We start from the raw sequence: 574,827 nt of genomic DNA, 5'->3' as shown, positions 1-574,827 counted from the left end.
TCCCTTATTTTCAAATCTGAAAGTTGACAGTTATGATCCTGTCCGATGCCCTGCTGGTGGCAAGGGCCATGGCACGACCCCCAGTGACATCATGGGGGAGCTTCCAGTTGTATTTGCATCAGCAAGCTCCTCCCACTGATTGTTAACCCTGATATGACTCCCGGCTGTGTGGGGTGGAGTCTTGTATTGCTGGGAGCTGGAATCTTGCCTAAGCCAATGCCTAAGCCAATACTACTCACATGCTGTAACCAATAAAAGTTGTGGCCTAATTTTGCCCATTAACCTAAAATAATGTGTCCTTGTGTCTTATTATACAGTGGTGCCTCGCAAGACGAAATTAATTCGTTCCGTGAATTTTTTCGTCTAGCGAATTTTTGTCTTGCGAAGCACGGTTTCCCATAGGAATGCATTGAAAATCAATTAATGCGTTCCTATGGTCAAAAAAAGTCCTAACAAAGCCAAATTTGGTACAACAAGAGTTGTACCCAACACCAAGTCCTTGAATTCCAAACACCCCAACCCAAAATCCAACCCCCCCCAAAAAAAAGTTTTAAAAGCTTAACTTACCAAATGGCTGCAAAAGAAGTTTTGGAAAAGCTTCAAAAATCACCAAAGTCTTTAAAAACCTCAAAAAAGGCTACCATGTACACTGCGTTCTATGAGTTGCTCCTCGAAGTCAAGTCGCAACTGTATTAACGGTGTTAAGAAAAAGGAAACAAACTAGCAAGACATTTTCGTCTTGCGAAGCAAGCCCATAGGGAAATTCGTCTTGCGAAGCAGCTCAAAAACGGAAAACCCTTTCGTCTTGCGAGTTTTCCGTCTTGCGAGGCATTCGTCTTGCGGGGCACCACTGTACTCCTATGCGGTTGGTGGGTCCTTGACTCACAAATTTACTCTGGCTTTCCTGAATGGCATGAGTCAAGGTCTCTGAGGCTTCCTCTCTGTGCATCAACTTCTTTCCTTCACCACTCATAGAATCATTGAACTGTCGTGCTCAAAGGAGAGTCCAAGACTCATCTGGTCCAACCTCCTTCAAGGCAAGAATCACAGCTAAAGAATCTGAGACATGACCACCCAACCTCTGCTTAAAAACCTCCCATGAAGGAGAGTCCACCATCTTCTGAGGAAGACCGTTCCACCACCGGACAGCTCTTACTGTCAAAAAGTTTCATTGGAATCTCTTTCCTTGACATTCGAAGCCATTAATTCGTGTTTACTTCCCTCTGGAGCAGCAAAAAAAAACCCCCAACCTAGCTCCCTCTTCCATGTGGCAGCCCTTCAGATATTTGAAGATCTGAAATTTGTTGGAGATGTAAAAAGGGGAGAGGTTCATATATGCATATGTGGTGGGAATGCGGGGGAAAAAAATCAAAGAGTTTTGGGACACTGTGTACAACGAATCAAAAAAGATATTCAAATTCACTTTCACAAAAAGACCAGAGGCCTTCTTTTCATTAGGGATAATGTCAACTGAAATCAAGAAAGAAGTAAGATCACTTTTTATGTATGCAACATCTGCTGCCAGGATTCTGGTAGTGATGAATTGGAAGAGTGAAATTACACCTACAAAGTCGGAATGGCAGGTAAAAATGACACAATACATCCCAATTGGCAATAATGACAGTGAGAGTTAGAGGGTACTCAGAAGGTGAATAAAGAATGGATAGTATTTAAAGAATATTTGAAAACCTATTGTTGATAGCAAAAACATCCTAGCAGACCTTAAATGATCCTTGGAATGTATAGACAAACTAAAGAATATTTCTCTGAAGGAAATTAAGGAAACAAAGTATGATGCTGTGCAAAAAATAACAAAAAAGACTTATTTTTCTGAGAACAATCGGAAGTTTATTTTATCTTTCTTACTTTCATTTTTTATTTCCTTTTTATTTATTTACTGTTGTATTTTTCTTTTTCTTGTGTAGTGTCCGTGCATAAACTGTAATGTGGCAAATTGTTGGGTAAATATGTGTTGAATGTTTATATATATATATATATATATATATATGGCTAGGAAATCACCAGGCTATTGCAAACCCAACTCCCTCATCTGAAAGATGCTCTGGCAAATGCATGGCAAGCTTTCAGAGGCAGTGACCCATGTAAGGAACGTAAGCCGAGTCAATTGGGGGTGTGTTGGAAAAAAATATGTTTGCAATCCTGCTTTGTTTGCTGGCAACCCGCGTTTGAGGCAGCTGCGCCAGTGTAGTACGTAAGGCAGAGGGGGAAACAGAACAACTATATTATCTTTTAATAAAATAGTCCTGTTGGATTTATGGCTGTGCTTGCGTTGGGCTGTCGTGCGTCATCAGCAGCGGAAGAAAGGCAATGTTCCATTCTGTCCATTTAATTGCTTCCACTTGACCTGATGGCTGGGGCCGATGCACTGGCAACCTCAAGGCTTGACTACTGTAGAGCGCTTTATGTGGGGCTGCCCTCGTATCCAATGCAGAAACTACGGCTAGTGCAGACTGGCAACACTGCTGTTTAGGCCCTAAACCCAAACTTAGGCCCAAAGTTTAATCATCATCATCATCATGGATAGCAGCTAACAGATTGAGGTTGAATCCTGACAAGACAGAAGTACTGTTTCTGGGGGACGGGGTGGGCAGGTGTGGAGGACTCCCTGGTCCTGAATGGGGTAACTGTGCCCCTGAAAGACCAGGTGCGCAGCCTGGGAGTCATTCTGGACTCACAGCTGTCTATGGAGACACAGGTCAATTCTGTGTCCAGGGCGGCTGTCTACCAGCTCCATCTGGTACGCAGGCTGAGACCCTACCTGCCCACAGACTGTATTGCCAGAGTGGTGCATGCTCTAGGTATCTCTCACTTGGACTACTGCAATGAGCTCTACGTGGGGCTACCTTTGAAAGTGACCTGGAAATTGCAACTAATTCAGAATGCGGCAGCTAGACTGGTGACTGGGAGCGGCCACCCAGACCACATAACACTGGTCTTGAAAGACCTACGTTGGCTCCCCGTATGTTTCTGTTAAGTTGTGGGTGAACATATCAGACGACACAGTGATTCTTTAGACAGCTCTTGTTTATTCACAGGCCAGAACAGAACTGAACTAAAGGGTTCAGCCAACCTGCTTATATAGAGCTCAACTACAAAGCAACAGTAACAACTTTCTGTAACTATCCAATCACTGAACGTCACTTTCAATTCCTTATTTGCATATGCGGACCTGAGTGAAAACTATCTACAGTATCCCTCTGCTGGCCCAGGGTGAGAACTTCAGTACATAACAGTTTCCGAGCACAATTCAAAGTGTTGGTGCTGACCTTTAAAGCACTAAATGGTCTCGGTCCAGTATACCTGAAGGAGCGTCTTCATCCCCTTCGTTCTGCCCAGACACTGAGGTCCAGTTCCAAGGGCCTTCTGGCGGTTCCCTCACTGTGAGTAGCCAAGTTACAGGGAACCAGGCAGAGGTCCTTCTCGGTAGTGGCACCTTGACATCTTGATCTCCTTGACATCTGAAGGGAGGGAGTTCCACGGGGAGGGTGCCACCACCGAGAATGCCCTCTGCCTGGTTCCCTGTAACTTGGCTACTCACAGTGAGGGAACCGCCAGAAGGCCCTTGGAACTGGACCTCAGTGTCTCGGCTGAACGATGGGGGTGGAGACGCTCCTTCGAGTAATTCCCTAAGAATTAAGAATAACCCCTGAAGAATTATTATCACACATCGCTTAGTGAGGATTTGAACCCTGGTCTCCCACATCCTAGTTCAGCGCTCTAACCACTACTCCACACTGGCTCTCAGACTTTTTAAGTGTGCATTCGCAGTTCACATGGGGCAATGATGAGACCAGCCCTCTGCATGGGCTGCCTGTGCCCTCTGGAGTCGGACCCATGCTCAGTGTAAAAGTAAGGTAAAAAGACACAGGTGGCGCTGTGGGCTAAACCACGAGCTTCCTGAGCTTGCCGATTGGAAGGTCGGCAGTTCGAATCCGTGCGATGTGGTGAGCTCCTGTTGCTCTGTCCCAGCTCCTGCCAACCTAGCAGTTCAAAATCACACCAGCGCAAGTAGATAAATAGGTACCACTGCGGTGGGAAGGTAAACGGCGTTTCCATGCGCTCTGGCATTCGTCATGGTGTCCCGTTGTGCCAGAAGCGGTTTAGCCATGCTGGCCACATGACCTGGAAAAAGCTGTCTGCGGACAAACGCAGGCTTTCTCAGTCTGAAAATGAGATGAGCGCTTAACCCCCCCCCCGTCGAATTCGACTGGACTTAGCTGTCACCACTGTGAGCCAGTGTGGTGTAGTGTTTAAGAGTGGTAGACTCGTAATCTGGTGAACCAGGTTCGCTTCCCTGCTCCTCCACATGCAGCTGCTGGGTGACCTTGGACCAGTCACACTTCTCTGAAGTCTTTCAACCTCACTCACCTCACAGAGTGTTTGTTGTGGGGGAGGAAGGGAAAGGAGAATGTTAGCCAATTTGAGACTCCTTCGGGTAGTGATAAAGCGGGATATCAAATCCAAACTCTTCTTCTTATGTCCTTTATCTTTTCCTTTTACCTTACTCAGTGTGCAAGTAGCTGAGCAGCCAATGTGTTCGCTGGAGCCAGGAGTTTTGAATGCTGCTGAACTCACAGTTTTCCTCCAGGCCAAGGAGCAAGCAGAGGAAGCCATGCAAACCTCTCCCATAAGCCTGTGAGTCGAGGGCTGTGGCTTCTTTACGATGGAAGCCAAAGGCCACATGAAACTGCCCAGCTCCTCTCACATCGCTGTGGTCTGGGGAACGTTGTGGGAGGTACTGAATGACAAAAACCGCAGTGGGCGACTTGAACGGAGCCATTAATTAGCTGGTGAGAGCTGCAAAGGGTGTTTATGGCAGCGTGAGACAGCTCCTTGCATGGAGTCCCCGTTGCACAGATAGCGGGACAGACCAACCATCTAAAGCTGATTGACAGGTCGGTCAGAGGGAGAGCAAGAAGGAGGAAAAGGAATTCTGCGAGGGCATTGCTGGATGCTTAAAAGGTGCTGGGTGTTGTAAATAAAAATCTGCCCCTTTTACCCCCTTATGGGGTATCCAAGAGCCCATAAAGAGTCCTTATGTAGGTTCCCTATTGGCAGGAGAAAATAACAGAGGCCAACCAGAGAATACTGAGAAGCAAAGCAGCTAGTAAGCCTGATCTTTATTAATCTGTTGCAACAGGGTGCTCCCCTCACCACACGCAGGAGGAGGAACCCAGAACAATGGTGTGCAAGTCCCTATATAGACTTTTGAAATTGCCACCCCGTAGCTCAAGGCCACCCCAGAAACATCATACATACATCACAGAAAGGGCGGTCTACAGCAGAAATCTGAGTGCTTTGTTTACCTCCTGTCTGCCAGGTTACCTGATTAATGGTCACTTGATTGGATTGCCTGGGGAGCCTGGCCAGTCTCTTGTAATGATAAATACTTAGTTCCTGAGCCAGGTCACGGGCTCACACCCTATTCATATCTTAAATGTGCCCTTAAGACAGGATTTGTGAGGAAAGAGACAATGGTGAGGTTTCCCACTTTGACCTTGCAGAGAAATAATTGAGGCCAGTTTGGGAATCAAAAATGGTTTCAGGTCGGTCTTCCTGTGCTGATCTATGTACGTGCTTGGTTGGTAGATTTATGAACATTTAATATATATCTAAGACCTCAAAATTCTGATCACAAGGGCATGGGCCCATGAGGATCCACATTTGCACATGTTAAATCATATGTATAAAAGTAAAGGGACCCCTGACCATTAGGTCCCTCTGAAAATGTAACTGGATTTCTGTCTTATCAGCCGCAGCCTGTGTGACCAATGGTCAAGGATGATGGTAGTGGTAGTCAATGTCAGGAGGATGCCATGTTGGTTATTCAAAATTTTAATCACTGGCAATATACGAAACGCCATCACCTCTGAAGGTGGGGGACTCTGCTCCATTTTGTGGGATGTAATCCACTGGGAGCAGTCAAGTACAACATTCCTTGTTTTCCTAGAGTGGACATGTGGGGGAATGTTTGGTCCAGCCAGTCGAAAACTTCCTGTTTCCTCCTGGCTAGGACATACTTCCTTTGAATGCGACTAGAGGTGGGCATGACCTTACCTGTTCAGGTAACAAAAGGACAAGGCACGCAGCACACTCTCTCTTCCATCTTTATTTTGTCATGTGAGCTGGAGTGACTGCTGCCTTGCAGTCACTGGGATCATTCCCCCATATGGGGTAGATCCACATGTATATTTCTGTAACTAAGTCTGCCTTCAGGGATCCATCTCTGAACTGATGTGAGTAAACTTCTTTTGTATGCTTGAAATCAGATTGTTGTGTGTTTATTCTTTTTAAGAGAGGGAAAAAGGGAACTTACCAGGAACATACAACTGAATACAGTGGACGCTCAGGTTGCGAATGTGATCCGTGCAGGATGCACGTTCACAACCTGCAGCGTCCTCAACCCACAGCAGCGCGTCTGCACATGCGCGTGTTGCGATTCGGTGCGCATGTGCAAAGCACGATTTAGCGCTTCTGCGCATGCACGACTGCTGAAACCCGGAAGTAGCCTGTTCTGGTACTTCCGTGTTTTGGCAGTCCACAACCCGAAAAAACGCAACCTGAAGGATCTGTAACCCAAGGTATGACTGTACTGAATTGTATGAAAGTGAGAGGCTTACACAAGCCTGCAACCAGCTATCCGCTGTGCATGTTTAAAAGGGGAATGTAAAACTCTGCTAAGTAAAAGAACTTGCTAGCGCATGTTAGGAAGAATATTAATAAACAATATATCCTCTCCTGCCTCCCTGAACATTCCCACACATTTGAGGTTTCTAAGCAGAGGTTAGATGGCCATCTGCCAGGGAAGCTTTAGCTGAGATTCCTGCATTGCAGGGGGCTGGAATAGACTGACCTTGGGGTTCCCTTCCAACTCTACAATTCTATGATGCCTATTTTTTGTGCCCCTGACCAGGTGGTGGCCCATCCTAGTTATGCTCGGATGATTAGGATTGGGCAAACGAGACCCATCCTTGCGCTCAGTTGATGATGGGAGGATGTTGAGCGCAGCTGCACGCAGCCAGCAGAACGATGTGTCAGTGGCCACAGAAGCTAGCACGCTGCCCCACCACCGTCACGCAAACCACATTCCTCCTTGGCCTCCGTAGTTTTCCCTTGGCTCGCAGCTCCTCGCAGAAGGGCACTGGAGCAATATCTGACTTTAACAAGCAGGACAGAAAACAGATTTCTCAATCCACCGGTCAGCCCGAAATGATTGTGCATTGGCAATGGAAAAACAACAGCTGCTGCTGCCTGATTGTTCAGAAGTGGCTTCCTATAAAGCTGGGCATTTTTGGGAAGGGTGGAAAAGGGCGAAGCAGGAAGGGATTTCTTACCTTCCTGTGACGCCGTCGTGATCCTTTAACGGCACAGCCAACATTCCATACCACCAAGTAATTCTGACCAAGAACCACAGTGAGGAACGTTTGGGAACGGTGCTCAGATGAGGCTCTGATTCTGCAAAAGTCACAGCAACTGGAACTTCTTATGAGGTCCTCCTGGAGAGGAGATGTTGAGCCTGGAAAGCAAAACGTCTTCAGCCAGTAATCAGCTCTGGCACTTGGTCTGAATTGCATCCCATTTCCTGAAGAGTCATGGTCTTTCCGTGATGAATATGTGAAGGCATCACCATTTACCACACAACCCAGCTTTTTCAGCCTGGCAACAACAGCTCTCTGGAATCGTTGTGAGGTGGCCGAAGGCAACACAATTGTGTTTTCCTTTCTGCTAAACGTTTCTCACGCCTCCCCACCTACCCCAGAAGACAGGCAAGCCTGGACAGTTTGTATGGAGGTCCTAGGCTTACTGGATGATGAAGAAGAAGAGTTTGGATTTGATATCCCTCTTTATCACTCCCCTTCAGGAGTCTCAAAGCGGCTCACATTCTCCTTCCCCTTCCTCCCCCACAACAAACACTCTGTGAGGTGAGTGGGGCTGAGAGACTTCAGAGAAGTGTGACTAGCCCAAGGTCACCCAGCAGCTGCATGTGGAGGAGCGGAGACGCGAACCTGGTTCACCAGATTACCAGTCTTCCGCTCTTAACCACTACACCACACTGGCTCTCAAGATCCCCCTCTCAACCTCTCTGATGTGGTCCAAAGGAAAGCAGAGCAATACATTTGGCAACAGCTTGGCTGTGGGAGTTGCCGGAAGGAGGTGGACAAGGCGCCATCCAACTCTCTTAGGGACTCCTAAGGGCTTACTCCTTAGCCTTTATTTCTCCTGAAAATGTCCTGCAAGGCAGAGGGGAATGGGTTGTTCTTCAGGCTTTAGTCCTGAAGCCTCTCTCGCAAATGAGTGTATCTGCAAGGCAAGAGAGGTTTACGACCAGAGTTTTCCTTCTCCTAGATGGGCTCCCTTCCTAGGTTGACAAACCCCATCTGCCCCTCACTTCCCTCTACAACACATGCAGAAACAGCCTTCTTGGCCATGTTGTTGTTGTTTAGTCGTTTAGTTGTGTCCGACTCTTTGTGACGCCATGGATCAGAGCACGCCAGGCACTCCTGTCTTCCACTGCCTCCCGCAGTTTGTTCAAACTCATGCTGGTAGCTTTGAGAACACTGTCCCACCATCTCTTCCTCTGTCATCCCCTTCTCCTTGTGCCCTCCATCTTTCCCAGCATCAGGGTCTTTTCCAGGGAGTCTTCTCTTCTCCTGAGGTGGCCAAAGTCTTGGAGCCTCAGCTTCAGGATCTGTCCTTCCAGTGAGCACTCAGGGCTGATTTCCTTCAGAATGGAGAGGTTTGATCTTCTTGCAGTCCATGGGACTCTCCAGAGTCTCCTCCAGCACCAGAATTCAAAAGCATCCATTCTTCGGCGATCAGCCTTATTTATGGTCCAGCTCTCACTTCCATACATCACTACTGGGAAAACCATAGCTTTAACTATACGGACCTTTGTTGGCAAGGTGAACCCTCTATTGATCTTGTCCACTCAATCCACTGGAGCCTGTCTTTGGATGCAGGGAAAATACCTAACTTACCAAGGGTTTGAGACCCATTGGCTACCGTCACCTGCCTAATTCCCTTTTATAATTGTCTTAAATTGGGCAGGGCTAAAATATGTGGTAGTAGATTCCCTAGTTTAATTATTATTGGATTTGATTGTCAGGCTACATTTACTAGAGCCCAGAGGTGTTGTGTTCTGTATCACGGAGGAACACCATCCTGAAATCTGAGTATGTAGATTCACACGACTGCACTTTACTGTAAAAGATGGAGATGGAGTAGCCTTTTTTAAAATAGATTTTTAAAAATAATCCCGTCTGCTGGAAATGTCAATTTTAGTAAGAAAATGAAAAACCATGAAAATTTGGCTCAGCTGGCCCCCTCCTCTGAGTTCTGAGGAGGGACACGACGGGAGGCCTCTCTGAGAAACGCTGCAAGTCTTAAGGAACCTCTTCTGGGCATGCCTGAAAATCCTGCAAGTTCCTTGCATGGAGAGATTCTCCGACATTTGCTTCAATTTCACCCGAGGCGAAGGAGTCATCACTTAGGACGTCAGAGGCAGAAGCGAGCAAGCCTTCCTAGTGGGAGATCACAGACCCCTTCCATCCTGCTTTGAAATTCAGCCTCCCGAGAGTACCATAAAGTTTGTTTTAAAGAGTTACGCTTTCAAGAACGCTTCCCGAACAACAGTCCTTTTCACTATTGGTGGTGCAAATGAATGGCGCTTCCTTGTGGCCTTTAAATGTCCACTGAGAATTCTTTTCTTCTGACAGGATTATGGTTCAACAGGCTCTTAGCGTCTTGCTCCCAAAGTACACGTAATGTTGCTCCCAGGCTTTGCTTTTGAGTATGCAATTTTTCTTTCGGGAATAGCTAGCAGGGGCAGGCTTGAGAAAGCAGATAGTGAGAAGTTTTCCTCCCTTTCTTCCCTCTCTTGCTCGATGTTCATTACAACTGCAGGGAATGGTTTGGTGGGTTTTTTTACATCTGTTTATATGCAATGTTTTTGAATTCTGGTGCTGGAGGAGACTCTTGAGAGTCCCATGGACTGCAAGAAGATCAAACCTCTCCATTCTGAAGGAAATCAGCCCTGAGTGCTCACTGGAAGGACAGATCCTGAAGCTGAGGCTCCAAGACTTTGGCCACCTCATGAGAAGAGAAGACTCCCTGGAAAAGACCCTGATGTTGAGAAAGATGGAGGGCACAAGGAGAAGGGGACGACAGAGGACAAGATGGTGGGACAGTGTTCTCGAAGCTACCAGCATGAGTTTGACCAAACTGCGGGAGGCAGTGGAAGACAGGCGTGCCTGGCGTGCTCTGGTCCAGGGGGTCACGAAGAGGCGGACACAACTATACAACTAAACAAGAACAACAATATGCAATGTACTTGATTCAGCTGCTAACCACTCTTCAAAGCACGGCTGCAGACCCTGGGACCTCCAAATGTGGCTGGACTCCAATACCCATCAGCCTCTGCAGCCAACGCAACCAGTGGGATAGGGATGATGGGATTTGTGGTCCAGCAACATTTGGAGGGCCAAAGGTCCCCTAGCCCTGAATCATACAATCATAGAAATGGAGAGCTGAAGGGGACCACAAGGGACATCTAGTCCAACCCCTGCAATGCAGGAATCTTTTGCCCAGTGTGGGGCTCGAACCCACAACCCTGAATTTAAGAGTCTCATTCTCTACCGACTGAGCTATCCCAGAAGCACCTGAATTGGAATCGAAGGAAAGATTTTAAAAATTGCAGATGAAAATGAACTGAGCCTGAAATGGTAATCATTTTGACCCAGTTTTTGGTCTGATCCGATAGGGATCTTATATCTTTCTTGTGTTTCGAATTCCTCCTTTGTTGCAAAGTCTTCACCAATTTTTTAAACAAAAAATAAGAACGTAAGACTGGCCTGCTGGATCAGGCCCATGGGTCATCCAGTCCAGCATCCTGGCCAGTCCGATGCCTCAATGGGAAACTTGCAATCAGGATTCGAACACAAGACCTTTCTCCCTTCCTGTGGTTTCCAGCACCTGGTCTTCAGAAACATCGCTTCCTCTGGCTGTGGAAGCAGAGCAGAGCCATTGTGGCCAGGAGCCATCGATAGCCCTCCACAATTTTCTCTAATAAATCTGTCCCGTGAAGCTCCAACATGTGCTTTTCATTGAAAAGGTGCGGTGTTGGGTCAAGAAGACAGTGGTGAGCACATCTGGATGGAAACCAACCCCTCTCTCTCCCCCGGTTTTGTCCCCCGTTCAATATCGCTTGTACCGTAAATCCCCCTGGTTATTAACCTCAGTTGGAATCCAGGATATGTGGAACAAGCTAATGATGCCTCCAGTGTTTTACCCTTCTCAAAAATCAAATCATTCTTGGATGTAGCCATCTGATGAGTCATGGTGGGCTCAGGGCAAGCAAGACCAGACCACAGCTTTAAGACATGGTTCTGGGAAGAAAGAGAGAGAGAGGAACAGAACGGAGATTTCGCTGCCTTCATTGTTTTCCAAAGCCTATTGGCAACCCAACCCAACCAGCGTTTATGTCTGCTTCAAATCTTTAATTCAAGCATGCTGGGAGTTTGGAAGTGCTAATTGCCTTCGCTTTTAACATTTCTGATGAAAGCTATGCGGCTTGCTCCGAATGTTCCTCTTGCCTTCCGTTTCCTTCCCCCCCTGCTACTGTGTCTCCAAATATGGTTTGAATTTTGGGTCTGTAGGAAAATCCCCACCTCCCCTTTTCGGCACATGTGCGTCTCGTTGACACACAACCCCCACCCCAATTTCTGAGGACTCCAGGAAGAGAGAGGATTTGATGTATTGGGGACAACGTTTGCTGGGGAAGGCTGGGAGCCAGAGGCCAAGAGGATAATTCATTCTCGCTTGCCCCCCCCCGGGAAATCTGAAGTTCAGCTACCAGCCGAAACAGCTATGCGCTGCCTCCACAGCTGGGGGCAATATTGAAGGAGAGGTGCAGTAGCCATGACACCTAAGCATGTCCATAGGCAGCCTGCCTCAGAATATCTGGTTTTTGGGGGATCATTTGCGGGGGGAGTGCCGCAATGCTTGTGTCCTGTTTATGGATCTTCTATCAGGGCATCTGGTTGGTCCCTGTGAAAGCTGGATACTGGACAAAATGGACCTCTCTCCATCCCTCTCTCACAGAGTTGCAGAGTTGGAAGGGACAAAAAACACATTTAGAACCAGCATTAAAATTTCCAGTTGCCTGAAAAATGACTCAGTGGTCAACATTGCCTGTTCGTCATTTCCAAAGGCCTATCTAGGTCTTTGCTTGGCTGTGGAAAGATAACAAGGAGGGAGCCAGGGTAACCCCTCTCTGAGCAAGGACTTCTGCAATATGGGAGCAGCCACAGAAAAGTCTCTCTCTCTCTCTCTCTCTCTCTCTCTCTCTCTCTCCCCTCTCTCTTTCTCCCTCTCTACCACTAACTATGCCTCTGATTTTGATGGTATCAAGAGAAGATGCTCACCTGAGGATCTTAGCACCTGGGCAGGTTTGTCAAGGAAGACACCAAAACCTGCATATATATATATATATATATGCTTTCGTAGATTTTCACGGGTACAGGAATGCAGGTTTTGGTGTCTTCGGGTGTCTTCCCGTGTAAGAGTCGGGGTGTCTGGGCGACGTTTCGACGAGGTCTCACTCGTCATCTTCAGGCTGGTGCTTTCGGCTTCTTGTTACTGGAACAGAGCAGAATCTGGTGTTTGAGTTCCTATAAATACTGTTGAGGGGTGTGGTGTATAGCCTCCAACGTTCTGGGCAGAGAGGAAGTTCCTAGATTAGTGTGCCTTTTCTTCTTTTGTTCCTTAATTACTGGGGGATATCTTGAGTGATTTCATGAGTGATATTCTGAATACCACTGGGTGGGTCATTAAGTGTAGATTAGTTGCTATCACTCATGAAATCACTCAAGATATCCCCCAGTAATTAAGGAACAAAAGAAGAAAAGGCACACTAATCTAGGAACTTCCTCTCTGCCCAGAACGTTGGAGGCTATACACCACACCCCTCAACAGTATTTATAGGAACTCAAACACCAGATTCTGCTCTGTTCCAGTAACAAGAAGCCGAAAGCACCAGCCTGAAGATGACGAGTGAGACCTCGTCGAAACGTCGCCCAGACACCCCGACTCTTACACGGGAAGACACCCGAAGACACCAAAACCTGCATATATATATATATATATATATATATATATATATATATATATATATATATATGCTTTCGTAGATTTTCACGGGTACAGGAATGCAGGTTTTGGTGTCTTCGGGTGTCTTCCCGTGTAAGAGTCGGGGTGTCTGGGCGACGTTTCGACGAGGTCTCACTCGTCATCTTCAGGCTGGTGCTTTCGGCTTCTTGTTACTGGAACAGAGCAGAATCTGGTGTTTGAGTTCCTATAAATACTGTTGAGGGGTGTGGTGTATAGCCTCCAACGTTCTGGGCAGAGAGGAAGTTCCTAGATTAGTGTGCCTTTTCTTCTTTTGTTCCTTAATTACTTGAGGGATATCTTGAGTGATTTCATGAGTGATATTCTGAATACCACTGGGTGGGTCATTAAGTGTAGATTAGTTGCTAAAGCTTTCGTGTCTTGACCTCTTGAGCTTGTGAAGAGTTTTTCTGAGAAGATGGCTGTGCTGCATTTAGTTGTGCTCTGGCTTGGCTTCGTGTATAGGGGCGAGCTGTGGTTTTGTGCCTTGTGCCAGCCAGATCTGTGTAGGGATTGCAGGGGGGTGCAGCATCCGGAGGTGCCACTATAGTTTGGCTACTGGATGGAGTCTGTAATATGTCTGTGGAGAGGGTCTGGGTTTGGGTCTGGTGTGGTTGATTGGTGACGGCGTTCTGTGTGCCTCTGGTTCTGGTGTCGGTTTTTGTGGGGAGGGCTAATTTCCAGATGTCTGGCAGGCGGGACGTGTCGTCACGCTTGTTCATGTTGTGAGGGTGTTTCTCTATCTCGATGGCTTCCATGATTATTCTCTTGTGGTGATGTTCCATGTTAAAGAGCAATTTGGAATCTGCAAAATTAATTTCGTGTCCTGTTTCTTTCATGTGTTGGAAAAGAGAGGAAGTTTTTTCTTCTTTTTTGACGGCATTCTTGTGTTCTGCGATACGTGCATTTATTCGTCTGTTTGTTTGTCCAATGTACGTGGCTGGGCAGACTTTGCAGGGTATTTCATAGACCCCTTGGTTTTCCAGCTGGATTTTGTCTTTTGGGTTTCTGAGGATATTGGTTATTTTTTGGTTGGTGCAGAAGGCTGTTTTGATATTGTGTTTATGGAGGATTTTGCTAATTTTGTCTGTAGTGCCCTTGATATAAGGAAGGAGGGCCATGCCATTGTTTTCTTCTGTGTCTTGGTTTTTGGGGGGTTTTTCTTTTTGGATTAGCTTCGTAACCCTGTTTTTCTGGTATCCATTGGCGATTAACACATTTGAGAGATTCTGTAACTCAGTTGTCAAGTGGTCTTTGTCAGCCAGGCGTTTGGTTCTGGAGATGAGAGTCTTGGCTACGGAGTTTATTTGTGCAGGGTGGTGGTGTGATTGTGCATGTAAGTAGCGGTTGGTGTGTGTTTTTTTCCGGTAGATAGTGTGTCCTAGGGAGCCATCAGGTTTTTTGTAGATTAGGACGTCAAGAAAGGGGAGTTGGTTGTTGTCTTCTATTTCCATAGTGAATTGTATTTTGGGGTGTAGGCTGTTGAGATGTGTGAGGAAGCTATCTAGTTTTTCTTTCCCGTGTGGCCAAATTACAAAGGTGTCGTCAACATATCTGAGCCAAAGTTTGGGTTTGTGTTCTGACTTGTCTAAAGCATTGGTTTCAAAGTGTTCCATGTACAAATTTGCGATGACCGGTGAGAGGGGTGATCCCATAGGTGCTCCTTCTATCTGTTTGTATCTTTGTCCATTGTGGATGAAGTACGTGTTGGTTAGGCAGTGGTTGGTCAGGTCCAGGATGTATTTGGGGGGGTTGTATTTGTTTTGAATGGCTGTCAAGGCTTCATTAATGGGCACTTGAGTGAAGAGAGATACAACATCGAAGCTCACAAGTAGGTCATCGGGATGTAGGTATTGCTTCTTTATTGTTTCTATGAACTGGAAGGAGTTAGTAACGTGTGAAGCGATGGATTCTGCATAGGGCTGAAGTTGCTTAGCGAGAAATTTAGCGAGATTTTGTAGAGGTGAGCCTATGGAGCTGACTATTGGTCTGAGTGGTGTTCCTTCTTTGTGTATCTTGGGGAGACCGTAGAGTTTGGGGCATCTGGATGATTTTTCTCTGGGGATGATTCTCTGGGGATGCTGCACCCCCCTGCAATCCCTACACAGATCTGGCTGGCACAAGGCACAAAACCACAGCTCGCCCCTATACACGAAGCCAAGCCAGAGCACAACTAAATGCAGCACAGCCATCTTCTCAGAAAAACTCTTCACAAGCTCAAGAGGTCAAGACACGAAAGCTTTAGCAACTAATCTACACTTAATGACCCACCCAGTGGTATTCAGAATATCACTCATGAAATCACTCAAGATATCCCTCAAGTAATTAAGGAACAAAAGAAGAAAAGGCACACTAATCTAGGAACTTCCTCTCTGCCCAGAACGTTGGAGGCTATACACCACACCCCTCAACAGTATTTATAGGAACTCAAACACCAGATTCTGCTCTGTTCCAGTAACAAGAAGCCGAAAGCACCAGCCTGAACAGGCTCTGTTCCAGTAACAAGAAGCCGAAAGCACCAGCCTGAAGATGACGAGTGAGACCTCGTCGAAACGTCGCACAGACACCCCGACTCTTACACGGGAAGACACCCGAAGACACCAAAACCTGCATTCCTGTACCCGTGAAAATCTACGAAAGCAAATATATATATATATATATATATATATATATATATATATATATGGAGAGAGAGAGAGAGTGTGTGTGTTTTCCATTAAACAACATTTCCAACCATATAATAACCAACACAAAAAAACTTTTTTGCTCTGCCGAGCTTACGGCTTCCCTCCCTCCCTTCAACAGGTAAAGGTAAAGGGACCATTAGGTCCAGTCGTGGCCGACTCTGGGGTTGCAGTGCTCATCTTGCTTTATTGGCCGAGGGAGCCGGCGTACAGCTTCCGGGTCATGTGGCCAGCATGACTAAGCCGCTTCTGGCGAACCAGAGCAGTGCACGGAAACGCCGTTTACCTTCCCACAGCAGTACCTATTTATCTACTTGCACTTGGACGTGCTTTTGAACTGCTAGGTTGGCAGGAGCAGGGACTGAGCAATGGGAGCTCACCCCATCTCGGGGATTCGAACTGCCGACCGTCTGATCGGCAAGTCCTAGGCTCTGTGGTTTAACCCACAGCACCACCTTCGTCCCTGCCCCTTCAACAGGTATCCCATATCAAATCCCATTGCACAATTTTTCTCTTTACTCTATGTCTACTTTGTAGGATTTATTTCAATCCTGCTAGTGTCTTCAAATTCTTACAATTGTCATTCAAATATGCAATAAATTTACTCCAGTCTCTTTGGAATTTCTGACCGTCCTGGTCCCGGATCCTGCAAGTCAGTTTGGCCAACTCTGCAAAGCCCATCATCTTCGCCTGCTACTCCGCAATGGTAGGTACTTCTTGCAATTTTCATTTATGGGCCAACAACATCCTTGCTGCAACTGTGGCATATATAAATAGTCTTTGATCCACCTTCGAGATCTCATTTCCCATCAAACCTAGCAAAAATGCTTCTGTTTTTTTGGGGGGGGAAAGGTATATCTGAACAACATCTTTAATTCATTACAGTATACATCAATTCCCAAAGGGAGATATGAATTTCAGGTAGCCTGGGCCCAAGCCATATAGGGCTTTGTAGTTCATAACCAGCATGTTGAATTGTTCCCAGAAATGGACCGGTAGATGGTGGAGTCGAATTAACAGGGGAGTGGCATGGTTTTTGCAACTGGCCACAGTAAGCAATCTGGCTGCAGCAGTCTTCACCAGCTGCAGCTTCCAAGCATTTTTTAAGGGCAGCTACTTCTCTTCTTTGGCCTCATCCAGTAGCCAGGCTCTTCGCCTGTGCTCATGTTTTTTGGAACTTCTGACGCAACCATGCACGGTTTGCCTCCCGCAGCCAGAATGTGTCTTTCTGAGTAAATTCCTGCCTTTAACCAGCTTCCACTCCACTCTTTGGAAGGCTCCTTGGTGCATCATGTTCCAAGTCAGGCATGTCCAAAGTCCGTTTTGGGGGCCTAAACTGGCCTGCTGGTCGGTTTAATCTGGCCCTTGTGGCAGTTTATTTCCTGGGGTAAAATGCTTAAAAAGCTCAACAACTTTGGTCGGCCCCCACGCCCCTTCACTTCATCAAATCTGGCCCTCTTTGAAAAAAGTTTTGACATCGCTGTATCTAAGTGCATCCAGGATTCTCCTGGAGTTCTGCCGATCAATTTTGGAGAAATTGAACAAAACAAATGAAATATTGTGAATTGTTTCACTGAATTATTCAGTTTCCTCAGAAGGAAATAGAAAAATCATAAACTTTAAATGATCAAAATTCAAAAAAAAGGGTAGAACCCTCCAAAATTCTGAAGTATTATAATCCTAGCTCAACTAAGGTAAAGCAAAGGAAACTGAATAGTTCAGTGAAACGAGGTTTGTAGCCAGCATCTCATTAAGGCTTTGTTCAATTTTAGGTTTTTCTATTTTTTCCCCTTAAAGTTTTTGATTTTTATTATTTAGTTTATTTCCACAAGATAATATTTCTAGTTGATTACTTCTCGTCTCAGGGATTTTAACGGTATTTCATTTGTTTTGTTTTGGGATAGTGCGGAGACTGTGGAGCACTTTGTAGAGGAGAACTTTGTGAAGAGTTGCAGGACTTTGCAGGCAACTAAACTCAGGACTTATGGACAAAGTCCACAGCAAGGACTTTCTAAGCAAGGAACCCTCTCTGGGCTCAGAGAGTGAAGACTACTTGTAACATCTGTGAATAGTGTGTTTACATATAAAAAGTGTGTGTTGGTGTTGGCTTAGTAAAGTGAACTCTGTTAAGCAGCTGTTTCCTTTGGTGATCTTAGCCACTTGGCTGAGCGTCTGCAGTGCACAACTCCCACCTGTCCCCAGCTGTTAGAAAAAGAAGAAGAGTTTGGATTTGATATCCTGCCCTTCACTCCCTTTAAGGAGTCTCAAAGCAGCTAACATTCTCCTTTCCCTTCCTCCCCCACAACAAACACTCTGTGAGGTGAGTAGGGCTGAGAGACTTCAAAGAAGTGTGAGTGGCCCAAGGTCACCCAGCAGCTGCATGTGGAGGAGCGGAGACACGAACCCGGTTCCCCAGATTACGAGACTACCACTCTTAACCACTACACCACACTGGCTCACACTAGATCCTGAGAGGCAAAACCTGAAGGAGGGATTCCATTTCTAAAATATATTACTCTGTATAATCTCAGTAACCCAACAACAATAAGCATTATAAACAAATAATTAGAGGTTACAATCATTCTCTGAAATACAAAAGCTTTAATTAATAGTTCCAGATGGAAGCACACGGTGTTGGTGGCCATGCAAACTGCAGAACGTGTCGACATGCTACATTCTTATTTATATAGGAAGAAATTTTCAACCAACATTCTGTGCAGTGCAACTGTGTTAGGCATACAATGAGGGGGCGAGGTGGAATTCTTCTAGGTACGGTGTCTATTGCACTTTGCTGGGGAAGAGCCACATGAGCCAAATTCTGTCCTTAATTAATTTCTTAAACTTTAAGGTTTAGAGGGACAAGAGCTGACAACAATGCTTACATCCCAGCTTTTCCATTTTGGTTTCCAAAACATCCTAGGAAAGCCCAGAACTCTCTTGAGAAACTTTTCTAGTCTTTCTGAAACACTCATCTTCTTTTGAAATTTCTCAGACGCTTCATCTGGGGAATAATTTTCTTCAAATTCCTTTTTAAGTGGAATTTCAACGACAACTTTAGTTTCACGTAGAGCTCTGCTGAATGTTCACACATGTTGCAATGGCTTTTGGGCGGGGAGTTGATCCCTGTTCATTTTTGCTGATTGCCGTTATTTCTTTTCTCTGTTGCTGTTTGGGAGCCATTTTGCAAGGAGGTCTTCTCCATGAGGACAGTCACATGGGTGCTCCCATCTGCATAGCTTATCAGATCTGATGGCGTCGCTGATGACATCACTGAGGGCAAATGAAGCCAACTGAGAGGGAGGTCAATGCTTTTTGGGTCAGCATTGCCCTCACTCTGAGTGAATGAACAATCCTTCCCCCTTTCAGAGGAATTCCTGGAAAATTGATCATGTGGCTGGATTTTAATATTTCTGCTTTTATGAGGCGTAAAGCACCTACCATGCCTTAATTTAAACATGGGGGGTAGAGGGGCAATTTTGTCTTCAGCTTTATACATCTAAGAAGTTGACAGGCACACATTTGAGACAAAAGGCTGTTTCCTCTCAAGCCAGGCGCCATTAATGTTGCAATTGCGGGAAAATTCTGACAAGCAATTTCCCTTCAGAACATAAGGGTGGGTTCCCCAAAGCTATGAAATGGTTTGGGGAGTTGCTTCAGTTTAAAGCTTTGCTCTCTCACATCAGCCAGAAAACTGCTACATAGCAAAAGGCTCTCCAAATTCGCAGGCTTTGAGAAATACCACTCTCTGTGGTCAGATTGGAAAAACAATTTCACATCCGCGGAGCCTGCAGACCACTTGAAGGAGGAACATCAAGGCGATGCAATCACAGCAAAGCGGTGATTTTCTTTTTTAAAAAATAATTTCACTTAAAAAAGGACTGAGGGGTCTGTGTGAAAATATCACTGGCCTTTATTAAAGGGGCATTTACCTACTGAACAATCCTATACCACAAAGGGTATTTGAAGGTCCCGTTCATTGCCATTTGGGGAAGGGAGCAATCCATATATTTTCCACTTTGCTAGTTAAGGAATGCTCAGAGGAGCTTTGCAAATGTTGAGCTAGGTGTTTGAAAGAGGACTGAAGGGAACCAGGTCTGAGAAGGGATTTTGGAGAAAGCAAGGGTTATGGGAGAGAACATCGCCAGGCACCTGCTTTGTGGGCTGGGTCCTGAGTCTGAATTTTGCTCTCTCCCAGAAAGGGACCAGCAGTGGTCTCCCTCTAACCAAAGATGGTGAGATGGGGTGAGGGATGCTCCATGAGATCATCCCAGGAGAGCAAGGTGTTGCCAGATGCCTTTAAAAAAAATCACTTTCTGATTTTGTGGCGCAGTTGAAAGGCAGGCAGGTGGGTCCCCGCAGCAATACTGCTGTGTTGTCATCACATCCTTGTTCCCAGTTTTTTGGGCGGCACCAGAACTTGGCACCATTAGGTAAATCACCCGATTCACAATTATTTTTGCATTTTGGTCTGAGTAAACAGCCTGCATTCCCCTGTTGAAATTTACTCCAAATCCCATCTCCTCCATCACCCTCTTCATGAAGCTCCAAGGAAACATTATCAAATGCTTTTTCAGCATCTATAAACATTAATGCTGCTTTTTTCTCATTTCTCACTTCCAGGTATTCTATAATATTCAGTACATTTCTGATATTATCTTTAATTTGTCTGCTTGGAAGGAATGCAGCCTGGTTATTATGAATAGATTCTTTTAGAATTTTTTTCATTCTATTTTCCAAAAAAATGCAAACAATTTATAATCCCCAGGGTCCTCCAATTGATCCAGGTGTTTGTGGAGAAATCCTGGCTGATTTTCTTCCTTTTGGCCCAGGTGCCAGCAAAGGGGGGCGGGGCTCCTTTATTTGTGTGTGTGTGTGTGTGTGTGTTTGTGTGTGTTGGTATAGATTATTTTACTCGGTATAAGGCAGCTTCCTATGGCCTGCTTTTGGGCTTCAGGGGTGCCAACTTAAATAAAAGATTGGAAGGGCCCGGTAAGCCCCAGTCCACATAACTGATCACATGACATGGCACACACACACACCTTTTGAATGGCAATGCCCATCAACTTTGCCCCCCTTCAAATATTTTAGGGGGGGGCAAACGGACCTCAGCCCCTAGGAATTGGCTCCTATGGTGGGCTTACCAGGTGGGTCTGCTGCAAACAGGATGTTGAAATAGGCAAGTAAATTATGACCTGATAGGGGTTTATAAAATGATATTTGGCATGGAGAAAATGGAGTGAGAACAGTTTTTCTCCCTCTCTCATAACACTAGACTATGAGGACATCAAGAACTGAGCTATACACCTGTAAATATAACGTTTTAAGTGCATTATGCAAATGCGACACTAGATGGCAATGGTGAGCTTATGGCAAATTCAATATATTTTTCAAAACGTTTTCTTAAAAGCATTTTTTATATGCAAATTCCACCCCAATGAAGCCGGATGATAGAAGATTCAGGATAGAAGAGAGAAAGTCCTTCTCCACACAGCTAACTTCTTCCATAGTTAAACTATGGAACTCACTCCCACAGTGATGGTCGCCAACCTGGGTGCCTTTAAAAGAGACAATAGCTTCTGAATACCAGTTGCTAGCTCTTCCTTCTATCTGGCTGGTGCCAAGCAGAGTGACCCATTCAGTGCATCGCCCCCCTCAAAAAAGTAAACATTTATTTTTTTTAGGCTCCGCGTAAAATTTGCACATGACAATTGATATGCGTAGGTGCACATCTGGAAATGATGAGTATAATTTATACAGATGTGTCCTATCTCACCCTGGCAGGGAGGCTGTGATCAGGTGGGTCTGCTCAGTGCACCATCTAGGTCCTGTGAATTGGGGGGTGGGCAGCTTTGAGGATCTCCTTGCCCGCCGTTTAATAGTTTCGCATCTTTAAACTGGACTTGGACCAGGCATCCTTTGTGAAGTAGGGCATCCAAGCAAGGGATATGGAGGAGGAGGAGAAGGATGAATTTGGCACATTCAAAAACCATCAAAGCACCTTGGCTATGTGTCTCTTGTGAGCGAAATGAACTTCACCCACTTCATGTGCAAAACAAAACAGAATCGCTCTTTCTCCCTTAATACAACTGTGAGCTTGCTTGTGGGCAGCAAGGAGATAGGTGAAGACTCAGGAACAACAGTTCCAGCTCTCTGTGTTTGAACTTGGACTCACCCATGTCCTTCATGGAGGAGGCGGGTGGCGCTGTGGGTTAAACCACAGAGCCTAGGGCTTGCCAATCAGAAGGTTGGCGGTTCGAATCCGTGCGACGGTGTGCGCTCCCGTTGCTCGGTCCCAGCTCCTGCCAACCTAGCAGTTCGAAAGCACGTCAAAGTGCAAGTAGATAAATAGGTACCACTCCGGCAGGAAGGGAAACAGCATTTCCGTGTGTTGCTCTGGTTCGCCAGAAGCGGCTTAGTCATGCTGGCCACATGACCCAGAAGCGAAATGAGCACCGCAACCCCAGAGTCGGCCACGAATGGACTTAACGGTCAGGGGTCCCTTTACCTTTACCTTTATGTCCTTCATGTTCCTTAAAGAAAGAAAATATTATCCCTCCCTCAATCATTTTTTTGTCCTACGTGGATATTCCCCTGCCCCAGCTCTCCCCCTCTCTCTTTCTCCCGTTTTCTTTGTGGTCATCTTTTAAAAGTTGTAAAACTTTAATACAAAGGAAATTAAAAAACCCCAAGGAGCTATTTTCAAAATAATTTCCCAATCAAAACATATTCCCTCAGTAAATCTAATTTGTAGGAAATAAAGAACAAAGCATCACAATAAAGGCCTTTTCAGCAGATCTTAATGGCTTACATCTGGGAAGGGGTTGGCGGGATTCTAACCACCCAGTTTAGCATGCCAGCTACTACTGGAGGAGGAGAATGGACAGGGTTCCCCTTCCCTGACCTGCTTTTCCCCCTTCATCAGGCCCCAATCCATGGAACCGGGAGCACGGAAGGAGGCTGTGTGCCAGCTCCTGTTCTCATGGAGTCCTCAGTCCCCACCCAGTGCCATGGCTGGCTCCCAAGAGTGCTTGGTGGGGCAACAGTCAGAGCTCTCCTGGACAAAAACGCTCCAGCAAAATCACATGGTTCATGCAGCTCAATGGTTCTCTGTCTGCTTTCCATGGAGAAAGTGTGGGAATGTTCTGGGGTGCAGGAGAGGATATATTGTGAGATTATATCCTAATCCAACTTGTGCTAACAAGTTCCCAAAATATCAGCAGAGTTTATATACATTCCCCTTTAAGTACGCAACAGTAACGTGTGCACAGGTTCGCTAGAACCTCTATAATAATTACTCTGGTAATTTCCCCTTTGTTCCCTCTTAAAATACAAGACACAACACAGTCTTTATAAAAGTATAAAAGAGTTTACTCACGATCTGTTCACAATATGATCCCAGATGGCAGACAGGCTTAAAAAGGTAAAATACACTTAGAATCTATCTTATAGGAAGATAGCCCTCTCCTCTCTTGGCTGAGAGCCAAGAGGGCATCCTGCTTCTTCGAAAGCTGATGGCAGAGAGAGAGAGATGGCTGCCTGCCCTGTGCTTTTGTCATCACCTGCACAGGTGAGGCCACACCCACCTCTGGTCACATGTGGAGGAAGTCCGTCCCCAGGAAGTTTACCTGCTTGTTGGACAGACATCCCTTCCCATGTTCTAACATGTACACTCTAGGAATGTTGTCATTGACTGCTCCTGTGTTTACATCCCACATACCCCTTCTCAGGCAATACAACATATACAAAACATAAACAACTTTATTCAACCACCCAGAGTCCCAGCTTGACACGTAGATTCTGGAAACTCTCTCTTGGTAGGGGTTTCGTCAGGATGTCAGCAGTCATCTCTTGGGTGCTGCAGTAGGATAGCTCCACAAGTCCATCCTGGATCATCTGGCGTATGTAGTGGTATTTAACCCCAATGTGTTTTGTTCTGGCCAGGAACTTCTCACTCTGCGTCAGCTTCAGGCAACTTTGATTGTCCTCTAGCAAGCTGACAGGCCCTTTTCTCACCAACCCAAAGTCCTTTATGAGTTGATCAAGCCAGGCGATCTCTCTGCAGGCTTCTGTTGCTGCAACGTATTCTGATTCTGTGGAAGATAATGCTACACAGCTCTGTTTATAACTGCCCCATGAAACAGGTCCATCCCCAAACATGAAAACATGACCACTTGTTGATTTATAATCAGCATTATCCCCAGCCCAATCAGCATCTGTATACCCAACCAACTTAGGGTCTTTGACGGCTGGTAACCTTAATTTACAATTCATGGTACCTTTCAAATATCGCACCACCCTCTTTACACCTGCCCAATCATGCTCAGTGGGAGAATTCACTTTTCTGCTAAGAATCCCCACAGCATTAGCTAAGTCAGGTCTACATGTGGTAACTAAATACAAAAGTTTACCAATCGCCGACCTGTAGTCATTGTTGTCTGGCAACTGCTTCGAATCCTGCTGATTCTTCAGGAAGTCAGTAGCCATCGGTGTAGCAACTGGATGTGCGTCTTGCATCTGCATGTGCTCAATTAGCTCGTGGATCTTCTGTCTTTGGCTGAGAAGAAATGAGCCATCCTCTTCTCTTTCCACCTGGATCCCGAGGTAGTACTGGACATCTCCTAGCTCCTTGACCTCCACCTCCTTGCTAAGGTGTTTTACTATCTGTGTATAGTCTCTCTCACTTGCTGTGGCAATAATCAGGTCATCAACAAATGCTAGGATATATGAGAATTGTCCATTATTTGACTTACTGTACAAGCACTTGTCAGCGTCGCCTTGCTTGTACCCAAGTTGCGTCAGCATTTTATGCAACTTCTGGTTCCAGGCTCTGGCAGCCTGTTTAAGTCCATAAAGTCCTTTCTCCAGTTTGCACACTAGATGTGCCTCATGTGGTTTTACAAAACCCTTGGGCTGCTTCATGTAAATTTCCTCTGAAATCTGCCCATGTAGAAAAGCGGTAGCAATGTCTATGTGTTTCACCCTCATTTTCTTGGAGGCTGCAATGCTTAAAACCATTCTTACGCTGCTGTACCTCACAGTTGGTGCAAAAACTTCATCATAGTCTTCACCAAAACGCTGTGAAAATCCCTGTGCCACAAGTCTAGCTTTGTAGCGCTGCACTTCTCCTTCTGACCCCTTCTTAACCTTGAAAACCCATTTACTGCCAATGGCCTTCTTACCGGGAGGCAGCTCAGTGAGTGTCCAGGTCTTGTTCTGATGCAGTGCATCCATCTCCTCCTGCGCGGCCTTCCTCCAGAGACTGGCTTCTGCAGCTGGCATCTCCTGTATCTCTTCCCAAGTGGAAGGTTCCTGTGGAAACACCGACCCTGCAAAGTAGGACAACCGTACTGGTGGGACACCTTTGTTGGTTCTGGATGAGATCCTGACCTCTGGTTCTGCGACCGCATCAGCTTCCTCATCCTCCTCCAATGCAGGCATGTCCCCATCTGAGTCCTCATCTTCGTCTCTGGTGCCGCCAGGGTTCTGGTCCTCTGCGTCTTCTGGTGCGTCGCCTGTAGGGGACGCTGCAACACTCGAAGGCAGATTAGTACTTTGTGGGGTCTCAAAAGGGAACTATACAAACTCTTGAGTCCTTTCCAACTCATCTGAAGAATCCACAACAGTGTTCTTAGTGTCTACTTTTCCATATTCATCAAAATAAACCACATGGTATGCATTCGTCTTACCAGTTTGTAAGTCCATAATTCTGTATCCTTTGCCTCCAGAAGCATATCCCACAAGGATACCTGCTTTTGCCCTGGAGTCAAACTTGTGTCTGTGTTCCTTGGGCACGTGGAAGTAACACGGACTTCCAAACACACGTATGTGCGACAGATTGGGAGCTTTCCCATGCCAAAGTTCAAATGGTGTGCGCTCTGCACCTTTAGTTGGCAGTCTATTCTGCAAATAGACCGACGTGTACACTCCTTCGGCCCACAGCTTTTGTGGCAAACGTGCATCCTTTAGCATGCACCTTGTCATGTCCATAATGGACCTAAACTTTCTCTCAGCTATGGCATTCTGCTGTGGTGTGTAAGGAATTGTGGTTACGTGTGCAATTCCTTCCTTGGCCAGGAGAGCCTGCATTTCATTTGAGCAGTACTCACCTCCATTGTCGCTCATTAACACAGTTGGAGCTCTCTGGAATTTATTCTTGACCATGGCAATGTATTCCTGGAGCTTCTCCACTGTCTCACTCTTCTCTTTGAGGAAATATACAACACAAAATCTTGAAAAGTCATCCAGAAATATTAAAATATATCTATTCTTTCCCAGTGAGGGAACATTCATGGGTCCACATATGTCAGTGTGCACTATGTCAAGCACTTTGTTGCTTCTTTGCTCTGCACAACGTGGAAATGAAGGTTTTATAGCCTTCTCAGTAATACAGCTTATGCATTTTGCTGGAGCTTTGTTGCTCTGCTTTACCTGCAAACCTCTTACAAGATTTCTTTTCTGTAGATCCAGAATGACGTTGGTGTCCCTGTGTCCAAGCCTTCTGTGCCACAGGTCCAGATCTGCTTCATCCTTCTGGCTGGAATGTGCCACTTTTGCAGACTGGTTCTCTGAAAGATCAAGCTCATATACACCATTTATTAGCTTTGCTTGAGCAAACACTTTGCCATTTCTAGTCACTTTACATTCTCCATTTCCAAATGTGACCTGGAAACCTTTCTTGTCCAAAGTGGACACGCTGATTAAATTGCAGCTCAGCTCTGGAACGTACAAAACTCTAGAGATTGTGTTCTCAATGCATTCATTGTTTATATTGCATTTCAGGCTCATGGAACCTGCACCTTTTGCTTTAACAATGTTGCCATCTGCAATCTCAATTTCAGGTCCTTCTTCATCATTTATTTCATTAATCTCATTAAAATAGTCCTTTTTATATGAAAAATGCGAACTGGCACCTGAATCTAAAATCCATTTATTACGTTTATTTTCACGATTCTGGACAGCTAAGTTCCTTTCTTGCAGTAACCATGTGCATTCACATTTCCCCTTCTTTTCCCCTTTTGGCTGAAAGGGGTGGGGTTTCTTCGCTTTAGGAGCTCTGCAGTTCTTTGCAATGTGTCCTTCTTTGTTACAATTGAAGCAAATCACTTTCTTAGGCATCTCTTTGGACTTTGTACATTGCCTAGATGCATAACTGCTGTCCTTGCTTCTAGCATTTCTCACTGGAGATTCAGCTCTATCTCTGCATTCTTCTTTTAAATAACCAATCAAGTCTTTAAAAATCAGACCTTGTCTATGAGCCATCAAACTTACAAATGCGCTAAAGCGTGGTCCAAGTGATGATAACAAAAATGCTATCTTTGTATCCTCATCAAAAGCTTTGGGAGTCAGATCAATTCTTTGAATAATCTCAGTAAACTTGTTGATGTGCTCTGTGAATTCCTCTTTTGAATTCATCCTCAATCTGGTTAATTTACACACCAAGTTTCTGAAGCTGTTTATGCTAGATTCTCCATACACACGCTCAATATCTCTTAAGATTTGAGATGCATCATCTGTACTATTTATTAATGATAGCTGCTCATCACAAAGTCCACTCAAAATTATGTGTCTAGCTTCACTGTTCATGCGTTTCCAAGCACTTATCTTGGCTATATCTTCCTCAGACGATCCTGTAGGCTGAGGCTTTAAAGCTTCCAAAATATGCTTATAATCTAAACACGCTATCAAGCGCTGCTTCCAGTGCATGAAATTGTACTCATTCAGCACAGGCATTCCTAGCTTTGCATCACTATCAAAAGCTGCTCTAGCCATCTTAAAATCCAAAATTTGAAAATTCTTCAAAATTTCAAAATTTCTCAAAATTTTAAAATCAAAATCTCAAAATACAAAACAATTCTTCACTGCCTTGGGTCACTGTGAACTCTGAGGGAAGGGGGGGGGTTGCTTAATCCCCACTGCACAATGGAACAAAGGACCATGTGCTTACCAGGAAGTTAACTCAGAAAAATACTACTCAACTCAAAATCACAATCCAATGCAATCCTTCCAAAATACGCAGAAATATGCAATACTGGGCCCATAACCCTTTGTGGGAATGTTCTGGGGTGCAGGAGAGGATATATTGTGAGATTATATCCTAATCCAACTTGTGCTAACAAGTTCCCAAAATATCAGCAGAGTTTATATACATTCCCCTTTAAGTACGCAACAGTAACGTGTGCACAGGTTCGCTAGAACCTCTATAATAATTACTCTGGTAATTTCCCCTTTGTTCCCTCTTAAAATACAAGACACAACACAGTCTTTATAAAAGTATAAAAGAGTTTACTCACGATCTGTTCACAATATGATCCCAGATGGCAGACAGGCTTAAAAAGGTAAAATACACTTAGAATCTATCTTATAGGAAGATAGCCCTCTCCTCTCTTGGCTGAGAGCCAAGAGGGCATCCTGCTTCTTCGAAAGCTGATGGCAGAGAGAGAGAGATGGCTGCCTGCCCTGTGCTTTTGTCATCACCTGCACAGGTGAGGCCACACCCACCTCTGGTCACATGTGGAGGAAGTCCGTCCCCAGGAAGTTTACCTGCTTGTTGGACAGACATCCCTTCCCATGTTCTAACATGTACACTCTAGGAATGTTGTCATTGACTGCTCCTGTGTTTACATCCCACAGAAAGGTCTCAGGTCTGAGCACTGCTGTCTCCAGACAGGTCTGGGAAATGGACCAATCATGAGAACGTAAGACTTCGGATCAAGTGAGTGGCCTATATTGTCCAGCATTGCAGTGGCCAGTCAGATGCTTCTTGGGAAACCCGCAAGCAGGATTCAAACACAAGAGCCCTCTCCCCAGCTTTAGTTTATGTTGTTGTTTACTCGTTTAGTCTACATATAATAATAATAAAACCACTATTCAAAGATCCAGCCACCATAGGTCACTCCCACATGTGCTCATGTTGTTGTTGTTGTTTAGTCGTTTAGTTATGTCCGACTCTTTGTGACCCCCTGGACCAGAGCACGCCAGGCACTCCTGTCTTCCACTGCCTCCCGCAGTTTTGGTCAAACTCATGTTGGTAGCTTTGAGAACACTGTCCAACCATCTCGTCCTCCGTCGTCCCCTTCTCCTTGTGCCCTCCATCTTCCCCAACATCAGGGTCTTTTCCAGGGAGTCTTCTCTTCTCCTGAGGTGGCCAAAGTCTTGGAGCCTCAGCTTCAGGACCTGTCCTTCCAGTGAGCACTCAGGGCTGATCTCCTTCAGAATGGATACGTTTGATCTTCTTGCAGTCCATGGGACTCTCAAGAGTCTCCTCCACCATCATAATTCAAAGGCATCAATTCTTCAGCGATCAGCCTTCTTTGTGGTCCAGCTCTCACTTCCATACATCACTACTGGGAAAACCATAGCTTTAACTATACGGACCTTTGTCGGCAAGGTGATGTCTCTGCTTTTTAAGATGCTGTCTAGGTTTGTCATTGCTTTTCTCCCAAGAAGCAGGCATCTTTTAATTTCATGGCTGCTGTCACCATCTGCAGTGATCATGGAGCCCAAGAAAGTAAAATCTCTCACTGCCTCCATTTCTTCCCCTTCTATTTGCCAGGAGGCGATGGGCCCAGTGGCCATGATCTTCGTTTTTTTTTTATGTTGAGCTTCAGACCATATTTTGCACTCTCCTCTTTCACCCTCAATAAAAGGTTCTTTAATTCCTCCTCACTTTCTGCCATCAAGGTTGTGTCATCTGCATTAGTTTATATTAGTTTATATGGTACTGGCATTCAGAATTGTTGCTGACTCTAGCTGTGGAGTAAAAGCAGAGCCAAAAAGTCTAGTAGTCATGGATTGCCCTCTCCTCCCCGAATTACCGTAGTTTCCCATGTATATAACACAACCCCAAAATTAAGAAACAAAGAAATCAGTATTTTAAAGTTATTCAACTTTTTGGGCACAGCCTCGCATCGCTTCTCCAGCCTGTGTCTGACTTCGACTAAAAAGCTGGGTGGGAGGGAATCGTATTGTACAAAGAAAAAATATGGTAGTTTAATCATCTTTAAAAGCCATCTATGTTAGACCTCTGGTCGGTGCCATCGGCTAATGGCGGATTTCCCTCCGAGCTCCGGAGGGAGTCTGCTTCACGAGTTCGGGTCCTGCCGCTACGGCAAAGCGGGGACCCCCAAAAATTACAGGCGCGGAAGCCTGTAAACAAGGAGACTCGGTGGACACCATTGCGCCCCCCGAAACCGCGAAGGAGCCTTTTTAAAGGCTCCGAAACGGCAGCGGGTGTGCGGTGCTGAGAGTCGATACCCAGCCCGTGAAGCGAAGCCGCGTCGCCGTAGTCGGAGAGCGCCGATTCCTTCCTGAAATTTGGACTGGAAATCAACAACTCGTGAGTAGGACTTAAAAGACCAATTGGGATTTACAAATAATTTAAAGAAAATTTGGCCGGAAACGGGATTGGCATAAAATAAGGAAGTCTGCCTTCCCGGACTGCAGAAGGTATAAGCAAAGAAAGTACAAAGCAGTAATTGGAGAAAAGATCTACAGGGAATCAAGTAAACTGGACATTGGACTAGAAACCCCCCTCTTGCTGGCAGGAGCAGAAGGGGAGGAAAGTGGACTGTGATTAACCTGCAGGAAAAGGGGTTTTTAAAAGTTTTTGCCGCTGTGTCAAACCCCCTGAAACGGACTGCCTAAACAAAGATGCCAGAGAGAGAACTGTCATCTTGTTAAACTGTTACTTTGAAAGTTACTTTTTTACTGGACTATTGAGTTCTTGAAAGATATTAAATTACTAGACTGTTAAGCTTTGGATATATATTTGGGAACTGTTGCATTTGAATTCTTTGAAAGCTTAGGGGAACTGGATTAAAAGACATTTTGTTATAAAAGCCTAAGGTAAAGGTAAAGGTACCCCTGCCCGAACGGGCCAGTCTTGACAGACTCTGGGGTTTGTGCGCCCATCTCACATCTATTGGCCGGGGGCCAGCGCTGTCCGGAGACACTTCCGGGTCACGTGGCCAGCGTGACAATGCTGCTCTGGCGAGCCAGAGCCGCACACGGAACGCCGTTTACCTTCCCGCTGGTAAGCGGTACCTATTTATCTACTTGCCCCCGGGGGTGCTTTCGAACTGCTAGGTTGGCAGGCGCTGGGACCGAGCAGCGGGAGCGCACCCCGCCGCGGGGATTCGAACCGCCGACCTTTCGATCGGCAAGCCCTAGGCGCTGAGGCTTTAGCCCACAGCGCCACCAAATATGGGTTACTAGTGGGATGGCTCCAAAAATAAAGAAAATAGAAATCTGCCCAAAGACTTGCTCCGACCATAACGCCATAAAGATGGAGATGAAGTTAACAACAGCTGGTTCTTTCAGATGGAGGATGAATGACACCTTATTTAGAGATGAAGAGGTCTATAAAAAGGCCCAAAAAACCTTGAAGGACTATTTCGAAATAAATTTGAATACACATGTGGAAAAAAGAGTAATCTGGGACGCAAGCAAAGCTGTTATGCGAGAATTTCTAATACAACAAAATTCAATAAAAAAGAGAAATCAAAATGAAAGGAAGAATAAGATCCTGGAAAAGATAAAAGAAGGAGAAAAGAAATTGAGATCTAAACCAAAGTCCCAGGAGATTCTGAGAGAAATTAAGTTATACCAGACACAATACATGGAATTGATGAACCAAGAAATAAAATGGAAGATTAAACAAATGAGACAAAAGACATTTGAATCTGCAGACAAATGTGGTAAACTTCTGGCTTGGCAATTGAAGAAAAGACAAAAATTAAATACGGTAACAAGCCTAGAGGTAGAAGGAAAGAGCATCTATAAACCAAATGAGATTAGAAATTGTTTTCAGAGTTACTTCAAAAAACTATATTCACAAGGGCCGCAGAATGAAAGAGATATAGATGAGTTTCTCAAGAAATTAGGACTACAAAAAATTTCTCTTCAAAGTAAAATAGACCTGAATCAGAAAATAACTGAACAAGAGATAGAAGGTGACATTCAAAATATGCAACTGGGCAAATCTCCAGGACCAGATGGGTTGACTTCCAGATACTACAAAGCTTTGAAGGAGTGGTTGTTACAACCTCTGAAGGAAGTCTGCAATGAAATTTTAGAGGGGAAAAGGGCACCAGAATCGTGGAAAGAAGCATATATTACACTCATACCGAAAACAGAGACTGAAAAGACTCAGCTGAAGAACTACCGCCCTATATCATTACTTAATGTGGATTAACGGATGCAAAGGAAAGAGGGGGATTTGCCCTGCCGGACTTTAAACTTTACCATGAATCAGCAGCTTTCTGCTGGATGAAAGACTGGCTGCTCCTCGAGAATACAGATATTTTGGATTTGGAAGGTTTCAACAATGTATTTGGATGGCATGCATATCTATGGTATGACAAGGTATGAAAAGCTCACAAAGCTTTTAAAAATCATATTGTTAGGAAAGCATTATATAATGTTTGGATTAAATACAAAGATTTGCTGGAAAACAAAACCCCAAGGTGGTTGTCCCCAATGGAAGCAAAAGCTGTGAAAAAGCTCAATATGGAGGCCAAATGGCCAAAATATTGGGAAATTCTGGAACAGGAGGGAGATAAACTGAAATTACAGAGCTTGGAGAAATTGAAAGATAAAGTACGAGACTGGCTCCATTATTATCAAATAATGGAAGTCTACAAACAGGACAGGAAAATTGGCTTCCAGGTGGAAAAATCAAAATTAGAAACAGAACTGTTAGAACCTAATGCTAAAAATTTGTCAAGAATGTATAACTTGCTGTTGAAATGGAACACAGAAGATGAAACAGTAAAATCAGCTATGATTAAGTGGGCACAGGACATAGGTCATAACATTATGTTTGCTGACTGGGAACAGTTGTGGACCACCGGTATAAAATTTACGGCATGTAATGCCTTAAAGGAAAATATTATGAAAATGATCTATAGGTGGTACATGACTCCAGTCAAGCTAGCAAAAATCGACCATTTGCCTGATAATAAGTGTTGGAAATGTAAAGAAACTGAAGGTACTTTTTATCACCTTTGGTGGACATGCCCGAAGATTAAGGCTTTCTGGGAAATGATATATAATGAAATGAAAAAGGTACTTAAATGTACTTTCCCTAAGAAACCAGAGGCCTTTCTCTTGGGCATTGTCGGCCAATTGGTGTTAAAGAAAGACAGAATTTTTTTTATGTATGCCACAACAGCAGCAAGAATACTCATCGCAAATGTCAGGGGTTCAGGAGCAGAGACGCAGAGAAGGGAGGAGACAGAGAGCGAGGGGGAGGAATACGAAGGAAGGATGAGTGGGGATGACGACCCGAGATCACCGAGCCTGTCCAGTGAGTCCGAGGATTCCCAGAAGGGAGCGCCAGCGGTCAGAGCAAGGGGGGGAAGCAGGGGGACACCCCAGGAAGAAGGGTCCAGAGAGGGATCAGAGAGCAGCAGTTGGAGATCGGGACCCACGTGCCCAGCCGGGAGCAGCGGGGAGAAAGGGGACCAGACATCGGGTTCCGGAGGCTTTCAGCAGGAGGGAGGGCATGAGTCAGGAGTAGTCACGCCCACCTCCGGGAGCAACGAAACGATCAAGAGGAAGGTAGAGAGTTGGGCGCGCGCGCCAAGTTCAAATGCAGCGGAAGCTGGCGCAGTAAGCAGCCCGGAGAGTGAGCCAGGTCCCAAAGCCCGCCGCAAGGAGGCGGAAGGGTCAGGGGGGTCCGCGTCAGAAGAGAGTAGGAAAGAAGAGACCGCGGGGGGCAGAAGGACCCAGAGACGGAGGGAAAGGTGCAGGAGGTGGAGCAAGGCTAGGGTATTAAGCTGGTGTGCTAGAGGCGGAGACTCAGACGGGTCTTCGCCGGTCTGACATAGAAGACGTGGGGCTGCACATTGCAGTTTGGAAATGGAACCTGTAACCCAATAAAGACTCTTTTAACGTGAACGCTGGCTAACGTGGTCCTATGTGAGCTGGGACTGGGTAGCAGCCCTGACAGTAAGACCCGTCTCTGCATAGCTTCGGACACCTGAAACCTCGCAGCGGGGGCAGAAGCAGCGAGAGGAGGAAATTGGTGTTTGGGAGCAAGCTCACAAAGGTTGGCAGAGATGACGGAAGCAGAAAAAATTTCAGCGCTGCAACAGGCAGTGACCCAATTGAACGCAGAGGTACTGGCATCCAAGAAAAGGGAGCAGGATGCTGCGGCCGCCTACAGAGATCTCCACGCCAGGTTTGAAGCGTTGGTTAAGCAAGGGCAACCGGGACCCAGACCGGAGGGGGTTGGGTTGGCACGGAGAGCAGGAGGGCTTGTGGCTCACTTCGATGGGAATTTGCAACAGTACCCCAATTTTCGAGCAGACGTAATGTGCGCACTGCAACTGCTGGCAAAAGACTTTAGAGATGAGGAAGAGAAAGTGGGGTTTATACTGTCCCATTTGCATGGGGATGCTAAAGCGTGGCTGCGCAATTTGTGGAGGGATAAAGATCCGGCGCTTCAGAGTGCAGATGCCTTTATCAAAGCGATGGATGCGTGTTTTTTATCTACCATTGACGTGGATCTTGCTCGACGGGAGATACATGGACTGAGACAAGGGAGGGCGAGCGTACGGCAGTATCACGCCCGCTTTTTTGCGCTGGTCAGTGCCTTGGAATGGGACCGGGATTCACTTCCAGTCAGAGACCTGTTCTGGGAGGGTCTGAGCAGTGCTGTTAAGGACGAAATTGCGAGGGGGGAGAGGCCCCGGAGCACGCAGGAGGTGGTCCAAAGGGCGCTGACTGTGGGGGTGAGGCTGGAAGAACGTCCATGGTGCAGAGACGAAGGACGTGGAGGGCGCGAAGCAGCGAGAAGTTTCTCTTTCGTTCCCAGGGAAGCAGCGCGTGCGCAATCCACACCTCCGCCAGGAGGGGGAGTGGAACCTATGGAGGTGGGAGGCGCCAGGGCTCAGTCAGCTACCAGAGCCCCAGCACCGGGAGCAGTCAAGACTAAGCCTCCTAGAGGGAACCGGAAGTGTTACATCTGCGACAGCCCTCAACACTTGGCGAGAGAGTGTCCCCAGAGGAACTCCAAGCACACTGCAGCCTCCGCAACGGTGATAGCAGCCACGCAGCACAGCGAACCCCAGCAGGGAAACGACGATGTCTGGCTGGAGGCAGAGGCACTGGGGCCCAGCCAGACGAATCAGTGAAGCAGTCCCCAGCGATCTTGCAACCCACAGACCCCCTCCCACCCAAACCAGTAGTGCAGCTCACCGCATCTCTCCAGCTACCCAATGGCATCACTATAGACGTGCCACTTTCTGTGGACTCTGGAAGCAATGCAGACTTCATAGCGCAGGATTTTGTGGAGCAGCACGCTATACAGCTACTGCCTGCCACTCTGCCCCTGCAAGTCGTCACAGTGGATGGCAGAGAGTTGCTGGGAGGGCAGGTGGTGAAGCAGACGCCGCCAATGGTGATGCGACTTGGTAACCACAGGGAAGTCATCAGTTTTAATGTCACCCGACTGTCGGACACGCCCATTGTGTTGGGCATGAGTTGGCTGGACAGGCACAGTCCGACACTGGCTTGGTACCAGCGACAGCTGATCTTCGGCTCTTCTTATTGTGCCGAGCACTGCATCCTGCCCAGACAGGAGGGAGAGGAGGAGGAATCACAGCTGCAGTTGGGAACGTTGCAAGCGGTCCCCCACAAATACGCAGACTTTCTGGAGGTCTTCTGCGAGAAGGAGGCAGACAAGCTACCCCCTCACAGGCAGTATGACTGCAAGATTGACCTCCTACCAGGGGCGACGCTGCCGAAAGGGAAGCTGTATTCCATGTCTGAGGACGAACTACAGGAACTCAAACAGTTCATAGATCACAATTTGGAGCGCGGTTTCATCCGGGAGTCCAAGGCAGTGGGGGGCAGTCCTGTTTTCTTCGTGAAGAAGAAAGACACGCCCCAAAAAAGACTTGTAGTTGATTTTCGCCTCTTGAACAAGATGACCAAGCCCTCTGATTTCCCCATGCCCAGGATTGACGACCTCCTAGCGACGGTGCGCAAGGGACGCGTGTTCACCAAGTTGGACCTGCGAGGGGCGTACAATCTCATCTGCATGAGGGAAGGCGATGAGTGGAAGACAGCCATGTTCACGCCTCTGGGCACCTACGAATACAGAGTGATGCCGTTTGGATTGCAAAACGGTTCTCACTGTTTTCAAGCTTTCATGCATCATGTGTTGGCGGGACCCCTCTACAAGAAGTGCGTCTGCTTCCTGGATGACATCCTGATATTCTCCGAATCGCAGCAAGCACATGACCAGGACGTTCGGGAGGTGCTGAAGAGGCTGCAGCAGCATAGACTGTACGCCAAACTGGAGAAGTGCCAGTTCGACACGACGGAGGTGGATTTCTTGGGCTACAAGTTGTCGGACAAGGGGCTAGCCATGGACAGCGCCAAGGTTCACGCGGTGTTGGATTGGAAGAGCCTGCGCAACCGGAAGGAGGTCCAGCGGTTTGTGGGCTTCGCCAACTTCTATCGCAAGTTTATCAAGGGGTTCGCGATGCAGACGGCGGCTATTACGGACACGCTAAGCTCCAAGAAAAAGAAATTCATCTGGACGGAGCAGGCGGAGCAGTCCTTTCAAGCACTCAAGCGTCTCTTCGCGTCGGAAGAGCAACTGCTGCATATCGACCCCAGCAGACCGATGCGGGTAGAGACAGACGCGTCCGATAGAGCCGTGGGAGCTGTCCTGCTGCAGAGAGACCCGCAGGGGGTCTGGAGGCCGGGAGCGTTCTACTCCAGAAAGCTCAGCAAGTCGGAGCAGAACTACACCATCTGGGACAGGGAGTTGCTGGCCATTCATGCAGCGTTCAAAGCGTGGAGGCATTTCCTGATCGGAGCCAAGCACACAGTGCAAGTCTGCACGGACCACAAGAATCTGGAGCACTGCCGCACGGCGCAGTTCCTGAACCAGAGGCAGATACGTTGGGCAGAGTTCTTTGCTGACTTCGATTTCCGAATAGAGTACGTCCCAGGCGACACCAACATCATGGCGGATGCACTGTCCCGAAAACCGCAATACCTCGAAGAGGCGACGCCAGCGGCAGCCATGCACATCTTCGTGCCAACAGCGTGGGCGTGCGCTTCCGCCACAGTAGACCTGGAGGCGGTGCGGCGGGCGTTGCAGGATGACTCATTCGCGCAGGCGAAGATGGCCGAGGTGCACAAGGGCACGGCGAAGAGCGACGAGTTCCAGATACGGGACGGCTTGCTCTTACGTAAAGGGGCCATCTACGTGCCGGGAGACGAACTTCGCGCCAAGGTACTGCAACAGTTGCACGACGCACCCACGGCCGGACACTTTGGCACAGAAAAAACGGTGGAATTAGTCGCAAGGGACTTTTGGTGGCCCAGACTGAGAGGGGAGGTCGCGGACTACGTCGCGAGGTGCGACACCTGCCAGAGGGCCAAGCCGGTGCACAAACCACCGGCGGGACTGCTGGAACCGCTGCAAACGCCGTTTGAACCGTGGGAGAGGGTGGCCCTGGACTTTGTCACGGATCTACCCAGCTCGAGAGGCAAGACAGCTGTACTAGTGGTGGTGGACTTGTTCACCAAGATGGCACATTTCATACCGTGTGCGAAGGTGGCGACGGCGGAACAAACAGCCAAACTGTTCATAGATCACGTGTTCAAAGTGCACGGTCTGCCGCGGTCTATACTGTCCGACCGCGGACGCCAGTTCATCTCGAATTTCTGGCAGAAGCTGATGGGCTTCCTGAACGTCAAGATCAACCTGACATCAGCGAGACACCCGCAGACCAACGGGCAAGCGGAGAGGGTCAATGCCATCATGCAGCAGTACCTGAGATGCTATGCCAATCAACAGCCTGCGACGTGGGTGGATTACCTGCCGCTCGCCGAGTTCGCCTACAACAACACGAAACACGTGTCCACAGGGGTGACGCCGTTCTTCGCCAACAATGGGAGGAATCCCAGAACCTTCCCGGGACTGGAGAGAGTGGGGGAAGGGGAACCGCAGACGGCGGACGCTTTCGCGTCTGAGTTGCAGGAGGTCCACGATCAACTCCGACGGCAGCTGGAGCTAGCGAAGCACGCATACAAGGTGCAAGCTGACAAGCACAGGCGGGTTGGCGAAGAGATCCGAGTGGGAGACTGGGTCTGGTTGGCAGCCCACGCAGTGCCGACCAGATCGTTAGCCAAGAAGAAGTTGGGGCACAAGCAACTCGGTCCATACCAAGTCGAAGCACAGATCAACCCAGTAGCTTTCCGGCTGGTGCTGCCGGAGGGTTCCAGGATGCATCCGGTGTTCCACAGGTCGGTGCTTACTCCCTACAAGGCACCTCACAGATTCCAGGAACCAGGAACAGCACCGAGTCCGTCTCAGGAGCGGAAGGAGGCGAGGAGATTGCCACAGCTGGACCCCATCAACGAAGTCACGGAGATTTTGGACTCCAGATGGGGGGAAGAGGGAGTAGAATACCTCCTAGCCAGAGAGGGCACCCGGGCCAGTGCTAATAGCTGGGTGCCAGACTACGCTTTGGAGGAACCCCTGCTCAAGGACGAGTTTCATGCCCTTTTCCCACACAGACCCATGCCAGCAGGCTTCTTCGACGACTGGTTGTTCACGCCCACACTTTCCTCCAGCACGTTCCATGGATTCGACTCGGACGGGGAGCCCGCACCGGGCACCCATTCCCCAGAGGGGTCACCGGAGGGTTCGGCGTCAGACACCTCGTATTGGTGGGACGATCGACCAGAGGAGCAGTGGCGCCGGAGGTGGTTGGAGATGCCAGGTCGAGCGACCGACGCAGAGACTGACATGGACGTGTTCGGGGAGGATCTTGGGTTCGAGCACGGCGGCACGGAAATGGAGGCGGAGCAGATCAACGTTGATGAACGCGAGGAGAAAGACTCGGAGGTCTTCAGTTGGCGGCCAGCGACGGGGAGCGAACTGTATCCGGCATTCACTCCCGTGATGAGGGAGCACCCAGCACCCACACCTGAAAGCGGGGAGGGGGGAAGGGGGGGCTTCGGGGGGATGGATGTCAGGGGTTCAGGAGCAGAGACGCAGAGAAGGGAGGAGACAGAGAGCGAGGGGGAGGAATACGAAGGAAGGATGAGTGGGGATGACGACCCGAGATCACCGAGCCTGTCCAGTGAGTCCGAGGATTCCCAGAAGGGAGCGCCAGCGGTCAGAGCAAGGGGGGGAAGCAGGGGGACACCCCAGGAAGAAGGGTCCAGAGAGGGATCAGAGAGCAGCAGTTGGAGATCGGGACCCACGTGCCCAGCCGGGAGCAGCGGGGAGAAAGGGGACCAGACATCGGGTTCCGGAGGCTTTCAGCAGGAGGGAGGGCATGAGTCAGGAGTAGTCACGCCCACCTCCGGGAGCGACGAAACGATCAAGAGGAAGGTAGAGAGTTGGGCGCGCGCCAAGTTCAAATGCAGCGGAAGCTGGCGCAGTAAGCAGCCCGGAGAGTGAGCCAGGTCCCAAAGCCCGCCGCAAGGAGGCGGAAGGGTCAGGGGGGTCCGCGTCAGAAGAGAGTAGGAAAGAAGAGACCGCGGGGGGCAGAAGGACCCAGAGACGGAGGGAAAGGCGCAGGAGGTGGAGCAAGGCTAGGGTATTAAGCTGGTGTGCTAGAGGCGGAGACTCAGACGGGTCTTCGCCGGTCTGACATAGAAGACGTGGGGCTGCACATTGCAGTTTGGAAATGGAACCTGTAACCCAATAAAGACTCTTTTAACGTGAACGCTGGCTAACGTGGTCCTATGTGAGCTGGGACTGGGTAGCAGCCCTGACAGCAAAGTATTGGAAGACACAAGATCTACCCACTCTGGAAGAATGGCAGATGAAGGTGATTGACTATATGGGACTGGCTGAAATGACCGGCAGAATCCGTGACCAGGGGAAAGAGACGGCGGATGAAGACTGGAAGAAATTTAAAATATATCTTAAGAAACATTGTAAAATTAATGAATGTTAAAATGTTGAAGTTTTTGAAAAAAAGGGGATTACAGCTGCAAAAGATTAAGTAAAGGGAAAGAATAAGGGAAAATTAGATAAAATTAAGGGAGAGGATTTGCTGAAACGAATTTAGAAATTGGGATGCAGAAAGGGGAGGTATGGGGAAGTCGGTGAAGTAAGGTTTAAGAAATAAGGATTTGAAATTATACATGTTTGTTTATGTGTTTGTTTGTTTTTATTGTGTTATGTTTGTGTTATAAAAATTGTGAAAAACTAATAAAAAAATTATTTAAAAATAAATAAATAAAAGCCATCTATGTTGGTGGCTGTTATGTACTAAGCTTGGATCCTAGAAAAATGGGCAGGTAGGATTCTAGAATGCAGCAACTAGAATGCAGCAGGAGGATTCTAGAATGCAGCAGGAACAGCCCAATCAGACCCCAGGAGGAAGTTAATCAGCCTATTAGGCCGGTAGGATCTAGAATGCAACAACTGATTGGCCCACAGGAACAGCCCAATGAGACTCCAGGAGGGAAGCAGAATCAGCCAATCAGATGGGACTCATTGTGTGAATAATGTATATAAAGCCTGATTTTATTTGGGGGGGAATTCATTCACTGTTTTACAAGCTGCAATAAAGGGCATGAAATCACTATGCAACTCCAAGTATATTTCAGTGGCCATCACTGCCTCTTGTGGCAGGGAGTTCCACAGTCTGACAAAGTGCTGCATGAAGAAGTCCTTTCATTTATCCTCCAACCTTCAACTTCATGGGATCCCCACAAATTCTAGCGTTACCAAAGGGGGAGCAAAACCTTCCTCTGTACACTTTCTCCATGCCTGGCATAATTTCGTAAATGCCTATCATATGAGAAACATTTCCCAGAGTGGTTACACAGTCAATCCTTCCTCACAGGGAACTCTGGGAATTTCAGCCCTTGAAGGGGAATGGTGGGGAATCTCCTAAGAACTAACAAACAACAGTTCCCAGAATCCTTTGGGGGAAGCCAGGACTGTTTAATGTGGTACAATGCTGGTTTGAGTTCCTTACAGATTTGTTAACTTCTGTCTACCTCTTTGCGGTTTCGACTCAACTATTGCAATTCAATACTCTGTGTTTGTTTGTTTGTTTGTCCAAACAGGAAGAAAGATTTCCCTTTTCGGTGAAATTAACCAGTATGGAGGACTTTGTGTATTGGTTTGAATTTCCTAATTCATGTTTGCTTTTGATAAGTATTTTTATTTTTTGTATTTTTTAGTTTCGGTTTTTTCTTTTCAAGGTTATTCTGTTTATCACAGATCTTTAAATATTCCCACTATGCATTTTGTAGTATCTATTTTTATCTTAGAATATGCAGTTTAAAATTAATTTATCCTTTTTCTATGTCAATTTTGAAAATGAAATAAAGTGTCATGTGTGTGTGTAATAAAAAAATAAAGTGGTACGATGCTGATTTAAATGCGTGGTGTGAAAGTCAACTTTCCTGCCTGCCAAGCCCCAAAAACTCGCATGACCTCAGAGTCCTCTGCTGCTTCCGAAGGCCTTATTTTCCTGTAAAGAACCAAGTTCTTACTGCTGGCAACATGCAGGGCTTTGTTTAACAACAATTCTGAAGAACTGGGCTTGCTCCGTCAGGCCAGCTTAGTCTAGCCAGATGGCTGAAATTTAGCCTGGGGAGCACAGGGACCCCATCCCTCTTGGTCTCAATTTTAGACTATAACATAAGAAGGTAAGACGAGGTTGCTGGATCCGGCCATGGCCCATCTGGTCAGCAGTCCTGTTCTCACAGTGGCCAGCCAAATCCCAGTATGGGAAACCCACAAGCACAAGAATAAAAGAATCATAAAATTGTGGAGTTGGAAGGGACCACATGGGTCATACAGGGCCACGGCTGGTGCTGTGGTCTATACCACTGAGCCTCTTGGGCCTGCCGATCAGAAGGTCGGCGGTTCGAATCCCCGCGATGAGGTGAGCTCCCATTGCTCGGTCCCTGCTCCTGCCAACCTAGCAGTTCAAAAGCACACTAGTGCTAGTAAATAAATAGGTACCACTCCGGCGGGAAGGTAAATGGCGTTTCCGTGCGCTCTGGTTTCCATCATGGTGTTCTGTTGCACCAGAAGCGGTGTAGTCCTGCTGGCCACATGCCCTGGAAAAAGCTGTCTGCGGACAAACGCCGGCTCCCTCAGCCTGAAAGCGAGATGAGCGCTGCAACCCCATAGTCGCCTTTGACTGGACTTAACCGTCCAGGGGTCTTTTACCTTTCACCTTACATCCCTCCCTGTGGAATGCCCTCCCACCAGATGTCGAAGAGAACAACTACCAGACTTTTAGAAGACACCTGGAGGCAGCCCTGTTTAGGGAAGCTTTTAATGTTTGATGTATTATGGTATTTTAATATTTTGTTGGAAGCCGCCCAGAATGGCTGGGGTAGCCCAGCCAGATGGACGGGGTATAAATAATAAATTATTATTATTACAAGCGTCATCTAGTCCAAGCCCATGCAGCCAATCGGAAGCCACGATTTGGTTTTTGAACGGTTCCGGGAGTCGAACGGACTCCCGGAACAGATTAAGTTTGACAACCAAGGTACCACTGTATACCGCTTGATGTAAACAACAGCAACAACATAGAATAATAGAATCAGAGAGTTTGAAGTGACCACAAGGACCATGTAGTCCAACCCTCTGGAATGCAGGGATCCTTTGCCCAACATAGGGCTTGAACCCACGAACCTGAGGTTAAGAGCCTCATGATCTACCAGCTGAGCTATCCAAAGAGCCCCATTCATGATGAACTTCCCGCTCGCCATCTCCTCAAAGCTGCACACATTAACACATAGCAATTTCCACTTTGCTGACATGAAAAACCCGTTCGGTAAACAAAAGCCTTTAGCCTGCATATCTGCAACCGCCCACCCTGTAAACAATTTCCTGGTGGTAATCTTTCAAATTGCTCTCCTGGGCAGAGCAAAACCACCGTGCCAATTTCAACTCTGCCCCTGGACAAAATGCACACATATTGGACCCATTAAAGACTCTTCTGTTGGGGCGCATGAGACAGGGACCCCAGTTTCCCCTCCTGCCTTGTTGATAGAGCTTTCCCCCAAGCTGTTCAAATCCCAGAGCTTTTCCTTTGCTATCTGAAGTCGCTGTTCCATGCATCTGATATTGCTGATGTCTGAAATCCGTGGACAGGCTGCGTCAAGGCTGCATTCAGTGAAGGAATCCGATGGTACCATCTAAAAGGGACTTAGAATCATAGAGTTGGAAGAGACCACAAGGGCCATTGAGTCCAACCCCCTGCCAAGCAGGAAACACCATCAGAGCACTCCTGACATATGGTTGTCAAGCCTCTGCTTAAAGACCTCCAAAGTAGGAGACTCCACCACACTCCTTGGCAGCAAATTCCACTGTCGAACAGCTCTTACTGTCAGGAAGTTCTTCCTAATGTTTAGGTGGAATCTTCTTTCTTGTAGTTTGGATCCATTGCTCCGTGTCCGCTTCTCTGGAGCAGCAGAAAACAACCTTTCTCCCTCCTCTATGTGAAAAGATGACTTCCAAAGTCCGGGCTTCCCATTCAGGGCCGAGATTCTATGATTCTATGATTCTATGATCTAATCTCCCTTGCTGTATTATACTGTATTGTTTAATTAGTGTTTTTATGGAGCAGTCAAGTAATTTCGTTGTCCCCGAAGGGGGCAATGACAATAAAGATATTATTATTATTATTATCATTATTATTATTAAGCAAGGACGAATACTGCACGGGGCTTCCTGCAGAGGCTCCCGGGTTTCCTTCTGCAGAACGTTTCCTTTCCCACTCTGGGCTTGTAGGACACAGATGGGGCCAGGGAGGGTCTTAATAACTCCCGTGCAAGGGGCAGCCCCATTTGCAATGCATTAGAAGGGCCAATTGTGAAGCAATTCCAGAAGTCGTAACTTCTTACCGTCTGCAGTTAATGAAACCTGGGGAGACAATCTAGCAGGCAGCCTCTTGCCACCAGTGGACGTTTGTGATCTAAATCCCCTCACCGGCTTGCACGTCACTTTCAATCAGGCTCCGCTTTCTGGGGAAATTGCCTAGGAAATGGCCTGATTTGGCACATGAAAGAGGGCTTTGCAGCAGAGTAATTTCTGTGTCAGCCCCTCTCACGCCGGCGCTGCGTAAAAGAAAACAGAGGGAGAAGGGCCAAGGAAGCCAAACAGGTAAAGCATTGTTTTCGACATTTCAGGCATTCCTGCTTCTCCCCTGTTTGCAGCCTGAATCCTTGGATTAAGTTCAAGCTTTCTTGCCCCGGCTTTTAACAACCTGAGACTGAGGGGGGTGTCAGGATACCACCAGTGGAAACACAACCTTCCTACCTCCTTGGGATTTTCCCAGTCAAATATGTTCCAAATAAACAGAGGGGCTCTTTCATCTGGCAATTTCAGAGGCTTTTTCTAATGAATCTAATTTGGCCATTGCAAAACCAGATGGAAAAGATATTATCCCTCCATGGTATGGGGACGGAATTCCATCGTTCTATAGTCTCAAAAGAGCTTGTGAAAAATGCTGCTGCTGAAGCATCAGCCTGGATAGTCAACCCAGCACCCTCCAGATGCTGAAGACTACAAACACCATCAGCCCCAGTGGTTGGGGATGATGGGGGTTGTAGTTCGGCAACATCTGGAGGGAACTATGTACAGTGGTACCTCGGGTTAAGAACTTAATCCGTTCTGGAGCTCCGTTCTTGACCTGAAACTGTTCTTAATCTGAAGCACCACTTTAGCTAATGGGGCCTCCTGCTGCCGCCGCTGCACATTTTTTGTTCTCATCCTGAAGCAAAGTTCTTAGCCCGAGGTACTATTTCTGGGTTAGCGGAGTCTGCAACCTGAAGCGTCTGTAACCTGAAGCATCTGTAACCCAAGGTACCACTGTATACACTGCCTTCATCAAACTTTTTTTTCTCTCTCTCCCCTCCTCCACCCTCCATTCTCTCTCTCATGGACATCAAATGAAGTCGATCAGAGGTATATTCAAGGACTGACAGAAGATGTGCTTTTTCATGGAACTTCCATCAGCCTCAGTCAGCAAGGCATGGCTGGCTGGGGCTCATGGATGTTGTAGTCCAAAACATGTAGAGGGCACCGGGCTGGCTGTGTTAGAGTAAGCCTTATTTGGCCTGCAAAACTGGAGCTCTGATTCAAGCCAGGAAACATCCTTCCACAAAGTAGGCTCCATTGCCAACTGATGTCAGCATTGCTGAGCATTGAGTCCGGAACTGATGGGTGTTGTGGTCAGCACCATGATAATTATTATTATTATTATTTGGTTATAGCCTTTCCAACTTGTGTTAACAAGTTCACAATTTAGCAGAGTAACATTCCTCTTTTAGACTCACAGCGGATGCATTAGCTCAGGCTAGCTAAAGCCTCTATAATAACTGTTCTGGTATTTCCCCCTTATTCCCTCATAAAAGATAAGACACAACACAGTCATTGAAAGTATAAAAAGAGTTTACTCACATTCTGTTCACAATCAGATCCCAGAAGGCAGACTTAGCTTAGAAAAGTAACATACACCTGGAAACTATCTCATAAGGAGACAGTCCCTTTGTCCTCTCTTGCCTGGAGGCCAAGAGAGCATCTTAAATAAATTGTTTCTGCATAATGGAAACATAATGTTTTGACAAGCACGGCCGTATTCTGAACACAGCTCTGAACATGCCAGGCTAGTAATTGGGTTCATGCATGGTGCGATGGTTGGCATCCCATAATGCCAGGGACTCTGGGTCCAGAGCCAGGAACATCACGATTTTAGCCTGCTGGGTTTCTCAGAAAGCTGAGAGCTCATGCTGCAAAACCATCTCCGGGCACATCAAGGAATATGAGTTTCCAACGCCAGGCAGTACAAAGACTCTGGGATATCCAGCCCTGCAATAAATGCTAATGTCCTCTGTCTTTGCCTGGTCGGTCAACAGGAACTCATCCTAACTCCAGCCATCAAGACCCAGGTCTGGACCTGGCACCTGTGGGAATGTTCAGGGATGCAGGAGAGGATATGTGGTTTGGTTATAGCCTTTCCAACTTGTGTTAACAAGTTCACAATTTAGCAGAGTAACATTCCCCCTTTTAAACTCACAGCGGATGTGTTAGCTCAGACTCGCTAAAGCCTCTATAATAACTGTTCTGGTATTTCCCCCTTATTCCCTCATACAAGATAAGACATGGCACAGTCTTCTGTAAAAGTATAAAAAGAGTTTACTCACATTCTCTTCACAGTAGGATCCCAGAAGGCAGACTTAACTTAGAAAAGTAACATATTCCTAGAAACTATCTCATAAGGAGACAATCCCTTTGTCCTCTCTTGGCTGGAAGAGAGCATCTTTGGCTAAGCAGATGTTGCTTCTTTGATGCATGTAGTCAAAGAGAGAGAGATGGCTGCCCTGCCCTGTGCTTTTGTCGTTACCTGCACAGGTGAGGCCACGCCCACCTCTAGTCACATGCAGAGGAAGTCTGTCCTAGCCCAGAAGGAAACAGGAAATTCACCTGCTGGCTGGACAAACATTCCTCCCCATGTGTAAACATGTTCATTCACTCTAGAATGTTGTACTTGACTGCTCTTGTGTTTCACATCCCACACTGAAGCTTTCAAGCTGCGCACATAGATTTTCAAAATAATAATAATAAAAACATTAAAAACACTCTCATCCACTTGGAAATTCAAGCCCTCTCTCTGACGAAGAACAGCTTGTCGTGGAGGCAAGCTTCCATCAGGATGCTCTGCACGTCTAATTCTGATGTAACCTCTAGGAAAAGGCTATTGGCAGCACGATGGGCCAAGTCCAATTGGCTTAGCCCAGAAGCAGCACAGCCTTCGCCAGTTTTCTCTGCAACCTTTCAGGGGGGAAACACATTTGTGCCTTTGTAGCAGGAACCCCCCCACCCCAATCATTCTGTTTGTACAAACTTCACACACACTCACACTCACACACTACATACGCCACATTTCTGTTATAAATTCATAGAAAATCAACCATACATCGGATTTGCACTGTTCCATCTTTATTTTACTCCATATGACAAGGACTATCAGAGGGGGGTGGCTTGGTTCTGGTCAGCCATAATCCCTTCACCTTCCCAGCACATCCACAGGAGCCCTGCCCAGTTGCTATGTCAACCCTGATGATCCCAGACAGAAGACAATCAGGATCACAAAGAACTTGCATATGGGAGTGGATTCAGCATGGACTGAAACAAAGGACAATGATCAGCTCTTCCCTCTGGGGGCAGGAAACTGCAAACTCTCCTTTGTCTCCTGGAAGTGACTCATGGGCAAGGGGAAAGGAAGAACCAGCCAGGTGACAGGACACTCAGGTTACCACCACAACTCTTCCCTCAACCCCTCCTTTCTGTAATGTATGCATGATGTCAACCCCTCCTTTCTGTAATGTATGCATGATGTTTCTGGGGGTGGGCTTGACCTAGAGGATGGGAATTTCAAAAGTTTTTATAAGGTCTTGCACACCATCTTTCTGGGTCTTTCCTCTCTCCTGCAAGTGAGGGGAACACCCTGTTGCAACAGTTCAATAAAGGCCAAGCCTACAGGCTGCTGTTTTGCTCCAAGTTATCCTGGTTGGTGTTTTTGTTTTTGTCCAAGGGAGCCCTCGGATTTTTTCGGTAACACCTTTAACAGCTTTTCATGTTAGCCCCTGTTGGGCACCCTCAGGGGAGGAGAGCTTGGACTACTGCAATGTGCTCTATGTGGGGCTACCTTTGAAGGTGACCCGGAAACTACAACTAATCCAGAATGCGGCAGCTAGACTGGTGACTGGGGGCGGCTGCCGAGACCACATAACACCGGTCCTGAAAGACCTACATTGGCTCCCAGTACGTTTCTGAGCACAATTCAAAGCGTTGGTATTGACCTTTAAAGCCCTAAACGGCCTCAAAGGCCCAGTATACCTGAAGGAGCGTCTCCACCCCATCGTTCTGCCTGGACACTGAGGTCCAGCTCTGAGGGCCTTCTGGCGGATCCCTCATTGCAAGAAGCAAAGCTACAGGGAACCAGGCAGAGGGCCTTCTCGGTAGTGGCACCTGCCCTGTGGAACGCCCTCCCATCAGATGTCAAAGAGATAAACAACTACCTGACATTCAGAAGACATCTTAAGGCAGCCCTGTTCAGGGAAGTTTTTAATGTATGACATCTTAGTGTATTTTTGGTCCTTGTGGAAGCCGCCCAGAGTGGCTGGGGAAACCCAGCCAGATGGGCGGGGTACAAAAAATAAATTATTATTATTATTATTATTATTATTATTATTATTAAGCATATATTCAACACAAAAAACAGCGACAAAGGACAGCTGGACAAATAAAGGACTGAAGAATTCATTGCTATGTTTTAAATAATCTATAAAAACTATAAATTTATTGGAACCAGGCAGAGGGCCTTCTCGGTGGTGGCGCCTGCCCTGTGCAATGCCCTCCCATCAGAGGTCAAGGAGATTAAGAGCTACACAACTTTTACAAGACATTTGAAGGCAGCCCTATTGATAGAGCACAGGGAGGTTTTTAACGTTTGATGTTTTATTGTGTTTCCATATTTTGCTGGAAGTTGCACAGAATGGCTGGGGCATCCCAGCCAGATGGGCTGCATATAAATAATAAAAATTATTATTATTATTATTATTATTATTATTATTATTATTATTATTATTATTCCAACCATCAGCTGCTATTTTTATTTCTTCTCTGGACAACTGCTAAGCTTTGTATTCCTTGCATGGGTTTGTTTCGTTACTTGAAATTAAAAATCAGTTGAAAAGGGGGGGAGAGAAACTATAAATATTTGGAGCAGGGAAGAGCCTTTTCCTCATTCCCAGCTGAAGACAATTTTATACTGAAATGTTTGGGGCGAGTTTTGTCCCACCTTTTCGATTTCCGAAATTACAGCAAATTTGCTGCTCCTCAGCGGAATTCCTTTGAGGCAGGCCCTATTGATAGAGCACTGTCTGTGCCGAAAGCCAAACCTCATGAAACCTGCCGCACTCAACGTGATGGACAAGTTCTCCCTGCCACTCGGTATACGCGGGTTTGGCGAAGGCCAGCTCAGCACTCCTTGTTTGGTTTCAATTTCTGCGATTCATTTTGTAGCACCTGGAGACCCGTATCTCCCCAGCAGGAACAGATGCTGGCGCTGTTGCCGTCTTGTAAATCAGGCGCAGAAGATTCGGCAGCAGGTGGTGGGGTCGTCAGCGACTGAGTAATTGCGGTTCCTTGCTTAATTGCAGGAAGATGTTGTCCTGACATCAACTAAGAGATGCCACATCAGTTTGCACCCAGGAGCCTTTTGTGAAAAAAATGCCTCCTGTCTTGAATCGGAGCTCCAGCTTGCAGGCTAAATGATGTTCACAGCCAGGCTGGTACTCTGGAATACAAATCCCATCAGGCTCAGCTAGCACAACCTTTGCTGACTGAGGCTGATGGGATTTGTAGTCCCCAAGGTCTGGAAAGCCTCAGGCTCAGAAAAGCTGCTATTTCATGTGGTGGGAGTGCCCCAAAATCCAACTATTCTGGACAGCAACCATATGAGAAATAAGTAAAATAACCAAGCAAGTATTAGAAATCACCCCAGAATTGGCATTACTAAACATCTTCCAAGACAATAATGCCCATTTACACCACAAAGAACTCATAACCCACCTACTTTCAGCAGCCAGAAACATCATAGCCAGACACTGGAGAGATCTGTCAGGAGTAAGCATGGACCAATGGTACCAAATAGTATGGGAAACAGCCCTACTAGAAAAATTAACCAATGAACTGAAACTGACATGGGGACAAATAGAAGAAGATGCCTTCACCCCAGTATGGCTCCCCTTTATCACATACACAGCCCAACAAGACAATAACAAAAACCCACCAACAGCATACAAATCAATCTTGCTAACCCGACCCAAAACACCCACCCACCCCACTCACACATGAAAACAAAGACCACCACTGTTAAGTTGTGGGCGAACATATCAGACGACACAGCGATTCTTCCAAAGCAGCTCTTTATTTGTAAGCTGGAACAGAACTGATCTGAGGAGCTCAGTCAGCCTGCTTATATAGAGCTCCACTAGAATGCAACAGTAACCATTTTCTGTAACTAGCCAATCACTGAACGTAACTTTTGATCCTTCATTTGCATACAAACTATCCAATCACTGAACGTCACTTTCGATCCTTCATTTGCATAACTATCTACAGTATCCCCCTGCTGGCCCAGGGTGAGAACTTCAGTACATAACAACCACAGCCAACCACAAATGAACAACCACACCCCTAGGCCAACCCCAACCTCTCTCACCAACAAAGGAACACAAGTGAACAGCAAAGAACCTGGAAGAATCCGCGACCAGAAAGAAGAGGAGTTTCAAGAGGACTGGAGGAAATTCAAGGACTATTTGAGTAAATATTGTAATATAAAAAATTAGAAATTACTTGAAAGAAACAAATAGGCCTAGGATAAATTAAGTTATAATTAAATAAATGGGATTCAGAATGTTAAGAAAAGTGAATAAGATGACTATAATTGGAAATTGTTTTAGTTTAATAATGATATTGGAAAGCTGTTACTTTTAATTACAAGGAAACTCAGAAGGGAGGGATTTGAGGAAGTCAACCAAGATGTTTAAAAGGTTGGATTTGTGAAGAATTAAGTTTGTTATTATTGTCTATTTGTTTATTGTTCCGCCCTTCCCCCCTCTTCTTCTTTCTTCTTTTTCCTTTCCTGTTTTTGTGTATCATTTTGCTTTGTGGTTTGTGTTAATACGGTGGAAAATTTAATAAAAAATTATTATTATTTTTTAAAAGAACCTGCATAAGCAATGCTGACACAAAACCCTACATATAGTAAATAAAATAGAAACATCGCCACCCAACCCCAACCCCACCCATCTTTCCCCCCTCCACCTCTTTCCCCCTTTTCTTCCTAATGTCTCAACAAATGAAACCGATTTGTAAAAATGTTACATGGGGGGGAATACGAGAGAGAGACATTGCACACACTTTTGTAAATCAACAAAATCTTTAATAAATAATAAATAAATGGGGGGGGGAGAAAGGCTGTGTCAGGGGTTCAGGAGCAGAGGCGCAGGAAAGGGAGGAAACAGAGAGCGAGGGGGAGGAGTCCAAAGGAAGGATGAGTGATGACAACGACCCGAGATCTCCGAGTCTTTCCAGTGAATCGGAAGATTCACAGAAAGGAGTGCCAGTGTTCAGAGCAAGGGGGGGGGCCTAGAGGGACACCCCAGGGAGAAGGGACCAGAGGGGACTCAGAGAGTAGCAGTTGGAAATCGGGGCCAACGTTCCCAGCAGAGCGCAGCGGGGAGGAAGGGTGCCAGGTATCGGGATCCGGAGGCTCTCCGCAGGCGGGAGGGCATGAGTCAGGATTGGCCACGCCTCCATCAGGGAGCGAGGAAACGGTCAAGAGGAAGGTAGAAGGTTGGGCGCGCGCGCCAAGTTCAAATGCAGCGGAAGGCGGCACAGTAAGCAGCCCGGAAAGGGAGCCAGGTCCTAAAGCCCGCCGCAAGGAGACAGAAGGGTCCGGGGGGTCTGCGTCAGAAGAGTCCCGGAAGGAAGAGACCGCGGGGGGGGGGGGCAGAGGGACCCAGAGAAGGAAGGAAAGACGTAAGAGGTGGAGCAAGGCGAGGGTATTAAGTTGGTGTACAGGAGGCGGGGACTCAGACGGAGCTTCGCTGGTCTAGCTTCTAAGACGTAGAGCTGCACGCTGCAGCTTGAAAATGGAAACTGTAACTCAATAAAGACTTTTATAAAGTGAACGCTGGCTAGCGTGGTCCTCTGTGAGCTGGGACCTGAGGGCAGCTCTGACAGGCTGCTATTTTATTTATTATTTGGTTTGTTTCAATTTATTTCATATCATTTATACAGCGGTACCTCGGTTGTGGAACAGCTTGGCTCCCAAACAAATTGGCCACAAACGCAGAAGTGAGTGGACCGGTTTACAAACGTTTTTCGGAAGCTGAACGTCTGACGCGGCTTCCGCAGCTTCCGGTTGAGTGCAAGAAGCTCCAGCTCCCTGCAATGAAGGAATCTTTCACCCAACGTGGCACTTGAACCCACAACCCTGGGATTAAAAGTCTCATGGTTTACCAACTGAGCTACTTCTAAGTGGTTTTATTTGTTATGTACTGAAGTTCTCACCCTTGGCCAGCAGGGGATACTGTAGATAGTTATGCAAATAAGGGATTGAAAGTGATGTTCAGTGATTGGATAGTTTTAGAAAGTTGTTACAGTTACGTTGTACTGGAGCTCTATATAAGCAGGCTGACTGAACCCTTCAGTTCAGTTCTGTTCTGGCCTCTGAATAAACAAGAGCTGTTTGAAGAATCGCTGTGTCGTCTGATATGTTCACCCACAACGTAACATTATTCATTCATATTATATGCCACCCTGCTTCCCAAAGGAGATGTAATATTAGTCCATTAAAGTTACAGTGGTGCCCCGCAAGACGAATGCCTCGCAAGACGGAAAACTCGCTAGACGAAAGAGTTTTCCGTTTTGGAGGTGCTTCGCAAAACAAATCTCCTATGGGCTTGCTTCGCAAGACGACAATGTCTTGCGAGTTCCTGCTGGTTTTTCCCCCTCCCCCTCCTTTTTCTAAGCCGCTAAGCCACTTATCAGCTGATCCGATAAGCTGATAAGCCGCTAAAAGCCGCTAAAAGCCGCTAATAGCGCTAATCCTCTAATCCGTCAATGGGCTTGCTTCGCAAGACAAAAAAACCGCTAGATGAAGAGAATCACAGAACGGATTCTTTTCGTCTTGCGAGGCACCACTGTATTTAGAAACGCCATGGTGCATCAGCACAACTAGATGCCTTCATCTGCCCCCGCTGCAACCAAACATGTCTCTCTCATGTCGGCCTCTAATGTCACAACCTTCCAACAGTTTGACTTCACCCTCCAAAAGTGCATTCTTCCATTGTCTCCTGAGACAGACAGGTGCCAGCAACAACAATTTATTTGGGAATAAGTCCCATGGAATCTATGGTCAGGTGACCACAACACTCAAAAGTAGGCTTTGCATCCAATTTTCAATTTCCCTCAAGGAAATATTCTTTATATTTGAACCAGACTCAGACTGGTCAGTCCTTCAGAGAGAGGACTCTGTATTCTCCAACTGACCCTCCATTAGAGGACTGTTGTCTGTGGAGCAGGACACATGGAGACCCCAGGAAGGACTCTAGCCCAGGGGTCAGCAAACTTTTTCAGCAGGGGGCCGGTCCACTGTCCCTCAGACCTTGTGGGGGCCGGACTATATTTTGCGAAAAAATATACAGTGGTGCCTCGCAAGACGAAAATAATCCATTCCGCGAGTCTGTTCGTTGAGCGGTTTTTTCGTCTTGCGAAGCAACCCTATTAGCGGCTTAGCGGATTAGCGCTATTAGTGGTTTAGCGGATTAGCAGCTATTAAAGGCTTAGCAGCTTAGTGGCTAAAAGGCTATTAGCGGCTTAGCGGCTTAGAAAAAGGGGGGAAGCGAAAAAAAATCGGAACACTCGCAAGACGTTTTCGTCTTGCAAAGCAAGCCCATAGGGAAATTTGTCTTGCGAAGCCGCTCAAAAATGGAAAACCCTTTCGTCTAGCGGGTTTTCCGTCTTGAGAGGCATTCGTCTTGTGGGGCACCACTGTATGAATGAATTCCTATGCCCCACCCAGAGATGAATTTTAAATAAAAGCACACATTCTACTCATGTAAAAACACCAGGCAGGCCCCACAAATAACCCAGAGGTGCATTTTTAGGAGGTAATTTAATTATTGTTTGATTTTATACCAGTGTTATATATTTGATGTTAGCTGCCCTGAGCCCGACTTCGGCCAGGGAGGGCGGGATATAAATAAAAGTTGTTGTTGTTGTTGTTGTTGTTGTTGTTGTTGTTGTTGTTGTTGTTGTTGTTGTTTAGTATAATAATAATAATAATAATAATAATAATAATAATAATAATAATAATAAAGGACACATTCTACCCATGAAAAAACGCCAGGCAGGCCCCACAAATAGCCCAGAGATGCATTTTAAATAAAAGGACACATTCTACTCATGTAAAAACACACTGATTCCCGGACCATCTGCTGGCCGGATTGAGAGGGCGATTGGGCCAGATCCAGCCCCCGGGCCTTAGTTTGCCTACCCCGGCTCTGGTCCATAATGGCAATTGCAAATGCAGAGCTGGTGGGAGGTAATAACCCTGGATCAGCTGTGGAAGAGGATAAAGATGGCATCTTGCACACATGGAATTGCAATGCGTTCTCAGGGAACTACACTTCCCAGAGTTCCTTGGGGGAAAGCAAAGATGTTAAAGCCGCTTAAATGTTAACACACTCAAGGAGCCCAGCTGCAACTCTTGGAAAACGTCCAGGTATCCTGTTCTAAATGAGTACTTAGTGTCCTAATTAAGGCTGTGTTGAAATTGCTTCTATTGTTCTGTTTTCCCTTATGCCTTTCTTCAAAATAAAATAAAAAAATCTGGCATGAAATAATGTTGTGATCCAGAACCCTAAACATTTCGAAGTAAAACTAGGTAAACCTGAGATGGCCACTCTCATCCTTGGTGTGTGTGTGGGGGGGGGGGGAGTTGATTTGGTCAGACTCTGCCTCCCCCCGGAAAATAATAATAATAATAATAATAATAATAATAATAATAATAATAATAATAATAATAATATATTTATACCCCACCCATCTGGCTGGGTTTCCCCAGCCTCCGTGGGTGGCTTCCAACAGAACATTAAAATACAATAACCTATTAAACATTAAAAGCTTCCCTGAACAAGACTGCCTTCAGGTGTCTTCTAAAAGTCTGGTAGTTGTTGTTCTCTTTGACATCTGGTGGGAGGGCATTCCACAGGGCGGGTGCCACCACCGAGAAGGCCCTCTGCCTGGTTCCCCTGTAACTTGGGTTCTCGCAGTGAGGGAACCACCAGAAGGCTCTCGGAGCTGGACCCTGGTGTCCGGGGTGGAGACACTCCTTCAGGTCTAATGGACCGAGGCCGTTTAGGGCTTTCAAGGTCAGCACCAACACTTTGAATTGTGCTCGGAAATGTACTTGGAGCCAGTGTAGATCTCTCAGGACCGGTGTTATATGGTCTTGGTGGCCACTCCTAGTCACCAGTCTAGCTGCTGCATTCTGGATTAGTTGTAGTTTCCGGGTCACCTTCAAAGGTAGCCCCACGTAGAGCGCATTGCAATAGTCCAAGCGGGAGATAACCAGAGCATGCACCACACTGGTGAGACAGTCCGCGGGCAGGTAGGGTCTCAACCTGCGTACCGGATGGAGCTGGTAGACAGCTGCCCTGGACACAGAATTGACCTGTGCCTCCATGGACAGCTGTGAGTCCAAAATGACTCCCAGGCTGAACACCTGGTCCTTCAGGGGCACAGTTACCTCATTCAGGACCAGGGAGTCCCCCACACCTGCCTGCCCCCTGTCTCCCAAGAACAGTACTTCTGTCTTGTCAGGATTCAACCTCAATCCATTAGCCGCCATCCATCCTCCAACCGCTTCCAGGCACTCACACAGGACCTTCACCGCCTTCACTGGTTCTGATTTGAAAGAGAGGTAGAGACTTGTGGTCTTACCCAGGGGCAGGGCATGGTCAGCTGGCCAATCAGGAAGAAGAGATGTCCAGACCTTATAAATTGGCGCTGCCCGAAACCTGCTACTCTGTTTTGTTATGCCTCACTACATCCCTGTCTGCCTTTTTTTTTGGGGGGGGGAGGCTTGCTAACTGCCTGTTGGGGGGCTGAGTAGAATTTGGGGGGGGGGCAGCCCCATATTGGCCTTGAGGGGCTCCTCTTTTTCTCCCACTTCACATGTTTGGGAGTTCTTTTGGAATTTGATTTAATGGGCTTTTGGTCCAGGCAAGAAAAAGAGAAGCTAAGAAAGGGTTGGGTAAATCTTGGGTTAATTAATTAATTTCATAAAGTTTATGCACCACTTGATTTGTGGGGGGGGGGGGACCAAACACGTCAACCAGTGCTTTTTTACTGGGGGTACGCAAAGCCCTAAGCATTTTGTGAATTTTTGTACTTTTGTCCATTTACTGTATTTCCCCCCCCCCCGCCCATTTGAACTATAAAATGGTGGTTTTCTTGAGTCAAAATGAGAGTACCCCTAAACATTTCTTTTAAAGAAAAAAAGCACTGATGTCAATACCGTTTACAAAAAAAAGGTGAACCATACAAGATTCAATAAGAGGAATTAGCAGCAAAATTTTAAGACTTTTGCTAAGTTAACATAGCAACAGGCTGAAAACAGATTAAAACGCACATCAACTTTATAAACATCTGGATAGGCTTGTCTAAACAAAATTCTTTTATCAGGCGCTGAAATGAGTAGGGTGAAAGGGCCTGATCTCAATCTTCGGGGAGTTTCCAGGGTTAAAGACACTCCTTGGTCATATCCCAAGGAATTTCCTCGCAATACTTTGCAGGGGGTGCCTGTAAACATTCCTAGGAGACATGAGGAAGTAGATCCCGCCGCCATTAAAGAAATTCCTGACTATTCTTTTATTTTGCTAATTCTGATTAATTTGGGGTTTGTTTGCACATCCCATAAAGGTAAAGGGACCCCTGACCATCAGGTCCAGTCGTGGCTGACTCTGGGGTTGCGGCGCTCATCTCGCTTTACTGGCTGAGGGAGCCGGCGTACAGCTTCCGGGTCATGTGGCCAGCATGACTAAGCCGCTTCTGACGAACCAGAGCAGCGCACGGAAATGCCGTTTACCTTCCCGCCAGAGTGATACCTATTTATCTACTTGCACTTTGACGTGCTTTTGAACTGCTAGGTTGGCAGGAGCAGGGACCGAGCAACGGGAGCTCACCCCATCATCGCGGGGATTCGAACCGCTGACCTTCTGATCGGCAAGCCCTAGGCTCAGTGGTTTAACCCACAGCGCCACCCGTGACACCAATGTTACACACCCCCTAATTTTCAGTTACAGATGGGTAGCCGTGTTGGTCTGCCATAGTCAAAATAAAAAAATTCCTTCCTGTAGCACCTTAAAGACCAACTAAGTTAGTTCTTGGTATAAGCTTTCGTGTGCATGCACACTTCTTCAGATACATATCATGCACACGAAAGCTTATACCAAGAACTAACTTAGTTGGTCTTTAAGGTGCTACAGGAAGGAATTTTTTTATTTCCCCTAATTTTCAGAGTGTTGTAAAAGCCCCAGGGGCACAGCATGAGCCCAGGTGTTGTTTCCTATGGAATGAAGTCACTGGAGACTTACCAGCATGCTGTGATACTTTATTTACACATACGTACTTTATTTACACATACGTACAGGTTGAGCCTAGGCGGAGTTTCACAGCACAGGCACCCTAAAATCCCCCAGAGCTCCATTCAGCTCTCTGCTCTGCTGCCTGCAGTCTTGTATCAGTCTGACCCCCAGCTGCAACTCTTCAAGCCGCTTCTTTCTTTGTTCACAGCTTAGAGAGACCATTGTACATTATTAGCACATTAAAGTAATTAAAACTAGCACATTGCACAGCTGGTGAGGAGGAAAGACAAAGGTTAGCCCTCTTCTGAGAAGGCTTCCTTCTTACAGATGATTCCAGATAGAAAATCATCCCCAGAACCAGGGAAGGGACTCGACCATTCAGCCAGAGCTACTGAGATAATCTCTGCCAGCACTACTGGTTTGACCTCACTGTTGCGATCAGCACCAGGGCAGGAAGGGACCCTTGAGGTCATCCAGCTCAACGCACAATCCTCAACGCAATATTTTGAAAGACTAGGAACAGTTAACGGCAAGACCCATCTGCTAAGTAAAGAAGCAAGGCTCTTTGACCTTATAAGCACAGTGAACAGGCAATTTCTGAATGAAAAGGTCACTCACATTATTGAGTTTCACTGCTTCACATTTCACTTCCGAGACACCATAGTGCTCAAATTGCTTTGATGTTTCTCGTGCGTTCATCCAGGAAGCCGTTGTGTTGTGGCTGCTCGCTTCGATACCGTCCTCCGCAAAACCTGCAGAGCCTGTGGCCGCAAATTGCCATTCATATCCATAAAGAAGGCTCTTGACACATAATTTTGGCAGAAAATGTTCTATTTCTTAAACTATAACTTATGGGATGTGCAAAAAAACCCCCCAAATTAATCAGAATTAGCAAAATAAAAGAATAGTCAGGAATTTCTTTAATGACGGCGTGATCTATTTCGGGGTGAGCTCCTGTTGCTCGGTCCCTGCTCCTGCCAACCTAGCAGTTCGAAAGCACATCAAGTGCAAGCAGATAAATAGGTACCACTCTGGCGGGAAGGTAAACGGCGTTTCCGTGCGCTGCTCTGGTTCGCCAGAAGCGGCTTAGTCATGCTGGCCACATGACCTGGAAGCTGTCCTGACAAGACAGAAGTACTGTTTTGGGGGGACAGGAGGCGAGCAGTTGTGGAGGACTCCCTGGTCCTGAATGGGGTAACTGTGCCCCTGAAGGACCAGGTGCGCAGCCTGGGAGTCATTTTGAACTCACAGCTGTCCATGGAGGTGCAGGTCAATTCTGTGTCTAGGGCAGCTAATTACCAGCTCCATCTGGTACGCAGGATGAGACCCTACCTGCCCGTGGACTGTCTTGCCAGAGTAGTGCATGCTCTGGTTATCTCCCGCTTGGACTACTGCAATGCCCTCTATGTGGGGCTACCTTTGAAGGTGACCCGGAAACTGCAACTAATCCAGAATGTGGCAGCTAGACTGGTGACTGGGAGCGGCCGCCAAGACCACATAACACCGGCCTTGAAAGACCTACATTGGCTCCCAGTATGTTCCCGAGCACAATTCAAAGTGTTGGTGCTGACCTTGAAAGCCCTAAACGGCCTCAGTCCTGTATACCTGTAGGAGCGTCTCCACCCCCATCGTTCTGCCCGGACACTGAGGTCCAGTGCCGAGGGCCTTCTGGCGGTTCCCTCATTGCGAGAAGTGAGGTTACAGGGAACCAGGCAGAGGGCCTTCTCGGCGGTGGCCCCCGCCCTGTGGAACGCCCTCCCACCAGATGTCAAAGAGAAGAACATCTACCAGACTTTTAGAAGACATCTGAAGGCAGCCCTGTTTAGGGAAGCTTTTAATGTTTGATGTATTACGGTATTTTAATATTCTGTTGGAAGCCGCCCAGAGTGGCTGGGGAAGCCCAGCCAGATGGGCGGGGTATAAATAATAAATTGTTGTTGTTGTTGTTGTTGTTGTTATCATCAGTCGTCTTCCACCCTTCCTTGTGAACAAACACTGGCTGCCATCCTCTCGGGCTCCACTTATAAACCCAGTTTATTATTTGCCCAAAGGGGCTTGTCATTTTTCAGACCTCGTGCCCCAGAGGCCCTCCCAAACCATCCCTTTGCTCCCCTTTTGCTCCCTCCAATGTGCTGTCTGTCTGTTCTGCCAGTTTGATTCTGGACAGTCTTTTCCCCCTCCCCTACTGGAACCTATTAACTGCGAGCGGAATGTGATGTTCACAAAGATGAAACTACCCAGGGTCCCCTTTAATGAGAAACAGTGACATTGCGATGGGATGGAAGGAGCGTGGGGCGGGGGGAGGAGGAGGGAAGAAAAATGTAAAATTGGCAAAGTGGGCTGTGCTCTGCAAGCGAAGAGGGATGCTACAGGCGAAATGTGCCATCTTTATTCCATTAATAGGAATCGGAACGGAAGAGCTATGGGAGCCTTAACTGGACAAAAAGGGGTGATGCTGAAGCTGAGATGGCATATGTTGTTGTTTTTTTTAAAAAAATATTTTATTAATTATTGCATTTATATTCTGCCTTTTCCTCCCAGGAGCTCAAGGTGGCAAGTGAGATTCTCTGGCTCAGGGGCAAGAAACACAATTTCTTTGTGGAAAGGTCATTGTGGAAACAAGATGGCAGAATGAATGGCTCTTTGGTCTGGCCCAGTAGGGCTCTGAGGTCCTATGCATATGATGGGTGGCTGGAACAATTAAGAATCTATCTTTTGGGCGATCCGAGAGACTGCAAGTAAGAGATCAAGAAGGGGACCATCTGCAAAGTCCACAATGCTTATAACATGATGCTATTCCAGTACAGAGGGACGCGGGTGGCGCTGTGGTTAAACCACAGAGCCTTGCTGATAAGAAGGTCGGCGGTTTGAATCCCCGCGATGGGGTGAGTTCCCGTTGCTCACTCCCTGCTCCTGCCAACCTAGCAGTTTGAAATAACGTCAAAGTGCAAGTAGATAAATAGGTACCACTCCGGCAGGAAGGTAAATGGCGTTTCCGTGTGCTGCTCTGGTTCGCCAGAAGCGGCTTAGTCATGCTGGCCACATGACCCGGAAGATGTACACCAGCTCCCTTGGCCAATAAAGCGAGATGAGTGCCGCAACCCCAGAGTCAGCCATGACTGGACCTAATGGTCAGGGGTCCCTTTACCTTTTTATTTCTGTAGATCTACTCAACCTGATACCGGCTGCTCATTTCCCCTGCTGCTCCAGATGGTGTTTGATTCCGAGGTTGGCAACTCTGCAAATTAGTTCTAGGTTTGATGGATTATTGACCCGACCCAACCTGGCAGCAAATATGTTCTTATGACTTTGGGTTTTTCAGAAAGGAAGGGGAGGGAGAGAGAGAAAGAGAGTTGCAGTCTAGTTCGGGACAGCAGGTTTGGATTTTCAAACAACTGGGAGTACTTTGGGGTTTCTATTCCACCCCCCTCCTTTCTCCTGGTGGAGAATGGAGTCAAATCCTATCCAGATGGGATTGCAGACCAACTGCTAATGTGGAAAATAATTACACCACTGGATTTCCTATTAATACTGAGAGAGGTCGGCTGTAAAACAAGGACTGAAGTCAAAGGTGGTGAAGCAGGACAAGGGTGGAATGTCTAGCAGGCAAAGGGGGCTTGGAAAAGCAGCCTTCAGCCAGGATCTCAGAAATTTTAGGGATTCCATGGGAGAAAGGAAGGTCAGTGCTGACTGAGAAACACCGAAACATGCCCAGCTTGGTCTTTCTTTAAAGGGAGGGAGCTAAGGGACAGGGGAGAGGTCAGATTTAGTTTGCATTTGAAGGAGTGCTTACTTAATTCACATTTTCTGAAACAAGACGCGGACAAAAGCTCTTCAAAGTTTGCAGCTCTTTGAATTTTGCAAGGCAGCTCTCCAGCCAAGGAAGTTACCTGTATCAAAAAATAAATGTGCAAACCATAACGTGGATATACATTCAGACACGGGGGGGGGGGAATCACACCCCTAAATGCATTACGTTGGTGAAAATTGCTTTGCAAATGATGTGTGTGCAAATTACATACATAATGCATCTATTAGGAGGAATTTGCACTGAAAGATTAATGAGTTTTGGTGAGGGTTTAAAAATAAAAATTCAGTGACGTGGAAATGTGGAGTTCACGACTGGAAAAATGAGCATCTGAGTGAAACTAGAATTGACATATTGATCCATTCATTGAGGAAGTACAGCTCAGTGGAAGAGCTCATCTCTTGCCTGTCTCTATTTCTAGTTAAAAGAACCGGGCAGGAGGTGATGGCAAAGACTTTTCCACATCTGGGACCCTGGAAAGACCCTGACAATTGGGAAAGAAAACAGTAATGCCAGGGTAGATGGGTGAAACACTTTGGCCTGGTATAAGGCATGCTCTAAAATCATCTTTAAACATGGCTCCTCATACCCATTAGCCAATCACCCATTCCCTCCCCTCTTTCTCATTACATATAAGGGTCTGATTGTATCTGAAGAAGCGTGCATGCACACGAAAGCTTATGCCTAAAACTACTCAGTTGGTCTCTAAGGTGCTACTTTATAATTTTTAAATTCTTTTGGAAGGATTCTTTTAAAGACTTTCTTAGATCATAATAACTTTTTGGAAGACTTGATACTTTTAAGGTTTTTTAAGAAGAGTCTTTTTAAAGAATTGTTTTAATTTGTTTTGACATGGGTCACCCATGTTGTTGGACTACAACTCCCATCATCCCTGACCTCTGGTCATGCTAGCTAGGGATGATGGGAGTTGTGGTCCAGCAGTATCAGGAGGGACCCAGACTGGCAAAAGCTTACCTCCAAAAACAAATACCTATTTCTCACGGCAGTAGACAATCTGTGCCTGGAACCCCTCACTTCCAACCTCAACTAGCAGTTCGCGTGGTTGAATGATCCTCCATTGAATGATCAAATGAATTAAAAATTCCGCGCAGGGGGGGAAATTAAGCGAGGAGAAGGGGTCTATCCTATCCTTGCCATAAGGTCTTTGGAGATGTGAACCTGATAAGTGCACTGCTGTGTCAGCATTCACCATGGTGCACAGGCCAAGTTTTAAGGGCACCTGGTGGGGTTCCATCGCGGCTGCCCCCCTGCCCACACTGGGCACCCCGCCCCCGAGACGCATGCCAGCCCGGCCCCCGCCTGCTCACCGCCCCTCGTGCCGGAGGATGAAGCTGCGCCACTGGCTCAAGGGAGTATCGCGAATTCTTCGCAGGGCTTTAGCAGAAATGCTCAGAGTTCCAGGTTCTTCAGTGCTGTATATTTATTGTGAGCTATATATATAAATATCTACAGGCTATAATGGGACGCGGGTGGCGCTGTGGTCTAAACCACAGAGCCTAGGACTTGCCAATCAGAAGGTCGGCGGTTCGAATCCCCGTGATGGGGTGAGCTCCCATTGCTCGGTCCCTGCTCCTGCCAACCTAGCAGTTCAAAAGCTTGTCAAAGTGCAAGTAGATAAATAGGTACCACTCCGGAGGGAAGGGAAACGGCGTTTCTGTGCGCTGCTCTGGTTCGCCAGAAGCGGTTTAGTCATGCTGGCCACATGACCCGGAAGCTGCACACTGGCTCCCTCGGCCAGTAAAGCGAGATGAGCGCCGCAACCCCAGAGTCAGCCATGACTGGACCTACCGTATTTTTCGCCCCATAAGACGCACTTTTCCCCCTCCAAAAATGAAGGGAAAATCGGGGTGCGTCTTATGGGGCGAATGCCTGCAAGCCTCGCACGCCCGGCAGGAGGTCCCACCGGGTGCGCGAGGCTTGGGGCGGCAGCCTGTCGCCCGAAGCACGGGGAGCCCTCCGGAGGGCTCCCCCTGCTTCGGGCGAGTGTCTGCAAGCCTCGCGCACCCGGCAGGAGGTCCCACCGGGTGCGCGAGGCTTGGGGCGGCAGCGGACTGCTTGCGCGCACCTAGAAGCTTGGGGCGCGCTGAGCTCAGCACGCCCCAAGCTCCTGGTGTAGCGCAGCGATCCGCTAGCCCTCGGAGAGCCCCGCGGTTCTCCCAGGGCTAGCGAACTGCTTGCCGGCACGCAGAAGCTTGGGGCGCGCTGACCTCAGCTCGCCCCAAGCTTCTGGATTAGCGCAGGGGTCCGCTAGCCCTGGGAGAGGCGCCCGGCTCTCCCACGCTAGCGGAGACCTTGCCGGCACGCAGAAGCTTCGGGTGCGCTGAGCTCCGCGCGGCCCAAGCTCCTGGTGTAGTGCAGCGCACCTGGGGGGGAAATAAAATTTTTTTCCTTTATTTCCCCCCCCAAAAATCTAGGTGCGTCTTATGGGCCGGTGCGTCTTATGGGGCGAAAAATACGGTAACGGTCAGGGGTCCCTTTACCTTTACCTTTACAGGATATAATAATACACGAGCAGTTAATACAGTCAGAGTACCTGGCTGCACCTTAAAGCAAACAGGAAGACCTTTCTATCTCTCTCTCTCTGACCACACTCTTCTGCACCACCACACTTACTGCTGGACAGGTTTCCCTTTTAAACCGATGACAGCCAATCAACTGACAGCACATTACTGCTGAGCCTTTCTGACTCAGCACTTCCATAGAAAATATTGCAGGCTGATTGCACCAGCCAGTTGCATCAGCTAGCCAACTCGAGCCTGCCAACGTGCTATCTCACACAGCATTCTGTGAATCCTGGCAGGGAGGCTCCACCCTCCCATATCCAAGAATCTGCTGTCGAGAGCAGAAACCGCCCCCTCCTCTCTGGAGAATCAGCAGAGAACATCAGCAGATTCTTGGATATGGGAGGGCTGAAGTGGATGAGTCCAGTTCGTGGCACTGGCTCAAGGGCGATGCTGAGACACCCCACCCCGGGAAGCTGCCCCGGGAGGGGGGGGCAACAGCGCGCTGCTTGCCTGTGATTCCCAAGCCTCCCCCGAGCTGTCAAAATGAAGGGGGAAGGGGGGAAGGCTGGTGGCAAGGTGGCAGAGCTCTGTCCCTTCCCCCGACGGCTCAGGGTAGTCTTGGGAGTCGTGGGCGTGCGGCGTGCCAAACGTCACCCCCCCCCAGTGATGACACCCGGGGCGGACCACCCCCACTGCACCCAGACTGTTGTATTCTGGCAGGCTTTTTGGGACTGGCTCTTATATATTTTTATGGGAAGGGCTTTTAAATACAGCGATACCTCAGGTTACATACGCTTCAGGTTAAATATGCTTCAGGTTACAGACTCTGCTAACCCAGAAATAGTACCTCGGGTTAAGAACTTTGCTTCACGATGAGAACAGAAATCGCATGGCGGCAGCAGGAGGCCCCATTAGCTAAAGTGGTGCTTCAGGTTAAGAACAGTTTCAGGTTAAGAACGGACCTCCAGAACGAATTAAGTTCTTAACCTGAGGTACCACTGTACTGCTGTGCTGCTTTAACAATCTGTTGTTTTAGCAGATCTTGTTTTTATATTGTTTAAATTACATTTCAGCGATTATCCCTGACATGCTTTAAAGCCTTCCTGTATTTTATCTGTGTCATTTTAATTTGTGTTAGCCATCTTTTTTAGCTGCCGCGTCACACTGTTGGCTCATGTCAAGTTTGTGGTCAACCAAGACTCCTAGATCCTTTTCACATGTACACCTGGCTTGAGAGCAGTACATGTGAAAAGGATCTAGGAGTCTTGGTTGACCACAAACTTGACATGAGCCAACAGTGTGACGCGGCAGCTAAAAAAGCCAATGCAATTCTGGGCTGCATCAATAGGAGTATAGCATCTAGATCAAGGGAAGTAATAGTGCCACTGTATTCTGCTCTGGTCAGACCACACCTGGAGTACTGTGTCCAGTTCTGGGCACCACAATTCAAGAAGGACACTGACAAACTGGAACGTGTCCAGAGGAGGGCAACCAAAATGGTCAAAGGCCTGGAAACGATGCCTTATGAGGAACGGCTAAGGGAGCTGGGCATGTTTAGCCTGGAGAAGAGGAGGTTAAGGGGTGATATGATAGCCATGTTCAAATATATAAAAGGATGTCACATAGAGGAGGGAGAAAGGTTGTTTTCTGCTGCTCCGGAGAAGCGGACACGGAGCAATGGATCCAAACTACAAGAAAGAAGATTCCACCTAAACATTCGGAAGAACTTCCTGACAGTAAGAGCTGTTCGACAGTGGAATTTGCTGCCAAGGAGTGTGGTGGAGTCTCCTACTTTGGAGGTCTTTAAGCAGAGGCTTGACAACCATATGTCAGGAGTGCTCTGATGGTGTTTCCTGCTTGGCAGGGGGTTGGACTCGATGGCCCTTGTTGTCTCTTTCAACTCTATGATTCTATGATTCTATGATTCTATGATCTTGGATCCCTTGGATCATATATATATGATGTAATTTTATAAGACACGCTAACCATTTGAACTCCACAAATACATCTGAACTGCAGATTTTTTCTTCTTCACACTTTGGAACTCCACAAGCATATCTTCCAATATTTCTCAGATGAAAATAGGGATGGCCTTAATAATAAATACTGATACTAATACTAGTACTAATAATATATCACCCATCTGACTGAGTTGCTCAAGCCACTCTGGGTAGCTTCCAACATATATAGAAACATAACAACACATTAAGCATTAAAAAACCCCAAAACCTTCCCTATACAGGGCTGCCTTCAGATTTCTTCTAAAGGTTGTATAGTCGCTTATCTCCTTGGCTCAGGGTTCACATAACTCCATATCCCTAACATTTCTCCAATGAAAGTAGGGATTTCCTAATGTCGACCCCATCCATCTGGTAAATAGGGACGTCCTAAGAAAAAGCAGAGGATGCGGGTGGCGCTGTGGGTTAAACCACAGAGCCTAGGACTTGCTGATAAGAAGGTTGGTGGTTCGAATCCCCGTGACAGGGTGAGCTGCCATTGCTCGGTCCCTGCTCCTGCCAACCTAGCAGTTCGAAAGCAGTTCGAAAGCTTGAGCTCTTGGTACAGCAAACTAAATATGACATAATAGGCATCACTGAAACCTGGTGGGATAAGTCCCACGACTGGAACGTAATAATGGAGGGATACAATCTATTTCAGAGAAACAGACCAGACAAGAAAGGAGGAGGACAGGCGTTATATGTCAGGGATGTGTATACCTGTGAAGAGATCCAAGATTTAGAACCTCAAAGCCAAAGTGAGAGCATTTGGGTCAAAATTAAGGGAGAGAAGAATAACAGTGACCTCACCCCTCTCACCCCTTGCCTTTTCCTGTAAGACCCATTACAGTCATTAAGAGTCGTCAACAGGCTCATCTCAGCTATCTGCCAATCTCCCATTCAAACCACCCTCCCCACCTTCTCACTATATAGAAGGGTCTGGCAACTTCTGTTTCAGTGTATCTGAAGAAGTGTGCATGCACACGAAAGCTCATACCAAGAACTAACTTAGTTGGTCTTTAAGGTGCTACTGGAAGCAATTTCTCATTGTGGGAGTTTACTATAGATCCCCAAGCCAAACGGAGGACATAGATGATGCCTTCCTGGAACAGATGGCCAAGCATGCAAAAGGAAGGGAGATAGTAGTAATGGGGGACTTCAATTACCCGGATATTTGTTGGATGTCAAACTCAACCAAGAGCATAAGGTCAAACAGATTCCTCACTGGCCTTGCAGACAACTTCATTGTGCAGAAAGTGGGAGAAGCAACAAGAGGAACAGCCATTTTAGATCTGGTCCTAACCAATGTTGATGACCTGGTTAGTGGGGTAGAAGTGGAAGGATCATTAGGCGTGAGTGATCATGCTCTTCTGAAGTTTACTATACAGTGGAAAGGAGCAGCCAAGCATACTAGGACTCAATTTCTTGACTTTAAGAAAGCCGACTTCATAAAACTTAGGGAAGTGCTGGGTGAGATCCCATGGACAGTAATACTAAAAGGAAAGGGAGTTCATGATGGCTGGGAGTTTGTTAAGAGGGAGATAGTAAAAGCACAACTTCAGGCAATACCAATGAGACAGAAAGCACGTCAAAGTGCAAGTAGATAAATAGGCACCGCTTCGGCAGGAAGGTAAATGGTGTTTCCGAGCGCTGCTCTTGTTTGCCAGAAGCGGCTTTGTCATGCTGGCCACATGACCCAGAAGCTGTACACCGGTTTCCTCGGCCAATAAAGCGAGATGAGCGCCGCAACCCCAGAGTCGTCCGCGACTGGACCTAATGGTCAGGGGTCACTTTACCTTTACCTTTTAAGAAAAAGCAGGGCATTCCAGGATCAAATGAGAAACCAGGACACCTTCTGTAAATCTGGGACTGTCCCAGGAAAGTAGGGACACTTGGAGGGTCTGCACAAAGACATGTTAACATGCTAGGTGGGTCACCTTGAGCCAGAAGGAAGGAAAGATGGTAAGGAAACCGATCGGATTGATTGAACAGAGTGAGACCGTCTGCCAGCCACAGACAGGAGTGTCTGCAATGAACATGTCCTCCCTCTGGGGCTTCCAGAGTGGGTGTTCTGAATGCAAAAACAGAGTTCCTTTCTGCTGTGTGGTCTTCTTTGGGTGCCTTGACTTAGAAAAGTACATTATTAAAAGGGACGGAGCACTACTAACCTCTAATCATCTCTGTTGCCCACTTAGAAGAGACCTCTGCCTAGAACCATTTCGCTCCAGTCTTTCATTACGCTATTAAGACATTTTGGCCTCAAAGGCCAGCAAGTGGTAATGGAAACATTGCCTGTAGCCACAGGACCGATCTGCCTGGCTTCTCGTACTGCCTGGACCCGCAGCGGGTCCTGGGTGGGAGCTGCTCCTTTGTTTATTTTAAACGCCGTCGGTAATTTTCGGTAGCCCTGCTCACATCCTGATTGCCAAATCGGGGGCCCTTGGGATGTCATGGAGACTGCTCTTCAGGAAAGATGTTCTGGCCTGAAACCATCTCAGCGAAGCTGAAATGAGAGTCTGCGTCCTGCAGGGTGTTGCCAGATGTTCCCCAAAAGAAGAAACAAACCCATGTAGCATTTTGAAAAGCTTGGGGGTAGTTGTTTTGGAGGAAGGGGAAAGGAAGGAATCCATTTGGAAATTTGCACGTTGACAATTTGGAGTGTTGACGCATTCGAAGAGCTAATGAGGCAGATGAGCAGTCTGGCCACCATGCATATGGGGAGATCTCCACAATAGTATTTGAACAAGTCACCATTTTTCACCCACTCACCTCCCCCCCCCAACCCTCTTCATTTCCTCATAGAAAATGAATGTGTGAGCAAGCAAAGGAATTCACATATGGGCACCATCCGGGTAGCCAACAACTTCCCAGCCCTGGAAAAGCCGTTTACCAACATTCCATCGTCACACACTGGCGTGACCAAGGAATAGGTCCCAGAGTGGGGCAATTTGTCACACCAGAATGCGGCAGTTTAACGTTAGGGGTTGGCTTCTCATCCACCACCCATCCATCAAAGAAGCCTTAGCTGATTAATTCACTTTGATCAAGCAATCAATTAAATCTGTACAGAATTGCACATGATAAGATTCTTATTTAGAAGGGTCTGGGGTATCTGCTCCTGCTCTCTGGACTACTGTTGCTATGAGTTTGGTTGATCTCCCTACAGTTTCATCATAAAATCATAGAATTGTAGAGTTTGAAGGGATCTCAAGGGTCATCTAGTACAATGCCACCACCATGCAGGAATCTCAGCTAAGGCATCCATGACAGATGGCTACCCAACTTCTGCTTAGAAACCTCCAAGGAAAGAGATTCCACAACCTCCCAGGGGAGACCATTCCACTGTTCAGCAGTTCTTACTGTCTGTCAGAAAGTACCGTATTTTTCGCTCTATAAGACGCCCCAGACCACAAGACGCACCTAGTTTTTGGAGGAGGAAAACAAGAAAAAAAATATTCTGAATCTCAGAAGCCAGAACAGCTGCTGCACAGTGAAAGCAGTAATCCCTCTTGCTGTTCTGGCTTCTGGGATAGCTGCGCAGCCTGCATTCACTCCATAAGACGCACACACATTTCCCCTTACCTTTTAGGAGGGAAAAAGTGAGTCTTATAGAGCAAAAAATACGGTACTTCCTGGTGTTTAGTTGGAATCTCTTGTAACTTGGAGTCATTGGTTTGAGTCCTACCCTTCAGGGCAGGATTAAACAAGCTTGCTCCCTCTTCCCTGTGACAGCCCTTGAGATATTTGAAGATGACTATGTCCTCTCAGTTTCCTCTTTCCCAGGCTAAACATACCCAGCTCCTTCAACTGCTCCTCATAAGGCTTGGTTTCCATACCCTTGATTATCTTGGTTGCCTTCCCCTGCACACATTCCAACTTGTCAACATCCTTCTTAAATTGTGGTTCCCAGAATTGGACACAGTATTCCAGGTGTGGTCTAACCAAGGCAGAATAGAGTGGTTCTATTATTTCCCTTGACCTGGACACTATACTTCTGCTGATGTAGCCTAGAATAACTTCCACTCTTTTTTGCTTCTGCATCACCCTGTTGACTCACATTAAGCTTGTGGTCTTCTAAGACCTCTAGATCCTTTTCACATGTACTACTGGTGAGACAGATATCCCCCATCTTATATCTGTACATCTGGTTCTTCCTGCCTAAGTGCAGAACCCGACATTTGTCCCTATTGAAGTTCATTCTGTTAGTTTGGGCCCAGTTCTCCAATTTGTTAAGGCCATTTGGAATCCCTGGGAAACTTGTGGCTCTCAAAGTGTTCATGGACTACAAATCCCATCACCCTTGATCATTGGACATGCTGGTTTGGGCTGATGGAAGTTGCAGTCCATGAACATTTAACTTGGCCGGAAACAGTGTCTGGGCAGAAATCGATTAAATGTAGATTTTTGGCAAATTTCATTAAAAATGGCTCAACAACTTCGAGATTATGAAAAGAAAAAAAAAAAGGCTCAACAACTTTGGGCAAGAAAGCTCAACGACGTTTGTGTCCAGATTTTCAACTTTTTGAAATATGGCACACCCTACCTTATCTGAAGGGACGCGGGTGGCGCTGTGGGTTAAACCACAGAGTCTAGGACTTGCCAATCAGAAAGTTGGCAGTTTGAATCCCCGCAACGGGATGAGCTCCCATTGCTAGGTCCCTGCTCCTGCCAACCTAGCAGTTCAAAAGCACGTCAAAGTGCAAGTAGATAAATAGGTACCCCTCCGGCGGGAAGGTAAACGGCGTTTCCGTGCGCTGCTCTGGTTCGCCAGAAGCGGCTTAGTCATGCTGGCCACATGACCCGGAAGCTGTACGCTGGCTCCCTCGGCCAATTAAGTGAGATGAGCGGCGCAACCCCAGAGTCGGCCACGACTGGACCTAATGGTCAGGGGTACCTTTACCTTTATATATACAAATATTTACAGTTTACCGTTTACCTTATCTGAAGATAAAGGGTGGTTTAGAATATAAAAACACAAAAGTATGTTGGGAAATAGCATTGCAAAGTTCCTGGTCATCATTACATGTTGCAGGAATGGGCTCTGTAGTTTAACTGCCCTTCTCCTCAAATCTCCTACTATTCTGCTTCTTAGAATTGTGAGAGAGGGATAAAAATGTCCCTTTATATCTACTCTCCTGCACCACACATGATTTTACACACCTCTGTCATCTTTCCCTCCTTATTTACCCTTTTCTCTAAGCTAAAAATCTCTAAATGTAGCCTTTGCTCATAGGATCCCCTTGATCATTTAGGTTCAGGACCGCCCAATCTCCTCTTTGATCCAACTGGGCCCAGTCTGACCTGCACATTGGAGACATGTTGTTGGAGCTCAAACTGAGGTTTGCTTCCTTGAATGAGACTTTTGATTTTCTCCCCTCCCAAAAACCCCTGTGTGTAGGGGAAGTGGGTGGGTGGGAGCATAGATCTGTTTGTGATTAGTTGCTGGGTTTTTAATATCGTATAGGAATGCATTGGGCTGCAATTTGCCCAGGTTGCTGCCTCCTCGCCTTTCAGGGAAAGCAATATCATCCTCTCTGAGCTCCTTTTTTTTTTTTTTTGAAAAAAAATGCATTGCATATCCTGTTTATACCACAACAAATTGAATTTTCAGGAGTTGGAATAAGAAACACAGTTTGCTTTAACATGTCGGGGGCGGGAGGAGGCCTGTTAAATTTTATTTTAACGTTATTTCTTTTGTGGTCAATGGGAGCACAGAGCTGGAAGTTCACGGAATTTCGGGGAAAGGGAGACTGTATAGTGAGTTGGGGGAGGAAAGGAAAAGCGAAGGATCAGAGGGCTATTGCCAGAGGTGAGGCAGGATCCGGGAGCCAGGAGCTGAGCCAATGACTCAAAGGGCTTTCATACTCCTTCCCTTTCCAGGAGAACTCAGTGGCCGGAACTGGGTGGGCAGTTCCAAAATGTGTTGCAATCTGCATCACTAATGGGTCGCCAAAAATGGATTGGGCAGAAGCAGAGGCAAAAGGTGGGAGATTTTTTAAACCGGTCTTGGTGCAAAAACTAGAGCTCATCCTTCAACTACAATCCTGTCCTTGGGAACAACTTCAGGAGTGAAGCCTACCTGCTGAGACCACATAACACCGGTTCTGAGAGATCTGCATTGGCTCCTAGTACATTTCTGAGCACAATTCAAAGTGTTGGTGCTGACCTTGAAAGCCCTAAATGGCCTCGGCCCAGTATAGCTGAAGGAACGTCTCCACCCCCATCAAAATAAAAAAATTCCTTCCAGTAGCACCTTAAAGACCAACTAAGTTAGTTCTTGGTATGAGCTTTCGTGTGCATGCACACTTCTTCAGATACCTTCAGATACCACCCCCATCGTTCTGCCCAGACACTGAGGTCCAGCTCCGAGGGCCTTCTGGCAGTTCCCTCCTTGCAAGAAGTGAGGTAACAGGGAACCAGGCAAAGGGCCTTCTCAGTAGTGGCGCCCACCTTGTGGAACGCCTTCCCATCAGATGTCAAGGAAATAAACAACTATGTTTGATCTTTTATCGTGTTTTTAATATTCTGTTGAGAGCCACCCAGAGTGGCTGGGGAAACCCAGCCAGATGGGCGGTGTATAAATATTATTATTATTATTATTATTATTATTATTATTATTATTATTATTACCCAGATCTGGAGTGGAGTCTCTAAGTCTCAAGGGGGCTTCACAGCCAAAGGAATGCACATGGTAGATAGATAACTATTTATTGTTGCTTCTACAACTCTGGATATCTACGCAGACCAATCCAGCCAGTAGGCAGCTATTCTCAGGTCTGTGCAGCAACAGGAGACCACACCCCTCCATCACTTTATGTGCCTTTCCCCAATGGACTGCATACACACAGCCAGAGACTATGCCTGCATGGAAATGTCCTCTGCTCATCCCTCTTCAGTCCCCTTCTGGGAGACAGTGGTGCAGGAAAGGGTGGGAAAGAACCCAGCTCTTCACTCTGCCTCTTCCTACTCTTCTTCCCTGCCTTGGATTCTTGCCTCCTATCTGGTACGGGTCCCTGCAAACCACTGCCCCCCTCCGTTTTGGGCCACAACTCCCACCAGTCCCAGATCTGAGGTCCAAAACATCTGGGGAGGGCATCAGCTTGGGAATGCCTCGCCTGGAGTATCAGAAATGCTAGAGCAGGCATCCCCAAACTCGGCCCTCCAGATGTTTTGGGACTACAATTCCCATCATCCCTGACCACTGGTCCTGTTAGCTAGGGATGATGGAAGTTGTAGTCCCAAAACATCTGGAGGGCCGAGTTTGGGGGTGCCTGTGCTAGAGGGATGTCGCCACCTGCAACCATCACCTAAAGGTGAGGTCAGTCCCGAGAGGATGGGGGAACAAAGGCCAGAGACTCTGTGGCACATAGTGACTGCATCATGTGTGAGTCAACATGACTCAACATTGCTTGCTCAAAAGCGGCAGGAGCCCAGGGCATTGCTCTGCAGCATCCAAGGAGGCAGATGGAGAGGGATTTGGCGGGCCATCTTGGATGTGGCCAAGACTGCAGGTTTTTCGATCCGAGACACAAACTTCAGAGAGCGTCGGTGCATCCCTCCCGGAGTGATGCTGAAAGAGCAACTGACAACTGTGCGTTTGTACCCTCCCTTTCACCAGTGCCACTGTCAGAACGACAATGTAAGCGCAAGGGAACTGCAGCCATCCCTATCGTTAAAAGAAGAATCTTTGGCACCGCAATTTCATTAAAGGCCAAATTGCTAGAAGAGCCGAGGAAAGGGGCGTCACCATCGCTCCCCTTTATTAAACTTGGTGGTTACAGAAGCTGACAGTTTTAAAACGGAAAGTTCTGTGCCAAATAAACAGGAAAAGCAATGGCAAAAAATAAAAATAAATCTCGCAGCTTTTCAAAAGGATTATTATTAAAACAAACAAGTTCCCCCATTGTAACTCAATGTATTTGGTCATGGAAATGTATTCCTTTCCCTTGAAGAAAATCAAGACCAATCTATCCTCCAAAATTCACGCAGGTTTTTTATGGTGCCCCTTGACGTCAGCAAAAGGACGAGACAGTTTCCTATTTGTTGGGGCTTTGGGGTTGGATGGGATCTCCACAAATAATAATTATCACTTTGTTTTTTTGCTGGTGATATTGAACGTCTCTCTCGTTTCATTAATTCCGAGGCAAATTTTTTGGCAAGAGGCTTTATTAAAGTTGTCTGCATGCAATATCTCCGCTCGAGCCCGAGCCTGTTACCAAACAAGAAACTTGTGGCGGCAATTTCTTTTTCTGGGTCTGCAAAGAAGGCATTGTCCAGGGGTGGCTGTGCATGGGGGCCCAAGCCAGTCTTTTCTGCCTTGTTTCTTATTTATTTAGGAATAACTGTCTGATGGTAAGGGCTCTTTGACAGTAGAATGGACTGCACTGAAAGGTGGTGGAGGTTTTAAAACAAAGGTTGGAAAGCCATCGGCCAGGAATTCTTGAGCTGTGATTCCTCCATTGCAGGGCGTTGGACTAGAGGATCCATCGGTTGCTGTTTGACGCTACAATCCTATGATTCTATTATTCTACATCCCTGAGGTCCACCAACCAGAGCCAGGGGCAAAAGAATCACTGGTCCTTAGAATAAGGACCAGGGTGCCGATGAATGTGTGTTCCCAACACAAGAATTAGTTTTCAGCAGCAAAACGTAGCTCACAGCCTTGCACTCCCTCACCACCTCAGAAGTCTAATTTAGAAAGGTAGAGAGCCTTTTCATTCTGCAAATCACTCTGAGATCGTTGTTTCGGTCCAGCCTTCTGAAGAGGAGGATTTGGCGAGGCTCCCATAGACCTATGGCCATCGACAAATCCAGGAAACTTGTAAATCGTGTGGTGGCGCGCAAATTGCGCTTTATGAATGGCCATGTGATTGTGCATCCTGACATCCGGTTCAGCGAGTTGACTCTGTTCCAGGAGGATGGTGTTTACCTTTCGGATCTCGGAAATGATATTTGGCTGGCCGACATCATCAGAAGCCTTAGGGATTGATTGCGGCTGTGAGGGTATTGGGAGCGAGCCTCTTTTGGCTCGGGTGGTGGTTAGGCATTGGAATATGTTTGTGTATTGGAGGGCAGGGTGTAGCCATTGCCTACCCCTCCACATTTGGGTATTCCGTTAAAGGGATCCGGCAGTCGTGGATCCTGTCCAACGCCCTTGCTGGTGGCTAGGGCCATGGCACGACCCCCGGAGACATCAGGGGGAGCTTCCAGTTGTATTTGCATCAACAAGCTCCTCCTACTGGTGGTTAAACCTTGACAGACTCAACCCTCCCTGAGAGGGTGGAGTCACGCTTGGTTCTTTTATCCAATGCCTAAGCCAATAGCACTCACATGCTGTAATCAATCGTGGCCTTTTTTATCCCATTAACCTAATATACTGCATCCTTGTGTTTTTCTTATCCTTGAGCGGGTGGCAGGTCCTTGACTCACAAGTCTAATTTAGAAAGGTAGAGAGCCTTTTCATTCTGCAAATGACTCTGAGATCTGTCAAAAGATCCTCATCTCCTTTCTGCCTGCCTCATGTAGTAAAGCTGCAGAATTAGCTCCTGCAAGATGGAGCAATGGTGGCCAGCTTTAAAACAGGATTAGACAAATACGTGGAGGATAGGGCTGTCACAGAACCATAGGATTGTAGAGTTGGAAGGGAGAGCCAAAAGCCATTTTGTTAAGTTGTGGGCGAACATATCAGACGACACAGCGATTCTTCCAAAGCAGCTCTTTATTTGTAAGCTGGAACAGAACTAACTGAGGAGCTCAGTCAGTCTGCTTATATAGAGCTCCAGAACAATGTAACTGTTGCCATTTTCTAAAACTATCCAATCACTGAATGTCACTTTCCATCCTGCATTTGCATACAAACTATCCAATCACTGAACGTCACTTTCGATCCTTCATTTGCATAACTATCTACAGTATCCCCCTGCCGGCCCAGGGTGAGAACTTTAGTACATAACACATTTAGTCCAACATCCTGCAATGCAAGAATCTCAGCTAAAGCATCCATGACAGATGACCATCCAACCTCTGCTTAAAAACCTTCAACAAAGGAGAGTCCACCACCTCCCGAGGGAGACAGTTCCACTGTCAAACAGCTCTTACTGTCAGAAAGTTCTTCCAGATGTTCAGTCAGAATCTCCTTCCTTGTAACTTGAAGCCCTTGCCTTGGAATTGGACCCGGGTGCTGTGGGTTGTGAAACACAAGAGCAGCCAAGTACAACATTCCTAGAGTGAACATGTTTACACATGGGGAGGAATGTTTGTCCAGCCAGCAGGTAAACTTCCTGTTTCCTTCTGGGCTGGGACAGACTTCCTCTGCTTGTGACTAGAGGTGGGTGTGGCCTCACCTGTGCAGGTAACGACAAAAGCACAGGGCAGGGCAGCATCTCTCTCTCTTTGACTACATGCATCGAAGAAGCAACATCTGCTTAGCCAAAGATGCTCTCTTCCAGCCAAGAGAAGACAAAGGGATTGTCTCCTTATGAGATAGTTTCTAGGAATATGTTACTTTTCTAAGCTAAGTCTGCCTTCTGGGATCCGATTGTGAACAGAATGTGAGTAAACTCTTTTTATACTTTCAAAGACTGTGTTGTGTCTTATCTTGTATGAGGGAATAAGGGGGAAATACCAGAACAGTTATTATAGAGGCTTTAGCGAGTCTGAGCTAACACATCCGCTGCGAGTTTAAAAGGGGGAATGTTACTCTGCTATTTTGTGAACTTGTTAACACAAGTTGGAAAGGCTATAATCAAACCACATATCCTCTCCTGCATCCCTGAACATTCCCACAGGTGCCAGGCCCAGACCTGGGTCTTGATGGCTGGAGTTAGGATGAGTTCCTGTTGACCGACCAGGCAAAGACAGAGGACATTAGCATTTATTGCAGGGCTGGATATCCCAGAGTCTTTGTACTGCCTGGCGTTGGAAACTCATATTCCTTGATGTGCCCGGAGATGGTTTTGCAGCGTGAGCTCTCAGCTTTCTGAGAAACCCAGCAGGCTAAAATCGTGATGTTCCTGGCTCTGGACCCAGAGTCCCTGGCACTATGGGATGCCAACCATCGCACCATGCATGAACCCAATTACTAGCCTGGCATGTTCGGAGCTGTGTTCAGAATACGGCCGTGCTTGTCAAAGCATTATGTTTCCATTATGCAGAAACAATTTATGGACTCTTACCGGGTGCATGAAACGGGTTACGGTCTGGCCTGGATGCTTCCCATATCTTTTTGCAGCCGGGACATATGTTTCAGATCTCCAGATTCATGAAACACATTGGATCAAAGATCTGACCACGTTGGTGCCCCATAAATACCAAAAAATAACATAAAAATAACCCCCCCAGCCCCTCCCCAGGATAGCTGGACAACTGAAATGCAATTGATGTAGCTTTGGGCCAAACTGGGGTTGGGGTTTCAGAGGAGGAAATCAATGTATTCCCCACCCAAGTGAGCCAGCAGGGCGAGGAAAATGCTCTTTTTACCGCAAGGAATGGGAAAAAGACTATGTTTATCGTTAGTGGAACCATTTCATCATCTTATTTCCCTGATAAGTATATGTTGGGGAAATCAGACAAGCAAGCGGGGGGGGGGGAGATAGATTCTTTTTCGTTGCTGTTTCTGAAAGCGCCCGCAGCAAGGAAGGGGCAGAGAAATGGAGAAGTTTTTTCTAGCTTGCAAAAAAGAATGGCGATAATCACTGTTATTGACATCTGCCAGGCGCCTATATCGGTTCAGATGCCTGCTGAACAATTTTTGTTTCTGTTTCGCAAACCCTACCCAGGCATATAATTTAGTTGCCTATATTGGTTTTTGAAAGTTTCATTGATTTGTTTTAAACGATGATTCCATCTCAGTTTGCTTTTAATTGCTCTGCGGTGGATTTTAGCTGTGTTTTACGTACGGTTTTAATAGTCAGTGCTCTGAGAGCTGTTTGACTGAGCGGGTTACGCATCTTCTAAATAATTCTTGTAAAAAAAGAATTCCCTGCCATTTTGTTATAACTTCACATATTATATACTGGTCAGCTGTGAATCTATGTGAATCTATGGTCCGTATGTATTAAGAACATAAGACTGGCCTGGAAAGAAGAAAGTTAAAGCTAAAGAAGGTTGGCGAGTTAAATTAATGGAATATGCTGAAATGGCAAAACTGACAATGAAATTAAGAGGAAGAGATGACAATGAATTTAAGGAAGAATGGAAGCGGGGGCATATGAAGTGGGGGGGCCACCCCGGGTTCCACTTTTGGGGTGACAAGACGGACCCTGCCTCCCAGCAGCTGTAGAGCGGCTGGGGACGGGCACATTCAGTATGGGCGCCACTTGCGCGGCGTCCGTACAGGCTGCCTCTCGCATGGCAACCATACGGGCTGCTGCGCATTCGCATTCCATAGAGAATGCCACACATGTGCATGCCAGGCTTTGGCTGGGGTGGGCAAGACATTAATTTTTTTTAATATTATTATCATTATTATTATTATTATTATTATTCCTCCGTCAATGAATGGAAGTACTTTACTGCGTATAGAGTGGTATCTCGGGTTAAGAACTTAATTCGTTCCGGAGGTCTGTTCTTAACCTGAAACTGTTTTTAACCTGAAGCACCACTTTAGCTAATGGGGCCTCCCGCTGCTGCTGCTGCTGCACAATTTCTGTTCTCATCCTGAAGCAAATTTCTTAACCTGAAGCACTATTTCTGGGTTAGCGGAGTCTGTAACCTGAAGCGTATGTAACCTGAGGTACCACTGTATACAGAAGCAATCTGCACAGGTTAACACACTGGCAGGGTTTTAAGATTACTTGTAGTTTTATTATGAATGGACAATAAGTAATTCAAATGGCTAAAACTTTATAATGGACATGTGATACATTGATATACAATGGGACCAGGAAGGGGAGGAATTTGAAATTTTCCCCTGCAGGCATTCATACAGAATGTGTGGACATCAGGGCCAGGATAAATGTCATGATTTTTTCTCCTTCTCTTTCTCCTTCACCTTCTGCTCTGCAGCATTTCAGGTCCATCTTTGGATAAACACCTGTTTAAGTTCTCTCCCATCACCTCCTGGCAAACAGAAGGGGAAGAAATGGAGGCAGTGAGAGATTTTACTTTCTTGGGCTCCACGATCACTGCAGGTGGTGACAGCAGTCACGAAATTAGAAGACGCCTGCTTCTTGGGAGAAAAGCAATGACAAACCTAGACAGCATCTTAAAAAGCAGAGACATCACCTTGCCGACAAAGGTCCGTATAGTTAAAGCTATGGTTTTCCCAGTAGTGATGTATGGAAGTGAGAGCTGGACCATCAAGAAGGCTGATCGCCGAAGAATTGATGCCGAAGAATTGACTGCAAGAAGATCCAACCTCTCCATTCTGAAGGAAATCAGCCCTGAGTGCTCACTGGAAGGACAGATCCTGAAGCTGAGGCTCCAAGACTTTGGCCACCTCATGAGAAGAGAAGACTCCCTGGAAAAGACCCTGATGTTGGGAAAGATGGAGGGCACAAGGAGAAGGGGACGATGGAGGACGAGATGGTTGGACAGTTTTCTCGAAGCTACCAGCATGAGTTTGACCAAGCTGCGGGAGGCAGTGGAAGACAGAAGTGCCTGGCGTGCTCTGGTCCATGGGGTCACATAGAGTCGGACCTGACTAAACGACTAAACAACAACAACAACAACAACAACAATCTATTCCCTTCTGATTCCATGTATCCACCACATCTTACTATTGCCTTTGGAACACAAAATTTGCAGGTTTTTGTATCATTTTCTGGAAGCATTATTTTTTTCTTCTCCAGTTCAGTATGAAACATGTCTTCCTATTGCAAAAATCTGTGTATGTTCTGCACATGTCCAACGAGTCATCACCGCTGCAATAAACTCAAGCGTATGAATGTAGTGTTTTCTATGTTTTTTAAAAAAGCATCTTCATTCAGCCCCCGCAGTAAAGAAACTGTGGGCTAATTTTAGGACTGAAAAAAATAATAAAATAATGGTAAGAATACAGCTTTTATTAAATAAATAAAGAATGGCCTCACTGGAAATATTTCCATAAGATGTTTTCTTTTTAAAGCTTCCTTTGGAAACCATTTTTAATTAAACTTTCCTTTGCTAAATTGGCAGCCCAAACAATACTACGAAGGAGGGGGGGGGAACCTTGGCTATTCAGACCATTAAAAAGAGAAATAAATGAAATAGACTTTTTTTTGTTTTGCTTTGTTTTGTTTTCCGCTGTTTGAAGAAATGCGCAGCTAATTAAGGAGCAGGAATAACAACCGGACTTTGGAAGATATGGAACACCCTTGGTTGAGCACAGCTTCCCGTTGAAAAATATATATTCCCGTTTATGACGAGGCTCCAATCTGGCAGAAGACTGAAGAAGGCACTCTTACAACCCATGTGCAAAGCATCAGAGACAGTCTTTGCTCTTTGCCAAGGCGGGATTAGCCACTATCCTAAACAGGCTATAGTGCAGGGCCTGAGCCAAACCGAGGCCTCCGTTGTGATGTAATTTATTGAAGCAACTTTTCATGTGCGCTGCAAGATACCTTTGCCAGCTGAAAGGTAACTGCAGGCCCTTGTTCCTTGCAGCTGAAACTTCAAATGGAAATTCAATCCAGACGCTTCCCAAACAAACTGGGTTGTGAAAGGCGTATTATGTCGGGCACAGGAAAGACATACCCTCCAACATTTCTCTGATGAGAATAGGGATGTCCTATTTCATTATCATTATTATTTATACCCCGCCCATGGCACTGGGTTGCCCCAGCCACTCTGGGCGGCTTCCAACATACAGTATGTGAAACCATAGTAAAACATTAATCATTCAAAAACTTCCTTATACAGTGGTAGCTCGGGTTACATACGTTTCAGGTTACATACGCTTCAGGTTACAGACTCCGCTAACCCAGAAATATTACTATGGGTTAAGAACTCTGCTGCAGGATGAGAACAGAAATGGTGCTCCAGTGGTGCGGCAGCAGTGGGAGGCCCCATTAGCTAAAGTGGGGCTTCAGGTTAAAAACAGTTTCAGGTTAAGAACGGACCTCCGGAATGAATTAAGTATGTAACCAGAGGTACCACTGTGCAGATGTCTTCTGAAGGTTGTACCAAACTTACTATATGCTTGTGAAACATGGACCACTTATAAACGCCATCTCCAACTCCTCAAAATACTCCCTCAATGGTGTCTCTGAAAAATTTTACACATCACTTGGGAAGACAGACGAACTAATGCCAGCATACTGGAAGAAGCAAAGATCACCCGTGTCGAAGCAATGATTCTTCAACGTCAACTTCGTTGGATTGGTCATGTTGTTCGGATGCCTGATTATCATCTTCCAAAGCAACTACTCTATTCCAACTTAAAAATGGAAAGCGTAATACCGGTGGTCAACAAAAGAGGTTTAAAGACTCCAAGGAAAATCTTTTTAAAAATGTATAAACACTGACAACTGGAAAACACTGGCCTGCGAGCGCTCCAATTGGAGAATAGCCTTTACCAAAGGTGTAATGGACTTTGAAGACGCTTGAACTCAGGACGCAAGGGAGAAACGTGCTAAGAGGAAGGCATGCTTGGCAAAATCTCACCATTATCAACTTCCGCCAGAAACTTATGTCCCCACTGTGGATGGACGTGTGGATCCAGAATTGGCTTCCACAGTGACCTTCGGACTCACTGTTAAAACTGTGTTTATGGAAGACAATCTTACTCAGCTATGAGGGATCACCAAGAAGAAGAAGAAGAATCGTTACTTATCAACTTGACTCAGGGGTTGCATAGCTCCATACCTTCCAATATTTCTCCAATGAAAGTAAGGATGTTGTTATGTACTGAGTTGAATAGGACCCAAAATGCAGCAGTCTGATTGGTCCTAAAACAATAGGATTCAGAATGCAGCAGTCTGATTGGTCCTAGAACAATAGGACTCAGAATGCAGCAGTCTGATTGGTCCACAGGAGCCACCCAATCCAACTCCGGGTGAAAGTGAATCCGCAAGCTGATTGGCCTACAGGTGAATCCCGGAATTAGCCAGTCACGTGGGGCCCATTGTGTAAATAATGTATATAAAGCAGACATTTGGGGGAACTTTGATTCCTCACTACTCTGAGCTGAATAAAGAGCATGAAATCCACACTCGACTCCGAGTATATTTCGGATGTCCTAAGGAAAAGTGGGACATTCCAGGATCAACTCATAAGCTGGAGCACCTTCTGTAAATCTGGGACTGTCCCTGGAAAATAGGGATGCTTGGAGGGTCTGGAAAGTCCCTGCCAACTAACCTACTTAGAACAAAGAGATGCACTTTATATTAAAGCTGATCTTTCTCCTGCCTATAGTGATTCCTTAGTTGACTTTTTTTCCGGTTGAGTTTCATCCAGTGATCTTTTTCTAGAAAAAGAGGTGCTGGAACTCACCGAGAACGCCTCCCTTATTCTCTTATAATAGCAATGGCGCCCACCTGAGAGGTGCCGAAACTCAGTTCCAGTGAGATCCAGCAGAAAAAAAGCCCTGGGAATATCCCATAAAGTTAGTTAAACATGAGCACATGAGCATGGATCTTGTTGCTTGAAAGGGACATTTTCTCTCTCTTAAGGTACAGACGAATTGCTTTTCCCAGCAGCTATCAGATTTCAACATTATATTTTCTGCAGCCTGTTGGAAGTGGAAGGGCTGAGGCATATTTCCCTCTGTAATGACATCCATTAGGTCGGCTCAAGTCAAACCCACCTTTGAACAAGGCAGTAATTCACATATCAGACTCTCTGCTGACGAGAGAAGATAACATTTGACCTCATTGTTCTTCTTCTTTTAAATCGCTCTCTCTTTCTCATGAAATATTTGGCCACAGCTGCAAACAATTAGAGGAGGAAAGGTGCAGAATCACTTTCTTCTGCTTCCCACCAAAAATTGGTTGACTATCAAGGAGGGAGGAGAGACTTTTCTATCTCAGGTTGTTGTAGCGTTTAGGACAGCAATCTCCGAAGTAGGCAGTACGTACCTAAGGGGGGCTGATCGCCGAAGAATAGATGCTTTTGAATTATGGTGCTGGAGGAGACTCTGGAGAGTCCCATGGACTGCAAGAAGATCAAACCTCTCCATTCTGTTTTTTTAAAAATAATATTTATTAAAAGTTTAAGAATTAAAGAGAGAAGTAAAAAAGAAAGAGAAAAAATTAACAATACAAATCAATACATTACAGTACATATAAAAAAGCAAAAGACACAATACATCAAAACAAAAACAAAAGCAAAAACAATTAAAAACACATCCAATATTTCCATATTTTTATCTTTCATTAACTTGTTTCATCGAGCTCCTCACACCTCCCTTTTTGTGTTCTAGTTATTAATTATTTCAGCAAATCCTTTCCATCTTTCACTGTTTTTTGTCATTTAGTTATCTTAATTTATTTTAACCTTATCTTACCATTAAAACCCTAAAACTTATTTATACTTAACTCCTTATAACATTTCTACTAAAGCCATATAATTTCATTCCAACATTTTTCTAACACTCATTAATTTTGCAACATTTCTCTAAATAATTTTTTTAAAAAACTTTTTTCCAATCTTCTTCCACCGTCTCTTCTCCCTGGTCTCGGATTCTGTCAGTCCTTTCTATCAATACCATATAGTCCAACAACCTGGCGACCTTCTGTCCGAGGCTCTTAACTCTTTTCCATGTCCCTTCTGCAGATCTTCTTCATATTTATACATGCACTTTATCTTCTGCTGATCTTGTTCTTAATTCCCTTCCTTTGACACTAAGGAGTAGATCTCGGGGAAACTCCAACCTAACAATGTCTTTATTCCTTCTTGACAGGTCAGCCCATTCTCCATAGTCAGAACTAAAGTCCAAAAGATATTTCAGAGCACCGATCTCCCCCTGACCCAAATCCAAATCCCAAAGGCCGGAACATCCCTGCATAAGAGGATCTATCTAACTTTCCTTCTCCAATCCAAGCGGGGCTCCATCCCACCAAATCTGGCTTTCTCTAGTTTTGATCGTAAAAGGCAACAGCTTATGTTCATCAAATTGCTCTCTCCACTTGAATTACTTGAGGTTCAACAACAACTTTCTCCTTCGTCTTCTCCACAGCTCGCCATGTCAAAACAGATTCCTGAATCAAATCCTGAGTAGTTTCTGCATAGGTATTCACTTTTTGTCCCAAATCAGTGATTTTTTGTCCCAAATTGTCAATTTTCATAATCATCACGTCCGTCTTCTCATGAAGCTGTTCCAATAAAGCACTTGTCTTGCAAAATGCAATCACCAAGGCTTCTTCTGTCAACATTCTTGTCCAAGGTCAATCTCTGATTCTCACGGTCCTTAATCTCTGCAGCTGGAAAATTCCCCAGCTCCACTCCTGCAACAGTTTCAAAAGCTCCCTCTAGAGGAAACAATTTCTATTTGTATCCATCCTTTTAATCGCAGATCCAGCAACAAAGTTAGTTTCAATTTTCAGTTATTTTTTTACTCCTTTTTAAGTGCAAAAGGAAACAATGGAAACAGTATATTTCTCTTATTTAACAATCTGTCAACATACGTTTTATTCACAGTCAATGAACTTTCCCAAAACGTCAGTCTTACTGGCAGCCCGTTCTCAGGTTCGAAACGGTGGTAATTTATCTTTCTTCACTCTCTCTCCTGCAGGCTTGAATGATCTAAAATTTCCCCCCTCTTCTCCTGCTTCCAAGGGGGGTTTAGTAATTTTAACCGATGGAGATTTAATCCTTTACAAAAGACTTTCCAGGCTTTAGCTTGCAACGTCTTTGCTTCAATCTATTTACAAAAGAGGAAGGCGGACTTCCTGTTTGGAACCTTCCCGTTTCGATGCCAAATTAAGATATTTAGAGATCCAATTTTCCGTTCTACTCACGGGTAGTTGTTTAGAGTCCAATTGTCCACAGGAAAAAGTCAGTGCTCTCCGGCAACAGCACTCCGTGAAAGAAGCAGTCGATTTGAAGCACCACGCCGCTCACCCCACGTCGCTCCGGATCCCCAAAACTGGGTTTCCCCGCGAGTAGGGGAGGCGCAAAAGGTGCCAGCCGAATCCCACATCCACAGGCTTCTCCTGCCTGTGGTTTTTAATGGGTCTCTGCCTCACCGTGGCGGTCCAGACCCTAATTTCAACGGAGCAGATTCCTCCCGATCAGAGGAAATCCGCCATTGCCGGTGGCGCTAACCCGGAAGTCTCCAAACCTGTCCATTCTGAAGGAAATCAGTCCTGAGTACTCACTGGAAGGACAGATCGTGATGCTGAGGCTCCAATACTTTGGCCACCTCATGAGAAGAGAATACGCCCTGGAAAAGACCCTGATGTTGGGAAAGATGGAGGGCACAAGGAGAAGGGGACGACAGAGGAAGAGACGGTGGGACAGTGTTCTCAAAGCTACCAGCATGAGTTTGACTAAACTGCGGGAGGCAGTGGAAGACAGGAGTGCCTGGCGTGCTCTGGTCCAGGGGGTCACGAAGAGTCGGACACGACTAAATGACTAAACAACAACCACCTAAGGGGGGCGCTAAGAAGCAAGGGGTGGCAAGGATATGCTGGAGTTGTAAATGACAACCAGATGTTGAGAAGCTGGTCTCATGGATCAAGCTCATCACTTTTTCTGAATGAATTAAACTAAATGGTTTTAAATAGATTTTGAATACATGTGATTGCTGTTGCCTAAGGCTTTATTTTATTATGGAATCGGTCATGATCAAATGGGCACAAAATATAGGAAATGACATACAATTTGAAGATTGGGGAAAACTGTGGAAAACAGACTTAAAATTTACAGATTGTTCCCTTCTGAAAGAAAATTACATGGAAATGATGTATAAATGGTATATTACTCCAGGACAGATAGCAAAAATGTATAAAACTGAGTCAAACATATGTTGGAAATGTAAAGAAAAGGAAGGGACCTTTTACCATATGTGGTGGGAATGCAGAGAAATTAAAATGTTTTGGGAAATGATATACAATGAGTTGAAGAAAATGTTTAAAATGGCATTTATAAAAAAAAAACACCTGAGAGGCATTTTTGTTAGGGATTGTAGGACAAGACCTGCCAAGGAAAATAAAGAATTTATTTCTGTATGCTACAGCAGCGTCAAGAGTCTTGATAGCACAAGGATGGAAGAATGAGGAAACCCCGACAAAAGAACAGTGGCTAGAGAAATTGGTGAACTATGCAGAACTGGCGAAATTGACATGCAAATTGCGAGACAAGGATAACTGTGACTTTGAAGAAGAATGGGAGCCTTTTACAAATTATTTAAAAAGACAACAAAATGAACTGGACTCCTAGACAGGTTTTGAATAAACATACACAATTTTTTTGAGGGTTAACACAGTAGACAGATAATATAAGGATGTATACAATTTTACAATATGCAGAAGTTAACATGGGTTGAGAAATCAGAGAGAGGAGTTGAGGGAAGTCTTAGGGGGGAGGGGGGAGGGTTTGTTGGGGAGGTGGGAGGTGAAAAAATGGGGGGAAATAATGAAGATGATTTGTTTTGATAATTTGTTATGTTGAAATTGTTAATATAAATTTATTTTAAAAAAGGACTTTATTTTGTTATTATATTCCTTAGCAGGCCAAGCAAAACCACTATTCTGAGTAATGCTTTTTATAGAGAAAGGGGCAATGGAGATAAGTTGATGGAACCAAGGGGGCAGTATCCTGAAAAAGTCTGAGAACCAGTGAGTTAGGATGATCCACACCATCATTTTGGCATATTGGTGACATTTCAGCTCTCTTTTCCCAAGTTGTGTAAATGATCTCTGCAAATAGCCAACAGAAATGACCATGCTGTAAGATCTGGCCTGCCTCCATGAAGACTGAAGGTGTAAATAGGTGAATCAACCATATTTCTTAAAGCAACACCAGTCTCCACTGTGTCTCAGGTCTCCAAAGAACGCAGACCCCGGGTGAATGCCAGGAACCCACTGGAATCTGGCACAGAGTGGAGCTGGCCCCTGTTGGGAATCAAGCCTTTATCAGGAGAAACTGGCCACTCTCCAGGCCCCCGGCTTGATCTCCGGTTGACCCCCCTGTCTGCATTCCCCGGCAGGATACAGGCTAGGTTGTGATAGGCGATCCTTCTCAGCGTGAGAACACCCCCCCTCTTTTCTGTCCCCCCGGCCAGGGGAAAGAGATAGACAGAAACGTATTTACATGCCTTTATTTCTGTCTTTGCAGCGTTACAGAAAACATGTCTGCTCTCTTCAAACTCCAACAGCAGAGAGACAAACTCCTCCTGTACTTCCTGTACAGCTCATATTACACTCTGAGCTAATTCCGGTGCTTCGCACTGTGAATAGACTGTCCCTCTGTTTCCCACGGAACAGTCCCAACATTCCCATTATGTTTTGCTTTCAAGCTACCAGCTCGCTGCCGCATTGCTTCTATATCGTAACAGCCCCCAACTTTTGCGACAGTATATTCCAGCCAGCTGTTGTTGAGTTCTCAAGTCACATCTGCTCCAGCCAGTATGGCCACTGGTCAAGGATGATGGCAGCTGGAGCCCAAGAGCAGCTGGAAGACCACATCTGGGCCTCTTAGAGTGTCCCTGTGACGGCCTGGGATTCGGACTTGGATGTTGAACCTGAGGGATCCCAGCCTGTACAGGATTCCTCACCTCCAGAACCAGCTGAGCCGGGGCTGGGGCATGAGCCTGAAGGGTCCTCACCTGTGCTGGATCCTCAGGTGAAGGCACCAGCTGAGTCTGCTCTGGCTCCTGAGGTGATGGAGGACCCATTGCCTGCAGGTGCTCCACTCTCAGCCCCGTCAAGGGAAGCTGAGGTTGCCTCTGGGTCCGGAAACCCTCCAGCCTCTCCTGAGCTGCAGAGGCTCAGGGCAGAGAGGAGGAGGGAACTAAGTTCCCGCAGGAGGAGGGCTTGCCTCCAGGCCAGGAGAGGCAAGTCACCTGAGGATCGGGGCCACCCTATGCCTTGGGACAGATATAAGCCAGCCAGCCTCAGTCCCAGGTTGCGGGAGCAACATTGTTGGTAGCCTGTTCCTGCCTGCACCCTGTCCTGCTCTTCTGCCAGAGCTCCTGACCACACCCGACTCCCCGCCTTGGACCCAGCTATAGCCTTGACGGACAGCCTCCATACCGCACCCTCGACCTTGGACTGGACTCGGACCTCGCCTCTCAGTTACCCACTGGACCAGCACAGTCCCAGTTCCTGAATCTTGTCCCTCCTTCGCTGCCCGTGCTTTGCGGACTGGATCAGCCCCCTTAATCCCCCTCCAGCTCTTCGGAGGCTTGCAGGCCTCCACCCAAGTCTGCCTGGTTGATCCCGCTTGGAAAATTTGACACTTACACCCCTGGAAACCAGCAGCTCAGCCTCTGCCAGGGAATCCGCTTTTGTTCTCTTCGCTCAAGCGCTTTTGGAGGGCGCGCTGTAATCAGCGAGCTATTTATTTCAAATTCCCTCTTTTATGTTTATCTGATTTTTCACTTTAAAGGAGAAGTCTTGTTTTAATTAGGCCTTCCTGAGCTATTTTGACTATACCCTGGCCCAGAAGCTCGCAAGAATCTCGCTGTTTAGCCATATGCTACTGTGCTATAGTAAACAAGAGGGTTTTTGAAGGAGGAGCCCTGAGCGACAAGCCTGGAACAGACCCTCGTGTTAAGCTGGAGAAGGGAGGCTTAGCGTCACATCAGTTTCCAGTTTATTCCTAGTTAGGGCTTCCAAGCAGACTTACCACCTGATTTCAAAGTATGTGGTTGACGGGTGTGAGACGTTGAAGAACGAGTGAGAACGCTACTGAGCCTAGATTGGTTTCGGTCCCTTTTGAGCTGCCATCCACACTGTTGTGTGGAACCAGAAGGAGTGAAGCTGCTTCGCTTCCAGAGAGCTGGTTAGCTACATGATATGCACCATGACGACTGGAGACCTGATTGCTTTCATGATATGCAAGGAGTAAAGGCTTTGAATGGTCAAAAACATTGTTTAGGTTGGCAGCTCCATTTCATAGAGTTGGAAGAGACCACAAGAGTCATCTAGTCCAACCCCTGCAATGAAGGAATATTTTTTGCCCAACGTGGGGTTCAAACCCACCACCCTGAGATCTCATCCTCTGTTGATGGAGCTACCCCTAGGAGCCATTACACTTATTTGCGTAATGAATTTGACTTTCTTGGCTCCCTTTGCATCATGGGCATGCCTGTAGGAGTGTGAGAATCTAAGAAGAACCTTGCTGGATGTGACCAAATTTCCCTTTAGAGGGTTGAGCTAGATGGCCTTTGGAGTCCCTCCCAATGCTACAATTCGGCAGCCAGACTGGTGACTAGGAGCAGCCGCCAAGACTGCATAACACCAGTCCTGAAAGACCTACATTGGCTCCCAGTACATTTCTGAGTACAATCCAAAGTGTTGGTGCTGACCTTTAAAGCCCTAAACAGCCTCAGTCCAGTAGACCTGAAGGAGCGTCTCCACCCCCATCTTTCTACCTGGTCACTGACGTCCAGCTCCGAGGGCCTTCTGGCGGTTCCCTCATTGCGAGAAGCCAAGTTACAGGGAACCAGGCAGAGGGCCTTCTCGGTGGTGGCACCCGCCCTGTGGAACACCCTCCCATCAGATGTCAAGGCAATAAACAACTATTTTACTTTTAAAAGACAACTGAAGGCGGCCCTGTTTAGGGAAGTTTTTAATGTCTGATGCTGTATTGTTTTTAATATTCTGTTGGAAGTTGCCCAGAATGGCTGGGGAAACCCAGCCAGATGGGCGAGGTAAAAATAAATTTATTATTATTATTATTATTATTATTATTATTATTATTATTATTATTATTATTATTATTATATTCTACGGTAGGAAACAAACCCTGGTGAGTCTCTGCCAAGCAGAGTCGGTAATTCTGGGCTAGACAGTCTAGTTCATTTTAAGGCAGCTTCACAATACAGTGGTACCTTGGGTTAAAAACTTAATTCGTTCCGGAGGTCCGTTCTTAACCTGAAACTATTCTTAACCTGAAGCACCACTTTAGCTAATGGGGCCTCCTGCTGCCGCCGCGCTGCCAGAGCACGATTCCTGTTCTCATCCTGAAGCAAAGTTCTTAAGCCGAGGTACTATTTCTGGGTTAGCGGAGTCTGTAACCTGAAGAGTCTGTAACCTGAAGCATCTGTAACCCGAGGTACCACTGTATGCCCACGTCCCGTTTCCCCCACTTCCAAACAGAGATATTTAGGCAAAATTCCTGATGCCAGCAGGAGGTCGATCTTCACGGCAATTCCGACTCTGTTACTTGAGAACGCCATGGAGGCCTTTGCAAAACCATATGTTTTCCAAGCGCCTCACCTGATTCCAATTTGATAATACGTCTTCAACGCAGTTTCCCATTTCATGGCTTTTGCAGGTTAGCATTGCAGCCCCTTCAGCCAGCAGTTGTCACGCTCGGTCTGTAACCCGACAAAGGCGTCTTGGGCCTTTCCTTTGGCACTTAAAACCAGACACATCCATGCAGGCCGGTTAGTGGAGCTGCAGGATTCGCACGAGGACCCGGCGGCTGGCGGAGGCCACCCAAGCCTGAAGACCTGCTCTCCGTGAGCGGCTGCCGTGCTTCCTATTTTGACAGCTGCATGGAAAATTGGAAGGCGATGCTTACATGTGTCAGCGATCCACTAAATAGGAGAGCTGGGGGCCATCTTTCTCCCGGCCGCCTCTGGGACTCCCACAGCTGCTCACCAAAACGCAGAAGGTCAAGGTGTTTAATGCATCTACTCTCAGTTAGCAACGGGGAGGCAATCCCGTTCCGTTTGCATTTAAAGGACCTGGTCTGCACACTTTGCGAAAACAACACCGAAACTGAAACACAGACACTGGTGGAAAATTGCACTTCTCCAAATTTCACGGAGCTGTTCTCCAGCCAAGGGATAAAAAGTATGCAAGAGCGACGTGTAGATGAAAATGCATCCTATCATGGGAAATATTAATATATAGGGAAACGTGCCTTTGAAGTTTGTAAGGAGACTTGCAGACAACGGTGGGTTTATTAGGAGGATTTTGCACTAAAATGCTGGTGGGTTTTCCTGAGGGTTGCTGCGGAAGTATGGAGAAAGGAAATTAAGACTGGAAGAATGAGTGAAAGCAAAATTCTCCCAATAGAGAATTGTCTTTTTTTAAAAAAAGAAAAAGAAAAAGAAAAAGAAGAAGAATATTATTTTATTAATTTTCCAAAAACAACAAAAAATAAAATTAACAATACATATTCAACCATAGAAAAAAAATAAAATTGACTTCCCCCTATTCCCTTCCCTGGTTCCATTGTTTATCATCATACCGCATGTCCATTTTAAATTAGAAAACCATTCAAATTACTTATTGTCCAGTCATAATATCTTCTCAAGTATTTTAAAATCCTGCTAATGTATTAACCTAATGTATTAATGTATTGTACATATGCAATAAAGTCCTTCCATTCTTTTTTAAATCCATTGTCATCTCTTCCTCTTAATTTCAAAGTCAGTTTTGCCATTTCAGCATATTCCATTAATTTCACTCGCCAGTCTTCTTTAAATGGGACACCTTCTTCTTTCCAATATTGTGCTAATAGTATTCGTGCACCTCTCATTGCATACTTAAATAAATCCTTTTACATTCTTGGTATATCCACTCCTGTAACACCTAGTAGGAAAGCTTCTGATTTTTTTAACAAACGTTATTTTAAACATCTTCATTATAAATCATTTTCCAGTGCTTCTTAACAATTTTGCAATCCCACCACATATGAAAAAATGTACAGGGGGTACAAAAATAATAGGCCCTCCTGTTTTCCACTGCCTCCCGCAGTTTGGTCAGGCTCATGTTTGTAGCTTCAAGAACACTGTCCAACCATCTCGTCCTCTGTCGTCCCCTTCTCCTTGTGCCCTCCATCTTTCCCAACATCAGGGTCTTTTCCAGGGAGTCTTCTCTTCTCATGAGGTGGCCAAAGTCTTGGAGCCTCAGCTTCAGGACCTGTCCTTCCAGTGAGCACTCAGGGCTGATTTCCTTCAGAATGGATAGTAGCACCTTAGAGACCAACTAAGTTTGCTATTGGTATGAGCTTTCATATGCATGCACACTTCTTCAGATACCACAAATGTAGGAAACTGGTTAAACCATGGTGGCAATAATGACAAGGTTGCAGGTTCGATACCTGTATAGGACAATTGCATATTCCTGCATTGCTGGGGGTTGGACTAGATGACCATTAGGGTCCCTTGCAACTCTACGCTTCTACGCTTCTATAGGTCCATCTAGATCAGAATCGTCAACACCGACTGGTAGCAGCTCTCCAGGGCTTTCAGACAGCGGTTCCACTCAGACCAACCTGGAGACATCAGAAATCGAACCTTCACCCTTCTGTATGTGCAGCAGATGCTTTGCGACTCAGCCACAGCCCTTTCTCCGGCTCACGCTCTTCCATAACACATCAAAACGAACAGTTAGCACACCATTTCTGAAAGGAGCTGATGCACAGCGATGCCGGCGACTTCAGGTTGCCAAGATACATTAGACCTGGACAGTTCTGTAGTCTTTCCCCCTCTCCCCCTGGTTGCCAGGTGCTGCTCTGCTTCTGATTATCTCTCGGTTTTTTGGTCTGCGGCCACGGGAGAGCGTCGGGGTCTCTCTGCGCTGATCTCCAGGTGTTAGCCATCCTCGGCTCCCTTCAAATAGCTGCCAAGTTGGGCTCATCTCATTTGGGGAAAGCTGGAGGGGGGGGGGATTTAATTCGCTTGTTGCATGGCGTAGCCGGCTGACCTCCGAAGGCCACCTAGCCGAAATAAATATTGGTGGGAAACAAAGAGGAGGGAGGCAGTGTCATAAAGACAGGAAGAAGCTGGTCAGCAAATCAATGCAGGCTTTGACTTACATCGCCAGGTGCCGATTTGTGGGAATGTCAAGGAAGGTAGGAGAGGATATATTGATTAAATATTATCCCTCCTCACTCATGCTAGTGAGCAAGCAGCAGAGCACATTCCTCGAAGCAAGTTGATGATTCGTTAGAATCCTTTAAATTAAGCAATCCAGTCTGGCTTGTTCAGTCTGGATAGTTCCTGGTACGTTTCCCCTTTAAAAGTAAAGGGACCCCTGAACATTAGGTCCAGTCATGGCCGACTCTGGGGTTGCGGCGCTCATCTTGCTTTATTGACCGAGGGAGCCGGCGTGCAGCTTCTGGGTCATGTGGCCAGCATGACTAAGCCACTTCTGGCGAACCAGAGCAGTGCACGGAAACGCTGTTTACCTTCCTGCCGGAGTGGTACCTATTTATCTACTTGCACTTTGATGTGCTTTCGAACTGTTAGGTTGGCAAGAGCAGGGACAGAGCAATGGGAACTCACCCCGTCGCGGGGATTAGAACTGCCGACCTTCTGATTGGCAAGTCCTAGGCTCTGTCGTTAAACCCACAGCGCCACATGTGTCCCGTGTCCGCTCTAGGCAACAGGAAAATGTGGTACTTGACTGCTACATCCCACACAATTCACATATGCCGGGACATCATTTGATGGTCACCTGATAACACCACTCAATGCAGAACGGCCATAGCTCAGTGGTAGAGCAGATGATGATGATGATGATGATGATGATGATGATGATGATGATTTTATACCCCGCCAATCTGTCTGGGTTGCCCCACTACATGTGGCTGATCCTGGGTTCAGTTCCTAGCATTTCTAGCTGAAGTTGGGAGAAAACCCACTTCTGAAACCTTAGAGAGCCTGTAGATAATGCCCTACCCTCCAACATTTCTCTGATGAAAATAGGAAACTCCTATTATTATTATTATTATTATTATTATTATTATTATTATTATTACTACAACTACTAAATGGCCTCGGTCCAGTATACCTGAAGGAGCGTCTCCACCCCCATCGTTCTACCCGGACACTGAGGTCCAGCTCTGAGGGCCTTCTGGCGGTTCCCTCACTGCGAGAAGCCAAGTTACAGGGAACCAGGCAGAGGGCCTTCTCGGTAGTGGCACCTGCCCTGTGGAACACCCTCCCACCAGATGTCAAAGAGAACAACAACTAACAGACTTTTAGAAGACATCTGAAGGCAGCCCTCTTTAGGGAAGCTTTTAATGTTTGATCTTTCACAGTATTTTAATATTCTTTTGGAAGCTGCCCAGAGTGGCTGGGGAAACCCAGCCAGATGGGCGGGGTATAAATAATAAATTATTATTATTATTATTATTATTATTATTATTACTACTACTACTACCTGCCTGGGTTGCACCAGCCACTCTAGGTGCCTTCCAACCTATATAAAAACATAATAAAACATTAAACATTAAAAAACTCCGCTATACAGGACTGCCTTCAGGTGTCTTCTTAAGGTTGGCTCAGTGGTACCATAACTCCATACCCTCCAGTGATGAAAATACGGACACAGTGGCGCAGCTTCAAGCTGTGGCGGGGGGTGGGAGGCAGAGAGCAGGCAGGGGTGTGGCAGGGGTGCATCCCGGGGGCGCGGCATGCTGCCCGCAGGGGCGTGACATGTGTCCTGAGGGTGTGGCTCCCAGCACGGGGGGGGGGGCGCGACGGCAGCTGCAATGGCACCCCATCAGGATCGTGGCGCTGGGGGCGGTGCGCTCCCCCCGCACTCCTGTTCCTCTGCCAGTGTCCCGATGAAAATAGGGACATCCTAAGGGAAAGGGGGACATTCCAGGGTCATACCAGAAGGTGGGTCAGCTTCTGTAAATCTGGGACTTTCCCTGGAACCTAGGGACACTTGGAGGGTCTGTTAAATGAGGAAAGAGATGAATGAGTAGTTGGATGGCCAAAGAACTGTTCTATAATAAAAATAAAAATAAAAATAAAAATAAAAATATATATATATAAAAAAATTTATTTATACCCCGCCCTTCCCAGTTCCAAAACTGGGCTCAGGGCGGCTAGCAACAAATTTAAAACACTTTAAAACACTTAATTATAAAAGCAGCATAAAATACAGTATAAAAACATGAATAACAATAAATTCAAAAATCAATTAGATAATCCCCAGGGCTAGCTGGCTGAATTGGTCCTACTTGGGCCAGTGAGGAGACCAGGGGAGAATTAGCTGTGGAGTCTTTATAAAAGGGGAGGGGCAGGGAAGAGAAGGGAAATAAAAGATCCGGCTGAATTCAAATGAAAGGCCAGGCGGAATAGCTCTGCCATACAGGCCCGACGGAAGGAGGTTAAATCCTGAAAGGCCCTAGTCTCATGAGACATTCTAAAGATGTCTCATCCAAATGTTGACTGGCACTTCTCTCCTTTGGTCTTCCAGATGTTGTGGGGATCCAGTTGCCACCATCCCCAGCCAGCCTGGCCAATGGTCAAGGATGATGGGAGTTGTAGTCCAGCAACATCTGACGAGCCAAAGATGCCCCACCCCTGGCCAGGCTGTGGCAGAAACTGCGGTTATTGAGAGCAGGAAAGTGGCTTCAAGAAACGAGTGTCGAACCCTGAGAATCTCATAATCCTCCAGATCAATTCTGCATTGGAAATCGTAACCTGAGTGCAGCAACCATGGGCTTTGCAACTCTCCGGTTTGCTTTCTCAAGAGCGAACGGTTGGAACGAGAAGCGAGTTTTGGAAACCTTACATTTCCATATGAAAAGCGTAGCATGTCTACAAACACTCTTGAGCCTCTGTTAGCTAAAACTGGAAAGGCAACAGCTGTGAATTTCCATTCTTGTGGGGAACAGGGCTGCTGCCACCACCCAAGGCATCTGGGGTTGTAATGATGGAAGAATGCTGACTATTTTTCATTCTGATCCTCCACCATCCACCCCAAATCCTCCCGTGATCAAACCCACATTTGTTGTTTCGGATGCAACTGCCTTCCTGCCCCTGAATCTTTTAATGTGGCCAAGCCAGTAGTTTACTGTGTTGTACAGACAACTTCCTGCTTCCTTGGGGGGACTTTAGAAGCTAGAAGGTAGCCTGCCAGGTATATTTTCCTCGTGTGTTTCTTAATAATAATAATAATATTAATAATAATAATTTATTATTAATACCCCGCCCATCTGGCTGGGCTTCCCCAGCCACTCTGGGTGGCTTCCAAAAAATATTAAAACACTGTAAAACATCAAACATCAAAAGCTTCCCTAAACAGGGCTGCCTTTGGATGTCTTCTAAAAGTCTGGTAGTTGTTGTTCTCTTTGAGATCTGGTGGGAGGGCGTTCCACAGGGCGGGTGCCACTACCGAGAAGGCCCTCTGCCTGGTTCCCTGTAACTTGGCTTCTCGCAGCGAGGGAACCACCAGAAGGTCCTCGGTGCTGGACCTCAGTGTCCGGGCAGAATGATGGGGGTGGAGACGCTCCTTCAGGTATACTTTCTTTTGCTCTGTTGGCTTCACAGTCCAACCTGACTCCCAGGTGGTGAGGGAGACCCAGAAAGTTCAGTGGTAGGACATCTGCCTTACATGCAGGAGGTCCCAGATTCAGTCTCCGAGAGCATCTCCAGGTAGGACTGGCAGAGTTCCCTGACCGAAAACCTGGAGAGATGTTACCAGTCAGTGCAGGCAATACAGAGCTAGATGGACCAATGGTTTGATTCAGCATAAGGCACTTCCTCTGTTCCAATGTTTGCATCATGAGTTTATTCTGCTCTCCGGATAGCAGAAGGCACTTGCGTGGTCAGTCCACAGCAAGTCCAAAGAAATGAGAAGTTTCATGCAGTATATATATCCTCCAGGCACCCTCTCCCTCATTCCCCAGGAATCCAACCATGTCAGCCTACGTATGCAGGTTGACATCACATATGTTCCTGCTCTGGTATTCTTAACCATAAAAGGGTATTCCTTCCTGTACTTCTGACCATAAAAGAATCTTCCTGTTCCTACTCTTATCTTAGAGCAAGAGGTCACCATCTCCAAGAACACACTCTGGCGCGGTTCCCAGACTGGGTCTGTGCATCTCTGTGGTCAGGACATAAGATAAGGCACAGACGTGTCTTCTCTGTTCTACTGGTACAGTCAAGGCCATCCTTGCCATCACAAACTGATAAAGGAGAGGGCTCTGAGCACTTGTTTATACAGCTGGGTTTTGGCTCAAGAGCTCAAGTTTATGCATTAGAAATGCTAAGAAGAAAAAGGGGGGGGGGTTCGAGTCAGTTTTAAACTGACTGCACAGAAACCCATTCCTTCACAACGATCCCATGTAGTGTTGAAAAAGAGGCGTATGAAATCAAATAATAATTGTAAAACCATCAAATTCTTAAGAACATAGCCATTATTCTGTTACTGTATTTTTCGCTCTATAAGATGCACTTTTCCCATTCTAAAAAGTATGGGGAAATGTGTGTGCGTCTTATGGAGCGAATGCAGGCTGCACTGCTTTCGCTGAAGCCAGGAGAGCAAGAGGGATCGGTGCGCACCAATCCCTCTTGCTCTCCTGGCTTCATTTTGCTGGAGTGGCGCTGCGAGAGGGAAAGCTGCACAGCGCCCCTTCAGCGAAGTGGGAGAAGAAATGGAGCCCCTTCTGTTTCTCCTTCCACTTTGCTGGAGAGGCGCTGAGCAGAGAGGGAGAGAATAATTTTTTTCTTGTTCTCCTCTAAAACTAGGTGTGTCTTATGGTCGGGTGCGTCTTATAGAGCGAAAAATACGGTATATTAGCTGTGAGTCCTGTCCTGCAGGGGGCTGGACTAAATAACTCTGTTCTTCATCTTGGGCAGAGTATTGGAAAGTGAGGGCAGGTGTGTGTGTGTGGAGATGATAGATGATAGACAGATAGACAGATGATAGATAGATAGATAGATAGATAGATAGATATAGATAGATAGATAGATGATGATGGATTAGATAGATAGATAGATAGATGATAGATAGATATGTAACTGAGCTATTAGGAAGAATACTGGATGTATGCTTTTCCTTATTATTTTACCTGTAAAAATAAAATAAAATAAAATAGTAACACATAAGGAAAAATCATTTAAAAACGAAAGCAATAACCAGGTCAGATTAAGATTGGCAGAAGCCTTGGAGCTATACTGGTGTGTGTGTGGTTTTCTTGGGGGGCGGGGTGGCAAGAATGGATCCCTCTTTCTTGTAAACTGCTTTGAGGTGTGTGTCCCCCACATACAGTTAAATGGTGCATAAATTTTATGAAACAAACAAACAATAATGTCATGAGGCACTTGTTCGTTCATGGAAGAATTCTGTGCATGCCTTAGAGCAAAGGGGACAGAAACTGTTGTAGTGAATGCTGTAGTGAATGCTAAATTCACAGTAAATTGCCTGCCTCCAAAGGGCATTGCAGAGCTGACTCGGGCTCGGAAGGGGCTCAAAACGACTTTTGAAAAAATATCAAAGCCAAATTAGATTTGTGAAACTTCATCCCGGGCTCTTCTCCCTCTTTGCGCAAACAGGCTTCTTCTTTCTCTTTCTCAGATCCAGCGTTCCTCTTGGTTCTCAGGCAGCTGTTGTCAGTTTGAATTAGAGTTACAAAAGACACAGATCTGGGGGGGGAGAGGAAGATAAAGGCTGGCTTTCTGGAGGCGGCTTTCTCTGGGCTTAAGATTGTCAGAGGCATGTTATTTACTGGGTAGCTTTATGGGCCTTCGGGGAGGGAGCGAGCCAGGATTTTTAAGCAAAGGTTTCCACTCCTGAGTCCAGCCAAGCCGAGAGAGATGTGATAAACTCCTCAAATCTCGCTTTCACCCATCCGTGTCAAAGCTGGGGTGATCTGACACAAACTCCAGCCTCTGTTTCATGCGGCTGAGTGACACAGCCTAGGAAGATATAGTAATAATAATAATAATAATAATAATAATAATAATAATAATAATAATAATAATAATTTTTTATTATTTATACCCCGCCCATCTGGCTGAGTTTCCCCAGCCACTCTGGGCGGCTCCCAATGAGTGTTAAAAACAGTACAGTGTTACATATTAAAAACTTCCCTGAACAGGGCTGCCTTAAGATGTCTTCTGAATGTCAGGTAGTTGTTTATCGCTTTGACATCTGCTGGAAGGGCGTTCCACAGGGTGGGCGCCACTACCGAGAAGGCCCTCTGCCTGGTTCCCTGTAGCCTCACTTCTTGCAATGAGGGAACCGCCAGAAGGCCCTCGGCGCTGGATCTCAGTGTCCGGGCTGAACGATGGGGGTGGAGACGCTCCTTCAGGTATACAGGACCGAGGCCGTTTCTTTGCCTTACTCAAAAGTAAGCCAAAGCCCTCTCTTTACTCGATGCCAAAGATCGCAAGCGAGTGTTTCTAAGACCACGAAAAGTGTGAAACAGCTGGGGAGCGAACGGTTGCCCATCGATTAAGATCAGTATCATGTCTCTGGTAGTTCTCAAATCCAGACCTTTCAGGAAGCTTAAAACAGGGCGGGGGTAAACTTCAGGGCCCCCCAAGCCTGTCTATCTGGCCTTTCCAAACTCTTCCTGGGCCATAGCCCCCTACAGGTCTTGCTTTGCATTCTCCTTGAAAATATTTTTGCCTGGCTGGAATGGGCCCTTGAACTCTGATGACACTCTTGTTTCTCAGTTCAGGTAGGTAGCCGTGTTGTTCTGACGCAGTCGAAATAAAAATAAGAAAAATAAAAAATTGTCCAGTAGCACCTTATAAGGGACGCGGGTGGCGCTGTGGGTTAAACCACAGAGCCTAGGGCTTGCCGGTCAGAAGGTTGGCGGTTCGAATCCCTGCGATGGGGTGAGCTCCCGTTGCTCGGTCCCTGCTCCTGCCAACCTAGCAGTTCGAAAGCACGTCAAAGTGCAAGTAGATAAATAGGTACCGCTCCGGCGGGAAGGTAAACGGCATTTCTGTGCGCTGCTCTGGTTTGCCAGAAGCGGCTTAGTCATGCTGGCCACATGATTTTGAACTGATTTTCTAATGAAATGATTTTAGAATGTTGTATCATTTTACTGTTGTTAGCTGCTCTGAGTCCGGCTTCAGCTGGCAAGGGCGGGATATAAATAAAATTTTATTATTTTTATTATGACCCGGAAGCTGTACACTGGTTCCCTTGGCCAATAAAGCGAGATGAGCGCCGCAACCCCAGAGTCGGCCACGACTGGATCTAATGGTTGGGGGTCTCTTTACTTTACTAGCACCTTATAGACCAATTAAGTTTGTTCTGGTACAGTGGTGCCCCGCAAGACGAATGCCTCGCAAGACGGAAAACTCGCTAGATGAAAGAGTTTTCTGTTTCCTGCGGGTTTTTTCCCCTCCCCCCCTTTTTCTAAGCCGCTAAGCCGCTTATCAGCTGATCCGATAAGCTGATAAGCCGCTAAAAGCCGCTAATAGCGCTAATCCGCTAATCCGTCAATGGGCTTGCTTCGCAAGACGAAAAAACCACTAGACGAAGAGAATCACAGAACGGATTCTTTTCATCTTGCGAGGCACCACTGTATAAGCTTCCGTGTGCATGCACACTTCTTCAGATAACTCTTGTTTCTCGTGATGGAGGGCAGAGAAGGAGTGTGTTTGTGTACGTGTAGAAACCCGCCTGCTGCGCAGAGGTAAAATTTCCATCCGTCACTCAGAATTGAGCCAGTGGCTCATGTACTTCTGGCTTGCACTCTTTATAAAGTTTTGAGGAGTGAGGTTATTACCTCTCTATTATTGTCCATGCTGTGTCGCTCAACGATTGCTACGGTGTCCTTTATTTTGGCAGTTCAAGATGATCAGGTGGCAAAAAACCCAACAAAACCCTGCAAGGTTTTTAGCGGGGGCAATCAGAATAAGATCTATTATTTGATGATTGATGTAAACCCCAGGATGTATTTTCTATAGCAGGGATGTTCAACAGGTCAATTGCGATCTACTGGTAGATCCCCGGGAGATTTTGGTACATCTGCAGAATGAAAGACGGAGTTTACTCAGTGAGGCTGCTTGTGTCCCCAGCGATCTGTGGGTGAGTGGGTGTTCCTCTTTCTCCCCCAAAACCCATAGAAACAGGGCTTTTCTCCTCCTAAAAAATGCTCACCCCCCAAAAAACAGGGCTTTTCTTCGCAGAAAAGGTCAACAACTTTGACCTGAACCCCCCAAAAATGGAGAATAGATAACCCCCAGTTTTCAATTCTGTAAGTAGATCACAGTCTCTTGGGAGCTGGCCACCCCTGTTCTATAGTTACATTTTTACCTCTATCTTCAGAAAATTTGTTTTATTTTATTGCTATGGCTAGTGGCCTGTGCAAAGAAAGATTCTTCTGACTCATCAGTCTGCGCACGCTTGCCTCTGGCCTCTGGCTCCCCCCCCCACTGCCAGGTGGTCTCTGGACGTTTCCTCAGGGGGTAAATTGAACCTCAAGCTGAAAAATGTCTCTTCCTGCTTTAAAAGAGCAAAAGACCTACCCTTTGCCCATTGTCAGCCTTCGAGAGATGTTCAACAGCAGAACTGATTCCCTCAGAAGGTGGGAGGGTTTTAAGCAGAGGTCGGGTGGCCATCTGCCATGGATTCTTTCGTTGTGATTCCTGCAATGCAAGGGGTTGGACTACATGACCTTTGGGAGTACCTGTGATTGGGGGACACAGGTGGCACTGTGGGCTAAACCGCTGAGCCTCTTGGGCTTGCCGATTGGAAGGTCGGTGGTTCGAATCCCCACGACGGTGTGAGCTCCCATTGCTCAGTGAGTCAGTTTTATTGCACATAGCCAAAGGCTGCCGCAATGTACACAGAATCATTCAACAATTCACAGAAAAATGCTGGATTAATACAAAAAAACTTAAAACATTTATATTATCAAGACCTTACCTACTCTAAACAGAGCTACAAAAGTACCTTCATATACAGGTTAAGACATTAAACAATAAAATTTATAGGCTAAAATCACCACATGGCCACTAACATATTAAAAAATAATGTTAATTAATACAATGTGCAATTATATTCAGAGTATGGTGATAAAGATAGAATATAGCTTGATGTAGAAGATTGAATCCCCGTGACACGGTGAGCTCCTGTTGCTCTGTCCCAGCTCCTGCCAACCTAGCAGTTCGAAAGCACACCAGGGCAAGTAGATAAATAGGTACCGCTGTGACGGGAAGGTAAATGGCATTTCCGTGCGCTCTGGTTTCCGTCACAGTGTTCTGTTGAGCCAGAAGCAGTTTAGTCATGCTGGCCACATGACCCGGAAAGCTGTCTGTGGACAAACACCGGCTCCCTCGGCACGAAAGTGAGATGAGCGCTGCACTCCCATAGTCAAATTCAACTAGATTTAACCATCCAGGGGTCTTTGTTTTCTTCTTCTTTTTTTACCTTTTACCCTGTGATTCTATGAACAGGAATGGAGCTCAGCAGCATTCAAGTCCATGGACTTGTCAGAAACATCCATTTGACCTCCTGGCTCCTATGACTGCGTTGGCTACACATGTGACCACACAGATCACGATTCCTCGATGATGTTGATGATATCTGAAGATCTGGCGCTCTTAAACTTTTTTTGTTTTTAAACAGACTGGCCGTTCCATTGCCTTGCTTCTGTTTTATAGTTTCTCTTGAAAACAAAGAGACCGAGAAGAACGATAACTTTCGGCTGACCCTGGTGTTCCAGGATGGAAGCCAAAGAGGAAAGCTGATTCATTTGCATTTATAGAAACGTTGCCTAACATCGTTAAAAGGTTACGAGTGTTCATCATAGATTTTGCCATTTGGTTCATGATAATGAAGTAAATTGCTTTCGTCACCAATGTAAGTAGCAAAGTTTAGGGTCTCATTACAGGGTTATTTGCTGTTGTTTTAGCAAAGTTTGTGGGGGGAGCTTCTGTTGCCCCAGATTTAGAAATGTTCAGGCAGTTCTCCTGCACAGGACACTGAGCTAAGGGGGCACAAAACAATAATAATATTGCAAAGATCCAATAAAAAAACAGCTGTACCAAAAATAATTATGGTAAAAAATAATAAATATTTAGAGGAAGTGCCAAATTTTGTCAGATGACAATTTACAACCTTAAGACTTCTTTCGATCTTAAATTCACTTCTTGATATTTCTGCATCAATTTGCAATTTTAAAAAATCCTCATGAAAATTTGTCAAGAATTTTAGTGTGAATTTCTCCTAATAAACTCATGTTTGCAAGCAATTTCCCCATATAGACTGGATTTTTGTATGTTATTTTCACAAATATATTTGTCTTTATACACCTTTTCTCCTAATAAAAACATTTGTGTAACCACTGCTTAGCTGGAGAAGGGTGTTGCAAAATTCGGATAAATTTCAAAGGCTGGCTGTATTTTGGTTCTCATGCTGTTTTGGAAACTCTAAATTAAGTAGCTGTGCCTATAATTTTTTTAAAAAAGGATTTTCTCCTCCATCTCTGCCTGCCTGATGCATTTGAATCTGAGTAACTCTGTCTCCAAAGGATTCCTTTGGAGATACATTGTGGTGGCCCTTTCTCAAGTTCTTCCTAGCCCTGTCCACCTCAACTTGGGTCCTCATCTTGCTGAAATTCACACTTTTACTCCTCAGTGTCCAATTGATTAACTGGGATCAGACCATCTGCCAATCTCAGTTTCTTATTTTTCCATTCTTTAGTTTGGTCCTCCACATTTCCACAGCAGTTTGTGATTTATTTTTATTTCTTTAAAGTCACCATGCAACTTTATCAGCATTTTAGTGTAAATTTCTCCTAGGCAATTGTTTAGTCGTTTAGTCGTGTCCGACTCTTCGTGACCCCCTGGACCAGAGCACGCCAGGCACTCCTGTCTTCCACTGCCTCCCGCAGTTTGGTCAAACTCATCCTGGTAGCTTCAAGAACACTGTCCCACCATCTCGCCTCTGTCGTCCCCTTCTCCTTGTGCCCTCCATCTTTCCCAACATCAGGGTCTTTTCCAGGGAGTCTTCTCTTCTCATGAGGTGGCCAGAGTATTGGAGCCTCAGCTTCAGGATCTGTCCTTCCAGTGAGCACTCAGGGCTGATTTCCTTCAGAATGGATCGGTTTGATCTTCTTGCAGTCCATGGGACTCTCAAGAGTCTCCTCCAGCACAAGAATTCAAAAGCATCAATTCTTCTGTGATTAGCCTTCTTTATGGTCCAGTTCTCACTTCCATACATCACTACTGGGAAAACCACAGCTTTAACTATACGGACCTTTATTGGCAAGGTGATGTCCTCTGCTTTTTAAGATGCTGTCTAGGTTTGTCATCGCTTTTCTCCCAAGAAGCAGGCGTCTTTTAATTTTGTGACTGCTGTCACCATCTGCAGTGATAATGGAACCCAAGAAAGTAAAATCTCTCACTGCTTCCATTTCCATGCCTCCTGAGGCGGTGAGTTCCAGAGATTAACTCTGTGCCATGTGAAGAAATACTTTTGTTTATTCTGAGTAAAACAAAATGCCTGTACAAAACATTAATTTCTGAAGTCAGCCCAGTAGCAGCATTTCAGGAACATTTGTGCTCTGTCCCCCAGAAAGCAATAATAATGGCTGGGATTACTTTTGTTTTAATGCCAAAGTCCAATAAACGTTTTTCAAAAATGATCCACGAAGTGCTTTTCTTTCTTTCACCATCTGGCTCTCCTTGGTTGTTTCATAAACAAAGTGGAATAAGTGCCCTGGACTCTTTTAATCTTTTAATTCTAATTCAGGGCTTCCCAAATTGCTTGGTCAATCCCTCTCTCAAAGGACCAGACCCTCTTGAGTTCCCACTCCCTGGCCTGGCCCACCCACTCAGACGGGGCTCAGCTCCCTTTGGCCCATCAGGATGCAAAGCTGCTGGGTGAGCAAGTTCCCTGAAACACCTCAGGGTGGAACTGGGACTCTGGTCTTCAAAGAAGGGGGAAGCGTCGCTCAGTGGTCAAAGACTCGCTCTGCTTTCCAGAGGTCCTCTCAGGTTCAGCCCCTGGTACTTCCAGTTATAGTGAATTTTGCCAACAGGAGATAATAATAATAATTGAGTTTGAATTGATTTTAGAATGAAAGAGAAAGCCAAGAGTCTGATGGTCAGAGAGCCGGGAGGCACGAAGTCAGGGGTTCGAGGATCCAGAAGCTTTTTCAATCAATACCAGTCATCCTGAAAGATGAATGCTTTAAAAAATGGCAGAAAGAGATTTCAAGATTTATCTGGTGGGGGCAAAAGGCCAAGGATAAAACATAAAATACAGATGTAAAAGATAGATGCGGGTTTGCCCTCCCAGACCTTAAATTGTATTATGAATCTGCTTGTTTGGTATGGATCAGGGACTGGATGAGATTGGATAAGCAAGAGGCATGACAACTAGAAGGACATGACAACAGATTTGGCTGGCATGCATACTTATGGTACGGGAAGCAAGGAGGCACGAAGTCAGGGGTCCGAGGATCAAGAAGGAAGGCCCCAGTCCTGCAAAGTTCTACTGGTCACAGGGCTTGGCTCCTGCACGCACACCTGACAATTCATTCCGGAGGTCCGTTCTTAACCTGAAACTGTTCTTTTTTTTAAATTACTTTTTTATTCAAAATTAAAACAAAACATATTATCCAAAAAACATATCATCCTTATTTTCCCCCATTTTTCCTGCCTCCCCTCCCTCCCCCCACAGAACCCACCCACCCCCACCCCCGACTTCCCTCAGTTCCAGTTTTTGATTTGTCTAAAAATGCTGTTTTCTGCATGTTACACAGTTGTATAGATCCTCAAACTATTTAGCTGATAATTATCAATAAAAAGTTTGTGAATGTTTATGCAAAGCCAGCCAAGGAGTCCAGTTTGCTTTGTTGCGTCTGCAAATACTTTGTAAAGGGTTCCCATTCATCTTTAAAGTCACAGTTATCCTTGTCCCGTAGCTTATATGTCAGTTTTGCCAGTTCTGCATAGTCCATCCATTTTTCTTGCCATGATTCTTTAGTTGGGGTTTCTTCAGTCTTCCATCCTTGTGCTATTAAAACTCTTGCGGCCAACCTGAAACTGTTCTTAACCTGAGGTAACACTTTAGCTAATGGGGCCTCCCGCTGCCACTGCACGGTTTCTGTTCTCATCCTGAAGCAAAGTTCTTAACCCGAGGTACTATTTCTGGGTTAGCAGAATCTGTAACCTGAAGCGTCTGTAACCCGAGGTATCACTGTACTTATTCTTTTTACTACTCTTAATAAGCACTCTGTCCAGTTTCCATCTCTCTCTCTCTCTTTCGGCTACGAGTGATCGCCAAAGAAGAAGATATATATTCTTCATTTATTTATGCTTTTATTTGTTTATATATGATTTTTCAATAAAACATGAGACAGTGGACAAAAAACCAAATGAATCTATAGAAGGTTGTATTAGAGCAGAGCACCAGCAACTGTGCTAACCAGTTCTTTTCCAGACGTGGCAATTTATGGCTCCTGACTAATTAACAGCAGCTTTCCCCCAATTACTCTGCTTTGCTTAGGAACTATTTTAGGACATTGCAGAGACCGTTCTGTGCAGGTATACATTGCTGCATCCTGCTCCCTGCTTCCCCAAGTGATGAGAATGGGTTGCGCAATTACAGAGCAATTCCACAACTCACGTGAATCTAATTTGTGCGTGTTCAGCTTTATCCACTTGGCAAGAATAAAAAATAAAAATAAATTAATAAGAGGGCAGAAAGAGAGCAGGCGTCCGGGGGGGGGGGGGAGAGAGAGAGACTGGCAATTCCACCCATTGTGTTTTGACTATATGTGATTTTGGCTTTAGGCGCAATCTCTGGAACGTAACTTCGACATAAGTTGTGGATTTATTGTATTGCCAGTGCAGTGGCCTATCATGTACAGAGGTCTGTTCCCACAATGGCCAACTGGTCTGGCTTCCTTTGGAGGGAAGAACATAGGGACCTGCTGTATAATTAGGGAAAGGGGGAGGAATTCATTTCAATCTGCAAACTGAAATACATAGAATCATAGAATCATAGAGTTGGAAGAGACCACAAGGGCCATCGAGTCCAACCCCCTGCCAAGCAGGAAACACCATCAGAGCACTCCTGACATATGGTTGTCAAGCCTCTGCTTAAAGACCTCCAAAGTAGGAGACTCCACCACACTCCTTGGCAGCAAATTCCACTGTCAAACAGCTCTTACTGTCAGGAAGTTCTTCCTAATGTTTAGGTGGAATCTTCTTTCTTGTAGTTTGGATCCATTGCTCCGTGTCCGCTTCTCTGGAGCAGCAGAAAACAACCTTTCTCCCTCCTCTATGTGACATCCTTTTATATATTTGAACATGGCTATCATATCACCCCTTAACCTCCTCTTCTCCAGGCTAAACATGCCCAGCTCCCTTAGCCGTTCCTCATAAGGCATCGTTTCCAGACCTTTGACCATTTTGGTTGCCCTCCTCTGGACACGTTCCAGTGTCCTTCTTGAACTGTAGTGCCCAGAACTGGACACAGTACTCCAGGTGAGGTCTGACCAGAGCAGAATACAGTGGCACTATTACTTCCCTTGAATACAGCGGCATTTGAAATTTGCATCTCTGTGCTTTGCAGTTCTGCAACCCCAAACAAGTGTAAAAAGTGTACATGCTAACATAATAATAATAATAATAATAATAATAATAATAATAATAATAATAATAATTGCACACCACTCATCTGGGTGGGTTTCCCCAGCCACTCTGGGCGGCTCTCAGCAGAATGGTAAAAACGCGATAGAACATCACACATGAAAAACTGCCTTAAACCGGGCTTTTATTTGAAAATAAAATAAATTCCTTGGAAAAAATGTGTATATTAGGAAAAAACTGAATCCCAAAAAAATGTGTATATCAGGAGAAATGCTCCCTTGATGGTTGAAAGGAATTGAAAGTAAAACTTCCAGAATGCTATTGACATTCTACAAATCTGTGGTGCGAATGCATTTGGCGAACTGTGCGCAGTTTTGGTCGCCCAGCATGGCTCCTGACAATCTTGCTTCTGCGTGGCAAATTCCTCCAGTGTTTTGTCTCCTGCAGTGGGTGATTTTCCTCCTCGCTAGGGGCCCCCACATGTGCCGCTGTCCCAGGACAGTCTGCTCTATCGAGAAATTCCTTACCTTGCACAATAGCTCAAAGTATGGATAGGCAGACCTTAAGATCCTGTACCTTCCATTTCAGCAACACAGCCACATACTCTCCAACATTTCTCCGATGAAGATAGGGACGCCCCATTCCATAATGATAATTTTACTATTTAAACCCCACACATCTTATTGGGTTGTGCCAGGCACTCGGGACAGCTTCCAACATATACAAAAACATAATAAAACATTTAAAAACCTTCCCTAGACAGGATTGCCTTCAGACGGCTTAGGGTTTTGATAACTCCATACCCTCCAACATTTCTCCAATGAAATAATAATAATAATTAAAAAAAATGTGTATTTATAGCCTACCCTCCCCTGCCAGAGCTGGGCTGAGGGTGGCTAACACCAATAAAATTACAATAAAACATAATGGGGGGGGGACAAACAAACAAACAAAACAAAACAAAAATAGGGGTTAAAATACAATTTAAAATACAGCCTCATTTTAATAGTAGCCCATAAATCAAAACCATAAGGGGAGGGCAACATAAGGGTCAGACTGAGTCCAAACCAAAGGCCCTGCGGAAAGATGTCAAGTCCCACAGGGCCCTGGTCTCTTGTGACAGAGCGTTCCACCAAGTCGGGGCCAGTACTGAAAAGGCCCTGGCCCTAGTTGAGACCAATCTAAGCACCTTGCAGCTTGGAACCTCCAAAGTGTTGTTATTTGTGGACCTTGAGGTCCTCCGCAGGGCATACCAGGAGCAACTGGGGACACCCTAAGGAAAAGTGGGATCAAATTGGAAACGGGGATGGCTCCTGTAAATCAGGGATGTCCCTGGAAAATAGGGACATTTGGAGGGTCCACAACCAGCTTGCACTTGTTACAGGTGCAGTTTTGGTTCTCAGGCAGGAAAACAAACATGGCACAGCATCTCTCTCGCCATCCCTGTCTCTTGGTCCTATGCACATTGTGAGACAACGCTCCAGGCCACCCCCTCAAAAAAACCCTACAAATGCTCCTGTTTAAAAGTGCTGGTCATGAGCTTCCAGAGACTGCAACCAGCTAAAGAGAACTGAGTAACTAAGTATTGTTACAAATTCCCCTCCCAATTTTTCACTTTAAATAATCAGCACTTCTCTGAATTTTGCAATGCAGGGCTCCAGCCTGGCAACGTGTACAAAAATATATATATTTTGAAGTAAAGTATTTTAATGAAGGTGAAAGAGGAGAGCGCAAAATATGGTCTGAAGCTTAACATAAAAAAAAACTAAGATCATGGCCACTGGGCCCATCACCTCCTGGCAAATAGAAGGGGAAGAAATGGAGGCAGTGAGAGATTTTACTTTCTTGGGCTCCATGATCACTGCAGATGGTGACAGCAGTCACGAAATTAAAAGATGCCTGCTTCTTGGGAGAAAAGCAAAGACAAACCTAGACAGCATCTTAAAAAGCAGAGACATCACCTTGCCAACAAAGGTCCGTATAGTTAAAGCTATGGTTTTCCTAGTAGTGATGTATGGAAGTGAGAGCTGGACCATAAAGAAGGCTGATCACCGAAGAATTGATGCTTTTGAATTCTGGTGCTGGAGGAGACTCTTGAGAGTCCCATGGACTGCAAGAAGATCAAACCGATCCATTCTGAAGGAAATCAGCCCTGAGTGCTCACTGGAAGGACAGATCCTGAAGCTGAGGCTCCAATACTTTGGCCACTTCATGAGAAGAGAAGACTCCCTGGAAAAGACCCTGATGTTGGGAAAGATGGAGGGCACAAGGAGAAGGGGACAACAGAGGATGAGATGGTTGGACAGTGTTCTCGAAGCGACCAGCATGAGTTTGACCAAACTGCGGGAGGCAGTGGAAGACAGGAGTGCCTGGCGTGCTCTGGTCCAGGGGGTCACAAAGAGTCGGACACGACTCAACGACTAAACAGCAACAACAACTATGTACTATTGGAGCTGGATCAGGGAGCTGGTTTTTCGTAACCTATATATAAATTCTGTGATCTGCTGAAGTGCGGAAAGTATTTCCATCACCAGAGCAACAAATTGATACAATCTGAACTTGGACCGGTTTAAAGAAGCACCTGGTAATAATTGCTGCGTTTTGGTTTTGTGATGTCAATTGGAAACTTTAAAGAGAATGGCTCATATTTCTCAGCCTAACCAACCTCATAGGGTTGTTGTGAGGATCAAATGGGGAGAAGGAGAGCCCTTTATGCTACCTTGAGCTCCTTAGAGGAAAGCCGGGATATGAATGCAAGGGATAAAGAGATTTAAAAGAAGCTTTGCTGAAATTCTACCTCTGCATATACAATGCCCCACTTTCCCTAAGGGAATGATAGAAAACAACCACCAGAAATTGGCCTTGGAAAGTGACCCAGGAGGAGGGTGACAGCAATCCCTGGTAGCCAAACAGTGACTGGAGACACATGGTCAAAGTGTGTGCTCAAAACCATTTGCTGGAATGAATAGAAGAAAATGTTCCATCTAACATTTGTTAAAAAACCTGAAGCATTTTTGGTAGGGATTGTAGGAAAAGACCTGCCAAGCAAGCTGAAGAACATCTTCATGTATGCGACTTAATTAAGAGTCTTAATAGCACAAGGATGGAAGAACGAGGAAATCCCGACTAAAGAATTATCGCCAAAGAAACTGATGGACTATGCAGAACTGGCAAAACTACGGGACAAGGATAACTGTGACTTTAAAGAGGAATGGGAACCTTTTACAAAGTGCCTAAAGACACAACAAAGTGAATTGGACTCCTTGGCAGGCTTTGAATAAACACTCACAACTTTTTTATTGATAATAATTCGTTAGATTACCGTATTTTCCACTCTATAGGACACACCCGACCATAAGACGCACCTAGTTTTAGAAGCGGAGAACAAGAAAAAAAATTCTCTCCTTCTCTGCGCAGTGCCTCTCCAGCAAAACGAAGGCAGGAGAGTTTCGCATTGCTTTCACTGAAGCCATGGAGCCATGGAGCCTGCATTCGCTCCATAAGATGCACACACATTTCCCCTTAATTTTTGGAGGGGGAAAAGTGTGTTTTATAGAGTGAAAAATACGGTAATTAAGAACGGTTCTGTAACATGCAGAGAATAGCATTTATAGAGAAACCAGAGATTGGGAAGTGGGTGGGTGGGTGGGGAGGGCAGGTTGTTTATGGGAGGGAGGGGGGAGAGGGGAAAATGAGGGGGGGGGATTAAGGATGATATGTTTTAAGATAATATGTTTTGTTGCATCACCTAGTTTTTAATTTTTTTAAAAACCATTTGCTGGAAGGAACAGGGACCAGACAGCGACATCCTGTGAGTTCACTTTGACACCATGAACTACTGATGAGGTGTTCATTCCCCGGGAATGGAACTGGTGCAACATGTTTTCCAGCTGTCCTGTCTCTGACACAGTCCACATGCGAGCAAAAATCTTAATCAGTGCACATTTGCAAATGGCTGGTCTCAAAGAGGTGATGACTGCTGACCATTCACAGAGCATTAAAGGGCTGTCAAAAGACTGCCGTACAACTGTCAGCAACTGTGCGCTTCCGTGGGCTTGAGCTGGTGATTCACACGTCCCTATATTTATTCAGCACATACGTTTGAACGTGCGCAAATTGACCTGCGGCCTTCCTCCTTGCGACATCTCCCCATTGCGGTGTCTGTTTCTGAATAAGCTGTCCATCTCTCCTTCAAGACATTTGCCTCCTTGCGCAGCTGTCTGCCCCAGGAATGTGCCACACACCAAACGGGGTGGAAACGCGCCACTTCCCATCAGGCTTCTTCTGCTGCAGTTTTTCAAGTTGCACACGATGTCTTCATCTGTGTGGTGCTGCTGTAAAAACCTGGCTTTCTAGAAGGCTGGGAGTCTGCATTGATTGTGCAGCAGCAAATGAAAGAAATCCCCTTGCCGACGAGGGTCCGTATAGCTAAAGCTATGGTTTTCCCAGTAGTGATGTGTGGAAGTGAGAGCTGGACCATAAAGAAGGCTGATTGCTGAAGAATTGCTGAAGAATTGATGCTTTTGAATTCTGGTGCTGGAAGAGACTCTTGAGAGTCCCATGGACTGCAAGAAGATCAAACCTCTCCATTCTGAAGGAAATCAGCCCTGAGTGCTCACTGGAAGGACAGATCCTGAAGCTGAGGCTCCAATACTTTGGCCACCTCATGAGAAGAGAAGACTCCCTGAAAAAGACCCTGATGTTGGGGAAGATGGAGAGCACAAGGAGAAGGGGATGACAGATGGTTGGACAGTGTTCTCAAAGCTACCAGCATGAGTTTGACCAAACTGCGGGAGGCAGTAGAAGACAGGAGTGCCTCGCGTGCTCTGGTCCAAGGGGTCACGAAGAGTCAGATACAACTAGATAACTATACAACAACAACAAAGTTCTCTCCATCATTCTAAGAACATAAGAAAAGTCTGCTTGATCAGGCCAATGGCTCATATTGTCCTTAGGCTGAGATGGAAGTTGGGCTCATGACCTGGGGTTTAAAACTTAGTTTTAATCCTTTAAACATGATTTTTAGTAGATGAGAGCAGGAAGGAGGTGCGGGTGTGAGTCTCAGGGTGAGTTTGGGGTTGGGTGATTTGGTAGGGAAAGTTCTCTGCCCCAGACTTCAAGCTTCCCAAGCTAACACCATTTTATTAGATTCCCATTTCTTCTGGTTGCCTCAGTGTTAAAAGAGGAGGGAAAACATTTGTGCAAAAACACCCATAAATATGGATGGGGAACCTGGGACAAATTGACACATTCCGAACAAGCAATCCCATAAAAGGGGAGTTGGAGTCTGCTAAGGAGGACAGAATCTGCGTTAATTGGTGTCAAATTCGCACTTTGGTGGGTGTTAATAGATGCGGACTGATTTATAACAAGAACTTGACCCTCTTCCCAAAGACACCCCTTTTGGAAGGGGATGGATGAAGCAGATCTTTGAGAATCCCAGCCTTCTGACTTTGAAGATCTGGTGTTTTCTTCTTTCCCCACTTTTGGACAAGAGCACGCGTTGAAGTGAGAACCTCTGGCCAAATCTGTATGGCAGATCAGAGAAAACCCGCTTCCCTTTGACTGGGGCTGAATATGCGAGACATACTTATCCAATGAAGAGAGGGGCTTTCATTCATATTTTCTGAATTTCATTTATAAATGCCTGTGGTCGCATGTGGTGTATTTCCACTGTCTCTTTCCCAAGAACCGGGGGTATTGTTGCTATTAAATAGCTTGGCTCCAGCTGTTGCTCCACTGCCTTGCAATTCTTTTCGTGAGTCACCCGGGAAGCCACTGTCTACCTTCTCCCTTCTTTCCACCCCTTGCCAACAGACAGGAGAGCTGCGTCACCTGGAGCAGAGGATGAGCAACGTTACGAAGGGTTAGCCCTCGCTCCTGGCTCTCTTTCGGTTAGCACTTCCGGTCCGCCCCCGACGTCTCCATCCGCAAAGAGAACCACGTGGACGTCCTTATGAAAGCCTCAGTAATCAGAAATTCCTTCGAAAGGACATTGCTGGCGCAAACATCTGGAGAAACCCCAGTAAATGTCACGTTATTAATGGCAACCAGAAGAAAGAATTCTGGATTGCACAAAAAAGGAAGACAGGGTGGGGAGGGAAGAGAGATTTGACATTATTTTTAAGGCAAGCTTTAAAAGGTCCAATACCATGGCTCTTCCTGATTTGTGCAGCTGCTCCTTCTTCCTTCTGGGTTCTGCCAAAATGTCGCACCACAACAGTGGCGGCAGGATTAGCCCAAACCTGAGTGACACCCTTTAATGGAATCGTTCCATGTATGTTAAAAACTGGTGACTAAATAACATTAAGGGCTATTTTATACAAGTTCTGAGTTATAATCTGCCTTGGGTTCTTAGGTCTAAAGGCCTAAACTTTAAACCTCAGCTTCTTAGATCTATATGGTCTCGGCCCAGTATACCTGAAGGAGCGTCTTCACCCCCATTGTTCAACCTGGACACTGAAGTCCAGCGCCGAGGGCCTTCTGGTGGTTCCCTCACTGTGAGGTTGCAGGGAACCAGGCAGAGGGCCTTCTCAGTGGTGGCGCCCGCCCTGTGGAACGCCCTCCCATCATATGTCAATGTTTGATGCCCATCCAGAGTGGCTGGGGAAACCCAGCCAGATGAACGAGGTATAAATAATATATTGTTGTTGTTGTAGTAGTAGTTGTTGTTGTGGTCGTCATTATCTCATTCTGTTTTTATATTGCGTTTGAAAGCTGCACAGAGCGGGCAACCCAGTCAGATGGGTGGGCTATAAGTAATTGTTGTTGTTTAGTCATTCAGTTGTGTCCGACTCTTCGTGACCCCCTGGACCAGAGCACGCCAGGCACTCCTGTCTTCCACTGCCTCCTGCAGTTTGGTCAAACTCATGCTGGTAGCTTCAAGAACACTGTCCAACCATCTCGTCCTCTGTCATCCCCTTCTCCTTGTGCCCTCCATCTTTCCCAACATCAGGGTCTTTTCCAGGGAGTCTTCTCTTCTCATGAGGCGGCCAAAGTATTGGAGCCTCAGCTTCAGGATCTGTCCTTCCAGTGAGCACTCAGGGCTGATTTCCTTCAGAATGGATAGGTTGGATCTTCTTGCAGTCCATGGGACTCTCAAGAGTCTCCTCCAGCACCAGAATTCAAAAGCATCAATTCTTCGGCCATCAGCCTTCTTTATGGTCCAGCTCTCACTTCCACACATCACTACTGGGAAAACCATAGCTTTAACTATACAGCGAGGCCTAGTATCGCATAAAAGGTTCTGGGGCAAAAGGCAAGGAGCCCTGATTTCCTTCAGAATGGAGAGGTTTGATCTTCTTGCAGTCCATGGGACTCTCAAGAGTCTCCTCCAGCACCATACGCGTGTAGCTTATGCTCTAGGTGGCAAATGAGGTAGCTTGACTATGCCTTAAATGAGGCAAGATTGCTTTGCAGAAATGTGTTTATTAGGAACAACTGAATACAAAATTATGTATTAGGAGAAATTTGTACTAAAATAGTGGTGATCTTTCATGAGGAATGTGTGTGTGTGTGTGTGAGAGAGAGAGAGAGAGAGAGAGAGAGAGAATGGTTTGGAAATGCTAAACTGAGGAAAATCAAAATTGACAACTCCATCCAAGATGTAAATTTCATAAAACTCCATAGCTCTAATTTCTGAGGAGGCTTGTACAGGATTTCACTGCTACGTGGCAAAAAGATACAACTTGAGGGGGGGAGATGGGACATGGCAGTGAGGCAGCGATATCACTCAAAGTTATTAATGAGTTTAGAAGATTAGTGCAGAATATATAATTACATGAAGTTGACACGTACCCTAGGACACCAAATAAGGGTATCACCCATTAGGAAAACTGCTGGAAAATTGATACATAGTTGGAAAGTAACAGTTAAGGTATTACTGGACAGGTGGTGATTCGTTGAATGGTCTAATTTAATTGATACAAAAAGGTAAAGGGACCCCTGACCATTAGGTCCAGTCGTGGCCGATTCTGGGGTTGCGGCACTCATATCACATTATTGGCCAAGGGAGCCGGTGTACAGCTTCTGGGTCATGTGGCCAGCATGACTAAGCTGCTTCTGGCGAACCGGAACAGCGCACGGAAACGCCGTTTACCTTCCCGCCGAAGTGGTACCTATTTATCTACTAGCACTTTGACGTGCTTTCGAATTGCTAGGTTGCCAGGAGCAGGGACCGAGCAACGGGAGCTCACCCCGTCGCAGGGATTCGAACCGCTGACCTTCTGATCGGCAAGTCCTAGGCTCTGTGGTTTAACCCACAGCGCCACCCGCGTCCCCAATTGATACATAGTGAACTATAAAAGGTATTTTAGCCCTGTGTTCTGGGCTCAGACTTGGAAATAATTCCTTTGAGACATTCTGCTAGCTAGCACTAAATAAGCACCTTTCCTTTTCCATTGCTGCTTGGAGTCTTCCTTCAGCCCGAAGATTTTTGCAACAGCAGAGTTTTATGAAATACGAGAAATGCGGTGAAGGGGCATTTTCTCTCTCTTTCTCATAACAATAAAGCATAAAATTCAGGGCCAGTCCATCAAGTTGAGTTGCATCGGGTTTAGTACTGACAAGAGAAAGCGTTTCCTCACAGAACTGGCAGAACGCATTTGCTCACATGGCTTTGAAAATGGATTAGCTCCATTAATAAAAACGAAGTGTCTGTCAGGGGTTGTTGGCTGTCATAGCTAAATGGAACTTCCTCATACGAAGGCAGTCTATATTCTGAATTCCAGATGTGGAGGCCAGTGTCGCTTTGGATTTTCTGCTTTGCCTAAAAAAACCCAGAATCTCAGTCTTCCCCCCCCTTTTTCCTTTAGTTTTGAAGCAATAAGGACATACAGTCATACCTCGGGTTACAGCTGCTTCAGGTTGTGTTTTTTCGGGTTGCGGACAGCCGAAACCCAGAAGTACCGGAATGTGTAACTTCCGGGTTTCGGTGGTCGCGCATGCGCAGAAGCACTAAATCACGCTTTGTGCATGCCCAGAAGTGCCGATTCGCAACCTGTGCATGCCCAGAATACTGCCCCCAGCAGCAGTGCCTGGGTGGGAATCAGCAAAATGTCCAGGGAAATCTGCCCATGTTGGCAGTGCCGTTTTTGACGATTTTCCATAAAAATAGCTCAAAACCGGCAAAAGCTCAACAACTTTGGCAAAAGAAAGCTCACATTTTTCTATTTATCTACTTCTCTATCTGTCTCCTGTCTGTCTGTCTGTCTGTCTCTTGTTAATATACAACTTGGTTTGGACATAACTGTCCAGGGGTCCTTTACCTTTTTTACCTATTTACCTTTACCTTACAACTTGGGTCCGGGATCCCTTAAGGACCACCTGAGCCCTCATCTCCTCAGATCAGTCACAAAGGCTGCATGTGTTTAAAGCACATCCGTCCCGAAGAATCCTGGGAACTGCGGTTTACTCCTTGCAGAACTACAGTTCCCATAATTCTTTGGGGTGTACGTGTATTTGCTCTAACTGTGCTTCAAATGGTCTGTACGGCAACTAAGGTTCTCAGGAGAAGCTGTTAGTGGCCCTGCCATGTTGCTGAAGCCCAGCTGGCTTCAACTATAGGTCAGGCATGCTTTAATTTAGTCACTAGTTCCCTCGATGGAATATTTTCCCTGCAGAAATTCTGCAGGGCTCCTCACGGTTGACTTCCAGATTTCTCTTGAGCATCTTCTGCCTCTGACAGGCAGCTTCCTTGATTAGCTGATCATTTTAATAACTATTTGGATTGTTTTGTCGTCCCTGCCAGGCGTTTTGTGTTGTTTTTTTTTGTACCTGTATATATTTGTGTGCATCACCTAGAGGGTGTATATGTGAGTTGGTAGTATAGAAATAGTTTTTAAAATGGAAAAAGGAGTCTAATGGAGGAATTCAAGGTTGCTTTGTTTGTTTGCTTAGTATACCACTCTTCATCTGAAAATCGCAGGCTGCTGCACAATATAAAAACAGAAAGCGAGAACACAAAATAAATTAATAATAATAATAATAATAATTAATAATAATAAATACCCCCCTCCCACTAGCATGTTTGAAAGACAACAGAATGCTGATAACCCAAAAAGGCCTGGCTGAAGAGGAACATTTTTATCTGGTGCCTAAAAATATATATTGAAGGTGCCAGGCGAACCTCCCTGGGGAGAGTGTTCCACAGATGGGGAGCTACCACAGAGAAGGCCCCGTTCTCATGTGGCCACCCTCTGGACCTCTTGAGGAGGAGGCACACAAAGGAGGGCATCAGATGGTGATCTCAGGGTCCAGGTAGGTTCATATGGAGAGAGGCGGTCCTTGAGGGATTGCAGTTCTGAGCCATTTAAAGCTTTATAAGTCAAAACCAGCACTTCGAATTGGGACCAGAAACTGAATGGCAGCCAGTTCAGTTGGCTCAAGATTGTTGTAATACACTCAACCGTCTTGCCCCGGTGAGCAACCTGGCCCCTGAATTCGTCACCAGCTGAATTTTCGAAATCATTTTCATGAGTTAGTCCCATGAAAAATGCATTGCAGTAACCTAGCAGTTACCAGAGCACAGATGACAGAACTTAGGTAGGTTATTGAAATATACTCGGAGTCGAGAGCGGATTTCATGCTCTTTATTCAGCTCATAGTGGTGAGGAGGAATGGAAGTTCCCCCCAAATATTTGCTTTATATACATTATTTACATAATGGGCTGCATGTGATTGGCTAACTCTGGGATTCTCCTGTAGGCCAATCAGGTTGCGGATTCACTTCCACCTGGAGCTGGATTGGGTGGCTCCTGCAGACCAATCAGACTACTGCATTCTGGATCCTATTATTCTAGGATCAATCAGACTGCTGCCTTTTGGATCCTATTGTTCTAGGACCAATCAGACTGCTGCATTCTGAATCCTATTGTTCTAGGACCAATCAGACTACTGCATTCAGGATCCTATTATTCTAGGACCAACCAGACTGCTGCCTTTTGGATCCTATTGTTCTTGGACCAATCAGACTACTGCATTCTGGATCCTATTATTCTAGGACCAATCAGACTACTGCATTCTGAATCCTATTGTTCTAGGACCAATCAGACTGCTGCATTCTGAATCCTATTGTTCTAGGACCAATCAGACTGCTGCATTTTGGAGCCTATTCAACTCAGTACATAACAGTTATCCTTGTCCAGATAGGACACAGTTATTAAGTTCATGTGTTTAGCTGAAATGTTTCTGCTTGCTGCCTGAAATGATCTCCTCTCTCCTCCCCAATCGTGCTGTTCTGAGGGCTTTTCCAATGCCACCCCCAGGCCAGTTTGGGGGGCAGCAGGGAAGCGTGGGCTGGTGGGGGAGAAAGCCCTATTGCACTAGCAGCACCCATTGTTCTGGCTCTCCCTAGTCTGACGGGTTGAATCCAGCCCCAGGTAACATGCAGCTTGGCCCTTCGAAGTCTCCAGTACAAAGAGTCTTTTCTAGGCAACCGCGGCCCTGGCAAAGCACTGGAAAGTTGGAGAGGATTTCTCCAGAGTTATGGAGCTGATCAAAGATCTAGAAGAAAAATTGTAGGCGGAAGAGATGAAGGAACACCACTTCCTGACACTCGAGAACAGAAGATTAAAGGGGAGATGTTCGGGACTGGAACATATTTGCCGATCCCGAGGTGCCAAAATCATTTTGCACGCCAACATTAAATTTGTAGGTATCTGTGGCTTTCTTCCTGACCCTCACCCACCTCCAGCCGTGCACATGCTGTACTCAGATAGCAAGAAGGAGAATCTGTAAAAGGAAGGCAAGAAGCTGAAGACTGAAAGCTTGCCTTCGCTGAAGTCGAACGTTAGGGGAAAACCTTTCTTTAATATCACAGGAGGTGGAGAAACCTGGAAGGCTAAAGGACGAAATGTGAAATATTTCCACGGTTCTGGAGACCCAGAAAGCGTGTTCTCCAATAAATGAGAGCATGTGTTGCGGTGTGGGCCACCGGGCCAGACCTCTTGTTGCCAGGCAGGTTAATAGTTGTTGCCTGGCATTGTGATTGGATAACCGGGTTGCTGGGGCAAATTGTATGTTGTAAATTGGGTGGGTGGGACCATAGTCTTTAAATATTGATACACTCTGGTTTCTATTTCTCTTTGCAGAGTGCATCGGATCACCTGCCCGCCCACCATCTTTTCCGGTTGACCTTGCTTTGCCTGTCATGGGGTCGTCTGCCTTGGCGCAGGGGCCTAGTAGGAATTTTGCCATTTGGTGATTGGCTGTGCCATTTGGTTTTTGCCTACTACTCAGCAATTCGTCACAACTTGTAAGGTTGCGGTTAGGCATTGGTTATAATATGCTGGTGGTGGAGGGGTCAGGATAGGCTGTGCCTGCCCCTCCTATTGCGCTGAAGGGAATTCCGTTAAAGGAATCCTGGGGCTTGCCACGATTTCGTCCAATCCCAGGGCCGGCAAGCTTTCGGGAAGCTGCTGGGGTGAGCGGCGTGGGTCCGACACTTAGCTCAAATGACCCCCAAGTTTGACTTTCCCTTCTACTGGCTACCGATCGGACCTCGGGATGTCAGTTCTGTCCCAGGCGGGGGGACAGATAGTCATAACCAATGTCTAAACAACCACTCACTGATTTTGTATTTTAATAAAGTTGTGGCCAAAATAGTGTCCCAAAACCAAAACTAAAATTACGTGTTATGTGTGAAGTTATTTGAGGGGTGGCCTGGGGACCTACACACGCAACTAAGGTGGAAAGGACAGAAAGTCCCAAATGTCAATAAGGTATGATCCTGCTACAAATCACCTCCCCCAGCAATTTTTCTTCCCCCTAGGGATGGGGGAGAAATTTGATTCTGTTTGCATTGATAGGTGAACTTTGCGACGCCGTTCTCCAGCCAAGCAATGTTTACCGAAATTCATATACTGGGGTATGAAATGTGCATAAATAAGGCACATATCATTAAAAAACAGTGCACAAAAATGCACAAAAATACACTAAGGAAAATTTCTTTGCAAAAAGGTGCATAATTAGGCACAATTTCATGCAAACATGTGCATATTAGGATAAATTTGCATGAAAATGCTGGTGACTTTCCACAAGAAAATGACAATTCTCAGAAGTGTTTAACAGCCAGTCAGTCCTTCCAGGGATCTCTGGGAATTGTAGTTCTGTGAGAGAAATAGGGGGCGGGGGTGTCCTAACAATTCTCAGCACCCTTAACTGCACTTCCCATGATTCTCTGGGGGAAGCCATGAATGTTTAAAGTGGTGTGATACTACTTTTTAACTGCAGGATGCAGGTGGGGGGGGCAGAGAGAGAGAGAAGAAATAATAAATTAATACGCAGCCATCTTTTCATTTAATTGTGAAAGTTTTTAACCATCATTTTGCATGCCTATTTCATGCCCTTTTTAGAGATGCATAATGGACGCGGGTGGCGCTGTGGGTTAAACCACAGAGCCTAGGGCTTGCCAATCAGAACGTTGGCGGTTCGAATCCCCGCGACAGGGTGAGCTCCCGTTGCTTGGTCCCAGCTCCTGCCCACCTAGCAGTTCAAAAGCACGTCAAAGTGCAAGTAGATAAATAGGTACCACTCCGGCGGGAAGGTAAACGGCCTTTCCGTGCACTGCTCTGGTTCACCAGAAGAGGCTTAGTCATGCTGGCCACATGACCCGGAAGCTGTACGCTGGCTCCCTTGGCCAATAAAGCGAGATGAGCGCTGCAACCCCAGAGTCGGTCATGACTGGACCTAATGGTCAGGGGTCCCTTTATCCTTTACCTTTAATGGTTTCAGAGATATGTTTGATTAAGTGGCATATAAATATTGCTAAATGAATACATTAAAGTTGACACATTAACATTCTTCATTTCAAAGATTTCCAAATCTTAAAAAGCAAAGAAGATTGAAGTTTATGTTCAATACACTCCATCACCAGGAGAATTAAGCTGCTATTTTGGGGGGAAATTAAAACGGCAGTTTCACTATTTTAAAAAGTTTTCCAGGCTGCCCCCCTCCTTAATATTACTATGCAATGGTGTTCCATCCAAATGTAGATAATGTGAATGATTAGAAGCCCAGTTGTGACAGGGAAATCATTCCATTTTTTAAAAAAGCAGCTGCCTCTTGTTTTCTGACCTTTGTTGTTTTGCCCCTTAAAAATCAATCTGGATTTTCCTTTCCAGGAGAACGTTCATTTTTGGCTAAAAATGTGTGGAAAATTCAAAGAGCAGCACTGCAGCTAACGAACACGCAAGACATACAGAAGAAATCTGCTGCTCACAGGAGGGGAATGAACAAGCAAATCTCCCACGATGCAGAGATAACGTTGGGAAACAGACGTCCCAGGTCAGTAGCTATCAAATGAAAATTTATTAGTTGCTGTAATAAACAGTGGCTGTAAAAATGCAAAGAGGGAGTCCCTTTGATTCCCATTTCTCTCTCTCTCTCTCTCTCTCTCGTTTTTTGGCTGTTCATACCCCCTGCCAAAAGACACCGACTTTGTCATATGGAATGCGGCTGAGTAAATTGAAGTGATTAAATTTCCCCTTTCTGAAATAAAGTCTGGGGGAGAGACCAGCAGTTGTGTCTGACTAATCCAGAAAGTCTGTCGAAGTCTGTCTTTTTTTAACGGGGTGGGGTGGGGGCCCACGGCGACACGGGGCAAGGGTGAACGAGCGGCTCGCCGGCAGGGACACGGTTAATTCCCTGACTCCACCCCGATAATTTGGAAGGGCTTTACATTGAACCTGATTTCCGAGTCATGGCAGAAGTTCAGCTTGAGCGGCGCAAGGCAGACCAGCAGCTCTCCGCAGAGGTGAAGCCTGGAGCTCTGCAGAGGGGGAACTTTGCAGGTTTTTGTTCCCTTTGGCCTGGGAGTGCTGCCCGTGAGACAGGTGAGGAGAAGAACTGCCACTTCTAAGAGTGCCCTGGATCTGCCACCGAAGCTTCTTCTGCGCCATGGTTCTTGGGACCGGCCGCTGAACTCCTGCCATCTTCCCTGATGCCACCATAAAGAGACCACATTTGGTGACCAGCTGGTGCCACGACCCACCTCACGGGGGATGCTGTGAACCGTGCTTTTGTCCCCATCGTTTTCTCTTCCTCCCACTTTTTTCTTTTATCCCACTCTCCTCCAAAAAGAAAAAAGGGAGAGAGAGAGTTGTTTTCCCTCCTTTTGCTCAATCTGCGCTTGGCAGCAGGAGAACTGTCAGCCGCCTGAATGATCTGATTCTTCCCTTGCGCCAATTTATTCCTGGCCAGATGCAGTGGATTCTGTTCCTGTTGCTGTTATTCGTAAACTCCATGGAAATGCTCGCTCAAGCCAGGAGGAAGAAACGAGGTAGGGGTCGCGTCCGCTCGGTCGGTCGGTTTCGCCTCCAGAGCCGTGCTTATTCGCACCACGCGGTGCCAGCCCAGGTCGATTTCGGTGCCAAGCTGGTCTTGCGAATGCTGCGACAGGTGTTCGCAATTTGCCGTCCGTTGTGCTCGATTTCAAACTGCTCTGGCGAAATCTCTTTTTTTAATTTAATTTTTAATTTTATAAAGTAAATACACAGATACCCCACTATCCCCTCTCTCCGCTCTCCCCAAGAGCAGAGCGATTATCCACCTGGGTGGATGGAGCAGCCAAGTAATTTCGTTGTCCCCGAGAGGGGGCAATGACAATAAAGATATTATTATTATTATTATTATTATTATTATTATTATTATTATTATTGGAAAACATTTCTCCAGAGCTGTAACTGGGAGCCCAGAGGCCACCACTTCGTGGAACTCTCAGTCGAGATTTTTTTCTGTCGAGGTTTTCGCTTATTTGCTTATTTGTCGAGGTATTTGCTTATTTTTTAGACAAAGCTATTGTCCGTGCTTTCTTATTGCCACCAGGAGATCTGCATGTATTCAAAACTCTTCCAGGTTGCGGCTATAAGCTGCTACTAAAAAATTATCAGTTTCTTAGAAGGTCAATGCACTCACCTTGAGATATTGTCAATAATGCTAGTCTGGGAATATTTTTTCAAGGCAGGGCAAGAATTGTTCGGGATGCGTGTTCAAATTAAGTCAGGCACAAGGCTTTAGGTATGAACCAGCTGGTCCTGTGTTTGATTCAAAAGACCAGATAAGACAGAAATCCCCCTATCACACCCATCCCAGTTCTTGCCCCCTATCCAGATAGCTCTGGATAGGATAGAGTGGGAAGGAGAGAACGTGAGTGTCACACCGAGACCCAGTAAGTGAATCAGGGCAGGGAGTGAGGACAGGCATTAAGAGGTCATAGACATTTTCTTTCAAGGTGTTATAATAGAGGCCTCACTGATGGTTCATCATCACTTGTCCTCACCCATCTTTTGTGCCCTGCTTTCATCTGCAATCATATAGGTCGTGCAGGTTGGCAGGTACTCCAGAATCCTGAAGAACCTGTTAGCGGAACTGATTGTGGGATACCCAGGCCTAGCTGATGGGGATGAGGCAGGCCATATTCTCACCTTCCTCCGTCTCCCGAGGGCTCCCCAGAGAAGTAAAATCCCAGCTGCTGGACTCAGATCTGAATGTTGCCCATTCTGAGCTGAGCATTGCTCCATCTGAAGCATTTGCAGGGTAGATTCTGCTCTGGAAAAGGTGCTGTGAAAGAAAAGCAGCTTGCGTTCTCCCAGACCAGGTGCATCACCTGAAAAACCACACTTGTGTGACTGAGTATCTCTCGTGCCCAAACGATGAAGTTATCTAGGGTGTGGGTGTGTGCATGTGGGTGTGAACAGGTGGACAAAATCAGATATCGCACAGCATGGAAGTGAAAAGCAAATGGCAAATCTAAAAACAGAGGGTTGAAAAGGAATCAGAAAAGGGTAACCTCAGAATCATAGAGCTGGAAGGAACTCAAAGGGTCATCTAGTCCAACCCGCTGCAATCGCAGCTAAAAGAGTTGGGGACTTTGACCCAAGGAGAGTTAAAATCACACAGGGCTTTTTAATCGAGAGAGGATATGATCAGGGTGTTGAGAAAGCACACAACTGCCTTTCTTTCTTTGGTGGCCATTTGCTAAAAGAAATTCACCGGCAGGTGGCTCAGACAGAACAAAGAAAGGACTTCGTCATGCAAACGCACAGTTAGCTTATGGAACTCACTGCCACAAGAAGTGGTGATGCAAGCCACCTACTCAGGTGGTCCAAAAAAAGGATTGGCTCCGCTTGTGAAGGGTAGGGCTATCCTATAAGACCAGTTGCCCCGCTTGTGAGCATCTTAGAGGTTCCTGGCTGTCCCCTGTTGGAAACTGGATACTGGGTGAGATGGACGAGCCTTGGTCTGATTCAGCAGGGCTTGCTTTCATTGGTTTCCACAGAATCCTATGGAAATATCCTGAAGGAAATGATACCCGATGTTATACTCTGTAGCTGTCACAGGGGATAGCTTCCTCGATGAAGGGTTTATGTTCCTGCTGAGATGCTTTGGTGTTAAATAAGACACCTGAGGTGGTCCTGGAAAATACAGACAATGGGCAAATGTTAAAGGGATACTGTGAATAGTTTGGGATCAGCATTGCTGTCTCCCTGGGCAGAAATATTGGAATAGAGGACACCTGTATGGTGTGTGATCTCTTTCTGTGCACTGCAAAATGGTGCGATAGAAGTATCTTGAGCATAAAGTGAAGGGAAAAGTAATGCAATGCCTATTGATGATGGGAGACTGATAGGATGAAGTTAATGGACTATGCAGAACTAGATAAACTAACAGGAAGGATTCAAAACCGGCGGGACCAGAAATTCACGGAAGATTGGAGTAAATTTACGGACTACTTGAAAAGTATTTGTGAAGATCAGACAACGTTTGTAGGTTTGCAAGAATTTTTGTGAGGAGTATTATTGGAAGTATTGCAAAAATGGAGAAGGGGAAGGGTGATTTGTTAGGAGAGGTAAAGGCAATATAAAGTTAAGAAATGCATAAGAAGTGGTTAAAACGGTGGGTCATCAGAGGTGCTGATGGAAGTCTAAAAAGATTGTATAAGTGATAAGTTTATATGTTAAAATCAATAAAAATTAAGGGGGGAAAAAGATGATGGGAGACTGATGATATTAGGAGGAATCGTAGAAGGAAACAGATGCCAAACGCTAAAAGATATTAGTATACCAGAAGTAATTGCAAGAGGGGTGTGTTATTTCTTCATTTAAATGCATTACATTTATTCCCTTCCTTTCCTGCAAGGAACTCAAGGTGGCCTTGCATAGTTCTCCTCCTCCCCGTTTCACCCTCACAACAACGCTGTGAGGTAAGACAGGCTGAGAGGCCTGAGAGGCAGTCAACAGCCCAATGAACTTTGCTTGGCCAACTGGGAATTTGAACCCTGGTTCTTCTCTCCCGGGTCTGAGTTCGACACTCTGAGCAATACACCACCACAGGCTCTCTAAGTGCAGATGTTGTTGTTGTTGTTTAGTCGTTTAGTCGTGTCCGACTCTTCGTGACCTTCTGGACCAGAGCACGCCAGGCACTCCTGTCTTCCACTGCCTCCCGCAGTTTGGTCAAACTCATGCTGGTAGCTTCGAGAACACTGTCCAACCATCTCGTCCTCTGTCGTCCCCTTCTCCTTGTGCCCTCCATCTTCCCCAACATCAGGGTCTTTTCCAGGGAGTCTTCTCTTCTCATGAGGTGGCCAAAGTCTTGGAGCCTCAGCTTCAGGATCTGTCCTTCCAGGGAGCACTCAGGGCTGATTTCCTTCAGAATGGAGAGGTTTGATCTTCTTGCAGTCCATGGGACTCTCAAGGGTCTCCTCCAGCACCATACATTTATCGAATTAATGGAATCATAGATGCATTCAGGGAATCAGGTAGGGACTGGGAGAGATGCTCTCCTATGACTGCCAGGTGGTTTGAGATGCCCTTGTCACCTGCAAGGCTGGATTTCCGATGGGGAATCTGGTTAAGTCATACTCAGAGCTGGCCCATTGAAACCAATGGATTTAAGTCAAGCTGGTGGAACTCAATGCGTCTACTCCGATTTGGTCAGATACAGCCCAATGTGGATATTGTTTCCAGAGGCATAGCATGGTGTGACCAGGTGGCAGGGCACATTTTTGAAGGGGCACAATCATGATAGGCATGGAGACCTGGCAGCTGAGGAGCAGCAGCAGGCAGGTTGGTTTAGTGGGCAGGTGGATGGAGGCAGCAGGTGAGGAGCCTATTAGAGGCTGAATCCATTCACCCTCTGCATGGGCTCCACACGCCCCCCCCCCCCAGCATGTGCCCCAGCCCAGCTGCCCAGTCCAAAAGGAAGGTGCAACACTTGCCCCATCCCGGGCACCAGCAATCCACGCTATGCCACTGATGGTTTCAGATAGCAATCATCACGACCTTCTGTAATACAGTGGTACCTCGGGTTAAGTACTTAATTCGTTCCGGAGGTCCGTTCTTAACCTGAAACTGTTCTTAACCTGAAGCACCACTTTAGCTAATGGGGCCTCCTGCTGCTGCCGTGCCGCCAGAGCACGATTTCTGTTCTCATCCTGAAGCAAAGTTCTTAACCTGAAGCACTATTTCTGGGCTAGTGGAGTCTGTAACCTGAAGCGTATGTAACCTGAAGCGTATGTAACCCGAGGTACCACTGTATTATTCTGCCCCAGGGATTTTTTTTGCCTCTTCAAGCTGAGCGGAGCAGAAGAGATAATAATAATAATAATAATAATAATAATAATAATAATAATAATAATAATAATAGTTTTTTATTATTTATTTTATTTATTATTCATTTTATTTATACCACGCCAGAGCTGGGCTCAGGGCGGCTAACACCAATAAAATCACAGTAAAAACATAATAGGGGGAAGAAGAAAAAAAACCAATTTAAAATACAGGTTAAAATGCAATTTAAAATGCAGCCTCATTGTAAAAAGTAGCTGATAAATCAGGACCATAAGGGGAGGGCAACATAAGGGTCAGACCGAGTCCAAACCAAAGGCCAGGCGGAACAGCTCTGTCTTCCAGGCCCTGTGGAAAGATGTTAAGTCCTACAGGGCCCTGGTCTCTTGTGGCAGAGCGTTCCACCAAGTCGGGGCCAGTACTGAAAAGGCCCTGGCCCTAGTTGAGCCCAATCTAACCACCCTGCAACCTGGGACCTCCAAAATGTTGTCATTTGTGGACTTTAAGGTCCTCTGTGGGGCATACCAGGAGAGGCGGTCCCGTAGATAGGCTGAATGGACAGTGAAAGTTGCGTCGGGATTTCCCTCCAACTGCAGTTACAGTGGTGCCCCGCAAGACGAATGCCTCGCAAGATGGAAAACTCGCTAGACGAAAGAGTTTTGCGTTTTGGAGGTGCTTCACAAAACAAATTTCCTATGGGCATGCTTCGCAAGACGACAATGTCTTGCGAGTTCCTGCGGGTTTTTTTCCCTTCCCCCCCTTTTTCTAAGACACTAATCTGCTTATCAGCTGATCCGATCAACAGATAAGCCGCTAAAAGCCGCTAATAGCGCTAATCCGCTAATCTGTCAATGGGCTTGCTTCGCAAGATGAAAAAACTGCTAGACGAAGAGAATCACAGAACGGATTCTTTTCGTCTTGCGAGGCACCACTGTACTGCCTGTACTGCCAAAGTACATCAGTTTGCAACGAGCTGCATGTTCTGAAGGCAGAATTGCACCCACAGCAAGCACAGTCAACCAACACTCAAAACAAGAAGAACCCCATTCATGGGGGACAAAGAGACATTCAGAAAATATGCTGGAGACCCAGTGTGGTGTAGTGGTTAGAGTGTTGGGCTATGACTCAGGCGTCCAGGGTTTGAATCCCCCCTGGGCTATGGAAGCTCCCTTCCTCTCAGCCTAATCTACCTCACAGTGTTCTTGTGAGGATAAAAAGGGGAGAAGGAGGAGACATTTGTATGCCACTGTGAGCTCCTTTGGAGAAGAAAAGTCGGGCTATAAATGAATAATAATAATAATAATAATAATAATTTATTATTTGTACCCCGCCCATCTGGCTGGGTTTCCCCAGCCACTCTGTTCAGCTTCCAACAAAGATGAAAAATACACTAAAATGTCACATATTAAGAACTTCCCTAAACAGGGCTGCCTTCAGATGTCTTCTGAATGTCAGGTAGTTGTTGTTCTCCTTGACATCTGCTGGAAGGGCGTTCCACAGGGCGGGTGCCACCACCGAGAAGGCCCTCTGCCTGGTTCCCTGTAACTTGGCCTCTCGCAGTGAGGGAACCGCCAGAAGGCCCTCGGCGCTGGACCTCAGTGTCCAGGTAGAATGATGGGGTTGGAGAGACGCTCCTTCAGATATACTGGACCGAGGCCGTTTAGGGCTTTAAAGGTCAGCACCAACACTTTGAATTGTGCTCGGAAACATACTGGGAGCCAATGTAGGTCTCAGCGGCCGCTCCCAGTCACCAGTCCAGCTGCCACTAGACTAAATGAAATGAAATGAATATTGCAAATATATCTTAAAGACTCCATTGAGTTTTCATGGAAATCAGAGAGTGTGAAGCGATCAATCGGGGGTAGAGGACAGGTTGCATGCTTATTTATTTTATTTTATGCTGCTGCTGCTGCTGCTGCTGCTAATAATAATAATAATAATAATAATAATAATAATAATTTATTGTTTCTACCCCGCCCAACTGGCTGGGTTTCCCCAGCCACTCTGGATGGCTTCCAACAAAAGATTAAAAATACATTAAAACTTAAAAATACAAAAAAATACATTTCATTTGATTATGAAAAAAACCAATAAACCTTGAACACTTTACAAAAAGAATAACACAATAACTGTTTTTATCCGTAAAAATAGTTAAAATGGCTATTAAAGCATTCAAATAATAACTACAATCAGTGGTACGATTAAAACACATGCAAACGTTCTAAATATCTGGGTAGACTTTCCTAAACGAAAATGTTTCTCACAGGCACCAAAAAGAGTTCAGTGAAAGTGTCCATCCGCAGGGAGTTCATAGGTGTTGCGCCACAAAAATGTTGCTTTTTTCCCACCGTGGAAAGGGCATTAGGTGGTAGCTAATACCCTATCCGTGGGACGTGGGTGACGCTGTGGGTTAAACCACAGAGCCTAGGACTTGCCGATCAGAAGGTTGGCGGTTCGAATCCCTGCGACGGGGTGAGCTCCCGTTGCTCGGTCCCTGCTCCTGCCAACCTAGCAGTTCGAAAGCACATCAAAGTGCAAGTAGATAAATAGGTACCCCTCCGGCAGGAAGGTAAACGGTGTTTCTGTGCGCTGCTCTGGTTCGCCAGAAGCGGCTTAGTCATGCTGGCCACGTGACCCAGAAGCTGTACGCCGGCTCCCTCGGCCAGTAAAGCGAGATGAGCGCCGCAACCCCAGAGTCGGCCACGACTGGACCTAATGGTCAGGGGTCCCTTTACCTTTTTAATACCCTATCTACATTTGGAAAACAGCACAGGCAGAAGTGGTGGGGTGGGCACATAGAGAGTAAGGTTATCATCTCTACCAGCTGGGGCTTGGAAATGTGTGTTCAGCCTTTAAACTGCCTGCTGAGCCCAGCTGTGAGGAAGTGCAGAACCCCTCTCCTATTTGGCACACTGGCAAAAGGGTTTGGGCACCACCAGTGGCGTAGCATGGGTTGTCAGCACCCGGGGCAATGCAAGTAATTTGCGCCCCCTAACCCATGGATTTGCGCCCCCTAACCCGTGGATTTGCGCCCCCTAACCCTAACCCCCAGATGTTGTGCCCGGTGCGGCCGCCCCCCCCTGCACCCCCCACGCTACGCCACTGGGCACCACACAAGTATGCGGGTTTAATCACCTTTTCTTCCTTTCTTTTTCCTTTTGCAAACCTTCTAACCTCTCTCCTCTCCTTCCCGCAGCCGCAATCGCGTTCTTCTGATCTGTGAGTTGAGGCCCCTTAAATGACCTCTGAGAGAGGGGGGGCAAGCTCAGTTAGGCCCCCTCCATTCCACTGCAAGCCAGACTTCATGATGGTGGCAAACATGGCTTTTGGAGAGGAGCAGGTGGAGAGAGCTGGTTGTCCATGGAAAAGTAAAGAGACGGAAAACAAAAGGGATACAGCAGAGCATATGAGATACTGGAGAACTGGACGGATTTGGCGGGTTTTATAAGAACCGGGTGGGTTTTGTGCCGTCTGAAAGGTTTGAGCAATACTTGGCATTCAGCGTACGGAAAAAACCATCCTCTCATTAGAGCTGCTTAGGCACTGTCATGCTCACAGCACGGGGCATGCAAGGCTTTGGCTGGCCCACTGCTGGGCAAAAGCTGTCCAGGTCTGAATGGCATTGTCCGGTCCGGCAGCTACGCCCTTTTGCCCCATATTCCCCCTCCCCAGTAGCAAAAAGGAGAAGTTTCCCTGTAGGAAATCATCTCATTTGAAAGAGCGGCTGCAGAAATATTGCAAAGGCCTCAGTTTGCCAGTGATGGGGGGATTCCCAGACAATTCAGGATATTGTTATTGACAATGCAGCACTTTTGAGGCATGGCTTTACATGTGAGAATAATAATAATAATAATAATAATAATAATAATAATAATAATAATTTATACCCCACCCATCTGGCTGGGTTTCCTCAGCCACTCTGAATGTCTTCCAACAAAACACTAAACTACAATAACCTATTAAACATTAAAAGCTTCCCTAAACAGGGCTGCCTATAGATGTCTTCTGAAAGTTTGGTAAAGTTATGGCTTGTAATGTGAGGATGAAGTTGTTTGTGGGATCTTTGAAACATGGGGAACTAGCCAGATGCACTGGTTTTATAATTCCCCGTGGCTGTGTACACGCCGTAGGTTTAAAGGACATTTCACCCCCCAAGAATTTTGGGAACTGTAGTTTGTGCCCCACAGAAGTAGAACTCCCAGCACCCTTAAACAAACTACAGATCCTAGGATTCCTGAGGGGCGTGTGTGCTTTAAATATATTGTGTGCAGGAGCCAGGGGCATTGCTGGGTAGCTAAAGAGCTCAAGTTTCGGATCTGCAGCGCAAAGGTGCCTTAATGTATACCCCACCTCCAGGCATGGGCTGGAGGAAGAAATTCACTTCAGGTCACATTCTGATGCAAACCTACCTAATAGACAGTTTTCAAAACCGTATGTGGGCCAACACACGGCTGTCCTTTGAAATGTACGTTTCCAACCCCAAAAACTGGGTACAAAAATGGATACACTAGGGAAAAGCATTTCTAAAAATGCATATAATTAAGAACAACCACAATTACTATATTAATAAGACTGGGTATAAACATGCATTATATTGGAGAAACTGCATGGGAAAATGTGTACGTTAGGAAGAGCAGCGCACTAAAAGGCTGCTGAATTTTTGTGAGGACTTTCAGAATAAATACCCAGATGGCGAACTGTTGTGAAAACGTCAACTTAGGGGTGGAATAATGAGAAAGTGAGAGAAACTGAAGACAAGCAATTCCTCCAACCCATTCTGTAAGCAAACTTTATTATTATTATTATTATTAAAGTTTTTAAAGAGTAGGGAAGTAATAGGAGATCTGGGGCCCAGCAGGAAAGACTTGGAGCTCTGGACCTCAGTCCACCCCTGGCTGTGCCAAAGTGGACAGTTATGGGATGCTTTGGTGCCTAGTGCCGCCCACACACGCCATTCCGAAAGGGAAGGAGAGGCTTGTTCGTCGATCTACTAGAACGCAGGCACATTCATGGCAGTGAGGGCAAAGCAAATTGGTCAATTTTCGGTTTCTTTCAGTTTCTCCTTTCTCCAGTCCTCCATTCAGTCATCCTCTTTCCAACATCAGCCTGCATTTTTTTCCCTTTTTTAAAAAAAGTCTGCATGAAAATTTAGCAGCTTTTTAGTGCTGCTGATACGCACATTTTTCTATGCGCTGTTGCCTAAGGGACCCATGCTTGCAAACCAACGTTCCCTAATCTAAAGCAGTTTTGCATGGTGTCTTCCCTATTATATGCGTTTCTGTGCACGCTTTACCCCGGTTTGTGCATTTTTGAGCACGTCACTTGGCTGGGGAAACGCATTACACAATACGGAGAAGGGCGGATTTTGATGTGCAGCTATGTTTGGGTTTGCACATTGCTTTCAAAAGTGCAAATTAAACGCAAACTGGGTCAAATTTCTCCTGTCCCTCCCCATCCTGATGGTTAGCCCAGAGTTAAAGAATCCTGGCTGGGTGGCAGCCTGGAATTTTGGGGATGAAAGCACACTGGGAGCAGCTCATTCTACATTTCCGATCACATTCTGTCCATCCTCAAAGTAGCCATTGAAGGTTGGCCCTTAATCTACCCATTTCACAGATGGAGAACTGAGGCTGCCGGACTTGCCAAAACCACTCAAGCCTGCTGATGACTTAACTGACAGCTGAACCTGAGATTCCCCTGCAATCATCTGCATGGTCTTTCTTCTCAGTTTCTGTTCTGCACCTCCGGGTGGGTGCGGCCAAGCGCTAGATGCTTGAACCAGAGCAGGCTCCAGGCCAGGGACTTAAGCCGAAAAAATGCAGGCCTTGAATTCGAGTGGCGACAATTCCAGACGCAAAATACTTTCACTAAAACCCCGGCTTTCTCGGAATTCCTGCGTGTGAGGGATGAAAGAGGTGGCAGGCAGGCTGCTTTGGGGGTCGGAGCGGAGGCTGTGGGGCAGAAACCTCTGACTTGGCTCTGCTCAGCTCCGGTTGCAAAACAAAGACACCTGTTTGCGAAACAGACGCTTCCAGGAGCTGGAGGGGACTGGATGAAGGGAAGAGAAGGAATGCATCCAGGGACATAAGCAGAGAAAGAGGCTGTGCAGTCTAGTGGCTAGAGCGTTGCATTAAGACCTGGGAGACCAGGGTTCAGTGAAGCCACAGACATCGCAGTGGCGTAGCGTGGGGGGTGCAGGGGGGGCCGGCCGCACCGGGCGCAACATCTGGGGGTTAGGGTTAGGGGGCGCAAATCCACGGGTTAGGGGGCGCAAATCCATGGGTTAGGGGGTGCAAATTACTTGCCTTGCCCAGGGTGCTGATAACCCACGCTACGCCACTGAGACATCGGACTATCAGCGCTGAATGAATATTAGGTATTTTTGTTGTTGTTATTGTTTAGTCATGTCTGACTCTTCGTGACCCCCTGGACCAGAGCACTCCAGGCACTCCTGTCTTCCAATGCCTCCCACAGTTTGGTCAAGCTCATGCTGGTAGCTTCGAGAACACTGTCCAACCATCTTGTCCTCTGTCGTACCCTTCTCCTTGGGCCCTCCATCTTTCCCAACATCAGGGTCTTTTCCAGGGAGTCTTCTCTTCACATGAGGTGGCCAAAGTATTGGAGCCTCAGCTTCAGGATCTGTCCTTCCAGTGAGTTAAAGGTAAAGCGACCCCTGACCATTAGGCCCAGTCGTGGCCGACTCTGGGGTTGCGGCGCTCATCTCGCTTTATTGGCTGAGGGAGCCAGCGTACAGCTTCCGGGTCATGTGGCCAGCATGACTAAGCCGCTTCTGGCGAACCAAAGCAGCGCACAGAAACTGCGTTTACCTTCCCACTGGAGCGTTACCTATTTATCTACTTGCACTTTGACGTGCTTTCGAACTGCTAGGTTGGCAGGAGCAGGGACTGAGCAATGGGAGCTCATCCCGTCGTGGGGATTCAAACCGCCGACCTTCTGATTGGCAAGTCCTAGGCTTTGTGCTTTAACCCACAGCACCCCCCACATCCCAGTCCAGTGAGTTAGGTATTAGTAGTCTCAAATATTTTTCCGTGGTCTGTAGCAGTGGCATAGCAAGGTTACGTGGTACCCGGTGCAGAAAATTTCTTGTCACCTCCTCCACACACATTGAATTTTTATTTATTTATTTAGGGTTTGACTTTATTTCTGTGAAGCCAAAGCTGTTGAGCTATTTTTTAGTGCAGCCTTAGTTGTTTAGCGGAGATCGCGTGCCTTGCAACGAGGAGTCTGCCTGCCGCCCTACAGCTGAGGGGGAGCCGCCGGGCAGACAGTTTCAGAAGCAGGAAGCATCCACATGCCAAAGCCACAGCGTCTCTTGCAGGCGTTGAGTGCCAAACAGCATTTTGCCACCCCCCTCGGAGGTGACACCTGGGGGAGACATCACCCACAGCACCCACGTTGCTCCATCTCTGGTCTATAGCCTGCCTTTGTAGTGGAAAGAGAGGAAGAGAAAAAACCAAATATGTTGAAATTTTCCCATCATTCCCCAAATTAATTTTGAGCCCCATTAATCAGCTAGAATCATGTCTAGGACCCTCGTACCTACAGGACCGCCTCTTCTGGTATGTCCCACGGAGGACCTTACGGTCTTCAAACAGAAACATCTTGGAGATCCCGGGCCACAGGGAGGTTAGGCTGGCCTCAGCCAGAGCCAGGGCCTTTTTGGCCGTGGCCCCGATTTGGTGGAGCACTCTGTCACAAGAGACTAGGGCCCTGCGGGACTTGACATTTTTCCACAGGGCCTGCAAGACGGAGCTGTTCCATCAGGCCTTTGGCCAGGGCACAGTCTGACCCCTCCTTTGGTAATCCTCACAGAACTCTAGCCCAATGGTTGCCATTAATTTGACTCTGAATTGATTTTAGAATGAATTGATTTTAGAATGTCTTTCAATTAATTGATGGCGATTTTATATAAACTGTGTTATTTTTACTGTTGCTAGCTGCTCTGAGCCTGGCTTTGGCTGGCAAGGATATGAATAAAATTTTATTATTATGTTTAGTTGGAATCTCCTTTCTTGTAACTTGAAGCCATGGGTTCGAGTCCTACACTCCCAGAGCAGTGTAGGTCCATCTTCCATGTGACAGACCTTTAGATATTTGAAGGTGGCTCTCATATCTCCTCTCAGTCTCCTCTTTTTCAGGCTAAACACACCCAGCTCCCTCAACCATTCCTCATAAGGGCTTGACTTTCAGACCCTTGGCCATCTCAGTCGCCCTCCTCTGCACTCCTTCCAGCTTGTCAACATCCTTCTTAAATTGTGGCGCCCAGAACTGGACACAGTATTCTAGGTGGGGTCTGAATGAGGCAGAATAGAGTGGGACTATGACTTCCCTAAGGGACATGGGTGGTGCTGTGGGTTAAACCACTGCTTGGCAGGGGGTTGGACTCGATGGCCCTTGTGGTCTCTTCCAACTCTATGATTCTATGATTCTACTGAGCCTAGGACTTGCCAATCAGAAGGTCGGCGGTTCGAACCCCCACAACTGGGTGAGCTCCCGTTGCTCGGTCCCTGCTCCTGCCCACCTAGCAGTTCGAAAGCATGTCAAAGTGCAAGTAGATCAATAGGTACCGCTCTGACGGGAAGGTAACCGATGTTTCCGTGCGCTGCTCCGGTTCGCCAGAAGCGGCTTGGTCATGCTGGCCACATGACCCGGAAGCTGTGCGCCGGCTCCCTTGGCCAGTAAAGTGAGATGAGCGCCGCAACCCCAGAGTTGTCCACGACTGGACTTAATGGTCAGGTGTCCCTTTACGTTTTATGACTTCCCTTGACTTGAGACAGTGATGGATTCCAACTACTGGCTTTGAAAAGGATTGAGCAAATTCATGGAGGAGGAAGATGCTATCAATGGCTATTCTTTCTCCCTTCAGTCTTCTCTTTGCCAGGCTAAACATGCCCAGCTTCCTCAACCACTCCTCATAAGGCTTGGTTTCCAGACCCTTGATCATCTTGGTTGCCTTCCTCTGCACACATTCCAGCTTGTCAACATCCTTCTTAAATTATGGTGCCCACAGGATCTGGACACTAGATTTCTGTTGATGCAGCCTAGAATAGAATTAGCCTTTTTTGCCGCTGCATCACACTGTTGACTCATATTCAGCTTGTGGTCCACCAAGACCCCTAGATCCTTTCCACATGTACTGCTAGTAAGCTAGGTGTTCCCCATCTGGTTCTTCTTGCCTAAGTGCAGAACCTTACATTTGAAATTCATTTTGTTAAGGTCATTTTGAATCCTGATTCTGTCTTCTGTGACATTGGCTACCCCTGCCAATGTTTGGTGTCATCTGAATCCCCTCAATTCCTTCATCCAAGTCATTCACTCTCTTTTCTTCAAAGAAGTGGGGTCACTTTTAGAGGAATTGCTTAAGAGTTTAGACCTCATGCAAGTTCGTGGCTCCACGCAGTGTAATATTGTTGTTGTTGTTGTTGTTGTTGTTGTTGTTGTTGTTGTTGTTATTAATAAATTTTATTTATACCCTGCCATCCCCGGCCAGAGCCGGGCTCAGGGTGGCTAACACCAATAAAATCACAGTAAAAACATAATAGTAGAAAAAGAGAGGGCGGAACCCAATTTAAAATACAGGTTAAAATGCAGTTTAAAATGCAGCCTCATTTTAAAGTAGCCGATAAATTAAGACCATAAGGGGAGGGAAACATAAGGGTCAGACCGAGTCCAAACCAAAGGCCAGGCGGAACAGCTCTGTCTTGCAGGCCCTGCGGAAAGATGTCAAGTCCCGCAGGGCCCTGGTCTCTTGTGACAGAGTGTTCCACCAAGTTGGGGCCTGGCCCTAGTTGAGCCCAATCTAACCACCTTGCAACCCGGGACCTCCAAAATGTTGTCATTTGGGGACCTTAAGGTTCTCCGCGGGGCATACCAGGAGAGGCAGTCCCGTAGGTATGTGTGTGTAGGATATTTCCAACATCACCTAGTAACCCATTATTTGAAACCCAGTTAACTCACTCAAGCATCGACGCCATTGGGGCTATCATTAGACTTGCAGAAGAACACCCAGCTGAAAACATTGAGACCAAATGTAGAAAAGAAGGCCATAGTTGAGTGGGGGAACATCTGCATGCAGAACGTAGGAGCCAACTTCTAGGGGCTGTGTGGGTTTCAGCCACACAATAAAATATTTGAGGGGGCTGGACCCCCACAAAGTTTATGGGACCTGAAGGAGCATCTCCACCCCCATCGTTCTGCCCGGACGCTGAGGTCCAGAGCCAAGGGCCTTCTGGCGGTTCCCTCATTGCGAGAAGCAAAGCTACAGGGAACCAGGCAGAGGGCCTTCTCGGTAGTGGCGCCCGCCCTGTGGAACGCCCTCCCATCAGATGTCAAAATGATAAACAACTACCTGACATTCAGAAGACATCTTAAGGCCGCCCCGTTCAGGGAAGTTTTTAATGTATGATATTTTAGTGTTTTTTGGTTTCTATGGAAGCCGCCCAGAGTGGCTGGGGAAACCCAGCCAGATGGGCGGGGTACAAATAATAAATTATTATTATTATTATTATTATTATTATTATTATTATTATTATTATTATTAAAGTGGTGTGTGTGCACCGTGTCATGTGATCGATTATGCAAGGTGGGGCTTACCTGGGTCCCCCCCAAAATTATTCAAGTTTGCCCCCCAGGTTCAGAAGGCTCCAGGTTCAATTCCCTCCATCTACTGGTAGGCTGTAAATGTCCCCTTCCTGGAAAGCTGGAGAGCCCCTGTCCCTGCCAATAGCAAGCTAGGTGCTTGAGAATATGGAGAGGCAGTGTGGTATACTGGTTAGAGCACCCGACTAGGACACGGAAGAGACCAGGGTTCAAATCCCCACTCAGCCATGACATTCAGTGGGTCCCCTTGTGCCACTCAGTCTCTGCGTAGCCTACCTCAAAAGGCTGTTGTGAGGATTAAATGGGGATGAGGAAAACTGTGTAGACCACCTAGAGGTCCTTGAAGGAAACGGTGGGATATAAATGTAGTAAATGAATAAATTGAATGAGTGAATGAATTAATGGATAAAAATGAACTCAGTATACAGCAGCTCCCTATGATCTTCCAATCAACGCAGAAAGGTAAAGGTAAAATGCAGCTAATTTGGAAAACCATATCTGAAGATTTAATTTGGATTGCTCTACTCTAGGATGCGGGTGGCGCAGTGGGTTAAACCACAGAGCTTAGGGCTTGCTGATCAGAAGGTTGGCAGTTCAAATCCCCGTGACAGGGTGAGCTCCCGTTGCTCAGTCCCTCCTCCTGCCAACCTAGCAGTTCGAAAGCACGTCAAAGTGCAAGTAGATAAATAGGTACCACTCTGGTGGGAAGGTAAATGGCGTTTCCGTGCATTGCTCTGGTTTGCCAGAAGCGGCTTAGTCATGCTGGCCACATGACCCGGAAACTGTACGCCGGCTCCCTCGGCCAGTAAAGCAAGATGAGCGCCGCAACCCCAGAGTCGGCCACGGCTGGACCTAATGGTCAGGGGTCCCTTTACCTTTATTCTGGCTCCGCGTTGCTTGAAAAAAATAGCTTTTATTGATTACAAAAAGGAAACAAGGCTTTGAATGGAATAACTATCAACCAGGACAGACGTGTTCTGAAATTCTTACCGCTTGGTCAGAATCCTCCAGGGTGTTAGACAGGGGCAGCAGTTCATATACTGTGTCAAAAGAGACAACGGCAGTGGGAAAGCACATTCTGTCCCCCCCAGAATACAAGTTCACCAGCATCCTAAACCCCACTGACCTGGGGTTGACAGGCCTTGTTTCTGAGTAGACATGGTGGTTAAGATGTGCTGCCATCCGGCAGGTTCTGGTGTAATCTTGCAGCTATTTTGAAATCTACAAGTCGCTAGAGCAGTCGTTCCGCCACCCCCTTGATTCCATAAACTCACCCCCAACCCACCCCTATTTAAAAAATAGCAATTTGCACAACCCACTAAGGAAGATGATAACCCAATAAAATTCAAAACAGTAACCATCAATTGCACCTTTGTTCAGAATCCAATGAAAACAATTTAATGAGTTCAACAAAACCGATGAACTCGATGCCAGCTTTTCAAAGTCTGATAGTAATTTACGCTTCCAGAGTCCCTTCTGCTGCACCTTTGCCTCTTGGTGCCCCCCCCAGGTAATCCCACGACCCTCAGGGAGCGCTCCCACCCACTTTGGGAACCACAGAGCTAGATTATCGAAAGCCCAACCAGGGGGATTCTCAACCCATCATAGCCAAAAGCAGTTGGTGGGGGCCACAAGTGAGATGATGCCACTCACTTTCCTTTTGAACAGGGAGCATCTGTTCTGGTTTTGGAGAGAGGGAGGGGCGAGGCACGCAGAGGTAGATGCGGCAGCAGGATTGGTTCTGCTGCCGTGCTTGCACCATGCCTCACCCTACGCCCCATCTCAGAAACCAGCGTCACCCCTTGCCCCACTAATAATAATAATAATAAATTTTTATTTATACCCTGCACTTTCCAGTTCAAAAACCAGGCTCAGGGTGGCTAACAACAAATTTAAAACACTTTAAAACACTTAATTATAAAAGCAGCATAAAGTACAGTATAAAAACATAAATAACAATAAAAATCAAAAATCAATTAGATAATCCCCAGGGCTAGCTGGCTGAATTGATCCTACTTGGGCCAGCGAGGAGGCCAGGGGAGAATTAGCTGTGGGATCCCAGAGTGGGTAATCTTCAAAAAGGGGAGGGGGAGGGAAGAGAAGGGAAATAAAAGATCAGGCTGAATTCAAATTAAAGGCCAGGCGGAACAGCTCTGTCTTACAGGCCCTGCGGAAGGAGGTTAAATCCTGAAGGGCCCTGGTCTCATGGGACAGAGCATTCCACCAGGTCAGAGCCATCACCTCAGTGACCACTTCTGATCGTAGGCAGCACTAAGTGTCCGAGAAATCGTGGGCGGGGGAGTCATTGAACAACTTCCAGACGACTCCTCGTGATGCCAAGAAAGTGTCTGCCAGCTCTTAGTTTGCAGATGTCCTGTGCCAAGCGAGCTGGCACGTAGCACAGATCAGAGAGAGACAAGGCGACACTGACTAACTTGCGGTGATTCGTTTTATTAAGGAATCGAAACAGAGAAACATACGGAGACTCCTGAAATACTGTGCTTTTCTGTGTATACGACGAGGTTTCTTTGTTAAAAAATTACTGTATTTTTCGCTCTATAGGATGCACCGGACCATAGGACACACCTTGTTTTAGAGGGAGAGAACAAGAAGAAAAAAATCTCCCCCTCTCTGCTTAGCGCCCCTTCAGTGAAGCGGCAGGAGAAACGGAGCTCCTTCCATATCTCCTCCCGCTTGGCTGAAGGGGCGCTGCGCAGCTCTCCCTCTCTGCTGAAGCCAGGAGAGTCTTGCTCTGCTGGCTTCAGCGAAAGAAACCCGAAGCCTGCGGAGCGCAACGGGAACTCGCGCTGTGCTCCGCAGGCTTCAGGCAGCTATCCCTGAAGCCTGGAGAGTGAGAGGAGTCAGTGCGCACCGACCCCTCTCACTCTCCAGGCTTCAGCGAAAGCAATGCGTAGCCTCCGGAGCGCGGAGGGAGCGCTCCCTCTGCGCTTCGGAGGCTTCGCGTTGCTATCTCTAGAGCCAAGGAGCCTGCATTCGCTCTATAGGACGCACACACATTTCCCCTTAATTTTTGGAGGGGGAAAAGTGCGTCCTATAGAGTGAAAAATACGGTATGTTAAAAATTGGAGGTTATTTTATACACGGATAGTGTATAAGGGTGATATGGGATTGGTTGCTGCAGCGAGCCGGAGATTGTCAGCGGCTATTTGGCGTGTTATTGGTGGCTGTGGCAAGGGCTGGTGTTGATTTGCTGTCGCTGCGGCACTAGGGTGGGCGATTGGTGGCTCTCCTACTGGTGCTGGGACAGATGGTAGGTGGCCTTTGTGACACGTGCGAGTCGCAGTGTAGGTCCGGCGGGCGAGCAATTTTTGGCAACTCCCCCTAAAAAAAGCTCATCAACCCTGGGGTACCCCCCCAAAAAAGCTCATGGAGTCTGGGCTCCCCCCTAAAAGCCCAACAACTCAGTGCAACCCCCCCATTTTCTTAATTTTGCGTCTCCCAAAATAGGAGGTGTCTTATACACAGGGGTGTGTTATACATGGGAAAATATGGTATTTTCCACTATAGCAAGCCATGTGGACCAGAGCCTTGCATTCTTGTGGGCTCTGAGCTTCAGAGGTGGATATCTGCCTTCATTTGTCCAAATATGGGCCCCGGCTTTTTAATCTAACCGGAAAAGGGTTTGTGCATTCTCTGGTTACGTGATTCATCAGGCTGGCCAAAAGGGTGAGTCATTTTATTAGATCAAGCCCTCCATCAAAGGAGCGGTAGCAGGGAAGTGTGTGGACAGTCATGGTATAAGTTGCACCTCAAAGGCGAAGGCACAGACTGGTTAAGAAACAGCAGGAAATGGGCTCACACACTCCTCCTCTTCTATATGCCAATTTCATGCCACAAAGAGAAGCCAGTAGACTTTTGTTCTCGATCCTTAAAAAGCCACAGTTCCCTGCAACACCTGAACTCAGAGACCTGGGATTAATCTACAGTGAGGACAAAGCATGCGGAAACTACAGTTATATCAAGCCACAGTTCCCGGGGTTTGGACGTCATGGGGAACTGTGGTTTGTTTAAAACAGGAAGTGGGTGCTTGCAGTTCCCTCCTCCAGTGTACAAAAAAGGAAGAGAAAGGGTGCGGACAGAGTCCAAGCATGAGGTTCATTGATGTACAGGGAAAGTGCAGTTTCATGTTTGATCTGAATTAGGCCCAAACATTTTATTTCCACCAAAAACTCAGTTTCAGCTTCATGAAGGGAAATACATTGCAACTGGTGATACTGTTCCATTGGTAATTCCCGTAAAACTACTTTTTGCTTTTTCTTTTTTCTTTTCGCACTAAGGGCCCAGAAGAGAAGGAAATGGAGGTATATTTTTAAAAGAGAAGTTGAAAGAAAGCTAGATCAAATCAAACATGACATGATGTCACAGGGAGATCCTTTGAGATGGAGCCTGAAAAAGTGACGCAGCCAGCATTTGACAAATGCAAACCATAACGTCTTATGACTCCCAGGTGCATTAGTAATGGGAGGAAAGGATTCTGACCTCTCTCGGTAGCAGCAGCCATGTCAAATAATAAAAAGTAAAGGTAAAGGGACCCCTGACCATTAGGTCCAGTCGTGGCCGACTCTGGGGTTGTGGCGCTCATCTCGCTTTATTGGCCGAGGGAGCCGGCGTACAGCTTCCGGGTCATGTGGCCAGCATGACTAAGCCACTTCTGGCGAACCAGAGCAGCGCACGGAAACGCCGTTTACCTTCCCGCTGGAGCAGTACCTATTTATCTACTTGCACTTTGACGTGCTTTGGAACTGCTAGGTTGGCAGGAGCAGGGACCGAGCAACGGGAGCTCACCCCGTCGCGGGGACTCGAACCGCTGACCTTCTGATCGGCAAGTCCTAGGCTTTGTGGTTTAACCACAGTGCCACCCGCATCCCATGTCAAATAATACCCATGTCACAAAGGAGCTTCAGGGTTGGGGTGCAGCCATTGTTGAAGCTGGGCTGCTTTTGCAAAGGACAATGAAAAGTTGCTGTCTAGTCCAGCTTGCCTTGGGCCACAGCTTAGCAAGAGAGTGCCTGGCCCACATATGGATGATCCCAGGTTATTTCTGGCACCTCCAGTTAAAAGGGGTCTCCAGTTAAAAGACAGGGAATCTCCTCACCTTGAGAACCGGAAGATGCACCGACAAAGTAGACAGTTCTGGACTAGGTGCATTTGTGGTCTGAGTGGGTACAGAACAACTTCCTCTGTTCATGGGATAGGTTTCCTTCTGGATTCTCTAACCCCACTTCCTCCAACCCAGTGCCCACAAAACTAGGCAATCCATTATTGACACAGGGCAAACAGAGAGCCGGTGTGGTGTAGTGGTTAAGAGCGGTAGATTCGTAATCTGGTGAACTGGGTTCACGTCTCTGCTCCTCCACATGCAGCTGCTGGGTTACCTTGGGCCAGTCACACTTCTTTGAAGTCTCTCAGCCCCACTCACCTCACAGAGTGTTTGTTGTGGGGGAGAAAGGGAAAGGAGAATGTTAGCCGCTTTGAGACTCCTTCAGGTAGTGATAAAGCAAGATATCAAATCCAAACTACTACTACTCCTCCTCCTCCTCCTCCTCCTCCTCCTCCTCCTCCTCCTCCTTCCAGGAGCACAAGACTCTTAAACTCAGGGTTGTGGGTGTCAGGAGCTCAGCCTACACTCGAGTAGGACCCTGGCAGAGACACATGCCTGACTGGCATGTTCTCTCCCTCCTGGTTGATCGTTTGGGAGCTTCATAAGCTTTCTTCAGCCCGAACATCACAGCGACCGATGCCAACCGACACCGGCACACTTAGGGATTCGCAGAGTGTTCGCAGTTTGCGTAACAGACCTCAACAACTCAGCATTTTGGCTAATCTACTTTATTTACATATAAACACACACGAAGCACTGCAACATGGCTCCCTCTCTCTCCAGCATCAGACAGCAAAGAGAAAGAACAAAGGACAAGAGTCCCACTTCACGGAACACAGTAACACAAACACCCTGTCTCCATCACTTCCCACTCTGTGGAGTCAAAACATACACCATCATGTGATAGACAACAATCCCATTGACTGCAGTCACAAAGCAGGAATTCTAACAGTGGGTTCGAGTCCTGCGTTGGGTAAAATATTCCTGCCTTGCCGGGGGTTGGACTAAATGACCCTTGAGGTCCCTTCCAATTTTACAATTCTATGATTCTACGATGGTAGGAGATGCCCTGCTTATGAATCTCACGAATCATATAGGGAAAGGTGGAAGGAAGTGGGTATGTTTAGCCTAGAGGAGGGAAGAGTGAGAGGTGGCAATAATATCACTCTCTGTCTCTCTCCACATACCTGAAGGGCTGACACACAGACCGGGACAAAAGGCTGCTCTCTGCTGCCTCCCAGGGGGCAGGACTAGATGGAAGGTGCTGACATTGCAGGAGGATAGAGTTCGGTTGAGCATTAGTGGAAATGTCCCGACAATGGAACCAATTTCCTGGTGGGCTCTTCAAGCAGAATCCAGAGGAGCGTCTGTGGGAGATGCTGAAAGTCCAGATTTTCTTCACAGAGCAGTAGGGTAGCAAAATATGGCTTGCAAGGTCCCCTCCAACCTTCAGGTTCTATTGATTCATCTTCAGATTGCAGAGAGGTTGCCTTATTTTGCTCTCTGCCCTCAAGGTCCCTGCTCTCCAATTCTATGATTCCACAAGAGGTGTGAGCTTGCTTTTGCTGGGCCATCTCATTTAGATGAGGTCTGATTTGAGAAAGACAAATTCTCGTCTCCTCACTGGCACAAAGAAGCCTTTCTCTTTTCCTTTCATATTCGCCAGAGTTGAAAATCCCTGTTCCCAACTATATGTTTGTGGTGAACTGCAGAATAGCCAACGCTCTTGAAGATAGAGAGAGACGCAGATACTGTTTGTAGTTGTGTGTCCAAAAAAGATTTATTTTGATACCGTGCTACACTGAAAGGTTGAGATGTTTCTTTGAGGGTCCCTGAATCTTCCTGCCACACTCGCCATCCTCTCATCACACCCCTTGAGAACCACTGCTCAATTCTTATTGCGTCTACTTAAAGCTGGGCTTTTTGTTGACACACTGAAACTTGCTGGAGTGATCTGGCGGGGGGGGGGAGGGGGAAGACCACTGAAATGAGGGAGGCTGGTACGTGTGGAAGATGCTGGCATTAGAAAACACCAGGAAACATTAGGAGGAACATTTTGACAGTAAAAACTGTTCAGCAGGGGAACAGTCTCCCTCAGAAGACTCTCCTTCCTTGGAAGTTTTTATTTTATTTTATTTTAATTATTTTTATTCAATTTCCAATACAAGATTTAAACATACATTTTCAATATTGTCACAGATACATAATTTTGACTTCCTTCAGCTCATCCGCGAATCTTCTGTTTTCTAATCTTCTATCCGCAATTCTAAATTTAACATTGCCTTTTGATTTGATTTAAACCTATTCCCTTGTTCCCTTTTTTACAGTGTTCCTAATATTGTTTCTTCACAAAGCTTCCTGTAAACCCACCAACGTTATTTGTGCATCACATATGCTTTTCATATAGTCCACAAATTTACTCCAGTCCTCGGTAAACTTGTGATCTCGTCGGTTTCGGGCCCTTCCTGTTAATTTATCTAGTTCTGCGTAGTCCATTCCTTGGAAGTTTTTAAGCAGAAGTTGGATGGTCAGGGATTCTGTAATTGCGATTCCTGCCTTTCAGGGGGTTGGACTAGATGACCCTTAGGATCCCTTCTACAGTTCTATTATTCTAGAAGCGCAGTGGTGATAATGGTGGAGTTAGTAAGCCCAGCCCGACGAGGACAGGGTGTGAGACATCTCCATGCAGAAATGAAAGCTGCAGATTTGGGGGAAGCATCTAGATATTTTGTTTGTCGTAGTATTATTCTTTCAACCACATTGGCTGTGGGCATGGGGAGCACGATTTGCATGTTCTGTTCCAGGCGCCAAAATGTCTTGGAATTAGGGATGAGTGGAATGGAACGGTTCCATTCCATAATTGTTCTGGGATCCTGGCTCTCTGTCGGTTCTCCTCCGCTCAAATTCAAGTCAGAAACAATGGATGTCAGGATGGAACAATTGCCATCACTATTATTTTTTTTGTTAGTAAGCTTAAATACAAATTTCAATTTCACAATTGCACTATTTGGGGGACTGGTCAGGGTGACTGAAGAAACGCAGGTTTTGAAGATGAGCATACAACAATCTCTGAGCAGGATGAAAACCATTCTCGGTCTTTCTTAATCCCTCAGATGATGAGCATGATAGTCCCCAAATCACAAAAACTGCTGCCCCCTCCTTTATATCTTCCCCCCTTGGTAGCAGCACAGGCCCTCTGCATTCTGTGCCTCACTCTGAGAAAGGACCCCTTTGGCCCATGCAAAATCTAGATGCCTATTCCCCATCAACATCAGACAGCTGGGACTGTGCAGTGTGGGGACCACCAAGTCTCCCCATTGGTCCTGCGAGGGCATTTTGGCCAAGTCCCGCCCACCTTCGCCTACCCCTGGTGTAATATATGTGGACTGGGCTTTGCAAGTGCCAAGAATCAGCTGACAGTGGGCATTTGCAAAGCACTTTGCCTTCAGTGGCATAGTCTGATTTCAAACCACATTGGGCCGGGTGAATGACAGCTGGGAAGCCCCTCCCTCCTGTCAAACTGGATCCGTGGGGGTTCCCAAACCCTGCTCTGAAAGATGCTTGTCTTATCCAAATCTTGGAACTAGAAGTGGGTACAGGTGCATTGCATCACCTTAATTGCCTCTCTTGGCCAGACAGGGGAATGGGCACAATTCTAGCTTCCTTTAAAGGACTGCATACTGTTGGGTAGGGATAAAGGCCTAGGATAAAATATAAAATACTTACAGACGCGAAAGATAGAGGCGGGTTTGCCCTCCCAGACCTTAAATTGTATTATGAATCTGCCTGTTTGGTATGGATCAGGGACTGGATGAGGTTGGAAAAGCAAGAAGGATTAGAATTAGAAGGACACGATAACAGATTTGGCTGGCATGCCTATTTATGGTCTGGGAAAGGAAGGCTCACAGAAGTTTTTATAACCATATAATTAGGAAATCATTAATGAGAGTATGGGAGATATAGAAAGACCTGCTGGAACAAAAGACTCCTTGGTGGCTTTCACCACATGAAGCACTACTGCTCAAACCACGTGGAAATGCATTCCGTTTACATTCTAATGTGAAGCTGCCTGACTTGCTCTTCTGGAACTAGGAAGCAGATGGGGGAAAATGGCTCTCTTTGAAATTTGCAGTTTTCTGAATTTTGTGATGCATTTCGGAAGATTCAGAACAGACAAAATTTCTCAAACAGTGCATGTTGACCTATAGAACTCGCTCCCACAAGAGGTAGCGCTGACCATCAGCTTGAATGACTTTAAAAGAGGATTGGAAAGAATGCATGAAAGAGAGGGCTATCAGTGACTACTAGCTAGGATGAGTATCAGGAAAAATCAGTGCTATTTTTCTAGAAAAAGAGGTGCCAGAACTCACCATGAATGGCTCCCTCTTGCTCTTAGAATGGCAATGGCACCCACCTGAGAGGTGTCAGAACTGAGTTCCGGTGAGTTCCTGCTGGAAAAAAAGTCCTGGGGAAAGTGTTCACAAAAATGCATGTGTTAGTGAAAGTAACTCTTAAAAATGCATCATAATAGGAAAAAAATGCTAGCAAAAATGTGTTAGAATCTTCTTGAAGATGGGACAAACAATCTTCTGGAAGTGGGACAAACAGAAATCAAAGATGTGGAGATTGAGAAATTGAGAGAAGCCAGCATTGCCAAGACTCATCCATCCCTGGTGGACTCATCCATCTTGATAACTTGGTGGTGGCTTCTGTCAGAGAGTACAGGGATGAGACTCAGTGCCTGGAGGAAGCATGGTGACAGGTGTCATCAAAAACATCCGGAGGGCACCAGCTTGGAGGATGTGGAGCTTGCTTCGTGTGTGTAAAGCTGATTATCCCACTTCCTTCCCCCGTTCCCATATGGAGCCTTCTGCATGCAAGACAGATGTCCGGCCACTCAGCTGTGATCATCTCCCAGGTGGCTGTAGGTGATCCTGGCCACTGTGTCTTGCTTACTTACTCAATACCACAGCTGGTTTCCTATATCCCCGTGTCCATTACCAGAGAGCATTGGCGAGGTCTGTTGTGTGGGTCTCCCTGTTGCCTGGTAAATAAAAATGGACACTGTCTGGGTCTGTGCATTGCAGGGGAAGATCTGCAGTGCTGATATCCTGTTTTTCAGGGAAGCTAGTCTGCCATTAGGGACGTGGGTGGCGCTGTGGGTTAAACCACAGAGCCTAGGACTTGCTGATCAGAAGGTCGGTCGTTCGAATCCCCGCGATGGGGTGAGCTCCCATTGCTCGATCCCTGCTCCTGCCAACCTAGCAGTTCAAAAGCACATCCAAGTGCAAGTAGATAAATAGGTACCGCTCTGGCGGGAAGGTAAATGGTGTTTCCGTGCGCTGCTCTGGTTCGCCAGAAGTGGCTTAGTCATGCTGGTCACATGACCCAGAAGCTCCCTCGGCCAGTAAAGCAAGATGAGCGCCACAACCCCAGAGTTGGTCACAATTGAACCTAATGGTCAGGGGTCCCTTTACCTTTAGTCTGCCATTATTGACTTTCTCATGGAGACCTGCTTCCAAGCAACCTCAGGCTTTCCTGGAACACCATTTCAAAGCCACATCTTTGGCCCAAACTTTGTTCTTTATAGTATACCCTCCACGCACAGGATGCTTTGCAAAAACGAAGGGACAAGTCCCTGACCCCAAAGGGCTTACACTCCAAAATCCCTGAGCTTTACAATCTCTCAGCCTGTTCCATCTGCTGTGCAGTTTTTAATGAGATTGTTTTATTGCACATTTTCATTGTGGATGCTTATAATGTCAATGTTTTACTGGGCTTGTGCATTTTGACAGCTGAGGTTAATATTTTAACGTTTGTGGAATTTGCAGAGCCTTTCCTTTTTTAAAAACCATTTTTATTAAGTTTTCCATTTTAACAATCCAATCAAATCACATTAAATATTCCAAATTATACATATACATATCAAATAATCCAAATATTCTGCCAAATTATAATTTTTTTATTGGGACTTCCCATGTTTCAAGTTCGGGGGGTGGGCTCTGATCATCTCATATCTCTGATGCTTTCAATAGGCATTTCCAATAGTTCCTTTCAATCTGCCTGTTGTTAACCTTCCTTCTTCCACGGCCTCTGAGTTGGTCCCACAAGCGAGTTGAAATAAACAATGATTGCAGAGCCTTTCCTGCCGGAAGAAGGGTGAGTGTCTCCACCACTTCGCCAATGGGACACAGCCACACACGCCCTTTTGTAGATTTACAAAAGGAAAAACGCACGCCAATAAATAAATCTTAGAGAGGGGAAAGGTTAGATGCAGATGCGCAAAGCATTAAAACAACAACAACCAATACCCCTTTGTGCTCTGTTCTGCTCCCTCTTTCATAGAATCATAGAGTTGGAAGAGACCAACCCCCTGCCAAGCAGGAAACACCATCAGAGCACTCCTGACATATGGTTGTCAAGCCTCTGCTTAAAGACCTCCAAAGTAGGAGACTCCACCACACTCCTTGGCAGCAAATTCCACTGTCGAACAGCTCTTACTGTCAGGAAGTTCTTCCTAACGTTTAGGTGGAATCTTCTTTCTTGTAGTTTGGATCCATTGCTCCGTGTCCGCTTCTCTGGAGCAGCAGAAAACAACCTTTCTGCCTCCTCTATGTGACATCCTTTTATATATTTGAACATGGCTACACCCCTTAACCTCCTCTTCTCCAGGCTAAACATGCCCAGCTCCCTTAGCCGTTCCTCATAAGGCATCATTTCCAGGCCTTTGACCATTTTGGTTGCCCTCCTCTGGACACGTTCCAGTTTGTCAGTGTCCTTGTTGAACTGTGGTGCCCAGAACTGGACACAGTACTCCAGGTGAGGTCTGACCAGAGCAGAATACAGTGGCACTATTACTTCCCTTGATCTAGATGCTATACTCCTATTGATGCAGCCCAGAATTCCATTGGCTTTTTTAGCTGCCGCGTCACACTGTTGGCTCATGTCAAGTTTGTGGTCAACCAAGACTCCTAGATCCTTTTCACATGTACTGCTCTCAAGCCAGGTGTCCCCCATCTTCTATTTGTGCCTCTCATTTTTTTTGCCCAAGTGCAATACTTTACATTTCTCCCTGTTAAAATTCATCTTGTTTGTTTTTGCCCAGTTCTCTAATCTGTCAAGGTCGTTTTGAAGTGTGATCCTTTCTTCCTGCCCAGGGTGGCCCTGACCTCTACCTGCCCCTCAGAGTCAGGGGAGGTGGTCCTTGATGACGGCAGACTCCCATCCTCCTCACTAGCTCTCCAGCAGCTGCTATGAGCTACCCAGCCACGGAGAGGCCACAGAGAGGCCACAGGATCCTCTCTCATGTCCACTGCAGCCACAGCTGCCACTTAGGACAAGCTCAAAAGGGACATTCTGCATCCAGGATCAAAGCAGAAGCTGGGGTGGCTTTCGTAATTCCAGGACTGTCCCTGGGAAACAGGGACACTTTGAGGGTTTGCCTCATGCTCAGGACTGGACTTAGGTTTGATGCGGCCCTAAGCTACTGAAGTTAATGGGGCCCTTTATATGGCCAGCTGTCCTTTGTCAACAACAAATTGTCGCTGTTTTTCTTGTTGAATATATGCTATATGGTAATTTATGGACCTAATAGGTATCTGAAGCCATTTGCACATGTTGCCGCGCAACCAGTCCATGCAGAATGTAGGCACCCTATATATAGAAATGAGCAAACCAGGGATATTTTAGGGAGCAGGGAAGTAGGCGGGGCCCATGACTTACATCGTGGGAGCCTACACAACAGAAAACACGGTTGCTGTATGTAGGTTTTATTTTATGTGGTTTTTTTAATCTTATACAGTGGATGCTTGGGTTGCGAATGTGATCTGTGCGGGATGCACGTTCACAACCCACAGCATTCGCAACCCGTGTCTGCGCACACGCAGGTTGCAATTCGGCGCTTCTGCACATGTGCAAAACGTGATTTAGCGCTTCTGCGCATGCGCGGCCGCCAAAACCTGGAAGTAAGCCGTTCCGGTACTTCCAGATTTCAGCCGTCCGCAACCCGAAAAGATGCAACCTTAAGCAGCTGTAACCCAGGGTATGACTTTATTTTGGAAATGTACATCCAGTTTTTTTTCCTTAAAATATTTTGGGGGGCCCCAAGAGAGTGGGGCCCTAAGCTATAGCTTGTTTGGCTTATACAGAAATCTGGCGTTGTTCATGCTGCCAATAGTCCCTGTTCACTAACTCTATCCCATCTCTGATTCCTCTCTCTCCCTACCAGTAACCACCACATTGTTTGAGAACTGCACCGGGTGCGTCATGTGTTCGGAGGACAACGGCTGCATCTCCTGCCAGCAGAGGCTCTTCCTGCTCATCTGGAGGGACGGGATCCGGCAGTATGGGGCCTGCGTCCATGCCTGTCCACCAGGATACTTTGGGGTGCGAGGCCAAGAGGTCAACCGTTGCATTAGTAGGTGGCTGATTGCGCAAGCGGGTCTCTCCTATCCCAGTGGGGCTCCTTATCGCTGGCCCTTGGTTCGTTCAGAGGTCTGGCCTCTCTGTTCTCTGGAGGTTGCAGCTGGGGAGGGGAATTGCAAAGCCAAACTACCTCATTTTCATTTCCCAAAATGAAACCTTCGGAACCTGCACTCCTCTGAATTTTGCTCTGCAGTTCCCCGGACAAATAGTGTTGCAAAAACGTGTTTAATAGGGGAAAGTATACAGCAGGTGGCACTGTGGGTTAAACCACAGAGCCTAGAGCTTGCCGATCAGAAGGTTGGTGGTTCGAATCCCCATGACGGGGTGAGCTCCCGTTGTTCAGTCCCAGCTCCTGCCAACCTAGCAGTTTGAAAGCACACTAGTGCAAGTAGATAAATCGGTACCCCTCCGGCGGGAAGGTAAACGGTGTTTCTGTGCGCTGCTCTGGTTCGCCAGAAGCGGCTTAGTCATGCTGGCCACATGACCCAGAAGCTGTACGCCGGGTCCCTCGGCCAATAAAGCAAGATGAGTGCCGCAACCCCAGAATCATCCGCGACTGGACCTAATTGTCAGGGGTCCCGTTACCTTTACCTTATATAGAAAAATGCACATGTTGTTTAAACAACATACAAGCATGCATTATAATGGGCAGGATTGTTTGCAAAACTGTGTATAATTCATGAAAAATGCATGGGAAAGCATATGAATTTTTATAGAGAAATAATAATAATAATAATAATAATAATAATAATAATAATAATAATAATAATAATAATAGCAAATTGATAAATAAGCTGAACTGAACTCACAGGCTGAAAATGCAAACCTGGAAGAAAATGAAATTGGCAGATTCCTCCATCAGAATTATAGAATCATAGAACTGTAGAGTTGTGAGAGTCCTGTTGCTGTGGGAAGTGGGTTGGAGATATTCAGGAAGAAATAAATATATGGCAAGATTTTGCTGACCTCTCTCCCTCCCTCCCACTTTATTCTCTGTTGCCCCGTGCAGAGTGCAGGTCCCCCAGCTGCGACAGCTGCTTCAGCAAAGACTTTTGCATGAAATGCAAAGAGCAATTCTACCTGCACAAAGGCAAATGCTTCAGCTCGTGTCCCCAGGACACTGTGGCCCAACACAGCACCCGGGAATGCCAAGGTAAGCCAGGCAAGGAGTCACAAAGAACCCACCCTCTGTTAGGGATGCTTATCAGTGACTTGTCACTCAAAGGTCTTCAAGTGACTTACATTAAATAAAAATGTTTACACATACATTAGGGTTGCCGTATTTCAGAAAGCGAAAATCCGGACACAAAGTTGGAGGAAAGTTGTTGAGCCTTTTTGGCAAAATCTCCAAAAATGAAATTCAGTTTCCGAGGTATTTTAAAGGCGCCTAAAGGTGTATAATGAAGGCACCAGGCAAACTTCCCTGGGGAGAGCATTCCACAGAAGGGGAGCCACTGCAGAGAAGGCCCCGTTCTCGTGTTGCCACCGTCCGCACCTCTCAAGGAGGAGGCACACGAAGGAGAGCCTCGGAAGATGATCTCAGGGTCCGGGTAGGTTTACCGTATTTTTTGCTCTATAGGACGCACTTTTCCCCCTTCAAAAATTAAGGGGAAATGTGTGTGTGTGTTATGGGGCAAATGCAGGCTCCTTGGCTTCAGCGATAGCAACGCGAAGCCTGTGAAGCGCAGAGGGAGAGCTCCCCCCGCGGCTCCAGAGGCTTCACATTGCTTTCACTGAAGCCATCTGAAGCCTCTGGAGTGCAGCGGGAGTTCCCGCTGCGCTCCGGGGGCTTCAGGCAGCTATCCGCAAGCCTTCGGAGCACAGCAGGAGTTCCCACTGTGCTCCGAAAGCTTGCGGATAGCCGCCTGAAGCCTGGAGAGTGAGAGGGGTCGGTGCACACCGATCCCTCTAGCTCACCAGGCTTCGCTTTGCTGGAGAGGCGCTGCACAGTTTTCCCTCTCTGCGCAGCGCCCCTTCAGTGAAGCGGGAGGAGAAATGGAAGGGGCTCCGTTTCTCCTGCCGCTTCGCTGAAGGGGCGCTGAGCAGAGAGGTGGAGAATTCCCCCCCCCCTGGCTCTCCCACTCCTATGGTCTGGAGCGTCCTATAGAGCGAAAAATACGGTATGTGGAAAGAGGCAGTCCTTGAGGTATTGTGGTCCTGATTCACTTTAGGGTTTTATAGGTCAAAACCAGCACTTTGAATTGGGCCCGGAAACTCATAGAATCATAGAATCATAGAGTTGGAAGAGACCACAAGGGCCATCGAGTCCAACCCCCTGGCAAGCAGGAAACACCATCAGAGCACTCCTGACATATGGTTGTCAAGCCTCTGCTTAAAGACCTCCAAAGAAGGAGACTCCACCACACTCATTGCTAGCCAGTGCAGTGGGACCAGGATCAGTGTAATATGCTCAAAGCGTCTTGCTCCGGTGAGCAACCTGGCCCACCACCAATCCCCAGACTCTAAGCCTTCGTCCCATGGGGGTTCCCCAGCTGGTTCCTCCATGTCCAACCAGTCCCTGACAGGTGGTGAACTTCAGGTCCACATGCAACCCCAAGGATCTTCTTATCTGGCCTGTGGAGTGTCTCCAGACCATGGAAGAAAATCTGGCCCCTGGGTTCCCTGCCCCTGAAACAATCTTGGACTTAGACCGGCCTTTCTCAACCTGTGGGTCCCCGGATGTTGTTGAACTACAACTCCCATCACCCCTAGCTAGCAAGGCCAGAGCTCAGGGATGATGGGAGTTGTAGTCCAACAACATCTGAGAACCACTGGCTTAGATGGACAAAGCTCAAATCGAGCCGGCTTCCTGTTTTCTGACATGGTGGTTGTGGGTTTTTCTTCCTTATCTCACCCCCGCCAGAAAAATGTGAGGTGGGTCCCTGGGGCAGCTGGAGCCCCTGCAACAACCAAGGACGGACGTGCGGCTCCAAGTGGGGCTCGACAACCCGGGTCCGCGAGGTCCTCAGGCCCAGCAAAGATGAGGTGGCCGCGTGCCAAACGCTCTCCGAGTCCAGGAAGTGCCGATTGAAGAAGATTTGTCCAGGAGGTGAGGTGCAGAGGGATGGAGGGAGGGGTAGCCCTGCTGTGGGGAGGGGGCAAAGAGATGGGAACTTGCCAGCATGTCTGAATCCCAGATAGGGCTGGGAAACATCTGGTCCACAGGGAAAGTTTAGCTTGCCAAGAGATCCAGTTCAGCACATGAGGCAATTCCCCCCCAAACTACACCCACCTGCAGTGCCAGATGGGTGGTACCTCGGGTTACATACGCTTCAGGTTACAGACTCTGTTAACCCAGAAATATTAAGAACTTTGCTTCATAATGAGAACAGAAATTGTGCGGCGGTGGCGCAGCAGCAGCTGGTGGCCCCATTAGCTAAAGTGGTGCTTCAGGTTAAGAACAGTTTCAGGTTAAGAACAAACCTCTGGAACGAATTAAGTACTTAACCTGAGGTACCACTGTATAAATTATACAAGCTATAGCTTAGGGCCCCGCTCTCTTGGGGGCCCCCCAAAAAAATTAAAGGAAAAAAATGGATTTCCAAAATATAGGATAAAGAAACCACATAAAATAAAGCCTACCTACAGCAACAGTGTTTTGTGTTGTGTAGGCTCCTGTGATGTAAGTCATGGGCCCTGCCTGCTAGCCTGCTCCCTAAACTATTGCTGGTTTGCTCATTTCTATGTATAGGGTGCCTACATTCTGCATGGACTGGTTGCACAGCAACATGTGCAAATGGCTTTAGATACCTATCAGGTCCATAAATTACCATCTAGCATATTTCCAACACAAAGAACAGTGACAGTTTGTTGTTGACAAAGGGCAACTGGACATATAAAGGGCCCCATGACCTTGAGGAGCTTAGGGCCTCATCAAACTTAAATCTGGCCCTGCCCACCTGCCAATCAACTGGTGATGTCACTGGATCAGCAGGTGCATGGACTGCAGTTCTGCATTGGCTGCGCAGGGCAGTTCCCCGCAAGGTGCTGTGAAATTTGTCTCCGTTTGCACTGGAAGGTGAACCTCCCCACTACCCACTTTATTGAATGCTCTGGGGACCGAAAGTTCACACTGCTCCGAATTTTGCCAACATATTTTTCCAGTCGGGACACTTGTGTGAAAGGTAGAGTGTTTTAGAAGCTGAGTGGCATTGAGATTCCTACAATTCATTAAATAAATAGAGAATACACTACAAAGCAAGGCAAGGATGTTTTAAATAACACCAGCATCCCCCAAGACTCACCAAATGGCAATTGCGAAACAATAAAGGATGGCAGCAGACCATCACTAACAGGAAACAGAACAAGATGAGGGTTGGTGGCCGGGGGGTGAGCAAGGAGGCTAAGCAACCTATTTCCCATCCCATAATACTTCCACTCCTGCAAGCAGGATGCTGCTAAGGCTGGCATACTCGAGATCTCTGGATGGAATAACGTTGTTAACTGAAACTGCTTTTAGATGGCTTAAATGGTGTCTTCAGAATGCTGTAAGTGTTTTATTGTTTTAAGACCAGCACTCTCAGAGTGCTTCTAGGTTCCCGCTCTTTTCTGGTGAGATACAGTTACGTACTGGCATGTTCAGGTTGCAGAATCGCAGTTGATTGGGACTTCTTGCAATAAATAAAGTCCTTTGACGCAACTGTCGTCTAACATCCCTGCTAACCAACTGGAGCAAATACTTGCTAAATTGCCAGCATCACCTAATTTTGTTGCAAACACATCAGGGCAAATGCTCAGCAAATAGGGTGTCTGGAAGCACCCTAAGGACTTGTAGGGCTGTTCATGACCTGATCTCCTGTAAAATGCTAATTTAGATAGTATTGTGGGATACTAGAGTCATCAAACCATCTCATTCTCATGGGAAATTCACTACTTTCCACCCTGCCCCCCAGCAGTTATTTCCTACACACATTTTTGCAGCAGTGAGGAGGTTTGCTACTACCTCTAAATCATCATCTGAAACTAAATTATTTCTACGGAGCCTAGAAATGATATTTTCAGTGCTAAAAGTAATGCATATCCCAAAGGCTTCTGTTGCTGTTGTTTTTTGCATGTGGCATGAAACAGCCCCCTGAACTAAACGTGGTTCTGGTTTTGCCTTTCAGAGAACAAGGAAAAGAAAAAGAACGCAAAAAGGGAGAGGAAACAGAGGAGGAAGAAAAAGCTGGAATCTCTCATGGTTATTTAATCGCCGTCAGAGCAAGTGGAAATGTCCGGGAGGGGAGCAGTACATGAAGCAGTCCAGCAGGGGGCATCCTAGTGGACGAAAAAAAGACCTTCTTTCTCTGCCTCTGCGAGGTTCCTTCCTCAGCTATTTTTGCATTGTTGTTGTTTTTCCATCTTTTCCATCCAGATCACGTTGCACAATCCTTCTTTCCAGAAAGAGAGAAAAGGAAGCCTTTGCGGCCTGTCAGATGTTTCCCCTTTAGAGGTCCTAATTTGTTGCCACACACACATCTCCCTCCTCACCCCCAGATTGCCGGCACAGACAGAACAGTATGGAAAAGGACGCCGGGGGCTGTACGACGTTGTGTTGCTGACGCTCCCTGCACAGCCTTCGTTGGAAAGGCACCCCAGATGGACTCAGAGAAGAGCGAAGAAGGAGGACGTTTCCCAAAGGATGGAAAGAGGCTGTAATTCAAAGGTGGAGCACCTGTTTGGGGCTGGAAAAGGCCTCTCTGAACCCCTGGAGAGCTGTTGCCGGCCAGTGTAGGCAAGCTGAGCTAGATGGACCAATGACCTGACTTGGTACGAGGCAGATTCTTTTATGTTCCAGAGGCGGCAAGTCACCCTGACTTGGTGGCTTGTAGGCTTGTGTTTGTTGTTGTTGTCGTTTACTCGTGTCCAACTCTTCGTGACCCCATGGACCAGAGCATGCCAGGCACTTCTGTCTTCCACTGCCTCCCGCAGTTTGGTCAAACTCATGCTGGTAGCTTCGAGAACACTGTCCCACCATCTCATCCTCTGTCATCCCCTTCTCCTTGTGCCCTCCATCTTTCCCAACATCAGAGTCTTTTCCAGGGAGTCTTCTCATCTCATGAGGTGGCCAAAATATTGAAGCCTCAGCTTCAGGATTTGTCTTTCCAGTGAGCACTCAGGGCTGATTTCCTTCAGAATGGATCGGTTGATCTTCTTGCAGTCCATGGGACTCTCAAAAATCTCCTCCAGCATCAGAATTCAAAAGCATCAATTTTTTGGCGATCAGCCTTCTTTATGGTCCAGCTCTCACTTCCATACATCACTACCGGGAAAACCATAGCTTTAACTATACGGACCTTTGTTGGCAAGGGGATGTCTCTGCTTTTTAAGATGCTGTCTAGGTTTGCCATCACCTTTCTCCCAAGGTGTTTATCTCCTTCCAAAGCAATGCAAATATACCGCAGGTGTTCACAGGTGGGTGAATAACCAGCTCTCCTGGCTTTCCCAAATGGGCTGACCCAAACTGCCTTGCACCCTTTGCCTGTGAGCAGGCGAGCTCACCTAGCAGAACTGATGAACAGAAGAAGCTGGCTAGGATCTAGCAGCCCCCCAGCGTATCTTTCCTCCTAAGAGGAGGCTGGGAAGTCTTTCAATGCGTTTGCTAGGCCACCACGCAATGCTTGCCTACTCTCTCTCTCCTGCCTCCCTTCCCCACTTGGAACCCATAAAGGCAGAATCCTCTCTGCACAGATGCCAAAGTGGTTTGCCCGGAGTGTCTCTTGATCTCCGTCTTCTTCACGCAGGAGGAGTTGTCATGGCTGGGCAGTTGACAGGGGCTCACTGATGCATGTGGAGAGTCCAGCAAGCCAACCCCTAGACCTGTTGAGACCTCCAGGCCACCTTCTGCTCTGCTTCTCCAGCGCACTTTCGTTGGAGAGGCTCTTGCTGCAGCCCGGACACAAGATGGCTCCGTGTCAAAGAAGTCTTTGAAAGGCCTCCAGTGGTTTCTCTCCATTCGGGCGACCATGAGGGGTGCATGAATATCTCCTCCCCGCCCGTGTTGTTCTTCCATTTGTTTTTGGCATGAATAACGCCACTCCTTTCGTTTATTGCAATGGCAATTGTTTCATTATTCACATTACAGATAGGTAGCCGTGTTGGTCTGCCATAGTCAAAATAAAAAAATTCCTTCCAGTAGCACCTTAAAGACCAACTAAGTTAGTTCTTGGTATGAGCTTTCGTGTGCATGCACACTTCTTCAGATACACTGTGTGTAACTTAGTTGGTCTTTAAGGTGCTACTGGAAGGAATTTTTTTATTTTCATTATTCACTTGCAGAAAGCTCCTTTCTTCTGCAGGCTTTCCTTCCTTTCCTCGTTTATCTTGGCTCGGCCCCCAAATTTGGAGCATCGGCAGCAGCAGACCTTGATTTCGTTGGCTGCATCTTCCCAGCAACCCTTGCTTTATTTTCCCAGAATGCCCCTGGTTGTTGTGTCATTCTGGAGGTGAAGTTAGTTGCCCTTAGTTCCCACTGAAATTGATGAGATGTAAGTCATTCAGCGGCGGAGCAAGCCGATTGGGCGCCTGAGGCAGTGTGCGTGCCCTGTGCCCAGGGGTGGGGCCAGCTACCTGTGGGGGCGGGGCTAGTTGCCCGCAGGGCCTCCGAGTCGTCTGCCTGCCTCCTTTTGAGTCCCACAGAACTCTTCATCAGCCTAGAGGTTTGTGCAGAAAGTGAGGAGGAGGGGAAACGGGAAAGGGGGAGAAGTACAAAACAGCACCACATTCAGCCCCCGATCTGAATCTTGGAACTGAGTCTACATAGTGACCTCGTGGCTAAATATCAGCTTAATTTTTATATTTAATAAAAAAAATCTTCTCCCCTTCCCACTTTATGTTGTACAACTGAGGGTTTGTGGAGGGTGCAAAACCCCAACAATTTACTCCCTTTACTTTATTTTAGTTACTTGCCTTTGAGAAAACTTGCACTGTAAGCCTGCATAGGTACATTTCTTCAGCAAGATGCAGATTTTTGGATAGGTTCCTGTGATTCTGGATGAAAGCAAATTACATTTTATTGTTTCTATGAATAATAAATAAATATATATATATATATAATATAGAGAATTTATTTCTAGAATGTCAATGTATTTAAAATGCTCTTCCTCATATAGGTTTATTTCTTCAATTTTGTTTTAAATGTCTTTTTGGTTTTTTTTTAAAATGCGTTGTAAATAGCAACCTCTGTTTGAAACCTTGTCGAGACTTAGGCTGAAAAAAACAAATGAGATTGCATGGAAGATGGACACAACCACATCTTAAAAGAAAAGTTTTCCAAGGAAAGGGATCTTTTGTTTTTGTTTTTTTTACATACACGTTTTTTACAGCTACCACCTGGGGGCGCTACAGAGTAGAGGATGGCTGGTACTCCGTTCTTGCATTTAATACAATTTCGGCTGTTGCCTTCTAGTGAATGCAAGTGAAACGCAAAATCTGCAACTGCTACGGTTTTGTATATTGTCTGTATCACCTTCAAAAGCAGGGCAGCTGTCTGATTTGTTTGCTTTCCAATAAAAATGTTCTTTTTTTAAAAAAACCAAAACTTCTGAATGTGTGCATTATATGTTGTTGTTGTTGTTTAGTCATTTAGTCATGTCTGACTCTTCATGACCCCATGAACCAGAGCACGCCAGGCACTCCTGTCTTCCACTGCCTCCCGCAGTTTGGTCAGACTCATGTTTATGGCTTCGAGAACACTGTCACACCATCTCGTCCTCTGTCGTCCCCTTCTCCTTGTGCCATCCATCTTTCCCAACATCAGGGTCTTTTCCAGGGAGTCTTTGCTTCTCATGAGGTGGCCAAAGTATTGGAGCCTCAGCTTCAGGATCTGTCCTTCCAGTGAGCACTCAGGGCTGATTTCCCTAAGAATGGAGAGGTTTGATCTTCTTGCAGTCCATGATACTCTCAAGAGTCTCCTCCAGCACCATAACTCAAAAGCATCAATTCTTCGGCGATCAGCCTTCTTGATGGTCCAGCTCTCACTTCCATACATCACTACTGGGAAAACCATAGCTTTAACTATACGGACCTTTGTTGGCAAGGTGATGTCTCTGCTTTTTAGGATGCTGTCTAGGTTTGTCATTGCTTTTCTCCCAAGAAGCAGACATCTTAATTTAGTGACTGCTGTCACCATCTGCAGTGATCATGGAGCCCAAGAAATTAATATCACTCACTGCCTCCATTTCTTCCCCTTCTACTTGCCAGGAGGTGATGGGACCAGTGGCCATGATCTTTGTTTTTTTGATGCTGAGCTTCAGACCACATTTTGCGCTCTCCTCTTTCACCCTCGTTAAAAGGTTCTTTAATTCCACCTCACTTTCTGCCATCAAGGTTATGCCTTGCTTATTTAGAGGAGTATTAAGCCAGTGATAGGGAACATGTGGCCCTCTTCATGCAGTTGGACTACAACTCCCATCATCCCTGTCTATTGACCACATTTTGATGGAGGCTGGTTGGAGCTGTAGCCCGAAACATCTGACAAAGGAACCAACAGGAATGCAAAAGCCTTCTCCCATCCATAACCCCCAACACCGACATTCGTAGAATCATGGAATCGTAGAATTGTAGAGTTCGAAGGGACCCCAAGTCACATCTGGTTCAACCCCCTGCAAGGCAGGAATCTCAGCTAAGGCATCCACAAGAGATGGCCATTCAACCTCTGCTTAAAAACCTCCAAGGAAGGAGAGTTCACAACCTCCCGAAGGAGACCGCTCCGCTGCCAAACATCTCTTACTGTCTTAAGTTCATCCTAATATTTAGTTGGAATCTCCTTGAATCCATTGATTTGGGTCCTACCCTCCAGAGCAGGAGAAAACAAGTTTGCTCCACCTTCCATGTGACAGCCCTTTAAATATGGCTCTCAATAATAATAATAATAATAATAATAATAATAATAATAATAATAATAACAATAATAATAATTTATTTATACCTCACCCATCTGGCTGGGTTTCCCCAGCCACTCTGGGCAGCTTCCAACACAATATTAAAATACAGTAGTCCGTCAAACATTAAAAGCTTCCCTAAACAGGGCTGCTTTCAGATGTCTTCTAAAAGTCAGCGCTGGGCCTTGGCGCTGGACCTCAGTGTCCGGGCAGAATGATGGAGGTGGAGATGCTCCTTCAGGTATACTGGGCTGAAGCCGTTTAGGGCTTTAAAGGTCAGCACCAACACTTTGAATTGTACTTGGAAACGTACTGGGAGCCAATGCAGGTCTTTCAGGACCAGTGTTATATGGTCTCGGTGGCCTCTCCCAGTCACCAGTCTAGCTGCCGCATTTTGGATTAGTGTAGTTTCTGGGTCACCTTCAAAGGCAGCCCCACGTAGAGCGCATTGCAGTAGTCCAAGCGAGAGATAACCAGAGCATGCGCCAACTCATATCACCTCTTGGACTCCTCTTTTCCAGACTAAACATACCCAGCTCCCTCAACCATTTACTCATAAGGCTTGGTTTCAGCCCCCTTCATCATCTTGGTTGCCCTCCTCTGCACACATTCCAGCTTGTCAATATCCTTCTTAAATTGTGGTGCCGAGAACTGGACAGAGGAAACAAAATGATCGTGGCTTTAGCCTTTGGCAGGATTCTCCTCCTTTATAGCACTGCAGTACTCAGAACCAGATGTGATTCTCCAGGTGTGGCTCGATTAGGACAGAATACAAACTCTCAGAACCATCCTTTTCAATTGGTGGGCAAGTCAGTGGAGGGAAGGCAAAAAGATGCGCTGGTGTGTTGGGTTGCCAGACCTCCAGATTCACCTGGCTCTCTCCAGGTGGCAGGTTGGAAGGTATGGATCTCCAGGTGAACAATATGGCCTTTAGTAGTAATAATAGCAATAACAACAATAACAGCAATAACTATGATGATAATCAGGCCGTGCCTGCTCCTTGCAAGCTTCAGCTCAGCAGGAGATGCCTGCAAAGTATAGCATATAGACCAGCCTTTCTCAACCTGTGGGTCCCCAGATGTTGTTGAACTATAACTCCCATCATCCCTAGCTAGCAAGGCCAGAGCTCAGGGATGATGGGAGTTGTAGTCCAACAACATCTGGGGGTGCACAGGTTGAGAACCACTGATATAGACCATGGGTAGGCAAACTAAGGCCCAGGGGCTGGATCCGGCCCAATCACCTTCTAAATCCGGCCCGTGGACGGTCTGGAAATCAGCGTGTTTTTACATGAGTAGAAAGTGTCCTTTTATTTAAAATGCATCTCTGGGTTATTTGTGGGGCATAGGAATTCATTCATATATTTTTTCTTTTCAAAATATAGTCCGCCCCCACCCCACAAGGTCTGGAAAAGTTTGCTGACCCCTGGCATAGACACTCTGTCCTCTCCCCTCTCCCAATTAACCTCCGTCTCCAGGGCCCAGCCAATGACATCATCAGGGGATCGTCACAACAACATCACCAATGGCCTCCACTAGTGACGTTGCCATCCCCCCCCCCCCGGTCTCAGCTTTGTGTCCTGAAATTTCAGCATCTGGGGTGCTCCTGAACTGGCATCCCTACCTATGTGGTGGAAATGCCTCATTTTCTACGTCCTGGGTGTTTCCAGGGTTCCACCCCCTTGTTTTGCACCTGGTTCTGGTTATTTGACCTGCAGGTTCCAGTAGAAAACCAAGTAGTTCTTGCAGGCTTGAAGAAGAACAGCCAGATTATTTAGCTGTGTTTCCAGCATTGCAGGAGGTTAGACTGGATAACTCATTGGGACCCATTCCAACTCTACGATTCTGTGGGGCTGCACCAGTGGCCTCCCAGAAGTGGCAGCAGCATCACAGTTGCTTCCCAGGAGGGGCAAAGTGGGGCTTCACATGCCTGCCCCGTCGGCCTAACGTGGGCTGGGTTTGCATCAAGCTTTCCCGTTTCCATTAGGACGCAGGAAAAGCTGGGCTAGTTCCCATCCCAACTGCAGGCCAAAGGGCAGCATCTCAAAGGAGCGATCCCGCTCAACATGTAAACAGAGCCGGCTGGGATGTTTATTTGCCCAGCTGGCACGGGCCCAGGGTGCCTGGCAGGGCGGAAAGGGAGAATTCCTCCAAGTTTCTCTTGCAACATTTCTGACAAAGACTAGAAATGCGAAGAGTCTCTCTTGCGTTGTTTGGACCTAAGCAATGCATCACCTTGGGTTTGAATAATGAGAAGAAGGCAATAAACCATGTTGTAGAACCTTAGCTGTACTGCAAGACATTGCAGAATATTCTCTATCCATAAGAAGGTTTGGCCCAGGCTATCTGAAGGACCGAATTCTCCCCTATGAACCTGCCTGGGCTCTGCGATTTTCACCAACATTCCTGCAATGAAAATGGGGACATTTCATTCCTTCAGCAATATATTACTGAAATACTTTATTGTCACTTGTACAACTTGTATACAGTGAGATTACACAAGCACCCCCCACTCAGATAATAATAATAATAATAATAATAATAATAATAATAATAATAATAAATATTAGAAGAAGAAGAAGAAGAAGAAGAAGAAGAATTTATTATTTATACCCCGCCCATTTATACCCCACGCTCTGGGCGGCTTCCAACAGAATATTAAAATACAATAACCTATTAAACATTAAAAGTTTCCCTAAACAGGGCTGCCTTCAGATGTCTTCTAAAAGTCTGGTAGTCGTTGTTTTCTTTGACATCTGGTGGGAGGGCGTTCCACAGGGTGGGTGCCACTACCGAGAAGGCCCTCAGCCTGGTTTCCTGTAACTTGGCTTCTCGCAGTGAGGGAACCACCAGAAGGCCCTCGGAGCTGGACCTCAGTGTCCGGGCAGAACGTTGGGGGTGGAGAATCTCCTTCAGGCATACTGGGCCGAGGCCGTTTAGGGCTTTAAAGGTCAGCACCAACACTTTGAATTGTGCTCGGAAACGTACTGGGAGCCAGTGTAGGTCTTTCAAGACCAGTGTTATACGGTCTCAGCGGCCGCTTCCAGTCACCAGTCTAGCTGACGCATTCTGGATTAGTTGTAGTTTCCGGGTCACCTTCAAAGGTAGCCCCACACAGAGTGCATTGCAGTAGTCCAAGCGAGAGATAACCAGAGCATGCGCCAACTCATATCACCTCTTGGACTCCTCCTTTCCAGGCTAAACATACCCAGCTCCCTCAACCATTACTCATAAGGCTTGGTTTCAGCACCCTTGATTATCTTGGCCGCCCTCCTCTGCACATGTTCCAGCTTGTCAATATCCTTCTTAAATTGTGGCGCCCAGAACTGGACACAGGAATCAGAGTGACAGTGGCTGTAGCTTTTGCACTAGCAAGTGATGATGAATGCTCAATAAATAGGTAGTCTTGAAACAATGCAGAGGAAGACTTTGGGGTGCCCAGAACTGGGAGGCCACTGGTTCATATTCTCTCTCTCTCTCTCTCTCTCTCTCTCTCTCTCTCTCTCGTCATGGTTGGCAACACACTGTTGTGCAAAGAGGGCCTCTTCAACTTCCCTGGGGATGCGCTCGAAAACAAGCTTGCACTGGCACCGAGAACTGCGACTGCAGTTAATCATATCCCGGGCTTGGTGTCCAGGCCTGAAGTCTGTAGAAGAGGGATGGATGGAAAACGGGATACCAGTTCCTTCGAGAGTAATCAACTAAGTTTGAAAGCCAGCTATAGTAGAACCATTTTTCATTTGTTGACTGACAACAGAGCAAAATCTCTCCAAACGAAAGCCTTTCCATCTTTGGGATTACGGAATTATTTTAACTGGAAGGAGTGTGCATCACAAGATCACTTGCCCCAAAGATGGTCCAGAAAAAATGACCCTAATAAGAACTGTGGAGAGATTTCGGGGGGAGGGGGGCAGTAATCTGTTTTTAGTCTACAGTTATTTTAACAGAAGTCTTAAATTATTGCTGCTAATTCTTACTGATGATTTTATTGATTTATCTTTCTCGTAAACTACTTTGGGTCTTTTTTAAAATCAAGTAGGATCCACCCATTATCACCAAGATTCCACCCTTGAGATTCAGGATATAAGGCTCAGGAGGAAGGTTGTAATTCCTGAGATCATCTCGCTTCGTTCTTTGTTGTGTGTGAATTATTGAGCCCATGCTGCCTCACAGCTCTTTCTCGTCCTTAATTTTATTGATTCATACTGCCCCAGTCTCCAAGTGGTGAAAGACCCCAGGGGTTTGAGGTGTTTACCCAGGTTCTGTTTCCTTGGAATGAAAGTATGTGGAGACTGTGGTGTCTTTCAGACATATGGTTTTATTTACACACATATACAACCTGAGCGTAGGATGAAGGGGCTCGCAGCATTAACACCCCCAACAGATCTGTCTTCTCCATTAGGTTTGCAGAGATGCCCCTTAGTCATGGGTTTGCATCCAACAAAACGTGTCTCTTTTTCTCCCGCTTTGGGTGGAAGGACAGGATATAATTTGAAATGACAGATAAATTCATATAATAACAGGCTGGTGTTCAACGCACAAGAATAATCCACACCCAAAATGAAAATGGCACCAAAGCGAATGTTTCCCACCGGTACGTTCCTTAGTGCTGACAAACTTGGTTATGGGCAATTTGTCTTATACACAAATGTTTGCAAAGCAATTTGGCCCAATGCAATGCATTTTTCTGTGTTGTTTTCACTAATACATGCATATATATGCACACTTATCCTAGCATCTGTGGTTATGTTATGTACTGAGTTGAATAGGATTCAAAAGGCAGCGGTCTGATTGGTCCTAGAACAATAGGATTCAGAATGCAGCAGTCTGATTGGTCCTAGAACACTAGGATTCAGAATGCAGCAGTCTGATTGGTCCACAGGAGCCACCCAATCCAACTCCAGGTGGAAGTGAATCCGCAACCTGATTGGCCTACTGGTGAATCCCAGAATTAGCCAATCACGTGGGGCCCATTGTGTAAATAATGTATATAAAGCAGACATTCTGGGGGAATTTCCTTTCCTCCTCATCACTGTGAGCTGAATAAAGAGCATGAAATCCACTCTCAACTCCGAGCATATTTCAATGACCCGGAGAACTGCATTGCAAAATTCGGGAGGGTGCAAATTTCAACAGACAGCTGTGTTTTGGTCTGCGTCTCTTTTCAGATAGTGGGACTCAGGCAGGTTTGCCTTTAAATGCAAATCAAACGGACTCCCCCATCCTATTCAAGAAGTCTCAGAAGTAATCTCAAGGACTCCAAATCCTTTGTGGCTTGAGAGAGAATATCCCTTGATGTGAGAAAGGTTTGCAGGAGAGTCCTGACTCATTTCCCTGGGACGTTATAAATAGACCACAGAGAAGGAGGAAGCCCTGAATCTAATCTGAATGTGGCTCAGCTGAACCCAGCAAGGTCACAGCTGGTACTGATCAGAGAAGGATTTGCTGAGTTATGGCATGGAGAGCGGAGGGGTGCTAAGAAAGAAATGCTCTTCACTTCAGAGGCTCGCTGTCTGCTTTGCCTCCTAGGATGGGGCCAGGGTGCCACACTCTTGCAACCAAGCAGCCTCTGACTAGAGAACTGGTGCAAGGCTAAGAGGCAGAAAGAACGAGCAGGGTGTTCATCTGAAGCAGAATCTGGGGTGAAAAAACAGCGAAAGGGGGAGATGGGAGAGGTTCAAGGCAGTTTGCATTCAGAGATGATCCTATCTGATCTGAACTTTCCGGAACAACCAAACCAGGGCCATCTTTTGGAGTTAGCATGCTTCTGATGGAGCAAGGCATTTGTACAAGGCACCTGGGACAATTTGGGCCCCATATCAGCTGTCTAGAGAGAGGCTGTGGTCCGGGCATTCCTGCGGTGCCTTCACCCCATTCGCTCTGCCTCCTATCTCTTTCAAATGACAAAATGCTGTTTCTTCAAGCCAGCTGTGATGGCCTGGGTCTCGGGCTTGGGCTCGGAACCAGAGGAGTCTCAGTCATGCACCAGATCCTTTGCCTCAGGCATTATCTGAACCAGGTCTGGGGCCTGATTCTCAAGAGCCCCAGTCTGCACAGGTTCCCCTGCAACAAACCCCAGCTGGGCCGAGTCCGGGGCCTGAGCCTGCCCTGGCTCCAGATGCGGGGATTCCCTCGTTGCCTTCAGCTGGGCCATCACTTACAGCTGCTCCACTAACGGTTGGGTCAGGAGAGGCTGAGGCAGCTTCTGGGTCTAGTAACCCACCGACGTCTCCCGAGCTGCAGAGACTGAGGTCTGAGAGAAGGCGAGACCTGAGTACTCGCAGGAGGAGTGCTCGCCTTTGGGTGAGACAGGGAGGTGAGTTGCCGGGGGATCAGGACCGGCCGCTACCCCAACAAAGATAAAAGGCAGTCGTACCCTGGCCCAGGTTGCGGGAGCAACGTTGCTTCATGCTAGATCCTGCCTGAGACCCTGTCCCTGACCTAGCCTGGTTTCCTGCCTTTGTGTCCTGCCTTGGCCCTGTCGGACTGATTCCTCGCATAATCCTTGGATTCGGGATTGGACCTGGACCGCGTTGCTCGGGTTAACCCCCGGGCCCAGCACACCAACCCACAGCAACAGGAGTCTGGGTGTGCCTTGCCTTCTCCAATGCCCCTCTCTTTCCAAACACTTGGATTGGCAGGTATCAGGATCAGACAAAGAGCTCCCACCAAGAGTCAGGAAGCAAATATTTAAAAAACCTTTGCGGCAGGGCACCCTGACCGATCTCAAAGAAGTAGCTTACTCCTTTGGCTGGAACATAAGAAATGACTGCTGGATCAGGCCAATGGCCAATCTAGCATCCTGTTCTAACCTGGCCAACAAGATGCCTGTGGGGAACCTGCAAGCAGGATAATAATAATAATAAATTATTATTTATACCCTGCCCATCTGGCTGGGCTTCCCCAGCCATTCTGGGCGGTTTCCAACAGAATATTAAAATACAATAACCTATTAAACATTAAAAGCTTCCATAAACAGAGCTGCCTTCAGATGTCTTCTAAAAGTCTGGTAGTTGTTTTTCTCTTTGACATCTGGTGGGAGGGCGTTCCACAGGGTGGGTGCCACTACCGAGAAGGCCCTCTGCCTGGTTCCCTGTAACCTCACTTCTCGCAAAGTTTGGTAGTTATTTTTCTCTTTGACATCTGGTGGGAGGGCGTTCCACAGAGTGGGTGCCACTACCGAGAAGGCCCTCTGTCTGGTTCCCTATAACCTCACTTCTCGCAATGAGGGAACTGCCAGAAGGCCCTCGGTGCTGGACCTCAGTGTCTGGGCAGAATGATGGAGGTGGAGACGCTCCTTCAGGTATACTGGATTCGAACCCAAGAGCAACTCCTGTGGTTTGCAGCAACTGGCATTCCGAAGCCCTGCTGCCTCTGAGCACAGCCATCGCAGCTAGTGGCCAGGGATGACCCTTTCTTCCTCCATGCGTTTGCCCAGTCCTGTTTTAAAGTTGGTGGCCCTCACTGTCTCCTGTGGCAATGAGTTCCACAGTTAAACTTTGTGCTTCTCAAGGTCCTTGACTCCAACAGGGGAGGTAGAACAGAACAACATATCTGTGACAATCTTCAGATACAATGCCACACTTTCTTTGCCAGGTCCATGGCAGTGCAGCTTGTGGTGTGGCCCCTCACTTGCCCTTTGGCCTATCGATTATAAAATGATAGAGAGCAGACAGGATGCAAATCAAACCACGGAGCGTTGCTAAGATCTGTGCAAAGCCCTGGGGAGAGCCGTCGGCTTGGTTATGTGTATGCAAAAAACCTCTCGTTTCTGAAACTTGAGCTCCCGTAGTGGGATAGGAAGACGAAGGAGAGGGAAAACGCATCAAACTTCTCTTTTTTAAAAAAATAAAAAATGTCCGGCCGGCCAATATTGTTACTGGAGCCAGCATAATGATAAAAGAAAGAGTCTTGGAGGGGGGTGGAGAATGTTAAAATGAGAAGAGGAGGAGGAGGGGCAGGGTGAGAGGAAGTCGGGAGTTTGCAAGATTTCAGTGTGTGCTGAGGAACGCGTAGAGTCTTTCGGAGGCTTCACCCCAGCTGGGTCTCCGGAACCAGCACCCAAGGGAGTTCTGACCAGCAGCTTCTACACCCTGAGAATACCAACTGGGTGCTGGATCTGTGCAAGGGGTGGTGGGTGGCCTGGGACTCGGCGAGACCCACCCCCTCCCTGCTCAGCCATGTGGACGCTTGCAAATCTCCACGTCGGGGCCTTGGGTCTCTTGGTGGTCGCGGCTTCCTGGGCAGTGGGCAGCCAGCGGAGGGCGGCCGAGGGGTCAATCCGCAGGAGGTCTCACCGGGTTCAGAACGGGCGCTGCAGTTACACCTTCGTCTTGCCAGAGGCCGACCCCCAACCCTGCCAGCACCCCGGGGAGACCTTCAACGTCAACACATTGCAGCGGGATTCCCCGGCCGGCCCTTTGCTGTGGAGCGATGACCAGTCCACCCAACGGGTCCAGCAGTTGGAGAGGGTCTTGGAAAACAACACCCAGTGGCTGCTGAAGGTAAGGGGGAAGGGAGGGTCTTCGGGGGGGTGAGGGTAGAGGATGGAAGCCCCAAACGGGAAGAGATGCTGTGGATCAAGGCTGCCCTTGCCTAGACATCAGCCTTTGGCTCAATGGCCAAAGATGCTCTGCACGTGCTCAGGAGCTATTGCACACTCATCCTGCAGTTATAGGTCATAAGCTTGTTTGGGATCAGCTAGGCCTGTTGCTTTTGTTTAGTCGTTTAGTCGTGTCCGACTCTTCGTGACTCCCTGGACCAGAGCACGCCAGGCACTCCTGTCTTCCACTGCCTCCCGCAGTTTGGTCAAACTCATGCTGGTAGCTTCGAGAACACTGTCCAACCATCTGGTCCTCCTTCGTCCCCTTCTCCTTCTGCCCTCCATCTTTCCCAACATCAGGGTCTTTTCCAGGGAGTCTTCTCTTCTCATGAGGTGGCCAAAGTATTGGAGCCTCAGCTTCAGGATCTGTCCTTCCAGTGAGCACTCAGGGCTGATTTCCTTCAGAATGGATAGGTTGGATCTTCTTGCAGTCCATGGGACTCTCAAGAGTCTCCTCCAGCACCAGAATTCAAAAGCATCAATTCTTCGGCCATCAGCCTTCTTTATGGTCCAGCTCTCACTTCCACACATCACTACTGGGAAAACCATAGCTTTAACTATACAGCGAGGCCTAGTATCGCATAAAAGGTTCTGGGGCAAAAGGCAAGGAGCCCTGAGCCCTCTTGCCGTTGCCGAGGACCCCTCTCAGCCTCAGTTTCCCGCTTGTGAAATGAATGAAGAGGTTGTTCTAACTTTTGAGGAGGCGTGCAATGAGTCACTCGCCTCACTGCCTGGGAAGGCGGCAGGCTCTCCTTCTATGGAGGTTTCGAAGCAGAGGTTGGATGCCCGTCTGTCAGAGATTCATTAGGTGCGACTCCTATATTGCGGGGGTTGGTCTAGATGACCTTTGGGGGTCCCTTGCAACTCTACAATTCTATGGTCCTGAGTAAGAAGTACCTCCAGGCACCCAAGGAAGCGCCTTCCTTACTTCCAGGTCACGGAAATCCAGGTGGGCTTGTCAACCTCTGGAGAAAGACGCACCCACTTCATTTTAACTCGTTGGAATTTCAGCTCATGGGTGCAGTTTTTCCTGCTCAGAAGGAACACCCGCAAAACAACAACAAACCTCTGGTTACGTGAAACGTATTCAATAAACACACGAGAGGTAACCGGCTGTACGTTTGAAAAAATAATATATACTATTCATTGTATTGAATTGTAGATTTCAACAGAAGTAGCTCATAAAGTTCAACGAAAAAAGTAGAAGATTAGAGGATGAACTGATCTGCTGGGTGTTCTACCTTTTTCGTTGAACTTTATGAGCGACTTCTGTTGAAATCTACAATTCAATACAATGGATATTATTTTTTATAATGCAATTATTATATATCATATGATAATTATAATATTATATAATAATATAATACATTATTATATATTATTTTTTCAAACGTACAGCCGGTTACTTCTCGTGTGTTTACAGAAGGAACACCCAGCAGGCACAAACACCCAGGTGCGACAGGTGAGGGCTTGGTGGAGATATTACCCTGGTCAGTAGCAAAATGGCCGTCATTTTGATGGGTGGAGGGCCTTAGAAATATAGAAGCGGGGGGGGGGGGGCGTTGGCCAGAACTCACCAGTTCTGGAACCTCTCAGGTGGGCACCATTGCCGTTCTAAGAGAATGAGGGAGGCATTCTGGCCCCTTTTCCCTAGAAAAATAGGACTGCATAGAAGTATCATAGACTCCCAGAGTTGGAAAAGACCATGGGAATCATCTATTCCAACCCCCTGCGATGCAGGAACCTTTTCCCCAATATGGGGCTTGAACCCACAGCCCTGAGATTAAAAGTTTCATGCTCTACCGACTGAGCCAACTCAGTCTTGTATGTTACAAGGCAGCCCAGCACACCTCTGCAACCCATAGATAAAGGGGAAGGGTCATAGCTCAGAGTTAGACCATCTGCCCTACCTAAAGGTAAAGGGACCCCTGACCATTAGGTCCAGTCGTGGCCAACTCTGGGGTTGCGGCGCTCATCTCACTTTATTGGCCAAGGGAGCCAGCGTACAGCTTCTGGGTCATGTGGCCAGCATGACTAAGCCACTTCTGGCGAACCAGAGCAGTTCACGGAAACGCCGTTTACCTTCCCGCCTGAGCGGTATCTATTTATCTACTTGCACCTTGACGTGCTTTCGAACTGCTAGGTGGGCAGGAGCAGGGACTGAGCAACGGGAGCTCACCCCGTCGCGGGGATTCGAACCACCGACCTGATCAGCAAGCCCTAGGCTCTGTGGTTTAGACCACAGCACCACGTGTGTCCCATCTGCCTTACCTACAGAAGCTCCTAAATTTAATCCCCAAAGGGCTTGGAGAGATCCTTATCCAAAGCCTTCAAGAGCTGCTTCCAGTCCGTGTAGGTAATATTGAACTTGGTGGACCAAGAGACTGACTGTACAAGGCAGCTTCTAACACATACTGTACCCCCACATGCAATTTCCACAGGATCCAGGCCAGTCAGGGCCATGTCCGAACCAATGGATTCAAACTGCAAGAAAGGAGATTCCAACTAAACATGAGGATAAATTTTCCGACAGTGAGATCTGTCACTTGGAAAGTGACGGGCTCTCCTTCAGGTTTTTAAGCAGAGGTTGGGTGGCCATCTGTCATGGATGATTTAGTTGAGATTCCTGTGGGATGTGAAACACAAGAGCAGTCAAGTACAACATTCCTAGAGTGAACGTGTTTACACATGGGGAGGAATGCTTGTCCAGCCAGCAGGTAAACTTCCCGTTTCCTTCTGGGCTGGGACAGACTTCCTCTGCATGTGACTAGAGGTGGGCGTGGCCTCACCTGTGCAGGTAACGACAAAACCATAGGGCAGGGCAGCCATCTCTCTCTCTTTGACTACATGCATCGAAGAAGCAACATCTGCTTAGCCAAAGATGCTCTCTTGGCCTCCAGGCAAGAGAGGACAAAGGGACTGTCTCCTTATGAGATAGTTTCCAGGTGTATGTTCCTTTTCTAAGCTAAGTCTGCCTTCTGGGATCCGATTGTGAACAGAATGTGAGTAAACTCTTTTTATACTTTCAAAGAAGACTGTGTTGTGTCATATCTTGTATGAGGGAATAAGGGGGAAATACCAGAACAGTTATTATAGAGGCTTTAGCTAGCCTGAGCTAACGCATCCGCTGTGAGTTTAAAAAGGGGAATGTTACTCTGCTAAATTGCGAACTTGTTAACACAAGTTGGAAAGGCTATAACCAAACAATATATCCTCTCCTGCATCCCTGAACATTCCCACAATTCCTGCATTGCAAGGGGTTGGACCAGATGGCGGGGGGGGGGTCCCTTCCAACTCTACAATTCTCAGGTTCTCTTTTTCTCTGCGGTAATCCAGTGTCAGGGACGAGGGGCCTGTTTTTCTGTCTTTGCCGCAGCAGTGTCCCCAAATGCAAAAGTGCCTGGTGCGCCCATGAGAATGGAAATTTCATTCCTATAGGGGAGAAGTGCACCCAGGGACACTGGTTTTCTTCTGCTGCTTCTCACTCCAGGCGTTAAGAATTAAGCATGCTCCCTATTTGCATGGCCACACCTCCTCATAAGCATAGCCCCGCCTTCGGTTCTCTTTCTTGGTCACACTGAAATATGACAGAGTTTGGGAACTGCAGTGTGTGGGGATTGAGAGAGAGAGAGAGAGAACGCTGTTGCTGTCATTTTGGAGAGGACAGAAAAGATATAATTTGCTGGAGCCAAATAGTAAAGATCTGGAAATATTTGGAGTCTACGAGGAAGCAGGCTAGAGAACTAGTTTTTATCTGTAGTCTTGGATGGAATGAAGCCACTGAGCATGCGCAGAGTGCCTTCCTCTCCCACTGAGCACTCACTCATAGACTGCCTGAAGGAGACGATGTGTGTGAATATTGGACGTCGCATGATTCTTTCCCCCGCCCCCGATGACCAGTCCCTCTCCACCACACACACCCCCGGCCATCACTAATCCTACCTCTGGGAGTTGAGGATGTGGTTTCCCAGTGTCCTCTGGTTCATCTTGCTACCGGAACTTTGCTTCTGGGGCTCATCTAAACTCAGCTCCCAGGGGGGGATTTTCGGAGGCTTGGAGGCAACAATTTATATGTGCTGATGTGCAAGGGCGGCGGATGAGGGGGTGGACTCTGCACAGACAATGTCAGGCAATGCCAAAGAACTGAAAACTTAAATACCAGTGATCTCTTATAGAATCATAGAACCCTATCTATTAATTATTAATTAATTAATTAATTACATTTGCATACCACCTTTCATCTGTAGATCTCAGGCTGGTTCACAAGATAAAAGAATACAGTGGTACCTTGGGTTAAGAATTTAATTCATTCTGGAGGTCCGTTCTTAACCTGAAACTGTTCTTAACCTGAAGCACCACTTTAGCTAATGGGGCCTCCGGCTGCCACTGCACGATTTCTGTTCTCACCCTGAAGCAAAGTTCTTAACCTGAGGTACTATATCTGGGTTAGCAGAGTCTGTAACCTGAAGCGCCTGTAACCCGAGGTACCACTGTAATAGAAATGTAGTTGGTAGGGACCCCAAAAGTCATCTACAGTGGTACCTCTGGTTGCGAACGGGATTCGTTCCAGAGGCCCGTTCGCAACATGAAAAGAGCACAACCCGCAGCGGCTCATCTGCGCATGCACGGGTTGCGATTTGCCGCTTCTGCACATGCGCGTGATGTCATTTTGAGCTTCTGCGCATGCGCCAGTGGTGAAACCTGGAAGTTACCCTTTCCGGTACTTCCGGGTCGCCACGGGACGTATCCTGAAAGAACGTAACATGAAGCAAATGTAACGTGAGGTATGACTGTAGTCCAACCCACTGCAATGTAGGAATCACAGAGCAAATTTTTGTGTGTGTGTGTGTGTGTGTCTTAAGGCAGTGGTTCTCAAAGGGCGTGCGATGCGCCACACTGATGTGACAGAAGAGGCTGGCAAGTGTGGCAGAAAGATTCAAGAACCATCAAAGAAACATCTAAACATTTCAGTGCAGTATGGCATAGTATCAAAATATTTCTTTTATTTGCAAAAGTGAGCTCATTCCTCTGACTGTGTTTTTATGCACAGTTAAGGTACTTATGATTATATTTTGGGAGTGATACATTTTTTCTTACGTAGCTGCATCGTTTTATACTTTCTGCGTGTCCCATGATCGTATTATAAAGTAGTCATATTCTGTGTCATGAATGCTAGGAGCTGCTTATTTTTGTTTCCCAACACATTTCTTATCAATAAAAAATTTTGGTGTGGCGCGAGCAAATTTTTATCTTGAAAGTGTTGCCTAGAGAAAAAAGTGTGAGAACCATGGAGTGTGAAGGCAATTTTTGACAAAAGATGTGTTAGATGCCTGTCCGTCAGCCTGGCCCTTTGCAGTCATTGGCCAGAAGAGCATTGGGAGGTGGGGCTAAGTTGATTTCTCACCCAGCAATTGGCCTGCACATTTTTTTTTTCTCATAAGAGTGGAAGTAAAGAACTGGAGACACAACCTTGACATTAATAGATGATAGATAGATAGATAGATAGATAGATAGATAGATAGGATAGATATGAAGTTGTTACGGAAATTACGGGTGGGGGGGCACATCTTTAAAGTTGTTAAATGTTACAAATATTATGCCTGGATGTATCCTTTCAACTTGACAGCTCAGGGAAGTTTACCTAGCTTTAAAAACAATATAGAATCAACTCCTTTGCCAGTTTCCTCCATTCCAACACTATTTTGTGCTTGCAAAAGGGACTCCAGGAAGTGCCCAGAGGTGACAATTGCTGAGCTAATTGTTGGCCAAGGAAAGCCTAATCCCATCACCGGACTTGCCAAGGGGCCAGACATGCAAAGGAAGTTCTATTGTACTTTAGGTGGTGGGACTTCAGAGGTGTTTACCTATGCTAATCTTATACCTGGGTCTTGTCCTGACATGTCTGTTTATGCACCAAGGACTTGTCTGGACATGTTTGCCAAGGTTAAACTAGTGTAACCCCAGTCTACCCCTCCCCTTTTGTGACATGTCAGTGATGTAGCAATGATGTATCAATGATGCTGAAATATACTCGGAGTCGAGAGTGGATTTCATGCTCTTTATTCAGCTCATAGTAGTGAGGAATGGAAGTTCCCCCAGAATGTCTGCTTTATATACATTATTTACACAATGGGCCCCACGTGATTGGCTAATTCCGGGATTCACCTGTAGGCCAGTCAGTTTGTGGATTCACTTCCACCTGGAGCTGGATTGGGTGGCTCCTGTGGACCAATCAGACTGCTGCATTCTGAATCCTATTGTTCTAGGACCAATCAGACTGCTGCATTTTGGACCCTATTGTTCTAGGACCAATCAGACTGCTCCATTCTGAATCATATTGTTCTAGGACCAATCAGACTGCTGCCTTTTGGATCCTATTCAACTCAGTACATAACAGATGCTGTATGAACTGTATTCTGGGATATGGTGGGAAAGTTTTAAAAGTCCTTGTCACCCCATCCTCGGGGTTCAAAATTCCTCTTTGAACCTGTTGCGCAATAAATTTTGGACTACAGCTATTTGGTGGCTGGACTCCTTCCTTTATTCTGCAGGGACCCGCGGGCTCTGCCCGACGAGCTGGGTGACTGAGCAGCCTCGCACCTAGATTTCCCCCGTAACAAAGTAGAGGGAGGTAAGCTGATTGATTCAGAGAAGGAGCTAGGAATATCTATCGGGGGGCCCAGCTCTCCTCTCCCTCCTCCCTACTATTTTCTTGGCAGCCGACTCCCTCCAAAATAGGAGACAGCCATGGCGAGGAGAAAAGTCGTCTTCCCTCTAGAGGACCGGCTGGACCTCTCGTCTGTCATCTAAGCTACAGCTGCTTGCGTCAGACCTTCAAATAACTCCATCCCTGATTGGGTTGGGACCAGAGAGCGTCCCATAGCATCCGGTGGACAACTGGAAAGAACTGAGTTCCCCGGCAAAGGGGGAGGAATCTCTGGGCCTTCTTCTCGTGAGAAATGGAATGGGGGGGTTGCAGGGGGAGTGATGCTTGCGAGCCCCCGCTCTTTGGTCTGCTTTCCACCACGGTCACTTTGAAATAGAGATTCTGAGCAGGGTGTGTTGCGCTGCTTAAATGGCCAGGGGTACAGTCCAGGCACAGGGATTTGCATAAAATTTGCTGGTTTGCATGCAAAGATGCAAATATAGGCTGACTTTCAGAGGGGAGCCAACTCTGCCTCTTTATGCCAGGGGTTAATCAGAGCCCTGGGGAAATGATTATTGTTTTTTAAAAGTAAATTTTATGTAGTATTTTCCACACAACAACACGAGAAGTATCAAAAAATAACAATACACAAAACACAAAAGCCCGCATATGAAAAAACCAAATTCATATCTTACAAGTTAATAACACTGAAAAGAAAAACAAACATTGACTTCCACCAATCCCACAGCACCTCCTTTACCTCTCATTGTATCTTCCTGTTTTCTTCTTTTCCTTATCATCTCTATCCGAGCATCCCTGGGGAAATTAAATCAAATGGACGTTGATGAAATTATGTGTGGCATGGAGAAAATTGATAAAGTTTTCTGCAATTATTTATATTAATTTCCCAAATCATTAGAAATCCAACCAAATTACTTTAATGTAATACAATTTCTGAAAATCAGGTTTCCTGCTCCTGTTGCAACCTATGTTTGATACAGAAAAGTTTTCCTCCCTTCCTCTCTTCCCTCATAACACTAGTATTCCTCCATTAAGACAAATGTTGGAAGATTCTGAACATGTAAAAGGAAGCACTTACTTACGCTGCCCAGTGTGCTGGGCCCGGGGGTAACCTGAGTAACGCGGTCCAGGTCCGGTCCTGAATCCAAGGGTTCCACGATGAGTCAGTCCAACAGGGCCGAGGCAGGACACGAGGCAGGAAACCAGGCAAGGACAGGTACAGGCTCTCAGGCAGGGTCTAGCATGAAGCAATGTTGCTCCCACAACCTGGGGCGAGGTCTGACAGCCTTTTATCTTTGTTCTTGGTATATTTTATTCAGGATTTTCTAGTTTTACAGAAGTGTAGTGCCTCGTATTTTTTTTTTATGTAACATTTTTACAAATCCGTTTCATTTGTTGAGGCATTAGGGGAAGAAGAAAAGACAAAAAGAAAAAAGAAAGGGGGGGTGGAGAGAGGGAAGATGGATAGGGGTGGGGTCGGGTGGCGGTGTTTCTATTATGTTTAATGTATGTAGAGTTTGGTGTCAGTATTGCTTGTGTTGTTCACTTGTGTTCCTTTGGTGGTGAGAGAGGTTGGGGTTGGCCTAGGGTGTGATTGTTTGCTTGTGATTGGCTGTGGTGATCTTTGTTTTTGTGTGTGGGTGAGGTGAGGTGGGTGGGTGTTTTGGATCAGGTTAGCCATATTGATTTGTATGCTGTTGGTGGATTATTGTCACTGTCCTGTTGGGCTATGTAAAATGCTGGAGAGGGTGCACCTCCACAGGCACATACCTCCACATGTGGTGGGAGTGTCCCAAAATCCAACTATTCTGGACAACAGCCATACAAGAAATATGTAAAATAACTAAGCAAGTAATAGACATCACCCCAGAATTGGCCCTACTAAACATCTTCCAAGACAACAATGCCCATTTACACCACAAAGAACTCATAACCCACCTACTTTCAGCAGCCAGAAACATCATAGCCAGACACTGGAGAGACCTGTCAGGAGTAAGCATGGACCAGTGGTACCAAATAGTATGGGAAACAGCCCTACTAGAAAAATTAACTAATAAACTGAAACTGACACGGGGACAAACAGAAGAAGACGCCTTCACCCCGGTATAGCCTTTTATCTTTGTCAGGGTAGCAGCCGGTCTTGATCCCCCGGTGACTCACCTCCCTGTTTTGCCTGAAGGCGAGCACTCCTCCTGTGAGTACTCAGGTCTCTCCTTCTCTCCGACCTCAGTCTCTGCAGCTCGGGAGATGTCGGTGAGTTACTAGACCCAGAGGCCGCCTCAGCCTCTCCTGACCCAACTAGTAGTGGAGCAGCTGTAAGTGATGGCCCAGCTGAAGGCAACGAGGTCATCCCCGCATCTGGAGCCAGGGCAGGATCAGGCCCCTGACGTGGCCCCGCTGGTGCCTGCTGCAGGGGAACCTGTGCAGACTGGGACTCTTCAGGATCAGGCCCCAGACTTGGTTCAGGTGATGCCTGAGGCAAAGGATCCAGTGCAGACAGACTCCTCTGGCTCCGAGTCCGAGCCCCAGTCCCAGGCCATCACACCCAGAGTTAAACTATGGAACTCCCTCCCACAGGAGGCAGTGAGGGCCACCAACCTAGATGGCTTTAAAAGAGGATTAAACAGATTCCTGGAGGAGGAGGCTATTGATGGCTACTAGCTGGAGGCAGCAATGCTTCTGAATATCAGTTGCTGGAAACCACAGAAGGGCAGAGGCATCTTGTGTTCAAATCCTCCTTGCTGGTTTCTCATGAGGGCATCTCATTGGCCACTGTGGGAACAGGAGGCTGAGCCAGACGGGCCATGGGACCGATCCACTAGCTGGGCTCTTTTTACAATGTTCTGACATTGCATGTTTTGGCCATAAGACGGCACCTCTGAAACCAGCCAGTTTGGATCTCATCTTAAAAATAATTTAACTCATTTCACTTACACACACACACACACACACACACACACCTCTAAAAAAAGCTGCCAAATTAATTAGGCTCACCTTTGTGATTGATTTTTTCCTTTTTTAAAAAAAGCAGGTTATACATAGGGCTGCCTCTGAAGACGGTTCGGAAACTTCAGCTAGTGCAGAATTCAGCAGCCAGAAGAAGATGGTTTGAGCATATTAGACCGATCCTTGTCCCACTGCACTGGCCACCAATTAAGTTTCCGGGCCCAATTCAAAGTGCTGGGTTTGACCTATAAAGCCTTAAGCGACTCAGGACCGCAATCCCTCAAGGACCGCCTCTTTCCATATGAACCTACCCAGACCCTGAGATCATCTTCTGAGGCCCTCCTTTGTGTGCCTCCTCCTCGAGAGTTGCAGAGGGTGGCAACACAAGAACGGGGCCTTCTCTGCAGTGGCTCCCTGTCTGTGGAATGCTCTCCCCAGGGAGGTTCACCTGGCACCAGGCAAAAACGTTCCTTTTTAACCAGGCCTTTGGTTGATCTTATTTACATCCAACACCCTTTTAGAATGTGGTTCTTTGGGGGGGGGGTTAAATTGGGTTATTTCTTTTGGTTTGGTTTTATATGTTGTGGTCTTGTTTGTGAACCACCCTGAGACCTCTGGGTATAGGGCGGTGCATAAATTGAATTAATAATAATAATAATAATAATAATAATAATAAATCTCACTGATAAAATAAAGCTGTGTGAGCTTAAAAAGTACAGTCATACCTCAGGTTACAGACATTTCAGGTTGCGTTTTTTTTGGGTTACGGACCTGTTACTTCTGGGTTTCAGGGGTCATGCATGCTCAGAAGCGCTAAATTGCACTTTGCGCATGCGCAGAAGCACCAAATCGCAACCCGCATGTGCGCAGATGCGCCACTGCAGGTTGTGAACACTGCGGGTTGCGAACATGCATCCTGCGCGGATCACGTTCACAACCCGAGCATCCACTGTACACAAGACTGCACCTACCAATTTGGCTTGGAACTGCTTCATGTCGCTGTTAGTAAGTTGGGCAGAGATACAGAGAAATTAAATACATCCATGCCCTGAGCATCAGAATCATTTTAGCTCTGAGCTGGCTCTGAGCTGTCCCTCAATGGAAAATAGTAGCCCCTCTTAGAAGGTCTGTAGCCACTTTAATCTGAGGACTCTTTCCACGTTCCTCTGGAAGAGTATCTTCTTGATACTGGACGTCTGGCTGATCTCTTCTGTGTACACAGCTGCACCGGAGGCAGCTACTGGGAAAGTCTGGCTGACCCAGCAACGCTTTGCAGGGCGAAATGTACACAGAGCGCAGGGGTAGAATAGCAAGGAACTACTGCCTGAGGTTCCAGCAACAACCACGACTCCTTTCTTTCTCAAGAGCCGAATCCCACTGCTGAGACTCTTCGCTAGAGGACATGCAAAGATTTCAGCGCACTTTGCATGGTCAGATCCGAGTCAGGATTGCGTGCATTTCACAAATCCTTGCATTAGATTCGCGATCACAGAATCGTGTCTGGCACAGAGCCAGGCAGCGTGAGAATCATAGCTGTCAACTTTTCCCTTTTCTTGCAGGGAATCCTATTTGGAATAAGGGAATTTCCCTTAAAACAGGGAAAACGTTGACCGCTATGGCGAGAATGCCAGATTCACTGAAATGAAATTTGTAATATTTTCACAGCGCTGCAAATTTCAGCAAATGCAAAGGTGAGGGTGGCTGCTGTTATTTGTTATTTTATTTATTCCACAAAGTTCCTCCATGGCTTGAAAGGCTTTTAAAAGAAAACAACTTAAAGAGGTTTACAAAACAGACAAGACAATAAGAAAAATTATGAACGCAAAGTTAAAACTTTGGGAAACTTAAAATAGCAGTCGACTGGAAACAGATTAAAACTCGCATCAGCTTTCTAAATAGCTTGGTGGGCTTGTCTAAACACTGGAAGGAATTCAGGGAAGGTGCCTGCCTGGAATCAATAGACAGGGAGTTCCAGAGGACAACAGTAAAATATCAAGAAATTTATACATTTGTTATAGTGACTGTTCCTATTTTTATTATAGTAAGATCAGTGAACCGACTCCCTCGGAAGGTGGCAGAATCTCCTTCATTACAGGTTTTTAAATAGAAATTCAATGGACATTTGTCATAGATGCTTTAGTTGACGCGGGCGGCGCTGTGGTCTCAACCACTGAGCCTCTTGAGCTTGCTGATTGGAAGGTCGGCAGTTCGAATCCCCGCGACGGGGTGAGTTCCCATTGCTCTGTCCCAGCTCCTGCCAACCTAGCAGTTCAAAAGCACATCAAGGTGCAAGTAGATAAATAGGTACCGCTCAGGCGGGAAGGTAAATGGCATTTCCGTGAGCTGCTCTGGTTCGCCAGAAGTGGCTTAGTCATGCTGGCCACATGACCCGGAAGTTGTACGCCAGCTCCCTCGGCCAATAAAGCGAGATGAGCGCCGCAATCCCAGAGTCGTCCACAACTGGACCTAACGGTCAGGGGTCCCTTTACCTTTACCATCTATAAGTCCTGAAAACATGGGCATACCACACCCCCAGTGATTTGACCAGGTAGAGCCATTTTCACCCCTAAAGACTCCAGGATTTGGAGGTTAATTGGTGTGCAGATTTGGTGTTGGTGGGTTGCTTGGGACCTCTAACGGAGAATCCTGCAAACCACACTAAACTTCAACTCCCAGGGTTCTTTGTGGGAAGGCATGGCACTTAAAGAGGCGCATCAGAGCCAGCATGGTGTAGTGTTTAAGAGTGGTAGACTCGTAATCTGGTGAACCAGGTTTGCTTCCCCGCTCCTCCACATGCAGCTGCTGGGTGACCTTGGGCTAGTCACACTTTTTTGAAGTCTCTCAGCCTCACTCGCCTCACAGAGTCTTTGTTGTGGAGGAGGAAGGGAAAGGAGATCGTTAGCCGCTTTGAGACTCCTTTGGGTAGTGATAAAGTGGGATATCAAATCCAAACTCTTCTTCATCAAGCTGAGAACAAATCTGTAGTGTGCCGAAAGTCTCTGGCTATGGCTAGGTTTGCATTGCTGTCCATTTAAAATGAGAAGCGATGCATGCTGAACTCTGAGGCTCTGGGCTTCCTGATTGTGGCTTTGCAGGGAACCTGAAGGATTTCTCAGAGAAGGGGGGGCATCTGCTCTCCCCCCCCCCGGCCGCCTCTCCAAAAGACCCGTGTCCCCATGACCCCCATGCCACAAGGCTCCTCTTCCAAAGCAGGCCTGTTTTTCATAAATCCAGCTGGAAGCACTTAATGGGACCTGTTTTCTTTGGATTCAGGTCCTGAAAAAACAACTCTGTTGCAGGCATTGGGGGGGGGAGTGGAGGGGAGGAGGGGGTTGTGAAAGAATTGAAAAATGTAAGAAAAATATTGGCCAGGCAGTTAAAGGGAAAGTTCTGCCTGCCTTCAGGCCATGATGCCTGCCTGTGGAGGCCAGGGAAATTGACAGTGTTGTTGTTAATAATAAATAATAATAATAATAATAAATTTTATTTATCCCCCGCCCTCCTCGGCCAGAGCCGGGCTCAGGGCGGCTAACATGAATAAAATTTCAGTAAAAACGTAATAAAAAACAAAACAAAACAAAACAAAATTTAAAATTCAGGTTAAAATGCAATTTAAAATGTTGTTGTTGTTGTTAGTGCATATGCAGAGTTCTCCACCCCCAGGATGGAAGAATCTGTCATTTGTGATTTCTGCTGGTTTCTCATTTTTCCAATCTTAAATTCAGTTCAATTTCTTTTAATCCTCATGTCAATCCAGCAGCATTTTAGTGAGAATTTCTTCAAATAACTAATAGGCACATTTTGACTGATAGGCATGATTCCCCCGAGCGATTCCTCCAAATATAATGTGATCTTCAATCATATATATCCATTGGTATGCACGCTTCCCCCCAATATATGTGTTTTTGTACATGTTGGAGAACTGCATGGCCAAATTCCAATAGGAATTCCAATTTCGGAGGATAGTTGCACCTCCATTCATGTACAGTCATACCTCAGGTTAAATGTGCTTCAGGCTGAGCGCTTTCAGGTTGTGCTCCGGGTTACATCTGGGTTTCGCTGCTCGTGCATGCGCAGACGGTCAAAATGATGTCACGCGCATGCGCAGAAGCAGCTAATCGCGACCCGCACATGCGCAGACGCAGGTTGCGTTTGCTTCTGGATGTGAACGGGGCTCCGGAACGGATCCCGTTCGCATCCAGAGGTACCACTGTACTGGTTCGAGGGCGCGAATTAGGCAACTTTATAATTGAAATTCAAACAACACTGAATTTCCTCCCATCCCTAACACACACACACACACACACACACCGAGTGTGTACACCATGAATATTGATGCCATAAGAAGCAAGAGGCTTGGCTGAGGACACATTCTGGATCATGTCTGCTTGTTGGAGTCTGGCAGCCTTAAACTATCTGTTTGTCCCTGCCACTGCCACACTACTTAATTTGAAGATAAACAGGCAGCAAATTAAGACCCTATAGGACTCCCCCAGCCTTACCCACCAAAGATAGCCAACTTTGCAATGGTGTGGAGAATTCCTTCCTTCAGTGGAAGAGGGGAAGAGAAAGAACGGTATTTGGAGGAGAGAATCCTCCATCTCTCCTTTGTCTCCACCCTCCCTGAATTTCTCTCCCTCCTTCCCTTAAACTGCTGCTACGCTGCACATTTCGAGCAAATCCTTCCCTCTTTGGAAGCTTCCCAGGGACAACGAAAGCACAGATCGGTCCTGCTGTTCCCAAAATAACGAGGCATGTGCCCGCGACCCCGTCCCCGTTCCCTCGCTGGCACTTTTGATGGTTTTGAGTTTGTTATTCTGGCTTTGTCAGAAATCAGGGCGACGGGGCCTGGGCTTCGAGTTCCTTTCTGAACTCAATGTTTTGCATTGCGGGAGAGATTCAGTTTAGTTGAAAGGAAAACATGGGGCAGCGGGGAGAAAGCGAAAAAGGAGGAGGGGGAGCAGAGGGTCTTGTGCGCTTGTCAATAGGCAACCATGATTAATGAGAGGCTGCGGAGAAAGTGAATTAGCAAGCTGTCCTTACACTCCCCCCAAACTCACTGGAGTGGTTTTTAAGAGATAGCTACAGTTCCAGCGGAGCTACTGAAACGTACTCAGAGTCCTGTAGTGATTTCATGCTCTTTATTGCAGCTTGTAAAACAGTGATTGAATTGCCCCCCAAATCTCAGGCTTTTATATGCAGTCATACCTCTTGCTATGTTTGCTTCAGGTTGAGCATTCTCAGGTTGCGTCCCGCGGCGACCCAGAAGTAGAGGAAAGGGTTACTTCTGGGTTTTGCCGCTCGTGCATGCGCAGATGCGCAAAATGACGTCGCGCGCATGCGCAGAAGCGGCAAATCGCGACCTGTGCATGCGCAAGCGCAGGTTGCGTTCTGCTCATGTTGCGAATGGGCCTCTGGAATGGATCCCGTTCGCAACCAGAGGTACCACTGTACATTATTTACACAATGAGTCCCGTCTGATTGGCTGATTCTGCTTCCCTCCTGGAGCCTGATTGGTCTTTTCCTGCAGGCCAATCAGTTGTTGCATTCTAGGATCCTACTTGCCTATTGTTCTAGGATCCAAGCTTAGTACAGTGGTACTTTGGGTTAAGAACTTAATTCGTTCTGGAGGTCCGCTCTTAACCTGAAACTGTTCTTAACCTGAAGCACCACTTTAGCTAATGGGGCCTCCCGCTGCTGCCGCGCCGCCGGAGCACAATTTCTGTTCTCATCCTGAAGCAAAGTTCTTAACCCAAGGTACCACTATTTCTGGGTTAGCGGAGTCTGTAACCTGAAGTGTCTGTAACCCAAAACCCAGGAACCACTGTACATAACAGCTACTATCAGTAACAATGGAAGGAGGAACAGGCTGGGAGATGGGAAGCAATTTGGCTCAAATCCAGGGCAAATAACTATATTGTACCACTCAGAACTGCTTTTCTGCATGTTCCTAATGCTCGGGGTCAGGAACCTTTGAGACTTTATAGTTTGGAGAAAAGGCGCGTAAAGGGCGAGATGATAGAAGCTGATAAAATGATGTGCAGCATGGAGAAAGGGGAGAGAAAAAAAGCTCTTTCTCAATAGTAGAGCTCGTGGATGTGCAATTAAGCTGAATGTGGGGAGATTGAAGACAGATAAAATAAAGCAGCACATAATCATACTGTGGAACTCCCTGCCACTAGAGGCAGGAGCTCTGTCTCCGAAAAGGGAGGGATAGTTATGGGGTTGTGGTTCCGGGGTCATTCTGACTATATGCAATTTTTGCCTTTGCGTACAATTCCCCCCAGAATGTAACTCCCATGTAAAACACACCCATTTTTTAAATCTTCTGCTACAACAACAGAAAACAATCTGTTGCCTTCCCCTTTTTTAGCCCCCTGGGTCTTTTTATAATATACACTTGTTGTTGTTTAGTCGTTTAGTCGTGTCCGCCTCTTCGTGACCCCCTGGACCAGAGCACACCAGGCACTCCTGTCTTCCACTGCCTCCTGCAGTTTGGTCAAACTCATGCTGGTAGCTTCGAGAACACTGTCCAACCATCTCATCCTCTGTCATCCCCTTCTCCTTGTGCCCTCCATCTTTCCCAACATCAGGGTCTTTTCCAGGGAGTCTTTTCTCATGAGGTGGCCAAAGTCTTGGAACCTCAGCTTCAGGATCTGTCCTTCCAGTGAGCACTCAGGGCTGATTTCCTTCAGAATGGATAGGTTGGATCTTCTTGCAGTCCATGGGACTCTCAAGAGTCTCCTCCAGCACCAGAATTCAAAAGCATCAATTCTTCAGCGATCAGCCTTCTTTATGGTCCAGCTTTCACTTCTATACATCACTGCTATGAAGGCCCTAGCTTTAACTCCTTCATGGATCACTGCCTTGCCGTGGGGCTTGAATAACTCAGAGAAACTATGAGCTATGCCATTCAAGGCCACCCAAGATGGACAGGTCATAGTGGAGAGTTTTGACCAAACCTGATCCACCTGGAGCAGGAACCGGCAAGCCACTCCAGTATCCCTGCCAAGGAAACTCCATGGGCAAAGACAACAGGCATACACACACACACACACACACACACACAGAGAGAGAGAGAGAGAGAGAGAGAGATCAGATTTTCATTTATGTATGCTTCCTCTTTCCCCATTTCCTGTGTTAATCCTGGGGATCTTTGAAAAAGCCTTGGATTTCTCAATGAAACTTCCTCCTGCCTCCAGGGAAAACATCATATCCCACTGGGTTCAACAGGAACAAAGTTTCCGTGTGAGCTGGAGCAGGCCTCACTGTGCATGGCCAGAAATTTTGGCCGGTGGTTGTTTGCTCTCAGAAGACCTCTTTGGTCTTGAGATTTCAGATTCTGAAGACCGACTTACAAACATCGCCATTTGGTTTAGATTGGCTGAATTGGAAGACTCAGGACAGACGAAATACGTCTTCACAGAGAGCAATCTTCAACTATGGAACCCCTTGCCACAAGAGGCAGGGATGGCCACCAATGTGGATGAGACAAATTCATGGCGAAGATGACTAACCATCGATAGCTACTAGCCGCAATGGCTCTGCACTGCTGCCACAGTCAGAGGCAGCAATGAATGCCAGCTGCTGGAAACCACACAGGATGGGAGAGGGCTGATCTTGTGTTCAAATTCTGCTTGCATGTTTCCCACAGGCCTCTGGCTGGCCACTGTGAGAGCAGGCTCATCTTATGTTTTTATGAACGGATGACACGATGGACATCACAGTCTCCTTACATCCCTAGGTACAGGGATGTGAGGACAGCATCACAGCAACACCCAACTATCAAATTAATACAATTTCTGCAGGCTCCTACAGCTTAAGCCCCTTTATGGGCTGTTTCTTTGCATTCATAAGGACAGTCTGTTGAGTTGCACTGGAATGAAACTTGACTTGAGCAGACTAATCCAGTTAGCAAGTTTGTCAAGAAAAGGAACTCAGAGTTCCTTCTGGGGTATGTATTAAAAGGACAAAAAACAAACAGAACACTCACTTCTGACCCTCTATTTCTGTCTTTCCTCATGCTGGCCTCACTTATTTGGGTCACTTTCCTGTAAAGCAATCCAAGCTGTCATTACACATTTTATCCCTCTTATTATCTACAGTTGGCTTAATTGCACACCATGTTCCCCGTTCTAAAACACGGCGCAAGGCTCTCACTTCTGAATCATTGTGCTCTGCATGCGACAACGGCGTGTAGATCCAGACACGGCTTTCTTTTCGGTGTACATCTGATGGCAATCTGCTTGCAAGAGCAAATCAGCTGTTTGTTGGAAGTCAAGGATCATACAACTTCAGGGTTAATCATCTTGATGTGAAAGCCAACTAGCTGAGAGGGAGCTGTGTGGAGGTGTTGGTTAGCCACCAAACAAAGTGGCATGATCCTCTCTGAAGAAGCACATCTTCTGATTGGCTGTGTGGTTCCAAGGGAATTTTCCTCTGTATGTTTGGTTGAATATCTCCTTGCTATGTACAAGGCCTTAGCTAAGAAAGACAAAGCCTCTCTCTTCCTTTCTCTTCAGATCAGGCACTTGTTCATCATAAAGTGTTAGCAAGTTTCTTTATCTCTGGACTCTGTTTGTGGCATTTAAGTGACTTTGCTCACACTAATTTCACAATGGGAGTAGAAAAAACATGAATATCTGTGGCATTGCTGCTTGGAGGCGGGGAGGGTTTTCTCTGACTGGCAGTAGCCTTCTGTGGTCTCTCAACTAGAACACCAGTGAGGGATTGAACATGTGTCATCTGGTATGCATTCTGTCACCGAGAGCTCACCCACACTTTTGCACAATCCATATTTTGTTTGTATTGTGTTAATTTCATGGGGACCAAGAACTTTTTTCATTGTTCAGAGGATGTGCATTGCAAATATCCGATGTTATCAGCTGAATTGAAGCTCGCCTAAGCAGAATCTCTCATTGAATCTTCCACACATCTTGTTAGATCTGATTCAGTGGGTAAGAACAGGTTTTTGCAAGCCACAGCTGCGGGACACTAAGAAAAGCTCTTGGACCTGGGTGAATGATGTGGCACATGATGTGATCAAAGTGTATGAGTCAGGCAAAAGCATGGACGGCTCCTGAGCTTTATTCCCTCCCAGCGATGGAAAAATATGTCAGTTTTGGTGTTTGAAAATAAAACCACTCATAAAATAATGTCCTTACTCAAATCTATGGTGAGAACATGCATGGATTACGGTTTAAAGTTATGGCCACCTCACCAATATAAAAGGATAACATCGAGCTGGAGAAGTTCTGCAGAAGTTCTTTCATGTGATGGAGGTAACACACTTGTAGGTGTATAGTTTGGTGGGCGGGGAAGTAAGAGGGGATTTGAGAGAGATGTATAAGATATGGTTACCAGATTTTTCCCCCCAATGAATCCGGGGACACTTTTTTTAAAAAATACATGCTTTATTATCCCTATTTACATCTATACACCAGCTGTTTTGCTGTCTTGAGAAGTCCGGATGGGGAGAGAAACCTGGGGGGTGCAGTCGGAAGCAGAGTTTGAGAACACGACTGTGGGATGTTCACAGAATCACAGATTTGGAAAGGACCTCTGAGGGACATCTAGGCCAACCCTCTGCAGTGGAGGTACCTCAACTCAAGCAGCCTAAACTAAAAGAGCATAAGGAGTCCCTGCTCCAATTTGACTTCTGCAGTTCCCGGCCGTCGGGGACACGCTCTTGTTCACGCTCTGTCTCATTCTCAGCTGCCCAGCTCTGCGCCAGCTCCACCGCTGCTCCAGTTGGCCAAGGGGATCAAAGTCATCTCACCCCTCTGCGCCTTGACCAGCAGAGAAACCACAGCTCTTGCGCCCCTCCTGGACAACTGCCCGTCGCCTGTCCATGACTCCCGAGCCTCCTCCAATCTCCCTTCCAACGCTTCTATGGGGAGAGGGGCTGCTGTGCCCGGGTCCAGCTTGCAGGCTTCCCACCTGGTCAACTGGGTGGCCAGTGTGAGGACAGGATGCTGGGCAAGATGGGCTATGGGCCTCATCCTGCCAGGATCTTCGGGGCTATGCTAGATGGACCAACAGCCTCACTCGGTGTGATGGCTTGGGACTCTGAACCAGAGGAGTCTCAGTCCTCACCGGATCCTTTGCCTCAGGCGGCATCTGGACCAAGTCTGGGGCCTGATCCTGCCCTGGCTCCAGATGCAGGGATGACCTCGTTGCCTCCAGCTGGGCCATCACTTACAGTTGCTCCTCTACCAGTTGGGTCAGGAGAGGCTGAGGCAGCTTCTGGGTCTAGTAACCCACCGACGTCTCCCGAGCTGCAGAGACTGAGGTCTGAGAGAAGGAGAGACCTGAGTACTCGCAGGAGGAGTGCTCACCTTCGGGCGAGACAGGGAGGTGAGTCGCTGGGGGATCAGGACCGGCCGTTACCCCGACAGAGATAAAAGGCTGTCGGGCCCTGCCCCAGGTTACAGGAGCAACATTGCGGTATGCCAGACCATGACTGAGATCCTGTACCTGTCCTTGCCTAGTTTCCTGCCTCGTGTCCTGCCTTGGCCCTGTCGGACTGACTCCTTGCATAATCCTTGGATTCGGGACCAGACCTGGACCATGTTGCACGTGTTACCCCCAGGCCCAGCACACTTGGCATAAAGTTAACTTCCTGTAACAGACTTCCTTACCCAACCAGGAGAGAACCACACATCTGGTTTGCCAATGTGAGGACAGAAGGCTGAACTAGATGCACCACTGGCCTGGTCCTTCTTATGTTCTTACACCAAGCAAACGTTCTGGAAAATATTTGTGACAAACAAGAAGCAGTTCACACTCAGTCCTGATTAATTCAAGGCAGCTGCCTCTACTTGCTCCATTTTTTGCTCCATTTAACCAACATTAGACATGCCCCTTTCCACAAGAAAATGAGAAGCCAAGTTGCAGTTGGTGGGCATGTTGTTTTGGGTAATGTGTTCCTCCCAGCCTCGACCCGTGACCACCCCTCCCCCAGCCTCTGCTTGTGTTTCCTGTACTCAAATTTGTTCATTTTCATAAACAAAACTTTTGCCCGACAAAATTGGAGGGTTAACGATGTGACACTAAGGGAAAGTCTCCAGAAGCCGTGGGGCTTCCTGCGGAAATGTTCTCTCCAGATACTACCCTCTGCTCGACAAACGGCTCCTAATGTGCCACGCAGATGATGTAGGTGACACCACACATTTGAAGGATCGAAATATTTCTCTCCATCATTCCAAATACCTTTTGAGGAGTCCACCCCCAAGCTATTGCTAAGCCCTCAGATTTCAACAATCTGCAGCAGAACATCTGTGCGCATCATCGCTAAAGGGAAGTGGCTGCAAGGGAGTTTATTGTCGCGTTAAGAGGCAACATCTGAGGCTGAATCCAGATGTCTGTTTCCTGCAATCCAGCAACAGCCTATTAAATCAGCATGGTGAATGATAGAGAATGGAATTATATTGGCACTGCTGGAATCTTGGTGTGACTGCCCCTTGTGGTGGGAGGCTGAATTGCAGGAGTTCACATTTTTAGAGAAAATGAGCTCGCTCTGCCCATTCAGGTTGACCAATGGTGCTTTCTAGACAGGGAGGAGCTTCCTTCTCCAGCTGAACCTTGCTTTGGCACAAAGTTTTTCCTTTATTCTCCTTCACCCCTGGGTCTGCTTTACCTTTGATCCTGCCTTATCCATTCCATCCACTGATCTGCCCCCTGGTTCATCGGCTCCTGCAAGGGCTACCCATAACTCTGACTGACTGTCCTCTTCTCTCTTGGGATATTCCAGGTCATCCAGGGAAGGGCATATATTCAGGAAAGACAGCTATTATGGACCTATGGTACTCCCTGCCTCAGGCTCTTCTTATGGAGAATTAACCGTCAGAAGAATCGTGTCTAACAAAGTTGCTGTGTCCAGAAGTGTGTTGCAGAAGGAGGGGAAGAGGGTAAACTTGGTGCTGGGGTTTATTATGGGGCTTGGTTTGACCTGCCCTTCATGGATCGGACCTAGTCCTTTGAAAACCATCTGCATATGTCTTGGCATTGTCAGGAACATGGCTCATCTGAGTGTAGGAGAAGATTCAGACTCAGAAATTGAGCTAAGTGAGAGAAAGACCGACTCTGCAGATGAAAATTGGCTGACACAGCCAAGAAGGGGTAATTTGCCCCCCCCTTCCAGAAGATGACGCTGTTAGCTCTCAAGGAGCGGGAGAGTTAGGAGGCAGCCAGAGCATTGCTAGGCAACCAGCAGATAAGCAGAGGACTGAGAGTGTGTCAAGTGGAAGTAGGGACGGGGAAGGCCAGCTTCTCAGTCCCCATTTTAGGAGACTGGATAAGGTCAGAGGACAACAGAAGGGCAGGAGGGGAAGGGCGGGAATTTGGCATCCTTCCTGCTGTGAAAGGGGCAGAGACTGACCAACTCTCGCCAATGCGAGCAGGCGAGAAGCCGTTCTCTGGATGTGTTGTTTTAAATAAATGCACATAAAACTGCCGGAGAGTCATTACTTCTTATCGGGGCTTGCCTGCCTGCCTGAGATCATTACAGGCATCTTGTGATGCAGGAAAACTGGTCTTTCACACCCAGAGGCTCCTAGTTCAAGGCCTGGTCCCTCCACAGTAGGAATCTCTTTCTGCTACGTTCTTGCTTCAGGGGCCTCAACAGCATGTATTCTGAAGTCCCCATTTCCCTGTCTCCCACAAGTCCTTCCAAAAACAGGGGGCACCTGGGATGTATCAAATTAACCAAACATTTGATTCACAACAACCTCTCCTAAAAATAGGCCAGTTTTGGGAAACTCATCTCCCTGGTGGCTTGAGAAAGAGGAAGGGACATCTGACTTTCATCTGCGTCCTAAGCTTGAGGCGTGTTTCCGTTTTTCTCAGTGACAACTCGCGGATGCCCCTCTTTGCCGCTCCATCTTCTTTGCCTTCAGGCAGATCAGACCCAGATGCTTAGCGGGACTTCGCTGGTCAGCTTTTAGATGTCACGATTCAAGGCAAACCTCGCCTAATCCACACTTTCTGAAACAATATGGGAACTGAAACGCAGCCCTTCTTCAAAATTTGCCCTCTGGCATCGTGTTCTCTCAGTGGCCAGTGAGATGCCTTAAGGAAATGCCGCAAGCAGGATCCGGGCACAAGAGCTCTCTCGCTTCTTGTGGTTTCCAGCAACTGGTATTCAGAAGCGTTTAGTTATCGTGGGTGGGAGCTATCGGAAACCTTTTCCTCCCTGAATTTGTCTAATCCTCTTTTAAACCCATCACTGCCTCCTGTGGCAGGGAGTTCCATAGTTTACCTCAGTGGTTTTTTTTCTAAAAAACAAATGTTTGGGGTATTCTCATTTTGACTCAAGAAAATCACCATTTTATAGTTCAAATCGGGAAAAAGCAAATGGACAAAAGTACAAAGTTTCACAAAATGTTTAGGGGGTATGTGTACCCCTGCGTAACCCTAGCAAAAAGCACTGATGACAGGAATTGGACCTTGTGGCGTTTGCCCTCCTAGGTGTGCGACATCATACTGGGTTCATAAGGAAAGTGTTTTGTTGTCGTTGTTAAGTCGTTTGGTCGTGTCTGCCTCTTCGTGACCCCATGGACCAGAGCACACCAGGCCCTCCTGCCTCCTGCAGTTTGGTCAAACTCATGCTGGTAGCTTCGAGAACATTGTCCCACCATCTCGTCCTCTGTCGTCCCCTTCTCCTTGTGCCCTCCATCTTTCCCAACACCAGGGTATTTTCCAGGGAGTCTTATCTTCTCATGAGGTGGCCAAAGTATTGGAGCCTCAGTTTCAGGATCTGTCCTTCCAGTGAGCACTCAGGGCTGATTTCCTTCAGAATGGAGAGGTTTGTTCTTCTTGCAGTCCATGGGACTCTCAAGAGTCTCCTCCAGCACCAGAATTCAAAAGCATCAATTCTTTGGCGATCAGCCTTCTTTATGGTCCAGCTCTCACTTCCATACATCACTACTGGGAAAACCATAGCTTTAACTATACGGACCTTTGTTGGCAAGGTGATGACTAATTGTTAAATGACTAACCAATGGGAACCCAAGGGGCAGAGTTAACTGTGTATAAGGTTTAAGCACAGAGGTTTTTGGGGGGAGTTAGAGTTAGGGTGGTTGAGAAGACAGTCTGGAGTTCGAAGAGACAGAGAAGATAAGTCTGTGGGTTGGGCTAGTCTGGTGTGAGAGAGTGAGAGAATTTTCTAGGAGGAGTCAGTCAAACAGTTGAGATAATCAGTCAGAAGGTATTAGAAAGGTATAGGCTGGTAAAGAAACTAAAGTTAAGATACTGACAGGGATATTATCCGAGAAACCATAAACTTGTTAATGTTTGTAAAATAAACTTGTTTTTTGGTTCACTTTTAACAACTGTCTGGACTCAGTGTTTTACCTGAGAGTAACGGGTTGGTGGCAGTGGGGAAGCGAGCACAGTGGTGGCACAGGGATCAATAGACCATTAAACATCCGGGGACCCTGTGTGATCGCCACAGACCTGTATAGATATACAGTGCTTAGCCAACTGCCTGTTGTCTTTGTCCATGGAGTTTTCTTGGCAGGGATACTGGAGTGGCTTGCCAGTTCCTCCTCCGGGTGGATCACGTTTGGTCAAAACACTCCACTATGACCTGTTCATCTTGGGTGCCCTGCTCGGCATAGTTCATAGCTTCTCTGAGTTATTCAAGCCTCTTCGCCACAGCAAGGCAGTGATCCATGAAGTGAGAGCTGGACCATAAAGAAAGCTGATCGCCGAAGAATGGATGCTTTTGAATTGTGGTGCTGGAGGAGACTCTTGAGAGTCCCATGGACTGCAAGAAGATCAAACCTCTCCATTCTGAAGGAAATCAGCCCTGAGTGCTCACTGGAAGGACAGATCCTGAAGCTGAGGCTCCAATACTTTGGCCACCTCATGAGAAGAGAAGACTCCCTGGAAAAGGCCCTGATGTTGGGAAAGATGGAGGGCACAAGGAGAAGGGGACGGCAGAGGACGAGATGGTTGGATGGTGTTCTCGAAGCTACCAGCATGAATTTGACCAAACTGCGGGAGGCAGTGGAAGACAGGAGTGCCTGGTGTGCTCTGGTCCAGGGAGTCACGAAGAGTCGGACATGACTAAACGACTAAACAACAACAGCCAACTGCACCATCAGAGCTGTTATTTATGCTGCATACTTTATCCTGGAATTGATGTGGCTGGGATTCCATATTCCTCGACTCCAGGCCAGCAACTGCGAGCAGTCCATCACGCGGGTGATTTGCTCAGTTAGCAAGCCTTTTAAACAATGCAGTTGAAACTATAGCGGATTGATCACAGCAATTATCTGATTAAGCCTGGCTCTCCCCTGAAGCTCTATCAGCAAAAGGCTTGGAATAGGAAGTGCTTTAGAGGAAATGACATGTTTATTCTTACCCTGCCCCAAGCCATGTGGAATGGTGTTGATGGATCCCAAGGGAGAGATGCACACAGACCTTTCCCAGCTGCCGGCCAGTTGGAGAAGGGGGAAGAGGAGAAGCAGGAGAGGGAGCGTGGGCCGGGGGCCGGTGCTTTTTGCCTTTTTTTCATCCAATATATCAGGGCCTTTAGGGCAAAGATTGCGTGTGTCGCACAACAAATGCACAGTTGCTATAGGGAATCCCGTGTGGAGTGCTCCTGTTCAGAGTGCTGGCCAGCCATGCCCGTTTCCCAAATACTCCATTCCATTCCCTAAAGTAAAGGTAAAGGGACCCTTGACCATTAGATCCAGTCACGGACGACTCTGGGGTTGCGGCGCTTATCTCGCTTTATTGGCCGAAGGAGCCGGCGTACAGGTCATGTGGCCAGCATGACTAAGCCGCTTCTGGTGAACCAGAGCAGCGCACAGAAATGCCGTTTACCTTCCCGCCAGAGCGGTACCTATTTATCTACTTGCACTTTGACATGCTTTCGAACTGCTAGGTTGGCAGGAGCAGGGACCGAGCAACGGGAGCTCACCCCGTTGCGGGGATTCGAACTGTCGGCCTTCTGATCAGCAAGGCCTAGGCTCAGTGGTTTAACCCACAGCGCCACCCGCGTCCCTTCCCTGTCCCGCCCCAAATAGACACTCGATATTCCATGCTCACTGAGCATACTCAGTCTTCCTTGGGAAGTTTTTGTGAGTTCCTCCCCTTAAGATGTTTTGGCTTAAAGAGTTTTTTTGTGTTTTTGAAAACCCTGAGGATTCCCTGAGTCTACTTAAACCTCCCTCTTGTATGTCAAGTGATGCTGTTTGGGCAATAATAAAAATAATAATAATAATAATAATTTCTTTATACCCTACCTATCTGGCTGGATTTCCCCAGCCACTCTGGGCGGCTTCCAACAGGATATTAAAAACACAGTAAAAGATCAAACATTAAAAACTTCCCTAAACAGGGCTGCCTTCAAATGTCTTCTAAACGTCAGATGGCTGTTTATTTCCTTGACATTTGATGGGAGAGCATTCCTCAGGGCAGGCACCACCACCAAGAAGGCCCTCTGCCTGGTTCCATGTAACCTCACTTCTCACAAGGAGGGAACCACCAGAAGGCCCTCAGAGCTGGACCTCAGTGTCCGGGCTGAACGATGGGGGTGGAGACGCTCCTTCAGGTATACTGGGCTGAGGCTGTATATGATGACTCACACTCAGACGACAAGTTCACTGTTAGTATCTCAGATCTCCTTTTTAGAGAGGAGAATTCGGGGAGAGCAAATACCTTTCCTTCCTGCAGATTCTCCGCCAATTCATCTTTGAAAAGAGCCCCTATTTTCTCAGAGAAGCTATCCAGCTCCAGCATTGAAACATGTATGTTGGATGGAAGCAGGATTTTTGCAAGAGAAAATGGGAGTCTAGAAAACAAGAGGGATTTCAGGGACACCATAAACATCCAGCGTTTTTCTTAGCCAACATTTCTCGGAGAGATTAATTTTTCCAAAAGCAGATTCCACCCCCAGTCTCTCATGGAGGCAGCATTCCAGGTTTGCTGACAACATGTCGTGACCTCTAGATAGCGCAGGATTTTGCCTGACCACAAAAAGCATCCCTGAGCATCATCTTGGTCAAATTGCCCTGGGTTATATTTCTCAAGAACTGCTCCAGATTTGGCACCATTGTGGAGCCAAGAGAAGCCAAGGTGCCTCTCTAGAGACAAACGCCGCAATTATTTCATCCAAATGAGTTTCTCAATTATTTCTTCCGAAGGAGGAAATGTGGAGAGGGGGGAGAAAAGAGGACTTTTTGTCGAATGGGCTGGAGGAAGGCAAGACAGAGGTGGAGGAAAGGTCTTGCGGAGTTTCTTCCCTTAACATTTTGTTGTTGTTTTTTTTATAATAATGTTTATTAAGGTTTCACAAACAATGAAAAATTCCAAAATTTAAACATAAGAAAAACTACAAAAATATAAAAATACAAACACAAAACACATAAAAAATACACAATAGAAAACAGTTAACAAAAAAGGGAAGAAAAAAGAAAGAATAAGAACAAAAAAACCAAAAGACAAAACAGAAAATAGATTAGTATTTTCAAATCTTATGCTTCATTCACTAGTTTCTTGACCTCCTCACACCTCCCATTTTGTATTCCAGTTCAGATATTAAGTTCAGCAAATCCTTACCCTCTAACATTTATCCTCACTCAAGATATTAACCTATTATAAATATCAATTTTCCAATTATCAATCCCTATTTACATTTTCTTAGAAATCTTTTAACCAATACCACTTATTTTCCATCAGACATCGTTTTAACATTCCTTAATTTTACAGTGCTTCTGCAAATAGTCCTTAAATTTCTTCCAGTCTTCCTCCACCGACTCTTCTCCCTGGTCACGAATTCTGCCAGTCATTTCTGCCAATTCCATGTAGTCCATCACTTTCATCTGCCATTCTCTTCCCTTAACATTTTGACTGCTTCACCTTTAGCTGGAGAGCTACATCCAGATGAATATGAAGTCGGAAATGGTGCAGATCCAGCAGAACGTGGTGCAGAACCAGACGGCCACGATGCTGGAGATTGGGACGAACCTCTTGAACCAAACAGCGGAGCAGACCAGGAAACTGACCGACGTGGAGGCTCAGGTGGGTTGGTGGAGGTTTTCTAATGGGGAAAGAGGGTTGAAGAAGGGAAGAAATACGGGAAAATTGTTATGTCAGTCTAGATGATACCCTGGTGTCCCTTCCAAATCTGCAATCCTGTAGTAGTGAGGATAGAGTGCATTATTCGTTTATAAAATATATTTATGGGCGGGTGGCGCTGTGGGTTAAACCACAGAGCCTAGGACTTGCCGATCAGAAGGTCGGCGGTTCGAATCTCCGCGACGGGGTGAGCTCCCGTTGCTCGGTCCCTGCTCCTGCCAACCTAGCAGTTCGAAAGCACATCAAAGTGCAAGTAGATAAATAGGTACCACTTCAGCGGGAAGGTAAACGGCATTTCTGTGCACTGCCCTGGTTCGCCAGAAGCGGCTTAGTCATGCTGGCCACATGACCTAGAAGCTGTACGCCAGCTCCCTCGGCCAATAAAGCGAGATGAGCGCCGCAACCCCAGAGTTGGCCACGACTGGACCTAATGGTCAGGGGTCCCTTTACCTTTATACTTCATTCCAGCTGCAGGTTTTCTTCTCTGCCTTGTGCAGGTACTGAACCAGACCTCCCGCATTGAGATCCAGCTGCTGGAGAATTCTCTGTCCACCAATAAGCTGGAGAAGCAGCTGCTGATGCAGACGAATGAGATCCACAAGCTGCAGAACCGAAACAGGTAGGTTGTTGTTGCTGTGCAGGTGTAGGAACACCTGGATCCCTGCAGACAGGAGGCGGGCAGGTGTGGATGACTCTCTGGTCCTGAATGGGGTAACTGTGCCCCTGAAGGACCAGTTGCACAGCCTGGGAGTCATTCTGGACTCCCAGCTGTCCATGGAGGCGCAGGTCAATTCTGTGTCCAGGGCAGTTTATCAGCTCCATCTGATATGCAGGATGAGACCCTACCTGCCCGCAGACTGTCTCGCCAGAGTGGTGCATGCTCTGGTTATCTCCCGCTTGGACTACTGCAATGCGCTCTACCTGGGGCTACCTTTGAAGGTGATCCGGAAACTGCAACTAATCCAGAACGCGGCAGCTAGACTGGTTACTGGGAGTGGCTGCCAAGACCACATAACACCGGTCTTGAAAGACCTACATTGGCTCCCTGTATGTTTCTGAGCACAATTCAAAGTGTTGGTGCTGACCTTTAAAGCCTCGGCCCAGTATACCTGAAGGAGCATCTCCACCCTCATTGTTCAGCCCGGACACTGAGGTCCAGCGCCGAGGGCCTTCTGGCGGTTCCCTCATTGCGAGAAGCAAAGCTACAGGGAACCAGACAGAGGGCCTTCTCGGTAGCAGCGCCCGCCCTGTGGAACGCCCTACCACCAGATGTCAAAGAGAAAAATAACTACCAACCTTTTATAAAACATCTGTTTAGGGAAGCTTTTAATATTTAATAGGTTATTGTATTTTAGTGTTTTGTTGGAAGCCGCCCAGAGTGGCTGGGGACACCCAGCCAGATGGGCGGGGTATAAATTATTATTATTATTATTATTATTATTATTATTATTATTATTATTATTATTTCCAAGGCAGAGAATATATTCAGAGGCTCAGGGCTGCTGCTGAAGGTGGGTCTCTTTATGTCAGGGGTCAGCAAACCTTTTCAGCAGGGGGCCGGTCCACTGTCCCTCAGCCCTTGTGGGGGGCCAGACTATATTTTTTTGGGGGGTGAACAAATTCCTATGCCCCAGAAATAACCCAGAGATGCATTTTAAATAAAAGCACACATTCTGCTCATGTAAAAACACGATGATTCCCGGACCGTCCACGGGCCGGATTTAGAAGGCGATTGGGCTGGATGCGGCCCCCGGGCCTTAGTTTGCCTACCCATGCTTTATGTGCATCAATCACCTATTTACAGTTGACCAGGCTAGAGCCTAGAGCAAAACACCGCCCTCGCTTTCTGTTTAAAGTTCTCTTGCTCTCGTTGCTTTCAAAGCTATTTCCTTTGGCCACATTGTTATTTGGTCACATTGTCATTCCTACATTGGGAGGGGGGTTGGACTAGATGACCCCGGGGTCCCTTGAAATGCTATGATTCTATGATTATTTGTATTCCTGCTTCTGAGTTGTCATGAGTCACAAGATAGCTAAGTATTGGTAAGAGCTACTGGTTTTCTTATAAATTAGTTGCCATGCAAATTAGGTAGGTTGATGCTTTGTGCATGCTTGCTAAGTAGCTATATATTAATACTTCCAGCTATATATTTATTTCACCTTTACATTTTTGTTAGTATGCATTTGTTAGTAAGAATGCATAAAAATATTTTCATGCAATATTCTTTGCTGTGTGTTCCTTTAAACTATAATATTGTGTGTGCGCGCATCAATGTCACACGCCTGTGCCTATAAGGCCTGGAAACGATGCCTTATGAGGAACGGCTAAGGGAGCTGGGCATGTTTAGCCTGGAGAAGAGGAGGTTAAGGGGTGATATGATAGCCATGTTCAAATATATAAAAGGATGTCACATAGAGGAGGGAGAAAGGTTGTTTTCTGCTGCTCCAGAGAAGCGGACACGGAGCAATGGATCCAAACTACAAGAAAGAAGATTCCACCTAAACATTAGGAAGAACTTCCTGACAGTAAGAGCTGTTTGACAGTGGAATTTGCTGCCAAGGAGTGTGGTGGAGTCTCCTCCTTTGGAGGTCTTTAAGCAGAGGCTTGACAACCATATGTCAGGAGTGCTCTGATGGTGTTTCCTGCTTGGCAGGGGGTTGGACTCGATGGCCCTTGTGGTCTCTTCCAACTCTATGATTCTATGATAAGTGAGTTTATCTGGGAACCTATAGCTGTAAACTGGATTTTGAATAAATGTACAATTCTGAAGGAAATCAGCCCTGAGTGCTCACTGGAAGGACAAATTGTGAAGCTGAGGCTCCAATACTTTGGCCACCTCATGAGAAGAGAAGACTCCCTGGAAAAGACCCTGATGTTGGGAAAGATGGAGGGCACAAGGAGAAGGGGACGACAGAGAATGAGATGGTTGGATGGTGTTCTTGAAGCTACTAGCATGAGTTTGATCAAACTGCGGGAGGCAGTGGAGGACAGAAGTGCCTGGCGTGCTCTGGTCCATGGGGTCACGAAGAGTCAGACACGGCTAAACGACTAAACAACAACAACAACAATTTATTGTTACTGCTATTATCTTCCTTTGTGGGTAGGACAACTATTTTGTATAATACTTTTTATAGTCTAAGGTAGAGGAAGCACTGGGGCTGAGTTTGTGGAACCAAGCGAGCGATGCCCGAGAAAGTTTGGGAATCACTGTATTTATGGGACTGCCTCTCCTGGTCTGCCCCGCAGAGGACCTTAAGGTCCATGAATAACCATAGTTTAGAGGTCCCTGGCCCTAAGGAAATCAAATTATCCTCCACCAGGGCCAGGGCCTTCTCAGTGATGGCTCCAACCTGGTGGAATGCTCTGTCCCATGAGACCAGGGCCCTGCAGGATTTAACTTCCTTCTGCAGGGCCTGTAAGACAGAGCTATTCCACCTGGCCTTTAATTTGAATTCAGCTTGATCTTTTATTCCCCTTCCTTCCTTCCCTCCCTCCCTCTCCTCTTTTTATGAAGATTCCCCGCTCTGGGATCCCACAGCTAATTCTCCCCTGGTCTCCTCGCTGGCCCAAATAGGACTAACTTAGCCAGCTAGCCTTGGTGATCATCGAATGTTTATTGGATGGATTTCCCCCCTAAATTGATTTTTGAATTCTGAATTTATCGTTATTCACGTTTTATACTGTATTTTATGCTGTTTTTTGTTGCATCAATTAAGTGTTTTAAGTTTGTTGTTAGCTGCCCTGAGCCCGGTTTTCTGAACCGGGAAGGGCAGGGTATAGATAAAAATTTATTACTATTTATTAAAGCAAATCATTCTCTCTTTCATTAGTTGCTACAAACACATTCTCTTGAGTAAAAGGAATCTCCAGTTTGCTAATCCTATGAGCCAAGAACCCAGTAGGGCTTGGATGATTCCCTGTCCAGAAATGTACTCAGGAGGCTTTGAAATAAATCTATCCTCAACTGCAATTGGCTCTCTTCCTTATCTCAGTCTTGCTCTCCTGGACTGCAGATCTCAGCTTCCCAAGAACTGAGTTTCTCTTCCCAGCCATCCCTGTCCATGGCTCTGCTAATATGTGAGGACCTCTTAGTTTCTCTCTAATTCCAGCAGTGTTGTCCAAAGAAGCACCTCGTTCCATTAGGTCACTAATGGATTTGTTGGCTGAGGACCAATATACGTTCCTGTGGGTTTTGCTGCTTGGTTCCCAGAAGATAAGAAGCAAAGGATAAAGCGAGTTCCATTGACTGGGGATGGAGGGTGTGCAAGTTCTCAAAGTGGGGCAGGATCCAGCATTCGTCCTGTAGAAATAATGGGCATGACTAAGGTCAGTCCATTAATTTCAGTGGGTCTACCCTGACGCGGGTGGTGCTGTGGGTTAGACCACAGAGCCTAGGACCTGCTGATCAGAAGGTCAGTGGTTCAAATATTCCTTAAACTAGAAATCAAAATTAAAAGCTATATGGAGTCACTTTGGAGTGACTTTGGTTTCCACGCTGCAGTTCCCCTCCACTCTTGCGAAGGATCCAAACTGTGCTGAGATCAGAGTTCGTTGCATTCCGGCCAGCTGGCTTCCCAAAGTTTTGGGGGATGATTTCTCTTGCAACCGCAGCACTTTTGGGATTGTTCCCAAGAGGCGTTTGCCGTGCCAAACTGTTATGAAAAGCCAATTTATGGCCATCTCGCCTGGCCAAAGAAAGGTGATGGGGGCAGCGGGGAGAGAAGCCAATCGTGCAGCACCAATATGGCGCAGAAGCATCACGAGAGAAGTTGTCTTTTTTAAAAATGAAATCCCTGATGGCTGCAAAAATAAACTGATGAAGTGCCTGGTGATGACAGCAGCAGCAGCGGCAGCGACAGAGTCGTAGAAGTTGCTTGTTCCGGCCTTCATTGCTCCAGAACACATGCACGCACTCTCTCCTTGGGGGACAGTCTCTAAAAATGGCAAGCATGAGAACATACAAAGAGCCCTGCTAGATGCTGGATGAAGCCAAAGTCCAGCATTCTGTTCTCACAGGGGCTATTGAGATGCTCGTAGGAAATCTGCAAGCAGGGCCTGAGCCTACAAGAGCACTCTTTCCTCTTGCAGTTTCCACCAACTGAGATTTAGAAGCATTTATTCCTCCAACTGTGGAGGCAGAACAAAGTCAGCATGGCAAGTAGCAAACTGTTATGTACTGAGTTGAATAGGATCCAAACTGCAGCAGTCTGATTGGTCCTAGAAGAATAGGATCCAAACTGCAGCAGTCTGATTGGTCCTAGAACAATAGGATCCAAACTGCAGCAGTCTGATTGGTCTTAGAACAATAGGATCCAAATTGCAGCAGTTTGATTGGTCCTAGAACAATAGGATTCAGAATGCAGCAGTCTGATTGGTCCAAGAACAATGCAGCAGTATGATTGGTTGGCAGGAACCACCCAATCATGCTCCAGATATAAGTGAATCCACAACCTGATTGGCTTACAGTAGAATTCCAGAATTAACCAATCATGTGCAGCCCATTGTGTAAATAATGTATATAAAGCAGATACTTTGAGGGGACTTTCATTCATTCCTCCTCACCACTATGAGCTGAATAAAGAGCATGAAATCATTTTGCGACTGAGTATATTTCACCAACGATAGCCATCTCCTCCTCCATGGATTTGCGTGGCCCCCTCCAGTGGAAATAATGACACATGACACAATTATTAAGGTTAATGGGCTAGATAAGGCCACAACTTTATTGGTTACAGGTGATGAGCAGTATTGGCTTAGGCATTGGTCCTAACTGACTATATCCAACTTCAGCCCATCCGCTTGAAGTTTGGGAAGGGCTAACCACCAGTAGGGGGAGTCCTGCTGATGCCATCAACTAGGAACTCCCCCGGGGTCACCGCCAGAGGGCATGCCTTGGGCCCTCACCTCGCTAGGCTTTGGACAGGGCTATGCCCCCCGGAATCCTTTACTGGACTCCCCTTCAATATGCAGGGCAGGTGATGGCACTACCTCCCCTCTTCCATCCACAAAACAATACCAATACCAATAAAGTTGTGACGATTTGCAATAAGGTAGGCGGAAACCAAGTGGCTGGTGCCAATTTGCCAAGTGGAAAAATTCCTACCAGGCCCCTCAACGGCGACCAACCGAGGTCCATAGCAAGGTCAAGGAACGAAAACCTTATAGGGTGGGAGGGTGGGGAAAACAGGAACAGCTGGCAGGCGGCAAAGAGGGAGATCCCCGGCTGCATCCTGGTTTAAATAAGTTAGGCCACACACCCAGAGTCAGCCAATTGGCTGGCCCGGAGGTGACGTAGCCGGAAATCCCCCCAATTGCGCGGGGGCCAGGGCCGGGAAGCCTGCAAATTCACCTCCTCCGAATGGCAGAAGTGGCTTTGCCTAATCCTTTTTTAAAAAAGCCATCCAAGTTGATGACCATCATTGACCCCTGTGGGAGTGAGTTACAAGATAGGAGATTCCAACTAAACATCAATAATAACTTTCTGGCAGTAAGAGGCGTTCAACAGTGGAACGGACTCCTTCAGAAGGTGGTGGTCTCTCCTTCATTGGAAGTTTTTAAGCAGAGGTTGGGTGGTCTTCTGTCAGGATGGCCATCTGTTAGCCGTGATTCCTGCATTGCAGGGGATTGGACTAGATGACCCTTGGCGCCCTTCCAACTCCACGTGCCCAATCAGCATGTAACTGTCTGCATGTTGATTGTGTCTTCTTCTTTGGTGATCCCTCGTAGCCGAGTAAGATTGTCTTCCATGAACACGGTCTTAACAGTGTGTCTGTAAGTGACTGTGGAGGCCAATTCTGGATCCACATGTCCTTCCACAGTGGGGACATTGCTTTCTGGGCGGGAGTTGATCGTGGTGAAGGTTTGCCAAGCGTGCCTTCCTTAACACGTTTCTCCCTTTCGTCCCGAGTTCCAGCGTCTTCAAAATGCATGACAGCTTTGGTAAAGGCTGTTCTCCAACTGAAGCGCTCACAGGCCAGTGTTTCCCAGTTGCCGTTGTTTATACAGTGGTACCTCGGGTTAAGGGATGCGGGTGGCACTGTGGGTTAAACCACAGAGCCTAGGACTTGCCGATCAGAAGGTTGGTGATTCGAATCCCCGTGACGGGGTGAGCTCCCATTTTTCGGTCCCTGGTCCTGCCAACCTAGCAGTTCAAAAGCATGTCAAAGTGCAAGTAGATAAATAGGTACCACTCCAGCGGGTAGGTAAACGGCGTTTCCGTGCGCTGCTCTGGTTCGCCAGAAGCGGCTTAGTCCTGCTGGCCACATGACCCGGAAGCTGTACTCCGGCTCCCTCGGCCAAGAAAGTGAGATGAGCGTCGCAACCCCAGAGTCGGCCACGACTGGACTTAATGGTCAGGGGTCCCTTTACCTTTATATACTGTCCCAAAATGCCTTTGGTTTTTTTACACAGCCACCACATGTGGTAAAAATCGCCATCCTTATCTAAACATTTCCAGCATTTTTTTACTTCTAATCCTGTACATTTTTGCCAACTTGGTTGGGGTGAGGAAACCCATCTAAATTTCCAACTATCTTTACACCTAAAACAAGACCCACATCCTGGTGAATCCCACAGATGAACTCTGTGGATGTGACTGTGCAGCCCTCAAGGCAGGGGGCCGCATTTTAAGCCGACCGCCTTCTGAAAAAGTATCTCTTGCCAGCAGTGTGCAAATCTGCCAGCCATTTGCCCTGCAATTCTGTTGCCCTCATTCCCTCTCCTTCCTCCCTTGGCAGTATTTTGGAGACCCGAGTCCTGCAGATGGAGACAAAGCACCTGATGGAACTGGAAGGGATCCGGACGGAGAAGGAGGAGCTGCAGCAGCTGCTGATCCGCCAGAGCGACACCATCGAGGTCTTGGAGAAGTCTCTCCACGCCGCCAGCGGCAACACCAGCTTGCTCCAGCAACAGCAGCTGCAGCTTTTGGAGTCGGTTCAGAATTTGGTCCAGCTGGTCTCCCAAGGCAAAGGTGAGCTCAGAGCCACTGGAATAAATCACGCTTTATCTCAAATGAAGCAGATTCCAAGCATGCTAGCCAGAGGTCCACTGCAGACAGAGATAGCTCAACAGTTCGCAGTCTTCCTACGCCTTTTGCTGAACTCTCCTGGCTGCTTACACAGGTTCCACCTGCTGGCAGCCTCTCTCCCTGTCCCTCCTTCCTAGTCTCCCCTTCCAAAATGAACTTTCCTTTCCTTAGCAGAGTCGCGCCTTTTTGCCAATGTTCCATCATCAGGACTTTCCCCTCTGGACTGCTTGATTTGTGAACATTCCTTTACATCAGAGCAGCCGAGCCAATGGGAAGAGGGAGTGGGAGGAAGCCTCCAGCGATGCTCTGGGTCATTTGAAAGTTCAGATGCGCAGGAGAATAGCGCACGAGGCCAATTTGGCGCAACTTACAGCAAAGAGTGGACGCGTTCCATTGCGAGGGATGCTTTTGAAAAACTTAAAATTCTACGTTGCTTTCTAAATATTAAAGCAATATTTTGTTGGAAGCTGCCCAGAGTGGCTGGGGAAGCCCAGCCAGATGGGCAGGGTATAAATTTATTATTATTATTATTATTATTATTATTATTATTATTATTATTAGTGCAGCAACTTTTCAAACTCAGTGCTTTTACACCATGTCTTCCCATCCCCACCTGCAATAAACTCAGGTCAGATCCACAACGTACATTTGAAGCACATCCAATGCACATGGCTTTCCCCCAAAGGATCCTGGGAACTATAGTTCCCCTGCACAGTGCAACAATTCACTTAATTTTATTTTATAATATTTTATTAGGTTTTATCAATAGAAAAGTTTAGAAAAATACAAAAGCAAAAAAGGTACAAAATACAAAAATACAAAATACAAAAAATACAGACATTAAACACAAAAAAGAGAAAAAGAAAAAACACATATAAAAGAAGAACAAAATTTCCCTCTTTCTTAATTTCTCATCTTTAGTTAACTTATTTTCCTGACTTCCTCACGTCTCCCATTTTTGTATCCCTTTTTAAAAACTGGTTCAGCAAATTCATGTCCTATTAGTTTATCTATTATTAATCCCCTCTTACATTTTACCTTGTTGCTAGAACCCCTTCAATTCATTTCAATGTCATCAGCATTCAAAAATTTTACAGTGTTTCTGCAAATAAATTTTAAATTTCCTCCAATCTTCTTCCACCGACTCTTCTCCCTGGTCTCGGATTCTGCCAGTAATTTCCGCCATCTCCATATAGTCTATTAGTTGCATCTGCCATTCTTCCAAGGTGGGTAGATCTTGTGTCTTCCAATGCTTTGCGATGAGAATTCTTGCTGCTTGTTATTAAGCAACAATTCACTTAATAAACTACGGTTCACAGAACCCCTTGGGGTGTTTGTTAAATTCATGGTGTGGATCTGCCAAAAATATTACTGGAAGGATGAGGATCTTCCAGGTGCTGTTGAACTACAACTCCCATCATCCCTAACCATTGGTCATGCTGGCTGCATCGGGAGAGTCGCAGTTTCCCCACTCTGGTCTTTAGCTTGGATTGACGAAGAAAGAACAAGGCAGGAATTAGTAAATATAATCGCAGTTTTCCCCAAGCAAATTTTAAATAGGAATTTTATTCACATTTCAAATAGGGAAATTTGCTTGAGACTGGGAGCTCACTGTCGCTGTATCCATGCCCCAAAATGCTTATTTAATTTGGAGAGGCCAACTCTTTAGCATTTTACTTTCTCTTGCTAGTTCCTCCAAAGAAAGAAGACCGGCTGTTCCAGGACTGCGCAGAAATCCGCCAATCTGGAGTTAATCTCAGTGGGGTTTACACCCTCCATATCAACAATCTGACTGAACCCAAGAAGGTCAGTGAAACCCCAAGAGCCTATGAACTGAGGCAGGGAGGGAGAAGGATCATTGCTCAATTTGTACAGCTAAAAAAAGCATCTTGGTTCTCCTACCGTCGGTGCTTCTAAAGGAATCTGACCCTGTTAAGTTGTGGATGAACATATCAGACAACACATTGATTCTTCAAACAGCTCTTGTTTATTCACAGGCCAGAACTGAACTGAACTGAAGGGTTCAGCCACCCTTCTTATATAGAGCTCCACTACAACGCAACAGTAACCACTTTCTGTAACTAACCAATCACTGAACGTCATTTTCAATCCCTTATTTGCATATGTGGACCTGAGTGAAAACTATCCACAGTATCCCCCTGCTGGCCCAGGGTGAGAACTTCAGTACATAACAGACCCTCTCTAAGGCTGTCTGGAAAACGTCCTGGTCTAGAAACGGGTTCTGCAAAGGCCCAATGTTTCCCAAACTTGGGTTTCCAGCCGTTGTTGGACTACAAATCCCATCATCCTTGACCACTGGTCCAGCTAGCTAGGGATGATGGGAGTTGTAGTCATAAAGCAGCTGGAGACCCAAGTTTGAGAAACATTGGCAGCTAAGCAAAAGAGGGGCTGTGAAATTTTATCCAAATGGATTGCCTTTCTGCGCTTGGTTCTGGTGGCTAGATTTTGCTTTGGGCTGGGGAACATTCATGGGTTCAAGGAGAAATTGGCAGGACCTGGAAGGAGCTCTGGAACACAGGAAATTTCCTTACAACTTCTATATAGACCATTGGCCTATATAGTTCAGTATTGTCTACACTGACGGGCAACACCTCTCTGGCATTTATTTTATTATTTCATTTCATAAAATGTATACGCCACTTCAATATCACATGCTTTTTCTTGTTAAATAATGATTACTTGCCATCATGACACTGGAGTTAAACACAGAATCTAAACACTGCTTTTCTTGGTGGAAGTCTCTGTTGACTAAAGGTAAAGGTAAAGGGACCCCTGAACATTAGGTCCAGTCGTGACCGACTCTGGGGTTGCGGCGCTCATCTCGCTTTATTGGCCAAGGGAGCCAGCGTACAGCTTCTGGGTCATGTGGCCAGCATAACTAAGCCACTTCCGGCGAACCAGAGCAGTGCATGGAAACGCCGTTTACCTTCCCGCCGGAGTGGTACCTATTTATCTACTTGCACTTTGACATGCTTTCGAACAGCTAGGTTGGCAGGAGCAGGGACCGAGCATCGGGAGTGCACCCCGTCGCAGGGATTCGAACCGCCGACCTTCTGATCGGCAGGTCTTAGGCTCTGTGGTTTAACCCACAGCGCCACCCGCACTACGCACATGCAAATTGTTCATTCCAAGCCAGGTTCAGTGCTTGCACATTTCCGCATCAGTTTCCAGCGTTGTTTAAAAAAAAGAAGTCCTTATGGCATCTGCAAAGATCAGATTCTTCCAATATCCATAGGCTCAGCTGTGCTTCTGCCTCTTGTTCCTTCCATCTGAGCATCCTCTGCTTTCTTCCTTTACAGACCTATTGTGATATGGAGACGGACGGAGGCGGCTGGACAGTGATCCAGTACAGAGTCAATGGCAGCGTCAGCTTCCAAAAGAACTGGAAAGAGTACAAACAGGTCTGATTCTCCCTTGGACTTGTCATCCTCAATCCGTCAGATCTTTTCGATCAAAAGTAGAAAGAGCGGAGACCACATAGCAATCACCACGGGGCCAGTAGCAGCCCACGGCTTTGCTGACCCCTATTTTGCTGACCCACTGGCTTCCTGAGGCCATGCGCCAGTGTGCATAATTTTATGCAGAGGAAACTTGCTCGCCACAGTTTGATCAGTTGCACTTTCTCCTCTCCCAAATCAAGCAGGGGGAAACCGTATACCGGGGCTCTGCACAGCACTGATTGGCCAGGCAAGGTGAAGTCACCAACCCACTTTGCTCTCCCTCCCCAATCACTGTTTCAGCATCCAAAAAATTATTCAGTAGTGATGGATTCAAGAAAGGGGGCAAATGGGCATTCTTCTGGATAAATTACTTTAAACGTAAAAAAACGAGACAGCTGATCTGAAGCCGGGCAGTACATAACACAGCAGGAGCTTCTTCTTCTCCATGTTACACAAAGTAACAAGAGGGAATCGGAAGGTTGGAGTCAACTAAATTACTCTCAGAGTCGACCCAGTGAAATTAATGGACTTGGACTATTCATGTCTATTAATGAGTCTACTCTGAACTAACATTGGATACAACCAATAGTGTTGGAAATGACCACAGAGTTAATCTCACCTTTCCTGCCATGGAACACCCCCCCCCCCCGAAAAATATGTGCCATCTGATTTTTACAAGACATTGCGGTATGGAGAGCTCCTGTTCAGGGTTCCAGCCAGCCAACTGTGGTCCTCTTGCCAAATACTCCATTCCGTTCTGTTCCTCTTCCCAGTTTTCTGTCCCTTTCTCCAGAAGACTCAGCACGCTGTTGCTCTTCATCTGTCTGTTTTTTGGGGGGAAGGTTGCCTAAATATTTTTTCCCTAAATGATGATTGTACATCTGCAGACCTTGGAGTTCTCTGGACCATGCTGATCCCATTTCTTCTCTCTCTCCCCCACCCGTGGTCCCATTTCGACCGCAATCCTTTCAGCCCTCACCGGCTGAATTCAATATTCATGGGAGGAACAGCCTCTTAGCTGATACATGCCGAGAACTTAATTGAGCAACCCACTTAGTGCTTTGTGTTTTGCCTCTCCCAGGGCTTTGGGGATCCGGCAGGAGAATACTGGCTGGGGAACGAGGCAGTCCACCTCTTGACCAACCAGGGAGCCTATTCTTTGAGGGTCGAACTCCTGGACTGGGAAGGAAATCGCGCCTACGCCCACTACGAAAAGTTCCAGCTGGGAAGCGAGCGTCAGCGATACAGGTAACATGTGGTCTTTGCCAACTGTATGCAAACAGCATGGTAGGTGTTTATTGGCAGGGTTCAAATCCCCTCTCAGCCGTGGAGCTCACCTTGGGCCAGTTGCCATCTCTTAGCCTAACCTACCTCAAAGGGTTGCTGTGCGGATGAAATGGGGGGGGAGAGTGTCAGGATTCCAGCCGCGGTCCCAGGTAAACTGGCCTCACTCCAGGCGTTCGGCTGGGATCCTTGTTGACCTTCCGTCTGCGTCTCCCGGCAGGCAAGGTCGTAAATCGGTGATCCTCCTCAAACGTGAGGAGAACACACCCTCCTCCTTCTCTCCCTCCCTGCACTCCCCAGGGAGGGGAAGAAAGACAGACAGGAGTCCTTTTTACATGTCTTTTATTCCTGTCGTTCAGCAGTACAGAGAAACGTGTCTGTACCCACCAGACTCCGGCAGTAGAGTCACTGCTCCACCCCTGTACTTCCAGTACAGGTCAGATGACGCTCTGAGCTAACATCCGGTGCTCAGAGCAGAGAAAGGACTGCCCCCTTTCTCCACTAGTACAGTTCCAGACATCAACATCCTGTTTTGCATTCCAGCCACCTGCAGCTGGCTTTTGCATTGCTGCTTTTTCCTGACAGAGAGAACCATGGACACCACAGTTCAGACCCTCCGAGTGTCCCTGTTTTCCAGGGACAGTCCCCGATTTACAAAAGCCATTCCGGTTTTCTGATCTTACCCCGGAATGTCCCGCTTTTCCTTAGGACATTCCTATTTTCATTGGAGAAATGTTGGAGAGTTTGTTAAAGGTAAAGGGACCCCTGACCATTAGGTCCATTCGTGCCCGACTCTGGGGTTGCGGCGCTTATCTCGCTTTACTGGCCGAGGGAGCCAGCGTACAGCTTCTGGGTCATGTGGCCAGCGTGACTAAGCTGCTTCTGGTGAACCAGAGCAGCGCACGGAAACGCCATTTACCTTCCCGCCGGAGCGGTACCTATTTATAATAATAATAATAAATTTTATTTATATCCCGCCCTCCCCAGCTGAAGCCGGGCTCAGGGTGGCTAACAACAATAAAACAATACAAAAGTACAACACAACACTCTAAAATCACTCATTATAAAATTACGGTAATTCAAATCAAGCCACTGGCAACCGTTGGGCCAGAGCTCCGCGAAGATTGCCGAGGGAGGGAGTCAGGCTGTGCCCTGGCCAAAGGCCTGGTGGAACAGCTCTGTCTTGCAGGCCCTGCAGAAAGATGTCAAGTCCCGCAGGGCCCTAGTCTCTTGTGACAGAGTGTTCCACCAGATAGGAGCCACAGCCGAAAAAGCCCTGGCTCTAGTTGAGGCCAGCCTAACCTCTCTGTGGCCTGGGACCTTCAAGATGTTTTTATTTGAAGACCGTAAGTTTCTCTGTGGGACATACCAGGATGACACCAAACTGGGAGGGGTGGCTAACACCCCAGAGGATGGGATCACACTTCAAAATGACCTTGACAGATTAGAGAACTGGGCCAAAACAAACAAGATGAACTTTAACAGGGAGAAATGTAAAGTATTGCACTTGGGCAAAAAAAATGAGAGGCACAAATACAAGATGGGTGACACCTGGCTTGAGAGCAGTACATGTGAAAAGGATCTAGGAGTCTTGGTTGACCACAAACTTAACATGAGCCAACAGTGTGACGTGGCAGCTAAAAAAGCCAATGCAATTCTGGGCTGCATCAATAGGAGTATAGCATCTAGATCAAGGGAAGTAATAGTGCCACTGTATTCTGCTCTGGTCAGACCTCACCTGGAGTACTGTGTCCAGTTCTGGGCACCACAGTTCAAGAAGGACACTGACAAACTGGAACGTGTAAAGAGGAGGGCAACCAAAATGGTCAAAGGCCTGGAAACGATGCCTTATGAGGAACGCCTAAGGGAGCTGGGCATGTTTAGCCTGGAGAAGAGGAGGTTAAGGGGTGATATGATAGCCATGTTCAAATATATAAAAGGATGTCACATAGAGGAGGGAGAAAGGTTGTTTTCTGCTGCTCCAGAGAAGCGTACACGGAGCAATGGATCCAAACTACAAGAAAGAAGATTCCACCTAAACATTAGGAAGAACTTCCTGACAGTAAGAGCTGTTCGACAGTGGAATTTGCTGCCAAGGAGTGTGGTGGAGTCTCCTACTTTGGAGGTCTTTAAGCAGAGGCTTGACAACCATATGTCAGGAGTGCTCTGATGGTGTTTCCTGCTCGGCAGGGGGTTGGACTCGGTGGCCCTTGTGGTCTATTCCAACTCTATGATTCTATGAGAGGCGGTCCCGTAGGTACGAGGGTCCTAGGCCGTATAGGGCTTTAAAGGTTAGAACCAGCACCATAAACCTGATCCTGTACTCCACCGGGAGCCAGTGCAGCTGGTATAGCACCGGGTGAATGTGATCTCGCAGCGAAGACCCCGTAAGGAGTCTCGCCGCGGCATTCTGCACATGCTGGAGTTTCTGGGTCAGTCTCAAGGGCAGCCCCACGTAGAGCAAGTTACAATAATCCAGTCTGGAGGTGACCGTCACGTGGATCACAGTGGCTAGGTCAGGGCGGGAGAGGTAAGGAGCCAACTGCTTAGCTTGGAGGAGATGGAAAAATGCCGCCTTTGTTATAGCTGCAATCTGCGCCTCCATGGAAAGGGAGGTGTCAAATATTACACCCAAACTCTTAATGGACAGTGCTGGCACTAAATGCGCCCACGCAAGAGATGGGAGTTGCCCCCCCCATCCCATATTTATCTACTTGCACTTTGACGTGCTTTCGAACTGCTAGGTGGGCAGGAGCAGGGACCGAGCAACGGGAGCTCACCCCATCGCGGGGATTCGAACTGCTGACCTTTTGATCGGCAAGTCCTAGGCTCTGTAGTTTAACCCACAGCGCCACCCGCATCCCTGGAGAGTTTGGTAGGACATCCCTATTTTCATCAGAGATATGTTGGGGGGTATGGAGTTATCCAACCCCCAAACCATCTGAAGGCAGCCCTGTACAGTGGTACCTCTGGTTGTGAACGGGATCCATTCCAGAGGACCATTCGCAACATGAAAAGAATGCAACCTGCAGCGACGCATCTGCGCACGCACGGGTTGCGATTCACCACTTTTGCGCGTGATGTCATTTTGCGCTTCTCTGCATGTGCGAGCGGCAAAACCCAGAAGTAACCCGGAAGCATTACTGTATTTTAATATTGTGTTGGAAGCCGCCCAGAGTGGCTGGGGAAACTCAGCCAGATGGGCGGGGTATAAATAATAAATTGTTGTTGTTGTTGTTTGCGTTGGGAGCCGCTGTAGAAACTTTGAGAATGATCAGGAACATACCAGAGAGTGAATCCTATTCAACTTAGTGGGACTTAGTTCTGAGTGTTTAAGACTGACCATTTTTTACCCCATTACGTAGGAGTAAACTCCATTGAATACAATGGAACTTCCTTCTGAGTAAACAGTGTAAGGCTCCATTTACAATAAAGGAATAAGCACTCCCTGTGTTTTCTAAGAAATGGTTGGCTGCAGAAGCACGGCAGTGAAAGAGTTTAAAGTGGATTGGTGACATTGTCTTTCAAAATGATAGGATGGGCTTTTTATGCCAGCTTCACCATCTCCTTCGTTTAGTGCAGGACTTTTATTTCCAGGATAAACAGGAGTCTGTTTCTCCACCTCCAAGACGTGGAGGGGAGGAAAAAGGAAACACAGGACGTTTTGGGATCAAATCAGAAACGGGGACTGAAATATACTCGGAGTCGGGAGTGGATTTCATGCTCTTTATTCAGCTCACAGTGGTGAGGAGGAATGGATGTTCCCCCAGAATGTCTGCTTTATATACCGTAGATTATTTACACTATGGGCCCCACGTGATTGGCTAATTCTGGGATTCACCTGTAGGCCAATCAGGTTGCTGATTCACTTCCACCTGGAGCTGGATTGGGTGGCTTCTGTGGACTAATCAGATTGCTGCATTCTGGACCCTATTGTTCTAGGACCAATCAGACTGCTGCATTTTGGATCCTATTCAACTCAGTACATAACAGGGACAGCTTCTGTAATTCCTGGACTGTCCCTGGAAAATCAGGACGCTTGGAGGGTATGAGATCACCTTCATTTTAGAGCTAATCCCTGTCTGGAATCTGATAGAGAACTGGTCTCACCTCCTAAACCACTGAGCTCCATGCAGATTCCACCTGGGGGTTTCTCGTACGTGCTTCAAGCACCAAATCAGCCAAAGCCACCCGAATGAAAATGCTTGTTCTGGCCAGCTTAGAAGGAGATTTGAACCTACTCTGATAAAGCTGAAGGGGCTTGGACAAGTTGTTCCGAGAGTGCTTTGCCCTGGAGGTCAGCCACCTAGCAAATCATCAGCCCGGGTGCAGGGACCGTCTCCTGTGGGTTTAATGGGGAATCTGAACCCATCTCAGGTGGCCTCTTGTGAGAGAACTTTGCCACCTAGCAAATCTCCAGCTCTGTTTGTGTCTTCACCTCCACTTTCCTTGGGAGCTGCCCATCCAAGAGCTGAGTGTGCCAAGACTCCTTTAACTTGCTGGTATTTATGGATGTGACTAAGGGTTTCTGGCGAGCAACTGTTTCTCAGAGAACATGGTGCTATTTCAGGGTGTCCTCCTTGCCCTCTGCTCACCAGGCAAGGGTACTTCTCATTTCATCTGCTTTTGATCTGCAGAGGTATTTGTGGATTTCCAAAAACATCATCATCATCATCATCTCTCTCTCTCTCTCTCTCTCTCTCTCTCTCTCTCTCTCTCTCTCTCTCTCTCACATTTTTATTTATTTTCCATTTAATAACATACATTCACATCATTCACTTTACCTCCCTGGTTCTTTAGAGACTATCGACTTCCTTCCCTCCCGCCTCATGGCTTTCAAAATTAACCTTTATATCATTGCATTTTGTACGTTTTCCAATTCCAATTACACTCATTACAAAATAGCTCAAAATTTAAATAAATATAGAAAGGGAGAAGACTTATCATTACAAGTTAATTGCTAACTGCTTACAATAATCTTTCAGATATTGCATAAATTTACTCGTCCTTTTGGAATACTGTACTTAATTGTGCTGGTTTCGGATTTTTCCCGTCAGCTTCGCCAGTTCTGCAAAGTCCACCATCTTCATCTGCCCCTCTTCTTTTGTTGGTACTTCTTCTTGTTTCCATTTTGGGGCTAAAAAAATTCTTGCCTCAGTTGTTGCATACATAAACAGCCTTTTATCTTCCCTTGGTATCTCTTCGCCCACTACACCCAATAAAAAAGGCTTCTGGTTTTTTAACTAAAGTATTTTTAAATATTTTCTTTAACTTGTTATATACTATTTCCCAGAAAGCCTTTACCTCCTTACGAGTCCACCCCATGTGGAAGAAGATCCCTTTCTTTACATTTCCAACACTCATTGGTTCTTGTCTGGTACATTTTAGCAAGTTTAAATGGTAAAGGGACATCTGACCATTAGGTCCAGTCATGACTGACTCTGGGGTTGTTATTATTATTATTAATTATTATTTTTATTTATTTATTTATACCCCACCCATCTGACTGAGTTTCTCCAGCCACTCTGGGCAGCTCCCAACAGAATTAAAAGCACAATAAAATATCAAACATTAAAAACTTCCCTAAACACGGCTGCCTTCAGATGTCTTCTAAAAATCAGATAGTTGTTTATTTCCTTGACGTCTGATGGGAGGGTGTTCCACAGGGCGGGCGCCACCACCAAGAAGGCCCTCTGCTTGGTTCCCTGTAACCTCACTTCTCACAGTGAGGGAACTGCCCGAAGGCCCTCGGAACTGGACCTCAGTGTCCGGGCAGAACGATGGGGATGGAGACGCTCCTTCAGGTATACTGGGCCGAGGCCGGTTAGGGCTTTAATGGTCAGCACCAACACTTTGAATTGTGCTTGGAAACGTACTGGGAGCTAATTAAGGTCTTTCAGGACTGGTGTTTTATGGTCTCGGCAGCCACTCCCAGTCCCCAATCTAGCTGCCGCATTCTGGATTAATTGCAGTTTCCAGGTCACCTTCAAAAAATATCTATCACTAGTCCTCCACACAAGGAAATGCCGTCCTGGAGCCCCAGCCTTTGCCTTCCTGCTCTCTGCTGCAACTTGTAGGGGATTTCGTTCTTTCTCATCATGAGGTCTTCTGTTCCACAGGCTTTTCTTGAGAGGCTACAAAGGCAGTGCTGGGCAGCAGAGTGGCTTGCCTCTCCAAGGCACGGGCTTCAGCACGCGAGACGCTGACAATGACAACTGCCGGAACTGCAAGTGCGCGCAGATGCTTTCTGGTGGTGAGTCGGCCTTTGTGCTCCCTGACTGGGAAGGAAGGGAGGAGAGAAGAAGGGGTCAAGTGAGAACCCAAGAGCTTTGAATCTTGAGTTTCTCTTTTCCCAGGCTCCACATTTCCAAATCAGTTTGCATACACACATATATAAGGCATCAGCATTTCAGTGCAGAATTCTCATCCTATAAACATTTGCATGTAATTTCCCCTGCTATACATATTTTTGCAGAGCACCTTCCCCTAATAGAATGCCTTTTCAATTTTTTTTTCACCAATGTATACAATTTTATGCACACATTCCTCCATTTTTGTACACATTGCTTGGCCAGAGAGCTGTGTTGTAAAACTAGGGAAAGCGCAGATTTTTCTAAGGATGGCTGCGTTTCCATTGTCATATTGCTTCAAAAAGTGTAAATTTCTCTTCAAACCAAGACTCCACTAAAAGCCTTAGAGCTTTGCCATTTTAAAGCAGTTTGAGTTTTTAAGCACTCTGTACATGTTTGTCTTCTGCTTAAGCATTTGGACAGCAGTGGTTCACAAACTTTTTGGGGCCGCTGCTCCCTTGGTTCTATAAACTCATCCCAGGTGCCCCCCCACCCTATAAAACATGGTTTGCATGAATAGTGATTTGCATGAGCCACTGAGGAAGGCAATAACACAATAAAATTCAAAACAGTAGCCTACGGGACCGCCTCTCCTGGTATGTCCACAGAGGACCTTACGGTCTTCAAATAAAAACATCTTGGAGATCCCGGGCCACAGGGAGGTTAGGCTGGCCTCAACCAGAGCCAGGGCCTTTTCAGTACTGGCCCCAACTTGGTGGAAAGCTCTGTCCCAAGAGACTAGGACCCTGCGGGACTTGACATCTTTCCGTGGGGCCTGCAAGACAGAGCTGTTCCGCCTGGCCTTTGGCCAAGGCACAGTCTGACCCCCTCTCTCCTTCTGTAATCCTCATAGAACTCTAGCCCAATGGTTGCCATTAATTTGACTGTGAATTGATTTTAGAATGAATTGATTTTAGAATATATTTCAATCAATCGATGGTGATTTTATGTAAACTGTGTTACTTTTACTGTTGTTAGCTGCTCTGAGCCCAGCTTTGGCTGGGGAGGGTGGGATATAAATAAAATTTTATTATTAATTAACTAATTAATTAAATGCACATTTGTTCAGAATCCAATTAAAACTATTTAGTTCAATTATTCCAACAAAATTGATGGGCTTTATCCAGCGATACCAGCTTTTCAAAGCTGAATAGTCATCTCCACTTCCAGCGACACCCCCATGCCTCTTAGTGCCCCCCTAGCAGGGGTGCCAACTTGAAAAAAATATTGGGGGTGCCAGGTAAGCCCCGCCCTGCATAAATAATCACAAATGTGGCACCACACACATGGCAATGCCCATCAACTTTTTGGGGGTGTCCCACTCAAATATTTTATGGGGGGCGAAGGGACCTCAGCCCCTAGGAATTGAATCCCACCACGGTCAGGGGGTGGTAGGACCTACTTTGTGACCCACTGATCTGCGGTTTGCTTCTCCTGATGCACGTTCAGGTTGGTGGTTTGATGCCTGCGGACTCTCGAATCTGAACGGCATCTACTACCCGGCAAAGCACAATATCCGGAAACTGAACGGGATCCGATGGCACTACTTCCAGGGACCGGGCTACTCGCTAAAGGGCACGAGGATGATGATCCGGCCTTCGGGCAGCCTTGAAGGAGCATAGCGGAGAGACGCCAAGCAGGGCTGCAGTTTCTGTGAGCCAGGGAGAGCAAACCTTGGCACAGGTAACAGGAACTGCCTTCCGGTTTGGACAGGTGGCAGGTGCAGAGAGACTCCCTGAGAAAGAGTCCCTCGCGGCTAGGAATTCATGGCTGCGGTCGGACGCAAAGTGCACCAGCTTTCTCTTTCTCCTCCCAGATGGCGCAGGAAGCTGTCTTTTGTGGGCTTTTGGACTTCCGAGAAAATGTACGGCGAACTATTCTGTATGTTAAAGGCTGAATCTGCCCGTGAAAAGTGTGTCACGCTATCCGGCTCGTTTGGGGGCAAGGGGCAAGCTTGTTGGGTAAATGCAGAAAAATCTGGTCAGTTTTATATTGTGGTGTTGTTGTTGTTTAGTCGTGTCCGACTCTTCATGACCCCATGGACCAGAGCACGCCAGGCACTCCTGTATTCCACTGCCTCCCGCAGTTTGGTCAAACTCATGCTGGTAGCTTCGAGAACACTGTCCAACCATCTCGTCCTCTGTCGTCCCCTTCTCCTTGTGCCCTCCATCTTTCCCAACATCAGGGAGTCTTCTCTTCTCATGAGGTGGCCAAAGTCTTGGAGCCTCAGCTTCAGGATCTGTCCTTCCAGTGAGCACTCAGGGCTGATTTCCTTCAGAATGGAGAGGTTTGTTCTTCTTGCAGTCCATGGGACTCTCAAGAGTCTCCTCCAGCACCAGAATTCAAAAGCATCCATTCTTCGGCCATCAGCCTTTATATTATTTATATTATGCTTCAGGCTTTATTTGCGTAAAGACAGACATAACCCTGCCTGTGTTGGACACTGGTTCTGCAGAGATTGGTGGGAGATCAGAAACATCTGGATTGCCAAAGGTTTTCCCCATCCCTGATTTATATAGGACAGAGTCATGCTCTGAAGATGACGCTCTGAGCTCCCTTCTTTTGCTTCACATAAACACAAATAGGCTCAGAGACCCCACAATTTGGAGCCTCGGTGCCGTGAATGGACTAAGCTGCCCTCTGCTGGCACAGTCTGGGTTGCAACATCCTTGCAAGAGACCGTGAAGCGTTTCTGGTGCGGTCGAGGGGCGTATGTGTCAAACTGGCCATTTTCAACCCCTTGCTTCAGCGATGGCTGGATAAGCTGGTCTTTTCTCCCCGTTGAACTGGTCAGCAGGGCTAGCCCAAGATGGGAAAATCAAAAAGACCCCACTCCTTATTCGGCAGCAGGGGGAATCAAGTCTCCAGCGAACCCTCCTGCAAAAGGCTCAGTAAAATCTCACCTCGCCTTGGCAGTTCTGTTTCAAAACATTTTGAGGCAAGGCATGAATGTGACGGGGGCAGCTTTAACTGTGCTCTACCTGCAGGATATCTGTCTGCCATTTACTTGTGGGGCAGCTTCTTTGGAGAAAAGGTGGCACAACACCCCAAACCCTCCAGCCTCGAAAGCTGAGATTTCCCCCTTCTGCCTGCCCTGTATTTATCCCTACAAGCCCTGCTTGAGGGCCAAAGCAATTACAGCTTCCTGGAAAATAATGTTGGTGGACATTCCGTGACGTGCAGCAACTCTGCTGATAGCGAAGTGGCCATTTTTCGCTTGCAATATACCGTATTGGCCCGAATATAAGCTGCACCCAAATACAGTATAAGCTGCACTTCTAAAATTGGAGGGGGGGGGAAATACCCTAATATAAGCTTCTCCATTCCTTGCTGCTCCTGGCTGCATACTAGACAGGGGGAGGGGAGGGGACAGAGGACCATAGCTGTCAACTTTTTCCTTTTCTTGCGAGGAATCCTATTCAGAATAAGGGAATTTCCCTTTAAAAAAGGGAAACGTTTGCCCCATGCACCTGGCTGCATATATATGCCACACTTTAACTTTTCACGGTCAGAATTTTTGGGGGAAAGTGAGGCATCTATTCAGGCCAATACAGTATAAAACAAGAAGTATTTTTCTTTCTGTCGCACCTCCAACGTAGCAAAGCGCTTCACTTCCTACGGTGGCCTGGAGTCCAGGGATGGCAAATTGCCCAGGGCCCAAATCTCACCCAGGGAGCACATGATTCCAAATGTTCATAGATGCACACAACCACATGAATGGAAGTCTGATATACCAGTCTATATACCACAAATGATCCCCATTTGCTCTGCATGAAATCCATTTGTGGGAGGTCGGCGGGTTGGTGTGGATATAATTTCTGGTTGACTTTAGAGTCCGAGGCCATCAAATTGTGACACTCTGGTGTCTCTGCCTTGTACCTGGTCCAAGAGACATCAGAGCAGACACCTGGGATCCTTTGGGAGGAAGGACACAATATAATAATAATAATAATAATAATAATAATAATAATAATAATAATATAGTATCCTTGCCATGGATATTAGTGAAAAATAGGTCGATTGGGATCACAGAATCCTCTCCTTAATGCACAATTTCACTTAGTTTTAAATGAGCTTTGTAAATAGTCATCTTTGTTTTGTGATTGGGTTGTTGTCTATGATCCAGTAGAAGAAAGGAGTTGTATTCACTCTCATATTAAGCTGTATGTAGCTGACCACCAGTCTCATCTTTGTCTTTTTCACCCCGTCCACTTCAAAGTGTTTCCTAAATGGTTTGTTGTTGTTGTTGTTGTTGTTTTTGCTGCTGAAGTGATGTATTTGACAATTCTACAGTTTAAATGATACAGCAATTAACTTTGTATAATACAGTTGTGGTACAATAGTCAATGTTCAGCTTTTATTCTTCCACATTTGCCTCTGTAATGTTAATTTGTACTATGTATCTGAAAAATAAACCCCAAACAAAAAACTTCAGCCAAACTCCCCTTCCTCCTCCAGCTTTATTGATAGTTTAAAATTACATTTCTATATTTTAGGACTTCAGTTGCTTTTACCATCTGACGGTATTTGAGATCTTTGTTCATTCGAATGTTTCTTTCTTTTATTCTTATCTCTGGGAAAGCAAAGAAAGGCTTTGGAAAGTGGCTATCGAGGGAATGATGTTGGTCAAGTTAGTATTGTTAATGTTGTTGGTTAATATACCAAGATGAACGCGAAGAGGGAATATTTTTTAAAGCTTTGAAAGAGCTCCATGACAGGTAACCAGCAGGCAGCACAAACCTGGAATAAAAAGCGTTTTGTTTTGAGCTTAGTGGAAAGTCGTCGTTTAGGAAGGTTGGCATTTAGATGATGAAGTTGGGATTCAGACAGTTCATTATTTAGGAGCGATAATCCAATACATTTTGAATTACAGTAGATTTTAAAAATGAGAGATCATTGCTGATATACATGAGTTCAAGCATATAAATATTAGTCTTGGGGAGGGACAGACACTTTTGACACCTTAGCCTCTCAATTATCTTGACTTCTCCACCTCCTTCAGGACAAGAATGGAGAGATCATTTCCATAAGATTTTTGAAGAAAAGCCTAACTCCTTAAGAAGCTTTGGAAAGCTTTCGAAATGCATTTTCACTTACCGTATTTTTCGCTCTATAGGACGCACTTTTCCCCCCTGCAAAAATTAAGGGGAAATGTGTGTGCGTCCTATGGAGCGAATGCAGGCTCCTTGGCTTCAGCGATAGCAATGTGAAGCCTCCGAAGTGCAGAGGGAGAGCTCCCTCCACGCTCCGGAGGCATCACGTTGCTTTCACTGAAGCCTGGAGAGCAAGAGGCGTCGGTGCGCACTCACCCCTCTTGCTCTCCAGGCTTCAGGGATAGCCGCCTAAAGCCTTTGGAGCTCAGTGGCTATCCCTGAAGCCTTTGGAGCACAGCGGGACCTCGTGCTGCGCTCCAAAGGCTTTGGGTTCCTTTTGCTGAAGCCTGGAGAGCAAGACTCTCCTGGCTTCAGCAGAGAGGGAGAGCTGCGCAGCTCCCCTTCAGCGAAGCGGGAGGAGAAATGGAAGGGGCTCCATTTCTCCTGCCGCTTTGCTAAAGGGGTGCTGAGCAGAGAGGCGGAGAATTTTTTTTTCTTGTTCTCCCCCTCTAAAACAAGGTGCGTCCTGTGGCTATTTGTTTATATCCGTGACTCCCGCTAATTGATTTGCGAACCTCAATTAGCAATTTATGGCCGCCCGGCACACTTCTGCTGCGGCTTTCCGTCACGACTCAGCAGAGCTTCGCACAGCGGTGTAGAACTGTCACGTAGCTTGTCTCAGCTCTCAGACAAACACACAGAGTCCAGGTTTGTCTATTTACAGCTTTTATTCCAACATTTCTTAGGAATTTCCAGGACTATTTGCAGCCATGACAAAACCGCATCCTTTCCCCACAAAATACCGAGTGGGACTGACAAACTCCTCCCAAGCTCCTCCCAAGCTTCCAAAACTGACGTCAGAATGGTGTGGCATCCTGGGAAGAACTTAACCTGTTAAGTTCCAAACCCAACACCCCCCTTTGCCGCACATTCTGACAAGATCTTTTTGAGTTCAACACCTTACCCTTTGCCTTGTGCTCCTTCCCAGCATCTTTCCCAGGCACCTGTTGAACCCTTTCAACACTCCCAGAATCACACTGTGCGAATCTCGCCCACGCACATGTTGCCTGGTATCTTTCAGGTGGAATGCCCTTTGTTGTGCGACTAGACCTTCTGGGCATAAACTCAGATGTTACCTCTGACTCACTGCCACCAGGAAATGTGTCCTCAGCATCACGGGATTCCCCCTCTGACTTAAAACGTTTTCGAATCCTCTCCATTACACTCACAGGGGAACTGGGCTCGCTTTTGGCCTCCTTTTTTACAACTTGTGGAGAAACTACCGATACCTCCTCCTGTTCCTGACTTTGGTCAGTTACCTGATCGTCATCATCAGACTCAGCTTCTTCTTCCTCCCCCTCATAATCTTCCTGTTCTGAGAGACACTCTGAAAGAACATCATGCTTGACAGCAGCTTGTGTCTTTTTATCCTGCTCATAGAACTCAGCGTGTTTACTGATCAGCAACTTACTCTGATCACCTGATGGAAATGCAAATCTCCATGCACTTGCTGTTGGCTCATACCCACAGAAGATCATTTTTCGGAACTTGGATCCATCTGGCCCCTGCAAAGCAGCAGGTACCGGCACAGACGCACGTGACCCGAACATACGCAAAAAATGAATCTGGGGTTTCCTGCCATGCAACAACCCAAACGGTGTGTCCCCTACCATGGAATTGTAGGTGCGATTCCAGGTGAAGCTTACATACTTGATTGCCTCCAGCCAAAACCTTGGAGGTAACCCAGAGTCTTCCAGCAACACCTGTGCAGTTTTAATCAGAGCCTGACACTTGAGCTCTGACACTCCCCTCTCATTGGGTGAAGTCACTGTGTGATGTATCCCTTTCTTGTGAAAGTACTTCTGCAAAGCAGAACCTGTAAACTCAGCTCCTCTGTCACTTGTGACAGCTTGCACTTTGGTGGAAAACCTTTGTTCCACCCCCTCAATCCACCCTTTGATCAGCTGTGCTGCATCATCCTGGGATTTGAGACCATGTATCCAGGAATTCTGAGTAAAATCCTCCTGCATCGAGAGCAGAAACCTTGACCCTCCCAGACTTGGTTCCTTCACAGGACCCCACAAATCTATGTGAACCAGTTCAAAAGGCCTAGTGGTTATCCTCTCAACCTTTGGATAACTGCAACCTTTTACCTTTGCCAGTTTGCAAGTTTCACAACTTACAGCATGTCCACATTCTGAGATCTTACAACCATTGGAAACTTCTGGCAGCACCTGTAGTTCTTCAAGAGAACTATGAGCTGTACGTGTATGCCAAGCATGTACGCATGAATCATGATTGGGAATTGTAGCACGCAGTGCTTGTGCTTTCTCAACCTTCCCACCACCCTCCAGAGACGTTTTAAGAATGAAGAGATCATTCTGCCCCTTTTTAACCTTGGCAAGCATCCTCCCTCCTTTGGAGATTGTGCACACATCACCCTGAAAACAAACCGTAAATCCCTTTTTCAGTAAATAAGGCACAGATAAAAGACAGTGTTGCATCCCAGGAACAGTACAACACTCCAACGTTTCCTGTAAAACACAAAAATGCAAATTTACAGCATTAGTCATTTGTCTTTTCTGTCCATTTGCAAACAGTACAGTTTTCCCGGCAGGAATTGCCGTGCAGTTCCACCTCTCGACAGCAGGTGCCTCTGGAATCAAATTGCGATTAGCTGCAGAGTCAATAACAAAACTTAGCTCTGTCCCACAGCTGTCTTCAGCCAACGCCAGACTAGCCGTGATCTGATACGTCTCCTCCTGGCACCTGGCACGTCCACCAGCCTCAGTCTCACGCCTGGTTGTTTTTCCAGACCGGTTGCCATGGAAACTCGACTGGTTCCCATGAGAAGTGTCCTTGAAGCCTTCCTGTGCAGCTGCTCTCTGTGGGCAGTCTCGGCGTACGTGGTCAGCTGACTTGCAAATGTAGCAACGACGAACTTCAGTGGAAAAACACTGCCTGGGGCTCCTCCCAGCTGGCCTCCTTCTCCTTCTTCTGGAAAAGCACTCCTTGCCAGATCCGCCCCCCCTGAACTGCCGCTCCATTCCAGCAGATTCAGTGGAAAACTTTTCAAACTTGCCTTTGGAACTTTCCGCCCCCCCGACTTGCTCACTAGCACTCCTTGAGGCTAAATCATCAGGAACAGGGGCTCCAGCCATCTCTAGGCTTTCAGCTTCCATCTGCCCTAGGCCTCCTGCTGAGCCTTCACACAGACGTTTCAGCACACTCCAGGCCTCACACGCAGATTCAATGCTTTCCAGGTGATGTTGCAAATTAGCATGAACACCTGCTCTCAACATGCAGACCTCAGCTCTCATAGCCTTCTCCCTCTGCATTTTCTCCTCCAGAGAAACAGACTTCAGCCTTCCTGCATCTCTGTCCACCAGTTGCACTGGTTCCCTCTGGGAAATGTCCCAAACCTCCGTGGCTATAAACCACGCTCTCACCCATCTTGCCCAGGTATTCCACGCTTGGGCGGTGAGTTCCTCAAGCTGTTCAAACGGAGCTTGAATCACCTCCTGGCCATCTGCCATCTTCCCCCGGGGCCCAGCGTACTCACGTAAACTAACAGCCGCTCTCCAGCTCCCGGTCTAGCAGGTCAGCTCCCAGCTGAGATCGACTGCCTCACCACTTCAGGCAGGACTCAAAGCTGTCTCAGGCATCGACATCAGCTTGCCTTCAAACGCTAGGCACAGCTCTCAGCTCACAGCTTTCAGCATTCAGCAACAGCGTCTTTCAGCTTGCTTGCTTGCTTGCTTCCGTGCTCCTCTGCTAGACACCGCAGATTTCTCAGCTCCCGGCAGCTCTTCCGTGACAGTTTTACGATAGGTGATTTAGGTTACCCATAACCTGTGGCTATTTGTTTATATCCGTGACTCCCGCTAATTGATTTGCGAACCTCAATTAGCAATTTATGGCCGCCCGGCACACTTCTGCTGCGGCTTTCCGTCACGACTCAGCAGAGCTTCGCACAGCGGTGTAGAACTGTCACGTAGCTTGTCTCAGCTCTCAGACAAACACACAGAGTCCAGGTTTGTCTATTTACAGCTTTTATTCCAACATTTCTTAGGAATTTCCAGGACTATTTGCAGCCATGACAAAACCGCATCCTTTCCCCACAAAATACCGAGTGGGACTGACAAACTCCTCCCAAGCTCCTCCCAAGCTTCCAAAACTGACGTCAGAATGGTGTGGCATCCTGGGAAGAACTTAACCTGTTAAGTTCCAAACCCAACACGTCCTATGGTCGGGTGCGTCCTATAGAGTGAAAAATGTGGTATTACGATTACCACTATTGCGTTCTTTGTTTCCCTCTCTCATGCTATATCTCATTATCCTGTAAATACAGTTTTGAAAATTTGAAATAAACTAAGTTTTTATAAAGAACTTTTTCTCAGGTATTTTGAGTTGCGTTCAACATCTGTACAACACCTGTCAGAATCCACAGGAAATACAGGAGGATGTTCTTAATGGGTAATAGCACACATTCAGGTTGACACAAGCAACTCAAGAGTTTGGTACTGGAGTGTGAGAACTGATCTCTTTATCCTGGCTTTACCCTGAGGTATTTACTTTTAGGCCCCACCTTATTTCTTGGATTTCAAGTTGTTTTGAATTGGGGGGTTATCCCCCAAGGTGGCTCGCGGAACAGATGTTTAATTGAGGTGCATTCTGTAACATGTTCTTGGTTTCTTTCTGTTTATTTTATTTTTCAAAAATTTACAGACATGCAAATCACAAACACACAAATTGCACACAATTCCAATACACACATATATTTGACTTCCACCACCCCCACCTTTTGTGGTTTCTTTTTAATTTCAATGTTTTATGCTGCTTTTTCACATTAAACAATTTTTAAGTTACTTTTCAGTTTCTGAAAAAATTCCTTCCAGCAGCACCTTAGAGACCAACTAAGTTTGTTATTGGTATGAGCTTTCGTGTGCATGCACACTTCTTCAGATACCAAGTGTGCATGCACACGAAAACTCATATCAATAACAAACGTAGTTGGTCTCTACAGTGCTGCTGGAAGGAATTTTTTTATTTTGTTCCGACTACGGCAGACCAACACGGCTACCTACCCATATCTTGATAATATGTTTAACTGCTTGTTTTACCCTGTTTTACCATGCTAATGAACTTATTTGCATACAATAATTTTTCAAATATCCCCCAAATTTTGATAATGTTTTCTTCTTCTTGGTTTCTTATTACACCTGTTAATCTTGCCATTTCAGCATAATCCATTAATTTAATCAGCCCCTCATTCTTGGTTAGTACTGTATCTTCTTTCCATCTCTGGGCAAAAACCATTCTAGCTACAGTTGTAGCATACATAAACAATTATTATTGTTGTTGTTGTTGTTGTTGTTGTTGTTGTTTGTTGTTGTCTTTTGGTATTATCCCTAGAAGAAAAGCTTCTAGTTTTTTTGGTTTTTTACTAAAAGTTATCTTGAACATTTTCTTCAATTCATTATAGATCATTCCCCAGAAAATTGTTTTCAATGTGTTTTAATTGCTGAAACCCACCTTAGGGCGAATGCTATTAATAGGGAACAGAAAGAGGAAGGAGCCATTTTTTCAACGAAATTCACATTTTCACCATGTGAGCTTGGCATGCAAGCAAAAGAGGAGATCCACAGCCTGTGGTTCAGACAACATCTTTGCTTGGGCTGAGTGACTGTGTAGGGAGATCCAGTAGATCAGGCATAAGCAAACTCGGCCCTCCAAATGTTTTTGGGACTACAACTCCCATCATCCCTGACCACTAGTCCTGTTAGCTAGGAATGATGGGAGTTGTAGTCCCAAAACATCTGGAGGCCCGAGTTTGCCTATGCCTGCAGTAGATCCTTACGCCTCCTAATGCCTATAGCTCTCGCACTGGTGTTTACTGAATCCAACATGTAGGATTCTGACTCTCCCACCATGCTCATTTGCTCGCACTGAAATATATTTTCACAATGAACAGATCCAAGCAGGGCCGGATTTAGGTTTGATGAGGCCCTCAGCTACTGAAGGTACTGGGGCTCCTTATATGTCCAGATGTCCTTTGTCAACAACAAATTGCCACTGTTTTTTGTGTTGAATATATGCTAGATGGTAATTGATGGACCTAAAATGCGGTCTTGACTATGCTACCACTCAGTGGATTTGTAACTGGCTGACTGACAGAACCCAAAGGGTGCTCATCAATGGTTCCTCTTCATCCTGGAGAAGAGTGACTAGTGGGGTGCCACAGGGTTCTGTCTTGGGCCCGGTCTTATTCAACATCTTTATCAACGACTTGGATGATGGACTCAAGGGCATCCTGATCAAATTTGCAGATGACACCAAACTGGGAGGGGTGGCTAACACCCCAGAGGACAGGATCACACTTCAAAACGACCTTGACAGATTAGAGAACTGGGCAAAAACAAACAAGATGAATTTTAACAGGGAGAAATGTAAAGTATTGCACTTGGGCAAAAAAAATGAGAGGCACAAATACAAGATGGGTGACACCTGGCTTGAGAGCAGTACATGTGAAAAGGATCTAGGAGTCTTGGTTGACCACAAACTTGACATGAGCCAACAGTGTGATGCGGCAGCTAAAAAAGCCAATGCAATTCTGGGCTGCATCAATAGGAGTATAGCATCTAGATCAAGGGAAGTAATAGTGCCACTGTATTCTGCTCTGGTCAGACCACACCTGGAGTACTGTGTCCAGTTCTGGGCACCACAATTCAAGAAGGACACTGACAAACTGGAACGTGTCCAGAGGAGGGCAACCAAAATGGTCAAAGGCCTGGAAACAATGCCTTATGAGGAACGGCTAAGGGAGCTGGGCATGTTTAGCCTGGAGAAGAGGAGGTTAAGGGGTGATATGATAGCCATGTTCAAATATATAAAAGGATGTCACATAGAGGAGGGAGAAAGGTTGTTTTCTGCTGCTCCAGAGAAGCGGACACGGAGCAATGGATCCAAACTACAAGAAAGAAGATTCCACCTAAACATTAGGAAGAACTTCCTGACAGTAAGAGCTGTTTGACAGTGGAACTTGCTGCCAAGGAGTGTGGTGGAGTCTCCTACTTTGGAGGTCTTTAAGCAGAGGCTTGACAACCATATGTCAGGAGTGCTCTGATGGTGTTTCCTGCTTGGCAGGGGGTTGGACTCGATGGCCCTTGTGGTCTCTTCCAACTCTATGATTCTATGATTCTAATAGGTATCTGGGACGTGGGTGGCACTGTGGGTTAAACCACAGAGCCTAGGGCTTGCCGATCAGAAGGTCGGCGGTTCGAATCCCCGCGACGGGGTGAGCTCCCATTGCTCAGTCCCAGCTCCTGCTAACCTAGCAGTTCAAAAGCACATCAAAGTGCAAGTAGATAAATAGGTACCGCTCCGGTGGGAAGGTAAATGGTGTTTCCGTGCGCTGCTCTGGTTCGCCAGGAGTGGCTTAGTCATGCTGGCCACATGACCCAGAAGCTATATGCCGGCTCCCTCGGCCAGTAAAGCAAGATGAGCGCCGCAACCCTCGAGTCAGCCATGACTGGACCTAATGGTCAGGGGTCCCTTTACCTTTACCTTTAATAGGTATCTAAATCCATTTGCCCATGTTGCCATGCAACCAGTCCATGCAGAATGTAGGCACCCTATATATAGAAAGGAGCAAACCAGTGATATTATATGGAGCAGGCTAGCAGGCAGGGCCCATGACTTACATCCTTGGAGCCTATACAACACAAAACACGGTTGCTGTAGGTAGGTTTTATTTTATATGATTTTTATCTTATGTTTTGGAAATGTACATCCTGTTTTTTTTCTTTAATTTTTTTGGGGGGTCCCCAAGAGAGCTGGCCCTAAGCTATAGCTTGTTTAGCTTATACGTAAATCCAGCACTGGACTGGATCATCCAAGTTAAACTCAACTTGCGGGAAAGTCAACCCCAACTCGAGCGTGCAAATAAAGCTCCCACCACTAGAGGTCGCCGCAGGCCAGAAATATAATTTGGAGCTGAAATGAAATTCAAATCAGATGCAAGTGAGATGAAATAAAAAAAATTCCTTCCAGTAGCACCTTAAAGACCAACTAAGTTAGTTCTTGGTATGAGCTTTCGTGTGCATGCACACTTCTTCAGATGCACACGAAAGCTCATACCAAGAACTAACTTAGTTGGTCTTTAAGGTGCTACTGGAAGGAATTTTTTTATTTTGACTATGGCAGACCAACACGGCTACCTATCTGCAAGTGAGATGGTAGTGATTCCCAATCAGGCATTATCATTGAACTGTAGACACCACGAGAATCATCTAGCCCCAAAAATGCAGGAATCTTTTTGCCCAACGTGGGGCTTCAGCCCCAAACTCTGAAATTTCAACACTCCCAACTGAGTTATCCCAGCTGTAATATAGGAAACCCTTTAAAAAACAAGAACAAGAGGATTTTGGACAATCTTGCCACTCTTTCTTTTTTCCTTTATCCTCCTGTGATGGAACTCCTATTTGGGGACTTCCCTGGCTTTTTTCTGGCCCACGTAGGACCAGTTTGGATGGTTAGCCTTGGTGAAGACTTGACGTTTTTATCCCCCCAAAAGTTTTTGATTGAGTTTCCACTGAAATGAGGCTTCATTTTAATGTTTTAATGTTGTATTTTAATCTTGTTTTTTAAGCTGTTTTTCAATCAATTGTTTTTATATTTGGTGTTAGCCACCCTGAGCCTGGTCTTGGCTGGGGAGGGCGGGGTATAAATAAATTTTATTATTATTATTATTATTATTATTATTATTATTATTATTATTGAGATTTTAAAAATGGGCATTATTTGGTCTTGTTGTGGGGCTGCCATCACTAAAGCGCCCAGTTTATTATTATTATTGTTTGGTTATTTTAATCTCTGTCATCCCTCAAGGAGCTATGTGGATTTCTCATGTGTAGAGAAAACAAGGTGCAAGCAGGGACTAGCGTAGACCCAACTCATATCCTATCTGGCATCAACATTCAATGCACTCACACACATATCCGAAGGTGGGAAGCATCCTAACCCAGTGGCGTAGCGTGGGGGGTGCAGGGGGGCCGGGCGCACCGGGCGCAACATCTGGGGGTTAGGGTTAGGGGGCGCAAATCCACGGGTTAGGGGGCGCAAATCCACGGGTTAGGGGGCGCAAATCCACGGGTTAGGGTGCGCAAATCCACGGGTTAGGGGGCGCAAATTACTTGCCTTGCCCCGGGTGCTGACAACCCACGCTACGCCACTGTCCTAACCGGCAGGGGCGCTGGAGGAACAGATCTGAAACAACAGTGCCCCTTACTGGTCAGAGCACTTCACTTCCCTGTTTCTGGCACCCTCCTCCAACTTGCCACCCTCCAGTAGTTTGGGACTACCAGTCCCATCAACACCCCTCACATACACAACTCACCCAGACCACGGATGGTGGAAGTTGCAATCCAAAATACCTGGGGGGGGGCAGGTTGGGGAAAAAAATTGTAACAGGGGCCAATCACCCACACAAAATTGAGAAGTGGCTAGAAAGCATCCGAGCTGGTCAGAGCCGGCTCTGCCATTAGGCAAAGCGAGGCGAATGCCTCAGGTGGCCTATGTTGGTTGGGAGGCTGGGGCTGCCAGCAAGGTATTGGGGGACAGCGCAGTGCGCATGCGCTGCAACCTGCCTTGTGTCCCCAGAGGTAACCGGCTGCCCAATTGCCAGCGTTGGAGTAAGATTCAGCTGCCAGTCTTGGTCAGCTTTTGCCTATGGAAAGGAATCTGTTCCCTAAGCCACGTGCAGGAAAATGTCCTGGGCCAGTCCAGGGCTTGCACACCATTCCATGTCTCCCATAGATCACTGGCAGGTGGCTTGACGGACGGTGTCGCAAGCATCAGGTTCTGCCGCAATGTGGCCAGACTAGTTCAGCCGCTGGAACTGAGGGGGTCTTCACTGAGGGTCCAGTTGTAGCCTGCGGTGTTCATAGCTATAAATTCCATTGCTAGGAGAATAATCGTTTCAGCCTTTGGCACAAATGAGTCAAAGGCTGCCGAACATGCATGGTCACATTGAAAGCCCAATGGTAAGGTAAAGGTAAAGAACCCCTGGACGGTTAGGTCCAGTCAAAGGCATTGCAGGAATTTATGTATAGGTTGCGGGGAGTTGCCCCTCCAGCAGATATCATGCACATGCGGCCCACTACCAAAATCAGCACAATCGCTTTTGTGACTTTGGTGATTTGCCCCTACAAAGCACTTCATCACAGTTTCTTCCTATCTATTCAAAGGGCCTCTGCTGCACAATACCAAATGTAAGAATTCACTGATAAATGTATCTATGTACTGGCTCACTGGGAAAACTTCAGAAATTCATATAGACATGTGAGCTCAGCTACTCAGCAGCCCCTCTGCCTGAGTGATAATCCCTGGCATCCTGATACCTGAGTGCCAGACAGGTAGCCATTCCAGAAATAACAAACCCAGATGAAGACAAAAGGGTGTGATTAACTTGGCCGGGAAACAGATAAATGTAAATATCTTTTTTGATACACTTGATGGGTGTTTGGTGGAGGGCAAGGGGAACCAGGGGGCAGGGTCCAGGATGCTCGGATTACGGCCACCAGACCTCCCCTTTCATGATGTAACCATGATGTATTAGTGATGTAGTTTGGGGGGGTGTAACTGATTGGTTCCAAATTGGGAAAGGAGTACGGCAAGGCTGTATATTGTCTCCCTGCTTATTTAACTTATATGCAGAATTCATCATGCGAAAGGCTGGGCTGGATGAATCCCAAGCCGGAATTAAGATTGCCGGAAGAAATATCAACAACCTACGATATGCAGATGACACAACCTTGATGGCAGAAAGTGAAGAGGAATTAAAGAACCTTTTAATGAGGGTGAAAGAGGAGAGCGCAAAATATGGTTTGAAGCTCAACATCAAAAAAACGAAGATCATGGCCACTGGGCCCATCAACTCCTGGCAAATAGATGGGGAAGAAATGGAGGCAGTGAGAGATTTTACTTTCTTGGGTTCCATGATCAGTGCAGATGGTGACAGCAGTCACGAAATTAAAAGACGCCTGCTCCTTGGGAGAAAGGCGATGGCAAACCTAGACAACATCTTAAAAAGCAGAGACATCACCTTGCCAACAAAGGTCCGTATAGTAAAAGCCATGGTTTTCCCAGTAGTGATGTATGGAAGTGAGAGCTGGACCATAAAGAAGGCTGATCGCCGAAGAATTGATGCTTTTGAATTATGGTGCTGGAGGAGACTCTTGAGAGTCCCATGGACTGCAAGAAGATCAAACCTCTCCATTCTGAAGGAAATCAGCCCTGAGTGCTCACTGGAAGGACAGATCGTGAAGCTGAGGCTCCAATACTTTGGCCACCTCATGAGAAGAGAGGACTCCCTGGAAAAGACCCTGATGTTGGGAAAGATGGAGGGCACAAGGAGAAGGGGACGACAGAGAATGAGATGGTTGGATGGTGTTCTTGAAGCTACTAGCATGAGTTTGATCAAACTGCGGGAGGCAGTGGAGGACAGAAGTGCCTGGCGTGCTCTGGTCCAGGGGGTCACGAAGAGTCGGACACGACTAAACGACTAAACAACAACAAACATGGGGATTAGCAGCTAATAAAAGTTTGGGTTCTCTTTTGTTTGGGGCTTCCATCTTGTTCCACCTTGTGGCGGGTGGGAGTCCTGTCGCGACAGTCTTCAATAAAGACCAAGCCTACTGGCTGCTGTTTTGCTCTGGTATCCTTGTTTTTCGTCCAAGGGAGCCCTCAGATTTCTCCGTTAACAAAGGTGACTATGGTGTTGTGGTGCTAATCTCGCTTTCAGGCTGAGAGAGCCAGTGTTTGTCCACAGACAGTTTTCCGGGTCATGTGGCCAGCAGGATTAAACTGCTTCTGGCGCTATGGGACACCGTGATAGAAACAGAGTGCATGGAAACGCCGTTTACCTTCCCGCCGCAGCGGTACCTATTTATCTACTTGCACTGGTTCCCAGTCACCAGTCTAGCTGCCGCATTCTGGATTAGTGGTAGTTTCTGGATTACCTTCAAACGTAGCCCCACATAGAGCGCATTGCAGTAGTCCAAGCGAGAGATAACCAGAGCATGCACCACTCTGGCGAGACAGTCCGCGGACAGGTAGGGTCTCAGCCTGCGTACCAGGTGGAGCTGGTAAACAGCTGCCCTGGACACAGAATTGACCTGCGCCTCCATGGACAGCTGTGAGTCCAGAATGACTCCCAGGCTGCACACCTGTTCCTTCAGGGGCACAGTTGCCCATTCAGGACCAGGGAATCCCCCACACCCACCCACCCCCTGTCCCCCAAGAGCAGTACTTCTGTCTTGTCAGGATTCAACCTCAATCTGTTAGCCGCCATTCATCCTCCAACCGCCTCCCGACACTCAACAAAGGACCTTACCACCTTCACTGGTTCTGATTTGAAGGAAGGTATTGAGGTCCTGATCGTGCAACCCAAAGCCCTGCTTTAATAGGTGTTGGAATAGGCGACAGTGTTTAACACCCAATGCATGGAGAAGAAGAATAGAGTCATCTAACTGTAGAGGTGTAAGCGACCCAAGGGGTTGTCTGGTTCAGCTCCCCCAAATGCAGGAATCACAGCTAAAAGCTACTAAGGGCTTCTTGCGTCTGGGAGGGAGGGAGGCTTTCCTGAGTAGCAAGTTCAAGTTTCCATGTTCCCTTCCCTGTTTTGTAATGGCTGATCCTCTGAAGTCAAGGAACCTGTTTAAACCTCCCAGCTGAGGCTGTCTTCCTCCGAAGAGGACAAAGAACTTCCCTCGTCCCAGTAGGGAGGAAGCTTACTTCTGAGGAAACACAGAGAGGATTGTGCTGCACCCAGAAGTGACTTCCCTCCAAATCTTTTTGGCATTGTGGGTTGGCGGTTCGATTCCCCGCGACGGGGTGAGCTCCAGTTGCTCAGTCCCTGCTCCTGCCAATCTAGCAGTTCGAAAGCACGTCAAAGTGCAAGTAGATAAATAGGTACCACTTCAGCGGGAAGGTCAACGGCATTTCTGTGTGCTGCTCTGGTTCGACAGAAGCATCTTAGTCATGCTGGCCGCATGACCCGGAAGCTGTACGCCGGCTCCCTCAGCCAATAAAGTGAGATGAGCGCCGCAACCCCAGAGTCGCTCACGACAGGACCTAACAGTCAGGGCTCCCTTTACCTAACAAATGCTCAGTATTGCCAGCACGGACTGGCAGCTGTGCTCTTCAAGCTTTCGTGCATGGAATGTCCCCAGCCCTACCTAGAGATGCTGAGAATTTATCCTGGGTCCTTCTACATTCAAAGCAGGGGTTCTGCCAGGGATCAATGCATTTGCAGAGCACATGGGCCAGAATGTAACTCCCAAAGTCGAAATTCAAGTCAAAGGCCAACACGGGGAATCCACAGGGCAGGCAATGAGAAAGATTTATAAGATTATTATTATTATTATTAGGATCTCGAGTGCTCAAAGCATGGTGAGGCATGGGTTCAGATCCTGACTCACAAGTGCAACCTGCAGATCTGAGGGTTAAAAGGCCAGCCCCAGCCCCACCACCAATTAGCCTCAACTACACATAGAATCATAGAAATGTAGAGCTGCAGGGCACCCCAATGGTCATCTAGACCAACCCTCTGCAATGCAGGAATCGCAGCTGATACACAGCTATGTTAACTACCCATTACATGCAAGCACAATGTTTTGCTTTAAAAGAAGAGTTTTAGGGAAGGAGATTGAGCCAAGAGACAGCTAGTGAGGAGGGATGCTTAACCCTTTCCTGCCTGCCTTTTCCCTGCTCCCCGCATTTGGTGGGGATGAGGGACGGGGCCTTCTCAGTGGCTGCTCCCAGCTTTTGGAACTCCCTTCCCAGCCAGGCTAGACTGGCTCCCTCCTTGTTGTCCTTCCACCCACAGGTAAAGACTGCGCCCCCAAGTGCTGTGCTGTTTCTATTATCTGTATTTTAATAGATTTTTTTTATCCTCTATTGTTTCAATTCCATTAAAGTTCAATTACTTTATAGCGGTTATCCTTATAGGATTTTAGCTCCCTCTTTTTTTGCATTTTCTCCATGCTGTTTTAATTTGTGCAAGGCGCCTGGGGTTCTGATCTGAGGAAAAGGCAGGATATAAATAGTAATAATACTTTCCCTCCCCACGCATAAAGTCGCGTTCTGAACCCCACAAGGGGGGGCCTCCACGTGCAATAACAATGCGGGGGACTACGATTTGGAGACACTGTGATTAAGGGAAAGAGGGAACGTCTTTGACCCTTCAAGTCCCCACCTCCAACTACACACAGACCCACGCACCGCCAGAGAGTCCAAATAAATAAATAAATTAAAATTCGGGATCCGAGCGTCTGAATACAAGCACCCGTAGGTTTTCAGAGGCCAACAACGGGCCAAGTCATGCAAGAGGATTGAGAGGCCCGTGGCCTTTCGATTCCTAATGTCTCCGCCACACTTCAGCCGAGGCAATATTTTAAAAGATTTGCATCGACTCCATCCCCGGATTGGCGATTTGCGGAGATAACGCACAGCCTCGGGGGATCCGTATGGATTTGTGCGCGTCTTTGCGCCTGGCAGCATGGGCTGAGTGATCACCGCACATCCCACAGGGGCTGCTATAGCAACTGCCTAACCCCCCCCCAGACACCCCCCCAGGCTCCCCCATTTTTCCCTGTGTACATGAGCAGCCCCCTGCGTGGGGAGGGGAGCGAGACAAAGGAGGGGGCGGCTGCCAGCTGTCACGCGGAAATGATGCTCCTCCAAAACGTACAGATCATAATTGCACGCGCATTAGCGCAGAGCCCACACCTCCTGCTGCTTCTTGGGGGCGCACGGCACCCGCCCGCCCCCCCCCCCTGACTTTCCACCCGCTGCTCAGAACACGCAGCTGACTTGAGATTGCAAAGCGATGAAAAGGAAAAACTGACGGGCTCCGGATGCCGAGATAAAAGCGGTGGAGGGAGGCCAATGTTGGGTCTGTAGGTCTGCCTGCAACTCGTTTCTTTCCGCCGAGAACTTCGGAGAGGCAGTGGCGTGGCGCAGTGGTTAGAGTGCCGGACTAGCGCCTGGGCGATCAGGGTTCGTATCCTCCACTTGGGCATTTAGGGTGGCAACCTTGGCCAGTTGTAGAATTATAGGCTTGCAGAGTTGGAAGGGACCTTTGGTGGTCATCTAGTCCAGCCCGCCATGATGAAGGAATCGCTACTACAGGATAAAGTCGCTGGTTAAAGACCTTCGCTGAAATGGAGTCCACCAGAATGCTGCAGCTAGACTGGTGACTGGGAGCGGCCACCGAGACCATATAACACTGGTCCTGAAAGACCTATATTGGCTCCCAGTACGTTTCCAAGCACAATTCAAAGTGTTGGTGCTGACCTTGAAAGCCCTAAACGGCCTCGGTCCAGTATACCTGAAGGAGCGTCTCCATCATTCTGCCCGGGTGCTGAGGTCCAGCGCCGAGGGCCTTCTGGCGGTTCCCTTCTGGCGGTACATAAATCTGTCAATTTTGGTTTCTCTCTCTCTTAATTTCCAATCCTAACACCATTTTCTTCAATCTTAAATTCAGCTTTGAACTATTTTCTGCATGAGGTTTTTTTTTTTTTTTAGAAGTTTTCAGAAAAAGTAACTTGCATTTTATTCTCTTAACAAACAACCGGAACTGAACGGAGCTCAGTTCTGGCACCTCTCAGGTAGGGACCATTGCTATTCTAAGAAAACAAGGGAGGCATTCATAGTGAACTCCAGCATCTCTTTTTCTAGAAAAATAGCGCTGAGAATAGCTCTTCTGGATCAGGCCAGTGTCTCATCTCATCCAGAATTCTGTTCTCACAGTGGCCAACCAAAAGCCTGTGAGAAACCTACCTATTTGTGTGTGGTTTTGCCCAATACATTTTCTCCCGCTTGGACTACTGCAATGCACTCTATGTGGGGCTACCTTTGAAGTTGACCCAGAAACTACAACTAATCCAGAATGCGGCAGCTAGACTGGTGACTGGGAGCGGCTGCCGAGACCACATAACACTGGTCTTGAAAGACCTACACTGGCTCCCTGTATGTTTCTGAGCACAATTCAAAGTGTTGGTGCTGACCTTTAAAGCCCTAAACAGCCTCGGTCCAGTATACCGGAAGGAGCGTCTCCACCCCCATCGTTCTGCCCAGACACTGAGGTCCAGTGCCGAGGGCCTTCTGGCGGTTCCCTCACTGTGAGAAGCCAAGTTACAGGGAACCACACAGAGGGCCTTCTCGGTAGTGGCTCCCACCATATGCAACGCCCCCCCCCATTAGATGTCAAGGAGATAAACAACTACAGTGGTACCATGGGTTAAGAATTTAATTCGTTCCGGGGGTCTGTTCTTAACCTGAAACTGTCCTTAACCTGAAGCACCATGGGGGCTTTAGCTAATGGGGCCTCATGCTGCTGCCGCACCGCTGGAGCTCGATTTCTGTTCTCATCCTGAAGCAAAGTTCTTAACCTGAAGCACTATTTCTGGGTTAGCAGAGTCTGTAACCTGAAGTGTATGTAACCTGATGCGTCTGTAACCTGAGGTACCACTGAACACATCTGAAGGCAGCCCTGTTCAGGGACATTTTTAATATTTGATTAATTATTGCTGGAAGCTGCCTAGAGTAGCTGGGGAACTGAACCAGAAGGGTGGGGTATAAATAAATAAATAATAATAATAATAATAATAATAATAATAATAATAATAATATTACCACCTCCCAAGGGAAACTGTTCCACTGTCTTTATGGGCTAATAGCCGTAAATAAATAAATGAAATGAAATGAAATGTTCCACTGTCAAAGAAGCTCTTTCTGCCATAAAGTTCTTCCTGATGTTTCAGGCAAAATCTCCTTTCTTGTAACTTGAATCCATTGGTTCAAGTCCTAACCTCTGGAGCGGGGGGGGGGGGGAGTTGTCTCCATCTTCTATGTGACAGCCCTTGAGATATTTTGAAGATGACTCTCCTTATCATGAGCAGGAAACTCCAGCCTGCTGTTTCAACCCACAAACCAGGGTGGGGAGAGATTCATTCAGAAGTGGATCTCCTGGCAGATGATCTAACCACCTTGCAGGTTGAAACAGTGAGCTGGGGGGGGGAGGGGGAGGCTTACTCACATGTAGACAGAGACACATCCCCCCAGCCTGCTAGGTCAGGTGTGCAGAGGAGCTTTCACCTGAGAACATTTGTGCAGGCAAATTTTCCAGCTTGCCCTTTTGAATAGTGAGGTGGAGCACATCTCCAAGAGTGGTCCTATGTGATGGCCTGGGACTCGGGCTCGGACTCGGAACCAGAGGAGTCTCAGTCCGCACTAGATCCTTTGCCTCTGGCATCAACTGAACCAAGTCTGGGGCCTGATCCTGAAGGGTCTCAGTCTGCACAGGTTCCCCTGCAACAAGCACCAGCTGGGCCGAGTCAGGGACCTGAGCCTGCCCTGGCTCCAGATGCGGGGATGACCTCGTTGCCTCCAGCTGGGCCATCACTTACAGCTGCTCCACTACCGGTTGGGTCAGGGGAGGCTGAGGTGGCCTCTGGGTCTAGTAACCCACCGACGTCTCCCGAGCTGCAGAGACTGAGGTCAGAGAGAAGGAGAGACCTGAGTACTCGCAGGAGGAGTGCTCGCCTTCGGGAGAGACAGGGAGGTGAGTCGCTGGGGGATGAGGACCGGCTGTTACCCCGACAAAGATAAAAGGCTGTCAGACCCTACCCCAGGTTGCAGGAACAACTTTGCTGCTTGCTGGAACCTGTCTGAGACCCTGTGCCTGACCTAGCCTGGTTTCCTGCCTCGTGTCCTGCCTTGGCCCTGTCGGACTGACTCCTAGCGGAATCCTTGGATTCGGGACCGGACCTGGACCACGTTGCTTGGGTTAACCCCCGAGCCCAGCACATCCTACTTGAGAGATAGTGGTCTAGCCTGCTCTTTCAAGCAACAAATGCTTTCTTTTCCCCCTCCCCTCTCTTGTCTACTTCCTTCAAAAGCAGCTAGCAGGAGCAGGAGGAACTAGAACCAAGAGGAATTTGCGTCTCTCCCCTCCTCCTTTCCTTCCAAAGCTGTTCCTGTTGGAAGTGCAGCAACAGAGATCATTCCATTAGTAACCTAAGGGTTAATTCTAACCAACCAAGAGGGCGGTGAAGGTCACCCCTCGCAGCCAATCAGAATGGCATGATCCTTGCTGAGGTAACTCATGATTGGCTCTGACTGGCTGTGTAGTTCTGAGGGAATTTACCCCCTGTAAGTGTTGTTGAGTGTCTTCCTGCTTTCTACCAGACCTGAACCAAGAAAGACATAGCCCCTCTCTTTCCCCCCTTCACGTTACACACTCTTCTTGACCCGTTTACTCGTAAAGTTCCCTTAGGGCAGTGTTTCCCAACCACTGTTCCGCGGCACACTAGTGTGCCGCAAGATGTTGCCTGGTGTGCCGCGGGGAAAATTAAAAAATTCGAAAGATATTTTTTTAAAAAAAAGTCAAATTTTTGATTGGGGCGCCGTCACTAGATGACCCCTGGGGTTCCCTCCCTCCTGCTCTGCGCCTCCCTCCTCCTCCTCCTCCTCCTCCGGGGAGGCCCTTCCTGGCTCTCGGCCAAGGCTTGGCGGCTGCCACTCACTCACTCGCTCGCCCACCCGTCCCTCCATCCCTGCACCCGGCCTCTCCCCCTCCGTTCCCGGCACGGGGGCTGCCGGGATCCGTAGTCCCCTCGCCCTTGGGCTCCGCGCCCGCGCGGGGTGCGCAAACTACGTTTCCCAGCGTGGCCTGGCGGGCCGGGCGTTTGGTTTGAAGCGCTCTTCTCCCGGCCATGGAATGAGCGCGGCGGCCGGGCGGGCAGGGGCTCTTCCGCGCAGACCCCGCACAGTCTGCCTGCGCCCCCGCGGAGATCGGGCGGCAGGATGGAGCCCGGGGATCCCCGTGGAGGCGGAGCGGTGGAGGCGGAGGCTGCCCCCCAGGTAGGGCTGCGTCGGGGGGGTGTTATTTTTGCAATGCTGCATCCGCGCCGGAGGGGACGCATCGGACCGTGGGGAGACCCCTTGGCGGGCGTGCAAGGCAATGCATGCGTGCAGGCGTTGCATGGAGTGCAGTGCAATGCAATGGCAATGCGGCGCCCTGCATGCATGCATGCAACTTCCACCGGCGCTCCGGACTTGGCAGGTGAGGGGGGTCCCCAGTGGGCGGCAGAGAGAGCCGGGAGGGCGAAGGGGAGCCGGGGGGGGAGCAGCGCTGCTCCCCGAGCCGAGCCCAGGGGGAAACTTCGGCGTCGTTGCGCCGGGTGTTGGAAGCGGAGGCTGGCGGGGGCCCCTCACCTGCAAAACCTGGTCGCCTCTCATATATTTCGTGCATTGCATTCATCGCCCGCTTTCTCCTCCAAGGAGCTCCTGGGGGTGCGCGTGGTTCTCCCCGTGTTATCCTCGCAACAACAGCCCTGCGAGGTGGGTCAGGCGAGTGGCCCAAGGGAGCACCCAGGGATTGTCCTGGCCAGGTGGGGTGATTTGAACCCTGCTCTCTGCCCGGTCTTCGTCCTCATTTAGCCCCCACATGTGCATGACTGTGCATGACTGAGGTTTTCCCCCCTTGTCTTGGCTATGGTGTGAGTCTGTGCTGTTAATTAATGGGGTTCTGCCTTCGGAGAAGATGAGCCAGCCCTCAAGGAGGTGATTATGTAATTTGCTAGCAATTCATGTCCCTCCCGGCGTGACGCTGCGCGCTGACGTCACGGGGCTGTAATGGTGGTGTGCCTCGAGATTTTTTTCATGAAACAAGTGTGCCTTTGCCCAAAAAAGGTTGGGAAACACTGCCTTAGGGCTTTCTTTGCTCTCTGACAGGCATGGCCAAACTTGTCCCTCCAGCTGTTTTGGGACTACAACTCCTATCATACCTAGCTAACAGGACCAGTGGTCAGGGATAATGGGAGTTGTAGTCCCAAAACAGCTGGAGGACCAATTTTGGCCATGCCTGAAGGTCTGGATTTCATCTGCGTTATTTAAAGGACTCCACTAAAACCCATATTTCCTGGATTTACTCACGAGGCGTTAAAGGATGGGAGTGGGCGACTGAGGAGGGGGAAGGAAGGAGAAACAGGAGAGAAAATATCGTGTGTGTGTGTATGTGTGTGTGATTTAGTTTATTTCCAAATAAATAATAATCAATAACAATAATATTGTTAAAATAATGGCCGTGCTTTAAGCATAGATTGTGTGAACCTGATTAGCGTTGTTATTATGACTACAGCGGACGCTCGGGTTGCGAACGTGATCCGTGTGGGAGGCACGTTCGCAACTTGCAGCATTCACAACCCGCAGCCCCACGTCTGTGCACGTGCAGGTTGCGATTCGGCGCCTCTGTGCATGCGCAAAGCATGATTTAGCGCTTCTGCGCATGCACAACCGTCGAAACCGGGAAGTAACCCGTTTCTGTACTTCTGGGTTTCGACATGTCCATAACCCGAAAAAACGCAACCTGAAGCGTCTGTAACCCGAGGTACGACTATACTATTAAATGTACCTTTTGATTACATAATATGGAAGACGGAAAGTTGCCCCCCAAGAGATCCTATGGATATGTGGGGGGTTTGTGTAGGGTGGAATTCTGACTCAGGGTTGTCTTGTGGGTGGCACCTCTCTCTTCTCCTGCCTCTCCCAAAATAAGGCAGGGTGGCAGGATGATCCGTGACTCAGGCGCTCAAAGGATGGCTGCAAAGCTGAGTGACTCACAGCTTGGCTGCCAGAATCCTACCCTTCTCCCAGGGACCGCCTCCTCCTTCGACGCTCGTCCTTCTGTGTGGCACACTTCTGGTCTTCCTCCTCCCTTCCCACTCCTCAGTGACGTCAGGACAACTGCTGCATCAGATAGGCATTAGTCCAACCGTCTGCAATGCAGGAATCACGGCTGATTTCAGTCCTATGAGACTGAAGGGTGTCTGTCAGTGTCCTTTCTTTTGCTTTGTAATAATAATAATAATAATAATAATAATAATAATAATAATAATAATGATGATATATTTTTATATTCCCTGCCCATCTGGCTGGGTTTCTCCAGTCACTCTGGGCGGCTTCCAACCGAATATTATAAACAATACAGTGTCAATTTCCCTAAACAGGGCCGCCTTCAGTTGTATTTTAGAAGTAAAATAGCTGTTTATTGCTTTGACATCTGCTGGGAGGGCATTCCACAGGGCAGACGCCACTACCAAGAAGGCCCTCTGCCTGGTTCCCTGTAACCTCACTTCATGCAGCCAGAAGGCCCTCGGAGCTGGACCTCAGTGTCCGGGCAGAACGATGGGGGTGGAGATGCTTCTTCAGGTATACTGGACCGAGGCCGTTTAGGGCTTTCAAGGTCAGCACAAACACTTTGAATTGTGCTTGCAAATAATCTCCCTACTGGCCTGGGACATATCACGAGTTATCCACCCCCATCGTTCTGCCCAGACACTGAGGTCCAGCGATGAGGGCCTTCTGGCTGTTCCCTCCCTGTGAGAAGTGAAGCTACAGGGAACCAGGCAGAGGGCCTTCTTGGTGGTGGCACCCGCCCCATGGAACGCCCTCCCATCAGATGTCAAGGAAATAAACAACTATCGGACTTTTAGAAAACATCTGAAGGCAGATGTTCAGGGAAGTTTTTGATTTTTGATGTTTTATCATGTTTTTAATATTCTGTTGGGGTGGGGTATTATTATTATTATTATTATTATTATTATTATTATTTATTATTATTATTGCTCACATGAAGGCTTCTTCAGATCAGAAAGGACAAGAGGTTTGGTTTATGTGTAATAAATCGAACGAAGAAGCAAAAGGACACAGTGTAAAATATGAATAAGGCAAGACAGAGGTTGAGGTCGGCAGAAGGACAACACAGAGCAATGATAGTAGGTTAACACGCCCATTTTACAGATGAGGAAAACTTCCTGACTCAGGGTCCTCCAAAGAGTTGGTGGCTGAGTTATGAGCTTCCAGGTCAACCTGCAAAACTGGACTTTTAAACAATTATTACGCAAAACTGCATTCCTCTAGAGGGGTTTTCCCCAGGCCCGTAGCACACAAATAAACTCTGAAAAATTCCCTGCGAAAGAAATTGCCTGCAACCATCTAGGCCCCAGGAAATGAAGGATTCCTGATGGCAGGGGAGCGAAGGGCCTCTGTCCTCATTCCTTACTCCGAAACCCAATCTCTGAGATGCCAACAGGTGCGAGGGAAAGTGATCTAGGGTGCAAGCTGCCGTCCCACAGCCGGGGAGTTCTGTGCAGTCTGCCCGGCGGGGTGCGGTGAGGAATTTTGTTTTTGCTGTCCAGCATTCAGTCTCCTCCGGAGGCGATGAGATTGGCTATTGATCGCAAGATCTGGTCCAGCCTGTTCCTGAGCCTTACACAGAAGCTGGGTGCCCAACACCTCAGAGGTGTCATCGCATTGTGGTGGGTGCAATTAGTGCTGGCACCGTCCGTTAAGAGTTTGGGTGTAATCTTTGATACCTCCCTTTCCAAGGAGGCGCAGATTGCAGCTATAACAAAGGCGGCATTTTTTCATCTCCGCCAAGCTAAGCAGTTGGCCCCTTACCTCTCTCGCCCTGATCTCGCCACTGTGATCCACGCGATGGTCACCTCCAGACTGGATTATTGTAACTCGCTCTTCGTAGGGCTGCCCTTGAGACTGACCCAGAAACTCTAGCGGGTGCAGAATGCCGCGGCGAGACTCCTTACGTGGTCTTCGCCACAGGATCACATTCACCCGGTGCTATACCAGCTGCACTGGCTCTTGGTGGAGTACAGGATCAGGTTTAAGGTGCTGGTTTTAACCTTTAAAGCCTTATATGGCCTAGGACCCTCTTACCTACGGGCCTCTCCTGGTATGTCCCACGAAGGACCTTACGGTCTTCAAACAAAAACATCTTGGAGGTCCTGGACCACAGGGAGGTTAGGCTGGCCTCAACCAGAGCCAGGGCTTTTTTGGCCATGGCCCCAATCTGGTGGAATGCTCTGTCACATGAGACTAGGGCCCTGCAGGACTTGACATCTTTCCGCAGGTCCTGCAAGACAGAGCTGTTCCACCAGGCCTCTGGCCAAGGCACAGCCTGACCCCCTCCTTTGGCAATCCTCACAGAACTCTAGCCCAATGCTTGCCATTAATTTGATTTTGAATTGATTTTAAAATGAATTGATTTTAGAATGCTGTGTTACTTTTATTGTTGTTAGCCGCTCTGAGCCCGGCTTCAGCTGGGGAGGGCAGGATATAAATAAAATTATGTTATTATTAGTATTATTATTCATTGGCTATAGCAGGGTAGAATGCCAACTTCAAATCAAAACACAAACTTCAGTGAATTTGTTTAGTCCTTCAAAAAAAAAAAAAACCCTACATATTCCAAGTTAGTGGCTGTCCTCAACAAATCTTGTGGCAGTGAGTTCCATAAGTTAACTACTTCTTATTTGCTCCTGCCAGGGCCAAGCTTTCCAATTCTATAGTTTATCTATCAGTTGTGTGCAGAAGAACGTTCTGATTGTTCCCAATCAATGCAGACAAGCCCCTGCCGACTTAGTAAATTTTAAATCAGCACACCAAACGCCCAGATTTCTTTGTCCGTCTTGCAGACAAGGAGATGCACTGGATGTTTTGAGTCAATGGGCTTGGAGAGTGGGTGTGTTTTTAAATGAAGAAAGTAGATATTTGTATCCAGCAGAGATCGTGGCTTCTGGCTAAAATTAGACCCATTGATCCTTAGGCTCCAACCCAGCAGTAAGCTGATCTCAGAGGAAGTCTGGGAAGAATTTTCCATCCCTCAACAGCATCTGGGGAGTCACAGGGGGTCAAACAGGAATGTCTGCACTCTCTGGTCAGTGGGGTGGGAGTCAGGACAGGATTAAACAACATGAGGCAGGGTTTGTACCCAGAGCTCCTTACAGTGCCAACCGTGGAGTGGAGGGCAAGTTAACAAACTGTTGTGGTTTTGGTGGGGTCAGTCTAAATGATTCCCTGAGTCACTTCCAGTTCTTGGAAATTTCTACCCAAATGCAATTTTGGTTTTAAACGCATTGTAAGGAGTCTGTATGGGAGTATATTGAATTTAAAAATGGGGCATCAGAGTTTTTAGGGGGCTAACCAGGTTGGGATAGCTAGGATAGCAGGCTTCTTGGGTTTTGAATGTCTTATGTAGATTTTGTTGTTCTGTATGTTGCTCTCTATGAGAGTCCCATGGACTGCAAGAAGATCAAACTTCTCCATTCTGAAGGAAATCAGCCCTGAGTGCTTTGGTCACCTCATTTGAAGAGAAGACTCCATGGAAAGATGGGAAAGATGGAGGGCACAAGGAGAAGGGGGACGACAGAGGACGAGATGGTGGGACAGTGTTCTCGAAGCTACCAGCATGAGTTTGACCAAACTGCGGGAGGCGGTGGAAGGCAGGAGGGCCTGGCGTGCTCTGGTCCAGGGTGTCACGAAGAGTCGGACACGACTAAACAACAACAAATGGGACAATGACTATAAGGATTATCGTATTATCGTATTTTATTGTATTTGGGGTCCTATACCCAGAAAAGGTTAGAATCTAACAGGGGATTTCCATTGCTGAAATAGTCAGATAAATTTATTTGTAAGACACTGGCCTTAAGTGGCCACTTAAATGTCCTCTTCAGCATCCCAAAAGAATGTGTCACTTTGCAAGCATTATATAGCATTTCTTTCACCTAACTCACCTAGGTGCTAGGACTGGTGGAAGACAAGACCCAGTGTATGTGTGAGACCTGAGCTGGAAACAGGCAGGAAGCTGGAGGCACAAAGGCCTTTTTGCTCTGTGCTGGATCTAATGGAGAAGCGAGATTTGTCGGGGTGTTAATGCTGACAGCCCCTCCATCCAATAGTAGTAGTAGTAGTAGTAGTAGTAGTAGTAGTAGTAGTAATTCATTATTTATACCCCACCTATCTGGCTGGGTTTCATCAGCCACTCTTGGTGGGTCCCAACAGAATGATAATAATGTGACAAAATATCAAATATTTAAAAAGTCCCTAAAAAGGGCTGCCTTCAGATGTCTTCTAAAAGTCAGATAGATGTTTATTTCCTTGACATCTGATGGGAGGGCGTTCCACAGGGCAGGTGCCACTACTGAGAAGGCCCTCTGCCTGGTTTCCTGTAGCTTTGCTTCTCACAGCGAGGGAACTGCCAGAAGGCCCTTGGAGCTGGACCTTAGTGAATGATGGGGGTGGAGACGCTCCTTCAGGTATACTGGACCGAGGCTGTTTAGGGCTTTCAAGGTCAGCACCAACACTTTGAATTGTGCTCGGAAACGTACTGGGAGCCAGTGTAGGTCTTTCAAGACCAGTGTTATGTGGTCTCGGCAGCCACTCCCAGTCACCAGTCTAGCTGCCGCGTTCTGGATTAGTTGTAGTTTCTGGGTCAACTTCAAAGGTAGCCCCACGTAGAGCGCATTGCAGTAGTCCAAGCGGGAGAAAATTTATTGGGCAAAACCACACACAAATAGGTAGGTTTCTCACAGGCTTTTGGTTGGCCACTGTGAGAACAGAATTCTGGATGGGATGTGCCACTGGCCTGATCCAGAAGAGCTATTCTCAGCGCTATTTTTCTAGAAAAAGAGATGCTGGAGTTCACTATGAATGCCTCCCTTGTTTTCTTAGAATAGCAATGGCCCCTACCTGAGAGGTGCCAGAATTGAGCTACGTTCAGTTCCAGTTGTTTGTTTTCAGAAAATAAAATGCAAGTTACTTTTTCTGAGAACTTCTTTTAAAGAAAAAACCTCATGCAGAAAATAGTTCAAGGCTGAATTTAAGATTGAAGAAAACGGTGTTAGGATTGGAAATTAAAAGAGAGAGAAACCAAAATTAACAGATTTATATATATCTTTCTCTTACTCCTGTCCTCCCTGAATTTGGAGGATATAAAAAGTGCAAGACCCATGATTGCTTTGACCGGTGTTTTTTGTTTGTTTGTTTAAAAACTCAAAAACTCCTCTCTGTGTATTGTGGGGATTGTGACACTGTGTGTGTGACACTGTGTGTGTGTGTGTGTGTGTGTGTGTGTTTAACCCTTTCCTTCCATCCCATTTGCTCAACTAAATTCACGCAAAATAAAAAAATTCCTTCCAGTAGCACCTTAAAGACCAACTGAAGTATCTGAAGAAGTGTGCATGGACACGAAAGCTCATACCAAGAACTAACTTAGTTGGTCTTTAAGGTGCTACTGGAAGGAATTTTTTTATTTTGACTATGGCAGACCAACACGGCTACCTATCTGTAACTAAATTCACGCAGAGACACACATCAAACTGCTATCAGCTCTACGGGTGGGTGAGGGTTACGTGATACGATCCTGCAAACCCCTGCTGTAGAAGGACTTTGCTGGGTTTTGCAATGGGTATCTCTGATCTCAGCTTCGCAGAACTCACAGACTCCTCTTCCCGCCTCCTCAGGAGCTCTTAAGTGATCACAGGAAGGAAGGAGAACCTGTTTTTAAAGTCCCCAAGTTACGGTAAGAGGAGACTTCAAAGGGAAAGGGAGAGTGATGGGCATCCTTCAAACCCTTTCCTCCCCATGGCCAGAGGCAAGAGCTCATTCTTCCCAACGCAACATGTTTTGAACTGGTCGCATGACGTGGTTTCTGGACGTCTTCTTGCCGCGTGCCAGGAAGGCTAATTACGTTGTTTGGGTTTACGATGTTGCCTCGTGCAATCAGCGCTTTGAAAGAACAAAGTCATCTGCAAACATTGTCCTAGAAGGAGCTGGATGAAGGATAAACATTCTTAGGATATCTGACAGCCTTCTCACTTTGCCAGTGACACCATGTTTCCACCCTATAGCTATGTTACTGGGAAGATGACTCTGAACTCCTGGACAGTCTTGACGACAGAGAAGGGATCAAACAGGACAAAATTAATGGACTACGCAGAATTGGATAAAATGACAGGAAGGATTCGAAACCTGCGGAACCAGAGATTTACAGAAGATTGGAAGAAATACACGAATCAACAAATTACGCTAGTTTTGTAAGGAGAAATATATGAAAGATTGCAAAGAAGAGAAAGAAGAGAGATATTAGTTATGAGATTTAAATGTAATAGTGAAGATAAGAAATGTAAATTAAGTAATTAGATTGGAAAAATTTCAGATGTGATTGATGGATGTCAAAAAAAATGTATAAGGTGCAAAAATATGTTTAATTATTGTTGAAAATGTTATGTTGAAAAACTAATTAAAAATGTATACAAAAAAAAGAGAGAAGGGATCAAACAGAAACATCAAGCGACTAGTCCCCATTGTTGCATCCTTGAATTCTGAGAATGCCTCTGGCTTGCCTGGACAGAGGTGTGTGACGTCACAACACAAAACACATTTTTTGCTTTGCCTGCTCTTTCCTCTAGCCTTCCACTGGCATGCGGCCCCTGGAAATTCCCTTAAAAATTAATGTGGCCCTTGCGTCTGAGAGAGATTCTGCAAATACAAGATGGGTGACACCTGGCTTGAGAGCAGTACATGTGAAAAGGATCTAGGAGTCTTGGTTGACCACAAACTTGACATGAGCCAACAGTGTGACACGGCAGCTAAAAAAGCCAATGCAATTCTGGGCTGCATCAATAGGAGTATAGCATCTAGATCAAGGGAAGTAATAGTGCCACTGTATTCTGCTCTGGTCAGACCTCACCTGGAGTACTGTGTCCAGTTCTGGGCACCACAGTTCAAGAAGGACACTGACAAACTGGAACGTGTCCAGAGGAGGGCAACCAAAATGGTCAAAGGCCTGGAAACGATGCCTTATGAGGAACGGCTAAGGGAGCTGGGCATGTTTAGCCTGGAGAAGAGGAGGTTAAGGGGTGATATGATAGCCATGTTCAAATATATAAAAGGATGTCACATAGAGGAGGGAGAAAGGTTGTTTTCTGCTGCTCCAGAGAAGCGGACACGGAGCAATGGATCCAAACTACAAGAAAGAAGATTCCACCTAAACATTAGGAAGAACTTCCTGACAGTAAGAGCTGTTCGACAGTGGAATTTGCTGCCAAGGAGTGTGGTGGAGTTCTCCTACTTTGGAGGTCTTTAAGCAGAGGCTTGACAACCATATGTCAGGAGTGCTCTGATGGTGTTTCCTGCTTGGCAGGGGGTTGGACTCGATGGCCCTTGTGGTCTCTTCCAACTCTATGATTCTATGATTCTATGATTCTATGGCTAAGGAAGGTGCACAGATTAAGACTTGGTGTCAGGCAATTTTGTACATAAGAGATACTTCGGCCTGCCTTGGCCACATCAGTTCACTACCCCAGCTTGGTCACTCACTCTCAGTTTAACCTAACTCACAGGGTTGTTGTTGTGACAATAAAATGGGGAGGTGGAGAATGATGTGTGCCATTATTATTATTATGTGGTTCAGCTGAAAGGCAATGACTTCGTTGCAGCTTGCTTTGCTGTCTTGAAGCTCACGGCCCGGACTTGCCTCCTGTTCCTGTCCTGCCCCTTCTGGGTCGCTGCCAACAGGAGCAAAGAGCAGCGAGCCTCATTCAAACCTCCCCTCCCAGCCCAACGCATTCTCTGAGCCAACTTCGGCTGCAAATATTGGGGATCAATCCTAAGTACAATTCAAAGAGCACAATTCAAAGTGTTGGTGCTGACCTTGAAAGCCCGAAACGGCCTCGGTCCAGTATATCTGAAGGAGCATCTCCACCCCCATCGTTCTACCGGGACACTGAGGTCCAGCTCTGAGGGGCTTCTGGCGGTTCCCTCGCTGTGAGAAGCCAAGCTACAGGGAACCAGGCAGAGGGCCTTCTCGGTGGGGGCACCCGCCCTGTGGAACGCCCTTCCACCAGATGTCAAAGAGAAAAACAACAACCAGACTTTTAGAAGACATCTGAAGGCAGCCCTGTTTAGGGAAGCTTTTAATGTTTAATAGACTATTGTATTTTAATATTTTGTTGGAAGTCAGCCAGAGTGGCTGGGGAAGCCCAGCCAGATGGGCGGGGTATAAATTATTATTATTATTATCATTATTATCATTATCATTATTATTAGTGGAGTTGCCTCTTTGGGGTGCATAGATTTCCCTCTTTCATCCAACTTTTGATTCCTGAGTTTATGAAAGCAAAGAAAGGATTGGGAGAGCTCTGGGATTTGCCCTCCAGAAAGGATGGAGCAAAACCTTGCTTTATGTTCATTATAATTTCTAGCAAGTGAAGGCGGGTCCCGTCAGGGCAAGTGGAGCGCTGGCCTGTCAATCTCAGCCTGCTCTCAACCAGCCTCGCCTGCCTGTCAGTCCAGGGGCTGTCGGTGTCAACTGCCAGCTTCCCTCTGCAATGTTTTGGAGCAGAGGGGAAGTGTGGTGTAGTGGTCAGCGTGTTAGGCTAGGACCTGGGAGACTGGGGTTCGAATCTCCACTCGGCCATGATGCTCACCAACTGACCTGGGGCAAGTCACTGTCTCTCCACCTAGTCTACCTCGCAGGATTGTTGTTTTGATTAAATGAATGGAGAGAAACATGTACATCACACTGAGGTCCTTGGAGACAAGGGTGGGAGGGAAATCCAATCAATCAATCAATCAATCAAAATGTACAGGCACTGTTCCTCTGATTTTGGGGAGGAGGGGGAGAAATGGTTTCAAAAACGGGACAAGAAACAGGTGGGGATAGGTTAAAGAACAGGGACCAAAAAGCTGGAAAAGCTTGTTGAAACAAAAGTGTCCTCAGTTATTTCCAGAGTGCGGATAAATACAGTGGTGCCTCGCAAGACGAAAAGAATCCGTTCTGTGATTCTCTTCGTCTAGCGGTTTTTTTCGTCTTGCGAAGCAAGCCCATTGACGGATTAGCGGATTAGCGCTATTAGTGGCTTTTAGCGGCTTATCGGCTGATCGGATCAGCTGATAAGCGGCTTAGCAGCTTAGAAAAGGGGGGGGAGGGGAAAAAAACCAGCAGGAACTCGCAAGACATTGTCGTCTTGCGAAGCAAGCCCATAGGAAATTTGTTTTGCGAAGCACCTCCAAAACGGAAAACTCTTTAGTCTAGCGAGTTTTCCGTCTTGCGAGGCATTCGTCTTGCGGGGCACCACTGTAGGTGCCTGTCCTGTCATATCTCACCGGGATGGTATTCCACAGAACCAGGGCAACCTCCCTAAAAGCCCCGGCTCCAAGTTAACATGCAGTGGACTTCTGAAAAGTTTGAGACTTTAGGAGGCGATCTCCTGCAGAACGCAGTTAGTCCTGGGCTTTGAGATCTTCAGGGGAGACCCTTCTCTCGGTCCCACCACAAGCATGCTTGGTGGGGATGCAGAATAGGGCCTTCTTGGTGGCTGCTCCTAGACTCTGGGACTCCCTCCCTGAAGAAATCAGACTGGCTCCCTCCTTTTCCTTCCACCAGCAGGTAAAGCCTTTCTTATTCCAATGGGCCTTTGGGAACTCTTTTTTTCAGGAAAGGGCTTTCAAACAGTGCTGTTTTACTCTCTGTATTTTAACAGATTTGTTTTTTACATGGTTCTGATCCAATATTATTATTATTATTATTATTATTATTATTATTATTATTATTAATATTAATTTGTACCCCTCCCATTCTGACTGGGTTGCCCCAGCCACTCTGGGGTTTTTGCTTTTAAACCCTTCCCTTTTATACGTCGTTAGCCTTTTTGTATTTTTATCGGCGTTTATTTTTACTTTGTTCAAGCTGCCTTGAGCCCCCATCTGGGGGAAAAGGTGGGACGTAATTGATGGACTGATTAATTACATTTAAGGAACAAGGTGGTCTCTCAAGTAACCCAGCTGCCTGAGCTATTATGTTCGTACCAACACCTCAGATTTGGCTGGGTAAGAGATTGGCAGACAGTGGACTCAATGAAATCACATTTTTTGTGTGCGTGTGCATGTGTCTGTGTGTGTGTGTTTGTGTATCGCTTCCTGGCCAGCTGTTGCATAGATGGGACTTGTGCAGCACTTCTCTGAGGACGGAGGGGGGAGAGGGAAAGCGAGGCTGCAGGAAGCGCTAATGTGTTTCTAGCTCCAAATACGCCCTGAGTGCATTAATACAGGATTTCCCTCGGCTGCCTTTGCAACCACTTGCCAAGTCATACTTGGCAAGTGGTCAGCGAGCACAGCCAACCTTTGCGGAGGAGCTCAGGGGACACAGATTGCTGGCCCAGGCAGGGGCAGAGGAGAAGAGCAAAATTTCAGGGCTGGGTTACAATGCAGGGCGAGGTCTTGGGAGGCTGCTAAGTTGCGTTGCACAGCTCCCACGCGGCTCTGACTCACAAGCCAAGTCTCTGCAAGCTATCCTCCGAAAGCTAGTGCGGTGTAGTGCTTACAAGATTGGGCTGGGGGTTCAAATCCCGACTGAGCCATGGTGGAAAGATACCCACTATAGAGGAACGGCTGGTGAAAAGCTATTGGACTCGGTTGAGATGGCAAAGTTAACATGCTTAAATAGAGAAAAAAATCATTATTGACATATATTCAGGATTGGAAACTTCCCATGGGCTTTTTTCATGAACAAGAAAACCTGCAATTTTGGTATTTGAAGATTGAAAAAATACTGGTTTCACAAGAGATAGAGTGGTTTGGTTTTAATGAGTTGGATACTATATTTAGCTGCAGGACAGAGAACCGGAAGTCCTTTAATCTCTCTCTCTGCCTCTTCTTTTGTTTTCTCTGTCTTTCTCGGTCTCTCCTTTTTTCCATTTTTTCTTTGTTCTTAACTAGATTAAGTGGTGTAATATAAAAATATGTTTTGCAATGAGCATCAACTTTTGTACATTTTTGAATAAGTATCAATAATTTTGTTTTAATCCCAGTTTAGCTATGAAGCTCATTGGTCGGCCGTTGGCCAGCTGCTCACTCTAAGCCTCACCTCCCTCATTGTAAGTATAAAATGGGTAGGAGGAGAACCACGCCTGCCACCTTGAGCGCCTTGGAGATGTTTTGGACTACAACTCCCATCAGCTTCATGGCCGTGTGGGGAAGTGAACTCTAGTCTCCCAGGTCCTAATCAGACACTCTAATCCAGTGGTTTTTTCCCCAACCTGGGTCTCCAGCTGTTGCCAGACTACAACTCCCATCATCCCTAGCTAGCATGGCCTGTGGTTATGGATGATGGGAGTTGTAGTCCAACAGTCGCTGGAGGCCCAAGTTTGAGAAATGCTGCAAAAACACTCCACAACCCTGGCTGTGTTTTATTCTTTGTTTTTAAACGAAAGCTGGGAATTTGGGGAGTTCTGCCGCCACCCCTGTGGACACTGCAGCCCCTATCAGTTTTGGAGGTGCAGATCAATTTCTGCAGGCCCTCTGGCCACCACTCCTGATCTCAAATTGTCCAGTGGTGGAGTTTTTCCCCTCACCTCTCTCTTTCCCTCCCTCTCTGCGCTCCCTCCGGGTTCATTCTCAGAAATGAGATCATAAGGGCCGCTTCTCACAGCCTGACCTTTCCCGCTAATGCCTCTCGAGAAACAGTGAGCCAGGGAAAACCTTTCTCTTTCCCCAAAAGCGGGTTTCTGCCAGAGGCCCGCAGCTGAAATTTCAAACGGGGGCACGGCGGCAGGCTGGCACAGAAGGGATTAGGCAGAGGGCAAAACAGGCTTTGCTGTTTTTAATGCGCACTTAGCAGATTTCGTACGAGGCGTATTTTGGTCTCCCCTATAAGCTCAGCTCTTGGGACAGAAGCATTTCCCAACCGAACCACAGAACTGTAGTCAGAAGGGACCCTAATGGGCCATCTAGTCCAACCCCCTGTATGGAAGAATCACAACTAAAGGACTGTATGAACAAAGGAGGCATCCCTTTTTCCTTGCCTCACTATGTGTCCTGTCCTGGATTTGGGGGGAGTTTATCATTTCACAGGGACGTAGTCCACGGGGACGCGGGTGGCACTGTGGGTTAAACCACAAAGCCTAGGACTTGCCGATCAGAAGGTCGGCGGTTCGAATCCCCGCGACGGGGTGAGCTCCCGTTGCTCGGTTCCTGCTCCTGCCAACCTAGCAGTTCAAAAGCACGTCAAAAGTGCAAGTAGATAAATAGGTACCGCTCCGGTGGGAAGGTAAACGGCGTTTCCATGCGCTGCTCTGGTTCACCAGAAGCGGCTTAGTCATGCTGGCCACATGACCTGGAAGCTGTACGCCAGCTCCCTCAGCCAATAAAGCGAGATGAGCGCCGCAACCCCAGAGTTGGTCACGACTGGACCTAATGGTCAGGGGTCCCTTTACCCTTTACCTATCATTTCATTCTTTAACTTTCACTGGATCACGCAGAGAGATAGCAAGGAACAACAAGGCACTTAATTCGGCCAACCAACAAGTCATGAAATAGTATGCCAGCTTTGGAGTTCCACAGAAGTCTTCTTCAACAGGCTAGATGTTTTTAAAAAATGCAAGCGAGTAGCAGAAAGGTAAGGCAAATGTCTGCTGGCATTGGTCAAGCCATGTGGGGAATAGGTTTTCAAATTGTTTTGTGTTTTCTTAATAGCAACCCCCCCCAAAAAAAAAAAATATGGTTCTGGTTTTAACTTTTAAATCCCTGGATGATTTTTGAGACCTGGTTATCTGGAGGATCACCTTCCCCGTTTAGGGAGGCTTTTAATGTTGAATAGGTTATTGTATTTTAATATTCTGTTGGAAGCCGCCCAGAGTGGCTGGGGAAACCCAGCCAGATGGGCAGGGTATATATAATAAATTGTTATTATTATTATTATTGCCTATATAAGCCTGCCTGAACTTTAAGATCAGCATCAGAGGACCTGTTCTGTGTCTCGATGTGATAAATGGCACATACCGAATGGCAGTGGCTTTTCAGTTGTGGATCCACATCTTTGGAACTCCCTTCCTAGGGAAATATGCACAGCCCCTTCATAAACATCCTTTAACTTGTTTGATTTTTTTAATGCTTCTTCTAAACTAATGGATTTGATGGCTATTTTATGCATTTTATGCTATTTATTGCTTTGAATTAATTCGCCTTGGATGGGCAACAGGCCCTGAAAGGCAGGTTGTAATTCATATTTATTGAGAGCAGAGAAGAAAAGTGCAGAAACGAGGGGTGTCAAAATAATAATGAAATATCGAAATATCATGTCCTGTTCCATCACGTTTGTTAGTTAACAAATTTGTTAGCGGAGATTGCAGGGGGTTGGACTAGATGGCCTTTGGGAGACCCCTTCCAACTCTACAAGTCTATGATTCTAACACAGCAAGAGTCGCTATGCATTTTGATTCATAATGTGAATTAACACAGCAAAGTTGGGCCGATGGTGCTAGCACCAATTTCTTTGGGCCATTGTGCTTTTTGGGAAAACTTGCAGTGAAGGCCACCAATTTGGATAAGTTTGAAAGAGGGTTCGGCAAATTCATGGAAAATAATAATAGTAATAAATTTTTATTTATACCCCGCCCTTCCCGGTTCAGAAAACCCGGCCCAGGGCGGCTAACAACAAATTTAAAACATTTAATTGATGCAACAAAAAACAGCATAAAATAAAGTATAAAACGTGAATAACAATATATTCAGAATTCAAAAATCAATTTAGGGGGGAAATCCATCCAATAAACTTTAGATGATCACCAGGGCTAGCTGGCTAAATTAGTCCTATTTGGGCCAGCAAGGAGACCAAGGGAGAAATAGCTGTGGGATCCCAGAGCGGGTAATCTTCATAAAAAGGGGAAGGGGAGGGAAGGAAGGGGAATAAAAGATCAGGCTAAGTTCAAGTTGAAAGCCAGGCGGAATAGCTCTGTCTTACAGGCCCTGCGGAAGGAAGTTAAATCCTGCAGGGCCCTGGTCTCCTGGGACAGAGCATTCCACCAGGTCGGAGCCACCACTGAGAAGCCCCTGGCCCTGGTGGAGGATAGTCTGATTTCCTTAGGGCCTCTAAACTATGATTATTCATGGACCTTAAGGTCCTCTGCGGGGCATACCAGGAGAGGCAGTCCCGTAAATACAAGGGCCCTAAGCCACAAAGGGCTTTAAAGGTCAAAACCAGCACCTTAAATCTGACCCGATACTCCACCGGGAGCCAGTGCAATAGCTTTGCCTCTACAGTTGGAGGTAGCAATGTTTTTGAATATCAGTTGCTGGAAACTACAGGAGAGGAGAGGGTTGCGGGTGGCGCTGTGGGTTAAACCACAGAGCCTAGGACTTGCCGATCCGTAGGTCGGCGGTTCGAATCCCCACGACGGAGTGAGCTCCCATTGCTCAGTCCCTGCTCCTGCCCACCTAGCAGTTCGAAAGCACGTCAAAGTGCAAGTAGATAAATAGGTACCACTCTGGCGGGAAGGTAAGCGGCGTTTCCGTGCGCTGCTGTGGTTTGCCAGAAGCGGCTTAGTCCTGCTGGCCACATGACCCGGAAGCTGTACGCCAGCTCCCTCGGCCAATAAAGTGAGATGAGCAGCGCAACCCCAGAGTCGGCCACGACTGGACCTAATGGTCAGGGGTCCCTTTACCCCTTTACCTTTACAGGAGAGGAGAGGGGCTCTTGTGGGTTTCTGGCTGGCCACTGTGAGAACAGGATGCTGGACTAGATGGGGCATTGACCTGATCCTGCAATCTCTTCTTGCATTCTTAAGAAGCATAGTATATCAACAGCAGGAGGCCTAGAGGCTCGCCGTGATGGATGTGCAAAGGTGAACAGTCAGGCTTGCACCCCTCCATAACGTAGGGAAGGAGGCCAAAGGATTTTTGCTTTTTTCCTCAGTAGAGGTGGCATCAGAGAGTTGTCGTCTCTCCAAATACTATCCATTCACCCAATTTCTGTACAGATTTCAATCCCAGCTGTGCAGGCTGGCTCCAGAACCGCCCCCCTCCCTTCTGCAAAGAGGGCTTATTTTTAAACACAAAAGCGTCCTTCCTCGACAAGTCCGTTCCAATATACCCTTTTCCTGCTGAGGTTACATGCGTTCAACCGGGTGTGTCTATCCGACGGGAAGAGAGAAAGAGATAGAGAGGGAGGCAAGCAGGCCATTCTTTAAAGAACAAGACTTTAATACAAATAAGTTGACAGGAGTTTTTGTTTTTCTCCCCCGCCTTTCCCTTGCTAGCTAAACTTCACAACCGTGGGCACAAAATAATATACAAACTTGGAAAGAACAAATACAAAGAAACATTATATAAATAACAAGTTTCAATGCAAACAGGCTCAGAGTTTTGAAATACAAAGAGAAGGAGTTGCACTCATACACAAACACACACACACAAACAAACAAACAATAAAAAAGTCATCTAATCTTCCTTGCTGTTTTATACTGTATTGTTTTAATAAGTGTTTTTATAGTTGTTTTGATTTTGTGTGGAGTGCCCTACCTGGGTGGATGGAGCAGCCAAGTAATTTCGTTGTCCCCGAGAGTGGGCAATGACAATAAAGATATTATTATTATTAAAAACGTAGCCAAAGTTGGGGAAGGTGACTAGAGGTGGGTGGCTGCGTTGCTAAACATCCTGGCCAAATTCTGTTCCTGCCGGACTGTTACAGATCTGTATCCACCAGAGACGAGGGACCTGTGGCTATCAAGGTATTGCTGGACTACAAATCCCATCAGCTCCAGCCATCATGGCTACTGGGAAAGAATGATAGGGGTTGTAGTCCTGGGAACATCAGGCGAGCGGCAGGTTTGCCTGGTATAAATCCACTACTGGTGGCTATCTTCTGTGTCAGGTCCTGGACAGAAAGAATTGTTTGTTTTATTTTTCAGTCTGGATGTCTTCACCCATTTCCCTCCAGCCTTTTCCTGCTCCCTGTTTGCCACCTGTACGAGACGGGGCAGCTATTCTTTATTAGACAGGAGACCCACTCTAGCCAAAGTGATGAGTGCCAGAATTGACTCCCCTTCCGAACAGGAAATCCTATGGCTGAGCAAGACTGGAGACAATTGGGTGCCGGGGCAAATACCATCTGACCAGAAACTGTGGATCCCAACACTTTCCCAGTGCGTTCTTCGGCTCACCTCTCCAAAGAGGAGTTCACAGCCCCCCATTCATATTGGAGAAGAGGTGAGGTAATCACACATAAAACAACATCCAGTTATGGAAAGGTGGTGGAAGCAGAGGAGAGCTATTATCTGCTTTGAGCTCAAGCCTTCGGAGGAGAATAGGTGCACAAACACCAGACAGGTGGAAGCACACCTGCAAACGGTTCGCAGTATTGGAACACAGTCAAAAGAGCTGTGCGTTAGCCAGCTGCATCCTGCAAGGAACAGGCAGGACACAGTGTCCCCAAAACATGAGGAGATTCAGTCCATGCCCCTTCAATGTCCCTTTATTGCTCAGTTGGTGACTGGGAGAGAAAATTTTCTCCCAGGAGAGGCTGGACAGAAAAGGACCCTTTCTTTTCTGCAAACAATTCAGAGGGGTCCACGGTCTGGTTTAATCATCAAACACATTTCTCAATTCTCTTTCTTTAAAAGGGGTTTTAAGAAGACGTGTATGACCCAAGTCACCTCCCCAAAGGTTTAGGATGGGGAAAATTAGGCTCAGGGGTTTTGGGAAACCTGCTGGCTGATGACAGCCAGTTTATTCTACGTTCTCCACCCCAGCAGAGAGCTCTTGCTTGGCATCAGAAACAATAGGATATGGACATGGATGGTTGCATCACAGGCGGCGGTTGTTTGATGGAAGACTCAGCGCCACGTGCCCCCAAGCACAAGCTGTTGGAAACAAGGGGTTTTCCCTAAAGCTCGGGGAGAGAGGTCCACACACCTTCCTGGCTAACAACCCAGACCCCTGAACCCAGAAGACACCTCCACATTACCAAAAGGTTGCAAAAGCAGTTGCTACATCCTCAAGGATGCTATCAGCATCCCATCATTCACTTCCCTTTGTTTTGGACACCCTGGGACAAGACTCTACTGAATTGCCCATTTTGGGTCTGGGGGGAGGGGACTTCCAGGGCAGAATGCCACCACAGGTCAATGGGTGCTTGGCTATTTCCTGGGCTTGCAGGCCCAAGCAGGTATTTCCTGGGCGCCTGCAGAAACAACTTGCATTCTTCCGCCTCTCTCACAATAGGCCCGGTGGGTTGTTTTTTTACAGCCCTCTCAGCCGTTAAGATTTCCATTGTTAACAATCCCATTGTTGCTTCTGCAAAAGCTTATCCCTGTCTGCTCTGTGCTGCACAGATTCCCAAGGCTTAGCACACAAACGGGTGCGACCAAGACCTTGGGAATTAAAACAGCAATGTCTGGCTTAAGAGTTGTCTGCGAAGGCCCTTCAACTGGACCCACCAGTAATGGACCCCCACATTTCCAGAGCACCACCACTACCAAACATGGCCAATGGTCAGTGTGGATGGGAGTTGGAGTCCAGCAACACCTGGAAGTTTGCAGATCCCTCCTCCAATGGGTTGCTTCCTCCTGTTGTAACAATCCCCACATATTCAGGGGGCTCCATCCTTATGCATCCCTTACAGGACTTGGCAAGAATTTAGCAACCTGCCTGCTCTGGGCTTCTCACTCCTGGAAAAGACATTCTAATGAACTCTCTTCCTTTTGGACTTTTTGGAGATTCAGAAGGAGCCCAGATACTTCTCTTCCCCAGGTGGATTTTCTGCAGGGATTTAAGTTATGGGACGCCTCATCAGAACCACCCCGCTGCCCCAAGGCAGACCAGACATTTCTCAAAAGGAACACGCACAAAACCCATGCAACAGTTGCCAACCTTTTCCCTCCAACAGTAAATATCAAAAACACACACTGAAACAAACGGTGGGGTGGGGAAAGTTTGTTTGTTTGTTTTCCTCGCTTCCTGTTGGAGCCCGCCAAAGTACCACTATACGTTGGATACCTTTTGGGACTCTCTGGCTTGCCGTAGTCCGTACAGCCACTTGATGACCCGGGCGTTGCGCTCGATGATGGAGATGCCGTAAGGAATGCGCTCGGCCTGCCTCTCCTCCAAGGTGACGGCGCTGCGGCGAGAGCGGGTGCCCTCTGAGCTGGCCGTGCTGACGCTGTGGAACTTGACGGACACAATGTCCGAACTGGCCCGGGTGAAGCGCTCCACCTCCACGTCCCCCATGTCCTCCGGGTCCAGGCCACAGTAGTTGAAGAAGCGCTCAAGGTCCGCCGTCGCCCGGGAGTACCGGTCGCTCAGGTCCGATTTGGAGCGGTGCAGCAAGGTCTGGCGCCTGGCGCTGTCTGTCCGCAGCTCGCCGCGGGGGCTAGGGGAGCTCAGGGGCCCGGCGGACAGGATCTTGGCCTGCGCAGGGGAGGAGGGGACCGGCGTCAGGTGGATGCTGGGGGCGACCCTCGCCCTCAAGGCCCCGCACGGCCGGACGTCCACCCTGCGCACAGCGACCGTGCTGGGCGGCTTGGAGGAGGCTGAGCTTTGGGACAGCTTGCTCATGCCTTCCGCCGGGTGGCCCTTCTTCCTTGGGGTATCCGGGAGGCTCCCGGGGCTCCAACCCTGACCCCCTGGCCCCCACTTGTGCTCTGCGGGGCTCTTCTCCGGCTTGGGGAACGACAATGGGCTATCGCAGAAGTTGATCAAGTTGTTGAGGATCTCCAGGTTCAGGGAGGTCTTGGCGGCCCCACGCGCCTCCGCGCGGCGTCCTCCTTGCGGGGTCTTCCGGCTGGGGGTGAGCATCACCCGGCGCACCCCTGGGGTGAAGAGGGGCTGCTTGAGGAACAGAGCCCTCACCGGCTCCTGTCTCGTGCTGGCCACCTGCTGGCTTTTGACATACTTGGCCTTGTCCGCTTCCAGCCTCTCCACTGCGCTGGGCTTCTTGGCAGCAGCGCCGGCCGCCGGCCGCCGGAAGTACTCTGGGCCCTTGTTCAGGATTCGGAACGGCATGGCGGAGGTGAAGGGGGCAGCGGCCGGGACGCCTTTCATGGCGTGGCTGGCTTGGAGGGTCTCCACCGGCATGGCACTCACTGCAATGCTTCTAGACCTCTGCCGTGTCCCGTGGCAGGGAAGGGGTTGTCACATTCCACAGAGGGCAGCCCACCCTGGAAAAACGCCGCTCCGGCTTGCCTCCCCGCTTTCGATCAACAGGAGTCCGCTGCTGGCCTGACACTTTGCTGCGGAGAAGGAAAAGAGGGCAAAATCAGTGGCTGAGACCCGGCGGGCTTCCTTGACCCTGCAGGTCTTTTCCACCCCTCCTGGCGCAGCTCGAGTGCTGCTGTCGCTGCTCCAGAGCTGGGATTTCTGTGCTGTCGTCCCTCAGACAAACAGCACCCAGCAGACAAAGGCAGGAGCTGGCGCTGGGCAGAGAGAGCTGAGCGCTGAACAGCCTATTTCAAGGCAAGGGACCGCCCACCGCTTTCAGACCGGGCTGTCCCCGCTAGCCAATCGGAGAGGAGAGAGGCACTTCAAATGGGGGCCTCAGCCTATCAGGAGGAGCCTGGGGAAAGGGAGAGAGGAGGGAGGCGAACTCATTGAATGAAAATAGCCCCAGAGAAAGAAAATCAGTTCCCGTCTGGACCTCCTGCCAGCTCCAGCCCCCACTTAGCTATTATTATTATTCCCTACCCTCCTCCTCCCACTTCCTCCTGCCTCCCCCTTCCCAACATCACCTGTGCTCTTTCCACATACTAGGATCAGACAGCTTTAAGAGAGGGGAAGAACAAGCGGAGGAAGGCAGCGTCATCATTCAAAGATAAAGCCCTGCTCCCTTTCAAATGTTACTAGATTCGCGTAGGTCTTAGCTGCCAACCTCCCAGTACATCACGCAGAGCAATGTTCTCCCCAAAGACCAGATGAAGGAACAGATGATCAGCCACAGCTTTTCCACGGGGGAAAGGAGGGGGGATTGTTGCAGGAATTTATGTATAGGTTGGGGGGAATTGCCCCTCCAGCAGATATCATGCACATGATATCTACCACTACCAAAATCAGCACAATCACTTTTGTGACTTTTGTGATTTGTCTCCACAAAACACTTCATCACAGTTTCTTCCTATCTATTCAAAGGGCCTCTGCTGCACGATACCAAATGTAAGAATTCACTGATCAATGGATCTCTGTACTGGCTCACTGGGAAAACTTCAGAAATTCATATAGATGTGTGAGCTCAGCTCCTCAGCAGCCCCTCTGCCTGAGTAATAATTCCTGGCATCCTGATACCTGAGTGCCAGACAGGTAGCCATTCCAGAAATAACAAACCCAGATGAAGACAAAAGGGTGTGATTAACTTGGCTGGGAAACAGGGAAATGTAAATATCTCTTTTGTTACACTTGATGGGTGTTTGGTGGAGGGCAAGGAGAACCATGGGGCAGGGTCCAGGATGCTCAGATTACTGCCACCAGACCTCCCCTTTCATGATGTAACTGGCATGTATGAATGATGTAGTTTGAGGGGTGTATCATGGGGATTAGCAGCTAATAAAAGTTGGGGTCTTCTTTTGTTCTGGGCTTCCATTTTGTTTCACCTGGTGGCAGGTGGGAGTCCTGTGGCGACAGTCTTCAATCAAGACCAAGCCTACTACTGGCTGCTGTTTTGCTCTGCTATTCCTGGCTGGTGTCCTTGCTTTTTGTCCAAGGGAGCCCTCAGATTTCTCCGTTAACAGGATAAATAACCCCCCACGTGGGGAGTGGGGCAGCATCTCCCAGTCCCTCACGCAGAGATGGCACACTCCCTGCTAAGTACACAAGACAAGCAGGGCTGCAGGAACAGGCCGGAGGGCCACAGAGAGCCCAGGATCCTGTTCTTGCAGTGGCCAGAGAGATCCTCATGGTCCAAAATCCCAGGCATCTTCAGGGAGGTCTAGCAGAGACCCTGGTCCTGGAGGGCTGCTGCCAGCCAGTGTGGACAATACTGAGCTACAGGGATGAAAGGTCTTATTCATTATAAGGAAGCTCCCCAGCGTTCCTATGTTCAAAACAGCTGGCGGGCACCATTTTGGGGAAGCTTGCTTTAGAACAAAGAGGGGAACAGAGAAGAATTGAAAACCAGTGATGCTAGACCAGTGGTCAGCAAGCTTTTTCAGCAGGGGGCCGGTCAACTGCCCTCAGACCTTGTGGGGGGCCAGACTATATTTTTTGGGAGGAAATGAAGGAATTCCTATGCCCCACAAATAACCCAGAGATGCATTTTAAATAAAAGCACACATTCTACTCGTGTAAAAATACTAGGCAGGCCCCACAAATAACCCAGAGGTGCAATTTAATAAAAAGACACATTCTACTCATGTAAAAACACACTGATTCCTGGACCGTCCGCGGGCCGGATTGAGAAGGCGATTGGGCCAGATCCGGCCCCCGGGCCTTAGTTTGCCTACCCATGTGCTAGACAATCCTCTCTTGGCTACGCACCCCGCCTTCAGATTGGGATTTTGGTTTTGTTACGTGGCTATACAGGTACAGTACAGATCTGTGTCATTTTCTGTATTCATATTCATGAATATATTCATCCTGAATTGTGGCTGGGGTGGCATGATAGAAAAAAAAATATCAATTCACAACATCAATAGCAATTCTTGGGAGCTTGGCAATTCTTGGGAGCTACAGCTGCCCTCCCAATCCCCAAAAGACACTCTCTGTTTAATGCTAGAAGATTACAGCACAATTTTTGCATTATTATTTTTTTTTTTTAAAAAAAAGCCAGCGTTTGAGAGAAAAGGGGACAGCAGGGCTGGAGGCAGTCATGGACCAAGAAGAAGAAAGAGAAGATGATTTTCTACCCACAGGGTGGCAGGAAGTCCCAAAGGCTTGCCTCCCCCCCCCCCCACCTCCTTCTCTCATATGTGATAGTGAATCGCACACACAAAAGCATCGCCCAGACCTGGAGCCTTTTTTAACCCAAAGCGACTTCTGCCTTCTCCTCCCTCTCCCCGCCCCTAATCCTCGCAAGAGGCATTTTAAACAGTTTGCAACTGCTCTGGGTACCTCATTAGCCAGAAGGATTAGCAGCAGGGGTTGCTCAAATGTCTGGCAAGGGGGAAGAGAGACTCACCAAAAGCTCAGGAAATGGCTGGTAGGCAGTACTGGGCTCTCCCCATATGAGGGAGGGGGGTGTCTGCTGATCTGCCCCCCACCCCACCCCACCCCTGCACGAGCCAACAAAAACACAAAAACGAAAGGCAATTAAGAGGGAGCTTGGAGAAGAGGAGGTTAAGGAGTGATATGATAGCCATGTTCAAATATATAAAAGGATGTGTATCTGAAGAAGTGTGCATGCACACGAAAGCTTATACCAAGAACTAACTTAGTTGGTCTTTAAGGTGCTACAGGAAGAAATTTTTTTATATAAAAGGATGTCACACAGAGGAGGGAGAAAGGTTGTTTTCTGCTGCTCCAGAGAAGCGGACACGGAGCAATGGATCCAAACTACAAGACAGAAGATTCCACCTAAACATTAGGAAGAACTTCCTGACAGTAAGAGCTGTTCGACAGTGGAATTTGCTGCCAAGGAGTGTGGTGGAGTCTCCTACTTTGGAGGTCTTTAAGCAGAGGCTTGACAACCAGATGTCAGGAGTGCTCTGATGGTGTTTCCTGCTTGGCAGGGGGTTGGACTCGATGGCCCTTGTGGTCTCTTCCAACTCTATGATTCTATGATTCTATGATAAGGCCAAAAGATATCTGGCCATCGCTGCAAAAGAGGTTGTAGAACACAATGCAGATACCCTCTACATAACCCCAAAGAATTTGGCTTTTTATTTTTAAGAGAATGGTGCTAGTCCTCATGGTCACACCGTTTCCACTTTCCCCCAACAGTATTTTTTTAAATAAAAAAAATGCCATGTACCCAAGGACAAGTTGTAGTATTGTGTGACAATGAGATGCAATACGTCCTATGATTGCTGGGGTGCCCTCCCAGGGAAAAACAGGAGCTTGCCAACAAAGGTCCGTATAGTAAAAGCTATGGTTTTCCCAGTAGTGATGTATGGAAGTGTGAGCTGGACCATAAAGAAGGCTGATCGCCGAAGAATTGATGCTTTTGAATTATGGTGCTGGAGGAGACTCTTGAGAATCCCATGGACTGCAAGAAGATCAAACCTCTCCATTCTTAAGGAAAGCAGCCCTGAGTGCTCACTGGAAGGACAGATCGTGAAGCTGAGGCTCCAAGACTTTGGCCACCTCATGAGAAGAGAAGACTCCCTGGAAAAGACCCTGATGTTGGGAAAGATGGAGGGCACAAGGAGAAGGGGACGACAGAGGACAAGATGGTTGGATAGTGTTCTCGAAGCTACAAACATGAGTCTGACCAAACTGCGGGAGGCAGTGGAAGACAGGAGTGCCTGGCGTGCTCTGGTCCAGGGGGTCACGAAGAGGCGGACACGACTAAATGACTAAACAACAACAACCCTTACAGGAACAATCAAACCTATAAGAACTACACTTTCAGATCAGTCCAAGAATCCGTGCGACCCAATGTTTGGCTTCCCACAGTGGCCACGAGCAGATGCTACCAAGGAGAGCACAAGGAGCGCAGGGAGGGAACAACTTCCCCCCTGTTATTTGCTCCCTAGCTATTGATATCCAGATAGACTGCCTATGAGCCAGGAGGTTCCATTCCATTGTGATGTTTTCATTCACTTGTGTTTCTACCCTGCCCTTTCCCCAACGTGCTCAATGCATGCTTCTCTCCCGCTTTATCCTCACAACAGCCCTGTAAAGAAGGCCAGTCGAAGGAGAGAGTGACTGGCCAAAGACCACCCAGTGAGCTTCATATCTTAAGGAGGATTTGAACTCGGGCCTGGTCTGAAACCCGGCTATTTCCAAAGTGGATGGCGCTACCCCCTTCTGAGAGGCAGGGTTAAATAAGGGGTAGCAAGAAGTCAATGGGGTGCTGGAGGTGTAAATGATTTCAGACTTTGAGAAGCTAGTATCACCAGATCAGGTTCATCAGAGAACCATAGAATCATAGAAGGGACCCCAGGGATCATCCAGACCAACCCCCTGCAATGTAAGAATCTCAGCTAAAGCATCCATGACAGATGCCCACCCAACCATTCAAGCCCTAAATGGCCTCAGCCCAGCATCCCTGAAGGAATGTCGCCACCCCCATCGTTCAGCCCGGACACTGAGGTCCAGCTCTGAGGGCTTTCTGGTGGTTCCCTCACTGTGAGAAGCCAAGTTACAGGGAACCAGGCAGAGGGCCTTCTCAGTGATGGCACCTGCCCTGTGGAACGCCCTCCCATCAGATATCAACTATCAGACTTTTAGAAGGCATCTGAAGGCAGCCCTGTTTAGGGAAGTTTTTACTGTTATTCTGCTATTAGTGTTCTGTTGGAAGCTGCCCAGAGTGTCTGGGGAAACCCAGCCAGATGGGAAGGTGTACAATTATTATTATTATTATTATTATTATTATTATTATTATTATTACCTCTGCTTAAAAACCTCCAAGGAAGGAGAACCCATCACCTCCCGAGGGAGTCTATTCCACTGTCAAACAGCTCTTCCTGTTTGGTTAAATTGATTAAACTAAGTCGTTTTAGCTGGATTTTGAATAAATGCGCAATTGATGTGCAACTGTTCCGAATTTTATTGTGTTATTGTCTTTTTTAGCAGGTCTTGCCAACAGCTCTTTTGAATAACGCTTTTTAGGTAGGACAGGGGACAGTGGGGCGAGTTTATGGAACAAACCAAAGTAGCAGTGGCCTGAAAGAGTTAGTGAACCACCGGTCTAACCGCCACATCGCACTGGCTCCTGTAAGGGCGAGTGGCAGACAGTCCATCAAACTGCCTGCCGTGCATCTAGCTCAGGGGTCAGCAAACTTTTTCAGAAGGGGGGCGGTCCACTGTCCCTCAGACCTTGTGGGGGGCCGGACTATATTCTGAAGGGGGAAAAATGAACAAATTCCTATGCCCCACAAATAACCCAGAGATGCACTTTAAATAAAAGGACACATTCGACTCATGTAAAAACACGCTGATTCCCACACCGTCCGCGGGCAGGATTGAGAAGGCGATAGGGCCATATCCGGCCCCCCGGGCCTTAGCTTGCCTACCCATGATCTAGCTCATTTTGCTAACATCTCCACTCAAAGTTCCAGTTACAGGTAGGTAGCCGTGTTGGTCTGCCATAGTCAAAATAAAAAAATTCCTTCCAGTAGCACCTTAAAGACCAACTAAGTTAGTTCTTGGTATGAGCTTTCGTGTGCATGCACACGAAAGCTCATACCAAGAACTAACTTAGTTGGTCTTTAAGGTGCTACTGGAAGGAATTTTTTTATCTCCAACCAAAGGCATTTTGGAGAGGGAGCCCCAAAGCAAACTAGGTAGTCGCTGGGAGAGCCAGGATTTTGCGCTGCTGTTAAGCCTTATTTAAGTCTGATTTAGCAAGCCTCTTCGGAGAACATTTCAGGCCTTCAACAACGAGCTTTCTTCCCCCACTCCACCAGAAGCCGCATCTTATCTCATGTCCAGGAAAGGATCTGTGCAACTCTATCGGTGAGTAACACTTTGGGAAATTCTGACAGCGCCCGTCACGGTGGAGTGGGGGTGATGGCACACTGTGAATTTTCAGCTTTCCATAGAAGGAAGGATCATAGAATGGTAGAGTTGGAAGGGAACCAGAAAGTCATCCCTGCAACTAAAGAATCCAAAGAAAAGAGAAGGGATTCAAGACACACCCACCCCACTATCCTCTTTTGAGGCTCACCTGCCTATTCAACAAACAGGAAAAGTTAAGGACTTTGAACAGGGCACAGCCCACAGCAGCGGCAGGAATCCATGAACATGAAGAGATTAGAGAATGTGTGGCCTTGGGTTATCAATCCTTTGGCGGGACGTTTTCAGCTATCTGATGGAGCGTCTCCACCCCCATCGTTCAGCCCGGACACCGAGGTCCAGCTCTGAGGGCCTTCTGGCGGTTCCCTCACTGCGAGAAGCCAAGTTACAGGGAACCAGGCAGAGGGCCTTCTCGGTGGTGGCGCCCGCCCTGTGGAACGCCCTCCCAGCAGATGTCAAAGAGAAGAACAACTACCAGACATTTAGAAGACATCTGAAGGCAGCCCTGTTTAGGGAAGTTTTTAATGTTTACTGTATTTTAATATTTTGTTGGAAGCCGCCCAGAGTAGCTGGGGAAGCCCAACCAGATCGGCGGGGTATAAATAATTTGTTGTTGTTGTTGTTGTTGTTGTTGTTGTTGTTGTTGTTGTTGTTGTTGTTGTTAGACCCTCCAAGTGTCCCTGTTTTGCAGGGACAGTCCCAGATTTACAGAAGCCACCCCGGTTTTTTATTTCATCCCAGAATGTCCTGCTTTTCCTTAGGGCGTCCCTATTTTCATCAGAGAAATATTGGAGGGCATGGAGTTATCCGATCCCTGAGCCGTCTGAAGGCAGCCCGGTATAGAGAAGTTTTTAAATGTCTAATGTTTCATTATGTTTTTTTAAACGTGGGTGGGGTATAAATAATAAGATGTTGTTGTGGTTGGTGAGGATGGAATAGGACGTACCTATTTTCATTGGAGAAATGTTGGAGAGTAGGAGCTACTATTATTTTGTCTGATGCAAGGACATAGGAACAGCCTTCTGGATCAAGCCAGTGGCACATCTAGTTTGTTCACACAGTGGTCAGCTAGATGCCCATTATGGGAAACCCGCAAGCGACATTCGAACACAAGACCCCTCTCCCTGCTCTCCTGCAGTTTCCAGTGACTGGTTTTCAGAAGCATTACTGATTCCGACCGTGGAAGCAGAGTATAACCATTGAGGCTGGAGACCACTGATCTTTTTCAGCAAGCTGCCTTGCAAGGGTTTCTGGGCCCCCAAAGCCAGTCTAAAAGTGTGTAAGTAAAGAAAATAAAAAGGAGCCAATGTACAGCCTCGGCCCAGTATACCTGAAGGAGCGTCTCCACCCCCATCGTTCAGCCCAGACACTGAAGTCCAGCTCCGAGGGCCTTCTGGTGGTTCCCTCGCTGCGAGAAGTGAGGTTACGGGGAACCAGGCAGAGGGCCTTTTCGGTGGTGGCGCCCGCTGTGTGGAACCCCCTCCCAGCAGATGTCAAGGAAATAAACAACTATTTTACTTTTAAAAGACAACTGAAGGGACGTTTTTAATGTCTGATGCTGTATTGTTTTTAATATTCGGTTGGAAGCCGCCCAGAGTGGCTGGGGAAACCCAGCCAGATGGGCGGGGTATAAATAATAAATTATTATTATTATTAATAATTAAGCCAGACTTTTCCAGACAACAATTCCAGGTTCCCTCGTTTAATATGGCACTTGTGCCTGGCCTGTTTGTAGCAATACTCTCAGACTGAAGATTCGCCACTGCAACATCCGGTTTCCCACAGCCGTCAGTCACATGCCTCTGGGAACCCCACGTGAAGAATGTGAGAACATCAGAACAGCCCCTCTGGATCAGGCCAAAGGTCTGTTCTGAGTCAGCATCCTGTTCTCACACTGGCCCAACTAGAGGCCTGTGGGAAGACCGCAAGCAGGACATTGGGGGATTCTTATATATAAAAAAATGTTTTTTAAACCCCCAAAGTTGCTTACAAATAGCTAAAGTAATAAAATCAAGAAAAATCTGCAACCCTGCTTTAAAATACGCAAAAGTTAAAATACTAAAATGTATTAAAACCACTTCCCCTTTCTCAACATCTGGGTTGGCATGTCTAAACAAGAATGTTTTTAGCAGGCACTGAAAAGAGTAGATAGGTAGCCATGTTGGTCTGCCATAGTCAAAATAAAAAAATTCCTTCCAGTAGCACCTTAAAGACCAACTAAGTTAGTTCTTGGTATGAGCTTTTGTGTGCATGCACACTTCTTCAGATACACTGAAACAGAAGTTGCCAGATCCTTCTATATAGTGAGAAGGTGGGGAGGGGTATTACTCAGAAGGGTGGTGGGAATGGGAGATTGGCAGATAGCTGAGATGAGCCTGTTGACGACTCTTAACAACTGCAATAGGTCTTACAGGAAAAGGCAAGGGGTGAGAAGGTGAGAAATGGCTTAGTCATGTATAATGAGATAAGAATCCAATGTCTTTGTTCAGACCAGGTCTCCATGAGAAAAGAGTATTTTGAAAAGAGTAGAGTCGTACCTTGGATCTCAAACGCCTTGGCTCCCAAACAAATCGGCTCCTGAAAGATCGAAACCCGGAAGTGAGTGTTCCAGTTTTCGAATGATTTTCAGAAGCCGAACGTCCTGTTCCGGGAGTCGAACGGACTCCCAGAACGCATTCTGTTCAAGAACCAAGGTACAACTGTACAGTGAAGGCGGTCACTTGCTTCTCAATAGGCAGGGATTTTGTAGGTGCTGCCCTCTGAAGGAGAACTATTTGGAAATGATTTACAGATGGTATTTAACTCCAGGGAGGTCCCAACTAAAGTAGAATGTCAACTGATGGAATATGCACAGCTTGCAGATCTAACTTGTAGAAAAAGAGAACAAGAAGAACATTTGATTGGAAAAATGTTTACTGTATATATGGGGAGGAATTGTGTACACTTGAAAACATTGGCAGCATTAAGATAAATTCAACAGTGTGAATAAGTTTTGCTGGAAGTAATAATGGAATAGTTTAGTTTATATAAAATATGCAAGGATTTATGCTACGCAAAATGGAACCATGGAAAGAGAAGACGGGAAGTCGCTGATATTTTAAGGTTGCCTAAATGAATATTCTAAATTGTAAAACAGAAAATTTAATAAAAAACACACACACACAGTGTAGGCACTGCCACACCAAATGGTCGAGTCCTTACAAATGTAGAATGGACATTATGTGGCACCTACAGTAGTGCCAATTCCACCAACCAAAGCACTAGCAAGAAATCAGTCTTTTAGTGGGCAGCGTCTCCACTTTGGAACTCCCTGGACACAGGTGCCCTCCCTTTACTATTTTCAATACCTGCTTAAAACACTTTTGTTTAGGCGGGCCTATCCGGACATGCAAAAGGTGGCATGCGTTTTGAGTCTCTTTTTAACTTGCTTTTGCTTTTAATTATATTTGAGAAGTTTTTATTGCACCTGTTTTCAACTGCCTTTCATTGATAAATTTAATGGGTGTGTTTTTGCAAACTGCCCGGAGGCTTTATTGCAACATTTCCAAACATGAAATGAAATAAACAAATCTGCCGCCGAAGGCAGTTGCCTCACTCTGCCGAATGGTGCAGCCGGATGGCCCTGCTCAGGCGGATATTATTCCTGCACATGGGAGTATATTATAACTAATAGCCATGGATAGCTACTAATTTGTCAAATCCCCTGTGGAAAAGAGCAGTGGAGAACAGCCTGTAAGCAAAATGAAAAGGTGAAGAGAGGAAGAAGAGGGAAGAAATGAACTGAAGTTTGTAGCAGCTGCTTCTGGAAGCCAGAGCATTTCAGCTGAAGAGGATTTGGGGGTGCAATCCTAATCCTATTTGGCTGGGAGCAACTGCTACCAAATGCAAGAGGAGTTATTTCTGGGTAGACATTGTTAGGATGGTGCTGTTCAGGGCCGGATTTAGGTTGGATGTGGCCCTCAGCTACTGAAGGTAATGGGGCCTTTTATATGTTCAGCTGTCCTTTGTCAACAACAAATTGTCAGTGTTTTTTGTGTTGAATATATGCTACATGGTAATTTATGGACCTAATAGGTATCTAAAGCCATTTACACATAACAAAGAGGAGCCTACAAAACACAAAACACTGTTGCTGTATGTAGGTTTTATTTGTTTTTTATCTTATATTTTGGAAACGTACATCCATTTTTTCCCTTTAAATTTTCTGGGGGGCCCCCAAGAGAGTGGGACCCTAAGCTATACAGTGGTACCTCTGGTTGCAAACGTGATCCGTTCCGGAGGTCCATTCACAACCTGAACTGAAAGATCAGGCTTTGCTTTTTTCCAAAATCCTGGTGTGGTCTCGGTCTTTTCCTGACTGATACGGGACCTTCAATCGCACTCCTTCCGGGGTCCCAGTCCTCCTTCTGAGGCAAGGACCCCTTGGGGAGGCAATTAATTATTTATTTCAAACGCAACCCGTGTCTGCATCTGCGCAGGTCGCGATTCGCCGCTTCCGCGCATGCATGTGATGTCATTTTGTGTGTCTGCGCATGCGCGAGCGCCGAAACCCGGAAGCAACCTGCTCCGTTACTTCCGGGTCGCCGCGGGACGCAACCTGAAAATGCGTAACCTGAAGCAAACGTAACATGAGGTATGACTGTAGCTTATTTAGCTTATACGTAAATCCAGCACTGGTGCTGTTAGACCGGAAAACATAGCACGTTTTTTATACTGAGTCAGACAGTATTGTCTTCACTGACTGGCAGCAGCTTTAGATGCCCTTGGGGGTTTAACTTGGATGCTCTACCACCAAGGGGCCTTACTCAGGTCTAAAAAGGTTAGACTCAGGCTGTTTCCCCCACCCCACTGCCATAAAGATCACTTATCTTGCACCCATCATTCCCTTCCTCACAGGGTTGTTGTGAAGAAACCAGCCTTGAGTGCCTGCCAACCCCGGAGTGCCTTGGAGGAAAGCGGAGATAAACAGGTGATCGAATAATAGTAGTGCACGAAGTATAATAACTACATGGCTCAGGTGTGCAGGTCTGAGTAGCATGGGTTGGCTCGTCATTGTAATAACCTTGGAGGTGGTGACACCAATTCTTTGCGCTGTTCTCTGCATTGTTTATGAATCAGCACCTGGGCAATAGAATAGAACCACCCTGGAGGTGTGTCGCTAGGAGCGGTTCTAAGGAGCATGGGCCTCAAATCTTTTTCCAAGTCACCCGAGTTTTGGGGAGTAATTAATTCAGAGCCTAGGACTTGCCAATCAGAAGGTCGGCAGTTCAAATCGCCGCGATGGGGTGAGCTCCCGTTGCTCAGTCCCTGCTCCTGCCCACCTAGCAGTTCGAAACCCGAAGTGCAAGTAGATAAATAGGTACCACTCCAGCGGGAAGGTAAACGGCGTTTCCGTGCACTGCTCTGGTTCGCCAGAAGCGGCTTAGTCATGCTGGCCACATGACCCGGAAGCTGTACGCCGGCTCCCTCGGCCAATAAAGCGAGATGAGTGCCGCAACCCCAGAGTTGGCCACAACTGGACCTAATGGTCAGGGGTCCCTTTACCTAATTCAGGGGAAAATGAACTGGGGGGTGGTTAGTGGGTAAGACATTGATTTTTTGGGGAGGGGGGATAAATTAATTTTAGCTGGTTTTATCTATAGTTGATTAGGGGAAAATGAACGGGGAGAACTGAAGGAGAATTTACCGTATTTTTTGCACCATAACACTCACTTTTTTCCTCCTAAAAAGTAAGGGGAAATGTCTGTGCGTGTTATGGAGGGAATGCCTATGGATTTTCCTCCTCTAAAAACTACGTGCGTGCTATGGTCTGGTGCGTGTTATAGAGCGAAAAATACGGGTAATTTACTTCAAAGAGGAGCTCCTAGGGAAATTCATTGGGGTATATATGCTGAAGGGGAACGGATTTTGGGCAATCTGGAGTGGGGCACAAATTAACTGAGGAATTTTCCCTGGGAGAACTGGATGGGGAATTAGCAGGCTTTCCGTGATTCATTTAAAGATATGTGATCCTAACCTCAACAACCTGGGAGCAAGTCCCACTGAATTCAACAGGACTTACTTCTGCGTAGATATAACTGGGATTGGACTGAAAACCTGCAACTATACCCAGAGGTTTACACTTGCAAACTATATGCAAATCTGTGCCTATTGCCCAAATCTTTTAAGTATCTGGCAACACCCCTGCAGTATAGTCCCATCCCAACCTACTGCTTGCAAGTTGCTTAGAAAGGGTGGTGGAGCAAAAGTGTTCCTTGAGTCCAAAAGCAAGGATTTCCCCGGAACCCATCAATTAATTACAGCATTGCAAAAAAAACCAACAACACCCCAAACCTTGCAGTTTAGTAAGAGGTTAAATATACCTCTCCTGCCAGCCTGGGATATAGTCTTAAGATTGCAACAGGAGAAGAATGTCTACGTGTCATCCCAAGGGTGTTTGCAACGTGGGAGGCATGCCCTCGGGGTTTGGGAAGAAAAACGTCGGCAGACCAGGCTCCTCAAGACTCAACCATCAAACTGACAACAGAGGCATTTGCAAGGTCATGCCATGCCACCAGCAATTCGCACAACCATCTGTTTTATAATAATAATAATAATAATAATAATAATAATAATAATAATAATAATGATTTATTACAGTGGTACCTCAGGTTACATACGCTTCAGGCTACATACGCTTCAGGTTACATATGCTTCTCCGCTAACCCAGAAATAGTGCTTCAGGTTAAGAACTTTGCTTCAGGATGAGAACAGAAATCGTGCTCCGGCGGTGCGGCGGCAGCAGGAGGCCCCATTAGCTAAAGTGGTGATTCAGGTTAAGAACAGTTTCAGGTTAAGTACAGACCTCCGGAACGAATTAAGTACTTAACCCGAGGTACCACTGTATTTATACGCCAGCCACTCTGGGCGGCTTCCAACAAAGTATTAAAATACAGTAGTCTGTTAAACATTAAAAGCTTCAGATGTCTGCCTTCAGATGTCTTCTAAAAGTCTGGTAGTTGTTCTTCTCTTTGACATCTGGTGGGAGGGCATTCCACAAGACAGGTGCCACTACCGAGAAGGCCCTCTGCCTGGTTCCCTGTAACTTGGCTTCTCGCAGTGAGGGAACCGCCAGAAGGCCCTTGGAGCTGGACCTCAGTGTCCGGGCAGAACGATGGGGGTGGAGTTGCTCCTTCAAGTATACTGGACCGAGGCCGTTTAGGGCTTTCAAGGTCAGCACCAACACTTTGAATTGTGCTCGGAAACGTACTGGGAGCCAATGTAGGTCTTTCAAGACCGGTGTTATGTGGTCTCGGATGAATGAGCCTGACCTCTGGGAAGCTGCCATATACTGAGTCAGACCAACAGTCCAACAAGCTCAGTATTGTCTACACTGACCGGCAGAGTCTCTCTAGGGTTTCAGGCAGGGGACAAGGCCAGCCCTAATCTGGAGCAGCCATTGGAAGTTGAACCTGAGACCTTCTGTATGCAAAGCAGATGTATCTGACTTCTGCTGAGTCAGACCCATCTAGATCAATACTGTCTGCACTGACTGGTAGCAGACCTCCACGGTTTCCAGACAAGGGACTTTTCCAGTTTCAATCATTCTCACAATAATCCATGATAAACTGGTCACATCTGGCTGCTGGGGGAGGTCTTAATCAGCTGGCCTGTGGTTTCTGACAGCTCACTAGGCATGGTCTTTCTATTTCCATACGCAGGACTAGCAACTTGAAACAGAGGAGGAAAAACTGCTATTCCCAGGAAGGTGAATTCTAGGCCCAAAACCACATGGGGGATAGACGCAGTTGTGTGTCTTTGTTTCTCAATTTGAACCTTTTCCCATGGGCCTGTATGTAATAATAATAATAATAATAATAATAATAATAATAATAATAATAATAATATTTATACCCCACCCTCCCCAGCCAGAGCTGGGCTCAGGGCAGCTAACACCATTAAAATCACAGTAAAAACATAATGGGGGGGGGACCAATTTAAAATACAATTAAAATGCAATTTAAAATGCAGCCTCATTTTAAAAGTAGCCCATAGATCAAAACCATAAGGGGAGGGAAACATAAGGGTCAGACTGACTCCAAACCAAAGGCCAGGCGGAACAGCTCTGTCTTGCAGGCCCTGCGGAAAGATGTCAAGTCCCGCAGGGCCCTGGTCTCTTGTGACAGAGCGTTCTACCACGTCGGGGCCAGTGCTGAAAAGGCCCTGCCGTAGTTGAGACCAATCTAACCCCCTTGCGACTTGGGACCTCCAAAGTGCTGTCATTTGTGGACCTTAAGGTCCTCCGCGGGGCATATCAGAAGAGGCGGTCCCGTAGGTACGAGGGTCCTATGTATTGCAACATAGAAAGCTGCCTATTGTATGAAGCTACTGGCTGTGTGTTCTGATTCTTTGGGTGGTTCCTGATGGGGTGAAAGTGAATTAAATCGGGGTGGGGGTTAAATATGGCTTGGCATTTTGATGACAAGTGCCGTATTTTTTGCTCTATAAGACGCACCAGACCACAAGACGCACCTAGTTTTTGGAGGAGGAAAACAAGGAAAAAAATATTCTGACTCTCAGAAGCCAGAACAGCAAGAGGGATCGCCACACAGTGAAAGCAGCAATCCCTCTTGCATTTCTGGCTTCTGGGATAGCTGTGCAGCCTGCATTCGCTCCATAAGACGCACACACATTTCCCCTTACTTTTTAGGAGGGAAAATGTGAGTCTTATAGAGAAAAAAATATGGTATATTGCGTGGACAGACATTGCTAAAAGCAATGAAGGTTCGAGAAGTCCTGATCCCATAATAAACATCCACCTCAAAGCACCCTCTGTGTTCTACTAGCAAGGTGAGTTTGGATGCTGAGATCCAGGTTCAAATCTTCGCTTAGCCATGAAGGTCAGGCAGATTCACCACTTCTCAACCAACCCCTACCTCACAGGATCGGTGTTGGGGTGAAATGAGAAGCTGACGGAAGAGTTCTGCAGAACAGCAAATCCTTCATCACATCCCAATGACAGCTTGCCAGAGTTCCTGAGGAGGAGCCACGTCACCTCTGGGGTTTAGGCATGTCCTAGGATGACTCAAGAGCCTAACCTGAACGGCGCCTGGCGAACCAAATATGGAAGAGGAAGTCCCAAAAGTGGTGAGAAAAGGGAAACCACAGCAGCTGAGAGCCAAGCACAGGCTGTTCAGGAAAAGATTGAGCAACCGGCAAAGTACTGGAGAAGTCAGGACAAGAAATAATAATTAATAATAATAATAAATAATCATCATCATCATCATCATCTATACCCCGCCCATCTGGCTGGGTTTCCCCAGCCACTCTGGGCGGCTTCCAACAAAACACTAAAATAAAATAACCTATTAAACATTAAAAGCTTCCCTAGCTGCCGCATTCTGGATTAATTGCCGTTTCCGGGTCACCTTCAAAGGTAGCCCCATGTAGAGCGCATTGAAATAGTCCAAGCTTGAAAAGCACAGCTTCTGCTTCCTGTTCATTTCCTCAAGCACATGTCCCACCCTGTCCCAGAGGCTCGAGGTGAACAGCAAAACATCTATTATGAAAACAGAAATTAAACCCATCCTATACCCTAGGAGGCTGCTCTAGGCTCCTTTGGAAAGAAGGACAGGATATCATTAATATCATGGGACGAATGACGAAAGTGGGACCTGCAGTAAAGTTTGGTGGACTTGGGGCTCTCCAATTCCAGCAGGGCTCTGTGGGACACGAAAATATGGCACCTACTGCCTTTTGCACTCCATTCCACAGCATTGTTGGGGTGCCCCCGGCAGTGTGACCCTCCTTGAGGTCAAACCGGTCAAGCTACCCTGAAACCGCCTCTGCAAAGTGCTCCTGATCAGGGTTCCAGTCAGCCACATCAGGAAGTTCCATTCCATACTTCCACCCTCCTGGTTTTCCACCTCCCCTGCCTTCCCGACAATGAGACCCATTTGGCTAAGTCTGCTCGCTTATGTGTTTGCACAAAGCTTTGGGGAGGTTAGACATAGGTTTTGGGGGGGGAACATCTGTTCTTATTTGTTTGCAGGGAGGTTATATGACAGGGCATCAAGCAAGCCTTATCCCAAACTTTGTATTTCCTTTTCACTTTTCTTAACGGCAGAAATGGATTTGTTGAGCAAAGGCACGAAATCAACTCTTAATTATGCAACTTGAGTTTGTCAGTATGTGATTGTATCACACCTGAAAATGCACACACACCCCTTTTAGCGGGATCTATCTATCATCTATCTATCATCTTTCCTTTCTTCCTTTATTTCTTTGGCAAATCTTGGTGCTTTCCTGAGGCTGCTGATTCCTCTCTCTTGCTGCAGAAGCGGGGATGGCGAGGCTTACGAGTGACACACATTATTGCCTTTCTGCTTTTCTGAAACCAAAACAGTTCAAAAGCAAAACAGCAACTCCTAGTCTCCACCCAAAAAACCAGACAGGAGGAATTTCAAACCAAACAAACTTTTGTTATGCAGATTAAAAAATGCCGATGAAATTAATCACCTCTGTTTCAATCTGGGAACCGAAAAGCCTTCTGACCATAAGAGCTAATCACCAAATCATTTATTGGGTATGGAAATTCCACTGTTGGTGTTTTACAGCTCCTATTTTGGAAATGTGATGTTTGTTGGGTTTTTTGCCAATTTTTTTTTTAAATAAAAGCACAGAAGTCAGATGACCATCTGTCAGGAATTTTAAAGCTGTGTTTCCTAAATCACAGTGGGTTGGACTTCAATGTGTGGAGCAGAATGGGGGAGGGGGGTTCATTCACAAAGAGACCCCACTTGTAGGGCGTTATCGTGCTTCCCCTCCACAATATTGATATCCCCCATACTCTTCCATCATAAAAAAACCCAAGTACCTAGTCCTCATGGTTGAAATATTTCTGTTGAGAAACACTAGTGAAATAGCCTGGCTCCCTTCAGTCCCAGGCAGGACTTGTGCAAGTTAATTATCACTTTCTTGAGCACGTTTGTTCTTCCCACCCATGGCATGAGCTCTTCCTGGGCTCCCCTGATAACAAGTTTAACTGGTTGAGAGGCCTTGAGGTGGAGGCTATTCTGGGCAGCGGACACAAAGAGAATTGGTTGTGGGGTGTTCGTCGCTGCGGTACTGAACCTTCCCGGGGAAGGACAAAGGCGTGGTGAATCCCACCCCCCTCATTAATGGAATGTATTATTACTACGTCTACATGGCACGTTTTGGAGCAACGTAGGCAGGATTTTTTAAAAACGGAGGCGGAAAAAGCAGTAGGCGCTTCCAGACTGAGGGCTGGGATGACAGCTGAGGACAGAGAGAAAAGCAACGATAGCAACTATTCTGAGCAGATACGGTGGCGAGGTCTGAATATTCATTTCAGCTGGAGACAGAAGGGGCGGGTGCCCTTTGGGAGTGGAGTAGAGGATGGCAGGGAGTCCATACAGTGGGTGGAGCCAGAGGCAATGAGAGGCGGAGCCAAGGAAGTAGTTTTGACCCCGTCCTTGTCCCTGCCAAGTTCTACAAGCGTGGCCTGCCCGCTCGTGAGACAAAGCGAGGCAATTGCCTCAGGCGGCAGCAAGAGATGCTCAACGGAGGAACAGTCTTCCTTGGAAGGTGAAGGGCTCTCCTTCCTTGGAGATTTTTAAGCAGAGGTTGGATGGCCGTCTGTCATGGATGCTTTAGCTGAGATTCCTGCAATGCAGGGGTTGGATGAGACAACCCCTTCCGACTCAATAATTCTATCCATTTCTTGCTCGTCATCACGGGGTTTGGGTTGGGTGTTCATCAGTACACAGATGACACCCAGCTCCACCTCTCTCTTAAATCAGAACCAGTGAAGGCGGTGAAGGTCCTGTGTGAGTGCCTGGAGGCGGTTGGAGGGTGGATGGCGGCTAACAGATTGGGGTTGAATCCTGACAAGACAGAAGTACTGTTTTGGGGGGACAGGGGGTGGGCAGGGGTGGGGGACTCCCTGGTCCTGAATGGGGTAACTGTGTCACTGAAGGACCAGGTGCGCAGCCTGAGAGTCATTTTGGACTCACAGCTGTCCATGGAGACGCAGGTCAATTCTGTGTCCAGGGCAGTTTATCAGCTCCATCTGGCATGCAGGCTGAGACTCTACCTGCCCAAAGACTCTCTTGCCAGAGTGGTGCATGCTCTAGTTATCTCCCGCTTGGAATACTGCAATGCGCTCTACCTGGGGCTACATTTGAAGGTGACCTGGAAACTGCAATTAATCCAGAATGTGGCAGCTAGACTGGTGACTGGGAGAGGCCACTGGGACCACATAACATACTGGCTCCCTGTACGTTTCCGAGCACAATTCAAAGTGTTGGTGCTGACCTTTAAAGCCCTAGACGGCCTCGGTCCAGTATACCTGAAGGAGCGTCTCCACCTCCATCATCCAGCCCGGACACTGAGGTCCATCTCCGAGGGCCTTCTGGCGGTTCCCTCATTGCGAGAAGTGAGGTTACAGGGAACCAGGCAGAGGGCCTTCTCAGTAGTGGTGCCCGCCCTGTGGAACGCTCTCCCTTCAGATGTGAAGGAAATAAGCAGCTATCTTATCTTTAAAAGACATCTGAAGGCAGCCCTGTTTAGGGAAGTTTTTAATATTTAATTCTGTATTGTTTTAACACTCAATTGGAAGCCGCCCAGAGTGGCTGGGCTCAGCCAGATGGGCAAGGTATAAATAATTAATTATTATTATTAATTATTATTATTATTAGTATTATTATTATTATTCAAGTGACTGGCCCTCATGATCATCGGTAGAGGCTTCCCATCTTCTCCCCAACTCCCCCCTGCCTTCAAGGCGCGTCTCTTGCAATGTGTTTGCAGAGGCTCAGAGCAGAGCAACAGGAGCTGGGCGGGAAGATCTAATCTACAGAGGAGGCAGAGAAGAAGTTTCTGATGAGCCATTCCAGAGACACCTCTAAACTTTCCGCACCCTCAGCGCCTTTTGGGTGCAGCTTGCGTTTCCGTGCCTCCCACGTCTTTTCCTGATTTTGCAAACACCGTGTCTTCAAACAGGGTGAGCCAAGGTGCTAAATAAATCCTGAAATTATAAGATGATTAAAAACAGCACGCACCGTTTAAATATAGACGCAGGGTTTGCAAAATAAGACGTCTGTGCAAATGTGGTCCCCGTGCTGAATCAAGGATTAAACTCCTCGTTCTCGTTGGCGCAGGTGGGGATTCTGCCAAACGGTGTGTTCTAAAGACCGGTCCTTGCACCCAGGACGGACTCCTTTGCCAACCGGGTGCCCTCTAGATGTTTTGGACTACAACACCCAGTCCTGGCTTGGGCTCATGGGAGTTGTAGTCCAAACCATCTGGAAACCACCAGGTTGGCAAAGGTGCCCGCCCTAGGTGCCAGGCATGAAGATACTCCAAGGAAGACAATTTGCCCAGAAAACAGAGTCCCAAGCTACCACAAATCCGACTGCCGAATGGAGGTCCTTTGGCCTTCATTGTGTTTGACTGCTCTGTGCTGGCCTCATTATCTGACTGTCCGAGAGACGTCCTGATTCCTGTTCTTTTTCGTGCAAACAGAGAGGTATCATTCAAATTCGGTGCCAGGAAATCGCAAACTGCTGCCTTCCAAACAAAGGCTGTTAATCAGTAACACTGATTCTTTTTTTAAGTGTTTGTCTCAGCATCCATTTCCTCGGTTTGAAAGCTCTTTTCTGATCTTGACTTGCATTTGTTTGAATTTTTGAAGTTGGGATGTCGTGGGAAGAAGAACCAATGTTCTGGATGGAGAAGACTCCAGCAAATGGACCGACAGCTTCGGCTACTGAATGCATGGGGAACAAATTCAGAGGACAGGTCTACCAATACCTATTAGCTATGAAAGTTCAAGACTTATTACACTGACTGCTTAAAGGCATTTTTGAATTATTATTAAGTTGTTGAAAACTCTTGTTAATGTATTAAGGAAACTCCATGTGCAGAAGCAGTCTACCACTGGGAATAGAGTGCTGCAGGCAAACAAAGGGGGAAGGCTGTTGCCTTCATTTCCCTGCTTGTAAAGGTAAAGGGACCCCTGGCCATTAGGTCCAGTTGTGGCCGACTCTGGGGTTGCGGCGCTCATCTCGCTTTACTGGCCGAGGGAGCCGGCGTACAGCTTTTGGGTCATGTGGCCAGCATGACTAAGCCACTTCTGGCGAACCAGAGCAGCGCACAAAAACGCCATTTACCTTCCCGCCAGAGTGGTACCTATTTATCTACTTGCACTTTGTTGTGCTTTCGAACCACTAGGTGGGCAGGAGCAGGGACTGAGCCATGGGAGCTCACCCCATTGTGGGGATTCGAACCGCCGACCTTCTGATCAGCAAGTCCTAGGCTCTGTGGTTTAACCCACAGCGCCACCCGCGTCCCTTCCCTGCTTGTATCCTTCCCTAAATACTTGGGAGTAGGGGTTAAGTCAGATCTCCGGAGTCCTCACAATGCATTCATTGAGCATTCGCCCTGCTTTGCTTGTAGGAAGGTTAGATGACGCTGTGTCTAAGCCAGCGTTATCCTGCACTTTCCAATGTATCATTTTTCCTCTCTGCTAAAAAGCCTGATGCTCTAGGGGAATCGCGTTTGTTGTGCAAGCGCTCCAAACCAACCACAATTGCGCAAACCTGAATTTCCCAGCGTGCGGCGGAATCTCACCCGAAAATAGCAAGAAAGTCTGGAAGCTCCAGGGGGGCGCGGTGGGGGCTGTTTCAGGATGGAGGGAGAGAAGAGGCCTCCACACACCCAACTTTGCTATCAGATAGAAGAATGTTGGAACTAAAAAGAAAGAGAGGTCGTCACCTATTACATCAGGGAGGTTTTGGCTTCAAGGAGTATCTGGGAATGTTTGACCACAGTCAAATAATGGTGAGGAACGGGTCATATTTCGTCAGCCAACTGCCTGGAATTACTGCAAATAACAGGACGGGACGCAGGCAATTCAGTTTTTGTTAGATTCACTAATTACAATGGGCCTAAGTGAGTCATGCCTGTTAATTTCAATGAGCCTACTCTGAGTATGAGTAATGCTGGATGCAACCCATTAGCGCTAATTCTCCCTGCCTCGTGCTTAGGCTCCTTCTCATGGTTTTTAGGGGAAGGAACAAGATCTTAAAGGAAAGGATCACAGAATTGTAGAGTTGGAAGGGACCCAAGGGTCATCTAGCCCAACCCACTGCCACGCAGGAATAAATCAGAATCGGGTGGTAGCACAGTTCACCAGCCTATTTTCACAGCTCTTCAATAGGAGTATAGCATCTAGATCAAGGGAAGTAATAGTGCCACTGTATTCTGCTCTGGTCAGACCTCACCTGGAGTACTGTGTCCAGTTCTGGGCACCACAGTTCAAGAAGGACACTGACAAACTGGAACGTGTCCAGAGGAGGGCAACCAAAATGGTCAAAGGCCTGGAAACGATGCCTTATGAGGAACGGCTAAGGGAGCTGGGCATGTTTAGCCTGGAGAAGAGGAGGTTAAGGGGGGATATGATAGCCATGTTCAAATATATAAAAGGATGTCACACAGAGGAGGGAGAAAGGTTGTTTTCTGCTGCTCCAGAGTAGCAGACACGGAGCAATGGATCCAAACTACAAGAAAGAAGATTCCACCTAAACATTAGGAAGAACTTCCTGACAGTAAGAGCTGTTTGACAGTGGCATTTGCTGCCAAGGAGTGTGGTGGAGTCTCCTCCTTTGGAGGTCTTTAAGCAGAGGCTTGACAACCATATGTCAGGAGTGCTCTGATGGTGTTTCCTGCTTGGCAGAGGGTTGGACTCGATGGCCCTTGTGGTCTCTTCCAACTCTAGGATTCTATTTTCTCGGCTCCCCGGACGTCAGAACATAAGAAGCACTTGCAGGATCAGGCCAACTGCATCCTGTTCGCACAGGAGCCGCCAACCAGATGCCTGTACGAAACATGCAAGCGGGATTTGAACACAAGACCGCGGAATACCAGCAACCAGAAACATTTCTGCCTCCAATCATGCAGGCAGGGCCTAGCCATGACGGATAGCCCTCTCCTCCATGAATTTGTCCAGTCCAGCCAACTAGGCTGGTGGTTATCATTGCCTGCTGTGGGAGGGAGTTCCACAGGTTAACTACACACTGCGTGAAGAAGTCCTTTCTTTTATCTGCCCTGAATCTCCCAACTTTCAGCTTCTTTGCATGTCCAGGAATTCTAGTGTTGCGAGAGAAGGAGAAAAGCGTTTCTGTCCACTTTCTCCAAGACATCCTGCTTCACCCGGAAGCACAAGGCACAGACTGTCCCCTTACCCAGTGCCATAGCTACAGGGGAGGGCCAGCTGGGGGTTTTGCCCTGGGTGAAGAAAGGCGCCATTGAGGATCCCAGCCTATGTGTGTGCATAATAATAATAATAATAATAATAATAATAATAATAATAATTTATTATTTATACCCCGCCCATCTGGTTGGGTTTCCCCAGCCACTCTGGGCGGCTTCCAACAGAATATTAAAATACAATAAGCTATTAAACATTAAAAGCTTCCCTAAACAAGACTGCCTTCAGATGTCTTCTAAAAGTTTGGTAGTTGTTGTTCTCTTTGACATCTGGTGGGAGGGCGTTCCACAGGGAGGGCGCCACCACCGAGAAGGCCCTCTGCCTGGTTCCCTGTAACCTCACTTCTTGCAGGGAGGGAACCACCAGAAGGCCCTCAGCACTGGACCTCAGTGTCCAGGCAGAACTATGGGGGTGGAGACGCTCCTCCAGGTCTACTAGACCGAGGCCGTTTAGGGCTTTAAAGGTCAGCACCAAATGCACGTGGGGGTTGCCCCTGTCCTGACCCACCAGGTGCCATCCTATGCCATTGAGACACTACTAGGCTCCACCCGGGTCTCAGTTGGCCCCACCCCTAAGCTCTTAGGCTCCGCTCACTACATCTCAGGCGAACTGGCAACCCTACGTCTGCTCTGTGTGGGTTGTCTGCATTGTACTTCCTATTATATATGCACTGTATGATTCTCTCCTAGATGAAGACCACCCCAGCGGGGTGTCCTGCATGTTGCCCCCTTTGAGAAAATCCCTTTGCAGGCTCCCCACTGCTGCTGCTCTAACTTCACAAGCCACCCGCCAGCAGTGCCATTCCATGCATGCTTACTCGGAAGTCGTCCCCACTGTTCTCAATGGGCCTACACCCTGTAAGTTTACGCTTGCAGCTTTGGTGTAATCACACAGCATCCAGTTCAACTATGGAACTCCTTGCCACAGGAGGCTGTGACGGCCAGTGAGATTGGGATGCTAGACTAGATACGCCATTGGCCTGATCCGGCCGTCTTGTCTTACGCTCTTATATGGATTTGATAATAACAGTGTTGCTCAGCAATTATTCCTCTGTCCCACATCTGCCCTGCTTATCCTAATTATAGTGTGGCTCAAGAAAATCACCTCTGAGGTGCATCATGCCAGAACTGCTGGCTTGTGTCGAAACAACAACCACCACCTTTATAAAGCAATGTAGGTAACTTTAAACAGCGAGCCAAGTTACACGGCCAAAACAAGCAAAGGTGCAAATCAAATGTTCCCTTCCTCAGGAGGTTCCTCTTTTAGAAACCTACAAGATCTATGGTGTGAAAGAGGAAACAACACACTTCTGGAATCAGTAATGCTCAATTAATAAGCAAAACCTGCAGAGCCTCTCATATTCTTTGGACAAAGGAAGGAAACAAGCCCCCGTTTTGGGGATCCCTTGGCCAGCACCCCCCCCTAGCTAATGAACACTGCAAATTTGCGCCACTGCAGAATATATTTCCTTATTTACTGGGGAAAGTCCGTTTTTTAACTTTTTATAGGTTTTATTGCAGTAAACCACTGTGATTTAAAAAATAAATAAATCATACAGAGGTATACAAATATTTTTATACACAATAAATAAAACTCTGCTCACACATTCAAACACCACAGCATTTTATGCTTCAGAGTGTGTGCCTCTACACAACATGCACTAGTAATAATGTCTGCAGGGTTTCATTAATCAGTAAAGCTAAATTTTTAGATCCGGTACCAAAGGGAAGAGGGTGCTATTTCACCAGTTATATCGACTCAGAGGTGGTACAGAGAGGGGACTCCTTTGCAGGTCAAAAAGGACACACTCTGGGGCCACAACACACGACCTCGCCTCGCGGGAAATAACCCTGGGAAATGTCTATTCCTTTCTTCCAATACCCACCTTTGAGGCTTCCCCAGTCCACCATACATATCCGGCTGTTGTCCCTAAGTAAACCAAGCTGCGCGCCTTTGCTTTGGAAAATGAAAGCCATTAAAACAGAACAAAATAAGGCTAAAAGTCTACAGCTGCCCTAAACGAATCGAAGCCAGTTCCTTGCTTGGTCTCTCCTTCTGACCATGGTCTCTTGGCCAGAGAGATCTTTCCCAGCCTGTTCACTGGAGGCGATGAATAGCGACCCTGGGAACGACCTCCTACCGGCGGAGCGCACTCCACCACTAAAGAAAGCGCCTGCGCTATATCGGTTGAATTTCTGCCTGCCGCGCCGCAGCTGAAGCCCTGCGAGAGATGTTCCTTTTTGGGGGGTGGGGGCGTGGACTCAGGAAGCAGGAGCCTTGCGCTACTCAAAAGAACCATCTGGCTTCGAGCCTCTTGGGACAGCTGCCCTTCCGGTCTCCTTCCCCTCCCCAGATTATACCTCGTTCTCAAAAATGATCAACCAGAGAGAGAGAAAGAGAGTCCTCCAAGGGCTGGCATTTTACCTGTCCCAGGTGAGGCTCTTGGATTCCAGAGAACCGACCGACCGACCAGCCAGACAGGAGCTTCCCAGTAATAAACTGCTCGCTTCGGTGCAGGCGCGCGTTAAACTTAAGCCAGCTGACCTGAGGGCTCAGGTAACCTCATTGCACAACTTCCTGTTTACACTCACCTGGGGGAATTTCCCTTCCTGTTCTCTCTCTCTCTCTCTCTCTCTCTCTCTCTCTCTCTCTCTCTCTCCCCCTCCCTCCCGCCTGAGAGCAGCAAGAAATCTGCGCATGGGGGAACCAACTGGCCGCCCCGTTCCCACGAGAGAGTGCGCAAGGGGCGGCCCCACTTGGCGTAGCCAAGCTCTCCTGTGCTCAACTTCCCTGGAAAGCCCCCTGCGCCCTGCGGCCCCCTGGGGTCAAAGGGGCTGGACTTTGGAGGAGGTTTCCCGGGATGGGGAGTGGGGGGAGGTCCCCCGCCAGCTGATCTGCCGGGCGCGCCCGCCTCGTTCTCCAGCTGATGCGTTCAGACAAGCTGAACATTAAAAGACAGACGGCCTGACCCCCGCCTTTCCCCACCTCCGCCTCCTGCTCCCTCTTTGCCCTGGGCGGATTGCGAAGCGTGACCTAGAAAGAGAGAGGAGGAAGGCAGATCCCGGGCGCAGCAAGGAATGGCCCCTCCGACATCCATCCCCGGGGATCTGGGGAGAGACAGGCGTCCGGAAAGCCCGGCTGGCTAATGGGGAAGCGTGCGCGACCTATGCGCGCAGCGGAGCGAAAGACAAGCAGGTTGCAGCGCCCAGGAAAGGGGCGCCTAGTCAGCTCAGCTGATGAGTGCTATTTTTATTTTATTTTATTTTATTTTTTAAATTTGTCTTTTGCTTTTTCTTACCCAAGGCAACCCAAAGCGACTTCCAGCCAACCACAGAGACATTAAAATGAAGGAGGGTAAAAAAAATGAAATAAAAAAAACCACACACCAACTTCTAACAGGTTTGGGGTTGTTGTTGTTTAGTCGTTTAGTCATGTCCGATTCTTCGTGACCCCCTGGACCAGAGCACGCCAGGCACTTCTGTCTTCCACTGCCTCCCGCAGTTTGGTCAAACTCATGCTGGTAGCTTTGAGAACACTGTCCAACCATCTCGTCCTCTGTCGTCCCCTTCTCCTTGTGCCCTCCATCTTTCCCAACATCAGGGTCTTTTCCAGGGAGTCTTCTCTTCTCATGAGGTGGCAAAAGTCTTGGAGCCTCAGCTTCAGGATCTGTCCTTCCAGTGAGCACTCAGGGCTGATTTCCTTAAGAACGGAGACGTTTGATCTTCTTGCAGTCCATGGGACTCTCAAGAGTCTCCTCCAGCACTTTTCAAAATTATTATAGTATATTGCTAGTATATTGATCTGAGTTATTTGCTGCATTTATAGCTTGACTTTCCTCCAAGGAGTTCAAGGTGGCATATCAAGTGGTTATTATTTTGCTTATTTTGTTTATATCCTGCCTGTTCCCTGGACTGGGGCTCAAGGCGGCTTGGGCAGATTGAAAACTAGATGAATAATATGCAGTAAAAGATCATCATTAGGAAATAATTAAACAGGTACAGAATTAAGAAAGAAAAAACTGTTGAATTACAGATAATAAAAGCCCTATTTGAAAGTCCTTCTCTTGCAAGAGCAACAAAGCCTGCAGGAATAATTCTTCACCTGCTAGCAGAAGGACAACAAGGAAGAAGCCAATCCAGCTCCTCTAGGAAGGAAGTTCCAAGGGCTAAAGACCATGAATTGGACTCAAGAGAGTCACTGCAGGTCAGTGCAAACAATACAAGGCTTGATGAGCCGAGGGTTGGGCTAGATGACCTTTGGGGGTCCCTTCCAACTCTACAATTCTAGGATTCTAATAATATATTACAATTTTAATAACATCATGGTTTTATGTTGCCAACTGCCCTGTGATCACTTGGGAAGGCAGGAGAACTAATGCCAGAGTACTGGAAGAAGCAAAGATCACCAGTGTTGAAGCAACAATTCTTCAACATCAACTTTGTTGAACTGATCATGTTGTGTGGATGCTTGATGATTGTCTTCCAAAGCAACTACTCTATTCCGAACTTAAAAATGGAAAGTGTAATGCTGGTGGTCAACAAAAGAGGTTTAAAGACTCTCTCTGGTTGCGAACTGCAGGCCCGTTTGCAACATGAACAGAACGCAACCTGCGTCTGCGCATGCATGAGCGGCGAAACCCGGAAGTAACCCTTTCCGGTACTTCCGGGTCACCGCAGGATGCAACCTGAAAATGCTCAACCTGAAGCAAACGTAACAAGAGCTATGACTGTACAAACACTGACAACTGGGAAACACTGGCCCGCAAGTGCCCCAATTGGAGAACAGCCTTTACCAAAGGTGTCATGGGCTTTGAAGACACTCAAACCTCAGGACGCAAGGGAGAAACGTGCTAAGAGGAAGGCACGCTTGGCAAATCCACACTGTGATCAACTCCCTCTTGGCAACCAATGTCCCCACTGTGGAAGGACATGTGGGTCCAGAATTGGCCTTCACAGTCACTTACGGACTCACTGTTAAGACCGTATTCATGGAAGACAATCTTACTTGGCTACGAGGGATCGCCAGAGAAGAAGAAAAAGACCATCTTTGGATGAAAGGAGAAATATACAGTAAATTTAATAAATAACAACAACAACAACATTGGAAGCTGCCTTCATAGAATCATAGAATTGTACAGCTAGAAGGGACTCCAGAGGTCATCTAGTTCAACCCCCCTACAAGACAGGCTCGGATCCACAAGTCTGAGCCAGACCATTGGTCCATCTTGTGCAGTACTACCCACACAGGCTGGCAGCAGCACTCCAGAGTTTCTGGCTAGGAGTCTATCCTACCTGGAGATCCTGTGAGGGATCAAAGCTGAGAGTTTTTACGTGCAAAGCATGTGTGCTGCTGCTGAGCCACAGCCCTTCCTCAGCTTCTGGCAAGCAGTGAATGGTGCTTTTCAAGACAGTTCCCCACCTGGCCTTTCTAGGAACATTTGTGTCTGTGTGTGGGGATGGGGGGATGGTTTCAGCAAGGAGGGAAAAAAGACTCTCCATTTCTTGCAGAAGCTTCGCAGTCCATGTGGAAGACCCGCGGCACACACACAAAACACACACACACACTGTTCCACATTCTTGCTACCCTGGCAGGCGTCCAGCCCTGGCACCAACTGCCAAGCCCACAACCCAGTGCTCAGTCCGACAAAGAGTCCTACAAATAAGTCCTTTGTTCGGGGAATCAAATACAACACAGCCGTTATCGCGCCGAATGCTTGGAGGGGGCGTCTTTGCTGCCATGGGTGGGGGAAGTTAGGCCGAGGGAGAGGGAAACCTGTCTATATAACCCCTAAGATGGGAATACTCAGAGCAGCCCCAGCAAGAAGGAGGGAAATGAATCAGGCCACTCTGTTTTGCACTTTGAAATGTATCTCAGGAGGGGTTCTGCTCATCTGACTGTCTTGCCGGAGTGGTGCATGCTCTAGTTATCACCAGCTTGGACTACTGCAATGCGCTCTACATGGGGCTACCTTTGCAGGTGCGGCTCGCTGACCTCCCGGAAAAGCAAAAATTTGACCTTTTCCTGTTAGCCAAAGATCATAAGACGACCCGGATGGTCACCAGATTCTGTGTACAGATCTATAGGCGCAGACCATCCCCCATCATTAAGAAAATCTTTTTTTTTATAAGATATTTATTTAAAAAAATTGGATATAAGAAAAAAATGAAAAATAAACATACAAAATAATAAACAATTAAAAACACATTAATTTTCAATGACATAACTTCCATACCCTTATTTCCTCCAACCTCCTCATACTTCCCTTCTTTGTATTCCAGTTCAATTTGTTAGTTCAGCAAATCCTTACCATTAAACTTTTACCCATTTATAATCCTTTTTTCATGTCTCCTAAATTAAGAAAATCCTCAAACTTGGTTCCGTGGGTGACTGGGTCATCTCTCTGTGGTAGCTTATCTTAAAGTTTTAAGTGTCTATATGCTTATCGCATTTATAAATTTTAAATTGATTGTTGTACATTGTTTTAAATGTTTTTTTCCTTCTGGGATTGTACCTCCAAGTGTGTTTTATAAGCTGGTCTCTGACAATAATAAATTATCTTTCTATCTATCTACCTACCTGGGGCTACCTTTGAAGGTGACCCGGAAACTGCAACTAATCCAGAATGCGGCAGCTGGACTGGTGACTGGGAGCAGCCGCCGAGACCATATAACATCAGTCCTGAAAGACTTCCATTGGCTCCTAGTATGTTTCTGAGCACAATTCAAAGTGTTGGTGTTGACCTTTAAAGCCCTAAACGGCCTCAGCCTATTATACTCGAAGGAGCATCTCCACCCCCATCATTCAGCCTGGACACTGAGCTCCAGCTCTGAGGACCTTCCAGCGGTTCGCTCCCTGCAAGAAGTGAGGTTACAGGGAACCAGGGATAGGGCCTTCTTGGTAGTGGTGCCCGCCTTATGGAACGTCTTTCCATCAGATGTCAAGGAAATAGACACCTGACTTTTGGAAGACATCTGAAGGCAGCCCTGTTTAGGGAAGTTTTTAATGTTTGATGTTTTATTGTGTTTTTAATATTCTGTTGGGAGCTGCCCAGAGTGGGGGCTGGGGAAACGCAGTCAGGTGGGCAGGGCATAAAGAATTTATTGTTGTTGTCATTTAGTCATTTAGTCGTATCCGACTCTTCGTGACCCCCTGGACCAGAGCACGCCAGGCACTCCTGTCTTCCACTGCCTCCCGCAGTTTGGTCAAACTCATGCTGGTAGCTTCAGGAACACTGTCCCACCATCTCGTCCTCCATCGTCCCCTTCTCCTTGTGCCCTCCATCTTTCCCAACATCAGGGTCTTTTCCAGGGAGTCTTCTCTTCTCATGAGGTGGCCAAAGTCTTGGAGCCTCAGCTTCAGGATCTGTCCTTCCAGTGAGCACTCAGGGCTGATTTCCTTCAGAATGGAGAGGTTTGATCTTCTTGCAGTCCATGGGACTCTCAAGAGTCTCCTCCAGCACCAGAATTCAAAAGTAGTTGCTGGTAGCCACTGGAAATTGTGGATTTGGTTTGCAAATGGTTAACGGCAGCGCGTGCTGCTCTTGCCTCAAATTCTGTCTTTCCTGTGTTGCAGCTCTTCGCTTTCCACTACAAATTGGCCATGGAAGGCCCAGATCGCCTGCTCAAAATCTTTCCCAATCAAACAAACATTGGTGCCCGTCAGAAACGCTGCTTCGGTTTTGAGTGTTGAAACTTCAAAGCTGGAAAAGGTTCTTCGGTGAATGATAATCATTGAGCAACAGCAAGCAAATGGAAGAGCGGGGAAGCTCTGTGGGTTTTGCAGGGGTGGGTCTTATCTTTATAGCTAGCCCCACTCTTCTTACACACAGCTCGGTCATCCTCCCTTCGTCATACTCTCTTCAGATCATCTCCTTTGCTGACAAAACGATAAGCTATGCAAAGTTTGGCAGACAACTGCTTTCCTAGGGCGCAACATGTTTTCTGCGCCTCCACAGCACTCCTCTGCAAGCGCAGAATCCATTACCTGCAGCACCATCCTGCTTTTGTTACATTTCAATGGATTGTGCAAGTTCCTAGACCTCATGGCCGCCACACACAGGAATGTCAAGGATCTGGACACTGTGATTACGAGTTGTTGCCACGTCCGCTGCCCTTTTCTTGAGGAGTGGCCATTTGTTAGAACGTAGGAAGCCTTATGTCGAGCCAGACTGTTGTTCCATCTAGCTCATACCACCTACACTGACCGGCAGCAGCTCCCAAAGGTTTCAGACAAGCCTATCCAAACCTGTGGAATATTGACATTAACCAGGCTTTTAGCTAATTGTTGATTTTAAGTATTTTATACAGTGGTACCTTGGTTCTCAAACTTAATCTGTTCCAGAAGTCCGTTCCAAAACCAAAGTGTTCCAAAACCAAGGCGCGCTTTCCCATAGAAAGCAATGGAAAACGGATAAATCCGTTCCAGACTTTTAAAAACAACCCCTAAAACATCCATTCAACATGAATTTTACTATCTAACAAGACCATTGATTCATAAAATGAAAACAATAAACAATGTACTGCAGGCCACACAATCAAACGATCAGTAGCTGAACTGGGTTCCGCATAGTCACAAAAACAAAAGAGCTGCAAAAACAAAAATGCAAAATAAACAGCAAAAACAGACAGACCTCAGTGTAACACTCAAAACGGAGCACGTTCGGCTTGCGAAAAAAGTTCGCAAACTGTAACAGTTACTTCCGGATTTGCCGTGTTTGGGTTCCAAGTTGTTTGAGTACCAAGGTGTTTGAGAACCAAGGTATCACTGTACTCTGCACTGACTGGCAAGATTCCAGGCTAGGATCTCTCCAAGTCCCAGCCCACCCTGGAGATGCTGGGGACTAAGCTTGGGGACTTCCGCGCGCAGTGCAGATGTTGTGCCTTGTCAGTGGCCCATTCGCAATACGGTATGTGATACATGGCTCCTGCATTGCAGGGTGTTAGACTAGATGACCCTTGGGAGGTTACTCCCAACTGCACAATTCTATGATTCTGTGCTTGTAAAGTAAGACACACACCCCCCGCCCGCCAGGAAGCCCTCTGAACCTAATGGGCTTAAGGGGTTTTGTTCTAGTTAGCCTTCCTTCTAATTGCTGTTAAAGGTCCACAAATGACAACATTTTGGAGGTCCAAGGTCGCAAGGTAGCTCGATCGGTCTCAACTAGGGCCTTTTCAGTACTGGCCCCGACTTGGTGGAACGCTCTGTCACAAGAGACTAGGGCCCTGCGGGACTTGACATCTTTCTGCAGGGCCTGCAAGACAGAGCTGTTCCACCTGGCCTTTGGTTTGGACTCAGTCTATAATAATAATAATAATAATAATAATAATAATAATAATAATAATTTATTATTTATACCCCGCCCATCTGGCTGGGCCTCCCCAGCCACTCTGGGCGGCTTCCATAAAAACCAAAAATACAGTAAAATATCACACATTAAAAACTTCCCTGAACAGGGCTGCCTTAAGATGTCTCCTGAATGTCAGGTAGTTGTTTATCGCTTTGACATCTGCTGGAAGGGCGTTCCACAGGGCGGGCACCACTACCGAGAAGGCCCTCTGCCTGGTTCCCTGTAGCTTTGCTTCTCGCAATGAGGGAACCACCAGAAGGCCCTCGGCGCTGGACCTCAGCGTCCGGGCAGACTGATGGGGGTGGAGACGCTCCTTCAGGTATACTGGACCGAGGCCGTTTAGGGCTTTAAAGGTCAGCACCAACACTTTGAATTGTGCTCGGAAACGTACTGGGAGCCAATGCAGGTCTTTCAAGACCGGTGTTATATGGTCTCGGCGGCTGCTCCCAGTCACCAGTCTAGCTGCCGCATTCTGGATTAGTTGTAGTTTCCGAGTCACCTTCAAAGGTAGCCCCACGTAGAGCGCATTGCAGTAGTCCAAGCGGGAGATAACCAGAGCATGCACCACTCTGGCGAGACAGTCCGCAGGCAGATAGGGTCTCAGCCTACGTACCAGATGGAGCTGGTAAACAGCTGCCCTGGACACAGATTTGACCTGTGCCTCCATGGACAGCTGTGAGTCCAAAATGACTCCCAGGCTGCGCACCTGGTCCTTCAGGGGCACAGTTACCCCATTCAGGACCAGGGAATCCTCCACACCTGCCTGCCTCCTGTCCCCCAAAAACAGTACTTCTGTCTTGTCAGGATTCAACCTCAATCTGTTAGCCGCCATCTATCCTCCAACCGCCTCCAGACACTCACACAGGACCTTCACCGCCTTCACTGGTTCTGATTTAAAAGAGAGGTAGAGCTGGGTGTCATCCGCATACTGATGAACACCCAGCCCAAACCTCCTGATGATCTCTCCCAGCGGCCGCATGTAGATGTTGAAAAGCATGGGGGAGAGGACAGAACCCTGAGGCACCCCACAAGTGAGAGCCCAGGGGTCTGAACCCTCATCCCCCACCACCACTTTCTGAACACGGCCCAGGAGGAAGGAGCGGAACCACTGTATAACAGTGCCCCCAGCTCCCAGCCCCTCAAGACGGTCCAGAAGGATGCTATGGTCGATGGTATCAAACGCCGCTGAGAGATCCAGCAGAACTAGGAAACAGCTCTCACCTTTGTCCCTAGCCCGCCGGAGATCATCAACCAGTGCGACCAAGGCAGTTTCAGTCCCATGATGAGGCCTGAATCCCGACTGGAAGGGATCCAAATGGTCCGCTTCTTCCAGGCGTGCCTGGAGTTGTTCAGCAACCACTCGCTCAATCACCTTGCCCAGGAATGGAAGATTTGAGACTGGGCGATAGTTGGCCATCGTGGCCGCATCTAAAGATGGTTTTTTAAGAAGCGGTTTAATAACCGCCTCTTTCAGCGGGTCTGGGAAGGCTCCCTCATGGAGGGAAGCATTCACCACCCCACGAAGCCCATCACCCAGCCCTTCCCGGCTAGCTTTTATAAGCCAGGATGGGCAAGGATCCAGGAGACAGGTGGTTGGTTTCACTCGTCCAAGCAGCCTGTCCACATCCTCGGAGGTAACAGATTGAAATTGATCCCACTCAACTTGACTAGACAGGACTCTAGCACTCTCCCACCCTGGCCCTGCTCCCACGGTGGAGTCTACTTCTTCCCGAATCTGGGCGATTTTATCTGCAAAAAACTTTGCAAAATCATTGCAGGAGAACATGTGGTCCGTACTGGGCCCCGATGTTGCAGGTGGTTCCGCTAAATTGTGAACCACCTGAAAAGTCTCCTGCTGCTGTTTTCTGCAGATGCAATAGAGGCGGTGAAGAAATTCTTCTTCGCCGTCGCTATCGCCACTTGGTAGGCTCGACGTTGAGCTCTAACCTGTGTCCGGTCAGATTCGGAATGAGTTATCCGCCACCGGCGCTCTAGCCGTCTCAACGATTGTTTCATTGCCCTCAGATCCGTGGAAAACCACGGGGCTGTCCGGGCTCCATGCAATCGGAGAGGGCGCTTCGGAGCCAAACAGTCAATAGCCCTGGTTAACTCCACATTCCAGCGGGCCACCAGGGAATCAGCTGAAAGGCCATCAACATGGGATAAAGCATCCCCTACCACTCTCTGAAAACCATTTGGATCCATTAAGTGGCGGGGGCGGACCATCCGAATTGGTCCCACCTCCCTGCAGAGGGGATGGGTCGCAGAGAAGTCCAGTTGCACCAGGAAGTGATCTGACCATGGCACTTCTTTCGTTTCGCTTTTACTTAGTGTCAGATCACCAACATCCATAGAGGTAAACACCAGGTCCAAGGCATGTCCACGGCTATGGGTTGGGCCAGACTTATTCAGGGACAGCCCCATGGAGGCCATGCTTTCCACGAAGTCCCGAGCGGCCCCTTGTAAGGTCGTGTCGGCATGGATGTTAAAATCCCCCAGGACGACCAAGCTAGGTGTCTCCAGGAGCATATCCGCCACGACCTGAAGCAGCTCGGGCAGGGAATCCTTGGTGCAGCGGGGAGGTCGGTACACCAAAAGGAATCCTGTACTGCCCCTATTGCCCAACTTCCAGAACATGCACTCAGAAAACTGGGTCTTCCCAATAGGACGCCTGGTGCAAACTAATGACTTCCTAAAAATCACTGCAACCCCCCCTCCCCGCCCACATGACCTGGGTTGCTGTGCGTAAGAGAAACCTGGTGGACAAGCAGCGGCAAGGACAGGCCCATCTGCTTCATCCAGCCAAGTCTCTGTTACACATGCCAGGTCAAATCCTCCATCCATGATCAAGTCATGGATGGCAGTGGTCTTATGAATCATTGACCTGGCATTGCACAGCAACACCTTCAGGCTATGTGGGTATCCCTTGCTGATTCTAGTATCCATCCGGTCAGGACCAGACCCGGAGGCAGGGATAGTCCTCAGACAACGACTAAACCTGCCTCCTCTGTAATGACATGGTCTGGTCTTAGCGTAACTCCTCCTCCTACCCGTGATCACTGAGATCGGTTGTCCCAGTGCATCCCCCCCTGTGGAACATGCCCCAGCCATTTTGTGGGCTGGGGCCCATTCCCCGGCAGCCCTGACCCCCCCCCTTAAGAACAAAATAACACCTTAAACAAACAAACAAAACCAATAAAACAATACAAACAAAAAAATGTAAAAATTACAAAAACATCAAAAAAAAATAATAATTCCCCAAGCCCAACCAAACATCCATCCCACCCCCACCCCCCACATACAAAAAATCCAAAGAAAATTTTTAAAAACATTTTAAAAACACTCTGTGCCTCTCCGGCAGTAACAACTGTCCTAGTGAGGCCTGTCAGGCCCCGCCCTGGGCCAGGTGGTAAGTGGCAGGGAGGAGCAGGGCCCTCAGGCACTCACTCAGGGGAGTCCTCCTGGGCAGCAGGCAGCAAGCAGCACACAGTCCTTATGAGGCTTCAGGCCCCGCCCCAGGCCAGATGGTAAGTGGCAAGAGCAGGGCCCTCAAGCACTCACTCAGGGGAGTCCTCCTGGGCAGCAGGCAGCAAGCAGCACACAGTCCTTATGAGGCTTCAGGCCCCGCCCCAGGCCAGATGGTAAGTGGCAAGAGCAGGGCCCTCAAGCACTCACTCAGGGGAGTCCTCCTGGGCAGCAGGCAGCAAGCAGCACGCAGTCCTTATGAGGCTTCAGGCCCCGCCCCAAGCCAGATGGTAAGTGGCAAAAGCAGGGCCCTCAAGCACTCACTCAGGGGAGTCCTCCTGGGCAGCAGGCAGCAAGCAGCACACAGTCCTTATGAGGCCCCAGGCCCCGCCCCAAGCCAGATGGTGAGTGGCAAGAGCAGGGCCCTCAAGCACTCACTCAGGGGAGTCTTCCTGGGCAGCAGGCAGCAAGCAGCACACAGTCCTTATGAGGCTTCAGGCCCCGCCCCAAGCCAGATGGTAAGTGGCAAAAGCAGGGCCCTCAAGCACTCACTCAGGGGAGTCCTCCTGGGCAGCAGGCAGCAAGCAGCACACAGTCCTTATGAGGTTTCAGGCCCCGCCCCAGGCCAGATGGTAAGTGGCAAGAGCAGGGCCCTCAGGCACTCACTCAGGGGAGTCTTCCTGGGCAGCAGGCCGCAAGCAGCACGCAGTCCTTATGAGGCTTCAGGCCCCGCCCCAAGCCAGATGGTAAGTGGCAGGAAGGAGCAGGGCCCTCAGGCACTCACTCAGGGGAGTCCTCCTGGGCAGCAGGCAACAAGCAGCACACAGTCCTTATGAGGCTTCAGGCCCCGCCCCAAGCCAGATGGTAAGTGGCAAGAGCAGGGCCCTCAAGCACTCACTCAGGGGAGTCCTCCTGGGCAGCAGGCAACAAGCAGCACGCAGTCCTTATGAGGCTTCAGGCCCCGCCCCAAGCCAGATGGTAAGTGGCAAAAGCAGGGCCCTCAAGCACTCACTCAGGGGAGTCCTCCTGGGCAGCAGGCAGCAAGCAGCACACAGTCCTTATGAGGTTTCAGGCCCCGCCCCAGGCCAGATGGTAAGTGGCAAGAGCAGGGCCCTCAGGCACTCACTCAGGGGAGTCTTCCTGGGCAGCAGGCCGCAAGCAGCACGCAGTCCTTATGAGGCTTCAGGCCCCGCCCCAAGCCAGATGGTAAGTGGCAGGAAGGAGCAGGGCCCTCAGGCACTCACTCAGGGGAGTCCTCCTGGGCAGCAGGCAACAAGCAGCACACAGTCCTTATGAGGCTTCAGGCCCCGCCCCAAGCCAGATGGTAAGTGGCAAAAGCAGGGCCCTCAAGCACTCACTCAGGGGAGTCTTCCTGGGCAGCAGGCCGCAAGCAGCACGCAGTCCTTATGAGGCTTCAGGCCCCGCCCCAAGCCAGATGGTAAGTGGCAGGAAGGAGCAGGGCCCTCAGGCACTCACTCAGGGGAGTCCTCCTGGGCAGCAGGCAACAAGCAGCACACAGTCCTTATGAGGCTTCAGGCCCCGCCCCAAGCCAGATGGTAAGTGGCAGGAAGGAGCAGGGCCCTCAGGCACTCACTCAGGGGAGTCCTCCTGGGCAGCAGGCAGCAAGCAGCACACAGTCCTTATGAGGTTTCAGGCCCCGCCCCAGGCCAGATGGTAAGTGGCAAGAGCAGGGCCCTCAGGCACTCACTCAGGGGAGTCTTCCTGGGCAGCAGGCCGCAAGCAGCACGCAGTCCTTATGAGGCTTCAGGCCCCGCCCCAAGCCAGATGGTAAGTGGCAGGAAGGAGCAGGGCCCTCAAGCACTCACTCAGGGGAGTCCTCCTGGGCAGCAGGCTGACCCTTATGTTGCCCTCCCCTTATGGTCTTGATCTATCGGCTACTTTTAAAATGAGACTGCATTTTAAATTGCATTTTAACCTGTATTTTGGGATGCAGGTAGTGCTGTGGGTTAAACCACAGAGCCCAGGACTTGCCGATCAGAAGGTCGGCGGTTTGAATTCCCACAATGGGGTGAGCTCCCATTGCTCGGTCCCTGCTCCTGCCAAACTAGCAGTCTGAAAGCACGCCAAAGAGCAAGTAGATAAATAGGTACCACTCCGGCAGGAAGGTAAACGGCGTTTCCGTGCGCTGCTCTGGTTCACCAGAAGTGGCTTAGTCATGCTGGCCACATGTCCCAGAAGCTGTACGCCAGCTCTCTCGGCCAGTAAAGCGAGATGAGCGCTGCAACACCAGAGTCAGTCACGACTGGACCTAAGGTCAGGGGTCTCTTTACCTTTAAACTGTATTTTAAATTGCCCCCCCCATTATGTTTTTACTGTGATTTTATTGGTGTTAGCCGCCCTGAGCCCGGCTCTGGCTGGGCAGGGCGAGGTATAAGTAAAATTTATTATTATTAATAGTAATAAAGTCAGCCTGGTTTTCTTTCCGATGATTTCTCGAACGAGATCATGGCAAGGTGATATTTGCAGGTGTCGGACTCTTTGGAAGATTTAGGCTCCTCTGAAAGATCTTTGGTATTAAATATCAGCAAAGCAAGCATTGCAAAACCTGGGAAGAGAGCGAGGGAGAGGGCGGGATCCTTGTGCAAGAATGGTCTTGACTTGTAAGAAACGGTTGTGCATCAATCATTTTTTATTTGTTTGCAGGCTGCAAAATCCCAAAAGAAGCAACTTGGAACAAGCATAAGAGTCCCCAGCGGGGCTGGCCCAATACATTTTGGCACCTCCAAAATGGTGTACCAAAATGGTGTACCACTCCCACTTCTGGCCAGGGAAGAACGGGTGAGGGAAGAGCTACCGTATTTTTCGCTCAATAAGGCACACCGGACCATAAGGCGCACCTAGTTTTTAGAGGGGGAAATCAAGAGAGAGAAAATTATTTCCCCCCCCCCAGCTCCAAAGAGCAAAGAAGCCAATACAGCGAGTGCGATCCATCCCGCTCACTGTCTTGGCTTCTTTAGCCGCATGCAGCCCCTCCAGCTGGGAGAGTCTGCGCGTGGCTATAGCATTTCCCCCACCTCCTGCAAAAGCCCACGGGAGCCGCACACCCTTTAAGGAGCGCGGGCTTTTCTACGAGGAGGGAGAAGGGACTGACGGGCCACGTCAGTCCCTTCTCACTCCTGGGGAAAAGCCCGCAAGAGCCGCGCGGAGCTTGTGTGTGGCTCTTGGGGGCTTTTCCTGCCTGTCTCCCCCCCTGCATTCGCTCCATAAGACGCACACACATTTCCCCTTACTTTTTAGGAGGGGAAAAGCGTGTCTTATGGAGCGAAAAATATGGTACATCAGGAACAGTGGGGACAAGAAAGATTTGCATTGGAAACTGCTGCCCTGGTGGATTCTACCGCCTGAGGCAGTCCCCTCGACTCGCCTCTTGGGTAGGCCGGCCCTGGTCCCCATTGTAAGGGGGTTCATTAAAGCAGGGATCAGAAAACTTTTTCAGCAGGGGGCCAGTCCACTGTCCCTCAGACCTTGTGGGGGGCCGGACTATATTTTCAAAATAAAAATGAACAAATTCCTATGCCCCACAAATAACCTAGAGATGCATTTTAACTAAAAGGACACATGTAAAACACGCTGATTCCTGGACTGTCCGCGGGCCGGATTTAGAAGGCGATTGGGCCAGATCCGGCCCCCGGGCCTTAGTTTGCTGATCCATGGATATAAGCATTCAGAGCAAAACCTTGCTTCTCCGACATCTTTTCAGGCCTTGTACAGGAGTGAATTAGTATACGCCAGTGATTCCCAAAGTGGGAGGTTCCCCACCCCCAAAGGGATGGGGGGGTGAGATTTTGTGGGGTGGGGCGCTAAGAGGCAAGAGGGTGGCAGGAGGGCTCTGGCCATGCAAATGGCTATCTGTGATGGCCTGGGATTCAGACTCAGAGGCTGAACCTGAGGAATCCCAGCCTGCACAGGAGTCCCCGCCTCCAGGACCAGCTGAGCCGGGGCTGGGGCATGAGCCTGAAGGGTCCTCACCTGTGCTGGATCCTCAGATGCAGGCATCAGGTGAGTCTGCTCTGGCTCCTGATGTGATGGAGGACCCATCGCCTGCAGGTGCTCCACTCTCAGCCCCGTGAGGGGAACAGGAGGTTGCCTCTGGGTCCGGTAACCCTCCAGCCTCTCCTGAGCTGCAGAGGCTCAGGGCAGAGAGGCGGAGGGAACTAAGTTCCCGCAGGAGGAGTGCTCGCCTCCAGGCCAGGAGATGCAAGTCACCTGTGGACCGGGGCCACCCTATGCCTGGGGCAGATAAAAGCCAGTCAGCCCCAGTCCCAAGTTGTGGGAGCAACGTTGTTGGTAGCCTGTTCCTGCCTGCACCCTGTCCTGCTCTTCTGCCAGAGCTCCTGACCCCACCCGACTCCCCGCCTTGGACCCAGCTATAGCCTTGACGGACAGCCTCCATACCGCACCCTCGACCTCGGACTGGACTCAGACCTCGACTCTCGGTTAGCCCCCGCGACCAGCACACTATCAAACTTTGAGAAGCTTGTGTCACTAGATGAAGTTCATCAGTTTCGTTGTGTGACTTACCGTATTTTTTGCACCATAACACTCACTTTTTTCCTCCTAGAAAGTAAGGGGAAATGTCTGTGCGTGTTATGGAGCGAATGCCTGTGGATGACAGGGGAATCTGCTGCAGTCGTGAGCAGAGGATCCATGGCTACAGCCTGCACCAAAAAAATCACACACCCACTGTTGCCTGGGGCCACAATGGTGCAAAAACGTGGTTACAAAGCATGGATCCACATGGATCCTCAGGATTTTTGCATTGGGCTACCCCAAACTCACCGTCAGATCACATGTCTGTGGCCGCAGCATGAACCACAAAAATCATACATCCACCGTTTCATTTAGAATTTTTTTTTTCTTGTTTTCCTCCTCTCAAAACTACATGCGTGTTATGGTCGGGTGCGTGTTATAGAGCGAAAAATACGGGTAAATGGAGCAGTTTGAACTGGATTTTGCTCAATTCCTACTGGTTTGAATTTTACTGCGTTGTTGGGGAGACACCCCTAAACCCAAGAAGTTAAAGAGTGTCAGAATCTAGGTAATATTGGGGAGAGGAAAGGGAAATTCAAGCTACAGAACTGTGCCAGACAAGGAATTCCTTATGCAAACCACCCTGGCAAGCTATTATAAAACAATGACCACGCATTTACACATCAAAGGGGCTCAGGTCTGTGCAAAACAGGAGTTGCCAAGGTAACAGAGGGAAGTGTGAGGTGACAGGAAAAGTGTCCTTTTACTGCAGGTGTGCTGGGAACAAGAGGGAGGACAAAGGGCACATTTCCAAGCACAATTCAAAGTGTTGGTGCTGGCTTTTAAAGCCCTAAACAGTATCGGTCCAGTATATCTGAAGGAGAATCCCCATCGCTCTACCTGGACACTGAGGTCCAGCTCCGAGGGCCTTCTGGCGGTTCCCTCATTGTGAGAAGCCAAGTTACAGGGAACCAGGCAGAGGGCCTTCTCAGTGGTGGCACCCGCCCTGTGGAACGCCCTCCCACCAGATGTCAAAGAGAACAACAACTACCAGACTTTTAGACGACTTCTGAAGGCAGCCCTGTTTAGGGAAGCTTTTAATGTTTGAGGCATTACTGTATTTTGAGGCATTTTAATATTGTGTTGGAAGCCGCCCAGAGTAGCTGGGGAAACCCAGCCAGATGGGCGGGGTATAAATCATAAATTATTATTATTATTATTATTATTATTATTATTATTATTATTATTAATTCTCCATGAGCTGCTGGACAGACCAATCTTGGCTTGGAGGATGCAGTAAGAGACCAGGAGCCATGACTGGCTTCCGCTTTGGAGCCAGCTTGCTGAAGCTATGGGAGGAGCAGTAGAATTCACAGAATTCACGGACTCATAGAGTTGAAAGGGACCACGAGGGTCATCTAGTCCAACCCCCTGCAATAAGGGAAACTTTTGCTCAATGTGGGGCTCGAACGCACAACCCTGTTAAAATAATTTTAAGGTTTCAAATATAGAATAAATATTCACAAATGCACACGTATCTGAATATATGAACCATGATGGGCATGAAATGGTATGGGAGATCAATCCTGAAGCCATTTTGACTCTCCCAATGACCTCAAATATTCCTCTGCAGTAAGGGAGGCAAATGGGGAAAGCCATCCCATGGTCTTTTTGCTTGCAAATCCTGTCTTAAGGGCGTATTTGTGCATGAGTAGGGTGAGCCTGTGACCTGGATTCAGGAACTAAAATTTTAACCATCATGAAAAAATGGCCAGGCTGCCCAGGTAATGCAATCATTGACCATTATCAGATACCCTGGCAGACAGGATTTCTGCTGTAGACTGCCTCCTCTGCTGTAGACCGCCTCCTTCTGTGATGTATGTATGATGTTTGGGGAGGGGGGGTCTTGGGCTACAGGGTGGGCAATTTCAAAAGTCTGTATAAGGGCTTGTGCACCATTGTTCCGGGTTCTCCCTCCTGCGTGTGGTGTGTGGGGATCCTGTTGCAACAGTTCCATTAATAAAGATCAGGCTTACTAGCCACTTTGCTTCTCAGTATACTCCGGTTGCCTGTTGTCTTTGTCCATGGAGTTTTCTTGACAGTGATACTGGAGTGGCTTGCCGGTTTCTGCTCCAGGTGGATCATGTTTGGTCAAAACTCTCCACTATGACCTGTCCACCTTGGGTGGCCCTGCACAGCATAGCTCATAGCTTCTCTGAGTTATTCACGCCCCTTCGCCACGGCAAGGCAGTGATCCATGAAGGGTACAGTGATCCATGAAGGGGAGGAAAGCAATGACAAATCTAGACAGCATCTTAAAAAGCAGAGACATCACCTTGCCGACAAAGGTCCGTATAGTTAAAGCTATGGTTTTCCCAGTAGTGATGTATGGAAGTGAGAGATGGACCATAAAGAAGGCTGATCGCCAAAGAATTGATGCTTTTGAATTCTGGTGCTGGAGGCGACTCTTGAGAGTCCCATGGACTGCAAGAAGATCAAACCTCTCCATTCTTAAGGAAATCAGCCCTGAGTGCTCACTGGAAGGACAGATCCTGAAGCTGAGGCTCCAATACTTTGGCCACCTCATGAGAAGAGAAGACTCCCTGGAAAAGACCTTGATGTTGGGAAAGATGGAGGGCACAAGGAGAAGGGGACGACAGAGGACGAGATGGTTGGACAGTGTTCTCGAAGCTACCAGCAGGAGTTTGACCAAACTGCGGGAGGCAGTGGAAGACAGGAGTACCTGGCGTGCTCTGGTCCAGGGTGTCATGAAGAGTCGGACACGACTAAACAACAAGTCCTCTCCTCCACGAATTTGCCTAATCTTTCAAAGCCTCCTGTGGCAGAGAGTTCCCTATGCACTGCGTGAAGAAGTGTTGTCTTCTCTCTCTCCTGAGCTACCTCGAGCGAAATACGAAAGCTGTGCTCAGCCAGGCAGAAAAGCATGCCTGGATCTGTTTGCTCCAAAATAGCCTGAACTGGCTTTGCTCCTGGCTGCACATTTTCACCTGTTGGAGTGAGCTTGGTCCGGAAGAAGCCGGCTGGCGGAAGGTGCAGCTGTCCTCACTCTCCACAGGGCTCCGTCCTGTCTGCCACTCACTTCCTGAGGGATCTGCCCTGACATGCTTCTCCAGGATCCGAGCTGTCCTCTTTTGAGCTCAGGAGAGTCTGTCAGTCATGCGGTGGTGCTGCCCAAACAGCCTCACCCAGCCCGGGAATAACCCAGGGATGATTGAGAGGTGCCAAACCCTGCAGAGGAACTTTCAGATGCACACAATAGTAAACACACGCAACACACACACACACTGACAACATCCTTGAGAGCAGGACTGGAGCAGCTCTGAGATCTGGGACAAATGCGGCTCAGGCAGGCCTGAACGAGATGCGATGGTTGGGTTTTATTTACTTTTTAAAAAAATGAAGATTGCATCACCCGGGTGGACTGAATTAACAGGATCAGTGCAGGCAAGGGGGGGGGTATGGAGGACCCCACCTGCATTATACATTTGGGGCAAGATCTTAACACTTTACTCCCCATCTGCAGTCCAGATAAACTGGAGGAAGATAGAGCAAGAGGGCTCAAGGCTCCTTGCATTTTGCTCCAGAACCTTTTATGCGATACTAGGCCTCCCTGTATAGTTAAAGCTATGGTTTTCCCAGTAGTGATGTATGGAAGTGAGAGCTGGACCATAAAGAAGGCTGATCGCCAAAGAATGGATGCTTTTGAATTCTGGTGCTGGAGGAGACTCTTGAGAGTCCCATGGACTGCAAGAAGATCAAACCTCTCCATTCTGAAGGAAATGAGCCCTGAGTGCTCACTGGAAGGACAGATCCTGAAGCTGAGGCTCCAAGACTTTGGCCACCGCATGAGAAGAGAAGACTCCCTGGAAAAGACCCTGATGTTGGGAAAGATGGAGGGCACAAGGAGAAGGGGATGACAGAGGACGAGATGGTGGGACAGTGTTCTTGAAGCGACCAGCATGAGTTTGACCAAACTGCGGGAGGCAGTGGAAGACAGGAGGGCCTGGCATGCTCTGGTCCAGGGGGTCACGAAGAGGCGGACACGACTAAATGACTAAACAACAACAAAGAAATGTATATTAAGTGAAAAGATTGGAAAGCTTTCAGATGAGATTAATGGAAGTCAAAAATTGTATAAGATATAAAAGTATGTTTAATAATTGTTGAAAATGATATGTTAAAAAATTAATAAAAAACATAAAATAAAATAAATTTGTGGGTTTCCAGCCCCTTCATGGGGAATTTTGTGGGTAAACTTCCTGGGGACAGACTTCCTCCGCATGTGACCAGAGGTGGGTGTGGCCTCACCTGTGCAGGTAAATGATAAAAGCACAGGGCAGGCAGCCATCTCTCTCTCTCTCTGCTATCTTTCTCTGCCATTTTCCTTCGATGAAGCAACATCTAAGAATGCCCTCTTGGCTCTCAGCCAAGAGAGGAGGAAAGGACTATCTTCCTATAAAATAGATTCTAAATGTATTTTACCTTTCTAAGCCTGTCTGCCTTCTGGGATCATATTGTGAACAGAACGTGAGTAAACTCTTTTATACTTAAAGACTGTGTCGTATCTTGTATTTTAAGAGGGAACAAAGGGGAAATTACCAGAGTAATTATTATAGAGGTTCTAGCGAAACTGTGCAGATGTTACCGTTGCGAACTTAAAGGGGAATGTTATAAACTCTGCTGATATTTTGGGAACTAGTTAGCACAAGTTGGATTAGGATATAATCTCACAATATATCCTCTCCTGCGTCCCTGATTGCTTTTTTTAAAAAATAAAATATTTATTAATTTTTTTTGAAATATAACAGTAAAAATGAAAAAGAAAAAAGAAAAATACAAAATAAAAACAGTTAAAAACATACATTTTTTCTTTTACTTATTTTCTTTTAGCTTATTTCCCGGACCTCCTCATACCTCCCTTTTTTGTATTCCACTTCAATTTATTGGTTCAGCAAATCCTTACCATTAGATTTTAACCCATTTATAACCCTTTTTTCATATTCTCTTAAATCATTACAGCTGGAAACCTCTTAGTTGCTATCCAACATAATTCTATCATTCATTAATTTTACAATATTTCTGTAGATAGTCTTTAAATTTCTTCCAGTCTTCTTCCACCGACTCTTCTCCCTGGTCTCGGATTCTGCCAGTCATTTCTGCCAATTCCATATAGTCCATCACCTTCATCTGCCATTCTTCCAAAGTGGGTAGATCTTGTGTCTTCCAATACTTTGCAATAAGTATTCTTGCTGCTGTTGTGGTGTACATAAAGAGAGTTCTGTCCTTCTTTGGCACCAATTGGCCGACAATGCCCAGAAGAAAGGCCTCTGGTTTCTTCAAGAAGGTATATTTAAATACCTTTTTCAATTCATTATATATCATTTCCCAGAAAGCCTTAATCCTTGGGCACGTCCACCAAAGGTGAAAGAATGTACCTTCAGTTTCTTTACATTTCCAGCATTTATTATCGGGCAAATGATAAATTTTTGCAAGCTTGACTGGGGTCATGTACCACCTGTATATCATTTTCATAATATTCTCTCTTAAGGCATTACATGCCGTAAACTTCATACCTGTGGTCCATAACTGTTCCCAGTCAGCAAACATAATATTATGTCCAACATCTTGTGCCCATTTAATCATAGTGAGGCATCAGGCATAAGCCTGCATTTTATTAATGTTTGATCAGGACTTGTATATTAAAGAGAGAGCTTAGATTTTCAAAAGTTTCAAGCCAGCAGTTTACAACCTTGGTAATGTTTATTCTCCTAGACAAGGGCCCCTTTGATTGATAGCAGAAAACAATTCTCAAAGTCGTAAAAGCTGGAATTACAGACTGAGTGAGGACACTGACCCTATATGTTACAGAAGATAAAAAAGGCAGAAATAAATAATTAGGAATGAGTAAATAGTAAAATAATGCCAATGTGCCTCCCAGTAAAATGAGCCAGATCTTCTTTCCAAGGTTAAAGACCAAATGGAGAAGCATCTGGCTGGCAGAAAGAAAGCATTTTTTGGGAAGTCTTTTTAAAGCTGTTTCTTTCTTAAACTGAAGAGAGTTAAAGGGCAATAAATGTTGGGAAGAGCTAATGGGAAAAGCAGCTGGCTGGAGAAGGGGGGGGAATGTAAACTGGAGAGGCTTCTTTTAAAGCGGTTTTTTACTGTGTTCCTTTTTACTAAGTTCCTTTTCTACTTTACAAAGGCCTTATTCCTTTTAAAAGGCTACCTATGTTATGTATTAAATATATTGTCTTAAATGTAATTATGCAAAGGATTTAAGAAATGCTAGATTTCATATAGTTGTAAGAGTTAAATTAAGTCAGCCACCAGCCTAGCCCTGCCAGACGGAAAGACGCCATCTGAGCAGTCCTGATATATTAGTTGTCAGACATTTGTTTAGAAACCTTCAAATGAAGGAGATCTTTCAATGTTGATGTGAAACTCAAGATCCTTGACATATGTTTAAGATAAAAATTTAAGATTAACCATTTGTTTTAGAAGGCAATAGGGCAAGGAGGGCAAGAGGTGAGCTGGTAATTAAGATGCCTTGTTGAGACACATGTAAGATATATTACTACTTATTTGTCATTTATAGATGTAACAATATATAGCTCTTTGTGTTCCATATAAGGACAGGAGGATATGGGTGTATCTTCTAGGATTGGTTCTAGCAATCAGCCAATAGGAAATTCAACCAGGCTGATTGGACAGAGGCAGCCACAGGAGGAGCAAAGGGGGCTGGATTAAGGGAATATAAGTGCTGGCCATAATGGCAGGAGGCCAGGCCAGAGCTTGGTAACCATATACCACTGTGCCTCTCATTTATTTGTCTGACAAATAAATAATTATTTTAATTTCTCTATTGCTGCGTTGAATATTTCATTCCAGCTAAGCGTTAACCACAAGCAGGGTGCTACATTTTATGGTGCCTGCGACTCGGATAAGTGGTCTGCTGGAACGCAGCCCCTTCGCCCTAATGGGCAGGGTACAAGAGAGAGGACCACTCACTGCCTACCCAGCGCGCACTGGAAAGTTTTTTTCCAGGGGAACGCAGAAGTCTCATCTGTCTGATACCCTGCTCACTGGCGGCGACGGACCGGGGGGAAACGGAACCAACCAAGGGTAAGTGCACAAAGGGATTTTTTGGCCCTCCAATTAACTGGGAGGAAGAGAAGTCTTGATCAAACTTCTGCGTCTCAGTAAGTGGGAACTGAGTACGCTAGGTGGTTGGGTATATCAGATGGTGGTCTGGTGGGGGAAAAGGGAAGAATGGGAGGTAGAGTGTGTGGTGAAGTATCTAGCGCATTGTATGTGTGAGAAAGTACAGAGCAATCTGTAGCTGACCTGAGTGTGGAGTGGGCAGTACTTCGGTTCCTGGTAAGGCGACTTCACCAGGCAAGGAAACCAACGAAGTGTGTGTGTGAGTGACTGAGTGGATACTTCACAGGGCCATACAATGGGAGTTGGGGGTTCAAAGGGGGGAAATACACCTCTTGAATGTATGTTAAATAATTTTAAGAAAGCCTTCTCAGGGGCGTATGGAGTCAAAATGACGCCAGAGCGCCTGAGAACGTTATGTGAATTAGAGTGGCCGAAGCAAAATACTGAATGGCCATCTCAAGGAACCTTTGATATAAATTTAGTAAGCAAACTTTGGTCTAACATCGCCAAAGAAACTGGAGGGTGCCCAGAACAATTTTCATATATAGATTCTTGGCTGAGCACATTAAATAAAAATCCTCCATGGATAAGGGAATGCAAAGTCCAACGATGCAAATTATTGGCTGTAAAAGCCGAAGCTAGGAAAGGAATCTTGCCAAATAAACTCAAACCCATTTTTGAGGGACCAGAGGAAGAGCTGCTTCCACCTCCACCCTATGCTCCACATCGAAGGGAGCCTAATCCAAACACTCCACCAGTTGTAACCCCAAGGCAAGAAAGTGGAATGAATAATGGGGCTGGAGTCACAGAACTTGATTCCTTGATAGATTATGATAAATATCTTCAGGAGGCATTGGAGGCCTATAATAAAGCCCAAGCAGAAGTGGTTATTCCACCTGTGAGTCCCAGTAGAACTCCATCTACAGTCTCTTTTAGTGGAATAACTGATTGCCTACCCCAAACTCCTGTACATCCAAGTCCTAGAGAATTATTACAGAAGTTACAGGGAGACCTTAATCGGTCAGCAAGCAATACAGCCAGGCGTATAAGGCTGCTAAAAGAACGCCTTGGGACAAATACCATCCCCTATGATTTGAGGCCCCTAGAGCAAAGCGAAGAGAAAGATCACGTACTAGCCCCTCTCAGAAGAGTATTTGATGCACTTGAGGAGCCTGTGCTGGTTAACGGGCAACCCGGACCACGGCCACCTCGAACTTCGACCCTCCAGTACATTCCATTCACAACTACGGATCTGATGAATTGGAAAACACACACCCCATCTTTTGCAGAAAAACCTCAGGCTATGATGGACTTGGTGACTTCAATAATAAATACTCATAGTCCTACTTGGACAGATTGCCGCCAGCTCCTGAATACTCTGTTCACCACTGAGGAAAGAAGAGACATAATTGAAAAGGCACAGATATATTTGCGTGAGCAGGCCAGAGTGGGAAATATTTATAATATTGACCGTCATCTCCAAGACCACTTTCCCTTGGAAGATCCTAATTGGGATCCAAACAATGTAATTCACCTGGCCAGACTTACCACCTATCGCCAGACGCTTGTGCAAGGTATCCGCAGGGCATGCCAGAAGCCCACTAATATGTCTAAAGTCTCAGAAGTAGAACAGAAACCAAATGAGAGTCCAGGAGACTTTTTAGAGAGGCTGCAAGAAGCCTATCGTATATGGACTCCTTTTGACCCTGAAGCCCCTGAAAACAGTAGAATGATTACTGCTACATTTGTGGCCCAGTGCGCTTCTGACATTCGTAAGAAAATTCAGAAATCAGAAGGATGGGAAGGGATGCTGATGAGCCAAATTATGGCCATTGCACGCCGAGTTTATCGGAATAGGGATGAGGCTGAGAAACAAGAGAAGAAGAAGTGGCAGAAGGAAAAGATGGTAATGCTGGCCACAGCAGTGAAGCAAGACTACCGCCCCTTAAATGGAGGAAGAGGGCGGGGAAGGAATCCACCACTGGGAAGGAATCAATGTGCGAATTGCAAGAAGGAGGGTCATTGGAAGCGGGAATGTCCTGAACCTCTGAGGTTGGAAGAAGTACGCCCAGGCCCAGGCCCAGGCCCAGGCTCCGGCCCAAGAAACCAGGGACGGGGACGGGGAATGATCCGAAATGGAAGATATCAGAGACCTGGACAAGGACAGAGTAGAGACAATTTCATTGGACTGGCAGAGGAGGATTTTACCCAAGACTAGGAAAGACCGGACTCCATAAAGTTAGGCTTCCAGGAGCCCACGGTCACGATTCAATTAGGAAGCCATTTAATAGACTTTATGATTGATACTGGGGCTGAATACTCAGTACTCCCAGAACTATTGCAGAAAAAGGCATCCAAAAGTGTAGTCATTAAAAGTGCCACTGGTCAGTCAGCTAAGAGGTCTTTCCTCCAACCTTTGGAATGCCAGATTGGGGGACATCGTTTAACTCATCAGTTTTTGTATATACCTGAGTGTCCAATACCTCTCTTAGATAGAGATATGCTGGCCAAATTGCAGGCCCAAATCACCTTCACTCCTCGAGGTCCAGAAATGAAACTGCCATCAAAGGCAGCAGGAATAATTTCCCTCTCAGTACCTAAGGAACAATCATGGCGCCTAATGTCAGCCCTGCAAGTCCAACCCACATTGGATACAGAGTTAAACAAGCTCCTCCGAACCCTACAGGTGCCACCAGGAGTATGGGCCGAAAATAGCCCACCAGGAATGGCTAAGAATATAGCTCCAATTGTAGTAACCTTAAAACCTATGGCTACCCCTGTATCTGTAAAGCAATATCCTTTACCCCGGCGAGCAGCAGAGGGCATCCAGAAACATTTGGACCGCCTATTAAAATATGGTCTGCTTAAGCCCTGCCAATCAGAATGGAACACACCCCTTTTGCCTGTTCGAAAACCTGGGACAGATGAATACAGGCCAGTGCAGGACTTGAGGCTCGTAAACCAGGCTATCGAGACCTTGCACCCAAATGTACCAAACCCATACACCTTGCTGAGTTTGATCCCACCAGAAGCAACATTTTTTACTGTATTGGACTTGAAAGATGCATTCTTCTGTTGCCGGCTGGCACCACAGAGCCAACCTATATTTGCCTTCCAGTGGGAAGACCCTTTGACAGGAACAAAAGGCCAGCTAACCTGGACAAGATTGCCCCAGGGATTCAAAAATTCCCCAACTTTATTTGGCACTGCCTTGGCGAAGGATCTAACAAGTTACCCCTCAATACCTGGAGAAAAGGTGGTTCTGCAATATGTAGATGACCTTATACTAGCAGCAAAGGATTTTGATACCTGTAAAGAAGGTACAGAGGAACTGCTCCACTTGCTCTGGCAAGCTGGCTATCGAGTTTCCCAGAAAAAGGCACAGTTATGTTTAGAAAAGGTCAAATATTTGGGCTTTGACATCTCACACCAACAACGAGCATTGAGACCAGAGAGGAAAGAAGCTATTTGCCTTATCAAGGAACCCACCACAAGGAAACAACTCAGAGGATTCTTGGGAACAGCAGGGTTTTGTAGACTATGGATACCTGATTTCAGCAGTCTGGCCAAGCCCTTACATGAAAGCACTCGAGGTGCAGAAAAGGACCCATTCGTATGGGGACCTGAGCAGCAACAAGCCTTTTTAGTTATCAAACAACGACTTATGGAGGCCCCAGCCCTTGGACTGCCTAATTCAGAAAAACCCTTTCAGCTGTATGTACATGAACAGAATGGGATTGCAGCGGCAGTCCTGACCCAGAGATTAGGAAGTTGGAACCGTCCAGTAGCTTATTTGTCAAAACAATTGGACTCAGTAGCAAAAGGATGGCCTCCATGCCTAAGGGCAGTAGCGGCCACTGCAAGCCTTGTCAAAGAAGCTGATAAATTTACCTTCGGCCAGACGATGTACGTGAATGTACCTCATGCTGTTCTGACACTCATGGAATATAAGGGTAGTTATTGGCTAACGAACCCAAGGATGGCTAGGTACCAAGGCCTATTGTGTGAAAATCCCAGGATTCATCTACGAGTAGTGAATATGCTCAATCCAGCGACTTTGCTGCCCCTACCAGAGGTAGATGATGAAGAATCACATGATTGTCTCCAAATAATGGATGAAGTTTATTCCAGTAGACCTGATCTGAAAGATGAACCATTGAAAAATCCAGATGTTGTATATTATACTGATGGTAGCAGTTACCTGCATGAAGGTGCCAGACGAGCAGGATATGCTGTGGTCACCAATGAGGAAGTTGTGGAAGCTGAAGCTTTGCCTGCTGGCACCTCAGCACAAAAAGCTGAACTTATAGGTTTAACTAGAGCTCTGCAATTGGCAGCCGGATGTAAGGCAAACATCTATACTGATTCTAAATATGCCTTCTTAACCCTGCATGCACATGGAGCTCTATGGAAAGAAAGAGGTCTAATAGGAGCCCACGGGAAGGCCTTGAAATATGGACCTGAAGTAGAAATCCTGTTAGAAGCAGTATGGGCTCCAGAACAGATTGCTGTAATGCACTGCAAAGGTCATGGACGAGGAAGGGATCCAATAACCAGAGGAAATCATGCTGCTGACAAAGCAGCTCGAGAGGCAGCCCAAAAGCCTGTGGGAGGATTTATAGCAGCCCTCATACCAGAGGTAGTTCCAGAAGAAGTTAAACCTCACTATACCCCAGAAGAGAGGAAGTGGGCTGAACAGGAAGGAGCGGTTGTGAAGGACGGTTGGATGATCCTGCCGGACAATAGGATTTATGTACCTCATCACCTAGCAGGCACAATTGTAAGAAATTATCATGAATCTACTCACCTTGGCGGTACTGCAACCAGAGAGAGTCTCAGTCGGAAGTTGTATATTATTAATCTATCACAATTAGCAACTTGCATTTCACAGAAATGTGTTCTTTGTGCTAAAAACAATCCCAGGCAGGGACCGGTACAACCTCCTGGAATCCAACATGTGGGATATGTCCCCATGGAAAGCCTAATTGTGGACTTCACAGAGCTGGTCCCTTCTAAGGGATTCAAGTATCTCCTTGTGTTTGTGGATACTCTTACCGGATGGGTTGAAGCTTTTCCCACCCGAACTGAAAAGGCACGAGAGGTAACTAAGAGACTCCTCACTGAATTGATCCCGAGATTTGGGTTACCTAGATGCATTGGAAGTGATAATGGGCCAGCGTTCATTGATCAAGTAGTACAAGAAGTATGTCGAGTCCTACAAGTAAAATGGAGACTGCATGCAGCCTATAGGCCTCAGAGTTCAGGGAAAACTGAAAGAATGAATCGGACTCTGAAAACCCAATTGGCAAAATTAACCCAGGAAACGGGATTGGGATGGGAAGATGTGTTACCCATAACACTGTTTCGTGTTCGGTGTGCACCCACAAAAAGACTTAAGTTGTCACCTTTTGAGCTCCTGTATGGGAGACCGCCCTCCTTTGTTCAGGATATTTCAGTTGACCTTAAACAAATAGGAGACCATGTGACACAGGGACAAGTGCAATCTCTCTCCCGTGTTTTTGTTTCTCTTAACAGGTGGGCCCTCGAGCGCACGCCGTGCAGCATTGCCGAGCCGATTCATCAGTTCCAGGCTGGCGATAGCGTATGGGTGAAAGAGTGGAAACGTGATCCACTTGCACCTAAGTGGTGTGGACCTTACACCGTCTTGCTCTCTACTCCAACAGCGGTGAAGGTAGCTGAGGTGACCCCCTGGATTCATCACTCCCGTTTGAAGAAGTCCGAAGGCAGTTGGACGTGCAAAGGTGACCCCTCTAATCCTCTTAAACTGACTCTCTCCAAAAACCCCTGTATCTAGCCCTACCGGGAACGGGCTAGGTCACGGGCAACATTAGACGACCGGCCTGCTGCAGCCACAACCTGGAAGCTGGCTGACCTGCGCACGCCTGAAGCTTGAGGAGCATCTGAACCAGCGATTGTGAAAGGAAAGATTCTCTTATACAATTAATTGACTGCCCCCCCCCTTGTGGAACAATTATCAGAGATATTACTCATTGGGGATCCTCGGGATATATGTTTTGGTCTTGGTGGTTCCCCATTTCTGTCACTGGGGGAATTATATTGGGACTAATATTTATTTGCTATCACAATAAGGTAATCTTTTGTGGAAGGAATGCATATGCTAGACATCAACATGATTTTATTATTAATCCTGATCCCTTGGAAAGGGGAAGGGTCCTTGAATCTGACCAAATTGACTAAATATGGATTCCGCCATGACCACAATATGTGGGTAGGTTTAGCTGAAATGGTAGCCAATGTTGCAAATAGGACCAATTGCCTTGTTTGCTCTCTTGGGCCAGATGATTCAGAGGGAGGTATGCCCTTATTACCGATACCATTAGATGCCATTGGTATGGTAAGCGAAATACCACACCAAACAGAAATACAGAATTTCCCCGGATGGAACTCAACTAAACCAATACGAGTTATACCTGTACAAGGGGAATTCTGTGTACATAAATCATCAGATGCAGCTGATTCTACCATGATAGGCTCTTCTCATTGTCGCTATACTTGGGATTATATTAAGAATACCTGGGCACACGGTACTACCTATCGAACTCGGAATGCCTTGCCCTGTGCACCTCCTTTTATTCATGCATGGAAAGTGGTATGGAACATAACTGTGACAGAAAAAGGCAATCTAACATACTGCACTGTGAACTCTCTACCTCTTTTGCTATTTCGCCTTCTGTACTCCACGTACCAAAAACCTCAGACCCGATGGTTGTGGTGGATATGTGGAGAATGGGCATACAAGAAACTCCCCTCCAAATGGAGTGGGACTTGTTTCCTGGGATGGGTATTACCACCAATGTGGATTATGCCCACTAATTTGGCCAAGCGAACACGAAGAAACGCTGATATTTCTCATATAGCAGGAGGAAGTACCCAAAGTTGGAGCGGTACTGATGATTGGCCACCAGAGCGCATTATAGCCTATTATGATCCTGCCTCCTGGAATCCTGGTGAGCTCATACAAGGGGCACGGGATCCTATTTATAATCTAAACAGAATAATTCGATTGCAAGCAGTAGTGGAACTTGTAACCAATGCAACGGCCCAGAGTTTGAGACTTATTGCACAACAGTTGGATGAAAGTAGAGCCGCCATTTTGCAGCTGAAAATGGGAATGGATTATGTACTTGCCAAGCAGGGAGGCCTATGTGGAGTCTTGAACTTGACAGGGAATGCCTGTTGCTTTAACATTTCAGATAATGGTGAGGCAATCCGTGTGTTGGCCACAAAGATGGAGAATATAGCACATGTCCCAGTACAAACATGGGAAGGATGGGATATGGGATGGCTCACCAATTGGTTACCTAATGTCACAGGACTCAAAGGGATACTATTGTCTTGCTTGTTTTTCTTGACAGTAGTGGTAATGGTTTTATGTATGATGCCATGTATCATTTCATGTTTTAGAAGTACAATTAGCAAGATGGTTTCAAATGAAACTCTACCTCATATCATGGCCCTATACAGAGCTTTACCTCAGGAACATGATGAAGGTCAAGCTATCAAGGACACTTGGGATGAAGGTCCTTGAGCTTGAAAGGGGGGAATGAGGCATCAGGCATAAGCCTGCATTTTATTAATGTTTGATCAGGACTTGTATATTAAAGAGAGAGCTTAGATTTTCAAAAGTTTCAAGCCAGCAGTTTACAACCTTGGTAATGTTTATTCTCCTAGACAAGGGCCCCTTTGATTGATAGCAGAAAACAATTCTCAAAGTCGTAAAAGCTGGAATTACAGACTGAGTGAGGACACTGACCCTATATGTTACAGAAGATAAAAAAGGCAGAAATAAATAATTAGGAATGAGTAAATAGTAAAATAATGCCAATGTGCCTCCCAGTAAAATGAGCCAGATCTTCTTTCCAAGGTTAAAGACCAAATGGAGAAGCATCTGGCTGGCAGAAAGAAAGCATTTTTTGGGAAGTCTTTTTAAAGCTGTTTCTTTCTTAAACTGAAGAGAGTTAAAGGGCAATAAATGTTGGGAAGAGCTAATGGGAAAAGCAGCTGGCTGGAGAAGGGGGGGGGAATGTAAACTGGAGAGGCTTCTTTTAAAGCGGTTTTTTACTGTGTTCCTTTTTACTAAGTTCCTTTTCTACTTTACAAAGGCCTTATTCCTTTTAAAAGGCTACCTATGTTATGTATTAAATATATTGTCTTAAATGTAATTATGCAAAGGATTTAAGAAATGCTAGATTTCATATAGTTGTAAGAGTTAAATTAAGTCAGCCACCAGCCTAGCCCTGCCAGACGGAAAGACGCCATCTGAGCAGTCCTGATATATTAGTTGTCAGACATTTGTTTAGAAACCTTCAAATGAAGGAGATCTTTCAATGTTGATGTGAAACTCAAGATCCTTGACATATGTTTAAGATAAAAATTTAAGATTAACCATTTGTTTTAGAAGGCAATAGGGCAAGGAGGGCAAGAGGTGAGCTGGTAATTAAGATGCCTTGTTGAGACACATGTAAGATATATTACTACTTATTTGTCATTTATAGATGTAACAATATATAGCTCTTTGTGTTCCATATAAGGACAGGAGGATATGGGTGTATCTTCTAGGATTGGTTCTAGCAATCAGCCAATAGGAAATTCAACCAGGCTGATTGGACAGAGGCAGCCACAGGAGGAGCAAAGGGGGCTGGATTAAGGGAATATAAGTGCTGGCCATAATGGCAGGAGGCCAGGCCAGAGCTTGGTAACCATATACCACTGTGCCTCTCATTTATTTGTCTGACAAATAAATAATTATTTTAATTTCTCTATTGCTGCGTTGAATATTTCATTCCAGCTAAGCGTTAACCACAAGCAGGGTGCTACAATAGCAGATTTCACTGTTTCATCCTGAGTATTCCATTTCAACAGCAAGTTATACATCTTTGACAAATTCTTAGTTTTGGGTTCTAGCAGTTCTGTTTCTAGTTTTGATTTTTCCACCTGGAAGCCAATTTTCTTATCCAGATTATATGCCTCCATTATCTGATAATAATGAAACCAATCTCTCACTTTGTTTTTTAATTTCTCGAAACTCTGCAATTTCAATATGCCTCCTTCTTGTTCCAAAATTTCCCAATATTTCGGCCATTTGGCCTCCATATTGAGCTTTTTCTGAGCCTTCGCTTCCATCGGTGACAACCACCTTGGGGTTTTATTTTCAAGTAGATTCCTGGGCCCCTGATTGCAAACCACTGCTATACAGCATCGAGAAAGATGTAATTGCAGGAGCTCTCGATTGGCTCTGCTGAAAAACCTGTGAGCCTTGGCTCCTCCCATTCCAGTCCATCACTGCAAGAGCTCTGCTGGTACAACTAAGATATTTGTGCTGGGCCTGGCAGTAACCAGTGCAACGCAGTCCAGTCCAGAATCTGAAGGTTCCGCTAGGAGTCAGTCCGACAGGGCCAAGGCAAGACACGAGGCAGGAAACCAGGCAAGGACAGGTGCAGGATCTAGCATGGAGCAATGTCGCTCCCGCAACCTGGGGAGAGGTCCAACAGCCTTTTATCTTTGTCGGGGTAACGGCTGGTCCTGATCCCCCGGCGACTCACCTCCCTGTTTTGCCCAAAGGCGAGCACTCCTCCTGTGAGCACTCAGGTCTCTCCTTCTCTCAGACCTCAGTCTCTGCAGCTCGGGAGACATTTGTGGGTTACTAGACCCAGGGGCCGCCTCAGCCTCTCCTGACCCAACCGGTAGTGGAGCAGCTGTAAGTGATGGCCCAGCTGGAGGCAACGAGGTCATCCCTGCATCTGGAGCCAGGGCAGGCTCAGGCCCCTGACTTGGCCCAGCTGGTGCTTGTTGCAGGGGAACCTGTGCAAACTGCGACTCTTCAGGATCAGGCCCCAGACTTGGTTCAGATGATGCCTGAGGCTAAGGATCTGGTGCAGACTGAGACTCCTCTGGATCCAAGCCCGAGCCTGAGTCCCAGGCCATCACAATATTGTGCCTACACCTGTATTTTTCCTTCTCCCTCCCTGTCTCTTTTCCTTTTGTATTGCGGCTCTTCAGTTGTCAGCATGAGGACAGGGAGTTTCCTTTTTCACTGAGATGTGTAAGCTGCTCTGGGGAGTTTTGCTTTTGTTTTTTCCTGGAGAATGGGATAAAAATGCTTTTAGTGTCATTGAGTTTAAGACTGCAGTCAAAGCTTGCACTTTGCTTTGAGCGGGGAATCCCCCATTGCTATCAAAGGAGACTTTCTTCCTAATACAAATACAAGCGTCAGAGGAGGGATTTTCCTCAGGGCTAAGAGAGGATTGCCAACTTTTTTTTTTTAACTGGACCTTGTTTCTGTGCATCTTGAATAGCAGAATAAGCTGATGAACATGCTATCTCCATGCCAGGAAAAGTTTCATCTGCTGATTTCTAAGGAGCGAGTAACTGTTAGAGGCATAGAAGCAGGACAGCTTGTTTTTTCCTGATCAGTTGGCATTATAATATGTAGGCCCAGGAGCAAATGAAGACAATATTTCCAGGTCAGTTGGCAGTCCTAGGCAGAGATAGGAGACAGTAGGAGCACTTATGTGGAATTGTGAGTGGGGATTGCTGTGGTGGGAAAAATGCTCTCTGTACATGATCAGAGGCATTTTCCTTCCTATTATGACTGGACACCTGCCAAGGACCAAGTTCCAACAATGATAGAGTTACAAGCTTGGTGGATCAGGGGAATGCTTGGAATGTACTGTGTCTTGATTTCAGTAAGGCTTTTGACAAAGGCCCCTGTGATATTCTTGCAGAGAAGCTGGTAAAATTTGGGCTGCATGAAATAACAGGTGGATTTGAGCCAGTGTGGTGTAGTGGTTAAGAGCGGTAGATTCGTAATCTGGGGAACCGGGTTCGCATCTCCGCTCCTCCACATGCAGTTGCTGGGTGACCTTGGGCCAGTCACACTTCTCTGAAGTCTCTCAGCCCCACTCACCTCACAGAGTGTTTGTTGTGGGGGAGGAAGGGAAAGGAGATTGTTAGCCACTTTGAAACTCCTGAAGGGGAGTGATAAAGCGAGATATCAAATCCAAACTCTTCTTCTTCTTCTCTTGATGACTGACTGAACCCAAAGAGCGCCCATGAATGGTTCCTCAACATCTTGGGGAAAAGTGACGAGTGGGGTGCCACAGGGTTCTGTCCTGGGCCCATTGTTGTTCAATGTCTTTACAGTGGTACCTCGGGTTAAGAACTTAATTCGTTCCAGAGGTCCGTTCTTAACCTGAGGTACCACTTTAGCTAATGGGGCCTCCTGCTGCCGCCGTGCAATTTCTGTTCTCATCCTGAAGCAAAGTTCTTAACCCAAGGTACTATTTTTGGGTTAGCAGAGTCTGTAACCTGAAGCATCTCTAACCTGAAGCATCTGTAACCCAAGGTAAAGGTAAAGGGGCCCCTGACCATTAGGTGCAGTCGTGGCTGATTCTGGGGATGTGGCGCTCATCTTGCTTTACCAGCTGAGGGAGCCGGCGTACAGCTTCCGGGTCATGTGGCCAGCAGGACTAAGCCGCTTCTGGTGAACCAGAGCAGCACACGGAAACGCCGTTTACCTTCCCGCCAGAGCGGTACCTATTTATCTACTTGCACTTTTACGTGCTTTCAAACTGCTAGATGGGCAGGAGCAGGGACCGAGCAACGGGAGCGCACCCTGCCACAGGGATTCGAACCACCGACCTTCTGATCGGCAAGTCCTAGGCTCTGTGGTTTAACCCACAGTGCCACCTGTGTCCCCGTAACCCGAGATACCACTGTATAAACGACTTGGACAAAGGAACTGAGGGGATGCTCAGCAAATATGCAGATGACACCAAACTGAGAGGGGTAGCTAATGCTGCAGAAGACCGAATCAGGAGGCAAAGTGACCGTAATAGGTTGGAGAACTGTGACCCCCCCCCCCCGAATTCCAGTAGGGACAAATGTAAGGTTTGACACTTAAGCAGAAAGAACCAGCTGCATAAATATAAGACAACTGGCTTACCAGTGGAACATCTGAAAAGGATCTAGGGGTCTTAGTGGACAAGCTTAACATGAGTCAATAGTGTGAAGCACCAGCAAATAACAACAACAAATAGTATTCTAGGCTGCATCAAGAGAAGCCTAGTGTCCATTTCAAGGAAAATGATAGTCCCGCTCTATTCTGCCTTGGTCAGGCCACACCTGGACTATTGTGTTCAGTTCTGGGCACAACAATTTAAGAAGCTTATTGACATTGCAGGGGGTTAGACTAAATGACTCTTGGGTTCCTTTCCAATTCTATGATTCTATGAAAACAGATTGAGAGTCAAAATCCTAGGATTTAGACCTAGTGAGTCATGAGGACTCAGATTAATCCTTGAGAATGAGAGAGGGTTATAATGGGTGGGAGAGAGAGAGAGAGATTTAAAATAAGGACCAGAAGCTTGCAAATGCTCCAAGCATGTGACAGTAGAAAGGCTTAAGGTAACTACTTGTAACAGGCCACTATTCCACAAACCTTTGATGACTTGACTGAAGTGTTCTTAAGTTATGGTTACCAGACGTCCCCGTTTCCCGGGGACAGTCCCCGGATATACAAATCTGCCCCCGGACAAAATCCGTCCCTGAATTTCATTTAATGTCCCCGGATTTATATTTTAAGTGTTGCAGATTTATTAGTAGGGGATGAATGTTGCGTGATTGGTTCAACGGCACAAGACACATCATATGGGGACTTCCGGCGAGGCAAAATGGCGGGCGCCATGGCAGCAAGCAGTTCCTGAAGCCAGGCAGAGCCAACTGCGCTACCAGGCTGGCTCCACGCTGCTGAGACTGCTGCTGCTGCCAAGGGGGAACCGGGGACGCCCAGCACGTCAACTGGGGGAACCGCTGATGACCCCCCCCTGCAACCCAAATTGAGCCGGGAGTGAGAACATCCGACCACCCAGCCACCCGGCCGACTGCCCAGCAGCACTCTGGGGCCAGGAAAACCCTGGAGCCAACACAGGGAGAAGGAGGAGAGGAGAAGGAGAAGGAAGAGAAGAAGAAGAGTTTGGATTTGATATCCCGCTTTATCACTCCCCTTCAGGAGTCTCAAAGCGGCTCACATTCTCCTTTCCCTTCCTCCCCCACAACAAACACTCTGTGAGGCGAGTGGGGCTGAGAGAATTCAGAGAAGTGTGACTGGCCCAAGGTCACCCAGCAGCTGCAGGTGGAGGAGTGGAGAACCCAGTTCACCCAGTTCACTGGTGAACCCAGTTCACCAGATTACGAGTCCACTGCTCTTAACCACTACACCACACTGGCTTCGGAGAGGGGCTGCTTAAAATGGTGGCCGCTCAAGCGCTGCTGCCACTGGCACCAACAAAGCCCCTTTCCTCCTCTAGGCAGGGCAGGAAGAAGCCAGGAAGAGGGAGGGAGGAGGTGTGTGAGGGAGAGGGAAAGAACACGCCCACTGGCTATCCATGTGGTGATTCCGGGACTGTCCATGGGCTGGATCCAGAAGGCAATTGGGCCTGATCTGGCCCACGGACCTTAGTTTGCTGACCCATGGACTAGATGAAGCTTTGGTCTGAAGCAAACCACCAAGGTCCCCCCCCCCCTTTGCTCATGGGTGCTTGTGGAAAACATGCGATAATTGGGGTAGATTGGGGACATTCGCAGGGAAACCAAAATGCTTGTTTACAAAGCTATTGTACTACCAAACTTACTGTATGCCTGTGGAACATGGACCACTTATAAACGCCATCTCCAACTCCTCAAAATATTTCATCAAATCTGTCTCCGAAAAGTTTTACACATCACTTGGGAAGACAGGTGAACTAATTCCAGGGTACTGGAAGAAGCAAAGATCACCAGTGTCGAAGCAATGATTCTTCAACATCAACTTCGTTGGACTGGTCATGTTGTGCGGATGCCTGATGATCGTCTTCCAAAGCAACTACTCTATTCCGAACTTAAAAATGGAAAGCGTAATGCTGGTGGTCAACAAAAGAGGTTCAAAGACTCTCTCAAGGCAAATCTTTAAAAATGTAGTATAAAGACCAACAACTGGGAAACACTGGCCTGCGAGCGCTCCAGTTGGAGAACAGCCTTTACCAAAGGTGTCATGGGCTTTGAAGACACTCAAACTCAGGACGCAAGGGAGAAACGTGCTAAGAGGAAGGCATGCTTGGCAAATCCACACCATGATCAACTCCCGCCCGGAAACCAATGTCCCCACTGTGGAAGGATGTGTGGATCCAGAATTGGCCTCCACAGTCTCTTGCGGACTCATTGTTAAAGCTGTGTTTATGGAAGACAATCTTACTTGGCTATGATTGATGGCCGGAGGAGGAGGAGGAGGAGGAGGAAGAAGAAGAAGAAGAAGAAGAAGAAGAAGAAGAAGAAGAAGAATTGGGTATTGCAAAGAGATGGCCGTATCTGATAAGTCATATACGGTATTTTCCATTAACCTCCCATTCATCCATAGGTAAGCTGAACTGCGAAGTTCTCTCCTTGAACGAGAGACTCTAAGATGGGCGAGAATCTCAATTCTCTGGCCTTTCGGTGATACTTGGGAAGGGCTATTTGCTCACCTTATCTTATTCATCCTCTTGAAGGTCTTCCCACCCCATTATTACAGCTCGGCTCCTTTTTCTTCTCAGAGCCGTGGCCATAAAGCGAGGCACCTTGGCATTACTATCAGCAGGGAACTGCAGAAACTCCCAGGTGGACTTTACGTATTTATTTTGTAATAGGGGTAGAAGGGGGGAAGGGTGGGGCCATTTATTGCCCAGTTTGATGCAAGTCACCTTGGCAAGGTATGGCAGCCCCTCTCCACACACACCCCTCTTTCCCAAGCCCACCCCAAATCATCTTATCTGGGTGTTAATGCCTGTTAATGCCTCCAACACATTTCAACTTATCTGGGTGTTCATTGCAGCCCAGGCAGTTTCTATTACAAGAGCCAAGAGGTTAACTCTTTCAGTGCTTGTCACAAGGAGCATGTGGGCTCTCTGGCCCTCAATGACATTTTTTATTATTATTGCTTTATTAGTTAAAAAAAAACAGTCAACAAACAAAAAACCAAAGAATAATGTTGTTGTTTAGTTGTATAGTCGTGTCTGCCTCTTCGTGACCCCCTGGACCAGAGCATGCCATGCCCTCCTGTCTTCCACTGCCTCCCCCAGTTTGGTCAAACTCATGTCTGTAGCTTCGAGAACACTGTCCCACCATCTCGTCCTCTGTCGTCCCCTTCTCCTTGTGCCTTTCATCTTTCACAGCATCAGGGTCTTTTCCAGGGAGTCTTCTCTTCTCATGCGGTGGCCAAAGTCTTGGAGCCTCAGCTTCAGGATCTGTCCTTCCAGTGAGCACTCAGGGCTGATTTACCTAAGAATGGATGGGTTTGATCTTCTTGCAGTCCATGGGACTCTCAAGAGTCTCCTCCAGCACCATAATTCAAAAGCATCAATTCTTTGGCGATCAATATTTTAAAAAATAGAGAGAAAAAGAAAGCCTTGTTGTATTATCTAAGTTCCTGGACATTGCAATGAGGGCTCCCTATCCCACCCAACCCCAACACATCTATTCCCCCTATGAATTCCGGGAACAGAAACCAGGACAGCTTCTGTAAATCCAGGACTGTCCCTGGAAACAGGGCCGTCTTAAGCATATCCGGCGCTGTAGTGCAAAGCTCCCTCTGGCACTCCCAGGTGTCTGGTGACACCTGGCTTGAGAGCAGTACATGTGAAAAGGATCTAGGAGTCTTGGTTGACCACAAACTTGACATGAGCCAACAGTGTGACGCGACAGCTAAAAAAGCCAATGCAATTCTGGGCTGCATCAATAGGAGTATAGCATCTAGATCAAGGGAAGTAATAGTGCCACTGTATTCTGCTCTGGTCAGACCTCACCTGGAGTACTGTGTCCAGTTCTGGGCACCACAATTCAAGAAGGACACTGACAAACTGCAACGTGTCCAGAGGAGGGCAACCAAAATGGTCAAAGGCCTGGAAACGATGCCTTATGAGGAACGGCTAAGGGAGCTGGGCATGTTTAGCCTGGAGAAGAGGAGGTTAAGGGGTGATATGATAGCCATGTTCAAATAGATAAAAGGATGTCACATAGAGGAGGGAGAAAGGTTGTTTTCTGCTGCTCCAGAGAAGCGGACACGGAGCAATGGATCCAAGCTACAAGAAAGAAGATTCCACCTAAACATTAGGAAGAACTTCCTGACAGTAAGAGCTGTTTGACAGTGGAATTTGCTGCCAAGGAGTGTGGTGGATTCTCCTACTTTGGAGGTCTTTAAGCAGAGGCTTGACAACCATATGTCAGGAGTGCTCTGATGGTGTTTCCTGCTTGGCAGGGGGTTGGACTCGATGGCCCTTGTGGTCTTTTCCAACTCTATGATTCTATGATTCTATGACTCCCCCCCTTCCCAGAGTTGTCAACCTTTTTTTAAGGAGGACGGCGCTGCCGGCAGGGCTGGAGGAGGCAGGCAGCGGCTGGAGGGTGCTGCTTCGGCGTGGCATGGTGGAGGTGGGTGAGGGCGGCCAGCTGATTCTAGGGGGTGCCACGTCCAGCCTCCGCCTCTTCCCTGGTGCCCTCCAGAACTTGGAGCCCTGGCGCCCAGCGCCACTAACCTCTATAGGTAAGACGCCCCTGCCTGGAAAATAGGGACACTTGGAAGGTCTCCTTTATGTCATCGGGGGCCTACTTGTTATACCCAGTCGAAAGGCTTCGGGTTGAATGAATGAATGAATTTTATTATTACGGTCACAGACCAGTTCCGACTCACTTACAATATCAGAAAAATCATAAAAGAAAAAATAGTTTTTTTAACATATCATTTCCAACATCCATATAACATAATTTCTTATCTTAGACAATATTTTTGACTTCTGTCAACTCCTCTGATGATTTTTCGCTCTTTATCACTTATTCTGCATTTCTTAATTTCTCTATTACTCTTAATTAACTAATAATTCTCCTCATAGTCTTTCTTGCAATATTTCAAATTGCATTTACAATTACTTTCAAATAGTTCGGTTATTTACTCCAGTCTTCTAAGAATCTCTGGTCCTGCAGGTTTCAATTCTTTCTTTTTCTCTCTCTAAGGGTGAATTTCATGGGACGTGGTTTGCCCTTGTCAAATTGTTAGTAAAATTTAAATAATAATTTCTTATTGGGTTGGGCTAGATGACCCTCATGTCCCTTCCAACTCTTAAGATTCTATGATTCCTAAATGATCACTGCCAATTTCTTTCTTTCCTTTCCAGGCTTGGCATCTGTGCCTTGATGAGCTTTTCTAGGTCAGAGACATTTCTGAGTGTCCTTTTTTTGCATCGTGCTGACATCTCTGCGCTTGGGAAAATCATCACCACTTGCCATTCTGCTTGTTGTGCGCTCTCGTGGAAAGAAGAAGAGGGAAGCTGTCACTGAGAGAAAACAAGAGAACATACATCTCCCCACGGCCTGACCTGTGGGTCCCTTTACTCCCAGAATAGAGGAAACAGAAAATATCACATCACTGGGGAAAGGAAAGACTAGGCTCTTAATTTAGGAGTCAAGTCTATTGACATTCCTCAGCAAGTCGCTCAGGGTATCTTCTTAATGTTTAAAGGTAAAGGGACCCCTGACCATTAGGTCCAGTCATGGCCAACACTGGGGTTGTGGCGTTCATCTCACTTTATTGGCTGAGGAAGCCAGCGTACAGCTTCCGGGTCATGAGGCCAGCATGACCAAGCCGCTTCTGGCGAACCAGAGCAGCACACGGAAACGCCGTTTACCTTCCTGCCAGAGCAGTACCTATTTATCTACTTGCACCGGTGTGCTTTTGAACTGCTAGATTGGCAGGAGCTGGGACCGAGCAATGGGAGCTCATCCCGTTGCGGGGATTCGAACCACCGACCTTCTGATCGGCAAGCCCTAGGCTCTGTGGTTTAACCCACAGTGCCACCCGCATCCTTAATGTTTAGGTTGCTCCTAATCCCAAAATCAACCAGCCTGGGAATCTCAGATGTGTTCGTGCTCCCCTTAGCATTAGAGATTTAAACTTGGCAGGGATACAGAAGTAAGCTGGAAATAGGATCGAGGAAGGATAAACAGGAATGTGTGTTTTGCTTTGGAATCAAAGCAGCTCTGTGCTTCAAAATCGCTGGCAGACTTCCTAGGACCTCTGACATCTCATTCAGATTTACTGCAGGAGATCCTCTTGTGGTTTGAGCAGCCTGACAATGAGTGTCCGGTATCCTCGCCACATCTCTCCTATTGCAACATTTTAATCATATCCACACTAAATCATTTCCTGTAATTTCGTCTAATCTGGCAGCACTTTACAGTCATACCTCGTGTTACAGATGCTTCAGGTTGCATTTTTTTTCAGGTTACAGACACGCCAAAACCCAGAAGTACCAGAATGGGTTATTTCCAGGTTTCAGTGGTCCCGCATGCGCAGAAACACTAAATCACGCTTTGCGCATGCGCAGAAGCACTAAATCACAACCTGTGCATCGGGTTGCGAACGCTGCGGGTTGCAAACATGCTTCCCGCACGGTTCACGTTCGTAACCCGAGCGTCCACTGTAATTGTAAAACAAGGCCTGCTTAATATGGCATACATTTTATTCCCCCGCTCATTTATCTTCCACTTAGCTCAGTGGCTCCCATTGCTCAGTCCCTGCTCCTGCCAACCTAGCAGTTCGAAAGCACGTCAAAGTGCAAGTAGATAAATAGGTACCACTCCGGCGGGAAGGTAAATGGTGTTTCCGTGCACTGCTCTGGTTCACCAGAAGTGGCTTAGTCATGCTGGCCACATGACCCAGAAGCTGTCGGTGGACAAATGCCTGCTCCCTCAGCCTATAGAGCGACATGAGCCCGTAACCCCAGAGTCATCCGCGACTGCAATTAACAGTCAGGGGTCCCTTTACCTTTATATTACTCATAACCTGGCCATCTGGCTGGGTTTCCCCAGCTGCTCTGGGAGGCTCCCAACAGAATATGAAAAACATCAAACATTAAAAACTTCCCTAAACAGGGGATGACCTTCAGATGTCTTCTAAAAGTCAGATAGTTGTTTATTTCCTTGACATCCGATGGGAGGGCGTTCCACAGGGCGGCTGCCAGCACCGAGAAGGCTCTCTGCCTGGTTCCCCTTAACCTCACTTCTCCCAGGGAGGGAACCACCAGAAGGCCCTCAGAGCTGGACCTCAGAGTCCGGGCAGAATGATAAAGGTGGAGACGCTCCTTCAGGTATACTGGCATCTCTCGGTAAGACTGTGAATGTCACCTGTCTGAAACTCTGGAGAGTCACTGCCGAACAATGTGACTCACTGCAAGATAGTTTGGTATGCTCAGGTGTTTCATGGTACGTAACTCACATGCACATGAATGTATTTCCATGGCTTTAAGACTATAAAACCCATGATGCAGTGCACCTGTGAGCGGAACACCTGCAGGCGTGAAAACATTCAGAGCCTTGAGTCGAAGTGAGCAACTGAAAAAGGCCCAGAAGAAAGGAAGTCAGGGTATAAATAGAATGAATGAATGCATCAACATATAAATAATAGGATAAACAGAGCCATCTGAAATTCAATTAGACAAATGGATTTTCCATGGAAATTGCTCCCAAGAAAGCAAGATTCCTCCTGTGGGCTTCAGCAAAAGCCTTGGATAAAAGCTCCATGCAAATGGAGATAATCTCCGAGAGGAAGGTGATTGTTTCTGCTGCAAAGTGAGCTCTGTCCACTGCAGGATCGAAAGCCTTTTCCATCTGACTTTGAAGTCATTAAGTCACGTCTCGCCCCAGTGAGCTCCAACCAGCTTGACCTTTTCTTTGTTTTATATCCAGAAATTAAAAACAACCAGCCCAGGTCCTGTGACATTATTGGGCCCTCCGGGAATGTTCCTGCAAGGTCTCTCATCATTGCAGCTGGTCAGGCAACCTTAAAGAAACATGAGGTGACCATAACTCTTAGAGCAAGATTTGTGCATGACTCACCAAAGCAGCACTTCCTCAAGCTGACGTTTCCTGGTGTCTGGTCTGTGACTCCATTTTGAAAGCCCCACTAAATGATTTCTCACTGTTTCTGGCTACACCTACAGGCTTGTTGGAGAAGAGAGGGTACCTCTGAGCATGTGCAAAGTGACAATCCCCAGGATGGGTACTTCTCTGAGTTTATTGACTAAGTCACCCTGGAAGTTGAAGAACCTCTCAGCTCCTTTCGCAAAAGTCAAGTGCAGCGGAGAGGTGGAGGCGTGTTTACTTGGGCGTAAGAGCTAGGGGGGTCAGTAGGGCTTGCTCTCAAGTAAGTGCGCATAAGAACACAGATTTTGAGGGGGTTCTGTATTCTCACATCTCTAGGATGATCTGCCACAACAGGCTGCTCAGGTGAGAAACATGAGCTATTAAAACAAGCCCCGAATGACCACATCCAAGCTGGCTGGAGCTTGGGGGAGCTGAATGCCAAAACTGCTTGAGGGCACCAGGTTGGGAATGGCGGCAGCAGCTTATAGACACTCGCTATCAGTGGTGATAGAGAAGCATGAAACATACAGAAGCAAAAATGAGTGTGGCAGAATTCACCATCCATTCATCTAGCTCAGGCCTGTCCAACCGGTCGATTGCAATCTACCGGTCGATTGTGGCCTGTCCGTGGTAGATCCAGGTAAATCGTGAGATCTCCATCGATCAACTCAGAAGCTCAACAACTGTGATCTTCCTCCCTAAAAGAAGCTCAACAACTCTAATCTCTCCCCCTAAAAAAAGTATAAAAACTTTGGTCATCCTTTCGTCCCCCAAAAAGCTCAACAACTCTGGTCAATCCAATGGGTAGATCACTGCCGGTTTTATTTATTTATCAATCAATCAATCAATCAATCTTTATTATGGTCCAGAGACCCAACAAATCGTTACAAAGCAATGCACAATTCAGACAAGCCTACCTCCAGGTTAAACAAGCATTTTGTTCAGACTTAAAATAGGGACCATGGGTTCTTGCAACCACCAATAAAAACTTCGCCACTGCTAACGTTCTAGTGTTTGTCTGGTCTTCCAATAGGAACCTGACATAGTGAGCCTCTGATAAACGCTGTTTACCTTCCTGCTGGAGCGGTACCCATTTATCTACTTGCATTTTGACGTGCTTTCGAACTGCTAGGTTGGCAGGAGCAGGGACCGAGCAACGGGAGCTCACCCCGTTGTGGGGATTCGAACTGCCGACCTTCTGATCAGCAAGTCCTAGGCTCTGTGGTTTAACCCACAGCACCACCCGCGTCCTGTAACCCGAGGTATGACTGTATTATTATTATTTTTAAAAAACAACACCAAAATATCATAGTCATGAAGAATTGTGATAACTGAATTGAAGATGGAGGGGGGATGAAGGAGAGAAAGTGAAACTGACAGATGTAGCCAAAATAAAAAAATTCCTTCCAGTAGCACCTTAAAGACCAACTAAGTTAGTTCTTGGTATGAGCTTTCGTGTGCATGCACACTTCTTCAGATACCTTCACACTTCTTCAGATACCTTCTTCAGATGTAGCCAAGTGCCACACAATTGGGAGAGTGAAGCCCTGCTCCCCTCTCCCTTTCACCCCCCACCCCAAGCCCCCCGAGTGGTACCCAAGGAGCCTGAAGGACACAATTCTCTCCTCCCCAGTGATCCCAGCCAGAATGGGTCTGAGGGCTGCCGCTGCCTGGCCTGATCATTAGACGTGAGGCACACTTGCCAGGTCAGAGGTCAAGGTCTGGTCTGCGCCGTCCGCTGACCGCAGCACCCCGTCTCGATGACAGATGGAGATTTACCATCAGGTTGGAAGGTGGGGACCAGGCTTCCCCCAGGGGTACGGCGCTTTTGTCTCTGGCTGACGACTGTCGCGCTGGTTTTCGCTCATTAGGGAAGCGAATGTCCCTCCCTGAGCCCCCCACCCAAAACCCCCCCTCTTCATTTCACCCCCCAGATGGCTGAGCGGTCGGGGCTGCAAAGACCCTCTTTTGAGAAGCTAAGATGAGGCACTCAACTGGGCAGGGGCAGGCCAGCACCCCGGGGACCACCGCCTTTTGTCCCCTCCTAACCCTGCCCGGCAAAAGCCCCTCGTCTCCGTCCCCCCCAAGGGATCAGCAGACAGAAGCCTTTCAACTTTCAACTTGACCTGGTCTTTTGGTATGGAAATTGGATGCAAATCGGGCAGGGAAGCAAAGAATGGCGTGAGGTCTCCTGACGCCAGCCGTTTGTTAGCTGCAAATTATTATTTTGGGTAGAGGGGGGGCGGAATCCATATCACCCCTGAAAAATTGCAGGACTGCTACGGAGAACAAGGGGAAAGAGAGAATTTGAAAGAGGCATATCCATTCTCCATTTGTTTTTGCCATATCTATATGCACACCATCCAGCATGAAAATAAGGACGCCCTGTATAATAATAATAATATCCTGCCCATCTGACTGGGTTGCCCCAGCCACTCTGGGTGGCTTCCAACATATATGAAAACATAATAAAACATTAAACATTAAGAAACTTCCTTGTTCAGGGACGCCTTCAGATGTCTCCTCTAAGGGTTGTATAGTTACTTCTCTTTTTTGGTATATACCTTTTATTAAATTTTCTGTTTTACAATTTCAAATACTCATTTTTACACCCTTAAAATATCAGTGAATTCCCTTCTTCTCTTTCCATGGTTCATTTTACATATCATAAAGGTAAAGGGGCCTATGACCATTAAGTCCAGCTGCGGATGACTCTGGGGTTGTGGCACTCATCTCTCTTTACTGGCCGAGGGAACCGGCGTACAGCTTCCGGGTCATGTGGCCAGCATGACCAAGCCACTTCTGGCGAACCAGAGCAGCGCATGGAAATGCCGTTTACTTTCCCGCCAGAGCGGTACCTATTTATCTACTTGCGCTTTGATGTGCTTTCGAACTGCTAGGTTGGCAGGAGCAGGGACCGAGCAACGGGAGCTCACCCCATCGTGGGGATTCGAACCACGGACCTTCTGATCGGCAAGCCCTAGGCTCTGTGGTTGAACCCACAGCGCCACCCACATCCCTTTACATATCATAAATCCCTGCATACAAAAATACTATATGCCATTCAGTATTCCCTTATTGCATCCATCGAAGCTTATTTACACTGTTGAATATATCTTAATGCCGTCAACGTTTTCAGGTGTACACAATTATAATAGAATTTATTAATTTCGGTAACAGACCAGTTCTTTCCCCATACAATATCAGGGAAGTCCTAAAGCAAAATAGGGATAAATTTGAATCTGCAATTGGGTATGACAGGGGTAATACAGATATAGCAGCAGTTAATATATATATGGGGGACGCGGGTGGCGCTGTGGGTAAAACCTCAGTGCCTAGGACTTGCCGATCGTATGGTCGGCGGTTCGAATCCCCGCGACGGGGTGAGCTCCCGTCTTTCGGTCCCAGCTCCTGCCTACCTAGCAGTTCGAAAGTACCCCTAAGTGCAAGTAGATAAATAGGTACCGCTTTATAGCGGGAAGGTAAACGGCGTTTCCGTGTGCTGCGCTGGTGCTGGCTCGCCAGAGCAGCTTCGTCATGCTGGCCACGTGACCCGGAAGTGTCCTCGGACGGCGCTGGCCCCCGGCCTCTTAAGTGAGATGGGCGCACAACCCTAGAGTCGGACACGACTGGCCCATACGGGCAGGGGTACCTTTACCTTTACTAATATATATATAAGTCAAATCTTAATCACTAAAATATAACCTAAAATTGTCATTTAAGGCCTTAGTCATTATAGTAGCACAACTACCATATACAATTATTTCTCATATTGGCTGGGGGGGGAGGCGTGTCACATAACTCCATACCCTCCAACATCTCTCCAATGAAAATAGGGACATCCTAAGGAAATACTTTGGCCACCTCATGAGAAGAGAAGACTCCCTGGAAAAGACCCTGATGTTGGGAAAGAGGACGAGATGGATGGACAGTGTTCCCAAAGCTACCAGCATGAGTTTGACCAAACTGCGGGAGGCAGTGGAAGACAGGAGTGCCTGGCATGCTCTGGTCCAGGGGGTCACAAAGAGTCGGACACGACAAAACGACTAAACAACAACAGCTCCCCTTCAGGTGACTAATATGATATGCATCCACAAACCTAGACAGCATCTTAAAAAGCAGAAACATCACCTTGCCGACAAAGGTCCGTCTAGTTAAAGCTATGGTTTTCCCAGTAGTGATGTATGGAAGTGAGAGCTGGACCATAAAGAAGGCTGATCGCCAAAGAATGGATGCTTTTGAATTATGGTGCTGGAGGAGACTCTTGAGAGTCCCATGGACGGAAGAAGATCAAACCTATCCATTCTGAAGGAAATCAGCCCTGAGTGCTCACTGGAAGGACAGATCCTGAAGCTGAGGCTCCAAGACTTTGGCCACCTCATGGGAAGAGAAGACTCCCTGGAAAAGACCCTGATGTTGGGAAAGATGGAGGGCACAAGGAGAAGGGGACGACAGAGGACGAGATGGTGGGACAGTGTTCTCGAAGCTACCAGCATGAGTTTGACCAAACTGCGGGAGGCAGTGGAAGGCAGGAGTGCCTGGCATGCTCTGGTCCAGGGGGGTCACGAAGAGTCGGACATGACTAAACAACAACAAACCTGGGACTTTCCTCATAAGCAGCAGATGTGGACCAGTTCTGATGCAGAAGAAATTCAGGTGCCGGTGAACATTGGGGGCAGGTGAGAAGGTGGCTGTGAGAAGAAGCCCCTTCTTCTCTTGCAAGCATCATTCACCTCAGAGCCGTCTTTCCCATCGGGCTTAGTGGTGCATTGCGCTGGGGCACCGGCCTCTCAGGGGCGCCCCGGTGAGTGGGGCAGCTGCACGGCTTTGCCAGCGGCCTCCCTTTTCCCTGAACAACCGCCAGCTGTGGCCCGTCAAATATATGGCTGGCGGGTGTGAGGCTTCCCTCCCAAGCCTCCGCTGGAGGAGAGCGATCCCTGCAGAGGCTTAGGGTGAAAGCTGCACCCCCCCAATGGCTGGCAGTGCGCAGCTTCACCCCACCCCCACTATCTGTGGTAATTGGGGGGCACTGGACGGATATTTGCACCCCGGCACTGCATCTGCTGAACATGGCCCTGCTATACCCTGAAGGAGCATCTCAACCTCCATCTTTCTCCCCGGACACTGAGGTCCAGATCCGAAGGCCTTCTGGCGGTTCCCTTGCTGCAAGAAGCCAAGTTACAGGGAACCAGGCAGAGGGCCTTCTCGGTGGTGGCACCCGCCCTGTGGAACGCCCTCCCACCAGATGTCAAAGAGAACAACAACTACCAGACTTTTAGAAGACATCTGAAGGCAGCCTTGTTTAGAGAAGCTTTTAATGTTTAACCGACTACAGTGGTACCACGGGTTACAGATGCTTCAGGTTACAGACGCTTCAGGTTACAGACTCCGCTAACCCAGAAATAGTACCTCAGGTTAAGAACTTTGCTTCAGGGTGAGAACAGAAATCGTGTGATGGTGGCGCGATGGAGGCCCCATTAGCTAAAGTGGTGCTTCAGGTTAAGAACAGTTTCAGGTTAAGAACGGACCTCCGGAACGAATTAAGTTCTTAACCCGAGGTACCACTGTACTGTATTTTAATACTTTGTTGGAAGCCGCCAAGAGTGGCTGGGGAAACCCAGCCAGATGGGCGGGGTATAAATAATAAATTATTATTATTACTATTATTACTATTATTACTATTATTACTATTATTATTATTATTATTATTATTATTATTATTATTATTATTAACGCTAACCAGAAGACACGTGCTTAGGGAACATGCACCTGCCAGCAGGTTCGAAGAGAGGTATTCCTGCAACTCTCAGCATCCTTAGCAAACTACCTTTCCCAGAACATGGCTGTTTAAAATAGTGTCATCGTTCTTTAAAAGCATGGTGGGAATGTGGCCTTGGATGAACCAGCGGCCTCACTGGGCAGGAGGCTGTTGAAACATGTACCTTTTTTTACTCCAATGCGATGACCTGCTGCTTCCTATGATGGAAGTTGAGGGTGCACACCTTTACATTCACATCCACCCGGTGCTATACCAGCTGCACTGGCTCCCGGTGGAGTACAGGATCAGGCTGAAGGTGCTGGTTTTAACCTTTAAAGCCCTATGTGGCCTAGGACCCTCATACCTACGGGACCGCCTCTCCTGGTATGTCCCACGGAGGACCTTACAGTCTTCAAACAAAAACATCTTGGAGATCCCAGACCACAGAGAGGTTAGGCTGGCCTCAACCAGAGCCAGGGCTTTTTTGGCCATGGCCCCGATCTGGTGGAACGCTCTGTCCCAAGAGACTAGGGCCCTGCGGGACTTGACATCTTTCTGCAGGGCCTGCAAGATGGAGCTGTTCCACCAGGCCTTTGGCCAAGGCACAGTCTGATCCCCTCCTTCTGTAATCCTCATAGAACTCTAGCCCAATGGTTCCCATTAATTAGACTCTGAATTGATTTTAGGATGAATTGATTTTAGAATGTATTTCAATTAATTGATTGTTATGCAAACTGTGTTATTTTTACTGTTGTTAGCCGCTCTGAGCCTGGCTTCGGCTGGGAAGGGCGGGATATAAATATTATTATTATTATTATTATTATTATTATTATTATTATTATTATCTGCGAATTGCGGGAGGGTACGCCGTACGATGGCCATCTTCAAATTTCTGAAGGGCTGTCACACAGAAGATGGAGCAAGCTTGTTTTCTCCTGCTCTGCAGGGTAGGACTCGAACTCATGGCTTCAGTTTACATAAAAGGAGATTCCCACTAAATATCAGGAAGAACTTTCTGGCAGTAAGAGCTGTTGGACAGTGGAACCATCTCCCTCGAGATGTGGTGGAGTCTCCTTCCGTGGAGGTTTTTAAACAGAGGTGGGCTGCTCTTCTGTCGGGGACTATTTAGCTGTGATTCCTTTATTTTTTGGGGTTGGTCTGAATGACCTTTGGAGTCCCTTCCAACTGTATGATTCTAAGCCACACAGTGTGGATTCCTGAAGCCGCAGGAAACCGGGCACGTGTCCCTGGGTCCCCCAGCCCAGACCCAGCCAAGGAGGGTCACACTTCCAGATACCCCTCAGCTGCCAAATGTCGCCGTCTTGCGCCGGGGGACTTCGCTCACATCTGTTCCGGTCTCAACTGGGGCAACTGGGATTTGACAGGCTGCCGTCCTCCTCTCATCGCCCCGATCTGTTGGCTGACATCTCAGCTGCTGAAGATAATTTGGGATGGGGTGAGGGGAGAGGAAAAGGGGGGGGGAGAAATTTCACACTGCCTCACCCAGACGGGGCAAGGCGGCACGTGTCGGGAAGGGGGCCTGGGGCGATGGGATGGCGCAAACCCCCCCTTCCACACGGATTACTTCCCCCTTTTGTCTGCCTCTTGTTCACCCCTCTCCCCCAGCAGCCAAATTGATTTGGAAATCGCCTTCATGCTGACGACCACACAGCAACTGCGCCGGCCAGCCGTGCTCCGTGGGGCTCAGAAATCAAACCTGAGACAAAAGCATCGCCTCCCTCTCTCCTCCCCAAACCTCCAGAGATCTCTCAGCTTTCAACTCTGAAAGCAGGACCATTCTATAGGACACATTTCTCCATCTCCCCAGAGCAGAAAGGACAAAGAGAGCTCGGGATGCGGGGAGAAAGACCCTGAAATAATTTCCAGAAAGGCAGTGGCGACCGTCAGAGGAGATGAGGGGAACCACTGGTTCTGTCAGGGAAGATGTCTGGGGCCATAATATTAAAACCAGTGGAGGCTGGTCCATTGGGGGGCGAGTGGAGCAGTGCTCTACAAACCCCATCAGCCATCAGCCACCTGGCTGCCTAGGGGATGGCAATGGCAGCCAGTCTGCTCTTCAGCTTCCATTCGTGACACACAGGACCACTTTAATTTTCTCTGGTTTCCCCCAAAGTATTCTGGGAGCTGTAGTTTTCTCAGGATGCTGAGAAGAAGATTTTGGATTTGATATCCTGCCTTTCACTCCCTTTAAGGAGTCTCAAAGCGGCTAACATTCTCCTTTCCCTTCCTCCCCCACAACAAACACTCTGTGAGGTGAGTGGGGCTGAGAGACTTCAGAGAAATGTGACTGGCCCAAGGTCACCCAGCAGCTGCATGTGGAGGAGCGGAGATGCGAACCCGGTTCCCCAGATTACAAGACTACCGCTCTTAACCACTACACCACAGTTGTTAAGAGGCATCTACTCCCCTCCTAGGGACGCGGGTGGCGCTGTGGGTTAAACCACTGAGCCTAGGACTTGCCAATCAGAAGGTCGCGGTTCGAATCCCCGCGACAGGGTGAGCTCCCATTGCTCGGTCCCAGCTCCTGCCAACCTAGCAGTTCAAAAGCACATCAAGGTGCAAGTAGATAAATAGGAACCGCTCCGGTGGGAAAGTAAACGGCGTTTCCATGCGCTGCTCTGGTTCGCCAGAAGCGGCTTAGTCATGCTGGCCACATGACCCGGAAGCTGTATGTCTGCTCCCTCTGCCAATAAAGTGAGATGAGCACTGCAACCCACAGTTGGCCATGACTGGACCTAATGGGCAGGGGTCCCTTTACCTTTTTAAGGGACGCAGCTGGCACTGTGGGCTAAACCACAGAGCCTAGGGCTTGCCAATCAGAAGGTCGGTGGTTTGAATCCTCACGACGGGGTGAGCTCCCATTGCTCGGTCCCTGCTCCTGCCAACCTAGCAGTTCGAAAGCACATCAAAGTGCAAGTAGATAAATAGGTACCGCTCTGGCGGGAAGGTAAATGGCGTTTCCGTGCGCTGCTCTCATTTGCCAGAAGCAGCTTAGTCATGCTGGCTACATGACCCAGAAGCTGTACGCCGGCTCCCTCGGCCAATAAAGCGAGATGAGTGCCGCAACCCCAGAGTCGGCCACAAATGGACCTAATGGTCAGGGGTCCCTTTACCTTTACCTTTACTCCCCTCCCAGAGAGGTTCAGGAATGTCTGCCACCTTCCTCTTGACCCATTCCAATTTCTCAGCATCCTTCTTAACTGTGGTACCCACAGTCAACTAGGGACACATTTGCATTACTTCTCCTACAAGGGCAGTTATCTTTCCACAAGGGGCGACACTGATGCCGAAATTCAGCATTCAGGCAAAAATTCAGGCAGAAATATCGCCTGAGCTCTGCGAGTGCAGCTTTCTCCCGATTGAAGTGCAGAGTGTTTGAGGACTGGGACATTCGTAGGGAAACCAAAATGCTTGTTTACAAAGCTATTGTACTACCAACCTTACTGTATGCTTATGAAACATGGACCACTTATAAACACCATCTCCAACTCCTCAAAAGATTCCATCAGCGGTGTCTCCCAAAAATTGTACACATCACTTTGGAAGACACGCAAACTAATATCAGTGTACTGGAAGAAGCAAAGATCACCAGTGTTGGAGCAATGATTCTTCAACATCAACTTTGTTGGACTGGTTGTGTTGTGCAGATGCCTGATTATCGTCTTCCAAAGCAACTACTCTACAGTGGTACCTCGGGTTACAAACACTTTGGGTTACAAACACTTTGGGTTACAAACTCTGCTAACCCAGAAGTAGTATGTTGGGCTGAGAAATTTGCCCCAGGATGAGAATGAAAATCGCGCAGCGGTGGCATGGTGGCAGCAGGAGGTCCCATTAGCAAAAGCGTGTCACAGGTTAAGAACGGTTTCGGGTTAAAAACAGACTTCCGAAATGAATTAAGTTTGTAACCCAAGGTACCACTTTATTCCAAACTTAAAAATGGAAAGAGTAATGCTGGTGGTCAACAAAAGAGGTTTAAAGACTCTCTCAAGGCAAATCTTAAAAAATGTAGTATAAACATCAACAACTGGGAAACACTGGCCTGTGAGTGCTCCAATTGGAGAACAGCCTTTACCAAAGGTGCCATGGTCTTTGAAGATGCTCGAACTCAGGACACAAGGGAGAAACGTGCTAAGAGGAAGGCATGCTTGGCAAATCCACACCGTGATTAACTCCTGCCCGGAAACCAATGTCCCCACTGTGGAAGGACGTGTGGATCCAGAATGGCCTCCACAGTCACTTACGGACTCGCTGTTAAAACCGTGTTTATGGAAGACAATCTTACTCGGCTATGAGTGATTGCCGAAGAAGAAAGAAGAAGAAGATTAAGGGTCCTATGACCTACTGGACTCAAAGAGGCTTCCTTCCAAATCAAATACCTTAAGAGTGCCCTGCACCTATCACATTGCTTTAGAATTCTTTCACTTTGGATGGGAGCAGGGCAGGGCGGGAGAGATGGATGTTCTGTATCTTTTCAAAAAATCATAGAATCGTACCGTTGTAAGGGACTCCGACGGTCATCTGGTCCAACGCCCTGCAATGCAAGAATCTCAGCTAAAGCATGATGTAAAATGTGCAGGGATTTATGGTATGCAAAATGAACCATGGAAGGAGGAAGGGAAGCCATTGATATTTTTTTTGTTTAGTCGTTTAGTCGTGTCCGACTCTTCGTGACCCCATGGACCAGAGCACGCCAGGCACTTCTGTCCTCCACTGCCTCCCGCAGTTTGATCAAACTCATGCTGGTAGCTTCAAGAACACCATCCAACCATCTCATTCTCTGTCGTCCCCTTCTCCTTGTGCCCTCCATCTTTCCCAACATCAGGGTCTTTTCCAGGGAGTCTTCTCTTCTCATGAGGTGGCCAAAGTATTGCAGCCTCAGCTTCACGATCTGTCCTTCCAGTGAGCGCTCAGGGCTGATTTCCTTCAGAATGGAGAGGTTTGATCTTCTTGCAGTCCATGGGACTCTCAAGAGTCTCCTCCAGCACCATAATTCAAAAGCATCAATTCTTCGGCGAGCAGCCTTCTTTATGGTCCAGCTCTCACTTCCATACATCACTACTGGGAAAACCATGGCTTTTACTATACGGACCTTTGTTGGCAAGGTGATGTCTCTGCTTTTTAAGATGTTGTCTAGGTTTGCCATCGCCTTTCTCCCAAGGAGCAGGCGTCTTTTAATTTCATGACTGCTGTCACCATCTGATCATGGAGCCCAAGAAAGTAAAATCTCTCACTGCCTCCATTTCTTCCCCTTCTATTTGCCAGGAGGTGATGGGCCCAGTGGCCATGATCTTCGTTTTTTTGATGTTGAGCTTCAGCCCATATTTTGCGCTCTCCTCTTTCACCCTCATTAAAAGGTCCTTTAATTCCTCTTCACTTTCTGCCATCAAGGTTGTGTCATCTGCATATCTGAGGTTGTTGATATTTCTTCCGGCAATCTTAATTCCGGCTTGGGATTCATCCAGCCCAGCCTTTCGCATGATGAATTCTGCATATAAGTTAAATAAGCAGGGAGACAATATACAGCCTTGCCGTACTCCTTTCCCAATTTGGAACCAATCAGTTGTTCCATATCCAGTTCTAACTGTAGCTTCTTGTCCCACATAGAGATTTCTCAGGAGACAGATGAGGTGATCAGGCACTCCCATTTCTTTAAGAACTTGCCATAGTTTGCTGTGGTCAACACAGTCAAAGGCTTTTGCATAGTCAATGAAGCAGAAGTAGATGTCTTTCTGGAACTCTCTAGCTTTCTCCATAATCCAGCGCATGTTTGCAATTTGGTCTCTGGTTCCTCTGCCTCTTCTAAATCCAGCTTGCACTTCTGGGAGTTCTCGGTCCACATACTGCTTGAGCCTTTCTTGTAGAATTTTAAGCATAACCTTGCTAGCGTGTGAAATGAGTGAAATTGTGCGGTAGTTGGAGCATTCTTTGGCACTGCCTTTCTTTGGGATTGGGATGTAGACTGATCTTCTCCAATCCTCTGGCCACTGCTGAGTTTTCCAAACTTGCTGGCATATTGAGTGTAGCACCTTAACAGCATCATCTTTTAAAATTTTAAACAGTTCAGCTGGAATACCATCACTTCCACTGGCCTTGTTATTTGCAGTGCTTTCTAAGGCCCATTTGACTTCACTCTCCAGGATGTCTGGCTCAAGGTCAGCAACCACACTACCTGGGGTGTATGAGACATCCATATCTTTCTGGTATAATTCCTCTGTGTATTCTTGCCACCTCTTCTTGATGTCTTCTGCTTCAGTTAGGTCTTTACCCCTTTTGTCCTTTATTATGGTAATCTTTGTACGAAATGTTCCTTTCATATTTCCGATTTTCTTGAACAGATCTCTGGTTCTTCCCATTCTGTTGCTTTCCTCTATTTCTTTGCATTGCTCGTTTAAGAAGGCCTTCTTGTCTCTCCTTGCTATTCTTTGGAAGTCTGCATTCAATTTCTTGTATCTTTCATTATCTCCCTCACATTTTGCTTGCCTTCTCTCCCCCGCTATTTGTAAGGCCTCGTTGGACAGCCACTTTGCTTTCTTGCATTTCTTTTTCATTGGGATGGTTTTAGTTGCTGCCTCCTGTATAATGTTGCGAGCCTCCACCCATAGTTCTTCAGGCACTCTGTCCAGCAAATCTAAATCCTTAAACCTGTTCCTCACTTCCACTGTGTATTCATAAGGGATTTGGTTTAGATTGTATCTTACCTGTCCAGTGGTTTTTCCTACTTTCTTCAGTTTAAGCTTGAATTTTGCTATAAGAAGCTGATGATCTGAGCCACAGTCAGCTCCAGGTCTTGTTTTTGCTGACTGTATAGAGCTTCTCCATCTTTGGCTGCAGAGAATATAATCAATCTGATTTCGATGTTGCCCATCTGGGGATGTCCATGTGTAGAGTCGTCTCTTGTGTTGTTGGAAAAGCGTGTTTGTGATGACCAGCTTGTTCTCTTGGCAGAACTCTATTAGCCTTTGCCCTGCTTCGTTTTGATCTCCAAGGCCAAACTTGCCAGTTGTTCCTTTTATCTCTTGATTCCCTACTTTAGCATTCCAATCCCCTATAATGAGCAGAACATCCTTCTTTGGTGTCACTTCTATAAGGTCTTGTAAGTCTTCATAGAATTGGTCAATTTCAGTTTCTTCAGCACCAGTAGTTGGTGCATAGACTTGGATTACTGTGATGTTAAAAGGTCTGCCTTGGATTCGTATCGAGATCATTCTATCATTTTTGAGACTGCATCCCAGTACGGCTTTCGCCACTCTTTTGTTGACTATGAGGGCCACTCCATTTCTTTTACGGGTTTCTTGCCCACAGTAGTAGATATGATAGTCATCCGAACTGAATTCGCCCATTCCCGTCCATTTTAGCTCACTGATGCCCAGGATGTCAATATTTATTCTCGCCATCTCATTTTTGACCACATCCAACTTACCCAGGTTCATGGTTCTTACATTCCAGGTTCCTATGCAATATTTTTCTTTACAGCATTGGACTTTCCTTTCGCTTCCATGCATATCCGCAACTGAGCGTCCTTTCGGCTTTGGCCCAGCCGCTTCATCAGCTCTGGATCTACTTGTACTTGTCCTCCGCTCTTCCCCAGTAGCATGTTGGACACCTTCCGACCTGAGGGGCTCATCTTCCAGCGTCATAACTTTTATATGCCTGTTGTCTTTGTCCATGGAGTTTTCTTGGCAGGGATACTGGAGTGGCTTGCCGGTTCCTACTCCAGGTGGATCACGTTTGGTCAAAACTCTCCACTATGACCTGTTGATCTTGGGTGCCCTGCTCGGCATAGTTCATAGCTTCTCTGAGTTCTTCAAGCCCCTTCGCCACGGCAAGGCAGTGATCCATGAAGGGGATTGATATTTTAAGGTTGTTTAAATGAATATTCTAAAGTGTAAAACATCTGCTGGGAGGGCGTTCCACAGAGCAGGCGCCACTACCGAGAAGGCCCTCTGCCTGGTTCCCTGTAGCTTTGCTTCTCGCAATGAGGGAACCGCCAGAAGGCCCTCGGCGCTGGACCTCAGCATCCGGGCAGAATGATGGTGGTGGAGACGCTCCTTCAGGTATACTGGACCGAGGCCGTTTAGGGCGTTAAAGGTCAGCACCAAGACTTTGAATTGTGCTTGGAAACATGTAGTAGGTAAGTTGTCATAATAAGATTGGGTCATTGAGGGTTGTTAGGTTTTGTTTTGTGTTTTTTTAAAAAGCAAATATAACCCATTTCCTATTTTCTCTGCCTAACCTACCTCACAGGGTTGATGTATGTAAGAGAACAAAAGATAGAAAGCAGGCATGTTTCCTTGAGATGATACTTGGATGAAATAGCTTGAAAGAAAAAAGCCCTTATCAGCTCTGATGCCCAGAATGTTCCTTCCTTCCTTCCTTCCTTCCTTCCTTCCTTCCTTCCTTCCTTCCTTTCCTTCTTATTTGCAGCTTTTACAACTAGCAGCCACTAGATGTCACCCCTGCATAGCCTTATAAAGTTATCTCTGCTCTGTTACAGCCTTTGAAGAACACCTTTTGCAGTTATGGTGCAATCCTATGCATGGCGTAGCAAGGTCAGGTGGCACCCAGTATGGAAAATTTCTTGCCACCCTTCCAACTGAAATTATTAAAAAATAAGATACAGATCCTGTGTCATTGTTTATTCTCAGCCAAATGAAAGTCCTGCTATGTTCAGTCACGGGGCTTACTCCTGGGAAAGTGTAATAGAATTACAGCCTTAAATTCCCTTCCAAGGTTGGGGAACTTCCAGGCTGTTGCTATTCAATCACCTATTGGAAATTTCTGGTTGTGCAATTTTAAGATTTTGTACAAGTGGATTTGTTATGACAGCCCCATCTTCCCACGCTACCCCATGGTCAGACTTCCACACACATAGGGAGGGAAGGATCTGTCAATTTATGCCCTCACAGTTTCTCCTTCTAGTCCTAAAATCTACATTTTGCATCTAAAAAAAGCAAATCCTCTCGGAAATCCACCAGCATTTTTGTGCGACTTTCTCCTAACACACGCGTTATATATGTGGTTTCAGCCCCACTCACCTCACAGAGTGTTTGTTGTGGGGGAGGAAGGGAAAGGAGAATGTTAGCCGCTTTGAGACTCCTTAAAGGGAGTGAAAGGCGGGATATCAAATCCAAACTCTTCTTCTTCTTCTTCAGACGCACCATATTTTTTTGCAAGCAACGCCCCTTAATAGAATGTGTTTCTGTGTGATGATGATGATGATGATAATAATAATAATAATAATAATAATAATAATAATAATAATTTATTATTTATACCCTGCCCATCTGGCTGGGCTTCCCCAGCCACTCTGGGCGGCTTCCAAAAGAATATTAAAATACTATAATACATCAAACATTAAAAGCTTCCCTGAACAGGGCTGCCTTCAGATGTCTTCTAAAAGTCTGGTAGTTGTTGTTCTCTTTGACATCTGGTGGCAGGGCGTTCCACAGGGCAGGGGCCACTACCGAGAAGGCCCTCTGCCTGGTTCCCTGTAACTTGGTTTCTCGCAGTGAGGGAACTACCAGAAGGCCCTCAGAGCTGGACCTCAGTGTCCGGGCAGAACGATGCGGGTGGAGACACTCCTTCAGATATACTGGACCAAGGCCGTTTAGGGCTTTAAAGGTCAGCACCAACACTTTGAATTGTGCTCAGAAATATGTTTGCCAACATATTCATTTTTATTCACACTTTCATCTAAGAGGTGCATTTTTGGAAACACGGTTTGCTTAGAGAATTGCATTGCAAAATTCAGAAATGTGCTGGTTTCAAAGGACGGCTGTGCTACCGGTTTTCATGTTGTATCGGAAAGTGCAAAAGTTTCAAAGATTCGCCTTTTAAGTGGGAGGGAGGGAAGTTGACAGGCTCTAAATAGCCAGGGTGGTAAAGTGGATAATGATGGGAATGTATAATTTTAAATGGAAAATAAATAAAAATAAATAAAATAAATAAAAAATGGTACCTCAGGTTTCATACGCTTCAGGTTACATACGCTTCAGGTTACAGACTCCGCTAACCCAGAAATAGTGCTTCAGGTTAAGAACTTTGCTTCAGGATGAGAACAGAAATCGCACAGCGGCAGCAGGAGGCCCCATTAGCTAAAGTGGTGCTTCAGGTTAAGAACAGTTTCAGGTTAAGAACGGACCTCCGGAACGAATTAAGTACTCAACCTGAGGTACCACTGTAGTAAATTTGATGTGAATGTATAATTTTAAATGGAAAATAAATAAAAAAATTATATATATATATATATATATATGCAGGTTTTGGTGTCTTCGGGTGTCTTCCCGTGGAAGACACCCGAAGACACCAAAACCTGCATTCCTGTACCCGTGAAAATCTACGAAAGCATATATATATATATATATATATATATACACATATACTGTATATACTCGAGTATAAGCCAACTTTTTCAGCACATTTTTTGATGCTGAAAAAGCCCCCCTCAGCTTATACTCGAGTCCCAGTTTTTCCTGGTAAAATACAGTAGGTGCCTCGGAACTGGCCAAATTGCAAGACAAGGACAACTGTGACTTCAAGGAGGAACGGGAACTTTTTACAAATGATCTAAAAAGACAACAAAATGAATTGGATTCCTTGGCAGGTTTTGAATAAACATAATGTATGTGATTATATGGTTTGATAATTTGCTATGTGGAAACTGATCAATATTTTTTTTTAAAAAAAAAAAGGTGCCTCGGCTTATATTCGGGTCGGCTTATACTCGAGTTTATACGGTATGTAAAAAGAGGAGAAGCTGCCTGAGAGTGGATCACAGAAAGTGGATCCCTATTTCCTACAGCCACTGGGACATCCTCTCAGGAACCACATGGTTACACAGGGTTGTTTTATTCCGGTTTTCCTAGTCACGGGTAGGAGGAAAGAGTAACATTGGAAGTTTTCTTGAGTCACCCTCTTGGTTTCTGGGTGTCCTGCAGCCCACATGCTTTCGAGAAAATCTGCTCCATCGAATGCCCAGGATCTTATGGAACCAGAATCTCTTGGCAACGTTCTGGTGGTTTCCAGAATACCTGTTTATTGAGCGCTCTTCCTGGTTCAATTTGCAAGGGAAGGTGAGGGTGATTAAATTAATTACCTGCCCATTTGCAAAGCAGGCTACGACAATTAAAAAGAGATAAAACAGATTACAGGCACAGGAATTGAGTGAGCCCTGGAAACAAACATCTCTCAGGTGTCAAAGGCAGTGCTGGATTTACGTATCAGCTAAACAAGCTATACTTTAGGGCCCCAGTTTCTTGGGGGCCCCCAAAAAAATAAAGAAAAAGACTGGACGTACATATCCAAAATGTAAGGTAAAAAACAAATAAAATAAAACCTACATACAGCAACAGTGTTTTGTGTTGTGTTGTGTAGGCTCCTATGATGTAAGTCAGGGGTTAGCAAACTTTTTCAGGAGGGGGCCAGTCCACTGTTCCTCAGACCTTGGGGAGGGACCGGAGTATATTTTTGGGGGGGAAATGAACAAATTCCTATGCTCCACAAATAACACAGAGATGCATTTTAAATAAAAGGACACATTCTACTCATGTAAAAACACGCTGATTCCCGGACCGTCTGTGGGCCAGATTTAGAAGGTGATTGGACCGGATCCGGCCCCCGGGCCTTAGTTTGCTATATATAGGGTGCCTACATTCTGCATGGACTGGTTGCACGACAACATGAGCAAATGGCTTTGGAGACCTATTAGGTCTATAAATTACCATATAGCATATATTCATATAGCATATAACCCGTTCCTGTACTTCTGGGTTTCGGGAGTCTGCAACCTGAAGCAGCTGTAACCCGAGGTATGACTGTAGATCTAAAACACTTGAAATATAAATCCAGGGACATTAAATGAAATCCGGGGGCATTGCAGGGATGGATTTTGTCTGGGGACAGATATGTACCGTATTTCTCGCTCTATAGGACACACCGGACCATAGGAGGGGGAGAACAAGGGGGGAAAATTCTCTCCCTCTCTGCTCAGCGCCCCTTCAGCGAAGCGGCAGGAGAAACGGAGCCCCTTCCATTTCTCCTCCCGCTTGGCTGAAGGGGCGCTGTGCAGAGAGGGAAAACTGTGCAGCGCCTCTCCAGCGAAGCGAAGCCAGGAAGAAGAAGAAGAAGAAGAAGAGTTTGGATTTGATATCCCGCCTTTCACTCCCCTTCAGGAGTCTCAAAGCGGCTAACATTCTCCTTTCCCTTCCTCCCCCACAACAAACACTCTGTGAGGTGAGTGGGGCTGAGAGACTTCACAGAAGTGTGACTGGCCCAAGGTCACCCAGCAGCTGCATGTGGAGGAGCGGAGACTCGAACCCGGTTTCCCAGATTACGTGACTACCGCTCTTAACCACTACACCACACTGGCTCCGGTATGCACCAACCCCTCTCACTCTCCAGGCTTCAGGCGGCTATCTGCAAGCCTTCGGAGCACAGCGGGAACTCCTGCTGCGCTTTGAAGGCTCACAGATTGCTGCCTGAAGCCCCCGGAGCGCAGCGGGAGTTCACGCTATGCTCTGGGGGCTTCAGTGAAAGCAACGCAAAGCCTCCGGAGTGCGGGGGGGGGGAGCTCTCCCTCTGCACTTCGGAGGCTTCGCGTTGCTATCGCTGAAGCCAAGGAGCCTGCATTCACTCCATAAGAGGCACACACATTTCCCCTTAATTTTTGAAGGGGAAAAAGTGCGTTTTATAGAGCGAAAAATATGGTAAATCTGGGGACTATCCCCAGGAAACGGGGATGTCTGGTAGCCATACATTACACCTTTCCTTAGTTTCCCCCTTCGGCTCAATTTCCTCCTTCAAAGACACAAACAAAGTTAGAATACCGCAACCTGACTCACTGTGCTCCAGGTAGAATTACCACTCACAGCATTCCCTACTTAATATGCTAATGACATTTGCTTCCTCAAATGAACCAGGAAGTTGGAGGCTGGGACACAGACACGACGATATCCTACTTCGTACAAGTTTGTAGCTTCTTTCCCTTTTCTGCAAAATATTTTTACGTTCAAGCTTAATGGGTTTGTTTCCTTGTTTTGCTTAATTCATCTGCGCAACGGATGCATTGCAGTACAATCCTGGTTGTACTTCAATCTAAAGGAATAAGCAAACACTTTTTTTTAGATGCCTCCAGACTGCCACTTGCAGGAGTGATTCAAACACCTACCATAAATTTAGTGTTGCACAATTAAAGTGGTTTAAAGGGTTCTGTCAACCTGGTACAACAGATCCACCTTTTTACAAAAAAAAAAAGAAGGAAAGAAATTGACAAGGGAAGCAATGAGGAAATGCACTAAAATGATTATTGTGAAGATGTAAAAATGCCTTGCAAGAAAATCAAGATGAATGCAGGAAGAAGGGTTGCAGCAAGATGAATGCAGGAAGAAGGGTTGCAACCGATCCTAAACTTGTCCACTCAGAAGTACCGGTAGCTCCTTTTAGATCCAGTGGGGCTTTACTCCCAGGTAAATGATGATTTTTATATCATAATATTTATACACCACTTGAGTGTAACAACAGCAACCTCAAAGCCATTTACAAAAAAAGTTATAACGACAAAATCATCAACAAGAAAACAGCAATAACATAAAGACTTTCAAAAAGTTAAAATAACAACAGATAAAGAACCAATTAAAACTCACATCGACTTTCTAAACGTCTGGGCTTGTCTAGGCAAAAATGTTTTAATCAGGTGCGAAAAAGGGCACAGTGAAGGTGCTTGCCTGAAATCAATAGGCGGGGAGTTCCAAAGTGTAAATTAAATTAGGATTGCAGCCTTAATTGTGAAGAGTTGCTGGATGGGAGCTGGGGAAAACCAGGGCTGGAATTGTAAGAGAGGGAACCTTGGCTTAGGCTAAAACACTTTCGTTCCTCCCTCTTCCCCTCCCTGCTTTCTGCCACACATTCTTGGTTGTGTTTGAAGAGTATTGTCTGCCTGTTTCCGGAAAGAGAGAAACAGAGATTTAATTCGTTGTGCAAAGGGTGAGTCAGCAGCAATGAAAAGATTGATTAGACACATGCTTGGCGACTCTCTTTTTGAATTAAATCCTACCATTGTTTCAAAGAGTTTTGGGAGGTTCCTCATAGCAGCTGCAGCAGCAGCAACACCAATCCTTTAAAGTAGGCCAGATGGAGAGATATTACGTGGATATTAAGTCTGCTCATCAGCCTTATGACTGAACAGAGATTAGAACCCAGCCCCTTTCTCCAGAACAACCCTTAAAATGTTACTTATTAGTATGTTGTCCTTCCTACAAGGAATGCAGGGTAGCCATACAAGAAGCTCTCATATTTTGCCCTCACGACGACCCTGTGAGGTAGGTGAGGATGAGGCACAATGACTGGGCTAAGGATGACATTGGAAGGATTTAAGATCAGCAGCACAACCTTATGCACACAAGCTGTGAAACAGTCCCCTTGACTTCAGTGCCTTTTAGTTCCAGGTAAGTGGGTGCAGCGGAACGCGGGTGGCGCTGTGGGTTAAACCACAGATCCTAGGACTTGCCGATCAGAAGGTCGGCGGTTCGAATCCCCACGTCGGGGTGAGCTCCCGTTGCTCGGTCCCTGCTCCTGCCAACCTAGCAGTTCAAAAGCACCTCAAAGTGCAAGTAGATAAATAGGTACTGCTCTGGCAGGAAGGTAAACAGCGTTTCCGTGCGCTGCTCTGGTTCGCCAGAAGCGGCTTAGTCCTGCTGGCCACATGACCCGGAAGCTGTACGCCGGCTCTCTCGGCCAATAAAGCGAGATGAGCACCGCAACCCCAGAGTCTGTCACGACTGGACCTAATGGTTACCTTTACCTTTAACTTGTGTTAGCAAGTTCCTTTACTGAGCAAAGTTTACATTCCCCTTTTAAACGCCTAATGGTCAGGGGTCCCTTTACCTATAAGTGGGTGCAGGACTGAAGGCAAAATTCTCGAACTGAATCTCCTCTGCCTTTTTGGAGTGCAGCCTCCTCAGGGCAGAGACCTGCCTTGCGGTGCAACTCTAAACAAGCTTGTTGTTTAGTTGTTTATTCATGTCCGACTCTTCGTGACCCCATGGACCAGAGCACGCCAGGCACTCCTGTCTTCCACTGCCTCCCGCAGTTTGGTCAAACTCATGCTGGTAGCTTCCAGAACACTGTCCCACCATCTCGTCCTCTGTCGTCCCCTTCTCCTTGGGCCCTCCATCTTTCCCAACATCAGGGTCTTTTCCAGGGAGTCTTCTCTTCTCATGAGGTGGCCAAAGTAAACAAGCTTACTCGGAAGGAATTCCCACAGAGCTCAGTGAGACTTGCTCCCATGTAGGTGGATATAGGACCTGAATTTTCTTCCTATAGCCTAGGACACTTTTCAAAATAATTGTTAGGGCAGGATGCAGTCGTAATTTAAGGACTTTTAAAAAACAACAACCACAGGTTTCGTTGAGAAAGATTGGTTTGTGGTTAACTCCACTGAAACCTACAAAACTTCAAAACAGAGGTAGCTCACCTGTGGCCTCCCAGGTGTTGCTGGACTACAGCTCCCATAATTCCTGGTCACCAGCCTTGTTTGTTAGGGTTAGGAGTGTGCAGAATGGAAGAGAGAGGCAACAGCTTCGGAAACCAGATTGGGAAGGTGGAAAAGAGACTTAGGAGTTGCATTTCGGGGGGGGGGGATGAGAAGGTCTGATGGGGGAGGCAGAGGTTGGCGAGTGGAACTAGCAAATGCAGAGCCTCTACATGTACTATAATGTCTGTTTGCTTTTAATCTACACTTGCAGTCTTTAAAATGGTGTAAAAAAAAACGTTGAGACCTCTGTGGTGTAAGCAGGCAAGTAATAATGTTAATGCACATGACCAGGATTTTTATTTATCAGAAAATAAAATAAATGTGCATGCTGCTTAATTGTAAATAGAAGAAGAAGAAGAGGAGTTTGGATTTGATATCCCGCCTTTCACTCCCTTTTTTAAGGAGTCTCAAAGCGGCTAACATTCTCCTTTCCCTTCCTCCCCCACAACAAACACTCTGTGAGGTGAGTGGGGCTGAGGGACTTCAGAGAAGTGTGACTGGTCCAAGGTCACCCAGCAGCTGCATGTGGAGGAGCGGAGATGCGAACCCGGTTCCCCAGATTACGAGACTACCGCTCTTAACCACTACACCACACTGGCGTAGTTTGAATAAAACTTCAAAGTGGTTTGCAAAGGGTGGCAGTCAACTAAGATTTATGTATTTATTTTATTGCAATTCCATTCCGCTTTTTTCTCCAAGGAGCTCAAGTTAGTGTCTGTGGTTCTCTTAACCTCCTCATCTGACCCCCACAGCAACCCTGTGAGGCAGTTTAGGCTTAAGAAGCAGTGACTGGCCCAAGATGACCCAGCGAGTTTCATGACTAAGCAAGGCGATTTGAACCCTGGTCTCTTCCAGGTCCTAGTCTGACACACCCTGCTTGACTTACTCAGAGTAGACCCACTGAAATTACTGGGCCTAACTTAGTCATGTTCATTTAGCTGTGATTCCTGCGTTGCAGGGGCGGGGTGGACTAGATGTCCTTTGGGTATCCCTTACAAGGGCGCTACAACCTACTTAATGCAATTAATTCCTGTGCGTCTCATGTGAGTAAACCACCCCCAAGGAACATAAAATTTGCATTGAAATGATCAAAGTTTTTTAAAAATAGGAGGGGAAATGTAAATTATAAGCTAAAATAATGGATTAAAATAGAATAAACTTGACTTGAAACATGAAATTTATTACGGTCAGAGACCAGCTTGAGAATGGAACTGCAATCCCAATAGCAAAACAAACATTTAAAGCAATATACAACAATGGATTTTAATGGGTGGGTGGGTTTGCTTGAGCAGAAAGCTCTTTGGCAGGTGCCAAAGGAGGGATGCAGCGACACCCTCTGCTTAGCATCAATTGGCAGGGAGTTCCAAAGGGCAGGATCTGCCACTCTGCACTCTGCGGATCAGCCTGGGCAGAAGAGAGGGATTAATAGCTCCCGGCAGCCATAATATATCCAGCTGAGCTGGCTTAGCCACTTCATCAAATATCAATAGTGCCTTTGGGGCGGACAGAGGCCAATCTTGGGGCTTCCAAGGCTCCAGTTTCAAGGCGGAGCTTCTGGAAGACACCCAAGGATTTCTAAAGAACCTGCCTGAGCAGAAACCAGCCTCAGCATATCCCGGTCCATGTCTTGAGCACGCAAATGGTCTTGCACCTTTGCAGGTTCTGCTGGGTTGGGATAAATGAGGAAAGGCACTGGGTTCAGGATGCCCTGGGACCTTTTCCTGCTGTGAGGGCTAGAGAGGAAGGAGGTCACCCTTGTTCTCCTAGGAAAGTGAAGTTGGAGATCTGCTTCCATCACTGAAGGTAGGTGGACCCAAAGACATGGGCTTCTCCACCCAGCTGAGCCTCCTGTTCTCATTTTGTGCATAGGTAAAGGTGAAGGGGACCCCTGACCATTAGGTCCAGTCGTGGCCGACTCTGGGGTTGTGGCGCTCATCTCGCTTTATTGGCCGAGGGAGCCGGCGTCCAGCTTCCAGGTCATGTGGCCAGCATGACTAAGCTGCTTCTGGCGAACCAGAGCAGCGCACGGAAACGCCATTTACCTTCCCACCGGAGCGGTACCTATTTATCTACTTGCGCTTTGATGTGCTTTCGAATTGCTAGGTTGGCAGGAGCAGGGACTGAGCAACAGGAGCTCACCCCGAGGCGGGGATTCGAACCGCCGACCTTCTGATCGGCAAGTCCTAGGCTCTGTGGTTTAACCCACAGCGCCACCCGCGTCGCATTTTGCGCATAGCGCATGGTTAAAAGCAATGACTTGCCTCCAGCTAAGTCTGACTCGGAGTAGACACACAGAAATTAATGGCACTAAGTAAGTGGTGTATGTTGGCATCCGTCCGCCTGGGGAGATGATGGAGGAATGCTCTGTTGTGGATGACGTCAAACCGTTAGAGTTACAGCGCCTGCTGTGGCTGTAGAGACGGATAAGGGAGAGACATGTTTTGTTGCAGCTGGGGCAGATGGTTGTGTTGATGCAGATAGAATCTCAGAGCTGGAAGAGACCCCCAAGGCTCATTTAGTCTGACCCCCCAGCATTGCAGGAACCGAATATGCAATGAGGTTGAGGGAATGTTCTTTCACATGTGGTGGGCTTGTAAAAGGGTAAAAGCGTATTGGGAAATAATCTATAATGAATTGGAAAAAGATGTTTAAAAGTACTTCCCCCCCCCAAAAAAAAAACAGAGTCCAGGTGGAAATTCCCAGGTGTCAAAAAAGGTTATTTATGTATGCCACTACTGCTGCCCGTGTTTTGTTAGCCCCAAAATGGAAAATGAGCAAAGTCCCAACCAAAGAAGAATGGCAACTTAAGTTGATGGAATATGTGCAGCTTGCAGACTTAACATATAGAATAAGAGAACGAGAAGAACATACATTTAGAGCAGATTAGAAAACGTTTATTGAATACATGGGGGGAAATTGTGTGCACTTGAAAACGGCAGCATTAAGATCGACAGTGCAAATAAGTTTTGATGGCTGTAATAATGGAATACTGTTTGGTAGAGTTTTTGTAAAATATGCAGGGATTTATGATATGCAAAATGAACCATGGAAAGGGAAGAAGGAAAGTCATTGATATCTTAAGGATGTTTAAATTAGTATTTTAAATTTTAAGACAGAAAATTTATATATATATATCTAGCAATGCAGGAACCGCAGCTGGAGAAAGCCTGACAGATGGTCATTTGTTACTCTCAATGGGTCTACTCTGATTCGGGCTAGCATTGGTACAGCCCTCTGGAAGATACTGCTAATCTTGTTCCCTGCAGCTCCACTTACAGTCTTTGGATGAATCACACATCCTGCACTTTGAGCCCGTGTGGTTTTCTTGCGCAACACTTCCAGGTTTCCGAGAGCTGAGAGTCAAAGTCTGAGGGTGGGAGACCAAGAGGACATTTGAGGTATTTGAGCCAGCCTACCCAAGCATTTGACATGTATTGGAATGTGCTGTCTTATTTCGCAATGTACTGTATATGTTTTAAAAAACTGCTGGTTTTATGATGAGGTTTATCTTAAGCAAACCTGTTTTCAACATCTCATTTTGCAGCAGTAGAACGAGCGTTATGTGCTTCTTGAAAGAGTAGAGGTGGCCCCAAGTCCTTACGGTCTTTATCAACCCATTTTGATTGAGTGAGTTTATTTAAGGCATTTTTTCCCACTGTACTACATAATCATTAACATTTCTAAGCAGTTTTTAGCACTGCAAGGTTTCTCAGACAAGGAGACCACGAGGCGATTGGAGCGCTGCCTCCATCCTTCTCCATTTTCTCTTTCTTTTAAGAAATTAGCAATCCAACCAAACTCACAGCCTTGGGCGGCAAGGGCATGGAGACCCATGGGAGCAGCAGGACGTTGGGGCATTCCTCCGCTCTCTGGGGGGATTGTATGGGGGGAAGATGGGTACCCAAAGTGCTGGCTTTAAACTGGGTCTGGACACAAGCAGGCAGCCGGCGTCATTGGCACAGAACTGGTGTCCCGTGTTCCGAATGCCTGGCCCCTGCCAGGATTCTCGCTGCCATATTCAACTTGGAAGATTTTGCTGGAGAAACCCCACCACATAAGAGCCAGGAGGCAGCGTGGTGTGGTGGTTAGACCTGGGAGACCAGGGTTCGAATCCCCACTCGCTCGCGAGCCTTGAGCCAGTCGCTGCATCTTAGCCTAATCTACCTCACAGGGTCGCTGTGAGGAGAAAATGGGGAGGAGAAATATCTATGCCACTTTGAGCTTCTTGGAGGGTATAAATGTAAAAATAAATGAATGAGTAACATGAGACCAGGCAGTGGCCTATCTACTCATAGAGCCACAGAACTGGAAAGTTGGAAGGGATCCCAAGGAACATCTAATAATAATAATAATAATAATAATAATAATAATAATTATTATTATTATTATTATTATTATTATTATTTCTATACTGCCCTAGACCCATGGGTCTCAGGGCGGTTCACAAGCCAAAACCCACAATATGAAAACACAAATACATAATCAAAATATAAACTGAACCAGCTGAATAACAGCCTCCCAAAACACATAAAAACAGTTAAAAACTATTATTATTTTTAAAAAACAACAATGCACAATTAAAAAGCACTTTAAAAGAATGTGAACAGTACTCTCTGCTGGGCAGCAGCAGCCCTTTTGTAGTCTAGACCGCCTATGTATTTCCAACATGGAAACCAGAGACGGAGGTTATGCGCTTCTTATTACAGGGGAGAGACCAGGAGGCTCACCAAGACAGTAGCTAAGCTCCTCTATTTGATTTTTTTGTTGCCGAAGTATGCTACAGGATCCTGCCCTTGCTGGAAACCCACAGAGATGAGGCGGATCGCTCGCCTCCTCTGCCCTTTGGTGGGTGACTGTGCCGTTGGGGTCTCACTGGCCTGTCTATTCTGAATGTATTCTGAATGTTCTTATGCGATGCCAATAAAGGTTACTTGACTTGACTTTGGCTGGACTTAACCGTCCAGGGATCCTTTTGACATGGCTTCAGCTTCAAGCCTTCCCAGATGGCCACCTGGGAGGAACCGCAACCCCTCCTCTGACCCATCTCTCTTCTCCAGCAGGTACACCACCGAGGAGCGAGATGGCTCTGCTCACCCACGTTCTGGCTTGCATCTTTGGGATCGGCTCCTGGATGTCCATCAACGGCGTGTGGGTCGAGCTCCCGGTGCTGGTGAACGTTCTTCCCGAGGCCTGGTACCTACCTTCCTATCTCATCATCATCATCCAGCTGGCCAACGTGGGCCCTCTCTTCATCACCCTCATGCACAAGTGGAAGCCGGGCTTGCTGAGCGAGGTCCTCATCATCTGCGTCGTGGTCTCCACCGGAGTCGTGGCCTGCTTCCTCCTGGCCTTCCTGTGGCACTACACCATGGATTTCGGTGGGGCTCGCCACAGCGTGGCCTTCTTCATCTTGACCTTCTGCCTCTCGCTGGTGGACTGCACCTCCTCCGTCACCTTCCTGCCGTTCATGGCTCGCTTCCACCCTCGATACATCACCTCCTACTTCATCGGGGAAGGTCTCAGCGGGCTGGTCCCTGCTCTCTTCGCTCTGGCGCAGGGAGCAGGGATCTCCAGCTGCGTCGAGGTTGCCATCCCAAGCAACCACACGCACAGAAGCAACGCCACCTTGGGCAACGTGAGCGCGGGCGACCCCGTCCCTTTCCGCCTAGAGACCCGCTACTCCCCTGCCAACTTCTCCAGCCTGGTCTTCTTCCTCATCCTGTCCGGCCTGATGTTCTCCTGCCTCGTGGCTTTCTTCTTCCTCAACCGCCTGCCCAGGGTGTGGGATCTTTCGGAGCAGAAACTCTGCGCCAGCGAGATCACCCTCCACTCCATCCGGAAGATCCCAGCGGATGGAGGGCTGAAAGAAGGGTTCACTAACTTCCCCGTGGAGGGAAAGGCAGAAAGTTGCTCCAAAGAAGACGAGGACGGCGCTCCAGAGAAGGTCGTCTACTCCTGGGCCACGTTGGCCTTCATGTATGTCCTCATCACTTGGTGCAGCTCCCTGATGTATGGAATCCTGCCCTCAGTGCAGAGCTACTCCTGCTTGCCCTACAGCAACTTAGCCTACCACCTCTCCACCACTCTGGGTGCCATGGCTGTCCCTCTTGCCTGCAGCATCTCTACATTCCTGCCCAGCAGGTAGGTACCCACCCCCCTTGGCAAGAATTATTGAGTTCTCCAAGCTCTGGGGTTGATTCTGCTTCGCGAGTATGTCTTGCTTTTGCCACCGCCCCCTTAAAGAAGGCTCGAGATGCAACTCGCAATGAGGAAAGGTTGCATTTCATAGAATCATTGGGCTGTAGAGTTGGAAGGGACCCCTCCCAGTCATCTAGTCCAGCCCCCTGCAATGCAGAAATCCCAACCAAAGCATACCTGAAGGAGTGTCTCCACCCCCATTGTTCTGCCCGGACACTGAGGTCCAGCTCTGAGGGGCTTCTGGCGGTTCCCTCATTGCGAGAAGCCAAGTTACAGGGAACCAGGCAGAGGGCCTTCTCGGTGGTGGCACCCGCCCTGTGGAACGCCCTCCCACCAGATGTCAAGGAGAAGAACAACTACCAGACTTTAAGAAGACATCTGAAGGCAGCCCTGTTTTGGGAAGCTTTTAATGTTTAACAGACTACTATATTTTAATACTTTGTTGGAAGCCGCCCAGAGTGGCTGAGGAAACCCAACCGGATGGGCAGGGTATAAATAATAAATTATTATATTATTATTATTATCCATGACAGATGGCCATCCAACCTCTGCTTAAAAACCTCCAAGGAAGGAGAGTCCACTGTCTTCCATGGGAGACTATTCCACTGTCAAACAGCTCTAACCATCAGAAAGTTCTTTGTAATGTTTAGTTGGAATCTCATTTCTTATAATTTTAATCCATTGGTTCAGGGCCTACCCCCCCCCCCAGAGCAGCAAAAAACAAGCTTGTTCCATCTTCCATGTGACAGCCCTTGAGATATTTGAAGGTGGCTCTCATATCTACTCTCAGTCTCCTCTTTTCCAGGCTAAACATACCCAGCTCCTTCAACCGTTCCATTAGGCTTGCTTTCCAGACCCTTGACCATCTCAGTCGCCCTCCTCTGCACTCCTTCCAGCTTGTCAACATCCTTCTTAAACTGCGCTGCCCAAAACTGGACACAGTATTCCAGGAGTAGTCTGACTAAGGCAGAATAGAGTGGTTTGTTTATTTAAACATCGCAACAAAAACTCGGAGGATTTGCGTAACCAGTTAACCAATCAGCCAGATCCAATTAGTCAAGCAGCAACATTTCCTGCCAAGTAAAAGAGCGTCTCCCTTCCTGTTCCTGGGCATAACATCAGGCGCCACCTCTCATCCTGCAACAAGGCAGCTTTATGGAAGTGCAGCCGGTTTGCCCACATTAGCGCCAAGCAGAGGGGGCACTGCAGGTGGCGCTGAAACACTGATGAACAAGAGAAGGTGAGAGGCGGGGGGTGGCACCAATTTTTGGTGCCGCACAGGCCCTACTGAAATTTTAAAGCCCAAAGTCCGCCACTCCTTAGAGTTGCCATATTTTTCGCTCCATAAGACGCACCTGACCATAAGACTTACCTAGTTTTTAGAGGAGGAAAACAAGAAAAAAATATTCTGAATGAAACGGTGGGTGTATGATTTTTGTGGTTCATGCTGTGGCCACAGACATGTGATTTGACAGTGAATTTGGGGTGGCCCAATGCAAAAATCCTGAGCATCCATGTGGATCTGTGCTTTGTAACCACATTTTTGTGCCATTGCAGCCCCACACAACAGTGGGTGCGTTTTTGGTTTTTTTTGGTGCAGGCAGTAGCCATGGGCATGCTATGTGATCTGATGGTTAATTTGGGGTGACCCAATGTAAAAATTCTGAGGATCCATGGGCTTTTACCTCCCCCTCCCAGGCAGCCTCCTTTATCTCTAGCGTCCCTTATCTCCTTCCTGATTGCTTGCCGATCAGCGGCTTTGTTTCAACACCCACTTGCCTCTTTCAAAAAAGAAAGAAAGCGTGATCTGCTTTTCTCCCCTGGGCAATTTGGCTCCAGGGACCAGGCATTTACTCCATAAGATGCACAGACATTTCCCCTTACTTTTTAGGAGGGGAAAAGTGCATCTTATGGAGCAAAAAAATACGGTAGCTTATTTTTTACAGTCCAACAGCATATAAATGTTGTTAAAGAAATAAACACCCTGTAAGCAAATGCATGACAAAAAGAATCGCTGTTGTGTAACCTCACTGCAAGGAAATCAGTGCTGGATAGAATCTAACCTCTGCTTTGAGATTTATGCAATCAAATCAGGATGAATGCAAATCAACGATGCTCAATAAATAGGTCATCTGAAGGAGCTCTGAATCTCTCCCGCTCTCTGTTTGAGGCTCCATCCCATGTGAAATCCTGACCCCAATTTGGCTTGAAATTCACTGCCTATTTGCCTTGATGCTTTCCTTTGCTCTCCCCTCCCCCAGGTCCCTCGCCTTCTTGAGTGTCTTGGCATTCACCGGGACGGCCTTTGGCGCCTACAACATGGGCATGGCCGCCCTGAGCCCCTGCCCACCCCTAAACCACACAGAGTGGGGAGACGCACTCATCGTAAGTAGTTTACACCGAAGGCTCTGGCATTCTCTGCTTTTGCAAGAGGGATGTTGCTCAGAGACGTGATGGGGTATTCTGCAGCTTTGCAAACGGGTCCCGAAAACTTCCTAACCCAAAGGCTGCAACGGTTGCTCACTGGCTGCGAGGGCCACATTCTGCCCCAGGCAGCCTTCCAGGGGCCGCTAGCCGGTGGTGGGTGTGGCCCGAGGTCAACAGGGGTCAGGGCCCTAGGTGCGGATTTTGAAATTGTTCAGCAGGCATATGAAAATTCAATTTTCTCCAGCCTCCATTCAGGCAAGAGGTAGGCGTTTGCCCAGTTCAAGGACAAATTCCAGCCAAGCTAAAGTGTTCGAGGAGGGCACAGGGTGAGGCCAAAGGGGGGTGGGGCCTACAGGGAGGGGTGGGGCCTAGGGAGAGTCCCAAAGGCCAGGTAGAAAGCCCTACAGCTTCCCCCCTCCTGCCCTAAAAGAAAATGACGCCAGTTCCTGGAGGAGGATAGGTCTACTTGGCTACTAGCCAAGTCAAGTGGGACCTGAGAGTGTTGTAAACAAAAATCTGCCTTTGTTCCCTTATGGGGTATCCTACCTATTGGTAGGAGAAAATAACAGAGGCCAACCAGAGAATATTGAGAAGCAAAGCAGCTCGTAAGCCTGATCTTTATTGATCTGTTGCAACAGGGTGCTCCCCTCACACGCAGGAAAGGAGGAGGAACCTAGAACAATGGTGTGCAAAACCTTATAAAGACTTTTGAAATTGCCACCTGTAGATCAAGACCACCCCCACAAACATCATACATACATCACAGAAGGGGTGTAACCTAAGACCACCCCTCAGATACATCGCACCTACATCACAAAAAACGTGGTCTAAAACAGACATTTGAATGTTGTTTTTCTCCTGTCTGGCAGATTACCTGTTAATGCTTACTAGATTGGCTATCCTGGCCAGTCTTTTGTAGTGACAAATACTTAGTTCCTGAGCCAGGTCACAGGCTCACCCTATTCATACACAGACATACCCTTAAGACAGGATTTGTGAATAAAAAGACAATGGGGAGGCTTTTCCATTTTCCTTTGACCTTGCAGAGAAAACATTTGGTCAGTTTGGGACAGTTTGGGAATCAAAAATGGTCCCAGGTTGGTCCCCCTGCGCTGATCTATGTACGTGCTTGGTTGGTACACTTATGAACATTGAACATATATCTAAGACCTCAAAATTCCTATCACAAGACAAAGGGGAGTGATGCTCTTCAGGATTTTACCCACTCCAGTTCATCCCTCTCACTATGTTTCCCATTCCCCAACGCCCCCTCCACAGTCCATCAGTTGCTCAGTATGTTGTTCAGAAAGCACGACCAGTCCTTATTGAGCCTTTGGAGCTTTGTTTGCCCCAAACGTGTTTTGTGCTTCTGCAAACCTTGTGGGTTCTGTGGGGCCTGCGCATGCCTCACTCTCACGTGTGGTTGGCACAGTTTTAGCTACATAACACTCGCTCACAGACCATTGGGAAGTGGAGCCTGCAACAAAATGTTGCAGCGTGGAATGCTTCTACTCAGCCAGCCAGGCCCCTTTTTGGGGCACCTCATCCTGTCCCCACCCCACGCACAGCCACTCCATCATCAGCATTCAGTGCCAACTGAGTATGCTCAATGGTCATTTGGGTGCTTATTGGAGGGGTGCAGGTTCATCCAAACCTCGTTGGGGTTTGGAAAAAATTTCCCTTCTCTGTATTTTTGCCATTCCCCCAAGCCTGCTGATATTTCCCTCTTGAACTGAGATTCCCGTGAGCATGTAGGGTGATGGCAAGATGGAGCCTCCAGGTTTAAAAGCACTCTACCACCATTTGGTGATGGGTGGGGAACAGGAAAGCTACTGTTTTCATTAAAGGTGTTGACCTTTAAAGCCCTAAATGGCCTCGGCCCAGTATACCTGAAGGAGCATTTCCACCCCCATTGTTCTGCCCGGACACTGAGGTCCAGCTCCGAGGGCCTTCTGGCCGTTCCCTCACTGCGAGAAATGATGTTACAGGGAACCAGGCAGAGGGCCTTCTCAGTGGTGGCGCTCACCCTGTGGAACGCCCTCCCATCAGATGTCAAGGAAATAAACAACTACCTGACATTCAGAAGACATCTGAAGGCAGCCGTGTTCAGGGAAGTTTTTAACGTGTGACATTTTAGTGTATTTTTGGTCTTTGTTGGAAGCTGCCCAGAGTGGCAGGGTACAAATTATAAATTATTATTATTATTATTATTATTATTATTATTATTACCCTTATCTCAAGTATCTGGCTAGCCAAGTGGGAAGCAGATTTCTGAACTAGGTTAATGTTTAGCTTGTTCCAATGCCGCTTCTGTGTGCTTAATGGAATAATGAAAGGGGAAGGTGATAATTTGTTGGCTTCAGGCCAAGAAAGGAATTCAATGGCAGAGGTTCAAACACACCTGCACCTTTTCTGTGCCAACAGGTGATCTCCTGGGTACTCTTCAACGGGACCCTCGCGTACGTCAAGGTGATGCTGGGAGTGATCCTTCGCGGCCACAGCCAGAGCGCCCTCGTGTGGTACGGAGCGATGGAGCAGCTCGGGGGTCTGATTGGAGCTGTCATCATGTTCCCCTTGGTGAATGTCTACAGCGTCTTCAAATCGGCCGACTACTGCAGCTTCCGGTGCCCGGCGTGACCTCAAAAGGAGGCAAGGGCTCGTCTCGGATCAATGCAGCAATCAGAACGCTTGACCCGTTTCCAAACTGAAGGAAGGAACCGTGCGAATAAGTTCCCCTTAAGATCAAGGCGAAGGAACGCAAGGAATCGTCAGCAACGTCACCCTTGACTTCGTGTAACGGTGACAGGCGATGAATTAACTTCAGACATGGCTCCACGCTCCTCCTCCTCCTGCCCTTTCTTAACCTTGGATGGACAAGAACTCTGCTGCAGGCCTGTGTTCAGAACCTGGCCAAGGAGTTGTATAATGCCTTGTAAATAAATCAGTCGAATTACCAACTCCTGTGTTGAGCCTGGATTCAGCACAGACGTTGCCACCAGTTGCTTAAGGTCCCCTTGGGCAGCCGTAAGCCACAGCCCACACCAGTGAACTTGCCATTTAGTTTTTCAAACCGTTTTTGTAAATTCAGTATTAGGACCTTTGAGTCCTTAATCCTTTACAGTGGTGCCCCGCAAGATGAATGCCTCGCAAGACAGAAAACTCGCTAGACGAAAGAGTTTTCCGTTTTGGAGGTGCTTCGCAAAACGAATCTCCTATGGGCTTTCTTCGCAAGACGACAATGTCTTGCCATTTCCTGCTGTTTTTCCCCCCTCCCCCCCTTTTCTAAGCCGCTAAGCCGCTTATCAGCTGATCCGATCAGCAGATAAGCCTCTAAAAGCCTCTAATTGTGCTAATAGCGCTAATCCGCTAATCCTTCAATGGGCTTGCTTCGCAAGACGAAAGAAACCGCTAGACGAAGAGAATCACAGAATGATTCTTTTCGTCTTGTGAGGCACCACTGTATTACTGTGCTTTGCTTCACCTAGGTAGAGCTAGGATTATAATACTTCAGAATTTTGGGGAGTTCTACCCCCCTTTTTGAATTTTGGTCATTTAAGGTTTATGATTTTTCTATTTCCTTCTGAGGAAACTGAATAGTTCAGGGAAACGAGGTTTGTAGCCGGCATCCCGTTAAGGCTTTGTTCTATTTTAGGTTTTTTCTAATTTTTTCCTTCAACTTTTGATTCTTATTATTTAGTTTATTTCCTTAAGATAATATTTCTAATTGATTACTTCTCGTTTCAGGGATTTTCACAGTATTTCATTTGTTTTGTGCAATTTCTCGGTTGTGTGACTGTCTTTTTTCTACTTGCCACACCAGTGTGCTTGGCAACAGTGGCGTAGCGTGGGGGGTGCAGGGGGGCCCGGCCGCAACATCGGGGGGGCGCTCGCACTCGCAGCTCTCTGCCCCTGCCTGGCTCACTCACTCTCTCTCACTGCAGTGCTGGCTGTGCGAATCCGATCCGAGCCGCTGGATCGCCGCCCACTGTGGAGGGGGTGGGTGCCTGGCGTGCGGTGCGGAGAGAGAGCGAGGGACTATCTGGGGGAGGGACAGTGCAGCAGCCGCCCAGTGCAGCGCCGAGCGCGGGAGAGAACCACACCAGACCAGACCAGGCAGCAGCAAGAAGAAGCTGGCAGCGGCGGCAGGTTAGGGGTTAGGGGGCGCAAATTACTTGCCTTGCCCCGGGTTAGGGGCGCAAATTACTTGCCTTGCCCCGGGTGCTGACAACCCACGCTACGCCGCTGCTTGGCAAGACTGGGGAGACACCAGAGGAATCGTAGCATGTGCCAGCGTTGATAGTGCTGCAACCCACAGGGTGATCTTTAATCTACATGGAAGAGGATTTCTAAGTCACGTGCAAAGGGGAAAAGGAACAGATTCCACACCCAGGATGGAGCCCAGGGAGCGGTGGGCAAACTGGTCCATTTCAGTTCTCATTTTTCCAAACTGAATTTCATTTCTGCACATTTCCACATCAGTTTGCAAAACCAAAAACCAAAATTCACATAAGAACGTGAGCCTGCTGGATCAGGCCAGTGACCTATCTAGTCTGGCTTCCTGTTCTCACAGTGGTCCACCAGATACCTGTGAGCAAGAACTGGACACAAGAGGACTTTCCCCCCTCATGTGGTTTCCAGCAGAACCATAACAGCTGCACATTTTTGTTTGCAATTTTGCTTTATTTCTGCAAAGCATTTTCTCCTAATATAATGCACTTCTATGTGCAATTTATCCCAGTATTTGCATACTGGTAAGCGTTACGTGGCTAGAGAACTGAATTGCAGTATTCAGGGAAGCGCAAATTCCAAAGGATGGCTCTTGGGGGTTGTACTCCAAAACATTTAGAGGGTTGGGAAAAGCTGGTTTCTGGGCCAGCCCAAGACCTTTTGGGGCCTGCGGAAAAAGTTTGCTGACCCCTGATAAACGGTGTTTCTGTGTGCTCTGGTTTCCGTCACGGTGTCCTGTTGCGCCAGAAGTGGTTTAGTCATGCTGACCACATGACACGGAAAGCTGTCTGTGGACAAACGCCGGCTCCCTGGGCCTAAAAGCAAAATGAGCACTGCAACCCCATACAGTGGTATCTCGGGTTAAGAACTTAATTCGTTCTGGAGGTCCATTCTTAACCTGAAACTGTTCTTCACCTGAGGTACCACTTTAGCTAATGGGGCCTCCTGCTGCTGCCGCACAATTTCTGTCCTCATCCTGAAGCAAAGTTCTTAACCCGAGGTACTATTTCTGGGTTAGCGGAGTCTGTAACCTGAAGTGTCTGTAACCTGAGGTACCACTGTAGTGGCCTTTGACTGGACTTACCTTGAGATCCACCAGATGGCAGCAGAGGTTCAAGGAACCAGGTCTCGACGCTGGGTCAGCAGTTTTGCTTTCCGCCTTTGTGGTTTTCTGCACATGCTACGGAACTGGTGCTGCACAATCAGAGGCAACAGGAAGGCAAGACAAGCCACGTGATTCTTTTGGGGCTGCTCAGCCACCATTGCTCATTCTCGCACTTGAAGCACAGCCTCCAAAAGCCCAGGAGGTTTCTGAGCAACTCAGATTTGTCCCAGAAGTGGAATGAAAGCCACTGCTCTGCTTCCCATTGGCTTGTTCGTTTTTCTCAGGAGCAGGGAACCCTTTTCCGTCTGGGGGGTACATTCTCTTCCGAGCAGCCTCCCAGGAGCCACATGCTGGGCTGGGCGGGGCCATGGGCAAAAGTGGGCGGAGCAATGAATGCAAGTTTTTCTGTTTTGGTTTGTAAGCACACAGCATTCTCTATCCTGCACCCAGGGAAAAGAGGCACATTACCAGAGTTCAATGACAAACCTAGTCAAACCTAGACAGCATCTTAAAAAGCAGAAACATGACCTTGCCAACAAAGGTCCGTATAGTTAAAGCTATGGTTTTCCCAGTAGTGATGTATGGAAGTGAGAGCTGGACCACAAAGAAAGCTTATCACCGAAGAATTGATGCTTTTGAGTTCTGGTGCTGGAGGAGACTCTTGAGAGTCCCATGGACTGCAAGAAGATCAAACCTATCCATTCTTAAAGAAATCAGCCCTGAATGTTCACTGGAAGGACAGATCCTGAAGCTGAGGCTCTAAGACTTTGGCCACCTCATGAGAAGAGAAGACTCCCTGGAAAAGACCCTGATGCTGGGAAAGATGGAGGGCACAAGGAGAAGGGGACGACAGAGGACGAGATGGTTGGACAGTGTTCTCGAAGCTACAAACATGAGTCTGACCAAACTGCGGGAGGCAGTGGAAGACAGGAGTGCCTGGCGTGCTCTGGTCCAGGGGGTCACGAAGAGTCGGACACGACTAAATGACTAAACAACAACAACCAGAGTTCAAGAACACATTCCCATCAGGTGAACACACTTGAGGAGGCTGTGATGTAGGCAGAGTGAGGGACATGGTGTGCAAAGGGGGGGACTGGAGAGGGCAGCAGGGTGGGAAGAATCATGGGGGCCAGATGGAGAGGTGTGGAGGGCCGCATACTCCCTTCCCCTGTTTAATATGCTGATAACACAGATTTTGCCAGCTGATTCATATAATTTTATAATTAATCTAAAGGTCAGAGAAAATCTGGAGAGGATCAGACATTTGCTTGCAAATCTTAAGGTCAACCATGCATGTAATATTCTCTTCTGCAAACTGCATAAGATCATATAAAGTGGTGAGCGGAGCATGGAATGACAAATATAATTTCGGTACCGTGTTATGCTTAATGCTACTTGGCTCAAAAGGGCAACATAAGTCACTAGGTTTCGCTACCTCTGCCTCTGGAACTCAGTCATGGGACATTTTCGCTCCTTACAATATGCTTTCGGTAAATGACCGAAATCTCATCCAGCATTTAAAATGCCAAAACCAAGGCTTGCGAGGCGATAATTTTAGGCATTCGCAGAGAGCATTGTCACTTCTGGTGTTAAGGGGTAAATGATGATAGACATATGCAAAAACTGCTGCCTCTTGGGTTCTTCCAGGTGCCTCAAATCTTCACTTGTGAAATGGGTGTAATCCCTTAACAGCTGCCACACACAGTTCTGGCAAGGATGGAAGAGCAGCTGATGACTGGATCCGGCTCCCCGCGGTTCTATAGTTCTGTAGATATAATATATGGTGCATCCAGCCTCAGTTCTCCATCTGGAAAATGGAACTTCTGTGGGCATTTCAAGGACTGGAGGCCCTCTCATTAAGCATGGTTTTGCCTTTCCCACTGCTACAATTCAGGTACAAAACCCTTCCGCTTCTCCCCCTGCAGGAATAACTTTCATGGATGGGGCGTCACAGTCTACAGGAAGTTTGTAGTATCACCTGTGAGGCAGTTTGCAGTGACAGCTGGGAAGGTCTCCAATAAGTATAAGGTAAAGGTAAAAGGACCCCTGACCATTAGGTCCAGTCGTGGCTGACTCTGGGGTTGCGGTGCTCATCTCGCTTTATTGGCCGAGAGAGCCGGTGTACAGCTTCTGGGTCATGTGGCCAGCATGACTAAGCCGCTTCTGGCGAACCAGAGCAGCACATGGAAACGCCGTTTACCTTCCCGCCAGAGCAGTACCTATTTATCTACTTGTACTTTGATGTCCATCAACTTCATCTCTGGTTTGGACTTTGTCTTCTTTCTATCTCTGGGCCAATAACATCTGTGCAACTGTGGTCGCATACATAAATAGTCTTTTATTCTCCCTTGGGATTTCGGCACCTAAAATTCCTCAAAGGAAGGCTTCAGGATTTTGTTTTGTTTTTGTTTTTGTTGTTTAGTCGTTTCGGCGTGTCCGCCTCTGTTGTCCCCTTCTCCCCAACATCAGGGTCTTTTCCAGGGAGTCTTATGTTCTCATGAGGGGGCCAAAGTCTTGGAGCCTCAGCTTCAGGATCTGTCCTTCCAGTGAGCACTCAGGGCTGATTTCCTTCAGAATGGATAGGTTTGATCTTCCTGCAGTCCATGGGACCCTCAAGAGTCTCCTCCAGCACCATAATTCAAAAGCATCCATTCTTTGGCGATCAACCTTCTTTATGGTCCAGCTCTCACTTCCATACATCACTACTGGGAAAACCATAGCTTTAACTATACGGACCTTTGTTGGCAAGGTGATGTCTCTGCTTTTTAAGATGCTGTCTAGGTTTGTCACTGCTTTTCTCCCAAGAAGCAGGCATCTTTTAATTTCGTGGCTGCTCTCACCATCTGCAGTGATCATGGAGCCCAAGAAAGTAAAATCTCTCACTGCCTCCATTTCTTCCCCTTCTATTTGCCTGGAGGTGATGGGCCCAGTGGCCATGATCTTAGTTTTGTTTTTAGCAAAGGTTAAAGATTTTAGCATCTTGACAGAGCATATTCCTGTTATCCTTCCCTTTTCCTGTCCACCAACAGCATGTTCCTCCCCACCCCCTTTGACAGTCGGCCAGAGGGGGGTTCCCTCTATCTGTGCCCGTTGCCCAGCTGCTTGCAATTTCCTCCTCCGCAAAAGCTGTTCTTTAAGGAGGCTCACGACTCGCATGAGACACGCACATATGTGTATACACACACACACACTCACACACACTGCAATGCCTCACCCCCCCCCCATTTGCCTGCCCTGCACTTAATCACAATTAGGCAGAGGGTGTCAGCCCCATTGTCCAGATCATCAATCAGAGCAGGCACAGCCGGCAGAGGCGGCCAGAGGAGAGACTGGGTGACCCATTTGCCATCCGGCCAGCTTGTCAGGCCAGTGAGTGGATGGCATGTTTGATGCCCCAGGAAGGCCAAGGCAGCTCCTTCGCCTGTCAGAGAGGGGGGGGCGGCCACTGAGCTCCCCCCTTGCCCGACAGCAAGTGATCCTATTAAGAGCAGGATGGGAATCTTTGCATCTGAGCACAAGTTGGGAGTAAGGATAGGGGAGAAACGGATTTCAGTTTGCATTTAAAGACCATTTCATGCGTTGCAAAACGCAAGCTGAATTTTGCAATGCAATTCCCCAGCTGAGGAATGTGTACGATAATTCCTATAACTGGGGCAAAGTCCTGTTCATAAAGGTGCATATATTGACAAAGGTAACAGGCAAAAGAAAGGTGTGTTAGATCGAGGAGAATTGGTTTGGAGAGCTATGTACTTTGGGTGAAATTGCCTGCAAACGCGTATACTGCATTGGGAGAAATTTGAATTTTCATGAGGCCTTTTAAAGAAATAAGAACCCTGCAAAGTGAGGTGGATATGTGGAGAACTGGATTTAAGAAAAATTAGAAATGGAGAGAAATCAAAATTGATGGATTCACCCGCCCCGTGTGAATGTTTTACGTGTTTATATGTGAGTAAGCAAACACCTGAGATTGCTCAGTTCGTAGAGCATGAGCTTCTTAATCTCAGCGATGTGGAGTCAAGATCCACATTGGGCAGAAAAATTCCTACACTGCCAGGGGGTTGGACTAGATGATCCTCAAGGTCCCTTTCGACTCTATGATGCTATGAAATGTGTACATCTCACTCTTTAGTAACTGGGCTTTTGAAAAGGATTTCCTCTGCTAAAGTATTTCTCTATGATGCCCTGCCATTTCACTGGCAGGAGAGATCTGTTTTTTAAATAATAATAATTGTTGTTGTTGTTTAGTTGTTTAGTCGTGTCCGACTCTTCGTGACCCCATGGACCAGAGCACGCCAGGCACTCCTGTCTTCCACTGCCTCCCGGAGTTTGGTCAAACTCATGCTGGTAGCTTCGAGAACACTGTCCAACCATCTCGTTCTCTGTCGTCCACTTCTCCTTGTGCCCTCCATCTTTCCCAACATCAGGGTCTTTTCCAGGGAGTCTTCTCTTCTCATGAGGTGGCCAAAGTATTGGAGCCTCAGCTTCAGGATCTGTCCTTCCAGGGAGCACTCAGGGCTGATTTCCTTCAGAATGGAGAGGTTTGATCTTCTTGCAGTCCATGGGACTCTCAAGAGTCTCCTCCAGCACCAGAATTCAAAAAGCATCAATTCTTCAGCGATCAGCCTTCTTTATGGTCCAGCTCTCACTTCCATACATCACTACTGGGAAAACCATAGCTTTAACTATACAGACCTTTGTTAATAATAATAATAATAATAATAATAATAATAATAACAGATGAACATTCTGAAGGACATCCGTCACCTGCACCCAGAACAGGTTGACTCCATTTCCCCAAGGCAGGAGTCCACATTCTGCTCCATGTGTGGATGAGTCCCTGGCAAAATTCCTTGGCATTTGACCAAACCCTCTAATTAGTTAATTTCTTGGAAAGGCCATGCATATTGTCTTTTTCTGCTGATTCCAGGGATGCAATGAGCAGAAGGTTGGATTAGGTGGCCTCAAATGTAGTTTTGAACCCTGTGATTCTACACAGAGGTTTGCAACAAAACCCATAGCTTTGAGTGCTCCTGGTTCAAGATTCCAGCCTCTCCAACTCCATTCACGAACAGAAATTGGAAGTCAGTTTGAGGGAGTAAAGTTTGTTGGTGCTTCTACGAACCTCAGTGCATCCTCACACCTGCTGACACTTCCCTTACACATGTGCAAAGTGCCATTCTGACACTCTGAACATTAGAAACAGAGGGGATGTACAGTGGTGCCTTGGTTCCCAAACTTAATCCATTCCGGAAGTCTGTTCTTAAATCAAAGTGTTCTAAAACCAAGGTGCGCTTTCCCATAGAAAGTAATGCAAAATGGATTAATCTATTCCAAACTTTTAAAAACAACCCCTAAAACAGAAATTTAACATGAATTTTACTACCTCTATTGTTGTTCTGTTAATGGTTCTCTTGGCGTTGCAGCTTTTATCCATTTCTGCAGTCACACAATCAATCAATCAATCAATCAATCAATCAGTAGCTGAGCTAGGTTCTACAGAGTCAGAAAAACAAATTAACCAAAAAAGCCACACAAACAAAAAAGCAATTTTTAAAAGCAAAAACAGAAGCACCAAATATAAGCTCCAAATATCTAATTGGAAGCGGGGTGCTCAAATCAGACACGGAAAACTCAAACAGGAAGGTAAATGTAAAGGGACCCCTGACCACTAGGTCTAGTCACGGACGACTCTAGGGTTGTGGTGCTCATCTCACTTTATTGGCCGAGGGAGCCGGCGTACAGCTTCCGGGTCATGTGGCCAGCATGACTAAGCCGCTTCTGGCAAACCACAGCAGCGCACGGAAACTTTGACGTGCTTTCGAACTGCTAGGTTGGCAGGAGCAGGGACCGAGCAACGGGAGCTTACCCCGTCACGGGGATTCGAACCGCCGACCTTCTGATCGGCAAGCACTAGGCTCTGTGGTTTAACCCACAGCGCCACCCGCGTCCCCAAACAAGAAGAGGAACACACTAATCAGAAGCAGAGGGCTATAAAAACAGAGCACGTTCAGCTTCCAAAAAAAAAAAAAAAAAGTTCGCAAACTGGAACAGTCACTTCCGGGTTTACAGCGTTCGGGTTCCAAGTTGTTCAAGAACTAAGCTGTTCGAAAACCAAGGTACCACTGTATTTGCGTGTGAAACAAACACCCCAAAAAAAAAAAATTGAACAGAGCCCTTGAGATACGGGTGGGTGCTGTTTCGTACTAAAATGGCATGAAACCTGCATTCAGAGAGGCAAATTCTGAATCCAGGGGTTGTCTGTGTGTCCCTGACGCCAAGTTCCATCTGTCTGGAATCCCCCATAAAGTTGGCAGAAGGGGTAGAATGATTCCAACCTGCCTCCCCTCTCGCTCCAGCCCTGGCCAATTTTCCAGGCATAAATTTGGTTGCAATTTTGCCTCCAGCCTGCAGGAGTCATCCTCAAGAGACGTCTGTCTGTCTGTGTGTGTGTGTGTGTGTGTGTGGATGTGATGGGGAGGGGTATAATTAACTCGGAGCTAATAAAATGCCGATTTGGGGGTTCTTTTGTGCTGGCTGCAGAAGGCAGCATTGAGATGCAAAGTGCATCATGTCAGCGCCTGGTTGCCGATATCCCTCCTTGGCTGCAGCTGGCCAGGAATGGCCAGCTGTACATGCCAGATTTGTCTGAGGGTGCAGATCTGGAGCTGGAGTGGGGGGAGGCAGGAGCGAAAACCTCCCACCCCCCATTTCTCCTGCAAGTGGCTGACTCCATCCACTCAGGCCTCGAAAGTCTCCCTGTTTGCGCACAGGAGGACAGTACGATTGGACACTCTTAGGTACAGCCAGGATAGATAATAATAAAGCAGATTATTATTATTATTATTATTATTATTATTATTATTATTATTATTTAATTACCCCGCCCATCTGGGCCACTTCCAACAGAATATTAAAAACACAATAAAACATCAAACATTAAAAACTTCCCTGAACTGAAGGGCTGCCTTCAGATGTCTTCTAAAAATCAGATAGCTGTTTATTTCCTTGACATCTGATGGGAGGGTGTTAGGACTTGAACCAATGGATTCAAGATAAAAGAAAGGAGATTCTGCCTGAAAAAAATCAGGAAGAACTTTATGGCAGAAAGAGCTTCTTTGACAGTGGAACAGTTTCCCTTGGGAGGTGGTAGTAATAATAATAATAATAATAATAATAATAATAATAATAATAATTAATTAATTTATACCCCACCCATCTGACTGGCAGAAAATTAAAAGAGTGTTTGGAGGTACCCCATGGATTGAGCCTGAGAACCTGGCATGAAGGGAAAGGGTTCAAGCTTCCCCCTTCTTCTCCCTGTTGCTTTGATCTTAACTTCCACGGCTGCTTTCAAGTTAAATCCATCATTCGATCCATCAGGAGTTGCAACATCATGTCAATTTGGCCCTGCAGACAAGCGGGCAATGATCCCGTCAAATATCACCCAGGCACTCTTTCCTTCCCCAGGTGGTAAAGCAGGAGTGGGAAAATCTATGGCCGTCCATAGGTGGTTGGACTTCCAGGAGCCCCAGGAAGCATGGACAATGGTCATGAGAACATAAGAAGGCATCAGGCCAATGGCTGATCTAATTCAGCATCTTGGCCAACCAGATGACCGTGAGAAGCATTCAAGCAGAAAGGGGAGCACAAGGAAGCTCACCCAACTGTATTCGGAAGCAACTGTGGAGGCAGAGCTTCTTTCTTCTTCTTTGGCGACAACATGTAGCCAAGTAAGGTTGTCTTCCATAAACAGGGTTTTAACAGTGAGTCCATAAGTGACTGTGGAGGCCACACATCCTTCCACAGTGGGGACATAGGTTTCCAGGCAAGAGTTGAACAGGGTGTGGATTTGCCAAGCGTGCCTTCCTCTTAGCACGTTTCTCCCTTGTGTCCTGAGTTCGAGCATCTTCAAAGCCCATGACACCTTTGGTAAAGGCTGTTCTCCAATTGCAGCACTCGCAGGCCAGCGTTTCCCAGTTGTCGGTGTTTAATAATACATATTTTTTTTTAGATTTGCCTTCAGCGAGTCCTTAAACCTCTTTTGTTGACCACCAGCATTACGCAATCCATTTTTAAGTTCGGAATAGAGTAGTTGTTTTGGAAGACAAGAAGAAGAAGAAGGAGTTTGGATTAGATATCCCGCTTTATTACTACCCTAAGGAGTCTCAAAGCGGCTAACAATCTCCTTTCCCTTCCTCCCCCACAACAAACACTCTGTGAGGTGAGTGAGGCTGAGAGACTTCAGAGAAGTGTGACTAGCCCAAGGTCACCCAGCAACTGCATGTGGAGGAGCGGAGACGCAAACCCGGTTCACCAGATTACGAGTCTATCGCTCTTAACCACTACACCACAATGATAATCAGGCATCCGCACAACATGACCAGTCCAACGAAGCTGATGCTGAAGAATCGTTACTTCAACACTGGTGATCTTTGCTTCTTTCAGTACACTGGCATTAGTTCGCCTGCCTTCCCAAGTGATGTGTAAAAAATTTCAGAGACACCATTGATGGAATCTTTTGAGGAGTTGGAGATGGCGTTGATAAGTGGTCCATGTTTCGAAAGCATACAGATAATGGGTAGGAGTTATCAATAGCCCTCTCCTCCATGAATTGGTCTCATCCTCTTTCAAAGCCCGCCAAGTTGGGGGCCATCACTGCCTCATGGAAGAGTGCATTCCAAAGTACAGTGATACCTCGGGTTAAGAACTTAATTCGTTCTGGAGGCCCGTTCTTAACCTGAAACTGTTCTTAACCTGAAGCACCACTTTAGCTAATGTGGCCTCCTCCTTCCGCCGTGCTATTGTTGTGCAATTTCTGTTCTCATCCTGAAGCAAAGTTCTTAACCCGAGGTTCTATTTCTGGGTTAGTGGAGTCTGTAACCTGAAGCGTCTGTAACCCGAGGTACCACTGTACAGATCTGGCCACCCTATAAGATCAATTTCTTGCAAGTGCAGAATTAATATTACTTGGCCCTTACAGCATTGCCAGTTCGGTAGTTTTCTGGTGTGGCATAGAATACACACGCAAGCCCATGAGCAGTAAGGGGGCAGCTGTCCCCTCCACTCACCCCACACCCATGTCCTGAGGGCAGATCTGGAGCTGTCAACACCCCCCCACACACACACACACAACAACAACAACAACAGCAATTCAGTGCAAAAGAACAGGGGATAATTGAGCTCCCCTTCCTTTCCAAGAGTCAGAAATGCAGATCCTCCAATTTGTTTGCTGTCTTGGGTTCCCCAACAAATGGAGCAAGCAGCATGAGGTGTCACAAACAGCTCGATCCAATCAAGGTGCTAAGCGAAGACCCTCCAGTGTGTGGAGCACAGCTATCAATTTCTGCTGAGAGCGAGAGTGAGAGAGGAAGGTTTCTGCAAGGAGCCTGATAATTGCATTCCACCTGCATCCTCAGCTTAGGATGCTGAACTATTGATCCGAGACCCCACTGAGAGATGGGCTGGGGGACTATACAGAGAGAGAGGCAAAATGGATTTCAGAGAAAGCCTTATGGCGGACAGCTCCATCCACAACTATTAGGTATGATTGCCTAAAATGGTGGCACCAAGCTGAGAGGCAGCATAACTTGCCTCCTCGCAGCGAATGCAAACAACAAAGGCATCCTTGTTGCCTGTATTTTTATTTACTCATGTTTTATTATGATTAATTAAATTTGTATACCACCCTTCATCTGTAGATCTCAGGGTAAGGTAAAGGGACCCCTGACCATTAGGTCCAGTCGCAGACGACTCTGGGGTTGCGGCGCTCATCTCGCTTTATTGGCCGAGGGAGCCGGCGTACAGCTTCCGGGTCATGTGGCCAGCATGACTAAGCCTCTTCTGGCGAACCAGAGCAGTGCACGGAAATGCCGTTTACCTTCCCGCCAGAGTGGTACCTATTTATCTACTTGCACTTTGACGTGCTTTCGCACTGCTAGGTTGACAGGAGTAGGGACCGAGCAACAGGAGCTCACCCCGTAGCGGGAATTCGAACCGCCGACTTTCTGATCGGCAAGCCCTAGGCTCTGTGGTTTAACCCACAGCGCCACCCGCGTCCCCTCAGATCTCAGGGTAGTTTACAACATGAAAAATACAAGATGAAAACACAAAATACAAACATGCACACAGACCAATAACCTCCTTGCCCCACCCCTCCCAAAAACTTATTTAAAAGGGGCATCGGGTGTCACTCAGCCCAAGGCCTGGTTGAGGAGGACCATTTTCACCTGGCACCTAGAGATGCACAGTGAAGGCACCAGGCGAGCCTCCCTGGGGATAGCATTCCACCAATGGGGAGCCACTGCAGGTAAGGCCCCGTTCTCATGTTGCCACCCTCTGGATTTCACGTGGAGGAGGCACATGACAAAGAGCCTCAGATGGTGATCTTAGGGTCCGGGTTGGTTCATATGAAGAGAAGCAGTCCTTGAGGTATTGCTATCCTGAGCAGTTTAAAGCTTTATAGGTCAAAACCAGCACTTTGAATTGAGCCCAGAAACTAATTGGTAGCCAGTGCAGTCAGGCCAGGATTAGTGCAATATGCTCAAACCTTCTTGCCCCAGTGAGCAACCTGGCCACTGAATTCTGCACATCTTACAATAATCTAACCCCATCTTTCTTCCATCAGGAAACCCAACGGGGCACACCTGTGATTCCTGCATTGAAAGGGTTTGGACCAGGGGATTCCAATTCTATGATTCTGTGTGGGCCCCAGGTGGTCTCCCATCGAGGCACTGACCACCCCGAGACCTGCTTAGCTTCAGCAAGGTGGCTGCCACATGAATCCTCAGGTCAGGCCCAGACTGTACGTTGTGAGAGTTTCCCTTTTGTAAAAACTGAGCTGCCTTATATCGAGTCAGATACCACTGGTCCAACTAGCTTTGTTCCTGTTGCTCTATCCCAGCTCCTGCCAACCTAGCAGTTCGAAAGCATGCCAGTGCAAGTAGATAAATAGATACTGTTGTGGCAGGAAGGTAAACAGTGTTTCCATGCGCTCTGGCATTCGTCACAGTCAGTGGCGTAGCGTGGGTTGTCAGCACCCGGGGCAAGGCAAGTAATTTGCGCCCCCTAACCCGTGGATTTGCGCCCCCTAACCCTAACCCCCAGATGTTGCGCCCGGTGTGGCCGGCCCCCCCTGCACCCCCACGCTACGCCACTGATCACAGTGTCCCGTTGCGCCAGAAGCGGTTTAGTCCTGCTGGCCACACGACCCGGAAAGCTGTCTGTGGACAAACGCCGGCTCCCTCTGCCTGAAAGCGAGATGAGCGCCGCAACCTCATAGTCGCCTTGGACTGGACTTAACCGTCCGGGGGTCCTTTACCTTTTTACCTTTACCTTTACCTGCACACAATGGCTCCTTGATACAATCCCTTGCATCTTCAGATTGGGTTTGCAGAAACCCGGAGCTGAATCTCTGGACAGCTACTGCCAGTCCATGTAGACAAGAGCTAGATGAAGCGACTCAGCATAAAGCCTTTTTCTTTCAAAAGTGGAGCGACGTGCATGGCAGGGGGTTGGACTACATGACATGGGTGTCATCCAAAATGGACGTATTATTCAATGTGAAAATTAAGCACTGCGCTTTCTACATGTTTCCAAAAAAAACGCCAATGCAAGTTTGCAGATGGTAAGGAAAACCTCAATGAGAGGCGTTGAGAGGGGTTGTTTTCCGTGGCTACGCTGTAAAGTCCTGGCTCCCTTTTCCCTCCTGGAGAGACCAGGTTCCTCCTTGGCCTGCTATCCCTTCATCCCCCAAACAGAACCCCACTTTCCCCCCAAAGGAGACCCTTTTTTATCGCTGGCCCTTTTGACGACCGACACGTCCAAGATCAAATTAACTTTTGCACACTTAATTATGCCTTCTTCTCCTCTCCTACCCCCACAATGAGACACACACACACACAAGGCAACCAGATCTCACACTCCAGTCCTTTGGGCAATTAATCTTCGCACCTCAACCAGCCAACTGGCTATTGTGCGGCCATGAATGGGATGGGGGTGCAGGCAGGAGCCATGGGGCTCAGGGCCTGTTCATGGTGATAAGGAAGAGACACACTGCCAAGGCTGCTTCCCCCTTTGTGAGGGGCTCAGGGAGAAATGGATAACCCCCCCTCACACACACACACACACAGGCACACTCCTCCTTGGCTGTCTCGCTCCCCTCCTCCTTCCCCTTTCGCCTTCCATCCATCTGTTTGCACAGGACTATTCCCCCAGGGTGCTGGGAAGGGGGGAAAGAGAGAGAGAGAGAGAGAGAGAGAGTTGATCTATGGCTTTTGTGTGTCCTCGTTACTGCATGAAAGTATAATTATTTGGGGAAGGAATGGGGTGGGGGTGGGAGGTTGCAAAATAATTGTTCTGGAGCTGAACTTGGCATCCCGATCATGAAGTCACCAGGGGCCATCAGAAATAGGCCCATGATTTCCTCCCCATCCTCTCTCAGCGATGGAGATCAGGAAGTTCGAATCCAAATGGGAATGTCAAAGAGAAAAAAGACCACCTTCAGCTAAGTCATCTCCTGCCCCAGTTCAAATAAACGGGAGCTGTCCAGTTTACTTCTAGAAGACGGAAAACCAAAGACTACAGCATGAGTTGCAAAATTTTACACGACAACGTACGAAATACACCAGTCATTCTTGCCTACTGGGTCTACATAGACTTTCTATCTCTTTTTCAAGTTATTAAATCTTTAGTTTTGTTTACCTACCATTTTATTTCTCTCTATTTTATCCACATTAGTATTGGTTGTATTAAACAGAGTATGCTCATTTTTAACCGTATAATAAATTATACTCCATCCAAAAAAAAAACAACACTAAAAAAAAAACCCGGGAGCTGTGCAACACGATGTCGGAATCCTTGCTCCTTCCCATTTTGGGGCAAATGCAGGCAATAATATAAATTCAGCAACAGCATTCAGTTTATGCAGGACAAAGGATTCTATTTTTTCTCGGAACAGAATTTGGGCTGCCTGGGGGGCTCATTATGTTTCTGCTTTCTATCGGCATACAAGGAGACACAACTTTGTCTGCGTGGGCCTCTTGCTGCTGGGTCCTGTCACACATGAAAATAGGTAAGAACAATCTAACAAATGGGTTGGTGGTAGCAGGCAGGCAGGTTTCCCAGCACCGCCACCCCCCACAAAAAAACAGCATTTGTTTGCTGGTTTGCTTCCATGCAAAATGCTCTGAGGAAGGCAAGCCCGAGTAGGGGGAAGCCACAGCCAAGAACTTGATTGATCACAATAATAATCCAGTTAATTAAAATTGGAATCTGGGAAGGAGGCATCCTCCGAGGCTCTGGGGAAGGCTTCGATACATTCTGTTATAAGCTCGGGTTTTTTTGGACTGCAAACGTTGGCACTTGGGCCTCTCTGGTGTCCACGCCACTCCTGGTTCAATTTCCCCTTGCTATGTTAGAATCAAAGAATTGTAGAGTTGGAAGGGATCCCCAAGGGTTATCTAGTCCAACCATCACAATGCAGAAATTCAATTTTGCCTGAACTCATGACAGAGCCAAGGGTGAACTTGTGCAAATTGCAAAATGACTCAGGCTACTGCCGGGGGCAGGGTGGATGGTGGCTAATGGATTGAGGTTGAATCCTGACAAGACAGAAGTACTGTTTTGGGGGGACAGGAGGCGGGCAGGTGTGGAGGACTCCCTGGTCCTGAATGGGGTAACTGTGCCCCTGAAAGACCAGGTGCGCAGCCTAGGAGTCATTTTGGACTCACAGCTGTCCATGGAGGTGCAGGTCAGTTCTGTCTCCAGGGCAGCTGTCTACCAGCTCCATCTGGTACACAGGCTGAGACCCTCCCTGCCCACAGACTGCCTCACCAGAGTGGTGCATGCTCTGGTTATCTCCCGCTTGGACTATTGCAATGCGCTCTATGTGGGGCTACCTTTGAAGGTGACCCGGAAACTACAACTAATCCAGAATGCGGCAGCTAGACTGGTGACTGGGAGCGGCCGCCGAGACCACATAACACTGGTCTTGAAAGACCTACACTGGCTCCCAGTACATTTCCAAGCACAATTCAAAGTGACCTTTAAAGCCCTAAACAGCCTCAGTCCAGTATACCTGAAGGAGCGTCTCCACCCCCATCATTCTGCCCGGACACTGAGGTCCAGCACTGAGGGCCTTCTGGCGGTTCCCTCATTGTGAGGAGCAAAGCTACAGGGAACCAGGCAGAGGGCCTTCTTGGTAGTGGCGCCCGCCCTGTGGAACGCCCTCCCACCAGATGTCAAAGAGAAAAATAACTACCTGACATTTAGAAGACATCTGAAGGCAGCCCTGTTCAGGGAAGTTTTTAATGTGTGACATTTTAATGTATTTTTAATCTTTGTTGGAAGCTGCTGAGAGTGGTACAATGGGTCAGGTACAAATAAATTGTTGTTGTTGTTGTTGTTGATGATGACCCTTAGGGGTCCCTTCCAAATCTACCGTTCTGTGGTTCTGCAATTCCATGTGCAAACACTGTGCACTCTCCCCTACGGAGAGGCGCTGCGCACATATCATGTTTGAAGCAGCTTGGAAACGGCTCGGACCTCTGGCGCTCCAGCTGCTTAATTGATACGCAGATCGATCCGTTTGATTGGCCGCTGCCAGAGACCTTCTCCTGCGACCTTTCGGCACGGAGGGCCAATCTGGGTGGGCTCCATTTGCCCACCCTGTGGTGAAGAACAGAGATCACCGAGCAGTGGTGGGTCTAATTGATACGTGGTTGAGAGGGCCTGAGTGGAGCAAGTTGCAAAAGCGAAAGCCACAGGGCTCTTTCCTCAAGCCGTGGGCAGCCAGAGGATTAAAGGTTTACGAGAGAAAGAGACCAGAAAAAAACCCTCCTCATTGTTGGCCGCCGTGTAAGTCGTCCTGCCAAGCGATGAGAAGCCCTGCAGCAAATCGAAGCTTGAGGTTGTTCAAATAAATGTGTATTTACATAGTATGGAAAAGATTTGGAAGCAGCTATGCCTGGTTATTGTATCTGATTTAGACGGTCAAATTCTGAATCTTTAGAATGGAAAGTTCTGTTGATATGCTTGTGCCCATACTTCACTTACTTGCCTTCACTCACCAAACTTAGTACAGTGGTACCTCGTGTTACAGATGCTTCAGGTTACAGACGCTTCAGGTTACAGACTCCGCTAACCCAGAAATAGTACCTCGGGTTAAGAACTTTGCTTCAGGATGAGAACAGAAATTGCACGATGATGGCACAGCAGCAGAAGGAGGCCCCATTAGCTAAAGTGGTGCTTCAGGTTAAGAACAGTTTCAGGTTAAGAACGTATCTCCAGAACGAATTACGTTCTTAACCTGAGGTACCACTGTACCATAGAACTGTCTAGTTGGAAAGGGATGCCAAGGGTCACCTAGTCTGACCCCCTGCAATGCAGGAAATTCAACACAAAGATCCAGAACAGATGGCCATCCACCTTCTGCTTAAAAACCTCCAAGGCAGAAGAGTCCACAATCTCCCAAGGACGACCGTTCCAATGACTAACAGCTCTTACTGCCAGAGAATTATTCCTGATCTTTAGTTGGAATCTCCCTTGTTCAGTTGGAATCTTCTTTCTTGTAGCTTGAAGCCATGGGTTCGAGTCCTACAGAGCAGGAGAAAACAAATTTGCTACCTCTTCCATGTGACAGCCCTTTAGATATTGGAAGATGGCTCTCGTATCTGGGCTGCATCAACAGGAGTATAGCATCTAGATCAAGGGAAGTAATAGTGCCACTGTATTCTGCTCTGGTCAGACCTCACCTGGAGTACTGTGTCCAGTTCTGGGCACCACAGTTCAAGAAGGACACTGACAAACTGGAATGTGTCCAGAGGAGGGCAACCAAAATGGTCAAAGGCCTGGAAACGATGCCTTATGAGGAACGGCTAAGGGAGCTGGGCATGTTTAGCCTGGAGAAGAGGAGGTTAAGGGGTGATATGATAGCCATGTTCAAATATATCAAAGGATGTCACATAGAGGAGTGAGAAAGGTTGTTTTCTGCTGCTCCAGAGAAGCGGACACGGAGCAATGGATCCAAACTACAAGAAAGAAGATTCCACCTAAACATTAGGAAGAACTTCCTGACAGTAAGAGCTGTTTGACAGTGGAATTTGCTGCCAAGGAGTGTGGTGGAGTCTCCTCCTTTGGAGGTCTTTAAGCAGAGGCTTGACAACCATATGTCAGGAGTGCTCTGATGGTGTTTCCTGCTTGGCAGGGGGTTGGACTCAATGGCCCTTGTGGTCTCTTCCAACTCTAGGATTCTATGATTCTATGATCTCCTCTCAGTCTCCTCTCTTCCAGGCCAAAGATACCCAGCTCCTCCAAGGACTCCTCGTAAGACTTGGATTCCAGACCCTTGATCATCTTGGTCGCCCTCCTCTGCACACATTCCATCTTGTCAACATCCTTCTTAAACTCTGGTGCCCTGAACTGGACACAGTATTCCAAGTGTGGTCTGACCAAGGCAGAAGAGACCAACCACAGAGTCTAGGACTTGCCGATCAGAAGGTCAGCAGTTCGAATCCCCGCGACGGGGTGAGCTCCCGTTGCTCGGTCCCTGCTCCTGCCAACCTAGCAGTTCAAAAGCACATCAAAGTGCAAGCAGATAAATAGGTACTGCTCTGGCGGGAAGGTAAACGGCATTTCCATGCGCTGCTCTGGTTCGCCAGAAGCGGCTTAGTCATGCTGGCCACATGACCCAGAAGCTGTACGCCGGCTCCCTCGGCCAGTAAAGCGAGATGAGCGCTGCAACCCCAGAGTCAGCCGCGACTAGACCTAATGGTCAGGGGTCCTTTTACCTTTACCTTTACTTTATGTGTACAGGTATAAAGTGCAAGTGACTTTCAGTTTTGTTTGTGCTAAAGAAAATTCAATAAAAAGCATTTGAAAAACAAACAAACAGAGGGGAAGTCACCTAAGGTTTTTTTAAAAAAAATAATAATAAGAAGAAGAGTAAAGACCCAGGAGAGGAAAATACTGAGATACAGGCTCCGCGCTGAATAGACAAAAGGGAGCCAGAAACTCAGGAGGTGTGATCAAAACTCTCCAACCACCACAAGTTATGCAGCCTTAAGGAAATGCAAAACTCCTTCAGAAGTGAGGCTGTGCCATCCATTTGAGCAGCTGGCACTGTCAGCATGCAAAGCAGGGCAGCTCCTGACCCCACTCTGAAAACGCCCAACAATTCCCTTCTGAAAGTGGGGCACAATTCCCAGGCCACCATCCTCAGCTGCCCTCCTCATGCCAGCAAGGAAGAACAGCCAAAACACCTGTTTCCTCCTTCCCCTTTAAAAGGGTCCAAGATGCCCTTTCCTTTTCTCCATCCCCCCTTCTTTTATTTGGGATGCTTCCCTTTCTCTCTGTGCCCCTTGACTCCAGCTGGGGGTTTTATGGGACGGCTGCGATGCTAACCTGTCTTAAATCAAGGCAGCAGGGCAGGCAGGATGAAAGATGCCACAAGGAGCCAGGTGTGCCCGGCAGAAAAGATGGAGGTCTGAGGTTGTGAATGTGCCACCTGTGAGCTCTCTGCCCTCCCCCCCCCACTGCCTGCCCCCCCAGCCCCCCAGGCTACCAAGGAGGGGGCCAGTTTCGTGATTCATGAGTGAGCGGGCCAGAGTATGTCAGGCAGGTGGTGTCAGGGAAATAACCAAACAGAGCCCAGTCATCCCCAATTCCAACTCTTAGGTTTAACACAGAAGCATTCAGATTATGATTCCCAGAACCAACGCTTAATCCTACACAGGGGCGTAGGAAAGGGGGGGCGGGCAGCCCCAAGTACCATCATGGAGGGGGGGTGACAAATTATCAAGGAACAATAACTGGCCTACTAGGGCAGTTCATAAAAAACTTTTTTTAAAAAATGCCTGTTCCAAAGGTTCTTATCTTACTACACTAGGGATTATATAGCTATATATGAAATTTCATGCATATCAGTTAATATCTTGACCCTCCTTCACCAAAATAGCTGTTTACGTGGACATTTTCCTATGTCGTGAAGGCTGAAATTTCAATTCAGTGGAAAGCTTAATGTTCCCAACCCTAACCCTGCGGAAAGCCATCTAATTAGACTTTAATTTGATTTTGACATGTTTTTAGGAGGTAATTTAATTATTGTTTGATTTTTTACCAATGTTATGTTTCTGATGTTAGCCGCCCTGAGCCCGACTTTAGCTGGGGAGGGCGGGATATAAATAAAAGTTTATTATTATTATTATTATTATTATTATTATTATTATTATTATTAATTCATTTGTAAGAAAATATGAAATAATGTAAAACCATTTTTGCAGGCAAAAAAAAGAAAAAGTCAATGTGTCTGGGGGGGGGGTGACAAGCAATTTTCCACGCTGAGTACCACCTGACCTTCCTATGCCTCTGATCCTACATTTAAAAAACACACACCCCTATTTACACTTAGAATCGTAGAGTTGTAAGGGAAGAAGAAGAGTTTGGATTTGATATCCCGCTTTATCACTACCCAAATGAGTCTCAAAGTGGCTAACATTCTCCTTTCCCTTCCTCCCCCACAACAAACACTCTGTGAGGTGAGTGGGGCTGAGAGACTTCAGAGAAGTGTGACTGGCCCAAGGTCACCCAGCAGCTGCATGTGGAGGAGCGGAGACATGAACCTGGATCACCAGATTACGAGTCTACCACTCTTAACCACTACACCACACTGGCTCTTGGGAGACCCTAAGAGTCATCTAGTCCAATGCTGGCATCACAGCTAGAAAATCCCTGACAGGTGGCCGTTCAACCTCTGTTTAAGGAGAGACCACCACCTCCCAGAGTAGTCTGCTCTGCTGTTCTGCCATCAGAAAGTTCTTCCTGACTTTTAGTCGGAATCTCCCTTCTTGCCATTTGATTCCATTGGTTCGGGTCCTAGCCCCTAGAGCAGCGGAAAACAAGCTTGTTCCATCTTCCATGTGGCAGCTCCTCAGCCCTTCAAGAGGGCTGCCCACTGAGGGCATGAAGGGCCCTGTCCTTTCCTCTCTCAACACCAGTGTGGTGCAGTGGTTAAGAGCAGTGGACTCGTAATCTGGTGAACCAGGTTCACGTCTCCGCTCCTCTATATGCAGCTGCTGGGTAACTTAGGGCTAGTCACACTTCTCTGAAATCTCTCAGCCCCACTCACCTCACAGAGTGTTTGTTGTGGGGGAGGAAGGGAAAGGAGAATGTGAGCCGCTTTGAGACTCCTTTGGGCAGTGATAAAGTGGGATATCAAATCCAAACTCTTCTTCCTCTTCTTCTCTCCACCTGGCTTGGGGCGGGGCCTGACAGGCTGTACAAGGACAGCGGCAGCTGCTCAGCAGAGAGGGCTCCTCTTTCAAAATTGTTTTTAATTTTTATCTGCATTGTTTTAAAGGAGACCATCTTCTTGGCTGTGAGCCCTAGAAGACCCGCACCCTGCCTTGCTGGCCCTTTCCCATCTGGCCTGGGAAAGTGGAGTGCGGACTGACTCCAGCTACAAAAGCTGAGGCTGTTGAACAGATTCTTGGGCTGGGGTACAGTGGTACCTCGGGTTACAGACGCTTCAGGTTACAGACGCTTTAGGTTACAGACTCTGCTAACCGAGAAATAGTGCCTTGGGTTAAGAACTTTGCTTCAGGATGGGAACAGAAATCGTGCAGCTGCGGTGCAGCGGCAGCAGGAGGCCCCATTAGCTAAAGTGGTGCTTCAGGTTAAGAACAGTTTCAGGTTAAGAATGGACCTCCAGAACGAATTAAGTTCTTAACCCGAGGTACCACTGTATTGTTTACAGAGGATTGAGAGAGCTGCCACTGTTATATATATTATTGTTGTTTAGTTTTAGATCTTATGATTTACGTGGAAATTGTTTCCATTTGGCTGTGTACTTTTTGATGTGTTTTATTTATCGTTTATGACTTCTGCTATGTTTGTAATTGTGTAAATCTTGTCGTGTTGTAGGCCACCTTGAGCATAGTTTCAACTATGGAAAGGCAGCTACAAATAAAAGAATGAAGATGATGATGATGATGATGATGATGATGATGATGATGATGATAATGATTGAAGGTGGCTCTCAAATCAACGCCCAGTCTTCTCTCCTCCAACTTGTTTGCTCACACCACATCTCATATTTGCTCTCATTGCCTCCAACATTTCTCTGATAAAAATAGGGAAAAGCGGGACATTCCAGGATCAAATAAAAAAGAAAGGTGGGATGGCTGCTGTAAATCTGGGATTGTCCCTGGAAAATCGGGACAGTCGGAAGGTCTGCATTCATGCTTTCCACCTCCAAATCACCACACGCACATAACACCCTCCTGAAACGACACATGGCCCATGAGAACAATCTGGGGCTCTTTATGACATCATAGCCCATCTGTCCTCCCGGCAAGGAGCCGTGACATCACACGCCTTGCAAGTTCAAGGTTAGCGGTCCCCCTGGAGCAAACAGAAGCCACCTCTGCAGACAACTTGCCTTTTAGGTCTGCAAAGGGCAGCTCTTATTTAAATGCCGCTGCTTAGCAATCCCCCCCTTTCTCCCTGAACCCCTCTTCTTGTTGCTCCTTTATTGTATGCTTTGGAGATTCCTTTTCGCAAGGCCTTGGGTGGTGGTGGGGAGATAGAAGAGTCCTTTTTTCCCTGTACCTTATCTGTTATTATGGAATCCTGTTTCCTTTTCCTTCCTCGGAGGCACAGCAAGCAAATTGGCGATTACTCATGCCCTATTTGTGCCAAGCACACTTGCCCGCTGCTCTGCGATATTTCTGCACCCCTCCCCACCCCAATGTAGTGCAATAAGCGAGGTAATTAAGTGTAAAAGACAAGGTAGGGGTGCGGATTGGGGAGGGGGGAGCGAGAGGGACGGCTGGGGAGGGGAGAAAGAGAATAGCCCCCCCCCCTTTCAGGAGCAGGGGACTGAGATAATATATGCTAATAACCGGCAATCAGAGCTGCCGAGTGGCATTAATACTGCTGACTGCAATAAGCCTCTGTGTGGAGCCCCCCTCCCCAAACGCACACAAAGAACCCCCTTCTCCGTGCACAAAAAAGGACAGAGGGGAGAGACACACAAGGAAGAATGCAAACCTTTTCTTCCACGCTAGGAAGAAAGGACCCCCCCCCCAGCCTCCAGCAACCCACAATGATCTTAAAATTCGTGGCTTTCTGGGCAGCTGTATGGAAATAATTTTCCTCAGCTGAATGTGATAGCCCCCAATGTGAGGTTGGTGAGGGTTTAAAAAAAAAAGTGGGGGTGGTGAAGGAGTTAAGAGTACGGGGCTGTATTGAGGAAGGGGGAACAGATACAGAAAGCCAGTGGGGTGCAATGGTTAGAGTGGCGGACTTGGGCAGACAAGGGCAAGGTTCGAATCCTCCCTTGGCCATGAAGCTCTCTGGCTGACCTTGTGCAGGTCACTGCCTCTCAGTCTAAGCTACCTCACAGGGTGGTTGTGGGGATTAAATAAGAAGCAGGGATAACCACATACCCCTCCTTGAGCTCCGGGGTAGGGAGAAGGGGGGATATGAATTTTTTAAGATTTGCCTTGAGAGAGTCTTTGAATCTCTTTTGTTGACCACCGGCATTACGCTTTCCATTTTTAGTTTCAGAATAGAGTAGTTGCTTTGGAAGATGATAATCAAGCATCTGAACAACATGACCAGTCCAACAAAGTTGATGTTGAAGAATCGTCCCTGCAGGAGCAACACACAAAATTATTCAAACAGGAAGCAGTGATACGATCACTTACCTGGCTTGTGGCCCAGGGTGGAGGGGTGCAGGCTATTGTTTACTTTTTATTTATTGTTAAATTTAATTTCCATTCTGTGTTTATATACAATATGTATATAATTGAAATACCAATTTCAAAATAAATTTTATTTCAAGTTTTTTTTTAAAAAAAAATCATTTTAATAGAAAAACTCCACAGGGCAGGTTGTGGGGACTCCAAATCCCATCAGCCCCCAGTAGGGATGAGGGGAGAAATTTGGCACAGTTCACATTTTAATGCAGGCCTACATGATTCACGCGGGATGTGGGTAGCGCTGTGGGTTAAAACCACAAAGCCTAGGACTTGCTGATCAGAAGGTTGGTGGTTCGAATCCCTGCGACTGAGCGAGCTCCCGTTGCTCAGTCCCTGCTCCTGCCAACCTAGCAATTCGAAAGCACGTCCAAGTGCAAGTGGATAAATAGGTACCACTCCGGCGGGAAGGTAAACGGCATTTCCGTGCGCTGCTCTGATTCACCAGAAGCGGCTTAGTCATGCTGGCCACATGACCCAGAAGCTGTATGCTGGCTCCCTCGGCCAATAAAGCAAGATGAGTGCCGCAACCCCAGAGTCGGCCATGACTGGACCTAATGGTCAGGGGTCCCTTTACCTTTACCTTACACGATTCACAGTTCCTGAAACAATGCGGAATGAAACAAGGCTCATTTTCATCCGGGTCAAAGAAACGTTGCTGTGTACAAACACAGACTGGGAGTCTCAATGGTGCCCCTCTGAAGGCTTCACCCAAAACAAAAAAAAATGTGGCTAGCCCCCACCCCCCACCCCAATAGCTACGACTCTGAACAATGCATGAAATAAAACACAGGTATCCAAAAGTCACACTTCTCCAAATTTTGCAGCAAAGCTTTCCAACCAAATAATGTGTAGAAGAATGCATATGCCGCAAAAAAGCGAGCATTATAATTCAAATAAAAGTAATAGCGTACTACTACTTTTATTAGATTGCAAAATGTGTATAGTGGGTAAATATGCAAATATTACGAGAAATTTGCACAAAACTGCTGACCGATTTTCATAGGGACTCTTTGCAGTTACATAAATGTGGAGAACTGAACTATTTCCAAAATGAGAAACTTTAAGAAACCAAACTGGAAAGATTTGTCCACCCCTGAGCCCCAGTCAGAATGGGCAATAGTCTGGGATAATGTGAACATCTGGGATATGGCAACATCTGTAATGTCACAGGTCTGCCACAGCTGCTTCCTAGATTAAGGACGGCACGTTAGTTTCTGCTCTGAAAGCTGCAGGGAAACTTTGCAATCTGTAGCCTTCCTGGTGCAGTAGTTAGGCCACAGGCTAAACAAACAATGGTTGTGATAAAATGAATTATCCAAGGACACGGAGGATAGGATTCATTTCATCCCCAGGCTGGCAACGCTTTGTGGATTTGAGAGGGAGCCATTTCAACAGGCTGCTTGGCCCAAGCTGACAGGCATTGGCAACAGGCAAAGAAACACCATCCGTCAAACGCCTGGTGGACTTTTTAGTGGCTGTCCTGGCCTGATGGCACAGCGTAAGGAACAGGCCCTGATTTATACCCCGAAGGAACTGGAAATGGCCAAAGTCAAAAAGAGTCTGTGCAGAACACACACACACAGAGGTTTGCAATGCACCTTGAACAAGCTGGGGTCTGTGCTGTCCTCCCATTACAACTGCCCTTTTCTGGGGTCAAATGAAGACACAGGCAGCTTCACGACTAGGCAAGGGGCAGCTGGATGATTAGGGCTGTGATCAAGGGCTATGGAAGAGGAGAGCAAGTTCGAGGTCTGGACCCTCAGGGGGTCTCAGATTTCAGTGGCGCTCTGTGCAATGCCAGAATTCGGCCTACACACACCCTGCTTGCCGTGCGACCGAACCAGTCGCACTGCCCTGAATCCGGCTCTTTCTGGGGTGCAATCCGCTGCAAACGTCTCCTGTTGAAAAGTAACCAGGAGCTGTGCACTGGGGCTTGTGGGGGAGAATTACCGCCGTGGGTTGTGTGCCTCGCATTATTTCGGAGGGTGGTGGTGGTGGTGGAACCATTGAGGGTTTCGTTTTCTCCTTCTCGTCTCAAGCAGCGAAATAACTTCAGCTGGCTCTAGATGAAAGGAATAAACTGACTCTTCTCCTTCTCCATTCTCGCTTTTCCAAAGGTCAAAGTACTCCACCTTTTGTTGAACTGGGAAATCAGGGTCTCTCCCCGCCCTTGAATCCAGGCTCAATAACAATCATAATTTGCTGGGTCTTAAACCACCCTGGGTTTGTGCCAAGACAAAGAAACCGTGGATGGTGGTGAAGAGAGGGATGTGGCGGCGGGGGGCTAGAGAGAGAGAGAGAGAGAGAGAGAATCTTTCCCCCCTCCCCACCCCCTCTTCCCTCCTCTTCTTCCTCAGACACGTGTCCCTATTGTTCTGCCTTTGGCTGGACACGAGGAAGGGGAGGGGAGGCAAGAGTTAATCAACCCTCCGGGTGGAGAGAAATGACTGTCGAAGGAGCAGTTTTGCTCGAGGGGAGGGGGTCGATTTGGAGGAGGAAGGGGAGGGGAAACGACGAGGGGGGCGGAGGAATTCCCTGCATGGCGAGGAATTTGGGTAGCTGTGTTAGGAAACGTTGCGGGGGGGGGGGAGAGGAAGAGTGTTTCCAAAAGGGGCAGAGAATGCCGGCCTGTTCTGGAGCTTCGCTCAGTGGGGAGAGAAAGGGACGGATGCAGTGGAGGGAGCGATAGGGATCGATAGGTACCTATTTTTGCCTCCATCCCTCTGGCAACCAGCATTCCATTTTATTTTCTGGGGTGCAGAAGGGGGAGGAAAAAAGTTATCTTGCACTGATTTTAGAACAGATTTCAGAGCGCCGGCCTCTCTCCTCATCTTGGGTACAGACTTTGCCTGAGAATTTCTTCCGGAGCTGAAATTGGCCGTCGCCGCGCGGGTTATACAATGCTGGCGCGGGGGTGGGAGAGTCGAATAATATGGAAAAGGTGTTTATAGGCTCAAACCTTGGACTCTAGACGTGTGTGCGTGTGTGTGTGTGTGTCGCAGTGTTAACCAGATGGGCAATGGAATACTGTGTTCCCTCCCTCCTGCTCTCTCTCTCTCTTCCTCCCCCCCCCCCTCACCGCACTGCCAACCCGGTCCCCTTGTCTGCTTCACCCTCCTCTCACTTTCTCCCTCCCCTGCCCCCTCCCCTCCTCCCACCCTTGCCTTGCCTCTCGCAATATCCCCCCAACTCCCCCCCCCAACACAAAACGCCCCCATCCTTTAGCCCGGCCTGTTCTTTGCTCACGTGCTGACGGTCCTGGGGGACCGTTGATGGATTAATCCACCTGATCGCCCCCCCCCACCCCACTCCCCTCAGCCTGCGTCCCATATAAAGACAGGAGGAAGGGGGGCGAGGCTGGAGCGTGCTGCTGACCTCAGCTATTCCTCGCCAGTTCCCGCCTCCCCCCCCCAACCTTGTCTCCTCCTCCACTTTCCTCCCCCCCCTCCCCGCTTCCCATCTCCGCCCCTCCCTCCTCTCGCTCCCAAGCGGAGAGCGGGCGCTGTCCAAAGTGCTGATCGCGGCTCAGGAGGCGGCAGCAGCAGTAGCAGCAGGCGGAGGCGGCGGCGTCTCGGGTTCTTTGCACGATGCCTCGCTCTTTCCTGGTCAAGAAGATCAAGGCGGACGCTTTCCAGCCCAGCCCGGCGACCCCCACTTACCACCCCTTGGAAACTTCCTACAATGAGTTGGCGGGACCCCTGGGAGCCGGCGACCCTGGGGTGGAGGATGGTAAGGAGGCGAGAGGCGCTCTGAGAAGGGTCGGGCGGGGGGCGCGTGCGATGCTAGGAAGGGGGCGCCGTGCGCGTGAGAGCGAAAGTGTGGGGATGAGGGAGAGGGGACTTAGAAGGGGACAGGAGGAGCGTGCAAAGGGGGAACACTTGGTTATGCGCGTGCGGGGTGAGCCAAGAGCGGGCGCAACCTATTTGGCAAGGTCTGGGTCGTTTTGCATAGAGGGACCTCGATGATAACCACGGTGGGTGTTAATGGAGTTCTCCTTCCCCCTTCCTCGGTCTCTCTGTTCCCCGGACACAGCGACACTCCCCTCCATTGCTCCTCTAGGGAACGGAAACAGGCACCAAAAAGTGGTGTCCATTTTTAAAAAAAAAACAACACAAAACACAAAACTGCCTGCAGGGTGAGCGCGGAGGGGGGGGTCTCTTCTACTGCTCCCACCCATCCTCCCACAGCATTATTGTACCAGAGGGATAGTCCTGAACGTTAGAACAGGATTGTGTGTGTGAGAGAGAGAGATTGCCCCCCCGGGGGGTACATCGCCAGTGAGCAGGGAGAAATAACCTTTGTGTTATTGGGTGCGTTGTGACACATCGGCACCCAAGGTCTGGCTGGGCAAAGTTTGGACCAGGCAGTGGTCCTCACTAAGCCCCCCCCCCCCCTTACAACTGAAAGGGTACACAAAACGGGGGAGGGCAGAGATGATACTGTACTTAAATTGGGATGCTTTTTTCCCCCTTACGCAATGTGAGATCTTAGAGTTTTCTGTAAGGGGAGAAATGTTCTGAGTCCAAGAGATTTGTATAAATACATTTTTAAACGGGGCGCAGGGGCAGAGAGAGAGATGGATAGGGTTTGCTCGCCCCAAGGCCGCAAAAGGAGGTTTTGAGCTCAAGGTAGGGTAGGCAAAGCCTCTGCTCGCGGCCCGGACTCGGGATTTTTCCTTGCTTTCTTTCATCCATTTCGTCCTACAAAGAGGGAGGATGTTCTCCCCTCCCCCCCCCTTCTCCTCCCAGCCGCTTTCATCCTCGGCTGCCTTCTTCCATCTCCCAAGTTTATGACCCAAAGCAGCAGCAGAAGTACCTCCCATTCTCTCCCCCGCCAACCAGAACCCATGTTGGACAGCTCAGGTGGACGACTTTAGCGGAGCCGTTGCAAAAAAAATGGGGCATGGAAAAGTTTGATCTTTCTCGCGTTTTGTGCGTGGCTAGCTATGTGTGTGTGTGTTGGAAAGGGCATTCTGCGCGTGTTTCTCGAACCTCAGGCATTGGCCCAATGTATGTGAAAGCGAAGGACGCGTTTGCAAAGAGCGGCTCCGTGTTTTTGTTTGTGTGTGTGTGTGTTGTCGTGCTAGTTTATTGCAGATGAATTCCCATAGGTGCACCCTGCGTAAAACTGCTGCGTCTGCAGAAATATGACATTCCTTCCTGAGTGGATGCGGTGGCCTTTGCAAGGAGTTTTGGTTCTGTGAGTGGCGTCGCTCCAGTCCGTTCGCCCCGACAGGACTGCTGTGCGAAGCTTCAATGGGTCAAGGGTGTGGATGTGTTTCTAAGGATTTAAGAGATGTGTTGCTGGCCCAGATCAAAAGGTCACACACTCCGTTAACAGCGGTCAGTCCCTTAAAACGCTTGTAGCAAGAAAACAATGGAACGCTCCTGCTGTTTCACCCCAGTATTTGGGATGAAGAGATATACTGTCCCTGTAGAAGGAGGCTTGATTAAACCACCATGACTAAGAGCTGGTGGTAGTCTGATCTTCCATAAATTTTAATTAAATTCTGATGGATACATATCATTCATTCATTCATTCAAAAGTGGGATCCCCATCTTTCCTCTGTGAACAATGATACCAGGGAGCAGGTCAGTCCCATTGAGATCAATGGGTCTTACTTCCAAGTAGACCTACACGGGATTGATGAGGCTATATATTCTGTGGTTGATGGGTTGTTGTTGTTTAAATCAAATTACTGTACTGAGGAAATCTGACTCCTGTGATCAGGATAATCTGCGGAACAACCCTCTATCGCGTTATTTTGAGAAGGCTGCATCTTGCATGCGATGTGGGCTTCTGAGAGGATTTGAAACTTTTTTTTGCAAGCGTTGGGAATGGGAAGCAAAATGATTTGAAGATCTGAGGATGTGGGATTTAGGGACGGGAGCCAGGAGATAGGAGGAGGAGAACCACATGGCAGGGGCGGGGTGCGTTGGATTCAAGCCTTCACCCCCCCACCCCCAGTTAGTGGGAATCCTGCTCAATCACCCTCTGACATATGAGATTTCACACCTGCCCTCCCATTTACAAGGATATACTATGCAGTCATGGAAGAAAGGGAGAGAGAAAGGGAGATTGTGATCCATTTTTTTGTGACTCTTGGGCAGCGGACCTCCTTGTTTAAGAACAAGGAATTTGGAGGAGGTGGGAAGAGAACATTCCTGTGTCCAAACGATTTTTGCAAGCATGTGAGAGGTAGTGTCCGGAGTGCTGGACTAGTACCAGGGAGACCCAGAAAAGCTATGAGATTACTGGAGTGCTGTTGTTGTTGTTTAGTCATTTAGTCATGTCCAACTCCTTGTGACTCCATGGACCAGAGCACGCCAGGCACTCCTGTCTTCCACTGCCTCCTGCAGTTTGGTCAAACTCATGCTGGTAGCTTCAAGAACACTGTCCAACCATCTCGTCCTCTGTCGTCACCTTCTCCTTGTGCCCTCCATCTTTCCCAACATCAGGGTCTTTTCCAGGGAGTCTTCTCTTCTCATGAGGTGGCCAAAGTCTTGGAGCCTCAGCTTCAGGATCTGTCCTTCCAGTGAGCACTCAGGGCTGATTTCCTTCAGAATGGAGAGGTTTGATCTTCTTGCAGTCCATGGGACTCTCAAGAGTCTCCTCCATCACCAGAATTCAAAAGCATCCATTCTTTGGCGATCAGCCTTCTTTATGGTCCAGTTCTCACTTCCATACATCACTGATGGGAAAAGTCAAATCCCCACTCAAGACATGAGGTTCTCTAGATGACCTTGAGCCAACCTCTCTCTAACCTGCCTCACAGGGTCCTTGTGGGTTTCAAAGTGGAGGAGAACTTTCCCATTTCTTTGCTACCCTACTTGTGCCAAACCTAAAATGGGGAAATCAGATTCACTTTACACTCGGATAGCTCAGTTGGTAGAGCATGAGACTCTCAGGGCCATGGGTTTGAGCCTACGCTGGGCAAAAAGATTCCTGCACTGCAGGAGCTTGGACTAGATGACCCTAAGGGTCCCTTCCAACTACAATTCTATGATTCCAGCTGCCTCCATTGCAACTAAAGGACTGTGTTGCTGTTCTCCTTATCCATCCTCCTCAAGAACAGAGCCTCTCCTATTTCTTGGCCCTCTAAGTTTACCACCCAGGTCATACATTGATGATGGTGTGCATGAAAATATTCAGTCCATGATCAAGGATGATGGAGTTGTCATCCCATGTTGACTGCCTCTGATGCCTTCCTTCGTCCCGCCTCCTAAGACCCCCTCTACGAGAGGGGATGGAGCTCAGTGGTCCCTAACCCTCTCCAGATGGTGTGGACTACAACTCTCAACATCCTCACTCAGCATGGCCAACGGTCAAAGATGATGGGAGTTGTAGTCTATCACTGACGCCTTCCTTCGTCCTGCCTCCTGAGACCTCCTCTGCCAGAGGAGATGGAGCTCAGAGATCCCTAACCGGCATCAGGAATAGCCAACATGGGATGACAACTCCCCTAATCTTTTGACCATTGGCTGTGGGCTGGATATTCTAATCTGAATGCACACCATCAAGTTGTGAGCTAGGTCCTTTAGTTACAATGCAGGCAGATGGAAGCTGTGGTCCAAAGCACCCTGGAGAAGGCAGCTGATGTAGCTCATTAGCAGAGTGCTGACTTTGCATCCCAACATCTCCAGGTGTTGTTGGCTTGTTTTGTTTTTTAAGGCTCTTGTGTACCTGCTTGAGAAAGGCCTCTTTCTGCCTGGGTCCCAGAAACCCTGGCAGATCCCTTTTATCCAGCCAAGAGCTCTGAGCATCTGGTAGAGTCTAGGTGCCATTTTGATTCCCCAACGGAGCGCAGTTCTGGGAAATGTAAATGTTGGCTCACTAGCCCCCAGTGCTGCTGGCTGGTAAGCTCACTGGGGCCCAGCCAGAGAGGAGGGGGTTTGCCCAGGCCCTCCACAAACCTGCAGCTGATCTTGACCTGGGATACAGCCAATGCACACATTCCCCCATGTTCCCTTTTAGCCTTGGCAACTTCCCTGCTGTGACCCTGTGGATAGGCAGCTCTGATCTGCTGTCATGTCCACAGTCCCGCAGGTGTGCTGAATGCACAAAATGCTGCTTGCATGCAAGCGGGGGGCATCTGAAATTATTTCTCACTGTTGTGCTACAACATTTTGTTGTGGCGCTGCATGGCTTGTGCGGAATGTTTTCCAAGCTACAACATTTTGTTGTGGCGCTGCATGGCTTGTGCGAAATGTTTTCCAAGCTTTTGCAGCAAGAGTCATCCATCTTTGCAGTGGAATAATAATAATAATAATAATAATAATAATAATAATAATAATGTTTTTTATGCCGCCCATCTGACTGGGTTACTCCAGCCACTCTGGGCAGCTTCCAACAAATTAAAACACAATACGACATCAAACATTAAAAACTTCCCTAAACAGGGCATGATTCTTGATGGGCACATTAGGGGAGGGGTCAGCAAACTTTTTAAGCAGGGGGCTGGTCCACTGTCCCTCAGACCTTGCGGGGGGGCCGGATTATATTTTTTTGGGGGAAAATAATGAACGAATTCCTATGCCCCACAAATAACCCAGAGATGCATTTTAAATAAAAGCACACATTCTACTCATGTAAAAACACGCAGATTCCCGGATCATCTGCAGGCCGTATTTAGAAGGCAATTGGGCCGCATCTGGCCCCCAGGCCTTAGTTTGCCTACCCATGTCCTAGAAAGCTGCTGCCAGTTTGTGCTGGCAATATGGAGACAGGTGGACCAAGCATCTGATTCACTGCTAAGACAGCTTTCTGCGTTCCACTGGGACTCTGTCTTGCGCAGGCTCCATCGTTTCCCCTTCCTTTCCACAGGGGACCCTGCAGGACGACATCTGAGGGGGGTTGTTAACCATCGCAAGGAACTGGAGAGTCAATTCTCCCCTGGTGGAACCGAGGCAAAACAAAGGCAAATTGACTGGCAAGAGCTCTCTCTCTTGTCTCAGGCAGCGGGGGCTGGCAGATCAATGGCAAGAGGAAAGCAGCAAGACCATATGGATTGCTTTTCCCCAGGGGGGAAGATTCCGGAGTGTGGGGGGAGAGCATGAAGAACCCTGCAAAGAGAGAGGGGGGGAGGGAGAGGAAGAAAGCAGCAGAGCGTGTTGCCATTGGCCTACCAGGCTGTCAGCTACAAGCATCCATGCATGTAGCTGCATTGTGTTAGATCTGCACTTTAGCCTCCCTGCCCCCACCTACAGTTGTCCCTTGAGGGTATGAGGACTTCCATGTGCACACAGAAAGAGAGAGAGCTGTCCTGTATGCAGGCGCCTCCCCATTCCCTTCAATGGAACAGGATGCGTCTCAATCCATTCAACGGTAGATTAATCAACTAAAAGTTTCCATTGATCAATTTATCAGGGAGGGTCCATTATTAGGTAAAGGTAAAGGGGACCCCTGACCATTAGGTCCAGTCATGGCCGACTCTGGGGTTGCGGCGCTCATCTCGCTTCATTGGCCAAGGGAGCCGGCATACAGCTTCCAGGTCATGTGGCCAGCTGTGGTCTAGGTCGGTGGTTCAAATCCCCACAATGGGGTGAGCCCCTCAAACCCCCACTTTAATTCTGAACTGTCTTTTCTACTCTGGAAGGGTCAGGCTGGAGAGGTGGTCTCCACAGTTCCTCCCCTGCCCAGTCCCTGACACAGGGTTGTGAAGGCTGAGGCAAGATGCCCTCCATGAGCAGGTCCATCCTCTCTGCACTGCTGTGGCGCAAAGGGCCATAGCTCAGTGGTAGAACTTCTGCTCTGCACACAGAAGGTCACCTGTTCAATCCCCAGCATTTCCTATATATATATATATATATATACACACACACACACACACACACACACACACACATTTTTAGTTGTTGTTTTTTTAACATATCATTTCCATCATATAACATAAATTCTTATCTTATACAATATATTGGACTTCCGTCAACACCTCTGATGATTTTTCATTCTTTATCACTTATTCTGCATTTCTTAATTTCTCTATTACTCTTAATTATCATTAACTAATAATTCTCCTCATAGTCTTTCTTGCAATAGTCCTCCTTACAAAACTACTTGCAATCCTACTAGCATAATCTGTCCATTGCAGTTACTTTTCACATAGTTCGTAAATTTACTCCAGTCTTCTAAGAATCTCTGGTCCCGCAGGTTTCGAATCCTTCCAGTTAATTTACCCAATTCTGCGTAGTCCATCAATTTCATCCGCCGTTCTTCTTCCGTCGGTAATTCTTCTTCCTTCCATTTTTGTGCCAATAATATTCTTGCTGCCATCATTGCATATAAAAACAACTTGCAATCCTGTCTGTTAATATCATTTCCTACAATGCCAAGTAAAAATGCTTCTGGTTTCTTAATAAATGTATATTTCAGCATCTTTTTCATCTCATTATATATCATTTCCCAGAAGAATCCCCGGCATTTCCAGGTATGGCTAGGACTATCTCCTGCCAGAAACCCTCGACAGCTGCTGCCAGTCAGAGTCCATATTGCAGTGTCTCCCTCCCCCCTATTTATTTTTATTTCATGTATTAAATTGCATACATAGCCCCACCTTTCCCTCACGGAGCTCTCCTCCTCCCTATTGTACCTACACAACAGCCCTGTGATGTAGGTTAGGCTGAGAAAGAGACGATGACCATCCCAAGTTCACCCTTGGCTGAATGAGGATTTGAACTCGGGCCTTAGCCCAACACTCTAACCACTAGTCTACACTGTCTCTTTCTTCCTCCCCTACCTGCCCCAGCAGGCTCTGACCTCTTGTGCCAGAGGTCTCAACTGGCTGCTTGGAGAGACCCTTTGAAAGTAGGCCGAGGAGGAACAGAGGGACGCAGATAGCCCACCCCTTGACTGAATTGTGGGCTGCCTGCTCCGTCCAGCTCAGCACATTTGGAGAAAATGCAACATCTTTGATCACAAGTCAGGGCTGCTTCTGAGAAGGTCTCCCTCCCTTCCTTCCCTCCCTCCCTCCCTGTAAAGAAAACCAGACATTTCAGGAAGGAAAGCAAGAATCAGGGGAAGGATTAAGCTGTCCTGGGCTGAGTGAGAAGATGAGCTGTCAAAAGCTTTATGCTTCAAAGTCTTGGCAGGCCTCTTCTGCCCAGGGAGGCTGCAGAAACCTGGGAACTTGAAAGGAGGGCGGGTGCAAAGTCTTTTCCTACCAGTTCCCCTGAGATCCTTCAACTCCTTCTTTAGGAGTTAAAATGCACTGCAGGAGTGGTAGAGGTGGCTAGCTTGGCCCAACCTCAGCTAGAAAAGTGCCAGCCCTCGCAAATGCAGCATTTGCCCAGGAGGGGAATAATAATAATAATAATAATAATAATAATAATAATAATAATAATTATTATTATTTATTATTTATACCCCACCCATCTGGCTGGGCTTCCCCAGCCACTCTGGGCGGCTTCCAACAAAATACTGAAACACAGTAATGCATCAAACATTAAAAGCTTCCCTAAAGAAGGCTGCCTTCAGATGTCTTCTAAAAGTCTGGTAGTTGTTGTTCTCTTTGACATCTGGTGGGAATGCGTTCCACAGGGTGGGTGCCACAACCGAGAAGGCCCTCTGCCTGGTTCCCTGTAACCTGGCTTCTCACAGTGAGGGAACCACCAGAAGGCCCTCAGCGCTGGACCTCTGTGCCTGGGTAGAAAGATGGGGGTGAAGACGCTCCTTCATATATACTGTCCCTAATCGTGGTGGACACATCATCAGATACTGGGGATCTTGCCCAGAAAAGGGCGACCACACTGTTTTAGCTACATGTCGTGCACTGCAAGGGTTGGACTGGATGACACTTTGGGTCCCTGCCAGCACTACAATTCTGTGTGGGAATGTTGAGGAAAGTAGGAGAGGATATATTGATTAAATATTATCCCTCCTCACTCACTCTAGTGAGCAAGCAGCAGAGCACATTTCCTTGCAGATTTCTGGAAGCAAGTTGATGATTCATTAGAATCCTTTAAGTTAAGCAATCCAGTCTGGCTTGTCCAGTCTGGATTGTTCCTGGTAAGTTTCCCCTTTTATTTCCCTCTTAAAATTTTAATAATAACACAACAGTCTTGATTAAAAGTAAGAGTAAAGTTTACTTACAGTGGACGCTCGGGTTACAAATGTGATCCATGTGGGAGGCACGTTCGCAACCCGCAGCATTCACAACTGACAGTGCCACGTCTGCGTACGCGCGGGTTGCATTTTGGCACTTCTGTGCATGCGCAAAGCGCGATTTAGCGCTTCTGCGCATGCGCGGCTGCCAAAACCCGGAATTAACTGGTACTTCCGGGTTTCGGCAGGTCCATAACCCCAAAAAATGCAACTTGAAGCATCTGTAACCCGAGGTATGACTGTACATTCAGTCCAAAGTAGTATTCTGAAGCCAGGCTTCATCTTGTGGTTACAGTTACCTTTGTAGAGAAAAGAAATCTGAGTTAGGCCTCAGACTTTCTGCTTTCCTATAGACATCTGGTTGGCCTCTGCACTGAACTAGAGGGGCCTTGGTCTGATCCTGCTGGACTTTTAGGACAGTGGCTGCTTTTCTACTCAGGCAAATAGCAACTTGGGGTGAGGAGTTTGGGGCGGTTCTTAAAAGGAGAATATTCTAATTCATGGCATTGGATGATTATACGTAACAGTTCAATCAGTGGCGTACCATGGGTTGCCTGAGTCCGGGGTGCACAAGCTGTCACTGTCGGGGTGCCTCCCTCCCCACTGGAGCCAAGTGGGGTGTGCTGCGCGACCTGCCTGCCCACATAGTGGTGGGGAGTCTGGCCAGCCAACACAGCCCTTGGCGGGCAAATCTCCCCCCGCCCAATGCCTGTGGAGAGGAGTGCCAGGCCTGGGCTGCTTTGCTGCCTTCACCGGGACAGGATAGTGCAGGATCCTGCATGGGAGCAACTGGTTGTGCCCCCTCTGAATTTTGTGCCCAGGGCACAGCCCCCTGCCTCCCCTGCTACGCCACTGAGTTCAATAGAACCTCCTTCAGAAAGTGTGCTTTTGAATGTCAGGTGCTATGGACAAGGAACAGGGCAGGATATGTGCAGTAAAATAAACACAGGTTCCCTGATTGCTTATGATCTTGGTCTTTTCTTAAACTCACTATATATTGAACAGTTGGAATGTGATTCAACCGTAACCAAGCTGCACAGTTTTTATGATTAAATTATTTAACGCCAGCTGGCAATACGGTGGGTCTCTGTTTGGGTGATGGCTTCTCCATTTTCCTGGGGACGCGGGTGGTGCTGTGGGTTAAACCACAGAGCCTAGGACTTGCCGATCAGAAGGTCGGCGGTTTGAATCCCCGCAACGGGGTGAGCTCCTGTTGCTCAGTCCCTGCTCCTGCCAACCTAGCAGTTCAAAAGCACATCAAAGTGCAAGTAGGTAAATAGGTACCTGTAATGGTTCTAGTGGTTGCTCGTGCGTAAATCGGCACCACCACTGGCCGGGTTACCTGGGTGAACTCTCACTGTCCGGACAGCCATTCACCCGTGGCTGTCTCAATCGCTGGCAGAATCCGTCAGTGGGCGTTTCTTGAACTTCTTCCAGCATAAAAGTTGTTTGATGCCTAGTCGCCGCCTACTCTCCCTGCGCGGAAGCCTTCTGCGCAAGGAGGGTGTGGGCAGCGGACGGCCAGTGCTCTCCCCGCTGGTCTCCGGCGAAGAGTCATGGAGCCACCTCGCCGATTCCCCCATCTGCCCCCCTTCTCCACTGGTGCTACGCTGATTTCCTTCCCCATAAGATGGGCTGCTTCTCTCCCTCCCAGGACACTCTCCGGAATCTCTCTGGACTCCTCCCTCTCCCTCTGGCTCCGATGGCAGTTCCCTGACAGTACCTGTCCGGCAGGAAGCTAAACGGCGTTTCCGTGCGCTACTCTGGTTCGCCAGAAGCGGCTTAGTCATGCTGGCCACATGACCTGGAAGCTGGACGCCGGCTCCCTCGGCCAGTAAAGCGAGGTGAGCGCCGCAACCCCAGAGTGGGCCATGACTGGACCTAATGGTCAGGGGTCCATTTACCTATTTCCATTTCCACCTTTACCTATTTCCATTTCCTGAGTGTCATTGTAGCCCCTGGGTTGTGGTTTGCGATTTGCAACCGTTTTTAAATTGCTCAACCGTTCATTACCCAGAGAACTTTGGATATAGGGCAAATAACAGTTCGCTAATTGATCAGCAGATTAATAGCCGCTCTTTGAAACAGGATGCCAGCCCAGATGAAGAAGATCTCATTTTTGTTTCTCTCTTCTCAGTGCATAAGCATGCGCTGAAAAGGTGGGAGGGGAGAGGGAGAGAATCCAGGAATCTGAAAGAGAGAGAAGGTGCTTTTAGTGCATTAAGGAGCAATCAGTGTCAAGTGTTCTTGAGCAGGGACTCTGGGAATAGCAGGAGAGGCAAGAGAGTGAATGGGCTGCTGCTATAGATCTCCCTCCCCCTCTCCTCCTTAATTCACAAATACCTGCCTGGGGCTTTGAGGCCTGTTTCCCTCCCCATCCCCCTTTCCATAATCAGAAAAGCTGAGCGAGGCAGAAAAACCCGGTGCTTGGCATGTTCTTTGTTGAAGGGAACAGGTGCCCTTGAGAAGCTGATGTTTCTGCGAGGACACCAATAAAGGGAAGTTTGTAGCACCCCGGCGGTGCAGAGGGAGGCAAGGTGGATATGGTTGGATTCTGCACGCCAGGAACAAGGGTAGAGGGGCAGCTGAGATCTGAGCCGTGATAGGGGACGGATTTCCATAAATCGTGACCGAGCCACCCACTCCAAAAGCCCCACACACTTTCTGCAATGTTGGGAGGGGTTGAAGAGGGTGCAGAAAAATAAATAATGTTTGCCTATTGTGCGGGTGGAGGGTACAAGTCCTGGCACTCCCTACAGTTTTGTGCCCTCGTGCAATGATGCTGCCATCGGGCAACCTGGCAAAACCAGAAGTTGCTGTTGTTTAGTCGTTTAGTCATGTCCTACTCTTTGTGACCCCTTGGACCAGAGCACGCCAGGCACTCCTGTCTTCCACTGCCTTCCGCAGTTTGGTCAAACTCATGCTGGTAGCTTCGCGAACACTGTCCAACCATCTCGTCCTCTGTTGTCCCCTTCTCCTTGTGCCCTCCATCTTTCCCAACATCAGGGTCTTTTCCAGGGAGTCTTCTCTTCTCATGAGGTGGCCAAAGTCTTGGAGCCTCAGCTTCATGATCCGTCCTTCCAATGAGCACTCACGGCTGATTTCCTTAAGAATAAGTTTGATCCTCTTGTAGTCCATGGGACTCACAAGAGTCTCCTCCAGCACCAGAATTCAAAAGCATCAGCCTTCTTTGTGGTCCAGTTCTCACTTCCATACATCACTACTGGGAAAACCATAGCTTTAACTATACGGACCTTTGTTGGCAAGGTGATGTCTCTGCTTTTTAAGATGCTGTCTAGGTTTGTCATTGCTTTTCTCCCAAGAAGCAGGCATCTTCTAATTTTGTGACTGCAGTGATCATGGAGCCCAAGAAAGTAAAATCTCCCACTGCCTCCATTTCTTCCCCTTCTGTGTGCCAGGAGGTGATGGGACCAGTGGCCATTATCTTAGTTTTTTTGATATTGAGCTTCAGACCATATTTTGTTCTCTCCTCTTTCACCCTCATTAAAATCAGAAGTGACATCCTCCAAAAACACATGCCTCCTCTTCCCCACCCCTCCTCATTTATCATCATCATCATCATCATCAGTTTACTTATATGCCACTTTTCCACAGTTGTGCTCAAAGCGGCTCACAAGATACCACACAGGCAATAATAAATATAATTTTTAAAAGTGTTAATTAGAAATAATCATAATCAGAAGATAAATCCTTATAAAAACATACAAACAAGGCAACACACCCTCATTTGTCTGTCAAAGGGTGCCACAATATCGTCATATTCACTATGTGATCCCTGATTGGCTGAGATCACATAAAGAGTGTGGATTCATATGATTCTATGATTCTATGATTTATCATCATCATCATCATCATCAGTTTACTTATATGCCACTTTTCCACAGTTGTGCTCAAAGCGGCTCACAAGATACCACACAGGCAATAATAAATATAATTTTTAAAAGTGTTAATTAGAAATAATCATAATCAGAAGATAAATCCTTATAAAAACATACAAACAAGGCAACAAACCCTCATTTGTCTGTCAAAGGGTGCCACAATATCGTCATATTCACTATGTGATCCCTGATTGGCTGAGATCAGATAAAGAGTGTGGAGGGGGGAACCCCGAGGAAACAGTAAATGTGTGAGGACACAGGACTCTTCATCCAATGTTCGTGTGTTCAAGTCCCACGTTGGACCTATATGAATAGAGCTGAATTCGCACAGGGTGCCTTTTCACTAATGGGGATCATATCCAATGAGTGCACTCCTGTTCCAATCCCCCCCCCCCCAATTATTATTCTCTGACTCCCTCTTAGTGCTCTCCATACAAGCACCATGCTGGCTGGGCCGCCAAGCTGGCAAAGACTACTCTGTGCTGAAGTGTCACAAAGAACAGGGAGACTTGAAAGACTCGTTATCACCTCATATGGAGCAAAGTGGAGCCCGTCAATTACTCTGAAAAAGGATGGTTGCTCCTGCTCTGAGGGGGTTGGAAGAGTCTTGTAGTGCATCCCCCTCCCCTGTCAAAAACCCCCCCCAAAATCATAATTTTGATATGCTGGAGAGGATAAACAGAACCCGCTGCTTGACAATTTGAGGAGAGAAGGTTCGTCAGGAAGGAACACGGGACGCATCCTAAAAGATTCCCGACACAGACATTGTTTCCCTTCCATCCCTGTTGCTGGAAGCAGCTCCTTGCCTGAAATAGTTTGCTCCTCTTGGCAATAACCTTGCTGTGCGTTCCAGCGAAAGTGTGAAAAATTGCTGAGGAGTGCATTTTTCCGCCAAGAGTGTGTGACTGCACTTGGTAAACAAGGAGGAGGAGGAGGGGGAGAAGGCGAACCAGGAGGGGGGGGAATCGTAGAGATTGCCAGGGTTGGGGGGGGCGTCTCTTAAACCTTCTGAATTGCACATCTTCCAAAATAATAAAAATCAAAGGTGGGTTCTATTTTTAAAGACCCATCTCAGGCAGAGGGAAGCATCTCCCAGTGATCTTCAACAGCGAGAGAAAGCAAGGATAGCTCTACACGTTCAGGGATTTCTCTTTCCATTTCTATATAAAAATCTGTATTCAAGAACAGAGACTGGGGGAGGCAAGAGAGGCGTCTGTCATCCAGCAGTGATCTCTGGTGCTGAGTGTTCAAAATGCAGCGCTGAGGGAATGTGTTTTCCTACCCTTAGAAAACTCACCTTCTGTTAGGGAGGTTGCTAGTGCCCTCCTTCCTCTGCAAAGGAATGAGTGATGGGATAATAATAATAATAATAATAATAATAATAATAATAATAATAATTTATTTATTTATTTATACCACACCTTTCCCGGTTCAGAAAAGCAGGCTCAGGGTGGCTAACAACAAATTTAAAACACTTAATTGATGCAACAACAAAAAGCATAAAATACAGTATAAAACGTGAATAACAATAAATTCAAAAATTCAAAAGCTGTTGAGAGTGGCAAAGCCCCAATTTACAGATACAGTGGTGCCTCGCAAGACGAATCCGTTCTGTGATTCTCTTCGTCTAGTGGTTTTTTCGTCTTGCGAAGCAAGCCCATTGACGGATTAGCGGATTAGCGCTATTAGCGGCTTTTAGCGGCTTATCTGCTGATCGGATCAGCTGATAAGCGGCTTAGCGGCTTAGAAAAGGGGGGGGGAGGGGAAAAAACCTGCAGGAACTCGCAAGACATTTTCGTCTTGCGAAGCAAGCCCATAGGAGATTCGTTTTGCGAAGCACCTCCAAAACGGAAAACCCTTTCGTCTAGCGAGTTTTCCGTCTTGCGAGGCATTCGTCTTGCGGGGCACCACTGAATAAAACGTGAATAACAATAAATTCAAAAGCGGTTGAGAGTGGCAAAGCCCCAATTTACAGATACACACCCCCACACCCTGATGTTGACAGCATCCACCTGCATTCTCCCTGGTGGAAATTTCACTCCTGTATTGCCTTCATAAAGGCGCATTTCAACCTTCAGCTACCCCTCCCCTAAAAGAAATTTGTAAATATGGGACAATAATATTCATTACCGACAGTTAAGAGATTTTGGAAGGATAACAGAGGGCAAAATTACTCCTTATGTAGAGTTCTGTGGAGTGCCCCCCCCAACGTCCAAGTTTTTGGACAGTTTTTAAAAAGCTTCATTTTGGAATGAAAAAGGCGGGCAGATGAGACTGCCACTTTCCCTTCCAGAATTGCCCACCTTCCAGCTCCAACTGCTTGGCTCCCCGCAGAGGAAAAGCTAAGGCATGGGTAGGCAAACTAAGGCCCAGGGGCCGGATCCGGCCCAATCGCCTTCTAAAGCCGGCCTGTGGACAGTTTGGGAATCAGCATGTTTTTACATGAGTAGAATGTGTCCTTTCATTTAAAATGCATCTCTGGGTTATTTGTGGGGCATAGGAATTCGTTCATTTTTTTCTTCAAAATATAGTCCGGCACCCCACAAGGTCTGAGAGACAGTGGACTGTCCCCCTGCTGAAAAAGTCTGCTGACCCCTGAGCTAAGCGGATCTGTATCTTTTTCCCTGTGGAGGAGAAAAAGCTGTGTGTGTGTGTGTGTGTGTGAGAGAGAGAGAGAGAGAGAGAGAGAGAGAGAGAGAGAGTGTTTGGGTGACAAATGGCCAGCACCAAAACAGTTAACAACCCTTTCCTGCTCAGCATGTACAATGGTACCTCATGTTACATACGCTTCAGGTTACAGACTCCGCTAACCCAAAAATAGTGCTTCAGGTTAAGAACTTTGCTTCAGGATGAGAAGAGAAATTGTGCTCCGGCGGCACGGCAGCAGCAGGAGGCCCCATTAGCTAAAGTTGTGCTTCAGGTTAAGAACAGTTTCAGGTTAAGAACAGACCTCCGGAACGAATTAAGTACTTAACCTGAGGTACCACTGTACTAAAAATGTTTGTGGGGTGTTTTGAACCCAACTCCTCCCTTGCCCTCCTATCCATCTGGAGAACCTCAGAACCCAGGGGCCAAACTCAGCCCTCTGGTTTTCTCCGTCTGCCCCCAACCAGGTTCTCCCCAAGCCACACCTTCTCGGCAGACCCCCCCCCACAGCGGTCCTGCTCCATCCCCTCCCAATGTCCTGATTTCCCAGGGACAGTCCCAGAATCACGAAAGCTGTCCCATCTTCCAATTTGATCCCGGAGTGTCCCTATTTCCTTCACCAGCACCACTGCCAAGCTTGCCGCAGCTGCAAGTGATAATAATCCCATTGCTTTTCCATAGCCTCTCCATGGCCACCACTGCTGGTCTCCTCCCTTGGGGAGCTCACAGCTGGAAAACAGGCAAGGAGGAGACTGCTGGCACCAAGACCCAGACCCATGGGACGTGCCATCTCTGAGGGCCAGGCAGAGGGCAGGACCACCCTGGGCGGGAAGAAAAAGGGAGCAGAGAGGAGTGCAAGGAGTCTTGGGGTTTTGTTATGCTTTGTGTATCCGTTTGTAATCTTGCCCCTTTCTAAAATTTGTTTATTGGGGTGTGTGTGTTTTTTTCTTTCTGTAAATCCACCAAACAATCAAATCTAATCAAGTCAGGATTAAGGCGTTTTCTTAGGATGCTAGAGGGCATGTGTGGCACGTCCTGTTGGCATAATGGTGGTGGAGATGGTCTGCAAAGAGGGGGACAAAAAATGGTGAGAATGTTCTGGGTGGCAGGAGAGGATATATTGTTTATTTATATCCTTCCTAACTTGTGTTGGGGACGCGGGTGGCACTGTGGGTTAGACCACAGAGCCTAGGGCTTGCCGATCAGAAGGTTGGCGGTTTGAATCCCCGCGACGGGGTGAGCTCCCATTCGTTGGTCCCTGCTCCTGCCAGCCTAGCAGTTTGAAAGCACGTCAAAGTGCAAGTAGATAAATAGGTACCGCTCCGGCGGGAAAGTAAACAGCAGAAGCAGCTCAGTCATGCTGGCCACATGACCCGGAAGCTGTACACCGGCTCCCTCGGACAATAAAGCGAGATGAGCGCCGCAACCCCAGAGTCGGCAACAACTGGACGTAATGGTCAGGGGTCCCTTTACCTTTACCTTTAACTTGTGTTAGCAAGTTCCTTTACTGAGCAAAGTTTACATTCCCATTTAAACGCACAGCAGATAGCTGGTTGCAGGCTCGTGTGAGCCTCTGACTATTATACAATTTAGTCTGTCTCAGATTTAATTGTACGTTCCTGGTAAGTTCCCTTGAATCCCTCTTAAAAGAATAAAGACATGACAATCTTACTCAAAGTCAATAAAAGAAGTTTACTCACATCAGTTCACGGTTGGATCCCTGAAGGCAGACTTAGTTACAAATATGTACATGTGGCTCTACCCCATATGGGGCAATAATCCCAGTTCTTCTGCTAGCTGAGAAGGTAGCAGGACCATTCCTAGCTAAGAAGCTGGTCAAACAACAGAGGAAGTGAAAAAGAGAGAGTGTGCTGCGTGCCTTGTCCTTTTGTTACCTGGACAGGTAAGGTCACGCCCACCTACTAGTCACATGCAAAACGAAGGATGCTCCAGCCAGGAGGAAACAGGAAGTTTTCGACTGACTGGACCAAACATCCCCTTGCATGTCCACTCTAGGAAAACGAGGAATGTTGTACTTGACTGCTCCCAGTGGATTACATCCAACCAAAAAAATGGGGGGTCGAGGAATGTCAGTTGGGGTGGGAAGTGAGAAATTTCACTATTTTCATACTGTAGCCTATGCTGCTCCACCACCTCCTTGAGGGGGGTCTTGTCGTCTGGGTGGCCCAGGACCCCCATGCACACAGCCGAGGCTTACACCCCATAGAGGTCACTTTGGGGCAGCTAACACATAGGTTTGACTTCACCCCTGAAGGCGCATTGTCCCTCGAGACATACGGGTGCCAGTAACAACTAACTGACTCTGACTGTGAAGGCAGAATATAGCCACCCTGGCTAGTATCCGTCAAAAGCCCTCTCTCTTCCATGAATTTGTCAAATCGTCCTTTAAAGCCATCTAGCTTGGCGGCCATCACTGGCTCCTGTGGGAGGGAGTTCCACAGGTTAACAATTAGCTGCGTGAAGAAGGACTTCCTTTTCTCTGTCCTGGACCATCTTGGAGAACAGTGTTTGTGGAGGCATCACGGAAGCTGCCTGCTGATATGTCGAGGGGCCTGTCTGGAGCCATCTTGGCGGATGACCTCAAATCCATTTGGAGAGAGCTTTCCAGTTAGGGAGTTCTTCTTGGGCGTAAGCAAGAAATTGTTCTCTTGTTTTCTGCCCTAGATCTCAAGAAGATCAGAACGGAAACCATTTATTTCTTTTTTAAAAACCTAAATTTATTTACTTTTATTTGTGGGGGAGGGATTTCGACTCTCCCACTTGCCACATGAACGCCATCTGTAGCTGGAATATACCAAATGGGTGAATCTCTCCTGGTTCTTTTCCATAAGGCACAGATGTTGGGACAAATGGTCGCTTCTGGAACCGACTCCCAAGAAGGCGTAATTTGATTTCCTAACATCATTTAGAGCTGAATACATAAAAGGAGCCTGTTGATTTTCTGTGGTGTGAGTTCCACTCTGCACAGGAAGAATCCAATTAGCTAGCAGGGAATTGTCATTGCTGTGTTTCTCTGAACCATCGTTTTAACCACGGTCAGCACAAGCGCCAGAACTTTGGATGGTCCGGTTGAATTGATCGCAGCAGGTTTACACTAGAAGAAAGAAATGATTTCTTCATGTGGTTATACTAAACTAACTTTCCTTTGTAAACTGCTTAAGAGGTTTCATTGACTATTAGTAAAGGTAAAGGGACCCCTGACCGTGAGGTCCAGTCATGGCCGACTCTGGGGTTACGGCGCTCATCTCGCTTTACTGGCCGAGGGAGCCAGCGTACAGCTTCCAGGTCATGTGGCCAGCATGACTAAGCCGCTTCTGGCGAACCAGAGCAGCGCATGGAAACGCCATTTACCTTCCTGCCGGAGTGGTACCTATTTATCTACTTGCACTTTGATGTGCTTTCAAACTGCTAGGTTGGCAGGAGCAGGGACTGAGCAATGGGAGCTCACCCCATCGCGGGGATTCAAACCACTGACCTTCTGATCGGCAAATCCTAGGCTCTGTGGTTTAACCCACAGCTCCACCTATGTCCCCATTGACTATTAAGCAGCACACAAATTCTGATGAATGCGGGGGCGGGGGGAATAAGAGGGTTGAGCTAGGACCTGGGAAACCAGGGTTCAAATCCCACTTAGCCACGGAGCACACTGGGTGTGCTTTAGCACATTATGGAAAGAAGTCCTATAGTGTTGAGATAGTTTCATTGGTGCAGCATGAGGCTCTTAATCTCAGGATTGTGGATTCGAGTCCTACTTGGGCAAAAGATTCCTGCATTGCAGAGGGCTGGACTAGATCAGAGCTTTCCAAACTGTGTGTCGTGACACGTTCGTGTGTCAGCTGCCGTGTGTAGGTGTGTCACGCAAACACTCCCAGCACTCCTCCTGGCACTGGAAATTGGTTAGTTTAACCTGGTTTGCTAGTAAAACTGAATAACTGTGTCACAAAATGAACCATATCTAAAAGGTGTGTCACCAACATGAAAACTTTGGAAAGTTCTGGACTAGATGGTCCCTTCAAATTTTGCAATTCTATGTTGGGACACAGGTGGCGCTGTGGGTTAAACCACAGAGCCTAGGGCTCACCGATCAGAGGGTTGGCGGTTCGAATCCCCGCGACGGGGTGAGCTCCTGTTGCTCGGTGCCTGCTCCTGCCAACCTAGCAGTTCGAAAGCACATCAGTGCAAGTTGATAAATAGGCACTGCTCTGGCGGGAAGGTAAACGGCGTTTCTGTGCGCTGCTCTGGTTCGCCAGAAGCGGCTTAGTCATGCTGGCCACATGACCCAGAAGCTGTACGCCGGCTCCTTCAGCCAGTAAAGCGAGATGAGCGCCACAACCCCAGAGTCAGCCACAACTGAACCTAATGGTCAGGGGTCCCTTTCCCTTTCTGATTCTAAGTTAACTGGTGGGAGTCTGTTCTCCAAAAAAAAAAAACTTCTGTAACAGCTGATAGTTATGACTCTGGGTCCAGTTCCAATCCAGATCAATTGCTGTCTCTTGCAGATCACCCTCCCTCCATCCCTGCATTAAATATTTGTGTTGCCTGCTAAGAGCTGGGATGGGATCTGGGACAGAGCAATGGGAGCTCACTCCGTCATGGGGATTCGAACCGCCGACCTTCTGATTGGCAAGCCCAAGAGGCTCAGTGGTTTAGACCACTGAGATGTAGTGATGGTGGCCAAGTTAGGTGACTGAAAGGTGATTAAGCAAACTCATGAAGGACAAGGCTACCAGTGGCTACTAGTAACAATGGCTATGTGCTATTTCCAGGATCAGAAGGAATCTGAGCACTTCACGGTGCAGAAATATTTGTGCATGTGTGCATTTATACGCATGGGCATTAGAAACGAGATGCACTTAGCCCATCTCAGAGAAATGACACAACCTTCTTTCTGCAAGCATGCCCTCCTCTTGGCAGCTTTCTCCTGCCCGAGGGGGCCACCTACTGGTGCAGAAGTTCAGTGAAGAACACACTATGAGGACCCCCCACATGCACACACATGCATACATACCGTCTCTCAGATTGTGAACACAGATAGTTGTTACTCCAGCCAAAGCTGTTACTCCAGGGTTGTGGTTTTCTAAAATATCAAGCTTCTGTTTGCACAAGCCTGGAATTCCAGAGCGTTTCTCCCTAATCACTTTTTCTTTTGGAAACAAAGTCACAGGGCTTCCCTGTGGGTCGCTGCCATCCACACTTCAGGGATAACTACCCTCTTATCATTTACAACGGGTGTGGGGAACCCCCTTCCTCGGACATTGGCCTTGCAGGATAAACTTACTTCCTCTTCTCCTGGCCCTGGTGTCATATATGGGAATATTCAAGGTGAAGCTTGGAACTTCAAGCCATAGTTAAAAGGACGAACAATTAGGAGAGTACTCAGAACATTCGCTTGACTCCTCCTTTGCATCCCCGACTTGAATTTAAGGGGGGGGGGCTTCCAAAGGAAGGAAGGAAGGAATCAGAGCTCAGGAAGGAATCAGATTAATTGGATGGATGGTTACAATATTATCAGATTAACGAATTGTATAAACTTGATAAGAAAAATGGTTTTGCAACAGAAAAATCCAAATTGGAAACGGAATTGTTAGACACTAATGTTAAAAATCTCTCCAAAATGTGTAGTTTGTTGTTAGATTGGCATACAAAGGACGAACAAGTTAAATCTGTGATGACTGATTGGGCAAGAGATGTTGGACACAATATAATGTGGGAAGATTGGGAAAGGCTGTGGAAGAAAGGGGTTAAATTTACTGCATGTACTGTATTAAAAGAAAATATTATGAAAATGATGTATAGATGGTACTTAATCCCATTACTTTTTTTTGAAGCTGCATCACCTGGCGTCGTGGGGAATGCCAGGTGACTGACAGGTGTCCAGCCCCATCCACCTGTCAAAGTGGCCCACTGGGTGTGGCCCACAACTTTGTCGGAAGTTTTAAGTTTTATTCTTTCACTTTTGACAACCCATATTAAGGTAAAAAGGTAAAGGACCCAGGATGGTTAAGTCCAATCAAAGGCGACTATCAGGTTGCAGCGCTCATCTCGCTTTCAGGCCGAGGGAGCTGGCGTTTGTCCACAGACAGCTTTCCGGGTCATGTGGCCACATGACTAAACCGCTACTGGCACACGGAGGACTGTGACGGAAACCAGAGTGCACAGGAACGCCGTTTACCTTCCCGCCACAGTGGCACCTATTTATCTACTTGCACTAGCGTGCTTTCAAACTGCTAAGTTGGCAGAAGCTGGGACAGAGGAACAGGAGCTCACTCCATTGTGCAGATTCGAACCACTGACCTTCCGATCGGCAAGCCCAAGAGGCTGTGGTTTAGACCACAGCGCCACCATATAGGTCAGAACAGGCAGCAGTTAGAAATGGAGGAGTGGGGGAATTTAGGCATCATTTGATTTTATTTTTACATATTTCAGGAGAAGTGGTAGTAAACTGTTCATATATTTCTGGGCTTCCAGTTTAAATTGCAAGCGACTGCAGTGAGTTGAGGGAAACAGTCACAATCAGGATTGCAGGGAGCACAGGGGTGTCTTTCCTTTCCAAAATGAATTGGTTGTGTATCCACCGACCACCTTTGGAGCAATCATAGAATCATAGAGTTGGAAGAGACCACAAGGGCCATCGAGTCCAACCCCCTGCCAAGCAGGAAACACCATCAGAGCACTCCTGACATATGGTTGTCAAGCCTCTGCTTAAAGACCTCCAAAGTAGGAGACTCCACCACACTCCTTGGCAGCAAATTCCACTGTCGAACTGCTCTTACTGTCAGGAAGTTCTTCCTAATGTTTAGGTGGAATCTTCTTTCTTGTAGTTTGGATCCATTGCTCCGTGTCCGCTTCTCTGGAGCAGCAGAAAACAACCTTTCTCCCTCCTCTATGTGACATCCTTTTATATATTTGAACATGGCTATCATATCACCCCTTAACCTCCTCTTCTCCAGGCTAAACATGCCCAGCTCCCTTAGCCGTTCCTCATAAGGCATCGTTTCCAGGCCTTTGACCATTTTGGTTGCCCTCCTCTGGACACGTTCCAGTTTGTCAGTGTCCTTCTTGAATTGTGGTGCCCAGAACTGGACACAGTACTCCAGTACTGACAGGGTTTTCCCTGTCTCATAAGAAGTGCCTGGTTGCTAAATCATAATCATATTCATAATTTATTATTTATACCCCACCCATCTGGCTGGGTTTCGCCAGCCATGCTAGACTGCTCTCAACACAATTGGTGATTATGATAATAAAGCGATAAAACAACAGATATTAAAAGCTTCCCTAAACAGGGCTGCCTTCAGATGTCTTCTAAAAATCAGATACTTGTATATCTCTTTGACATCTGATGGGAGGGTGTTCCACAGGGAGGGCGCCACCACCGAGAAGGCCCTCTGCCTGGTTCCCTGTAACCTCACTTCTCGCAGTGAGGAAACAGCCAGAAGGCCCTCAGAGCTCGACCTCAGTGTCCAGGCTGACCGATGGGGGTGGAGACGCTCCTTCAGGTATCACGTCAAGGGCTCATCTAATCCAGAATCCTGTTCTCACAATAGCCAACCAGATACCCCAAATGGGAAATTCACAAGTAGGATTCACAAGCGCAGCCCTCTCCCCTTCTGCGGTTTTCAGAGGCATATATGTTCAAGCAGTGGAGGTACAACTTAGCCATTGTGGCTAACAGCCCTTACTAACTTTATTGTCCATGAATTTGTCTAATCATTTTGTTAAGCCCTCCACCTTGTTGGCCATCACTGCATGTTGTGGGAGTTAATTTTATTTTTTGGCTATACACTATGTGAATAAACTCTTTTGTCCGTCTTGAGTCAGCCTCCTCAATGACAGACTTACAGTATTAGCAAACCGAACGCTTAGAGAGTCACCCAGCTTCCACCTCCACCAAAGCTTCTGGCAAGGTATTAGCCTTTTAAATTTTCACTCTTTTTCAGTTGAAAAAAAAACCTTGGGAAGGTGGGTTGGTGACGTCACAGGCCAACGCCAATTAGTGCTGTGCACGCACCCAGTTTCCCTAGAGTTTGATCCTGGGGATAGGATTGCACCCCATGAACAAAATGCACAAAGCGCCTTTCCGCTCAGCGTGACTGTGACCCATTTCCCGTTTAACTAACTTCTAGGCTATTTGGCAGCTGACAAAATTTAATTCCTTTTTTATTTTCGTGTGAGGCAGATGAGGGGAGGTAATGAGATGACCCGGCTCGCCTCTGCCTTTCCCTCCGTCAATCAAGAGGAAATTGGACAAGACAGAAGGAACGGCCTGAGAAAGAGGTCGACTCCTTTCCACTTCAGCTCCTTTTATTTCCCCAGGGAAGGGGGGAAACACAAGCGCGTTCGTAGTAGCCTCTCGCTGTGGAACCGTGCGCCCGAAGCTCCTTTGTTTGCTGAGCTCCTTCTGAGTTGCACTCCCTGTTCGCTGACAGCACTGGCTGCCACCAAAGGCTTCCCTGGAAATGGGAGTCAAGAGGAAGACTTGGTTTTCCCTTCATCCCGTGTGGGAAGGGAACACACCGGCCTCTCTTTCTCGAGGAGTTGACATTCTGCAAACACGGCTATGCAAATGTCTGTCCTCTCTCCTATGCTCTGTTTCCTAGTTGCAACACCGAAGCATAACTTAGTGGCAAAAACACATGTTTTGCGTGCAAAGGTTCTCAGGTTCAGTGCTGAGAAAATCTAGGTTAATAAGGTTCGTCAGATGGAAAGTGATAGGACTCTCTGATGCAGACAGATGGGCAACATATATTATTATTATTATTATTATTATTATTATTATTATTATTAGCCCTGATCAAAATAGATGGAGCTCTGTGCAGACATCAAAAGATTCATGAATGAATTATGTGGCACTTTGTTCAGTGAGACCACATTTCTCAGATTTTGTGCCTTTATTCCTTTGCAATTATTTGTTTTCTTGCTGTATAGCTATCAGATTTTACTTGTATGCATATTTGGGGTGCAGCACCTCAGAATCCGGGACGCGGGTGGCACTGTGGGTTAAACCACAGAGCCAAGGACTTGCTGATCAGAAGGCCGGCGGTTCGAATCCCCATGACGGTGTGAGCTCTCGTTGTTTGGTCCCTGCTCCTGCCAACCTAGCAGTTCGAAAGCACATCAAAGTGCAAGTAGATAAATAGCTACCGCTCCGGTGGGAAGGTAAACGCCGTTTCCGTGTGCTGCTCTGATTTGCCAGAAGCGGCTTAGTCATGCTGGCCACATGACCCGGAAGCTGTACGCTGGCTCCCTCGGCCAATAAAGCGAGATGAGCGCCACAACCCCTGAGTCGGTCAGGACAGGACCTAACAGTCAGGGGTCCCTTTACAGTGGTACCGCCGGTTACATACGCTTCAGGTTACAGACTGCACTAACCCAGAAATAGTGCTTCAGGTTAAGAACTTTGCTTCAGGATGAGAACAGAAATCATGATCCAGCAGCGCGGCAGCAGCAGGAGGCCCCATTAGCTAAAGTGGTGCTTCAGGTTAAGAACAGTTTCAGGTTAAGAACGGACCTCCGGCACGAATTTAGAAGACATCTGAAGGCAGCCCTGTTCAGGGAAGGTTTTAATGTGTGACATTTTAATGTATTTTTAATCTTTGTTGGAAGCCGCCCAGTGGGGCTGGGGAAATCCAGCCAGATGGGCAGGGTACAAATAAATTGGATGGCCCTCTGCCAAGGATGATTTAGTTGAGATTCCTGCACTGCAGGGGGTTGGCCTAGATAGCATTTGGGGGTCCCTTTGAACTCTAGGATTCCCTGATTAACCGAACCCTTTCTGTCCTCCATAGGCTATCTCCAGACCTGCCTCGCATCGTCCGGCTACAAGAATGAAAAGAAGAAGCTCCACTTGGCGTCCTCAGACCCAATCTACACGCCGTCGCACGAAGACTACAGCGACCCCGAGAGCCCCCAATCCAGCTTGTCGGCGCACTACTTCAACGGCGAAGCCGCCGTCACCGAGAGCTACTCGATGGACGCCTTCTTCATCACCGACGGGCGGTCGCGGCGCCGGGGAGAGGGCCAGCGTCGGGGGGCGCACCGCCACTCGTGCAGCGAGTGCGGCAAGACCTACGCCACGTCTTCCAACCTCAGCCGGCACAAACAGACGCACCGCAGCCTGGACAGCAAGATGGCGAGGAAGTGCCCCACCTGTTCCAAGGCCTACGTCTCCATGCCCGCCCTGGCCATGCACATCCTGACGCACAACCTTAAACACAAGTGCGACGTGTGCGGCAAGGCTTTCAGCCGGCCGTGGCTCCTGCAGGGACACATGCGTTCCCACACGGGCGAGAAGCCCTTCGGCTGCTCCCACTGCGGAAAGGCCTTCGCTGACCGCTCCAACCTGCGGGCTCACATGCAGACGCACTCGGCCTTCAAGCACTACAAGTGCAAGCAATGCGAGAAGACCTTCGCCCTCAAGTCGTACCTCAACAAGCACTACGAGTCGGCCTGCTTCAAGGGGGCTGAGCACGCCTGCGAGGAGGAGAACTGAGCCAGACAGGGGAAGGAGAGAAGGTCCAGGGCAGGACCACGGCAACCGTCTTCAGGGATCTGGGGTTTGGACAAGAAAGGACAAGCGTCGCCCTGGGAGGCGAAAGGGACCGCCGCAACAAATTGCAAGTCGTTCTGTTACTGGGAGGAAGCACTTAAGAACCTGGCAATTGCAACCTGTCCTTCTCAGAAGGTGATGTAGACTTTGGGAAGATGGCAAGCATTGGTCCTGAGGCCCAGCAACCTTCAAACCCAGGGGTGGTCCATGAGATGTTCTCCAGATATTGTTGGACCACCGCTCCCATCAACCACATGTTCAGCAGCGGTGGGAGCTGTGGTCCGCAGAACGTTCTCCACCCCTGGTCCTCCTGACCTGCCTTTTTCTCCTTCCTTCTCCAAATCGTCAACCGAAGCAATAACTCCAGTCAACGCCAGCAGAAGGCCGTCTTCTGGGAGACTCCTTGCTTGGCCTCGCACGAGCGAGACAAGCTTTTGACTTTTCTTCAGGATTACCGGGATGGAGAGAGGGAAAGAAAGAGACAGTCGTCTCTCTTTTCATTTCTCTCTCTCTCTCTCTCTCTCTCTCTCTCTCTCTCTCTCTCTCTTTCAGATAACTTGGGAAATGCCGGGTGTATTTATATTATTTATTACGTTATTTATTTAGTGTGCTGCTCCTTCTTCTCCCCTTGATGGGGAGGAAGAAAAGCTATCAGTGTTGCCCTTTGAGATCTTTTGGGGACAGAACGAGTTCAGAAGCTGTGAAACCCAACTCAGGGGGGCATTGTGAGGAAGGGTACCCACCAGGCTGACAAGGCTGGGTGTGGGACGCTTAGACAGAGCGACTTCTCAAATCAAGCTTTGGAAGCGAGGAAGAGATTGATTTGTTGTGTTTGGCATAGGAAACAGGAACTTTTTTATGTTTGAAGGACCCAGGAAGGCACAATGCGTGGGTGGGGGGAGAGAACCAGTCAATTCTTTCTTTCCATATGGTTGTCAGAATTAGGATCTCCGCCAGACCGCCTGTTTGTTGAGCACCCATCCCAATTTGTTTGCACAGAGGTTATAGGTCTTCTCATTCCCGGTTACTTGACATCTCCACCTAGTGGTTGCTAACAGTGATGCCTTTGAGAGGGAACTTCACCAAAGCTGGCCCTCATTCACCCATCTCCACATTGTGGGATGCCCTCAAGAGCTTCTGAGGAACCACACCATGTTCCCGAGAAGAACCCAATGCAAAAACCCCAACCATAACCTCTCCATCCTCCTGTCATCACAAGAGAAGCATTCTTCATTGAAGGCTGGAAGGGACAAGGGCAAGAAACAGATTGACTGCATAGCTAAATCCAAACATCGTTTCCAGGCATAGCCAGGCAGTGGCGTAGGAAGGTGGTGCGGAGGGTACGGGCCGCCCTGGGTGTCATCACTGAGGGGGATGACAAAATGGCAAAAATATGTGTTTTGGAAGAAATAACTCCCGCACACCCCTTGCTACGCCACTGCAGAAACACTCCCCCCTTGAGTGATTTCCAGAAACCAGAAGTGTTGCTGTCTCTTAACTTTGCAGGCAGAGCACAGCCTTTATGGCTAGTAGCCTTTGACAGCCCTCTCCTCCAAGAAACTGCCTAATTCAGAGGCGTAGCTAGGTGAGGCGGGGGCACGGGGCACCACACATCAGGGCCTGCAGCGTGCCTGAGCCATGCGTCTCTCCTGAGGGGAAGGTGATGGGTAGACTGCCTGAAAGCTCCATGCTGCTTTTTTGAGCAGCGTGGGGCTTGCGTCTTCCCATCGCCTCAGCTGCCCAACAGCTGAGGGGGAGGCTGCAGAGAGGCTCCACGCAGTGTGCCCTGCCTTGGCTCGCCCCATCCCCATGGGTGGCTTGCTCCGCCCCCGGCTGCAGGGTGTGCACACCGCCCCGGGCACCAGAGCAGCTAGCTACACCACTGTAGCCAAGAAGCCCTGTTTCTGTTGTCATTCCACATTTGTTAATGATGGGTGTGGAATCTCTTGCTGCTACACAGGTGCCCATATTTGATGCCCATAGTCTTCCTTTGAGAAGTGTCAATGGATTGTGGTGGAACCAATTGCCTTTCAGCCAATCGGGAGGCCTCTCTGCTCAACTCCCACCTTCTTGCCTTTGCAAGCCCATCAGAGGTATGGGAGGTAATGGGGGGAGGGGCAGCTTTATGCCACTCTCGTAGCAGAAATATAGTGCATCCATTTCCCTTTGATTGAGGAGTTTGTCCTTTCGAGCGTGTGAGTTAGCAAGAATGGCAGCTGCTGCCATAAATTTAGGAGCTCTCTATTTTAAAGTTCTAATTTATCCTATTTATACTATTTATTGTTTAAGAAGAATGGGTGGGTGAAACATTGGGGGTTTCTTTGCATGAATCCTAGTAAGCAGGACGTCGATGGGAGAAGCTGTTTGCAGGTACACCACTGTCACAGAAGCTGGAGGCATATTAGAGCTCTGTAGCGGCAGCGGCTGTTTTCAAAGAGCTAGGATGCATTTGCAAGGAGGAATCACCAATTTACTTTGACCTGTGTTAGTGATGGTTGTTGAATGATGGGAACTGGACTTTGAATATTCACATGCAAAACATACCCTATTTCGTTGCGCTGTGGGTCTTTGCCTAAGGTTAGTCAGATGCTGCCCCTGGGATGGGATGGGGGGAGACCGAGAGAGAATACAGGATTCCTCAGATGACCTGTATATTGAACATGTGTCCTGAATTGCTTGCACAAAGCCTACGGGGAAAGGTAGATTGTACCCGGCCTCTACAGAGCAATCTGAATTGTTTGTGGTGAGGCTATATGACAATGAGCATTCATCCTGCATTCATCCTGATCTGCTTGTGGGAATATTTACATCTCCATGCGTTAGCTCATACCATACTTTTCACAGCATTTTGCCATTACTTCCCTAAGTGCAAACTGTTTGCTTTTAAAGCGCATTTGTAGCAAGAGCGCTTTAATCCACTTTAACTGCGCAAACCCGAAATTTCCGGTATGCGCCCGAACTCTTCCTGCAAAATAGTGACAGTCTGGAGGCAGCCAAAACTCACCTAGGCAGCTCGCCGCAGAGGCAATATTTCAGACGGAGACTTCCTGATTGGCAGCTCTGCCTCGTAGCCAATATCTGGCACCAGTTTTCTTGAACAAAAAGCAGGACAAAATAACCGTGGGCGTGCTCTGGGAACCAAAGTCTTTCTCAAACAACCATCCGTTCTCTTCCTAGCCATCATTTCCAGCCTAAAACAAGAGTTAAGAACCAGGAGGGGGCAACTCCTCATTAAATGACATTTATATTTTGCTGATAAAGTGATGGATTTTTTTTAAATTGAAAAAAGGTAGGGGTGCACAGAACTCTACACTCAGCCGAACGAGTATAAGCCATGCGGGAAGTGGAATGTTTCAGAAGATAATTTTTCAGTCTCATTGCCCCCTTCGGAACAGACTGTGTTTTGGGCTGTGCAAGACCTGTTCGAAGGCAAAGCTGTTCCGTCACGTCTTCCTCACTGATGAGAAACATCGGCTCCTCCGTGGGCTGCAGTTCCAGGTGATGGGAAGCAACAGCCGCTTCTATGCAAACTCTCCAGGTGAATGTTACCTCTCCAGCCTCTGCCATTTTGCATGTGCTTAAAACTTTTTGGCGCTGCGGACAACAGTACATAAACAACATCAGTGTCTTCCAGATGTGGACATATAAGCCTCTGGGGACAGGAAAGGGCCCCAACAATGAATGTGACAAGAGACTCATCCACTTTTTGTGACACCTCCGATTTTCTACCTCTGACCCAATGAGCCATCTCGCAGGACAACGGACACAACTCGGCAATGGTCTTCTCGGTTGTCCAAGAAAACTGTTTGTTGTTCGAACAGGTGCGCCAAATGCCACAACTCATCAACACATCCCCCCTCCACCTTTGGAATGCACCCTTCTTCCACAAGCCACAAGTCCCATACATTCTCCTGGAGTTGTAACTTCCGCTGGGAAGCCAAAACACATTAATGCATCACAAGAGGGTTAACGGGGTGGGTAGCTAATAATCAAAGGCTCCTCTGAGCTCAAAGAATCCAGGTTGCCCCTTTTCTCTGCATGAGTCTCTGCCCCAAGAGCACCGGAGCTGCTCTCATGCCTGTGACTTTATATGGGAAGGGGAGCATCGCCCCTCTGAGGGAAAAGGAACTCTGTTTGTTACATGCTCAGAAAAAGCAAACCCTTTTGAGGGTGTGTGTATGTAAAAAAATAACACGTGCTTCCAGTTTTAATTCAGGGGGAAAGTGTGCCTCAGCTACCAAAAGTTTGGAAATGACCATTCCGTAGGAGCAGGAACGTGTGAATGGTGGAAAAGCAGTTTTGCTACAATTCCAACTTGATGTGCTCATTTGAAACATGGCTTGTTCTCCTCTCTCTGCCCCACAGAGCTGCCTCTTCCCCATCTCTGCCCCACCATCGTTCTCGCTTTCCCCCCAGGTTTCTTTCCCCACTTCCAACAACAGCAACACACAAGGTTTTCGCCACCCCAGCAGCTCACACACACTGGGAGGGAATCTTTGGTGCAGGCTGGCCATACAGTATGGGTTAAAGGTAAAGGTAAAGGGACCCCTGACCATTAGGTCCAGTCGTGACCGACTCTGGGGTTGCGGCGCTCATCTTGCTTTATTGGCCAAGGGAGCCGGCATACAGCTTCTGGGTCACGTGGCCAGCATGACTAAGCCGCTTCTGGCAAACCAGAGCAGCGCACGGAAAAGCCGCTTACCTTCCCGCTGGAGCGGTACCTATTTATCTACTTGCACTTTGATGTGCTTTCGAACTGCTAGGTTGGCAGGAGCTGGGACTGAAGAACGGGAGCTCACCCCGTCGCGGGGATTCGAACCGCCAACCTTCTGATTGGCAAGCCCTAGACTCTGTGGTTTAACCCACAGCGCCACCCGTGTCCCTACAGTATGGGTTACGGGGACCTCGATACAGGCATTATCCTACCTTTTCCCTCCTCTTAGGGCTTGGGCAAGTCTTAGCTGTTCCCACCAAGGAGTGGGAAACGGCTGTATACAATAATCATTTGCAATTTCCCCCACGGGGCACAAATAGCACAACTCAAAAACATGCCGAGGCTCAAGGTATTGCTAATGTCTTCTTAGGTGCCATGATGACACTTTTGGAATTCTGCACATGGTTTCAGCACCACCATATTCCTGTGCTTGCACATGCACACTCAAAGCAGCATCCATGTGATGGTTACATTATTTCGTCATAGATATCATTTCGTTACAAAAAAATAAAAACCACCTCCCTCTGACATGAGCGACAAGCAGCAGAAAGCTTCTTTCTGTAAAGGAAGGTTCCTGGTTTCTCGCCTGTTGCTTTTTGCACCGGGAACGATCAAGGTCAACCCAGATCCTCGTTAGTGTTTATACTGTAAATAAGATAAGACAGCAATAATTTTCTCTGCATGATAGAGTCTTGTTTTCTCCTGCCAGATTTTGAACTGGACAGATCAAGGGGAAGAGAAACAAATCTCCCCCCCAGATGAAACTACCTGCAGTATTGTAAAACGCAATTCAGGGATAATAAAAAAGGGCCTTCTTCTGCTACAGAATTGTGTTGTCTGTATTTGAATTGATGGAGTGAGTGGGGGGGGAGCAGGGTCAAGCACAAAGCTCTGTACATATTTATTCCGATTATTGCTGTCCCGCCGTTTGCACAACCGAGAGGGCAGTTTAAAACTGAATCGAGGAAGATAAAAAGCATCCAGGCCTTAAAATGCAGCAAAACAACAACTCAAATAATTCAGTTTGTTAATAGCTGCAGCAACCACCATATTTTTTGCTCCATAAGATGCACCTGACCGTAAGACACAAATAGTTTTTAGAGGAGGAAAACAAGAAAAAAAACATTCTGAACGAAACAGTGGATGTACGATTTTTGTGGTTCATGCTGTGGCCACAGACATGTGATTTGACGGTGAGTTTGGGGTAGCCCAATGCAAAAATCCTGAGGATCCATGTGGATCCGTGCTTTGTAACCATGTTTTTGTGCCACACAACAGTGGGTGCGTGATTTTTTTGGTGCAGGCTGTAGCCATGGACATGCTGTGATCTGATGGTGAATTTGGGGTGACCCAATGCAAAAATCCTGAGGATCCATGGGCTTCTACCCCCCCCTCCCAGGCAGCCTTCTTTATCTCTACCATCCCTTATCTCCCTCCCAATCCCTTACTGATCAGCTTTCAACACTCCCTTCCCTATTGTTTGCCTTAGTGTCTTTTCTTTTAGCTGGAACAGTTTTTTGCTCCTCCTTTTCTTCTAATTTCTCTCCTCATTGCTTTAGTCTTCCTGTTTCCCCCCTTTGCAAGTTTGCTGCCTCCCCCCCCCCCGGCAGCCTCCTTTATCGCTAGCGTTCCTAATCTCTCTCCTGATCGCTTGCCGATCAGCGGCTTTGTTTCAACACCCACTTCCCTCTTTCAAAAAAAAGAGAGCATGATCTGCTTTTCGCCCCTGGGCAATTTGGCTCCAGAGACCATTCGCTCCATAAGACGCACAGACATTTCACCTTACTTTTTAGGAAGAAAAAAGTGCTTCTTATGGAGCGAAAAATACGGTAATCCCTTTGTCTAAGCAGGTCTCTCTCTCCTCCAAACAGATTTTGAAAAAGTGGGTCTTTACCAGTTACCAAAAGCTATAGACCAGGGGTCAACAAAGTTGTTGTGGCTTGGGCCGCGGCAGGCCGGAGTGTGTGTGCGTGCATACATGTGCAAACGCTATTTCCGGCGCTCCTTCCGTGCTGAGGTGTGCGCAGTTTCCCATTGGCTGCAGGAGCTTCACAGCGTCACAGAAGGCAGTCCCCACTCTGCTCCATGCCAGTTTAGCGTGGTGCATGGGAGCCGACGGAGCGGGCGGCGGGGGTCCATAGGCCTTAGGTTGCCAACCCCTGCAATAGACACAGGGCCAGGCACACCTAAGAAGACAAGGAGGTTCAATTTATTTATTTATTTATTTATTTATTTATTTATTTATTTATACCCCGCCCATCTGGCTGGGCTTCCCCAGCCACTCTGGGCGGCTTCCCCCCAAAAACCCAAAATACTGTAATACATCAAACATTAAAAGCTTCCCTAAAGAGGGCTGCCTTCAGATGTCTTCTAAAAGTCTGGTAGTTGTTGTTCTCTTTGACATCTGATGGGAGGGCGTTCCACAGGGCAGGTGCCACTACCGAGAAGGCCCTCTGCCTGGTTCCCTGTAACTTGACTTCTCACAGCGAGGGAACCGCCAGAAGGCCCTTGGCGCTTGGACCTCAGTGTCCGGGTAGAACGACACTCCTTCAGATATACTGGGCAGAGGCCGTTTAGGGCTTTAAAGGTCAGCACCACGAGGAAGTCCCACTGCAAAGGCCTGAGGACCAATGCAGGCCAGCCCAAGAGGGGGAGACTTTTGCTTCCCGAAAGCTGGCCCCAGGGAGGATCACATCAGTTATCCCACCCTTGTCGCACCTCCTTTGCTGAAAAGACCACCTGTTTTTAAAAGAGTAGATGCATGATTCAAAAAACCCAAATGGCATTTGTTCCCTTTGAGAACAAAAATTGCACCCACCACCTAGGGATGTGGGTTATCTTGGTTTTGCTTATAAAACCTTGCAAAGTACATTGCCCAATTGATGATGGATACATCATCGGGAAGAATAGTAGGATAGCTTGACTTCTTCCCAAGCAGATCTAAATTCCCCTATCACCCCACTCCCACAAATCCACCTTCCCAGCTGCATTATGGAGATTTTAGATCCCTCAAAGGTTTCTACACAGTTTGTCCCCAGCAACCAGTTTGCAGTGAGATAGACTTCTTATGAAGATGGAGGTTCTTTTAGCTGCGGATACACCTATAGGCAGAGGTTCTTTCAACATGATCTATCTCACCCCCCCCCAAAAAAATAGTTCTTCCATAACAATAGTTAACAAAAAAATAGTTCTTCCATAACAATACTTCAGCAAAAAGGTATTTTGAAAGTTAAGCAGTTCCAAGGGTCAGCAAACTTTTTCAGCAGGGGGTCGGTCCACTGTCCCTCAGACCCATAGCTGTCAACATTTCTCATTTTTAAAGGGAAAGTCCCTTATTCCGAATAATATTCCTCACAAGAAAAGAGAAAAGTTGACAGCTATGTTCAGACCTTGTGGGGGACGGACTATTTTTTTTTGGGGGGGGAATGAACGAATTCCTATGCCCCACAAATAACCCAGAGATGCAATTTAAATAACAGCATGCATTCTACTCATGTAAAAACACCAGGCAGGCCCCACAAATAACCCAGAAATGCATTTTAAATAAAAGGACACATTCTACTTTTGTAAAAACATGCTGATTACCGGACCGTCCGCGGGCCAGACTGAGAAGGCGATTGGGCCAGATTTGGCCCCCAGGCCTTAGTTTGCCTACCCATGAGCTAGACCTCTTGACTAATAGGGGAAATAGATGAATAAGCAACCACCGTGTTTGGTCCTCGTTCTTAGTGACAAGAAGGAAGCATAATGCAATAGCCTGATGTCATGAAAGGGGCCAACCATCATTGTGAAATCAGGAAGTACAGTACATAAAACATGACATTTACCCACCTAATGCTTTTAAAATTAAGGATGTCTCTAAAGACTGAAGCCTAAGGAAAAGATTAAGAAACTTCAAACAGCGCAGATTTATGCCGCAGGCAAAAGGGGGAGACACAATAAATATCTCAAGGTGCACTTTGGAAAGGGGGGGGGAGAGAATTTAAGCACCAAGGAACCAGGGCAGGGAAAATTGAAACACTCTGCTCCAACCCCTCCCCTCTGCTCCAGGTCAAGACCCAGACCTTCAGAGGGCTGAAAAGACTGTGGTGCCCACACCACACATGTAATTCGAATTCAAAAACACTAAACTGTAAAATATTTTTTTTTTTAAAATGGCACAAAGCTTACAGCTATGCTGAAATGCATGTGCAAACATGTGCTTTGCAACACAGGACCAGATCTGACCTCCTCGCATTATTTTGATCTATGTCAGTAGGATGTGCCCCCCCCTTAAGCTTAGGGGTGGGGATAAGCAGTAAAAAGAGAAAAGAAAAATATTAGGAGGCGTGTAAGGAAGTCTAACAAACCCCTGATTTTCCCCAGGATGGTTAATTGCATGGGTGTAGCGCGGGGGGGGGGGGCAGAGGGGCAGTTGCCCCTCTAAATCAATAGAAATACTTAACTGACCAATCATGTCCGTTCTGCCCCCCCAAAACAAAAGTCCTGCCCCGCCCTAACAAAAATCATGGCTACGCCCATGGCTAATTCGGTATAAATATTTAATTTCCCCCCCCAAAAAAACCCCATCAGTGCCAGATTTACATATAAGCTAAACAAGCTATAGCTTAGGGCCCCACTCTCTTGGGGGCCCCAAAAAAATTTAAAGGGGAAAAAACTGGATGTACATTTCCAAAATATAAGATAAAAAACAAATAAAACAAAACCTACACACAGCAACAGTGTTTAACACACAGCAACAGTGTTTTGTGTTGTGTAGGCTCCTATTTGTTATGTGCAAATGGCTTTAGATACCTATTAGGTCCATAAATTACCATAGAGAATATATTCAACACAAAAAACAGTGGCAATTTGTTGTTGACAAAGGACAGCTGGACATATAAAGGGCCCCATTACCTTCAGTAGCTTAGGGCAGGGGTCAGCAAACTTTTTCAGCAGGGGGCCGCTCAACTGTCCCTCAGGCCTTGTGGGGGGATGGACTATATTATTTTGGGGGGTGGGATGAATGAATTCCTATGCCCCACAAATAACCCAGAGATGCATTTTAAATAAAAGGACACATTCTACTCATGTAAAAACACGCTGATTCCCGGACCATCCATGGGCTGTGGCTCCGATCTGGTGAAACGCTCTGCCACAGGAGACCAGGGCCCTGCGGGATTTGACATCTTTCTGCAGGGCCTGCAAGACAGAGCTGTTCCACCAGGCCTTTGGCCAAGGCACAGTCTGACCCCCTCCTTCGGTAATCCTCAGAACTCTAGCCCAATGGTTGCCATTAATCTGATTTGAATTGGTTTTAGAATGAAATGATTTTAGAATGTATCATTTTACTGTTGTTAGCCGCTCTGAGCCCGGCTTTGGCTGGGGAGGGCGGGATATAAATAAAATTTTATTATTAACATTATTATTGCCTACCCATGGTTTAGGGCTTCATCCAGTCTAAATCCGGCCCTGATTACCGCATTTATTTTGGTGACTCTGCTTTGTGAGAACTAACTACGTGTTTACTCTTCCCATTGGGCAATCCAGCCCCGATGCCATATAGCGAAGATTCTTCTTGGTCTCTAACAATCAATTCCTCCTTCTTCCCAAAAGGATCAGTGTGGGAAAATAGTGGTTTGTACATAAAAGCATGAACAAAAGCTTTTATTATTGCAGGGTGATTTTGTAGCACAAGACATTGCTTGGAGCATGATGAGCGCGTGAACACCTCATGCTAGACTAATGATTGGCCCACGTAGCATAACGGGGTCTGGTGTGATGACCTGATGCCAAAATATAGCAACTTCTTTGTCTGCGGGCAGAGGCAAGGTTACATTCTTGTGATTAAAATAAAAAAATTCCTTCCTGTAGCACCTTAAAGACCAACTAAGTTAGTTCTTGGTATGAGCTTTCGTGTGCATGCACACTTCTTCAGATACCAGATAAGTGGTATAAGTATCAGATAAGTATCAGATAAGTATCAGATACTTCAGATAAGTGTGCATGCACACGAAAGCTCATACCAAGAACTAACTTAGTTGGTCTTTAAGGTGCTACAGGAAGGAATTTTTTTATTTTGACTATGGCAGACCAACACGGCTACCTATCTGTAACTGATTCTTGTGATTGTTACTTTTGGGTACGAGGCAGAACAAACGTTGGGCTGGAGGCAGAGAGGATGTATTTTTTGCTGTGCACAATAAATGTTGGCTATTAGGCTTTTTGAATCCAACTTGGCGTGAGGCTGATTATTGATGACGAGCAGGTTCTCGACAGATCAGCAGCTGAAAGTTTCGGCAGCCGAAAGCTGGGGCTTCCCCCCATACGAAGGAATTCCCCCCGGCCCTTCCTCCCCCCCAGGTTCCTCAGGACGAGTGGAAACCGGTTCCGGGTCTGATCCCCGGTCCAGATCGAGCCACGGCTGCTGCTGCAGCGCTCGGCTTCCTCCTCCGTCGACTTTTCTGCTGCCTCATCGTGACTCAGCCAAAAAACTTCTGACCCAGCCCAGGAAAAGCGCTTTGCCCACGTGCGCGTGTGATTCATTCGGAGGGGACGCTTCCATTGGGGACTGCAGGGGGGAACGGGCGTCGGGATCCTGCGGGGATCCCTTGCTCTCTTGCAAGCGCGGCATCGGGGATCGGGTTCGCAAGGCATCGCGCAGCCCAGGCAAGTGAGGGGTGGGGTGTGTGTGGCTCCTCCGCCGGCCTCTTTCCCTTCCTCTCTCTCTCTCGTCCACCCCCGCGGCCCAGCGGTGGTGCGATCCGGTGCAAGCCCTCCGGACGGCGTTATATGAGCCCCAGGATGTGGGGAGTGAGATTGCGAGCTTGGAGGGAGCTGCTGGGGCTGGAGCTGGGAAGGCGGAGGCGCATCGGGGCCGGAAACGTCGCCAACATGGCAAGCGAAGGCGGCGCAGGGCGCAGCATCCATTCGGACAACATCGCCGCGGTCCACGAGGTGCCCATGAAGGTGATCATCAGACCCATCCCTCCTGTCTTGGAGGAAGGCAAGGTGGAGAGCCTCATGAGGACCATCCAGGTACGGCTTCAGGCAAAAAGGAGAGAGAGAGAGAGAGAGAATTGGGTCAACCTGATCTTCGCACGTGTCGCACTGCCGGATTTACTACAGTGGTACCTGGGGTTACAGACGCTTCAGGTTACAGACGCTTCAAATTACAGACTCTGCTCACCCAGAAATAGTACCTCGGGTTAAGAACTTTGCTTCAGGCAGTGGCGTAGCGTGGGGGGTGCGGGGGGGCGGCCGCACCGGGCGCAACATCTGGGGATTAGGGTTAGGGGGTGCAAATCCATGGGTTAGGGGGCGCAAATTACTTGCCTTGCCCCGGGTGCTGACAACCCACGCTACGCCACTGGCTTCAGGGTGAGAAGTAATGCCAGAGTACTGGAAGAAGCAAATATCACCAGTGTTGAAGCAATGATTCTTCAACACCAACTTCATTGGAATGGTCATGTTGTGCAGATGTCTGATGATCGTCTTCCAAAGCAACTACAGTGGTACTTCAGGTTACATACGCTTCAGGTTACAGACTCAGCTAACCCAGAAATAGTACCTCGGGTTAAGAACTTTGCTTCAGGATGAGAACAGAAATCATGCAGCAGCAGCGGGAGGCCCCATTAGCTAAAGAGGTGCTTCAGGTTAAGGACAGTTTCAGGTTAAGAACGGACCTCCGGAACGAATTAAGTACTTAACCCGAGGTACCACTGCACAACAAAAACCATAATAACACTAATAACACAATTTGACATTTCAGATTTGAATACACTGATATACCTATGACTACACCTTTTTAAAATTATTTACCTTCTTTATGAATCACCCTTTACTCCATCTCTTACCCTCCTAGGAAGAAGCTGACCGTGTGCCCCCGATAGATGTCCTCTGGATCAAAGGCCGAGAAGGGGGCGACTACTTTTACTCTTTTGGAGGGTGCCACCGTTACGCAGCGTACAAGCGCCTGGGCAAAGAGACCATCCCAGCTAAAATCATCCGCTCCACCATCAGCGACCTGCACACTTACCTGGGTTCCTCCCTGCCTGATTTGCGGTAGGGATGCTCTGGGGTCCAAGAGGTCCTCAGGAGGGGAGAGTTGGAGAGTTGATCTTGTGTTCGAATCCTGCTTGCGACTTTCCCACAGGCCTCGGGTCGGCCCCTGCGAGAACAGGATGCTGGACTAGACGGGCCGTGGGCCTCATCCTGCCACTCTCTTCTTGTGTTCCTCAAGGAGATGAGCTTTGCTCTCAGGATGGCAGGCTTCCGATAAGGAGACTGTTGAATCGCAACAGAAACAGAGACTGTTCTTTACCTCAGGTAATTTCTCCTCCTGGTTTTAGTCATCTGGCTTTTGTATATTTTTTTAAAAAAAAACATTTTTTATATCGTAAAACACTTTTTATGGACTTTTCACAATAGGCTTTGGAAAGATTGAAGAGAAGCCTATAAATGAATAAAGGAAAATGTATCAGAAGTTGTTGTTTTTAATTGTTTAATTCTGTTTAAAAAGTTGCCGCCTTGAGGGTCTCCTGACTGAGAGACGGGATTGAGATGCGTAACTTAATGTGAAAAGATTTTGCCCATCCTGTCAGGCCTTTTGCTCCCATTCGGAGTTTAGCAGGGAAGGAAGGGGTGGTAGAACCATGGAGGCTTTTATCATTTATTTTTATTACATTTATATTTCACCCTTCCTCTGAGGAGCCAAAGCTTATCCGCATGGTTTCACTACTACTCTCCATTTTTGTGCTTTTACAACAGGCATCCCCAGTCTTGGCCCTCCAGCTGTTTTGGGACTACACTTCCCATCATCCCTGACCACTGGTCCTGTTAGCTGGGGTTGATGGGAGTTGTAGTCCCAAAATATCTGGAGGGCCAAGTTTGGGGGTGCCTGCTTTTACAACAACCCTGTGAGGTAGGTTAGGCTGAGAGGCAGTGACTGGCCCAAGCTTTGAACCCTAGTTTGCCAGGACACGCTAACCACTACACAACACTGCTTCCCTAGCTATAGGCTTACCTGCTGGCAACCTGCTGAAAACCACACAGACTAAGCAGGCAGAGGGGCAGAGTTCAGGCACCGGTGGACCTTCCCAGAGTGTTTGGGCCCTGGCAACTTCCGGCAACTTCCAGGTGTCGCTTCCACAGCTGGCTTCATTTTTCTGCCCTGTCTTGGCTTACTGGCTAAATCAATTCCTGCTCCCAGGATTGGCCTATTCTGCAATCTTGTTAGCCCCAATTTAGAAACGGCAGGAAGCGGAATAACACCTGCACAAATCAAAGCTGTGCATTCTGCATTTGTGAGAACTCGACAGTTTCCGAGCACAATTCAAAGTGTTGGTGCTAACCTTAAAAGCCCTAAACAGCCTCAGTCCAGTATACATGAAGGAGCGTCTCCACCCCCATAGTTCTGCCTGGACACTGAGGTCCAGCGCCGAGGGCCTTCTGGTGGTTCCCTCACTGTGAGAAGCCAAGTTACAGGGAACCAGGCAGAGGGCCTTCTCGGTAGTGGCGCCCTCCCTGTGGAACTCCCTCCCACCAGATGTCAAAGAGAAAAACAACTACCAGACTTTTACAAGACATCTGAAGGCAGCCCTGTTTAGGGAAGCTTTTAATGTTTAATAGGTTATTGTATTGTAATATTCCGTTGGAAGCTGCCCAGAGTAGCTGGGGAAACCCAGCCAGATGGGCGGGGTATAAATAAATTATTATTATTATTATTATTATTATTATTATTATTATTATTATTATTATTATGTGTGGCAGCATCCATCCTTTGAAACTCCCTGTTTATTGACATCAGGCAGGTGCCTTCACTGTGCTCTTTTTGGCACCTGCATAAACAATATTTTTTAGACAAGGCCTCATAGATGTTTAGAAAGCTGATGTACGTTTTCATCTCTCTTTTGTTCATTTTAACAATTTGAAAGTCTTAAATTCTTACTACCGTAATTTTTGGTATTGATAATTTTATCATCTTTTTTGCAAACTTCTTTGAGGGTCTTTTTTTTTTACAATCAAGCAGTGTATTAATTCTCTGAAATAATACATTTAAAGTACACATCCCCAAAGAATCCTGGGAATTGTAGCTTACCCTGCACTGCCCAACACCCTTAAACTACAATTCCCCACATTATTTTGGGTGGGAGAGAAATGTGCTCTAAATGCGCATGGACAGCCTGACTCTTGGAATTGCATTGCTTTTTGGTGTTTATGTACATGCTTTTATCTCCAGCGGTAAAATGTTTCCCCATTTCCTGATCAATGTATGAATTAATACGAGCAGTCCATATGGAATGGCCTTTGCTGTATATGAGAGTCTTTGATGTGGAAGAAGTGCCTGCCTTAACAAGAGCGCCAGCAGATGGCGCCACTGTCCTGAAATTATGGGATTGCCCTCGATCTCAGCAACACATTTGGACAGTTTGCATTGAAAAGGGGGAAATCAACTTGCTCTCTGGCATTAAGATTGGAAACATCATCACCTCTGTTCTGATGCAACAGGAAGCCAGGGAGGGAATGTCCTCCGTACGAAACTGCCTTGTTTCGAACCTTAAAATTTCAACACCTGGTGCTGCCCCAATACAGCTGCTTCCGTCGCTGGGCTCCATTAAAAGCGGCTTCTCAATGGAAACCAGGAAATGACCTCCCCAGACAACAAAACGACTCTTTTTTCCTTATCCCTCTGGCTGCGATCTCCTGGGTGATGCGGGCACTGTTAGGCAGTTGAATGCGCATGCATACTTCATCTGTTTCCCTCCTGCCACGCAGCCCCAGGAGCTGGCAACCCACGCTATGCCACTGTGTGCAGGCACCAACATTTTACGAGCCAGGGGAGAATTTTTGGAAAGAAGTGAGCTTCCGCCCGAAACACTGGTTGCCATTGCAGGAAACCAAACACAGGCCTTTCCAGAGCCCTAGAACAGGGGTCAGCAAAAAAATTTAGCCACGGGACAGTCCACTGTCCCTCAGACCTTGTGGCGGGCCGCAGAGTGAGGTCGTCTGCTCCGCTCTCTGGCCCGCAGGAGCACCAGAGCAGCAGTGGCAGAGGGAAGATGAGCGACGCAAAAGGGCTGGCTCCGGAGAGGGGCTGCTTAAAATGGTACGATACGATAATATTTATTGTCATTGTCCCATACAGAACAACGAAATTGAAAAAAATCTACATTAGACATTCAAAAACCAACAAGCCTGCTATCCCAACTATCCCAGCCTGGTTAGCCCCTAAAAACTCTGATACCCCATAATTGAATACAATACACTCACATAGAGACTACCTTACACTGCGTTTGAAACCAAAATCACATTTGGATAGAAAGCGTTTCTCAGGCGGCTGGTCCTAGTCTTTATAACCCTGCACTTTCTTCCAGAAGGCAGAAGCTGAAAGAGATCATTTCCGGGGTGCGCACTATCCTGCGCTACCTCTGCAGCTTTCTTATGGCACCTGGAAGTGTAGATTTGATCCAAGGTAGGAAGAGTGCACCCAATTATTCTCTCCGCAGTCTTTACTACCCTGGATAGCATTGTTTTTCCCCTGACCGTGCAGCTCCCAAACCACACACACAGACCACTCTCCACAGTACAATGGCAAAATGCCATCAACAGGTCCTTGGAGAGATTGTTTTTCCAGCCCAATCATAGAATAGTACAATGGTGCTCAGGCAGCTCAGCCCAGCCCCCTTCCTCCTCTAGGCAGGGCAGGGAGAAGCCACGGGGAGGGAGTAGGAGCCGCCGCGGTGTGTTTGGGGGAGAGGGAGGGAATGGAATGGCACTGGGGGGGATGGCACAGCCCAACCGAACAGAATCCCCACGCCGATCCATGGACAGTCCGCGGGCCGGATCCTGAAGGCAATTGGGCCTGATCTGGCCCGCGGCCCTTATTTGCCAACCCCTGCCCTAGATGCAGCAGGCCTTTCCTTGTGTTATTATGAATGAATGAATGAATGAAATACAAAATAGAACCATTGGAGGAAGCAAAGGAATCCTTTTGCAATGAATGAATGCAACGCAAGAGATGCAGGATCCTGCTAGGCAGGAGCCACGTGCTTCGGGAGAGAAAGCCATTTCCTCAGGAGGTCACCGCGGGGCGGAAGAGAAGGAGGTGAGACTGGATGGCTCCTTCCCTTGAGCAGGAGAGACCGCTGGCTTCCCCGCGCAGCATCAAAGCATCCCTCCAGCCCGCAGGAAACGTTGCGAGGGCTCATGGAGGCAAAGACCCTGGGCATCGGCTCCCCTGGAGGATTATAAATTTTGCCCGAAGAATTGTGGCGTGCCAAAAAGTTTCCTCTTGCAAAGACGTGCGGAGGGGAAGGGGGGTTGCGAAAGGAACCACTTGCAAAGGAGTTGTCTCAACAGAGAGCCCTGTCGCTGTCTTACTGGTCACACCCACCCCTGCAGTGAAAACAGGGGGACACTGTCGTCAGCAAGGGGGAAACGGCAGCTTCCAGAGCCTTAGAGACAAACGTTTGAGCTCTTATTATCTGGAAGTGCCTGGGGTTTGGGCATCTGTCCAGCAAAAAAGGAGGAGGATGTTGGGGGATTCTTTTGGGGCGTGCGGACGGAGCGTTTCTGCCTCCGCTCTTCGGCTGGAAAGCTTCCCAAAGTGTGTCATTGATGAAGCAATCTCAACGCTTTACGACACGAAAGGGACAGGGTTGGGGAAGGAAGAGGGGCAAAGCAAACTCAATCTGGTAAGTGAAATAATCCCACGGGAAGGCAACGAGGAGACAGGTTTCCCTGTGGTCAGACATGTGCTGGTGCCAGGTCAAAAAGTGCATTTATGCGCCTCTTCAGCTTCACAGTGGGACGTGGGTGGCGCTGTGGGTTAAACCACAGAGCCTAGGGCTTGCCGATCAGAAGGTCGGTGGTTCGAATCCCCACGACAGGGTGAGCTCCTGTTGCTCAGTCCCTGCTCCTGCCAACCTAGCAGTTCGAAAGCATGTCAAAGTGCAAGTAGATAAATAGGTACCACTCCAGCGGGAAGGTAAACGGCGTTTCCGTGTGCTGCTCTGGTTCGCCAGACACAGCTTAGTCCCCCTGGCCACATGACCTGGAAGCTGTCTGCGGACAAACACCGGCTCCCTCGGCCAATAAAGCAAGATGAGCGCCGCAACCCCAGAGTCGTCCGTGACTGGACCTAACAGTCAGGGGTCCCTTTATCTTTACCTTCAGCCTCACAGTGGTTTAGCATTCAATCCCTCTTCCCAGGGAACTCTGGGAGGGGGAAAGGGGGTCCCCTAAGAGCTCTCAGCACCCATAACAAACTACAGCTCCCATAATCCTTTGGGGGAAGCCACGACTCTGCAAAGTGGTATTATTATTATTATTATTATTATTATTATTATTATTATTATTATTATTATTATTATTATTATTAATACCCTACTCTCCCCGGCCAGAGCCAGGCTCAGGGTGGCTAACACCAGTAAAATTACAATAAAAACATAATAGGGGGGAACAATTTAAAATACAGGTTAAAATGCAATTTAAAATGCAACCTCATTTTAAAAGTAGCCCATGGATCAAAACCGTAAGGGGCGGGAAGACATAAGGGTCAGACTGAGTCTGAACCAAAGGCCAGGCGGAACAGCTCTGTCTTGCAGGCCCTGCGGAAAGATGTCAAGTCCCGCAGGGCCCTAGTCTCTTTGGACAGAGCGTTCTGCCAAGTCGGGGCCAGTACTGAAAAGGCCCTGGCCCTAGTTGAGACCAATCTAACCACCTTGCGACCTGGGACCTCCAGAATGTTGTCATTTGTGGACCTTAAGGTCCTCCGTGGGGCATACCAGGAGAGGCGGCCGTAATAGGGCTTTGAATCTATGGTGTGAAATGGACCCAGAGCCCTTTCTTTCCCTGAGTCATATGGCATGGCATTGCAGTCCAGGAAGCAGCTCTGGGTGTCCACAGGGAGCGAAAGGACGGCATTATTTATCTCTGTTTGCTCTGTTGATGTTGCCTCTGCCCACCTGTCTCCCTTGCCTGCCTGACCTGCAACTGGACTCCTCTCGCAAGCCTGGCTGACAAACGGCCTCAGCTGCCTCCAATCCATTTGTTCCAGGAGAGGAACAAAGGCGCTTTGTGGGATCCGCTCTCTTTTCTTAATCTTGCGTGGCTCACCGGCATCCCTGGGTCCGGAACTCGGAGAGACTTCCTCCAAAGACAGCCGTGTAATGCCTTCCAGGTTTCCTCCGCTGAGTCCTCAGATGGGCTGGACCAACGATCTTAGCCAAGCAGAGGGGAGAGCTCTGGCAGGTGTGGGAAAATGAAGGTGAACTGGTCTCTCTCTCTCTCTCTCTCTCTCCAACAGGAATGTCAGGAGTACAGAAGACACAACCTTTCCGCGCCCCTTCCTTGCCCAGGCAGCAGAGGCTAGGGGCATGTTCCGCAGCCCTGGCATTCACACTAGCTTGAGAATTTGCTTTGATTTCCCTTTGAAGAATGGTTGCCACGTTGGGGAGTTTTTTATTTTAGAGAAAGCTGAGTAAGAGGCACCATGATCAAAGTCTGCAAAATTATATACAGGTGAAACTCGATAAATTAGAATATCATGAAAAAGTCCATTTATTTCAGTTGTTGTTGTTTAGTTGTTTAGTCATGTCCAACTCTTTGTGACCCCCTGGACCAGAGCACGCCAGGCACTTCCACTGCCTCCCGCAATTTGGTCAAACTCATGCTGGTAGCTTCGAAAACACTGTCCAACCATCTCATCCTCTGTCGTCCCCTTCTCCTTGTGCCCTCCATCTTTCCCAACATCAGGGTCTTTTCCAGGGAGTCTTCTCTTCTCATGAGGTGGCCAAAGTATTGGAGCCTCAGCTTCAGGATCTGTCCTTCCAGTGAGCACTCAGGGCTCATTTCCTTCAGAATGGAGAGGGTTGATCTTTTTGCAGTCCATGGGACTCTCAAGAGTCTCCTCCAGCACCATAATTCAAAAGCATCAGCCTTCTTTGTGGTCCAGTTCTCACTTCCATACATCACTACTGGGAAAACCATAGCTTTAACTATATACCTTTGAAGATGACCCGGAAACTACAACTAATCCAGAACGCAGCAGCCAGACTGGTGACTGGGAGTGGCCACCGAGACCATATAACACCGGTCTTGAAAGACCTACACTGGCTCCCAGTACGTTTCCGAGCACAATTCAAAGTGTTGGTGCTGACCTTTAAAGCCCTAAACGGCCTCGGTCCAGTATATCTGAAGGAGCGTCTCCACCCCCATCGCTCTACCTGGACACTGAGGTCCAGCTCTGAGGGCCTTCTGGCGGTTCCCTCACTGCGAGAAGCCAAGTTACAGTGAACCAGGCAGAGGGCCTTATCAGTGTTGGCACCCGCCCTGTGGAACGCCCTCCCACCAGATGTCAAAGAGAACAACAACTACCAGACTTTTAGAAGACATCTGAAGGCAGCCCTCTTTAGGGAAGCATTTAATGTTTGATGTATCACAGTATTTTAATATTCTTTTGGAAGCCGCCCAGAGTGGCTGGGGAAGCCCAGCCAGATGGGCGGGGTATAAATGATAAATTATTTATTATTATTATTATTATTATTATATTGACTTTTGTTGGCAAGGTGATGTCTCTGCTTTTTAAGATGCTGTCTAGGTTTGTCTTTGCTTTTCTCCCAAGAAGCAGGGGTCTTTTAATTTTGTGGCTGCTGTCACCATCTGCAGTGATCATGGAGTCCAAGAAAGTAAAATCTCTCACTGCCTCCATTTCTTCCCCTTCTATTTGCCAGGAGGTGATGGGACCAGTGGTCATGATCTTAGCTTTTTTGATGTTGAGCTTCAGACCATATTTTGCGCTCTATTTATTACAGTAATTCAACTTAAAAGGTGAAACTAATATATAAGATAGACTCGTGACATGCAAAGTGAGATAGGCTTCTACTTCTCAGAGGTCCAGTATTGCTCTATTTGCAATCCTTGTTTTGCTGATTTCATTTAATATTCAAATTTTCTGAGATTGTTAATTTGGGGTTTTCATCAGCTGTACGCCATGATCATCACAATTATAACAAATCAAGGCTTGACATATCTCGCTTGGCATGTCATGAGTCTGAACAGGGCTGCCTTCAGATGCCTTCTAAATGTCAAGTAGTTGTTTATCTCTTTGACATCTGGCGGGAGGGCGTTCCACAGGGCGGGCGCCAACACCGATAAGGCCTTCTGCCTGGTTCCCTGTAGCTTTGCTTCCTGCAATGAGGGAACCGCCAGAAGGCCCTCGGAGCTGGACCTCAGTGTCCGGGGCTGAACGATGGGGGTGGAGACGCTCCTTCAGATATACTGGGCCGAGGCCGTTTATGGCTTCAAAGGTCATCACATGCTCTGACCACAGCTCCCATCCACGCTTGGCTGGGAGAGGCTATTCCAGCAGATGCTGTCTTACGGGCTTTCGATATTCATTTGGCTGCAAATGGCTCTGAAATTAAGTGACAAACAAACAGCAACTTTTAATACGGATATAAAAAGGGGATGTTGTTGCAAACAGGTGCCCGCAGATGTCGGATGTTCAAAGAGATGTTCAGAGATGAAAGTCTCTGCCCTCCTGCAGAGCAATCCAATTTGAGAGCGAATCTGATTCTCCTTTCAGAGTTTCTCAGCTGAGATCCAGTTTCCAGTTGAGGAATGAAAATGGGGGAAAAGCAGGCGCAGAGCTGGGTTACGTTTTATATGTCACAGGTGTGTGTTTCGCAGCAACATCAATAGTCTGAGTAAGAATGGCCAGGAACCGCAGGCGTCCCCGGAGGGGGAAAAGAGCGGCAGCAGAGCCCCCCCCCCCGGCACCCGGTATTTCCCTTGCACCGAGACGGCAACTCATCTGCGTGGGCTGCGAATGAGACATGTTAATCACAGCAAACATGTGCGCAGACACCGCCATCCCCTGGGGGCCCCACAGACCAAGAGCAAAGGGTTAAGCCTCATACTCTCCAGTTTCATCTCCCCAATCCCCGTTCTCAACAAGCAAATATTTCGGGTTATTTCGCACATCGGGAGGAGTATTGTCTTTCTCCTTCTTTGGCGATCCCTCGTGGCCGAGTAAGATTGTCTTCCATAAACACGGTTTTAACACTGAGTCCATAAGTGACTGTGGAGGCCAATTCTGGACCCACACGTCCTTCCACAGTGGGGACATTGGTTTCCGGGCAGGAGTTGATCACAGTGAGGTTTTGGCAAGCATGCCTTCCTCTTAGCACGTTTCTCTCTTGCGCCCTGAGTTCGAGTGTCTTCAAAGCCCACAACACCTTTGGTAAAGGCTGTTCTCCAACTGGAGCGCTTGCAGGCCAGTGTTTCCCAGTTGTCGGTGTTTATACTGCATTTTTAAAGATTTGCCTTGAGACAGACTTTAACCTCTTTTGTTGACCACCAGCATTACACTTTCCATTTTTAAGTTCAGAATAGAGTACAATGGTTCCTCTGGTTGCGAACGGGATCCATTCCAGAGGCCCGTTCGCAACATGAAAAGCCCACAACCTGACGCGCCGTATCTGCGCGGTGTGATTTGGTGCTTGTGCGCATGCGCGAAGCACGATTTAGCATTTCTGCGCACGCGCGAGCGGCGAAAGCTGGCAGTAACCCTTTCCGGTACTTCTGGGTCGCCGCGGGACGCAACCTGAAAAAACGTAACATGAAGCAAATGTAACATGAGGTATGACTGTAGTTGCTTTGGAAGGCGATAATCAGGCATCCGAACAGCATGACCCATCCAACGAAGTTGAGGTTGAAGAAGCACACAGAATATCTCAGGTATGGTCCATGGCACCTCCGAAAAGGCCCGGGGAAGGAGTCGTGGTCTCAGACCCTGGAAAGCCATTGCTGTCAGCCACTGTAGACAGTACTGAGTCCAATGGACCAGTGATGGACTCAGTATGAGCCAACTTCCAGCGTTCCTAATTCTCTTCATGTTTGGTGGGCCAAAGTTTGTGAAAAGAGCAGCTTGTTTGGGTGGCTTTAGAAGAAGGATTGGACAAATTAATGGCGGAGAGGGCTATCGGGGGCTCCTAGCCCTTCCTCCTCAGTTGGAGGCAGCAGTGCGTCTGAATCTCAGTTGCTGGAAACCACAGCCAAGGCCGTCTTACCCATAGGTGCCAGGGGTGCGGGGAACCTGGGTGCCGGGCTCTCAGGGGCGCCAGGCCGGAGAATTAGAGTCCAGGAAAGAGCCCGCCCATCGGTCAGAGCGCCGCGACGGGCTCTTCTGCTGTGGACGGTTCTGCGCTGCGAGTTTGGGGGGCGACTGAGCCAGCGAGGCGCTGAGGCAGTTGGCTGGTTCCTCCCTCCTGCGCACCTGGGACTGGGCAACCGAGGGGGGGCGCCGGGCGGATCTTTGCACCCTGGCACCACATACGGAACCGCCTCTCCTGGTATCCCCCGCGGAGGACCTTAAGGTCCACAAATAACAACACTTTGGAGGTCCCGAGCCTCAAGGAGGTTAGAATGGTTTCAACTAGGGCCAGGGCCTTTTCAGTACTGGCCCCGACTTGGTGAAACGCTCTGTCACAAGAGACTAGGGACTTGACATCTTTCCGCAGGGCCTACAAGACAGAGCTGTTCCGCCTGGCCTTTGGTTTGGACTCAGTCTGACCCTTATGTTTCCCTCCCCTTATGGTCTTGATCTATTGGCTACTTTTAAAATAAGGCTGCATTTTAAATTGCATTTTAACCTGTATTTTAAATTGTATTTTAACCTGTATTTTAAATTAAATTGTTGTTGTTGTTGTTGTTGTTGTTGTTGTTGTTGTTTGCTTAAGACAGCCCTGACCACAGCAGGAGGAGAGAGGGGTCTTGGGTTCGAGTCCTGATTGTTGGTTTCCAATTGGGACATCTAGTGGGCCATTGTGAGAACAGGATACAGGCCTTGATGGGTCATTGGCCTGATCAAGGAGGATCTTATTATGTTCATTTCTGTGCTGGGTCGACCAGCTTGGCTTAAGGCAGGTTTTCCCTAGCAGGTTTCCTTTCACTGCTAGGAGAACAGAGAGGAGCCACCATTGTTCCATCTACCCAGCAGGGCTCGTCTAATAATAATAATAATAATAATAATAATAATAATAATAAATTTATTATTTATACCCCGCCACTCTGGGTTTCCCTGGCCACTCTGGGCGGCTTCCAACAAAATATTAAAAATACAACAAAACATTATCTGAAGTTCCAACCCTTTCCTTTAAAAAACAAACATTACATTTATCGTTTTCAATTTTACAACAATGAAACAAATGACGTTATTTAATTCACACCACCGATATTGACTTTCCCTCCTTCCGTGGTCCGTTATAATATCCCCTTTTCTACTGCATATTCCATGTTCTCCTTTTCCATTCTTTAGCTATCATATTTTATTTATTCCTCCCCTTCCCCCCCCCCCGGCTACAATTAATCCTGCTAACGTTTAAAGTTGTTTACAATGATTTTTCATATATTCCACCAATTTCTCCCATTCTTTCTTAAAAAAACTTCCTTCTCCTGGTCTCGAATTCTGCTTGTGAATTCAGCCATTTCAGCACAGTCCATCAGTTTCGTCTACCGCTCCTCCTTTGTTGGAACTAAATTTTAAACTTTAAACTCCCACTTCTGAGCATAACCTCTGACACTTTCCTAAACCATCACACCTTAGAAAACCTCCTCTGCCACCACCATCCTCTTCTCCATAAGAGGAAATGAAGGGCATGGCTGCAGAAGCCTTTTTGTTTAACCCACAAGAAAGAAGGGCTTTCTCGCTGGCTAGGTTCAATTCTGATCCTTCTAGCCTCCTTTGGGGTAGGTTTGCGGATATGGCAGAAAGAGATAGGATCTGCCCATGCGATGCCCACCTGGTGGAAACTCTAGCTCACGTGGCCCTTAAATGTAAAATGTATGATCTCCACCAACAATTTCTAGACCATCTATGTATTCCAACATGGAAACCAGAGACGGAGGTTATACGCTTCTTATTACAGGGGAGAGACCAGGAGCTCACCAAGACAGTAGCTAAGTTCCTCTATCTGATTTTTTTGTCGCCAAAGTACGCTACAGGATCCTGCCCTTGCTGGAGACCCAGAGAGATGAAACAGATTGCTCGCCTCTTCTTCCCTTTGGCAAATGACTGTACTGTTGAAATGGCAACGAGATCGCACTGGCCTATTTATTCTGAATGTTTCTTTGTGGTGCCAATAAAGGTTTGATGGTGGTGGTGATACAGGACCTGGGTGCAATAACTCTCTCCCAGCACCTGGGATTCAGAATTTCTCTCACGTATGGGGAATGATGCTAAACAGTTAGGAATCCCAGTTTATTTTTCTAAATCATTGTCCCACAGATAAGTTGGACTGACTTATCTATAGGCTTGAAAAGAATCATATCTAACTGTTGAACAGTTTTTAGCAGAAGCCATCAAGAGAACTGCATGGAATAACCTTACATGCACAGAGCAAAATATCGCTCTTGAATTATATATCCAGCACATGGAACCTTACAAAAGGACAATACAAGTGGACTATCTGTGCCCTTATCACAGCAAAAAGACTGATACCCTGATGTAATGGAAAAATAAAAATGTGGCTCCCTTCTACGATTGGATTGAAGACCCATATAAACCCGCAACATATCAACAACCTGCATATAAACGCAGGCTTGCCACAGACAAATTCAATGATATTTGGAATCCATTTTTACAAATACTGTAACAGGTTAAGATCCGGTGAAGTACAATAACAACTAAGTAAAAATAAATAAAAAATGCTTGAAAAGAATCGTGGCATTCTGGCTTCCATGATCTTTTACATGTTAAGATAAACCAACATCGTTTACCGCAAACAACATAGTTTATGCTGCTTTCCCCAACAATGATAGATGCTACTACGTAGATAAAGGAGATGGTTTTGTCCCCCTCTTTCGTTGACCACGCACAATTCCAGCCAGAAGTTTTGCTTTGAGAGTCTTCACATTCCTAGGGACTAGAAACTTGATTTCCTTTGAATAATAAAGGTATCATTAGGTCCAGTCGCGGATGACCCTGGAGTTGCGGCGCTCATCTCGCTTTATTGGCCGAGGGAGCCGGCGTACAGCTTCCGGGTCTTGTGGCCAGCAGGACTAAGCCACTTCTGGCGAACCAGAGCAGCGCACGGAAACACCATTTACCTTCCCGCGGGAGCGGTACCTATTTATCTACTTGCACTTTGACGTGCTTTCGAACTGCTAGGTTGGCAGGAGCGGGGACCGAGCAACGGGAACTCACCCCGTCGCGGTGATTCGAACCACCGACCTTCTGATTGGCAAGTCCTAGGCTCAGTGGTTTAACCCACAGAGCCACCCGCGTCCCTCCTTTGAATAATATTTCTAAACAAAAGCTGAAATTGCACAGCGGTTGGATTGTGCGTGTGTGTGCAGAACACACGCAGACCTGGTGATAAGTGTTTCCTAAGCTGGAACGGGGAAGGCTCCCTTATTTTGCAAACAACACCCTGGAAAATGACCTGCCCCTCTCTAACCCTCTCCAGCATAACACGGCATGAAGAGTTGTAGGGCCCTGCTGGAAGAGGTCTTGCCCCCACTGCGGTGTTAATATCTGACACCGGCCATCAAAGGCTTTGCGGAGGGAGACCCCAAAGGGCACAGGGAGCCTTGTAAAGGAGGCCACCGTGCTAGGGGAGCTTGCTCCCGGGCAGGGAGAGGGCCCTTTAACAAAGGTTCGAGGAGGTCAGGCTGGCAGCATCCTGGTGGCCACATGTGTCCGACGTTTAACACGGCCCAGGTCTGGAATCCATTTGCCTCGGCTGCCGGGAGAGGTAATGGTACCCCAGGGAGATGGGAAAAGCTTCTCAGCACATCCCTCCCATCTGCTCCCTGTTTATTTACTTACACTTAAGGATCACCTCCTGGATAAAAGGTCCCCGTGTGGGGGGTGCGAAGTGTGCGGGGGGGGGGGCATTGTCCTATGTTGACACTGCGGAGACCCCCTCTCCAGGTCTTCAAGCTACTGTTTGCATATCTGATCCCACCGGCTGCCCAGCTTTTGGCAGCGGGAAGCCGGATTTGGAGGTTGCAAGGCGGCTGTCAGATGGGCAAGTTTTGCCCAGAGATGCACCCATATGGCACAAGAACATAAGGGTCCAGAAGTCGAATTGGTAATGATTTACTGGGCAAAAGACTTTGGATATAATATACATCCTTCGGCACGGGGGAGATGATGGAAATACGATTTAAAATTTACAGCTTGTTGTACACGGAAAGAAAATTGTATGGAAATGGTGTGCTGTTGGTACTCCCTGCAAATTAGCAAACAGGTATAAAAATAGTAAAGGTAAAGGGACCCCTGACCATTAGGTCCAGTCGTGGCCGATTCTGGGTTGTGGCGCTCATCTCGCTTTATTGGCCAAGGGAGCCGGCGTACAGCTTCCGAGTCATGTGGCCAGCATGACTAAGCCGCTTCTGGCGAACCACAGCAGCGCACAGAAACACCGTTTACCTTCCCGCCGGAGTGGTACCTATTTATCTACTTGCACTTTGATGTGCTTTCGAACTGCTAGGTTGGCAGGAGCAGGGACCGAGCAACGGGAGCTCACCCCGTCACGGGGATTCGATCGGCAAGTCCTAGGCTCTGTGGTTTATCCCACAGCGCCACCCGCGTCCATTCAAACATGTATAAGGCAGGGTTAAATCTGTGTTAGAAATGTAAGGAAAAAGAGGTCACCTTTTATCACATGTGGTGGACATGAAAAGTAACGAAAGCACTTTGGGAAATGATATACAGTGGTACCTCGGTTTAAGAACAGTCCAGTTTACTAACGATTCGGTATACAAACTCCACAAAACCAGAAATGGTGTCCTGGTTTGAGAACTTTAGCTTGGTCTAAGAATGGTGGAAGGGCACCAGGGGTGAGAGGTATCATTAGGGAAAACACGCCTTGGCTTAAGAATGGTTTCATGCTGTACTGATTGAGCTATCCCTCAACATTATGAGAGTCCTGGGGCAGGATCAAATGCTTGTGGATCTTTCTCAGCAAGCTGGTATTCATGCTCTTTTGTATATTAAGTGCAAACACTTTGATTGTACCTAGTTACCAGTTACAGCCCCTGTGTTTACATTATTTATTTCCCAAAAGTTATACACTGCTTGTTTGTTTGATTAAAAAATCCCTAAGCAGTTGACAAAAAAGATAAAACAATAAAATTATCCATACGAGAAATGAACAAGAATAAGAAAAATTAAGAACAATAATTTAAAGACTTTTTAAGACTTTCAGAAATTTAAATGTATAGACTAGAAACCAGGCAGAGGGCCTTCTCGGTAGTGGCGCCCGCCCCGTGGAACGCCCTCTCGTCAGATGCCAAGGGAATAAACAACTACCTGACTTTTAGAAAACATCTGAAGGCAGCCCTGTTTAGGGACGTTTTTAAGAACTGATGTTTTTTATCATGTTTTTAATATTATGTTGGGAGCCAGATGGGCGGGGCATAAGTTATTATTATTATTGTTGTTGTTATTGTTATTATTGAAACAGATTGGAAATCTAATTTATCTTTCTCAATAAAAATGAATGCAGTGAAGGCGTTGGCCTGCTATCAATAGGCAGGGAGTTCCAAAGTGTACAGTAAAATGAATTTAAGATGGGGGGAGAATGAGAAACAGGGGACTGAAATTGACGGATGGCGCCGTCGCTACATATTCCCACAAGTTTTCTACGGGATTGGGGCAGCTCCCGTGTTTAGAGATGCAGAAATGTGGCCCCATCGCATCTTCCGAAGAGGTTCGTGGGGAGAGGTTCTGCCCTGTATTTGCCTGCAAAGCGGCACTCTGTCCCCCACGATCTCTGCTGGCCTCTTCCCCTTCACATGGCACCCACATGCTCTGCAGCAGCTGCACCTGAGTACACAGCAGTAGCTTATCCGTCAGCCGGCTGTCATGAACCTTGTGCCCCTTCCTTGCTTAGCCAAGACTCAGCCCAGTAGGAAGCCGGTGCTTAAGAGACACCTTCGCAAACAAGCATGGAGAGAGAAGGAGGGGGGGGAAACAGCGGCTTGAAATGGAGAGATCAACCTTACTGTATGCTTGTGAAACATGGACCACTTACAAACGCCATCTCCAACTCCTCGAAAGATTCCATCAACAGGGTCTCCGGAAATTTTTACACATCGCTTGGGAAGACAGGCGAACTAATGCTGGAAGAAGCAAAGATCACCAGTGTCGAAGCAATGATTCTTCAACACTAACTTCATTGGAATGGTCATGTTGTGCAGATGTCTGATGATCGTCTTCCAAAGCAACTACAGTGGTACTTCAGGTTACATACGCTTCAGGTTACAGACTCAGCTAACCCAGAAATAGTACCTCGGGTTAAGAACTTTGCTTCAGGATGAGAACAGAAATCGTGCTCCGGTGGCACGGCGGCAGCGGGAGGCCCCATTAGCTAAAGTGGTGCTTCAGGTTAAGAACAGTTTCAGGTTAAGAACGGACCTCCAGAACAAATTAAGTACATAACCAGAGGTACCACTGTACTCTATTCTGAACTTAAAAATGGAAAGCATAATGCTGGTGGTCAACAAAAGAGGTTTAAGGACTCTAGCAAGGCAAATGTAAAAAAATGCAGTACGGTGGTACCTCGGGTTACAGGCGCTTCAGGTTACAGACTCCGCTAACCCAGAAATAGTATCTCGGGTTAAGAACTTTGCTTCAGGATGAGAACAGAAATCGTGCGGTGGCAGCGGGAGGCCCCATTAGCTAAAGTGGTAACCTCCTGTTAAGAACGGACCTCCAGAACGAATTAAGTTCTTAACCTGAGGTACCACAGTATAAATACTAACAATTGGGAAACACTGGCCTGCGAGTGCTCCAATTGGAGAACAGCCTTTACCAAAGGTGTCTGGGTTTGAAGACACTCGAACCTCAGGACGCAAGGGAGAAACATGCTAAGAGGAAGGCATGCTTGGCAAACCCTCACCATGATCAACTCCCAACCAATGTCCCCACTGTGGAAGGACGTGTGGGTCCAGAATTGGCCTCCACAGTCACTTACGGACTCATTGTTAAAGCTGTGTTTATGGAAGACCATCTTACTCGGCTACAAGTGATCGGCAAAGGAGAAGAAGAAGATTTGGAAGGAGCAGGGCAGGGGTGGGGGACTTAACGCTTGAATCACATGGAGCTTCAGAGTCTTGGCCTGTAGAGCATGAGACTCTCAGTCTCAGGGATCGTGGGTTCGAGCCCCACGTTGGGCAAAAGTTTCCTGCATTGAGGGGGTTGGAATAGCTGACCCGCATGGTCCCTTCCAACACTACAGTTGTATGAAGCCATGACCCATTCCCATGTTGCTAGAATGCCCAAGAAGCTCAGTGGTCAGGGAGAAGGAATTACCGTATTTTTCGCCCTATAGGACTCACTTTTTCCCCTCCAAAAATGAAGGGGAAATGTGTGTGCGTCCTATGGGGCGAATGCAGGCTTTCGCTGAAGCCTGGACAGCGAGAGGGGTTGGTGCGCACCGACCCCTCTCGCTCTCCAGGCTTGAGGAAGCTATCCGCAAGCCGTGGAAGAGCTGCACAACTTCGCGCAGCTCTCCCACGGCTTGGGGAGAGCTGCCTGCACCCGAAGCCTGGGGGCGCGCTGAGCTCAGCGCCCCCCCAGGCTTCGGGCTTAGCGCAGCTCTCTGCAAGCTGTGGGAGGGCTGCGCGAAGTCACACAGCCCTCCCACGGCTAGCGGAGAGCTTGCCTGCACCCAGAAGCTTGGGTGAGCTCAGCAAGCCCCAAGCTTCGGGCTTCGCACAGCTTCCACAGCCTAGGGAGTTCCCACAGGGCTCCCTAGGCTGCAGATAGCAGCCTGCTGCCCGGAGCGCGGGGCACGCTGAAGCCGCGGCTGGGGGGGGGGAATAAATTTTTTTTCTTTATCCCCCCCCCAAAAAAAACTAGGTGCGTCCTATGGGCCAGTGCGTCCTATAGGGTGAAAAATACGGTAAGTTTCTAGTCCTCCGGCTTACAATATGACAAGATTTACATAATTACCAACATAACAAAAGTCATAAGCAATAAATAAAACACATCAAGAAGTGCACAACCAAATGGAAAACCATTTCCACATAAATCATAAAATCTAAAACTAAGAATACAGCATTAATATCAATTGCAATTTAAAATGACATAGATAAATAAAAGCAATTTAAAGAACAAAAATGGAACCCTCTCTGCCCAGATGGAAGGAGGCAGGCAAAATGTGCTGGGAAATGTAGAGCGCTCAACCTTTTGCACCCTGTTTTCCCCTGGGTTCCCCCAGCCAGAACCCCCATCTCTCTTGCACACACACAAACAAACACACCAGCAAGTCTTTAGCTCTGCTTTATTGGGAATGGTTCTAAGCACAGGGAAAAGAGGATGGCTGCTCACTCTCCCATTAAGTCCTGTGGAGAGGGAATCAGAGGGGGGGGTGTCCTTAACCCCCAACCAGCTCCAGGCCAGCCTGACTTGCCTTGCCAAACGCAAACGCCTGCGAAATGGTCCTCTCCCTGCTGTTCGTCCTGAGATGTCCACTTTGCAAACCGCAGGGCGGACAGCGCTTTCCAATGGAGCCTGGCTGAACGTTTGTGCAAAGGCAATGGGCCTTGAACGCACCATGTGCGGATATAAACAGGGGAAGGACTAATCACTGAGCACCAGCCTCCCCCCTCCCCCGTAATCCCAAGGTCTAAAATTATCTACTTATCTGCACCACTTGTTCGCCAAGTGTACAAAGTTGTCCCCCCCCATCAAGCCCCACAAATCTTCCAACTGTGATTTAAATGGCATGAAACAAAGGGAGACCTTGCAGTCAGGCCAGGGTCTCCATAGATGTGGGGTTTCAGCTACTGCAAATACAGAGGCGTGAATATGTCTATTTCAGCTTCTCTTTTTCTAACCTTAAATTCAGTTCCCTGCATTTCCACATCAGTCGGCGATGTTTTTTAACAGAAAATTATTCCTCACAAAAGTCCACCTGCATTTTAGCACCGGTTTCTCTGCGTGGACATAATTTGTGTGCAGTTTTGCAATGAGCACAATTTTCTCACAAAGCCATTTCCCCTGAAATAATGCATTTGCGTGTTATATATGCGTCTTTCTATGGACACTTTACTCCCTTTATGCATTTTTTGTTGTCATAATGGACATTGCGGAGTCCTGTGCCCAGTCCTGGACACCACAGTTTAAAAGGGATATTCTGGATAGCTCCGTTGGTTAGAGCGTGGTGATGATATCACCAAGGTTGTAGATTTGATCCCCGTTTGGGATAGCTGCACATTCGCTGCACTGCAGAGGGTTGCACTAGATGATCCTCAGTTTCCCTCCCAACTCTCCTGTTCTGTGATTACTCAGCTGGAGAGCTTTTTTCTTCCTAAAAAGTAAGGGGAAATGTCTGTGTGTCTTATGGAGTGAATGCGTGGTCCCTGGAGCCAAATTGCCCAGGGGTGAAAAGCAGATCATGCTCTTTTTTTGAAAGAGGGAAGTGGGTGAAAAAAAAGCTGCTGGTCGTTTGCCAATGGGGAGAGAGATAAGGGATGCTAGAGATAAAGGAGGCTGCCTGGGAGGGGGGAGGTAAAGACAGCAAACTTGCAACGGGGGGGGGGACAGGAAGACTAAAGCAATGAGAGAAATTAGAAGAAAAGGAGGAGCAAAAAACTGCTGCAGCTAAGGAAAAGACACTAAGGCAAACTAGAGGGAAGGGAGTATTGAAAGGAAGCAGCTGATCGGTGAGATCGGGAGAGAGATAAGGGACTCTAGCAATAAAGGAGGCTGCCTGGGAGGGAGGAGGTAAAAGCCCATGGGTCTTCAGGATTTTTGCATTGGGCTACCCCAAACTCACTGTCAAATCACATGTCTGTGGCCACAGCATGAACCACAAAAAATCATACATCCGCTGCTTCGTTCAGAATATTTTTTCTCTTGTTTTCCTCCTCTAAAAGCTAGGTGCGTCTTATGGTCGGGTATTGCAAAATTCAGAGAAGGGCAAATTTCAAAGGATGGCTCTTGCAACTGGAAACTGCGAATTCAGCAGGTTTGCTTCTAAATGCAAATTCCATTCAATTTCTCTATCACCCCAAAGTGTAAACAGGCCTTTTGAATTCTGTAAGAAGCCTGTCTTCTCTTTCGGATCAGCAGCAATGAGCTGTGTAGAAATACATTTCCTCAGGAGGTAGATGGGTCAGTCCCCCCCCCTTCTGTGTGCATGTGTTTTTTCCAGCTCTGGGGTGGGGAGGGGTAAATCCTTTCCTTGCAAGGGAGGCGGGGCCTCCAAATCCACTCGGGGTTCACCGGATCCATTCCAGCCTGAGCAGACTAGTGACCCACCGGCTGGGGTTTACCTCTGCCTTCGAGAGGTCAAAGGATCTCCTTTGGCTTCCCCACAGAGGGAGGTTTTGCTTCCTGAGACATTGAATTATGGCCAGAGAGAGTTCCTTTCCTGTCTGCTCCCCTTTACCGGAGATATTTACTCCTCTCTCTCACTCTCGCTTTCTCACCTACCGGCTCTCCGCCTCTGTTTCCCCAAGACTCCCTTGCTGGAGCGCCTTGGCCGAAGGCAGCCAGCCAACGAAAGCTCCTTGCCATTTCCTTCCTCCCAGGCCAGCAATTTCGGAATGGGGCACCGTGACCCGGGAGAGGCTGGTGCCAGGAAATTCAGGGCTCTCTCAGAGATGGGCAGCATTTTGTGCAGCTTCAGTGACAGCAAGAGAAAAATTGCAAAATTTATGAATTAAGGAATAGAGTGGCGATCCGCATGTATCTGCACATACACCACTGCAAGATGAAAAACTGTCAAGTCCAATTGCAACCCTTCTCTATTCCCCGATTTGCAAATCTTCATTCCCAAAAAGCACACTGTTATTTCATCATGTGGCTAGATAACAACTTGGCTCATTTTTTCCTCTCTTTTTTGGGGAAATGTCACACTCTGCATGTGTTCACAGGGCCCAAGGGCAGTCAGTGTTGCTGCCATTCCTTCTGCACTTTTAGTAGGGTGCTGCTCTGGTTCGCCAGAGCAGCTTAGTCCTGCTGGCCACATGACCCGGAAGCTGTACGCCGGCTCCCTCAGCCAATAAAGTGAGATGAGCGCCGCAACCCCAGAGTTGGTCACAACTGGACCTAATGGTCAGGGGTCCCTTTACCTTTACCTTAAAAAATAAAATCTGAACCAAGGGCAAATTGCTTTATTATCATAATTTTTAATGCTTCCCGTCATCACTTTAAAAATATCTACATGAAGTTGCACCATATAGATAAGAGGAAATTAAAAGTTAAACAGTTTGGTCTGACACATTATTCTAGTTGTTCACGTTTGCTTGAGTGGTGCAGAAATATTAGCCTGCTCTGGATATGCTAAGGATCCTTGAGGCATTTCAGCAAGTTTTTTGTGCTGTGTGTTGATGTCTTCCAGAACCTGCTGCCAGCGCCGCAGTTTACCCAAGTGTTTCTGAATTAGTGCTTCCTTCCTCTGCAATTCACTTCTCAGTTCTGAAACATCCTCTTTAATTACCTGCTCTGGTTTCTGGGCACATAACTGCAGCCTCTCCCTTTTTGTAAGAAAAAGCATCCCGTTTCCCGTGCAGCATCTAAATATTTCTGGATACACAGGTCAATGCTACTTATAATTTCTTCCTGGTCTGGACCGGACCCTGGTTTCTGAACATCCTGGTCAGGCAAGCCGCCATGTCCTAGCAGGTGGCATTTAAAGCCAGTGTGGTGTAGTGGTTAAGAGCGGTGGACTCGTAATCTGGTGAACTAGGTTCGCTTCCCCGCTCCTCCACATGCAGCTGCTGGGTGACCTTGGGCCAGTCACACTTCTGTGAAGTCTCTCAGCCCCACTCACCTCACAGAGTGTTTGTTGTGGGGGAGGAAGGGAAAGGAGATTGTTAGCCACTTTGAGACTCCTGAAGGGGAGTGAAAGGCGGGATATCAAATCCAAACTCTTCTTCTTCTTCTTCTTTTCCCCTGATGTGGAAATGAAATGATTAGAAGAACTCTTGACTTGCTGGAAGGTGAGATGAAGGATGAGGGCCCAGGCGTCATCAAACTTGGCCCTCCAGATGTTTTGAGACTACAATTCCCATCATCCCTGACCACTGGTCCTGCTAGCTAGGGATCATGGGAGCTGTAGGCCAAAAACATCTGGAGGGCCGAGTTTGAGGAAGCCTGGATTAGGTGCAAACTTGTTTTACTTTCAACTAAAGTTTCCTGCGGGACGCGGGTGGCGCTGTGGGCTAAAGCCTCAGCGCCTAGGGCTTGCCGATCGAAAGGTCGGCGGTTCGAATCCCCGCGGCGGGATGCGCTCCCGCTGCTCGGTCCCAGCGCCTGCCAACCTAGCAGTTCGAAAGCACCCCCGGGGGCAAGTAGATAAATAGGTACCGCTTACCAGCGGGAAGGTAAATGGCGTTCCGTGTGCGGCTCTGGCTCGCCAGAGCAGCGTTGTCACGCTGGCCACGTGACCCGGAAGTGTCTCCGGACAGCGCTGGCCCCCGACCAATAAATGTGAGATGGGCGCACAAACCCCAGAGTCTGGCAAGACTGGCCCGTTCGGGCAGGGGTACCTTTACCTTTACCTTTACCTTTACCTAAAGTTTCCTGCATTGCAGAGGGTTCAACTAGATAACTTTCAGGGCCCAACAATTCTATGATTCTAAAATCCAAGCAGTCATTTTTGTGAGAGAAAACCACTTCAGAAGGAAACAGTGTGGAGTGAACCAGCAACAGAGGATGTGCTTAACCCTTCTTCACCCCTGTTATTCTATAGCAAGCCTCTCTGCCCCACCCCAGGGTTTTGCTTTCCAGGGGGTTTGCAGGGCATATTTATGGAGTGAGCATGTGTCTTGAATCCAATATGGGGGAGAGGAATAGTTGGGGGTGGGAAGGGTGCATGTGAAAAATGTTGGGCAGGAAAAGAATCATAGAATAGAATCATAGAATCATAGAGTTGGAAGAGACCACAAGGGCCATCGAGTCCAACCCCCTGCCAAGCAGGAAACACCATCAGAGCACTCCTGACATATGGTTGTCAAGCCTCTGCTTAAAGACCTCCAAAGTGGGAGACTCCACCACACTCCTTGGCAGCAAATTCCACTGTCGAACAGCTCTTACTGTCAGGAAGTTCTTCCTAATGTTTAGGTGGAATCTTCTTTCTTGTAGTTTGGATCCATTGCTCCGTGTCCGCTTCTCTGGAGCAGCAGAAAACAACCTTTCTCCCTCCTCTATGTGACATCCTTTTATATATTTGAACATGGCTATCATATCACCCCTTAACCTCCTCTTCTCCAGGCTAAACATGCCCAGCTCCCTTAGCCGTTCCTCATAAGGCATCGTTTCCAGGCCTTTGACCATTTTGGTTGCCCTCCTCTGGACACGTTCCAGTTTGTCCGTGTCCTTCTTGAATTGTGGTGCCCAGAACTGGACACAGTACTCCAGGTGAGGTCTGACCAGAGCAGAATACAGTGGCATTATTACTTCCCTTGATCTAGATGCTATACTCCTATTGATGCAGCCCAGAATTGCATTGGCTTTTTTAGCTGCCGCGTCACACTGTTGGCTCATGTCAAGTTTGTGGTCAACCAAGACTCCTAGATCCTTTTCACATGTACTGCTCTCAAGCCAGGTGTCACCCATCTTGTATTTGTGCCTCTCATTTTTTTTGCCCAAGTGCAATACTTTACATTTCTCCCTGTTAAAATTCATCTTGTTTGTTTTGGCCCAGTTCTCTAATCTGTCAAGGTCGTTTTGAAGTGTGATCCTGTCCTCTGGGGTGTTAGCCACCCCTCCCAGTTTGGTGTCATCTGCAAATTTGATCAGGATGCCCTTGAGTCCATCATCCAAGTCGTTGATAAAGATGTTGAATAAGACCGGGCCCAAGACAGAACCCTGTGGCACCCCACTAGTCACTCTTCTCCAGGATGAAGAGGAACCATTGATGAGCACCCTTTGGGTTCGGTCAGTCAGCCAGTTACAAATCCACTGAGTGGTAGCATAGTCAAGACCGCATTTTACCAGCTTCTTTACAAGAATATCATGGGGCACCTTGTCAAATGCCTTGCTGAAATCAAGGTAGGCTACATCCACTGCGTTCCCTTCATCTACCAGGCTTGTAATTCTGTCAAAAAACGAGATCAGGTTAGTCTGACATGACTTATTTTTCAGAAATCCATGCTGGCTATTGGTGATCACAGCATTCCTTTCTAGGTGCTCACAGACTGTTTGCTTAATGATCTGCTCCAGAATCTTCCCTGCTATTGATGTCAGACTGACTGGGCGGTAATTATTTGGGTCCTCTCTTTTCCCCTTTTTGAAAATAGGGACAACATTTGCCCTCCTCCAGTCTGCCGGGACTTCGCCTGTTCTCCAGGAATTCTCAAAGATGACTGCCAGTGGTTCTGAGATCACATCTGCCAGTTCTTTTAATACTCTTGGATGCAGTTCATCTGGCCCTGGAGACTTGAATACATCTAAACTAGCCAAATATTCTTGTACTATCTCCTTAGTTATTCTGGGCTGTGTTTCCTTTGCTGAATCATTTGCTCCAAATTCTTCAGGTCGGGCATTGTTTTCTTTATCGGAGAAGACTGAGGCAAAGAAGGCATTGAGGAGTTCAGCCCTTTCTGTCTCCCCTGTTTGCATTTCACCATCTTCTCCTCTGAGTGACCCCACTGTTTCTTTGTTCTTCCTTTTGCTACGAACATACCCATAAAAGCCTTTTTTGTTGCTTTTAACCTCTCTAGCAAGCCTGAGTTCATTCTGTGCTTTAGCTTTTCTGACTTTGTGTCTACACGTGCTGGCTATTTGTTTGAATTCCTCTTTGGTGGTTTCCCCCCTTTTCCATTTTTTGTACACATCCTTTTTTAATCTTAATTCAGTTAAAAGTTCTTTAGATAGCCACCCTGGCTTCTTTAGGCACCTTCCATGTTTCCGTCTCATTGGTATTGCCTGATGTTGTGCTTTTACTATCTCCCTCTTAACAAACTCCCAGCCATCATGAACTCCCTTTCCTTTTAGTATTGTTGTCCATGGGATCTCACCCAGCACTTCCCTAAGTTTTATGAAGTCGGCTTTCTTAAAGTCAAGAAATTGAGTCCTAGTATGCTTGGCTGCTCCTTTCCGCTGTATAGTAAACTTCAGAAGAGCATGATCACTCGCGCCTAATGATCCTTCCACTTCTACCCCACTAACCAGGTCATCAACATTGGTTAGGACCAGATCTAAAATGGATGTTCCTCTTGTTGCTTCTCCCACTTTCTGGACAATGAAGTTGTCTGCAAGGCCAGTGAGGAATCTGTTTGACCTTATGCTCTTGGCTGAGTTTGACGTCCAACAAATATCCGGGTAATTGAAGTCCCCCATTACTACTATCTCCCTTCCTTTTGCATGCTTGGCCATCTGTTCCAGGAAGGCATCATCTATGTCCTCCGTTTGGCTTGGGGATCTATAGTAAACTCCCACAATGAGGTCTCTGTTATTCTTCTCTCCCTTAATTTTGACCCAAATGCTCTCACTTTGGCTTTGAGGTTCTAAATCTTGGATCTCTTCACAGGTATACACATCCCTGACATATAACGCCACTCCTCCTCCTTTCTTGTCTGGTCTGTTTCTCTGAAATAGATTGTATCCCCCCATTATTACATTCCAATCGTGGGACTTATCCCACCAGGTTTCAGTGATGCCTATTATGTCATATTTAGTTTGCTGTACCAAGAGCTCAAGCTCATCTTGTTTATTTCCCATGCTTTGCGCATTAGTGTACAGACATTGAAGTCCATTAATCATTCCCCCGTGTCTCTTATTTAAGGATTTTTTTTCTCCCACCACTAGGTCCACGTGCTGTTTGCTCCATTTGGTCTATGACATTTGGATGATCATCTTCATTAATTGATAGACTCCTACCTTCAGGAGCACTGTCTCCCTCCCCCACATTAGTCAGTTTAAAGCCCTCCTGATGAGGTTTCTGAGATTTTTGGCAAAAACATTTCTCCCAACCGTTGTGAGGTGCAGCCCATCACTTGCCAGAAGTCCATCTTCAAGAAACTGCAGTCCGTGATCTAAGAATCCAAACCGTTCCTGTTTACACCATTTGCGAAGCCAGCTGTTCACTTCCACTATTTTCCCCTCTCTCCCTGGGCCACGTCGTTCAACTGGGAGGACAGACGAGATGACAATTTGTGCATTTAGTTGCTTCAATTTCCTGCCGAGAGCCTCGTAGTCTCTTTTGATCTTCTGGAGGCTATTGCTTGCAGTGTCATTGGTTCCCACATGAACCAAGAGGAAGGGGTATTTGTCAGTGGGTTTTATGATTCCTTGCAGTCGTTCAGTTACATCTTGGATCTTAGCCCCGGGGAGACAGCACACTTCCCGAGACATCTTGTCAGGCCCACAGATCACTGCTTCTGTTCCCCTCAGTAGGGAATCCCCTATCACCACTACACGCCTCCTCTTGGGTTTGGTCGGGGTTCTTCCGTGAGCTGTCCGTTCCAAGGTCGCCTGCACATTCCCTGAGGACTGACTTTGCTGCTCGTCTTCATATACCTGATCGACTGTAATGAGGGAGAGATCCTCAAATGGAGTCTGCTCTTCGTCTTCCATGCTAGGGGAAAGGACCTCAAAGCGATTGTGTATTTCTAAACAATCAGAGTGAACCCTGGGCCTCCTACTTCTTTGAGTCACGTTTCTCCATATATCTGGCTCCTGAGTTGGTGAACTAGCCTCCTTCTCAGGGGAGTCCCCTGTCTCCTCCTTGGTGGGGACGGTGTGCTCTGTTGCTTCCAAGAAGAGCTCCAGCTCTCTAATTCTTTGGAGCGTAGCTACACGTTCCTCCAGTTGCTGGACTTTGTCTCTTAAAAGGGCAATCAACATGCAATTGCTGCAGGTAAAGCTGCCTGCAACCTTTGGCAAGATGGCAAACATTGCGCAGGAATCGCAGGCGACTGCAGCTGTCCCCTCCCCTTCCATCTTGAGATTGTGTCGTTGGGGGTGGCTACAGAGGTTCTCCATCATAAAAAGCTTGAAGACAGGACAAATAACTTCCCCCACAAAAAAACCTAGGTCTCCCCCAACAAACGTTTGAGACTAGCTCCCCTAAATCTAAAAGATGCCCCACAAACTCTGATAAGCTCCTCCCACAGCTAATCCCCTGCCTCAACAGAAACCCTGCCCCCTCTGACCTTTGCACAGGGAGAACAGCTAATCAGCCACAAGGAAACACACACACACAAGAAAACCCTGAACAAGAAAAGAGTTCAGCACTGGTATCCTGCCACTTCACCATTAAACCTCCCACAGATGAGGTTGTGTGTAATGTTTAAGGATGGGGGACCAATTCAATTTAATTTGCTTTTAAAGGTGAAACCAACGCACACTTCTTGAAGCAACAGGCGCACTACACTGAAATGCAGTCACCCTTCAAAATTTGCACTTCAACCAAATGTTGCAGTGAAGTTCTCCAACTGAGCAATATGTCAAAAAAATGCACCTCTTAGGGCAGTGTTTCTGAAACTCTGGTCTCCAGCTGTTGTTGGACTACAATTCCCATCATCTTGCCAGCTAGGGATGATGGGAGTTGTAGTCCAACAGCTGAAGACCAGAGTTTGAGAAACACTGTCTTAGGGAAAGTGCCCACAAATCCAGGTACAGTCATACCTCATGTTACGTTTGCTTCATGTTACGTTCTTTCAGGTTACGTCCCGCGGCGACCTGGAAGTACCAGAAAGGGTTACTTCCAGGTTTCGCTGCTTGTGCATGTGCAGACGTACAAAATGATGTCACGCGCATGTGTAGAAGTGGTCAATTGCAACCCACATGTGCACACATGCGCCACTGCGGGTTGTACTTTTTTCATGTTGCGAACGGGCCTCCGGAACGGATCCCATTCGCAACCAGAGATACCACTGTATTGGTGAAAATATATTTCATTGCTTCATTCCAACTCCAAGGTTCAATGACACCTGTCCCCTTCTTCCTCCTGTTTCCCCCGGGGGGAAATAGTGCCATGTTTATTGCAGCACTACACAGCTAAGGTTGCCACCATTGTTCTGGCAAAAGACAGGACAAGGTGAGGCAGAGTAGTTGGGGGGCAATTTTTATTTATTTATGGGTCATCCAGTGCTGAAGTGACTTCAGATCAATCCATTACAATCTCTTGCAGTCTAACAGGACGGCCCCTCTGGAATTTGTCACACACAAGCTGCACACACATACACATTCATGACATGGGCGTAGCCAGGAATTTTGGGGGGAGGGTGAGTTGTAGAGCTTCTTTTTAGGAGGTCACCCCCAAGCGTGGTTGAGCTTCTTTTGGGACGTAGCCCCCAGATTTGTTCAGCTTCTTTTGGGGACATCACAGGTAAAAATCCCACCCCCCAAAAGAGGACATTGCAGAGGTCAGGCATTGGTTGGGGGTGGGGAAAGGCTTCTGCTGGCGAGGCGGAATCTCGGTTAATTGAGTATTTTCAATGTTTTTTCAATCCTTTTTGAGGATTTGGGAGGAGGAAGCTATGCCCACGACTCATGAATTTGTAAACCCGTCTGTGCTTTGCACGACCTCTTATACACCCTTTCAGACTCATGAATTTGGAGAGGATCCCTAAACTGGCAGAGAGAGAGAGAGAGAGAGAGAGAGAGAGAAGGAGAGACTTCAAAAACACCACAAACTAAATAAATTTAAATCCAGTAGCACCTTAGAGACCAACTAAGTTTGTTCTGGGTATAAGCTTTTGTGTGCATGCACACTTCTTCAGAAGAAGACGAGGAAGACACCTCTGCGTGAATTTGTTTTATGTGTGTAGATCAGTGCACGCTGACCAAGGTACAGTCTTCGCAGTAGGGCTCTGTTTCGATGGCATGAAGTAGTAACGACAAACCGACAAACCGGTAGATTCCTATCTGCTGCACCCTTCCTCCGTCTTGTTGTAACATATCACTTGTTATCATCCGCCTGTTCTGCTGCCTGTTCTGTTGAGGACTTCTTGGATCATTCTTCGTCTGGCTCCTTCCCTTTGACCTTACCACCTTGGGTGAACCTGCTGGGAGTACGAGATTCCCAACAGCTTCGCTCACAAGGGTCATAGGAACATGCAAGCCCACTCACCGTGACAAGGTGATGATCCAGTGAGTGGACAAATCTTTAAAAATGTAGTATAAACACCAACAACTGGGAAACAATGGCCTGTGAGCACTCCAGTTGGAGAACAGCCTTTACCAAAGGTGTCATGGGGTTTGAAGACACTCGAACTCAGGACGCAAGGTGCTAAGAGGAAGGCACGCTTGGCAAATCCACACTGTGATCAGTTCCTGCCCGGAAACCTACGTCCCCACTGTGGAAGGACGTGTGGATCCAGAATTGGCCTCCACAGTCACTTACGGACTCATTGTTAAAACCGTGTTTATGGAAGACAATCTTACTCAGCTATGAGGGATCGCTGAAGAAAGAAAAGAACACTTCTTCAGATACAGTCATACCTCGGGTTGAATATGCTTCATGTTGAGCACTTTTGAGTTGCGCTCCAAGGCAACCCAGAAGTAACAGAGCACGTTACTTCCGGGTTTTGCCACTCGCGCATGCACAGACGCTCAAAATGATGTCAGACGCATGCGCATGCACAGTGAAAAGTGACGCGCCCGTGCGCAGACATGCCGTCGCTAGTTACGTTTGCTTCTGGATGCGAACAGGGCTCCGAAACGGATCCCGTTCGTATCCAGAGGTACCACTGTACACAGATACAGCACAAACTGTTATCAATACAGGACGTAGCATTTTACATTGAAATACAAGACACATATGTGTGTTTTTGTATGCAGTATTTGGGAGGAAATAAGACGGTAAATAACAAATAACAAACTAAATATTGATGTATGTGATTTTTATTTCTTAATTATATTTAGTGGTAGTATGGCTGTCTTGTTTTTTGTAACATAAAATCATTCAATGAAAAATTTTTATATATGTATATAAAAGAAATACAGGACATTCCTGTATTATAACAGGACGTGTGGCAACCTTCTGCGCAAACACTGGCGGTGGGATGCGACGCAGCGGCACATCCCCTTTGCCCGGCCAGACGGCTCCAGAAACCGGATCAGACCCGTCTTCCCATTGGCCAGGCCGGCGAGGCATGCTCCGCGATTGGCCGGCGCGCATTCCCCCGTGGCGGCTCGCCTCCGCCCTGCGCCTTTTATAGCTATATCTAGACGGCGCCTTGGCGAGCCCCGCAGAGCGCGGCTCCGGGACGCGCGGCGAGAGTTTCCCCGCGTCGGACGCGCCTCCGCGGGGCTCGGGCCGTTGCAGAGAAGCGGCGGCTCTCCTTTCCTCCCACCCCCGACGGCGCGGCCATGGCGTTCGCGCTGCTGCGCCCGGTGGCGGCGCGCGTCCTGTACCCGGAGCTGCGCCTGCTGTCGGAGGAGGACGACGCGTCGGAGGACGACGAGGAGGCGCGCAGCGGAGGCAGCAGCGACGCGTCGGAGCGCTCCTTCGGCTGCTGTCCAGCCGCTGCCCGGCCGTCCGGCGGGCCGGTGGTGGTGGTCAAGCAGCGGCAGGCGGCCAACGCGCGCGAGCGGGACCGGACGCAGAGCGTGAACACCGCCTTCACGGCGCTGCGCACCCTCATCCCCACCGAGCCGGTGGACAGGAAACTCTCCAAGATCGAGACGCTGCGCCTGGCGTCCAGCTACATCGCGCACCTCGCCAACGTGCTGCTCCTGGGCGACGGCGCCGACGACGGGCAGCCCTGCTTCCGCGCCCTGTGCGGGGCCAAGGGAGACGTGATGGAGCCGGGCAAGCAGCCGCGCAGCATCTGCACCTTCTGCCTCAGCAACCAGAGGAAGGGGGTGAGTCCTGCTGCCCGAGGGGGCTGCGGCTGGGGGAGTCCAGGATAGCTTAGAAGCGCTCAGCCCTCGGGTCCCTAAGCCATCACCTGGAAAGCATGGGCATAGCCAGGATTTTTGTTGGGGGGGGAGAGACTTGCTGGAGGGGCAGAACCGACCCGATGGGTCAGTTAAGTACAGTGGTACCTCGGGTTACATACGCTTCAGGTTACAGACTCCGCTAACCCAGAAATAGTACCTCGGGTCAAGAACTTTGCTTCAGGATGAGAACAGAAGTCTTGCTCTGGAGGCACAGTGGCAGCAGTAGGCCCCATTAACTAAAGTGGTAAAGGTAAAGGGACCCCTGACCATTAGGTCCAGTCGTGACCGACTCTGGGGTTGCGGCGCTCATCTTGCTTTATTGGCCAAGAGAGCCGGCGTACATCTTCCGGGTCATGTGGCCAGCATGACTAAGCCGCTTCTGGCAAACCAGAGCAGCGCACGGAAACACCTTTTACCTTCCCGCTGGAGTGGTACCTATTTATTTACTTGCACTTTGACGTGCTTTCGAACTGCTAGGTGGGCAGGAGCAGGGACCGAGCAGCGGGAGCTCATCCCATCGTGGGGATTTGAACCGCCGACCTTCTGATCAGCAAGTCCTAGGCTCTGTGGTTTAACCCACAGCGCCCTCAGGTTAAGAACAGTTTCAGGTTAAGAATGGACCTCCGGAATGAATTAAGTTCTTAACCCCGAAGTACCACTGTTTTTCTATTGCCCCCCTCCTTGCTACACCCATTCCTGGAAGCAACTACTCAGCAGCACTCTGTGCATGCTCAGAGGCACGCTTTGTTTGGCAATCGTGGCCCCTGTTGCAAGGCAGGGGCCTGGCATTCAGAAGCAACTCTCCAGGGTGGGGAGGTTTATAAAAGCCCTCATTTCCCAGGGAGCTAGCAGATTACACACAGGTCAGTTTTGCTTCTCCTGTGAAAACCCTAGGTGGGAGGTAGGCAATCGCCTCCTCCTATCAGCTGAGGGGATTCCAATCAGGCCAGCAGAGTTGGTTCTTCATTTTATGTGTTTGTATATCCCTGTGCTTTTTATAGACTGCGACAAACAGTGCTTGACTCCAAACCCTCTGTTCGGGGCCAGAGCTAAGACTTGAATCAAATGTGATAATAATAATAATAATAATAATAATAATAATAATAATAATAATAACTTTTATTTATATCTCACCCTCCCCGGCCAAAGTCGGGCTCAGGGCGGCTAACATCAAATATAAAACATTGGTATAAAATCAAACAATAATTAAATTACTTCCTAGAAACAGGTCAGAATCAAATTAAAGTCTAATTAGATGGCTTCCCGCAGGGTTAGGGTTGGGAACAGTAAGTGCTCATCAGGACAGAGTGTCTCTGGACATGCGCAGAATGCTTTCCTCTTACTGTTTAAACAGGGGTGTACACCTGCACTCACCAGGTTGGGGGGAAAACGTTGGAATTCCTGGCTTCTCCAAAGGCTTAAGTGCGGAAACTTCCAATGCTAGAAGTTTATCCCCCTTTGTGCAGATGGGTAGACTGAGGTTGGGAGATGGTGGCTAGCCCTTAGTTCATTGATGAATGAGTCTGGGTCCTGATCTAACACCAGCCCTTTACAATTCTTTTTATTGATTGCATTTATACCCCAACTTTTGCTCCTCCTCAAGGTCACCCAGTGAAGCTCCATGGCAGAGGTTGTAGTCGGACACTCTAACCACAAACCTCTAGGATAACAAGACACAGCATTAGTGCTGAGTGTTTGCATATACCGCCTGTTTTCCATCTATTTCCTGCATCTCCCCACTGCAAAATAGTGAATGGGGGGCTGTAGTCAGACATGGCTTCCCTCTCTACTGGACTGGCCCTCCTGGACGTAGTCCACTCTTCTGACAGCAGGGAGATGAGGAGGTTTTGGCCTTCATAACTTGCTGGTGGGCCACTTGCATAAAACAGGATCCTGGAGTCAAATGATCTTTGGTCTGATCCAGCTGGGCAGTTTTTGTCTTTCGAGGTAGTTAGCGCAACCAACACATCCTCAAAATATTTGAGCCTCTTACAGACAACCGATTTTGCGCAGCATTCATCCTGATTTGCTTATATCAGGGGTCAGCAAACTTTTTCAGCAGGGGGCTGGTCCACTGTCCCTCAGATTTTGTGGGGGGCCGGACTATATTTTGGTGCAAAAAAATGAATTTATTCCTGTGCCCCACAAATAACCCAGAGATGCAATTTAAATAAAAGCACACATTCTACTCATGTAAAAACACCAGGCAGGCCCCACAAATAACCCAGAGATGCATTTTAAATAAAAGCACACATTCTACTCATGTGAAAACATGCTGATTCCCGGACCGTCCTTGGGACGGATTTAGAAGGCGATTGGGCTGGATCCGGCCCCTGGGCCTTAGTTTGCCTACCCATTACTTTCAGCGGTTCGCAACCTGTGGGTCCTCAGGTGTTGTTGGACTACAACTCCCATCATCCCTGAGCTCTGGCCTTGCTAGCTAGGGGTGATGGGAGTTGTAGTTCAACAACATCTGGGTACCCACAGGTTCGGAAAGGCTGGCTTATATGGTGGTTAGGGTGTGCCAAGTATTTATTGAGCACTCATCCTGTTCTGTGTGGCAGGGGGAGTGTCTCTACATCTTCCCATTCAGGCGCTCCACACTTTTCGATCCACTTTCCAAGTGCTTGTTTCAAAAGTGGTTTTGTTGTGCCAGGACAACATAACCATTAAATCCATTTTATTTTCGCACACCTGAAATTCTGGTGTAAGAAACAGATGGTCTGGAGGCATCGCCAGTCCGAGCTGTATTTCCTTGTAGGAGGAGTTGGTTAGATCAGGCAAGGTTCCTTGTTTCCCCCTCTGAAAACCCAGTTTTCAAATTACACTGAATATCTATATTTCAATGAAGATACGGAAACAAAACACCAAGAAGACGCACAATGGTAGACAAAAATCCGTTTCAGCTGCTCAGTCTTTTCCAGTTCACTTTGTTTTCTCAGTTTTCAATGGAGAAAGTGATAACATTCAGTTCCTGAAGAGATATCCTGGTTCCAAATAATGTTTTGTTGGGTTTGCTGTAGGGACTCTTGTTGTTGTTCTTTGTCCTGATTTAGTATAATAAGGCTGCTTCCGATATTCCTTTATAAGGTTGCTTGCATGCGGGGGTTAGTGTGGGTTTATATATATATAGAGAGAGAGAGCAAACTAGCTCAGCACTGCCATGGCATGGGCTGTTGCATCAGCCACAGAGTCTACTGCTTGTGGAATGGCAACCAGGAGGTCTTTGGGCAGACAGAGGTAGAAGGAAGAATAACAAACCATGGTTGGCTTGTGTGTGTCTGATGCAGAACATGCAATAGTCTATGGCTAGTACAAACCATGGGCTATTGTAATGTCTGAACCAGCCTATATATATTCAGTAATGGCTGGGGGAGCCAGCATACCGTCACCATTGGGTGACGGTGGCCTTTAGCGTTATGGAGGGCCAAAGGTTCCCCACCCCTGATCTAGGGACTCCCCATTGATTCTGGTGGGGTTGGTATCCTACTATGAAAACTGGGGCTTGCCCCTTGATCTCCAGCGTGACAACGACATGGGGAGGAAAGGGTCATTCTGTTCTTGCAGGGTTGCCTAAAAATTCTTTAGGCCAAGCCTGTTTAATGTCTGCAGGTCAGTTTTATATTGATGCTCTTTTGCACCAGCAAACATTTCTCGCTTGCATCTCCCGAGGGGACTGAAGGATTTGCACCAACGCGTGAGCCTCACAGCATCTTTTATGAACGAGCTTTTGCTGTCTTTCCTCTTCTGAAACCTTGTAGGCTAGGATTACCACATGTCCCTGGTTTCTGGGGACAGTCCCCAGATTTGCAAATCTGTCCCCGGGAAACATGGCAGCGGCAGCCTCAGCAGCCTGGAGCCAGCCTAGTAGCGCAGTTGGCTCTGGCTGGCTTCAGGAGCTGTGCGCTGCCATGGCGCCCGCCATTTTTCCTCGCCGGAAGTCCCCATATGATGTGTTACCCGTTCAGGCATAGGCATGATGCTCTGCCTAAGACCGAGCTAATATTATTAATAATAAATAATAATAATTTATTTATTACTTATACCTAGTTCATCTGGCTGGGTCTCCCCAGCCACACTGGGCAGCTCCCAACTGAATATTAAAAACACAATAAAACATCAAACATTAAAAACTTCCCTAAAGAGGGCTGCCTTCAGATGTCTTCTAAAAGTCAGATAGTTGTTTATTTTCTTGACATTTGATGGGAGGGTGTTCCAGAGGGCGGGCGCCACCACCGAGAAGGCCCTCTGTCTGGTTCCCTGTAACCTCACTTCCCCCAGTGAGGGAACCACCAGAAGGCCCTCGGAGCTGGACCTCAGTGTCTGGGCTGGATGATGGGGGTGGAGACACTCCTTCAGGTATACTGTGCTGAGGCCATTTAGGGCTTTAAAGGTCAACACCAACACTTTGAATTGTGCTCGGAAACGTACTGGGAGCCAGTGTGAGTCTTTCAAGACCAGTGTTATGTGGTCTCAGCAGCCACTCCCAGTCACCAGTCTAGCTGCCACATTCTTGATTTGTTGTAGTTTCCAAGTCACCTTCAAAGGTAGCCCCACGTAGAGCACATTGCAGTAGTCCAAGCGGGAGATAGCCAGAGCATGCACCACTCTGGTGAGACAGTGCGCAGGCAGGGAGGGTCTCAACAGACAAGACAATTCCATGCTAACTGGATCCCCTGTGGCAGAATGGGGCTGTGCAACTGGCTTGGTGGTCTGAGCCCACTCAGGAACAGCTGTGGGCAGAATTCCTGCATTGCAAGGGATTGGACTAGATGAGGGGTCCTCATTCTGTGATTCTATTTTGATCTGCATCTGCAGCATCCTGTGTTCCTTATCGGGGTTCCTAGATGCTAACAGCACCACTAACAGCACGTGAGCTTCGCAGGGAGACTGATTGTGTCTCTGTGGAGTCTAGCCTCAGTAATCAGGACGCATGTATCATCTCCTCATCTTTGGGTCTTTGCAGCACTTTAACGGACTGTCAAGGGAATTCAATTTTGTTGGGAGCAGTGCCTTTTAACACGACGTTTTCACAGCATGACATTCAGCTGAATTTTACAGCCAAAATGTAGAATCCAGCAGCAGGAATAAAATCGTATTGAACATTCCTGCGCTGTAGGGAGTTGGACAAGATCAGGCATAGGCAAACTCAGCCCTCCAGGTGTTTTGGGACTACAACTCCCATCATCCATAGCTAACAGGACCAGTGGTCAGGGATGATGGGAATTGTAGTCCCAAAACATCTGGAGGGCCGAGTTTGCTTATGCCTGGACTAGATGATTCTCGTAGTCGCTCCCAATGCTACAATTCTGTGATTAGCAGCTTCATTCAATAGCTTCTAATTACTGGAAGAGCACATGGGTTTTATGTATAATGCCCAGTCTAGCTTTGGTGGCCCCAGAGAAAGACATCTGGTGGTCGGCAAACAGACAACTGTATTGATCTCCGAAGAGCAATGCTCTGCTCCAAATATTAAGCAACCTTCACCAACGCGGTGCCCTCTAGATGTTCTGCAACTGCAACTCTTCCCCAGCCACCATGGCCAATGATCAGAGATGATGGGATCTGTAGTGTAAAGCAACCTCACAGATTGTTGGAAGGAGAGAGGGGAATGTTGGCAGGATCACAGTGGTGTGTGGGTCTTGTCCTTCAAGGCATGGTAGTTTCAACTTCCAAAAATGGAGATGATGAGGGGAGCCCAGGATATGCTTGTGTTTCGTTTTGAAAAAATGGCTCGATCAAAAAAATTTCTTTCTAAGGGCTGGGAAGGAGTGCGACCTTTTTGATTTCCAAAGTGACTGGAGGAGAGCCTTAATCCAAGGCTCTGCCTGGGAGCTGGCTGTCATTCCAGACTCGCTCTGGCTTCCGGCTATTCCCCAGCTGGCGATGACATCATGACCTTCGCCATGGCAACCTTCTGTGAGGCCATAAGCAAGACTCCTGGCGGGGAGAGGCAGGAAGGGCGACGCTCCAGGTCCCATGCCCCCTTCTGCCAAAACGGCCGTTGCTCTTAGTCCCTTAAGGTCTGGGCGCATCTCCTCCCACACGTCACATGCTGGCTATGCGCTTTCTCCAACCAGAGATGGCAACCCCGCTGCCCCACTGCACGTTGCTGAAAGGGGGGGAGATGGTAGATCAGCTTGCATGAGTTGCGCGTGCAGAAGGTTCTGGGTTCAATCCCTGCTATCTCCAGGGAATGACCCCTGCCTGGAATCCTGAAGGGTCTCTGCCAGTTGCTGCGGGCAGCAGTGAGCTTGGTGGAGCCAAGAGGCCAGACTGACAGTGCAAGGCAGATTCCCAGGTTCCATGTGGTGTGCCTGCTTCCCCTGCAAAAGCCTCTCCTCTCCCAAGTTTGAAAAGCAAAGGCGTTCGTTCTTTCAGTTTCTGTATTTAAGGCTGGAAAAATAAGTAGCCTGAAAAATTCATTTCTCTACATTTCTGCTTCACTTTGCAAGGTCTTGTTACTGGATTTTAAAGTCCTCTTGAAAATTTGTCAGCATCAATTGGATGCATGAGGTCCATCTGATCCAAGTCCCTGTAATACAGGAATCTTTTGCCCAACATGGGGCTTGAACCCATGAACTCTGCGGTTAAGCCCTTTGTGGCTTAGGGCCCTCATACTTACAGGACTGCCTTTCCTGGTCTGCCCCTCAGAGCAGTGGCGTAGCGTGGGGGGTGCCAGGGGTGCCGGCCGCACCGGGCGCAACATCGGGGAGGGGCGCGCTCGCTGCCTCCGGAGTCGCCGAAGAGCCTCGGGCGCAGGCTGTAGCAGAGCCGCATGTCTCGCGGAACCGACGAGCTGTGCGCGCGTCCGGGCTGAAGGCGCCCGGCAGGCAGCGGCTCTCAGCGCTCGCCGCGGAGGACGCGCCAGGCAGCCCCTCCTCACAGCCCCGCCTCCGCCGGTGCTGCTGCAGCTGCTGGGCCATGTTGCATTTTCCTCGCCTCTCTGCCCCCCTCCTCCTCCGGGCAAGCGGCGTCATTTGGGCGGCAGCGCCAGCGGCAACTCGCAGGTTAGGGGTTAGGGGGGCGCAAATTACTTGCCTTGCCCCGGGTTAGGGGGCGCAAATTACTTGCGTTGCCCCGGGTGCTGACAACTCACGCTACGCTGCTGCCTCAGAGGACCTTAAGGTCCATGAACAACCATAGTTTAGAGGTCCCTAAGGAAGTCAGACTATCCTCCACCAGGGCCGGGGCCTTCTCAGTGGTGGCTCCGACCTGGTGGAATGCTCTGTCCCATGAGACCAGGGCCCTTCAGGATTTAACCTCCTTCCGCAGGGCCTGTAAGATGGAGCTATTCCGCCTGGCTTTCAATTTGAACTTAGCTTGATCTTTTATTCCCCTTCTCTTCCCTCCCCCTCCTCTTATTTCCCTAAATTGCTTATTTCCCTAAATTGATTTTTGAATTTTATTGTTAGTCATGTTTTTATAGTGTATTTTATGCTGCTTTTATAATGATAATTTTATAATTCGTTGTTGGCCGCCCTGAGCCCAGTTTTTGAACCGGGAAGGGCGGGGTATAAATAAATTTATTATTATTATTATTATTATTATTATTATTATTATTATTATTATTATTACTGATGCTAGACTAGATGGGTCATTGACGTGATCTAGCAGGCTCTTGCATTCTTATGCTTACTGGGAGGCAGCAGGAGGTGAGGTAGCGGCAAGGTTGGCGCTCTGCAAGCAGACAGGTGGAGCCCAATTGGCATTCCCTCCATTAAATCTGCACTGGGCAAACCTCACCCCAGCTTCACCCCTACCCCTTACCTGCCTGGTGATCAGCAGTGACAAAACTGACCATAGGTCAGGTGACTGGTGACCAACGCTGCTGTTGCGCTGATCCGGAATCCTTGGTTGTTCCTATGTGTGTGTGTGAAGGCATTATTCAGAATAGCACTTTGCACAACCCACTAAGAAAGATAATAGCACAATAAAATTCAGAACAGAAGCAACTGCACACTTACTCACAATGAGATTAAAGTTGGAGGTCTAAATGATTATCAGACTTGGAAAACCTGGTATTACTGGGTCAAGACCATAATTTCCTGTTAAATTAAACTTAAATTCAACAGAACGGATGAACTTGACCCAGTGGCACCAGGTTTCCCAAAGTCTAACAGTCATTTACAGCTCCACCTCTTGCCCCCTTGTCTTTTGGTGGCCCCATAAGTAATCCACACCCCACCCAGAAGGCAGTACCACCCACTTTGAAAGCAGATGCCCTAGAGAATTCTGGGACATGGGTGTTGTTAAAGCGTGGCCCAGGGTGACTGAACCGTGCATCTTTCAACCAGGCTTTAGAAAGCATTATTTTCACTTTGCTTACAGTGCTGGTGAGACCCCAGCTACTTGCCGTCTTAATATGCCCAGAGATATCACCACACTTTGGGGACGTGGGTGGCGCTGTGGGTTAAACCACAGAGCCTAGGACTTGCCAATCAGAAGGTCGGTGGTTCGAATCCCCGTGACAGGGTGCGCTCCCGTTGCTCGGTTCCTGCTCCTGCCAACCCAGCAGTTCGAAAGCACGTCAGCTTTTTATTCAAAGCTGTATAGAAATTAAACGAATAATAATAGCAATAAATCTCATCAGGGAAAAATGGGGGAAACGGGAAACATTCCGTTGTGGCAGCCGTAACCTAAGGTGCTATTTGGCGATTAGCTTCTATATTTCAGTTTCTAACAGTTTCAGTTAGAGTGCTAGACTAGGAGCTGTGGAAGACCAGGGTTTGCACCCTCACTCTGCCATGAAGCTCAATGGGTAGTGACTGAGGGGAGGGGCATCACTCCCCTTCAGCCTAACCTACCTCACAGGGTTGTTGTGCGGATTAAATGGGGGGGGGGAGAGAACCATCCATGCCACACTGAGCTCCCTGCAGAGGAAGCAGAAACGTAGCAAGTAAAGCAATTCACCTGCATTGTCTTGCAACAGTCACAACAACCCCCCAAGGTAGGCCAATGTTATTAGACGCATGTTGGAGGGGGGCCTGAAGTCACCCACTCACCCGGTGGACTCACAAGCCTGAAATTGCGGCAGGCTCCCCCATTTGAACCTCAGCTTCTTAGTCACTACGCCAGGGTGGGGGACTCTTTTCAGACAATAATAACAAGAATAAATTTTTATTTATACCCCGCCCTTCCCGATTCAAAAACGGGGCTCGGGGTGGCTAACAACAAATTTTAAACACTTAATTGATGCAACAAAAAAGCAGCATAAAACATGAATAACAATCAATTCAGAATTCGAAAATCAATTTAGGGGGGAAATCCATCCAATAAACATTAGATGATCCCCAGAGCTAGCTGGCTAAATTAGTCCTATTTGGGCCAGCGAGGAGACCAGGGGAGAATTAGCTGTGGGATCCCAGAGCGGGTAATCTTCATAAAAGGGGGAAGGGGAGGGAAGGAAGGAGAACAAAAGATCAGGCCAGGTTCAAATTGAAAGCCAGGCGGAATAGCTCTGTCTTACAGGCCCTGTGGAAGGAAGTTAAATCCTGCAGGGCCCTGGTCTCATGGGACAGAGCATTCCACCAGGTCGGAGCCATCACTGAGAAGGCCCTGGCCCTGGTGGAGGATAATCTAGATGGAGGGCCACCTTCCCATCTGTGTAACATTCCAGGGGCCAAAGAGGGCAGGGCAATCAATGCCTTTTGTACAGAAGCGGCGTCACACAACACTCACTTATCCTCTTTCCAGGCAAGCAAGACGTAGCATCTTTTTAGGCAAGCGAAAAGCACTTGAGGATGGGGCAAAATGGGGGTGGTAAAGGGGGCGGCTCAGAGGGTGGTGTGACCTGGAGAGAGTCCTGGGGGCAAGACAGAGATGCCTGGGGGGGGCTACACCTGCCCCCCCAGCTAAGGCTCACCATCCTGCAGATATAGCCCTAAGCTCAATGTTGCATTGCAAAAGATGTTTTTAACTAACTAATGAACTCTGAATAGGGGTCACATTTTGGGACAATCCAGATTGGTACTGTGACACTCCCTCCCCAAAACCCCTAGCAATATTTCCTTTCGTTTATGAACAGCAGCTACAAGAAAAGAAAAAAGGCAAAAAGCTAATTACAAACCACATCCACCTGCCCACCAGTTGCTGTCACTCTGCAGTCCTGCAGAGATCAGGATTAACTCCCTACTCACCAACTGGGGAGCAGAGAGTTCGGTCTGGGTGGGTGAGGCTTTGCCAGGCTAGTTTAAGCCTTTTGCCGCTTGGCACCCCAAGGTCATTCACGGCAGCCTAGCTGGCTTGGAAGGCACCTTGTTCTCCAGCCTCAACCTTCTCCTGCAATGCACCATTTGATTCATTTCAAGGGAACATCTTGGCCCAACAGGCAGTGCTCATGCGATCCGAATCCCTAGGCAGAGGCGGTTTTAGAGTGGCGCGCCCGGTTTGGCCGCAGCGGGCACCACTGCAATGCTGCAGAACAGAGCGCAAGAGGTGCGGGTCGCCAAATTTTAGTGCCACGCAGGGTGCTGCTGACGTTTGAGAGCCAGAATCCTGCCACTGGTCTCAGAACAGGGTCATTACTAGGTATTGAAAAGGCTCAGGGTATGTGCGTTACTTAAAGTGTAGAGATAGGTAAAGGTAAAGGGACCCCTGACCATTAGGTCCAGTCGTGACTGACTCTGGGGTTGTGGTGCTCATCTCGCTTTATTGGCCATGGGAGCCAGCATACAGCTTCCAGGTCATGCGGCCAGCAGGACTAAGCCGCTTCTGGCGAACCAGAGCAGCGCACGGAAACGCCGTTTACCTTCCCGCTATAAAGCGGTACCTATTTATCTCCTTGCACTTTGACGTGCTTTCGAACTGCTAGGTGGGCAGGAGCTGGGACCGAACGACGGGAGCTCACCCCGCCGCGGGGATTTGAACCGCTGACCATGCAATTGGCAAGTCCTAGGCGCTGAGGTTTTACCCACAGTGCCACCCATTCACCCATTGCCTGCTTCATTTATGTAGCTGCCACAGAGCAGAAGGAATCTAGGAAGGCAGTGTGGTGTAGTGATTAGAGTGTCAGACTTGGACCTGGGAGATTAGGGTCTTCGCCTACCTCACAGGGTTGTCGTAGGGATTAACTAAAGAGGGAGGTGAACCATGTACTCTTTGGAGGAAAAGGCAGGGTATAAATGCAATAAATAAGCTTTTCCACTGACCTGCTTAAGAAAGCTAGAGGGGCCGGCCAGATGTCAGTCACTAGCCTGGCATCCAGAAATCTCCATGTGGTCACGATTGGGCCAGTGCCAGTCACAAAATGCACCCGGTGCCTGGGGAATTTCTTTTTTTATTTATAAATTTTTATTAGTTCTTTTAACATATCATTTTCAACAGTAATTCAACATACTTTTACATCTTATTCAATTTTTTTGACTTCCACCAGTCCTGTTTGAAAATTTTCCAATCTAATCTCTTAGTAGGCATTTCTTATTTCCCCTATTACATTTCAAACTCATAACCAATATCTCTATCTTTTCCTACTTTGTAACGCTTCGTATATTTCTCCTTCCAAAACTTCTTGTAGTCCTACTAGCGTGATTTGGTGCCTGGGGAATTCCTAGCACTGACTCCAACCGCTGCACCCCACAGCCTTGGGCAGGTCCGGCGCTGCTTTCAACGCTTTCTCTGCCTTCCTTCCAGGGCATCCGCCGGGATCTGGGCGGGGGCAACTGCCTGAAGGCAAGAGGCGTGAGCCACCTGAAGGTGCTGCGGAGATGAGACGAAGCAGAGACAACCGCCTGTCTGAGAAGCCAAGGTGGGCTTGACGCCTGGGGGCGGCTTGAGTCGGATGTTCCTGACTGGGGCGAGAGGGTAGGGTGACTGGAACCAGGGTGGGCTCGGTGCTGGCGGGTGACAATCTCCAAGACGACGGGGAAGCTGGCCCTGCGGACTCGGGGGAGACGGGAGAGGGTGGGAACGAAACCTCCCCCCCCCCCGAACCGAGCTGCGGTGCAACGAGGGATTGTGGTTTGCCAAGGAGAGACGGACAAGCCATTCCTTGGACTTCCGCCCAGATCCAGGAGGAGTCACTCCGCCACCGGTGCTTTTCCAGTAGGGGAGAGGGCACGAGAACTTAGTGGATCCCGGGGGGTGGTGGTGGCAGGGGCTCCTGAGACCTCCAGCCTACTTTCGAATGGACAACATTGAAACAGAGCTTTATCCAAGATGATTGCTGGTCCGTATGACTGCTGTCGGTAGTTGTTGTTATTTCCTCATTCAGCGGGGCTCGAAAATAAAGTTATTTTTCACATCCTCGGGTGAGTCTCTGTTTGCTGCTGCGTCCCGGAGTCTTCCTTTATTCTCAGAGGCTCATCCCACTAAGGAGAGCTTGGCTTGGCCCCCATCCCACTTACTAATAAAAATGAAATGGTTCTCAATAAAATAAAGCAAAGCTAAAGAGCAGAATGAACTGAAGCTGCAGCAAGCTGGAAGCAGCCTAAGGTTGGGCGTTATCAGGGAACAGATTTCCGTAATGTTTCTAGTTGAGAACAATTCCAAAAGGGGTGTGTGTGTGAAATCGTAGAACTACAGGGCTACAGGACTATGGCGGTCATCTAGTCCAACTCCCTGTAATGCAGGAATCTGGGGCTCGAACCCACGACCCACAGATTGAGAGTCTAATGCTCTACAGACCGAGACACTGAAGCTCCATGTGATTCGAGCCTCAGGCTTACGAACTGAGCTATTTGATCCACATCTCCAACATTTATCCAAGCCTAACTTGCATATTAAAGGGACGCGGGTGGCGCTGTGGTCTAAACCACAGAGCCTAGGGCTTGCTGATCAGAAGGTCAGCGGTTCGAAACCCTGCGGCAGGGTGAGTTCCCGTTGTTCAGTCCCTGCTCCTGCCAACCTAGCAGTTCGAAAGCACATCAAGTGCAAGTAGATAAATAGGTACCGCTCCGGCGGGAAGTTAAATGGCGTTTCCATGTGCTGCTCTGGTTCGCCAGAAGCGGCTTAGTCATGCTGGCCACATGACTCGGAAGCTGTACGCCGGCTTCCTCGGCCAGTAAAGCGAGATGAGCGCCGCAACCCCAGAGTCGGTCACGACTGGACCTAATGGTCAGGGGTCCCTTTACCTTTACCTTTTAATTTGCATATTAACTTCACATTATAATAAAAACTCACATCAGTGACCCTTTGCAGCAAATGATCCTTATGTTGACAGGTAGCACTGAGAGCTCAGGCAAATTTGCACACCGTGTCCCCTGGATTAGGGTACAATAACTTGCAGTGGGGGACACCACTGGAAACTTGCAACATGGGAAGGAACATGTGTGATTTATCTGGTCTGGGAAAGGTGAAGGGTGTTGAGGGTGACTCTATGGCCCTGGATGACTCAGAGGCTGTCCAGCCCAGCTGTGGAGACAGGAAGCTTGGGATTCATTTCCTAATAGGCCTGCACAGATTCCCTTTTATAGACTGGAGCCTTCGTTGCCCAGCCCAAAGACCTTCCCTTCCCAGCCTCTTAAATTGGTCTTTATCACAAGGGTCAAGAAAGCTGCTTGGAGGTGCTCAGCAGAGCCAGCTTTGGAGGGTCAGGGACTGGCAGGAACCCCAGGTGTGGCCAACGGGAGCGGGCGCTGCCCCACCAGCACTGCTGCGCCCACAAAAGTCAGAGAAAGCACATGAGAAGACAGGCTGCTCCAGGTTCTTGCTGTCAGGGACCCCCGAGCTACAGTTGCTGGTCAGGATGGGGTTAACCAGCTGATGGGTTTGCTTTGCTGTGAATCATGATGAGGTTTTGCTCAAGTTAAAGTTCCTTTTTTTCTTGCATGGACTCTCTTGGGCTTCTTTTAGGGCTGCCAGCCAATTAAAGGATGTTCAGCTTATTTTTGTTTGCTTGCTTGCTTGTTAAAATTTGTATGCTGCCCTTCATCTGTTGACCTCGAGGCAGTTCACACCATGAAAATGCAAGATAAAAAACACAAAATACATGACAAACCTATAATCCTCCCTCCCACAACACATTTTAAAGGGTATTGGATGTTAATCAGCCCAAGAAAGGCCTGGTTGAAAGAAACATATTTTTTTGCATTTCAAAGCTGTATAATGAAGGTGCCAGCCAAACCTCCCTGGGGAGAGTATTCCACAAACAGGGAGCCACTGCAGAAAAGGCCCTGTTCTTGTGTTGCCACCCTCCAGACCTCTGATCCTCGAATGAAGGAGACTCTACCCCCTTTCTGATCAACTAAAGGAGGGGCAGCCAACATGGTGCTGTCCAGCCAACATGCCCAATTGTTCAGGACGATGGGAAATGCAGAAGAACGTCTAGAGGACATTGTGTTGGCTCCCCCTGACCTAAAGTGTCTTGGCCGCCTTCAGTGGCAATCTCACCTGCATTGTGTCACACAGGAACATAGGAAAGTGACTATCTGTTTTCCTAGTCATACCTCGGGTTACAGACGCTTCAGGTTGCGTTTTTTTGGGTTACAGACCGCCGAAACCCGGAAGTACCGGAACGGGTTACAGTGGTACCTCGGTTTACATACGATTCAGGTTACAGACTCCGCCAACCCAGAAATAGTACCTCGGGTTAAGAACTTTGCTTCAGGATGAGAACAGAAATCGTGCGGCAGCAGCAGCGGGAGGCCCCATTAGCTAAAGTGGTGCTTCAGGTTAAGAACAGACCTCTGGAACGAAATAAGTGCTTAACCTGAGGTACCACTGTACTTGAATTTTGGCAGTCACACATGCTCATAAGAGCTAAATTACGCTTTGCACATGTGCAAAGCGCCAAATCGCAACCCACGCATGCACAGACGCGCTGCTGTAGGTTGCAAACATGCAACCCGCACGGATCACGTTTGCAACCCGAGCGTCCATTGTATTATCTCCTGCAGGGACAGAGGAGCTGGGACTGTGCAGATGGACTGCAGCCCATCTCTTCCTTGACCCATTGGCCAGGATGGTTAGCAGGGGCTAATGAGAGCTGAGAGTCCCTCTACAGCGAGAGGATCACAGCTCTCCCAGCTAGCCTGCTCTGGCTGGCAGCTTGTCTCCAAGGTCTCCGGGTCTCCCTTTCCCATCCTCACTCAGCAAGGATGGAGCAGTCTGTTTGTTCCCCGATAGCATCTTCTCCACTTTTGGTCAATATGTTGTCCCGAGGAATGAAAAAGCTGCCAAAGCAAATTTGTCCCGGAAGAAGGAGGGTGTGAATCGGAGCGTGGTCCAAAAGAAACAATTGCTGGTCAAACTGGATCTCTGATTTTTTCCCTACAGCTCTGAATGTCTACTCAAAACAAACATAAGGACAATAAGAAGAGCTTTACTGGATCAGGCCAATCGCCCATCTACTCCAGCATCTTTTTCTCACGGTGACCAACCAGATCCCTCTGCTGGGAAACTAATCATAATAATTCATTTATAGGCCACCCATCGGACTGGGTTCCCCCAGCCACTCTGGGCGGCTTCCGACAAATTAAAGTTAGACACCAACTTTAAAAACTTCCCTAAACAGGGCTGCCTTCTTCTAAAAGTCAGATAGTTGTTTATTTCCTTGACATCTGATGGGAGGGTGTTCCACAGGGAGGGTGTCACTACCGAGAAGGCCCTCTGCCTGTTTCCCCGCAACCCCACTTCTTGCAGGTAAGGAACCTCCAGAAGGCCCTCGGAGCTGGACCTCAGTGTCCGAGTTGAATGATGGGGGTGGAGATGCTCCTTCAGGTATACTGGACTGAGGCAGTTTAGGGCTTTAAAGGTCAGCACTTTGAATTGTGCTGGAAACCTACTGGGAGCCATGTCGATCCTTGAGACTGACCCAGAAACTCCAGCACGTGCAGAATGCCGCGGCGAGACTCCTTACGGGGTCCTCGCTGCGAGATCACATTCACCCGGTGCTATACCAGCTGCACTGGCTCCCGGTGGAGTACAGGATCAGGTTTAAGGTGCTGGTTTTAACCTTTAAGGCCCTATATGGCCTAGGACCCTCGTAACTACGGGACTGTCTCTCCTGGTATGTCCTGCAGAGGACCTTAAGGTCCACAAATGACAACACTTTGGAGGTCCCAAGCCGCAAGGTGGTTAGATTGGTCTCAACTAGGGTCAGGGTCTTTTTGGCCATGGCCCTGATCTGGTGGACCGCTCTGTCACAAGAGACTAGGGCCCTGTGGGACTTGACATCTTTCCGCAGAGCCTGCAAGACAGAGCTGTTCCACCAAACCTTTGGCCAAGGCACGGTCTGACCCCCTCCTTCAGCAATCCTCACAGAACTCTAGCCCAATGGTTGCCATTAATTTGATTCTCAATTGATTTTAGAATGTATTTCAATTAAGAGATTGTGATTTTATGTAAATTGCTTTACTTTTACTGTTGTTAGCTGCTCTGAGCCTGGCTTCGGCTGGGGAGGGCGGGATATAAATTATTTATTATTATTATTAATAATTATTAGGTCCTGGCAGCTGGCAAGCAGGACAAAGGCCCTCCACTCCTTCAGTTCCCAGTAACTGAAATTCATAAGCATTTCTGCCTCCAACTACGGAAGCCCAGCATAGTCGTTGTGGCTAGCAGCCCTATTAATTTATCTGATCATCTTGTAAAGCCGTCTGGGTCAGTGGCTGTGAGTTCCGTAGTTTAACTATAAGCTGCATGAAGCGAAACAGATTTTTAAAGTTCCCAGTACTTTTGCATGCAGCCTTTGGGAGAAGTTCCCGTTTCCAGGCTGAGTCAGTAGCAGCCAACCCTTTAGGAAAAAAAAGCATCTTATATTCCCATTGCCTCTGTTCTCCCAAAGAAAAACAAGCCCTGCTTTTAAAAGGGCTGGGGATATTTATTTACGGAACGCAGCGGCCATTCCCAGTCTCCCCAGTAAAGCCCAGTGGCCGGAATGCGGTGTTTTTTTAAGACTCTCACGGCTGTTTATTGGGGTCTGGGATGGATTAGACACAGTGAGAACAACTGCTCCCCACCCACCCTTGCCCCACCTGGGACTTTCGCTCACAGCTGCACAGAGCAATCAAGGACCATAAATCAAAACCCAGAGGGGGAGTTGTTGTGGAGGGGGAGGCAGGGAACTGGAAGGGAACCTTCAAGACCAAGGGTGCTGGGCTCCAGAGCATGGGGCTGGGGGGGGGGGAGGGAATTCCTTCTGGTTCTCTGTGGGGAACAGCAGGGATGGCGTTGCTCGTTCTTCTCCCACACAGCTTGTGAGTCAGCGTGGTTCGGGGTGGGCTGGACGCAAGGAGCAAAAGGAAGTTTTGTGGAGCACGCAGGGAGGCAGCTGTGTGCCGATTCCAGAATATAAAGGATGCAATGCTCTGGACATTTCTGGATTTTATTTCTCATAACCCTGGAGCTCGGGATCACCCTAACAAAACAGCCTTGGGTTAAATTCAGCCCAGGGAAAATAAAAAATGCACGTGGGACAGAATTGCACCTGGGCAAAAGCAACCTTCTTTTTCTTCTCTTCTGTCTTCAAAGGCTCGGGATTTCCTCCTGGAATCACTGTCTGCCGCTTGAAATTACACACACACACACACACACACACATAAATCACCTAAGCACTTCCCTGCAAATGGAAAACTAGAGCAGCAGGCAGAAGACTGGCCTGAGCAGGTTGTGTACAATGGGTTAGCTTTCTTCTTGCAGGGAGTTTGCACTAGGAATGCAGGGGATTTTCACTCATTTCAATTTTGGGGACAAAAAAGGAGGGCCTTGGGTATAATTTCCTGGACCTTTGAAGATCAACTTTATATATCTAATCTAAATCTATCAACCTTTCAGACAGTTACTTGTCTCCCAAAACAGCTCAATGAAAAAATGTTCTCTGTTTTCATTTTAAATCACGGTGAGGCAGGCAGAAGGTAGTTGGAGATCTATCTGGGCAATTTGCATCAAGGGTTTCTGACTTTCACCAATATACACAGGCATTCTCCGTTTCAGCCTGAATTTAAACAGTTGTCATTAGCAAGGAGAAGTGCCCATCTCTAGGCTACAGGATTGGCCGTTTAAGAGACCCTTGTTCTCCAAAGATGGTGGAATTCGGAGAGGCAGACCGGAGACAGAGGCTCAAAAGGGCTCCGTTCACTTCCAGTCCTTGGAAGGACAAATTGCTCACTTTGCCTTTTGGTGCAAGTTGCTTTTCAGGAGCAAAACACGCCATTCCAGTGTAGCACAAAACCCATCAATCACAGGAGTTTCTGTTGTCCCGGATCGAGGATGCTATGAAATCACGGATGTGTTCAAAAGAAAGTTTGTTAAAAAAAAATGTGTTACAGTAGTACCTTGGGTTACATACGCTTCAGGTTACAGACTCCGTTAACCCAGAAATAGCACCTCGGGTTAAGAACTTTGCTTCAGGATGAGAACAGAAATCTTGCAGTGGTGGCACGGCGGCAGCAGGAAGCCCCATTAGCTAAAGTGCTGCTTCAGGTTAAGAACAGTTTCAGGTTAAGAATGGACCTCCGGAACGAATTAAGTACTTAACCCGAGGTACCACTGTACATGGAAAAAATATACGAGAGAGAGAGACATTGCACATACCTTTGTAAATCAAGAAAATCTTTAATAAAAATACATTAAAAAAGAAAGAAAGTGTCTGCCACTTTCTCTCCCTCTGCCTATTTATTCATCGCATTTATATTTCACCTTTTTCTCCAGGGAGTTTGCCCCCTCCTCAATTAATCCCCACAACAACTAGCAACTCTACCAAAAGGAATTGTTGCGAATCACAGAATCTTAGAAGTGACCCAGGGGTCATCTAGTCCAGCCCCCTGCGATGCAGGAATCTCAGCGAAAGCACCCATGACAGATGGCCACCCAACCTCTGCTTAGAAACCTCCAAGGAAGGAGAAATCCACCATCTCACAAGGGAGTCTGTTCCGCTGCTGAACAGCTCTTGCTATTGGAAAACTCCTCTAAATGTTTAGGCGGAATCTCCTTTCTTGGAACTTGGAAATGAGAAATACTTAGGGACGGGGGCAGATTTTGTCCTCGCTCAGGGTGCCATGTTACCAAAGTCCACCCAGCAGCAACTCTGCGAGGTACTGTATTTTGCACCCCATAGGATGCTCCAGCCCATAGGACGCACCTAGTTTTTTGGGGGGAAAATAAAGAATTTTTTTTTATTTCCCCCCCAGGTGCGGGGCTGGAAGAACCAGGTCGGGGAACAGTGGGAAGGCACGCTCTGCCTCCCCGCTGTCCCCCGAGCTTGTGGGGCTGGCGATGGGGAGAAGTGCGCTGATCCCGGGACTGCAGGCAGCTCTGCGCGGCCATCCGGAGCGGGGCGGGACTTAGTGCCCCATTCCCGATGGCCGCGCAGATCTGCCTGCAGTCCCCGGACGGTGCGCACCGACCCCTCTCGCTCTCCAGTCTTCAGCGAAAGCCTGCATTCACCCCATAGGACGCACCCTGATTTCCCCTTCATTTTTGGAGGGGAAAAAGTGCGTCCTATAGGGCGAAAAATACGGTAGGTTAGGCTGAGAGGGGGCCAGGCTTCGCTGCTCAGAGTGCTGAGCCAAAATAATAATAAGGAGAGGGTGGGCACCAGCACAGGGCCCTGCCAGGGTTAGGGTCCTGTCCATCTGCCCCAGGATATCAGGTGTTGACGCCAGGGCTCCCCTTTCCCTCTGCATCTCTCCCCCTCTCTCTCTTTCTCTCTCCCTCTTCCTGCTCTCAGAAACCCTCGGAACAACTCTTGGCTGCGTTCTCTGAGACAGGAAGGTGTCCCCAAGTCTCAGGAAGGAAAAACACTCCGTGCTGAACCCACAAAGACTGTCTCCGTGGGGCTGGGGTTGGCGGGGCTCCAATCCTGACATCACCTGGGAACTGGAACCCGGAGCACAGCTGCGTTCTTCGTCTTCATCTTCTTCTCTCCCGTTCTTTTCCTTTTTTTTTTTGCAGTTGTGTTTTTCAGAATTCTTTTTATAGCTCTTTTCCCCTCCCAAATATTTCAGGCTCTTGAAAACATTTAACCCCCCCCCCAAATCTAAGATGTTGAGCTGGAGAGAGAGAGAGAGAGAGAGAGAGAGAGAGAGAGAGAGAGATGAGGGTGGACCAGTCCTCTCTTGCCAGGAATCCACCAAGGCAAACCTTTTGCTGCTCCCCATTCTGCTGCAAAGGAAACAGTTCCCATTATAAAAACACAGCAATACTCAATTAAAAAAAGGGGGGGATCCATAATGGTTGCATCCAACTTACAATGCCTCTAGAGCAGTGGCTGCCAAACTTTTGAGGGCTGCTGCCCCCTTGGTTCCACAAATTCATCCCCAGTGCCCCCTATCCTATTAAAAGCATTATTCAGATAGTGGTTTGCATGACCTGCTAAGAAAAACAACAGCATAATAAAGACCACTAACAATTAATTGCACATTTATCCAAAAATCCAGTTAAAGCTAATTTGTTTAATTCATCAAAATGAATAAACTTGAGTCCGCGAGACCAGCTTTTCAAAGTCTGATGCTTATTCACAGCTCCTAGCACACACACACCCCTGGTAATTCCACCCCCAACCCCCAATACCACCCACTAGGGAACTACTGCCCTAGTCCATCAGGAGGAATTCAAGTGAATACTGGGACTTTACAATTTTGCATTTAAAGTGATATTAAAATGTTCCGTCTCCCTAATGCAGTGATTCTCCAAGGGTGTGACCCGCCATACTGGTGTGGCTGTGAAGGATGACAAGTGTGGCAGCAAGATTCAAGGACAATCAAAGAAACATCTAAACATTTCAGTGTAGCATAACATAGTATACTAGTTTGAATCCCTGTGACGGAGTGAGCTCCCATTGCTCTGTCCCTGCCCTGCCAACCTAGCAGTTCGAAAGCACGCCAGCGCAAGTAGATAAATAGGTATGGTTCTGGCAGTAAGGTAAACGGCATTTCCATGTGCTCTGCACTTGTCACGATGTTCCGTTGCACCAGAAGCAGTTTAGTCCTGCTGGCCACATGACCCGGAAAGCTGCCTGTGGACAAACACTGGCTCCCTCGGCCTGAAAGCAAGATGAGCGTCGCAATTCCTTTGACTGGACTTAACCACCCAGGGGTCCTTTACCTTTACCTCCCGGTGGTGTGCTATTTAAACAAGTCACTTCCAAAGAAAGCTGCGATTGTTGTTAAAACACAGGTATTCAAAAGTTACAATACAGCTGTGCCCACTGCCATAATATTACAGAATGATCACTGCAGTCCTCAATCCCTCATCACATTCACGCTGGCTCGTCCAGTACATTCAATAGGAACCCATCCCCCCCCTTTCATTGAAGAAGAACATTTTAATGCCATCATATTCGCAGAGGTGTATGTGCAGGGGATATATTTATTGAAAATGTCTAGTGAACCAGATCAGTAGAAAAGAAAGCAGTTTGGGGGGGGGGCATCAGTGTATCCCCTTCTGCTCCATGAACGGCAGCTTACAAAAGAGACTCTCAGAAGGACCCAAAAGAAAGCAGGGAAAGTGCAACGATATTAATATATCCCCTATATTGGCTCCCAGTACGTTTCCGAGCACAATTCAAAGTGTTGGTGCTGACCTTTAAAGCCCTAAACAGCCTCAGCCCAGTATATCTGAAGGAGCGTCTCCACCCCCATCGTTCTGCCCGGACACTGAGGTCCAGATCCGAGGGCCTTCTGGCGGTTCCCTCCCTGCGAGAAGCCAAGTTACAGGGAAGCAGGCAGAGGGTCTTTTTGGTGGTGGCACCCGTCCTGTGGAACACCCTCCCACCAGATGTCAAAGAGAACAACAACTACCAGACTTTTAGAAGACATCTGAAGGCAGCCTTCTTTAGGGAAGCTTTTAATGTTTGATGCATTACGGTGTTTTAATATTTTGTTGGAAGCCGCCCAGAGTGGCTGGGGAAGCCCAGGCAGAGTAGTGGGGTGTTGTTGTATAGTTGTTTAGTCGTGTCCGACTCTTCGTGACCCTCTGGACCAGAGCACGCCAGGCACTCCTGTCTTCTACTGCCTCCCACAGTTTGGTCAAACTCATGCTGGTAGCTTCGAGAACATTGTCCAACCATCTCGTCCTCCATCGTCCCCTTCTCCTTGTGCCCTCCATCTTTCCCAACATCAGGGTCTTTTCCAGGGAGTCTTCTCTTCTCCTGAGGTGGTCAAAGTATTGGAGCCTCAGCTTCAGGATCTGTCCTTCCAGTGAGTACTCAGAGCTGATATCCTTCCAAATGGTTAGGTTTGATCTTCTTGCAGTCCACGGGACTCTCCAGAGTCTCCTCTAGCACCATAATTCAAAAGCATAAATTCTTCGGCAGGGAATCAATCAATCAATCAATATTATTATTTTCCCCACTTTAATCTGCTTGCGTTGTTTTTCCTGCCGCGTGTAGATGCGGCCTGTTTTCCTCTCTGTTCTTGCGACTGGCCTGTGTTTCCATTTACCTGCTGTAAGGAGGAAAGAAGCGCAGCAGAAGCCAGCGGCCTCCCCTGACCTGGAGCCCATTCGTCATTTGGTGTTGAATCCTCTCTTTCCTGACGCAGCTTTCTGGAGCTCGGTGGCTCCTTCCGAGCCAAAAAGGGAGCCAGAGTTCTGCTCTGTCATTTTTGCTTACAGCTGGAGAAGCAGGGGGACGACAGGGGGAGGTGTTCTCTTAGACATCACAAGTGGAAGGCCATTGCTTTTGGGGAAGAAGGGCCATAGCTCAGTGGGTAGAGCATCTGCTCTGTATACAGAAGGTCCCAAGTTCAATCCTCAACATCTCCAGGTAGGGCTAGGAGAGATCCTTGCCTGAGATGCTGGAGAGGAGTGTCCCTGGAAAATAATAATAATAATAATAATAATAATAATAATAATAATAATAATAATAATAATTCATTTATATGCCATCCATCTGACTGGGTTCCCCCAGCCACTCTGGGCGGCTTCCGACAAATTAAAATACATTAAACATTAAAAAAACTTCCCTGAACAGGGCTGCCTTCGATGTCTTTTAAAAGTTGGATATATGTTTATCTCTCTCCTTGACATCTGGTGGAAGAGAAGAAGAGGAAGAAGAGTTTGGATTTGATATCCCGCTTTATCACTACCTGAAGGAGTCTCAAAGCGGCTCACATTCTCCTTTCCCTTCCTCCCCCACAACAAACACTCTGTGAGGTGAGTGGGGCTGAGAGACTTCAGAGAAGTGTGACTGGCCCAAGGTCACCCAGCAGCTGCATGTGGAGGAGCGGAGACGTGAACCCGGTTCACCAGATTACGAATCTACCGCTCTTAACCACTACACCACACTGGCTCCACAGGGCTTTCCACAGGGCAGGTGCCACCACCGAGAAGGCCCTCTGCCTGGTTCCCTGTAACTTCACTTCTCGCAGGGAGGGAACCGCCAGAAGGCCCTTTGAGCTGGACCTCAGTGTCTGGGCTGAATGATGGGGGTGGAGACACTCCTTCAAGTATACTGGGCCGAGGCTATTTAGGGCCTTGAAGATCAGCATCAACACTTTGAATTGTGCTCAGAAACGTCCTGGGAGCCAATGTAAGTCTTTCAGGACTGGTGTTATATGGTCTCGGCAGCCGCTCCCAGTCACCAGTCTAGCTTCCGCATTCTGGATTAGTTGCAGTTTCTGGGTCACCTTCAAAGATAGCCCCACATAGAGTGCATGGCAGTAGTCCAAGCAGTAGATAACCAGAGCATGCACCACTCTGGCGAGACGGGGAGCTAGAAGAGACCCTAACAAGGCCTTTGAAAGCTTCTGCCCTTCAGTTTTGCCCATACAGGACTAGAGAGGTCCGACTCAGTATAAGGCAACTTCTAGGTTCCTATCATCAAACCTGCGCCTCTTGATCCTTCTTCATGTCTCACTTCCATTTTGCAGGAAAGAAAAGGAGATGAGGCCTTAGCACCTACTGACTTCGCACTACTGTGCCTCTGTAATTGTACAACAGCAGTGTAAGGTAGGCCATTATTAGCATCATTCCCATGATACCAGGAATGGAGATCAATTCAGTTTGCCTTTCTCAAAAATGTGCATATTAGGCAAAATCGCTGAGCAAGCTGTGAGCAGTGGGATAAATTCACACGAGAATGCTGACACATTCTCAGGAGAACTTGCACAAAAGGTACTACCCCAAATCTCTTTTCTGATGAGAGCAGCTTTTGGGTCTCATTTGGAAACCAAGGGCCCAGAGTCTGGAGGAAGAATGGGGAGGCACACAATGCTTGAAGTCCAGTGTGAAGTTTCCACAGTCTGTGTTGATTTGGGGAGCCATGGCATCAGCTGGTGTTGGTCCACTGTGCTTCATTAAGTGCAGAGTCAACGCAGCCATCTACCAGGAGATTTTGGAGCACTTCATGCTTCCTCCCGCAGATGAGCTTTATGGGGATGCTGACTTCATTTTCCAGCAGGACTTTGGCACCTGCCCACACTGCCCAAAGTACCAAAACCTGGTTCAATGCCCTTGGGATTACTGTGCTTGATTGGCCAGCAAAGTCGCCTGACCTGAACCCCATAGAGAATCTATGGGGCATTGCCAAGAGAAAGATGAGAGACATGAGACCGAGCAATGCAGAAGAGCTGAAGGCTGCTATTGAAGCTTCCTGGTCTTCCACAACACCTCAACAGTGCCACAGGCTGATAGCATCCATGCCACGCCGCATTGAGGCAGTAATTGATGCAAAAGGGGCCCAAACCAAGTACTGAGTACATATGCATGCTTCTACTTCTCAGAGGTCCAATATTGCTCTATTTGCAGTCCTTGTTTTGCTGATTTCATTTAATATTCTAATTTTCTGAGATTCTTAAGTTGGGGGTTTCATCAGCTGTACGCCGTGATGATCACAATTATAACAAATAAAGGCTTGACATATCTCGCTTTGCATGTCACGAGTCTATCTCATATATTAGTTTCACCTTTTAAGTTGAATTACTGAAATAAATGAACTTTTCCACGATATTCTAATTTTCCGAGTTTCACCTGTACTTGGGCACAGATAGGGGGTTGTAAGGATGGGTTGATAGTGTGGAAGCAGAAATACTATCATGTCCCTGGACTGATCATTCATACCTGCATCCGGGCCCAAGTGCCACAGAGTTAATTTTAGGATGCATGTCTGACTGTACTGAAGAATGAACACATATTCATAAGAAACACACGTTTCAAACTCCAGCAAAAGGTCCTAGACCTCTTGGTAGTGTGTGTAGGAATACCTGCGAGTGCTGGACATGGGTTCAGACCCACCCCTTGCGACAATGTCGGCTGGGGCTGATTAGCACAAAACATCTGAAAGACAGGAGGGTGGAGGAGGCTGGTTTAAACCTTTCTTTGCCTGTGCATGTCTGGAAGCACAAATCCTGGTTTGAGTTCTAAACTATGGTTAATACAAACGATGATTTGATTTGATGTGATGTCTGGACTGAGCCTCTGCTTTGCTTTGCTTTGCTTTGCTTTGCTTTGCTTTCTTTCTCATGGAGACCATTTTTAATTCTTAACAGACTCCTCCGCAAGGCTAACTATAAATTCTTCTGCTTCAAGGATTTACGGCAGGTAGGGAACGTGAATTCTTTAAATTGCGGGAAATATTTTACCTACTCTGCACGCTCTTGGGAGAGAGGTTCGTTCTCTTTATTTCAAAGTCCCCTTGGCCGTAATTCAGCGATAGAGCATTTGGTTTCAATGCGCAAGGTCCCAGGTTCACATCCTGCCACCTCCATATGGGCTGGGAAAAAGCTCTTCCTATGTTCCTGTGATGATGCCATCATCTGACAAGGTCAGGCACTGTCCACAGATGTTTGGAGGGCATCTGAAACACAGAGGCATGCTGCCACTGAATCTGTAGGTTCTCCTGGATCTTGTGGCTTATACAGCGGTACCTTGGTTCTCAAACGCCTTGGTACTCAATCGCCTTCATTCTCAAACGCCAAAAACCCAGAAGTGCTCCAGTTTTCAAACTTTTTCAGAAGCCGAATGTCTAATGCGGCTGTTGGCTATTGTTTCCGGGGCACCTGCACCAATCAGAAGTTGCCTCTTGGTTTTCAAATATTTTGGAAGTCTAACGGATTAAGTTTGGCGCTTTTGTTTTTGCTATTTATTTTGCATTTTTGTCTTTGAGGCTTTTTTGTTTAATTTGTTTTTGTGTGGAACCCAGTTCAGCTACTGATTGAATGTGTGACTGTGGAAATGGATAAAAGTCCCCCATCCAAACAATGACTATCATCAGTGCAGGTAATGTTTTTTTAAAAAATTATCATCTACAATGCTGTCTTATTTATTTTATAGTACAGTACATTGATTATTACGGGACACGGGTGGTGCTGTGGGTTAAACCACAGAGCCTAGGACTTGCTGATCGGAAGGTCGGCAGTTCGAATCCCTGCGACAGGGTGAGCTCCTGTTGCTCAGTCCCTGCTCCTGCCAACCTAGCAATTCAAAAGCACATCAAAGTGCAAGTAGATAAATAGGTACCGCTCCGGCGGGAAGGTGAACGGCGTTTCCATGCGCTGCTCTGGTTCGCCAGAAGCGGCTTAGTCATGCTGGCCACATGACCCGGAAGCTGTATGCCGGCTTCCTCTGCCAGGAAAGCGAGATGAGCGCCGCAACCCCAGAGTCGGTCATAACTGGACCTAATGGTCAGGGGTCCCTTTACCTTTACCTTACATTGATTATTGATTTCATTTTATGGATCAATGGTCTCGTTAGATAGTAAAATTCATGTTAAATTGCTGTTTTAGGGGTTGTTTTTAAAAGTCTGGAACGGATTAATCCATTTTGCATTACTTTGTATGGGAAAGCGCGCCTTGGTTTTGGAACGGACTTCCGGAACGGATTATGTTTGAGAACCAAGATACCACTGTATCTGTTAACATCTGTCATGAATGTTCCACTGTCAAACAGCTCTTACTGTGAGAAAGTTATTCCTGATGTTTAGTTGGAATCGCCTTCTTACCATTTGAAGCTTGCCCCATCTCCCATAATAATAATAATAATTTATACCCCGCCCTCCCTGGCCAGAGCTGGGCTCGGGGCAGCTAACACTAGTAAAATTACAGTAAAAACATAATAGGAAAAAAGAAACCAATTTAAAATACAGGTTAAAATGCAATTTAAAATGCAGCCTCATTTTAAAAGTAGCCCATAGATCAAAACCATAAGGGGAGGGAAACATAAGGGTCAGACCGAGTCCGAACCAAAGGCCAGGCGGAACAGCTCTGTCTTGCAGGCCCTGCGGAAAGATGTCAAGTCCCGCAGGGCCCTAGTCTCTTGGGACAGAGTGTTCCACCAAATCGGGGCCAGTACTGAGAAGGCCCTGGCCCTAGTTGAGACCAATATAACCACCTTGCGACTTGGGACCTCCAAAATGTTGTTATTTGTGGACCTTAAGGTCCTTCGCGGGGCATACCAGGAGAGGCGGTCCCGTAGGTACATGGGTCCCATACCACATGTAGCACCCCTTTGGATATTTGTAGATGGCTCTCGTATACCTTTTCAGTCCTCCTCTTCTCCAGGCTCAACATACCTTGCGTCCATTAATTCTTTTGCACAGAGTCTGGCTTGTTTGACGGTGAAACCAGATAGACAGGGAACAGATGAACACGAATAAATTGGTTGTTGTTGTTTCTTTAAAGGGCAGTTCCATGCATTGCTCCATTCCATCAGTTTGTCTCCCAAGGAGCTGTTTCTCTCTTTCTCCTCCTTTGCAACCCCTCCCTGCTCCTTTCTCAATCCCCAGCAGGGACAGGGTGTGAAACCGAGGACTGGGGTGAACAGCAGGTTAATTTCCAGCCCTGGCTTCCCTCTGAAAACAATAGGACAATGCCCTGCCGGGGGCTGCCTGCGTAAACCAGCCCCAAGGAGGGGAAGTTGTAATATTTGTATTTAGCACTCAGTAAATTAGGAAGGGGAGAGGAGAAGGGGGGGGGGAAACGGGGAGGCAATTAGAGCACTCCTTGGCCCAGTTCCTCGCTGAGCTGTCCAGGGGAAGTCTCCAGGGCCTATTCAGCCTTTGCTTGAAGGTCACCTGGACAAGGCTCCATAAAAACAGCCGCCACCTCTCTGCAGAAGCAAGAAAACAAGGGGAAGTGGCATCTCTGCATCCACCCAAGAGCCCGAGGGCTCGACCTCCATGTCCTCTTTCCCCCTCTTCCTGGCTCGGCCAGCCCTTGTGGATCAGGTCAGTGCTGTGCTGCGAAACAGCCACGGAAAGGGGAGCCCTTAGGAATTAAATATGAACCTGCGTTCACATTTTATTTTATTTTATTTTTTTGCTGCTGCTTTGCACAGGTCACTTCTGAGCATTTTCAGGATGGACAAGTATGTCCAGATGGGTGGGGTATAGATGATGATATTATTATTATTATTATTATTATTAGTGCATTTTCTAAAAAAATGTTTAGGGGTACAGTGGTACCTCTGGATGCGAACAGGATCCATTCCGGAGCCCCATTCACATCCTGAGCAGAACGCAACCTGCGTCTGCGCGTGCGAGGGTCGCGATTCGCCACTTCTGCGCATGCAGTAACCCGTTCCGTTACTTCCTTCCGAATGGAGAGGTTTGATCTTCTTGCAGTCCATGGGACTCTCAAGAGTCTCCTCCAGCACCACAATTCAAAAGCATCAATTCTTTGGCGATCAGCCTTCTTTACATAATAAAACATTAAAAAACCTTCCCTGTACAGGGCTGCCTTCCGATGTCTTCTAAAGGTTGTATAGTTAGTTATCTCCTGGGCTCAGGGGTCACATAGCTCCTTACCCTCCCATGAAAATAGGGATGTTCTAAGGAAAAGCGGGACATTCCGGGATCATATCAGAAACCGGGACAGCTTCTGTAAATCAAGGACTGTCCCTGCAAAATAGGGACACTTGGAGGGTCCGCAAAAGTTCTTCTAAATGTGGAACAGGTATGATGTGGCACTTGTAGCAGTGCCAGTTCTGCCAAAGGAAAAAGTGGGTTGGTGTAAGGCGACCTTGTAGGTAAACTGGTCCCAAGCTGCTAAGAGCTTTATAAACTGCATGTAACACCTTGAACTTGGCACAGGAACAAATCGGAAACTGGTGCAGATCTCTGAGCACAGGTGCTATAGCCTGACAAGGCCTCACTCTGGTCAGTCACCCTCCTATAGGTGTCTCTTCAATGCTGGGCCACTGCAATGAGGTCTTAAGAAGAAGAAGAGTTTGGATTTGATATCCCACTTTATCACTACCCGAAGGAGTCTCAAAGCGGCACACATTCTCCTTTCCCTTCCTCCCCCACAACAAACACTCTGGGAGGTGAGTGGGGCTGAGAGACTTCAGAGAAGTGTGACTGGCCCAAAGTCACCCAGCAGCTGCAGGTGGAGGAGCAGGGAAGCAAACCCAGTTCACCAGATTATGAATCTACCGCTCTTAACCACTACACCATGCTGGCTCTCGTCCCCATGATGCAGTGTGACTGCAAGCCAAGCACCCCGGCCTTTAATTGAAAAGAGCCACTGGCTGGACCAAAGAAACAGCAGCCCACACAACAAAACTGGTTGGGCACTGTTACCGGAAAAATCTGAGGGCTCCCTTGGACAAAAACAAAGACACCAACCAGGATAACTTGGAGCAAAACAGCAGCCTGTAGGCTTGGCCTTTATTGAACTGTTGCAACAGCGTGTTCCCCTCACTTGCAGGAGAGAGGAAAGACCCAGGAAAATGGTGTGCAAGACCTTATAAAAACTTTTTGAAATTCCCATCCTCTAGGTCAAGCCCACCCCCAGAAACATCATGCATACATTACAGAAAGGAGGGGTTGAGGGAGGAGTTGGTGGTAACCTGAGTGTACTGTCACCTGGCTTTCCCCCTCCCCATGAGTCACTTCCAGGAGACAAAGGGGAGTTGGCAGTTTCCTGCCCCCAGAGGGAAGATCTGATCATTGTCCTTTGTTTCAGTCCATGCTGAATCCACTCCCATATGCAAGTTCTTTGTGATCCTGATTGTCTTCTGTCTGGGATCATCAGGGTTGACATAGCAACTGGGCAGGGCTTCTGTGGATGTGCTGGGATGGTGAAGGGATTATGGCTGACCAGAACCAAGTCACCCCCCTTTGATAGTCCTTGTCATATGCAGTAAAATAAAAATGGAACAGTGCAATCCGATGTATGGTTGATTTTTCTATGAATTTATAACAGAAATGTGGCGTATGTAATGTGTGAGTGTGAGTGTGTGTGAAATTTGTACAAACAGAATGATTGGGGTGGGGGGGTTCCTGCTACAGCAGGTAGATGGGTTTCCCACGGAAAGACATCACTAGGGATTGGGAGTAGCACAGAAATTGTCCTGGAAGGGTTTTTATTGCAAATTTCCCTAGTGAATACAATAGGATGGGCTGGATGGAAAGGTTGATGGTTGAATGCAACCATGCTGGCCATGTTGTATTATCCCTTGACCCGTACACTTCCTGGCTTAGTCCTGGGTGGACAAAGGTGTCTTTGGGATAATGGAACAACAGAGAATCGTTTAAGGCTGTGGTCGGGTCAAAGAGGAGTCCGTCCAGCATTCCTCCCGGTCTTGGAGAAGCCCAGTGGAAAACCTGAGTCCCACGGCCACGTTTCACCTTGTTTTCCCGTTTCAGCAGGAGCTTTGCCCACCCCCTGACGGCAGCTTTCCTGCCCTCTCCCAGGGTCATTGGCATTGGGTAAAGGAGCAGATAATCTCTGGCTTGCAGTGTCTGTCTGTCTCTCTCTCTCGGCTCCATTTTCCTTGCATTGTACACCTCCAAGCCATCGAGGAAATCTTTCGGGCCTTTCTGCAGCCGAGTGGTCACTGGGGGGGAAACCCAGCCCCCTTCCCCCCATTGTCAAAGTCCTGGCTGTATCCTCACTCTAAAAATAGGCCTTGTTATCAAGTGATTGTTCTGACACCTCAGCTTGAAGCCTTTGACGTGGGTCTCGGCCAGAAGGGCAGGTGGGGTCCGATGGAGAAAGGCCCATTGGGAACGACCTCTTAAAAAATAAAAAAAATTAGCCAATACTGAGAATTCTTCCAGTACGCTTCATGCTCCTGAGCCTGGGAGAAGCTGAAACACATTCCTGTATCCCCCTAAAAAGGTCTTTATATGCACCTCAATTGGACAGGAGTGGGGAGAGATTTCTCCTTGCTGGCTTTTGTTAGGCAATTGGGTGTGCAAAACTCTTGCCAATATCCTGCAAATTGCATCGAGTTCTACCAGTACCACTTTCTGCCCACCCTTGGTGAACTTTCAGTAATGCAGCCACCATCAACAAGAACTACTAGCATTTTATTGTATTTTTCTAACTCTAAAAATGCTCTTTATTATACACCAATCTACACAAAGCTTAAGCAGAACAATACATACAATACCTACATACATACCCAACATAGACACACCATGAATATTAGACTTCCAGCTATTCTCATTGTGCTGCTTTATAATTTGTTAATCGGTACGCATTTCACTTTTATTATTCTGCTTTCCTATTTTTTATCTAAACAAGTTTTGCTATACATTTTCTCTGTTTTCAAGATTCATTCTAAATCTGTCAGGAGATTTACATTGTCCATGTAATTTTTTAGGTATTCTTTAAATATTATCCATTATTGACTTTTTGTATTGTGTTTCCTCTTATTCTCCCTGTCAATTTTGCAAGGTGTAAGTAGTCAATCATTTTCGCTAACCAGTCTGTTTCTGTGGGAATATTGTTACTTTTCCAGTTCTTGGCTATTAAAATCCTCGCCGCTGTGGTTGCGTACATGAATAGAGGTCTCCAAGTTTTCTTAATTTCCATGGACATGATACCAAGCAGGAAAGCTTCATGGTTTTTAGTAAAAGAGAATCTGAACATTGTTTTGAGTTCGTTATAAATAAGAAGTTAAGAGAATTTTGGGACATTATTTATTAAGAACTTCTAGCATTTTTCGTTTCACACCCACCCAGCGATACATGTGTGTTCGGTGATTATCCACTGTGAACCTGATGGATTGGTAAAAGTCAGAGGGTGGGATGGGTGGGAGATTCAGTGCTTGACATTTCTCCAACAGGAGTTAATAACTGCCTTCCTTAATGATCTGGAATCTCTCTCCAGCCATTGGAGTGCAGCACCCTTCGGAGTTTGCGGCGAAAGACAGAGGTATATCTGGAGAGAATTTTGGCGGTTAAAATTTGGACACGGAGGGAGCAGAGTGGTATGAATTTCAGCTGTACTGGAGGCATGCTGGGGAACCGTGAAGGTATAAGTTGTTGGTCTTGGAACCTGATGCAGGACAAGAGGTTTTGCTGTCTGTCTATTGATTCTGCTCGTGTATAAACTCAAGTTTGTAGTGCTTCCTCTAGGGTTTCCCACAACTGTTCCGTGAACTTCTCTGCCATTAGAACAAATGGGTCCACCATCATAATCTCTCTCTCTAGCCCTGCCCAACCCACAGTCAATCTACCCAGCGTGAACATCTGGCAAAAGCTATAAATCAATGGGTTGTTGGCACCTATCTGTCTTGAGAGACAACAGAGTATGCCTTCAGGGTGATGTCAAATAGATGCAATAGCAGCACCAAAGTGACCTACTGGGTGGAATCTACACACTTATAAAAAACAATGCTGTAAAAATGCTTTTTAAAAAAAGTTTTGAAAAATACATTGAATTTGGCATAGCTCACTGTCGCCATCTAGTGTCACATTTGTATATTGCACTTTGCAACACATTTAAATCATTTTATTAGCAGCTGTGTAGCTGAGACCCCGGGTGAAAGAGGAGAGCACAAAATATGGTTTGAAGCTCAACATCAAAAAAACGAAGATCATGGCCACTGGGCCCATCACCTACTGGCAAATAGAAGGGGAAGAAATGGAGGGAGTGAGAGATTTTACTTTCTTGGGCTCCATGATCACTGCAGATGGTGACAGCAGCCACGAAATTAAAAGATGCCTGCTTCTTGGGAGAGAAGCAATGACAAACCTAGACAGCATCTTTAAAAGCAGAGACATCACCTTGCCGACAAAGGTCTGTATAGTTAAAGCTATGGTTTTCCCAGTAGTGATGTATGGAAGTGTGAGCTGGACCATAAAGAAGGCTGATCGCCGAAGAATTGATACTTTTGAATTATGGTGCTAGAGGAGACTCTTGAGAGTCCCATGGACTGCAAGAAGATCAAACCTCTCCATTCTGAAGGAAATCAGCCCTGAGTGCTCACTGGAAGGACAGATCCTGAAGCTGAGGCTCCAAGACTTTGGCCACCTCATGAGAAGAGAAGACTCCCTGGAAAAGACCCTGATGTTGGGAAAGATGGAGGGCACAAGGAGAAGGGGACGACAGAGGACGAGATGGTGGGACAGTGTTCTCAAAGCTACCAGCATGAGTTTGACCAAACTGCGGGAGGGAGTGGAAGACAGGAGTGCCTGGTGTGCTCTGGTCCATGGGGTCACGAAGAGTCGGACATGACTAAACAACTAAACAACAACCATGTTTCTATATATGTTCGAAGTTGTCCATTGTGGCTCAGGCAACCCAGTCAGATGGGTGGGGTAAAAATTAAATCATCATCATCCCTACTTAGGAACTCCCTGTCTATTGATATCAAGCAGAGGCCTTCTCTGTACAGTTGTACCTCGGAAGTCAAACAGAATCCGTTCCGGAAGTCCATTCGACTTCTGAAACGTTTGGAAACCAAGGCGACGCTTCTGATTGGTTTCCGATTGTGCAGGTGTGCCGGAAACAATAGCAGAAGCTGCACTGGACGTTCAGCTTCCAAAAAAACACTCACTTCCAGTTTTCGATCATTCGGGAGCCGTGGTACAAATGTACTCCTTTCAGCACCTGCTAAAACCATTCCTACTCAGATGCTTAGAAAGTCGATGAGTTTTAATCTGTTTTTAGTCTATTGTTATCTTCACTTTTCAAAAGTTTTAAGTTATTGCTAACTTTTCCTACTGATAACTTTTATGTTTTACCTTTTTCCATAAACCGCTTTGAGGATTTATTTTTTTCACAATCAAGCAGTGTAAAAATGTTATCAAACAAACAAAGTTGGGCATCTTCCAAGGCCCAGATCCCCAACAGGAGACCCACTGCCAAACACCAGGGCCTCGCCTGAGCCTGCTCTCCTCCACCTTGCCCTCACTGACTGCTCACTTGCCATCATTTGCCCTCACTTAGTGAGTGAGCAAGGGACGCGGGTGGCGCTGTGGTGTAAACCACTGAGCCTAGAGCTTGCCGATTGGAAGGTTGGCGGTTCAAATCCCCGCGACGGGGTGAGCTCCCGTTGCTCGGTCCCTGCTCCTGCCAACCTAGCAGTTCGAAAGCACGTCAAAGCGCAAGTGGATAAATAGGTACCGCTCCAGCGGGAAGGTAAATGGCGTTTCCGTGCGCTGCTCTGGTTCGCCAGAAGCGGCTTAGTCCTGCTGGCCACATGACCCGGAAAAACTGTCTGCGGACAAATGTCGGGTCCCTCGGCCAGTAAAGCGAGATGAGCACCGCAACCCCAGAGTCGTTCGCGACTGGATTTAACTGTCAGGGGTCCTTTCTCTTTACCTTAGTGAGTGACCATTGGCACCCTCTGCTCTCTCCCTCTGGGTCCTGACTTGACCTTGAGGGACAGGGCAAGGAAATGGGCAGCAGCAACTGCCAGGAGGAAAAAGTGGCATTTTTTGTCAGAAGCCCTCGAAACCTGGCCAGCCCCCTGCAACGTGAGTGGAACTTGACCTGGGAATGCTTGGAAATGGTCTGATCACACTAGGGTGGTTGGGTGGAAGGGAGGGCCTCAAAGTTGCTCTCCAGCTGTTAACATCTGGGCAGCAGAATAAGCAAGCACACAGGCCTGCTATGGTGAGATGTTTTTCTGTTTCCATTGCAGTCCAATGGCTTCTAAATTTGCATCTGTGCATATAAATTAGCCCATGCAAACTTTACGCATACCTGTCCCCCGCATCTTTTGCAGCGATTCACACAACCACATAATTCACACAACGACTTGGATGGATGCTAGCCTTCAGAAAGGTTATTGTTGTTTGGCACAGAAATGGAAGCAAGAAGAATTACCGACGAAAGAAGAATGGCAGACGAAATTAATGGACTATGCGGAATTAGATAAGGTGACAGGAAGGATTTGAAACCTGCGGGACCAGAGATTCTTAGAAGACTGGAATAAATATGCGAACTATTTGAAAAGCAACTGTAATCGACAGATCACGCTAGTATGACTGCAAGAAGTTTTGCAAGGAGGAATATATGAAATATTGCAAGGAAGGCTATGATGAGAGAGTTAATAGATAAGATAATTAAAAGCAATAGTAAAATTAAGAAATGTAAATTAAGTGAAAAAAATTTCAGAAGTCCAAAAAATTGTATAAGATATGAACTAACGGTATGTTGAATGACTGTTGAAAATGATATATTAAAAAACTGAAAGAAAGAAAGAAAAGAAATGTTATTGTTGTTGCTGTAGCAGACTGAGATGGCTAGGATTTACCTGTCCAGGCTACATTGGTACATTTATCCTTTTCAGGAATGGGTGGAAGCTGAACCATCCGTTCGTATGCAGTCCAAACTCCCATTCTTTTAATATACAGTGGTACCTCAGGTTACATAGGCTTCAGGTTACAGACTCCGCTAACCAAGAAATATTGCCGCGGGTTAAGAACTTTGCTTCAGGATGAGAACAGAAATCGTGCTCCGGTGGCGCGGCAGCAGCAGGAGGCCCCATCAGCTAAAGTGCTGCTTCAGGTTAAGAACAGTTTCAGGTTCAGAACGGACCTCCGGAACGAATTAAGTACTTAACCCGAGGTACCACTGTAGAGACAAAACTCTTTAACCTGAAAGCACTTTCAAAGCACAGGGCAATACACAATTCCTTGCACTTTGTCAAGTCAGCTGTGCGCTTCAACACAGTCACTATTTTCAGATGGGATTCAATCAAATGCTGGCAAATTCAGATCACGCGGCTATAGTTGATCCGGAGGACTGGTGCAACCACCCTGATTTAGCTGCATTGCATGGGGTTGGAATAGATGACCCTCAGGGTCCCCCTGTAACACTACCGTTCTATGATTCTATGAAAGACTGGGCTTCTTGCAAGGAGGAAAGAAAACGCACTGGAAAGTGTGAGTTAACACTGGCTTTTGATGCAGCATCCTCCAGCCTTCCTACAACTATATCAAAATGAATGAATCATAGAATTGTGGGATAGGAAAGGGCCCTCCAAGGATCATCTAGTCTAACCCCCTGGAAGGCAGGAATCACAAGTGAAGAATCCCTGACAGATGGTAATTCAAACTCTGTTTAGAAAACCTTCAGAGTCAGCCACCTTCCTTGTTTAGTCCTTAAACACTCGTTAAAAATCTCCCTGCCACCATATCAGGATGAATAATCTGCTCTCTCTGTTTCTGCACACTTAAACGACAGGGTTTTTTTATTTTAAAAAAATCAGGCTTGCTTGTTCTGTTGCAAGAATCCAAGTCACTTTTTCCAGCGATACAAATCTTGCACCCAGTTTGGTTTAAAAACAGTGCATAAACGAAAGGATTAGCAGAAGCTTCACCAGTAAAAAAACCCAACAACAATCACTGTTATTCAACAGGAAAATTTGAAATGTAACACGTTTGAGGAGTAGATCTATTTTGGGCTCAGTATGGGAATGTTGGTTGAGAATGCGCTATTTGGGTTGGCGAATAGAACACAGGGCTATCAGGCCCCCTAGTGGTGAATGCTCATTTGGCGATTGGATCCCATCAACGGCTGAGAAAGTTCCCTGCTTATTGGGCAAAATAATTCTGTTCATCGTTTATAGATTTATGAACCACCTTTTGCATGTGTAGGAGCAGATGGGGCTCGTCAGCCTGGGAAGGTGGCCCATCTAGGAACGATACGATAATCTTTATTGTCATTGTCCCATACAGATAAACGAAACTGAAAAATCTACATCAGACATTCAAAAACCAACAAGCCTGCTATCCCAACTATCCCAATCTGGTTAGCCCCCTAAAAACTCTGATACCCCATTTTTAAATACAATATACTCCCATAGAGACTCCTTACACTGCGTTTAAAACCAAAATTGCATTTGGATAGAAACTGTTTCTCAAGGCAGCTAGTCCTAGTCTTTATAACCCTGTACCTTCTTCCAGAAGGCAGAAGCTGAAAGAGATCATTTCCATGGTGCGCACTGTCCTGCGCTATCTCTGTAGTTTTCTTATGGCACCTTGAAGCGTAGATTTGATCCAAGGTGGGAAGAGTGCACCCAATTATTCTCTCCGCAGTCTTTACAACCCTGGACAGCATTGTTTTTCCCCTGACCGTGCAGCTCCCAAACCACACACACAGACCATAAGTTAATACACTCTCCACAGTACAATGGTAAAATGCCGTCAACAGGTCCTTTGAGAGATTATTTTTCTGGAGGATTCTCAGAAAATATAACCTCTGCTGTGCTCTCTTCATCAGGAACAGGAAAGCTCTGATGCTAAACCTCCTCTACCTTCCTTGAGGCTCTACTCATTTGTGAGGAAGACTTCAGGAGTAAATTGGAAGGAAAATCTGTACCCGCAGACTTGCAAGAAGGACATGTTCGGGAGAAGAAAAGGCTAAGGAGTATATACTCCACAAATCCAGAAAAATTCAGAATGGAGTCTCTAAGATGGTTGGATGGTATCTCGTAGGCCTCCTTCCTGCAACTCATCCACCTGAGTTGTTGTTGTTGTTTAGTCGTGTCCGACTCTTCGTGACCCCATGGACCAGAGCACACCAGGCACTCCTGTCTTCCACTGCCTCCCGCAGTTTGGTCAAACTCATGCTGGTAGCTTCGAGAACACTATCCAACCATCTCGTCCTCTGTCGTCCCCTTCTCCTTGTGCCCTCCATCTTTCCCAACATCAGGGTCTTTTCCAGGGAGTCTTCTCTTCTCCTGAGGTGGCCAAAGTCTTGGAGCCTCAGCTTCAGGATCTGTCCTTCCAGTGAGCACTCAGGGCTGATTTCCTTCAGAATGGAGAGGTTTGATCTTCTTGCAGTCCACGGGACTCTCAAGAGTCTCCTCCAGCACCAGAATTCAAAAGCATCCATTCTTCGGCGATCAGCCTTCTTTATGGTCGAGCTTTCACTTCCATTCATCACTACTGGGAAAACCATAGCTTTTACTCTATGGGCCTTTGTTGGCAAGGTGATGTCCCTGCCTTTTAAGATGCTGTCTAGGTTTGTCATTGCTTTTCTCCCAAGAAGCAGGCGTCTTTTAATTTCGTGGCTGCTGTCACCATCTGCAGTGATCATGGAGGCCAAGAAAGTAAAATCTCTCACTGCCTCCATTTCTTCCCCTTCTATTTGCCAGGAGGTGATGGGACCAGCACCCGAGTTGCAGCCAAACATATTGCTCTGCTTTCCTTTGGACCACAGCAGCGAGGCCAAGGCGGGAAGGGGAGGTCTTGTCGTCTGGGCAGCCCAAGATTTGCAGACACACTGCCCAGACTTGCGTCCAGGGAGGTCACTTAGGTGCCACTAGCACAGCAAAAACAGCGCGGGAGGCAGCAGTTACGAGTTCCCGGTCTCTGCAGCCACAGGAGGCGCTGCGATTCTCCAGGAGTTTGACTTCGCTCCCAGAGACACACTCCATGGTCTCTCATTGTATGCCAACAACCTTTACACATGTGTCCTTCCAACTAAATAGTTCTATGATTCTAGGAACATACCATAAAAGCTTTGGTAAGCTTTTTGTCAGGTGGTTCAGACATTTTTTGTGGAGGAGGAGGTGCCCAAATAATGACTAGTTGATAGTAAACAGGGAGTTTAATCAGATGTGATTACATTTATGACTTATATGCATAAAGCCATATACAGCTTGGGACCAGGATTCCTGAAAGATCATCTCACCCCTTATCATCTTCTTCTTTGGCAATCACTCGTAGCTGAGTAAGATTGTCTTCCATAAACACGGTTTAACAATGAGTCCGGAAGTAGCCATGAAGGCTAATTCTGGATCCACACATCCTTCCACAGTGGAGACCTAGGTTTCTGGGTGGGAGTTGATCACGGTGTGGATTTGCCAAGCGTGCCTTCCTCTTAGCACGTTTCTCCCTTGCGTCCTGAGTTTCCCAATTGTTGGTGTTTATACTACATTTTTAAAATTTGCCTCGAGACAGTCTTTAAACCTCTTAATGTTTAGCACTTGCTGTCCCCAACCCTAACCCTGTGGAAAGCCATCTAATTAGACTTTAATTTGATTTTGACATGTTTTTAGGAGGTAATTTAATTATTGTTTCATTTTATACCAATATTATATATCTGATGTTAGCCGCCCTGAGCCTGACTTCGGTCGGGGAGGGAAGGAAATAAATAAAAGATGATGATGATGATGATTTTGACCACCAGCATTACACTTACCATTTTTAAGTTCGGAATAGAGTAGTTGCTTTGGATGACCAGTTCAACAAAGTTGATGTTGAAGAATCGTTGCTTCAACACTGGTGATCTTTGCTTCTTCCAGTACAATGGTACCTCTAGTTGCAGACATGATCTGTTCTGGGGTGCCGTTCACAACCCGAAAAGTCCGCAACTAGAGTAGTACTTCTGCGCATGTGCGAAGTGTGCAGAATGCTTCTGCATGTGCGTGCACAGGGAAACCCGGAAGTATACACTTCCGGGTTTGCTGCATTTGCAAACCGAAAAGCCGCAACGTGAAGCAAGCATAATAAGAGGTATGACTGTACACTGGCATTAGTTTGCCTATCTTCCCAAGTGTTGTGTAGAGATTTTCAGAGACACCATTGATGGAATCTTTTGAGGAGCTGGAGATGGCGTTTATAGGTAGTCCATGTTTCACAAGCATACAGTAAGATTGGTAGTACAATAGCTTTGTAAACAAGCATTTTGGTTTCCCTGTGAATGTCCTGGTCCTCAAGCACCCTGCACTTTATATACGCAATTTATCACTGTGCTCTGCAAGTGAGGGAGTCCTGCAGATACCATATTATACCAGGAGGTCTGTCTCATGCAGTATAGGAATCACAGAACTGTAGAGATCCTAAGGATCATCTAGTCCAACCCTCTGAAATGCAGGAGTCACAGCTACCAATCAAGGGGAGCGAACTGTCTCTGTTGCCTTTTCACTGCCTACTGAAGATCTTCCTCTTCCAAAACGCCTTTCCAGTTCTCTCTCAGTCTACATCTGTACTGGACTTATTTTTAAGATATTCTGAATATGTTTTCATCACTTTCTGTTTGCTGCCCAGAGCTCCTTTGGGAGGAAGGATGGAAAATAATAATAATAATTATAATTATAATAATGCTCTTGGAGCACCTAGGAAAAACACTTTTGAGTTTTTTGGTGACTAATTAGCAGGAACACTCAGACTAATGGGTAGTTAGGGAACAGACAAAAGAGGAAGTGTGCATGCACACGAAAGCTCATACCAAGAACTAACTTAGTTGGTCTTTAAGGTGCTACTGGAAGGATTTTTTTTATTTTGACTATGGCAGACCAACACGGCTACCCATCTGTAACTAGACAAAAGAGGATTAACATTCCTTAGGTCATTAAGGAATCAGAGAGTTTTCCTTAATGGCGTGAGCAAATTCTCCTGCCTTTGGAATGTGAGATGGACCACAACTCATTGCAAGTTTCCAGCTAAATAGGTAAAATAATGATGATGATGATTATGATAATAATAATGATAATGATAACAATAATAATGATGATAATAACAATAACAACAACAATAATAATGGTGATAATAATAATAATAATAATAATAATAATAATAATAATAATAATAATAATAATACTCTCCCACCTCTGAACAGTTGCTAGTCAGAGTCCCCCAGCTCGGTCCCCAATCCTGCCTTTCAGAGAACTACACCTCCCAGAAGGCAACGCCTGGAAAGCGTCCTGCGCATGCGTCCCCGACAGTCAGCGCACAGAGAAGCCTCCCGAGTTCTAGAGAGGCCCGAGCGCGCGGCGCGGCAGCGACTTCCGCTTCCGGCCAGCCTCGCTCTGGGCCCTGCGGCTGGCGGCCGAGCCTTGTGCCTCCGCCATATTGTCTGTGTGAGGCCGGCGAGGGAGGCGCGGTGGTGGCTGCTGCCGCCTCCTCCTCAGGTGGGTGGCCGTAGGGGCGCGGGGCGCCTTCCCCGTCCCGAATGGACCCGGTGGGGGGAGGGGAAAGGGCCCAGAGGCGGGAGACGGGGGAGGGCGGGGCTTCCTCGACTCCCCCTCCCCCCCTATTTGGAGCCTCAAGGGAGGGGAGGGGGGGCATATATATAAAATGAGAAAATGAGGGGTCTCTGGTTCTGGAAGTGCGGGTTTTGCTGCTTCGCCCCCCCCCTCATGAGGCAGCTGCATAGTATGGCAGCCTATGGGGGGGGGGAGGGGAGGCGCCCCATCCTGGGTGAGGCTGCCAGTGGAGACGCCCCTGGGCCTGAAGGGAGCAGACCCCGCCCACAGAGCCCCCCCCGTGCACTAGTTGACCACTGGGACGTTTCCTTTTGTTGGGGGGGGGGAGGAGAAAGAAAGATCCCCCCATCCCCAATTATGTGAGTCTGTGAACGAAGCAGGACAGTCCTTTGAAAGGTGCCCCCCCTCCAATGTGGCCCTTCTTGCACTCTAGCAAAAAAAAAAAGGTTATCTTCCCTCGCCCCCCCCATGTGTGTTCTGGCATATTCTTTTGCATATGATGTTGGGTGGGGAGGAAGGAGGGGTCCTGCTGAGGGTCTGCAGTGATTCTTTTGGGGTGGGGGCAGAACGGAGAGGGTGTCTCCCTCCAGGGGGGGCAGGGAGGGGTAGATCATGGTGGATTTGTGTGTGTGTGTGTAGGATATTTTGCCCCTTTTCCAGGCTGCATAGGAGATCTCTTTCTGTGTCAGAGGCTGAAGGGTACCTGTAAATCTCCTTATTTGTGAGGTCCGCAAGTGCTTGAGCCTGAGCATCTTTCAGCAGGGGCTGTTGCACTTGTGGTTCTGGGAGCTTGTTGGACGGTTGAGGATAGCCTAGGGTGGGGTCATTAATACATGCTAATCTGCATTTCAAAAACAGAAACAAAGGTATTATCATTTCCTAGGATTGTTTTCTCTTTGAGTAATTGTGGTTAGGACAGTTTAGAAATCTAGGGTAAATATGTGAAAATTGCTGGTTCCTTTGCCCTATCATTATGGGGGATTTAAGAATTACCTGGTTGGATCAGACCAAGGTCTGTCTAATTTAGCATCCTGTTTCCAACAGTGGACAACTGGAAGCCTCTAGGCACCGCTGAGTAGAGTCATCCCCAGGGAACTTGTAGAGTCCGGACTGAGGTGCTCTTCTCCCAGCTAATTCCCAAGACAAGCCTCTCTGTCTTAGAATCATAGAATCATAGAATCATAGAGTTGGAAGAGACCACAAGGGCCATCGAGTCCAACCCCCTGCCAAGCAGGAAACACCATCAGAGCACTCCTGACATATGGTTGTCAAGCCTCTGCTTAAAGACCTCCAAAGTAGGAGACTCCACCACACTCCTTGGCAGCAAATTCCACTGTCGAACAGCTCTTACTGTCAGGAAGTTCTTCCTAATGTTTAGGTGGAATCTTCTTTCTTGTAGTTTGGATCCATTGCTCCGTGTCCGCTTCTCTGGAGCAGCAGAAAACAACCTTTCTCCCTCCTCTATGTGACATCCTTTTATATATTTGAACATGGCTATCATATCACCCCTTAACCTCCTCTTCTCCAGGCTAAACATGCCCAGCTCCCTTAGCCGTTCCTCATAAGGCATCGTTTCCAGGCCTTTGACCATTTTGGTTGCCCTCCTCTGGACACGTTCCAGTTTGTCAGTGTCCTTCTTGAATTGTGGTGCCCAGAACTGGACACAGTACTCCAGGTGTGGTCTGACCAGAGCAGAATACAGTGGCACTATTACTTCCCTTGATCTAGATGCTATACTCCTATTGATGCAGCCCAGAATTGCATTGGCTTTTTTAGCTGCCGCGTCACACTGTTGGCTCATGTCTCTTAGGACTATGGTGGGATGGGAGGTTCTGATTGCCTTGTTCCAGCTAAATGTAGGAACACATTTTCTGCACAGTTGAAGAGTGCTCTCCCCAATTACTGTGGTGCTGATACTGTGGGGATTTCTCCCCATCCTGCAACCATCTGTATACAAAGATCAGACTAGATAGGATAGGACAGATATGTGTACCTGAAAACAGTAAAGTGTGATATTTTAAAATTGACTCTTGATCCTACAAATTTGATTTCTTGCTGTCTGGGCTTCTGAAGTGCTTTCTGCCCTTGCTTTTTGTTTTATTTTAATGATTTGTTGTCTCTCCTTTTCATGGATCATGCCCAAGAAAGCTGTTCCTTCCTTGGTACGTGCAGTTGGTGTAAAGGGATGTTTTTTTCCACAGTGATAGACAAAAGGTATTAACTCCACACTAGGAAGTCGAGAAGCTGTACGTAAGTTAATGGGGTTAGAAATAAGAGAATGTGAGGAGCCAAAGAAACATTTCCAGTGAAAGTTTCAGAGCTTCTTACAGTGTTCTAGATTCCAGTCCTCATAGCAGTTGGGGGGGATGAATAAAAAATATTAGATGCAGAATATTTTCCCCATTGTTGGGTATGAATATATTTAGCAAGTGCCCATTTTAGTTCTGTTCATCTTCAGCTGAATTGGTTTCCTCCCTATCCCCATGAGAATGTAATATTACTAGGTAAGAAACACTCTTTTCCCATTACCTGACAAGTTGCATCATCTCAGTTTGGCTATATATTGGAACACTTTCATTTATTCTTGTAGGAATAGCGGGTTGGGAAGTGAGGGATAGCCTGAGAATGTTGCATGCTGCATACTGGAGCTTTTAAATCTTGGGTCTTTAGGGAGGACTTCTCCTTTCTTTACCACTAGAATAGGGAGAGATTCCTTCCCAGATTTTATTGTCAGCCCTTGCAGGAGTATGATCCCACTACCAAGTGTGCATCTGCCCTGGCTAAGTGGGCATGAGGGATGCTTCCTCAACCAGCAGCATATGCAAATGTCTGCCTGTAATTTGGTGATGGTGGTCAGGAAACTCCTGGTTCCAATAAGCTGTGGTAGCTGATCTCTTATCTTCTACTGTTTTTCTTCCCCTTGTGAGAAGTTGATCTCTGTTGTTGGCTTGTTAGAGCAACAGGATTCTCTGCACATGCTTACCTGGTAGTTGAGTAGCATTGAACTCAATGAAACTTGCTGATCAGTAGATGTGTATAGGATTGCACTGCTAATTGTTAATCAACTAACAATTTCGCTGGTTGATTGCGGAGACACACTTTTAACTGATAAAGGCAAATTTTAATTTGAGGTTGAGGGGCATCCCTGTTAGTGTAAGTCTTTAGGCTAGTTTGAGTTTGTGTTGCTGTATGTCAAGAAAAATAAAGATGGCCTTGTTATCAATGAATGGTATTTCATGAGGCTTCCTATATAAAGGATTTAGTGACATACAGACTTACTTAAAATTATAAGCAATACAATGACAGGCTTATCCCCAATACTTCGGCTGGCTCTCCATCCTGAAGCTGGCGGCTACTATTTTATTTATTAAAATTGTGTACTGCTGTGGTGGGAAAGGCAGGGTATCAATAAATTCATAATTAAAAAAAGTATACTGCCTTTTATCCAAAGATCACAGGGCAGTTCACAACATAAAAGTACAAAGAGAACACAATATACATCATAAAAAACAAACCAATAATCCCCTTCCCACAAACACATTTAAAAGGCCATAGAATGTTAATCAGGCAAATGCCTGGTTGTAGAGAAACATTTTTGCCTGATGCCTAAAGATCTATGAGCCTCCCTGGAGAGACTGTCCCACAAACAGGGAACCATCACAGAAAAGACCTTGCATAGAATCATAGAATCGTAGAGTTGGAAGGTACCATGAGGGTCATCTAGTCCAACCCCCTGCAATGCAGGGTTTTTTTGCCCAGTGTGGGGCTTGAACACACAACCCTGAGATGTAGATCCTTTGAAAACATCTCCATGTAAGTCTTCAGCACCCTAGCTATGGTTAGGAGAAGCGGAATAAATTATGCAAAATAAGCTGATTCAAATGCACTTGGTTCACAGAATTTGGACAACAGAACACTGACTGCAAATCACAAAGCAGTGAGATCTGCAAGTGGTACAGTCAGGGGTTCCTCATCTCTCCTTTTTACCATTTTGATAAGAATGTACCTTTTGGCCTGTGCAACCATGCAAGAAAAAACTGACTGCCCTGGGGGAAGTATCCTAAGCTGTTTGTACAGTAGAGGTTTATGCCCCGAGGAACACTTTCTTTCTTGCTGCTGATGGAAGCTAGCTTTCAAATTCTTGATTAGAATCATTAGTCGCCGCCAGAATGGAGTTTCACAAAACAATCTCAGCTTTTAAAATCCTCCTGTGCAGACCAAATCAAGCTTGAGCTCCACATAAAGCTTGCAGTGCGTTACACCCTGTGTGTAATGTAATGGATGACCTGCTAATAAACATGGGAAGCTTTTGTGTTGACCCCGCTCTAAAGCAGTGTTTGGGTGAACATTTCTGTGGCCATTGGGCTGTCGTAGAAGCACACAGAATATAGCCAGTAGGGCTTGGAAATGTTGCCAGCTCCATATTTTTGCTCCACCCACTTTTCTCAAAAGCCCCACCCTCCAGACTTGGGAGATTTTTTTGTCATTCAGTGCTTGGATGGATGTGTGATACCATGGCATGCACACTGGCTAGAGCTTGTTATCAAAATGTGGGTGTGCCTTTCTTAAATTATTCCAAATGAGAATTGCTCCTTTTGATAAGATGTGGTGCAGATATAGCCCGGCTGACACTTTGAAATTCAATATGCATGCCTACCTACCCAATGGAAGAGTGACCTTGCATAAGGGTCTGCCTTTGCTCCCAATCTTTAACATAGTTACACCCTTTTCTTCAACTTAAATGCTCAGGTGTCCTTGCAGAAACACAAATTCATTCTTCCCCACAGAGAGGACCCAGGTGTTTTTCTTTTCCTTTTTTATTATGCTGCCCTTCAGAATAAATTTTTCCAGCTTACAAAAACAGAATAAATAAATAAATAAATAAATAAATATGATAACTAAATGCAAGAATAAAAACTCCAGGCAAGCGTTAAAATGCCTATTGCAAAAGTTAACCTTTTTGAGTTAGTCACCTGGAAAGAATGGCTAGTCAGCCATTACTGGCGAGTAGCTAACTGCAAGGTTACTTGGGTCCATGTGATCTCTGCTCTCAAACTCCAATCTTGCACTTTACGAGTCTGATTTATGTTGCTCAATAAATCATGCAGATTATCTTTGTGCTCACTTAGCTGTGCTTTCTGTCAATATTTAGCATTTCACCATTGAGGCAGTGGTGGTATGGCAATAGAGGATTGAGGTGGTTGAATGTTGGAAGGCTCTAGAGAGAGAAGGTTAGGACTGGGGATGGGTGTTGCGGATGGGGTGGGGATGGAAGGATGCTGGAAAGGTTCATGGAGGTTCTGCAGCTTGCTAAAGCCCAGATTAGTCAAACCCTGACTGGAACCATTGCCCGTCCTTTCTGAGCTCTGTATTTTCTTCAAAGGCTGAGATTTGCAAACTCAAATCTGCTGCAAAACCAAAGACTCCTTGCGAAAAGCACACATTAGACTTTGAGATTGGCGGCTGTTTGTCTCATTTCTGTTTTGCTCTGTTCATGTGATGTTAGTTCTTGCATTTAATTGCAGAAGTGGCATGCTGGGCTCTCAGCAAGTGTGTTTAAATTATTTGCCACTGTGGATCATAAAGTGTGAAAAATAGGGCGAGTGAGAAAATGCCCCATTGAGATGAGTCAGGACAGTTTGCATTCCTCTTAGAGGTACAGTTCACACTCTCTGGGGAGGTGGGTACATGACACCACATCGTCTTTGCATCTGCTTATGGTACAAATTCAGAAGTCCATTCTTGAAGCTATTATGGTAAGCGATGCACTTTCTAAATAAAAATTGTGGGTTGAGGTTTTTATTTTTAGTTGGGGTTCTCGCCTCTTCCATCCCAAAGGCAGATAGCTGTACAGACAAATGCCAGATCGGATATTATAATATTTGAATACTGTTGTTGGAACTTGGTAAGGAAGGAGGGTGATCTTAAGAGAGGTTTCTTTTAAGGTAATCCATATTTTCTGAGCTTCCACTAGTGGGTCAGGACTAATGAGTGGACCACATGAACAATGCTTACCACCATTAATAAAACAACTTTTAAAATAAAAAAATTCCTTCCAGTAGCACCTTAAAGACCAACTAAGTTAGTTCTTGGTATGAGCTTTCGTGTGCATGCACACTTCTTCAGCTCATACCAAGAACTAACTTAGTTGGTCTTTAAGGTGCTACTGGAAGGAATTTTTTTATTTTTATTTTGACTATGGCAGACCAACACGGCTACCTATCTGTAACTGAAAACAACTTTTGTAAGAGAAAGGGGGAGACATCAAAAGATGCAGCAGAATGCACCTTTGCACATTTTACTCCGACTTGCTTCAACTATGAACACTGTTAATAGTTACAAAAAAGAGAGAAACTCGTCAGTTATGACTTCTCAGCTTTGCCTGTTAAGATGCAGGGACCACTTCCTTGCTTTTCATCTGGTCATATTAGGTCTTAAGAACGAGGTTATATGTGGTATGTTAGAAAGTAAGTCCTATTTTGTAGTATGTGGGGGTTAAGACTGTGTTCTGATTCTGAAAGACATGAGCACTGGATTGAGTTGGTATCTTTCCCTTTGATGCTTAGGAAATACAGTGGTTCTCAACCATAGCGGCAGCTGGAAAAGATAGCCTTATCAGCTGGGTGGGGGTAGGCTGTATGCCTGAGCTCCCTTCTAATTCCTGCATGGATCCTGGAATAGTGGAAGTAGCTTCCTGATGAGGTAATGGCCCTCTAAGTATGGGCCATTAAAGTAACAAAGGAAGTGTCTCTGTGCCGGATACCAAATGGGTGGGCTCCCTCCCTCAATGGCTGGTAGTAAGAAAGACAGACGCCAGAGTTGGGAGTTGGGTTATGTGAGCTAGAAGCAAGGCAACTGATGTGAGCTGGGCAACTGGGAGACAGAACCATGCTTGATTTCTGCTGGGATCCAAGGCTATGGCTATGGGAGAAGCAATACGTTCTTGGATGTTCAAGTTGCAAGCTCAAGTTGTGTGTGTGTGTATATATATATATATATATGTAAATAAAGCATCTATCACAGGGGTCAGCAAACTTTTTCAGCAGTGGGCCGGTCCACTGTCCCTCAGACCTTGGGGGGGCAGACTATATTTTTTTTTGGGGGGAATGAACTCCTATGCCCCACAAATAACCCAGAGATGCATTTTAAATAAAATGACACATTCTACTCATGTAAAAACACACTGATTCCCAGACCGTCCACTGGTCGGATTTAGAACACTGAGGTCCAGCGCCAAGGGCCTTCTTGGTAGTGGCACCCGCCCTGTGGAACATCCTCCCACCAGATGTCAAAGAAAAGAATTATCAGACTTTTAGAAGACATCTGAAGGCAGCCTTGTTTAGGGAAGCTTTTAATGTTTAACAGACCACTGTATTTTAATACTTTGTTGGAAGCCACCCAGAGTGGCTGGGGAAACCCAGCCAGATGGGCGGGGTATAAATAAATAAATTATTATTATTATTATTATTATTATTAATAATAATAATAAAGGCGATTGGGCTGGATCCGGCCCAGGCCTTCATTTGCCTGCCCATGAAGTATCATAAAGACACCATAGTCTGCTGTTTCTGAGGAAATCAATTCCTGGGTAAGCACATGGAACCTTCTGGAATCTCACTTGGAGATTGGGGTGGCTCACAACCGTGTGGTCTGAGAGGCACATACCTGGAAATGTGGTTGACGTTCCTAAAAATGTGATCCGGTTTGCATGAAATAGTAAGTAATACCCAAGAATGACTATTTAGTTATAGTCGAAAGCAGAAGCATTTTTGGCATTTGGAGTCTTGTCAAGAAGGTACAGAGCACATTTCTCTTAGTAGTAGCTAAGATTTGTACATTGAAAGTAGGGATATTATTCTGTGGTTGAAGAAAAAAGAAAGTATGAGACCTTGGAGCAATCGAGAAATTAAGCATTAGTCAGATAATGAGACAGAAGATTGCATTTGGACAAATGCATTGCAGTGGTTGCACAGTTTTGTCTTCAGGAAACATTGTAAGCATGAACATGGGTTTGTAAAAATAGCCTCAGAGTGTGAGATGTTTGTGTTGGTATTTGAATTTTCAATAATTGGGATATTTTGAATATTTCAGATTCGTTAGGAGGTTGTGATCTATCTATATATTTGTGTTGCATATTATATTTGACTTTTCCACATTGTTCTGCATTTTATAAGTTAACAATGTGTGTGTGTGTGTCTCAATTTCCCCCCTTTCAGCGTGCAGTTGTGCATGGGAGGTGTGGCTTTCTCCCTGCACCCAAAGCGCTTTCAAGCTTGGAACACCTGTGGGACCCAGGCATGCCTTTGCTTTCCCTTCAGGTCTGAACTGTTGTGGTTTAGTTCTGTGTCAAATGAGTGCGCACTGCACCTGGCAGAGGCAGAGCAACTCTCTGCCTTCTCTCTCCAGCTCTAGGCTACTGGGGGAGGAGTGAGGGCTTATTGTCTCCCCCCTCTTCATAACTCGAAGCTTGGAAACAGAAAGAGGAGCATATCTCTCTCTTCCCTCCGCCACATCCCATCCCAGTCCTCCGCTGTCCCGGGGCGATTTTAAAATGCCGCCCGCCAGCATTTTAAGATCGCCCGGACAGCGGAGAAGTCCTCCGCAGTCCCGGGGTTTTTTAAAATGCTGGGGGTGGGAAGAAAAGCCCTTGTCCCGTCCCCCCCAGCCTTCAGAAGAGGTCCGGGGACAGACTGTCCCCGGACCTGGTCTGAAGACGGTTTCCCTAGGAACGCATTAATTGATTTTCAATGCATTCCTATGGGAAACCGTGCATCGCAAGATGAAAAACTCGCAAGACGAAGAGACTTGCAGAACGAATTAATTTCGTCTTGCGAGGCACCACTGTAATTTGGCCCAAAAAGGTGCACATTAGATTTGAGTAAATACAGTGTAACAGAATTCTGCAGGATGTGTTGATAGGGTGTGAAAACAGTCAAGGATCCCCAAGCATGCACCTCCCGGTGGTAGAGATGTTAGGTGCCATCCTTTAATCCAGGCATCTTGATCACAAGTGGCCAGTAGCCAGGTGCAAAATGCCCCCTTAGCTGGGTCGTGCCTTTCCTTTCCATAAAACCTACACGACGCAGTCCACTCATTTCTAGTTCCTGCCAGTGTACCTTTAGGCTTGACTCTCCAGGCCAGACACAAGAATCAATTCATCGGGTGAGTTTGGGGAGAAAACCCTGCTTAACTGTGCTGCAGGAAGCTTTCCTCAAGTCAGGGCAAAGCCTTGTGTTTAAGCGTTAGTCTCACAGCCATGGGCAACAAGGAATTGCATGCATGTTGAGTGAAGGAAAAGGAGGAATCAAGTACTCTGTCCCTCCCCTTAGAAGCACGTGAACTGTTAGAGGAGAGAAACTCCCTTGTTTGCAACTGTGTAGGAACGCTGAAGGTTGTTGCAGGAGAATCAGAGCTCTCTGTTTCTGCCTCTGCCAGCCCCCGGCAGGCTAGCACAGATGCTGGCAGGTTAGTAAGTTTTGTGGACTTTTTTAAAAACAACAAGGATGCTTTTAGATGGAGCTGTGAGGGAGCGATATTAGGATATCTTCCCAAGGAACAACTTTTCTCTCTTCTCTGTTTGGGAGCACAGCCTTTCTGGGATGTTCCAGGGTCAGCAGGTGCTTTCAAATGTGGCAATGTCCTACTCTCCAGAGGTTATCCAGTTTCATCAGCACCACCCAGCTCCCAGGCTTCCAGGCAGTTGCGGCCTCGCAGGAATCCTACTTGCCAATATGCTAATACTCTGACTTTGTTTCAGGCCCTGGGCTTGTTTGCACTAGCACGGCAGAGAGAGGAGGTTTCCAGATTGTACATTTCACTCTGTTTCCAGCGCCAGGCTGCTAAAGCGGTTGTGCTTAATTTTGAAAATGAGCTGATTGAGCACCGGTTTCTCTTTTAAGTACTGGGAAAATCCTGTTTGTTTGGGTGACTAAAACTTTGATGCTGCTACCTAGGAATTCTGAATATTTCTTCAGCCTTGGTTTCCTGCTCAGGATATTGGCTCACTCAGGGTAATGCTACAAGATTTAGAATGAAAGGTTCAATGAAGAAATTGCTATATTGCTGGGAAATCACGGGAGAGTTATTTCATCAGCTGAATTTTCCAGCTTAGTAGCATTAGAGCGAAGCCCCTGGCGCTGGCTACCAAGGCTGGCACAGTACTTACCAGGAGACTTGTTTTTCCCTTTCCCTGAGCCAACTTGGGGTTGGGACAAGAGGGTCAAACATAGCATTAAAAGGAACCCCCTGGAGTTCATTCTGAGCCAGAGGGACAGGGAAATTGTTCTTCTTCCGCCCTTCCAATCTGCTTTGGCAGTTGCATGTTAAGGCTGAGGGGAGGAAAAGGCCAGGTGTCTGACTGGAAGGAGGAAGAAATGGGGGTGAGGAGCAGCACAGCAGCGGCTCAGGCCGGCATTTGAGGAAAGAGAAGCTGTGAAGCCTTGGGTAGCAGTGTTGGCTGCCTTGCTCAGGGCTGGGAGCCATCTCAGTAAGAGCTCGGCTTGAAAGGCAAATCCTACACAAAAGAACTTTAGAGAACTGGTGATGGTGTATAAAGGAAGGGAAGGATTGGTCAGTAGAGAGCTGGAAAGCAGGATAGTCATTCACTGTGATCTCTTAGGACAGGGATCGGCAAGGCTTACCGGGCAGGGGCTGGATCACTCTCGCGGAGATCCTCCGTGGGCCAGGCCAGTGCAGCGCGATGCCGGAAATCATGTCTGCGCATGTCCGCGGCACTGGCAAATGCTTCTGCGCATGCCCAGACACTGGAAATTGCGCCTGTGCAGAAGCGATTTTCGGTGGCTGGACATGCGCAGAAGCAATTTCCAGCACCGCGGACATGCGCAGACACGATTTTTGACGTCTGGGTATGCGCAGAAGCGATTTCTGGAGCCGCAGAAGAGGGTCCCCATGCCACGCTGCGCTGGTTTAGCACAGCGCACGGGGACTCGCCGAATGGGCGGCTCGGTTTGGGGGTGGCTCATGGGCCAGTTAAGCAACCCTCATGGGCTGCTTCTGGCCCATGGGCCTTAGGTTGCCGACCTCTGTCTTAGGAGAATCCTTGGTTTGATTTGGGGGTGCTTGGATATCGTGCTGCACCTCTCCCATAAAACATTGACTCCACAAATATTAGGCTGGAGAGAACAAGCCTAACAGCTGTGTGTTCTAAGAGGAGAAGCTGAAAGGCAAAGATTCTTTTCTGGCTTCAACAGAGGAGCGGACAGATTCATGGAGGAGAGGGCTATTGAAGGCTGCTAGGTATGATGGCTCTGCTGTGCCTCCACAGTTGGACGCAGCAATACTTCTGAATACCAGTTGCTGGAACCTGCAGGAGGGCCGAGAGCTCTTGTGCTCAAATTTTTCTTGTAGGCTTCCTGCAGGCATCTGGTTCGGCCACTGTGAGAACAGGATCCTGGACTGGGTGGGCCATTGGCCTGATCCAGCAGGCTTTTATGTTCCCTCCTCCCCTGGGTCAGCTAGAGAAGCCTCATTGACAGCAGTCAGTGAGTAAAAGACTGGCTCCGAGGCACAACTCTTCTTTTTTAAAAAAAAATAATATTTATTGAGATTTTACAAACATTAAAAAGTTTCAAAGTTTAGACTTAACAAATAAGAACAAAGAATAACCTTAACAAAGAAAAAAAAACCTACAAAAGTACAAAAACAGAACACATGAAAAATACAAAATAGAAAAGTTAACAAAAGGAAGAAAAATAAAAAAGAAAAAGATCAGTAATTTCATATCTTATACTTCATTTACTAGTTTCCTGACCTCCTCACACCTCCCTTTTTATATTCCAGTTCAGATATTTAATTCAGCAAATCCTTACCCTCTGTCATTTATCTTTACTCAGTATCTTAACCTATTATAACCATGTGTTTATAACCATTGTCAATCCATATTTACATATTCTTGATAATCTTTTTACCAATACCACTTATTTTCCATCCAACATCATTTTAACATTCCTTAATTTTACAGTATTTCTGCAAGTAGTCTTTAAATTTCTTCCAGTCTTCTTCCACCGACTCTTCTCCCTGGTCACGGATTCTGCCGGTCATTTCTGCCAATTCCATGTAGTCCATCACCGAGGCACAACTCTTCAAGCGCTGTGATGGCGTCAGTAGAGTTGCTAACGGGGGGCCAGAAGAGTTTCTTCACTGGGAATGCTTTACTGTGCAATTTATACAGTCTTATCTCCAGCTATCTCCCTCCTGCAGAGTTTGCCCTGTGTGAGAAGGATCACATTCTCCCTCCCCAACCCCTGCTGTTTCCATGGGTGTAAATATTCAGTATGGATCTGTCCCGAGGTCAGGTGGGGGGCATAGCACTTAACTGTTGTCACCATGTAGATACCCCTCAAAAGCTAAGGCAAGCTGTGGCGCATGATGTGCCCTAGCTAGAGTTATCTGCAAACAAATGGGGAGGGTGTGGTTAGGGTGGAGAACACAGTGATATCTCCTGGTCCAGAGGATTTCAAGATTTGCCAGTAGCTGTTCTGTCATGAGTGCTTCAGATATGGAGTGGGAGCTGTGAATGCCTCCCTTCTCTTCAGTTTTATGATTTTGCTCCCTTGAAATTAAAAAAGTAATGTGGTGGAGCAATGGACAAGAAAGGGAATAAACATTTAATTTCTAAATTTGTGGCCAGAGTAAAAAGGAGGGAATGGGATAATAATAATAATAATAATAATAATAATAATAATAATAATTTATTACTTATACCCTGCCCATCTGGCTGGGTTTCCCCAGCCACTCTGGGCGGCTTCCAACAAAAGATTAAAGACGCATTAAAACACCAGTCATTAAAAACTTCCCTAAACAGGGCTGCATTAAGTTGTCTTCTAAACGTCAGGTAGTTGTTTATTTCCTTGACATCTGATGGGAGGGCATTCCACAGGGTAGGTACCACTACCGAGAAGGCCCTCTGCCTGGTTCCCTGTAGCTTCACTTCTCACAGTGAGGGAACCGCCAGAAGGCCCTCAGTGCTGGACCTCAGTGTCCGTGTTGAACGATGGGCGTGGAGACGCTCCTTCAGGGATGCTTCTCTGTGTGACGACTGTTCTGAGTTTGCAAGACCGGTACGAGTGCGCCATCCTGAAAGCCGCGTGAGATTTGGAAATGGGTAAGCCCCCAAGGCCAACTCTCTTAGCAAAGAATGTGAAGAAACATCGGGAAGGGGTTTTCTTTTCACCAGCAAATGGCAGGTTGAGGGCGATGGCAGCAAAGGAAGAGGCAATTGTTTGCGTTTCAGTGTAACTGAGGCACACTTACCCTTGGCGGCAGGGGAACTTTGGCATTCTGATCTCTCGCTTTAGTCTCCTGTTCTGCACATCACAAAAGTTTTCGGTCTAATAGTTGCGGAACTGGCCTTGACAGCATGTGGGCAAAGCCTCTGAGCAGGATTTCCATAGAATCAGGGAATTGTAGACTTAGAAGGGACCCCAAGGGCTCAGCTCTTCAGTTGCTTGCATTGTTGTTCCTGCCCAGCCTACCTCACAGGGTTATTGGGAAGATAAAAGGGAGGAAGAACCAGCTTTGACCCCCCTTTTAGGCGAAATCTTGACTCATTTATATGTTTGGGGCTTAATTGGGCTTAGGCTCCAGAGTGGCATTATTAGCTACCGCTTTTTTGATATTTTAAATGCTTTTATGAAAGCTGTATTGTTTTATGTTGCCAGCTGCCCTTTGATCCCTTATGGAAGGAAATGGGGGATTTGAAGATGATGTAATAGATGTGCCCTGACATGAGCAGCTTGGAGGAAAGCGGGGGCGGGGGAGGGACATAATGCAATAAGGATAAATTTTGCAAAATAGTCAAACAATTGCAAAATTGCTGAACTTATACTGGTCATAGAATTTGGTTTTTCTTGGTTCAGAAGTCATTATTATTACTGTAGAAGCAGTGCCGAGTGGAATTGGAGTAAATATCCAAATGGTGTTGGTGTCAGAAAATTGGGGTTCCCAAGCACTGGAAGGTTTTGACAACTTTTTCAGCCTCTCAGCCATTTTAATATTTACGGAACGTGAGTATTTCATTTCAGCTGCCTAAGTGGAAGCTGTTGGGTCCAAAGTTCAGATGCAGTTGGCCTGGATTGGAGAGTCTCATGATCTAGAAATGTTTTGCTTGCAACTGTAACTTCACACAGCCCGGGAACTTTTAAGAGAAGCTGTGCAGAACAGTTTCTTTCCAGGTTGCATTACAATTTAAATTTTAGCATCTGAAAATACATGGATTGGGTTGTGTCTTTCGTTTTTTGTGTAGTGACTTTATTGGCCCCAAACTGAAATATATTAGCCTTTCAAGGTTTGCTTTGAATTGATCTTATGTTTTGATATATGCTGGAAGCCGCCCAGTGTGGCTGGGGAAACCCAGCCAGATGGGCGGGGTATAAATAATAAAATTATTGTTATTATTCATATTATATTCTTTACAGAAAAGGTTTCTGTGCTTCATCTATTCAAAGCCATCCTTTGACTGACATAATGGATTGATTTAAATAAAGGACAGTTTTAAGTCAAGCTTGTACTTCCAGATGCTCAATAAGAAAAGGACATATTTATTGCACGATATCCTTAAAACATTCTTATTGTACCTAGAAGGGCATTAACTATATCATTCAATAACACACAATATTTTTACTAATTTAAAAAATGGTGCACAGCACGCTTACTATAGGATAACATAACATTCACATGCCCATGATTTATGTCAAGCTATATTAGTGTATCTGATTTGCAGGGCCTAATTTCGGGCAATGACCTAAGCCAGTGTTTCCCAAACTTGATTCTCCAGCTGTTTTTGGACTACAACTCCCACCATCCCTAGCTAGCAAGAGTGGTCAGGGATGATGGGAGTTGTAGTCCAATAACAGCTGGAGGCCTAAGTTTGGGAAACCCTGCTAAACCCTTTGGACTCTTCCCTAGCCACACCCACTTCTGGGCCCTGTTTTGCATCCTCCTGGTGTGTTTTCATCTACCTGCAATGTGTGCTTGAGCTGCGGTATTGCCTCTTGCTTCCTCGGATGGAGGGCAGAGAGGATACATGTGTCGAAATTGGTCCAGTGTACAAAGGCAAAATTTGCCTTCTTTGCTCCTCCCAGTTTTGCCTCTGGCCCCAGCCTCTGAATGTTGTCTTTCAAGCTGAAAGAGGTTCCCCATCGCTAATCCAGCTAGAGAGGTTAATTGCACAAAAAGAGAGAGGGACCTGGTTCACGCATTACATTCAAACACAGTGGGCACTATCCAACTTACTTGTTCCACCAGCCCAAATATTTCTACATGCACTATGGAATGCCTCCCACTTTGCCCCGGAGGGTTTGGAAAACCTGCTCCTTCCCCCAAAACCGATTTTGGGGGCTTACAGGGGAGGAAGTTCTGTTGCACAAGTGCAAATCCTTACTCTGATGAAACGTGTTAGTTGGGGTACCACCCAGCGAAAACAAACTATGGTTTAGTGTGCATGAGCAGTGTGCTTGTGCAGAAACAGAGGGTTCTTCATTCCTCACTGCCTCACACTTGTGGGTAACAAGTCTGATCTGAACCTGAGCTTATGGTTTGTTTCCTCCAAACAAGCAATAAGCCAAGAACACACTTTGCCAGGAACGGGGAAGAACGAAGAGCCTTTAGTTGCAGCAACCTGCTACTCATTCACATTAAAGCAGGGTTAATAGACTACAGTTTAATGTGACATTCCAAGCAGGCTGCTCACACACACACGTATATTGTACCTTTATTTCAAAACATGGATTTCTATTCATCCCTCTCTGTCTATTTACAGAAGCAGAGCAAGGCAATTTGCCGGCCGGCCGAAATGCCCAGGTTCTTGTAGAAACAAGTAGTTAGTAAGCAGAGCAGCGTTTCCCCCATTAAACGGGAAATAAATGTTCATGTTTGGTCATAAATATTTATTATCTGAGTGCTGAACAAATTTCCAAGCTTTTGGTAGAGTCTGCTGCTAATACAAAGAGAGTAGATGACTGCAGATGAGCTCAGTGATTCTGGAGAAATAGGTGGTGGCCTCTCCCAAGGCCGGTGATAATTAGTGATTGCAAACTCCATTTGGCCTGACTTGGAATTGGGCTTGGCAAAATATTAGATGGGAAATTACATAGTGGTCTCTCCGCCCCCCCCCACTCAGTTCTAAGATCCAGGCCCTGTTCTGATGATACAACTACCCCCTTCGCTTTCCACTCTTGCTAGCAAGGATTGGGATGGAGAGCAGAAATTAACATATCTGAGTACAGTTGTACTGGTAGAGCAATTAATTCGGAGAGATAGCAAAGATTCCATGTTCTGTAGAGCTGCTGAGTCATCCAGATGTTTTCCTTGCTGGCAAGAGATGCTCTGCAGGTGTTTCTTAGCTCTTGTGCTGTCTTCAAAGGATGGTGCAAATGCAGCTCCATAACAATCTAGGTTACCCTTGTATTGCGCGTAGAGGACAATAATTACTACTCTGGACTACATCAAGTCAAAAAACAGAGGCAGGGCCCTTACCCAACAGTGTTTGCTGAAATTTTGCAAGTCCTGGACAGATGCCTGGATATTCTTCTTCTTCTTTGGTGATCACTCGTAGCTGAGTAAGATTGTCTTCAATGAACATGGTCTTAACAATGAGTCCGTAAGTGACTGTGGAGGCCAGTTCTGGATCCACACATCCTTCCACAGTTGGGACATTGGTTTCCGGGCAGGAGTTGATCACAGTGTGGATTCACCAAGCATGCCTTCCTCTTAGCACGCTTCTCCCTTGCGTTCTAAGTTCGAGTGTCTTCAAAGTCCATGACACCTTTGGTAAAGGCTGTTCTCCAACTGGAGCGCTTGCAGGCCAGTGTTTTCCAGATACAGTGGTGGGCTGGATGAGGGCCAATAAGTTGAATTAATTCTGATAAGATACAGGTCCTCTGGATGACCACACTGATTGGCAGAATTGGCCAATCTACCATTCTTCATTTGCAAGAACTCGACAGTTCAGTGTGGCAGCACCTGCACTTTGGAACTCTTCGCCTATTGATATCGGGCAGGGGCCTTCACTGTACTTTTTTCAGCGCCTGCTGGAAACATTCATGTTTAGACAAGTCTACCCAGATTATTAGAAAGTTGAGGCAATATTTATCTGTTTCAGTATTTTAACTTTTGTATGTTTTAAAGTATGGCTGTCGTGTTTCTCGATTTTTCTTGTGTGTGTGTTTTTGTAAACCACTTTGAGGTGGTTTGTTTGTTTGTTTGCTTGTTTTGCAATAGAGCGGTGTATAATTATTATGGAACAAATAAATACATGAGTAGTTCCCAGCTGAGAACTGAGTAAATTGCTTATTCTGGGGCTTGGGGGATTGCACTCACTATTAAAGAACAGGTGTATAGTCTGGTGGTGCTCCTAAAACCAGCACTCACCTTGGAGGCTTAAGAGGCTTTTGCTACTAAAAATTTCTTTTACCGGCTGCAAATATTCCTGAGCAATAAGAGCTTTGCCGCTGTGGTCCAAGCACTGGTAACCTGGAATCAGCGTTCAAAATTCGCCAGGCACATTTTGCACCTGACTTATCAGCCACTAGCGACCAAGCGAAGGTGCCCAGGTGCCAGGATGGTACCTAACGTCTCCACCATTTGGAGGTGTGCGCCTGGGGACCCTGGATCTTGACTGTTTTCACACATTAGCAACACATCCTGTAGAATTCTAGCCGTTATATTTTATCTGCACCGTCAGAATGAATTTCAGGAAGCAAAAAGTTGTGTTGAAAAATACGATCTTCGAGCCGTCTGGCACCAAAATGGCAACTAGGTATTTTGTTTTGGCGACTGTAACCTTGGTTTAAGGAGCCATTTGGTGCCTAGCTTATAGTATATATCTGAGTTTCTAACACTGCCTTGAATTGGATTGTTGTAATGGGCTTTACGTTGGGCTGCCTGTGAAACTGGCTTGGAAACCTCATCTAGCGCAAAACTCTAGCTAGGCTGTAGTCAAGAGTGGCCTCATACAAGTATGTAACACCAGTCCTGAAAGAAGAACAATGCCAACAAGCATCCTTCAAGGTTCTTGTGTCGGTTTGTAAATCCATATGCAGCTTAAAACTTACAAAATTATATCACAGAATGAGTTTAGGGTGCTATTTTCTGTGTCCAGTTAGTTATCATCATTGCAGATTTAAACGGTGACTGCGACTCTCTCACGTTTGGCAAGGAGAAACATTTTCCAATTTATTGGCCTTAATTGGGTGCCCAGGCCATGTTGCTTCTGGAGCTGGGAATTTGTTAAACTTTTAATCGAGTTTGGCCTGTTTGTTTTGCTAGAGTAAATAGCAGATGTTTGTCGGCAGGATTGGTTTGGGATCAAATTGCCCACAGCCTTTGAGAGAGAGAGGGAGAAAGAAAGAAAGTAGGAGATAAAGGGCAGAAAATCAAAACAAACTCATTACCTCCAGGGGAACACCAGTTAACCTGACACTGGCAGGGAGTCTCGCTGGAGTGAGGTTGCTCTCCCTCCTTGGCATCTTGAACATTGCGAAGGAACCCTGAGACGTGTACTGTCCAGGGAGTCTGTTATCCAAACTAACAAACAGCGCACCCTTGGGGGGCAGGGAATGCATTTCTCAGCATTACTGTATGTTCCTGCTTTTGCCAAGTTCAGAGTGCTGGAATGAATTACGATCTGAACCAGGGGAGAACTTTGGAGATGAACGGTGCTCAGATCCTTCCTGGCAGCAATATCTCCCATCCGCAACCACCCTAAAACTGACCCAACTTGCTGTGTTGCTATCAGAATGACAATATAATGCACATGAGGCACACGGAATGATGAAAAGCGTATAAATGCTGCTATTACGCATTTCTTGATTTAGATTGCATCAGCAATTAGAGAAGTTGTTGCTGTTTGTGTGGAGTGTGGCTCTTAATATTGTAATTACAATGGAGAAGTGGGAGGTTCAGATCACGTGTAGCAAACCTAGTGTGATGCTATATTTACAACTTCGAAGGGCAGTTAGGGGTTCCATACTTCAGATTTGTAGTTCAGAGCCAAATGATACATTAAATGTGTATTTGTATGTATGTGCCTTTTGAAAAATTACCACGGTGGTCTCTAACCCAAATCAGGACCACAGGTGTGAGGGGGAAAATTAAAATCACCCGTTCTCTAAAGTGGCTATTTTCCCCTGGCGGGAAGCTGCAATTGCAGTTTTTTGAAGAAGAAAAAACCACACCATGCAAATGCTCATTTAACATAATGTGTAGTTTGGCTCTCAGTCCCATTGCCATTATGCTACATTAACTCTCATAAGGACCATGCAAGAAGAGGACACCACCCCTCAGCTTAAAAGGGGAACATTCCCTGGGATCATGTGGGGTCAAACCTTTGCAGAATTACACGCTGTCTCCATAGGCCTGTGCTAGTGGTTAAATGTGTGTCTTTATCCTCTCATGGGGTAGGGAGTGTTATACTTGGGTGGTTGCCATCGCTGGGAGATACAAAGGAAGGAATGCTCAGCAAACATCTTTGCTTGTGTACCATATGTCTGCTTTCAGTCACATGACATGACGAAAAAGATTCCACGGTAGAGCTTTCGTTTCTTTAAGTAGCGTGATTCACCCTCTTTCTTCCACAGACCAACATTCTTTCCTCTTTGTAGATAGAGCCAATATGGATGGAGCTTTAGAATTCTTCTCTGATAGTGAAATCTTTTGAGTGTTCATAGCTGGAAAAGGAATCTCCTCTCCCCACCCCTTCCAGCAAGTCTGTCAGGTGTATCTGGGTATTGTTTTTGTTGGATATTATGGTGCGATATTTTTAGGTTTTTATATTGTAAACTGCCCTGGGATTTCTGGATGTAGGATGGTTGTTGTTGTTTAGTCGTTTAGTCGTGTCCGACTCTTTGTGACCCCCTGGACCAGCGCACGCCAGGAATTTCTGTCTTCTACTGCCCCCCTCAGTTTGGTCAAACTCATGCTGGTAGCTTCGAGAACACTATCCAACCATCTCGTCATCTATCGTCCCCTTCTCCTTGTGCCCTCCATCTTTCCCAACATCAGGGTCTTTTCCAGGGAGTCTTCTCTTCTCACGAGGTGGCCAAGTAGCGGAGCCTCAGCTTCACAATCTGTCCTTCCAGTGAGCACTCAGGGCTGATTTCCTTAAGAATGGATTGGTTTGATCTTCTTGCAGTCCATGGGACTGTCAAGAGTCTCCTCCAGCACCATAATTCAAAAGCATCAATTCTTCTGCGATCAGCCTTCTTTATGGTCCAGCTCTCACTTCCATACATCACTACTGGGAAAAGGATGAAGGATGGTATATAAAGTTAAATAATAAAAAAACCCGCAATAATTTCATGTGACAATTTCTGGAGTTAAGACCTTGAGTCTAGGAATTGCCTGAAGCTTTCACAAGACTTACACTGCAACCCTTTGTGTGTTTGTTTCAGAAGTGGATCTTTACCCTAAGAAACCAGGGGGGAGATTTTTTTTAATGGCAAGGGCTGCCTTTGAATCCATTGAAACGAATGCGTAGGTTTGAAAAGCTAGCCACCAAGCTTCCTTTGGTGACTGTGAGTTATGTGCTCACAACTGGCTGCCTGATGAAAGCATGATGTGCGAGATCCCCTCTCCTGAGTTTGTTGTGTGTTGTAGCAATCTCAGAGGGGAAACTTGCTTTTGTCTAGACGGGAGAGTGAACAGCCCTTCTGCTTTCCTGAGTTCCAGAGGTCTTTGGGCAGGATTGGGGTCATCTTCCCTCTGTGCACCAGGATTCGCGACCACTGTTGCAGCAGCAGTCGTCCTTTCGCTTTCGAGCACATTCATGCTTGAGCCATGCTGTGCTTTGGAGATGCTGCAAAGCGAAGGACACAATACGAATTCTTGCTGCTTTTAAGTGTCTACAGATCCCAGTGCAAAGTGGCCTCCCTTCTCTTTGGGAAGAATCGAGCAAAGTAATTTCGCCTGTACCATAGAAAGAGAAGACCACATGCTACTGCTTCTAATGTGGATCATTAGTAGAGTACCCATCTCAATATGCTAATATTTGGGGGAGGGATTGGTGATGGCACACCAGAAGAGGGATGCTAAGGTCATGGCACATTATTCAGTTTAAGAGGCTGACCCAGTTTTGAAAAAGGCAATTCCATGCTAGGAATCACCAGGAAAGGAATCGAAAATAAAATTGCCAGCACTGAAGCAGGTTTCTGCAAATCTGTGGGGCACCAACACTTTGAATACTCTGTAGAGTTCTGGTTGCTACTAGAAGGATATTGTAGAACTAAGAAAATGGCAGCCCAGTGATCACATGGCTGAAACAACTCCCTTGTTCGGAGCTATTTAGTTTGGGGGGGGGGAGGAGATAAGGGGGACATGCTAGAGTTGTATACAATTAATGCTTGATGTGCAGAAAGTGAACAAGGGAGAAGCTTTTCTCTCACACATATTTCTGGATCCCAGGGCCATCCAGTGAATCTGAACGGTAAGAGATTCAGGGCTGCTGCACCGTGCTGAACATGCGGAAACTCCTTTGCCTCTCTTGGGAGGGATGCTTTTGTGTGTTTGGGGAAACATGAAAAGCAGCGTTTGTATGAAATGCCCCAGACACAGTGAACATGTAAATCGCCAGCAGACCGATGTCCATGTAGAATGATCCGCTACCTCTAGAAAACCGATTTGAATGCCAGAAATAGTTGTTGTGGAAGGAAGGCTTGGACATTCAGCAAATGCTTATTGCAAGGCTTCCATGGAAGTGTGTCATGTCTGTGAGCAACGTATGTATTATAATCGCATTGTTTTAGGGTGTTGTTTTTAGGTATGACTCTCTAGACCAGGGGTCGGCAACGTGCGGCCCACGAAGACTGCTTTACCGGCCCACAGTCTGCCCCTGAACCGAGCCGCCTGCTCGGCGAGTCCCCCACGCCTTGCATTAAACTGGCACGGCACGGGGACTCACCGAGTGGCACCGGAAATTGCATCTGTGCACGCGCAGATAATGGAAATCGCGTCTGCCCAGACACCAAAAATCGCTTCTGCACAGCCACGATTTTCGGCATCTGGGCATGCGCAGAAGCAATTTCCGGCATCACGCTGCGCCAGTCCGGCCCACAGATGGTCTCCGTGGGAGTGATCCAGCCCATGGCGGGTAAACCTTGCCGACCCCTGCTCTAGACCATGCTTCTATCCAGATACAATATGATTTAGGCTCACCTAAATCGTATTTTATTCTTCCATTAGAACATGTACATGTTATAGGTAAAGGTAAAGGTACCCCTGCCCGAACGGGCCAGTCTTGACAGACTCTGGGGTTTGTGCGCCCATCTCACATCTATTGGCCGGGGGCCAGCGCTGTCCGGAGACACTTCCGGGTCACGTGGCCAGCGTGACAAAGCTGCATCTGGCGAGCCAGCGCAGCACACGGAACGCCGTTTACCTTCCCGCTGGTAAGCGGTACCTATTTGCACCCGGGGGTGCTTTCGAACTGCTAGGTTGGCAGGCGCTGGGACCGAACGACGGGAGCGCACCCCACCGCGGGGATTCGAACTGCCGACCTTTCGATCGGCAAGCCCTAGGCGCTGAGGCTTTAACCCACAGCGCCACCCGCGTCCCACTATGTTATAGGACAAGTCAAAAAATACAATTGGCATGTTAAGGTTTGAAACAAGTAAATTCAGTAATAGGCTATCTTGTTCTTCTAATAGCTCTGACACTGAATAACTGTTTTGGTGACTAAAACACAGCTTGATAAACAAAATTATATGCATACATATAAAAAAGAAGCCATTAACATTAAATTTATTATCATTATATGATATTATATTTCAGTATGTCAACCTCTGGTAAGTGGCATCTTGTACCATTGAATGGCACTGTAAAAACCAGTGACTGGCACTAAATAAACATATAGAAACGTCAACTGTTTAAATCAAAGGCACCTCATGTGCTGTTACACATAATTGTATAGGCCTAGGTACTTTAAAGTGTGTAAAGCATTAAAGCGATTTTTGTAAAAACAATAACACTGTATGGCCAATGGTATAGAATTGCTTAGAATAAGATTACACAAAAATAGAAAAAAGGCTATTACATATAGTTGAAATACATACGAATTCAAGTGTTCATCAAATTAAATGAATAGCATTTTTAAAGCTTAAAAAAAAATGTTTTCTGTAGCTAACATTGCAGAACTGCCAGTGGTGAATGACACAATACCCAGTAATGTAGCTGGATAAAAAAAAAACCCCAACAACATTATTCATTACTTACAGTGGCAATATCACAGCTTGACTTATTGTTTACTAGATTTTTTAATGTGGGTTGTAAAACTGGTTCTTACATTAGAATTTACAGTTTGCGGAGAATATTCTCCGGAGAATTTTCTAGCAGAGAATATTCTCATTCTCGAGAATGTTCTCCGGAGAATATTCTCACCTCACATCACTAGTGATAGCATTGATCTCACCCTGAAAAAGAGAAGCAGTTGAGATCCTTGCTGCCAACCAGTTAAAGTGTTACTTGGCATTTGGACCGAATTCACGCCTGGGAGAAGCAGCCGTGCCATTCTCCACCCCACCCCACCCCACCCTAGGGATCCGTGCAAACTACCTTATTAACCGCCTCAATGTGTTGCCTCATTTTAACAATAGTTTGCTTTGTGTCCACAGTTGGAAAATTCTGAGTTCTGCCTGAGGCCCACCACCACGATTTGCACTGAAATTGGAAGCGGCGTGAACACCAGATCCTTAAGCTAGCTCGGCCTGCCAATCTGCCCACAATGTCGGGACCTGTGCCAAGCAGGGCCAGAGTCTACACAGATGTAAATACACACAGACCACGAGAATACTGGGATTACGAGTCGCACGTTGTTGAATGGGGGTAAGTGCCCACGTTAGTTTACTGGCCGTGTACGGCCCATGTTGGGTTTGGGGGATTGGCCCCGGTTCCTTCTGTATTTGCAAAGTGCTGTTTGTTTCAGTAGATGTAACCTAGTGCTATTCCCCACATTTTGTTGTGGGGAGGAGAACCTGGGAATTCTTTTGTTAGGCGGGAAAATAAATCTGTAGAGAGAGGGGCTACTTAGCTCTTCAAAGGAGAGTCTGTTGCTCAGTGGTGGGGTACAAACTTATCACATTAAGTTCCTGGCATTTCTGTTAAAAGGATAATTGGAGATGAACATCTGCCGGAGACTTTGGAGAATTGTTGAGCAGCTGGTACTGGTCTAGGCTGGCCAGTGCTGTGACTCTCTTCCAAGTTGCTTTGTTGTTAAAATAGCATTTTATTATTCTTGCACCATCAATCTGTATGGAGACTGCAGAGTAATATCTTCAAATTTGTCCTTATGGGGGAGTGAGGGGGGCGGACCTCTAGAAACATTCTCTAATGTGTCCACCTTTGTGAATAATCTGGCGACACGTTTTGAAATAGTGATTTTGGAGTGGTGCATAATGGATTTTGTTGGCTTTGTCTTTACAGTAACCAAGATGACTACCAACTAGTCCGGAAATTGGGCCGGGGCAAATACAGTGAAGTCTTTGAAGCCATCAACATCACAAATAATGAAAAAGTAGTTGTTAAAATCCTGAAGGTGAGCCTCTAATGCTTTGGCGGCGGCTGCTGCAAGCAGAAATATTTTTGTGCATTATGTCCAATTGGTTCTTGATAATGGGTAAGGGTAAAGGGACCCCTGACCATTAGGTCCAGTCATGACCAACTCTGGGGTTGCGGCGCTCATCTCGCTTTACTGGCCGAGGGAGCCTGTGTACAGCTTCCAGGTCATGTGGCCAGCATGACTAAGCCGCTTCTGGCGAACCAGAGCAGTGCACGGAAATACCGTTTACCTTCCCGCTGGAGTGGTACCTATTTATCAACTTGCACTTTGACGTGCTTTTGAACTGCTAGGTTGGCAGGAGCAGGGACCGAGCAATGGGAGCTCACCCCGTCGCGGGGATTCGAACCGCCAACCTTCTGATCGGCAAGCCCTAGGCTCTGTGGTTTATCCCACAGTGCCACCTGTGTCCCACATGATAATGGGTAGCCACTTGTAAAGGACATAGAGTTCATATTTTTGAGGGATGTGTTACAGCCAGTTTGCAAGACCTTGAGTCATTTGACTGTTAAGGGCAGGTTTCTAAATGTTGTCTTGTGATGGGTGGGGTGGTACTCTAATGACTGGCCTCTGCCCTGACACATTAGTGTGGGTCGCCATTAGCAGCCCCATATTCCCCAGCATTTTCTGTAAGTGTCATGTGGATGTACCCTGGGTATATGGTGGAATGACTGATGTGATTTTATACTGTAAACCAGCCTGTAATCCTCAGATGAAGGATGGTATATAAATTTAATAAATAAATTGAAGTGAAGTGAAAACCCCCTTGCCCAATTTATAAGATTTTAAAGCTGCTCTACATTTATAGGATATATGAAAGGCATACAGAATTAAGAATATACGCATAATATAGAGAATGAAACACTGCAACATACAAACCAACAAGAATTAGAATAGCCTAATTTGAGAAGGCATGGGGGAAAGGAATGAAATACTCCCGTGCATAGGGGTGCAGGCTTTCAAAACTAAGTGGGTGGTTTTGAGAGATTTAAGGGAAACAGGGGGAAGTTGGAACTAATTTGGAAAATGTTCCGAAAATGCTCAGAATAGTTGAGAGAACATAAGCAGCAGATGGGCTTCTGGCAAAGCAAATGTTTCAACGAGACTGAAAATACAACAACACTCTAGTATTTTCAACAGTAGTTGAAAACCCCTCTATCTCCCTTTGGGGAATAACAAGTTGTTAAAGTCTCCGCTCCTTAGGTTGACACCAAATGGCCGTTTAGAGCTGCTTGCATAAAGCCCAGCTTTCTATAAAGTAGAGGCAGTAATGAGCTTGCTGAATGTTAATGATGCCCTGGCCTTACTCGTCCTCTGCAAATGCTCACCATCTGGTTTTGAGTGGCTTTCTTAGTGGCAGATGTTGGCTTTCTGTAGCCATTGTTCTCTTTGGCTAGTAGAACTTCGCTTGCAACTTCAGACTGGAATTTCCCTACAGTTGGTGGTTTCCAGCCTCTCAGAGAAGTTTTAGACATGATCTGAAAGCTGCTTGAAACATAATCTGGCAAACGGCACAACATCGCCTACGGTGCAGCTGAATCCTAAAATTCCTCTCCCTGCTCGTAGGTTTCAAGTGCTTTCTAGGGTTCCACCTGGAAGGTGGCGTGTTTGTGTGTGCGCTAAATGACTGCGAAGGAGTGGGGAGGGGGAGATGCTACTCACTGTGTGTGCTGAGAATGGGATAAATAGCAACAGATTTAAACCTTGAGGAGATGCACGTGAAACTTTAGGATAAAGCAGAGCAGGAAATCTCCTTTTAGATTGCTGACAGTTTATATTCCTATGTGTGTGAGCTTGATCAATAAAATTGGAGTAGGTAGTGCAAACAGACTCAAAATAGGCACACAGGCCTAAAATTGCAAAACATTTCAAGCAGCAAATTTGGGGTCTGTGTGCTCAAGCCTGGGCAGCCCTGACTGCAGGCAGCCAGTAACCACAATGATCTGTTAGCACAAGAATGGAATAAAGTCGCCTTGCGTATCTCTGATGAAGCTTAGGCTTTGACCAAGGTTAAGGCAGATGGTGAAACAGGTGGCCTGGCTTAGCTTCCCCCAGACACGACAGCTGCCTCGGCAAGAGGTTTGACGTTCACCACTTGGTCGGCCAAGCCGCTACAAGCACTTACGGTTTACATGCAATATCTTGTGAGTGGCTGAGATGGTCTGTTTTAGTGGGAAGGACAGAAAAGAGCTAGAAATGAGCAAACAGGGCAGGCAGGTCAGTATCCCATGTTCTTATGCAGAAAGCTTCATGCAAGCTTTCAGTGAACTCCAAACTTTCCAGATGTTTGGGACTCCAAACCCAACGGCTGCGCTGGCTGGGGCTAATGGTTATCTCCCGCTTGGATTACTGCAATGCGCTCTACGTGGGGCTACCTTTGAAGGTGACCCGGAAACTACAACTAATCCAGAACGCGGCAGCTAGACTGGTGACTGGGAGCGGCCGCAGAGACCACATAACACCGGTCTTGAAAGACCTACACTGGCTCCCAGTACGTTTCCGAGCACAATTCAAAGTGTTGGTGTTGACCTTTAAAGCCCTAAACGGCCTCGGCCCAGTATACCTGAAGGAGCGTCTCCACCCTCATCGTTCTACCCGGACACTGAGGTCCAGCACCGAGGGCCTTCTGGCAGTTCCCTCCCTGCGAGAAGCCAAGTTACAGGGAACCAGGCAGAGGGCCTTCTCGGTAGTGGCGCCTTCCCTGTGGAACACCCTCCCACCAGATGTCAAAGAGAACAACAACTACCAGACTTTTAGAAGACATCTGAAGGCAGCCCTGTTTAGGGAATCTTTTAATGTTCTTTTGGAAGCCGCCCAGAGTGGCTGGGGAAGCCCAGCCAGATGGGCGGGGTATAAATAATAAATAATAAATTATTATTATTATTATTATTATTATTATTATTATTATTATTATTATTATTAATGGGAGTTCCCGTCCAAAACATTTGGAGGGTACCAGTCTGGGAAGCCTTGAACTATTTGGGCTCCTGAGTATTTATTACACGGTTTGTTAATTACGAGTTGGAGGATAGCAATTAAGTCTTATTCACCAAGATCCAAAGAGTCTCTTTAGATGTTCTCAAGGGCTTGGGGCTTAGCATGTTTTTCTTCATAACCTCAGCCTTCCACGCAATATTCCAAACTGTTTTTCAGTTTCCCCTTTATTTAAGAAGTGTTTTGTTATGCAACAGGTGTGTGTGCACGTGTTCTGCAGTTTTGAGAGAAACAAGCCCAGATCCCCTACGACGTGGTTCTTTGTGGCCCAGCCATTGAAATTAAAGGTGGCATTTCTTCTTCACATGCTGCCCAGCTTAGTATATGGGTTCATGCGATGTTGCAATGGCTGCTGGGCCATTCAGAAAGCGTTGGGCAAATACTTGAAAGCCCTTATTTAGGGCTACCAGCTGTGGGAGGTGGAAATGACGGTAATCTCAATACTGAACTTCCTGGTGTTGAATGAGATGGTCATCTTATGCTGCTTGTGAACTTCCTGGCTTGCCTCATTCATTCCATTCGGATCAGATGATAGGAGCTGATTGAAGTATTCATCTGGCCTGGTATAGGAATCCATGGTGTGTGTGCATAAGATAAACACACACACACACACACACACACACACACTTTAACCCACATTTTCAGGTGCGACACAGGCTTCCAAGTTGCAGTCAGCAGTTTAAAATGAAAATTGGGTAGGAACTCACAGCTAGATTGTTCTTTGTAAAATTAAAAAGATCTCATAATAAAAACCAGGTGCAGCAGTACTTTCAAAGCTGCAGTGGGATTCTTTCCCCGCACTCTCACTGGCTTCACTTGGGCTTGAAACGTTGCCGTGGGTAAACGGGCATTTCTCTCACCAGCCTGTGAAAAAGAAGAAAATCAAGCGTGAAATCAAAATCTTGGAGAACTTGCGAGGCGGCCCCAACATCATCACCCTTGCAGATATAGTGAAAGACCCTGTGGTGAGTAGCTCTGAGGTTCTGGAGCAGCTCCAGGACTGCGCGGTAAGCGGAGGGGAGAGGGAAGCTGTGACAGTTGGTTCGTAAAAGGGCTGGAGAAACTCCGGGGAGAGAGATCCATCAGTGTTTGGGAGTCATCGTAGCAGCCCAGTGGGACCTGCTTCTGCAGAGAGAGCCTGCCTTTGAGTGTCAGGTGCTGGAGATGAAGAAGAGGTAGCTGCCATTTGCTGGAAACTGAGTGCTAGACTGGACTGGGCCTTTGGACGAGTACTAAATTCAAAGTGCTGCTTTTGAGCTATAACGCCTTAAGCGGCTCAGGACCGCAGTACCTCAAGGACTGCCTCTTATCATATGAACCTGCCCAGACCCTGCAATGATCACCGGAGGCCCTCCTTTGTGTGCCCCCTCCTCGAGAGGTGTGGAGGGTGGCAACACGAGAACAGGCCTTCTCTGCAGTGGCTCCCCATCTGTGGAATGTTCTCCCTAGGGAAGTTCGCCTGGCACCTTCATTATACACCTTTATGCGCCAGGCAAAAACGTTCCTCTTTAACCAGGGATTTGGTTGTTCCAACTTACATCCTATGCCCTTTAAAAAAAAAAAATTGAGGGAGGAAGGGGGTTATTGGGTTGTGTTTGCTCTTATTTTTATTATTATTTATTTTGTGTTTTTTTACCTTGTATTTTTATGTTGTGAACCGCCCTGAGACCCTTTGTTGTGAGCCTTTGGCCCTCCAGAGGTCCATTGGACCTCAACAGTTGAGTCCTAACCACTTGGGCTAATAGACAGGGATGTTGGAACGTGAGGCCCAGCAGCAAACGGAAGCGTCACACGTTCCTCGCCTCCTTTCCGGCGGGATGCCAAGAAAGGTGTTCGTCTTCAGATGTCAGTAGGACAAGGCAGATAGATTGTCAAAGAACAGCTTCTTTGCTTGTGTCTCTGACACCGATGACTTTCTCTGTGTGTGTGTCTGGTGCTCAGCGCTGGGAATGCAAGTGTGCAGTCAAGCTGTATTATCTCGGCATTTCCAGTTACGCGGCCCTTTTGTGGAAGGGAGGAGAGGTAATGCGCCCCTGCTTGAATAATCTGTCCGCACTCACAGAAAATGTGGGCTGTGAAAGAGCTCTGGGGGGGCTGTGCTTTTAGTGGGTAGAAAGCCTGCCGAGTGAGCCAGCTTGTGAATTACAAACTCCCCTCTCCCCGTTTATCCATCTGACTGTGGGAAAGAGGTAGCAAATGCTTCACTCGAATGGGGTGGCAGGTTAAAAAGAGCACAGAATTGTGTACACGTATGAGCTGCTTTTGTCGTCCCAAGTAATGACACAGCAGGAGAACTCCTAGCACTTTATGAAATATAAAACATGCTGGCATTTCAGGCATCTATTGATCGTAAGATGCAGCATTACTTCCGCACAGCCCCGCTCCCTGTTTGCTCTCTGGTTTTCCTCTAATCCTATTTTCGAATTGCTTAATCAGATCAGGCCTTTTAATCAGATTAGCTTCTCTCAGAGGAAGCTCCCCCTCCCTGCAGTTCCTTCTAGATTTTGTGGAAATGCGGGCTATTGCATTTGGTGTAACTACAACTAGTCAGATGCTTGAAACCTTCTACAGAGGATGGTGGAGACGTGAGGGCATGTTTGTGTTGATAAGTATTAGGCCTATAAAGCAAGGAAGTTCCCAACATGACTGACTGTTTTGGTTTCCTTCTCCTAGTCTCGGACTCCAGCCTTGGTTTTCGAACATGTAAACAACACAGACTTCAAGGTACGGTTTGTCACTCAGCCTTTGGGGTTTTAGAGTATTTAAGGGTGGATGCATGCCTGGTTTGGGGGATGCTGCCATAGTGAACGTCCTCTATCGGCAGAGGGTTCAACCCAAATGACCTTTTGTGGTCCCTCCCAATTCTGATTTTAATGAAAAGGAAATTAAAAATGTAAGTCGTTTTTGGTAAAGTGCGATCAAGTTACCCAAGGCCAATTACTTCCACCGGATAAAAGTTTGTTTATTCCAGCAGATAACAGTAACACCCCCATGTTCAGTCTACGAAAGGCACTTTGTACATGGCATTTCATTCATTTATTTTATTGTGTGTCTGTCTCTCCCTCTCATGGCAGCACAGGTAGTTCTCCCCCTCCTTTCCTCCATTTTTATATTCCCAGCTACCCTGTGAGGTAGGTTAGGAACTCTGTTGTTCATCTAGACCAGGGTTGTGTAACAGGTTGATCACAATCTACTGGTAGATCCCTGCAAAGTTTCGGTAGATTGTGGTTGATCGCTGGCTCTCTTTCCTTAGCGTTGGTAAAATAGAATCCGGCCCCCTCACCCCACCCTCCATTGTTGGTCACTCTCCAGCTAAAAAGCTCAACAACTTTGACACCTGATCCTCTAAAAAAAGAGGGATTTTCCTCCCTAAAAAAGCTCAACAGTTTTGCCCTGATCCCCCCACCAAGGGGTAGATCACTGCCAGTTTTTTATTCTGTGAGTAGATCTCAGTCTCTTAGGAGTTGGCCGTCCCTGATCTAGAACCAAGAGCACATGAACACAGCAAGCAGGTAGTTAATGTGCATGCATACAGGTGCACATGTGTTACTTACAGGTCCCCTCATTAGGGAGTCACGATTGGCTGCAGCTTTGTCCTGAGTGCACACTTGGTAGCAATCCAGGTTGGTCTCCGCCAGTGCCTTTTTTCTAGAACGATAGGTGCTGGTAATCATCATGAAGTTGTTACAGTAAGTGCCACACTTTTTAACAGCAACAAAAAGAGGTGCCGGTACTGTGCACCCTTGAATACCCCTTGGGGAAAAAGCACTGGTCTCTGCATAATGTGTGACAGAGCCTCAATAATGTCCCCAAATACTGAATTACCCTCCTCATAGCACATCCCGTAATGGGTGAGGAAAAAACAAGCAAAGCCCTAACCCCCATAATTTGTTGCTTGAAAACTTAATTTTTTAACGTTGATGTCTTACAGCAATTATACCAAACGTTAACAGACTACGACATCCGGTTCTACATGTATGAAATCTTGAAGGTGAGTTTGCCTTTTCCCTTCCTGTTTGGGATTGGGGGGGGTGTGTGTGAAGCTTGAGGTTGGCTGAGAAATGGCAACCAGCCGCCCTGAGGAGTTGAAGGATTTCTCTCTTCCATTGGTTATTCTGAGGAATCTTTGTGTTCCAGACGTAACTTAACATTGCCCAGGCAGATCCTGCTTGCCTCATAGCCGTCACTTGTTCCATCGATCGATTACCGTGATTACCAGAAGTGCTAGTAATATTTAGCACTGGTAATGTTTAGCATGGATATTGGCGCCTGTTCTCTATGGCTGTCAGTACTTCGCTCCAAGTGCCATGCGGACTGTGCATGTGATTTATTAGAGCAGGGTTGCAGAGCATAAGCCCAAGAGCCTTATCAGGCCCTTTGAGGTCTCTGGTGCAGCCTATGGCATGCACATGGTTGAAATCAGTTACAGATAGGTAGCCGTGTTGGTCTGCCATAGTCAAAATAAAAAAATTCCTTCCAGTAGCACCTTAAAGACCAACTAAGTTAGTTCTTGGTATGAGCTTTCGTGTGCATGGAGAGACCTGGTCTCTCGTGGAGAGACCTGGTTTAAACAAAGACATTGGATTCTTATCTCATTATACATGACTTAGCCATTTTTCACCCTCTCACCCCTTGCCTTTTCCTGTAAGACCTATTGCAGTCGTTAAGAGTCGTCAACAGGCTCATCTCAGCTATCTGCCAATCTCCCATTCCCACCACCCTTCTGAGTAATACCCCTCCCCACCTTCTCTCTATATAGAAGGATCTGGCAACTTCTGTTTCAGTGTATCTGAAGAAGTGTGCATGCACACGAAAGCTCATACCAAGAACTAACTTAGTTGGTCTTTAAGGTGCTACTGGAAGGAATTTTTTTATTATGGTTGAAATCAGTGTTCGAAATTAGCTAGGCGCGTTTTGCGACTGGCGTAGGTCCATTTGTGATGACATGGAGATCTCTAGATGCCAGTTTGTTCAGCGGACATCTCCATCTGCCTCTGGCCCCTCCAGATTTCTTATGCAGGTAAGCAGAAGAGCTTATTCATTGCATTGTCCTCCCACCTTTTTCTCCAAGGAGTGCAAGGTTTACCCCTCCTCCTCAGCTAATCCCTACAACGACAGTGTGAGGTAGGCGAAGAGGCTGCGACCGACTCCAAGGTCATCCAGTGAGCTTCATGACTGAGTGAGGATTTGAACCCTGATCTCCCAGGTCCTAGTCTGACACTCTTAACCTCCACACCACACTGCCTTCCTAGAGTACTTCTGCTGTGGTGCAGCGATATAAATTAAGTAGGCAGATCAATATGGGGAAAGCAAAATGCCACTTAGAGAAGGGTCTGAAATATAATCCTTGAAGGTTGAATTTGTTTTATTCTGGACTGTCTCGATGTTTTAATGTGTGGTAAACCACTTTGAGATTTTTCTTCAAATTATAAAGCGGTATAGAAATGAAATGGATGATGATAATAATAATAAAGCCCACTGCAATAAAACATTGCTGCCTAGGCATTCCGTTGTGGCGAACATAACCTAGGTTTAAGGTGCCATTTGGCGATGAATATCTGAGGTTCTAACGCTGATTGAAATCCCTTCCACTTTTTTCAGGCCCAGGGCTCACTTTTAACTCAAGCATGCATTTGAGGACCCAGTTCTTAATCTTCTACCATATATTTGCAGGGTGGTGGTGCTCCTGTAGGTGAAACCTGCCTTGGATCAGGCCATGACCCACTAGCAGGTCCCAGCCCCCAGCAGTTGAAGACCAGTGCCTTGGAGCTAGGAAGTTGATGCCTTACATATAGAGCAATAGGGCAGGCTTGGCAATAGATGCTGCTGAAGCTTTTGGCCTCTCCCAATATTCCTAGTTAATCAGGCGTGGGGAACTTGTGCTCATTGACATGTTGTTGGACTCCAACTCCCATAATCCCTGACCATTGCCCATGCATGGTGACTGGGGCTTCCGGCAGTTGTAATTTAACAGTGCCTGGAGGACCACCCGTTCCCCACTCCTGCTTCACAGCACAGCTACCTACTGTAGCTTCCAGTAACGTGGCAATCTGAGAGGCTTTAAGTGGGAAGTCAGCCTCTGCAGCCTTGTTTAGCATCCCACCTACAGCACAAGCATTTCTGGTTGGAACCTAAGACTTTTCTGTTTTGTGGTGTTGTAAGTTGTGCTACTCCCTCTTGAGGGAGGTTTAATTAGCTCCCTTCCTTTTCGACCAGCTCTTGGGAACTCTTCATCTGACATTCCCTTGTGAAAAGGCTGTGTCTCCCCACTCAACTGGCACTCTTGCCGTTTGATTCCGCTCCTGCGACCTTTGGGAAGGCTCTGTTTAGGGCTGCAAAGCACCATGCGGATTTTCATACAGATAAAGTTAAAACGGGCGAGGTGGGGATCTGATCTCTGATGCCTGCGGGCATCTGGTTATAGCCACTGTGAGAGCTGGATTCTGGACTAGGTGGGCCACTGGCCTGTTCTGATGTTCTTAGGCTCTTGTTCGTGATCCACATGCCTCTTTTCCCCAGGCCCTGGATTATTGCCACAGTATGGGGATAATGCACAGAGACGTCAAACCCCACAACGTCATGATTGACCATGAGCACAGAAAGGTAAGGCTTGGGGGGTCTTTGTCCTCTGTTTCTAGTTGGGATTTAATTGTGGCAGAAGCAAAATTCCTCTGGTGCACTGCTGCTGCTGCTGTTGTGTGTGGTTGTGGCCTGTTAGTGTTGGGATACTGCCAGGGAGACAAAGTCCATCATGGCCCCCAAGCCGGCTGCCGGACGATCCATCGATCTCCTGTAGATACAGTATCAGCAATTAGCGACACGAGTTTCTAGAAATAGCTTGCCACATTCCAGAGCTCATGCACACTCTATCAGCAGATAGTTCACAGCAGAAGTTGCACGCAGGAGAGCATTATTTACAAGTTTTATTCAGCGTTGGTCAGAACAAAGAAAAACATGACTGCCTGCATCAGTGTCTCCAGACACAGAGTGAAAACGAAAGCAATAGGAAACATAAACATTCTGTGAACAGGAAATACGCAGACTCTGTGACTCTCAAAGCCTGCTCCCTTTTAAGGTGGAACGGAAATATCCTAACAGTTAGTAGCAGGAGTGGAAAAGAGATTTCCAAAAGAGATTAGTATGGAGGGTAGGAGTGAAATCTTGCACGTTTAGCTTCTTCAGAACTCCTGTTGGCGTTCAGACATTTTACCTTCATTGAGTACTTTACGTACCAAACCTTCTCTGGGTATGTGCTGCAAACCCTTTCGTGTTACTAGCGTTCTGGAGCATGTCCCAGAACAGAGTTGGTTCATACAGGATACTCGTCAAGCCTATTGGACTTCACCACCATTTTTTGTGAATTGACAGTAAGTTCTAAGATATGTTCCTTGTGGCTACACCTCACAAGGGGAGGCTGGTGATGGTGGTTGGTCGTTCGGGGAAAAGCATGACCACTCATTTCAAGGTACAGTGTAAAATGTTAAAGATACTGTTATTTTTATTATTCTCGCTATTTATTAAATTTGCACACTATTCATCTGTAGATTTCAGTTCACAATATATCGGTAAGGAGCAGCAGGATTCCCCAACGTGGTTCCTCCTGGACATTTTGGACTACAGCTCCCATAGCCCCTGAGAATTGGCTGCCCTGGCTGAGACTGATGGGAGTTGTAGTCCATAACATTGGGGAGGACACCAGGTTGGGCAAAGGCTGGTACATGGTGTGCTGAGAAGGAAGAAGGATGTTTTCTGCAGCTCCCATTTCAACTCTTCAAGGGTCAAATTGATTTTTTTCAGTTTCTTCCGTTTTGTATTTTTCTCTTCCCTCGGCCTGCTCGTCTAATTTACCCTTGTGTGAACTTTGAGCCGAAGCTATTCATTGCTGTAATTATTGATCTTTTATCTGAGAAACACTGCTTTTTGGTGGCTTGACTCCTATTTTCCAGGCCTTGGCTACTCATCAGAGCAGAATTATCCTCTGCCCTCCTACTCCTCCCTCTCACTCACAGTTCAATAGTTCGATTGCACTATTTTTGTCCCTGACCACGCCAGATGGTGTCAGTTACGTTTTGCGCTTCCGCTCAATTAAATCTTCGCATCATTTCATAACATTCCATTTATTTCTGATGCTGTTATTTCCTGCAGCAAGCAATCTGCACAGTCACTGGAAGATGCAGGCCAAGGTAAAGAGGTTTCTCCTCCTCCTCCTCAATCTCCTTTCCCTTTTCCCTTTTCAGCTCCGGCTAATAGATTGGGGTTTGGCTGAATTCTATCATCCTAGCCAAGAGTACAATGTCCGAGTGGCTTCTAGATACTTCAAAGGCCCAGAGCTCCTCGTAGATTATCAGGTAACTGTCCCAGCTACGGAAATAATCAGGTTTGTGGGAAAGCAGCACAAACAATTAAAGAACACAAGCAGGCTCAAGTACTGGCGCGTTCAGCCCTATGGTTAGAAAAATCAGTTGAACATTTCTCTTTCCCCCTTCCCCTCCAGGTAGAACTGCATTTCCTTCCATTCTCATTTTAGACACCCCTGGTGCTAACTGCATCCTTACCTATTTAGCTTTCAGTTTGGGTGTGGAATTGATGGAGGGTTCATTTCGTTTACTCTGCTCCAAAGAGTGCTGGCTGCTGCCCATCTGGGGCTTGCAGAGGTGCAAGGCAGGAGGCTGCCAGCAGGTGGAGCCAGAGTCAACTAATTCTGGTTTTGCCTGCACAGTGCTCCTCCTCGCTGAGTTCTGCAAGGTCAGCACTGACACTAAAGAGGAAGAAGGTGACGCCCATTGCCTCCCTCTGGTTGCCAGAAGGCAGGCAGGCAAGTTGGTGCTGGCTTGGATGCAGATTCAGGTTGGTGGGGAAGTGCCCCGTTCTTCCCAATGGACCAGTCTCTGGGCCTGAATCAGGTATGGATTGTCCCTGTTTGTAACATGGCAGTGGTCTCAGCAGATGAAAGAATCTGCTTCTCTCTCTTGGGTGTTGTTCCTTGAAAGAACAATAATGATGATGATGATGATGATGATGATGATGATGATAATTTATTATTTATACCCCGCCCATCTGGCTGGGTTTCCCCAGCTACTCTGGACTGCTCCCAACAGAATATTAAAAACACGCTAAAGTATCAAACATTAAAAACTTCCCTAAACAGGGCTGCTTTTAGATGATGATGATGATGATGATGATGATAATTTATAACCCACCCACCCCAAATCTGTCTGGGTTTCCGCAGCCACTCTGGGCTGCTTCCAGCAAAATATTAAAATACAATGTCTTCTAAAAGTCAGATAGTTGCTTATTTCCTTGATATCTAATGGGAGGGCGTTCCACAGGGCTGGCACCACTACCGAGAAGGCCCTCTGCCTGGTTCCACTAACACAGAATCGTTAGTGGAATGCAATGCAGGAATCTCAACTAAAGCATCCACGACAGATGGCCAACCAGCCATAAAAACCTCCAATGAAGGAGAGTCCAATCCTTCCAGTGAACATTCAGATTTGAGTAACCCCTGAAGAACTACAGGGACTCCTCACCCTGTAGTGTGTATTTTCTTTGTGCCAAGCTGGTTGCTGTCAACTTGTCATGGAGATGTGTTTTTCACACGCAACAGGGCTTTGTTTGCAGTGCTCTTTTTGCCCCTTTCACGCCTGCTAAGTGCACCAGACTGATGGGCCTTCTTTTGCTTCCTTTGCAGATGTACGACTACAGCTTGGACATGTGGAGCTTGGGCTGCATGCTCGCCAGCATGATCTTCCGAAAGGAGCCCTTCTTCCATGGTCATGATAACTATGATCAGGTGAGAGAGAGAGAGAGAATGAACGAGATATGATGGTGATGTTCAGGCACAGGGCTTTCTCTTCCTCCGTGACGTCTCTGTTCTGCATGTTCTCAGCTTCCCAAGGGTTGGAAAAATCAAGAATTCATTGGATTGGCTCACATGCACGTTTCTCATTTGATCGCCGCCACCTCCAGTTAGGACCTGCACATATGAATGGGTCACAGATATAAATTTCAGTTTCTCTTTCAATCTGGTTTCTGTGGTTTCCAGTAGATTTTAGCTAGCACGTATTGGCTGCAAGGTGACATGAAGCAATGTACATGGGTGGTATTCGGCTAAGCCAGACTCAAGAGTTAGACGTCACTGGGTGTGCTCTGAGTATGGCAGTCTAATGCCAGCCCATGTTCATCCAAGGCTCCCTTGCCAAACAGATCTCTTGACCAGAGGCATAGCAAGCCCAGGTGGTACCCGGTGTGGAATATTTCTTGTCACACCCTCCCCCCACATCGACAGCTCGGAGTAGGCTTGGGAGTCACGGGCGGGTGCCGAATGTCCGCCCCCCCTTCCTACGTCTCTGCGCCCCCACTCCCGCGACTCCCAAGTACCCCGAGCCATCAGAGGAAAGGGGGAGCTATGTCGCTTTGCTGGGGCGCCGGCAAAGCTGCACAGCTCATCCTCTCGGGACCCACGGCTCCCGTCCATCCTCCTCCCCCCCCCCAGCTCGCTGTAAAGCAGCAAAGCGGGAGCCGCTTACAGCGAGCAAGGGAGTAGGGATCCCACTGCCGTCTGTACGGCGCTCCAGTGGCACCGGTGGCAAACCGCTATGTACAGCACATGTGCGGCATTGCTACGCACAGCGCATGCACGCAACACCGCGCATGCGTTGTATGTAGCGGTTTGCCACCGGCGCCGCCCGAGAGCCGTGCAGACGGTGGTGGGATCCTCTGCTCGCGGCTGCAGCCGCAAACAGAGGATCTTCCACATGCGGCTGTGGCGGCGCGATGGCTGCTCGCACCTCCACGCCCGGGCAAGCACCCCACGGGGTGCCTTCTTGTCACCCTCCCAGGCGTGGAACCTGGGGTTCACCGCCCCCACCCCCACCTTGCGACGCCACTGCTCTTGACTTGCCCTGCAAATACTCTTTGACGGGGAAACGAAGAGCAGCTGCCAGGGATTGTCGGGTGGGTGACAGTGATCATATCCTGTTTTCTAATATCTCACAACTCCCCCGAGAAGCTTGTGTTTCTGCCATGGGGGAAGTTAACCTCCTGGTGCCTGAAGTGGCTGTGATCACCGTCTTCCAGCTGAAGCTGCTTATTTGGGGAAATCACATTTCACCAAAGTCAAGATTGGTGTTCCCATTGTAAGGTTTTTTAATGGCACTTGGTGTCACATGGGCCTGTTCTGTGGCTGACACAGGGAGGCTCTTTGTGTGAATTTAGAGAACTCGCTCCTTAATGAAGTACATTTTGCCCCGTCTCTCTATAGTTCAGGCACATCTTTTTCAGCAGGCATTTGGAGAAGGAGAAACCTGATGGCTGCTGCTATTAGCAGCTGTTCCTTATTGATTTGCTACTTGTTTTTTTAAAAAGCATTAGTTGCTTTATGGATTTTTTTTAAAATCCCATTTGCTTGTTGTCATCCATCCTGTGGTTTGTACACAGGGCGGTACATAAATATCTCAAAATATAAAGATGAGCTGTCATTATAATTAACACTCATATAGTGCTTTCAAGGGTTTAGAGCGCTTGGCCTTTATTACCTAGCTGTGATCCTTACAGTGACCCTGTAAGGGAACTCAGTAATGTTGTTCCCGGTATTGGCGGGTGGGTGGGTGGACTGAGGCCGACAGGGAAGAGTGCCTTGCCCAAAGTGAGATCGTGCCAGAGGCAAGACTTGGAACAGGAGGCCTCCCCGATTCATTGCTCCGTCTCCCAGCCGCTACATTCCGCATGCTGGCTTACGCCTTCTGTTCACAGTTGGTGAGAATAGCTAAGGTGCTCGGGACAGAAGACCTGTACGACTACATTGACAAATACAACATTGAGCTTGACCCCCGTTTCAACGACATCTTGGGCAGGTAAGATGAGATTGATTTAACACAGTGCTCCCCAAACTTTTTGAGGCCATCCCCTCCCCAGTTCCATAAACCAATAATATAATAATAATAGTTGGCTGCCCAACTGACTAGGTTGCCCCAGCCATTCTGGGCGGCTTCCAACAGATAAAAGAACACAATAAAGCATCAAACATTAAAAACTTGCCTAGACAGGGCTGCCTTGAGATGTCTTCTCTTTTTGTCTATTTAGAGGTCTGGAAGGGACTTGTCCTTTTCGCTTCCTTCCACCTGCATCTCCAAAACGATGCAGTGTTGAAACTGCTTTGTAAGGCGCTATAGAAACGGCAGGCGACTTGACTTCGAGTTACTTGTGTGTGTTCCTCTTTCCATTCTTAAGAGTCGCTGACAATGTGCAGAAATACTTGTATGCTGGTAAGGTTAACAGAGGCTGTCCAAGGGGGACTCATCCATTCACTCTGTGTTCTCCCCCCCGCCTGGCTCATAGGCATTCCCGCAAGCGATGGGAGCGCTTCGTCCACAGCGAGAATCAGCATTTGGTCAGCCCCGAGGCCCTGGATTTCTTGGACAAGTTGCTTCGATACGACCACCAATCCCGTCTGACGGCGAGAGAAGCCATGGAGCACCCTTACTTCTGTGAGTCTGGCCCTCCATGGGCCTAGCTTTTCAGACTTTCAAAGGGGCAATGGTCAGGGAGGAGGGAGAGGTGCGCCAGAAAGGGCATTCTGAGCCCGTTTCTCCTTCCTAGAAAAGCCATGTTGGCGGTGGCACACAAAATAACTTCAAAATCTGTGAGCTGCATATGGCAGAATCTCATCGGAGCCGAGCTTGATTTGGGGCGGTAAAAGGAGGTGGGGGGAAGTAAGCTGCCCGTTCCCTCCCATCCCTGAGCTTCCGAAACAGCCCAGCTGAATCCTGCATTTCTTGTGAAAATATTCCACATTCATGAAGAATCTGCCTCTTGACTGTCAGGCAATTTTGCAGCCGAAGATGCTGCTTTGTGTCTCAATATTACAGGGTGAGTCTTTTAAAAGAGGCCCCGTGGAACGTGTGTATTCTTTTAAAGGACTCTCCCTGTATATGTCCTGTTGTCAAAAGGACTTGTGGGAATAAAAGTGTTTGGGGATTTTGCTTCCCCCTTTCCCATCCCCGCCAGTGAGAAGCTCTCTTGGGTATAGTGAAACCTGTTTAGATCGCACCGGTCCCAAATCACACTCCACAATTGATCTACCAGTGAGTTGCCATCCTGATGAGGGATGTTTTTAAGAGGAGGCAGACAGTTTGCCTTGCCTTCTTTTCCTCCATCCGGATAACCTCCAGCTCAGGGATGAGATTTCTCTGCGCTGCAGCAGCCCTGGCTTTTCGCACCTACCAACAAAGCCTGGGTTCTGCAACTTGTGTGAACTATAGCTGTTAGGAAACAGAGAGTAATTCAGCAGTTGTCATGCCAAACCTAAACCAACAAGCTGCATCTCCAGCAATACTTGCCTTCCCAATATGCAAGGCTGCATGTGTGGCATGGGATTCTTGCCAGGCCTTCCCATCCATATTCCAGCTTCTCTTCACAGCCTCCGTGGCTGGAGACTTCCCTGCTTAAATAAATGAAACCTGTGATCACCAGCTGTAGGGCTGGGTGATACCTGGTTTTCAACATTGTGATACACCAGCAGCTAAATACCACAGTGTGCTGCTTCCTCCCCACCGTCTTGCGGGCAATTTGAGCAGGGAATACATCGTGGCTTCCCGGCCACCACAATGCATTTCCAGCTCATAATGTCTGAAACCGGTATTGCCATACTGGTTTCAGACAGTTTACCAATATATCACCCAGATCTAATCAGTTGAATGGCATGCAATATGTGTGATTCAGAAATATGTGTGATTCACCCACCCCCTTTATTAATCAAGATGCCTGGTTTGTTTGTCTTTTGCAGACCCCATAGTGAAGGACCAGGCTCGGATGAGCTCCACCAACATGCCGGGCAGCAGCACCCCCGTCAGCAGCGCCAGTATGTTGTCAGGTGGGTCCACAATCGGCCACGCTCGTGTCTGCACGGGCTACTGGGCCTCTACCGGGCAAGCCTCATCCCATAGCCAGAGGTGGTACAGTCTGGGAAATGCTTTAAACCCCACTGTTCCAGCTGCTTGCATGAGTTTGGTTGATTGATTTGTGCTTATGCTGCTTTCCCACAACAAACTGTGGCCAAATCAGTTTCCAGAAAGCATTCGGAACACAGATACACAAAAGACAGAGCCCAGGTGTCAGTGCCATTTTCCCCACTTGCTTTCAAAGTGCCAGGACTCCCAAAGGGGCTGGCTGGCACATGGCTCGCTTATCACTTGATAGCTTAATCGTCAGGTGGTGGTACATGCGAAAGAACCATCGCAGATTGATTTTTTAAAGCATTGCTTTGATGCTTTCTATGGGATGTGGGTGGCGCTGTGGGTTAAACCACTGAGCCTTGGGCTCTCTGATCAGAAGGTCAGCGGTTCGAATCCCTGCAACGGGGTGAGCTCGCGTTGCTCGGTCCCAGCTCCTGCCAACCTAGCAGATTGAAAGCACTCCAAAAAAAGGAGATAGATGCCAGTGGGATAGATGCCAGTGCCTGGGATAGATGCCAGTGGGAGGCAAAAGGCAATGGGAGGTGAGTTGAACTCAAAGAGGTCTGTAAATAGGGGTTCACAGTTTCCCTCTGGGTTCGAGACGAGAGGGGGTGTTACTGGTTTCAGAACTCACAGGGTTAAGGAGTTCTGTGGTGACGTCTCTTACCTGAGGCGTGGTTAGAAACTCTTTGGGAGTGGTCTGACTCTGAGAGTGGCAGACTGGTTTCGCTTTTAGCGAAGAGAGGGTGCAAGATGTGTGCTTTGTCACCCGGACAGATGTAAGTTCTGGTTTACTTCAAGATTAAAGGCTAACAAGATAAGGAACGCCTGTGTGTGTGAATTTATTACCCACATGCTGCATTTGCTTCACCGCTGTGTTTACTCTGCTAACGGCAAGAGGCAGAGGCCGGAAGAACTTTTGTATCAGACGGACAGCCAGCAGAGCTGCGCAGGGAAACGTGCCAGGCTCCATGTTTGTTTTCCTTGGCACTCAAGGCACTATTGGCCTCTCCGTTTGCCAACAGGTACCACTCCAGTGGGAAGGTAAATGGCGTTTCCGTGTGCTGCTCTGGTTCACCAGAAGTGGCTTAGTCATGCTGGCCACATCACCCGGAAGCTGTACGCCGGCTCCCTCGGCCAATAAAGCGAGATGAGCGCCGCAACCCCAGAGTCGTCCGCGACTGGACCTAATGGTCAGGGGTCCCTTTACCTTGATGCTTTCTCTGTGTGGCTGGCTTATGTGTTCAGCAGTGAGTTAGCAAGCGTTTCCGCAGTGGCCCAAAGGTGCTGGGCTCTGACAGGGCCACTGGCCCCACACTCTGACGCGAAACTGCCCCCTCTGTGGCTCTAACACTCTTCTCCTTCCCATCTAGGGCTTTCTTCAGTGCCAACGTCTTCACCCCTGGGGCCTCTAGCAGGCTCGCCTGTGATAGCTGCTGCCAACACCCTAGGTATGCCAGTTCCAGCTGCCGCGGGAGCCCAGCAGTAGAGGAGGACACCCTGTCTCCCAGATGCCTGACCGGAGCCGGGTTGGGGCCGAGGTCGTTCCTCCACCCCCTTCCCCAGGACAACAGCAGCCGCTTGTGGCCGGCGTTGTGGGGAGGGAGAAGGGAGGGGATGGAATGCTTTGGAGGAGTTATGTCTGAACAGTTGCTTGTGGATTTATAGTAGTTCAGTCATAAAAAAAAGAAAAATATATAGGCCGATTTCCCCCCTTTTTTTACTTGAACTTTTCGTATCTCAGGGGGTTCCCTGACAAAATCTGCAGATGGAGTATTTCGTGGACAATTCTCCCCGCCCCCAACACTTTCCCTGTTCGTTTTATTATTTGTAAGATCCAAGGCGATACGCCTGTGTATCTCGAGGGTCTCGGTTCTTGCCGGAAAGCTCTCCCTCTTTCCCCATTCCTTTCTGCTGGCTGATGCCGCGTCAGGGATGGGGTGAGGGGTGAGACTTGCAAGGACATTTTGCTTCCCCCCCCCCTTTTGGGAATTCCTGCGTTGTGCTCCTCAAAAGGCAGTCAGGACGGACGAAGGTCTTTAAGCAGCGGTTGCGCCGTTTTTGCCTCTTTGCGATTGACAGCTAGAGTGGGAGGAGTTTCCGCTACCAAAAAATAAATATTCTAAGTTGCAGCAAAAGGTTTGTGGGACGGCAGCTTCCGTGTAGGAATGGGGTCTTCTCTTGTGAGCCCCCGTGGCTCACCGGCAGCACCTCCCCCCTTGCACGTGTCCTCGTTCGGAAGTTTTCACGTTTCTGATCCAAGTCAGAAGGAAGCTGCCTTGTCCCCTTGAAAGGAGTCTTGGCATCTTCCCATAAGTCGCTCTCTCTTCCCCGCTTCCCCCTGGCAAGATCCATCAATGTCTTCTTGGTTTGGTATTTTGGAAATGCATTTGTCAGTGGGTATCTCTCTCTAAAAGCAACTCAAGCTTCTGGTTGGCTGGTTGGTTCCGCCCAAACTGGACCATGCAAACTGACAGTGGGACAATTCACCTACTCACCTTCCTCTCACGTGCCATGTGGCGAGAGATGCCGCTGACTGCTGGGGTTTTGTTTTTTGCTTTCCGCTTTATTTCTAACCTAACTCGTGGTCTTGTAAATAGAAAGCGGAGGGGTGGGGGAGGTACGAACAGCCTCGAGACTTTGACAGAGAAAGGAAAAGAGAGCAAAGAACAAGATGGTAGACCTGTCAGAAACCCTAGCTGTGGAGAGCATCTGCTTCCCCCTGTGAGCGTGTGTGTATATAACTCTTGTTCTTCCTATGCTGAAAGATCCAGTGTTGGAATTCCTTGATGTAAATAAAACTGTTGGGGTTTTTTTTTTTTTAATTTATCAAAAGGTTAGGTTTTACGTTTCCTGTGCAGAGGTTCTCCCTGAGCCAGCGCCACGCTTCTTAAAACTCAGCTTGCGGCCCTCCAATCCACGAAGCGGGGGGGGGGGCTTGGGGGTAGGTGGGGGGGCAGGTTCTGGCCGCTTCTCCTTCACTGTCTATTTTGCACCGTGCACAGATTTGGTTCTAGTAGCAAACAGCGCTAAGAAGCCTTACCAGAAGCATCTCACAAGCCAAAGCTCACGGACCCTCGGCATACGTTTTTCCTTTTGCACCTCGGCAGCGCTGGAGTTTAGGATGGACAGAGGGGTGGCTCTCTGCGTGCTGCTGTTCAGCGCCTGATTCAAACCACTGATGGGGGAGAGTTGGAGGCACAGCAGCCCCTCCCCGTTTCCTCCAGAGTTGCCTCCTCGTTCGACAACCACTTCAAGAGGCGGTTTGCCTCCGGGGGAGCACCGATCACTTGATTTTTCAATAATATATGCAACTTTTGGGGGTCGGAGTTAGGTAACCACGTATTTCTTCCTGTTTTTATTAACTTTGCTTTCCCCCCCGTTTTTGTTCTTCTGGGTTTTGAGGGTGTGGTCGAAGCATGAGTGAATTGCATAGCGAAGAACACGAGACCCTGGGCTGCGTTCTCCGTGGCCTCCCCACCACCACCTTGGAAAGTTAGTTCGGACTTAAAAATTCACGCAGCAGTAGCTTATTGGAAACTCTGGTGGGGATTTATGGTGGTTCATGGCCTCCTGTGGATGTGGAAGCTAGGCCCACGCTAGACAACCTCTTCTTGGCGACAGTCGGTGGCTGTGAAAGATTCAGCATTCAGAAATGTTGTGCCCATCTTTGCACCGGCATGGAGAGACCTACAAAAAACCTCTTCAAGCAGGCGATAATTTCCCCTCCTGTCACCTCCTTAACTTGGCAAAAGGGTATCCTAACGTTGCATTGAGACCAGTTGAGAGGAGAGCCCACCCAGGGCGCAAATTTCAGTAAGCATCCAACCTTAAATCATGAGAAGGTGAGGGGAGAGCAGGAGGTTTCTGATTCAGGGAGCGATGCAAGCAAATTTCCTTCTCCGTCCTTAATGCCAGTTTTGCTGCCCACCCAAACAGCAGTCTTGAAAGGAGCGCGAGGAAACTGCAGATTGTTAACAGCATCTGTGTTGTAAATTACCTCATCTGTATACCTTGTATCAGAACACATTTTTTAAAAGGATTTCTCAGCACTTCCTGGTTTCACCGCCCCCCCCCCCCTGCATTGTGTTAGATGGCAGGAAAATCAATTGCCAATACAGATAGTCTTGTTGGCAACTTAACTTTAAAAAAGGTTTTTTTAAAAAGAAGAAAAGAAAAAGTTTTTTTTAAATCTTGTTTGAAGTGATCCTTTTTATTTTTATCTGTTGAAATTTAGATTATTATTATTATTTTGTTGTTTTCCTTTTGAATTTATTGGTTGTAATTGTATTGTACTTGTTCAGAACTAACCCTTAACTGTGCTGGGAAGAAGTTGTGCCATGGAGGTCTTTAATTTTTTTAAAATAAAATAATTGAAACTAAACTACACCCCAGCCCAGTAGTCGCTCCATTTTAAAAGCAGGCGTTAGTAGGGAATCCTCAGGGATTTTGTGATTTCCGCACGTGTGGTAGAGGGAAGTGAGGGGCAGGTGGAGGTCGTCCACCTGGGAACGAAGCCCATCTAGGAGAAGGAACTCTCTGACCCTAAACCTCTGCAGCCTTGCAGGATATCCTCAGGAGAAGAAAAAGCTCAGGAGTAAACCTCACACAGGTCTGGAGTGGAGTCCCTAAGGTGGTTGGATTGCACCTTGTATGCTTCATCCTGGCAACTCCTGCAGCCAAGCTGGTGCCAAACTCATTGTCCTGCTTTCCTGTGGATCCCATCAGTGAGGCCGAGAGAGAGGTCTTGTCATCTGGGCATCCCAGGACCTCCATACCTACTGCCCAGGCTTCCACCCTGGGGAGGTCCCTTCGGTGTTGCAAACATAGCCAAAACAATGCAGGAGGAAGTTATGAGTTACCGGTCTCTGCAGCCACAGCAGGCTCTGATTCTCCAGTGGTTTGACTTAACCTCTGGAGGTGCCCTCCATTGTCTCGAGAGAGAGAAGGACGCCACACACAAAAAGCTCTTGCATCCAAGATTTGCAGCAGTATTGACCAGGCCAAGTCACCAGCCAACTGGTTGTGTTCTTTCTGTGTCCTGCTAATCAAAGAATGGAATGGCGATGTTGTGCCTTCTTTCTTTGGACCAGGCTGGCCAGCAGAGGGTGATGAAGCTCCATCTGCTTTTTTCCCTTTTGCTGTAACTTCGGTAAAATTTATTTGGTGTCTCCCAGCTCTGGAGCTATAAAGAGTCCTTTCTGGGTCGTCCTATATGACTAATGTGACCCAATCTGAGTGGTTTATCATCTTCACTTTTCCACCCTGTCCATCTTCAAAAAGAGGATGGAATAGAAATTATTTTTTAATTGTTCAGTCACTCCTGCCTTCCCTTCATTTTAATTTTGGTTGGAACCCTTCTGCTATTTCAAAGATACAGAGATCGCTTTCCAAACATAATATGCTCTCAATGAATTGTTTGACGAGCATTTGCATGATGAGTTGACGATTTCCATTAATTCCTGTGGGGAAATCTCAAATAATAATAATAACAATTTATTATTTATACCCCGCCCATCTGGCTGAGTTTCCCCAGAAAAACTGTTCCTGACCCCAGAATGTTGACCTCCAAATGATGGGGAAGAAACCAGGGGAACCCTCTGAAACCTTGCAAACAATGGAAGGGAAAAAAATGCTCTCTTACATGTCCGACCTCTCCCCCGTCCTCCCCACCATAATTTCAGGCAAAATGACGGCCGCAGACCAGCAAAACAAAAAATAAGGCTCACTTAAGCCTGCTTAGTTTTTTTCCAGCACAACACAAAGGTTCAGCAGAATGGACATTGAATCTGCTGCGTGTGTAGTGAGGTTTTGGTACTGATTCCTTGTGTTTGGATAAGTAAATTTTCATATAACGAGCGTTTGGGTAACAGGGCCTCCGCGTATAAGCAACTTCTCGAGGCTTCTTGTTGTTTAGTCGTTTAGTCGTGTCCGACTCTTCGTGACCCCATGGACCAGAGCACGCCAGGCACTCCTGTCTTCCACTGCCTCCCGCAGTTTGGTCAAACTCATGCTGGTAGCTTCGAGAACACTGTCCCACCATCTCGTCCTCTGTTATCCCCTTCTCCTTGTGCCCTCCATCTTCCCCAACATCAGGGTCTTTTCCAGGGAGTCTTCTCTTCTCATGAGGTGGCCAAGTTTTGGAGCCTCAGCTTCAGGATCTGTCCTTCCAGTGAGCACTCAGGGCTGATTTCCTTCAGAATGGATCGGTTTGATCTTCTTGCAGTCCATGGGACTCTCAAGAGTCTCCTCCAGCACCAGAATTCAAAAGCATCAATTTTTGTCCATGGAGTTTTCTTGGCAGGGATACTGGATTGGCTTGCCGGTTCCTGCTCCAGGTGGATCACGTTTGGTCAAAACTCTCCACTATGACCTGTCCATCTTGGATGCCCTGCTTGGCATAGTTTCATAGCTTCTCTGAGTTATTCAAGCCCCTTTGCAAGGCAGTGATCCATGAAGGGGTTATCGAGGCTATTTACGTTAAAATTCAAGTAAGACATCAACTTGAAAACCGAGACCTTGCCCATGTCTCCATCTAGTTGGCATTTGCTCTCACAGGAGGTAGTGTTGGCCGCAGACATGGATGGCTTTAAGAGAGAATTGGGACAAATTCACAGGGAAGAAAAGGGCTTTCAGTGGCTACTAGCCACCACAGGCTTTGCTCTGTTTCCTTCGTGCAGAGGCTTCTGAATGCCAGTTGCTGGTGATATCGCCCTGGTTGGGGGGCTGCTGTGTGGTGGCCCCAGCTGGGACTGCCCACCCACCTTCCTCTCTGCTCTGTAGCCCCAGGAGGAGCAGCAGACAGAAAAGGGGGATTTTGCGCTCCCTCCTTGAGTCTTTTTGTCTGGCTGGGCAATGGGTGGAGGATAGAGAGGGTTGCACAAGCCTTTGTAGGATTGAGGCTACTGCACCCAAAGGGAAATGTTGCTTTGGTTGCACTGTCCATTTTTGTCTCTTGCCATGCCAACCAATGACAATGTGGCCCCCGAAAGCTTGCCCAGAAGGCAGTTTGGTCCTCAGCCGGAATAAGGCCCCTGGACTTAATAGATGCGTGGAATTGGCCAGAACTTTACCATTTTATGTTGCAAACTGCCCTGTGATGAAGTATAAATTTTATATATCTATAGGGATATAGATATATATAATAAATGTAATAAGCTGATACATTAATTTATCAAACAATTTTAACAAGTTGTATATACTTGGACTGAAATGAGACTTTAGCAGCCACGTGGGCCATGTGTGGAGAACCTTAATCCCCTCAGATCTTGCTGAACTACACTTCCCATCATCCCCTGCCATTAGTCTTCCTTGCTGGGGCTGATGGGAATTGAAGTCCAGCATCGACGTGGGGGGCAAAGGTCCCCGGAGCCCCCGCCCCTTGGCTGCGTTGCCCAGCGCCAAGCTCCGCCCCTTTCCTCTAACGTCCGCTTCCGGTTGATCGGGTCGCCGGTCGAAGACAAGAAAGGCTCGAGCCCTAGAGATAGAAAAAGGGAAGAGCTGCGCGCGCAGCTTCGCTCTGTTAGCCTGCGGAGAGGCGATTTCTGAGGTAACCGAGGCCAGGAAAATAGGAGAGAGACTTGGAGGTAGGGAAGAGGGGGAGCTCGGCCCTTATTCTGAATTTCTACCTTGGGGAGGGGCAGCGGGGTGAGCAGAAAGGGAAAAATGCCCTCCACAAAGATGGCGCCAGCGGTTTCCTCCCAATGGCGGTCGAGGGCGAGCGGGAGCGCTCTCCCGTCGCAGGGTAAGTGACGCACCAGCCCGCGCGACGGCCCTTTCCGGTTCCTCCTTATGCCCTTAGGCGCACGTGTGCGAAGCGGGGAAAGGAGTGAGGGGCCGCCGGGAAAGACGGAAAGAGGTTAGTCCGAGTTCCCAGATCCTGGGGAGGCTTATTTCAATTTATTGACTTTTAATTTATTTCGTATAAACTTAAAGGGCTAAGGGAAAACCGGCTGGGCGGGAGGGGAGCCGGGATTGGGGCCGCCCCGCTTTGTCCTTGGCGCCACACCCACCAGCCCCCCCCCCGACCCCTTCTTTCGCCTTGCTGCAAAGGGGCCACCGGGAGGAGGACCCAGAAACCTCTTTCCGGATTTCTGTGTAAAGCATCTCCAATGTCCGTGTCCGGGGCCTGATCCGGCCCCTGTGGCACTCTATCTCCTGCGGTAAAATCCTTAAAAAAGCTCAACAACTTCAATCCTAAAAAAAGTTCAACAACAGGCATAGGCAAAATTGGCCCTCCTGGTGTTTTTGAGACTACAACTCCCATCATCCCTAGCTATCAGAACCGGTGATCAGGGATGATGGAAGTTGTAGTCTTAAAAAACACCCAGCAGGCATACACAAACTTGGCCCTCCTGGTGTTTTTTGGGACTACAACTCCCATCATCCCTAGCTATCAGAACCAGTGGTCAAGGATGATGGGAGTTGTACTCTCCCAAAAACACCTTGAGGGCCAAGTTTGCCTATGCCTGCTCAACAACTTCAATCCTAAAAAAAGTGCAACAACTTTGGGGTAAAATAATAATAATAAAAGCTCAACAACCTCAATCCTAATAAAAAACGTCAACAACTTTGGTACGCTCTCATGCATGTTCTCTTCATGCAATCTGGCCCTCTTTGAAAAAAGTTTGGGCACCCCTGGTGTAAAGGATCAGATGTGGCGCTGGGAGTTGGCAAGTGGGAGAGCAGCTGCCTGGCGCCCCGTGGCCCCTGCAGAGGAGGGCAGCTTTGGAATCATGGAATCATAAGAGTTGGAAGGGACTTTGAGGGTCATCTAGTCCAACCGCCTGCCATCCAGGAAACTCCACTAAAGCATCCATGAGAGAAGACCATCCAACCTCTGCTTAAAAACCTCCAGTGAAGGAAGAGTCCATCCATGGGAGACTTTTCCACTGTCAAACAGCTCTTCACGTCAGAAAGTTATTCCGTTTGTTTAGTCAAAATCTCCTTTCTAGTAACTTGAAGCTTCTGCCTTCTGGAAGAAGGTACAGGGTTATAAAGGCCAGGGCTAGCCGCCTGAGAAACAGTTTCTATGCAAATGCAATTCTGGTTCTAAACGCAGCACAAGGGGTCTCTATAGTAAGTGTATTTTAAAATGGGGTTTTAGAGTTTTTAGGGGGTTTTGAATGTTTTATGTAGTTTTGTAGTAGTTTTATGTAGTTTTTCAGTTTCATTGTTCTGCATGGGACAATGACAATAAAGATATCGTATTGAAGCAATCGGTTACAACAATCTATGCTGGGAAGTTTTTGCCTCTGCACATGAGTCTGAGAATGTTCTGAACAGTTCCCATTGAGTTCATGAAACAGTGTACCTTAACCTGTTCTTAATGCATTGTTGACCACATCTACGGACTGTGATTGTTATGTTCTTTCAAGTCATGCAATATCAATCATTAGTAACCATGTGTTCCCTTTCCCAACCTTCATGATTAATGCCCTTACATTGTATTCATGTTAACCAATCAGCAACTAGCGCACCTGTGGCAATGTTGTAATATTCAATAAAAGAGTCTCCTCGGGACTTGCTCGAGAGATGCCTCTCACGTGACACTTGCTACTCGTCTGTCGTTATTTCAACCCAACAAATCTATATGGCTCCTGCCTCTCTTCTCCTCTCCACCAGGGACCTCGGTGCAGCCTCCAGCGCTAAAGTTGGGGTGGTGCAGGATAAAAGCTATTTATTTCACATTTTTTATTACATTTGACTAGTTGCTCTTATCTTACCCAGGGCAAACCAGTGACTTAAAAACAAACAGAAAGGTGTTAATTACCTTACAAACACAGTTCTGTTGTGCAATGAGGTTAATGTGCTTCTGCTTATATTATTTGTGTAATTCCACAAATGCAACTTGATTATCTCTATCACAGAACTGGGAATAATGTATATTTCTTTGGCATAAACTTTTTTAAAGGGTTTCCTGTTAGTAACCTCAGCTATCTTTCTAAGCACCGTGGTAATCCTCAGTATATATGTTTAAAAACTAAACTGTCTTCGTCTTTCTCAGGCTTGGAGTGCACAATAATGGGAGACCAGAACAAGCTCCTGCGTGACACAGCAAATAAGAAAGATGTGTTTTGATCCTTATGCCTAAAGTGGGATGATCTGGAAGAGCGAGGTGAGAATTGATACAACCCAACACAAGCTGGGTTTGAATGAGGATCAAACAAGCCTACAAAGTGTACAATAGTTCGGAACATGCTCGTTTTAGGATCTGCTTCCAGTTTGTCCCATTTTTCTTTTGCTTGTTGTAGTGACCAAAGCCTAATAGTACACAGCTACTCCTCTTAGCGAGTCTGACTCTGCCCTGCAGCTGTGTCAAATTCATTGCCCGCCTTTTCTGTGGTGGGGAGTGGTCCAAACAGCTGCCACAGCAACAATCTGCCGTTCATGGGCTTCAGAACCCTTTGTGGGCTCTGGGGACAGTTTTTCTGCAGACAATGGTGCCAGACTCTCCTACCCCTCTAACCCTTTAGTGTTTGCCTCCCCTGACCCCCCGCCCAAAAAAGCCCCTGAGTGGAGCCCTGTTACTGGAGAGATTTGGGATGGTCTGGATTTCTCATTAACTCATTCACACAAATGATTCTAGTGCAGTTGATTTGGAGCAGACTCATACTCTAGGGATGCTGCTGGGTTCATCTCTGGACTTGGGTTATCTCATTGGCTAAGACTGTCTTGTATCTGTTTTGGTTGGTAAGATAGCTAGGTCAGGTTTTGGGCCAGGAGAGCCTGACCACTGTAACCCATTTGCTTGTTACCTCCGGGTTGGACAGTTTCTATTTTTTAAAAAAATAATAATTCATTTTTCATTTTTGTTCATACATCTCAAATTCTTAATGTTTACTATATATTCCTCCCTCCCTCCCCTCCAAGGCTCCCCCCAACTTGCGTTTCTGGTTTGTTTCTATTTTCACCCGCTTTGCTATCTCTCAACAGAAAAAGTTATTAATAACATAACATCAAACCTTAAAAACATAAAAATAAAAATAAATACATCTTATTTCACTATCTTTCAAACATTTTCTGATGCTAATAATGTGGATGTTTATTTAAATCCTGCCATCAAGTCTATTGACTTTCTTTGTTTCTGCAAATATACTATGAATGGTTCCCAATCTTTTTCAAAGTCTCTGTTGTCTTTTTCTCTTAGTTCTTCTGTCATTTTTGCCAGTTCTGCATAGTTCATCAACTTCTCTTGCCATTGTTCTTTAGTTCAGGTTGGACAGTTTCATTGCGAGATGTAAACTGATTCAAACTGGATTTAAAGGAGGATCAAACTGGTTTACAGGGTTTCCCAAAGGGAGTTGGTATCCTACAGGTACCATCTCATCAGAGGGCCTACCTCTTTGGCATAAACCTTTCTTTTAACTTTGTGATTAGTAACCTTATCTGCCTGAGCACTTAGATCTCTTTATCTGCCTCTTAAAAATTTCCCTGTCTTCTTGTGCCCAGATTTCTCGTGTTTGGAATGCTGCACTTTGGTTAACCTTCTGAAGGACCTTCATTTAGACACAAAGAATTTTAGAGTTGGAAGGGACCTTCATAATCATCCAGTCTAACCCCCTGCAGTACAGGAATATGCAGCTGTCCTATAACAGGGATCGAACCTGCAACCTTGGTATTATCAGCCCTACGCTCTAACCAAGTGAGCTATCCAGGATGACAATTTGATGGCAAATAGAGCAGAGCAGGAGGTGTGCTGGTGAGTAGAGCACTTGACTTCCAAGGTACTTCCTAGAGATGTGCAGGCCATGAAGGAAAAAAAAGACAATGTCATCACCCCAACTTTGCTTCTTCCCACTAGGCCTTCCCTGGCTAAACACACAACTGCCAGCACCATGGATATATACCAAATGCATGGTGATGCTTCTGCCTAAAGAGGAGTCTCTCCAGCAGTTGAGGTGAGAACCAGGTGAGAACTGGTACAGTCCAGCAGTTAAACTGGATTTTATAGTAGGCTCAAACTGTGGCACGTGGGTGGCGCTGTGGGTTAAACCACAGAGCCTAGGACTTGCCGATCAAAAGGTCGGCGGTTCGAATCCCCGCAACTGGGTGAGCTCCCGTTGCTCGGTCCCTTCTCCTGCCAACCTAGCAGTTCGAAAGCACGTCAGAGTGCAAGTAGATAAATAGGTACCGCTCCAGCGGGAAGGTAAACGGCGTTTCCGTGCGCTGCTCTGGTTCGCCAGAAGCGGCTTAGCCATGCTGGCCACATGACCTGGAAGCTGTACGCCGGCTCCCTTGGCCAATAAAGCGAGATGAGTGCCGCAACCCCAGAGTTGGCCACGACTGGATCTAATGGTCAGGGGTCCCTTTACCTTTTACAAACTGATCTACATGGGGGATGTCATGCTTGTTTTAACGTCCCCTTCCAGTTTGTCCTGTTTTTGCTCTGCTCATTGGGGTAACCAGAGTTTTTTCGACCTACACAAATTCTCTTCTTCCTGGCTCAACCCATGAAGCTCTTTGCAGCTGTGTCAAATTCATTGCCCGCCTTTCCTGTGGCAGGGAGTGGTCCAAGCAGCTGCCACAGCAACAATCTGCCGTCCATGGGCTTCAGAACCCTTTGTGGGCTCTGAGGACAGTTTTTCTGCAGACACTGGTACCAGACTTTCCTGCCTCTTGACTTCCCACCCCCACCCACCCCCAGCTATAAATAACAATGTATTTATGTATTTATATGTATTTATATGTCACCCATCTGACGGGGTTGCCACAGCCACTCTGGGCAAATTCCAACAAATTAAAACATGTTTACTGATTCCACACTTTGAAATGTCATTGAGCATTTGGCCTTTAAACACTGCAGATTTTATAAAAAGAATATAAAATAAAATAAACACTGCAAATTTCGATTAGGAATTCCCCAAGGGACTGCTTTACTTTGCCTATCCCAGTCTTTTGAAACGGATGTGGAATGTACAGCATTAACATTTCTTTCTTTTTGTAATAGGTTCAGAAGATTTCATGTTTAGATTTGGAATTCCCAGTATTTCAAAGCTTCATGAAAGCGCAGAACTGTTGAGTGAGTGAGCGATGCACGGCCTCTTATGAATATACCCTGCTGGCAAATAATCGTTTTCTTGTCAGACTACCTGCAAGGAAGAACAAAGTCAGAACGCATCTGGCAGCTTTAATTGGATTTCAGCAGTCAGACTGGGGAGTGTGGCTTGTTCATATTTCCTCAACACCATCTCATTACAGTGGTACCTCTGGTTACGAATTTTCAGGTTACGAACACTTTTAACCCGGAACTGAGTGTTCCTGCTTGTGAATTTATTTTGGCATGCGAACGAGGCCTCGGTAGGCCCAGCTGTGGCCCAGACCTAGGACCTGGCACCTACCGAGGCCTCTGCTACTGGGTTCTGGCCACGGGAGGTCTCAGGAGGCCTTGCCGTGGCCCAGAGCTAGGTCTCCGCTACCAGGTTCCGGCCGCAGGAGGCCCAGCAGTTTGTACCCCAGCCCCCCAAATTAGGTAAGGAACACTACCTAAGAGCGAAATCCAGTGGTGAACCTAGTGAGCCTGGGCCAGAAAACATCAGCCCTTTACTGGGCCAAGCTGGTAGCAAGGTGGGTGGCACCTGGTCAGGTAAACCCACCCACCCTGTGGGAGGTGGGAGTTGAAAATTTTGCAAGGGATTTGGGGATTTGTTTATGTGAGTCTGCCTTGTGCCTTTGTCTCTGCCTTGCTCCTTCCCTTTGGGGGACTCTGCCTTCTTCCATTGTTTTGGGGATTGCGTGGAACCCAGTTCAGCTTTTTACTGGTTGACTGGGGGACTGCAGACATGGATAAAAGCAGCAAAGGCAAGAGGACCGTGATAACGGTTGAGGTAAAGAAGCAAATCATTTCCAAGCATGAAAGTGGGGTCCGTGTAAGTGATCTGGCAATGCAGTTTGGTATGGCCAAATCGACAATTTGTAGCATGTTAAAAAACAAGGATGCCATTAAGGGGGCCAGCGTCGCGAAGGGTGTTAAAACACTCAAGCAACGGACACAGACAATGGAAGAAATGGAAAAATTGCTTTTAATATGGATAACCGAAAAGCAGTTGGCGGGTGACCGCATTACTGAGAGCATAATTTGCGAAAAAGCTTTACATTTGCACGCCCAACTTGTCGCAAACACTCCTGGCGCAAGTGCTGAGATTGAGAGTTTCAAGGCGAGCAGAGGGTGGTTCGAAAAATTTAAGAAGAGAAGTGGGATCCACGGTAAACATGCTGAAGCCGCCAGCGCCAACAAATTAGGTGCTGACCAATTTGTTTTGGAATTTAAAGATTACGTTGTGTCGCTGGGCTTCGTTCCCCAGCAAGTTTTCAACTGTCATGAGACAGGCCTCTTTTGGAAGAGAATGCCAAGGAATACGTACATCACAAAGGATGAGAAAGCGTTGCCAGGACACAAGCCCATGAAAGACAGACTGACCCTTTTATTATGTGCAAATGCAAGTGGAGATTTCAAGTCGAAGCCTTTGCTAGTCTACCATTCTGAGAACCCCAGGATATTTAAGAAGAACAATGTCATAAAAAGCAAGTTGCATGTGATGTGGAGGGCAAACAGCAAAGCTCGGGTAACCAGGCAATTTTTTATCGAGTGGGTTCATGAAGTATTTGGGCCGAGCGTGAAAAAATACCTCCAGGACAAAAATCTTCCAATGAAGTGCCTCCTTCTTATGGATGATGCTCTAAGTGACCCTCCAGGCTTGCAGGACGAGTTGATGGAAGAGTTTGCGTTCATCAGTGTAAAGTTTTTGCCTCCCAACACAGCTTCTCTCATCCAGCCCATGGACCAGCAGGTCATATCTAATTTTAAGAAGCTTTACACCAAAGCAGTCTTCCAAAGGTGCTTTGAGGTGACCTCAGACACAGAGCTAACCCTAAAAGAGTTCTGGAAGAATCATTTTAATATCCTCCATTGCTTACATATGATAGACAAAGCATGGAGGGATGTGACTCAGAAAACTCTGCAGGCAGCATGGAAGAAATTGTGGCCAGATGTTGTCCCAGAACATGCAACGGAGGCTGTTGAAGAGGATGTGCCTCTTGTTGAGGACATTGTGTTTCTGGGAAATTCCATGGGCTTGGAGATTAGTGGTGCTGATGTGGAGGAGTTAGTGGAGGAGCACGGCGCTGAGCTCACCGCCGAAGAACTTCAAAACATTCTGCTGGAGCAGCAAAAGGCGGCAGCTGAGGAAATGTCTTCGGAGGAGGAGGAGAGCAGAGAAAGCGTGCCTACAGCAAAAATCAAAGAGATGTTTGCAAAATGGGCTGAAATGCAAGCTTTTGTTGAAAAATACCACCCTGATAAAGCTGCTGTAAGTCATGCCACAAACACTTTCAATGATTTCGCTATGTCTCACTTTAGACAAATCTTAAAACTTCGGCAAAAGTCTCAAGGGAAACTCTTTTGGTAAGGAAGAGATCTAGTGAGTCTGAACCAGATAGCGGTGGTGTAGGTGGCAGTGGTGTAAAAAAAAAGAAAGAGGAATGGCAGGAGAGGAATCGCCGATTGTGAATCTTGAAGAGGACCCCAACCCCCCTACCCAAGCAACGACTATCATGAGTGTAGATAAGAAAAAAACCACGTTTTCATTTTTTAAAAGTCATCAGTACTGTTTTATTGATTTTACAGTACATTTTTATTGCTTTCATTTGATGGATCAGTGGCCTCATTAGATCAGGAGTCAGCAAAGTTTTTGTGGCTTGGGCCGGTTCACGGTCCTGTAGAAGCCGCGGTGGGCTGGAGTGCACGCACACATGCACAAACGCTATTTCCAGTGTTCCTTCTGGCACGGAGGAGGCGTGTGCAGCTTCCCATTGGCTGCAGGAGCTTCCTGCAGCCAATGGGAAACCGGCCAGCATCGCGGAAGGCGGTCCCTGCTCTGGTCTGTGCTGGTTTAGCACAGTGCACAGGAGTCGACCAAGTGGGCGGCGGGGATCCATGGACCGGTTAAATGACCCCCGCAGGTTGCCGACCCCTGCATTAGATAGTAAAACTCATGTTAACTTTCTGTTTTATGGGTTGTTTTGCATTGTCTGGAACGGATCTATCCATTTTCCGTTACTTTCTGTAGGAAAGCACGCCTCGGGTTAAAAACGCTTTGGGTTAGGAACAGACTTCCAGAATGAATTAAGTTCGTAACCTGAGGTACCACTGTATTTCAAAATGGATATAGCTATGACACGGAGAGAGGCAGATCAATAAGCACACACACGTTTGAGGCTTACATTTGTTAATGCATTAAAGTTGATAATTTAAAAATAAAAATTATTTCAGATTTCTTGCTGGGTTTTCATATTTTATTGTTTATTAACGAGGGGTTCATCAGAGTAGGCAGTGTGCTGCTTGATCCACCATTCGGCTGCGGTTGCAGACTTTTCCAAACACCCGAAAGAGGAGTTCCATCCACAGAGTGGGGCTTTGTGTCAGCTGTTTTTGCCACTGCTCCCTTCCCCATGTCTCATGAAAATCTGCTTTGGGAGGTTGGAGCAGCACAGAGGGAAGAAGCAGTGAAAGAGGGGGAAGCATCGCTTTCTGTAAGTGGAAGCATCTGCTAAAACATGGTGCCTTTAGGCAACAAAAGGAGCGCCCCTTCCATCAATGGAAGCTACGTTGGGACAAAAGTAATAGAAACATTTGGATCACTTGTGAAGTTCATTGGCTGATAATGTTAGAGGCAGTTTTTCTTCTGGTGGCAGATGACAGGACTACGAGACCAGTGTAAAAATTCAAACAAAGGTTTTATTACAGCTATACAAAAACAACAAACACAAAGCATGTGGGTATTTTCCCTCTGCAGGCAAAATTCAAACTGCGACTTCTTTTCTTTTATACAAATCATCCCCAACCAACCCCAGAACTCACAGAAAAGGTTCTTAAACTTGCAATCATCTTTTCTGTTTCTTTGCAGAATGACTCCTAACAGATAACTGCTGTATATAGCACACCTTACAGAATAACTTATTGAGGTATGCATAAGAATAAAAAAATGTCCCTAACAGCAAAACAGGAACCTGACTCAAAAGGCAAATTGTGTCTTTGGAACAGCAGCTGCCCCATAATGAGATCTAAGTGTTTCTGCAGACAGTGGCTAGACTTTGCCCGTCTTTGCAGTGTGGTGAATTGACTGCAGCACTGAAGTGGCATCAGGGCACAAAGCTGGGCAGCGTGTATGGAGCTCCTGGGCTGCCCGGGCAGGAAAAAAAAACCCTCTCTCTTTCTCAGTGACATTCAAATTTGCTCCAAGAATTTATGAGCAGGGCAAAGGCGTGAACTTCTTTGCAAAATACTTGCCAAGTGCATCAGTGTTGAAGGTGCAGTGCAGTCCAAACAAACCAAGGCTAAGCACAGAGAACCGGTCTAGGTTCAAAATGTGATCCAGAGGCAAACTCTGCAAAAGTCCAACAGTCAATGTTGCAGGGAGTTCAGGGAAGGGTGCTAGACTCAGGAGCCAAAAATCTGTTTCCAGCATTTGTAAGGCTCAAGAAGTAGATCCTATCTGCTTCCTAGATCACAGCTGCTGGTAATAAAGGAGTTTTGGGGCTTCCTTAAGCGGAGACCCCTTTCACAAAAGTCACACATTGACTATGGGTCCATAGGTGCATGTCATGTCTTGCTTCAGCCTGGACCCAGACCATTTGGCACCAGTGTTTCTGAAGATGGGTTGCTCCACAGCTGGCGGGTTGCTTCAGCAGGTCTCTCTAGGCCAGCCCCTTAAGAAGATCCTCGACCTTGGCTCCAGAGGATCCTGCCAACAACTTAAGGGCCTAGACCTATGGAGTGTTTGATTCATCCTCCAAGGGGTCTGTGTTGGTTCTCAGCCTTGTGGGGCAATTTTCTCCAGCTCACCAGAAAAGGATGCTGTAGTGTCACCTAACTCTGTGCTCTGTGGCTGGCTATCAGATTCTTTTCAACAGCACTTTCCATAGTTATTTGAGCAATAGTCAACATGGTTATGTGTTTGTGGGTGCTAGACATCCTAAATTCTTGGGTCTAGTAAGTGTTAGAATTTAATCAAGCCAAACCTTAAAATATAAGCCAGGCCACTCTCCTGACCAGGAAATCGCCTGGGGTGATGGGCCATTAGGAGGACAAAAGGAATGTGATGAGCCCTCAGAGTGAGTTAGAAGAACCAAAGCCAGGGTTTGTGACCTGGAGGGAAAAGGTTGCACTCTGGTAGATGCGGCTAGCTGGAGAAAGGCTCAGAGATCTGGCTGATGCCTGTCTGAATTAGCTTGGCATGTTAATGCTGTGAGCTCCTCCAACATAGGCTCAAGTCATATATATGTGTAAGTAAGCCCCCTATAATAAAGGCACTGTAGTATCTACTGTCTCTACCTCATTTCCAAAATAAAACACGAACCCCAGGTAAGTGCCTAGAACCACTGGAATCTTGCAGTGCTCTGAAAGGGGGGTGGCATGCAACAATATTCTGTCAAGTTAAGTTGAAAAGCTGCATATTCACATCCTATTTTGTCTTTCCTGTAACCATTTTTTTTTTTTGCCTTGCCTTGCAGATCCCTTTTCCCCCAAGTTTCATTTATGTATAATGTGCTGTTGAGCTCCCTGTAACATCACGCTTACAAATTGTCACAAACAGAAATGCATTCAATAGCTTTCCACTAACATAGCTCTTTTTAAGTTTGCAAACTGATTTCAGCTGCTTCTTGTGTGTTGGTTACAACCTTCTCATCCGCTGCAGCAAATAAAGGCCTGGTGTTTTCATTCACTCCCATAATGTTTGTTAGGGATTCCTCTTGCGATGCTGTTTTCTCAGGAAAAGACATAGGAGCAAGAAAGCAGCTATGACCTTATTTACGATAAATCCAATCCAGAAAGCAGAACTGGAGAATAGATGTCCTTCGCCTGTTAAGAAAGAACGGCAGATCAGCTCTTGTTTGTTATTCACAATTATAGGTTTCTTTTCCAGGAAACATTAAAAAAAAACCTTCCCTCCCAGCACCAACACCGCTTGGGGTGCAAAAACTGAAATAAAATAATATTCATTCGAACCCTACAAAAAGTACTTTGGAGAAAGGAGCCCCTTTATTCTGGGATTGTGGGGCTATCAAAAGGGTGATGATTAATTGCACGTTTATTCAAAATCAAGTGAATACTGTATTTTTTGCTCTATAAGACACACTTTCCCCCTCCTAAAAAGTAAGGGGAAATGTGTGTGTGTTTGTCTTATGGAGCGAATGCAGGCGGGAGGCTCTGCTCAGCGCTGCCTTTAAAGAGCCGCGTGTGTGCGGGTCTTGGGGGCTTTTCCCCAAGGAGGGAAAATGGAAATGGAAGCTATTTATCTGCCCTTTCCCCCTCCTCTCTTCTTTGCTCAGTCATTCCATTTCCCACTCTTTGAATCTTCCTTTCAAAACAACCATGGCTGCTTTGAGAAATCTTCACAGATTTAGGAACCGGAGCGCAGTCATTTGATCTCTTTTTGCTGTTCCTCCATACTCCAAGCACTTCTCATTTGCACAGCCCTGGTTTCTCTCCCTGACTATTACCATTCTTGATTGATAACAGTAAAATGCTCAAATTTTAGTTTTTGTGACCGCTGCCAATACTGACTTCCCAGTGATAATGAAAACATTGTAATGGAATGCCTATCCTTTCCCCATTCTCTTCATTATATACCGTGGCTCTCTTTGAAGCAGCAAAGCGGACAGGAGCCAGCCGCTTTGTTGTTTTAAACAGTTTAGTACAACATTTGAGTCAGAATCCCCCCCCTTTGTTTTCCTGCTCTAAAAACTAGGTGCGTCTTATGGTCAGGTGCGTCTTATGGGGCGAAAAATACGGTAGATTGTCATGTTGGCACTTTGCGATAAATAAGTGGGCTTTGGGTTGCAGTTTGGGCACTCCCTCCGCTCCTTCCTCCTGGGCCGTGTTCAGAAAGTGGTGGTGGGGGGTGAGTGTTCAGACCCCTGGGCTCTCACTTGTGGGGTGCCTCAGGGTTCTGTCCTCTCCCCCCTGCTTTTCAACATCTACATGCAGCCGCTGGGAGAGATCATCAGGAGGTTTGGGCTGGGTGTCCATCAGTATGCGGATGATACCCAGCTCTACCTTTCTTTCAAATCAGAACCAGTGAAGGCAGTGACGGTCCTGTGTGAGTGTCTGGAAGCGGTTGGAGGATGGATGGCGGCTAACAGATTGAGGTTGAATCCTGACAAGACAGAAGTACTGTTTCTGGGGGACAGGAGGCGGGCAGGTGTGGAGGATTCCCTGGTCCTGAATGGGGTAACTGTGCCCCTGAAGGACCAGGTGCGCAGCGTGGGAGTCATTTTGGACTCACAGCTGTCCATGGAGGCACAGGTTAAATCCGTGTCCAGGGCAGCTGTGTACCAGCTCCATCTGGTACGTAGGCTGAGACCCTATCTGCCTGCGGACTGCCTCGCCAGAGTGGTGCATGCTCTGGTTATCTCCCGCTTGGACTACTGCCATGCACACTATGTGGGGCTACCTTTGAAGGTGACCCGGAAACTACAACTAATCCAGAATGCAGCAGCCAGACTGGTGACTGGGAGCAGCCGCCGAGACCATATAACACCGGTCTTGAAAGACCTGCATTGGCTCCCAGTACGTTTCCGAGCACAATTCAAAGTGTTGGTGCTGACCTTTAAAGCCCTAAACGGCCTCGGTCCAGTATACCTGAAGGAGCGTCTCCACCCCCATCGTTCTAACCAGACACTGAGGTCCAGCACCGAGGGCCTTTTGGCGGTTCCCTCACTGCGAGAAGCCAAGTTACAGGAAACTAAGCTGAGGGCCTTCTCGGTAGTGGCGCCCTCCCTGTGAAACACCCTCCCACCAGATGTCAAAGAGAACAACAACTACCAGACTTTTAGAAGACATCTGAAGGCAGCCCTGTTTAGGGAAACTTTTAATGTTTGATGTATTATAGCATTTTAATATTCTTTTGGAAGCCGCCCAGAGTGGCTGGGGAAACCCAGCCAGATGGGCGGCGTATAAATAATAAATTATTATTATTATTATTATTACTCGGTCTCTAAAAGGTTCGCCATCACTGCCCTAGATAATCCCACTGTCCTCCAGGGGATGATCCTGACCAATTGGGGAAGCGTGACAGTCTTTAATTCACTTTAAAGTGCACACCTAAAGATATGGCCTGTGCTCATATCATATTCCTGCAAAATCATGACGGTCTGGAGGTCCCCCATCAGGTTCACCCTGGTACGGCTGGCTGGTGGCCGGGAGAGCTGATACATTTATTTGAATCCCAATTCCAAGCAAAACCAAAAGGGGAAGAGGAGGAAAAGTCTGCAGTGTTGCAGCTATAGGACAATAAGGTCAGAAAAGCAGCATGTGGGCAGACAAGGGCATCTTCTCCGTGGAGGCGAGATGCTGGTTCTAGCTCTTCACATTTTTGAAAGTTGGCATGAAGTGATAGGAACTGGCAAGCTTTCTCATCTGATTTCTCCCCTGATGGTCCTCTATGGAAAGATTCTACTTACATGTGTTATTCTTAATTGCCGTGCTAGCGCAGGGGTCGCCAGCGTGATCTCTGTGGGAGCCAGTGTGCCCACCAGTAGAATCATAGAATTGCAGAGTTGGAAGGGAGCCCCATGGTCAATCTAGTCCAGTCGGCTGCAATGCAGGAATCTCAGCTAAAGCATCCCTGACAGATGGCCATCCAACCTCTGCTTGGAAACCTCCAAGGAAGGAGAGTCCACCACCTTCCGAGGGAGACCGTTACACTTTTAAACAGCTCTTACTGTCAGAAAGTTCTTCCTGATTTCAGTCAGAATCTCCTTTCTTGTAACTTGAAGCCATTGGTTTGAGTCCTACCCTCTGGAGCAAGAGAGAACAAGCTTGCTCTCTCTTCCATGTGACAGCCCTTGTGTCAGGTGTGCGTGCAGGAGCCAGGCCCTGTGACCAATAGGACTCTGCAGGACTTGCCTCTGAAGAGGCAAGGTGAGGCCGATTGGTAACTCAGCACCTAGTGGCAAGAGCCGGGGATGGTTATAAGGTCAGCATTTCCCTTCAGCTTTTTGCCACAGCAACACCTTTCCTGCCTTGCTGCGTTTGGCTTCTTGCTTCCTGATCCTCTGACCCTTGACTTCTTGACCCCTTGCTTCCTGATCCTTGGGCCCTTGGCTTCGTGACTCCTGGCTCTCTGACCCTCGGACTCTTGGCTTCCTGACCCCTGGCTTCTGGACCCCTGTTCCTGCTCCCACCCCGCCATCTTGCCCCCGGTCCTGACGTCCCCTGCTGGGACTTCGATCGCCCGTGAACCGACCGTGACAGAATCACCTTTCTAGTAACTTGAAGCCATTGGTTTGAGTCCTACCCTTCGGAGCAAGAGAGAACAAGCTTTCTCCATCTTTCATGTGACAGCCCTTGAGATCTTTGAAGGTGGCTATCGCATCTCCTCTCAGTCTCCTCTTTTCCAGGCTAAATATTCCCAGCTCCCTCAACCGTTCCTCATCAGGCTTGTTTTCCAGACCCTTGCTCATCTTGGTTGCCCTCCTCTGCATGCTTTCCAGCTTGTCAACATCTTTAAATTGTGGTGCCCAGAATTGGACACAGTACAGTGGAACCTCGGGTTACGTGCTGTCGTCCTTACAAACGCGTCGGGTAATCAGCTCCACTAACCCAGAAGTAGGTCTCCTGGTAACGAACTTTGCCCTGGGATGCAAGCAGAAGTCACGCACCAGCGGCACGACAGCAGCGGGAGGCCCCGTTTGTGAAAGCTTGCCTCATGTTAAGAACGGTTTGGGGTTAAGAACGGGCCTCCAGAATGAATTCAGTTCATAATCGGATGTACCACTGTATTCCAGGTGTGGTCTGATCAAGGCTGAGTAGAGTGGTACTGCAACTTTCCTGCTATGCAGATGACACAACCTTGATGGCAGACAGTGAGGAGGAATTAAAGAACCTTTTAATGAGGGTGAAAGAGGAGAGCACAAAATATGGTCTGAAGCTCAACATCAAAAAAACAAAGATCATGGCCACTGGTCCCATCACCTCCTGGCAAATAGAAGGGGAAGAAATGGAGGCAGTGAGAGATTTTACTTTCTTGGGCTCCATGATCACTGCAGATGGTGACAGCAGCCACGAAATTAAAAGACGCCTGCTTCTTGGGAGAAACGCAATGACAAGCCTAGACAGCATCTTAAAAAGCAGAGACATCACCTTACCCACAAAGGTCCGTATAGTTTTTCCCAGTATGATGTATGCAAGTGAGAGCTGGACCATGATGAAGGCTGATCGCCAAAGAATGGATGCTTTTGAATTCTGGTGCTGGAGGAGACTCTTGAGAGTCCCATGGACTGCAAGAAGATCAAACCTATCCATTCTGAAGGAAATCAGCCCTGAGTGCTCACTGGAAGGACAGATCCTGAAGCTGAGGCTCCAATACTTTGGCCACTTAATGAGAAGAGAAGACTCCCTGGAAAAGACCCTGATGCTAGGAAAGATTGAGGGCACAAGGAGAAGGGGACGACAGAGGACGAGATGGTTGGACAGTGTTCTTGAAGCTACTAGCATGAGTTTGACCAAACTGCTGGAGGCAGTGGAAGACAGGAGTGCCTGGCGTGCTCTGGTCCAGGAGGTCACGAAGAGTCGGACACGACTAAACAACTAAACAACAACAGCAACTTTCCTTGGTCTGGACACTATACTTCTATTGATGCAGCCCAGAACAGCAGCAACTCTCATGGCACCTGCAAAAGTCCTCAGTAAATATCCACAATGCACGAAAGATGGTTTGCTGAAACATTTCCATCTCCCTCTCCTTCAGATATAAGACGGGAGAAGGGCTGAAGCGCTGGCCATGTGCTTGGAGAGACTTGGTGTGCTGCTGCAGGTGGTTGCCGTTCGCCAATGGGACTGCACAGAGCTCTCCGTCAACACTCCGCGGAAATTGGTATTGTGCCAAAAAAGTTGCCTATGGAGACGGTTGCCTTGGCGACATGTTACTTTGCTGGAAAGTGTTGGTGTTGGCAACAGAAGACACTTTCCATGAACCCTTGCGTTCATCATGAGTCACTTGCATTGGGCAACCTTCAAGGAGTTTCCACAGAGAAGGAGCCACCACACACTTTGCTTTCAGAAGGTCACAAGTTCGGCAGTGGTGACTGGTGCCCTTTCGGATTGGTGGCGTGGAAGGCAGGGGCACCAGGGCCAATGATGGACAGAGCCAACTCATTCTCATCCCCTCTGAGTTCAACCAACGGGCAATGCTGAGCTTAAGAAGGAGGAAGCTGAGAGACCAGGCCAAACCCTGCATTGGTTGTAAGGAAAAAGGTAAACAGATGGTGGCTGGCTGAGCTCAGATTCAGGGGTGGTCTGAAAGTGCCGCATTCTTCCCAATAGACCAGCCTCCACTGGCTCAGTTCAAGCATAAGAGCATCTCTAGTAGCCAGCTTAAAGCCAAAACCTGGAAAGTCCCCACAAGTCAGATGTCACAGGCCAGTCAGTAATCACCCAGTTCAAAGTTGGAGTTGACTTTTTACCAGCTAAAACTTCCATAGACCTGGCTGAGTGTCAGAGCAGTGTATTCCAAGTGGCCTTTCTCCTTTAAAATTAGTTGCTGAGACTGAAAGTCTCTGCTTCCCTACCGTTGTCTAAGTTCTCTCCAGGGCTTTTTCTAAGCAATCAGAGACTGCGCCAGCATGCAGAGAACCACCCTTTTCATGCCTCTTCTGGTTCTGGGGAACAAGTGAGAAGGGGAGCTTGTCACAGCAGAAGGAAGAGACACTCTTGCTTCTTCAACAGCCAGACTCATCTCTGTCTCTTGGCTTCAATTCCCTTCTGCTTCAGCTTCTGCCTCTGATTCTGGCCTCCTCTCCACCACAGACACCTGGCTTGAGAGCAGTACATGTGAAAAGGATCTAGGAGTCTTGGTTGACCACAAACTTGACATGAGCCAACAGTGTGACGCGGCAGCTAAAAAAGCCAATGCAATTCTGGGCTGCATCAATAGGAGTATAGCATCTAGATCAAGGGAAGTAATAGTGCCACTGTATTCTGCTCTGGTCAGACCTCACCTGGAGTACTGTGTCCAGTTCTGGGCACCACAATTCAAGAAGGACACTGACAAACTGGAACATGTCCAGAGGAGGGCAACCAAAATGGTCAAAGGCCTGGAAACGATGCCTTATGAGGAACGGCTAAGGGAGCTGGGCATGTTTAGCCTGGAGAAGAGGAGGTTCAGGGGTGATATGATAGCCATGTTCAAATATATAAAAGGATGTCACATAGAGGAGGCAGAAAGGTTGTTTTCTGCTGCTCCATAGAAGTGGACACGGAGCAATGGATCCAAACTACAAGAAAGAAGATTCCACCTAAACATTAGGAAGAACTTCGTGACAGTAAGAGCTGTTCGACAGTGGAATTTGCTGCCAATGAGTGTGGTGGAGTCTCCTGCTTTGGAGGTCTTTAAGCAGAGGCTTGACAACCATATGTCAGGAGTGCCCTGATGGTGTTTCCTGCTTGGCAGGGGGTTGGACTCGATGGCCCTTGTGGTCTCTTCCAACTCTATGATTCTATGACTCTCCCAGCTCACTAAGCCCTGTTACCTCTTCAGCTTCTGACACTTGCCCTTCTCTGTCTTCTCCCTTTGACATTGTCCCACCACCAATCCTTGGACTCTGAGTCTTCTTCCCTTGTTGGTTCCCTAGCTGGTTCCTCCCACCATTCCTCTGTGCCCAACCAGTCCCTGACATCAGAAAGAGAATACTGGCCTGGATGGACAAAGTAGCTTCGTTCCAAAGCAATCTGCAATTTGGGGGAAGGCCCCAAACCACACTGGAAGAGTACATGTGTTGCATTAAGATGGTGCCAGGTTGTATACATGGGGTTTTAAATGGTTTTAATTTTGGTTCCCCTGTTTTGTTTTTGTTGGGTTGGTGTTGGTTAAATGTTAGGTGGGGTTGGTGGTTATTTTAATTTAGGTATGACTGTAAACATTTTTATTATTAGTCCCAAGATGTGGTGAGGACCGCTGGCTTAGAGGATTTTTAAAGGGGAGAAGACAAATTGAGGGAAGTGGAGATAGCTACGTGGGTCCTCCATGTTTAGGGAAGCTTTTAATGTTTGATGTATTACGGTATTTTAATATTTTGTTGAAAGCTGCCCAGAGTGGCTGGGGAAGCCCAGCCAGATGGGCGGGTTATAAATAATAAATTATGATGATGATGATGTCAAGAGGAAGCACGCCACAGAATACCAGCAGCTAGGAAGCATCAACAGGAGAGGACTATTGGCCACCTTGCTCTGCCAGTATGTGTCTCAAAAGCATCTGTTCTGCACTGTGGGGAAAAGGGAATGGGAGTAAATCGGCCTTTGCCAACGTGGTGCCCCCCAGATGTTTTGGACTACAACTCCCATCAGCCCTGGCCAGCACAGTTTGGCTGCCTGTGGCTGATGGGAGTTGCACTCCAGAGCACCTTCTTTGAAGGTGAAGGATGGAGGAGATGAACATTTGATACAATACAGCAGGGCTCTTCTTACTAATGTCTTTGTTACTGGCGGTCCAGTAGCAGGACTGGGAAGCCATGGAGATCTTCAGCGTCACTAGGCAATGCTGAGCAAGCTATTGGTTTGATTCAGTAGAAAGCAGCCTTCACATATATCCAGATACTTCTGGGGGAAATGGGGTTCAGGCTTACCTGTGCTGCTTAAGACTTTTAGCACCGCAGATTTGCTAATGGGGGGCTGGGAGATGTGCACAACCCGGCAAGTGAACACAGAAGAGCTGTTCCGCTTAGTTGCTGTCACTTCCAGGGAACTCCGAAGGGAGAAGGTCCCATCCTGATTCAGGATTTCGAAAACGGGCGCCTCCAGCGGGGTTTCCTCCCGGTCCTTCAGCCAGTTAAAAATGATGTATCTGGGATAAAAGCCTTCCACGTAGCAGGTGACTGTCACAGTGTCATTCACCTGGACAGGCGAGGGAGGGTCCATTTTCAGCCACACTTTGGGCGGAACTGAGCAGACAAAGCCAATTGTTAAAATGTGGACTTTTTGTGCTCTGAGCTTTTAAGGAAAGATCAAAATTAATTAATTAATTAATTCATAGGACTTATATCCTACTCTTCAGCCAGAAAGACTCCCAAAGCGATGTTCATATATATTTTTTTAAAAATGCAGTAACTAGCAATAACTTCAATCTGAAATGTTACAACAGAAATGGAAAAAGGGAAGGGAAGAAGAAATCAACCAAAGTTGCGTCACCAGGGTCTCCTTTTGACTGACGGGGTGCTGACGGGGATGGAAACAGACAGCTTATAGTCCTAAAAATAAGCCTTGCTGGTCCCTTGAGAAATAGCCTGGTGACCCCACCTTTCCTAAGGTATCCTCCTGGGGGAGAATTACAGAATCAGTCCCTTCCAAACTACAATTCTATGATTTTATGTATTCACTGTGGATTAAACCAGAGAGCCTAGGACTTGCCGATCAGAAGGTCGGCGGTTCGAATCTCCGTGACGGGGTGAGCTCCCATTGCTCGGTCCTGCTCCTGCCAACCTAGCAGTTCAAAAGCACTTCAAAGTGCAAGTAGATAAATAGGTACCACTCCGGCGGGAAGGTAAACGGCATTTCCGTGCGTTGCTCTGGTTCGCCAGAAGCGGCTTAGTCATGCTGGTCACATGACCTGGAAGCTGTACGCTGGCTCCCTCAGCCAATAAAGCAAGATGAGCGCCACAACCCCAGAGTCGGCCACAACTGGACCTAATGGTCAGGGGTCCCTTTATCTTTATATGTGTAAATAAAGACCCAACAGTCCCTACTGATCTTCATTCAAAGGAAAGGAAATTCTGGAAAAACACAGGAAGGCAGCCTTGGAGGCTCTCACTGCTAGGAGATAATGTTCTTCCCCACCAATGTAAGACAATTTGTCAGTCACTTACCAACCACAGAAACCACACTGCCTTTCCCCTTGCGCTTCATTCCGAAGATTTCCTTCGTACAGTAATAGGTCCCAGCATCCTGGAGTTCTATGTTGGGGATGAGGATGGAGAAGTCTGTTTGCGAGTCAGGATGGAGTCTTCTCACCCGGGAATCGGTTCCTGTGTCAAGAGCTTGGGACTCCTTGTACCATTTCACGGTAGTGCGGACAATTGCCCGGGTCAGTTGGCAGTGCAGGGTGACACTCTCTCCAACGGTTGTGTATAGAAATTTGGGCTCCTGCTTGACCTTTACAAGGGTGGCATCTGAAAGAACATCATAGAGTTCTGGTTCCTCTCCAGATTCTGCTTCTACCACCCCTGTTTGATTGAAAACATTTTAATCACTCTGGAGCCAGCCTTTGACCTCCAGTTCAAAACCATGGAAGAACAACCCCCAACCCCACTCTTTTTGGGAGAAGAAAAGGCTGTGGAGTAAACATTACAAAAATCCAGAGTCGAGTCCCTAAGGTGGTTGGGTGGCTCCTTGTCCACCTCATTCCAGCAACTCCTGCAGCCAAGCTGGGGTCAAACGCCTTGCTCTGCTTTCCTTTGGACCAAATAATAATAATAATTAATAATAATAATAATAATAGTAATAATAATTTATTATTTATACCCCACCCATCTGGCTGAGTTTCCCCAGCCACTCTGGGCGGCTCCCAATCATTGTTAAAAACAGTACAGCGTTACATATTAAAAACTTCCCTGAACAGGGCTGCCTTAAGATGTCTTCTGAATGTCAGGTAATTATTTATCTCTTTGACATCTGATGGGAGGGCGTTCCACAGGGCGGGTGCCACTACCGAGAAGGCCCTCTGTCTGGTTCCCTGTAGCCTCACTTCTCGCAATGAGGGAACCGCCAGAAGGCCCTCGGCGCTGGATCTCAGTGTCCGGGCTGAACGATGGGGGTGGAGACGCTCCTTCAGGTATACAGGACCGAGGCCATTTAGGGCTTTAAAGGTCAGCACCAACACTTTGAATCGTGCTCGGAAACGTATTGGGAGCCAATGCAGATCTCTCAGAACCGGTGTTATGTGGTCCCGGCGGCCACTCCCAGTCACCAGTCTAGCTGCCGCATTCTGGATTAATTGCAGTTTCCGGGTCACCTTCAAAGGTAGCCCCACGTAGAGCGCATTGCAGTAGTCCAAGCGTGAGATAACTAGAGCATGCACCACTCTGGCGAGACAGTTCGCGGGCAGGTAGGGTCTCAACCTGCGTACCAGATGGAGCTGGTAGACAGCTGCCCTGGACACAGAATTGACCTGCGCCTCCATGGACAGCTTTGAGTCCAAAATGACTCCCAGGCTGCGCACCTGGTCCTTCAGGGGCACAGTTACCCCATTCAAGACCAGGGAATCCCCCACACCAACCCGGTCCCTGTCCCCTAAAAACAGTACTTCTGTCTTGTCAGGATTCAACCTCAATCAGTGAGGCCAAGAGGGTCTTGTCATCTGAGCAGCCTAGGACCTCTATACACACTGCCCAGGCTTGCACCCCGGGGAGGTCACTTGGGTGATTCAGCAGAAATAACTGGGGGGATACATCCATAGCAATCACCAGAGGACAAATGACCGCTGGGAGGAGCGCAGAGAAGAAACGTCCTGGTGCCTCTGCGTCGGCGCAACCGGACGCCTTCATCTGCCCCAGCTGCAACAAAACATGTCTCTCCCTTATTGGTCTCTATGGGCACAGGAGGTGGTGCAAACTTCCAACAGTTTGGCTTCGCCCTTAAAGGCACACTCCTCCACTGTCTCCCGAGACAGACAGATGCCAATGATATTGCTCCCTAACCGGTCACCAACAACTAATGTTGAATTATTTGTTGATGGCCACCAACTTTGCAGGCTTTTAAAGAGGGTTAAACAATATCTTGCAGGATAAGACTACCAGTGGCTACTAGCCCTGATGTTCTTCCTCTACTCTTGGAGGCAGCATGTGCCTGAATACCAGTTGCTGGAAACTGCAGGAGGGGAGAGGGTCTTGTGTTCGAATCCTGATTGCAGGCTCTTTCCCCCTAAGTACCTGGCCGGCTGCTGTGAGAACAGGATTCTGGACTAGATGGGTCACTGGTCTGATCCAGCAGGCTGTTTTATAATAATAATAATAATAATAATAATTTATTATTTATACCCCACCCATCTGTCTGAGTTTCCCCAGCCACTTTGGGCGGCTCCCAATCGAGTGTTAAAAACAATACAGCATCAGACATTAAAAACTTCCCTAAACAGTTGTCTTTTAAAAGTAAAATAGTTTTTTATTGCCTTGACATCTGATGGGAGGGCGTTCCACAGGGCAGGCACCACCACTGAGAAGATCCCCTGCCTGGTTCCCTGTAACCTCCCAGGGAAGGAACTGCCAGAAGGCCCTCAGAGCTGGACCTCTGTGTCCGGGCAAAGCGATGGGGGTGGAGACGCTCCTTCACATATACTAGGCTGAGGCCATTTAGGGCTTTAAAGGTCAGCACCTACACTTTGAATTGTGCTCGGAAACGTATTGGGAGCCAATGCAGATCTCTCAGGACCGGTGTTATGTGGTCCAAGTGGCCACTCCCAGTCACCAGTCTAGCTGCCGCGTTCTGGATTAGTTGTAGTTTATGGGTCACCTTCAAAGGTAGCCCCACATAGAGCGCATTGCAGTAGTCCAAGCGGGAGATAACCAGAGTATGCACCACTCTGGTGAGGCAGTCCGCAGGCAGATAGGGTCTCATCCTGTGTACCAGATGGAGCTGATAAACAGCTGCCCTGGACACAGAATGGACCTTCACCTCCATGGACAGCTGTGCATCCAAAATGACTCTCAGGCTGCGCACCTGGTCCTTCAGGGGCACAGTTACCCCATTCAGGACCAGGGAGTCCCCCACACCCATCCGCCCCCTGTCCCCCCAAAATAGTGCCATAGGAAGGCACTGGACATAGTAAAAGATCCATCGCATCCTGCTCACTGTCTCTTCGAGCTCTTGCCGTCGGGACGGAGATACAGGACGATGAAGACAAGAACGAGCCATCTTAAGAACAGCTTCTTCTCCAGAGCGATCTCGGCCCTGAATGGGAAGCCCGGACTTTGAAAGTCATCTAATCTCCCTTGCTGTATTATACTGTATTGTTTAATTAGTGTTTTTATGGAGCAGTCAAGTAATTTCGTTGTCCCGGAAGGGGCAATGACAATAAAGATATTATTATTATTATTATTATTATTATTATTATTATTATTATTATTATTTCTGTCTTGTTAGGATTCAACCTCAATGCACTTATGTGTTAACATAGTCAACAAGACCAGTAGCCCTTGAGAAATTGCTCCTTCTAGCATCTACCCCTATGGAGGCCCTAATTCCCACCATCTGAGTCTCAGGTCCTAATCTTCTGGAGACCCGGTGGCAACCCTATCAATAAACTATTGAACCCAACTCTGGAAGGATCAGAAATGGACCACAATGAAGAGACCTGAAAGGTCCTCTTCATCTGGGTTTCTACTGCACGCAAGCAGCGTGAAGCCACAAATCACTTCCCTCCCTAGAGAGCATGGTTCACCGGGATTCACTAAGCTCAGAAAGCAGATACTAGTCGATTTAACAGCATTTACGAGTTTGTTTGTTCCAGACTCACCAGGGGTTTGCAGGAAGAGGTGGAGCTGTAGGAAGAGACGGATCAGCCACAGCAAAGAGTTGAAAGCAGCCATCAAAGTGGCAGGAAAACCCACATTCCCGTCTGTGTTGTGTCTTGGGAACTCTTGTTTCAGTTGCAGAAGAAAGGCTTTTCTTTTCTTTTGGCTGTGACACTTCCTTCTGCAATTAATAGAAGCCAGTTTCACTTCCCCAAATTTGGAAAGCCTATTTTGCTTTCAGGCTCCCCTGCACAGAATGATATCCACACACCCACATACTAGGGGCTGCAACGCCTGCTTGCCTCACTTCCCAACTCCACTGTTTGACTGTAAACAACAAAAACGACAAACATGAAGTCATTTACAAAAAAAGTCTCAATAATAATTAATTTACCCCCTTGCCCATCCTCATACTTGACCAACCCTTCTCCATTTGCACTTCACCCACCTCCTAGCCTATCTCCCCAAATTTTGCCCCAAGCCCCTCCCCTCTTACCTAAAGCCCCTCCCCTCTCTCACTCCATCCCACTTATTTTAAAAGGGAGGAGGGGCTTCACCCAGCTAAATGCTGAGCAAAGTGCCTTCCCCCTCCGTTCATCCTCACTGCAGACATCATCATCATCATCATCATTTTTTATTTGTACCCCACCCATATGGCTGGGTTTCTCCAGCCACTCTGGGCAGCTTCCAACAAAAGATTAAAAATACATTAAAATGTCAGACATTAAAAACTTCCCTAAACAGGGCTGCCATCAGTTGTCTTCTAAACGTCAGATAGTTGTTTATCTCTTTGATATCTGATGGGAGGGTGTTCCACAGGGAGGGAACTGCCCGAAGGCCCTCGGAGCTGGACCTCAGCGTCCGGGCTGAATGATGGGGGTGGAGACGCTCCTTCAGATATACTGGACCGAGGCCCTTTAGGGCTTTAAAGGTCAGCACCAACACTTTGAATTGTGCTCGGAAACGTACTGGGAGCCAATGTAGGTCTTTCAAGAATGTTATATGGTCTCAGCGGCCGCCCCCAGTCACCAGTCTAGCTGCCGCATTCTGGATTAGTTGCAGTTTCTGGGTCACCTTCAAAGGTAGCCCCACGTAGAGCGCATTGCAGTAGTCCAAGTGAGAGATAACTAGAGCATGCACCACTCTGGCAAGATAGTCTGCAGGCAGGAAGGGTTTCATCCTGCGTACCAGATGGAGCTGATAAACAGCTGCCCTGGACACAGAATTGACATGTGCCTCCACGGACAGCTGTGAGTCCAAAATGACTCCCAGGCTGCGCACCTGGTCCTTCAGGGGCACAGTTACCCCATTCAGGACCAGGGAGTCCTCCACAACTGCCCGCCTCCTGTCCCCCAAAAACAGTATTTCTCTCTTGTCAGGATTCAACCACAATCCTGGCAATGCCCCCAGCAGCTGGTGGGCACGCACACCTCCCCAAGCACCCAATCGGCTTGCTCCACCGCTGCGTTCATTCATAGTATTTCTCTCCATTTCCCTTGGTTTCTCATTTTTCTAATCTTAAATTCAGTCCACCAAATTCCTTCATCCACTAGCAGATTTATTTCTCTTTTTTTAAGTACAGTGGTACCTCAGGTTACAGACGCTTCAGGTTACAGACTCCGCTAACCCAGAAATAGTACCTTGGGTTAAGAACTTTGCTTCAGGATAAGAACAGAAATCGTGCTCTGGCGGCGTGGCGGCAGCAGGAGGCCCCATTAGCTAAAGTGGTGCTTCAGGTTAAGAACAGTTTCAGGTTAAGAACGGAACTCTGAAACGAATTAAGTACTTAACTCAAGGTACGACTGTAATCCATTTTATTCTGTCATTTTCCACCAACATTATATTTTTATAATTATATTTTCATAACTGTTGGGTTTTTTTACTTGTAAAGTGCTTAGAAGCCATTCTGGAAAGCAAGCAGTATTTAAATTAAATACTACCTCTACCACTGCTACTACTAATAATGCATTTTGAAGCCTATTGTCTCCTAATATATACATTTTTTAATACAATGTTATTGTACAAATAATTATCCTCCCCTCCCTTTTGGGTGGAATAATATTTATGAAATTTTTAAAGCTATATATTTTAGTTGTGTTGTTTCCTAATGTTGTATCTTGCTGTTTTGACATTTTCTATATGATTTGCATTTTGCATTTATTTTGTTTCCAGATATTTATTTGTCTTATATGCTAATGTATGTTGTTCTTGTTTCGTTATGTTGCTTAAAATGTGCCCTTTTAAATATTAGTGTTATTAGCAGTCGCATTGAATGTGGAATGTGTGTTTTTGTTGAGATGTGAGAGTTCTGCTGGAATGTAAAGCAGGATGCAAGTTGGTTAGATCAATAAATAAACATTATGGCAAAAGCTCTTAAGGACACACCTGAAATGGGCTCATAACATAGTAGTAAAGGAACCACCAGCTAGAGTTGTCATATTTTTAAAAGTACAAACCAGAACACCCCAAATGTTGTTGAGCTTTCTTTAGAAAGACCCCAAGATCTCCAGATTACCGTATTTTTCGCTCTATAAGACGCACCAGACCACAAGACGCACCTAGTTTTTGGAGGAGGAAAACAAGAAAAAAAATATTCTGAATCTCAGAAGCCAGAACAGCAAGAGGGATCGCTGCGCAGCGAAAGCAGCAATCCCTCTTGCTGTTCTGGCTTCTGGGATAGCTGCGCAGCCTGCATTCGCTCCATAAGACGCACACACATTTCCCCTTACTTTTTAGGAGGGAAAAAAGTGAGTCTTATAGAGCAAAAAATATGGTACATTTTGCGTTGCTGCTTCGTCAAAGCTGAGTTTTAAAATGAGCAATTTGTTGTGTCCGGCTGCTAAAAATAACATGACCAGCGGTCTCTGCTGTGCCCCTTTCCAGAAGGGTATTATCTGATGTGAATCATGCACAGTTGCTTAAGAAGCAGTTATTTAACCAGCAGAACTTCCCCAAATGGGGTTTATTGTTCAATGGAAGCTGCAACGCGGAAAGCAATTGCCCAGATTTAGAAAGTTGCACAGGCCCGCTGAACGTTGAGTGTTGTTTCGCTACAGCGTGAGTCTGTTTCACACAGGTTACATGATGATTTCTTTTGGGGTGTGTTCTCATGCACTATTTCTGTAATATATGGAACTGTTATATCAACAGGTTGCATTGATGGCCTTTTATACCAG

General features: G+C 47.3%; 10 protein-coding genes across 25 annotated transcripts; 8 read left to right on the top strand and 2 right to left on the bottom strand.

The window, feature by feature from the left end:
* The first annotated feature begins 121,429 nt into the window (after positions 1 to 121,429).
* Positions 121,430 to 156,494, top strand: RSPO4 (R-spondin 4). 2 transcript variants are annotated; one of them, XM_082226526.1, is made up of 6 exons: positions 121,438 to 121,567; positions 121,935 to 122,013; positions 150,268 to 150,456; positions 151,474 to 151,617; positions 153,328 to 153,513; positions 155,570 to 156,494. In XM_082226526.1, the coding sequence occupies exons 2-6, from the start codon at positions 121,935 to 121,937 to the stop codon at positions 155,650 to 155,652; spliced, it is 681 nt and encodes a 226-aa protein (XP_082082652.1). In that variant the 5' UTR covers positions 121,438 to 121,567; the 3' UTR covers positions 155,653 to 156,494. The 2 variants fall into 2 exon arrangements, with proteins under 2 accessions (XP_082082651.1, XP_082082652.1); XM_082226525.1 differs by having other exon boundaries at positions 121,430 to 122,013; positions 155,570 to 156,493.
* An 11,775-nt stretch (positions 156,495 to 168,269) lies between these two features.
* ANGPT4 (angiopoietin 4) lies at positions 168,270 to 433,411 on the top strand. Of its 2 annotated transcripts, XR_014220591.1 has the most exons (10): positions 168,270 to 168,827; positions 196,413 to 196,568; positions 197,123 to 197,244; positions 204,363 to 204,595; positions 206,343 to 206,458; positions 207,973 to 208,074; positions 209,195 to 209,361; positions 215,517 to 215,650; positions 217,197 to 217,744; positions 433,366 to 433,411. XR_014220591.1 is itself a non-coding variant. In XM_082226189.1 (9 exons), the coding sequence occupies exons 1-9, from the start codon at positions 168,504 to 168,506 to the stop codon at positions 217,367 to 217,369; spliced, it is 1,527 nt and encodes a 508-aa protein (XP_082082315.1). In that variant the 5' UTR covers positions 168,270 to 168,503; the 3' UTR covers positions 217,370 to 220,191. The 2 variants fall into 2 exon arrangements, 1 of the variants encoding a protein (XP_082082315.1); XM_082226189.1 differs by lacking the exon at positions 433,366 to 433,411 and having other exon boundaries at positions 217,197 to 220,191.
* Positions 259,460 to 287,832, bottom strand: FAM110A (family with sequence similarity 110 member A). Of its 8 annotated transcripts, none has more exons than XM_082226364.1 (3): positions 287,731 to 287,832; positions 285,837 to 285,973; positions 259,460 to 260,769 (listed from the first exon to the last, which is right to left on the bottom strand). In XM_082226364.1, the coding sequence occupies exon 3, from the start codon at positions 260,612 to 260,614 to the stop codon at positions 259,523 to 259,525; it is 1,092 nt and encodes a 363-aa protein (XP_082082490.1). In that variant the 5' UTR covers positions 260,615 to 260,769; positions 285,837 to 285,973; positions 287,731 to 287,832; the 3' UTR covers positions 259,460 to 259,522. The 8 variants fall into 8 exon arrangements, with proteins under 8 accessions (XP_082082490.1, XP_082082491.1, XP_082082492.1 ...); XM_082226365.1 differs by lacking the exon at positions 287,731 to 287,832 and adding an exon at positions 286,711 to 286,745 and having other exon boundaries at positions 285,837 to 285,963; XM_082226366.1 differs by lacking the exons at positions 285,837 to 285,973; positions 287,731 to 287,832 and adding exons at positions 261,265 to 261,296; positions 265,000 to 266,469.
* SLC52A3 (solute carrier family 52 member 3) lies at positions 350,754 to 360,757 on the top strand. 3 transcript variants are annotated; one of them, XM_082226233.1, is made up of 5 exons: positions 350,754 to 350,978; positions 352,442 to 352,573; positions 354,236 to 355,316; positions 357,635 to 357,758; positions 360,225 to 360,757. In XM_082226233.1, exons 3-5 carry the CDS (start codon positions 354,256 to 354,258, stop codon positions 360,435 to 360,437), a joined length of 1,398 nt encoding a protein of 465 aa, XP_082082359.1. In that variant the 5' UTR covers positions 350,754 to 350,978; positions 352,442 to 352,573; positions 354,236 to 354,255; the 3' UTR covers positions 360,438 to 360,757. The 3 variants fall into 3 exon arrangements, with proteins under 3 accessions (XP_082082359.1, XP_082082358.1, XP_082082357.1); XM_082226232.1 differs by lacking the exon at positions 352,442 to 352,573; XM_082226231.1 differs by lacking the exon at positions 352,442 to 352,573 and having other exon boundaries at positions 354,233 to 355,316.
* Positions 388,426 to 419,716, top strand: SCRT2 (scratch family transcriptional repressor 2). The gene is made up of 2 exons (XM_082226472.1): positions 388,426 to 388,616; positions 413,341 to 419,716. The coding sequence occupies exons 1-2, from the start codon at positions 388,475 to 388,477 to the stop codon at positions 414,042 to 414,044; spliced, it is 846 nt and encodes a 281-aa protein (XP_082082598.1). The 5' UTR covers positions 388,426 to 388,474; the 3' UTR covers positions 414,045 to 419,716.
* On the top strand, positions 425,268 to 427,279 carry SRXN1 (sulfiredoxin 1). Its single transcript, XM_082228975.1, has 2 exons — positions 425,268 to 425,832; positions 426,659 to 427,279. Exons 1-2 carry the CDS (start codon positions 425,587 to 425,589, stop codon positions 426,860 to 426,862), a joined length of 450 nt encoding a protein of 149 aa, XP_082085101.1. The 5' UTR covers positions 425,268 to 425,586; the 3' UTR covers positions 426,863 to 427,279.
* Positions 433,412 to 456,986: 23,575 nt separating the features above from the next.
* On the top strand, positions 456,987 to 469,892 carry TCF15 (transcription factor 15). The gene is made up of 2 exons (XM_082226550.1): positions 456,987 to 457,573; positions 469,283 to 469,892. Exons 1-2 carry the CDS (start codon positions 457,079 to 457,081, stop codon positions 469,358 to 469,360), a joined length of 573 nt encoding a protein of 190 aa, XP_082082676.1. The 5' UTR covers positions 456,987 to 457,078; the 3' UTR covers positions 469,361 to 469,892.
* Positions 469,893 to 498,436: 28,544 nt separating this feature from the next.
* CSNK2A1 (casein kinase 2 alpha 1) lies at positions 498,437 to 544,540 on the top strand. Its single transcript, XM_082226337.1, has 13 exons — positions 498,437 to 498,565; positions 522,262 to 522,472; positions 523,070 to 523,181; positions 527,060 to 527,161; positions 528,870 to 528,920; positions 530,128 to 530,187; positions 532,716 to 532,799; positions 534,434 to 534,544; positions 535,888 to 535,989; positions 537,951 to 538,051; positions 538,536 to 538,684; positions 539,983 to 540,069; positions 541,525 to 544,540. The coding sequence occupies exons 2-13, from the start codon at positions 522,372 to 522,374 to the stop codon at positions 541,638 to 541,640; spliced, it is 1,176 nt and encodes a 391-aa protein (XP_082082463.1). The 5' UTR covers positions 498,437 to 498,565; positions 522,262 to 522,371; the 3' UTR covers positions 541,641 to 544,540.
* Positions 544,541 to 547,559: 3,019 nt separating this feature from the next.
* On the top strand, positions 547,560 to 556,425 carry LOC309534122 (tigger transposable element-derived protein 1-like). 4 transcript variants are annotated; one of them, XM_082226135.1, is made up of 5 exons: positions 547,560 to 547,700; positions 550,158 to 550,268; positions 551,603 to 551,852; positions 551,955 to 552,062; positions 553,101 to 556,425. In XM_082226135.1, the coding sequence occupies exon 5, from the start codon at positions 553,933 to 553,935 to the stop codon at positions 555,556 to 555,558; it is 1,626 nt and encodes a 541-aa protein (XP_082082261.1). In that variant the 5' UTR covers positions 547,560 to 547,700; positions 550,158 to 550,268; positions 551,603 to 551,852; positions 551,955 to 552,062; positions 553,101 to 553,932; the 3' UTR covers positions 555,559 to 556,425. The 4 variants fall into 4 exon arrangements, with proteins under 4 accessions (XP_082082261.1, XP_082082260.1, XP_082082259.1 ...); XM_082226134.1 differs by lacking the exon at positions 547,560 to 547,700 and adding an exon at positions 547,871 to 548,009 and having other exon boundaries at positions 551,955 to 552,051; XM_082226133.1 differs by lacking the exon at positions 547,560 to 547,700 and adding an exon at positions 547,871 to 548,009 and having other exon boundaries at positions 553,110 to 556,425.
* Positions 556,426 to 556,996: 571 nt separating this feature from the next.
* LOC309534261 (immunoglobulin kappa light chain-like) lies at positions 556,997 to 571,973 on the bottom strand. 2 transcript variants are annotated; one of them, XM_082226460.1, is made up of 4 exons: positions 571,654 to 571,973; positions 568,010 to 568,366; positions 566,774 to 567,088; positions 556,997 to 559,010 (listed from the first exon to the last, which is right to left on the bottom strand). In XM_082226460.1, exons 1-4 carry the CDS (start codon positions 571,724 to 571,726, stop codon positions 558,889 to 558,891), a joined length of 867 nt encoding a protein of 288 aa, XP_082082586.1. In that variant the 5' UTR covers positions 571,727 to 571,973; the 3' UTR covers positions 556,997 to 558,888. The 2 variants fall into 2 exon arrangements, with proteins under 2 accessions (XP_082082586.1, XP_082082587.1); XM_082226461.1 differs by having other exon boundaries at positions 568,010 to 568,312.
* Positions 571,974 to 574,827: the final 2,854 nt, after the last annotated feature.

The sequence above is a fragment of the Podarcis vaucheri genome (assembly GCF_965113315.1).
Source record: "Podarcis vaucheri genome assembly, chromosome: 6".
In the NCBI taxonomy this organism is placed as follows: Eukaryota; Metazoa; Chordata; class Lepidosauria; order Squamata; family Lacertidae; genus Podarcis; species Podarcis vaucheri.
This window is presented reverse-complemented; position numbering and strand designations above follow the sequence as displayed.

Excerpts from the sequence above, each read along its gene's own strand:
- FAM110A (XM_082226364.1), bottom strand. The coding sequence starts at position 260,614 with ATGCCGGTGGAGACCCTCCAAGCCAGCCACGCCATGAAAGGCGTCCCG.
- SRXN1 (XM_082228975.1), top strand. The coding sequence starts at position 425,587 with ATGAGCCCCAGGATGTGGGGAGTGAGATTGCGAGCTTGGAGGGAGCTG. Across the intron at positions 425,833-426,658 it reads GCCTCATGAGGACCATCCAG|GAAGAAGCTGACCGTGTGCC; the intron begins GTACGGCTTCAG and ends TTACCCTCCTAG.
- RSPO4 (XM_082226526.1), top strand. The coding sequence starts at position 121,935 with ATGCAGTGGATTCTGTTCCTGTTGCTGTTATTCGTAAACTCCATGGAA. Across the intron at positions 150,457-151,473 it reads AGAGGTCAACCGTTGCATTA|AGTGCAGGTCCCCCAGCTGC; the intron begins GTAGGTGGCTGA and ends TGCCCCGTGCAG. Across the intron at positions 153,514-155,569 it reads GAAGAAGATTTGTCCAGGAG|AGAACAAGGAAAAGAAAAAG; the intron begins GTGAGGTGCAGA and ends TTTGCCTTTCAG.
- SCRT2 (XM_082226472.1), top strand. The coding sequence starts at position 388,475 with ATGCCTCGCTCTTTCCTGGTCAAGAAGATCAAGGCGGACGCTTTCCAG. Across the intron at positions 388,617-413,340 it reads CGACCCTGGGGTGGAGGATG|GCTATCTCCAGACCTGCCTC; the intron begins GTAAGGAGGCGA and ends TGTCCTCCATAG.
- ANGPT4 (XM_082226189.1), top strand. The coding sequence starts at position 168,504 with ATGTGGACGCTTGCAAATCTCCACGTCGGGGCCTTGGGTCTCTTGGTG. Across the intron at positions 196,569-197,122 it reads TGACCGACGTGGAGGCTCAG|GTACTGAACCAGACCTCCCG; the intron begins GTGGGTTGGTGG and ends TGCCTTGTGCAG. Across the intron at positions 206,459-207,972 it reads ATCTGACTGAACCCAAGAAG|ACCTATTGTGATATGGAGAC; the intron begins GTCAGTGAAACC and ends CTTCCTTTACAG.
- CSNK2A1 (XM_082226337.1), top strand. The coding sequence starts at position 522,372 with ATGTCGGGACCTGTGCCAAGCAGGGCCAGAGTCTACACAGATGTAAAT. Across the intron at positions 527,162-528,869 it reads ATATAGTGAAAGACCCTGTG|TCTCGGACTCCAGCCTTGGT; the intron begins GTGAGTAGCTCT and ends TCCTTCTCCTAG. Across the intron at positions 528,921-530,127 it reads TAAACAACACAGACTTCAAG|CAATTATACCAAACGTTAAC; the intron begins GTACGGTTTGTC and ends GATGTCTTACAG.
- LOC309534122 (XM_082226135.1), top strand. The coding sequence starts at position 553,933 with ATGGATAAAAGCAGCAAAGGCAAGAGGACCGTGATAACGGTTGAGGTA.
- TCF15 (XM_082226550.1), top strand. The coding sequence starts at position 457,079 with ATGGCGTTCGCGCTGCTGCGCCCGGTGGCGGCGCGCGTCCTGTACCCG. Across the intron at positions 457,574-469,282 it reads TCAGCAACCAGAGGAAGGGG|GGCATCCGCCGGGATCTGGG; the intron begins GTGAGTCCTGCT and ends CCTTCCTTCCAG.
- SLC52A3 (XM_082226232.1), top strand. The coding sequence starts at position 354,256 with ATGGCTCTGCTCACCCACGTTCTGGCTTGCATCTTTGGGATCGGCTCC. Across the intron at positions 355,317-357,634 it reads TCTACATTCCTGCCCAGCAG|GTCCCTCGCCTTCTTGAGTG; the intron begins GTAGGTACCCAC and ends CCCCTCCCCCAG. Across the intron at positions 357,759-360,224 it reads AGTGGGGAGACGCACTCATC|GTGATCTCCTGGGTACTCTT; the intron begins GTAAGTAGTTTA and ends CTGTGCCAACAG.
- LOC309534261 (XM_082226460.1), bottom strand. The coding sequence starts at position 571,726 with ATGGCTGCTTTCAACTCTTTGCTGTGGCTGATCCGTCTCTTCCTACAG. Across the intron at positions 568,367-571,653 it reads CCTCTTCCTGCAAACCCCTG|GGGTGGTAGAAGCAGAATCT; the intron begins GTGAGTCTGGAA and ends TCAATCAAACAG. Across the intron at positions 559,011-566,773 it reads AAAAGTCTTAAGCAGCACAG|GCGAAGGACATCTATTCTCC; the intron begins GTAAGCCTGAAC and ends CTTTCTTAACAG.